Source organism: Corythoichthys intestinalis, chromosome 8, assembly GCF_030265065.1.
Source record: "Corythoichthys intestinalis isolate RoL2023-P3 chromosome 8, ASM3026506v1, whole genome shotgun sequence".
Taxonomy (NCBI): Eukaryota; Metazoa; Chordata; class Actinopteri; order Syngnathiformes; family Syngnathidae; genus Corythoichthys; species Corythoichthys intestinalis.
Genome location: NC_080402.1, coordinates 11,138,700 through 11,621,773, shown reverse-complemented (window position 1 = coordinate 11,621,773; position 483,074 = coordinate 11,138,700). Strand labels below are relative to the sequence as shown.

The window sequence follows — 483,074 nt, the reverse complement described above, 5'->3', positions numbered from 1 at the left end:
GATACACTGCCCTCTGGTCTGCCTCTTTTCACATGGCTGAAATTAACTGCTCCCTGTTCGACCAACGTAAGGTAAGTTTTTGTTTGAGCTAATGTTTTTTAATGCATACATAATTTAGTTTATAGGTATATTTAGCCGTTTTTTTGTAGGAATATTTGTCTGAACATTTGTTAAGAGCATTGTAAAAACAACAACAACAAAAAAAACTTTAGCAGACTGGGTGGGGGGCCGTGGCCGTGGGTTGGCGCGTGTTTGGTGGGGCTTGTGTGGGGCTGAATATGATTGGGCGCACTCGGGTGGAGGGTCCCGGTGCCTGGACTGGCGGTGGGGCGGCGTTGGGTCGGTTGCCAACGGACTTACACTCACAAGGGATTCACACGATTATTGAGTTCTAGATCACAGAGCTGATTTGTGTACACTCTACCCCTCCCAATCACTTAGCTAATAGACTTCCTCACCCCCCCTCCCCTTCTTTCCCTGGTCAACAGGCCCCCCACATGGTGTCAACCGGAATTACATCTAGCTGACAATAACACCAACATATTAATAGTTAGTGTGGGCGTTCAATGTATTTCTTGTGTTTTTCTTTCTTCTCTTGTGTTTTTCTTTTGTTCCCCCATAACCCCTTCCTGTTCGCTGCTTTGTCATAACAAACGAGATATGTTGAATGATCACAATGGGAGTAAGTCATACTCTCAATGTGAAACGTTAAAACTGTTTGGACCAACCGGACACTAAGACTTCCATTCTCCATGTCAAACACCTGAACAGGACAGATTTAAAAAAAAAAAAAAAAAAAAAAAAAAAAAAAACTTACGGGTCATTTCCTGTAAATTTTGGATCATAATTTGTCTGCTTCCTGTTGATTTTGGGTCACTTTCGAGTTAGCTCATTGGCCACCGTTGCTGCACGTTCAATCTATTTTGACTGGAAGGGGGCGAATGAAAGGGAGGCAAGTGCAGAACTGCAAGCAATATCTACGATTTTACAGTGCCAATGTAAAAAAAAAAAAAAAGCATGTGATTTTGTTTACATGTATAGTATGAATGAGCTACAATGTGCCTGTCAAGCAGAGCAACCCCACGGGCCAGAATGGACCCCCGGTGGGCTTTCTCTGGCCCGTAGATCATACATTTGAAACCACTGGGCTAGACAACAACAACCACTTTGAAAAAATTTCTGAGATTCTTTCGATTTAAGTCATTACTACTTTTTTTTTTTTTCTAATAATCAACTTCTAGGCAGTCAATACTATGGCAAGTCTAAACACGGACATGTATTTTCCAGTAAATGCAGGAAAAAAGTTAAAAACGTCTTCAATTTAAAATGAAAGAGTGAGAATGAGAAAAGCCACTAATTACTGGATTGGAGAATATGAAACAAACATTTCATGAGGTTATTCAGTTTCTCTTATGTGTCACATTTCCTGTAAAATGACTGACCTTTCTTTGCAACATGAACAACAAGGGGAAGTTCCAACGTTTTGCATCTTCTTTCACGTGTTTGTGGCACAAAGTAAGAATATCTATTGACATTTTGGGGATTTGAAAGTTAAAAAGAAATATTCCAAAAATACAACAGAGTGGGTGAATTCCACGTGTTTGGTTGTAGTACATTGGAACATTATATCCTCCCTCGGAGACGTGATGAACTTAACGTGCTCATATTTATAAATAAAAATAAAGTTGGCAAATATTTGGCCAAAAATATCGATTTTATCAATAAATGCAACATAAATATTTGTTTAATTCAAGGTTTTTCTCGCAATACCTGTTTACACACCAACAGTGCCCTCTTGTGGCTGGTGGCGAGTAATGTTTACTCTTGTCCATGTTGGTTTGTGTGAAATAACATTTAAGAACATGCCAAATTCTATAGTTTAACAATATATAAGCCGCATTTGAGTGTAAATAGCAGAGTCAGGCAAACTATGAAAAAAATACGAGTTATAGTCCTGAAAATATGGTATTTGCCCTGATTGTCGATGTGTGCTTATCCCGCTTAAGGATTTTTTGGTCTGAGCAATATCAATGACATCATCTTGTATATAGCGGAAAACACTCAGGTGACTTGAAGTTCCACTCTGAGGCCCCCAAAATTTCAAAATTGTCCTATCTGCATGTGTGATACATCATTGGAAGGCTTAAAATCTGTATTTTCTGGGGGAGGAAAAATTTTGAACAGGAGGGCATTTAAAAAAAAAAAACATTAAACAGTAAAACCTTAACTGGAGGCGAGAGCAGAATTAAAGACGCCATCATTTTAACAAGATATTGAAAAGCGGCATGGAAAATGAATGAATGAATGAATTATCGCGTACTTGCCTTGTTTCAATCCAAAAACATGTAACGTATCATTGAGTGTCAAGACACAGATGTGAACGGCCACAGCTGGATTTTGGGGGGATTTTATGGGTGAAACATGGTAATATAACAAAGGTCGTGATGCAGAAATCGCAAACATCAAGGAGTGGTCGAGATGTTCTTTTTCATATATTTACCCTTTCAAACTTTTTTTTTTTTCATTTTTTCATTGTTTGGATCGATTATTTATCATCTAACATATTATTTAATAGTTTAAAATATGCAAGTGAATAATTTTTTAAAGTCATTTTTTTTCTTAAAACGAAATACGAGACATCAAATAATGATTCTAAGCTAAAAACGACAGACATTTTGAATAATAAATATAATTGTTTACCTTCGTTTTATGGCTGGGTTGAAACAAAAGCGGTTGTGCGACATCTGTAAACGGGTTTTCAGGGTAAAACGGGCAAATTCTGCTATGGCAGCATATAGACATATTGTTCTATCAAACACAACAGTTGTTTTGGCTTAAAATACAGCAGTTTCTTTTAAAGAGGAGTGCAAGAACAGAAAGTGTTTTTTCAGTCTTGTCTGTGTTTTCCGCCATATATCGGCAAACTCTGGGGACTCGAGTCAGGATGAGAACTAGAAAAACACAACATTAGTGCACTGAAGGCCTCGCTGTTATTGCACCCGTGTGCACCCAAAATGCGATTTGGATGGTGCTTTTACAGTGCTCCTCAGTTTTATTCTATTTTATCAACGGATAAGCAGGGTTTCCCCCAGAAAACTTACAAAGCCATGGTGGAGAAGCCAGCCGGTGGCCCACTACGTTTAAAAATAAATAAGTAATGAATACAAATAAAGATGCTAATATGGTTTAACAAATAAACAAAAATACAATTAAAAGAAATGCTTAAAATTGTTTTTTTTTTAGATTCTAGTAAATCTTAAAACAATCCATTGCAGGTCACAAAGTATAATAAACTATTTTTTTTTTCAGTAAAAATATTTCAAAAGGGTGAAATCAATTAACTTAGAGGTTGAAAAAAGATGCGCTACATGACCCCTTCAATTTTTTAACCACATGGTGCAGGTTGGATCAGTGCAAGTAATCTAATCACTTAGCAGACATTACACAAATGTTTACCTACTGTACTTACAGTAAACTGCAAGCAGAGAAGTGAAAACACAATACAGTACTAAATCTTCACTACCAGTGCCGGATCCTGGTTCTTGAATGAGGGGAAGCTGAAAGTGTGACCGCCTGTGAGTTCTTTGTGACAGTGGAGAGACTGAGCGGCACCTGCTTCTTGGTAGGGAAAGAAACTAAAGTGCCAGAAGTGAAGTTTCCAAGTAGCTTAAATAGAAAAAAAAAAAAAAACACCAGAAATTGAAGCTTGATTTTTTGCTAGTCATTTTTAACAAAGCAAGTGTCGCTAGGATGAGTATGAAAGTCTCCGGTTCAACTCAGAACAACGGAATGAAAACTCAAAAATGCCTCCTGCGAATGTTAACACGAAAAGATCACTTATTTGCTCATTTCGCTGTCAGTCAAAAAGGGATTCAGCCTCAGACAGATCATCCAATCATCATGCATGGAACCAAAGCGTCTGGGCCAGCTGAGCCCCGCCCACGGCCCATAGACTTCCAGAGACGCACAGCGTCCAATGGGTGGGATAAACCCAGCCTAAAGCCCAGGGGTCGGGAACCTATGGCTCGCGAGCCATATCTGGCTCTTTTGACGGCCGCATCTGGCTCGCAGACAAATCCAGTTGTGCCACCAGGGGGTGGCCAGGGGTGGCCACGGCCCCCCCTATAAATTTGTTGGCCACCCCACTGGCCACCCCGCTTATCATCATTAGTAACATCAAATATTACAAGATACACCAAAGTATATCGGTAGCCGTGTCCTTAAAGGGTATGTAGCGGCAAAGGGGGTGTGAGACATCAATAGAACTGTTATGTGCCAAGATAACAAATATTGATAAAGTTAACAAAAAAAAACAATCACATTAATGAGCAATTATCGAAAATAGATCGAAAATGACAACCATTTCCGAAAGTGTTCCGGAAACAGCCGAATGGGGCGGGGACGTCACGACTAGTGATTGACAGTCGAGGCGGAGCCAGGTGCCATTGTTTTTTATCGACGAGAGAGTAGCGTTCGGGTTTGTTTGACCAAAACATCACTAGAATGGTTCAAAACTGCTGTGCTATGTAGTGTACAAATAGCTATTTATCGGAATATAGTATCCATGAGTTCCTGAACGCGAAAAAAAAAGCTGGACTACGCAGACAATGGGTAAAGTTCGTCCGTGCAAAGAGGGCTAATTTTCTAGACCCAGCCTCCGGCACGTTTTCTGTTATTTTCCACCTGAAAGCTTCTCGAACTATGGACAAGTGAAATTGGGTTTTGCTAAAAGGAGATGCGGTGCCGACCATACACGCACAGCCACCTAAATGTCCCGAGATATCAAGAAAGAGGACGATAACTGGCAAAGGAGGCTAAGGCTAAGCAAAGGAGGGGAGCAGCCAAGCTCGAAATGGCCAGAGTGATAATAAAAAAATGTCACGCATTGGATACAGGACTGGACACATGTATAAATTATCGTTCGTAAAATATATAGAACAAATCCTCTGATCCCATTCATATTTGTGTCTGTTGGCAGAGCGAAAAGCTATGATAGCGCAATAAATGATAATTATTCTATGCATTCCTTTATTTTGCAGTCACGGTGTATCAGCTTCACAAAAAGAAATGCAAAACAAATCATTGGTGTTTCCCACACGATCTGCTGCCGATGTTTCATCAGTGTCATTGCTCCCCTCAATGACCGTTTCATTACGCTGCATCGGCGTTCGTTTGGGCTCAAATTGGTAACCTAAAACACCGATTAAAGCTTCGTAACTCTCCTCGTCACCATTAGATGAACATTCGTTACGTCCTTCTACGTCGGATTCGTCGCTGAAACTAGAAACGAAATTGTCTGCCATCATCGCCGCCATTCAGTATTAAAGCACTGAGCCTTTTTCTTGTTGAAGAAACACCCCTCACTGTCAATTCTGAATTGTCTTTTATTGACAACGAGGGGTGTTTCTTCATGAGGGAACCTGGAATATGTGCAGGACGAACACAATGCATCAGCATAAACAGCTCAAAACACCCCTAATTCTCCCCTCACTAGAAGGAATTATATTGATGCAGACAGGCGCTGCCCCCCTAGTGGCCAGTGGCACTCTCTTCACTTGTCGTGACGTCACGCACACAATCTGCCAAATCTCGGGCGCCGGTCGTTTTAGCTTGATAATCAAGCCAAATTTCTCTCATTTTCTTGTGTGTAATTACACGAAGTGGCATGATATGAATACAAAAGGAATGCATTTATGGATAAATGATGGAATATTAACATTTTCCCAGGGCATGACATACCCTTTAAGTCTTTCTGATAGTTTTCCTCTGACCTTTTTACTGCAATAATATAATAAAAAACTGAAATTATGGCTTTTAGTTTTGGTGTGCCACCCCAAGATTTTAAGTGGCCCCATCTGGCCACCCCTATGAAAAACTTCTGAAGGCACCACCAGACAAATCTAGTTATTAAAAAAAAAAAAAAAAAAAAAAAAAAAAAGGTTCGTTATACTCCTTTGCGCGTTGCACAAAACGGCGACGATCCCCGGCGACTAGAAAGCCGGTTCGCAGTTATTTTAGTGGGAAAGTGGCAAACATACATGTCGTTGCGTCTATCTATCTATTTATCTGTCAATCAATCGCATTGGTAACGCAGATGAGGCAGACACTGATCGAGTGGGGTCGCCGTATTTTGCAGTCAAAAAGAGCAGCCGATGTGTGCATGTGCGTAGTAATTTTCCCACGGTTTTAGTTTCGTTTTCCCCGCTAATTTTATGCCCCTTTCCCACTGAAACTAGTGGGTCAACGCGCGTTTTTTCCAAGCCGATACAACCCACTAGCAATTGGCATTTAGCCCCTTTGCCATTGACAAAAAAAGCCGTGTCTTTTTTTTTTTTCTTCCACCCGTCTAACCTTGCCTGGCACGGCCAGACTGTTCTCCCTGTATTTTTCAAACACTGAGAGAAAAGTCTGGGAACCAGCCCATTAACGGCCTCTCGAGCAGGTACAAAATCAATCGACAAATCAGATTCGTTTATTTGCGTGACGTGTTCTTAACGAGCAACGTCACTCTTGCGCGTCGGAAGTCGTCTCAGCAACAACACAGATGGTGAACAGGAGAGCCGAGAATATGTTCCAATCCATGGTAAAATCAGTTTTAAATGACCAAAAACACATCGACACGAGTCATTGACAACAGTCTGTCTCGCGCTAGCCATGTTGAATAAACTCCGCTCTCCTTGTATGTTTCCTTTCGCGCGCAAGTCCCTCGTCCTGCCCTCGTCGTTTTACTAACGTCAAGTCTGCCCGTTGCTGATTGGTCCACTCCGCTGTCTGTTTGCTGTGGCTTGCTCCGCCCTGGAAATTGTATCCGCTGAATGGTGGCCAGACTCAATAGACCCTACTCACATGACGTCACAACCACGCCTCCGCGCCATGTTGTCCGTCTACTCGTCATGTTAACGCATTACCGCTTCGTAAATACCTCCTATTATGGCGTGTTTTTCTGCTCGTTAACATTAATAATCATAATGGTGAAGGTGTATGTGGCGATTGGTTGCAGTAACAGAGAAGATAGACGGAGAGACTTGAAGTTCTACCGTATTCCGAGAGACCCGGAGAGGAGAGCGAGATGGACTGCTGCAATTCGACGAGAAAACTGGGCTCCAAACGATTACCACAGATTATGTAGTAGTCATTTTATATCTGGTAAGATGCATTTAATATATATTTAGAGGGTTTTGGGCTGACAACCACAATAAAGATCACTGCGAGGCTAATCGCCGACAACATACAGTTTCAAATTCAAGGTGCTTATTTCTTCCATCATCATTACATTTTGAATCATATTTAGCTGGTACCAAGTGAAAGAAGCTGGCCTCGTCTACGGATCATCAGTTAAACAGGTGTGTCCAAACCTTTTGCAAAGGGGGCCAGATTTGGTGTGCTAAAAATGCGGGGGGCTACCTTGGCTGATTCACATACAACAATATATTTAGACAAATTTTAGCAAGCCCTTCTGTGTGTCACATTTACTTTTTTTTTTTTTTTTCTCATTAATTCATAATTTCAACAATCTCACCTTTGTGGCGTTCTCTTTCGACCCTCGGGCTCTTGCGAAATACTGCTGCTGTGAAATTAAACTAGCTTCTAGTTGCTATAATTTCTCGCTGCGTATCTTCCCTGTAATGTTGTACATGTCAGCGTGTCTTGTTCGGTAATATTATCGCGTCACATCGAACTCTTTAAAAACAGCGACTGTCTCTTTGCAAATGAGGCAGACACAGTTGTTGCGTGTTTTATTGAAGAAATAGTCCAATATCCACCTATCCTTGAAGCGTAGGCCATCACAGTCAACTTTTTTTTTTTATTGATTGTTGCCATTTTAGAAAATTGGAAGGGTCACACGTGGTAATGTTGCTTAGAGTGCTGCTCTTAAAGTTTTTCAAACTTTCGTGAGAATAGGCTGATTTTATGTGGACAAGATAGTTGTAGATATCAGGGTAGCAGATGTCAGACAGAGAGGGCGAAGACAGCGGGTCGAAAAATATCGATTTAGGCATCAAATATGGATCTGGCGGATGGATAGACTGAAGCTTTTCCACATAACGCCTTTTATGCAACGCATCCAATGAGTTTACAGCGTCTGAAAGCACCGGGGCTTCCATGAATTGCTCTATAAACTGAACGACTAATTGAAACCATTGAGAATAGGGCTAAACAGAGACGGACAATATGGCGGCCAGATACAGCGACACGTCATTCTGTGACGTTGGTGAGTAGGGTCTATAGCTGGAACAGCGGTGAGTCTGGTGTACCAGGCAACGTCTAACCCCCCACCCCTCCTCAGCCGTGCGTAAGGTTCGTGACGTCACCACGCCAAGATGCGCTTCGACAAGTGCGACCGAATTCATTCAGTTCAAGGAAGTTAACAATGCAAAGCAACATAGAAGCCTCCTTTCCGTTTGTGTTCTCTGTTTTCATGCGTTTTACTGCCCGCAAAATGGTCGAAATGCAGCAAAGGATCAACACTGTGCTTGTGCTGAGGCAACGTAGGCGACGTAAATTTTGGTTTGAAATTGAAAGGAGTCGTGTATGTCACAGGAGGAGGAGAAGAGCCTTTGTTTTGTCTGTTATGGCTATTGCTAACGCTGCTACACCGACTGTTCGCCATATGTGGATCAACGCTAGAGCGCATGGTTTTTGTTTTTTGTTATGACGCATCACGTACTAGCCTACGTCACCACGTAGATTAGGGTGTTGACTGTTGACCCGGGGTTTTGCTTTTACACTGCATGGCGATCAGAGCCGAGGTTATTTTAACGCGGGTCGCTTGGCGGGTTGATTGACACGGGTCGAGGCGGGTCGCTGCACCTTTCCCACTGCCACCAAAAGCTGATTGTTAGCGGGTTGACACTGGTTTTTTGGCCAGTGGGAAAGGGGTATAAGAAACCCTTTTGAGAAGATGACAAAAGAAAGAAAGACGGAGTATTGTACTTTTCAGCAGGAATGGACAGAGGAATTTGCCTTTGTGGAGAGAGCAGGTTCTGCGGTGTGTCTAATATGCAATGACAAAATTCTATCTACGGAAAGGTCAAATATAAAGCGGCACATGGACACCCGCCATACTACATCTGCATCGAAATATCCGGCGGGGGACAACAGGAAGAAAGCATGTCAAGAGCTTCTTACAAGAGTGCAAGCTAGTCAGCAGCAACTCCGTGTTTGGACCAAACAAGGTGACTGGAATTCGGCTAGCTTTGCTGGCGCTTTAGCAATTGTGAGGAACGGGAAGCCATTTGCCAAAGCATTCATGCTTGATGTTGCCAATGAACTTTTTGACAACTTTTCGGATAAGGACAAGATTATTAAACGGATAAAAGACATGCCCCTGTCAGCAAGAACTTTTCACGAACGTACCATCATGATTAGGGTTGTTCCGATCATGTTGTAGAGCATTCAGAGGAAAAATTGTCCTTTACGAGGTGGAGATATAAACACTATTTTAAGTTGGTCGAAATTAAAGGAAAGAACGTGCATTTAAAGTGTAATTTATGTCCTGGGGCAAAGCTTTTGTCGACATCTGTGGTAAGCAATTCAAATCTGTTTATTTTTGTTGCACTTCAAATGTAGAATAAATGTTCTCATTCACTCACTCGCTCTCTCTAGTCATGTGACACTGCTGAAGCATTATTTCACCACCCCAGTGGTATTTTCTTACTCAGCTAGGAGACTTACGTTCATTTTTACAAGTGCTCGCCACAGATTTCAGAGCAAGAGCCTGCAGTCTTTAATCTAGCAAACGACTTCGAAAAACCGGAAATAATGTCTTGCCTTTCCATATTTTTGGCTTTTCTCTCTCTGTCTGGCTTTTTGGGCAAGTTCTACGTGTTTGCCATTTATGGTAAGTTAAAGCATTTTAGCTTCCCTCTGGACTGAGATGAACTTAAAAATATTCTCGTATTTAACAATAGTTAGACATAGAGCTGGTCAAATGTTTTAGATGAATAAAAATGCTTTGTTTTGTGAACAATTACTGAAATAAGGATAATGATTAGCTTATTTATCTGTCTCAAGGTCCTTCAGCCTTCATTGACAAAGTTTGAAAGAAGCCTATATAAAAGGGCTCCGTGATCTGCCCAACTCCCCTGAAAAGCATGACAGTATTTTTTTCATATTGTCCAATCTTGATTCTTTGCACAATTGTTTAAAACTTTGTTTTTGTATTGCTGTTTTTTAAGGTTTTTACACAATAGCATTTATATATTAGCATTAAGCTAGCAGGCGCTTGAAAAATGAAATATATTTTAGTCAAGGGCGTAGGTTTGCACAGATGGTAAGGACGTAACACTACCAACTTTTCAGGAGGCTCAAATTGTCCCAACTTTTAAGCACCCTTTATTTGCATTATAAAATGAGTTCAGTTATATAAGTAATTTAGATTGTCTTCCCATATGTTGTAAGGATAGAATTGACCTTACCATTGTTAAGTGAAATATTGTCATTATGTTCAGACTTACATTTACCCCTTTTCACTTGTTTAATGTGCCGGTCCACCCCCACCCCCCCTTAAACGCAAGTATAATTGGCTGATGACTTGATTTATTTAAAATTGATTTATTTTCTTCATTAAAAAAATGCAGTCTATAAAGATATTTTTTCTGATAATCATACATTAATCATAATTGAGGTAAAGAGTTTTAATTTTTTGTTGATGTTGGCTGTGCTTGTAGACAAAAGCTGTGTTTTACCTGAAGGAAAGCTCCATTTTTATTTATTTTTGTTATACCCTGACGCAGAAGTTTTTCAGTGATATTTACTGCAATTTTCGGACCATAAGGCGCACCTGACTATAAGACTCCACTCACCAAATTTGACAGGAAAACAGCATTTGTTCATAGATAAGCCGCTCTGTCCTCACTGTATTATGGGATATTTACGCCAAAAGATATTAACCGGTAACACTTTATTTGACAGCGGCATCATAAGACTGTCGTAAGACCAAATGAACCACCATGAAGCTTTGAACCGAATTGCTGCAAAGCTTCATTGCTTATAGAAGCTTCATTTTGCCATCACTGTTCCCTTGGGGGAGACAGTCAACCTCTGCTGCCACCTGATTTAAACACTGTTGACGTCCAACATGCCTCCTAGCATGTATTGCAGCGCTACATATGTAAATAACAATCAAAATTCATGTTCTGTGCTTAGTATTTTTTCAGTTACTCTTCCAGTTGTTTCATTCATCGCTAGTTCTGGTATTCTGTAACACTTTATTTGACAGTGGCGCCATAAAACTGTCATAGGACTATCATAACTATGATATGGCACTAGGAGTGCGCCATCTTAGGGGCCGTTTACACGGTGACTCTCCGAGAAGACGAAAAATTTCATGTTGGCATCTATATGGTTCCGTCTCCATTCGACCAATGTCGCAATTCCGCATCAAAACGATGTAGTATTCATGCTAGGCCCTAGAGGGCAGTGCAGATTTACAAGGCGACAGCGAATGATGCACTTTGACCTCCTCAGCCCGGAAGACAACATGCCCACCCACTCCAAGCAATGGCATTTTTCTTTAGTTCCACAAGGCACATAAATGGAAACATTCAACATATTTAAATTAAAGATATTATGAAAACAGTAAATTAAAGCAGACGTTCCGCCATATTTGCTGTTGTTAATGTTTAGTAACACTGCTGTGCACGGCCAATGTGACGTGTATGAGTGCCGACGTTATCGCCGCGGGTCCCGCGCCGCGGGAGCTTTTGATATGCATGCGGCGGACTTCCCCCTCAAGCCCTCTGCAATCGAATTCTTCCACTTTTGAGGCAGGATTCCAAGGTTTGCGTCTTCCGTCTTCGCTGACACCATACGAATGCGAGGCCACTCCGCAACAGTCATTGCGTCTTGGTGTCGCAGAGTTGCCATGTAAACTACCCGTTAGGCACCTCTCGATTTGATTCAATTATGATTCAAGGTGCTACGATTCGATTATCAAACGATGATCACGATTATCACAATTATCAATGCGTCATACATTACTAATTAATAAAATATCCAAACAAATTTATGTCCATTATTTATCAAATATATCCTAATGATTCAACAGGAGTGATGGAAACATGCCCACACAACAAAAAGCTCCCCTTAAACTGCTTTTTTTTTTTTTTTTTTTTTTTTTTTTAAAGAAGAAAGTGCAAAACCATTAACCATTTTAAAGGCAGTACTTATTTCTCAACATGCCTATACAAAACAAGGTACTCTTTCTTCTAAGCAATATACTTTGTTTTCACAGATTTCTGTACTATTTCGCATGTTTGTAGTGTTACCGCTGTACTTAATCCTGATTTTACACGTTCTGCATCTGGAATAACTTTTGTACACCAGCAAACAACGAACAACTTGACATGGAAATACAAGTCGCTAATTAGCATAGCGCTCGGCGCTAACTAATAACATCTCAAAAACAACAACAATAAAGGCTAAACAGTACAAGAGGGTTTATGTACTCATCTCTGATAGACGGACACGGGACTTAGCAAAACACTAGGGACTTTTTCCAATTAACACGACTTGAACCTACTGCTGGACAACTGAAAGACAACGAGCAACTAACTATCTCACTTCTCCTCTCGCTCTAAAAAAGGAACTGACTGCCGGGTTCCTGCCTGTCTCATACACAAATTTATTTTCCAGTCTTTTTAAAAGGAGTAAGTCTCTCGCTCAGTAAACCAGCAGCATCCATCATAACGTAGTGCGTGCATCCGGTAAAGGTGTTCGGGCAGCAGACGTGTCTTGAATTTCGTTCCGCTACAAGTGGCTGTCATAAAGTTATTAGGGAAAATCATCGTTATTGAACATTTATGAATCGTAATCGAATCGTCACGTGTCGAATCGCGATGCATCTAATAATCGATTTTTTTGGAACTCCCTTACATAGCACTGCAATGAGCTTTAATAAATGCTTATGACAGATGTCATTTTGTGTCATCCAGCAAATGATCTCCCTTTTGAATTGACGTAAAAGATCCGAGCTGGACATAAATGGAGTGACATAATCTGATACTAAATGACATGTGTCATAAGCATTCGTTAACGCCTATGATAGTGTTATTTCACAATTATGACGGTCGTATGGCAGTCTTATGGTGCCGCTGTCAAATAAAGTGTTACCTATTAACCCAAATAAATCAACAAATAAACCGCACTGGAATACAAGTTTCAAAATGAGGGAAAGAAGTAGCGGCTTATGGTCCGGAAATATCTATTTGGACAATTTTGACCGGTTTTAAGACAAATGTTTTTTTTTTGTTTTTTTTGCAGTCCTGCATAGTTAAGAGATTATAAACAAGTTTGTTTTTATTGTGTGTGTTCATATAATTTAAGTTATGTTCACATGTTGCACTTTAAATTTGCTAATAATATCTACAAATTTATTCCGGAAGTTTTCGAAATGTTTCTTTTGTAGTTTTTGAAAACAAAGGTTTGAATTGAACGGTGTATCACCTGAACCAATACAAATGAAAATTACTATAAGTCAATACAGATTTACTTTGCATTAATCATTTAGTCTATCAATTAATTAGGTTCATATTCGTGCGAAATGTAGTCCTAACTCCCGTTCACCCAATCTGTTTGGTTTTGTTAATCTCCTGTCCCCAGCAAAAAGTGTACATGCAGGTTATACTGTTATATTGTCCCTACCAATGTTGAGACCAAACCTACGCCCTTGATTTTAGTACACAATATGTGTAATTTTTGTTCTTATTATGTGTGCTAGCTTTATAGTTTACCCAACATGGCTTGTACTTGTACCACTTAAAAAGCATTAACATTGGACTCTTTTTGAGGAACTGTTTATGATCTCCCAAACTAGTCATTTAGCATCTGCGTAAACATACAGTATGGTCGATTAAAATGAAGCGCTGGTCATCGAGATCGGTCAAAAAATACGTTGACCCTGTCTGTAAGACAATAAATGTCATTCAAGTCAAAAAGTGTACAACTTGAACTCACCGTGAATTTTATAACCACGAGAAAGTAGAAACACATGGTGTGTGAGGAAGTGGGCTGACGGATGCTTGCCAATGATGAGACTGCATGACTCGCAAAACTGAAACAAGAAGTTGACTGTCGTTATTATTAAACAGGGAAAACAATTAATTGTGCACTCACACGGAATTCTGTCAAGTGACGTGACTAATTTTGCTTTATTGCTTTGCAGACGGAAACTGTGCCGACAAGCCTGTATTCAGTCCGCCCCGATTGTTCGTCGAGTTTGGCAGCTCGGCGTCTGCCACCTGCTCCGTTTGCCGGCATGCTTGCATAAATAAAAAGTCTGGTTTGGAAAAATCCATTGGCAGGGTGGAACGAAACGGGACTACTATTTTATGGACGGTGGACAAAATGGATAAGTGGCCTACGAACCCCTTGTGTTACTACATCGACAACGGATCCCAGTGTTCCAGCTTCCTGCCCGTCACCGTATACCGTAAAACCACCATTTCTCTTCATTAGTCTCTTTAGACTGCTAATTTACCACTACCAGGGATTAAACATTCATTCTTTTTTTAGCTGAGCGTAAATTCACTGCTGCCATCCCGTGGTGGACAGTGGAATGAAAAACCTTATATATATACAGGTAGTCCCCGGTTTACGAATCAGTACCGTTTCTGCGCTGGCGATGTAACCCAGATTTCCGCGTAAATCAGAATTAATAAATGAAATAAATACCTCAAAACACCCTCTAAATGAAAAAAAAAAAAAAATCAAAAAACAAGTGATATACGTCATTATACGGTCCTCGCCAAGATGTTGGATCTAAGTCCCGGCTAGACAGTAAGCTAAGCTCCGAAATGACGATGTCAGACCTCCGTGTGGTTTGCTGACTTTATTCAATTGCTCACGACATCCACACTTGCAGAATGAAACTAACACAAAATGAAATTAAATCAGTCTCATTTTCAATAACAGAAATTCAAATTTGTGTTTACAAGTAGCTGCTGATACAGCAATAACAAATGATTAGCATGTATCAGTTAGCATCCGCACATCATCAAACAATTGCAAAACTTGCCCACTATTGAAAACGCACAATAAATATTCCAAAAGGGATTTATATACAGCCGTCGCCTCTGGATGCTTCACGAGCAACAAATGTGTGCTCAGGCTGTCACTTCTGTCATTCGGCTTCTCTGTGTGTGCGTGTGTGGGGTTGAGGGGCGCGTCTGTACATGCGCTCGCTTCCTGTTCTACGCATAGGATGTGCTGATCTAGGTTTTTGCACTTCCGAGCCGATACCAATATTGTTTTGCACTTCCAATCCGATACCGATAACGGCCTATCTGAGCATGTATTAAAGTTTAAAGTTATTTAGCCTACTCACTTAGTTGTCAGACTCATTTTGAAAAGGGTTTTAGTACTCTTCATAACAACTAGCCAGCTGAATTAGGTGAGTTTGAATAACACACAACGGTTGGTAACAAGAAACTGACCTGTTTATTCAGTGACAAACACAAAACATTATAAATAATCAACAGAAATTGCATACTCAGTCAGTAAAACGTGCAAATAATATCGTAAACTGTCTTAAAAAAGCAAAACACACAAACAACCTCAGTGGAAAATCCCACAAACCCCCCAAGCTATTAGATGCTTTTAATGTTTCGTGCATTATTGTATAAAAAGCCTCTCAGGTTTAAATAAACGACTATTTCAGTATCAAGTTAACATTTTAAAACAGTAAATACAATAATCAAGTCCCCATTTTGTATCAGCAGCTTTAAACTACATTCAATTCATTTAATTTTGCGAATCAACTGTTAAAGTTGTTAAAATTTGCTCCCGTTATTCCATAATTTCCCTTCTGTCTACTTTCGACATGTGAAAGTTTTAAAACTGTTTTGAAGATAGATTCAAGTCAAGATTTTGCCGATGTAGGAGTATTTTAGATAAAAAGTTAATTAGGTTCGCTTGGAAGGTTCACAACAGCCTACTAGGGAAGTCTTCTGCTTTAAGATGGTGGCTGTTCAATAACGCATCTAGTTTTCAATACTTCAATGTTGCTAACGCAGTCGAGTCTGTCGTTTTGCATCTTAGTTCTATATACATATGATACCTATTATCTCCAGTAAAACGACGTTGACGTAGTTTGTAGCGGCTGTCAGCAGCAGTCAGGTATTCTTGTGTTTTTTATCCAGCGGCATGAGTTGAGCTAAAGCCGTGAGTTGAGCATTGGCATTACCCGGGTCTATGACAAGCATGATGTTTACTCTCGGGACGCAATGCGGTCTGTTTCCCATTGCGTCCCGAAGACCGCGCTGTGTATTAGTTCCACTTTACTTGACATATTTCAATACTCGGAATTTGGATGTTTGTGAATCGTTCTCGAATCTTCCATGGACGAATCGCTCAAGGATGTAATGACGGCTGGGCATGTTATGCCGTGGTTCTAAGTGTTGGCTGGTGCGTCTTTACTCGCGAGAGATAATGGCTCGTCATCCAGAATGAATTCTTCGGCAATGACTCTTGTTATTCCCTGGGCTTTGGGACTGTCGAGTGCCAGTTTGTCATGCATAGCAAACGTTTCTGCCAGTGTTAGTTACGTAGGACCTTTCTTTTTGTCTTCGGTTTTCTTAACATACTCCTTATATTGTTTGTGGTGGTATTTTGCTAAATGCTTGATTAGGTTGGTTGTATTAAAACTTCTTACAGCTTTACCACCACGCTTGACTTTATTGTGGCATATGTTGCACTCTGCCTCTTCGTCTTTGTCGTCTTTTAAGGTGAAATGATCCCACACAGCTGACATTTTTACCGATAAAGTCTCTCGGTAAATTGGGAGACGGTAATGTAGTTTGTTGAAGGTGTGCTGTAAAATGCGGACCGGATTTTAGGGAAACCGAAGCAAAAACTGGAATGGATTATGTAAACCGGTGTGCTGGAAAACCCGGACCGGACTTACAAAAAAACTGGATCGGAAGTCTGGATCGGAATCGGTCGGCCGATCCGATAACGATGCGCATTTTTTTGCCCATATTGGCGTTCGCTCCGATCCAAATATTGGATCGGGACATCTGTAATATATATTTATATATTAGGAGTGCAACGGTTTGCGGTTCAAAGCCGAACCGTACGGTTCGCCCTGTACAGTTCAATACGCCTTTATGAACCGCGCCTTTTTGGTTTTGCAATTAATTTATTCCGAACGCTTGTGGAATGAATTGGTCAAGCTCTGTGTGCGACGTGAAGCACAGTTGTGGAGAAATTCCCGCCCCGCCGCAAGTAAATGTCCGATCGCTGTCAAGCACCTGTGTAATAGAAGCCGAGTAACGCCCTCTCTCGCTTACGAGCGAAGTGAAAGTGAAACAAGAAAGAAAACTAAAAGCTATGGTGAGCGGAGAAGTAGAGAGACCGAATTTTGAGGAAGCACTGGCTTCTTTCACATCTGCGGTGTGGCAACATTTCGGTTTCCCCGTGGACTACAATGCGGTGAGAGAGAAAATAGGAGGGAGAGAAAATATTGAAAAAACACAAAACAATTTGCAAGCATTGCTCATCGCTTGTTCCCTATGCTAATGTCAACACTTATAACATGACTCCGGCACCTCAGCCGGCATCACCCACAGATATCACTTTCTCAGAGCAGGACAACCCCGGAGATGACACCAGTGAAAACACACGGCGGGCTTCGTTAATTTATTTGCACCGCTTGCCCCGCTTTCATTGTTCCCTCGTGGACATATTTTTCCAACAACGTATTCCCCGACATTCATGAAATGGCACACAAAGCCATCGGAGATGACTTCGCTAAAGCACATAGTTTCGCCGTGACCACTGATAGTTGGACATCCCATGCTACAGAGTCCTACTACCTAACTGTGACGGTCCACTGTAATTCATACCTGTCAAGTTGTACGGTCTCGGTGTAATTTGTACATGTGAGCACTGATTTTTAAATGTGTACGCCGTTCGTTACGTTCAAATTCTGTACGTTTAACGTGCATTACGTTTTTTTTCCTCCGTTCATTAATACGTTGGTTGAATGACGCGAGAAAAGTCAGAGGCACGGAGAGGGAAGAGTGTTTGTTGTGACGATGTAGTAAACGCGATGCTAGGCTAGGTGGCTCCAAAAGGTGGAAAAGCGCTATTTAAGTATAACACCATTTACCATTTATTTCCTGACTGTAGCCGACAGCCTACAACCTACGCCTAGATATCTCATGCATATAGAACTACATGCGAAATGACAGACTCGGTAGCGTCAGTAAACAGCCGCCATTTTAGAGCAGTAAACTTCTCAGAAAGGCTCTGTTGTAGTGAACCGTCCTAGTGAACCTAAGTAACTTTTTATCTAAAATACTCCTAAATCGGCAAAATCTTGACTTGAGTCTATCTTTCAATGATGAAACAGTTTTAAAATGTTCACGTCAAAAGTAGACAGAAAGGAACTAATGCAAAAACGTCAGCAATTTTATCCACTTTAACGGTTGATTCATTACATTAAATGACCTCCAAACATAGCAAAGGTTACTCAGGTTTTTTTTTTTTTTTTAAAAAAAACATGAAAGGTAACACCAGTTACTTTGCCAAGTAACTTTTTTACTACGAATATTTTTACATTTTAAGTGTTTATTTCATTTTCTTAAAAGCAAAATAAAAGCAGTTTAAAAAAAAATAGAAAAATAAAAAAAAAAGCAAAACGCAAACCGAAACCGAACCGAAACCGTGATCCCATGCTGCTGGAAACAGAAATGTTGTTTAATGTGGTTCACATCTTATTTATATGATAGGGATTTCTTTGTGTCAATTGGAAACCATGAGTCAGAATGAACCAAATTCACATGTGGGGTTCCTCAAGGGTCCATTCTTGGACCACTTTTAATTAACATCTATATGCTTCACCTAGCTCAGATCATCGAACGGTATGACATCTCCTTTCACATCTATGCAGATGACACACAACTCTACATTTCTGTGTCCCCGCATAATTGTAGTCCCTTAGTCTTCCTGAGTGAATGCATTCATCAAATCAATGAATGGATGTGCCAGAATTTTCTCCAGCTAAATGTGGGGAAGACACGTGATCATTTTTGGGCCAAAAAAGGACAGCAAGGAAACTGGACCACATTACACCGGTTTTGAAATCATTACACTGGCTTCCAGTGAGTCAAAGGATAGACTGTAAAATACTCCTGCATGTTTACAAAACACTTAATGCCCTTGGACCAAAATACATGCTTGATTTGTATTTTGCATCAGCATCTAGACCCCTAAGGTTGTCTGGAACCGGTCTACTGTATGTTCCAAGAACAAGAACCAAGCAGGGTGAGGCAGTATTTAGTTATTATGCTCCTCACCTCTGAAACAAGTTACCTGAAGGTCCGAAGTGTGCTCAAACTGTTAGCCCCTATTAAAGCAGGGCTAGAAATCCTTTTGTTTATCACAGCATATTCATAACTGTCTATATCAGGGTTCACCAAATCTGGACCTTGATGCCATCTATCCTGTCGTGTTTTCCACGTCAGCCTCCCCTAACACACCTGAATCAAATGATCATGTCATCAGCAACCTCTCCAGAAGCCTGATAATGATCCTAATTATTTGATTCAGGTGTGTTGGAGGAGGGAGACATGGAAAACACGACCGGAAAAGTGGCTCCGAGGTCCGGATTAAGTGAACCCTGGTCTATATATTTCAAATTTCATTCGCTGCTTAGGCTTCACCGTGTACAGACGCACTCTGAGCTCCTGAAGCACTCCCTTATCTTAACCGATAAGCGCTCAGGGCCAGCAAGCTCGACTCCCAGTATGGCTTCAAAGAATTTGAAACCTGGAGACTTGGATGAAATAAAATCCTCCATACAGAAGTTGGAGGTCTCCTTGACTGGCTTGATTCAAAACCAGAATCAAGAAATCGTCAGAGAGCTCCAGTTAATTCGCGCTGAAAACGAGAAACTCAAGCAGGCGGTCGAGGAGAGAGATGTTCGCATCAACAGGCTGGAAATTTTGGCTGACGATCTCGACCAGTGCCGACGCGCAAATGAGCTCATCATTTCTGGATTACAACTGACGACTAGTCCAGGGGACACAGTGGCGCAATTGCTAAGCTGAAAGAGTATGGAATAATCATGGAACTGCTGGACATCCGTCGCTGCCTTCTGCTCCCAACTGGGGGGAGAGGAACGGCGACGGTGCTCATGAAGCTGGCCGACCACAACACCAAGACTGCCCTACTTAACCAGCGCCGCCACCTGAAAGGGTCGAAGATTTTTTTGAATGACAACTTGACTCGCCGAAATGCCGAAATTGCAAGAAAAGCACGTCAACTCAAAAAAGCTGGGAAAATAGCCAACACCTGGGTCTCGGATTGCAGGATCCTTGTCGAGACGCAAGATATGAAGATTAAAGCTATTACGAGTCTTGACCAGCTGACTACAGTAGCTGGATAACTGTAAATACTACACAGCGGACCAGTATAGCAACTTGTGGATGTGGACGGTAAGCTGAAACTTATCAACGGCAGGAGTCTCTACAAGAATCTTGAACACATTAAGGATTATCTACCAAAGATAACAAAGGCTCTGATTTTAATTTACACGGATATAACATGACACAAATGAATCGGGCATCTAAGGGGGGAGGGGGTGTTGCAACCCTAACCCTATGATTGACAATCTCCTGGAATGTATTACAATTGAGCTCCTAATCCCCAATTGTAAAAACATAATTATCTGCTGTGTCTACCGAGCCTGATTCAAATGTCTAATATAAGGAGTACAGTGGTACCTCTACATACGAATTTAATTCGTTCCAGGACCTTGTTTGTAAGTCGAAATGGTCGTATGTCGAGCAGGATTTTCCCATAGGAATACATTATAATTCCATTAATTCGTTCCAAAGCCTAAAAACATACACTAAATTCTTAATAAATACTGCTGGCACTGTTACAAATGGCAATTAAACATAGAAAAACAAATAAGTTATAAATAAATAAGTCAGAATAATATAATAATAAGAAGAATAATTAATAATTATTCCTGTAAATAATGTAACGAATTGGATTTTAATATGGCGGACACTTTTTACTGTCCCTGAACGCACCGCGAAGCTGACGTCACAGTGAGATAGGTCGGTGCGGTAGAGATAATACTTTCGTTTTCTTGAGAGCAGTCAACTGCTTAAGACAATGGGCGTTTTGTGTTGGATAAGTTCTTAAATAAATGATAAAAACGTGACGAAGCTGGCGATTTCCTTGGCAATGTTACCACAATAATAATTGTCACCTTAACTTATAAATAGTGGCGAACGGTGGTCGGAAGAGGACCATGGAGCTGTATTGTTGAGCCAGTTCAGGGACGCGCACCCCAAGCTCATATTTTTCTATAACTTGCATCTTCATTTCAAAGGTAAGCATCACTTTTTTCCTTGTTTCTCCAACTGTATCAACTTTTTTTGAAAACTGGGTTGATTTCTCACACAAGAAAATCCACCGTGCGTTCGTTTGCAGTGCTGTCATGTCGTCGTATTTCGAGCAACTCGTCGGATGTAGAAACAAATGGCGGCTCAAATTTTACGTCGGATGTCGAAAAGATCGTGTGTCGAAGTGATCGTATGTAGAGGTACCACTGTCCAGTGGTACCTCTACCTCTATCGTATGTAGAGGTACCACTGTACAGTGGTACCTCTACATACGATCGCTTCGACACACGAACTTTTCGACATCCGACGTAAAATTTCACTCGCCATTTGTTTCTACATCCGACGACATGCTCGAAATACGACGACAATGGCAGCACCGCAGACGAATGCACGGCGGATTTTCTTGTGTGACAAATCAACACAGGTTTCAGAAAAGGTTGATACAGGTGGTGAAACAAGGAAAAAGTTGATACTTACCTTCTAAATGAAGATGCAAATGACAGAAAAATATGAGCGTGGGGTGGGCATCCGTGAAATGGTTCAACAATACATCTCCACGGTCCTCCTCCGACCATCGTTCGCCAGTCTTTGTAAGTTAAGCTGACAATTCTTATTGTGGTAACATCTCCAAAGAAATCGCCAGCTTCGCCACGTTTTCATCATTTCTTTCACAACTTATTCAACACAAAACGCCTGCTGTCTGCCGCAATTGACGGTGTTCTCAAGAGAACATTCAAAGTGAAAGTGAAACTCAAGCTCACCGGTTCGTCTCTGGCACGTCAGCGCTGCGGTGCGTTCAGGTACACAAAAAAACGTCCGCCTTATTAGAACCCGATTCGTTACACTATTACAGGAATTATTATTATTAGGGCCCGAGCACTAGGCGTGCGAAGGCCCTATTGTAATGCAAAGGATTATTATTATTATTATTAGGGCCCGAGCACTAGGCGTGCGAAGGCCCTATTGTAATGCAAAGGATTATTAGGGCCCGAGCACTAGGCGTGCGAAGGCCCTATTGTAATGCAAAGGATTATTAGGGCCCGAGCACTAGACGTGCGAAGGCCCTATTGTTTTGCAAAGGATTATTATTAGGGCCCGAGCACTAGACGTGCGAAGGCCCTATTGTTTTGCAAAGGATTATTATTATTATTATTATTATTATTATTATTAGGGCCCGAGCACTAGGCGTGCGAAGGCCCTATTGTAATGCAAAGGATTATTATTATTAGGGCCCGAGCACTAGGCGTGCGAAGGCCCTATTGTAATGCAAAGGATTATTATTATTATTATTAGGGCCCGAGCACTAGGCGTGCGAAGGCCCTATTGTAATGCAAAGGATTATTATTATTATTATTAGGGCCCGAGCACTGAGCGTGCGAAGGCCCTATTGTTTTGCAAAGGATTATTATTATTATTATTATTATTATTATTATTATTAAGGCCCGAGCACTAGGCGTGCGAAGGCCCTATTGTAATGCAAAGGATTATTAGGGCCCGAGCACTAGACGTGCGAAGGCCCTATTGTTTTGCAAAGGATTATTTTTTTTATTTTTATTTTTCAGGGCAAATGAAAACGGCCAATTTGGAGGCCTGAACATGCACGAAAAGTCACCAAAATTTGCACATACGTTTTCGTTGAGGCGGAGGGGTCCAAACAGGAAAGTGAAAATGAACGTCAACAATTTGTCACGCAAAAAACTTTGAACAGTCATAACTCGGCAGATATACAACATATCTGCGCCAAACTTCCCGTGTTTGTTGAGAGTCATACCCTGAAGGTTCTTGTAGGGGTCATTTGCATCAACTCTACAGTGCCAACTAGTGGCGACAGAAAGAAGTTTTAAAAAAGGCCTTTCCTATTGGGTTTTTTCAACATAGAGCAAGGAAATTTGGGGAGTAGATACCTTATGCAAAACTGCTCCAAAAAGTCTCTTGCACCCATATTCCAAATCCAACAGGAAATCGGGTATTTTGGATCGAATGTGAAATTTTCATGGGTTCACAGTAGGAGTTTACATTTGGAGGCTTGAATATGCACAAAAACTCGTAAAAATTTGCACATACATGCGGCTTTAGATAACGTTCGATAATCTTGCAATGTTACGAAAAAATGTAGCAAAATGCCTCAGTGGCGCCCCCTTGAATTTTTCAAAAAGGCGTTTCCTATTAGGTTTTTTTAACAGAGAGTGATGAAATTTGGGGAGTCGATACCTTGTGCAAAACTGCTCCAAAACGTCTCTTGCACCCGTATTCCAAATCCAACAGGAAATCGGGTATTTTTGATCGAATGTGAAATTTTTATCGGTTCACAGTAGGAGTTTACATTTGGAGGCTTGAACATGCATAAAAACTCACCAAAATTTGCACATACATGCGGCTTTGGATAACGTTCGATAATCTTGCAACGTTACGAAAAAATTTTAACAAAATGGCTCAGTGGCGCCCCCTTGAAATTTTCAAAAAGGTCTCTCCATTTAGGTTTTTCTAACATAGAGTGATGAAATTTGGAGAGTCAAAACTTTGTGCAAAACTGCTCCAAAAAGTCTCTTGCACACACATTCCAAATCCTACAGGAAATCGGGTATTTTGGATTGAATGTGAACTTCTTATCGATTTACAGTGTGCACATTTTACACCTTGGCACCTAGGGAATTAGTTTGATCATTCTCAAAATTGGTGAGACTGTTCATGAGGCATATGAAATCTTAAGTTATAAAAATGGTGTGTTTTCATTCACGGGCCTGACCTGGGCGGGGCGCCAAATTCTTCCATTTTTTCGCCAAAACACCGAATTCGGAAAATGACTGATAACTCCCTCATACAATGTTCAATCTATTTTAAATCTGGCATGTGTGTGAGGTATACCAGCCTGAGCAGGACTGGATTGAAAATTTACCATTTGTGCCTGGCGCCTCCTAGTGGGAACAGGAAATGCCCTTTTTTACGGGACACACTCCTCCTCTAAAGGGAAAAAATCAATCTACCTCAAACCTGCATAAGGGAAGCCTTAAGACCTGTGTTCAGGTGCCTGATGAAAAATATTGAAGTTTCGTTGAAGCGGAGGAGTCCAAACAGGAAAGTGAAAATGACTGTCAACAATTTTTCTCTCCAAAAACTTTGAACAGTCATAACTCGGCAGATATACAACATATCTGCGCCAAACTTCCCGTGCTTGTTGAGAGTCATACCCTGAAGGGCCTTGTAGGGGTCATTTGCATCAACCCTACAGCGCCAACTAGTGGCAATAGAAAGTCACTCGTTTTTCCAATACATGTCCAGTTCTTTTCAGGTTGGTCATTGTAGTTTCAAGACCTATTAAAATACTTATTTACGGCCCATGTCCACGTGTCTCTGTCTGTTGCCGTGACGACCCTTTGTTCGCCATTTAAAGGAAATATTTTTTTTCAGAGACTCAGGCAGTTTATAGAGCCACAATATTTGGCACACTTGGTCGAAATGGCCCAGTTAGAATATTAATTTTGGTTTTGAATAAGGGCTTGGCTGCACAGCTCAGTAGTGGCTCCTTTTTTGTAGTACTCTCTCCAATAGGGGTTTTTATCTCTTTGGTGTGGGAATGTAAATAGGCGACTTTCGAGCATGTTAGGTTCTAATGAGATGATTAGAGAAGAGGATCTGCCACCACCCTGACCTGCACACAGTCCGAGTTGCGTGACGTCCGAGTTGCGCTAGATTGCGAGGGCCCGTTCAGTCCTGCTTGCAGGCCTAGTTTTTTTTTATTTTTTATTTTTTTTTCAGGGCAAATGAAAACGGCCAATTTGGAGGCCTGAACATGCGCGAAAAGTCACCAAAATTTGCACATACGTGCGGAAAATTGTAAATTTCGATAATTTAACAACGTTGCAAAAAAATGTAACAAAATGGCTCAGTGGCGCCCCCTTGAAATTTTAAAATATGCCTATAACATTAGGGTTTGTCAGCGTAGAGCAATGAAATTTGGGGAGTCTATACCTTGTCTAAAACCGCTTCAAAAAAGCATTGGCACCCATATTCCAAACCCAACAGGAAATCGGTTATTTTGGATCGAATATGAAATTTTTATCGATTTACAGGGTGCACATTTGAGACCTTTTCGCCGAGGGAGTTAGTTGGATCATCTTCAAAATTGGTGAGACTGTTCAGGAAACATATGAGATCTTAAGTTTCTAAAATGGTGTGTTTTCATTCACGGGTCTGACCTGGGCGTGGTGCCAAAGTCGGCCATTTTTTCGGCAAAACACCGAATTCAGTAAATGGCTAATAATTCCTTGACACAACTTTCAATCTTTTTCATATCTGCCATGTACATGCGGTATCCCAGCCTGAACACGACTGCATTGAAATATTACCCATTAGGCCTAGCACCCCCTAGTGAGAACAGGAAATGCCTTTTTTTACGAGACAGGTTCCTCCTCCAAGGGAAAAAAATCTGTTGACCTCAAACCTGCATCAGGGGAGCCTTAAGACCTGTGTTCAGGTGCCTGATGAAAAATATTGAGGTTTCGTTGAAGCGGAGGGGTCCAAACATGAAAGTGAAAATGATCGTCAACAATTTGTCTCGCAAAATACTTTGAACAGTCATAACTCAGCAGGTATACAACATATCTGCGCCAAACGTCCCATGCTTGTTAAGAGTCATACCCTGAAGGGTCCTGTAGGGGTCATTTGCATCAACTCTACAGTGCCAACTAGTGGCGACAGAAAGGAGTTTTAAAAAAGGCCTTTCCTATTGGGTTTTTTCAACGTAGAGCAATGAAATTTGGGGAGTAGATACCTTATGCCTAACTGCTCAAAAAAGCCTCTTGCACCCATATTCCAAATCCAACAGAAAATCGGGTATTTTGGATCGAATGTGAAATTTCTGTCCATTTCTAGTACAGTTTACATTTGGAGGCCTGGACATGCACGAAAACTCACCAAATTTTGCACATACATGGGGCTTTGTGTGGATTTCAATAATCTTGCAACGTTACAAAAAAATGTAACAAAATGGCTCAGTGGCGCCCCCTTGAATTTTTCAAAAAGGCGTTTCCTATTAGGTTTTTTTAACATAGAGCAATGAAATTTGGGTAGTCGATCCCTTGTGCAAAACTGCTCCAAAAAGTCTCTTGCACCCATATTCCAAACCCAACAGGAAATCGGGTATTTTGGATCGAATGTGAAATTTTTATCAATTAACAGGGTGCACATTTGAGACCTTGTCACAGAGGGAATCAGTTGGATCATCTTCAAAATTGGTTAGACAATTCAGGAGACATATGAAATCTAAACTTTTCAAAATGGTGCGTTTTCATTCATGGGTCTGACCTGGGCGTGGTGCCAAAGTCGGCCATTTTTTCGGCAAAATGACAAATTCAGTAAAGGACTAATAGCTCCTTGAAACAACGTTCAATCTTTTTCATATCTGGCATGCATATGCGGCATCCCACCCTTAACACGAGTGCATTGAAATATTACTCATTAGGCCTAGCGCCCCCTAGTGGGAACAGGAAATGCCTTTTTTACGAAACAGGCTCCTCCTCCAAGGAAAAAAAAATCTATTCACCTCAAACCTGCATCAGGGGAGCCTGAAGACATGTGTTCAGGTGCCTGATGAAAAATACTGAGGTTTGGTTGAAGCAGAAGGGTCCAACAGGAGAAGTAAAAATGACTGAAGCCATTTCGTCTCACTACAAGTTTTGAACAGTCATAACTTGTACAACATATCTGCGCCAAACATATCGTGCTTGTTGAGTCATAGTCTGAAGGGTCCTGTAGGGGTCATTTGCATCAACCCTACAGCGCCAACTAGTGGCAATAGAAAGTCACTCATTTTTTAAAATATATGTCCAGTTCTTTTCAGGTTGGTCATTGTAGTTTCAAGACCTTTTAAAATACTTATTTTACGGCCCATGTCCACATTTCTCTGTCTGTTGCTGTGATGACCCTTTATTCGCTCCTTTTTTGTAGTCCTCTGTCCAATAGGGGTTTTTATCTCTTAGGTGTGTGAATGTAAAGAGGCAACTTTCGCGCATGTTAGGTTCCAATGAGATGATTAGAGCGGACGATCTGCCACCACCCTGACCTGCACACTGTCCGAGTTGCATGACGTCCGAGTTGCGCTAGATTGCGAGGGCCCGTTCAGTCCTGCTTGCAGGCCTAGTAATTTATTTGTTTTGCTACGTGTAATTGCCATTTGTAATAGCACCAGCAGTATTTTTTAAGGATTTAGTGCAGATTTTTGGGCTGTGGAACGAATTAATGGAATTATAATGTATTCCTATGGGAAAATCCTGCTCGACATACGACCATTTCGACTTACAAACAAGGTCCTGGAACGGATTAACTTCGTATGTAGAGGTACCACTGTATATGGAAAAGATACTGTCTAAAACGAATAATAAGCATGTTTTCGTTGTGGAGACATTAATCTTGGGATAAAATATGTACAACATGTTGTTTGATTTTCTCATACATTCATGTCTGATGAAACTGTTACAGTGACCTTTGAGTCCGGCAATTGTTGCCACCATGTACACCTTAGCAATGTATCCTTTTAAGAGACTTATAAGAAAAGCATTTTGAGTCGCTACTCACACCAGCTGTGATATCACATAATCACTTTTGCCACACACATAGCCACAACAAAATGTTCCACAGCAAATGCACAGCAGATGCAAAAATGTCAGGGACATGGCAAAGCCATAACCTTGTACGCCCTGAAATTAATCGAGCTGCTTGACTGGACGCTACTAAACCCAGATTGCTCATTGTGTTATTGTACAGTTTTGTGGCCATCTGATGTATGTACCATGTCTGAATGTGCGTCTTTAGTTGTATGGGGGACGGGAAACTGATAAGCAAATGCTTTATCCCGTCCGCCTTTGTCTTCTTCTTCGGTTCCTTCGGGCAAATCATATCACATTTTGTAATTGTCAATGATACCGATGATGATAATAAAATTTCATTTCATTCAAATTTCAAGCTACTTGTTCTTCATTAATTTTCTGCTTTAATTCTATTTCCGATTTCAAGTATTGTTAGTTTTTTAATTCTACTCATGATTTAATGTGATTTTTATGTATAATATCATTTCCTGTGTCAATTGTCTATGTTTTAACTTAATTTTTTTTTTTTTTTTAATTCAATATGATTTTTATAAATCACTTTATTCCTGCTCGTGGATCTTCATGTGATGTAAAGCACTTTGAATTGCCTTGTGTTGAATTGTGCAATACAAATAAACGCCTTTGCCCTCCCTTAATCCATCTGCAGGCGACCGGGAGATTGATTTTTGATTGATTAATGATTTTACGACACTGTGCAGGTGTGCGCTGGTCCTCATGGGAAATGTAGCGTTGGTCCTCATGGGAAACGTGTTGCTTTAAATAGACGTCTTTTAACATAAAATCAGATACATTTTTTGGTATTTTTCTTTTTTACCAAAGTCTCAACCGATTTATAAAGTCTTCAGTATCATTTCTGAACAACTCTACTAACTCTGAAAGGGGGCCTCGAGCATCCTTCTCCTGGCTGTCAGTGACAAGTCGCAGGCCGAGCCAAACTATGATAACAATGCGACTTATATTGCACAGAAAACACGATGTATCTAATTGCTTTGTGGATGAAGTTACTTGCCCAACACTGTTTTGTTGCGGTGCTCCATCTTTAAAAATACAGTGGCGGTAATAGGGAGTTATTCCATCATATCTTACTTACCGACTCTCATTTTGTGTCTTCTCAGATTCTCCTACAAAGGTAGAGTTGTCATTTCGCTCTAAAGGCATGATGATGGTTGAGGGCCAGCACTACACAGCGGAATGTTATGTGGAGAACGTTGCCCCGGCCAAGCTCCTTACCGTGACCATCTATCACGGGTTAAATGTGCTGCGCCAGGAGCACCTACAGGAAATACCAGAGAAGAAACCGACCAATATTACAATCACAGCCGACTTTAATGCCACTAAAGAGATGGATGGAGCCAATTTTTGGTGTGCCGGCCAGCTAGATGTGGAACCTATGACGAAGAATACAACATCAGATTTCGTCACCCCCACTGTTTTCTGTAAGTCTGATAGCTTGTTTGTCATTTTAATCAACAACAAGCTCAATAAAGTACTTCTATCTAAAACCGTACAAAGATAAGCCTCGATTCAAAGGAACGTCAAGTGGAACAATCAGCCTGACTGTAGGAGATCCCCTTCATCTCAACTGTTCCGCCGAGGGCAACCCGACACCCTCGATTACGTGGAACATTTCATCGACGGCCATTTCATCTTTCGAAGGAGACATCCTCTCAGTGGACTCTGTCACCACGGCACATAAAGGACAGTACATCTGTTCCATTATCAACATGGTTGGAAGGACCACTGCTGAGTTTAATGTGGATGTTAAGGGTGAGTTCAAGAATTTTATTTGAATTTGCGTACTTATAAATCGTTAAATTTGTCTCCCTTTGTGCTCTCCTCCCGCAGTCAACTACACGATTATCAATATTGCCCGGTTAGCAGCGTTTGCTGTTGTCGTGATCCTCGGTGTCGTTATCGTGTCCATCCTTCACCACAAACTAAACTGGACTGGAAAGTACAACCAGAAGGTCGTGTTTCGTTCACACACCCAACACATTGCCTTGCCTGACAGAGAGTTGTAAGGCTGAGGTATTGAGGTTTGACCTGCCTTGGGACTTTTCCAGATAAGAGCCAATTTCTTTTGCTTTGACTTGGGAGCAAAAATCGACATATTGGCTGTGTTTGGTGGCAGTGAACTCATCTCGGTTTCCAACAAGCAGGAGTTCAATGGACAATTTTTAAATGTTTTTTTTTTTTTTCTATTTTAAATAGGAATATCTAAGCAGTTTGATGACAGTTCAAGTCAGGGGCTCTGGAAGTCACTCACAGCAGGGGGTGCTGAGGATCTTTTTTATTGTTTCCAATTCAAAAAACAGCCATTTCGGTCCATATTTGTCATGCTTGTGGATTTTCTCCATACTACACATGTGTGCTGGATCGGTTACGTACTACTACTAGAATACTACAAAGACAGCGTTCTATTTCACTTACATAGTGTATTGGAGTTTTTGTATTGGAAATGGAAGCGCCCGTGTATTATAACGCATAAAATCAGTGCAGTTAGACGGCGCAATGACACACAAACACATTTGAAAACTAAAAGGTCCAATAAGCCTCTTTTTAACCCCCCCTTTCACAACACAAAAAAAAATGCATACAAATATCTAGGGCTGCAGCTATCGAATATTTTAGTATTCGAGTAATCGACTGAAAATTCTATCGATTAATCGAGTAATCGGATAAAACATATTTTTAGGTGAAGAGCAATTATAAATATACATGAGAAAACAAGACATTTCATCTAATCTTGAACCATTTTCAGTCAATCAATGTCTTTATTTTCGATGTATATTGTTGAAAACAGCCAACAATTGCATCTCAGATGTAACTAGAGAAAAAAATGACTAATTCACTGCTTTCACTCAAAAAACCTTTAGATCTTATTAAAAAAAGAAAAAAAAAAATCCTAAAAATGCTGTTATGCTTGATAACACACATGACTTAAAAGTTAGGATTTTTTCACACGTGTTTCAATTGAATTTCTATTTGTGTCAAGCCATTTTACAGTTCTAGTTAAGTTTTAAGTTTGTCTAAACTGTAAGTCCTGATAGGATTTTGAGTTTTTGCAGTGTTCAAACTAAATTTATGATACAGGCTGTATTGGAGCACATTAGGGACCAGTGCTACTTGGTGTTTTATCCAGCAATGACTACTGAGCTAAAACTGATAGTTAGCATTATTGAGTTTTTATTTTACACCCTCATCACTCCACAACGCTATGTTATGTTAAAGCCTGTATGTAAGACACGTTAGCCACGCATTGAAAGTGGTCATAATTAATAGAAACCTAACCCTCCGCAGGGCTAACGTTACTTGAGCTAGTGATAGTAACATTAATCTTATTTATTAGCGCTTAGCGCTCTACTGCTTTAAGATGGCGGCTGTTTACTAACGCTGCCCAGACGCGGCCGAGTCTGTCATTTCGCATGTAGTTCAACATACATGTGATCTCTATGAGACTCATCCTCTCCCAACTACCTGCTACCAACGTAGCATCGTGCGGGCTAGTATTTAGCAACGTCGGCGTCGTTTGTAGCGGCTGTCGGTTGCAGCAAGTTTTTTTTTCTTTTTCTTCTTCCTCTACGCACGTGACATCAGCGCATTGTCCTGCATTAAAAGTAGTCCGAGCAAAACGTGATGCTTAGAGCTGTCAAAATAAACGATTACTCGAGGTGAATAAAATTACTCGGACCAGTTTTTAAACTCGAGTTACTCGAGTTGCTCGAGTATTCGTTTCAGCGCTACAAATATCTAATACGGAGGCAGCTCAACAGCAACAACAAACAATAATATGGCTACAATCCAAAAATGTCTTACCTATTTGAAGACACCAAAGGGAAAAAGAACAATCATCATAATCATCTTCAAATTGAATTTTGGCAAAACCTCGCTGTTTTTGTAAAGAAAAAAAATCGCTAATTCGTTTTTGTGCCATGTTCGCGCCTCCTCTGTCAACAGCTAACTTTTCCAATAGCACCTTATTCAACGTGACCCGGTAGCAAGCAAGGTGTCAGGTGGTGACCATGTTATTAGCAAAAACACAAAAAAACTTTTTCAACATATCGGCAAACTCCAGGGACTCGAGTCAGAATGAGAACGAGAAAATTACAACATTAGTGCACTGCAGACCTCGCTATTATTGCACCCGTGCACACCCAAAATGTGATTTGGGTGGTGCTTTTACAGCGCTCCTTAGTTTTATTCTATTTTACCAACGGATAAACAGGGTTTCCCCTAGAAAACTTGCAAAGCCGTGATGGAGAAGCCTGCCAGTGGCCCACTACGTTTACAAATATTTACGTTTGCAACTTTTTTTATGCACATTGCTTGCATTGATCCAACCTGCAATCTAATCACTTAGCTGACATTAAACAAATATGTACCTACGTACAGTAAACTGCAAGCAGAGAAGTGAAAATATAATACCAAATCTCTCTCACTACCAGTGCCAGATGCTGATCTTTGAATGAGGGGAAGCTCAAAGTGTGACCGCCTGTGAGTGCTTTGTGATAGTGGAGAGACTGAGCGGCACGCGCTTCTCGGTAGGGAAAGAAACTAGAGTGCCAGAAGTCAAGTCTCCAAACACAAGTAGCTTAAATATAAAAAAAAAAAACACCAAAATTCGAAGCTTGATTTTTCGCTACTCATTTTTAACAAATCAGGTGTCGCTAGGATGATTACGAAGGTCTCCGGTTCAACTCAGAACAACGGAGTGAAAATTCAAAAATGCCTCCTGCAATTGTTAATACGAAAATATCACTCATTTCGCTGTCAATCAAAAAGGGATTCAGCCTCAGCCAGATCATCCAATCATCATGCATGGAACCAAAGCGTCTGGGCCAGCTGAGCCCCGCCCACGGCCCACAGACTCCCAGCGACGCACAGCGTCCAATGGGTGGGATAAACCCAGCCTTTAGCCAATGACTCGTCTTGTTTTCCTGTAACGTCCTGCAGCGTCCACACTGTTTAAAGGACTGCAAAGCCTTGCAAATGAAATAAAAGTAAGCCGCGTCGTCACCACTGATAAGAAGGTAATTTTCAACAAAAGTTGAGCGCGTTGTAGCGCATATTTGGTCAATGACATGTACGCAGAATACATTGGAGTGGCATCATAAGTCTCATAAGATCAAATAAACCACAATGAAGTAGGGATGGGCGGATCGATACCAAAATATCGATATTTCGATCCAGCGCGTTAAATTTTAGGTATCGATCCCCAAGCAAAAGTATCGATATCTGGAATTAATATATTATATTTTCTTTGTCAGTTTTTGGGTATATTTTTGTGCACACTTTTTGTACTACTTTTCCCTTTCGCATTCTACACGCACGTAAGCTGTGCACACACATAAGCAGTGCACCGGCGTGTGCTCCCGCCCCCATTCACGTCCCTATCCTGTGTCGAATAGCATGCTTTTCCTCCGCCCCTCTCACGCCTAATTTCTTACTTAACCTTATTATTTCTTATTAGGGCCCGAGCACTAAGCGTGCGAAGGCCCTATTGTTTTGCAAAGGATTATTTTTAGGGCCCGAGCACTAGGCGTGCGAAGGCCCTATTGTAATGCAAAGGATTATTATTATTATTATTCTTCTTTTTTCAGGGCAAATGAAAATGGCCAATTTGGAGGCCTGAACATGCACGAAAAGTCACCAAAATTTGCACATACGTGCAGATTCGCGTAAAATTTGATAATCTTGCTTCGTTTTGAAAAAATTTCAAAAAATGGCTCAGTGGCGCCCCCTTGACCCTTAAAATTTTCAAAAAGGCCTCTCCTCTCAGGTTTTCAACGTAGAGCGATGAAATTTGGGGAGTAGATACCTTATGCCTAACTGTTCAAAAAAGCCTCTTGCACCCATATTCCAAATCCGACAGGAAATCGGATATTTTGGATCAAATGTGAAATTTTTTCGGTTCACAGTTGGAGTTTACGTTTGGAGGCCTGAACATGCACGAAAACTCACCAAAATTTGCACATACATGCAACTTTGCGTAAATTTTGATAATCTACAAAAAAATGTAACAAAATCGCTCAGTGGCGCCCCCTTGAAATTTTCAAAAAGGCCTTTCCTATTAGGTTTTTTCAACGTAGAACGATGAAATTTGGTGAGTCGATACATTGCGTAAAACTGCTCCAAAAAGTCTCTTGCACCTATATTCCAAATCCAACAGGAAGTCGGAAATTTTGGATCAAATGTGAAATTTTATCGATTTACATTTGAGACCTTGTCGCTGAAGAAAATAGTTGGATCGTCTTCAAAATTGGTCAGACTATACAGGAGACATATGAGATCTTAAGTTTTCAAAATGGTGAGTTTTCATCCAAGGGTCTGGCCTGGGCGTAGTCCCAAAGTTGGCCATTTTTGGGCAAAACACCAAATTCAGAAAATGATTAAAAACTCCGTGATCCAACGTTCAATCTTTTTCATTTTTACCATGTTTATGAGATATCCCAGCCTGAACATGACTGCATTGAAATATTACCCATTAGGCCTAGCGCCCCTAGTGGAAACAGGAAATGGCCTTCTTTACGAGACAGGCTCCTCCTCCAAGGGAAAAAAATCTATTGACCTCAAACCTGTTTCAGGGGAGCCTCAAGACATGTGTTCAGGTGCCTGATGAAAAATATTGAGGTTTCGTTGAAGCGGAGAGGTCCAAACTGGAAGTGAAAATGACCGTCAACAATTTGTCTCGCCAAAAACTTTGAACAGTCATAACTCGGCAGATATGCAACATATCTGCGCCAAACTTTCCGTGTTTGTTGAGAGTCATACCCTGAAGGTTCTTGTAGGGGTCATTTGCATCAACTCTACAGTGCCAACTAGTGGCGACAGAAAGAAGTTTTAAAAAAGGCCTTTCCTACTGGGTTTTTTCAACATAGAGCGAGGAAATTTGGGGAGTAGATACCTTATGCAAAACTGCTCTAAAAAGTCTCTTGCACCCATATTCCAAATCCAACAGGAAATCGGGTATTTTGGATCGAATGTGAAATTTTCATGGGTTCACAGTAAGAGTTTACATTTTGAGGCTTGAATATGCATAAAAACTCACCAAAATTTGCACATACATGCGGCTTTGCATAACGTTCAATAATCTTGCAACGTTACGAACACATGTAACAAAATGGCTCAGTGGCGCCCCCTTGAAATTTTCAAAAAGGCCTCTCCTTTTAGGTTTTTTCAACGTAGAGGGATGAAATTCGGAGAGTCGATACCTTGTACAAAACTGCTCCAAAAAGTCTCTTGCATGCATATTCCAAACCCAACAGGAAATCGGGTATTTTGGATTGAATGTGAAATTTTTATCGATTTACAGTGTGCACATTTTACACCTTGGCACCTAGGGAATTAGTTTGATCATTCTCAAAATTGGCGAGACTGTTCATGAGGCATATGAAATCTTAAGTTATCAAAATGGTGTGTTTTCATTCACGGGCCTGACCTGGGCGGGGTGCCAAAGTCGGCCATTTTTTCGCCAAAACACCAAATTCGGAAAATGACTGATAACTCCCTCATACAACGTTCAATCTATTTTAAATCTGGCATGTGTGTGAGGTATACCAGCCTGAGCAGGACTGGATTGAACATTTACCATTTGTGCCTGGCGCCTCCTAGTGGGAACAGGAAATGCCCTTTTTTACGGGACACACTCCTCCTCTAAAAGAAAAAATCAATCTACCTCAAACCTGCATAAGGGAAGCCTTAAGACCTGTCTTCAGCTGCCTGATGAAAAATATTGAAGTTTCGTTGAAGCGGAAGGGTCCAAACAGGAAAGTGAAAATGACTGTTAACAATTTTTCTCTCCAAAAACTTTGAACAGTCATAACTCGGCAGATATACAAGATATCTGCGCCAAACTTCCCGTGCTTGTTGAGAGTCATACCCTGAAGGGCCTTGTAGGGGTCATTTGCATCAACCCTACAGCGCCAACTAGTGGCGATAGAAAGTCACTCGTTTTTCCAAAACATGTCCAGTTCTTTTCAGGTTGGTCATTGTAGTTTCAAGACCTATTAAAATACTTATTTACGGCCAATGTCCACGTGTCTTTGTCTGTTGCCGTGACGACCCTTTGTTCGCCATTTAAAGGAAATCTTTTTTTTCAGAGACTCAGGCAGCTTATAGAGCCACAATATTTGGCACACTTGGTCGAATTGGCCCAGTTAGAAGATTAATTTTGGTTTTGAATAAGGGCTTGGCTGCACAGCTCAGTAGTGGCTCCTTTTTTGTAGTACTCTCTCCAATAGGAGTTTTTATCTCTTGGGTGTGGGAATGTAAATAGGCGATTTTCGAGCATGTTAGGTTCTAATGAGATGATTAGAGAGGAGGATCTGCCACCACCCTGACCTGCACACAGTCCGAGTTGCGTGACGTCCGAGTTGCGCTAGATTGCGAGGGCCCGTTCAGTCCTGCTTGCAGGCCTAGTTTATTTTTATTTTTTTATTTTTTTATTTTTCAGGGCAAATGAAAACGGCCAATTTGGAGGCCTGAACATGCACGAAAAGTCACCAAAATTTGCACATACGTCCGGAAAATTGTAAATTTCGATAATTTTGCAACGTTGCAAAAAAATATAACAAAATGGCTCAGTGGCGCCCCCTTGAAATTTTAAAATTGGCCTATAACATTAGGGTCTGTCAGCGTAGAGCAATGAAATTTGGGGGGTCTATACCTTGTCCAAAACCGCTCCAAAAAAGCATTTACACGCATATTCCAAACCCAACAGGAAATCGGTTATTTTGGATCAAATATGAAATTTTTATCGATTTACAGGGTGCACATTTGAGACCTTTTCGCCGAGGGAGTTAGTTGGATCATCTTCAAAATTGGTGAGACTGTTCAGGAGACATATGAGATCTTAAGTTTCTAAAATGGTGTGTTTTCATTCACGGGTCTGACCTGGGCGTGGTGCCAAAGTCGGCCATTTTTTCGGCAAAACACCGAATTCAGTAAATGGCTAATAATTCCTTGACACAACTTTCAATCTTTTTCATATCTGCCATGTATATGCGGTATCCCACCCTTAACACGAGTGCATTGAAATATTACCCATTAGGTCTAGCGCCCCCTAGTGAGAACAGGAAATGCCTTTTTTTACGAGACAGGTTCCTCCTCCAAGGGAAAAAAATCTGTTGACCTCAAACCTGCATCAGGGGAGCCTTAAGACCTGTGTTCAGATGCCTGATGAAAAATATTGAGGTTTCGTTGAGGCGGAGGGGTCCAAACAGGAAAGTGAAAATGAACTTCAACAATTTGTCACGCAAAAAACTTTGAACAGTCATAACTCGGCAGATATACAACATATCTGCGCCAAACTTCCCGTGTTTGTTGAGAGTCATACCCTGAAGGTTCTTGTAGGGGTCATTTGCATCAACTCTACAGTGCCAACTAGTGGCGACAGAAAGAAGTTTTAAAAAAGGCCTTTCCTATTGGGTTTTTTCAACATAGAGCAAGGAAATTTGGGGAGTAGATACCTTATGCAAAACTGCTCCAAAAAGTCTCTTGCACCCATATTCCAAATCCAACAGGAAATCGGGTATTTTGGATCGAATGTGAAATTTTCATGGGTTCACAGTAGGAGTTTACATTTGGAGGCTTGAATATTCACAAAAACTCGTAAAAATTTGCACATACATGCGGCTTTAGATAACGTTCGATAATCTTGCAATGTTACGAAAAAAATGTAGCAAAATGCCTCAGTGGCGCCCCCTTGAATTTTTCAAAAAGGCGTTTCCTATTAGGTTTTTTTAACAGAGAGTGATGAAATTTGGGGAGTCGATACCTTGTGCAAAACTGCTCCAAAAAGTCTCTTGCACCCGTATTCCAAATCCAACAGGAAATCGGGTATTTTTGATCGAATGTGAAATTTTTATCGGTTCACAGTAGGAGTTTACATTTGGAGGCTTGAACATGCATAAAAACTCACCAAAATTTGCACATACATGCGGCTTTGGATAACGTTCGATAATCTTGCAACGTTACGAAAAAATTTAACAAAATGGCTCAGTGGCGCCCCCTTGAAATTTTCAAAAAGGTCTCTCCATTTAGGTTTTTCTAACATAGAGTGATGAAATTTGGAGAGTCAAAACTTTGTGCAAAACTGCTCCAAAAAGTCTCTTGCACACACATTCCAAATCCTACAGGAAATCGGGTATTTTGGATTGAATGTGAACTTTTTATCGATTTACAGTGTGCACATTTTACACCTTGGCACCTAGGGAATTAGTTTGATCATTCTCAAAATTGGTGAGACTGTTCATGAGGCATATGAAATCTTAAGTTATAAAAATGGTGTGTTTTCATTCATGGGCCTGACCTGGGCGGGGCGCCAAATTCTTCCATTTTTTCGCCAAAACACCGAATTCGGAAAATGACTGATAACTCCCTCATACAACGTTCAATCTATTTTAAATCTGGCATGTGTGTGAGGTATACCAGCCTGAGCAGGACTGGATTGAAAATTTACCATTTGTGCCTGGCGCCTCCTAGTGGGAACAGGAAATGCCCTTTTTTACGGGACACACTCCTCCTCTAAAGGGAAAAAATCAATCTACCTCAAACCTGCATAAGGGAAACCTTAAGACCTGTCTTCAGGTGCCTGATGAAAAATATTGAAGTTTCGTTGAAGCGGAGGGGTCCAAACAGGAAAGTGAAAATGACTGTCAACAATTTTTCTCTCCAAAAACTTTAAACAGTCATAACTCGGCAGATATACAAGATATCTGCGCCAAACTTCCCGTGCTTGTTGAGAGTCATACCCTGAAGGGCCTTGTAGGGGTCATTTGCATCAACCCTACAGCGCCAACTAGTGGCGATAGAAAGTCACTCGTTTTTCCAAAACATGTCCAGTTCTTTTCATGTTGGTCATTGTAGTTTCAAGACCTATTAAAATACTTTTTTACGGCCCATGTCCACGTGTCTCTGTCTGTTGCCGTGACGACCCTTTGTTCGCCATTTAAAGGAAATATTTTTTTTCAGAGACTCAGGGAGCTTATAGAGCCACAATAGTTGGCACACTTGGTCGAATTGGCCCAGTTAGAAGATTAATTTTGGTTTTGAATAAGGGCTTGGCTGCACAGCTCAGTAGTGGCTCCTTTTTTGTAGTACTCTCTCCAATAGGGGTTTTTATCTCTTGGGTGTGGGAATGTAAATAGGCGACTTTCGAGCATGTTAGGTTCTAATGAGATGATTAGAGAGGAGGATCTGCCACCACCCTGACCTGCACACAGTCCGAGTTGCGTGACGTCCGAGTTGCGCTAGATTGCGAGGGCCCGTTCAGTCCTGCTTGCAGGCCTAGTTCATTTATTATTTTTTCTTGTGAAATTATGTTTCATATTTCTATTTTTTTTCATGAAATGTTTTTCCATATTTTTTTATGTTACAAACAATTAAATGCTTGATTTCTCAAGTTTTGTTGCTACTTATTTTTATTTTGTTAAAGGTCTGTTTCAATGATTTCAAGATGTTTTTTTTAAATGTATTTATTTATTTTTATTATTATTATTATTATTATTTTTTTTTTTTTTCAAAATCTGTTTGAAAATTGTGTTAGTAAAATAAAATCAAAAAACGGCAAGTGAATATTGATTATTGGTTTTGTTTTTAGTGATCTACCATTTGACGGCGGTAACATTCTACAATTAATTTGTTCTTTAATTAGATCAAAAATATTTAATTTAGGTAGATTAAAATTTGATCAAATACAACGTATAACAGGGAAATGTTCTGTGCATATGAATTTAAGGGTCATGGTTAAAGAGTGAGACTGACTAATCAGAGTTTGTTGTTGATGGATTGGTTTGTGAGTTTGAGGGAAACTGCTTTGCTCGTTATTAAAAGCAGCAGTTTTCCATTGCAAAGCATATTTGACACAAAGAGACTTAATAGTTTTTGAGTGCTTGATGTAGTTGTACATTAGATATCATCAGAATGGCTGAGAACACTGCAGGGTTATATATATATATATATATATATATATATATATATATATATATATATATATATATATATATATATATAATATGAACTTCCGGTATCGATATCGGATCGGGATCGCAATATTTGGCCTTGTTATTACTTGGTATCGGATCGAATCCAAAATCACTGATATCGCCCATCTCTTCAATGAAGTTTCAAGAATCTTCATTTGGCCATCACTGTTCCCTTAAGGGAGACAGTCAACCTCTGCTGCCACCTACTGTCAACACTGTTGTCATGCAACATGCCTGCTAAAATGCATTGCAGCGTTACAGATGTAAATAACAATCAAAATTCATGTTCTGTGCTAATTATTTCTTCAGTTTCCGTTCCAGTTGTTTCATTAATTGCGAGTTATGGTATTAGGTAACACTTTATTTGACAGTGGCACCATAAGACTGTCATAAGACCATCATAATTACGACACGACACTGCCATGAGCATTAATGAATGCTTGTGACCCATGTCATTTTGTGTAATCTGACAAATTATCTCACTACTGAATGGATGTAAAGATCCGAGCAGGACATAAATGGAGTTAGTGAAATTATTCATAATGTCTTCAATGCCCATGACAATGTCAAATCATAATTATGACACCACTATCAAAGAAAGCGAGGCCTAGCGCTAGAGTGGTTCCATAGCTATCTATCTGGAAGACATCCAGTATGTCAACATTAATAATACAGAATCATCATACAAACTCATCAATCATGGAGTCCCCCAGGCTCCATTTTAGGGCCGCTCCTCTTCAGCCTGTACCTTAATGACTGTCAATTCCTCATCCGTTTTTCATAAAGTACTATTTGTCACACTAAAATTTCACACTCCATCTCCATTTTTAAGAAAAACTGAAAACTCACCTCCTTGCAATGTATGCTTAATATGGTGTCTTTGAATACCATTACTAAGGTATCACATGTCAAATCCGATGTAATCAGAATGTTGAAATTTTCCATAGTTAATTGTATGTAAGTGTATGGATGTGTGTACTGTATGTGTGTGCTGTTTGACTGGGCCCCTACTAAAAGCTTTAAATAGCTTATTCGGAGTGTCACTTGTCATATGAACTGCTTGTATATATGACCATGTTCTTGTGTGTACCATGATACGATGTGTGAATAAACTGAAACTGAACTGAAAGTGTCACCTTTTAACTAAGGGTGTAACATTACATGTATTTGTATTGAACCGTTTCGGTACGTGGTGCTCGGTTCGGAACGGAGCCGTACCGAACGAGTTTCTGACGTAATGTAACCCTTACTTTTTTTACGTTTACGAGACGCGACCCACCTGCGTCAGTACCACTACCGGTAGCTATGATCGGACAGACCGGAAGTCACTCGTGTAAAAATACGGTGGATCCGGTCGATTTTCAAACTAATATGCAATCGTAACCCACTTTTTGAGTCCATCAGATCTCTTGAGTGGTGGCTCGGGGCACAGTTGACTTGTCTTTGTTGATTTACTGCTGTCTTCTCTGCTATAATAATAACCAACACGACCCTGTGTTCAATACAAAACCCTCCTACCACAATAAAACAAGTAGGAACTAATATTCACAAAGGAACTAAAGTTATACAACATAAAATATACAATATAAATGAATACTATATCACATTTGTAAAATATAAACACATAATAAAATAAATAATAGCCCATTTAAATAAAATAAATTGAAATGAGCTAAAACACCTGTAATTAAATAAGAATAATACACAGATCCTGCTTACACAATTAAATTTATTATTTTCTGTTTGGCGCTTTAACTTGAGAAAATCCACCAATAAAGCTTTTGAAAACCGTTCATAAGAAAAAAAATATGATTGAGGCATTTCATTTGTAAAATACATGTTAAAATCTTTGTCATTGGGATTGCTTTTGTCTTTAGTACAGGATTTCTCTTTTCTTCTTTCTTTCAGAAAGAAAGCTGACCGATACGCGGGGTCTGAAAGGCGAATTGTTGTTGGATTATCTTTAAATACCTGCTACTTTTTGAGCAGAATTCTAGCTTTGTATAGGCTAATGTTCGTATTGTTGAAACACAAAGGTGTGTAATAAACACGTAGCACATTTATATTTTGAATTTTATTTTCTTACTGTACCGAAAATGAACCGAACTGTGACCTCAAAACCGGGGTACGTACCAAACCGAGATTTTTGTGTACCGTTACACCCCTAGCTGTTACCCACCAAATTTGACACGAAAACATTTTTTTTTTTTTTTCATAGATAAGCCACAATGGACTATAGACCCTACCCACGTGACGTCACAACTCCTTCCTCCTGACTGGTGCTGCCCACTTGTCCGTCAACACATCATGTTTACCTGCTACGGCTACGTACATTCCTCCTATTTACGACGTGTTTTTCTGCTCGTTAACATTAATAATCAAAATGGTGAAGGCGTGTGTGGCGGTCGGTTGCAATAACAGAGAAGATAGACGGAGAAGACGGAGAGACTTGAAGTTCTACCGGATTCCGAGAGACCCGGAGAGAAGAGAGCGAGATGGGCTGCTGCAATTCGACGAGAAAACTGGGCTTGGGCTCCAAACGATTACCACAGATTATGTAGTAGTCATTTTATATCTGGTAAGATGCATTTAATATATATTTAGAGGGTTTTGGGCTGACAACCACAATTAAGATCATTGCTAGGCTAATCGCCGACAACATACACGTATGTATGTAGTGAGAGTGCTATCGCTAAACCATATAAACATTAAAAGCCCTAACTCCATTGACAAACGACATGAAATACATTAGACTTGACAGTGGATGTTAGCAATAACAAAAGATTTTGAATTGAAAATTTCGTAACTCACCTTTCCAAGCACAAGATAGATTCCTGCCGAATTTTCGTGGACGAGGACCTGTTTCACCCAACCAGCAACGAAGTATTTATAAGCCTCCATGCTCTTAAAGTTTTTCAAACTTTCGTGAGAATAGGCTGATTTTGTGTGGACAAGATAGTTGTACATATCAGGGTTGCTAGCAGATGTCAGGCAAATACGGCGGAGACAGCGGGTCGAAAAACATCGATTCAGGCATCAAATATGGATCTGGCGAATGGATAAACTGAAGCTTTTCCACATAACGCCTTTTATGCAACGCATCAAGTGAGTTTACGGCATCCGAAAGCACCGAGTCTTCCATGAAATGCATTATAAATTGCTCGATCAATTGAGACCATTGATAATACAGACACAAAATGACGGACAAGGGGGCGGAACCATACAGCGAGCACGTGATTTTGTGACGTCGGTGGGTAGGGTCTATAAGCCGCATGCAGCTGTCCTCACTGTATTATGGGATATTTACACCAAAAGAAACCTGTAACACAATATTTGACAGCTGCATCATAAGACCGTCATAGGAGCCCACGAACCACCATGAAGCTTTGAACCATTTGGCTGCAAAGCTTCATTGCTTCAAGAAGCTTCATTTGGCCATCACTGTTCCCTTGTTGGAGACAGTCAACCTCTGCTGCTACCTACTGTCAACACTGTTGTCGTGCAACATGCCTCCTAAAATGCATTGCAGCATTACAGATGTAAATAACAATCAAAATTCATGTTCTGTGGTAATTATTTCTTCAGTTACTGTTCCAGTTGTTTCATTAATTGCTAGTTATGGTATTTCATAACACTTTATTTGACAGTGGTGACATAAGACTGTAATAAGACCATCATAATTACGAGATGACAATGCCACGAGCATTAATGAATGCTTGTGACCCATGTCATTTTGTGTAATCCGGCAAATTATCTCACTTTTGAATGGATATAAAGATCCGAGCAGGACATAAATGGAGTTATTGACATATTTCATTATGTCATTAATGCCCATGATAATGTTGTCTTATGGCAGTTTTATGACACCGCTGTCAAAGAAAGTGTTTACCTATTAACCCAAATAAATAAACAAATAAACCGCACTGCACTAGGAGCTGCAGGATTCAAAATGAGGGAAAAAAGTTGAGGCTTACAGTCTGAAAATTATGGTAAGTGGTTCTTTAAGTTTAAGTCATGGGCATGAATCTTTACATTTCAGTGCCTTCCGGTACCGGTCGCCACAGCGTTTACCCCGAATTTTAAATAATCATCTGTCTCTATGCAGTCAGTGGGGAGTTTGTGGAGGGCTAAACGGTAGAGTGTATTTTCCAGTAAATGCAGGAAGGGGGGCGTCTAAAAAGGAATGTGATAAGGGAAGCTGGAGCCATGCCAGCCAGTGTGAAATCACTTAAAATTCCAAAGTATAAATAGGATTTCACCAGCATAGGAAATAAGTCTGAAGTGTTCCATATCTTTGCTTGTGCATATTGTTGTTCTAGTGACTGTGAGTCATTGCATGTTGAGAAGAAGGAGAATTTCCCCAAAAGACCACCTTTTCCGGGACGACCTCATGTTCTCATTCACTCACTCGCTCACTCGCTCTCTCTAGTCATGTGACGCTGCTGAAGAATTCTTTTTCCTACTCAGACTTACTTTCATTTTGCTCGCCACAGATTTCAGAGCAAGAGCCTGCGGTCTTTAATCGAGCAAACGACTTCGAACAAACGGGAAATAATGTCTTGCCTTTCCATATTTTTGGCTTTTCTCTCTCTGTCTGGCTTTTTGGGCAAGTTCTACATGTTTGCCAATTGTGGTAAGTTAAAGCATTTTAGCTTCCCTCGGGGTTGAGATGAACTTGAAGATCTTTTCATATTTAACAATAGTTAGAAATAGAGTTGGTCAAATGTTTTAGATGAATAAAAATGCTTTGTTTTGTGAACAATTACTGAAATAAGGATAATGATTAACTTATTTATCTGTCTCAAGGTCCTTCAGCCTTCATTGACAAAGTTTGAAAGAAGCCTATAAAAGGGCTCCGTGATCTGCCAAACCCCCCCTAAAAAGCATCACAGTATTTTTTTCATATTGTCCAATCTCGATTCTTTGCACAATTGTTTAAAACTTTGTTTTTGGAATGTTGTTTTTTTAAGGTTTTTACACAATAGCATTTATATATTAAGCTAGCAGGCACTTGAAAAATGAAATTCTTTTTTGTCAAGGGCGTAGGTTTGCACGGATTGTAGGGACGTAACACTACCAACTTTTTGGGAGGCTCAGATTGTCTCCACCAACTTTTAAGCAACCTTATTTGCATTATAAAATGATATCAGTTATATAAGTAATTTAGATTGTCTTCCCATATGTTGTAAGGATAGAACTGACCCTACCATTGTTAAGTGAAATATTTCATTATGTTCAGACTTACATTTACCCCTTTTCACTTGTTGAATGTGCCGGTCCTAACCCTAACCCCCCTTAAACGCAAGTATAATTGGCTGATGACTTGGACTTATTAAAATTTATTTATTTATTTTCTTCATTAAAAAAAAAAAAAAAAAAGCAGTCTATACAGATATTTTTTTCATATAATCATACATCAATCATAATCGAGGTAAAAAGTTTAAAATTTTTGTTGAGTTTGGCTGTGCTTGTAGACAAAAGCAGGAGTGTTTTACCTGAAGGAAGGCTCCATTTTTATTTATTTTTGTTATACCCTGACTAAGAAGTTTTTCAGTTATATGTACCGCAATTTTCGGACCATAAGGCGCACCTGACTATAAGACTCCACTCACCAAATTTGACAGGAAAACAGCATTTATTCATAGAAAAGCCGCACTGGACCATATACCGCAGCTGTCCTCACTGTATTATGGGATATTTACGCCAAAATATATTAACCGGTAACACTTTATTTGACAGCGGCATCATAAGACTGTCGTAAGACCAAATGAACCACCATGAAGCTTTGAACCGAATTGCTGCAAAGCTTCATTGCTTCAAGAAGCTTCATTTTGCCATCACTGTTCCCTTGAGGGAGACAGCCAACCTCTGCTGCCACCTGATTTAAACACTGTTGTCATCCAACATGCCTCCTAGCATGTATTGCAGCTCTACAGATGTAAATAACAATCCAAATTCATGTTCTTTGCTAAGTATTTCTTCAGTTACTCTTCCAATTGTTTCATTCATCGCTAGTTCTTGTATTCTGTAACACTTTATTTGACAACGGCGCCATAAAACTGTCATAACACTATCATCAGTGTTGTCAGTAACGCGTTACTTACTAAGTAACGCGTTACTGTAATCTGATTACTTTCTTTCAGTAACGAGCAATCTAACACGTTCATTTTTCCAAGCCAGTAATCTGATTAAAGTTAGTTTCCTCAGTGCCTGTGCGTTACTATTTTGTTGTTGCCTCATACTGTACGTAGAATGAAGAATACTGTAACTCGACCTAACTGGAGGTGAGAGCATGAGAGACGATAATTAAAGACACTATGATTTTACCAAGATATTATTGCGTACTTACCTTGTTTCGATCCAAAAACCCCATGTAGCATGTCTCACCGACTGTCAAGACACAGCTGTGAATGGCCACAGCCAGACTTTTGGGGGATTTTATGGGTGAAACACGGTAATATAACAAGGGTCACAATGCCAAAATCGCAGACATAAAAGAGTGGTCAGGATTTTCTTTTTCAAATATTTACCCTTCGAAAAGTTTTTATCCTTTTCTTTTTTCAATTTTCCTTTGTTTGGATTGATTACTTATCATCTAAAATATTGGGGGAAAGGCGACAGTAACTAAAAAGTACAATTAAGGGATCGTTACGAGGTAGACATCCGTGACCTATTTACAGACAGTTTTTTTCGTTGTGACGAAATTTGTTTCAAAGTTTAAAATATGCAAGTGAATAATTTTATAAAGTCTTTTTTTTTTTTTAAACAAAATATTCGAAATCATTTTATGATTCTACGCTAAAAATAATAGACATTTCGAATAATAAATAGAATTATTTACCTTTTTATGGCTGGGTTGAAACAAAAGCAGTTGCGTGGTGTCTGTAAACGGGGTCTCCAGGGTAAAACGGACAAATTAAAAATAGTTCGTGGGCTTAATGCAAATGAATGAAACTGCTATGGCAGCATATAGATATGGTTCTATCAAAAACAACTGTTCTTTTGGCTTAAAATACAGGAGTTTATTTTAAAGAGGGGTGCAAGAGCAAAAACTGCTTTTTCAGCCTTGTCTGCTTTTTCTGCTACATATACAGTATGTTTTAATTTCATGAATTTAGACAAGTTTAAGGTAAAGAAGGTCCTAAACGATTAATCGGTTATCAGAATAGTTGTCGATTCATTTGCTAATCGATTAGTTGTCGATTAATCTACAGCTGAAACGAGTACTCGAGCAACTCGAGTAACTCGAGTTTAAAAACTGATCCGAGTAATTTTATTCACCTCGAGTAATCGTTTATTTTGACAGCTCTAAGCATCACGTTTTGCTCGGACTACTTTTAATGCGGGACAACGCGCTGTCACGTGCGGAGAGGAGGAAGGAAAAAAAAAAAAAAACTTTCTGCAGCCGACAGCCGCCACAAACGACGCCGACGTTGCTAAATACTAGCCCGCACGATGCTACGTTGGTACAGGTGTCAGGTAGCGTCTGATGCGTCTCATAGAGATCACATGTATGTTGAACTAGATGCGAAATGAAACGCGTCTGGGCAGCATTAGTAAACAGCCGCCATCTTAAAGCAGTAGAGCGCTAAGCGCTAATAAAGAGCGCTAATAAATAAGATTAACGTTACTGTTGCTACTAGCTCACGTAACGTTAGCCCTGCGGAGGGCTAGGTTTCAATTAATTATGACCACTGTCGATGCATGGCTAACGTGTCTTACATACAGGCTTTAACATAACATAGCATTGTGGAGTGATGAGGGTGTAAAATAAAAACTTAATCATGCTAACTATCAGTTTTAGCTCACTGCAAAAACTCAAAATCCTATCAGGACCTACAGTTTAGACTAACTTAAAACTTAACTAGAACTTAAAAATGGCTTGACACAAAGAGAAATTCAATTGAAACACGTGGGAAAAAATCCTAACTTTTACGTGATGTGTGTTATCAAGCGTAACGGCATTTTTAGGTAAGATATATATATCTATATATATATTTTTTTAAATAAGATCTAAAAGTTTTTTTGAGTGAAAGCAGTGAATTAGTCTTTTTTTTTTATTCTAGTTACATCTGAGATGCAATTGTTGGCTGTTTTCAACAATATACATCGAAAATAAATACATTGATTGACTGAAAATGGTTCAAGATTAGATGAAATGTCTTGTTTTCTCATATATATTTATAATTGCTTTTCACCTAAAAATATATTTGTTTTATCCGATTACTCGATTAATCGATAGAATTTTCAGTCGATTACTCGATTACTAAAATATTCGATAGCGGCTGCCCTAGATTAATCGATTAATTGTTACACCTCTAATTTATTGTGTAAATTAATATAATTTATGGTACAATGTTGCAATTTAAATTTGTTAATAAAATCCATATAATTATTCCAGAAGTTTTCGAAATGTTTCTTTCGTAGTTTTTGAAAACAAAGGTTTGAATCGAACGGTGTATCACCTGAACCAATATACAGTAAATGAAAATTAGTATTAGTCAATACAGATTTATTTTGCATTGATCATTTAGTCTATGAATTAAATTAGGTTCATACTGGTGCGGAATGTAGCCCTGACTCCCGTTCACCCAATCTGTTTGGTCTTATTAGTGTTCCGTCCCCAGCAAAAAGTGTACATGCAGGTTATACTGTTATATTGTCCCTACCAATGTTGAGACCAAACCTACGCCCTTGATTTTAATAAACAATATGTGTAATTTTTGTTCTTATTGTGTGTGCTAGCTTTATAGTTTACCTTACATGGCTTGGCCTTAACCACTTAAAAACACTAACATTGGACTCTTTTTGAGGGACTGTTTATAATCTGCCAAGCTGGTCATTTAGCACCTGCATAAACATACAGTATGGTCGATTAATATGAAGCGCTTGTCATCGAGATCGGTCAAAAAATACATTGACCCTGTCTGTAAGACAATAAATGTCATTCAAGTCAAAAAGTCTGTACAACTTGAACTCACCGTGAACTTTATAACCACGAGAAAGTAGAAAAACATGGTGTGTGAGGAAGTGGGCCAATGATGAGACTGCATGACTCACAAAACTGAAACAAGGAGTTGACTGCTGTTATTATCAAACAGGGAAAACAATTAATTGTGCACTCACACGGAATGTTGTCAAGTGACGTGACTAATGTTGCTTTATTGCTTTGCAGACGGAAACTGTGCCGACAAGCCTGTATTCAGTCCGCCCCGATTGTTCGTCGAGTTTGGCAGCTCGGCATCTGCCACCTGCTACGTTTGCCGGCATGCTTGCCTAAATAAACATTCTAGTTTGGAAAAATCCATTGGCAGGAAGGAACAAAACGGGACCACGATTTTATGGACGGTGGACAAAATGGATAGGTGGCCAACGAACCCCTTGTGTTACTACAACATCGGCAACAAATCCCAGTGTTCCAGCGTCCTGCACCTCACCGTATACCGTAAAACCACCATTTCTATTCATTAGTCTCTTTAGACTGCTAATTTACCACTACCAGGGATTAAACATTCATTCTTTTTTTTCTAAATTCACTGCTGCTACCTCGTGGTTGACAGTGGAATGAAAAACCTTATATATACAGGTAGTCCTCGGTTTAAGAATCAGTACTGTTTCTGCGCTGGCGATTTCTGCGTAAATCAGAATTAATAAATGAAATAAATACCTCAAAACACCCTCTAAATGAAAAAAAAAAAAACTATCAAAAAACATGGGTAAACCGCAACCATGAGAGACAGAATGTGGAAAAAAAAGAAAAGGAAAACACATTGTTTGATTTTTAAAGAATTTATTTCCAAATTAGAGTGGAAAATAAGTATTTGGTCACCTACAAAAAAGCAAGATTTCTGGCTGTCAAAGAGGTCTTACTTCTTCTAACGAGGTCTAACTAGGTCTAACGAGGTCTAACGAGGCTCCACTCGTTATCTGTATTAATGGCACCTGTTTTAACTCATTATCGGTATAAAAGACACCTGTCCACAACTCAGTCAGTCACACTCCAAACTCCACTATGGCCAAGACCAAAGAGCTGTCGAAGGACAACAGAGACAAAATTGTAGACCTGCACCAGGCTGGGAAGACTGAATCTGCAATAGGTAAAACGCTTGGTGTAAAGAAATCAACTGTGGGAGCAATGATTAGAAAATGGAAGACATACAAGACCATCAATCTCCCTCAATCTGGGATTCCATGCAAGATCTCACCCCGTGGAGTCAAAATGATAACAAGAACGGTGAGCAATAATCCCAGAACCACACGGTGGGCCTAGTGAATGACCTACAGAGAGCTGGGACCACAGAAACAAAGGCTACTATCAGTAACACAATGCGCCGCAAGGGACTCAAATCCTGCACTGCCCGACGTGTCCCCCTGCTGAAGAAAGTACACGTCCAGGCCCGTCTGCGGTTCGCTAGAGAAGATTTGGATGATCCATAAGAGGACTGGGAGAATGTGTTATGGTCAGATGAAACCAAAATAGAACTTTTTGGTAGAAACACAGGTTCTCGTGTTTGGAGGAGAAAGAATACTGAATTGCATCCGAAGAACACCATACCCACTGTGAAGCATGGGGGTGGAAACATCATGCTTTGGGCTGTTTATCTGCAAAGGGACCAGGATGACTAATCTGTGTAAAGGAAAGAATGAATGGGGCCATGTATTGATAGATTTTGAGTTAAAATCTCCTTCCATCAGTAAGGGCATTGAAGATGAGATGTAGCTGGGTCTTTCAACATGACAATGATCCCAAACACACAGCCAGGGCAACAAAGGAGTGGCTTCGTAAGAAGCATTTCAAGGTCCTGGAGTTGCCTAGTCAGTCTCCAGATCTCAACCCCATAGAACGTGTGCGGAGGGAGTTGAAAGTCCGTGTTGCCCAACGACAACCCCAAAACATCACTGCTCTAGAGGCAGGGGTCGCGTTAACCGAATATTTTCCGTTATTGACCGTTTTTTTTTCCGGTGACGGAAAAAACTGAAGTCCATCTGTCATTTTGACAGGTTGCAATTCACACCCCAAACCACAGGGTGGCGAGTGAGCATATTAATTAGCTATTTTCTCTTGATGCATGACGTCGTTGGCCTTACTTGGAAAAATCTCAAGGCACCTGACTGTCCGAAGTTTCTTCAAAAAGCCCCAAAACGACAATGGTGTTGATAAAAGAGGTGAAAAACGAGGGACTGCACAAGCGGACTGCACAATTCAAGTCCATGCGCACCAGAAGGAAGGTGAGACTGCGTTCAGGCCACAGCAGGTGAACTGTTCATTTCATTGTTCCATATGTAGTGTAGTCTACCTACTGGGGCCACAGTCAGCTGTTTTTGTCACTGTGGAGAAAAAGTTACATATTCATCTGCTTGATGTGTGATGGCATGGTGGGGATTCTCTGTTAAGCTTGTTTGGACAGAATATTAATTTAAAATGAATGAAAACTAAATACAATTGAATATGTCATTATTATCATTTAAAAAATTTAACTGACGGGTAAAAATAGATTATGACCGGATTTTTATGACCCTGTCAGTCAAAATGACAGACAACGAAAAAGTCTAGCGCAACCTCTGTCTAGAGGAGATCTGCATGGAGGAATGGGCCAAAACACCAGCAACAGTGTGTGAAAAGCTTGTGAAGAGTTACAGAAAACGTTTGGCCTCCGTTATTGCCAACAAAGTATACATTACAAAGTATTGAGATGCACTTTTGGTATAGACCAAATACTTATTTTCCACAATGAAATAAATTATTTAAAAATCAAACAATTTGATTTTCTGTTTTATTTTTCCCCACATTCTGTCTCTCATGGTTGAGGTTTACCCATGTTGACAATTACAGGCCTCTCTAATATTTTCAAGTGGGAGAACTTGCACAATTAGTGGTTGACTAAATACTTATTTGCCCCACTGTATGTCGCAGGCCCAGCCAGTCTATGATGACAATGTGACTTATATTGCACAGAAAACACGATGTATGTAATTGCTTTGTGGATGAAGTTACTTGCCCAACGCTGTTTTATTGCAGCGCTCCATCATTAAAAATACAGTGGCGGTAATAGGGAGTTATTCCATCATATCTTACTTACCGACTCTCATTTTGTGTCCTCTCAGAGTCTCCTACAAAGGTAGAGTTGTCATTTCGCTCCAAAAACGAGACGATGGTTGAGGGTCAGCAATACACAGCGGAATGCTATGTGGAGAAAGTTGCCCCGGTCAAACTCCTTACCGTGACCATCTATCAAGGGTCAAATGTGCTGAGACAGCACCACCTACAGAAAAACACAGAGAAGAAACCGACCAACATTACAGTCACAGCCGACTTTAATGCCACTAAAGAGATGGATAGAGCCAATTTTTGGTGTGCCGGCCAGCTCGATGTGGAACCTAGGAAGAAGACTACAAAATCAGATTTCGTGACCCCAACTGTTTTCTGTAAGTCTGATAGCTTGTTTGTCATTTTTATCAATAACAAGCTCAATAAAGTACTTCTATTTAAAACCGTACACAGATAAGCCTCAATTCAACGGAACGTCAAGTGGAACAATCACCCTGACTGTAGGAGATCCCCTTCATCTCAACTGTTCCGCCGAGGGTAACCCGACACCCTCGGTTACGTGGAACATCTCATCGACGGCCATTACAACTTTCGAAGGCGACGTCCTCTCAGTGGACTCGGTCACCACCGAACACACGGGACAGTACATCTGTTCCGCTAACAACACGGTGGGAAGGACCATTGCCGAGTTTAATGTGGATATTCAGGGTGAGTTCAAGAATTTTATTTGAAGTTGCGTACTTACAAATCGTTAACTTTGTCTCTCTTTGTGCTCTCCTCCCGCAGTCAACTACAAGATTATCATTATAGCCGCGGTAGCAGCATTTGCCGCTGTCGTGACCCTCGGTGTCGTTATCGTGTCCATCCATTACTACAAACTAAACCGGACTGGAATGTACAACCTGAAGGACGTGTTTCGTTCACGCACCCAACACATTGCCTTGCCTGACAGAGAGTTGTAAGGCTGAGGTATGAAAGGAGTATGAAGGGTTTGTTACGAATGACCTGACTTGGGACTTTTCCAAATACGAGTCACTTTCTTTTGCTTTGACTTGAGAGCAAAAAAATGAGATATTGGCTCTGTTCGGTGGCAGTGAACTCATCTCTCGTTCCAACAAGAAGGAGTTCAATGGACAATGTTTTTTTTTTTTTTTTTTTTGGATAATAAGAGTCTCTAAGCAGTTTGATGACAGTTGAAGTCAGGGGCGCTGGAAGTCACTCACAGCAGGGGGTGCTGAGGATCTTTTTGATTGTTTCCTATCCAAAAACAGCCATTTCGGTCCATATTTGTCATGCTTGTGCATTTTCTCCATACAAGGCTTGCACAATGGCAGTACACACGTATGCTGGATCGTTTACGTACTACCACTAGGCACTACCACAAAGACAGCGTTCTATTTTACCTACAGTGTGTGTTGGAGTTTTTGTATTGGAAATGGAAGCGTCCGTGTATAATCACGCAGATCAGTGCAGCTAGACGGCGCAATGACACACGAACACATTTGAAAAACTAAAAGGTCCAATAATCCTCAGTTTAACACTCCCTAAAATAAATTGCATACAAATATCCAACAGCAACAACAAACAATAAAGTGGTACCTCGACATACGACCGCTTGGACACACGATATTTTCCACATCCGACGTAAAATTTGACCTGCCATTTGTTTCTACATCTGACGAAATCCTTGAAATACCACGACTCAAGACAGCGTTGCAATTTCATTGTTTTCACGCAAGATGGACGCGCGGCGGATTTTCTTGTGAGAGAAATCAACATGGGTTCCAACAATGTTAAAGCAGATGGTAAAAAAAGAAAAAAGGTGAGGCTTGCCATTGAAATGAAGATGGAAATGATAGAAAAATATAAGCCTGGGGTGCACGTCCCTGAACTGCTTGACAATACTCCTCCGACCTCCGTTCGCCAGTCTTTACAAGTTAAGGTGACAATTATTATTGTGGTACCATTGCCAAAGAGATAGCCAGCTTCGTCAGGTTTTTAATCATTTATTTCAGAACTTGTGCAAAACAACACGCCAACTGTCCGCCGCCAGCAACAACAGGACGTTAAAAGAGAAAGTAATATCTCAACTGCACTCTCTCTGTTACGTCACCCACGCGGCGCGTTCAGGTACATCACGCAAATACATCCGCCACATTAGAACCCAATTTGTCACAGTATTACAGGTATTAACAATATTATTACTAGAGATGTCCCGCTCGATGCCGATCGATCGGGTCCGATCACGTCATTTTCAAAGTATCGGAATCGTCAAAAAAATATCGGACATGCCTTTTTTAATATACATACCAGAGGTTGCGCTAGACTTTTTCGTTGTCCGTCATTTTGACTGACAGGGTCATAAAAATCCGGTCATAATCTATTTTTACCCGTCACTTAAATTTTTAAAATGACTATATCTTGATGCAGTCACTATATGTATATATACAATAATACAATAATACTTTATAATATAAAGTAACTAACATTAGTGCAGTCATGGATTACAGTAAGCAGGCCAGTACTGTGTTTGCATATATATTTTTATTATATTATGTATATACAGGATATATATTATATTATGTATATACAGGATATATATATATATATATATATATACATATATACATATATATATATATTCCCCCCCGAGTGGGACCTTCCATGATCCTAATACATTTAATAATAATAAAATATCATATAATTCCATCATATATATTTTTTTAAATTCATTATTAAATAAAAATGCACGTTGATACGACACACATAAAGGCAACTTCCAATTTTTAAAAAAAATCGCTAGAAAGTTGTATGGACTTACAATCCGCTTAGCCTGGTACACCAGACTCAACGCTGTTCCAGCTATTGAGTCTGGCCACCATTCCCACGGAAACAATTTCCAGGGCGGAGCAAGCCACAGCAAACAGACAGCGGAGTGGACCAATCAGCGACGGGCAGACGTGACGTTAGTAAAATGCGACCGCAGGACGATGGACTTGCGCGCGGAAGTAAACATACGAAGAGAGCGGAGTTTATTCGACATGGCTAGCGCGAGACAGACTGTTGTCAATGACTCGTGTCGATGTGTTTTTGGTCATTTAAAACTGATTTGACCGTGGATTGGAACATATTCTCGGCTCTGCCGTTCACCATCTGTGCTGCTGAAGAGACGACTTTCGACGCGCAAGAGTGACGTTGCTCGTGAGGAACACGTCACGCAAATAAACGAATCTGATTTGTCGATTGATTTTGTACCTGCTCGAAAAGGCCGTTAATGGGATGGTTTCCAGACTATACTATCAGTGTTTGAAAAATACAGGGAGAATAGTCTGGCAGAGCCAGGCTAACAATCCGCTAGCTTGTTGTTTCCTGTTGTCTTCCGAAATACACCTGGGTGACGGCGCGTTAAGTGTTCGTTCATAGCCGACGTGCTACCGTGGTATGCGAGCTCAGCTTAGCAAAAAGAGAACACATAGTGGTGGCACCCTCCATATTTTCCTTGAAATAATTTCAGGCTCTGGCTAGTCTGGTCCGCTTTTTTGGCTTTATGCCGCTTTCACCGTGTTACCAATTCTGCCCTTCTTGGTAATTGGCGGCGTTTTCAACTGCTCGCCGCAGTGAGGAGTGAACCGGCGATTCACTTGATTCGTTGTCATCCTTCACTCCATCAGTCCCTCTTTTTTCACCTCTTTTATCAACACCATCGTCGTTTTGGGGCTTTTTGAAGAAACTTCGGACACTGAGTTGCCTTGACATTTTTCCGAGTAAGGCCAACGACGTCATGCATTAAGAGAGACAATAGCTAATTAATATGCTCACTCGCCACCCTGTGGTCTGGGGTGTGAAGTGCAACCTGTCAAAATGACAGATGGACTTCAGTTTTTTCCATCACCGTTGTAAAAAACCGGTCAACGACGGAAAATATTCGGTTAACGCGACCCCTGATATATACAGTATATTTTTTTATTAAATCGTTTTCTAATTGTATTTAACGTTGCAGACAAAATGTCTTACACTCATCCAGAGTCTTTAGTTTTGGCTTAAACTAGGGCTATCATGTCGCGTTCAGTCTATAATGGCACCGTTCTACATATACATAGAGTTAAAAGGCAACGTTAAATGAGTAGAGAGAATTTTGGCACCCTTTGAAGCTTTTTTTTAATTGGCTAAAGCCTTACAATCCCTCTCTCAACAAATAGAAATGTCGTTGGAAGCAATGTGGGGAAGAAAGGTAGTAGTTGATCTTTTTCTTAACACCCTATTTTATTTCCCAACGCAGATATATCAATTGGTACAACTACACACAGTCATGGTTGCACTTCCCATCATGCATTTGGGCAGAAGTTAAATGGCTGCAGTATCATTTACTGAAAGCTCAACAAATACACTAGATGGCAATATTTAGTCACAATATACAAGCTCACATTTATCCTTTAAGAATTACAAGTCTTTCGATCCGTGGATCCCTCTCACAGAAAGAATGTTAATAATGTAAATGCCATCTTGAGGATTTATTGTCATAATAAACAAATAGAGTACTTATGTACTGTATGTTGAATGTATATATTCGTCGAGTTTTATTCATTTTTTTCTTAATGCATTGCCAAAATATATATGATCGGGAAAAATTATCGGGAATGATTGGAACTGAATCGGGAGCAAAAAAAAAAAGCAATCGGATCGGGAAATGTCGGGATCAGCAGATGCTCAAACTAAAACGATCGGGATCGGATCGGGAGCAAAAAAACATGATCGGAACAACCCTAATTATTACTATTATTATATCATTATTCCCATGTTATTTATAATTTATTCGTTTTGCTCTTTGTAACTGCTATTTGCAATAGTAACAGCAGTATCTATTTAGGGATTTAGTGTAGGTTTTCGGGCTGTGGAACGAATTCATGGAATTATAATGTATTCTTATGGGAATATCCTGCTGGACATACTACCATTTCGACTTACAAACAAGGTCCTGGAACTAATTAATCTGTATGTAGAGGTACCACTGTAAGGCTACAATACCAGCAGGTCTTACCTTTCTGAAGACACCAAAGGGAAACAGAACTATCATCATAATCATCTTCATTTTCAACCTCGAATTGAATTTTAGAAAATAGTAAAGAAAAAAATCGCAAATTCATTTTTGCGCCATGTTAACGCCTCCTCGTAAACAGTTAACTTTTCCAATAGCACCTTATTCAACGTGACCCGGTAGCAAGCAAGGTGTCAGTGGGGGACCATGTTATTAACAACAACAAAAAAGAAACGTTTTCAACATATACTGTATAATGAATCCCCACAAGTTAAATATTCTATTGTTTTATTTATTTATCTATTTTTAACCCCCAAAAAAGAATCTATCAAAAGACTTTTTCCTCCCCAACACCAGAAGGCGCTGCAGCACCCTCAGCACCCTACTTCCCGCACCGCTGGTTGAAGTTTACGGTCATACACACATAAAAAAATACAACTACATTGAATTCATTTATTCATATTCCACACTGCTTATCGTCAGGGTACTCCAGTAATATACTGTATGTGTGTATGTGTACAGCTGAGCTTTACTTGTGGATTTGCAATATTGTGAGGGATAGTGGATTTCACTGTATATACAATTTATATATTTTTTTAAATGGATCAATATTTTTGCAAGGATGATCCCCATTACGTCCACATGAAATGACATACAAAAATCGAAAGAAATCTAAATGAAATATACATTATTTTTCATAAGTAAACACATACTTTAATTTCGAAAAGCATTTCATCACTTTCGTCACTTTACGTCACTTCGACTATTAAGTTCCTTGATCTCTTATTGCATTTCAGTATTATAGCACTAATTTAAAATAAAATAATTTAATGTTTGTACTTTAGAGAAAAAAATGTGCAATCAATGGAGCATTGAGGGAGTGCCAACAAGTTTATTTAAATTTTTTTTTTTTGCCAAAAAGTTCATTAAAAATTTTTTTTCAATGTAAAAAAAAAAAGCAAATGGCTCACAATTTATTGTCGCCGGTCTGTCTGGTAGCCGTGGTTTAAATTTGGGAGAAGGCAGATAAAAATCAGATAATCTAGGGAGTGGTTAGTTGTGAAAGCAAAAGTGACAATGGCTGAATTGAGTTCAAAGTGCTTCAAATCAATATGGCAGACTTGCAGCTTCTTTTCAAGCAGAGACATCTCTGTGGCTCAGACATAGCTACCCAATCGAATGTTTCTTGGTTGAAACTGGCTTAATATATAATTAAAATGTGAGAAAGAGAAATGTGAAATCCCTGTATTGAAGAATATTTCAAATTAAATATATTTTTTGGAGGTTCTTCAAGTGACACTTACTACAGTAACACATTTCTTGTAAAATGACTGACCTTTCTTTGTAACACTGACAGCAGGGAAGTTCAGGGGACCCCTAGGGTAATAAATGCAGTTCCAGGAAGCGGTTTTGCCTTCCTTCCTTGACAGAGACCCAGGGAGATTTTTGGCACTTTTCAGCAGCTCATGTGTTTGTGACACAGGTCAGGAATGTCTATTTACATTTTTGGGAAGTTAGGTAATAAAGCACAAGTCAGATTACAATGTCCTAAAAATGCAACTGAACTTATCACATTTCACCACGACTCACAGAATACAACTTACAACGTCTTTATGTTGAAACACAAAGTTCTAGAGCCATACATGGATTTAACTAAAGTGTTCTAAATTTGAACAAAAGCCTAAAAAAACACTGAATATCCTATCACTGAGAGGTTTTGCAGTGTCAGCGTTTTCTATACTATTTTTGTGTCCTGGGGCTAAATACACTATGCCTTGGTTAAAGATGTGCACTGTGATAAAAAAAAAAGAAAAAAAAAAGAAAAAAAAAATTGTTAATGTGGACGCTGCTGCACAACATAAGTAATGTTTTTTCATCTGTATGTATGTATATTTTCTATTGGAATTTTTTTTTTTTTTTCTGTAGCATTGTATCATACTGAAACTATTATTGCACAGCTGAAACTAAAATAAAAGAATAGCCTACTGTAATGACATAATGATGACTGTTTTCATAGTTGTTTTTGTTAAAATCACTAATGATGAAGTGATTCACAAGGATGGAGAATTACGGTCATTTAGAATATTGTATTATTGCAGAGCTGAAAATGTATGAAATGAAAATTACTTTTGTTGAAAATGCCATTCGCAGCCATTCAAAACTTAAGAAACTTCTTTCAAATAGTCACCGACAGAGGTGGGTAGAGAAGCAGTAGCATTACTTCAAAAAAATTACCATAATTTTCGCACTATAAGGCGCACCTGATTATAAGCCGCCACCCAGCAAATTTGACACAAAAACTGCATTTGTTCATACATAAACCGGACTGGATTATAAACCGCAGATGTCCTTGCTGTATTATGGAATATTTACACCAAAAGATTTTAACCAGTAACACTTTATTTGACAGTGGCGTCATACAACTGTCAAAAGACCAAATGAACCACAATGTAGCTTTAAATCAATTGGCTGCAAAGCCTCATTGCTTCAAGAAGCTTCATTTATCCATCACTGCTCCCCTGGGGGAGACGGTCAACCTCTGCTGCCACCTGCTGTCAACACTGACGTCATCCAACATGCCTCCTAGCATGCATTGCAGCCACAGATGTAAATAACAATCAAAATTCATGTTCTGTGCAAATTAATTCTTCACTTACTGTTCTAGTCGTTTCATTAATGGCTTGTTATGGTATTTGGTAACACTTTATTTGACAGTGGTGCCATAAGACTGTCATTAGTCAATCATAATTATAATATGACACCATCATGAGCATTAGTGAATGTTTATAACATGTAATTTAGTGTTATACAGCAAATTATCTCACTTTTGAATGGATGTAAAAGATCCGAGCTGGACATAAATGGAGTTCATGATATAATTTGTCAGATGAAACTTAATGACATCTGTCATAAGCATTCAGTAATGCCCATGACAGTGCCATGTCATAATTATGACAGTTTTATGACATTATGACGCCGCTGTCAAATAAAGTGTTACCTATTAATCCAAATAAATCAACAAATAAGCAGCATTGGACTATAAACCGCAGAATTCTAAATGAAGGGAAAACGTCACGGCTTATAGTCTGAAAATTACGGGACTCAAGTAAGAGTAAAAGCCTTAAATATACTCAATTACAAGTAAAAAAGTATTTGGTGAAAAGTATTTTTTTTCGAACAATGGATTTTTTTTTTTTTTTACTCAGCACAAAGTTATCTATATGAACTGTTATTGTTATACTGGACTTGAACCTATTTCATAACCGCATTAAGCCGAAGGAAAAAAAAAAAAAAAGTCATAAAATTTCAGCGAGAGAAAAAAAATCTGCAGAACTGAAGCATCATTCATCCAAAGAGCATAAGTGCCCTCTAGTGGAGAATATAATTCCAAGTGTGAATACTATTCACCGAATAGTTGAAAAGTGAATAGCCCCTATTATGAAGTTAAAAGGGTCATATCTCTTGTTTTCCGTGGTCAATCGGAGCCAAATAAAAATTGGGAGAGAAGTTAAAATCTGCACTTTCCAGTCATGTTGAAGGCAGCGCCCTATGTCAAATATTTAATTTTTTTTTAACGTTGCTTTAAAGACGCCACGTGATTGAACAGGGCAGCATTATCATAAAATGGCAAGCTTGAGTCTAATTGTTATAGTGGAGTCATGTGAATATTGTTACGACGTCTCATTGGTGAAACTGGTAGAGCTACTGTTGGCATTGCAAAAAAATAAAATAAATCTATTATGTAGAATAAAGAGGAAAAATGTAAAGACTAGTGTTGCCCAAGGTAGTGGAGTAAGAGTAGCGTTTCATCTTCACAAATCTACTCAAGTAAAAGTAAAAAGCATGGCTTTTTAAAACTACTCTTACAAGTACATTTTTCTCAAAAGGGTTTAATGCTCTCGTAGTACCTGTATTTCCAAATATTTATAGTACATATAAATGTACATATATATTTTGTTGTGTTATGTTATGTAATGTTAAACAAAGGATGCAAATTAATTTATTATCTAATCATTAGCCGTTTACTAGCTAAAATGTGCCGCCTTTTTAAGTACGCAACAATATACTGAAAGCTGGTTGGCCAGCTAACAAGTAACCCTAGCGTCGACCAATCAGGTATCAGATAACACAATAGGAGTGCTCACCATTAACAACTGCATTAAAGCCCAAAATAGGATTTCTGTAAACAGCTTGCAGCCAACTAAGAGGATCAAAGAGGCGTTTAACTTGTACTTAGCGTTGTTTCAAGTAGTCAAGTTGGTTAGAACGTCGCAGGGAAACACATTTGGACCGGAGGATGAGCGGGACCGGAGCGCGGATCGACTACAGCGCCTGGGATCACATCGACGTTTCAGACGACGATGACGTCACCAACCCGTACGTCGACACACCGAGTTTGTTTCGGATGAGACATCGGGTCAGAACTCTGCCCATACAATTGATGTGGTGTGTGGAATTAGTCTCGCACCTTGATTAGTTCCACCTATACTAGTTATACTTTTTAGTTGTAGTAATTAGTAACCCACGTTCATTTAAAAAACTCACATGTTAGACCCTTGTAAATGAAGGTGCATGTGTGCAGTGTAAAAATCCATTAAAACTATATTGTGATGGATAATCCACATGGAGATATACTGCCCTCTATCAGCCCCAATGATAATTGTGCTTCTTTTACCTGCTAAATTAAACACATGCTATAATTAACACAATTAGTGACTTTAATGAGTCTTCATCCATTCTGTGGTGACAACAGGTCCGTCTGGAGAAGATGGCTGCATTCCAGCAGAGGGGAGAAGACCTGGAGAGCAACCTGAACGAATGCAGCAAGCTCCTGGAGGAGGCCCAGGAACGGCTTCAAGTGATAAAAGCAAGGAATGAGGTGGATGAGGCTGAACTAACCAAGATCCGGGCTGAAGTGAAGAAAATGAGCAAGGACAAAAGACAGTTTGAGAAGATGCTGGAAGAACACAAGAATCAGGAGAAAAGACTTCCCTGGAATGTGGACACCATCAGCAAAGAGGGATTTAGCAAGGTAACAGGACAATATTAATCTAAAATCCATCTTACAAATATGTATGTGTATATCACTTGCAGAGTATTGTCAACATGAAGCCTAAAGAAGAGACACAAGAGGAACAAGTAGAGAAGCACAAGAACTTTGTGGAGAAATACGCCAAGGAAATAAGACACTTTGGTAAAAAAAAATTTTAATCAAAGATCTGCTTGAATTTCTGTAACAAACAACACTTTTAGTCTTCTACATTTCAGAAACATGCTTCTTCGTTGAAATAATTCCTACTAAATTAAAAGGGTGTGACTGACCCCGGGGAACGGGAAGTGCAGAAAACCCTCGGGAGACAACATAAAATTACAAGTATTACCTCATTGACTGCCACTGACAACAAAATACGTCCAGTTCATTTTGACTGGGAGGGCTTGCAGCGATCAAATTGGATTGGACGTCTGTTGCAGTCAATGACAGTGATACATGATAACTCACAGCCTTCTCATTTGAAAAGGAATGTCTATAACTCAATGGCAGTGGATAAACAAAGCAAAATTAATCCAGAGGTACTGTATATTGCAAAATATATTTATATTTACACTACTGAAACAAATTTTGCAGAACAAAGAGAAAATGTCCATCAAAAAAAAAAAAAAAAAACAATCACAACCAAGACGTCAATTTATCACACTGAATTATTTATTTTTTTCATGTTAAGTTTATTTGAAACAAAATACTTAAGTTCTAGTTTCCTACATTAATTTCAACATCTCAGGTTTTAACCCCTGTGCTACTGGAGGTGCAATGTTTAAGTGAGTAAGTAAATTTAAGTTAGTTTAAGCTCCATCTAGTGTCAAAGTTAAAGTACAGTGCCTTGCAAAAGTATTCGGCCCCCTTGAACCTTGCAACCTTTCACCACATTTCAGGCTTCAAACATAAAGATATAAAACTTTAATTTTTTGTCAAGAATCAACAACAAGTGGGACACAATCGTGAAGTGGAACAAAATTTATTGGATAATTTAAACTTTTTTAACAAATAAAAAACTGAAAAGTGGGGCGTGCAATATTATTCGGCCCCCTTGCGTTAATACTTTGTAGCGCCACCTTTTGCTCCAATTACAGCTGCAAGTCGCTTGGGGTATGTTTCTATCAGTTTTGCACATCGAGAGACTGACATTCTTGCCCATTCTTCCTTGCAAAACAGCTCGAGCTCAGTGAGGTTGGATGGAGAGTGTTTGTGAACAGCAGTCTTCAGCTCTTTCCACAGATTCTCCATTGGATTCAGGTCTGGACTTTGACTTGGCCATTCTAACACCTGGATACGTTTATTTTTTAACCATTCCATTGTAGATTTGGCTTTATGTTTTGGATCATTGTCCTGTTGGAAGATAATCTCCGTCCCAGTCTCAGGTCTTGTGCAGATACCAACAGGTTTTCTTCCAGAATGTTCCTGTATTTGGCTGCATCCATCTTCCCGTCAATTTTAACCATCTTCCCTGTCCCTGCTGAAGAAAAGCAGGCCCAAACCATGAGGCTGCCACCACCATGTTTGACAGTGGGGATGGTGTGTTCAGGGTGATGAGCTGTGCTGCTTTTACGCCAAACATATCGTTTTGCATTGTGGCCAAAAAGTTCAATTTTGGTTTCATCTGACCAGAGCACCTTCTTCCACATGTTTGGTGTGTCTCCCAGGTGGCTTGTGGCAAACTTTAAGCGAGACTTTTTATGGATATCTTTGAGAAATGGCTTTCTTCTTGCCACTCTTCCATAAAGGCCAGATTTGTGCAGTGTACGACTGATTGTTGTCCTATGGACAGACTCTCCCACCTCAGCTGTAGATCTCTGCAGTTCATCCAGAGTGATCATGGGCCTCTTGGCTGCATCTCTGATCAGTTTTCTCCTTGTTTGAGAAGAAAGTTTGGAAGGACAGCCGGGTCTTGGTAGATTTGCAGTGGTCTGATGCTCCTCCCATTTCAATATGATGGCTTGCACAGTGCTCCTTCAGATGTTTAAAGCTTGGGAAATCTTTTTGTATCCAAATCCGGCTGTAAACTTCTCCACAACAGTATCTGCTTGGTGTGTTCCTTGGTTTTCATAATGCTCTCTGCACTTTAAACAGAACCCTGAGACTATCACAGAGCAGGTGCATTTATACGGAGACTTGATTGCACACAGGTGGATTCTATTTATCATCATCGGTCATTTAGGACAACATTGGATCAGTCAGAGATCCTCACTGAACTTCTGGAGTGTGTTTGCTGCACTGAAAGTAAAGGGGCCGAATAATATTGCACGCCTCACTTTTCAGTTTTTTAATTGTTAAAAAAGTTTAAATTATCCAATAAATGTTGTTACACTTCACGATTGTGTCCCACTTGTTGTTGATTCTTGACAAAAAAATTAAATTTCATATCTTTATGTTTGAAGCCTGAAATGTGGCGAAGGGTTGCAAGATTCAAGGGGGCCGAATACTTTTGCAAGGCACTGTAAAAGCATATTTTTGTTCATGTCCTACTTTGACTTAACAAACATATAATGAAGAAATCTGACAATATTCACAACTGAGAGGTATAATTTCAAGAATTTAGACATGTTTAAGGTGAAAAAGGTCCCAAACCATTACTCGGTTATCAAAATAGTTGTCGATTAATTTGCTAATCCATTAGTTGTCAATTAATCGATTAATTGTTGCACCTCTAGTATGCAGAGGTGGGTGGAGTAGCTAAAAATTTTACTCAAGAGTAGCGTTTACTTTTAAGTTATATTACTCAAGTAAAAGCAGTCATCCAAAAATGTACTCAAGTACAAGTGAAAAAGTATTAGTTGAAAAGAATACTCAAGTAATGAGTAACATTGTGAGTAACTGCTTATGATGTTTTTTAAAATGGTATATTTTTTGTCTAGAAAAGAAGGAAAGAGTTATTTGTCGATACAGAGCAAGGGATAATACAAAAGTTTGAAAAGGGGTGCGTTTGGTTGATCTCGTCAAAGAATATATCCGTAAAACATCAACAATCAGCACGTAATGCCGGTGCAAGAACAACATCAGCAGTTCAAGGCATCGCGTGCATGCTCGAGAAGTTCAAAAAGAGGACCGGAATTCACTCTGTTGCTCGGCACGGTGAGGCAAGTAGCGCCAACCACAAAGCGGCCGACAAATTTGTGCAAAAATTCAAACAGTTGGTGATTGATAAAGGCAAAAGAGATAAGGACCACAGTTAAAAGGTAAATTTCCATGGTTTGTAATCTTTATTTTTTTGTTTTTTACATGATGCACAGCTCTCATTTTGTTTAGTGTGCAATAATTTCATTGTAACATGTATTTATTACATGTTTTGACAAATTTTTATGGTTTATAAAAGATTTGTGTCTGAATTTTTGGGGGTTTGGCACAGATTAGGGCATCAACATGGAAAACGCATCTCTACTTACAGAATTTTCAACTTAAAGGCATCCATGGACAGAAAGACTTGAAGTTCGTAAAAGCTAAACGTTATTATGAGTTAAAATAATTCAATATTGAAACCTGTCTTGATGTTTTCTTTTGTATAAAATTTGTAAAAATAGTTTAACTAGTAGGTCGCCATTGTTGTTGACGTCATAGGGCAGTGACGTCACATGGTTAAGCTAACGGGCTTCAAGAGTATGACTCTAGCTACATAAACATTTCATCTGTTCGACCATTTCGATTTGAACCAGAGAGGAACAGTAATGAGCATTACAGCACAGTCGATATTTTACAAAAAGAGCAGCAAAAGTAAAATGAACAGGAAAGACGGGATGAGACGTGACGAGAGCAGGGGGGAAAAAACGGTGTTCTGCCAAAATGTTCTACACCGGCGAAACGCAAAGTACTACCGTGCGCTTTCAACTTGTTTTGTTTAGATGCATACAGACAGAACATACTAAAGATCCCAGAAGAAAATTTTCAAACGTAGTAATATCAAATGAGGGTAGTTTAAATATGCTACGCGACTAATGTGATCAATAGATCAACAATCTGCTTTAAAGCTACCACAATAAAACATAATGCAAAAAGTATTTTGAGGCAATGAAAAGGTAATGAAAGACTCAATAAAAACACAAATAGTACACTCGCTGCTTTTACTGATAAGCGCATGTGCTGGACGTCTCGCCGCGTAGAAGTAATAGCAGTGACAGTGATAATCTACGTCATCACCCCGAGCATCCATAAAACATGGCGTCCTCCGTGTGTCAAAACATGTACTAAATATTATAGAGGACAACTTGGACTTATTAGAGCCTAATTAATTTCGTAAGTAGAGGTACCACCGTCATATGAATCATCACCCGTCCATAGAGCATCAGTGCCCTCTAGTGGAGAAAAAATATTGTTACCGCTGATCGGTATAATGGGAGTCACATGGGTATTGTTGGGACGTCTCATTGGTGAAACTGAGACAGCCACTGTCGGCATCTCTGGCAAAAATAAAGCCAATACGTAGAATATACTGGTATAGGAAAAAATGTAACGACTCTAGTGTAGCCCAAAGATGCGGAATAAGAGTAATGTTTCTTCTTCGGAAATCTACTCAAGTAAAAGTAAAAAGTATTGCGTGGTAAAACTACTCAAAGTAGTACATTTTTCTCAAAAAGTTACCCAAGTAAATGTTACACGTTACTTCCAACCTCTGGTAGTATGTAGGACTTGGCTTCACTGTGACTATGGTGGGAGCTGAGGAAATACAGCTGTGTTTACTGTGTATAAAAATGTTGACAGCAGAAAGCATTCTTATATATTTATATACAGTGGGGCAAATAAGTACTTAGTCAACCACCAATTGTGCAAGTTCTCCTATTTGAAAAGATTAGAGAGGCCTGTAATTGTCAACATGGGTAAACCTCAACCATGAGATATATAATGTGGGAAAAAAAAAGAAAATCACATTGTTTGATTTTAAAGAATATATTTCCAAATTACAGTGGAAAATAAGTATTTAGTCACCTACAAACAAGCAAGATTTCTGGCTGTCAATGACGTCTAACGAGGCTCCACTCGTTACCTGTATTAATGGCACCTGTTTTAACGCATTATCGGTATAAAAGACACCTGTCCAAAATCTCAGTCAGTCACACTCCAAACTCCACTATCGCCAAGACCAAAGAGCTGTCGAAAGACACCAGTGACAAAATTGTAGACCTGCACCAGGCTGGGAAGACTGAATCTGCAATAGGTAAAACGCTTGGTGTAAAGAAATCAACTGTGGGAGCAATGATTAGAAAATGGAAGACATACAAGACTACTGATAATCTCCATCGATCTGGGGCTCCATGCAAGATCTCACCCCGTGGCGTCAAAATGATAAAAAGAATGGTGAGCAAAAATCCCAGAACCACACGGGGGGACCTAGTGAGTGACCTACAGAGATCTGGGACCACAGTAACAAAGGCTACTATCAGTAACACAATGCGCCGCCAGGGACTCAAATCCTGCACTGCCAGACGTGTCCCCCTGCTGAAGAAAGAACACATCCAGGCCCGTCTGCGGTTCGCTAGAGAGCATTTGGATGATCCAGAAGAGGACTGGGAGAATGTGTTATGGTCTGATGAAACCAAAATAGAACTTTTTGGTTGAAACACAGATTCTCGTGTTTGGAGGAGAAAGAATCCTGAATTGCATTCGAAGAACACCATACCCACTGTGAAGCATGGGGGTGGAAACACCATGTTTTGGGGCTGTTTTTCTGCAAAGGGACCAGGACGACTGATCTGTGTAAAGGAAAGAATGAATGGGGCCTTGTATCGAGAGATTTTGAGTGAAAATCTCCTTCCATCAGCAAGGGCATTGAAGATGAGACGTGGCTGGGTCTTTCAGCCTGACAATGATCCCAAACACACAAATAGGGCAGCAAAGGAGTGGCTTTGTAAGAAGCATTTCAAGGTCCTGGAGTGGCCTAGCCAGTGTCCAGATCTCAACCCCATAGAAAATCTGTGGAGTGAGTTGAAAGTCCGTGTTGCCCAACGACAGCCCCAAAACATCACTGCTCTCGAGGAGATCTGCATGGACGAATGGGCCAAAATACCAGCAACAGTGTGTGAAAAGCTTGTAAAGAGTTACAGAAAACGTTTGGCATCTGTTATTGCCAGCAAAGAGTACATAACAAAGTATTGAGATGAACTTTTAGTATAGACCAAATACTTATTTTCTACCATGATTTGCAAATAAATTCTTTAAAAATCAAACAATGTGATTTTCTGTTTTTTTTTCCACATTCTGTCTCTCATGATTGAGGTTTACCCATGTTGACAATTACAGGCCTCTCTAATATTTTCAAGTGGGAGAACTTGCACAATTAGTGGTTGACTGAATACTTATTTGCCCCACTGTACACGTATGTTTATGTACACAAGGAATGTTGCGGCGCTATGATGACAGCCAGAAGTATCTGTCGGACAATCCTCATCTCGTGTGTGAGGAGACGGCGAACTGCCTCGTGGTTATCTGTATTGAATATGAGGTCGATGAGGTAAGATACATTGAATCACATGAACAGAATATGAGAGAACAAGCTTACTTTTTCTTTTTTAGAAGCACGCTCTGATGGAACAAGTGGCCCACCAGTCCATAGTCATGCAGTCCATCTTGAATTTGGGCCGAGCGTTAAAGCAGGACCCCCGAAGCTGCTTCAGACAGTTCTTCTCAAGTATGAAGGTCAGTACAAGCCAAACTCGGCTTCTGTTCTGGTCCCTCCGCTCACATTTGTGCGTCGCAGAGTGCCGACCGGTCGGCCCGTGACGCGTTGGAGCGCGAGCTGGAGCTGTTGAAGGAGCGTGTGCAAAGCTGTGCCAGGATGAGGATGGAGGAGGCCAGAGAGGACTTGGAGGAGGAGGAAAAGCTTAAAAGATTGGGCCCTGGTGGTCTTGATCCTGTCGAGGTGTACAAGTCGTTGCCCAAGGTGAACAGCAGCAGGGAATGATCATATTTCAGTGCCATTGACAGTGATAGAAGTGAATTCATTTGCTGTTTGTTCCTGCCAAGGGCGTAGATTTGGTCTCAATATGGGTAGGGACGATATAACAGCATAACCTGCATGTACACTTTTTGCTGGGGACTGGACATTAATAAGACCAAACAGATTGGGTGAAAAAGGGGTCAGGGCTACAAATCTGACCAATATGTACCTAATTAATTGAAAGGCTAAATGATCAATGCAAAAATAAATCTATATTTACTTGTACTAACTTTCACACTGAAAATTTATAACGTCTTAAGCTGATCATTTTTCTATCATGTAGTCGAATATTTTCTCCATCTTGTTTTGAGTGTGAAAGACTTATTCAATTTACGTCAGGTAAATATTACCATTTTTTCTTATTAAACCCATACATCTAAAGGTTGGTCATTTTTCACCAAAATCAAGGGGGAAAAATGCTTTCAAATAATGTTTTGAACAATATCAATTCTTGAATTAAGAACAATTCTGACGAAAAAATATACTCAATTTTTGCTTGAAATAAGTGTGTTAAGAAAAATAGCTAGCTGAAAATAATCTTATTTCAAGAAATCTGAGTAAAATTTACTTGACGCACTGGCATATAATTTCACTTGTTTGTAGTAGATTTACACTGAAAACAACGGAATTTAACTAGTCATCATCAGCCAATCAAACGTGCGTTTGAGGGGGAAAAAATGTCACTAAGTCTGAACATAATGAAAATAATTCATTTAATAATAGTAGGGTCAATTCTATCCTTATAAAGTATGTGAAGACAATCTAAATGACCTCTATAACTGAAGTCATTTTATGATGCAAATAAGGTTGCTTAAAAGTTGGTGGGGACAATTTGAGCATCCTGAAAAGTTGCTTGTGCTATGTCCCTAACGTCCCTATGCAAACCTACGCCACTGGTTCCTGCTGTGCAACTGTAGCTAACAATGTGTTTGTTTACCCTGCCTGCCTCTACTGAGAGTTTCCGGTTTCACTTAGTTTGCAAACAAACATACAGCATATTGATTTTGATATGCTGCACCCACCACTGTAAACACACAAATACACACCCACACACACAGTTCTGACCTGCTGTCGCTACTTTGTCAGGACATACAGAGGAGCTTCGATGAGAAGAACGTGGAGATGCTACACGAGGCCATCAACAAACTGCACCCTGATGTGAGTGTATGTAGTTGGTTGACAGTTGATGATGATGATGATGATGATTTGACGTTCTCCACAGGAGGGCAAGTATCACCTATCGAGGTGCATTGACTCTGGGCTGTGGGTGCCTGAGTCTGGAGGGGATGAAGACGATGAGGAAGCAGATTAAACAGGCTGTGACTGGAACTGGACAGCGTGCTATATTTGTATGTGTTGATAGGTAGTTGATGCAATTAATTTGTTGTCATTTCAACCATCAGGGGAAAATGTGAAAATCCACATTGAACATATGAAAATTCCACTTTCAAGGTTCAGTTTGAGCTATTATTAGCAAAATAATGAGTTGCAATTAGAACAATGGAATAATGTATTTGGTGTTTTTGTGTCCATTCAATTAAGTAAATTTCATGAGATGCAAGTGTAATTTTCTGTGAATAATAATTGCCCGTTAGCACCTTATGACACTTACGCTAACTACCACAACACATAATCTGCCAAATTTAAAGAAAAACAATAATACCGTTACATTCACTCTGAGTAGCAGAGAATGATCGATAGCACCTTTCACAAACATATCCCGGTAAATTCCCGTGTAAGGTCACGCAGGATTTACTTGCGTCATTGCTTTCACACATGTAGAGATGTCCCGATAAGACTTTCACGGACTCTGTTGCCCACTGGCGGTCTCTGTGCGGGGAGGGCTGCTGGCGCGGTTTTATAACCTGGTCATTATGTAATTTTTGGTCGGCATCGGCTGTCACAATGTTGGTCAAAACGTGTTACATTACAGAGGTTGTGGGAGCATTCCCGACAGCGTACCAGCAGCCAACTGAAGCTCATTAAGACTGTATTTAAGCCCCGGCGATCCAAGAGAGGGGTGCCGAGATATTAACTTGCTGGGCGCCATTCGACAACTCTGCCTTCCTTGTTTTGAAATCTCCTATGTTGTGCTGGTATTTGAGTGTATTTGTTTCATTGGCTTATCGGCTCTCTGCCTACCGCTTAGGTTAGTATTACTTATCCCCGTCGACTTACTGTCACAGACCCATTGCGTTATTCCCAGTTTTCCGCGAACGCGTGTAATTTTGTTTGTATTTAATAAACCCCTGAACCAAGGGCGTAGGTTTGCATAGGGACGGTAGGGACATAACACTACCAACTTTTCAGGATGTTCAAATTGTCCCCACCAACTTTTAAGCAACCTTATTTGCATTATATGAGTTCAGTGATATAGGTAATTTAGATTGTATTCCCATATGTTGTAAGGATAGAACAGACCCTACTATTATTAAGTGAATTATTTTCATTATGCTCAGATTTACATTTATCCCTTTTCATTTGCTGAATGGTGCACCCCCGCCCCCCCAAACGCACATTTGACTGGCTGATGACTTGACAGAGGTGGGTAGAGTAGCCAAAAAATTCACAGTAAGAGAAGCTTTGCTTCTAAATAATATTACTCAAGTAAAAGTTGTCATCAAAAACATTATTCAAGTACAAGTTAAAAAAAAATGTTCGTTGAAAATAATACTCAAGTAATGAGTAACATTGTGAGTAACTGCTTACAATGTTTTTTTTTTTTTTTTTTTTTTTTTTTTCCTCAGCACAATTTGATTGATATGAACTGTTGTTATTACTACTACACTATATCATTATTATAAACTATTACATGAACATATTAGGCTAAAAAAATGACCAAAAAAAAATCCTTCAATTCAGACCAGAACAACAATATGAAACAAAGAGCGCGAGCGCCCTCTAGTGGTGGAGAAAAAAAAATTATTAACTCTGATTGATATAATGGAGTCATGTGGTTGTTTCGACGTCTCATTGGTGAGACTGAGGCGGCTACTGTTGGCATCTCTAGCAATAATAAAATCAATATGTAGAATGAAGACAAAAAAATATAACGACTCTCGTGTAGGCCAAAGTAGTGGAGTAAGAGTAGTGTTTCTTCACGAACCTACTCAAGTAAAAGTATAAAGTATTGTGTGGTAAAACTACTCTATGAATTACATTTTTCTAGAAAAAGTTACTCAAGTAAATGTAACTGAGTGAATATAACGCGTTACTACCCACTCCTGGACTTGACCCAACCCACCTCCTCCGCCCCCACCGAAAAGGAGGGATATTAGAATATTTTTTTTCGGCCAGCACCAGTAACTGCTGGCCACTAATGTAAAAATACGTCAATGTTGTAGATGTGGGGGAAACACCACTAATTTTGATAAAGAAAGTACGACTAGCATCAGAGTTAGCATAACATTAAACTGTGTGGACATGCTAACCTGCAAAACTACTGCGGTCAGGCCAGCCTCCACAAAGAAAAACAAAGTCAAGCTAGCCGTCCCTCATTTGGATCTTTGTTTGCATTATGTGCATTACAATAATGCAACGCAGTGGCTTCAGAGTGCAAGTCCCTTTATTATTAAAAAAAACAAAAAACGGGGAGCTATCAAAGATTGGGTCCACTTCAGGGGGACACTGACATAAACATGAGCTGACATGGGAAAAAACATTGTGAAAGAAATCACGTCAGAATTTCAGGAGAGTCTGGGGTAGTCTCGTATGCCTCAGATGTAGATCGGTCCTTGGATATCTCAGATTATTACCTAAACCAATACACATGAAAGTTAGTATAAATCAACAGATTTATTTTGCATTAATCAATTAATAAGGTTCATATTGGTGAGAAATGTAGCCCTGACCCTCGTTCAGTAATCTGTTTGGACATATTAATATTCTGTTCCAAGCAAAAAGTGTACATGCAGGTTCTGCTGTTATATCGTCCCTACCAATGTTGAGACCAAACCTATGCTCTTGCCTTGAACGCATCCCTCTGTTGTTTTGTACTTTGAGGTACAACCTGGTTTCCGCAGTTGCGGACCCTAACATCAGCAACAAAATAAACCACACATTTCCAGAGATGGACGATGGAATCTTCTGCGACTCCACAATCTACAAGCAATGGCGTACCGCACGCAGGCTATTTTTAGACCGTGACGTCGCATCGTAAAGCGGAAGTAAAGCCGAAGTGGGACATTATAGACCCGCCCTCGCATAGCCCCAACATAAAAAGTGCTACTTTTCGCCGGTAATCTTTCAAAAACGAACATGGCGATCACGCATTGCTTTTTTGGAACTTGTAGAAACGACTCTAGACATTACGACCATGAAGGATGTTTTCTTCATACGTTCCCGGAAACCAAAAACTCGGGAGGAAAAAATGTGAAAACCGAATCAACATGCGCGGACTTTAACACCAGCTCGGCGAATCCATTCACGTTTCATATGCAGTAAACATTATGTTGGGTTGGCATGGTCTTTCAGAGGACAAAGAGGTAAGCCATTTTTATATTTTTACTTTATTTTTTTTTGTGTAACGTTGTGCCGTACTGCTTCTGTCTGACAATGAATGACCTGAAAAAACTACAATGGTATTTGACTGCCACTGTTACCGTTTCTGTTATATATATATATATATATATATATATATATATATATATATATATATATATATATATATATAAAAACTTTAGTAAGGGGGAAGTGTAAATAAATTATAGGATTAAGATGTGTTATCAATGAAAAAATTTAAAGTGTTCGTTGGCTGTCACTGAGTAGCATTTGCGACTGCTACACAAAGCTAACTAAATTACCCCCAAGAACGGTAAGAGACGTAGGACAACCAGAGGATATATAAGAAAGACAGGGCTGATGGTAAAGGATAGCTTGTTGAAACCGCAGAATGTCATTGTCAGTCGCGTCGATTAAAAAAAAAGCTAAAGCTATGCTTAGGTCGGCTCGTTTTTTTCGTCTTTTTCAGCCTTCGACGCTAAAGCCATCTCTTTAACTGAACATTTTTATGTTCTTCCACATCTATGCCAGTCAATTTGGCACCAGGCACATAATTTTCGGAGAGAATTGGTAGGTTTAGCGCTGTAAACATCTCCTTCGTACACGATTTCCATTCATTTCCTATTAGGGACAAATGGTCCTTGCATAGCAACCGTAGCTAATGCCATGAATATTAATGAGCAGAAGTGACGTGTTGCTTGCGGTACGCCATTTAATTTTGTTATGTTTTCAGTTTACTTTATTCTATTTCCACTTTGCTATGTTGATAATTGCGATGTTTGTTTACCACTTTTCGTCTCACTGCGAAGAAAGACGAAGTGACGATCAGCCCTCCATGATATTTACGTCATCAGCCATTGTGCTGTGACCCGGGAATTTAGCGCTCGATTTCACATACTTGCTTACACATCCCTGGACTAAAACGCGACCCGGGCAATGTCCGCATAATCTCCGTGTCAGTCGACCCAGGATATTGCTTTCACATACATGGGCTGCTAGTTTAAATCCTGAGATTTTAACTGTGTTTCGGCATATGTGAAAGGGGCTTTAGACAGTCATTGACTGAGAGCTGGCAGTAAGTGATCAGTGGCGCTGGAAGTGGGGTGCTGAGGGTGCTGCAGCACCCCCTAGTGTTAGGGAGAAAAAAAATGTGTTTTGGTAGATTTTTAGGGGGGGGGGGGGCAAAATAAATAAAACATATTGAAACAATAGTGTATTTAACTTTGGGGATTAAATGTTGATTTTTTTTTTCTTATTTAATAACACGGTCACCACCTTGCTTGGTACCGGGTCACGAATGTGTTCGTGCGTCATTGCGCTGTCTAGCTGAGGGGAATTGCCTTATAATACACGTGCGCTTTTATTTCCAATACAAAAACTCCAACACTCATTGTATCCATACCTATAGGTGAAATAGAACGCTGTCTTTGTAGTAGCCTAGTAGTAGTACGTAAACTATCCAGCATGCGTGTGTAATCGCAGGCATGACAAATTTTGTTTTTGGATGGAAAAAAACAAACAAAAAAAAAGATTCCACTGTAAAAATTAACCTATAGAATTTACCCAATAAAGTTGAAGTAACAATTTGCATGTACTTTTTTTGGGTAGATTTAATTCCATATACTGAGTATAAAGTAATTGAAATAAAAAGCTATGAAATACTTAAAGAAAATTGGGTAAAATTTACCTAATTTGTATGTATATATTCAACACATACCTACTCAATAAAATTGGGTAAAATTACCTAATATTTATGTGTATATTCAACAGATACTTACTCACTGAAATTGGGTAAAATTTATCTCCATTGCTAGTAGGTAATAACTGATAATTCATTCATTCATTCATTTTCCATGCCGCTTTTCCTCACAAGGGTCGCGGAGGTGCTGGAGCCTATCCCAGCCAACTACGGGCAGTAGGAAGGGGACACCCTGAACTGGTTGCCAGCCAATCGCAGGGCACAAGGAGACATACAACCATTCACTCACACCTACGGACAATTTAGAGTGTTCAATCAGCCTACCATGCATGTTTTTGGGATGTAGGAGGAAACCCACGCAGGCATGGGGAGAATATACAAACTCCACACAGGAAGGCCGAAGCCCGGGATTGATCCCTTGATCTCAGAACTGTGAGGCAGATGTGCTAACCACTAAGCCACCGTGCCGCCATACCTGATAATTACTAATAGTTGATTTATAAGATAATATTACTATATAAATTTTACCAACCCTTTCATTAACAGAGGGGTGTCCTAAAAACTAGCACGGACGTACACGAATGGCACCACTTCAGAACCATTTTGCAGTAAATGAGGGGCCTAGAGGAACGTCATCACTCGATATTAATATCTGAACCCCACGCCCCCAATTTACTGCAAAGCTGACACAAATTTGTGTTTTAATCGTGCTAGTTGTTAAGACAACCCTCTGTTATTGAGAGGTTTGGTACGCTCCATTAGCCGCGAGAGCTAAGCTAAGGAAACTAATATCTCAATAAAAACCATAATACCGTATCTAAAAAACCGTTGTAGCACAAACGATTTACATCATTTTCATAAAAAAAAATGCGTCTGGTGTTACAATTGGGAATTGTGCTATTTTTTTCTAGTTGAAAAGGTTTTGGACATTGCATTTCGCCTGACACCTATCGACCACAGTTCTTTGGGGTATATGTTACCCTATTTTTCCATGTGATAGTTGATACTGTTAACGAAGAGGTAGTATGTGTGAAATTTACCCATTATTTTATAATTCCTTGGGTGACGAGGAAGATTAGGCAAATTTTATACAGTTTGGATAGATTATATTTACCACTCTCCAAAATCGCTTTTTTCAGTGTCTCATCACTCCGTGCTAGGGATGGGAATCGAAATCCGATTCCAATTCGGAACCGGTTCCGAGTGTTTCGAGGCCTCGACATCACAATGAAAAAGCCTTAACGATCCCTTTAACGATTCCTAAAGACGCGTATTGCATCGTGACGTGTCTTGTTCTCCAGACGCATCAAACTAGCATGGCGCCAAGAACCACTCGCGCCAAAATTTGACTACACTTCACCAGGAAAGAGTATGAAAATGAAAGGTTACGAAGGGTAAGCACGAGCATTGCAGCCATAAACATAACAATGACAGCACGTAGGTTCAAACGCTCGAAAGTGTGTCTTCACTTCACGTGGAAAAATTACAACAAAGCGACTTGCAGTCATTGCAAGGTGGAAATAACTGCATCGGGAGGGAATACGACTGCGCCGTCCTCACAGAGAGGCTAAGGCTCAGTCCTGGCTATACAGCTAGCTAAACTCCCAAATGACGATGCAGAAGACGTTGATATAATTTGCTGACTTCATTCAACCATCATTTGAAGAGTGAAACTAAGAATAGAAATGAAACAAATCAATTTCGTCCCCAATAACAAACAGGTTTGCATCAACGTAAATCAGCGATGATTAGCTGCTAATAACAGTATGGTTAGCATTCGTTCGCTAGCATTAGCACATCGTTCAAACCACTACACAACTGGATTTAAGTGTCCGATCGCGAGTGGAAACAACAACAACAACACAAAAGATGATACATACAGGCGTTGCCTCTGTAGATATTAACATTAACAAAGAACGTAGGCTCGTAGAAGTGTTTCCCTCTCTCAGCAACTCGCTCACTCGCTTGGATGCGGCATTTCTTCTTCGGGTGTAAGCGCGTCCCCAAACTGTGGCCCGCGGCCCAAATACGGCCCGCCTCCACATTTGGTCTGGCCATTTTGATTTTTTTTTTTCTCAATCGTGTTATTTATTTCCTGGCCTTTTCCTTGAAGAATTCAAAGAGGGTTATTTGGTTATCATCTATTTAATTAATAGTGTATTTTATTATTAATTATTATTATTACTATTATATTATATTATTATTTTTATTTTATTTACTTTCATTCCGTGAAGAATCCAGAAAGGGTTATTTGATTGTGACTTTCTGAAAAACAATTATTTTTTACATTCATGCACTTCTGCAATCGTCACACTTTTTCTGTTACAAACTGACCCCGGCCCCTCATCAGAGACGGGAAAAGTTATGTGGCCCTCACAGGAAAAAGTTTGGGGACCCCTGCTTTAACACATATTGCCAAAGGCAGAACAACGACCTATCTGCCAATATATACCAATATTCTTTATTTCTATTAGATAAATGTTTCGGTAAAATGTTACACATTCTTGTGTATTTGCCACTTATTGCCACAGTTAACATTGAGGCTTTGGGCCTCTTTTGATCTCGTTGTGAGTTTGTAAGGTTGTGACTTCTGAATAAACAAACTGGATGCCAATCAAAACGTTTGTTCTTCTTTTTCCCCGAATTAGAATCGATAAGAGAGTCGAATCGTTAAGCAATATCGATAATGGAATCGGAATCGTAAAAATCCTATCAATTCCCATCCCAACTCCGTGCTGTGAGTGACTTTCAGCGCCCCTGTAAGTGATCCATTCAAATTTCAAGCCCACTTTCCCATTTTTCAATAATCCAAATTGGCTAATAGTAGGAATGATCGTATAAAGAGATGAACATAAAGATGAAGGATATGCTCTTTTTGGCGAGAGAAGGGAATAATGAAGAGGAGGAAAAGGGCAGTTATGAATCTTTTAAAAAAGAGAAAGTCTGGAGGAGGAGGAAATTATTCATGGAAAGTGCATGTGAGAGTATAGAGGAAGGGAGGTGCGATGGGCTTCTCCATGAGGGGGGGTCTGTCTGTCTGGTTGGTTGGGTGAAGAAGAGGAGGAAGAGGAGGAGGAAGAGAGAGGTGATCCGGGGGAGGGTGGGAAGCTGGTATTCATGAAGACGCAGAGCGTTTGTGACACATGCACGGCTCGTCTGCAGGCAGCCAGCGACCGCGAGGAGGAGGAGGAAGAGGAGAACTGGCCCGCCTTCATCTGGACGCCATCAAGGTGAGCGTGTTTGTTATTTCCAAAAAATGCTGCAGCCTGACGTGTCATCCGCGCGCGTGTGTGCGAGGCTCCCCTCCTGGTGCATCTTCACATCAGATGCCCGCATGTATGTCACTGTGTCACCATCCTCCTCCTCCTCACCTCGCAGTGTGTTTATGATGATGCAGACGAGTTGACCCCATGTGTGCGAGGATGATGCCAGGTGAGGAGAAAACCCAGGGCCCCCCGACGCAAAACGGGAATTGGGTCATCGTCCGACGGCGGCGAGTTATTATATAACGGGAGGCAGATTTGGCGTTGCGGTACGCGGCTCGGAATTAGCCGGCGCTCCCGCAAGGCCACCGCAATGACATCGTGTTTATGTTGTGCCAGCGTCGTGTGGCTCAATAGACAAGACATCCTCTTGGGATTTCCTCTCATTTTTTTTGCTCTGTGCATTGAACTACACATGAGTCAAAGGAGAAATTGGCAGGCGAATATGGCTTGTTGGAAGCGTTTGAATTTTGGATGAAGGGCTGTTAAGTGTTCCAAATCCAAATCATTTCTCACATCAGAAAAAGCCTGGCTGTTAACTTGTTAGGTGAGAATGTAAAGGAGAAGTTGTAAGGTTGTGATGTTGTTATGATATTAGAAAACTGAAGTTGAAATTTTGCAGAAAATGTGATCATCGTGAATAAAGTTGCAATTTTTCAATCATTAAAGTTGTCATAATAAGATTTTTATTACAGTCCGATAATGACTTTTTAACGGATATCCCACGATTGCCCAGCTCCAAAAATCCGATATCGATATAAAACCAATACTGATATATGCGGTCGTGGACTTAACATATTATGGCTAATTATATTGTGATGCCACACCAGATGCTTTAATAATGATAAATGTAACAACTTAAAGGTTTTCTAAATAAACATTCTGTGGAAAAATAAAGCTAGGTTCTATGGGGCGCAGTTTGTAAAGCAGCATATGCTGAAAATTACGACCTTTTCTCACATTTAGCGCTACACAATGTTGAAAACGTGGTGTGAAATTTTTAGTCACTTTTTTTTTGCACATTTACAAGATTATTTAGCAACAGAAATATTCATTTTTAGATAAGAAGTTTTCGATCTGAATTTTTAAATCCAGAGCTAAATATTTAATTTAAATCTTAAATTTATATCCCATATCCTAAATGCTAAATCTGGAACTGGTTGGAACTAAATATTTAGCTTAATATGCTAATTCACATGACAGGAGACCGGAAGTAACAAAATAAAAGCTGGAGCACACGAAATACTCTTTAAATAGTTTCTCCTAAATATGAATTTTACCTATATATTGTTATTATTACAATGACTCGTGTCAAAGAGCAGACTGCCACCGCTGAGTAGGTTTTATTCATTTTCAAGCAACGTAAACAGACAGTCTGAGCTGCTCCACCAGCTTTTATACAGTGGTATAAAAAAGTATGTGAACCTTTTGGAATTTCTCACTTTTCTGCATAAAATCACTATTAAATATGATCTGATCTTTGTCAAAATCACACGGATGAAAAAACTGTGTTTTAACTAAAACCACCCAAACATTTATAGGTTTTCATATTTTAATAAGGATACCATGCAAACAATGACACAAGGGGGAAAAATAAGGAAGTGAACCCTCTGCCTAAGGAGACTTAAAGAGCAATTGAAACCAATTTTTACTAGGGCTGTCAAACAATTAAAATTTTTAATCGAGTTAATTACAGCTTAAAAATTAATTAATCGTAATTAATCGCAATTAAAATCATCTATAAAATATGCCATATTTTTCTGTAAATTATTGTTGGAATGAAAAGATGAGACACAAGACGGCTATATACATTCAACATACGGTACACAAGTACTGTATTTATTATAACAATAAATCAACAAGATGACATTAACATTATTAACATTCTCTTTAAGCGATCCGTGGATAGAAAGAATTGTAGTTCTTAAAAGATAAATGTTAGTACAAGTTATAGAAATTTTATATTAAAACCACTCTTAATGTTTTCGTTTTATTTAAATTTGTAAAATTTTCAATCAAAAAATAAACTAGTAGCTTGTCATTGTTGATGTCAATAATTACACCACGCTCACTCATGGTACTACCCCATAAAATCAGTTGGACCCAAGCGCAAGCAGAGGGCGCCAATCACCAAAAAACAAGTAACAAGCGGACATTACACTTTACTGTCATTTTAATCTGTTTGAGCGGGGCACGTGCGTTAATTGCGTCAAATATTTTAACGTGATTAATTTTAAAAATTAATTACCGCCCGTTAACGCGATAATTTTGACAGCCCTAATTTTTACCAAACAATTTAAGTCAGATGTGTGCTCAATCACCGATGAGTGGTTTAAAGCTGCCCTGGTAAGAATTGTCTTGTTGAGAAGCACTGTCTGATGTGCATCTTGGCTCGCTCAAAAGAGCTGTCTGAAGATCTGCGATCAAGGATTGCTGATTTGTATAAAGCTTGGAAATGATACAAAACCATCTCTAAAAGTCTGGATGTTAATCAATTGATAGTCAGAGAAGTTGTCTACAAATGAAGAGAGTTTGGCACTGTTGCTTCTCTCCCAAGGAGTGGCCGTCCAACAAAGATGGCACCAAAAGTTCAGTGCAGAATACTCAGAGAGGTAAAAAAAAAAAAAGAGTGTCTGCTAAAGACTTACAGAAACCACTGACACAGTCCAATATCTCTGTGCACACATAAACTATATATGTAAAACTATGGCCAAGAATAGTGTTCATGGGAGGACTCCATGGAGGAAGCCACTGCTTAAAAAAAAAATTGTTGCTTGTTCAATGTTTGCAAAAAGGCACTTGGACACTCCAAGAAGTTTTAGCAACATATTTTGTGGACTGATGAAACCAAAGTTGAATTGTTTGGGAGTAACACACAAAGTCATGTGTGGAGGAAAAATGGAACAGCTCACCAACATCATCACCTCATCCCCACTGCGAAGCACGTTGTTGGCAGCATCATGATTTGGAGCTGTTTTGCCGCCTCAGAGCCTGGACAACTTGCAATCATTAATGGAAGAATGAATTCAAAAGTTTATTAGGATATTTTTCTAATTGTATTTAATGTTACAAACATAATATGTTACACTCATCCAGAGTCTTTAGTTGAGGCTTAAGGTAGAGTTATCAAATTCATCCCGATAACGGCGGTAATTATTTTTTTAAAAACTGTATCACGTTAAAATATTTAACGCAATTAATGCATGCGCTGCATGATCCACCCACGTATTATCGCGCTCAATCTGTAATGGCGCCGTTTTACCTTTATAGAGAGATTAAAAGCAGTGTAAAATGAGTAGAGTGAATTTTGGCAGCCTTTGGAGCCTTTTTATAATTGGCTAAAGCCTTACAATCCCTCTCCCTACAATTAGAAATATCATTGGAAGCAATGTGGGGAAGCAAGGTAGCAAATGATCACTTTCTTATCACCTTATGTTATTTCCCAACGCAGCGAAGATATATCAATTGATAGAACTACGCACAGTCATGGTTCCACTTCCCATCATGCGTTGGGCATGGCTACAGTATCATTTATTGAAAGCTCAACAAATACACTAGATGGCAATATTTAGTCACAATATACAAAGTCACAAGTCTTTCTATCCGTGGATCCCTCTCACAGAAAGAATGTTATAAATGTAAATGCCATCTTGAGGATTTATTGTCATAATAAACAAATACAGTACTTATGTACTGTATGTTGAATGTATATATTTGTCTGAGTTTTATTCATTTTTTTCTTAACGCATTGCCAAAATGTATATGATCGGGAAAAATTATCGGGAATGATTGGAATTGAATCGGGAGCAAAAAAAAGCAATCGGATCGGGAAATATCGGGATCGGCAGATACTCAAACTAAAACGATTGGGATCGGATCGGGAGAAAAAAAACATGATCGGAACAACCCTAGTAACTGATAATATCTGCCGATAAAAATATTTTAAAATGATAAACATCGGATGACATCAACATCGGTTTTTCATTATCGTTTTTTGGCCAATATGCATTTTGCCTTCAAAGTGAATGTAGAAGCCTTTTGCCTTTGTACAAGGGCTGGTCACAGGTTAGCACAGCAGTTATGCTTTTTGACCATTAGATGTCACCAAACTAAAATGCTTGGGATTTGTTATGTGAGCGTTATCATTTTTCAAGCACCAATGGGGCATCACAATACAATTAGCCTATCAGATTTTTGGAGTTGGACAGTATCGGGATATCGGTTAAAAAGTCATTATCGGTCAACTCTAGTCCTCATGAAAAACACAGAAGTCCTAATATTTAAAGAAAAAAAGTATGATGTCACCTCATGTTGAGAATTTATAATGTAACAAGAAAACCAGTTGCTCTGATGAGGTCGAAATATGAGAAAATAGTTGCATTTTTTTAATTTTGAAGGAACAAAATAATTATGGGAACCACCTTTATTCCAAAAATATCAATGTTATAACTAAATTTGTCAAAAAAAAAAAAAAAGTAATACAAGTCACATTTGCATTACTTTAACATTGCTTAATCCAGGGGTCGGCAACCCAAAATGTTGAAAGAGCCATATTAGAGCAAAAAAATCCCAGAACAAAACAAATATGTCTTGAGCCGCAAAAAATTGAAAGCCTCATCTAATTCTTATATTGAATGAATCACATGCTGTATGTATCTATATTAGCTATATTAGCCTACTATAAAAATTGGACAAGTACAGTCTTCATGATTACCGTAGTTTCTGCACTCTTAGGCGCACCTGAAAGGCTTCAATTTTCTCAAAAGCCGACAGTGTGTTTTATTATCCGACGTGCCTTATACAGTGGGGAGAACAAGTATTTGATACACTGCCAATGGGAAAACCCATTGGCAGTGTATCAAATACTTGTTCTCCCCACTGTACATAGATCAATATTAGTTAATCATGGCATGACATTCCGTTTAGCTCAGCTTTACCCTGTGCATACGTGGAGATTAAAGGGGGGAATAGCCCCCCCCCCCGGTGACCGAAAATTTCATTGCATGTTTCCAATATTCCAATATTCCACTTTCCAATATATGAATTTAAAATTAAGTCTTTGCCGGTAAAATGTTGTCTATAAAAGTTGTAAAGCAATAAAACAACAAAAATGAATGAAATGAACAAAAAAAATTTTTTTTTATAATGGGTCAAAATTATTTTTAGAACTGATCATGTGACTAGCACCTTCGAGACGCTTAGCCAAAAAAAAAAAAAACAAAAAAAAAACACCTGAGGTCAGAAGGCGCAAGATGGATATACGTAATTTTTGCAAACCTAAGCTTTCAAAAACGAAAACAACTACTGAGTGAGAACCAAGGATTGAAGATGTGGACCATAAACTGCCACAGAGCACTGCTAAAATGGTAAGCGGCGTTTCAGTTTGCTCCACTAAAGATCTTAATTGTACAACAGAGCCCCCACTGGGTGTACCATATTCAATGGACGTCGATTTTGGCCAAAAGCATAGATGTCCTAAGCAGCTTGATTTAAAACTGCCCTAAAAATGTTGGGATACAGAAAAACTCCTTTTCAACGTATTATAATAAATATTCCTGGCTGGAATATTCAGTCAAAAAGGATGAGGCGTCTACTTCTCCACTAGGTAAGACAGAAAAACGCACGAGCTGGGATGACTGTAGTATGTAGGAGCATGGGCTAAGCTACTATTCGACCATATATCTTTTAAGTTAATTTTATTGCTGACACTGCAGTTTGGGGTCATCAACATTTTTACCCCCCTGCCACGAAACTCAAACTCCGCCTATGATCCTTGGGATGCATAGCGCAACGCCAACCACCACTACTACTACTGTGCCTTACAATGCACCGTACACTAAACATCAGGGGTCCTCAAATACAAATCTTGAAGTTCCACAATTGTTTTTTTCATACAAGCATGGGTCCATTTATTAATGTCGGTCAAGTACAAGGCAGGTCGAAGGTGGTAAAGGTGGTTTTCTTTTGACCAAACAAAAATACACTGCACATTCTGATAAATAAAAATACAACAAAAAAAAAAACATGCAAGTGCAATGTTTACACATGTACACTACATAATTTACAAAATCATTCATTAAGGTGCAAACAAAATAATTATTGACAGTAACTTTAACTGTAAAACACTGCTCAATCAGAGAAATGGCATTTGGGGCTTACAAAGCTGTTTACTCACATCATCAGCCAGTACTTCAGTGCGTCTTGTGGTTGATGAATCTGGGAGTGAGATTTGTTTGATTGCTTTCATTTTCTCTTTTTCTTTTCCTTCAAATATTACTGCCATGATTTCAGTCATGCACTCTTTTATTATTTCTAAGTCAGAAAACGTCTTCTTATGTTTGGCCAACACCCACAACACCCTGAGAGAGCACTCCGTTGCAACTTGTTCTTGTGTCATAGATTTAACAATAACCTTGTTTGACTCTTGATATGACTGCTTCATTTCTTGCCTTCTCAATTCTGATTTACGAGGGAACTTCTCTTCGAAAGAGCTGTGCGCATATGTAGCGCATAGCGATAGATCGGCGATTCATACAAATAATTTATGTTTAAAAAAGTGTTTTATTTATTTATTTTTTTTTAAGTGCCATTTGCTCTGGGTCCGCAGAGAGGTGTGCCGTGGTCCGGTTGTGGACCACGGTCCAGTAATTTAGGACCCAGGCTATACTTGAAAACGGTTTTAAAACAAGCCATTCATTGAAGGTGCACTTTCTACTACACGACGCGCCTTATAGTGCTGAAAATACGGTAAATGTTTTTTTTTTTTCGCAGTGCATCCTATAGAGAATGACGCACCACCTGACTACTCTGTTGTACGAGGCCGCCTCATGTTTAACTTCAATTACAATATTAATGAATTAGAAGAATGTTTGTGTCATGTTTTTCCTCTTACATAAACAATATTAAAAGTAAACATTTATTTTCCTCTCCCATCTTTTTCCAAACATTTTGGAAAAAGCTCTAGCGAGCCACTAGGGCAGCGCTAAAGAGTCGCATGTGACTCTAGAACCGTGGGTTGCTGACCCCTGGCTTAATCCCTGTAATAATTCAAATGTATGCTTTGAAGAATTATTTTTAGACGTGTGGTTGCCTTCTGTTTGAAAAAATATACGCCCTTGCACTTGAAAAATGTATTGTTTGTTAATTATATAAGCTTACATAATCTTTTGTTTCAGTATGAGGGGAAGAAAGTAGACCTTGTTCCTTCCTCTTGTTGTTGTCTACGTTGTATTATTTTGCTGTAAAAGAAAGCAAGATGTCTGTGACTGCAGTACGTTCATATAAGCTTATATATAAACGTACAGTATATGTATAGACCTGTATGACCTTGCCGTAGGAGAAACAGGGAAGCCGTCATTCTGGATTTTGAAATGCTTTTCCTGTCTTTTGTTGACGAAACGGTTCCTATCTCTCCCCTAATCTCTTACAGCATGTCTAGTTCAGCTGAAGAATGCTTCAAAAGTGGATGCTAAAAGTGACCTTGAATGTTTGTTGCTCCCTCACAGGAAGAAGAGAAGAGACGCTCAAGCAACTTGTGACCTTGCCAGATGTCTTGCAAGCAGTGATGCTCGACATCTCCAAAAATGAGCGCGGACCACGCGGCTTCCCAATTTCTTCAGCGGATCACGGGCACATTTTGACGAGGTCGGAACTATGCAAAGACGATTCCCTGTCGTATTAGCGGATTTGGGGATATGTTTCTTCCCGAAGTCTTCCAGCTGCGCCATCATGGACCATAACCGGGGTGTGCTGTTGCCTCGCCCGACCAAAGCGGGACCGTGTGGTGGAGCTACACGCCAGAAACGCTGTTTGTTCTGACATGGAGTGAACTCTGCGGATTGTGCGCTTCTGTTGCAAAAAAAAAACCAAGCAATCAAAAATAAACAAAAAAAAAAAAAAGACGGCGGCTTGGAGGGGGTTTTGTGGCACCGAGAGGTCTGGTTTTGCCAATTGAGGTGTTGGGATAACCTCAATGGACACAGACGGCGACCCGGTGTGACACGCAAAAAATACAACCGCCCCCTCCCAATCTCCGAAGCCCTTTGACCCAGGTTTAACCTCGGAGTGTCCCTTTACCTCTCCGGTCCTGGCTCTCCACCTGCTCTGCTGCCTGGGTTCCGGAACGCTCCGCCCTGGGGCCCAGAACGAGCCAATCAGGATGAAGAAGAGCCGCAGCGTACTGTCAGTAACTGGAGAAGAGGTGAGGTGGCGCAGTCATTTGAGATTTGAAATTATTATTTTTAGGTGAGCAATAACTTTGTCTTAAAGGGATTCACGGATAGAAAGAATTGTAGTTCTTAAAAGATAAATGTTATTATGAGTTAAAATAATTTGATATTGAAACCCCTCTTGATGTTTTCATTTTTATATACAGTGCCCTCCATAATTATTGGCACCCCTGGTTAAGATGTGTTTTTTTATAGGGCTGTCAAACGATTAAAATTTTTAATCGAGTTAATTAGAGCTTAAAAATTAATTAATCGTAATTAATCGCAATTACTCGCAATTCAAACCGTCTATAAAATATGCCATATTTTTCTGTAAATTATATATATATTCTGTAAAATAAATTGTTGGAATGGAAAGATAAGACACAAGATGGATATATACATTCAACACACGGTACATAAGGACTGTAGTGGGCATTTCACTGTCTGTCTATGCTGTCCTCACTCCGAAGCGTCTACTTTTTCCAAAGCTAGACAGCTAGTGAACGACACCTTAATAATTCTTCTTCCTTTTTCATCTGATTTATTAATAAAATGGCCTCAAACCATTGTCCTCTTTAGACCGTCGTAAAACTACAAAATAAAAGTACACAAGCATTGCATTAGCAACAACGTTAGCTTAGCATGCTATACAGGTTCACTAAACAAACAAAAAGCGTCTCATACAAAAAATATAACATTTCGCTTACTAAAATAATATGTACATTCTTTACAACAACCATACTTACAGACAAATCTTGTCCAAGGATCATATAAGCACAACATTATCAGCCCGAGAAGTCGTGCAGCCATAATGAACTGGTAAGAAAACAATAAACCATGTCGCAAAGCGACCACAAGAGTTCGCTGTTGGACAGCATAAAAAGCCTTGCTGTAAAACTTACCAAAAGGCAGAATACTTTCTGAGCGGGACATGTGCGTTAATTGCGTCAAATATTTTAACGTGATTAATTTTAAAAATTAATTACCACGCGTTAACGCGATAATTTTGACAGCCCTAGTTTTTTAGCTTCTAATATTTTTTTTTTTTTTCAAATAATATGGGACCATAATGGAAAAAAAGAGAAAAATCCAACCTTCAATACTAGTGCATTTATTCAATGGGGAAAAAATCCCACATAAAGAAATAATTATTTGACATCAGATAATGTGTGTCACAATTATTAGCACCCCTGGTGTTAATACTTTGTACAACCCCCTTTTGCCAACAAAACAAGGTCTGGGGACTGAGATGGCCATGGGAGGAGCTTGATTTTGTGTCTGGTGAACCATCTCTGTGTAGATTTGGCCATATGTTTAGGGTCATTGTCTTTCTGAAAGACCCAGTGACGACCCATCTTCAGCTTTCGGGCAGAGGGCAACAGATTTTGGTTTAAAATGTCCTGGTATTTCAAAGCATTCATGATGCCATGCACCCTAACAAGGTTCCCAGGGCCTTGGAAGCGAAACAGCCCCACAGCATCACTGACTCACCCTCAACTTTTAGTCCAAAAATACATTGAATCAACATTGACAGAAAAGCACATATTGTGGAGTCTAAAAGGACAACGGCAACTTTGTGATGGTAATACACACTCAGCAAGAAAACCAAAAATGTAAAAGTTGTCCGAGAGTTTAAGATGACGCTCGCCACGCTAAATGTTAGCACTAATGCTAATGCTATGCTAATGCTACGAGTTACTTTTAGTGTATGAAGCAAAATTGCATGTTCTCTTTTGCCAAGATAAGGAATCAAATCGCACCATGCTTGAAGCACATCTTAACAGTGGTGAGGATGGGATGAAGGGGCAGCACCTCTCACGTGAGTAACACGATCCACGTCCCATATGAAAATGTCACGCAACATATGACAGAAACTATGTTGCATTTTAATCTCGTTGTCGTCTCGTCAGATGAAAATTGGCATTCATCTTGTTATGTTTTAGTCCCTCAAGCCATGTGCTTATTTCATTATCGTCGCGTCATCGTCAAGAAAAAAAATTGTTCGTCGACAAAATATTTTTGTTATCGTCATCCTTGACGAAAACGACAATGCTTCGCATAGTAAAGTTTTGCTTAATTTAATTTTATTTCATTTATTGATGTAGCGATAAACTGTTTTACGTTCAGTTTTATATATTTTTTTATGATTATAAATTATTATTATTTATTTTAAGTTTTTTTAAGATTTAGATATTAAGATTAAAACAATTATAAACTGATAAATGCTAAAAAATTAAGACATTAAAGTGAACTAGATACATTTTGAAACATTTAAAATGAATGGGCAAGTTTTTGTCAAATATCTGGGAAACCGTACATTTTTTCAAACAATTTTCCTCTGTCACTTTTATTCCCCTTGCCGTCCCGGAATTTTTGATGCCCAAATTGTGTGATTTGGTCAAAAACTGAAGGAGTAGATAAACTTTGAAACTTTTCTTTTTTTCCCATTCAAAATGAATGGGCAAGTTTTTGGCAAATTTCCAGGGAACCGTAAATGTTTTCCAAATTCTGTGCTTAAGTTTTTATGCCCCTCACCGTCCTGGAATTTTTGATGCCCCAATTGTGTGATTTGGTCAAAAATTGTAGGACTGGATACATTTAAAAAAAAAATTTCCCATTCAAAGTGAATGGGCAAGTTTTTAACAAATTTCCAGGGAACCGTAAATGTTTTCCAAATTCTGTGATTAATTTTTATGCCCCTCACCGTCCTGGAATTTTTAATACCTAAATTATGTAATTTGGTCAAAAATTGTAGGACTAGATACATTTTGAAAATTGCTTTTTTTTCGGAAAATTGCCGTGCTCGGCGCAATGGAAAATTTTCCGGAGCCGTTCGAAAAATTCCCTACGTCGCGCGAAAATTCCGGACGTGTTGATATTCGAACGGTGCCAATCGGTCAAGCGGTTCGGGCTGCGCGGTGCGCCGAAGGAATCCCATTCAAAAAAAAAAACAAAAACAGAATAACACTATCCGGGTCTTTTTCAAAGAACCAGATAATAAAAACTGAAATACACCCTAGTTATGGCCCTGAATAACACTATAAAGTTTTTTTTTTAATTCATAGTATTCAACTCATTGTCTGCCATTGACAATGATCGACACCCAATTTATTTAAACTGGGAGGATTGGCATTTAATGGTTATCTTTCAGTCTGGGAAAGATTGCTGACAGCCCTCCCAGTCAAAATGCATCGGACGTCTAACGCTGTTAATGGCAGCTAATCAGGTAAATGTAGAAATGTCTGCAGTTAAAGACGTGTTTACACTCACACATTCTGACCTTCCTTTGTGCACGTTGTGAAGGTCTGAGCACAGGAATCCACTTAGATGACGCTTGGATGCGTTCATCCTGGATAAAAGGACACACAGCATAGCATGCATTATTTAAACAGGCTTTTATTGATCCAACTCGGCAAATGCCTTTCTGTAAGTGACTCGACATATTTATATACAATTTGCGTGCGAGAGCATCCTTCTAAATCTGCTCTGGACGACAACATGAAGCGCAGCATGGGAGCAACACGGCGTGGTTGCCTAGCAACTGCTACCGTTCCCCCCCAAGTGTTTTGTTGCTACGATGCTGCAGTGCAGATCAGCCTCCGAGAGCGGACGGTCTTCTCGTTCACATGCACACACACGCAGATACAGTACGTCTGTATGCAAAAACACACAGTACATACAATATGTCTTTACACATAAAGATAAACATTTGCATTATTATTCCCTATGATGCAGCAACGTGCTTGTGTGTTATTGTGTAATCATACACTGGGTACATGAAGACATGTGTCTGTTCTGTTGTTGTCAGGGTGAGGACGCTCCCAAAACAGTTGGCGGAGGGGAAAAGGCGGAGTCGCCACGCTACAGCAGATCCTACACGTCCGGGGCTACACTGGGGGCGGAGCTACGCAGGGGGAGGAGCAGGAGACTCTCGTCGAGTCTACAGGTAGTCAATGTATCGCACTTGCACACTGCCGTGGCCTGGCCAGTGGGGCGGGCAACTAAGGGGTTGCAATGCCCCCCCTCCCCCATATTAATTCACTGCAGATTGTCATAACGACTCCCTCATTAGTGTGTGTTGGTTCAACCATTAATAACATGAAAAAGAAACTAGAGATGTCCCGATCCGATATTTGGATCGGATCGGACGCCGATATGGGCAAAAAAATGCGCATCGGTATCGGATCGGAATACGGGAAAAATTCTGATCCAGACTTCCAATCCAGTTTTTTTAAAAGTCCGGTCCGGGTTTTCCAGTGCACCGATTTATATAATCCATTCCAGTTTTTGCTTCGGTTTCCCTAAAATCCGGTCCGCATTTTACAGCACACTTCAACACACTACATTTACATTACCGTCTCCCAATTTACCGAGAGACTTTATCGGTAAAAATGTCAGCTGTGTGGGATCATTTCACCTTAAAGGACGACAAAGACGAAGAGGCAGAGAGCACCATATGCCACAATAAAGTCAAGCGTAGTAGTAAAGCTGTAAGAAGTTTTAATGCAACCAACCTAATCAAGCATTTAGCAAAATACCACCACAAACAATATGAGGAGTATTTTTGAGGAGTATTTTTATAATAGTTCAAAAGTTACCTAGTGTTGCTTTAATCTATAAATATATATTAATGGAACTTTGTGTGTTGTGGTTGTGTCTGTCTATGTGTGTTTGTACTCCGAAACGGCTGGGCAGAATGCACATAATGTGTCTGGGAATGTTTGTAGATGGGTTTGATCTCTGTAGGCCTCCATTTAGTGCTTAAAAATAATTCGGAACTCCAAAATTTAGCATAGAAAATGCGACCAGATTGTGGAGGCGACAGCGCCATCTTTTGGGCAAAAGATGGGTCTCTTGCAACGGCATTATCGCTTTTGGCTTTCTAACTTTACGCTTTCATGTACAAATTTAAACGTGCTGTGATGTTATGTTGTGGCTTTGAGTATTCCTTAACAAGACGCTGTATATATATAAAATTTCCTGAATATTAATAAGGGATTGATTCATTTCGGCTTGATAACTTCATCTCCATAAAGGTGAGTTTGTGTGGCTGTCTGTGTGTTCGTGTTTTATGGACGCCGAAACGGCTGGGCGGATTTTGACCAAATTTTATACAGTTGTACTTTATGTGTCTAGGAGTGTTCTTAAGCTAGGTCCATACCACATGTCTTAATGCACAATTCCGATTTTTAGTCATATGTTTTTTTTGTGTGCCTGTTCAGACTGCCCTTGTCCATTGAGCAAGCTCAAGTATTACGCATGCGCACTAACTCGCAGTCCGACAAGCGCTTAGCAAACTGACCCGCATACGCAGAAGCATCAAAACCAATGATTACACATGCTGGGTCTGTATCATTCTAGGGTGATCATATTTTGATTTGCAAAAAGAGGAAACAAATTACAGAGATAAATATTCCCTGCTTAGTTTTATATTCCACATGCACTGCATGTGTGTACGCCATGCACGCACAATGCGTCCAAGACGCGCACAGTTTGCCACGACTCTCGGCCATGCAAGCAATATTGAAATACAATAATGCTCATTTAGCACATTGAAAAAAAACGAACATTCTCAGGCTTGGCTTAGATTTTTTTTAATGAGTGGTTTCAAGCCAACTTTTCCAAAAAAGCTGAGTTCAAGCTTGGCGCTAACGCTAATGTACAGTTCCATCGCTGCTGTACTCCATGCCTCTCGCTCTTTGCTGACGTAATTGCTGCATGAATTCCGATTTGGGAGATTTCACAGTTTAGACTAGGGTTGGCAGACCTGTTAAGTTTCACGATTTGGTCGGGAGACTCCCGATTTTGACCCCAATGCTCACGCCTCACGATTAGAAAGCCAAATCTCCCGATTTTCCAAAAATGTCAATTTTTTTTTTTTTTTTAACGTTTTTGTTTGTCACCGTTTTGTAACGATACCATTCGGCCCGATTCGGAAAGTGACCAACAACGAATAGCCTGGCCGTCTCCGACTTCCCTGCCCTCACTCCCCTTCAGAGCTGGAAAAGCCCAACCAATCATCTGACAGGGAGGGAAGAGGCGAAGCACCACCGACTTTCCAAGATGCTGGCACTAATAAACCGGCTTTTAGACTGGTTCAAGTCTTTATTTTGGAAGGAAGAGATGGAGCTGACCCTGGTCGGCCTCCGGTATTCGGGAAAAACGACGTTCGTCAACGTAATTGCCGTAAGTCTTACCTGCCAGCGATAGCTAACTAGCGTAATGCTAATAGCATTAGAGCTAATGATGGGAGAACGATGAGGAAAAGTCGCTGCTTTACTCTGTGTTTTCGTGGATCAAACATCATGGAATATTAAACCACTGCGGTCCTACCCCCACAATATATGAATTTAAGTGAGAAAGCATATCGTTACTTACTTGAAGTTTAATCATTTAGATTCGCTATTATGCTAAAGCTAAAGTGTATACTATACACTTTATTACATTATATCATTATTACTGTGCTGAAACAAAAAATATAGTTTCAATTCTAGGTTACAATTCAATTAAAAAACTGCCATGACAAAGATACTTTTAAAAACAAATATGATTAATTTTCTAAATGATGTAATTAATGTTTTTAATGTTGCTGATTTAGTCTGACGAAACCCTAATTGGAGTGATGGTTGATGAGATGAAGAGGCTGCTGAGGAAGCTGATGTCCAAATTTGTGCAAATGGATGTGATCAGGAAAGCTGAGGATATCCTAGATGTTGATTACAGGAACAAGGAGAACTGGCATGACACAGGCAACATAGCAGTATCACATGATGCCAGACAATACATGGAGCAAGTTGAAGACTATCTCTGATGCCACCAAAAAGAGGTTCTTTGACAGTGTAGTTAATTTTTACACAAGTGTTGTGACCAAAATGAACTTGAAAAAAAATGGTTGTATTTTGTTTTAGCGATTGTCGCGCGCGCGCGCGTCATCGGGGTTGGCAAACAGAAATCTCCCTATTTGCAATTTCTACAACTTAACAGGTATGGGTTGGTATTCTCTGGCATGAATCTAATTCAATATGTATCTAGATTAGGGTTGCTACCTTTCAGAAATAGAAATAAGGGACGCCCCCCCTCGCGCCCAAAGCCTTACGGGCGAAAAAAAGGGGCATCCCCAAAACCCCTAAAATGCATAAAAATGTATTTTTAGATGAGAAAACTGTATTGTGCACTATGTGGGCATGGCAGTTTCCTTGCAGCAGATTGTTTTGTTTTTTTCTGCAGGTTAGTGAAAACGAAGTTGTGAATATCGTAATTAACATTTGTGTTGTCGGCACTGAATCCGGTCATGTGATCCATTGACAAGCCAAATTTCTTAAGGGAATGTTCCAGGAGAGCTAAAATTCCAGCAGCTGACTCGTCTGCATTCTCTATGAAGTCCAGCATTTTGTTGGTGAGCCCAGACTATGGACTGAAGTACAGGACAGCAAGGGGAAGCTTCTTCCTGCTCAATTTATTCGAGGCATCGGTCTGTATGGAGAATGGGATGGGTGACAAGATCTTGAGCACATCACCCACTGCCTTTGGACCCAGGACTTGTTTCAACAGTGCCTCTTGCTTTGTTCTCCCCAAAGTCATTTTCTTCACCATTTTGGAATCACATAAAAATCTTTTTATTGAGCCTGTGTCCACAGTCAGCACTATTGTAGCTCTGGCTGGCTACGTTTTACTGTGTGGTATACCTGTGTCACCTCAGCTGCAGTAATTTAGAGGGTAGGAGTGGGATGATGTCAAATTCAGTGTTTTATTCAGTGTTTATTTGCTGTTAATCTGTTAGGAATGATTCCAAATGAGGAGCATTAGTTAGCGTAACAAAATATGATGTTCTTTATGGGTACATAAATTCATTCCATATTGATTGATAATAAATGCCTGTTTCCAAAAAAAAAAAAAAAACATTCCTGAAAATAATCAACCATAGTAGCAACTGAAATAGCCTAGCTATGCTCCTATTAATGCAAGATTTATGAAGGTAAATATACAGTGCCTTGCAAAAGTATTCGGCCCCCTTGAGCCTTGCAACCTTTCGCCACATTTCAGGCTTCAAACATAAAGATATAAAATTTTAATTTTTTGTCAAGAATCAACAAGTGGGACACAATCATGAAGTGGAACAAAATTTATTGGATAATTTAAACTTTTTTAACAAATAAAAAACTGAAAAGTGGGGCGTGCAATATTATTCGGCCCCCTTACTTTGTAGCGCCACCTTTTGCTCCAATTACAGCTGCAAGTCGCTTGGGGTATGTTTCTATCAGTTTTGCACATCGAGAGACTGACATTCTTGCCCATTCTTCCTTGCAAAACAGCTCGAGCTCAATGAGGTTAGATGGAGAGTGTTTGTGAACAGCAGTCTTCAGCTCTTTCCACAGATTCTCGATTGGATTCAGGTCTGGACTTTGACTTGGCCATTCTAACACCTGGATACGTTTATTTTTTAACCATTCCATTGTAGATTTGGCTTTATGTTTTGGATCTTTGTCCTGTTGGAAGATAAATCTCCGTCCCAGTCTCAGGTCTTGTGCAGATACCAACAGGTTTTCTTCCAGAATGTTCCTGTATTTGGCTGCATCCATCTTCCTGTCAATTTTAACCATCTTCCCTGTCCCTGCTGAAGAAAAGCAGGCCCAAACCATGATGCTGCCACCACCATGTTTGACAGTGGGGATGGTGTGTTCAGGGTGATGAGCTGTGTTGCTTTTACGCCAAACATATCGTTTTGCATTGTGGCCAAAAAGTTCAATTTTGGTTTCATCTGACCAGAGCCACATGTTTGGTGTGTCTCCCAGGTGGCTTGTGGCAAACTTTAAACGAGACTTTTTATGGATATCTTTGAGAAATGGCTTTCTTCTTGCCACTCTTCCATAAAGGCCAGATTTGTGCAGTGTACGACTGATTGTTGTCCTATGGACAGACTCTCCCACCTCAGCTGTAGATCTCTACAGTTCATCCAGAGTGATCATGGGCCTCTTGGCCGCATCTCTGATCAGTTTTCTCCTTGTTTGAGAAGAAAGTTTGGAAGGACGGCCGGGTCTTGGTAGATTTGCAGTGGTCTGATGCTCCTTCCATTTCAATATGATGGCTTGCACAGTGCTCCTTGAGATGTTAAAAGCTTGGGAAATCTTTTTGTATCCAAATCCGGCTTTAAACTTCTCCACAACAGTATCTCAGACCTGCCTGGTGTGTTCCTTGGTTTTCATAATGCTCTCTGCACTTTAAACAGAACCCTGAGACTATCACAGAGCAGGTGCATTTATACGGAGACTTGATTGCACACAGGTGGATTCTATTTATCATCATCGGTCATTTCGGACAACATTGGATCATTCAGAGATCCTCACTGAACTTCTGGAGTGAGTTTGCTGCACTGAAAGTAAAGGGGCCGAATAATATTGCACGCCCCACTTTTCAGTTTTTTATTTGTTAAAAAAGTTTAAATTATCCAATAAATGTTCCACTTCACGATTGTGTCCAACTTGTTCTTGATTCTTGACAAAAAAATTAAATTTCATATCTTTATGTTTGAAGCCTGAAATGTGGCGAAAGGTTGCAAGATTCAAGGGGGCCGAATACCTTTGCAAGGCACTGTATACAACACTTTGCACGTAGGCTGAACTCTTCTTAAAAAGGTGCGAGCAGTGACCATACGAACAACGTAACTTTACAGGAAACGATTGCGTAACATAAATGAAACTAAGTTTCTGGTGTAAGTAAACACACCAACTGAGAAAAAAGGATTTTCTGGAATATTGGAGACTTCGCTTGTTGCTTGTATCGTGGAAATTTGTTTGCATTGTGAGACTTGTTTTCTCTAGTGATGATGTTTGTATCATGAAAAACTCGTAAGGTGAGGTGCTCGTATCATGAGGATCCACTGGACTGGTGAAAGGCAAATACAACATACATTTTTATGTTGTCTTTCGGTTATTGCTCTTTCCTCCAAAAGTTACTTGAGTAAATATTCATGCTCCAGGTTCCCTGCTGGCTTCGCCCTCGTGACCGCACTCGCTCGCCAGAAATCCTTGGCAATATGTCGCGTCCCACAACGCTGCCTCTTCGCATTCCGCCGCGCATCTCCATCACGCAAGCAGACGCCGACAGGTTGGCACGCCGCCTTCGCCGCCTTCGCCGCCTCCGTGTTCCTATCGCCTTCTCTAACGTTCTAACACTTTGCAGTTATGACGGAGAAAACGGTGTCTCCCCCGCTCACACGCCGCTGGGCTCGCAGAGTCCGGGACTCACGCTCAACACGTCCTTCCCCCAGAGCCAGAGGAGGGAGTCCTTCCTCTACCGCTCGGATTCGGACTACGACATGTCGCCCAAGACCGTTTCGCGAAACTCATCATTGGCGAGTGAAGGGTGAGAGGTCGTTCGATGTACTCCCTGAACAACTCACAAAAAGTTGGGCTTTCGAGTTTTGTTCTGTTTGAAACGAATATGCACATAAGCACACTATTATTCATAAGAATCTGTCAGTCTGTCTTCTTTTAATTAGAGACTATGACTCAGTTGATTGGTAGGAGGTTGTATGTTTGCCAGAGGATGAAAAAGTTTATATTTTTTGAGAGATTAGTCAACAAAGGCCTCAAAATCGGTTCAGCGTGGCCATCGACTTCACTATCAGTTGACGGGCAACATCACCCAATGTCCAATATTCATTTACAGTACTTGCAATATTCTATGTGCAATATTTACTCACGTACAATATTCAACGCCTTCACTGTGAAACTGCTGCTACTTCACTTCGATTATTTGCACTGCCTGAACATAGGACTAGCTCATACGCATTTTATATTTATGTTTATTTAGATTTCATACTTCCACATCACTTTTGAGATTTTAACTAGTGCTGTCAAAATTATCGCGTTAACGGGCGTTAATGAATTTTTAAAATTAATCACGTTAAAATATTTGACGCAATTAACGCAGGTGCCCCGCTCAGACAGATTTAAATGACAGTACAGTGAAACGCTCACTTGTTGTGTTTTATGGAGTTTTGCCGCCCTCTGCTGGCGCGTGGGTGCAACTGATTTTATATGCTTCAGCACCCATGAGCATTGTGTAAGTAGTTATTGACATCAACAATGGCGGGCTACTAGTTTATTTTTTGATTGAAAATTTGACAAATTTTATTAAAACGAAAACATTAAGAGCAGTTTTAATATAAAATTTCTATAACTTGTACTAACATTTTTCTTTTAAGAACTACAAGTCTTTCTATCCATGGATCGCTTTAACAGAATGTTAATAATGTTAATGCCATCTTGTTGATTTATTGTTATAATAAACAAATACAGTCCTTATGTACCGTATGTTGAATGTATATATCCATCTTGTGTCTTATCTTTCCATTCCAACAATAATTTATAGAAAAATATGGCATATTTTATAGATGGTTTGAATTGCGATTAATTGAGATTAATTATGATTAATTAATTTTTAAGCTGTAATTAACTCGATTAAAAATTTTAATCGTTTGACAGCCCTAATTTTAACTTATCCTGCACTGTAAACGTAGATGCTTCACTTGAGCAAGCTCCACATTTCATTCTACGACTGTATAATGACAATAAACAGCTATTCTATTCTATAATAAGTTGTGATTGTATATAGAATTTATTAATAATCTATTTTTATATTATTTATAATTGATTCTGCCTGTTTTCCTCAAGTTTTAAGTTTCTGATGTGAAAAATAGAGTGATTTATTTGCTGTTGAAAACTCGCTGTTACAGTGGGGCAAATAAGTATTTAGTCAACCACCAATTGGAAAGATTAGAGAGGCCTGTAATTGTCAACATGGGTAAACCTCAACCATGAGAGACAGAATGTGAAAAAAAAGTGTAAAATTGAAGTCATTTTTTAACATGACTATACAGGCACTTCCAGGAGTTCACGCTCAACACAGAAAGTCCCGGAGTCTCATCTACGTGGTGCTGAATCAATTTTTGGAAATTCCGTGGGTTCCTCTGGTTTGATTATGCAGTTTTAACTACAGTGGGGCAAATAAGTAGTCAACCATTAATTGTGCAGGTTCTCCCACTTGAAAATATAAGAGAGGCCTGTAATTGTCAACATGGGTGAACCTCAACCATGAGAGACAGAATGTGGGGAAAAAAAACAGAAAATCACATTGTTTGATTTTTAAAGAATTTATTTGCAAATCATGGTGGAAAATAAGTATTTGGTAAATACCAAAAGTTCATCTCAATACTTTGTTATGTACCCTTTGCTGGGAATAACGGAGGCCAAATGTTTTCTGTAACTCTTCACAAGCTTTTCACACACTGTTGCTGGTATTTTGGCCCAGTGATGTTTTGGGGCAACACAGACTTTCAACTCCCTCCACAGATTTTCTATGAGGTTGAGATCTGGAGACTGGCTAGACCACTCCAGGACCTTGAAATGCTTCTTACGAAGCCACTCCTTTGTTGCCCTGGCTGTGTGTTTGGCATCATCGTCATGCTGAAAGACCCAACCACGTCTCATCTTCAAAGCCCTTGCTGATGGAAGGAGATTTTCACTCAATATCTCTCCATACATGGCCCCATTCATTCTTTCCTTTACACAGATCAGTCGTCCTGGTCCCTTTGCAGAAAAACAGCCCCTAAGTATGATGTTTCCACCTCCATGCTTCACAGTGGGTATGGTGTTCTTCAGATGCAATTCAGTATTCTTTCTCCTCCAAACACAAGAACCTGTGTTTCTACCAAAAAGTGATATTTTGGTTTCATCTGACCATAACACATTCTCCCAGTCCTCTTCTGGATCATCCAAATGCTCTCTAGCTAACCGCAGACAGGCCTGGACGTGTACTTTCTTCAGCAGGGGGACACGTCTGGCAGTGCAGGATTTGAGTCCCTGGCGGCGCATTTTGTTACTGATAGGAGCCTTTGTTACTGTGGTCCCAGGTCTCTGTAGGTCATTCACTAGGTCCCCCCGTGTGGTCCTGGGATTATTGCTCACTGTTCATGTTATCATTTTGATGCCACGGGGTGAGATCTTGCATGGAGCCCCAGATTGAGGGAGATTATCAGTGGTCTTGTATGTCTTCCATTTCCTAATAAATACTCCCACAGTTGATTTCTTTACACCAAGCGTTTTACCTATTGCAGATTCAGTCTTCCCAGCCTGGTGCAGGTCTACAATTTTGTCTCTGGTGTCCTTCGACGGCTCTTTGGTCTTGGCCATAGTGGAGTTTGGCCTGTGACTGACTGAGGTTGTGGATTGGTGTCTTTTATACCGATAATGAGTTAAAACAGGTGCCATTAATACAGGTAACGAGTGGAGCCTCGTTAGACGAAGTTAGATCTCTTTGACAGCCAGAAATCTTGCTTGTTTGTAGGTGACCGAATACTTATTTTCCACTCTAATTTGGAAAAAAAAATCTTTAAAAATCAAACAATGTGATTACCTGTTTTATTCCCACATTCTGTGTTTCATGGTTGAGGTTTACCCATGTTGACAATTACAGGCCTCTCTAATCTTTTCAAGTAGGAGAACTTGCACAATTGGTGGTTGACTAAATACTTTAGTCAACTTTAAAATACTTTGCCCCACTGTATTTAGAAAAAAAAAACATTAAGTTTAGGGCTGTCAAACGATTAAAATTTTTAATCGAGTTAATTACAGCTTAAAAATCAATTAATCGTAATTAATCGCAATTAATCGCAATTCAAACCATCTATAAAATATGCCATATTTTTCTGTAAATTATTGTTGGAATGGAAAGATAAGACAAGATGGATATATACATTCAACATACGGTACATAAGGACTGTATTTGTTTATTATAACAATAAATCAACAAGATGGCATTAACATTATTAACATTCTGTTAAAGTGATCCATGGATAGAAAGACTTGTAGTTCTTAAAAGATGAATATTAGTACAAGTTATAGAAATGTTATATTAAAACGCCTCTTAATGTTTTCGTTTTAATGAAATTTGTAAAATTTTCAATCAAAAAATAAACTAGTAGCCCTATTCTGTCCTCAATGTGTGTGAGTACACAAATTGACAGATAGCGAACATAAGTTCCAAAAAGAAATCAGACGGTGTGGCAAAGTTGCATGGGCTTTACTGAAGTCATCTCTTTTTGACAGGAGCACGTTTCTTGTATTTTTGTAAAACTGAAAATAACAAGGCAATGTGTCAATAACTTGCATAAATCACAAAATAACATAAAATGTACACACACGTGTCCATTTGAGCAGTAGCACTAGCCAATTAGCTCACAAGCATCTAACAATGTAACTGCATTTCACCATATATGTGAACAACTTCAAATACACATCATCAATAACTATCTAATGCTCATGAATATAAACAAAGGAGGAATATAACTCACAAGCGATGTATGTATTAGACACAAACAGTGTGATGATGATGAGAACTGCCACTGAATACTGGATGCAGACGTTAGCTGGTCTGAATAGCACTGTCTATTAGTGTGAGTTCGCGTCTACATATAATCACGTCAGAAAAGCGCGCCGAAACCCAAATAATCAGCTGCACTGAATCGCCAGCAGAGGGCGACATTACGCCACATAACATATGCAAGTCACACCCAAGCGCCAGCAGAGGGCGGAAAAACTCCATAAAACACAATTAACAAGTTGGCCTTTCACTGTACTGACATTTAAATCTGTCTGAGCGGGCCTAGTGCGTTAATTGCGTCAAATATTTTAACGTGATTAATTAAAAAAATTAATTAACGCCCGTTAACGCGATAATTTTGACAGCCCTAATTAAGTTGCTAATTCGGTATATCTGTAAACGGGGGTTTTCAGGGTAAAACGGACAAATTAAAAATAGTTCGGAGGTTTAGTGCGCCATGAATCTGCTATGGCAGCATATAGACTTATTGTTCTTTCAAACACAGCAGCTGTTTTGGCTTAAAATACATCAGTTTCTTTTAAAGAGGAGTGCAAGAGCAGAAACTGCTTTTTCAGTTTTCTCTGTGTTTTCCGCCACATTCTTTTTGTGAGCGGTGTATGTTCAAACCACTTTATTGTCCATTTACCATTTTTGATTGTTTTTTTGCCTCTTTCAGACACACAGGGGAGGACTTCATCGTTACACCTTTTGCTCAAGTGAGTAAACTTTTGTCACTATTCATCACTCAGATGTTTCCACCAAGCAGTACAGTTCAGTTTGAAACAATTTGGAAAATTAAATTTAGTTTTACTGCAGGTATTTAACATGTTCAAAATAGGATGGACAAACATGCCAACTACCTTGCAATTGTTCACAACATAAATTTTTATTAGATATCATTTCCATATTTTCAGAAATATAAAATCTCTAACATTATTTAATGTTTTGCCACTACAACTTTGGAAAAAAAAAAAAAAGAGTACGCTAACAACACCATAGTCAGCCAGGCTGCTTAGCTCAGATGTCTATATATTGCACTGTTATTGAAATAAACTAGGTTTGAATCCTGTTTAGATGTCAGATTAAATCCAATTAAAATTTTGAGTTCAGACTATTTAACTCTTTCAGTGCCTCTGATGATGATAAATGTTCAAACATGTGGCTCTTTTCAACCTTCTGCTAAGAAGTTAAATTAGTTTGTCACTAGTAGACGTCCAATCCCTTTGAACTGGGAGGGTTGGCAGTCATTCATTCACTGCTAACCCTCACAGTTTAAATGGATTGGACGTCTATTGCTGTCAATATTGCGTTCAATGACAGTCAATGAGCAAAGGAAATACTGTATTTTCTGCACTATAAGGTGCATCGGAGTATAAGGCGCACCTTCAGTGAATGGCCTTTTTTAAAGTTGTTTTCATATATAGGGCTCACCGTATTATAAGGCGCAGTAGTAGTAGTAGTAGTAGTAGTAGTGTTGTCACAGGTTACTTGAAAAAGTAATTTAATTACTGATTACGCCTAAAAAAAAGTAATCTAACTAGTTTACTGATTACTTTATTATCAAAGTAACTAATTTATCGGTTACTTTTTACCAATTTTTCTCCCTTTGTCGCCTCACAATAAGAATGACAACAGATAAATGTCATCCCATGTAGTTGACTTTCTGATAATTAAATTTAAAAGGGAAGATCAGAATTTTTCACATAAGGCTTAATCTTCAAGCGGAGGTTTAATTTGTCGATGGAGTTAATTTCAACCACCATTGACTCGCACTAGCGTAGTCACTCTGGAGCCCTGAAACTTAACAAATAACAGACAAACTGCGTGGAATTTGTGGAAATCAACTCCACCGACAAATTAAACCCCGCTAACTCGAAAGATTAAGCATAGTGTGAAAAATTCCAAATTTAGGGTTTAGGGGTTTGGGTTAATAGCATATCAGTGCCAATGTAAAACAATTCAAATTGACTGCGCAATAATCAACAACACACAAATGAATTGCACAGTGCAAAAAAAACAAAGGTGGGGGGTGGGCGCGAATGTGTGCGCACAACCCGGAAGTACGCCGTACACACACGCGGTCAATTTGGCCACAAAACGTGCCGGCAACTAAGCACTTTGCACACAATCGGACTTACAACACATCCCAAAAGATGCTAACAGAGTGCAACACAAGTATGATGTAAACAGCGGATGCCGACTTCGCAGGGCGAGCGGGCCCGACGACTACCCGCTGTTGCAACGGCAAAGCTACGAAACGGCCGCGCATTTAGCGGCCCCAACCGATCGCTGGAACCCTCCAGAATGAAGGAAAATTACTCACGTTCATTCATGGAAGCACACAGATCAACATTCCCTCGCACATCTCAACAGGTGGCTGCACTCGGCTCGAATGTGCACCCACGCTGGCACACGCCTTCCTCAGTCCCAAAACACTTTGCGCGTGGGACTCGAGACCAAAACAGGAAGTAACTGTGAGCGGTTACCATGAAAATGAACTAATATTTTCTATTCAAAATGCTCTTCGTACTTGACTTTAATGTTCTTCATTCTACATACATTATGAGGCAATAACAAAATAGTAATGCACAGACACTAAGGAAACTAACTTTAATCAGATTACTGGTTTGGAAAAATGTACACGTTAGACTACTCGTTACTGAAAGAAAGTAATCAGATTAGAGTAAAGCGTTACTTAGTAACGCGCTAGTGACAACACTGGTAGTAGTGGTTGGGATTGCGTAATGCATCTACTAGATAGAGCTGCACTAAAGGGACTGTCATCCCATGATTAACCAATATATAAGGCGCATCGTATTATAAAGCGCACTGTTGGTTTTTGAGAAGGTTAAAGGCTTTTAGGTGCGCTTTATAGTGCAGAAAATACGGTACTCATTTACAACCAATTGTTTAACATAAAGCCAGTATATTTACAACTTTGAGTTTTGGCGATAACATGGTCTGTAAGTTTTCAATTAAAACTTGAAAATTCAAGTGAAATAGGTTGACTTGAAAGTTCTGCTATTTTAATTTTTTAAAGTGCATCTAAAGGGGTTAAAAATAGCTAACATTTAGCGAAAGTGAATAGATGTTAATTAACTAAAGAGTGTACAAATTACATATTTTGGATAATGCAAGTCCTCTGAACGATTTGGTGGAAACTAAAATATGTCTGTCAATGGTATTTTTGTGATTCTGATCATTTACTTTAGGTTCTGGCCAGTCTGCGATCGGTCCGGAGCAATTTTACCATCCTCGCTAACGTCTCCACTCCAACAGTCAAGTCAGTGTATTAATTACTGATACACGCATGACGTACACATGTATACCTGTTCACTTATAACTTAACATCAGAGATATAGTAATGTGAAAAAATTAGGATACCCCATTAAATATTCAGTTTTTTATGAAGAAATGTTCACATATCAATGTCTGATCTTGATTTTCTGAGAAAGAAAGTGATTTAATTTCAGGTAAACAACAAAAAAAATAACATTGTTTTACTCATTAAACCAAATATATCAACAAAAATGCATATAGCTAGCTAGTGTTACCCCCTTTGGCTGAAATAACCTCAGTGAGATGCTTTTTGTACCCATCTATCAGTCTTTCACATCGGTCAGAAGAAAATTTACGCCACTCCACAACGCAGAATAGCTTCAGATGTGAGAAGTTTGAGGGGCTTTGACTCGGCCATTCCAGGACTTTCTTCTTTTTCAGACAGTCCTTGGTAGATTTACTGGTATGTTTTGGGTTATTGTCATGCTGCAGGGTCCAGTTTCGCTTCAGCTTTAATTTTTTTCACAGATGATCTCACATGTTCCTCAAGCACCTTCTGATAGAATTCATGGTGGATTCTATGATGGTGAGTTGGCCAGGTCCTGTTACTGCAAAGCTTCCCCAAACTATGACACTTCCACCTCCATGCTTCACAGTTCATATGAGGTTCTATTCCTGGAATGCTGTATTGGGTTTACGCAAAACATGTCCTCTGTTCTGGTGTCCAAATAATTACAAATAAGACGGTGTTTTTTGCATTGAAATAACACTGAAAAAGAGGGGGTCGTCTTATATTCGCGGTCTAGACATTATACCCATTCACGACGCTAGATGGCGCCAGATATCATTGAAGCGATGTTATGTCATGACAGATCTCAGCTACTCTTTTTAGTTTAACCAGTTTGCATTATTTTATTGCAATATTTTTCCTTATTCAAATTTGTTTCAAGACTACAGTTACTGTTAGACTTCAATTTGATGGTTAATGCAGTTATTGCAATTTTATTGTTTTATCACAATAGATTGGCTTATTTACATTTCAAAACCCAGAAGCCATTCATTTACGGATGTGATAGCACTTTAGTTTACATATTTAAATGTTCAGATATAAAGATTTGAATGAGGCAAAATAACATGCTTTTTCTCTCAAATATATTGTTATAATCATTTGTTTCGGATGTACTGTAATTATTTTCTGTATAAAAATTAATTTGGTGTTCAAAAAGTCTTTTTTGCAAACTTGAGTCTTGAAAAAGAGGGGCTCGTCTTATAATCAGGGCCGTCTTATATTCGGGCCAATACGGTACATTTTAGATTCATTTGTCCGAAGACCATTATTCCAGAAGGCCTGGTCTTTGTCTACATTCACTCTGGCAAACTTCAGTCTGGCCTTAATGTTCTTCTTGGACTGAAGGTTAAACTTGTGAAGTCTCTTTCTGATTGTAGAGGCGTGAACTTTCACATCAAGAATAGCAAGAGTATGCTGTAGGTCCCGTGATGACAATTTAGGGTTTTTGGAGACTTCTTTTAGCATCTTGCGGTCTGCTGTCTGGGTGAACTTGCTTGGATGGACAGATCTTGGCATGTTGGCACTTGTTTTAAATGTCCTACACTTATAGACTATTTTCCAGACAGTGGAATGGCTGATTTTATATTCTTTTGAGATCTTTTGAAATCCCTTACCAGACTCATGAGCGTCTACAATCTTCTTTCTGAAGGCCTCAGACAGCTCCTTTGATCTCACCAAGATGTTTTCTCTCACTTCAACAGTCAGTCACTGTTGAAAGTATTCTGCGTTGAGGAGTGAGGCAAACTTTCTACAGACTGATGTCAAAAACTGGTAGATAGCTACAAAAAGCATCTCACTGAAATTAACTTTTTCCTCAGTTAGAACATGCATTTTTGTTGATAAATTTGGTTTAATGAGTAAAACAAGGTTAATTTTTGTCGTTTTATCTGCAATTAAATCACTGTCTTTCCATGAGATAAAGAAAAACAAGATCAGACATTGATATGTGAACATTTCTTAATAAAGAACTGAATATTTAATGGGGTATCCTATTTTTTTTTACATGACTGTATTGGCAAGAACAAAGGAAAGACTATTGCTTGCTGACCAACCACTGTGACTTCAGGAGGTCTCCGCTGGGCGGAGTATGCGTCAGTCCCAGAGCCACGCTGTCGGACCAGCAGTACCAGCAGCTCGCCTTGGACACACTGGAAGAACTGGACTGGTGTTTGGACCAACTGGAAACCATCCAGACGCACCGTTCTGTCAGTGAGATGGCGTCAAACAAGGTAAGGGACAGAATATATGAGTTTTTAGAATTGAGCTTACCATGTTTGTTACTATGTGCGACTACAGTTCAAGAGGATGCTGAACAGAGAGTTGTCCCATTTGTCTGAGATGAGCCGTTCGGGTAACCAAGTGTCAGAGTACATCTCCAGCACCTTCCTGGGTGAGGAAGTCATATCATGCATTAAAACAAAATATAAGCAATTAAACACGGTGTGTTTTTAGACAAGCAGAATGAAGTGGAGATCCCTTCCCCGACTTTAAAAGACAAGCCAATGAGTCAAATCAGTGGCGTGCGGAAACTGTCGCACAGTTCCAGCCTGTCCAGCACCTCCATGCCTCGCTTCGGGGTCAACACCGACCATGAGGACGAGCTCGCAAAGGTTTAGCCGAAAACGTCGACTTGACATCGAGTGGATCATGTTTTTACATTTTGTATGTATGTTTTGAAACAGGAGTTAGAAGATTTGGACAAGTGGAGCTTTAACATATTTCAAGTTGCTGAATTCTCCAATAACAGACCTCTAAGCTGTATCATGTATACCATCTTTCAGGTACTGTTTTTATAAGAATTTGACAGTAAACCTAATCTAGGATTTGCATTAAGGCTTGGCTACCATTAACTGTGATAGACATTCCATCCATTCTAACTCCACCCAAGTTTGACACAAAAACGACATTTGTTCATAGATAAGCCGCACTGGCCTTTAAGCCGCAGCTGTCCTCACTGTATTATGGGATATTTACAAAAACATTATCCGGTAAGACTTTATTTGACAGTGGCATCATAGGACTGTCATAAATCCAAATGAACCACCGTGAAGCTTTAAACCAATTGGCTGTAAAGCTTTATTGCTTCAAGAAGCTTCATTTGGTCATCACTGCTCCCTTGGGGGAGACAGTCAACTTCTGCTGCCACCTGCTGTCAACATTGTTGTTGTCCAACATGCCTCCTAGGATGCATAGCAGTGCTACAGATGTGAATAAGAATCAAAATTCATGTTCTGTGTTAAGTATTTCTTCAGTTACTCTGCCAGTTGTTTCATTAAATGCTAGTTATGGTATTTGGTAACACATTATTTGACAGTGGCGCCATAAGACTATCATTAGACAATCATAATTATGACATTACACTACAGGTGTGCGAAATTTCCGATTCATAGATTATTCGCGATTCGGCCGTGGAAGATTCGAGAACGATTCACAAACATCTAAATAACCCTACCTTAAGCTTAAACTAAAGACTCTGGATGAGTGTAACATATTATGTCTGTAACGTTAAATACAATTAGAAAACGATTTAATTAAAAATATATATATTAGGGCTGTCAAACGATTAAAATCTTTAATCGAGTTAATTACAGCTTAAGAATTAATTAATCGCAATTAATCGCAATTAATCGCAATTCAAACCATCTATAAAATATGCCATATTTTTCTGTAAATTATATATATATATATATATATATATTCTGTAAAAGAAATTGTTGGAATGGAAAGATAAGACACAAGATGGCTATATACATTCAACATACGGTACATAAGGACTGTAGTGGGCATTTCACTCTACTGTCATTTAAATCTGTCTATGCTGTCCTCACTCCGAAGTGTCTACTTTTTCCAACGCTAGACAGCTAGTGAACGACGCCTTAATAATCAGACTTCTTCCTTTTTCATCTGATTTATTAATAAAATAGCCTCAAACCATTGTCCTCTTTAGACTGTCATAAAACTACAACAACAACAAAAAGTACACAAGCATTGCATTAGCAACAACGTTAGCTTAGCACGCTATACAGGTTCACTAAACACAAACAAAAAGCGTCTCATACAAAAAATAGAACATTTCGCTTACTAACAAAATATGTACATTCTTTACAACAAGCATACTTACGGACAAATCTTGTCCAAGGATCATATAAGCACAACATTACAACGTAGGCGTCAGCCCGAGACGTCGTGCAGCCATATTGAACTGGCAAGAAAAAAATAAACCATCTCACAAAGCGACCACAAGAGTTCGCTGTTAGACAGCACAAAAAGCCTTGCTGTAAAACTTACCAAAAGGCAGAATACTGTCTGAGCGGGACATGTGCGTTAATTGCGTCAAATATTTTAACGTGATTAATTAAAAGAATTAATTACCGCGCGTTAACGCGATAATTTTGACAGCCCTAACATATATATATATATATATATATATATTTAAAAAAGGCATGGCCGATATTTTTTTGCCGATTCTGAAACTTTGAAAATGACGTGATCGGACTCGATCAATCGGGACATCTCTAGTCATTATCCATCTTGCTTCTTCTGCCCTCATGTAGTTTTGGCTAAGTAAAGCAAATGACCATCTCTAAGGTGCTCGTCACATGATCTGTTCAAAAAATTATTAAGACCCATTATAAAAATAATTCATTCATTCATAATTGATTTTATTCATTTCTGTTGTTTGTTTTATTGCTTTACAACTTATATAGACAACATTTTACCGGCAAAGTCTGAATTTTAAATTCATTTACAATGTATAGGAAAGTCAATGACATGCAATGACATATTTCGGCCACCATGGGGGCCATTTTATTCAAATTGAATTGACATCCCCAGGAGCGAGAGCTTCTGAAGACCTTCCGCATCCCCGTTGACACCTTCGTCACTTACGTGATGACCCTTGAGGACCATTACCACGGCAACGTAGCGTACCACAACAGCCTCCACGCCGCCGACGTCACCCAGTCCACTCACGTTCTCCTCTCCACGCCTGCCCTTGACGTATGTTTGTCACATTTGAAGAAAAGAAATTTTAAAAACGTTCCTCACTTGCATTTCTCCCTAAAGGCCGTCTTCACCGACCTAGAGATCCTCGCCGCACTCTTCGCCGCCGCCATCCACGACGTGGACCATCCTGGAGTTTCCAATCAGTTCCTCATCAACACCAGTGAGTCCCTAACGCAAGACACTGTGATTAAATTGACCTGTCGTGTTATAAAAGTTCTTTTCAAGTCACTTTTGCAGGTTTAAGATTACACTCTGAGATAATGAAAGCGATGCAAGTGAGTAGAATGAAGATAATGATAACGTCGGCGAGAGCAATAATAGAAGTGTGGTGATACTGTATTTAAGTGGGGTGACATTTGAGCTCTGCTATTAAAGGGAATACTGCTCCTACTAATTAAAGTGCAGAAGGAGAAACTGCCAAATTGAAAGCAAGTGAACAAAGCGAAAACAACTGTTCGACATCAAAATGTAATTTCGAGGTTCCTTTGTGTTCAGACTCCGAGCTGGCCCTGATGTACAATGATGAGTCAGTTCTGGAGAACCACCATCTGGCAGTGGGCTTCAAGCTCCTCCATCAGGATAACTGTGACATCTTTCAGAATCTCACCAAGCGGCAGAGGCAGAGCCTCCGCAAGCTCGTCATCGATATCGTTAGTACTCCATTGCTCAAATGGAATAATGTGTACTGTGGGGAGAACAAGTATTTGATACACTACCGATTTTGCTGGTTTTCCCACTCGCAAGCCATGTAGAGGTCTGTAATTTGTATCATAAGTTCTCTTCAACTGTGAAGGACGGAATCTAATACAAAAATCCAGAAAATCACATTGTATAATTTTTAAATAATAAATTTGTATTTAACTTCATGAAATAAGTATTTGATACATTACCAACTAGTAAATATTTCGGCTCTTAGTTCTTTTTTAAGAACCCCTCCTGTTCTCCACTCATTACCGGAAGTAACTGCACCTATTTGAACTTGTTACCTGTATAAAAGACACCTGTTCACATGCTCAAACAAACAAACTCCAACCTCTCCACAATGGCCAAGACCAAAGAGCTGTGTAAGGACATCAGGGATAAAATAATAGACCTGCACAAGGCTGGGATGGGCTACAGGAAAATAAGCAAGCAGCTTGGTGAGAAGGTAACAACTGTTGTAGCGATTATTAGAAAATGGAAGAAGTTCAAGTTGACGGTCAACTTGCCTCGTTCTGGGGCTCCATGCAAGATCTCACCTCGTGGGGCATCACTGATCATGAGGAAGGTGAGGGATCAGCCCAGAACTACACGGCAGGACCTGGTCAATGACCTGAAGAGAGCTGGAACCACAGTCTCGAAGAAAACACATTACGCCGTCATGAATTAAAATCCTACAGCGCACGCAAGGTCCCGCTGCTGAATCCAGTGCATGTCCAGACACGTCTGAAGTTTGCCACTGACCATCTGGATGATTCAGAGGAGCAATGGGAGAAGGTCATGTGGTCGGATGAGACCAAAATTGAACTTTTTGGTCTAAACTCGGCTCGTCGTGTTTGGAGGAAAAAGAAGGATGAGTACAACCTCAACAACACCATCCCAACCGAGAAACATGCAGGAGGAAACATTTTTGGGGGCTGCTTCTCTGCCAAGGGTACAGGACGACTGCACCGTATTGAGGGGAGGATGGATGGGGCTATGTATCGCCAGATCTTGGATGACAACCTCCTTCCTTCAGTGAGAGTCTTGCTTGCCTTGAAGATGGGTCGTGGCTGGGCCTTCCAGCATGACAACGACCCAAAGCACACAGCCAAGGCAACTAAAGAGTGGCTCCGTAAGAAGCATCTTAAGGTTCTGGAGTGGCCTAGCCAGTCACCAGATCTGAACCCGATAGAAAATCTATGGAGGGAGCTGAAAGTCCGTGTTGCCCGGCAGCAGCCCTGAAACCTGAAGGCTCTGGAGAAGATCCGCATGGAGGAGTAGGCCAAAATCCCTGCTGCAGTGTGTGCAAACCTTGTCAAGGGCTTCAGGAAACGTTTGGTATCTAATAGCAAACAAAGGTTTCTGTACCAAATATTAAGTTCGATTTTTGTGATGTATCAAATAGTTATTTCATGCAATTAAATGCAAATTTATTATTTAAAAATCATACAACGTGATTTTCTGTTTTTTTGTATTAGATTCCGTCCCTCACAGTTGAAGAGAACTTATGATACAAATTACAGCTTTGCAAGTGGGAAAACCAACAAAATCTGCAGTGTATCAAATACTTGTTCTCCCCACTGTAGCTAGTCAAATTTAGACAATCAGAAATTGTTTGGGTTTGTTGGTATTTTCTAGGTTCTGGCCACAGACATGTCCAAACACATGACCTTGCTGGCAGACCTGAAGACCATGGTGGAGACAAAAAAGGTGACCAGTTCTGGGGTGCTCTTGCTGGATCACTACAATGAGCGCATTCAGGTGAGTTGCTGATACTGTAGCTGTGAGTGTTGTAGTGGTGTCAACAATAATCGATGCGGGGCATGGACGATTCGATTCGATATGGGCAACAAGCCGAATCGATTCAGCGCATTTTAAAATATATAAGTACGTTCAAAAATCTTCCCTGCGCAATTCCGGTGATGCAGCGGATTTGGTTTCCCCATTTGTATTGTTATATTCATGTTTCATTTTTTACACACCGCATAACTCTGGTCAAGTTTCCCACCAACCTCGTAGAAGCCAAAATGTCTCCAGATGTCTGCTTTCAATGTCTTAGGTGCATCAATAATCTTTCTTGCTGCCTCTTTCTCTTCTTCAGCTATTGTTGTTATGTCCTATCTCTTAGAGATTAGATCTTGTGCCTGAACCCGATTAACATTCGGGTCGGGCCCAAAATGTTAAGCATTCACGTTCGGGTCGGGCCGCCGCGCCAGACTAATAAATTATTTTTTTAAAAAAAGGGGATAAAACCGAGAGCAGGCTCTCTGTATTGGGCACTTGCTTGTGCACACACATGAACGCCGTGGCCCGCATGTTTTTTTTTTTATATTAAACTTTCCCAGCTTTATTTCGTTGTGTAAATGCTTTTATAATGATCATAGAAATATATAGACTATTTAAACATTAAGAAAACTTGCGTTTTTTTCTGCCAACTTGAAGAAATGAAAATAAATTGCGGCTGCTGCGTTTTTTTCCCCACGTCACTCCCCCCCCCCAAAAAAAAAAATCGGGTTTTTCGGGCTGGGCCTGCAAATCTAGTTAATTGAGAATTCGTTACAAAAGACACTTTTATCTATGCACACAAAGGCAACACAAATGTGATCCTTTTGAGTCTTCTCCTCTGTGCGTCTGCAAAACTGCATTTTTTTTTTTTTTTTTTTCATATTAAACTTTTCCGGCGTTATTTGGTTGTGTAAATGCTTTTATAATGATCATATGCTTTTATAATGATCATAAAAATATGTAGACTATTTAAACATTAAGAAAACTTTTTTTTTCTGCCAACTCGAAAAAATGAAAATAAATTGCTGCTGCTGCGGGTTGTTTTTTTTTTCGTGTCACTCCAACAAAACAAAAAAAATCGGGTTTTTCGGGCTGGGCCTGCAAATCTAGTTAATTGATTGGGCTCGGGCCGGGCTTCAATACCAGCGGGCCGTGTCGGGTCGGATTTTTTAGGCCCAATCTAACCTCTATTGCACATATATAGTGGGCTAGGCCTACATTTTACTTTTGTTCTACATTGCAATTTAGTTGATGTTTTGTTTCCAACTGAAATGATCCCTGGATTGATATTGCGATAAAGATGCTGCTGCACTACTATATTTTCTTTGTCGTTTTCTTTAATATTTACTTGAATATTTTTATTGATGGGTCGTTGTGACTAAAATACAGTGACTGTTATTACTGATTTTGCACAGGAGTTCAGATGTTGCACTGTGTGAAAGGCTGCTACTGTGTGTAAAAAAAAAAAAGCCCTGGTCTCATTCAAAGCACTAATTAAATGCTGTGATCTGTTTTTTTATTTAAATATATATATCTGAAAGTCTTTTCATTTGACTTCAACCAGGAGTGACACAAGAGCCAATAAAAAGTTGTTTAATGTCTGACCGCTTGTGTTGCCTCATGATTCACGAAAAATATGCTTTGCTTCAGAATTTTAATGCATCCCAGGCTTTAATGCATCTCAATGCATTGCTGAATCGAATCGTGACCCTCTGAATCGAATCGTGGCCCTCCGAATCGTAATCAAATCGAATCGTGAGGGCAGTGCCGATGCACACCTCTAGAGTGTTGTGATATTCCTCATGTTTTAGCCTAAAATTTGCGTGTGAATATTCAGATTTTTCACAATGACACGTTGCAACCACAATTTACTCTTTGTAGGTCCTGAGGAACATGGTACACTGTGCTGACTTGAGCAACCCCACCAAGCCGTTACCGTTGTATAGACAATGGACGGAGCGGATCATGGAGGAGTTCTTTCGCCAGGGCGACAAAGAGAGGGAGCGCGGCATGGAGATCAGCGCCATGTGCGACAAACACACCGCTTCTGTGGAGAAGAGTCAGGTGCGTCTTTGTAGAGAGAACTTCACAGATTTAGAGCCATTAATTACAGTGCCCTCCATAATTATTGGCACCCCTGAAAAAGATGTGTTTTTTTTTTTTTTTTTTTTTTTTTTTTTTTTTTTTTTAAACCTGTCCTGTTCAGCTGTTTGACACAGAGAATGGAAGTCTAAGTGCCCGGATTCTGAACAGTTTTAATGTTTCACATTGAGAGTCTGACATACTCCCATTGTGATCATTCAAAATACCTTTTTATTATGACAAAGCAGCGAACAGGAAGGGATTATGGGGGGACAGAAGAAAAGAAATACAAGAGAAGAAAGAAAAGAAACACATACACAAACAACAACAAGAAATACATTGAACATCTAAACTAGTTACTAATATGCTGGTGCTATCGTCAGCGAGATGTATTTCCGGTTTACACCATGTGGGGGCCTATTGGCCAGTGAAAGAGGAGAATGGGGGTGGGGGTGTCTATAAGACTATAAACTAAGTGATTGAAAGGGGTAGAGTGTACACAAATCAGTTCTGTGATCTAGAACCCAGTAATCGTGTGAATCTCTTATGAGTGAAAGCCCGTTGGCGACCAACCCTACGCCGCCGCATCGCCAATCCCGGCACCGGAACCCCCAACCCGAGCATGCCCTACCACATCCAGCAGCACGCAAGCCCCACCGGGCGCGCGACAGCCACGCAGACGGGCGGAGAGACCGCGCGGGCACCAACCCAGGGCCACGGCCCACACCCAGCCAGCCCGGGGAGGGAGGGCGGGCGGGGGGGCGGGGGGATCCACGCGCAGCCCATCCCTCCTCCAACCGCCCAGCAAAGGAGCCACCGTCACCCCCCCCCGGGACCCAGGGTGGTCCCCTGGGCCACCCGCGCGCCCATCAACCGGCCTTCAGGGATGGCAGGAGGGGACGCATCATCAATTGTATTTTGTGTCTGGTGAACCATTTCTGTGTAGATTTGGCCTTATGTTTAGAGTCATTGTCTTGCTGAAAGACCCAGTAACAACCCATCTTCAGCTTTCGGGCAGAGGGCAACAGATTATGATTTAAAATGTCCTGGTATTTCAAAGCATTCATGATGCCATGCACCCTAACAAGGTTCCCAGGGCCTTTGGAAGCGAAACAGCCCCACAGCATCACTGACCCACCCCCATACTTCACAGTGGGTACGAGGTGCTTTTCAGCATACGCATCTTTCGTGGCACACCAGACCCACTTATACCCCTTTCCCACTGAAACTAGTGGGTCAACGCGCGTTTTTCCAAGCCGATGCATCCCACTAGCAATTGGCATTTGGCACCTTTCCCATTGACGAAAAAAGCCGTGTCTTTTTTTTTTATTTTCACCCGTCTAACCCGTGAGCTGCGTGACGTCACCACGCTAAAATGCGCTTCGACAAGTGCGACCGAATTCATTCAGTTCAAAGAAGTAAACAATGCAAAGCAACATGGAAGCATCCTTTCCGTTTGTGTTCTCTGTTTTCATGCTTTTTACTCCCTGCAAAATGGTCAAAATGCAGCAAAGGATCAACACTGTGCTTGTGCTGAGGCAACGTAGGAGACTTAAATTTTGGTTTGAAATTGAAAGGAGTCGTGTACGTCACAGAAGGAGAAGAGCCTTTGTTTCATCTGTTATGGCTATTGCTAACGCTGCTACACCGACTGTTCGCCGTATGTGGATCCGGGCTAGAGCACATGGTTTTTGTTTTTTGTTATGACGCATCACGTACTAGCCTACGTCACCACGTAGATTAAGGTGTTGACTGTTGACCCGGGGTTTTGCTTTCACACTGCATGGCGATCAGAGCCGAGGTGATTTTAACGCGGGTCGCTTGGCGGGTTGATTGACACGGGTCGAGGCGGGTCGCTGCACCTTTCCCACTGCCACCAAAAGCTGATTGTTAGCAGGTTGACACGGGTTTTTTGGCTAGTGGAAAAGGGGTATTAGAGTGTTTGTTGCCAAAAAGCTCAATCTTAGTCTCATCAAGCACACGGTCCCAATTGAAGCCTGGGACCGTGTGTATTTTTGTGTGAGACCAACAAACACTCTAAGTGGGTCTGGTGCGCCACGAAAGATGCGCATGCTGAAAAGCACCTCATACCCACTGTGAAGTATGGGGGTGGGTCAGTGATGCTGTAGGGCTGTTTCGCTTCCAAAGGCCCTGGGAACCTTGTTAAGGTGCATGGCATCATGAATGCTTTGAAATACCAGGACATTTTAAATCAAAATCTGTTGCCCTCTGCCCGAAAGCTGAAGATGGGTCGTCACTGGGTCTTTCAGCAAGACAATGACCCTACACATATGGCCAAATCTACACAGAAATGGTTCACCAGACACAAAATCAAGCTCCTCCCATGGTCATCTCAGTCCCCAGACCTTGTTTTGTTGGCAAAAGGGGGTTGTACAAAGTATTAACACCAGGGGTGCTAATAATTGTGACACACATTATATGATGTCAAATATTTTTTTCTTTATGTGGGATTTTTTTCCCCACTGAATGAATGCACTTGTATTGAAGGTTGGATTTTTCTCCTTTTTTCCATGAAGGTCCCATATTATTTGAATTAAAAAAAAAATGATTAGAAGCTAAAAAACACATATTTTTCAGGGGTGCCAATAATTATGGAGGGCACTGTATCTACCAATTGAGTAGCTGATTAAGTATGTGTGTACGCTCTTCAGGTGGGCTTCATCGACTACATCGTCCATCCGCTTTGGGAGACGTGGGCCGACCTGGTGCACCCTGACGCCCAGGAGCTTCTGGACACGTTAGAGGAGAACCGCGAGTGGTATCTGACCACCATGCCTCAGTCTCCGTCACCTCCTCCGGACAGACACTTGCAGCACGACCGATTCCAGTTCGAGATCACGTTGGAGGACCTGGAGCACAACAACCACAACCACGTACACGCTAGGATTGGCCCGCATGGTCAGAGAGCTGCGTGTCTTGACTGTCGAGAAGAGAGTGAGGATGAGAAGAACCACAACCGGGAGCAGAATGGAGTTAGTGATGAGGATGAGGAGAAGGAGAAAGAGGACGAGGAAGTAGACACTGAAAAAGAAGCAGAGGAGGAGGAGACAAAAGGAGGGGAAGATGAAGAAAATCTGGATGAAGATGGCACTTTGGAGGAAGCAGAGGAAAGTGCGGACGGAGAAGTCGACCATGTGGAGGAAGAAGATGGAAATGCTGAGGAGGCGGAAGATGAAACAGTTGAGACTGAGGAGGAGAATGCCAAAGAAGAACATGAAGTTGCAGAAGAGGAGCAACAAGAACATGTTGAAGAAGTAACGGAAAATGAGGTGGAAGAGGAAAAAAACGCTGAGGAGGAAGCAGAAGTTGAAGAAGAGAAGGATGGAGAAGAAGACGAGGAAGAAGAAGAGAGTTAATGAAGGCGACCAAGCATTAACGCAGATGCGCGAACCAGCCCGGCGTCCAAAATCCCGTGCTCCGTCCAAGCTGAGAGGTCAGCGGCAGTGGAGCGGACTTATGGGTAGAACCTCAGCAAGAGGAGGAGGCAGCAGCAAAAGCTGTTCTCACAGACCTTAGGACAGGGTCACACGAATAACACATGCAAATAAGTTTGTGCCTGTTCTCCCGAAATCACCGAATATACTTGACATCGTCTTCTGTGTCATCCACCACGAAGATCCCACCACTCCAGACCGAAAAAAAAAACTTGTTTGTGCTTGAACAAAAAAAAAAAAGTGGAGAAAGTGAAGTTTGTCTTCTTATTTTCACACTTTAAAGTGTGGCAGTACTGTACCGTGGCGAAGAAAAATCTGTGTCATAACTAATAATTTGCAGGCAGGTTAACGATATTTCGTTGTACTCACTCACAGGTCGTCCACGAAGCACTGAATTTTGGGTCTTCCGCAACTTTCTTTTGTTTTTGTAAAAAACAAAACAAAAAATAATAATAATACACGTTTTTGGCACTTTATCACCCCTGTTACATAAGTGTACATAACAAACATGTATTTTAATCTGATCTGATGTCATATAATAAATATGATCAATCGAGTTGAGGAATTATTTGGAACTTTTGTTAATGACTCACTGAGCTTTTTTTGTTTTGGTTTATGTCATAACAAATAAAAAATGGAGGTGATTTGACTTGGTAAAAAAAACAAAAGCGATACTCTTCTAAATTTTAAGCAACATTTGGTAACTTTTCAGTTTTGGTCGATTTTAGCGACGCCGGTGGATGAAAGCGGTAGTGTTTTGCCTTAGAGGGAACCTCGGACTTAGACTTGTAGGCTCTGATAAGCCACAATTGTTCTCTTTTACTAAAATGTGTTATTAAAAACACATAAAATATTGCTATTGGTATAAAAATTAGGGCTGTCAAAATTATCGCGTTAACGGGTGTTAATTATTTTTAAAAATTAATCACGTTAAAATATTTGACGCAATTAACGCAGATGCCCCGCTCAGAGAGATTTAAATGACAGTGCAGTGAAACGCTCACTTGTTATTTTATGGAGTTTTGCCGCCCTCTGCTGGCGCTTGGGTGCGACTGATTTTATAGGATTCAGCACCCATGATCATTGTGTAAGTAATTACTGACATCAACAATGGCGGGCTACTAGTTTATATTTTGATTGAAAATTTTACAAATTTTATTAAAACGAAAACATTAAGCGGGGTTTTAATATAAAATTTCTATAACTTGTACTAACATTTTTCTTTCAAGAACTACACGTCTTTCTATCCATGGATCGCTATAACAGAATGTTAATAACAGGCATGAAAATGGGTCAGGGGTTAACCAGCTTTAGATAATAATTGGCTGGGACTGTGACATACTTTAATTGGGAGGGGGCAACAGTGAATAGAAATCAAAACTGTCATCAACACTTTCTGGCTGTGACTCAGTCAGGTTGCCTCTTTTCTTCCTTCAACCTCTGCATCAAAACTTCCTTCCTCAACTTGTTCATCTGAGAACAAACCACATCAGATGGTCACTGAGCCACCAACAGCAGTTTTCTTAAAACTATTATTTCATTATTATCCATACTTAACAACTCTAGCACCTAATGATTAATAAAGCAATGACATAAAAATCTTATAGAAAAATAACATTGTAATTGTGTTTATAATTGTATTTAATACCCGACTATCCTTGCAAACTTGTTCTTACCAGGTCTGCTATTCACCCAGCTGATGAGGTATCCACTGCCTTTAGCAGCCTCATCTAACTCCTTTTTTTGTCCCTCAATCTCCCTTCTCTACGATGCATGTCTATGTAATGAAATATATTTAAAAAAAAAAAAAAAAAAAAAACAGACTCCCCGGTGGCTTTTAGTTTTAAAGCTTTCTTAATTTCTTTCTCTCTCAATAACGATGGAGGTAGATTTGTGTTTTTATTATTCAATCAAAAAACAAAGTTACTTCTATCAAAAACAAAGTTGCTTCAATCAGAATACAGTATATACTTTTAATCCCCAAAAGTCACTTCAATAAAAAAAAATGTTTTTGATTGCAAAAATAAATTTGAGACAAAAAAAGCATTTGAAAACTATTTTTCTTGATTGAAACAAATTTTTCCATTGAAGTAATGTTGTTTTGCGTTTGGGCCACATTTTGGCTAGGACATTTGTGTCTTTATTATTCAATCAAATAAGTTGCTTCAAACAAAAAAATATATTTAAAAAGAAAAACTTTGCACATGTGTTAATCACCGTTTACCAAAGCCTGAGAGGGTTTGAGTAGACTCACTATGAAGCATTTAATAAAGCCAAGCATTTTCTTACTACTTTATTCTTGTTTAAAAATAATTCGGTGGGGCAGTAACATGTTTAAAACTTATCATAATTCTTACATTTTGAAGTGCTTGATAACCATTTATAAATGATACTTTGGTGGAAAAAGTGAAAAAACATTTCTTGTATATATATGTATCTTTTTTCCAATGTAAAATCTGAATAAATGCATTGAACACGCACCAAAAAATGGGCGGGGGGGGGCGCTACTTCGCGGTTTTCACTTATTGCGGCGGGTTCTGGTCCCCATTAACCGCGAAAAACGAAGGATCCCTGTATTTCTGAAAAGCTTTAAGAAGCAGGACTCATTCCCACCACTCGTCGGGCCGGTGTTGTGTCGACACCGGCCGTCAGCTCAAATCCAAGCCGAAAATAACGCGTCTCCGGCGGACGACGGGAGCGATGTGAGGCGCCCCCTCCATCCGAGAGCATGCCGCTTAATTTGACTCAACAGTGCGTTTCTTTGTTTATATTACCGCTAAATACACAAGCTTGACGCCAATTTAACGGGAGCTATTTTTTTTCATGGGAGATTTGGCTAGCTCTGGCAGTGTTCAACGCAAGCTGCAACGAATGGCAGTAACTTTTTTATATCGCAAAATGTGAAAACGATTGAAACCATTACTCACCAAATTCAATCTGCTGGCAAATACAGGCAAGTGTGTATGCTGCGTTCTTGTCTGCCCCGGTGTGGATAAGGCCTGCTTTTTGTTTTCGCTGCTTTGCAATGCAACCAAAGGCTCTCCGAGCACTCCATGTACAGTAAGGAGTGCGCGCGTTTGGAATAATGGAACGCAACTTGGGCCGATGATTGGTTCTCGTCAGCGAAGCATCTAGAATGATTTGCTGACTGTGTTCTTAAGTGCTCAGTTTACGTACTAAGTTAATCACATGATGATAATCATAATAATTAAATAAAACCTCCCGACCCCCCCCCCTCCTCCCAAAAAGAATTTCTCCTCGGATCTACGCAATTCACGTAGGTCGCCCTTTTTGACTTCAAAACGGCGAATTTCGCCGAAAGGTGAGAGATTTTCATGCCTGTAATAATGTTAATGCCATCTTGTTGATTTATTGTTATAATAAACACAGTCCTTATGTACCGTATGTTGAATGTATATATCCATCTTGTGTCTTTTCATTCCAACAATAATTTACAGAAAAATATGGCATATTTTATAGATGGTTTGAATTGCGATTAATTACGATTAATTAATTTTTAAGCCGTAATTAACTTGATTAAAAATTTTAACCGTTTGACAGCCATAATAAAAATCTATAATATTTAGTACGTTTTGACCTACCGAGGGCATCATGTTTTAAGCGCGCAATGGACTCTCGGGGTGATGACGCAGATTGTCACCTGAACACTACAGGGTCACTGCAATTCCTTTCTACGCGGCGAGACGTCCAACACATGAGCTCATCGGTTTAAAGCAGCGAGTACGGTAATTTTCGCACTGTAAGGCGCTCCTGACTATAGGCCGCCACCCACCAAATTTGACACGAAAACGACATTTGTTAATAGGAAAGCTGCGCTTGACTATAAGCCGCAGCTGTCCTCACTGTATTATGGGATATTTAAACAAAAAGATATTAACTGGTAACACTATTTGAAAGCAGCATCATACGACTTATTCATAAGACCAAATGAACCACCATTCATTGCTTCAAGGAGCTTCATTTTGCCATCACCGCTCCCTGGGAGTAGACCGTCAACCTCTGCTGCCAACTGCTGTCAACGCTGTTGTCGTCCAACATGCCTCCTAGGATGCATTGCAGCGCTACAGATGTAAATAACAATCAAAATTCATGTTCTGTGCTCATTATTTCTTCAGTTGCTGTTCCAGTTGTTTCATTAATTTCTAGTTATGGTATTTGATAACACTTTATTTGACAATGTCATTAGACAATGATTAATTATGACATTTCATGAGCATTAATGAATGCTTATACCAGATGTCATTTAGTGTTATCTGGCAACTTATCACACTTTGAATGGATATAAAAAATCTGACCTGGACATAAATGAAGTTAGTGACCTAATTTGCCAAATGGCACTTCATGACATTTGTCATAAGCATTCAGTAATGCCCATGATTGTGTCATGTCAAAATTATGACGGTCTTATGACGCCGTTATCAAAGTGTTACCTATTAATCCAAATAAATCAACAAATAAGCCACAGGATTCAAAATGAAGAAAAAAGTAGCAGCATATAGTCCGAAAATTTTGGTACATACTGTTTTTTTTATTTTGTCTTTTATTACCTTTTCATTGCCTCAAAATACTTTTGGCATGTGTTTCCCTCTCATACTTTTAAGAATTTCGTTTTCTTGTGGTAGCTTAAAAGCAGATTGTTGATTTGTTGACCACATTAGTCACATAGCATATTTAAACCTCCCTTATTTGATATTACTATGTTTCAGTATTTTCTTATGGCATCTTTAGTATGTTCTGTCTGTATGCATCTAAACAAAGCTGAAAGTGTACAGTAGTACTTTGGTTGTCAAATTCGCCTCTTGTAGGACGTTTCGCCGGTGTTTCGAGTTTTGGTAGAACACTTTTTTTTCTCCCTTATGTTGTCTCGTCTCATCCTGTCTTTCCTGTTCAATTTGTCTTTGCTGCTCGTTTTGTGAAATATCGACAGTGAAGTCATGGTCATTAATATTCCTATCGAGTTCATATTGAAAGGGTTGAACAGATGACATGTTCATGTCGCTAATGTCATACTCCGGAAGCCCAGCAGCGTAACCATGTGACATCACCGCCCTGCGACCTCAACAATGGTGACCTACTAGTTAAACTAATTTTACAAATTGTATAAAAACGTAAACATCAGGAGAGGTTTGAATATACATTTTTTTTAAAACTCATAATAACGTATCTTTTAAGAACTACAAATCCTTCTATCCATGGATCCCTTTAAGGAAAACTGCATTTCCCATGAGGACAAGCATTGCATTTCCCATGAGGACCAGCGTACACCTGAACAGTGTTGTAAAATCATCAATGAATAAAATATCAATTTCCCAGTCTTGCCCGCAGATGGATTAAACATTTCTGTTTCCAGCAGCTGTGTGAATGAAGAATAGTAATAAGGTAATGAATCAAGTTGCGGCTAAATTAGGGTGACCAAACGTCCTCTTTTGCCCGGACAAGTCCTACTTTCATGTAGTATCCTCGTGTTCCGGGCGGGTTTTATGAATTCATAAAAATGTCCGGTTTTTATGATTTTCCACAGGACCAATTTGAAGAGAATCCCTCCGGCCGCCGGGTGGCAGCGCCTGCCTGGGATGACATGGCTCCTAGTAGTAGGGAGGGAAGTAGTTCTTGTTTTTGTTGGCAGTTTACCCCTTTACGATAAATACGTATATAATGGCAACTGTTGACTTCTGTCGGAGCTTTGACTGTAAAATCCCATTTGGTGTCACATTGTTGCACTGCCGATGATTGAAAACTTTTATAGCAAAGTTTGATTTTTGCCTCAGCTAGCTATCAGTAAGCTAAACCGCGCTAGGCATTATGGGAAACAGTTTTGAACTGCTACATTTAGAAACATGCTGATTGAATAGTTTGTCAGTTTATTTCGGTTTTTGTTTGTGTGCAATCTAGAACATCGAATGAGAATATCAATTGAATGGGAATAACAATTTGTCAAGGACAATTGTCGTGATAGTAATTTATAAAAATGTTTAGTTGGCACATAGCCTACTGTGTGTACTGTATGTGTATTGACTGGACTACATTTCTATGGGTCTGCATTATATATTATATATATTTATATATAATTTTTTTAGTCTTTTTTTTTTTTTTTTTGCATTTTTCCATCCAGAGTGAGGGAGCACACTTTAAATATATTAAAGTGATATAGGCATCTTTGAGTGAACTTCGAGTAAAATTCAAGTATCTTGAGGCCGGACTGAGTGTCCTCTTTTTTGGAAATCAAAATATGGTCACCCTAGGCTAAATAGCAAATGACAGTTAGCAACCGTTTGGCTAACCCCAAATCCGAGTCAATGTTTACCCTCTATATCTTGGTAGCCTGCCTTTTTTTCCCCTTCCCAGACACAACTTTTTGTCTCTTTTGTTGCTCTGCCATCTTTGCTTTATTCATGCGAAAGCGTTCGCATCGAATTCAGTATTTATAATGAATGGGGAAAAGGGGTAGTGATGTATGCCGTAAAGCAGTCAGCACATTCGAAATTTTTTTATTTGTCTGGCAGGGTTCTTGTCAGCCTCCTCAAAGTTAATGAGTGCCTGTGAAAGCGATACAGACCCCTCAAGATATGAAAGGTGTCATTCAACTAGTTGTCAGTCGACATATTATCAAAAATGTTATGAAAATATACTCTAAAGGTTGAAAAGTTACCTAGTGTTGCTTTAACACATTAGATACCGTTGACAACGCTAGACGTCCAATCCATTTTGACTGGGAAGGCTAGCAGATGATCGCTGCTAGCCTTCTCAGTCAAAATGGTTTGAACGTCAATGGTGTGCAATAATTCAAAAACTATTAATTTTTTTGAAACAAATTTAAAAATGTGATGGATTGTGGACTATAGTAACTAGTGTAGAAGAGGCTCCGTCATGAAGTCGAATCTCGGATTCAGGAGGAGCAGAGTGGTTTTTGTCCTGGGCCGTGGAACAGTGGACCAGCTCTTCAGAGTTGGCCCAACCGGTGTACATGTGTTTTCTGGATTAGGAGAAGAAGTTCGACCGTGTTCCTCGGGGAGTCCTGTGGAGGATGCTTCGGGAGTACTGGACACCTAGCCCCTTGGTAAGGGCTGTTCGGTCCCTGTACAACGGGTGTCAGAGTTTGGTCCGCGTCACCGACAGTAAGTCAAATCCGTTCCCAGTGAAGGTTGGACTGTGCCAAGACTTCCCTTCATTACAGATTCTGTTCATAACTTTTATGGACAGAATTCCTAGACCCAGTCGAAGCGTTGAGGGGGTCCGGTTTTTGGCAAATGATGTGGTCATCAAGCACCTTTATCAAGAAGTGACCTCCAACTCTCACAGCAGCAGCAGAGTGTGAAGCGGTTGGGATAAAGATCAGCATCTCTAAATCAGAGACCATGGTCCTAAGTCGGAAAAGGGTGGAGTGCCCTCTCCGGGTCGGGGATGAGAACCTGCCCCAAGTGGAGGAGTTCAAGTATCTTGGAGTCTTGTTCATGAGTGAGGGTGGGTGGAAGCGGAATCTGCAGTGATGCGGACTCTGCACCGGTCCGTAGTGGTGAAGAAGAAGCTGAGGCAAAAGCTCTTGATTTATCAGTCGATCTACGTTTCCTATGGTCTCGAGCTGTGGGTCGTGGCCGAATGAACAAGATCTTGGATACAAGCGGCTGAAATGAGTTCCCTCTGCAGGGTGTCAGGGGCCCTCCCTTGGCCACGGTCAGGAGTCGAACCGTTACCACTCCGCGTTGAGAGGTCCTAGTTGAGGTGGCTCTGGCATCTGGTTCGGGGTTTCAATTCCAACTAGTTCAAATGGATTAGACGTCTATCGCCGTCAATGGCACTTAAACCCAAGAATGCACTGCTTGCGTGCTCCCAGTTTAAATGTATTGAATGACTATTGCCATTAATGGCAATCAATGAATTAGTTTCATATGATGAACACTGATCTGGTCTTCTTTTATTCAGTTAGGTATAAACGGAGTCAGATAGGGCTTCAGTCAGATACAAAGTGGCACCATAAAGACACAAAAATGCTTATAGTATCAAAGTGAATTATTAGTACATTAAAAGCAAATAAGACATTTTGACTGGCAGGTGTGCCCAACAAATGCCACGAAAGGCCGATAAAAGATTTTTCGCTCGTTTTGAGATGCTTCAAGCTGATCTTTTTCTTATCTGTGTTACCAAATCATGCCTTGAGGCAATTTAAGTCTGTTAGAGTGTGTGGTGTTTTGAGTCCGTTGTTTTCAGCAGCCAATCAGAGACGTCCAGTCCGGGAAGTTTTGTATTTCTCCGATCTCGTTCAGCTGTTGGCGTCCGTGTGTCAGCGTAAGCTCATAGCGCATACGCATTTTACGCTGAGAAAGCAAAGATCGAGAGGTGAAAATGAGACTAAATTCTAACAATTAAACTACCACTGGTATTTTTTAACTATCTGTATGCGTTTTTAAAGGAGCAATACGTAAGATTTCCACTTCAGTTATTCAATAAATAGCCCCAAGATTTCAATAGATACAGTGAGGAGCAGTATTTGCACTCCTTGTGATTTTGCAACTTCGCCCACTTAGAAAATGGGTATACGTCCGAAATTTCAATCATAGACCCATTTCCATTTATGCAGTGGTAAAGTATCTGAACATTTTGGAATTTTTCACATTTCTGCATAAAATAACATCAAATGTGACCTGATCTTTGTCAAAATCACACAGATGAAAAAACAATGTGCTTTAAGTAAAACCACCCAAACATTTATAGGTTTTCATATTTTAATGAGGATAGTATGCAAACAATGACAGAAGGGGGAAAAATAAGTAAGTGAACAACCACATTTAATATTTTGTGGCTCCCCTTTGGCAGCACTAACTTCAACAAGATGCTTCCTGTAGCTGCAGATCAGTCGGGCACATCGATCAGGACTAATCTTGGCCCATTCTTCTCTACAAAACTGCTGTAGCTAAGTCAGATTCCTGGGATGTTTGGCATGAATCGCTGTATTTAGGTCATGCCACAGCATCCCAATGGGGTTCAAGTCTGGACTTTGACTTGGCCACTCCAGAACGTATATTTTGTTCTTCTGAAAACATTCTGAAGTTGATTTACTTCTGTGTTTTGGATCATTGTCTTGTTGCAGCATCCATCCTCTTTTTAGCTTCAACTGTCTGACAGACGGCCTCAGGTTTTCCTTCAAAACATTCTAATAAACTTTTGAATTAATTCCTCCATTAATGATTGCAAGATGTCCAGGCCCTGATGAAGCAAAACAGCCCCAAATCATGATATTCCCTCCACAATGCTTCGCGGTGTTGATATTGGTGAGCTGTTCCATCTTATTCTCCACAAATTACATTGTGTGTTACTCCCAAACAATTCAACTTTGGTGTCATCAGTCCACAAAATATTTTGCCAAAACTTCTGTGGAGTGTCCAAAGTGCCTTTTTGCGAACATTAAACATTTTAGACAGCAGTGGCTTCCTCCGTGGAGTCCTCCCTTGAACACCATTCTTGGCCATAGTTTTACATATAGTTGATGTGTGCACAGAAATTTTGGACTCTGCCAGTAATTTCTGTAAGTCTTTATCAGACACTACATGGTTCTTTTTTACCTATCTGAGTATTCTGCACTGAACTCTTTGGGAGAGAAGGAACAGTGCCAAACTCTCTCCATTTGTAGACAACTTCTCTGACTGTCGATTGAGGAACATCCAGAATTTTAGAGATTTTTTTTTTATCCTTTCCCAGCTTTATACAAATCAACAATCCTTGATCGCAGATCTTCAGACAGCTCTTTTGACCGAGCCATGATGCACATCAGACAATGCTTCTCATCAAGACACTTCTTAACAAGTGTGTGTTTTATAGTGGGCAGGGCAGCTTTAAACCACTCATCAGTGATTGGTCACACAACTGACTTAATTGTTTGGTAAAAATTGGTTTCAACTGCTTTTTAAGTCTCCTTAGGGAGAGGGTTCACTTACTTATTTTTCCCTCTTCTGTCATTGTTTGCATGCTATCCTCATTAAAACATGAAAACCTATAAATGTTTGGGGGGTTTTCGTTAAAGCAGACAGTTTTTACATCTGTGTGACTTTAACAAAGATCAGATCACATTTGATGGTGTCATAGGCACTTTAAGCACTGCAAATGTAATAATTATGGTATAAATAAAACAATGCTTTGTACATGTATATATTAGGGCTGTCAAAATTATCGCGTTAACGGGCGTTAATTTTTTAAATTAATCACGTTAAAATATTTGACGCAATTAACGCAGATGTCACGCTCAGACAGATTTAAATGACAGTACACGAAAACACTCACTTGTTGTTATGGAGTTCTGCCTCCCTCTGCTGGCGCTTGGGTGAATGACCATCTCGCATATTGCCTCAAACAGATTACAATGAGGCCGTTTATGGACATTAAGAGTGAAGAGAATGCCACCGGCCGCTTGGGGGCAGCGCCGTTCCATACTCATGTTATTTCTTCTAAATGTGGGAGAATTAGTAGTTGTGAGACGTTTATGCTGTATTCACAATGCAATGCAAATTGCTATTTGTGCTCCACACATATTTCGGTAAGTTTTCTTTCTTTTAGTGGCAATTATGTGTCTCTTGGTGTATTTTGGGTAAGATATGTGCAGATATATGTTATACAGTAGAGGCGAGTGGACACAGGCGTTCTTTGGACCACGCCGTTTATTGGCAACTACTTCACAACAAACATACAGTGGGGAGAACAAGTATTTGATAGACTGCCAATGGGAAAACCCACTGGCAGTCTATCAAATACTTGTTGTCCCCACTGTAAGTATCGTTTAGTGAAAGCACAACAAAAACAATATTCCTATCTCTCCCAGAAAAAATAATGTTCACAAAAAGAAAAGCACTTCAGTCTATAGCAATGAGGCCCTATTCTGACACACAGTTAAACAACAATGCAAAATGAACTGGCATTCCATATCAAAATAGCTATGCAAAATACACGTACATACACTTTGGTCACTATATTTTTATTATTGTTATTTTTATTCTTCTTATTATATTAATTCTACTTTTGATTGAAAATTTTACAAATTTTATTAAAACGAAAACATGAAGAGAGGTTTTAATATAAATTTCTATAACTTGTAACATTTATCGTTTAAGAACTACAAGTCTTTCTATCCTTGGATCACTTTAACAGAAAGAATGTTAATGCCATTTGAGGATTTATTGTTACAATAAACAAATACAGTACTTATATACAGTATGTTGTATCTATATATCCGTCGTGTGTCTTATCTTTCCATTCCAACAATAATTTACATAAAAATATGGCATATTTTAGAGATGGTTTGAATTGCGATTAATTACGATTAATTAATTTTTAAGTTGTAATTAACTCGATTAAAAAATGTAATCGTTTGACAGCCCTAGTATAAATATATATATATATATATATATATATATATATATTTTCATATATCTTAACTAGGGCTGTCAAACGATTAAAATTTTTAATCGAGTTAATCACAGCTTAAAAATTAATTAATCGTAATTAATCGCAATTCAAACCATCTCTAAAATATGCCATATTTTTCTGTAAATTTTTGTTGGAATGGAAAGACACAAGACGGATATATACATTCAACATACTGTACACAAGAACTGTATCTGTTTATTATAACAATAAATCAGCCAGATGGCATTAACATTCACATTCTGTTAAAGCGATCCATGGATAGAAAGACTTGTAGTTCTTAAAAGATAAATGTTAGTACAAGTTATAGAAATCTTATATTAAAACCCCTCTTAATGTTTTCGTTTGAATAAGATTTGTAAAATTTTCAATCAAAAAATAAACCAGTAGCTCGCCATTGTTGATGTCAATAATTACACAATGCTCAAGTCAGTTGCACCCAAGCGCCAGCAGAGGACGACAAACACAAGTAACAGGTAGACATGACACTGCTGTCAATTTAATCTGTTTGAGCGGGGCATGTGCGTTAATTGCGTCAAATATTTTAACGTGATTAAATAAAAAGAATTAATTACCGCCCGTTAACGCGATCATTTTGACAGCCCTAATCTTAACATTTTTAAATTAAATACTGTATTTTTTTTTTTTTTAAAGAAAATCCGCGATGGACTGAGGGTGCCAAGTAGCGAGGGTTCATTGTAGGACATTGGTATAATAACGCAGCTTGATTCTCTATCAATTATCTGGCGGCTCAAAGGGAAGGGGATTTTCTTCTGAGTTCATTATTTTGATCTTGGTTGCAGTATCATTTATGGCAACCAATCTTACATATTGCTCCTTTTATATATCCAGAGTTGACTCACCTTGTTTGGATTAGCTAACAGGATGACCTGTGTTATACCAGGTGGGGGAAGGAATGGGTTGTATGGTGGCAGGTGTGTTGTTGACGGTGGTTGAAGTTTTACTGACATGGTCTGTAAGGATGAGGAAAAAGAACAGGGACTTGTGAAAACACTCATCTTTCCTTGGATACTGTAGTGCACGTGTCAAACTCAAGGCCCGGGGACCCAGACCCATCCCACCACATCATTTTTGTGTCTTTTGAGGTGTTTTCACCTTTAGAACAGAAGCTTGAAACAGGAAGTCTTTCACTTCCAAGGAAGAAGTGTTCACTGTGGAGACGACAACCACCACCACATCGGGATGACCGGGCGGCGAGTCCCTGGCGAAATGAAGCGAGACGTGGATTCCGCCTTTGTCGTGTATGGTGATGGGCTCCAACTGACCTGCAAAAAGGAAAATAACTTTTACATGTTATTGTGTTTTGTTTTAGAATAACTGCCAAACAAAGTAGTCAGTTAATTTTTTTTTTGTTGGAATAAGAAACACAAGTACACTGTTACAGATGTATTTAGCATTTTTTATCTGGATAAATATATCAAGTTTATTTATGAATAGATTTCGTCATCTATGTTACAGTAACTTTTATATTCTGAATGATGTGTGAATAAACTGAACTGAACTGAATTTGGCTATCACAGCTCCCTTGGAGGAGACAGTCAACCTCTGCTGCCACCTGGTGTCAACATTGTTGTTGTCCGACATGCCTCCTAGCATGCAAAATTCATGTTCTGTGCGAATTATTTCTTCAGTTACTGTTCCAGTTGTTTCATTAAATGCTAGTTATGGAATTTGGTAACACTATTTGACAGTGGCGCTATAAGACTCTCATTAGGTAATCATAATTACGACATGACTATCATGAGCATTTATAAATGTTTATAACGGATGTCATTTAGTGTTATCTGGCAAATTATTTAACTTTTGAATGGATGTAAAAGATCCAAACTGGACATAAATGGAGTTAGTGACATAATTTGCCGGATGACACTTAATGATGTCTGTCATAAGATATTCAGTAATGCCCATGATAGTGTCATGTCATAATTATGACGGTCTTATGACAGTCTTATGATGCTTCTGTCAAATAAAGTGTGACCTATTAACCCAAATAAATCAACAAATTAGCCACACTGGACTATAAGCCGCAGCATTTAAAAAAAAAAAAGGAAAAAAGTAGCTGTTTATAGTCAGAAAAATACGATATACACACACTTTTGTACCTGTGTAATATGTGCCCCTGATTTGCTGCTGGAGATGCTCAAAAGTTTTTGTACTATCCACACTGAAATTTTATAGTTTTTTAGCTTTGCATCTACTCATGTCTTAAATACATCATTAATTTATTATTATTTTTAACTGGAAAAATGTACACAAAAAATTGTGTTAGTACGTGAATACATAAAAATATATTGACATACTTGATTTAATGCTCTCCATAGGAACAAAGATTTCTTTCAGCACGTCTTTTGAAGGTGCTGACGATAGAGAGGGACTTGAAGGCAAACTTAAACATGTGAACTGATGATTCAGCGAACTGCCAGGACACAAAAAATGGCAATGACACATGAAAATCATGCACATGAAAGTGTTACATCTTGCTTGAGTTTGCCATGGTCACCCTATGTTCGTTCCATTTAGTGAAAAACCGTTTTCTCCGCATCCGCGAGCTCTCAGCGAAGGGCTCATCTCTTTATTTGTTCCATCGACTGCTACATTGAGCTGTGAGAGAGGGAAGTGTTTGCATTCTTAGGAAAATGCAATTAATTTTACAATAAAAGTATGAAAAATCTCACCTGAAGTAGTTCATCATAGTACGATTTTGGAGACAGAAGAGACTCTGGAATGAAAGAGTCATCATCACAGAGTTAAATATGGAAAACACTACAAGAATGAAGCATTTATGCAATGAGAATAAAGTAAAGCTATTTTAAGATAAACTCGATATTAGCCGATTTGATTTTAAAATGCTTTTATGGGCCGATATTATCGGCTACTCCATAATATCAGACAACTCTACAACATACAACTGCAATGCAGACAAGATGAAATTGCATTTCTCTCCCATCCATGTAAATAAAAGCAGCACGATTAAGCAAGGGCGTAAGTTTGCATTGGGATGGTAGGGACATAACACTACCAACTTTTCAGGATGCTCAGATTGTTCCCACCAACTTTTAAGCAACCTGATTTGCATTATATAATGACTTCAGTTATACAGGTACATTTAGATTGTCTTCCCATATGTTGTAAGGATAGAATTGACCCTATCATTATTAAGTGAGTTACTGTATTTCCATTACTCACAGCCCTGACAGAAATACATGTCGACAACATGGCACCTCCTCCGCCCCCTTCGAAGTTTTTTTGACAAGCAGCAGCAGCAGCAGCAGCCACTGTAAGTAATGTAAAAAGACGCCAATGTTGTGGAGGTGGGGAACACACCACCAATTCTGCGACTGAAAGTCCAACCTGCATCAGAGTTAGCATAACATTAAACTGTGAATTTGCTAACCTGCTAAATTCGAGTCGGAATCTGCTTAGAGAGAAATGTCCTTCTGTATGTTTTCTACTGTTAACGTTAATAAGACTTACTAAACTTTTATTTTTGTTAGTCCCTGACTAAGAAGTTTTTTCAGTTATATTTAATTTCTCTATTTCTGACAATGTTGAGTGGTCTTAAGTGTTTATTTTTTGGATTCTGGAGATTATAAACACGTTTGTGTTTATTGTGTATGTTAATATAATTTAGATTCTGTTCAAATATTGCAATCTGCTAATACAATCCAGACATTTATTCTGGACGTTTTCAAAATGTTTCTTTAGAAGTTTTTGAAAACAAAGGTTTGAATCGAACAATGAACCAAAACTCATGAAAGTTAGTACAGTGGTATGAAAAAATATCTGAACCTTATGGAATTTCTTACATTACTGCATAAAATCACCATCAAATGTGATCTGATCTTTGTCAAAACCACACAGATGCAAAAACAGTGTTTGCTTTAACTAAAACCACCCAAACATCCATTGGTTTTCATATTTTAACGAGGAGAGTATGCAAACAATGACAGACTAGGGAAAAATAAATGAACCAGCATATTTAATATTTTGTGCCCCCTCCTTTTTCAGCATTAACTTCAACCAGAAGCTTCCTGTAGCTGCAGATCAGTCTGGCACATCGATCAGGACTAAGTTTGGCCCATTCTTCTCTACAAAACTGCTATAGTTCAGTCAGATTCCTGAGATATCTGGCATGAATCGCTGCCTTTAGGTCATGCCACAGTATCTCAATGTGGTTCAAGTCTGGACTTTGACTTGGCCACTCCAGAACGTGTATTTTTTTCTTCTGAAACCATTCTAAAGTTGATTTACTTCTGTGTTTTGCATGATTGTCTTGTTGCAGCATCATTCCTCTTTTTAGCTTCAACTGTCTGACAAACGGCCTCTAGTTTTCCTGCAAATCATCCTGATAAACTTTTGAATTCATTCTTCCATTAATTTCTGCAAGTTGTCTAGGCCCTGAGAAAGCAAAACAGCCCCAAATCATGATACTCCTTCCACCATGCTTCACAGTGGGGATGAGGTGTTGATGTTGGTGAGCTGTTCCATTTTTCTTCCACACATGACGTTGTGTGTTACTCCCAAACAATTCAACTTTGGCTTCATCAGTCCACAAAATATTTTGCCAAAACCTCTCTGGAGTGTCCAAGTGCCTTTTTGCGAACATTAAACGAGCAACAATGTTTTTTTGTTTTTTTTAGACGGCAGTGGCTTCTGCTGTGAAGTCCTCCCATGAACCTCATTGTTGCCTATAGTTTTACATATAGTTGATGTGTGCACATAGATATTGGACTGTGGCAGTGATTTCTGTAAGTCTTCAGCAGACACTCTAGGATTCTTTTTTACCTCTCTGAGTATTCTGAGCTGAACCCTTGGCATCACCTTTGGTGGACGGCCACTCCTTGGGAGAGAAGCAAACTTTATACAAATCAACAATCCTTGATCTCAGGTCTTCAGACAGCTCTTTTGACTGAGCCATGATGCACATAAGACTATGCTTCTCATCAAGACAATTATTACCAGGTGTGTGTTTTAGAGTGGGCAGGGCAGATTTAAACCACTCATCAGTGATTGGACACACACCTGACTTAAATTGTTTGGTAAAAATTGGTTTCAATTGCTCTTCAAGTCTCCTTAGGCAGAGGGTTCATGTCCTTATTTTTCCCCCTTCTGTCATTGTTTGCATGCCATCCTTCTTAAAAACTGATACATGTAAAAGGGAAATTTACTTAAAGAGCATACGACAGGAGAAAAAAAGTCTTAAATAGCATTATTATGTGAATTAGAATCATATTTTGAGACGATTCGACTATATACAACAATTTAGCAAAGCGCAGATGACGAGAAATTAGTCTTTTAATCTGCCGGTTAGCCACGCCTACCATTATAGGGCTCTAGCGTCCCCAACAGGTGGATGACGTCAGCGGGAGACTGGGCTCATCGGTTTTACTATTCAGCCCATTGAGGGGGAATTATTCAGAACGAGGAAAACACGATGAAGAGAGCCGCAAAATGCCGTTGTTTCAGTCTCTCTACTCCAATATTTTTACAGGATATTCTTTTTATCCAAGTATTTTTCCCCAATAGCTAAATAAATGGCATGGTCGTGACGAATAACAGTCTTGTGCTCAATGGGATATGAAATGATAAAAATGCACTTATTCAGGACGACATGGCAAAAATACTCCATAATGGTCAAAACTGTCGACTTCACCTTTACTGTCGCACCTCCCGAACGATATTTTATGACACCTAAATCGGACATATGTCATTTCCCTTCCCTGGCTTTGGAGAATGTAAACAAACCAAGAGGCGTGACAGCTAGCCGACATGCTAACCCGAACAGAGTGATGTTTAAAAGTCTTCGAAGCGGAAAATCACACATAACTAGCCCGGATTATTTGACATGACGACTGGGTTGTCGATTGTTTTTGCGGATTGGGAAACCGCCCAGCGGAGAGCAATTTACAGCTCGTTCCCCGGAGGAGGGCGGCTGCAGTTGTTATGAAGCTAACGCGCAGCTAATGTGCATGATGAGAGCTTTTTACATGCCTATCAATGATCAAACGTAAGTAGTCCTTTATTTAAAGAAAGTTTGTAGTGTTTACTTTGTAATCGCTGTATTCATATTTGACATAATACAAAACAAGATGTGTACTGACTTCCTCGTAAGTCCATTGGTCCCATAGTAGTAGGTCTTGTTTTGGCCAATATCCACGGTGAATGGGAACCTTTTGAAACTCCAAAAAGGCGCACAAGCCTCTCCCTCATGCAGCAAGATTTTTCTGCAGCCGTTTGGCTGGCGTGATGCGAAAAATAAACGTATTAATCCGCAAAAGCAGCTGAATCCTTAGTCCTCATACACAACAGTACGGCTGTATAGTGAAGAAGACGCCTTCATCCGTACATGTCACAGCGCCCTCCTCCTCAATGCAAGACCGAAGCCGGAAGTCAATCATTTTCATGGCGCGGGATTAAAAAAACTAAATAAATATAGCGATCGCTTCCACACACATCCAAGCGGTCCATATCATTCAGGAGCATAAAATACCGCGTGTATTATGAATAAACATGCTTTTTCGTGTCACATGCACTTTAGACAGTTTTTTCATCTGTGCGATTTTGACAAAGACCAGATCACATTTGATGCTGATTTTATGCAGAAATGTGAGAAATTCCAAAAGGTTCAGATACTTTTTCATACCACTGTAAGTAAGTCAATACAGATGTATTTTGTATTGATTGTTAAGCCTATCAATTAAGTAGGTTCACATTTGTGAGAAATGTAGCCCCTGTTCATCCAATCTGTTTAGTCTCATTAATGTTCATTCACACATCCCAGAGTAATACAAAATTTGACCAACTGTATTGTTCAGGTTCTGTAACTGTTTGGCATCGAAAAATGTTTCCCTATTTAAATTATACACGTGACTTGATCAGGATTGTTTGTTCACATCAACCACACCAACTTTCATGATACAAAGTTGTGTGTTTTTTTTCCCCTCAAGTTCTTCGTACACTTTGTCCATTGTGTTTTTCAATTCAATGCAGTCGTACCTGATGGCGGAGGGTTCTGTTCAGTGCTTTCAAAGCATGAGAAGAAAACAGGTGAGGATGAGACAGAGGACGAACGTGAGTCTGTCCTGCCTGCCTGAGGTGAGTCCACAGCGGAGAGGTCAATAAGTTGGTAGCTCTTGAACTCTCGGGGACTCGTAGGAGCTAAAATAAGAACACTCAAGGTTATATAACATGAAAAATCACCAGTTCACTTATTTCCACAAAGCGTGGCCTCACTTTTGACGTTTTCCATTTCGCCTTGTTCACTTGTACTGCTTCGTTTCCGCTCCGTTTGCTGCTTGTAGGCGTTAAGGACGAGCGCCAGCTCGTCGTTTGCCGCCAGGATCTGCATCAGTGCTGCGTCGTCGTCCGCCGTTTCGCTCGCAAGCCGGAAAAGCCTCGGCCTCAAACACTCGCAGCTTTTATACAGCTCCTGAAATACAGACAACTCCTTCTTGGATCCTTTTCTTCACATTTTACCAACACTCACCATTGCTAGGGACTGTTGACATTAGTAATTTTATAGCTGAACCCTCCACCAACAGTGTTGTCACAGATTACTTGAAAAGTAATTTTACTACTGATTATGCCTCAAAAAAGTAATCTAGTTACTTTACTGATTACTTTATCATCAAAGTAAGTTACTTCAAAAGTTTATCGGTTACTTTTTACCAATTGTTCTCCCTTTGCTGCCTCAACATAACAATGACAACAGAAAAATGTCATTGCATGTAATTGACTTTCCGACATTTGAATTTAAAGGGTATGATCAAAATTTTTCACATAAACATTCGCTCTTTGAATTAGTGGGGGTTTCATTAGTCAATAGAGTTGATTTCAACCACCATTGACTCGCGCTAGCCTAGCCACTCCAGAGCCCTGAAACTAACAAACAACTGACAAACTCAGGCATGAAAATGGGTCAGGGGTTAAAAAGGTAAGAAGGGTGTGGAGGAAATATGTTCCGGTAGGGCTGTCCCAAACGACTAATTTCCTCCCGATTAGTCAGCAAACTATTTTTATGATTAGTCGACTTTTAACTAATTTAGCAATGAAATTTTTGTTGACGCTTATTAATTCACAAAAACACTTCTAACACAATTCTTTATTAAAGTACAAATTAACATGTAAATAACAATTAATAACATAAACAATGAGGTCAAATGTTGATAGCATTTACTAGTGCAAAAGAATGCAATGTAAACAGATTCAGAACACTGACTTCGCCTTTCCAACATTATTCAAAACAATAAAAAAAAAAATATCTAGCATTATTATTATAGTATACTACTATATAAAATAGTATTATAAGAATTAAAATATTCATTGCCAATCATATTTTTCAAAAACGGTGTCATTTTAAAGCAATTCTTAGTGTATAATCTGAATTCTGTAGCATTATAGTATTTACATATTATAGTATTAATTCTGAAGTATGGGGGATTAACTCCAGAAATCGTTATCTATATGAACGTGGCGTGCTTTTATTTTGATATGTTGACCGAAAGTACGTTCGCTAAACCGCTAACAGCTTCACACTCCGCAAAAAAAGCACTTATCGTCATTGCTTGTGGTGTCTCTCAGATTTTTTTTTCTTTTCATTTTTTTGTTGTGTTAACCATAACCAGCTATTTTAAATGTTTGAAGTGTCACCTTTTAACCGCAAGTTTGCGTTTTGGACAAGACTGCAAATGTTTTATAGCAGGCTAAAGTAGGTTGTCTTTTTTCCCCCCATTAGTCTCAATGTAGCAATGCTAACATTTACAGTGTTAAATATACATGCGTTTCCTTATTTTGTATGTCTGAACTGTAATTCTACGGCGTGTTGATTACCAATAAACATCTGTAAAATGAACTTGAGTCTCATATGTTCTCTAAACGCAGCCGTGAAAATTGTCGCCCTCGTTTTTATTTACCTTGCAACAAATGGACTCATTGCATATCGCGACAGGCTTAGGAACTTCAATAAAACATGTCGTTAATTAGTTAGATGGAATTATGACCCCACCCCCTAGAAAATTTTCTCCTCGGATCTACACAATTCACGTAGGTCACCCCTTTTGACTTCATGCCTGCAAACTGCATGGAATTTGTTGAAATCAAATCCACCGACTAATTAAACCCCCGCTAACTTGGAAGATTAAGCCTAATGCCAAAAATTCTGAAGTACGCCTTACACACACGTGGTCAACTTTAAACTCAATCGGACTTATAACACATCCCAAAGATGCTAAACAAACACGTCACCTCACGGCATAAGTGTGCAACACAAATATGATGTAAACAATGCTTGCCTATGACTACCCGCCGTTGCAGCAGCAAAGCTACGAAACAGCCGCGCATGTAGCGGCTCCAACCTATCGCTGGAACCCTCCAAAATGAAGGAAAAATACTCACGTACATACATGGACGCACACAGATCAACATTACACCCTTACATATTTTCCCTATATTTTAAGATTTTGTAGATTAGTTGGATCATTTTGTTGGTACTACCTTTAATTTTTCATTGGGCTGTAAAAGCGCACTAGTATGCTTTTCCAACATCTGTCTCAGCTGCTCGATGCTGTTTTCCACCTCTTTCAATGTGGATTCGCGTTTTGACACTTTCTCTGCCTTGTCTTGCTCCTAAAACACAAAAAACACAAAATCTTAAAATAAATAAAGATGTGCCTGCTGTGTTTGTTTTATGGCATTGCCTATCACCTCTTTTACTGTGCTTTTAATGAGCATATTAGCGGCCTCCAGGTCTTCAGGACGTCCCCTTTTTAACAACCTGTCAAGGAGCTGAAGGGGGAAAAAAAATAAGGATTCAAAATGGAAACTGTTGTATTCCTAATGGGGTTCACCACAGTGTTGTTTTTGGCAGCTAATTGTCCTCTTGGTCTTTTAGATGAAAACACTTACCAGTCTTAGTCATATTTTAGTCATTTCAAAATGTCTTCGTCTTGTTTTCATTGACGAAAACTACGAAAAATATCGTCTAGTTTTATTGTTTTCAATGTAGGAAAGGTTTCCAACAATTTCAAATGAACGTTAACAGAGGACATGTTGTAGCATCTACAAGAATAACACCAAATTTGTGATGATAATACACACTCAGCAAGTGAACAGTACATTATTTTCAATTAATCATACCCACCTGGACGCCACCAACTGTCTGTAAAATGAAATTGTCTGAGAGTTTAAGTGGATTCTTAGCACGCTTAAGTAATGCTAATGCTACCACGGACGCGATGAGTTACATTTAGTGTGTAATGATCACTCAGCCAGACCCTTAAAGGCTAAAGCTACATTGCATATTCTCTCTTGCCGAGACTACCACGTGTTTTAAAACAAGCAATCCTGGAGCGCAGCCTAGCTTGAAGCACATCCCAAACCTCTTACACAGAGCTGTCACCATACTCAAGTTTGCACTAAAATGTCACTGTCATTGCACTGCCAATGCCATAGCATTGTCACATGCATCTCAGTAAGTAATATGCTCTCAGACATCCGTCTCAATCTGGGTACTGCATATGCAATATTTGCAGTTACATTATAGCATTTTTGCACTGTTACACCACTATCTTGTCTGTCACATGAAGTCACCCATCTGCCTCTTTGTCCGAGTAATGTAAATTGTCATGTATGCATTGTTATGTTACCACTACATCACGACTTGCTACTGGTCACTTATTCACTTTATTTCCAATCTGTGTACACTGGAACCTGTGTTTTTATATTAGCTCCATCCTATCCCATCCCTTAATCCAGGGTCGGTTTACAGGGGCAGCAGTTTAAGAGGGAAGCCCTAACTCTCCTCTCCCTAGCCACTTCAACCAACTTCTCCAGCAGGATCCCAAGGTTTTCCCAGGCCAGCCGAGAGACATAGGCCATGTCTACATGTAGCAGGGTATTTTGCAAAAAGATGAATTATTCCTACAGTTTGGCCTATCATTCACACGCACACACACATTTAAATGGGGGTTCTTGAAAACTGCGCCCAGAGTGAAGATGTGAGACTTCCGCGTTTGTGGCACCATCATGTGGACACCGATAATCGAAGTTTTAACTGTGGAAACATCACTGACTGCAACAAACTTTGTACCTACGTCACACATGAGACCACTGTTTACATTTGTAGTAAATTATGCAGGTGCTTTTTGCTTCCATTTATTTACAAACTCTTGCAGTGCTTCATATTGACGAACATATGCGAAGGATCGGGGTATTATGGACAATTATTTTTTGCCATTGTTATGAATGTATAGTGTATCACAAAAGTGATGACACCGCTCGCATTTCTGCAGATATTTAAGTATATCTTTTCATGGGACAACACTGACAAAATGACTAACACAATGAACAGTAGTCTGTGTGCAGCTTACATAATAATTTATTTTCCCCTCAAAATAACTCAAAATATAGCCATTAATATCCAAACCCCTGGCAACAAAAGTGAGTACACCGCATGATACACACCGTTGCCTTGTCCTCTTGGTCAAAAACCGAGTCTGAGACTCTTTGAGGTGGAGTGGTCATGATGATAGTGTCTGGAAGTTCTGGATCCTTTTCAATGATTCCTAAAACAGGTACATTGCATGAAGGATTTAGAAAAAATATGTGAAAGTGAAAGACTTCATGGTGCCGTACCTTGCTTTTTGAGCATGGAGTAGGTGGCCTGAATTTTTGCTTCCTCTTTAAGCCACAGTGTCCAACCATAAAGAACCTGGGTCAGTCTGTCTTTAACTGTCTGGGCAGTCCACGAACCAAAGTACTGCATAGAGGAAGTTAAATGAGTCAAGTTGAAACTAACCAAAAGCACATTAGCAAGCAGTGAATGATTATAATTCACTGCTATTGGCAGCAATATACAGTGCCCTTCATAATCATTGGCACCCCTGAAAAAGACGTGTTTTTTAGCTTCTAATATTTTTTTAAATTTCAATAATTTAAAGGGGAGGATCAGAATTTTTCACATGAGGCTTAATCTTCGAGTTATTTAATTATTACAATGGGGTTGATTTCAACCACCATTGACTTGCGCTAGCTTAGCAGTTTTCGGAGCCTTGAAACTAAAACAACTGACAAACTGCATGGAATAATTAAATGATTAATACCTTAATGGAAAAAAGACAAAAAAACCAACCTTCAATACAAGTGCATTCATTCAGTGGGGAAAAATCCCACATAAAGAAAAAAATTATTTGACATCAAATAATGTGTGTCACATTTATTAGCACCCCTAGTGTTAATACTTTGTACAACCCCCTTTTGCCAACAAAACAAGGTCTGGGGACTGAGATGGCCATGGGAGGAGCTTGATTTTGTGTGAACCATTTCTGTGTAGATTTGGCCATATGTTTAGGGTCATTGTCTTGCTGAAAGACCCAGTGACGACCCATCTTCAGCTTTCGGGCAGAGGGCAACAGATTTTGATTTAAAATGTTCTGGTATTTCAAAGCATTCATGATGCCATGCACCCTAACAAGGTTCCCAGGGCCTTTGGAAGCGAAAAAGCCACACAGCATCACTGACCCACCCCCATACTTCACAGTGGGTATGAGGTGCTTTTCAGAATGTGCATCTTTTGTGGCACGCCAGACCCACTTAAGAGTGTTTGTTGTCAAAAAGCTCAAGTCTCACAAAAAGCTTGGTCTCACACAAAAATACACACGGTCCCACTTTGGTCAGATGAGACCAAGATAGAGCTTTTTGATAACAAACACTCTAAGTGGGTGGATTTTCTTGTGAGAGAAATGGGTTCCAAGAATGTTAGCGCAGGTGGTGAAAAAGGAAAAAGGTGATGCTTAATATTGAAATTAAGATGGAAATGATAGAAAAATATGAGCGTGGTGTGCGTGTACGTGAACTGGCTCGACAATATGGCCATACAATGTCTACGATCTCGACGGTCCACCTTTGACTGTTAGCCAGTCTTTATAAGTTAAGGTGACAATTATCATTATTGTAACATCACCAAAGAAATCGCCAGTTTTTTAATCATTTATTGCAGAACTTGTGCAACACAACATGCCTACTGTCCGCCGCAGCTGACGCCAACAACTGAAAATGAAAAGTGAAAGTAAAAACTGTAATGCAACTCCTTCACTCTGTCACATCAGCCCCATGGTGTGTTCAGGTACACCACGCAAAACACAACTGCCACATTAGAACCCGATTTGTTACATTACTACAGGTATTATTATTATTATTAGTATCATTCATCATTATTGTGATTTTTATAATTTATTTGTTTTGCTCTGTGTAATTGCTATTTGCAATAGTACCATCAGTATTTATTAAGGATTTAGTCTACGTTTTTGGGCTGTGTAATGAATTAATGGAATTATAATGTATTCTTATGGGAAAATCCTGCTCGGAATACCACCATTTTGACTTGCAAACAACGTTCAGGAATGAATTAACGTCATATGTAGACATACCACTGTAATGAATATAGCCCATGTAAGAAGCTTAAATTAAGCCTACATTCTGTTGCATTCTTCAGCTTTAACACTAGATGGAGCTAGTCACTTTAACAGTGATCCTCTATCAAAACATCAACGTCAAAACCTGGCATGTTGAAATCACTGTAGGAAATTGCTGAATTTTAGTATTTTGTTTTATATAAATAAACATATATAAAAACAATGGGATGAAATGAGTTATCTTGGTTGAGATTCTCTTGACTATTATTTGCTGTCGCTGGACATTAGAAATATATATCCTTATACCTCTGGATTAATTTGCTGCTTGTAGTCCTAAACTCATTCACTGCCATTAAAAATGATCGACATCAAATCATTGTTTTTTCCGTCAATGATGACCAAGAAAATATTTTTCGTTCGTAGTGACGAGGTAAAAACGTTTCTTGGGAGACTGAAATATATCGAGATGAATGCCTGTTTTCGTCTGATAAGACGACATCTAGACGAAAATGGAAACAAGTTTTTGTCATATGTTCAAAATGCGTGACATTTTCTTTATGTGCGTGTAGTAGGTCAGTGTGCATTGCAGCTGTGTTTGAGTCGTGTCATTCATGTGAAATGTGCTGCGCCCCCCTCTTACTGGTGTTTAACATGCTTCAAGTTACAGTAGGCTGCGCTCCAGGCTTACTTTTGTTGAAACACATGGTAAGATTTGTTTTCTTACCTTGACTAGAGAGGATATGCAGTACTGTATTTTTCCGACTATAAGTCGCACCTGAGTATAAGTCGCACCAGCCATAAAATGCCCAACGAAGAGGAAAACAACATATTCTACTATAAATCGCACTGGAGTATAAGTCGCATTTTGGGGGGAAATTTACTTGATAAAATCCAACACATAGAACAGATATGTCATCTTGAAAGGCAATTTAAAATAAAAAATACAATCGAGAATAACATGAATAAGTGTACAGTATGATAATGTTACATGATACATGAACAACGAAATGTGAACGTGGCCAGTATGTTTAAGTAACATAGCTATTAAGAGTTATTCAGATAACTACACTCACCGGCCACTTTATTAGGTACACCTGTCCAACTGCTCGTTAACACTTAATTTCTAAACAGCCAATCACATGGCGGCAACTCAGTGCATTTAGGCATGTAGACATGGTTTAAGACAATCTCCTGCAGTTCAAACCGAGCATCAGTATGGGGAAGAAAGGTGATTTGAGTGACTTTGAACGTGGCATGGTTGTTGGTGCCAGGAGGGCTGGTCTGAGCATTTCAGAAACTGCTGATCTACTGGGATTTTCACGCACAACCATCTCTAGGGTTTACAGAGAATGGTCCGAAAAAGAAAAAATATCCAGTGAGCGGCAGTTCTGTGGGCGGAAATGCCTTGTTGATGCCAGAGGTCAGAGGAGAATAGGCAGACTGGTTCGAACTGATAGAAAGGCAACAGTGACTCAAATAACCACCCGTTACAACCAAGGTAGGCAGAAGAGCATCTCTGAACGCACAGTACATCGAACTTTGAGGCAGATGGGCGACAGCAGCAGAAGACCACGCCGGGTGCCACTCCTTTCAGCTAAGAACAGGATACTGAGGCTACAATTTGCACAAACTCATCAAAATTGGACAACAGAAGATTGGAAAAACGTTGCCTGGTCTGATGAGTCTCGATTTCTGCTGCGACATTCGGATGGTAGGGTCAGAATTTGACGTCAACAACATGAAACCATGGATCCATCCTGCTTTGTATCAACGGTTCAGGCTGGTGGTGTGTAATGCTGTGGGGAATATTTTCTTGGGACTCTTTGGGCCCCTTGGTACCAATTGAGCATCGTTGGAACGCCACAGCCTACCTGAATATTGTTGCAGACCATGTCCATCCCTTTATGACCACAATGTACCCAACTTCTGATGATTCAGCAGGATGATGCGCCATGTTATAAAGCTGGAATCATCTCAGACTGGTTTTTTGAACATGACATTGAGTTCACTGTACTCCAATGGCCTCCACAGTCATCAGATCTCAATCCAATAGAGCATCTTTGGGATGTGGTGGAACGGGAGATTCGCATCATGGATGTGCAGCCGACAAATCTGCACCAACTGTGTGATGCCATCATGTCAATATGGACCAAACTCTCTGAGGAATGCTTCCAGCACCTTGTTGAATCTATGCCACAAAGAATTGAAGCATTTCTGAAGACAAAAGGGGGTCCAACCCGCTACTAGCATGGTGTACCTAATAAAGTGGCCGGTGAGTGTATAGCATAAAGATCATGCTAACAAGTTTACCAAACCATCAGTGTCACTTCAAAACACCAAAATAACATGTGAAATGACAAAATAATGTGTTAATATTTTCACACATGAGTCGCTCCAGAGTATAAGTCGCACCCCCAGCCAAACTATGAAAAAAAACTGCGACTTATAGTCTGAAAAATACGGTATTTCTTTACCCTTTAAAGGTCTGTGCTGGATGACTAACACACACTAAATGTAACTCGTAGCATTAGCATAGCATTCGCGTTGTCATTAGCATAAACTTAAGCGTGGCATGCAACCGCTTAAACTCTCGGACAACTTTTTTTTTTAACATGCTGTTGGTGGCGTCCAGGTGGGTATAATTAATTTATAATAAATTTCCTGCTGAGTGTGCATTATCATCACAAAGTTGTCCTTGTAGATGCTACAATATACTAAAACTTGCATTTATAGAAGAAAACATTTTGAGAAAGCGTCAACGAAAACAAAACGAGGACAAACACATTTCGAAATGACTAAAATACGACTAAGACTAGTAAGTATTTTCATTTCGTTTCGACGACAATTAAAAGGGCTGCCAAAAACAACACTGCATCAAACTCACATTGTGAAGGGTGGCATCGAGTGAAATTGGATTGGACATCTATAGCCGTCACTGGCAGTCAATGAGTGAATACTATATACATTTTAAAAACCCAATCTTTTTTTACCTGATTCCGATCCTCTGTTTAACAAACGAAAGTAGAAGGATTTTGAAGTTTGGACACTCCTACTCTGTTCCATTTGAATCCATCTACGTCAATGGCGTTAAGTGTTGAATGTCCTGGCATCATAGTGTACTGTACTACATCCAAACATCTTACCTTCGGCACCAAAACTTTGATCAGCTCGTTAAGGAATCGATACTTGTCAGCTTCGCCGCGGAACCTCTTGCCGCAGTTGTTCATGCATGCCTCGAGAACCTGGGAACGAGCAGACCGTTAACCCCGGACTGAACGAAAAGACCCAACGTCACATCCTCACGGCTAAACATAACATAACCATGTTTCTGCTTGTCACATGAGAGGTCAGAAGACCCTGCGAGTGACCAAAGAATAACACCGTGGTTTATGGATGGCCAGCATGTGATAAAAGTTTGTCGTACATATTATACAAATACTGCTCGCTGCTCCATTTTTATCCTTGTCATGGAGAAGTTGATTAGGGAACTTTGTGGATATGTGAACAAGAATTCAGAGCGCTACAAGATTAAGATGGCGGAAAACACTCAGGTGACTTGAAGTTCTACTCTGAGACCCCCAATTTAGCCAACTTTCAAAATTGTCCGATATGCATGTGTGATAAATCATTGGAAAGCTTAAAATCTCAATTTTCTGGGGGAAGAAAAATTTTGAGCTGGAGGGCATTTAAAAAAAAAAAAAACTTTTTAAACAGCAAAACCCTATCTGGAGGGGAGAGCACGCGAGAACAGAATTACAGACGCCATGACTTTAACGAGATATTATCGCGTACTTACTTTGTTTCGATCCAAAAACTCCAAGTAGCATGTATCACCGAGTGTCAAGACACAGCTGTGAATGGCCACAGCTGGATTTTTGGGGGATTTTATGGGTGAAACATGGTAATAAAGGAAGGGTTGTGATGCAGAAATCGCAGACATCAAGGAGTGGTCAAGATTTTCTTTTTCATATATTTACCCTTTTAAACATTTTTTTCCAACTTTTTTTGGGGGGGATCAATTATTTATCTTATAACATATCGGAGAAAATGCACCAGTAACAAAAAAAATACAATTCAGCAATAGTTCTGAGGTAGATAGCCGTGACTTTTTTACAGACGCCATTTTTTTCATTGTGACGTAATTTGTTTAAAAGTTTAAAATATGTGAGTGAATAATTTTTTTAAAGTCTTTTTTTTTTTTAGATTAAATATGAGACATCAATGAATGATTCTAAGCTAAAATGACAGACATTTTGAATAATAAAAATAATTACTCTTATTAATTACTTTCGTTTTATGGCTGGGTTGAAACAAAAGCGGTTGCGCGGCGTCTGTAAACGCGGGTTTTCAGGGTAAAACTGACTAATTAAAACTAGTTTGGGGGCTTAATGTGCCATGAATCTGCTATGGCAGCATATAGACATATTGTTCTATTAAACACAACAGTTGTTTTAGCTTAAAATACAGCAGTTTTTTTTAAAGAGGAGTGCAAGAGCAGAAACTGCTTTTTCAGTCTTGTCTTTTTTCCGCCATTAAGACCAGAGAAGGGTAGAGTAGCCCAAAAATTTACTCCACTTAAGAGTAGCGTTACTTTAATATTACTCAAGTAAAAGTAGTCATCCAAAAAATGTATTCAAAGTACAAGTAAAAAAGTATTTGCTCAAAAGAATAATTGAGTAATGAGTAACATTGTGAGTAACTGCTTCCATTTTTGTTAGATTTCCTTTTTAAACAAAGGTATTTTTTTTTCCTCAGCAGAACGTATCTATATGAACTGTTGTTATAATGATACAGTACAATAACCCATTAGAAAACCACGCTAAACCAAAGAATTAAAAAAAATAAGTAAAAAAAAAAAAATCACTGAATTCCGGCGAGAAAGAAATGACAGAAATGAAGCAATATTTGTCCAAAGAGCATGAGTGCCCTCTTGTGGAGAAAATGGTTTCGAGTTTGAATAGTGAATAGTTCTTTTGTTGTTATTATTATGAAATTAAAAGGAACATATCTCCGGTTTTCTGTGGTTAACCGTTTAGAAAATGGTTCCGAGATCGAATAGTGAATAGTTCTTTTGTAGTTATTATTATGAAATTAAAAGGAACATATCTCCGGTTTTCTGTGGTTAATCGGTGTCAAATAAAAACTGGGAGAGGGGTTGAAATCCGAGCTTTTGAGTAATGTTGAGGGCAGCACTCTATGTCAAATACTTAATTTTTTATGGTGCTTTAAAGACACCACATGATTGAACAGGCTGGTGTGATCACAGAAGTTACTCAAGTAAATGTAACGTAGTACATGTAACACGACCCACCTCTGATTAAGACTACCTGAAGTGATGTCAGTTTACTTAACTCACGCAATGTCAACAACACATACTGTAGATACGTTGAAATGAATTTCAAATATCAACGCTAAACAAAAGTGACTTTATTCCCTAAATTGGGTGATTCTCATGAAAGATATGCATTACTGTAATGAAAGACATCTACCAAAGCTAGCTTAAAATAGTAGAATACTGCAATGAGCAAAGGTGCGCAAAATTTCCGATTCTTAGATTATTCGCGATTCGGCCACTGAAGATTTGAGAACGATTCACAAACATCCATATTCCGATTATTTATATATGCTATGTAAAGCGGAACCAAAACACAGTCAGCGCTGTCTTTGGGACACAATGAGGAATGGACCGAGAGTAAACATCCACCACAACTCATGCCGCTAGATAAAAAAAAAAAAAAAAATCGACAGTCGCTACAAACAACGTCCAGTTGCTACAAACTTCGCCCACCTCGCTACAAACTACGCCCACATAATGCTACGGTAGATATCACGTTTATAGAACTAGATGCGAAATGAACAGTAAACAAAGTTAGTAAACAACCGCCATCTTAAAGCAGTAGACTTTTCAGGAAGGCTCTGTTGAACCTTCCAAGCGAACCAAATTAACTTATCTAAAACACACATAAATCTTCAAAATCTTGACTTGAGTCGATCTTTAAATGATGAAACAGTTTTAAAACTTTCACATCTCGAAAGTAGACAGAAGGGAAATTATGGAATAACGGGAGCAATTTTAACAACCTTAACGGTTGATTCCCAACATTAAACAAATTGACTGTAGTTTAAAGCTATTGATACAGAATGGGGACTTGAGTATTTTATTTATTGTTTTGAACAGTTAACTTGATAGTGAAATAGTTGTTTATGTATGCCTGAGAAGATTTTTTTTAAAACTAATGTTCGATACATTAAAAGCAGCTAATAACTGGGGGGGGGGGGGGGGGGGGGGTTGGGTCTGGGGGAGTTGTGCATCAAAAATCGATTTACAGCGAATCGTAGCCTCTGAATCATAATCGAATCGTGAGGTGCCCCAAGATTCCCACCTCTAACGATGAGTCAGTCATTTTTTCATCAATAGCTTGAGCTCCCTAAAATTTTATTTACAGTAAACTACTTCATTGATTAATGTCTAATAACATGTAATATTATACATTATGGTAATGTTCACCTATGGTGGGGAAGTCGGCATAAATCTATCTATATATATCTAAATTTATATCTAAACTTATTTATAAATGGAACTTTACTGTATGTGTGTTCGTTCTAGGGCTGCAACAATCGAATATTTTAGTAATCGAGTAATCAACTGAAAATTCTATCGATTAATCGAGTAATCGGATAAAACAAATATATTTTTAGGTGAAGCGCAATTATAAATATACATGAGAAAACAAGACATTTCATCTAATCTTGAACCATTTTCAGTCAATCAATGTCTTTATTTTCGATGTATATTGTTGAAAACAGCCAAAAATTGCATCTCAGATGTAACTAGAATAAAAAAAGACTAATTCACTGCTTTCACTCAAAAACCTTTAGATCGTATTAAAAAAAAAAATATATATATATATATATATATATATATATATATACAGTGATACCTCAGCTCACGAACGCTTAAGCTCACGAACTTTTCGCCTCAAGAACATTAAATTCGCGAGCATATAGTCTCTGCTGACGAACTAGTTTTCGGCGGACGAACGAAACCACGCGGTCGAACAGCGCCACGAGAAGCTGATGCACGCCCACGGCGTCCCAGTTCGTCCCCTCCCTTTCGTTGAGTGCGGACGTGGTTTGTGTTTGATAGACATTTTGGACCATATTGAGTGTACTTTTGCTATTATGGGACCGAAAAAGAGTTACCTACAGTCATTATGGAAGGTGACTCGTGTTATCAATTCGCCCTCGACTGGTAATTGGCGGTGCTTTCAGCTTCCCACCGTAGTGAGAATTGGACCGGCGAGTCACGTTGGCTCGTTGTCGTCGCTTGTTTTCGGTTCGCCCGATTTCCTCTCCAGAAAGGTGGCGGCGTGCATACAAACACCCAGAGGCGTCGGATGTCTTTTTGTGGGCACTTTTATTAACAACCAAAAGCATGTGTGGGACACAGCGCTGGAGTCTACGCTAACTGCGCACTTTGCCGGTAACACTCTCCTTCCAAACAGTAACTCCCTCCCTCCCTCCTCCTCCCACTCCATTCCATCAAGCCATCAACTACCATCACAAAGGTAAATAAAACGACTTTATTCTACAGTACAGTTTATTTCTTTAATTATAATACAATAGCACATTTATTATACATAAAATAAGGTATATTTTTGTGTAGTTTTAAGGCTTATTTAGTAGAAAATTATGTTTTATGGGGACCTGGGAACGGATTATTCTCATTTTAATGGTTTCTTATGGGAAATAAATGTTCGGAAGACGAACTTTTCGCCTTACACACACTTTCTGGGAACCAATTATGTTCGTGAGCTGAGGTATCACTGTGTATATATATATATATATATATATATATATATATACCTAAAAATGTAGTTACGCTTGATGACACACATCACTTAAAAGTTAGGATTTTTTCCCCACGTGTTTCAATTGAATTTGTATTTATGTCAAGCCATTTTTAAGTTCTAGTTAAGTTTTAAGTTAGTCTAAACTGTAAGTCCTGATAGGATTTTGAGTTTTTGCAGTGTTCAAAATAAATGTATGATACAGGCTGTATTGGAGCACATTAGGGACCAGTGCTACTTGGTGTTTTATCCAGCAATGACTACTGAGCTAAAATTGATAGTTAGCATTATTGAGTTTTTATTTTACACCCTCATCACTCCACAACGCTATGTTATGTTAAAGCCTGTATGTAAGACACGTTAGCCACGCATCGAAAGTGGTCATAATTAATAGAAACCTAGCTCTCCGCAGGGCTAACGTTACTTGAGCTAGTGACAGTAACGTTAATCTTATTTATTAGCGCTTAGCGCTCTTTATTAGCGCTTAGCACTCTACTGCTTTAAGATGGCGACTGTTTACTGACGCTGCCCAGACGCGGCCGAGTCTGTCCTTTCGCATCTGGTTCAACATACATGTGATCTCTATGAGACTCATCAGACGCTACCTGCTACCAACGTAGCGTCATGCGGGCTAGTATTTAGCAATGTCGGCGTCGTTTGTAGTGGCTGTCGGCTGCAGTAAGTTTTTTTTTTTTTTTTTTGCTTCTTCCTCTACACACGTGACATCAGCCCGTTGTCCCGCATTAAAAGTAGTCCGAGCAAAACGTGATGCTTAGAGCTGTCAGAATAAAAGATTACTCGAGGTGAATAAAATTACTCGGATCAGTTTTTAAACTCGAGTTGCTCGAGTATTCGCTTCAGCTCTAGTTCGTTCCCCATGATACGTCGTTCCTTTGAGTACTCCACAACAAGACGCTGGATTTTAACTATGGGGTTCATTTTGGCTGGACTCACTTATACTGTAGCAACTTTTATTATGGGTTACGTCCGCAGCGATTCATGGGCAGTTGTAGCAACCATGACTAAGAGTCGTGGTTGTGTTATGTTGTGGTGTTTTCTGTTCAATAAAGGGCACTGTCTCTTGGGGTTGTGCTGTGTTTGGGGCACAAGCGCAGTAAGTGTGAAATATAAAAACTGTCTTTCATTCTTCTCCACGTTGCTCGCCACAATAATGTACACAGTGATGGAAAAGTAATTGCGCATTAACCCCTTTATGGTGACCTTTTACGATTACTACATTTAAGCTGCATCTCTGAAAGTATGTTTTTTATCTGCCATTCGGTTGTATTGCGTTCACGTTACACAAACCCGAGCAACGGCAGGCCATACTGATAGTATAAACACAAACTTCTAAACAATCTTACCTTGTCTTGGCTTTTTTTATCGTGCATTATGGGTCAAAATAACTTTATTATAAAACACTGAATTTGGCACGACCATGAACACACGCAACAGTAATGTAAAGGTGCATGCTTGGACACTAGATTTTCCTTAAATATTTTTATATAGGGGAAGAAACCATTATATTAACAGTAATTAATTTATTATTCTAAAATCAGTTAAAAATCATACAAAGTACTACTTTGGTAACAAATCATGGACTAGGCCACATAACACAGTGGGGCAAATTTAGTCAACCACTAATTGTGCAAGTTCTTCGACTTGAAAAGATTAGAGAGGCCTTTAATTGTCAACATGGGTAAACCTCAACCATTAGAGACAGAATGTGAAAAAAAAAAAAAAAGAAAATCACATTGTTTGATTTTTAAAGAATTTATTTGCAAATCATGGTGGAAAATAAGTATTTGGTCAATACCAAAAGTTCATCTCAAAACTTTGTTATGTACCCTTTGTTGGCAATAACGGAGGCCAAACGTTTTCTGTAACTCTTCACAAGCTTTTCACACACTGTTGCTGGTATTTTGGCCCATTCCTCCGTGCAGATCTCCTCTAGAGAAGTGATGTTTTGGGGATGTTTTCAACTCACTCCACAGATTTTCTATGGGGTTGAGATCTGGAGACTGGCTAGGCCACTCCAGGACCTTGAAATGCTTCTTACAAAGTCACTCCTTTGTTGCCCTGGCTGTGTGTTTGGCATCATTGTCATGCTGAAAGACCTAGCCACGTCTCATCTTCAATACCCTTGCTGATGGAAGGAGATTTTCACTCAAAATCGACTCGATACATAGCCCCATTCATTCTTTCCTTTACACAGATCAGTCGTCCTGGTCCCTTTGCAGAAAAACAGCCCCAACACATGATGTTTCCACCCCCGTGCTTCAAAGTGGGTATGGTGTTCTTCAGATGCAATTCAGTATTCTTTCTCCTCCAAACACGAGAACCTGTGTTTCTACCAAAAAGTTCTATTTTGGTTTCATCTGACCATAACACATTCTCCCAGTCCTCTTCTGGATCATCCAAATGCTCTCTAGCGAACCGCAGACGGGACTGGACGTGTACTTTCATCAGCAGGGGGACCCGTCTGACAGTGCAGGATTTGAGTCCCTGGCGGCGCATTGTGTTACCGATAGTAGCCTTTGTTACTGTGGTCCCAGCTCTCTGCAGGTCATTCACTAGGCCCCACCGTGTAGTTCTGGGATTTTTTGCTCACCGTTCTTGTTATCATTTTGACGTCACGGGGTGAGATCTTGCATGGAGCCCGAGTTCGAGGGAGATTATCAGTGGTCTTGTATGTCTTCCATTTTCTAATAATTGCTCCCACAGTTGATTTCTTTACACCAAGCATGTTATCTATTGCAGATTCAGTCTTCCCAGCCTGGTGCAGATCTACAATTTTGTCTCTGGTGTCCTTCGACAGTTCTTTGGTCTTGGCCATAGTGGAGTTTGGAGTGTGACTGACTGAGTTGTGGACAGGTGTCTTTTACACCGATAATGAGTGAAAACAGGTGCCATTAGTACAGATAACGAGTGGAGCCTCGTTAGAAGTTAGACCTCTTTTGACAGTCAGAAATCTTGCTTGTTTGTCGGCGACCAAATACTTATTTTCCACTCTAATTTGGAAATAAATTCTTTAAAAATCAAACAATGTGATTTCCTGTTTTTTTCCACATTTTGTCTCTCATGGTTGAGGTTTACCCATGTTGACAATTACAGGCCTCTCTCATATTTTCAAGTAGGAGAACTTGCACAATTGGTGGTTGACTAAATACTTATTTGCCCCACTGTATCTAACCTTTCAACTAAAAATGAACAATCTCGGGTTTTCATGACTATACCCCTAAAAATCTTCAAAGACATAGTTTCGGTTAGCTTCATGAGAATAACCGCTTTGAATCCAACTGGGGACAAGAATGGCCTTTTAGATTCTGCAATTACACTAAATGGCTGTATTTCTGAAATTAGTGGCTGAGGCTGTTAATTTACTCAAATGCAACTTTGCGTTTTATGTTACAACTGTGTGTAGTGATCTGATGTCAATAGTCTAATGGAAAGTAATCGTCATTAAAGTAAAATAGTCATGCAAGTGTGGACTGCACTGGGATTTTGATTACTTACAGTAAGAGCTTGAAGAGCCACTTTTTCTTGGGGACACTGGATTTTATGAGCAAGAAGACTGAGCGCTTCCTCTGGACTAATGTGAAACAAAATGAAATACATTTTAAAATGTAGCAGAGAAAGTAATGATGGCAGGGAAAAAAATTCAATGACTATTTGAATATTGCACTGTAAAGTATTTACAAATTCACTGCCATTATTGTAACAATGGGATTGCTCCGCAACCATACAGTGATATGAAAAAGTATCTGAACCTTTCGGAATTTCTCACATTTCTGCATAAAATCACCATCAAATGTGATCTGATTGTTGTCAAAATCACACAAATGAAAAAAACAGTGTCTGCTTTAACTAAAACCACCCAAACATTTATAGGTTTTTGTATTTTGATGAGGATAGTATGCAAACAATGACAGACGGGGGGGGAAATAAGTGAACCATCACATTTAATATTTTGTGCCCCCCTCTTTGGCAGCAATAACTTCAACCAGACGCTTCTTGTAGCTGCAGATGACTCTGGCACATCGATCAGGACTAATTTTGGCCCAATCATCTCTACAAAACTGCTGTAGTTCAAACAGATTCCTGGGACGTCTGGCATGAATCACTGTCTTTGGGCCATGCCACATCATCTCAGGGGGGTTCTTGGCCACTCCAGAACGTGCATTTTCTTCTTCTAAAACCATTCTGAAGTTGATTTCCTTCTGTGTTTTGTATCATTGTCTTGTTGCAGCATCAATCCTCTTTTTAGCTTCAACTGTCTAACAGAAGGTCTCAGGTTTTCCTGCAAAACCTCCTGATAAACGCTTGAATTCATTCTTCCATTAATGATTAAAAGTTGTCCAGGCCCTGAGGTAGCATATCAGCCCAAAATCATGATGCCCCCTCCACCATGCTTCATGGTGGGGATTTAATTACTCAGTCCCATGCATGTAAAGGCCTTTTCAAACTAGCATCAGCCCAGGGTGAAGAGTGGCCCACGGCAAGCACAAAAACGGGAGGAGCCTGATGCAGACGCTGTCAGGAAGTGAAAAGCGGCAAGCACACTTACTATATTCCCAAGCACCAATGCGTTTATTTTTCATTGTTGCTCAAGAAAACAGCAATTTTTCCTATTTCAAGGAGTAAGGAGCATTATCATAGCCATGTAAATGAGTTTCACTAGTTTCGGTGAGGTGAATAGTTTTTTGTTGTTCATGAACTACATTTACACACAACACACATCGAGGTACCATTTAGCTTCACAAGAGGAGGTATGAGAGTGATTTTTCAAGTGTCCCAGAGCTCGCAGAACTTTAAAAAAATAAAGCGCATTTATCAAGGTTTCGTCAGCCAGGATAACAACAACTCCCAACAACTACTATCTCACCCCCGTACACTCGCCCACTTCTTCGTCTGTGCCAAATTGGTAAAGCCGGTCATATTGTAGGGGGCAGAGGCCCCTTGGGGATGCCGGTAACACCATGTTCTCCATTGAGCGTGAGCTTGCTCGAAAACTGGATTACACTAATGTTATAAATGACTTTGCTGTCAAAAAATGTAGACGCATCCCTGCTTGAGGGCATGATAATCCCAGAGGTGGAGGGGGCAGGCACATGATGTTTAGTTATACTGTTTTGTTGCTTTGCAGGCAGGCATAGCACTCTCAGTTGTATTGTATTGTAGCCTACATGGGACAATAGATGAAAATTGTTTGTTTAGATTTTGTCGCATCACATTACGGTCTGTTAAATTTAACTGTCCACCTCAAATTAAATAATTTGAAAATTTAAACGGTCATTGTTTGCAAAGCATTAAAAGTACTGCGTATGTTGTAGCGACAAGCCGGTGTCAGGGGTTGGCTGGGGGTCTCTTGTCCCCGGGCCCCTGCAAGTCTGTTGACAGCCCTGCTCACATGTATATGTCCCAAAAGGAACAAAAGTATTAGCTGCAAGAGTCAAAGGTTCTGCATGAAATGTACCTTTATACAATAAACTTAAAGATTGATATAGTCTACTGTAAGTAGACCGATTTTAATGTCAGAACAGTATCTAATCTGTCTTTTGGTATACTGTATTCCACATTAGACTAAGCAGACACTGTGGGACTTTAAGGTCAGTCAAAATCATCACAAATGGCTGGTATTATGAAATTGATTATTATGTAAACATAAATGTGTCAAAAGTCTACTTTAAAGAGGCTTTGTTCCTTATCACACTTGGACGAGGTGTTTCAATATGACAAAATGGATGTTAGGCAACATTGTGGCGCTTCAACTGTAAACCTGAGTTCATTGAGAATGCATAAAAACATCAAAAGGAGTTGTCATTTAATTATTGTGCTCACCCCTTATCTTCTTTGTTAACCAATTGAAAGAAAGCCTGGATGCAGTCCCATCTGTCCTCTTGGTTGTTTGGATCTGTTGCCCGGTCTAGAAAAAGGAAGTGTTAAAAGTAAAACACTGACTCAGAATCTATTAGGCCATTAAAACTGTAAAAATAAAATATATAAGATACAAGAGAAAATGGTCCCATCACTGATCTGTTTCCATTAATACCTCACTTATTGTAGAAAATGTTTTACACATTAACTAAATTGTTTCTGACAGAGTTCTTGTGAAATAGTAAACAGCATTTAAACAGAAGACATTCAAGACTTAAATATATAAAGAAAAAATTAAAAATAATAATAATAAAATAAAACATTTACTTGACTACATTTCACCAAACTCAAAAGTCAATAGTCATGCAGGTTACAGTATAGTTTGCATTCACCGTTCACCTATCTTTACTTAGTAGAAGTGATATTTTACCTAGTAGTGTTTCATGTTGAAGTTAAATTTGATTCAGTTTGAAGAATATCAATTCAGGAATGTGGTTTTGGGGGTTAAATGAACGACTTCCTGTTTCAAAAAACAGTTTCAACTAATATTTTAACACCTCTAACATCACATAAATCCACTCGTTCGCGCTTTTACTTGCTATCAGATATTTAAATTCAACACGTTGAGGTCACGATTCAAAGAGCCAAAACCCCAAAGGGAAGCGTTCACGTCATTAAGTCCAACCCGAAACGCAAAACATTTAAGCAATAAAAGTTAACCAAAGTCTTCCAAAAGCGTAATTTACTCACTTAGCCACGACTCCAAAGTTGGATGGCTGTCACCGTTCGCCATGGCAGCTTTCCAGCTAGTTTTGGAAGCGGTAGTTGTCGAAGTGTACGAGACCAAAGTGTCATCTGAGGGGAAGCAAAGATGTCAAAGTAATGTGCCCGCAGCGACATGTGACACTCATGCCGTGTTCACTAGTCACACTGTGTACAACACATCCACGCACAAGCAGGAAACGATGAGTTATGAGTATGAATGGAATACCGGATTAAAGTAGACTTTCTCTTTGTTATTTTCATGAAATGTCATTGAATATGGCCCACACAAGCAGTGGCGCCTCCAAGAATTGTTCATAGGGGTGGCCAACAGTGGCGTCACCAGGGGGTGGCCAGGGGTGGCCACGGCCACCCCTATAAATTGGTTGGCCACCCCGCTTGCCAGTATATCGTTAGATTGTTGTAGCATCAGTTATGGATTTCATCCCAAATTAATGCATTTATTTTGTTTTATTAAATGTAGGGCTGTCAAATTTATCGAATTTACAGACGCTAATTAATTTTTTTCAGGGGTGAAAGTGGTTAGAATTTCTTGCCGGAACTCCCCGACCGTGAAGGTCAGCACGGACCCCGAATTTTTATTTATTTATTTTTCTTTCATCTAGCAAAGACGGCGTAGACCGCGGGTCGAAAAACATCGATTTAGGCATCAAATATGGATCTGGCGAATGGATAAACTGAAGCTTTTCCACATAACGCCTTTTATGCAACGCATCCAGTGAGTTTACGGCATCCGAAAGCACCGGGTCTTCCATGAAATGCATTATAAATTGCTCGATCAATTGAGACCATTGATAATACAGACACAAAATGATAGACAAGGGGGCGGAACAATACAGCGATCACGTGATTTTGTGACGTCGGTGGGTAAGGTCTATATACAAGCATTCATTGGGGCCGTGCTTTTATTTTTTTATTTTTTATTTATTTATTTTTTAAACCTGTCCTGTTCAGCTGTTTGACACAGAGAATGGAAGTCTAAGTGCCCAGATTCTGAACAGTTTTAATGTTTCACATTGAGAGTCTGACATACTCCCATTGTGATCATTCAAAATACCTTTTTATTATGACAAAGCAGCGAACAGGAAGGGATTATGGGCGGACAGAAGAAAAGAAATACAAGAGAAGAAGGAAAAGAAACACATACACAAACAACAACTACAAATACATTGAACATCTAAACTAGTTACTAATATGCTGGTGCTATCGTCAGCGAGATGTATTTCCGGTTTACACCATGTGGGGGCCTATTGGCCAGTGAAAGAGGAGAATGGGGGTGGGGGTGTCTATAAGCCTATAAACTAAGTGATTGAAAGGGGTAGAGTGTACACAAATCAGTTCTGTGATCTAGAACCCAGTAATCGTGTGAATCTCTTATGAGTAAGCCCGTTGGCGACCAACCCTACGCCGCCGCATCGCCAATCCCGGCACCGGGACCCACGACCCGAGAATGCCCTACCACATCCAGCAGCACGCAGGCCCCACCGGGCGCGCGACAGCCACGCAGACGGGCGGAGAAGCCGCGCGGGCGCCAACCCAGGGCCACGGCCCCCACCCAGCCAGCCCGGGGAGGGAGGGTGGGCGGCCATGCGCAGCCCATCCCTCCTCCCGCAGCCCAGCAAAGGAGCCATCGTTCCCCCCCCCGGGACCCAGGGTGGTCCCCCGGGCCACCCGCGCACCCATCAACCGGCCTTCAGGGATGGCAGGAGGGGACGCATCACCAACCCCACGCCTACACTCACACAGGGCCACGAGCCACAGCCGCAGCCCCCCAACCGGCACAGCACGCCACGGGACCCCCAGCGGCCCACCAAGCCCCAGGCAAGGCAGGGTCCCCCGCCGGTGCAGGCGACACCCCGCTGATACGGCGCGCAGGGCGGATGCCCAGCCAGAGAAGAGAGGGGAAGGCGGAGGCAGGAGAACGCCCAGGAACTGCCACGGGGCGATGCAAGATCGGAGACCCGACCCCCCAACCTACTCCCACGGCCGGCAGCCGAGGCAGAGGGGAGGCCACACCCCAGGAGCCACGCCATATTAAAAAGTGTGGGACCCACCTACCACCCTATTACTGTGGCTGCCAGGTTCCCGACTGGCAGCCATCACCCAGCACCGTGATGGGGGTGTGAGGGGAGGGTAGTGCTTTTAATTGGCAAAAGCTTTGTCATCTCTCCCACAGCAACTATAAATATTGTGGGAAGCGACGTGGGGAAGAATGACAGGAGGTGATCTTTTTCTTAACACCCTGTCGTGCACCCAACACAGAGAAGATATAGCATTTGCAGCCACCACACACAGTCATGCACTTCCCACACACATTTCCCATCATGCATTTGGACAGAACAGTTAAGTCGCTACGGTATCATTTACTGAAAGCTCAACAAATACACTAGATGGCAATATTTAGTCACACTATACAAACTCACGTTTATCCTTTAAGAATTAAAAGTCTTTCTATCCGTGGATCCCTTTCACAGAAAGAATGTTAATATTGTTAATGCCAGATTGTGGATTTATTGTTATAATAAACAAATACAGTACTTATGTACAGTATGTTGAATGTATATATCCGTCTTGTCCAGAGGTTGCGCTAGACTTTTTCGTTGCCTGTCATTTTGACTGACAGGGTCATAAAAATCCGGTCATAATCTATTTTTACCCGTCACTTAAATTTTTAAAATGATAATAATGACATATTCAATAGCAGTGTTGGTCAAAAGTGGTGCGTTACTTACTCACCTCTGAATAAATTGAAGAAACTACCAGCCATGTTGTGTCTTCTCTCTGCTCTGTTGATTTGTCATCCAAGACTCAGGGTGCGTTCAGGTTTGAGAATAGCGCACGTACTTCTGACTCCAAGCTGTTTGTCCCTGCTCATTCAATTAGGCTACAGTCATACTACAGGTCTTAATGCACAAATCCAATTTTTTTGTCATATCCGTTTTTTTGGCGTGCCCGTTCAGACTGCCTTTGTCCATTGAGACCATTCAAGTATTACGCATGCGCTCTAATTCGCAGTCCGACACGCGCCGGTGCGCAAAAGCATCAAAACAAATGACAAGTCATCCGTCATTCCAGGGCTATCATATTTTGCTTTTCAAAAGGAGGACACAAATAACAGACATAAATAATCCCTGTTTAGGCTTATATTCACAGTTTATATGGATCGATAGCATGCATGCACTGTCCGTGCATGTCACACACACATACGGGCAGTTTGCCCTGACTCTCCAAGACGGGCTGCAGCCAGACCCCTCTCCCGACTCTCGGCCGTGTAGGAAATGTTGAAATATAGCTCACATAGAGCAGAGAGAAAACCGATCATTCTCATGCTTAACCTCATTATTTTTTTATGACTGTTGTCAAGCCCGGCCCTTCCCCAAAAGCCGTGTTCACTGCAAGCTAGGCGCTAATAACGCACAACGGAAATCGGATTTGGGACACTGGACGGTACAGAACGCCGCGACAGTCTGGAAAAATGTGGCCCAGATCGGATTTGAACCACATAAAAAAATGACCCAGATCGGATTTGAAATGGTCCACTTCTATGCGACTTGTCCCGTTCAGACCGTCAAGTTAATGCCTGACTCGAGTCGGAAAAACACGAAAAAATTAGATTCGTGCATTAAGACCTGTAGAATGAACGTAGCCTTAGACAATGCTCTCCAAAGCTTCCAAACGTTTCCGTGTTTGTTACACCTGAATGCTAGTTCGGACATTTTTCCGAGTAAGGCCAGCGACGTCATTCATCAAGAGAGACAATAGCTTATTAATATGCTCACTCGCCATCCTGTGGTCTGGGGTATGAATTGCAACCTGTCAAAATGACGGATGGACTTCAGTTTTTTCCGTCACCGTTTTAAAAAACCGGTCAACGACGGAAAATATTCGGTTAACGCGACCCCTGGTCTTATCTTTCCATTCCAACAATAATTTACAGAAAAATATGGCATATTTTAGAGATGGTTTGAATTGAGATCAATTACGATTAATTAATTTTTAAGCTGTGATGAACTCGATTAAAAATTTTATTCGTTTGACAGCCCTAGTTAAATATACACCTTATGTCTAATATATACATAACACAATAAAACAAGAATTGTTGTGGAACTCAAAATGTTGACAGGACAGTTATGGACTATGCACATTAAATCATTAGTAACATAGAATATTACACAATACACCAAAGTATATCAGCAGCCGTGTCCTTAAGTCTTTCTGATAGTTTTCCCCTGACCTTTTTACTGCAATAACATAATTAAAACCTGAAATTATGGCTTTTAGTTTTGGCCACCCCAAGATTTTAAGTGGCCGCATCTGGCCACCCCTATGAAAAATTTCCGGAGGCGCCACTGTCAAAATTAAACTAAAATACTTTTAAATAACATTCTTTATTTTAATGACTCCCATCAGAACACACAAAAGAACAACCTGCCTGAAGGAGCACTGAAAAAAATAAATAATGACGTTTTAAGGAACACCACAAACTCCAGGATGTCCTGCTTAGCACGAAGAGGTGCAGCCCTTGAAACAAATGATAATAACGATGTTTGACTAATATCTTTTAGGCCAGTACGGATTTTAAAATGCCTGCTCAGCGTCAATGTGCCAGTCTTTCTGCTGTCGTACGAGAGCAAAGCGCCACATTTGTTGCATTCGGCAAGGCCGACAGTTTTTTGTAGCATCTTCCACTATCAATTCAAATCCTATCCACACACCACTCGTGGATTCTTGCCTTTTCAATCTCACCGTCTTTAGTTTGCTTTTCACCTCTTGCGGCTCTATATCGAAATTCTAAAAGGAAATACCAGGATGCAGCGTTGCAGACTCGCAGAGAGCGCCAAGAGCGGGTGGGGAAGATTAAAAGGAACGCGGGGCCACGGCGTTCATGTGCGTATACAACGCACTGGCTCATGTTTGTGATTACCAAAGCGCCGTCTCTCTGTTTTATCCAATTTATTTATTTTATAACAAGTATTCCTTAGTTTAACATCCATACATAGTTTTAGTATACAAATATATATTTATTTTAAAAAAAAAGTTAGCAAAAGAGAAGTCCGGCCCGACCCGACCCGAACGTAAATGACTGAACATTTTGGGCCCGACTCGGCCCGAAATTCGGTCGGGTCGGGTTCGGGCTCATGATGTAGGCTCTACTGTAGAGGGAGCTACTTTACATTCAAATAGCAATCCATTCCCTGGATTGATATTGCGATAAAGATGCTGCTACACTCCAATATTTTCTTTGTCGTTTTAATATTTACTTGAATATTTGTATTGATGGGTCGTTGTGACTAAAATACAGTGACTGTTATTATTGATTTAGCACAGGAGTTCAGATGTTGCACTGTGTGAAAGGCTGCCATTGTGTAAAAAAAAAAAAAAAAAAAAAAAAAAAAAAAAAAAAAAAAAGAAAAAGAGAAAGCCCTGGTCTCATTCAAAGCACTCATTAAATGATGTGATCTGTTTTTTTTTAATTAAATATACATATATCTGAAAGTATACTATTTTCATTTGACTTCAACCAGGAGTGACACAAGAGCCAATAAAAAGTTGTTTAATGTCTGACCGCTTGTGTTGCCTCATGATTCACGAAAAATATTGTTTGCTTTAGAATTTTAATGCATCCCAGGCTTTAATGCATCGCGATGCATTGCCGAATCAAACAGAATCGAATCGAGACCCTCTGAATCGAATCGGATTGAATCGTGGCCCCCCGAATTGTAATCGAATCGAATCGTGAGGGCAGTGCCGATCAGTGTTGTTAATAACAGCGTTACAATATAACGGCGTTACTAACGGCGTTATTTTTTTCAGTAGTGGGTAATCTAATTAATTACTTTTCTCATCTTGGCAACGCCGTTACCGTTACTGAGGACGGAAAGGCATGCGTTACTATATTGGTCGAAAAGTCTGAGGGAGACGGACTCACCGAGACGACAGAGCAGAGCAGGAGCGGGGAGGAGGCAAGAAAGTTGTAACGCCGAGCAAACGCGATGCTAGGTAGCTCCAATAATACATGTTGTAGCCGATAGCCGACAAACTACGCCCGCATGTTATGGTAGATATGGTAGACATGGTAGATATCACATGTACTGTATATAGATATAACTAGATGCAAAATGACAGCCGCCATCTTAAAGCAGTACGATTTTTAGGACGGCTCTGTTGTAGAGAACCTTCCTCGCGAACCTAAGTAACTTTTTATCTAAAATACTTCTAAATCGGCAAAAATCTTGACTTGAATCTATCTTTAAATGATGAAACAGTTTTAAAACTTTCATATGTCGAAAGTAGAGAGAAGGGAACTAATGCAATAATGGGAGCAATTTTAACAACTTTTAACAGTTGATTCAGGGTAAAGGGTAAATTAGGGTAAAGAATTGGGCTCGGGCCAATTGTACCAAAAACCTCCACAAAAAACTTCATATAGTGTGGCCAATGTTTTTTTTTTTTTTTTTTTTTTTTTGAGGGAAAAAAAAAAAAGTAATTATCACCAATTACTTTGCCAAGTAACTAATTACTCTTACATTCAGGTAATTGAGTTAGTAACGCAATTACTTTTTGGGAAAAGTAATTTGTAACTATAATTAATTACTTTTTTTCAGTAAGATTAACAACACTGGTGCCGATGCACACCTCTACTTGATTTCAAAAGGTTCCCGTTCACCGCGGATATTGGCCAAAACAAGCCCTACTACTGTGGGACCATTGGACTTACAAGGAAGTGAGTAAACATCGTACTTTGTATTATGTCAAACACTGGGATCATGGCACACGTTTTAATACGGAGGTGGCTTGCATTTTGTGGCTGATTGTCCACCGAAAATGCCACTCGGCTTGTCGTTTTGGAAGAATGTTCTCCGGTCAGATGGGACAAAATCAGCGCTTTTTTGGGGAAAGCCATCAACATAGAGTTTACAGGGGGAAAAAATGAGGACATTAAAGAAAAGAACACGGTCCTCACGGTCAAACATGGCGGAGGTTCCCTGATGTTTCGGGGTTGCTTTGCTACCTCTGGTACTGGACTGCTTGACCGTGTGCATGGCATTATGAAGTCTAAAGACTACCAACAAATTTTGCAGCATAATGCAGGGCCTAGTGTGGGAAAGCTGGGGCTCTCTCAAAGGTCATGGGTCTTCCAGCAGGGCAATGACCCAAAACACACTTCAAGAAGCACTAGAAAATGGTTTGAGAGACTTCTAAAGTGGCCAGCAATGAGACCAGACCTGAATCCCATAGATCACCTGTGGAGGGATCTGAAAATGGCAGTTTGGAGAAGGCACCCTTTAAATCTCAGAGACCTGGAGCAGTTGGCCAACGAAGAATGGACTAAAATTCCAGCAGAGCATTGTATGAAACTCACTGATGGATACTGGAAGCGGTTGTTCGCAGTTATTTTGTCTAAAGGTTGTGCTACCAAGTATTAGGCTGAGGGTACCAACACTTCTGTCCGGCCCATTTTTGGAATTTTGTGTAAAATGATAATGTTTTTTTTTTTTTTCTTTATTCGCTTTTGTGTTTTTTCATTGCAAGCAAAATAAATGAGGACATTACTACCAAAGCATTTGTAATTGGATTCATTTTCTAGGAGAAATTGAGCATTATCTGACAGAATTGAAGGGGTGCCAATACTTTTGGCCAGCAGTGTATCGTGATACTTTGCTCTGTTTACTTTTTTGCACTCTTGCCATTTTCTTGATGTGCTTCAAGAGGGAGTTATCTAAAATGGTTTTTGACTTCATAGGTATGCCTTTTCAGGGTTTGTTTATTTGTTTAATTTATTGCTTCATCAATGAAGTTGGAACCTTCATTTGTGTTGCATTGAATTACAGGTGTCCAAACTTTTAGCCTGAACTGTATGCGTAGTAAACTGCAGCAAGTTGCACACATAGTTGTGAATGAAATTCCAGTTTTATTACTGTACTTATATCTGAAGTAGGAATATCCCAATAGCATATTTTTGGACCCGAATCAGAGTCACCTGATTTTTTTTTTTTTTTAATTTGAACAAATATTTCACACATTGTACAGTACTGTCCTGTCCTGTCTGCTTTTTCCGGCAGTGTTGTGGAGTAAAAAAAAAAAAACGTTTCTTTTGGCAATGCTGACTCCGATCCTTTGAAATATGGCGCGATCAGCGCCATTTCCGATCATGTTATCAGATTGGGGACATCCCTAATACGAAGTTAGTTTTATCAATGTAATAATTAGTAGGGGTGTAACAGTACACAAAAATCTCGGTTCGGTACGTACCTTGGTTTTGAGGTCACGGTTTGGTTCATTTTCGGTACAGTAAGAAAACAAAATGCAAAATATAAATGTGCTTGTTGTTTATTACACACCTCTGTGCTTTCAACAATAGGAACATTAGCCTATACAAAGCTAGAATTCTGCTCAAAAAGTAGCGGGTATTTAAAGATAGTCCAACAACAATTTGCCTTTCAGACCCCGCGTATTGGTCAGCTTTCTTTCTGAAAGAAAGAAAAAAGAAGTCCTGTACTAAAGAGAAAAGCAATCCCAATGACAAGGATTTTAACATGTATTTTACAAATGTCTCAATTAATCTTTTTTTTTCTTCTTATGAACGGTTTTCAAAAGCTTTATTGGTGGATTTTTTCAAGTTAAAGCGCCACACAGAAATTAATAAATTTAATTGTGTAAGCAGGATCTGTGTATTATTCTTATTATTTAATTACAGGTGTTTTAGCTCATTTCAATTTATTTTATTTAAATGGGCTATTATTTTATTATGTTTTTATTTTACAAATGTGATGTAGTATTCATTTATATTGTATATTTTATGTTGTATAACTTTAGTTCCTACACTGTAAAATATTAAAAGTTGACTTTACTAAAAAAATATATGCAAACTTGCTGCCTTAAAAAAATTAATTTATGTTGACTTAGATGAATTAGATTTGATTAACTTAATTATTGTGAGTTGGCAGTACTCAAATTAACTTAAAAAATTTGGATTATAGTTACTTGTTTTTATTGAGTTGGCAGTACTCAAACTAACTAAAATAACTGGATTACAGTAACTTGTTTATTTTGAGTGTACAGTACTCCCATCATATTCAGGTCAACTTAATTTTCTTGACCTAAAAGAATTCCACAATAGAAATTACATCTGCACACACTAATTTCATTAAAAACACATTATCTAACAGTAATGACCCCCAAAACACAATAAATGGAGAACACTCATTGGATTAATTCAATGGAATTAAAATTTATTTTAAAATGCTCAAAAGTGCATTTAATGAGAGACACTGGCTCCTGGCAGGCTGAACGGTGTTTGGTTAATGCTCAGTATCAATGAACAATCAGTGGATTAATTATAAACCTACTTTTGCAAACATTTTGAACCTCATACAAAGTATAAGTACCTAAAATAACCTTTTGCTACAGAAATTACTGAATAATACCTGAACTGCATCAATGTCCACTCCTATCCTGTAATTTCCAAAGACTAACAGGCGAGATCCTATTATCATAATTTCAGGACATTAACTCAGCATTGAAGACATGGCGTCAAACTAGTTTCCCATTACAACATGAGCTTGAGCTCTGGTAAAGCTAACAGTTCTGATTTCTCCAACAATATTAGTGATCAAAACTGGAACTACAGTCAACATTGTGCCATGGTTTAAACTGTGCAGCAGTGATAAAATAAACATAAAAATACAGAACTCCTTTTAAAACACACAACTCAGTTCAAATTCAAATTTCACTTTAACACCTGATACAGTAAACAAGATACTTTGTTTTTTTCACATCACTAAAAGAGTAAATGCAAAACGTGTACTGGAGTTATACACCTGAGAAACCTAAAATCTTACCAAGAATATGTGTCTTATTTTTATTCAAATTCTAATTTCATATTAAGCTTTTTCCTCAAAAAAAAAAAAAAAAAAAAAAAGTAATTTCTATTCAAAAATATTTCATTAGTATATATATATATATTATTTTTTTTTTTCAATCAAAGAAAAACTCATGTCAATCAAAAAAATTTGTTTGAATGCAAAAATAAATTTGTAAGTCAAAAAATATGTTTGAAAACTATTTTTCTTTGATTGATATTTTTTTTTAAAAATTTAATTTTTTTTTTTTATTGAAACAACTTTTTTGATTGATGTAATTCTGCGTTTGGACCACATTTTGGCTAGGACATTTGTGTCTTTATTATTCAATCCAAAAATAAGTTGCTTCAAACAAAAAATGTATATTTTCAAAATAAAATCACTTCAATTAAAAAAAAAGAAAAAAAAACAACAAAAAAACAATTGTAGAAAAAAAGGTTTGAATGTGAAAAAATATTTGAGACTCAGAAATTTACGCTTTATTTTTCATTGAAACTGTTTTCTTTGATCGAAGCAATCCTTTTTGTTTTTGAGCCATATTATGGGTAGGACATTTGTGTCCAAATCATTCAATCCCAATAAAAGTTGCTTCAATCAAAAAACTATTTTTAATCAAAGAAAAAAAAAACTTTTGCAAAAATATTTTTTTGAAAATATATATATATATATTTTTTTTTAATTGACGTGTCACTTTTTTTTGAAAAGCAAAAAGTTTTAAACTTTTTTTTTTTTTTTTTTTAAGGTGGAAAAAGTTTTGAAGGCACTTTTTTTTTTTGAAGTAGAAAAAGTTTTGAAGGCACTTTTTTTCGGTTGAATCATTTAGACACGAAGATCCAACTTCAACGCTACTTCTGACATGTTTGAGTGGCAGGTGATTACGCCAATGGCATAAAAGCAGGAAGCAAAAATAATGGCCACCAGGGCTCCATCCAGCCATCGGACTCTGCTCGAGTCCAAGCCGAAAATAGGGCACCGGTACGGGGGTGTGACATCGGCATCTCACCGGTGTGCCGGCGATGGTACGGTGCCCTGTTGCGGCACACTGGCGGACCCCGATATCACTACCCCGGCGCGGAGGCCGGCTGTTGAGTAGACGGCCCGCGACTGACACGACACTCATTCAAAGCTGAAGCGACGGGGCTCCCGGCGCGGGCTACTGGGCAGGCTAGTGTCGGGCCACTCGTCGGCCACTCCCATACCGGCGCGTCGCGACACTGCGGTTGGACCCCGATTGCCAACCGTCACGTCAGGGCAGTGGGTGAAGTTCCCCTCTTGAATCACATTAAGCAGCAGCGCACCATACCAGCGCGGGCACTCCGGTGAGATGCCGATGTCACCCCCCCGTACCAGTGCCCTATTTTCGGCTTGGACTCGAGCAGAGTCCGATGGCTCGATGGAGCCCTGGTGGCCATTAGTCATTCTTTTATGCCATTGGTGTAGTCACCTGCCACTCAAACATGTCGGAAGTAGCGTTGAAGTCGTATCTTTGTGTCAAAATGATTCAATCGAAAAAAAAAAGTGCCTTTAAAACCTTTTCCACTTCAAAAAGAAAAAAAGAAATGCGTTCAAAACTTTTTCCACTTTAAAAAAAAAGTTTTAAACTTTTTCCTTTAAAAAAAAGTGACACGTCAATAAAAAATATATATATTTAAAAATATATATAATTTCAAAAATATATATTTTTGCAAAAGGTTCTTTTTCTTTGATTAAAAATAAGTTTTTTTATTAAAGCAACTTTTATTGGGATTGAATGATTTAGACACAAATGTCCTACCCACACTATGGCTCAAACACATTTCACATTTCTTTGCTTTTGTGTGCAGTGAAGGTCGAATAAATACTGCTCTGAAAGTTAGTCTTGATATGGGCAAGTAACCATTTGCCTCAGCTTAAGATGTCCTCGCAAATGGGTAAAGAAGTCTGCTTCTGAGCAGGGCTCCACAAAGTTGCACAACTGACGGTCAAATGCAGTTTCTCCACTTTTGCCTGCATCTTTTTGAGAGTGCCATGTCGATAGGTGTACTTTGAGTGCATTAAAAGATTTAAATGTGCAGAGGCAGTCCTTATGAAGACATGGGAGTAGGGATGTCCGAGTGTGGTATCCATGTTTTAAGCGGTAATGCTTAAGCAAGTAGGCTCTTTTCAGCAGAAAATGTGCAGTACTTGCAAGTCCACTGCATTAGAGAATACTGCTTTGGTTGACCTGAAAAGACATGATAATTTCAGCATTGAGAACTTGTTAGAAAAAAAAAAAGTTAAATTTTTTCTTAACAGTCACAAATTAAAATGTCCAATTATTTTTAACCACAAATTAAAATCTGCAATAAATTATTTTAATATTCACAAACTAAAATGTTTAACAATGAGTTATTTTTAAATTAACGTAATTGATTATTTTTGAACATTCAAATTGAGATGTACAATTAATTTCTTAATCCATCTGTAAAAACATTAATGCATGTTTGTTATCCCAACCCATGAAACAAATACAAATATTAAATGATTCATTGATCAGTGTATGAAACATACCTGTAATTGCTGAGACTGAGGTATGTGTGGACTTTTGACCATTTGCTTCAGCCTGATTGGGGGATGGTGAAAAAGAACACAAAATTAAGGCAACAATTTCAAAATATAGGCACATAAATGACCAACCTTAAACACACCAGGTTGTTATGGCGTCGAGTGTGATCTCTGCACTCTTTCTATCTGTATTCCTATATTAGGTTAGACCAAAGTTAAAGTGGTGAAATAACAGGGGGAAATGTGATCTAGTCCTCTGATTTTTGCGATTAATGCATTTTAAAACAATTTCAAATTATCAGTGCAGTTTGATCAAACATGGAGGGGGAGCACTGCACATGAAGAAAAGCAAATGGAAGGGCAGATGACAAACACTCTAAAGCAGGGGTCCCCAAACCTTTTCCTGTGAAGGCCACATGACTTTTCCCTTCTCTGATGAGGGGCCGGGTCAGTTTGTAACAGAAAAAGTGTGACGATTGCAGCAGTGCCTAAATGTAAAAGAATTATTGTTTTTCAGAAAGCCATAATTAAATAACCCTTTCTGAATTCTTCTTGGAACAAAATAAAATAAAAATAATTATAACATAATATAATATCATATAATAATGAATAATAATAACACAATTAATTAAATAGATAATAACCAAATAACCCTGTCTGGGTTCTTCACAGAAAAAAGCCAGGAAATAATAACACTATTTGGGGGGGGGGGGGGGGGGGGGGGTTTCAGGGGGCCGGACCAATTGTGGAGGCGGGCTGTATCCGTAGTTTGGGGACCCCTGCTCCAACGCAAGAACCGATTACGTTGGCGCACATAAGGTCTGACTGTGCATTTAGCTCTTACCTGAGCCGAAATAGACAGGCTGAAGCTGACTTAATTCTAGCACTAACTCTGTAAATAAATCACTTTATCGACATTTCTAACATTTTTACGCGAGAAAGTAGCCGTTTAGATCCACAACGTGCAAATTCGGCGCTACTCAAGCTAGCCGTAGTGATTAAGGCACTTCCTGTTAGTTTCACAAAATAAAACACCCGCTAACGATAGAATTAGTGTTTTTATTTTTAAAACAGGAAGCGAACCTCCCCTCGGTCTAGCTAACTTAAAACCGCTCGGTAACTGTTTTAAATCGGTTTTAAAAACCTCTCCCATCGCCTAAAAACGTTACGAGCCCCGTCTGTCAAGAATTCAAAACGCCGGCCGGCATAAAATGGGAGTCTACCATAAACTGTAGTCTACATTTGTTTCTGAAAATGATGAGGTTACTGTCACGGTCATATAGCATGCTTGCTAGCGGTGATATTTGATGTAATTGACACTTCTCCTCCCTGGCAGCACACAGGCTACTACACTACAACAAGACAAATCGACGGTTTACAAAAGAGTAAAATATGTACTTACCAAATCAGTGTGCTGAGGACAAGTAAACCCACAATGGCGAAAATAACTGAGAAAGGTGTTGGAAAGAGCGCGAAAGTGGGCAGGGCAGATCTGCGCATGTCTGATAGAACGCCCAAAGGACACTGGGTACAAGAAATTATTTTTTCTAATTTGACTTAACTGGGATATATCAAGTTAAGCAAGTTCTCCAACCCCAAATTACTACTTACTTATTTAAAAGTAGTGTTCACAACAGGTTGATGAAAATTGAGTTTAGTTCACTTATCACATTTAATTAATTTGAATGTTAGCATTTACAGTGTATGTGAATATTAGTTCCTACTTGTTTTGTTGTGGTAGGAGGGTTTTGTATTGAACACAGGGCCGTGTTGGTTATTATTATAGCAGAGAAGACAGCAGTAAATCAACAAAGACAAGTCAACTGTGCCCCGATCTACCACTCAAGAGATCTGATGGACTCAAAAAGTGGGTTACGATTGCATATTAGTTTGAAAATCCACCGGATCCACCGCATTTTGACACGAGTGACTTCCGGTCTGCCCGATTCTAGCTACCGGTAGTAGTATTGACGCAGGAGGGTCGCGTCTCGCGTCAAATAATAAACTCTGCCGTTCTTTTCGCGTGCGTCGTGTTGAGCCGCTTCTGGGACGCGTTTAACACGTGGCCGCACTGCGACTGGTGTGCATTCGCTGATTGACTTTAATGCCCGCGTTTCACTGCGTTCTTGCGGCGGCCACGTTGTCGCGCCGTTGACGTTTCTGGGTAATTACTGTATACTGTCCTACCGTGTTGGTCCTCATTATAATAGAGAAGACGGAGTAAATATAATCTACACAAAGAAACTGTAATCCGATCGACTCACAGCCTTAAAAAGTAAGGGTTACATTACGTCAAACTCGTTCGGTACGCCTCCGCTCCGAAAAGAGCACCACGTACCGAAACGGTTCAATACAAATACATGTACCGTTACACCCTTGATAATTAGCATCGGTACAAAAAAAAAAATCCTACAGAAAGCCTCATTCTGAGCAAAGGACTTCATGGTTATCTAGTCAGTCTCATGGAGCAGAAGAAGCTTCTTGAGTCGATAGACAGTCTCTGCAGGCCCCAAGGCTACCATCATCTCCGCAACGCTGGGTCCTTGCTACAAAAATGAGAGCGTAAAAGGATGAAATTAAACAGTACTAAGCCCCTTTCAGAAATGATTTGGTAAATTACAACAACAACATGACTACTAATTGCTGTCTTTTACCTGCAGTCCACTGAGAGTCAATCGCAAGAGTCTCATCACATCTCGGTATTTGGTGCTTTTGGTTTGCTTAGCCAGCATCTTCAAATCTTTACTGATTTGATTGGTTTCCTCCTCGCCTCGTTCCTCTGCTAATCTGCAAAGTTAGGACGGGATATTAACTTCATATTGATATACAGTGGGGCAAACAAGTATTTAGTCAAACACTAATTGTGCAAGTTCTCCCACTTGAAAATATTAGAGAGGCCTGTAATTGTCAACATGGGTAAATCTCAACCATAAGAGACAGAATGTGGAAAAAAAAAACAGAAAATCAAATCGTTTTATTTTTAAATAATTTATTTGCAAATCATGGTGGAAAATAAGTATTTGGTCGATACCGAAAGTTATCGTTTTCTGTAACTCTTCACAAGCTTTTCACACACTGTTGCTGGTATTTTGGCCCATTGCTCCATGCAGATCTCCTCTAGAGCAGTGATGTTTTGGGGCTGTCGTTGGGCAACATGGACTTTCAACTCCCTCCGCAGATTTTCTATGGGGTTGAGACCTGGAGACTGGCTAGGCCACTCCAGGACATTGAAATGCTTCTTACGAAGCCACTCCTTTGTTGCCCTGGCTGTGTGTTTGGGATCATTGCCATGCTGAAAGGACCCAGCCACGTCTCATCTTCAATGCCCTTGCTGATGGAAGGAGATTTTCACTCAAAATCTCTCGATACATGGCCCCATTCATTCTTTCCTTTACACAGATCAGTCGTCCTGGTCCCTTTGCAGAAAAACAGTCCCACAGCATGATGTTTCCACCCCCATGCTTCACAGTGGGTATGGTGCAATTCAGTATTCTTTTTCCTCCAAACAAGAGAACCTGTGTTTCTACAAAAAAGTTCTATTTTGGTTTCATCTGACCATAACACATTCTCTCGTCCTCTTCTGGATCATCCAAATGCTCTCTAGCGAACCGCAGACGTGCCTGGACGTGTACTTTCTTCAGCAGGGGGACACGTCTAGTAGTGCAGGATTCGAGTCCCTGGCGGCGCATTGTGTTACTGATAGTAGCCTTTGTTACTGTGGTCCCAGCTCTCTGTAGGTAATTCACTAGGTCCGCCCGTGTGGTTCTTGGATTTTTGCTCCGCGTTCCTGTTATCATTTTGACGCCACGGGGTGAGGAGGGAGTTGAAAGTCCGTGTTGCCCAATGACAGCCCCAAAACATCACTGCTCTTGAGGAGATCTGCATGGAGGAATGGGCTAAAATACCAGCAACAGTGTGTGAAAAGCTTGTGAAGAGTTTGGCCTCCGTTATTGCCAACAAAGGGTACATGACAAAGTATTGAGATGAACTTTTGGTTTCGACCAAATACTTCTGTTCCACCATTATTTGCAAATAAATTCTTTAAAAATCAAACAACGTGATTTTCAGGGTTTTTTTCCCACATTCTGTCTCTCATGGTTGAGGTTTACCCATGATGACAATTATAGGTCTCTCAAATATTTTCAAGTGGGAGAACTTGCACAATTAGTGGTTGACTAAATACTTATTTGCCCCACTGTATCAGTGTTACTCTTGCGTGATAAATTGATTAGATACTTGATTGCTAGTGTGGCAATTTGCTTGGCCTCCGTGGAAAGCACTGCCACCTGTTGACCGGAGAAGGAAGGACGAACCCACAGGTATGAGTAAGCTGGGCTCACGAGCTCCCGCAGATAGGATATGTGACCCTTCATAGAGGAAGAGAGTAGTTTCAATATGACTTGCAAAATATACACATTGGACGTCTTTACTTTTGCAGTTAGCGTTATTGCTGGTAACTTCAATGTTGCAAGCGAGATTGCATGAGAAGAACAATCTTTACCCTCCGTAAATGTAGAACCCGCCTGATGTAATCCTCCTGCAGGACATCTTCATCCTGAATCTCGCCCGAGAAGGCCTGACGGATTTGTCCCTGCAGATCCTTTATCAGAAAATTGCACTGCTGCTCGTCTTCGATTCGATGCTGAAGGTGGATTCTGGGTGGGCCAAGATGTGAGGGTGACTGTTTGCAATGAAATCGTGTTTGGACTCGGATGCAAAGCAATACATGTGTGTAAACTAAATCCCCTGAATAATTAAAAAATCATCTCAACATTGTATATAATGAAGAAGGATGAATACAGGCAAAACAAATTGCACAAGTATGTTAACAGGGGAAAAAAATGGAAATTAAAGCAACACAGTAAAATGACAGTAGGGCTGGGTGATGTGGTTGGGAAACAAAAAAGTACAGAGCCCTTTAGAGGGACATTGACAGAACAATCTGGTGTGCACCAGATAGTATGTGGTGCGCACTCGACACAATCTGGTGCAGCTATCGATTATTTTAGTAGTCGATTAATCGATGAACTAGTTAGTTCGAATAATCAAGTGATCGGATGAGGAACATAAAAAAATTTAAATACCTGAGCTGACGACCAAATGGGATTAAAAATAAATAAATAAATAAGGATCTATGTACAACAAAAGAACAATTGTCTAACTTGCATAGCAAAAGTCCGCTAGCTTAAATGCTATGAGACACTAAAGTTTTTTTGTTTGTTTTGTTTTTACAATGCTGTTAACAAACGGTTCAGACACATTCCAACAAAAATTGGCTACATACACTTTTAAACTAAATTACAAATGCATTAAAAAAAAAAAAAAATTAGCTCAAACAAAAACTTAGCATAGTTGGTCTTCACACGTAGCAACTGGATTCAGCCATGTGACATGAGGCAGACTAGAGGGCAGTGTATCCACCCAAATCAATAAAACTAAATGCAAACACTTTCAAAACAAACCATTGCAACGCCACTTTATATTAAACGAATAGTCGAAGCAGCATAATTTAATTCAAATGTTTTTTTCTATTCGAATACTCAAGGTAATCGATTAATCGTTGCAGCACTAATCTGGTGTGCACCAGATTTCTGGATTGTTCCGAGACAATATAATGGTGATGATGTGCAAGTAATGCAGTCATACCTTTAGAGCTGGGGTGTCCAAACTTTTTGCAAAGGGGGCCAGATTTGGTGCGGTAAAAATGTGGGGGGCCGACCTTGGCTGACGCCCTTTATGTAGAACAATATATTTAAGCAAATTTTAGCAATCCATTCAGTGTGTCACATTTGCATCATTATTTTTTAAATTGAATAATTTCAACAATCTTACAACTAGCCTTTGTGGCGTTCTCTTTCGACTCTCGGGCTCTTGCGAAACACTGCTGCTGTGATACTAAACTAGCTTCAAGTTGCTTCAATTTCTCGCTGCGAATCTTCCCTGTAATCTTGCCGTACATGTCAGCGTGTCTTGTTTGGTAATATCGGCTAACATTGAAATCTTTAAAAACAGCGACTGTCTCTTTGCAAATGAGGCAGACACAGTTGTTGCGTATTTTAGTGAAGAAATAGTCCAGTTTCCACCTATCCTTGAAGCGTTGGCCGTCACAGTCAACTTTATTTTTTTTTTGTTGATTGTCGCCATTTTAGAAGATGGAAGTAATGGGTCACATGGGGTAATGTTGCTTAGCCCTTCAATACCTGCAACATGAAGCAATTATGAGAGAATCCCAAAATTTGAAAAATAAGGTCCTAATGAAACCATTTTTTCAAATTTGTAAAAAGAAAAGTCAAAATGAATATGTGTAATAAGCGCTCTAATATCTATAACCCATGCTAAATCATGTTTTTTTTCTCTCATAGAACCTGCAAATGCATGTGTTGACTTGCATCCATCGTTTTTTTTTTTTTTTTTCCCAAAAAAGAAATGTCAAAATTCTAAATTAGTCTGAAAATCATGAAATTTTAGGTGTATCAAATGTGATACATTTGGCAATAAAGGGTTAAAGTGCTGCTGCCTTTTAGTGGGTAAATGAGGAGCAGCATTTCGTGTGTAAGCTACTTCATATGCTGGTTGCAGTACTTCTGACCAATTTATTAAGTCTGTGTGCGGGCCAGACGTTATTGATTTTATGACAGAGGCTGGGGGCCGGATGAAATTTGACCAGGGGCCGCATTTGGCCCCCCGGCCGGACTTTGGACATGTCTGCTTTAGAGTCCAAGATGGCAATAAAGCTCAACTAAATCCTGTATTATCATTTTTAGCACGCTGAAACTGCTGGTATCCGATGCGCACCTGCAGTTTGTGGCCGATAAAAGGGAATTTTCTGGTAAAATAATTTTATTATTAATAATTGTATTATTGTTATTGTAAACTGTTTGAGGCAACGCATGAACGGGTCATTCCGTGCATACGTCAATTGCGTCAAATATTTTCACTTGATTAATTTAAAAAATTAATTACCGCCCGTTAGCGCGATAAATTTGACAGCACTAGTATTTATCTGTTTTAATTTTTGCACTCCTGGTCCTCCATATATTAGATCCTTTAAGTCCTTGAGGTTCCCTTTAAAGATCTGATCAGTTTTCCGTTGCATTGCCCTTTTTTATTGCATTAATTCAACAAGCAAGTTTTTTTCTTTTATTGTTTTCCCAGAAAACATATGCATTTGAACCAATCAGAGCTAACTAACTATCTATGTTGATCACACGCCAGTATCTAAGCCAATTGAACGGACAACTGAGGTGGTTTGGAATAAATACATCATAAATATTGGTGAAAATGGATTACGCTACACAAGCACTTTATTAGGCTTGTTGTTAACATTTGCGTATGTAATAATAGATAATTAGATAATAATTAGTAGATAATTTTCTTCTTTGAGATGAGATGCGTGTGTAGCAGGCAGTTTTTTTTTTTTTAAACATGGGGGTTTGACAGTTACCATCATATTTTCAGGATCAAAGCATTGTTCCACCCCGTTCCGGCCCTGAATCTTTTTCTGCAGTACTTCTCAAATAGTGGGGCGCACCCCCCGTACGTGACCTCGGGGAACATACTTTTTTCCCGTACCAGGATAAACTGTCATTTCACATCCACTCAAAGGGTGGCAGTGGCGCTTTCATTTTCAGAGTGTGCGCAGTATTTTTTAACCAAACAAGCGCACACAGCAAAGAGCACGCAAGATATGAAAGGCTGAGGAAATATGATGAAGCATGCACGATATGAGAGGGGAAAAAAACAGGCTCTCAGTCAACAGCTCATTTAGGCGAAAGACCTACTTTTAAAAAATCTTCCACACACACACACACAAAAAAAAAAATCTAATTATTTCATAATACAATACTAAATGACAGCAACAGTGACTCACTTGTTAAACTCTGGAATTTTTTCAAGGTCGAGCAAAGCAGAGTGTGTCGTGATCGTTGAGGGGTTAAACTCAGAAATCAGCTCATTTAAAGTCCGCCCCAGTCGATTGTCTAACAGGAACATGTAAATTAGTTGTTACCATACGATATTTGAAAATTTGACGCGAGCGCCCATTACAAATAATTTACCACTCACTGCTGAATCCTGAACCACAGTTGGTGGTGATGTCCAGCAGAGCCTCTGGCAGGACGCCGTCTTCCTTGAACCTTTGGATAAATATGTCCCCCTGCCTCTTTGACAGTTTGCTGCCGTCCTTGTTGGTCAGTAGCGGCAAATGCCCGAAAGTGGGTGGCCGCCATCCGAGGGCGCGGTACATAAGGAGATGCTTAGAGGTGGAGATCAGCCACTCGGAGCCTCGCAGTACGTGACTGATCTTCATGTAGTGGTCGTCTACTATGTTGGCAAGGTGGTAGGTGGGGAAACCGTCTGCTTTTATAACCACAGGATCGCCTTCCACCTGGTGGGAAAGACAAAGGAACGATGACCAATGGCAGCGAATGCGTTAATGAATTAAAGTGGAATCACTACCTGCTAGGGGTTTGACCATACATCGATCTGGATCGATACTAGGGGTCTAACAATCGATTTGGTCAATTAGACCAGGGGTCCTCAACGACCGGGCTGCGGACCGGTACCGGTCCGTGGCGCATTTGGTACCGGGCCGCGCAGAAATAATAAATAATTTATTAACGGCTGCATTCTGGCCAATTGACTTTGGTCTGTGCCGCTTGACACACTAATATCCCTGTCTACTCTAGATATACAACTACAGGATAGAAGGTCGTCATAGAAATGCATTGATTGGGCTGTTAGCACTAAATCTCGTTTTGTATATCTATGCGCGCTTGGACTTGACAATAACGTATGACGTAGGTCGTCGCCAATTTCTTCCCGGAAATAATTAGCCCCCACACTAGAATGACTGAATAACAGACGGCTTTGAACAGACTTTTTACGGGGAAAAGGTAACCTGACGAGCCAGAAGATGTGCCTACAACCTCGAAGAAAACAAAATTTATGCTACTTCCCAATCACTAAAGACCCACGAACTGCGAAGGAGTGAATTCGTGACCCGTATGTGAATAAACCGATTGATTCGAGCATGTCTGTGGAACAGGAATATCAGCTTGTAGAGATCGCAAATCACGGCGACTTAAACGTACATTTGAGACAACAACTCTACCGAAGTTCTGGATTAAAGTCATTTTGGAATATCCTGACATCGCTAGGAGCGCGCTGAAAACTGTGCTACAATTTCCAACATCGTGTATTTGTGATGCTAGCTTCTCTCCATCTCCCATCCCGGGACCATCTCGTCTCAACGAAACAAACTCAGGCCTCCCACTGATTCAGCGGGTGACTTGTATTTTTTTCCCTGCACTTAACACGACGGGGCTAAAAACAAATGCTATTTTATATTTGCTGTATTTTTCTGCCGCACATTGCTGGTGTTCTGACAAAGTTGGCATGCGCGTAACGTTAAAAAGGACCGCAAATGCAGCGATTCCAAAGTACACACTACAAACTTTCTTTAAATAAAGGAATATTAACTTGCATTTGCCATGTTAGGTGCACACAACAACTGCACGTAGCCCTCTCACTTAACGACTTTGCCGTGTCGTTAAGCATTAATTTACGCCATTTCCGTGTTGTGTAATGTGATGTAAATAGTTTTTTAGCACCATTGGATAACATTGATAGTCCAACTGAATATAAAAGAGGGCTTTTTTCACCGCCACAAAAGCTTTGGGAGCAAAATTTTATAAGGGTGCAAAATTTGACAGGACACCGGTCCGTGAAAAAAAGACCCAAATCACACCGGTCCGTGGTGCGAAAAAGGTTGGGGACCCCTGGATTAGACAGTCATATTTAAAGAATGAAAATCTTTTGATATGTGTCTTTCTTAAAAAAAGTGTGTTTCATTAAAATGCAGAAAATGTTTTAGCAATTAAATTGTCCAAAACAGCAATATTCCTTTGTAATTTTTTTATTTCTTTAAGTGAAATTAGGTGGAACTAATTGTGTTAAATGTGTACACAATATCGTATTAAATCGGTCAAAGGCCGTTGAATTGAATTGTAGAAGACTTTGTAATATCGGCAAATATTGTATCATTGTCCAAAGAATCGAAATGAGTTATTATCGTCATGAACTTGGCGATTTACACCTCTACATCGATTGGTTAACCACCAATGTTCCCTCTAATTTTTCATGTGTCTGAGCAGACACACAAGCTCCCTGAGCACACTGAGGACCACTGTGAGCAACATCAGATGTGTCTGTTGGGGCCACACACAGCTATCATGATTCACGCCTGTTCAAAACCTTGGATCATAGCAAGCTATGTAGCTTATTAAAAGAGTGAAATTACAGCAGCAATTTTCATTTGTTTACTTTTACTATAATTGAGTTGGCCCACTTAAAATGAATAAGACAAATCTCGCTGTTCATGAGATGTGTACTATGTAGGGCTGAATGATATTGGAAAAACCTGACACTGCGACTTTTGGGGGGTTTGCGATATACTGCGATAAATATTACGATATTAAAACGAGAATTTTCACCAGATGACTTGAATACCTCTGTTTGGGACGACTGGTGGATCACTACGACCACAATGATTTCATTAGCAATGTCCCGATCCGATCACATGATCAGAAATTAGTCTGATTGCGCCATTTTTCAAAGGATCGGGTTTTTAATTTAAAAAGAAAAATGTTTTACTGCTTGATGCTCGTAAAGCCTCTCACCCTCCTCCCTGCTAAGCAGGGTGACCAAACTGTTTTTCTTGGTCACCAATGCAGCTGGTGTTTGGTACTTAAAATTACCGATTGACAGGTTTGTAGCTTTGATCTGGCTAGAGACGCCTCGGTAGCTCTACGATCAAAGGCACAAATGTGTTAATCATCGGAAAGCTTGGTACACAGTCTGAGGTGTGCTGTAGCAACTCATTCATTGTGTAAGTGAGAGGCTGTTCTCGGCAGCATGAGCGTAAAAAAAAAAAAAATTAATTCGGTATCTGATCGGGCTTCAAAATCGGGCGACTTGGATATGCAATTTGGAAATCCCTAGTATTCATTTAACAGTTTTAATCCAGGCTAAGGGGGTTTATCTGTGAATGATGGAAGATTGATGTATATAAAAGGGATCCAGGAAGCCATGCCTCTGCGCAATTGCTGCTTTTATGAAGAAAAACAAAGATTTTCATTAAAAAAAAAAAAAAATCGACAGTCCTGCAATGGGACTAATGCGCATATGCACATTGCGATGGCGATGTTCAAATGATATACAGTGCAGGCCTAGTACAATGTTTTTATTTGAGAGTCCTGCTTTGGCCTGGGTAAGGTCCAGTTGTGGTGTATGGGTGAGTTAATAAAACAAAATATAATCAAAGATATTAAATTCAGATATGGGGATCAGAAGTGAAAAAATGTGTATCGGTGCTAGGGGTGCACAATATCCATTTTTTGAAACCGATATCGTTAACTTCCAGCTCCTCAAAGCTGATACCGATATCGATAACCGATAATAAATATATAATTTTTTGAATGGTAAATGGTAAATGGTGTTATACTTATATAGCGCTTTTCCACCTTTCAAGGTGCTCAAAGCGCTTTACAATATCTCGCCATTCGAATGTATATTCACCCGAGTTTTTGAACACCTGGAGGTTAAAAAAAAAAAAAAACTAGCGGTGGATTCAACACAGATTTTTGCCTTTGACTTCACCAGATTTTTCATAATGACATGAACATTATTATGAACAAAACAAAGACAAGTACAGTCTTGACTTCAAATAAAGTGCCAATATTTATTTTTTCAAATAAATATAATTTGAGTCAAACACAATCAATTAGTCAAAATAATTGAAGATGTGTTTTCTGACTAATGAGCACTGAACTAAAACATAAACCCAACAGGTATTGTGCTTTATCATCAGAAAAAATATTTGGTGCTACAGGAGAGGAGACAGTTGTGGTCTTTGTCCATGAAACAACTTTCTTAACCTGGGAGACAGGTTAGGACAGCAAGCCTATCAGTAACCAAAATGCCTCTCAATAACTTACTTATAACTAACACTTTAAAATGCAAACATTATATAGTAAGGTTCATCACTCATAACAAAAATATGGTAGAGCAAAAAGGATTAATGGCTTTCCTTATAATAATCAATATCAATCTTTAAAACACCATCGAAGCGATTGTCATCTTTTCAGTGGCTTATTAAGATACCGCTAGACACCGCACTGTGTAAGTCAGACATGTCCAAAGTCCGGCCCGGGGGCCAAATGCGGCCCGTGGTCAAATTTCATCCGGCCCCCAGCCTCTTTCATAAAATCAATAACGTCTGGCCCGCACACAGACTTAATAAATTGGTCAGCAGTACTGCTACCAGCATATGAGGTAGCTTACACACTAAATGCTGCTCCTCATTTACCCACTTAAAAGCAACATTACTTTAAGCAACATTACCCCGTGTGATCTTTTACTCCCAATTTTCTAAAATGGCGACAATCAACAAAAAAAAGAAAGTTGACTGTGACGGCCGACGCTTCAAGGATAGGTAGAAATTGGACTATTTCTTCACTAAAATACGCAACAACCGTGTCTGCCTCATTTGTAAAGAGATAGTCGCTGTTTTTAAAGAGTTCAATGTATGGCGATTTTACCAAACAAGACACGCTGACATGTACGACAAGATTACAGGGAACATACGTAGCGAGAAATTGAAGCAACTTGAAGCTAGTTTAATGTTACAGCAGCAGTGTTTCGCAAGAGCCCGAGAGTCGAAAGCTTAGCCACAAAGGCTCGTTGCGAGATTGTTGAAATTATTCATTAAAAAAAATAATAATAAAGCAAATGTGACACACATAATGGCTCGCTAAAATTATATATATTATATATATAAATATATTATATATATATATTATATTATATATTGTTCAACATAAAAGACGTCAGCCAAGGTCGGCCCCCCACATGTTTACCACACCAAATCTGGCCCCCTTTGCAAAAAGTTTGGACACCCCTGGTGTAAGTGAATGAGTTTGCGAGCAAAACAAAACATAGATGCAGCGAATTATTCTGACCGGCAGGTGGGAGCAATGCCCCGCAAATGGTCAACTGATTTCCCATACTGGTTTGTAGCGCAGCACAGTACATACAGTATTATCGGTCCTATTAATAATGTTATTGGATTTATTGGGATGACGTCATAATTCCTATTATCGGACCTATATTATCGGACCAATAATTATCGTGCACCAGTAATCGGTGCATCCCTATGTAGAACCCACCAATTGGAGCGCTGGGTTGCCAATAGTGTCGCGCTGACGCATCACTGCGGTGCTGACAGTAGTCCTAGTGACGCTACAATACTTTTGTTTAGTTTTATTTCGTGCGCTGCATGGATTTTCTTGTGCGCTGAGCAAGCAGTGCACGATTGCGCATGCGTGCAGCTTAGAGGGAACATTGTTAATCATGATCTGATAAAATCTTTTAGATAACCCCCCCCCCCACTTATTCATTAAATTCTCATAAAACTCAAAATTGCTTTGCATTTTCTTTTTGGGCTTTAAGTGACTTGTAACGGATTGTGCTCATATTAGAGCTGTCCCGACTAGTCGACGTCATCGATGACGTAAATCCGTCGACGAGCACAACATCCCGTCGACGGTTAATGAAGGGTTAAAAAAATATAGGCGTGGAAAGTTCAGAATGTCGGACGCTCTGTATGCAAGCGGGGAAAGCAGCACAAAGTCAAAAAAGCGCACCAGAGTGTCCAAAACATTGACTTATTTCAAAGAAATAAAGGAGGGTATACTCTTGTGTCCTGTCTCTTCAATGCCAAGCTTGGCTGCACGTCGGCCGTGAATAAACACCTAAAGCACAGTCACCCAGTTTGTAAGTCCATCTAACTAACTAACTAACTAACTAACATGTTTTACTGAAGTTGCTAAGCCTGTCGCGATATGCAATGAGTCCATTTATCGCACGGCAAATAAAAATTAGGGCGGTAATTTTCACGGCTGCCTTTTATCGCTGCGCGCATGCGTGCGTGGATACATTGGTGCGTGGGTGCTGATGGCATATGAGACTCCAGTTCCTTTCTCTTATCAACACGCTGTAGAATTAAAGTTCAGACATACAAAATAAGAAAACACATCCATATTGAACACCAGTGACGTGCGGTCAGGGGAGGCAGGTGAGGCAGAGCCTCACCTGTCATCATGACAAAAAAATAATTATAGCATCAAATTTATATTAATATTTGTCCATTGCTCTTTATGTATGACTCATTTCAAACATTTTTTATAGTCAAAATCGCTGAATTTGCCCATGTCCTGTTCAAATAACGAAATGAAACGAGAGGTGCGGCAGCAACAAGTAAAGCCTCACCTCTGATTGCGCAATCCATAACAAACTGGGTTGATACATGGAATTGGAGCGTGCTGGTTGCCGTACATCTGCATGTCGCCATTATAATGTTTCCAGATACGTTTATTTGACCTGATTTTCCACAGTCTGGCTAATGTCTTTAACCCTTAAAGTTTAATTTTTCTTAGTGACATATTTAGTTTTGCTGATGGGAAATAAAACCGCAGTGAAAAGGCACAGCTTGCGGCAGATAGTACTCTGCCGCACTGAAACTGGACTTTCCGTCAAAAGTGGACGCGATTAACAACACCGGAGCTAAAAGGTTTGCTTCAAACTACGGGACAGAAGATAACTCGCGCTTTTCAAACGGACTGGTACACCCGAAAAGACTGGCTATGTGGCTGTCCTTCAAAAAAATCGGCTTTGCTGCTTTCCCTGCCTTTTTTTCTCAACTTGTGCCAATGTCTGGACTAACACGAGATATTGTGACATTAAAAAACTACCACGAAGCCTCAGCAAACACGAGAGCTCGACCACTCACATTCAAAGCCTGATTGCTTTAAAAACTTTTGGAAGCTCAAGGATCGATTTGGCTTTGACGAACAGCGGAAGCTCAACGGTAGCATCCAGAATGCTAAGGTAAAGAGTTTGAAATACCTCATCAATGCAACCTGCATCCTAGCTAAACAGGAGTTAACATTTCGTGGTAACAATGAGCGTGTAAGCTCTTCTAAACGTGGCATATATGTAGAACGATTACATGGTTTTGCTAAGAAAGATGAAAGGTTAGCTAGGCATTTGGACACATCCACTGTGTGTTCTGGCTTGTCAAATAGAACACAGCGATCTAATTGAAGCAATCCTCTCCATTGAGGCGGGGAGATTTTTTTAAGGTAAAGGAAAATAAGGAGGACTTTTACAAAAAGGGCGTAGGTTTGCATAGGGACGGTAGGGACATAACACTAACAACTTTTCAGGATGCTAAAATTGTCCCCACCAACGTTTAAGCAACCTTACCTTTTTTGCATGATATAATGTTCAGTTATATAGAGAATTTAGATCTTTCAATAGTTCCATATGTTGTAAGGATAGAATTGACCCTACCATTATTAAGTGAATTATTTTCATTATGTTTATGCTAATAAAAACCAGACATTTATTCAGGAAATTTTCAAAATGTTTCTTTAGTATTTTTTGAAAACAAAGGTTTGAATCGAACAGTGTATCATCTGAACCAATGCACATAAAAGTTATTATCAGTAGATAAGTATTTATTTGGCATTGATCATTTTGCCTATTAATTAACTAGGTTCATATACATGAGAAATGTTGCCCTTTGCCCCCTTCATCCAATCTGTTTGGTCTTATTAATGTCCCGTCCCCAGCAAAAAGTGTACCTACATGCAGGTTATGCTGTTATATCGTCCCTACGAATGTTGAGACCAAACCTATGCTCTTCCAAAGTAACGGCGGTTTTTGTGGTGAAGGACAGGCACAAGACCACAAACAGTTTTCATTTCAATCTCATAAAAATTTTTTTTAAAAAAGAGCTTAGACTAAGAAAAATACAATAGAATATTTAAAAACTAAATTTTGGCCTTAAATAAAATATTCTTTGTTTTTCTTTTCACACTTTTTGTTTAGCAATCTGTAATAAATTGATTAAAGTATCAGAATTACAAGTTTTAAAAACAACTGAATATTTCACTAAAGGTCAGAATTGAATTCTGTGGTTTTGTACACCACTCTTTACTCTCATTTATGTTGCATGAATTATCGCAAATGCATGATATTTTCTTACTTTTACGTATCGATAATGTGTACCGTGTGTGCGTGTTTTGTGAAGAATGCTGATGAGATATGAAATAACCAGTAGCCAATTGAATAAGCTACCCTTTTTGGTTTATATATTTGGAAATCTGACACTAAAGGAGTCAGTGCCTCACCAACCATGAACCTCACCGCACGTCACTGTTGAACACTGTAACGTTAGCACTGCTACACTGAGGTGAATGGGGGAAAAAGGCAACCTACTTTAGCCTGCTATAAAACGTTGGCAGTCGTCTCATGAAAGCAAACTTGCGGTTAAAAGGTGACATTTCAAACATGAAAAATCGCTGGTTAACAGCATTTGCAAATGAAAAAAATGACCCCAAAAAATCTATTACTGACACTACATGCAATGACAAAAAGTGCTTTTTTGCAGAGTGTAAAGCTGAAGTTAGTGGTTTAGTGAACGTACTTCTGGTGAACATTTCAAAACAAAAGCATGTCATGTTCGTCATATAAACAGCGATTTCTGGAGGTAATCCCACATTCTTAAGAATTCAGATTCTACACTAACAATACCTTTAAAATGACACCCTTTATGAAAAATCTGATTGGCAATGAATAATTATAATTATTATAATACTATTATATACTGTACAGTACTATACTATAATATTAATGCTAGGTGTTTTTTTAACAATTGTTTTGAATCATGTTGGAAAGGCGAAGTCAGTGTTCTAAATCTGTTTACATTCCATTCTTTTGCACTAGTTAATTCTATCAGCATTTGAACTCATTGTTTGTGATTTATTATTGTTATTTCCGTGTTTATTTGGACTTTAATAAATAAGTTAAGTGTTCCAATATGTTTTTGTGAATTGATAAGCATCAACAAAAATTTTATTGATAAATTAGTAAAAAATAAATGAATAAATAAATAAATAAATTTTTTAAATTATTAGATTAGTCAACTAATCATAAAAATAGTCGGCTGACTAATCGGGAGAAAATTAGTCGTTTGGAACAGCCCTAGCTCATATCATAATAAATAGTGTCAGATTTTTTTTATATCGGCAAATATCGTCGGTTCTCCAAAGAATCAGTATCATATCGTAACACTCCTTGAAATTGGTGATTAACGAGCTTAGTACCTGTGCCACCTCGTGACGATTCCACCCGAAAATAAGATCCTCAAAGGGCTCCACTCCCTCTTCAAGACGGAACCTGATCACATGAGGCGTTCCCTGTGCCAGCTTTTCCTGGACCTGCTCAGTCCGAAGGTGTCGACATCGATTGTCATACCTGAGGACGAAGGAAGACGAATACCCAAATACAAAAGCATCATTCTGTCTGCCTGCGCGGGTCGGAGTGATGATGTATTCTGAAACCTTGGAGTCTGTCCGGTTCTCAGAGCTTCTTTTTTTAGCAGCTCCAGCCTTTGAGGTGTGCAGAAACAATGATACGCATTGCCGCTTCCCACTAATTGCGACGCTGTCTGTCTGTAAAGGTCCAATCTTTTTGACTGCAAGTACGGCCCAAATGGCCCGCCACGGCCTGGACTCTCATCTGGAGGTATACCTGAATGACAAAATCCGCTTTAAAAGAGCGTTAACAGGCAGGAAAGTGACAATTTTCTTCTACCTGCCCACTCTAGCATGTCCTCAATGGCTTCTGCAGCCCCTGGCACCAGCCTGCTTTGATCTGTGTCCTCCAGGCGCAAGATAAAGGAGCCGCCATGCTTTTTGGCAAAGATGTAGTTGTAGAGAGCAGTACGGAGGCCTCCCAGGTGCAAGAAACCTATGAAAAGCGAGATAAAGTTCTTAGATCAGGATATTGCCAAAATCGGGTTAAATCTTTGGGTGCCATGGACGGCGATAGACGTCCAATCCAGTCAACTATCAACGGAGGTGAGTAGAGTAGCCAATTTTTTTAATCAAGTAAGAGTAGCGTAACTTCTAATTAATATTACTCAAGTCCCGTAATTTTTGGGCTATAAGGCGCACATGAAATCAACATGTGCTCATAGATAAGCTGCACCAGAGCATAAGCCACAGCTGTCCTCACTCTATTATCGGATATTTACTAGGGCTGTAGCTATCGATTATTTTAGAAGTCGATTAATCGATGAACTAGTTAGTTCAAATAATCGAGTAATTGGATAACGAACATAAAAAATTAAAATACCTGAGATGAACCTCAAACGGTATAAAATAAATGAGGATCTATGTACAAAAAAAGAACAATTGGCTAACTTACATAGCGAAAGTCTGCAAGCTTAAATGCTATAAAATGCAAAAAAATTTTTTTTTTTTTTTTTTTTTTAACAGTGCTCTTAACAAATGGTTCAGAAACATATTCCTACAAAAACGGCTAAATATACAATACGAATGCATTAAAAAACATTAGCTCAAACAAAAATTTAGCTTATGCTGGTCTTAACAGGGAGCAGCTGGGTTCAGCCATGTGAAATGAGGCAGACTAGAGGGCAGTGTATCCACCAAAATCAATAAAACTAAATGCAAACACTTTTAAAACAAACCATTACAAAGCCACTTTAATTAAACGAATACTCGAAGCATCAAAATTTAATTCGAATCCATTTTCCGAATACTCGAGGTAATCGATTAATCGTTGCAGCACTAATATTTACACCAAAAGATATTAACCGATAACACTTTATTTGATAGGGGCATTATAAGACGGTCATAAGATCAAATAAACCACCATGAAGCTTTGCACCAATTGGCTGCAAAGCTTCATTGCTTTAAAAAGTTTCATCTGGCCATCACTGCTCCTTTGGGGCAGACGGTCAACCTCTGCTGTCAACACTGTTGTCGTTCAACATGCCTCCTAGCATGCATTGCAGTGCTACAGATGTAAATAAAAATCTAAATTCATGTTCTGTGCTATTATTTTTTCAGTTACTGTTCCACTTGTTTCATTCATTTTGTATTTATGGTATTGGGTAACACTTTATTTAACAGCGATGCCATAAGACCGTCATAAGACAATCATACTTATAACATGACACTGCCATGAGCATTAATGAATGCTTCTGACAGATGTCTTTTTGTGCCATCCGGCCAAATATCTCACTTTTGAATGGATGCAAAAGATGCGAGCTTAACATACAGTGGGGCAAATAAGTATTTAGTCAACCACTAATTGTGCAAGTTCTCCCACTTGAAAATATTAGCGAGGCCTGTAATTGTCAACATGGGTAAACCTCAACCATGAGAGACAGAATGTGAAAAAAAAATCATATTGTTTGATTTTTAAAGAATTTATTAGCAAATCATGGTGGACAATAAGTATTTGGTCAATACCAAAAGTTCATCTCAATACTTTGTTATGTACCCTTTGTTGGCAATAACGGAGGCCAAACGTTTTCTGTAACTCTTCACAAGCTTTTTACACACTGTTGCTGGTATTTTGACTCATTCCTCCATGCAGATCTCCTCTAGAGCAGTGATGTTTTGAGGCTGTTGTTGGGCAACACAGACTTTCAACTCTCTCCTCACCCCGTGGCGTCAAAATGATAAGAACGGGGAGCAAAAATCCCAGAACCACACAGGGGGACCTAGTGAATGACCTACAAAGAGCTGGGACCACAGTAACAAAGGCTACGATCAGTAACACAATGCGCCGCCAAGGACTCAAATCCTCGACTGCCAGACGTGTCCCCCCTGCTAAAAAAAATACACGTCCAGGCCCGTCTGCGGTTCGCTAGAGAGCATTTGGATGGTTCAGAAGAGGACTGGGAGAATGTGTTATGGTCAGATGAAACCAAAATAGAACTTTTTGGTAGAAACACAGGTTCTCTTGTTTGGAGGAAAAAGAATACTGAATTGCACCATACCAACTGTGAAGCATGGGGGTGAAAACATCATGCTTTGGGGCTGTTTTTCAGCAAGGGACCATGACGACTGAACTGTGTCAAGGAAAGAATGAATGGGGCCATGTATGAACTTTTGGTATTGAGCAAATACTTATTTTTCACCATGATTTGCAAATAAATTCGTTAAAAATCAAACAATGTGATTTTCTGGTTTTTTTCCCACATTCTGTCTCTAATAGTTGAAGTTTAACCATGTTGACAATTACAGGCCTCGCTAATATTTTCAAGTGGGAGAACTTGCACAATTAGCGGTTGACTAAATACTTATTTGCCCCACTGTAAATGGAATTAGCGACATAATTTACCGGATGACGCTTAATGACTTATGTCATAAGCATTCATTAATGCCCATGATAGTGTCATGTCCTAATTATGGCGGTGTTCTGGCAGTCTTATGACGCCGCTGTCAAAGTGTTACCTTTTAAACCAAGTAAATCAACAAATAAACCGCACTGGACTAGAAGCCGCACGATTCAAAATTAGGGAAAAAAGTAGTGGTTTATAGTCCGAAAACTACGGTAACGGTAAAAGTAGTTATCCAAAGATTTATTCAAATACCTGTACAAGTAAAACATTTTTTCTTTAAGCACAACTTCAGCCATATGAACTCTTATTATCTTACTTATTATCTTGTTATATTACTTTTATTATACTGTACTATAGGCTGAGCCTATTACATGATCATATTATGTGAAAAAGATGTGCAAGCTCGAAATAAAAAGCTTCATCATCATCATCAAAGATGACATAAAAATCATCAAATTTGGACTAGAAACTATGATCTACTACACATCCAAGGAGCATGTGTGCCATCTAGTGGAGAAAAAAAGTTAAAGTGGTATGAAAAAGTATCAGAACCTTTTGGAATTTCTCACATTTCTGCATAAAATCACCAAACGTTATCTGATCTTCGTCAACATCACACAGATGATAAAAAAAAATGTTGTTGGGGAGCTGTTCAGTTTTTCCTCTCCACAAGACATTGTGTGTTACTCCTCAAACAATTCAACTTTGGTTTCATCAGTCCACAAAATATTTTTCAAAACTTCTGTGGAGTGTCCAAGTGCCTTTTTGCGAACATTAAACGAGCACACCCCCCCCTCCTTTTTTTTTTAAAGCAGCGGCTTCCTCTGTGGAGTCCTCCCATGAACACCATTCTTGGCCATAGTTTTACATATATTTGATGTGTGCACAAAGATTTCTGTAAGTCTTTAGCAGATACTGTAGGGTTCATTTTTACCTCTCTGAGTATTCTGAGCTGAACTCTTGGCATCATCTTTGGTGGATGGCCACTCCTTTGTAGAGAAGCAACAGTGCCAAACTCTCTCCATTTATAGCCAACGTCTCTGACTGTCAATTGATGAACATCCAGACTTTTAGAGATGGTTGTGTACATTTCCCAGCTTTATACAAATCAACAATCCTTGATCGCAGGTCTTCAGACAGCTCTTTTGACCGAGCCGTGATGCACATCACACAATCCTTCTTATCAGGACAGTTCTTACCAGGTCTGTGTTTTATACTGGGCAGGGTAGCTGTAAACCATTCGTCAGTGATTGGGCAGACACCTGACTTAAGTTCTTTAGGTAAAAATTGATTACTTATTTTTCCCTCTTCAGTAAGTGTTTGCATGCTACCCTCGTTAAAATGTGAAACCTATAAATGTTTGGGTGGTTTTAGTTAAAGCAGACACTTTTTTCATCTGTGTGATTTTGACAAAGATCAGATCACATTTCATGGTGATTTTATGCATAATGTGAGAAATTCCAAAAGCTTCGGATACTTTTACATACCACTGTACCTCTAAATTGTATAATGGAGTCATGTGTTTATTGTTGCAACATATTATTGGTGAAACTGGTAGAGCTACTGTCGGCATCTCTGGCAAAAATAAAGTGAATATGTAAAATAATGAGGAAAAATGTAATGACTCCAGTGTAGCCCATAGAAGCGGAGTAAGAGTCGTGTTTCTTCTTCATAAATCTACTCATGTAAAAGTAAAAACTACTGTGTGGTAAAACTACTCTAAGAAGTACATTTTGTAAATGTAAAGGAGTAAATGTAACACATTACTACTCTGAATATCACCGTCCATGGAACACAATGATTTCATAACAAATTAATAATCGTAGAAAATCAATTACATAGCACCTGTACTTTTCTATTAGTATTAGTAGAAGGCCTACTGTATACGACTATTTATTATGGCGCAGCTAACGAGTTTTTATCTCGCAGAAGGGACCTTACCTGTCGGGCTTGGGGCAAACCTGACCCGTACCTCGATTCCAGCCGTGGTAGCACATCGTCTGCTAACAACAGAGAAAAGCTGACGTTTGAACCGATGTTTTGAGGCAGCGACGGGGCAAACAAAACCCCCGAGAGAGAGCGCACGGTTCAGGTAACAGGTTCTGAGCCACGACTGTGACATTCTTTGACCGCTTCAGTAAATCCTTTGGGTCACAACGGTGACTAAAGAACCCTATTGAGGTTATTTAATGTGGCAGCATGACTTACTAAGACCTCCTTATTGTCACGTAACGTGAATTTTACTTGAGGTGCATGTTCCAGTCATAAAAAGATGAGAACCACACTCGTGTTAGAAAATTGACAGTTGATACGCTCATAGATATCATATATGGACGAGCGTCGTCACTTGTCGGCCATCTTGCGTCAGAGCCATTAGCTGAATATACGAGAGGGGAGAGGAATATACGACACTTAATTAAGCCTGTACTTTGAAATAGCCGTTTTCAAAAGTTTTATTTTTCACGAACATTGGAAATGCATTAGATGAACTGCATTCTTTATTTTTATAAAAACATCCAATTCAAATCACAGCCACATTAATAAGGTTTGTTTAAACCAAACCGTTTGCATCTATTCTAAACCACGTTGTGCTCTATACAATGACAATAAAGACTCTCTATTTTGTATCATTCCAAAAATTCAATTGCAATACAGTATTTTAGTGGAGAAAAATAGATAGCCGCAATCATCTACTGACATAAGATGGCCGCAATTTACCTACGCCTTATACTCCACCTAGTGATATCTAGTAACATATGTAGTATCGATATGCCGTCAAACATTTGTATCCGATTGGCTGATTTTCTTCTTTGGTAAAGTGGTTGGATCGTTTTTTTTCGTTGCTGCCATTTAGCGGAAGTTGCTTCATTCAAACAAAAAAAAAAAAAGGTGCTTTAATTAAAATATATATTTTTTAATCAAAAAAAGGTGTTTGAATGCAAAAAAAAAAAAAAAAAAAAAAAGAAAAAAAGAAAGAAACTCGAAAAAATGTATTTGTCTTTGATTTTTTTTGATTGAACAACAAACAACTTTTTTGATTGAAGTAATGTAGTTTTGCGTATGGGCCAGATTTTGGCTAGGACATTTGTGTCTTTATTCAATTTAAAAAATAAGTTACTTCAAACAAAAAATATATATTTTTTTTCAAAAGAAAAATCACTTCAATCAAAAATAAAGAAATTTCAATCATAGAAAAAAAAATTGGGGCATGTGAAAAATTATTTGAGACTCAAAAATGTGCATTTCAAGACTTAATTTTTCATTGAAAATGTTTTCTTTGATTGAAGATATCCTTTTTGTGTTTGTTTTCTTTTTATTTATTTATTTTTTGTCTAGTCATTCAATCTCCCCAAAAAGTTGCTTCAATCAAAAAAAATATTTACAGTCAAAGAAAAAATTAATTTGCAAAAATAAAATTGCCCTCCCCTAAAATTATTTAATTTTTTTTTTGAAAATATATTTTTTAATTTGATTGTTTTTTTATTTTTGTTTTTTTTATTTTTTATTTTTTTATTTCTTTTTTTTAAGAGCAAAAAGCTTTGAAGGCACTTTTTTTTAAGTGGAAAACGTTTTGAAGGCACTTTTGTATTATTGAATCATTTTCACACAAATGTGGCACTTCGCCTATTGGTCAGACATGTTTGAGTGACAAATGGCTACACCAATGACGTAAGCATTAAAAGCTTGAAAAAGCTAGATTCATGGTCGTCAGCTCGAGCCCCAGCCGAAAATATTTCAACATTTATTTATTTCACTTTTTATTTATTTCATTCCTGCACTCTTGTTCCCCCTGTGGCCGCATGAAATAATTTTATTCGTCCTTGGCTCATCAAACTCGGTGGGCGGGCGTGAACTAGGCGGGGTTTGAGTTGAGCGAGTCAAGCTACATGGCTCTGGAGTCAAGATAGTGCTCCTTCCCAACGTGCCAACGATTGCTGAGGTTCTGCATGAGCATGAGGATTTAATAACAGACACGTTAGACTTAGCAGAACACATTGACGCAGGAAATTCGGTGTTCGGCGCAGCCAATTCCTCCTCCCGCAGCCAAGCAAAGGAGCCATCGTCATCCCCCCGGGATCCAGGATGGTACACCAGGCCACCCGCGCACCCATCAACTGGCCTTCAGGGATGGCAAGCGGGGACGCACCACCAACCCCTGCTTCGGTAGTTAAATTTTGTTTGCAATGAAAAAACACAATGAATGAAAAATTTTTAAAAATCATTATCATTTTACACAAAACTCCAAAATATGGGCCGGACAAAAGTATTGGCACCAACAGCCTAATACTTGGTAGCACAACCTTTAGACAAAATAACTGCAAACAACCGCTTCCGGTATCCATCACTGAGATTCTTAAAATGCTCTGCTGGAATTTTAGACCATTCTTCTTTGGCCAACTGTTCCAGGTCTCTGAGATTTAAAGGGTGCCTTCTCCAACTGCCATTTTCAGACCTCTCCACAGGTGTTCTATGGAATTCAGGTCTGGACTAATTGCTGGCCACTTCAGAAGTCTCCAGTGCTTTCTCTCAGACCATTTTCTAGTGCTTTTTGAAGTTTGTTTTGGGTCATTGTCCTGCTGGAAGACCCATGACCTTTGAGGGAGACCCAGCTCTCACATTGGGCCCTACATTATGATGCAAAATTTGTTGGTAGTCTTCAGACTTCATAATGCCATGCACACGGTCAAGCAGTCCAGTGCTAGAGGTAGCAAAGCAACCCCAAAACACCAGGGAACCTCCGCCATGTTTGACTGTGGGGACCGTCTTCTTTTCTTTGAAGGCCTCGTTTTTTTTTCCCTGTAAGCTCTATGTTGATGCCTTTTCCCAAAAAGCTCTACTTTTGTCTCATATGACTAGACAACATTCTTCCAAAACGTTTTTGCCTTCCTCGGGTAAGTTTTGGCAAACTCCAGCCTGACTTTTTTTATGTCTCTGGGTCAGAAGTGGGGTCTTCCTAGGTATCCTACAATAGAGTCCCTTTTCATTTAGACGCCAACGGATAGTATGGGTTGACACCGGATAGTATGGGTTGAAACTGTTGTACCCTCGGACTGCAGGACAGCTTTAAATTGTTTGGATGTTAGTCGAGGTTCTTTGTCCACCATCCACACAATCTTACGTTGAAATTTCTTGTCAATTTTTCTTTTCTGTCGACATCTACGGAGGTTAGCCACAATGCCATGGGTTTTACACTTATTGATGACACTACGCAAGGTAGACACAGGAACATTCAGGTATTTGGAGATGGACTTGTAGCCTTGAGATTGCCCATGCTTCCTCACAATTTTGCTTCTCAAGTCCTCAGATAGTTCTTTGGTCTTCTTTCTTTTCTCCATGCTCAATGTGGTACCCACAAGGACATAGGACACAGGACAGAGGTCAACTTTAATCCATTTTAACTGGCTGCAAGTGTGATTTAGTTATTGCCACCACCTGTTGTGTGTCACAGGTAAGTAACAGGTGCTGTTAATTACACAAATTAGAGAAGCATCACATGATTTTTCAAAGCGTGCCAATACTATTGCCCGGCCCATTTTTGGAGTTTTGTGTAATTGCAATCATTTTCTGGTAGAAATTGAGCATTATCTGACAAAATTGTAGGGGTGCCAATACTTTTGGCCAACAGTGTATATTCAAAAGGAAGGATTTTTGGTATACAAATACAGTATTGTATTTGTGAGGAAAAAAACTTGATGAAACTCCTTAAAGTAACAAATAATTTCAATTTCTGTTCATTTTCAACCAAAATGAAAAGAACAGATCCATTAACAAATAAGCAGGAAGTAGACAAACTTGTTTGTTTTAGTTATAATAAAAGGAAGTACCTTGGGTTTGATATTTTGAAGTTCTATAAGCACGTATCACATAACTACTATTGGGCTCCTATGCCAAAGTTGCCTATTGTAGAGAAAGCAGTATTATGTTACACTAACAAGTTCAGGTCATCTGGTAGTACAAGTAGTTATAGTTAAAAAAAAATAATGAAAAAGTACTTTTACTTTTTTTTAAAGTCAAGTGAATTTAAATAGTAAATGTTCATTGTTGGAATATATTTTTTTTAATTCAGGGGAAACATCTTTATAATCTATAAAAAAAATATTCATTCACATTAAAATATTCTTAAATTGAATGAATAGCAATCATGTAAGCAATATGAAACATTAAAAGGTGGTCACATACCAGAAAGAATAAATCCTGTTGTGATTTCTTCATAACTCACCTTCCTCATTTTAATCTCCCATGTCATCTTTGTTTGAAGCCTCATATGTAAACCAGTTTGACCACGTTTGTTGGCACACTGCACGCATGTTTATGTGCAGAATAATGGAACGTCTCTGATACTGTATTCTGTACTTCACAAACGCATGCCTGTTATTAATTATACACAATTTGTAGTCATATAAGGGGAATAACACGCATGTCATTTGCCCTCACGAATAAAAAAAAAAGAAAAATTGCCGACTTTTATTTCCCACGAGTATTAATTTACCATTGGTATGTGCAGTGATAATCGCAAATACCTTTTAATTACCTCACCCAAAGGGAAATATTAACGGTAAGTGGCTCAAACCAACAATCCCCAACAAATCCCAGCCACTCCCCTAACCCCTCCCTGCAGTGTGGCAGTGACACCTCAGTTGTGATTATCCCTAGAGCTCACTGGTACACCTGCTTTTCAGGTGTGAACACACGTTTGCTGAAGGATTGTCTTGATTTGGTAAGACAATCAGTTTTGGTTTTACTTCTTTTTTATATTATTCATATACTTATGACATTTCAAATGGGATTTTTATTGCTGTGATGGAAAATGAATACGAAAATTAATACCTTTTATGTCATGTATCCCTGACAACAAATCGCCAGTTATGGAATTCTGCGTCAGGAATAACAAAAAGTACCTTAAAGATTGCGCGTACACAAATTTTTTGTGTTGTATGTAACTCACTTATTCACTGGAATTGACGGCAATAGACGTTCAATCCATTTTGGCTCTAAATTCAAGATGGATTGGCTGTTTACTGTCGTTAACTAACAATTCCAGTTAAATTTGGATGGGACGTCCGTCACCGACAATGACAGTCAATTAGTAATGACACTTATATGTATCTGCTAATTAAGACAACACATACTTAAGCACTTTAAGCACATGATCATTCACTACCAGCCCTCCAAAATGTATATAAAATCTCTCACCGTCATAGCAACCATTGAGTTAATGACTTATTTCTGCTCTGTACATACTGTATTTGATTGACAAAAAAAATCGTAATCATGATTTACTCAATTTTAACATTCACTGCAATTGAAAGATGTAAAGGTCAAATATACATTTTAATTTAAGTTGTCCTATAATCACTTTTTAACCAATAAACGAAGATCCCGATATTGTCTAACTCCAAATATCCGATACCGATATCAAACCGATACTGATATATGTGGTTGTGGATTTTACATATTATAGCTAATTGTATTGTGATTGTATTGTATGTATTAAACTGTATTGTGAAACCGATAATGGCAAAACCGATGTTGAGATTTTCCGATAAACTCTAATTTAAATTGTCAATTTTTGACTTCTTATTCATTTATTTTTAGATGTATTAATTACAAGTTTTTATATAGCTGTAAATACGTGTTTTAATAAAATATCTAAATTCACTTTTAAAGTTAATATTACTTAGATTTTTCTTCTTTAAAATTTAAAATTAATTATTTAGAAATTAGTTTTTACAAAACAAACCCTCCCCCAAATATTCATTTAACTTTTTATAATTCATGTCATGACTAAAGGCAAAATCATTTTGATTATTTTAGTAATAATAAACTCACTTCTGTTGTCTACGGAGCCCCAAAAGGGACATTGACAGAAATAAAATTAAATTTAAAACATCTGGTGCGCACCAGAAACAATCTGCTAAACATTAGCATTATATAGCATTTAAGCTAGCGGACTTTTACTATGCAGCCTAGCCAATTGTTCTTTTGTTGTGCTTAGATCCCCATTTAATTATTTATTTTTAGATCCTCATTTATTTATTTATTTATTTTTATATCCTTTGAAGCTAAGCTCAGGCGCTAGTTGATTCCAAGATTGAAGTAAAGCTTATCAAAATCCTGTATTATAACTTTTAGCATGCCAAAACTGCCTGTGTCCGATGCGTGCCTGAGCTTAGCCTCAAATATAAAAAATAAATAAATGAAGATCTTACAAAAGAACTATTGGCTAACCTGCATTGCTAAAGACCGCTAGCTTAAATGCTATGCAATGCTAATGTTTAACAGATTTTTACATACTATCTGGTGCGCACCAGATGGTTTAAATTTATTTTATTTCTGTCGATGTCCCTTTAGGGGCTCCGTAGCTGTCACTTACTACAGTAGCCTATATCTTTGAATAAACTGTGATTGAAAATTAATTACTTTATGACTATATTAAAGCACTTAATATTTTCATATGTTGTCATATTTTGATTTTGTGTGTAAGTGCTGCACAATGTATGGGATTTAAACTTGTTCTTTTTATTTCTTAGCTGGATTCGTTTAAAATTTGACATGTTTAAAAGTTCCCACAACAGTCTTCATAAAACTCTATTCATGTTCATTGTTAAGAATTATTGTTCAGAAATATATTACAACTGCCTAAAAACTGGGAATTACGTTTCAATCACCTTCTATAACAGTTTTTGGCCATTTAATTGTCAGTACTATATATTCAAATACACGTTGGTCTGACGACTTCAGAAGGAAAAATACTAAAGAGCGATCTGAAAGCATTAAGTAAAACGTGCGTTTCCTTCAAAATGATTTCAAAGCATTTCAGCAAACCCACAAAGGTTTATCTAATCCTGCCCAAATAAGCCTCAGCAAACACACGGTACAATTATAGCTATTGACTCGCTCGTGAAAAAGTGCGTGGCGCAATAGTGGAATGCGTAATTAGGGTGAGAGTGTGACAAGGCCGTTTGTCACATAAGTTCTTCCTATGTCAACAATCATAATAGAAGACAACTAACAAGTATTACTAGACAAAGAATGACAGTGATTGGTGGGAAAGACGATTTCTGTACTATGTGAAATTTAAGAGCACAGGAAAAGAATTTTTAAATTTTCTTTTCTAAAAACAAATGAAAAGAAAGGTCACCGAAATTATTTATCTGGCATCTCTTCCTCTATTTTCTACTTTTGTTCAACTACGGCTTAGTTATCCAACTTAACTACTTCCTGGTTAATTATCCATGCTTTATACTGATTCCTGTTTTTCTTCTTCTATTTTAGACAGCTTCCACGTGTCTTACTTTATTTTACACTTATTTCAACATTCAAAGAAAGGATTAAATCGTGATTACTTGCAACAAAAACTCCCAATTAATCATGATTGTAAGCAAACAGTCATCGTACCTAATGCCTCATTGGCTGAGACTAATATATTTGAACTGCTAGGGTAGAGTACATTTTATATAGAAGTGAGGTATACACTAATTTTGGATACCGTAATTTTTGGACTATAAGCCGCTACTTTTTTCCTTCATTTTGAATCCTGCGGCTTATAGTCCAGTGCAGCTTTTTTGTTGATTGATGTGGTTTCAGAGCTAACACTTTATTTGACAGCGGCGTCATAAGGAGAGACAGCGAGAACCAAAAGTTGTATTTGCCATGTGGCATTTTTTTTTTTGCCATTTGGCAAAATGAATTTTGCTACGTGTTGTTTTTTTGCCATGTGGCGAAGAAAAAATGCCATGTGGAATTTTTTTTGCCATGTGGCAAAATGGATTTTGGCATGTGGCATTTTTTGCGCCACACGGCAAAGAAAAAATTCCACATGGTAAAGTTCACTTTGCTACATGGCAAAAAAATGCCACATGGCAAAATCCATTATTCCGCATGGCAAAAAAATGCCACACGGCAAAATCAATTTTTCCACATGGCAGAAAAATGCCACATGGCAAAATCCATTTTGTCACGTGGCAAAAAATTGCCACATGGTGGATTTTGCCACACGGCAAAAAAATGCCACATGGCAAAATCCATTCTGCCAGATGGCAAAAAAAAATGCCACATGGCAAAAAAAATGTGACATGGCAAATAACACTTTTGGTTCTCGGCCCTGCTGGTCATAAGACTGTCATAAGTCCGTCATAATTATGACATAACACTATCATGGGCATTACCGAATGCTTATGTCAAATGTCATTTGGCAAATTATGTTTCTAACTCCATTTATGTCCAGCTCGGATCTTTTACATCATTCAAAGTGAGATAATTTGCCTGATAACACTAAATTACATCTGTTATAAGCATTCATTAATGCTCATGACAGCGTTATGTTATAGCTGTTATAGTCTTATGGCGTCATTGTCAAATAAAGTGTTACCAAATACCATAAGTAGCAATTAATGAAACAACCGGAACAGTAACTGAATTAATAATTAGCACGGAGCATGAATTTTGACTGTTATTTACAACTGTAGCGCTGCAATGCATGCTAGGAGGCATGCTGGACAACAGCAGGTTTGACAGCAGGTAGCAGTAGAGGTTGACTCTCTCCGCCAAGGGAGCAGTGATGGTTAAACGAAGCTTCTTGAGGCAATGAAGCTTTCATGGTGGTTCATTTGGTCTTATGACAGTCGTTTGATGCCGCTGTCAAATAAAGTGTTACCAGTTAATATCTTTTGGTGTAAATATCCCATAATACTGTGAGGACAGCTGCGGCTTATAGTCCAGTGCGGCTTATCTGTGTACATATGCTGTTTTCGTGTCAAATTTGGTGGCTGGTGGCTTATAGTCAGGTGAGTCTTACAATCCGAAAATTACGATACTTTATTACATAGTGTGCATGACAATGGCATCAATCCCGATTCATTAAAATGACCACATGCGATTAATGGCAGTATAAACTGTTTTATCGTTGGCTTTTTTTTACTAAAAACATTTATGTTTTATATTATAACTCGTTGACGGCAATCGTTGCAAGTACATTTCTAATAAAAGTAAGTTATATACGTCTTTAGAATTAATTATTAGATTGTGTGCATGACAATGCAATTAATCGCAATCATCTGATGCTATTAATCGCGATTAAAACTGGACTGTTGGCTCCTTTCCGCTAAAAACAATGTTGTTTTTGGGAGGCTTTGTAATTTTCATCTTAGACTTTTGGACGAAAATACTGATTAGTCTTAGTATTACTTTAGTAATTTCAAAATGTGTTTGTCCTCGTCTGGTTTTCGTTGACGAAAACTCGGGCAAATTTTGTGTAGCTTTAGTTGACAATTACTCAAAATGTCTTCTGTAAAATTCAAAAGTTTTAGTCCAAAAATAGATTTTCAACAATTTCAAGAGAACATTGACAAACGAGCACATAATGTAGCGTCTACAAGGACAACGCAAACTTGGTGATACACACATAGCTGGAAAAAAGTACATTATTTTCAATAATGATACCCATCTGGACAGTATGAACTATATGTAAAAAAAAAACGTTGGAGAGTTTAAGACCACGCAAAATGCTAATGCGAATGCTACGCTAATGCTATGAGTTACATTTAGGCTAGGTTCATACTGCAGGTCTTAATGTACAATTGCGATTTTTTGTCGCATCTGTTTTTTGGGTGTGCCCGTTCAGTCTGCCTTTGTCCATTGAGCCAGTTCAAGTATTACAAATTCGCACTAATTCGCAGTCTGACACGCGCTGAGCAAACTGACCCGCATGCACAGGAGCATCAAAACAAATGACTACACATGCTGGCTGTACGTCATTCCATGGTGATCATATTTCGATTTCCAAAAAGAGGTCACAAATAACAGACATTAATAATCCAGTTTAGTTTCATATTCAAAGTTTATAAAGATTGATAGAACGCATGCACGCACTTTTCGTGCATGACGCACACACATAAGCTTGTGTGCGTCAGTTTGCCCCGACTCGACCACGAAATACTGCTTATTTGGTGCACAGAAAGAAAACCGAGCATTATCAGGGTTATCCTTTTCTATATATATATATATTTTTTTTTTATGACTGTGGTCAAGCCCGCCTCCTGCGTAAAAGCCGAGTTCAAGCTGGGCGCTAACGCACAGCTTCATCGCTGACGTCAACTTGCATCTCTCAGTCTTTGCTGACGTAATTGTCGTATGAATTACGATTTGGGAGACTTAACAGTTCAGACCGCGGCCACATTCTGGAAAAATGTGGCCCAGATCGGATTTAAACCAAATACAAAAGTGACCAAGATCGGATTTGAAATGGTCCACTTCTGTGCGACTTGTCGCATTCAGACCGTCAAGTTAATGCCTCACTCGAGTCGGAAAAACACGAAAAAATCGGATTCGTGCATTAAAACCTGCGGTCTGAACATAGCCTTAGTGTGTGATGATCACTCAGCACAGACCTTTAAAGGCTAAAGTAACATTGCATATTATCTCTTGCGAAAATAATTTTAAAAAAAATCTTACCATGTGTTTCAAACCAAGCAAGCCAATAGAGGACACTGGTGAGTGGAGGGGCGTAGTATGTCACATGAGTGACACAACTAAAAACTGTTATGATGCAGGCTAACTAAAGTACAATAAGACAATGTCACACATTGTTAGCTTTTGACGTAAACTATAGCTCGTTTTCCTCTTGTGTTTGTCTCGTCAGACGAAAACTGGCATTAATCTTATTACCTTTTAGTCTCCCAAGACAAGTTTTTCGTTTGTTATCATCTCGTCATCATCATGAAAAAATTGTCCGTCGATTAAATATTTACGTTATCGTCATCATCGACGAAAACAACAAAAACATTAAAATATTGTTTTAACTCATTTTCTGTCATTGACGGCAATATTTACAAGTTAGCGATCGACTGATTTGAATTTTTCAGGACCGGTACCGATTATTAGTAGTTAGAGGGGCCGATAACCGATTTTTGGAGCCGATATTCATTTTCAGTAAAAGTGTAAAAATTGTAAAAAATAGTAAAAAATTGAGTAGCGCAAAAACAGACCTTCGTTGAAATACCTAAAAATGTTGATTGAATCACACAAATAAAAATTGAATGAATTACCGTATTGGCCCCAATTTAAGACGGTGTTTTTTTGCATTGAAATAAGACTGAAAAAGTGTGGGTCGTCTTATATTCGGGGTCTAGACATTATACCCATTCACGACGCTAGATGGCGCCAGATATCATTGAAGCGATGTTCTGTCATGACAGATCTTAGCTACTCTTAAGTTTAACCAGTTTACGTTATTTTATTGCAATGTTTTCCTTATTCAGATTTGTTTCAAGACTACAATTACATTTAGACTTCACTTTGATGGTTAATGCCGTTATTGCAATTTTGTTGTTTTATCACAATAGATTGGTTTATTTACATTTCAAAAACCAGAAGTAATTCATTTACGAATGTGATTGCACTTTAGTTTACATATTTAAATGTTCAGATATTAAGATTTCAATGAGGCAAAATAACATGCTTTATCTCTCAAATATATTGTTATAATGATTTGTTTCAGATGTACTGTAATTATTTTCTATATAAAAATTAATTTGGTGTTCAAAAAGTCTTTTTTCAAACTTGAGTCTTGAAAAAGAGGGTGTCGTCGTATAATCAGGGTCGTCTTATATTCGGGCCATTACGGTATTAGATTGTGTGCATGACAATGTGATTAATCGTAACATTCTCATGTGATTATCGCAACTGAGGGTGTATAACAATGCGATCGATCGCGATTCATCTCACTGTGCGCAATTAATTGGAATGAAAACGAGAAACTGAATGTTGCTTATTGTTGGATATATTGATAATTTATTTTAGAGTTGTCCAATTTTATTAGGTAAACAATAATATAGGCCGATAAAAGCATTTTAAAATGATATAGGGACAATATTGATATCAGTTTTGGGCCAATATGCATGAAGACTTCTGCCTTTGTACATGGGTTGGTCAAAGCTGAGCACAGCAGTTATGCTTATTGACCATTAGATGTCTCTAAAGATGCTTGGGATTTGTTATGTGATCAGACCATTTTCATTCATGGTGCAAAATTTAAATAAACGATGAATGATAGAAAGATAATGAATATGTCAAGTCCACGACCTCGGGATCGGATTTTTATAGTTGGACAATATCGGGATATCCGTTACCAGTTAAAAAGTCATTATTGGACAACTTTCATTCATATTAAAATTAGGGCTGTCAAACGATTAAAATTTTTAATCGAGTTAATTACAGCTTAAAAATTAATTAATCGTAATTAATCGCAATTAATCGCAATTCAAACCATCTATAAAATATGCCATATTTTTCTGTAAATTATATATATATTCTGTAAAATAATTTGTTGGAATGGAAAGATAAGACACAAGATGGATATATACATTTAACATACGGTACATAAGGACTGTAGTGGGCATTTCACTCTACTGTCATTTAAATCTGTCTATGCTGTCCTCACTCCGAAGTGTCTACTTTTTCCAAAGCTAGACAGCTAGTGAACGACGCCTTAATAATCAGACTTCTTCCTTTTTCATCTGATTTATCAATAAAATGGCCAAACCATTGTCCTCTTTAGACCGTAGTGAAACTACAAAAACAAAGTACACAAGCATTGCATTCGCAACAATGTTAGCTTAGCACGCTATACAGGTTCACTACACATAAACAAAAGCGTCTCATACAAAAAATAGAACATTTCGCTTACTAACATAATATGTACATTCTTTACAACAACCATACTTACGGACAAATCTTGTCCAAGGATCATATAAGCACAACATTACAACGCAGGCGTCAGCCCGAGATGTCGTGCAGCCATATTGAACTGGCAAGAAAGCAATAAACCATGTCGCAAAGCGACCACAAGAGTTTGCTGTTAGACAGCACAAAAAAACTTGCTGTAAAACTTACCAAAAGGCAGAATACTGTCTGAGCGGGACATGTGCGTTAATTGCGTCAAATATTTTAACCTGATTAATTTAAAAAAATTCATTACCGCGCGTTAACGCGATAATTTTGACAGCCCTAATTAAAATTCATTGGCAGTTCAAATGGATTGCACATTATAGGGAGTTAATGAGTTGTCAAGAGGCAATTTAACTCATGCATGGGGTCTCCTTAGCAACAAAAATTTTAAAGAGAATTACACAACGAAAAACGAGAACACGTGACATCAAGCAGGTTGCTTTTCCCCCCTATTCCTGTATTGTTTTCTTCAAAATAAAGCATTATGCGCCCTTTGTGTTTATTGTTCCGATGGTAACCGTGTTGAATTTCAGCATTCTTCTCAGTGACGCAGACAGACAATGCATCAGACCAATTCTGATGCAATGATGAAGGTCATGGGTGTTACTGAAAAGTATCTGATGGCAGCTCCCTGATTTCTATCTGATGATCACGTTGCAACGTATTGCAGTCTGTGTTCTGGTATTATCAAACTAGAAAATGCCATGTCTGGAGAAAGAATCCTGTGGATTTTCATTTACATCCTATTCATTTTGGAACCATTTTCTGGTCATTTTCTTGTTAACTCATTGGCTGACATTGATAGCACAAGGCGATTTTGGCTGGGAGGGGCAAATAAACCGGTTCATTTGCTTCTCCCAGTCAAAATGGATTGGACATCTAGAGCCGTCAATGCCACTCAAAGATGAACATTAACAGGCAGTTCTCCCAGTTTAAATGAATTGGCAATCTATCGTTATCAATGGCGGGAACTGAGTTAATTTTGGGTAATTTTAGGGTAATTACGGGTCACTTCCTGTTGATTTTGGGTCACGTCCTGTACATGTTGGGCATGCCGGGGTCATTTACTGCTGATTTTAGGAAATGTCTGGGTCACTTCCTGCTCATTGATCACTTCCTGTTGATTTTGTGTCACATCCTGTACATTTTGGGGCTTTCCGGGGTTACTTCCTACACATTTTGGGTAACTTCCTGTCGATTTTAGGGAATTTCTGGGTCACTTCCTTTACATTTTGGATCATTTTCTGTTCATTTTCGTGTCACGTCATGTACATGTTGGGGCTTTCCAGGGTCCATCACTATACATTTTGGGGCATTTTGGTGTCACTTCCGATACATTTTGGGTCACTTTCTGTTGATTTTAGGGAATTTCTGGGTCACTTTCTGTTCACTGGTCACCTTCTGTTGATTTTGGGTCACGTCATGTACACTTTGGGGCATTCCGGGGTCACTTCCTGTTGATTTTAAGGAATTTCAGGGTTGCTTCCTGTTTATTGGTGACTTCTTATTAATTTTGGGTCACATCCTGAGCGCTTTGAGGCATTCTGAGGTGACTTCCTGTTGATTTTAGGGAATTTCTGGTGACTTCTTTAATTTTAGTGTAATTATGGGTCACTTCCTGTTGATTTTGGGTCACATCCTGTACATGTTGGGCATGCCGGGGTCATTTACTGTTGGTTTTAGTACATTTCTGAGTCACTTGCTGTTCATTGGTCACTTCCTGTTGATTTTGGGTCCCATCCTGTACAGTTTGGGGCATTCCGGGGTCACTTCCGTTAAATTTTGGGTCACTTCCTGTTGATTTTGGGGCATTAAGGGATAATTTCCTATTTATATCAGGTCATTTTTTTCCCATTGGAAGTTAATGAGACCATTGGAAAACAATAGGGAGGTTTTTTTTTTTTTTTTTTGTCAAATTTTGGCAGAACCATACGTTTTTGGGAAAAAAAACTGTTTAACTTTCGTGCGACATGAGTTCCTGAATTTTTTGCTGTCTAAATTATGTGGATCAGATTTATTAAAATTTAGGAATAGATACATTTTGAAAATTGAAATGTTAAGTGTTTTGCCATTTGAAATGAATGATGCTTTTTTTTTTCGAAAAATACTTGTTCTTGCCGCAACCAGAAACGTTAGGGGTGAAATTGAACAAAAGCCTGTGTCGCAGGAATTTTTGGAATGTTTCCAAATTGAAACAGTAAGTTTTGGTCATAGTGCATGGCTCTGTGGCAAGGTGAAAAAGTGGATGAGAAAAAAAAACATGGATATTGTATGGTCAAAGCATCCCAGCAAATATGTCTACGTTGCTGTTGTTGATCAGTCCTGTATTTCACGTTTCACACATTGTCTCTGTTTTCCTACCCAGTGACTCAACCTCATGAGACCTGCAGCATCATGCGATCAGGCTACATTTTCTTGCTGCTTTACCTCGTGTGTGTTTGCTTTGGTAAGAGATCTGCCGGCCTAAACACTATGAAGTCAATGGCTGCTACTGACTGCGATTGACGTCCAATCCAACTGAATTGGTAAGGCTGGTAGCGAATAATTGCTGCTAATTTAAATGGATTGGACCTCCATCGCCTTCAATGGCAGCAACGAGTGAAATGCTTTCCATTAAATTTATAATTTAGTTTTACAAATAAATATAGGAAAAAAAGTAAACAACTTGTTGAGTGGATATTGCAATTTCTGGTAAAATTGCATGGGAATGCTTTAATGCTTGTTTGATAGACCCCTGTTTATTTTGGGGCACTTCCTTTTGAGTTTAGGGCAATTCCGGGTAATTTTCTGTTGTTTTTGAGGTACAGTGATCCCTCGCTACTTCGCGCTCAAACTAAATAGATATGGCGGAAAACACAGACAAGACTGAAAAAGCAGTTTCTGCTCTTGCACTCCTCTTTAAAAGAAGTTGCTGTATTTTAAGCCAAAACAACTGTTGTGTTTGATAGAACAATATGTCTATATGCTGCCATAGCAGATTCATGGCGCATTAAGCCCCCAAACTATTTTTAGTTTGTCCGTTTTACCCTGAAAACCCATGTTTGCAGACGTTGCGCAATCGCTTTTGTTTCAACCCAGCCATAAAACGAAGGTAGTTATATTTATTATTCAAAATGTCTGTCGTTTTCAGCTTAGAACCATTAATTGATGTCTCATATTTCTTAAAAAAAAAAAAAGAAAAGAAAAGAAAAGAAAACGACTTTAAAAAAATTATTCACTCACATATTTTAAACTTTTAAACAAATTATGTAACAATGAAAAATATGGCGTCTGTAAATAATTCACGGATATCTACCTCATAACTATCGCTTAATTGTATTTTTTTTTTGTTATTGTCACATTTTCTCTGATATGTTAGATGATAAATAATCGATCCAAACAAAGAAAAATGGAAAAAAAAGTTTAAAAGGGTAAATATTAGGGCTGTCAAACGTTTAAAATTTTTAATCGAGTTAATCACAGCTTAAAAATTAATTAATCGCAATTCAAACCATCTCTAAAATATGCCATATTTTTCTGTAAATTAATGTTGGAATGGAAAGATAAGACACAAGACGGATATATACATACAAAATACTGTACATAAGTACTGTGTTTGTTTATTGTAACAATAAATCCACAAATGGCATTATTAACATTCTTTCTGTTAAAGTGATCCACGGATAGAAAGACTTGTAGTTCTCAAAAGATAAATGTTATAGTTACAAGTTATAGTAATTTTATATTAAAAACCCTCTTCATGTTTTCATTTTAATAAAATTTGTAATATTTTCAATCAAAAGTAGAGTTAATATAATAATAATAATAATAAGAAAAATAACAATAATAAGAATAGAGTGACCAAAGTCTGAGTAAGTTTTACGTGTATTTTGCATAGCTATTTTAATATGGAATGCCAGTTCATTTTGCATTGTTGTTTAACTGTGTGAGAATAGGGCCTCATTACTATAGACTGAAGTGCTTTTCTTTTTGTGAACATTATTTTTTTTTGAGAGAAAGGAATATTATTTTTGTTGTGCTTTCACTAAACGATACTTATGTTTGTTGTGAATGAGTTGCTGAAGCTTATGCCAATAAACGGCGCGGTCCAAAGAACGCCTGTGTCCACTCGCCTTTATAAAATATATATCTCTTTACATATCTAACCCAAAATACAACAAGAGAGACATAATTGCCACTAAAAGAAAGAAAACTTACCGAAATATGTGTGGAGCACAAATAGCAATTTGCATTGCATTGTACATACAGCATAAACATCTCACAACTACTAATTCTCCCACGTTCAGAAAAAATTAGTATGGAACGGCGTTGCCCCCAACCGTGGCATTTGCTTCACTCTTAATGTCCGTAAACGGCCTCATTGTAATCTGTTTGAGGCAATGTGCGAGCGGGTCATACAGTGCATGCGTTAATTGCGTCAAATATTTTAACGTGATTAATTTAAAAAAATAACTAACGCCCGTTAACGCGATAATTTTTACAGCCCTAGTAAATATATGAAAAAGAAACTCTCGACCACTCCTTGATGATGCAATTTTTGCATTGCGACCCTTGTTATATTACCATGTTTCACCCATAAAATCCCCCAAAAATCCAGCTGTGGCCATTAACAACTGTGTCTTGAGTTTTTGGATTGAAACAAGGTAAGTACGTGATAATACAGTATCTCGTTAAAGTCATGGTGTCTGTAATTCTTCTCTCGCGTGCTCTCACCTCCAGATAGGGTTTTGCTGTTTAAAAAACTTTTTTTTTTTTAAAATGCCATCCTGTTAAAAATATTTCTTCCCCCAGAAAATTGAGATTTTAAGCTTTCCAATGATGTATCACACATGCATATTGGACAATTTTGAAAGTATGCCAAAATGGGGGGTCTCAGAGCGGAACTTCAAGACACCCGAGTGTTTTCTGCCATATATAAATGCAGTATTTGATAGAGCTGTCCCGATCCGATCACGTAGTCTCTCAGTCTAGCTCCTGCCACTTTCTTGGTCAGGCAGTGCGCTGGAGATGGTTATTAAAGTTAATGATGATTGACAGACGTTAGGGTTTGATCTTGCCAGAGAAGCATGAAAGCTGAAACTTCAAAGCGCCGCATGCGTCAATCATCGTTTAACTCGTTAAACAATTGCTGTGGCAACTCATTGTGTGTAAGTGAGCAGCTTGAGCTGATTTGAGTGGACTCACTCAATGAGGCATTTAATATAGACAAGCATTTTTCTACTTTATTCCTGTTTAAAAATAATTCAGTGGGACAGCAACATGTTTAAGACTTATCATATTTAACTCATTCACTCCCAGCCATTTTCACCGGAGCAAACCCCTTCGCGAGGCCCACAGAAAATTCTGTTCTATTGCTTTATAAACATGGAATCACCAAAAGAAAGATTAGACTCTCTTCTTTCAGCAGAAAAAAAGTTAGGACTTTTTCCATTGTTTAGAAATCAGCGTTAGAAAATAGCGATTGAGCGATTTTCCAATTTCTGATGAAAAAACAGAGAAATTGAGCTTTTTGTGAAAGCATACATTTCAAAAATAACTTTGACTTTAACATAGCTATTTTCTGCTTTAGTTACATCCAAAACATCTGAATAATGTTTTCGTTCTACAAAATAACATAAACAACAAGACAAATAGAGCTTCTGATAGCAAAGTAAATTTATTTACACATAACTAACTGAGAGATGACGCTGTTGTGGCCGCGACAGCCGGGTCAACTTTTCCCTCATCGCGGCCTGTCTCATAAAGATGGATTTTTTTTTGTCTCTGCGGGGTCTGCTCGGCGAGCAGCACGGACTCAACGGCATCGTCCGCTGCACTGGTGGTCCCGGTCGTTCTGCTTGGTCGTCCAGTGCCTGGCATCCCAGGCGTCCTCTAGGTTGTTCTCCATTCGGTCGTCTTCTGCCTGCGCCCTGGCCGTGTGGCCCGGCCGTTCGTTGCAGGTCTTACCAAATGCGCTACTGCCATCTAGTGGCCAGTTTTATTGCTTCAAAATGGATTTTCAGCTTTGTGCTTTGGAGCTAAATTGAATCAGAACCCAGAGATGTCTCTTGTATAAAAAACGTAAAAGTAGAGATGTCCCGATCGGGTCCGATCACATCATTTTCAAAGTATCGGAATCGGCAAAAAAATATCGGACATGCCTTTTAAAAAAAAAAAAAATATATATATATATATATATATATATATATATATATATATATATATTTTTTTTTTTTAATTAAATCGTTTTCTAATTGTATTTCACGTTACAGACATAATATGTTACACTCATCTGGAGTCTTTTGTTTGGCTTAAGGTAGGGTTATCAAATTTATCCCGATAATGGCAGTAATTATTTTTTTAAAAAATGTATCACATTAAAATATTCAATGCAATTAATGCATTCGGTGCACGACCCAGTCACGCATTGTCGCGCTGAATCTCTAATGGCGCCGTTTTGCCTATATAGAGAAAATGACTATGAGTGAGTGAAATTTGGAAGCCTTTGGAGCCTTTTTTAATTGGCTAAAGCCTTACAATCCCTCTCCCTACGATTAGAAGTATCATGGGAAGCAATGTGGGGAAGCAAGGTATTAATTGATCTTTTTCTTAACACCCTATGTTATTTTCCAACGCAGAGAAGATATATCAATTGGTAGCACTACGCACAGTCATGGTTGCACTTCCCATCATGCATTTGGGCAGAACAGTTAAATGGCCACAGTATCATTTACTGAAAGCTCAACAAATACACTAGATGGCAATATTTAGTCACAATATACAAAGTCACATTTATCCTTTAAGAATTACAAGTCTTTCTATCCGTGGATCCCTCTCACAGAAAGAATGTTAATAATGTAAATGCCAGCTTGAGGATTTATTGTCATAATAAACAAATACAGTACTTATGTACTGTATGTTCATTGTATATATTCGTCCGAGTTTTATTCACTTTTTTCTTAATGCATTGCCAAAATGTATATGATCGGGAAAAATTATCGGGAATGATTGGACTTGAATCGGGAGCAAAAAAAGCAATTGGATTGTGAAATATCGGGATCGGCAGATACTCAAACTAAAACGATCGGGATTGGATCGGGAGCAAAAAAACATGATCGGAACAACCCTACGTAAACGACGTATAAATATGTCTTTGGGACACTAAAACAATTAAAAATTTATACGTTTTTGGGAGCAAATGAGTTAAACGCGAAAAACGAGTGATCACTGTATTTCCAGGTCACTTCCTGCTGATTAAGGGCACTTCCTGTTGATTTTGACTTTTGATCACCTCCAGTTGATTTTGGGGGCAATTTTGGTCACTTTCTGGCAATTTTGGTTGAGTTTCTGTTCATTTTGGGGCAACTCCGGGACACTTCCTATTGACTTCCGGCCACTTCCTGATTTTTTTTAACAATAAAGGGTCATTTCCTGTTGATATTGAGGCAATCCTCGGTCATAGCCTATTAATTTCAGGTTACCTCCTGTTGATTTTTGGTCATCTAAGGATCATGTGTAGTTAAATCTGGGTCAGTTTCTGTTTATTTTCCGTTTTTGATAATTTAGGGGTCATTTTCAATTGATGTTAGGCCACTTTGTCTTGATTTTTGGGTAATTAAGGATCACCTCCTATTGATTTTGGATCATTTCCTACCTGGTATTGGGGGAATTCCTATTAATTTTGTGGAAATTCTGGGTCCGTTGCTTTTTGGTGTGTGTGTGTGTGTTAAGTCAGACTGGTTTAGTGACAAGAACTTTTATTGGATCTGTTCTTTCACGTCCGTTTAATTGACAACAGGGGAATTACACAGTGACAATGTGTTCCACAAACGTACAATATTAAAATATCTTTTCCACCCAACAGGATCATCAAGTCAACAAGGGTAAGATACCTAAATGAGAACCAATCCGTAAATTTTATTCTGAACTTTTGTAACCCTTTTATTATGACTGAATGTTCATCGTTTCGCATGACCGATACAGAGACGCAACCTGCGACTTAACCGGCCGAGTGAGTAAAAAAAACACAAAACGTGACTCATCAAAAAGAATTCTGCTTTTGTTGTATGTTTTATAACCCTTTCACGCAATTTACGGTTAGGATTGAAATACATCCAGAAGTTCTGAATGTAAATCTGTAAACATTTTCTTGGTATTTTCCTTTTTTTGTCCTCAAGAAACAAGACACGGCGTCATGCTTCCTCCAATGTGTGGGCCTGCCTGCTTCAGACACCGGAAGAGATCACATGCGGAACCTGAAAGCAATGCTGGAAGCAGCGATGGACTTGTACACCTTTATGGTAGGCTTGGCCGGCGATTACGCCCACGACGGAATCGCTCGCGGAATGTTGTCATGCCGATTTCCATCTGATGAATTCATATCTCTGCTTTATATAGCAATCAAAACTAACAAAGGCTAAAAAAAACAAACCATTTTTTAGACGTTACACACTAGGCGTCTTTTCAGGACTTCTTACATCATAGGTGTTAAACTCGAGGCCCGAGGGCCAGATACGGCCTGCCACTAAATTTGTGTGGCCCTCGAAAGTACCGTATTGGCACAAATATAAGACGGCCCAGATTATAAAACGACCCCCTCTTTTTAAAGACTCAAGTTTGAAAAAAAAAGACTTTTTGAACACCAAATTAATTATTATACAGAAAATAATTACATTACATCCGAAACAAAAAAGAAAAAGCATGTCATTTTGCCTCATTCAAATCTTAATATCTGAATATTTAAATACGTAAACTAAAGTGCAATCAAATTCGTAAATGAATGGCTTCTGGTTTTTGAAATGTAAATAAACTGATCTATTGTGATAAAACAACAAAATTGCAATAACTGCATTAACCATCAAAGTGAAGTCTAACTGTAACTGTAGTCTTGAAACAAATCTGAATAAGGAAAAAAAATTGCAATAAAATAATGCAAACTGGTTAAACTTGAGAGTAGCTGAGATCTGTCATGACAGAACATCACTTCAATGATATCTGGCGCCATCTAGCGTCGTGAATGGGTATAATGTCTAGAGCAGGGGTCGGGAACCTTTTTGGCCGAGAGAGCCATGAACACCACATATTTTCAAAAGAAATTCTGTGAGAGCCATACAATATGTTTAAAACTAAAAATACAAGAAATGTGCATTTTATGTAATTTCAACACTTTGAAAGTACAATAAGTGTCTGAATTCTTTTTAAATAATAATTAGATAATATTACAATAGTTATTTTTAATGTTTTGTTGTGTCCACAGAAAGATTCAACCTATGTTTAAAATGTTTAATCTTATTTCGTTGTGTTTGTGCAAAATACACAAGTTTCAGTCTAAAATGACTGTTGTACTTACGGTTTTAAACAAGTAGGGGGTAGTGTTGGCCTCTTGGCGTGCATGGGCAATAACTGTCCGCATTTGAGAGCGAATAAGAAAAGAGCCGTCTGTGCAGCAATGCGAGATGGACGTTGTTAAAAGTATTTTTTTTTTCTTGTTTCAGGTGAGAAAAATAGTATAATTTGAGTGTTTATATTAGCGGATTGCTTTATTTTAGGATGGTTGTGATATGTATTGTGCGTTAATATAGTTCAGAAATATGTTGAGCTTTAAGTATGTTTATGTATGACTGCAGATGTGTTCGTAATGGCGCGCGGACGACGAGTGGATGCTAGTAGTGTCTAAAATGCAGAAGTTCGATGACACAAAAAAATGTGTTTATTAATATAATTATATAAGAATTAGCATTTTAGAGTGAATAAGAAATGAGCCGTCTGTGTGCAGCAATGCGAGACGGACGTTGTTAGTTTTATCTTGTTTCAGCTGTAAAAGAAAAATGGAAATAAAACAAATTTAAATGTGTAGCAACAGACTGAAGCATTTCATCTCTGTCTGCACCACGCTACGGATGCATAGCTATTATTTAAACCAACTGCCAGACGCATCATCAGACTTTTGCGTTCTCCACTGCCGCACCTGTCCCGAATGTTGCCTTATCACTGGCTTGCCAAAGGAAAAAATGTGAGCGCCCCTTACTGGTTTCTAATTTTAACGCTTCTCCTGTGGCCCTTACGCCCGCCCGTTTTCCCCGAGGTTCTAGCGCCCTCTCATTACATAACGAAACTTTTTTTTTTTTTTTAATTGAAGATTTGTCTGCGAGCCAGATGCAGCCGTCAAAAGAGCCATATCTGGCTCGCGAGCCATAGGTTCCTGACCCCTGGTCTAGAGCGTGAATATAAGACGACCCCCTCTTTTTCAGTCTTATTTCAATGCTAAAAACACCGTCTTATATTCGGGCCAATACGGTAAATCATCGAATTCCATGTTTTCCGCTAAAGTAAAAATTTATATAAATGTTTTGTAGTTCTTAAAGCAAAACTAGGTAGTTTTTCAACCTTTATAAAATATTTTCATAACTTTTGTGATGAAATGTCGACTGATAACAAGTTGAATGACACCTCTTTTATATCTTGAGGGAGTCTGAATTGCTTTCACCGGCACTAATTAACTTTGAGGACGGTGGTGGGAACCCTACCGCCTAAAAAGAACTTCTGCTTTACTGCATACGTCACTTTCCCCTTTGCCCATTCATCGTAAAGACGGTAGTCAATGCTGAAGCTTTCGCGCGAATTCTGCAAAGATGGCAGAGCAACAAAGAGTCAAAAAGTTTTGTCTGAGGAGGAAAAAAAGGCTACCAGCATATACAGAATAAACATTGGCATTGGCATTTCACTTGGTGGCGTGATGTGGTGGTTAAAAAGCCCCTCAGTGACAAGGCTCTGGGGGTGGATGAGTTCCGGCTGGAGTTTCTGAAGGCCCTGGATGTTGTGTGGTTGTTTTGGTTGACACGCCTCTGCAAGATCACGTGACACTGGTGACAGTGCCTCTAGATTGGCAGACTGGTGTGGTGATCCCTCTCTTTAAAAAGGGGGACCGGAGGGTGTGTTCCAATTATAGGGGGGGTCACACTCCTCAGCCTCCCTAGGATGGTCTACTCAGGGGTATCGGAGAGAAGGCTCTGTCGGGAAGACGAATCTCGAATTCAGGAGGAACAATGTGGTCATCCGGGCGACAGAACGGTGGATCAGCTCTATACCCCCAATAGGATTCTCGGGGGGTCATGGGAGTTCGCCCAACCAGTCTACATGTGTTTTGTTGACTTGGAGAAGGCGTTCGACCATGTCCCCTGGGGAGTCCAGTGGGAGGTCCACCAGGAGTAAGGGGTATCGGAATCCCTGATATGGGACGTGCTATCCTTGAAGGACCGTTGTCAGAGTTTGGTCCGTGTAGCTGCTTGTAAGTCGGATCCGTTTCCAGTGAGGTTTGGACTCCGCCCAGGCTGCCCTACGTCACCAGTTCTGTTCTGAACTTTTATGGACAAAATACAGTGCCTTGCAAAAGTATTCGGCCCCCTTGAACCTTGCAACCTTTCGCCACATTTCAGGCTTCAAACATAAAGATATAAAATTTTAATTTTTTGTCAAGAATCAACAACAAGTGGGACACAATCGTGAAGTGGAACAAAATTTATTGGATAATTTTTTTTTTTTTTTTTAATTGAATTTTCATACTTTAATGGGATCGGTACAGGCAAAACACAACAAGGGTAGAGACACATAAATGTTAGTTGATGCTAGATAAGGTTTTGATAACACAAAGTAAGCTTCATTCCAATAAGGTCAAGATAAGGGTACCTTCCCGGCACGATCAAGACAGCAGACGTTCTCATTCACAACTTGCACACACACCCACACAAAAAAACAAAAACACAAAACAAAAACAAAACAAAACAAAAAAAAAAAAAAAAAAAAAAAACACACACACACAAAAAAAAATAAAATATATATATATATATATATATTCAAAAAAATACATAAATAAATAAAAATAAAAAAAGAAAGAAAGGGAGGGGGTGTTAGTAGCTCAATGGTTTTCAGCTTCAATAGGTATGGAATCTATGTAGAGTAGAAAAGGTTGCCAGATTGTATCAAAGGTTTGGAGGGAACCCTTTAAGGAAAATCTAATTTTTTCAAGTCTAAGGTTTTGCAGGATTTCTTGGATCCATTTGTTGTGTGTAGGTGGGGATGAGTGAGTCCACTTAAGGAGAATTAGCCTCCTAGCAAGTAGTGTTGTGAAAGCAATCACTTTTCTTGATGGTTTGGACAAAGCAGGTGAGGGAGATGTTCCAAAAATTGCCGTTAGGGGGTCCGGATTCAGCTTAGTGCGAAGCACTTTTCCTAAAGTGTCAAATACAGTTTGCCAAAAGACAACTAGTTTGGGGCATGACCAAAACATATGTACATGATTGGCTGGCGAGAGTTTACATCTATTACATGCATCAGATCTTCCCGGGAAAATTTTGGCCAACCTCGCATTTGTAAAATGAGCCCTGTGGAGAATTTTGCACTGTAAGAGTTGATGTCTGGAACAAATTGATGAAGAATGGACAAGATGAAGCATGTTGTTCCATTGTTCATCAGATGTATTAATGTTGAGGTCTTGGTTCCACGCTGTTCTAAGAGAATTTAAAAAAGTTGGATTGATTTTAAAAATTAAACCATATAAAGTAGACAATAAGCTTTTCTGTGTTGGTTTGAGTACAAGAAAGGCATCCATCGGCGTTTCAGGTGGGCGATTTGGAAAATGAGGGAAAAGTTTTTGAATAAAATGTCGTATCTGAAAGTAACGGAATAAATGAGAGCTTGGAAGAGTGAACCTCTTTGACAAGTCAGCAAATGAGGGAAATATGCCATCAATATAAAAATCGTCAAGAATTTGCAGGCCCTTTTTCGACCACGAGTCGAAGGCTAGGTCTGAACACGCCGGAGGAAATAAGTGATTTTGGCTAACTGGGGCTAGTCTTGATCCAATATGCAGTCCAAATTGTTCTCTGAATTGCCTCCATATTTTTAAAGTCTCGAGGACTATAAAATTTTGAGATATATCTTTAATGGGTAAAGGTAACTGTGCGCATACGACCGACCACAATGAAAAATGTGCGGATGATAATTCCATACATGCCCAGAGAGGTCTGTTGTTTGCTACGCCTGTATTCCAGTAAAGGATTTTGCCAATATTACTAGCCCAGTAGTATCGTCGGAAGTCTGGTAAAGCCAGACCTCCGAGAGATTTGGGGAGCTGGAGAGTTGATCTTTTAATCCGAGCTTGTTTACCCCCCCATAGGAAAGAGTTAATGATCTGATCAAGTGTAGTGAAAAAAGATTTGCGTATAACTAAGGGAATATGTTGGAATACGTAAAGAAAACGAGGTAGTATTGTCATTTTAATGAGGTTGACCCGACCAAGTAATGACAAAGGGAGTGTGGACCACTTAGTTAAATCTAGTTTACAACGGTCAAGAAGGGGTTTGAAATTTTTAGAAAATAGTTCAGACAGGGATTTTGTCACAATTATGCCAAGATATTTCAGCCCATTGTTAGTTTTCTTAAAAGGAAAAAGAGATTGAGGAAGGTTTTCAGCAGGTAAATTAAGAGGGAGGTATTCACTCTTGTGTAAATTAATTTTATACCCTGACAATTTACTAAACTGTTCCAGAATGGCCAAAATAGGGGGGAGAGAGACAACTGGGTTGGATATGTAGAGCAACAAGTCATCTGCATATAATGATAGTTTGTTGGAGAGGCCAAATCGACAAATCCCTTTAAATTTCTCTTCCTCACGGAGCCACAGGGCTAAAGGTTCGATCGCTAGCGCGAACAAGGACGGGGAGAGCGGGCATCCTTGACGAGTGCCACGAGACATGGGGAACAGTTTGGATTTGAGTCCGTTAATATTAAGGCTCGCTACTGGGGATCTGTATAGGAGTTTAATCCACGATACAAAATTCGAATTAAAACCAAATTTTTCCAAGATAAAAAACAGGTAGCCCCATTCCACCCTGTCAAAGGCCTTCTCACATCTAATGATAAAATTATTTCAGCAGTTTCAGAATCTTTGCAGGAAGCAATGACATTGAATAACCGCCTTGTATTATTAAAAGAATGACGCCCTGTAATGAAACCGGTTTGATCTGGGTTTATTAGTGTCGGCAAAACCTTCTGAAGTCGAATAGCGAGTACTTTGGACAATATTTTAAAATCGACATTGAGAAGAGAAATTGGTCGGTAACTGCTACAATGAAGAGGGTCTTTGTCTTTTTTAAGCAAAAGTATCAATGATGCTTCCAAGAACGTAGAAGGAAGGTGTTTCCTTTTAAAAGCGTCATTAAATACCCTCACTAGTATAGGGGCCAGTTTGGCAGAAAAGGTTTTAAAGAACTCAGTAGAGTACCCGTCTGGTCCCGGTGATTTCGAACTTTGTAGTGCACTAATGGCAGCTTGTACCTCAGATAGTGTTACTAAGGCTCCTAGATCGGGCGAGTTATCAATGTTTACTTGAGGGTATGTTAAAAAGTCTAGAGGATTGGGGTCTGGCCAAATAAAAGTTGTTTTTTCTGAGGTATAGAGCAATGAGTAATAATAAGAAAATGCATCACAAATTTCCTTAGGGTCTGACGTCACTGTTCCAGTCGGAGAAGTTATCCTGGGTATGAGTCTGGAAGCAGCTGCAGCACGGACCTGATATGCTAGTAGTTTACCAGGTTTATCGCCTTGTTCAAAAAAACGTTGCCTTGTTTGTAAAAGCTGAATTTCTACCTTGCTAGTCGACATCAAATCGTACTTAGACTGTAACTGTACCTTTTTTTTATACAAGGAAGAAGAAGCGTTTGTTGCATAATCGGCATCAATGTTTGAAATGTCATTTAAAAGTTCTGCCAGTTTAGTAGATTCTGCTTTTTTCAGATTAGATGTATATGAAATTATTTGACCGCGGGTGTAGGCCTTAAAAGAGTCCCATAATATATTGCTTCCAATGTCAGGTTGGTCGTTCATTTCAAAAAAGAAATTTATTTGCTCTGAGAGAAATTCTTTAAATTTTGCATCTGAAAGCAGCTGTGTATTGAATTTCCAGGGTTTTTGAGGGGGGCTGTCTGTAAGAAAAGTAATATCTATCGATGTCGGAGCATGGTCGGAGATGACAATATTATGATACTTACAATCAACAATTCTATGCAGGAGTTTGTTATCTAATATAAAAAAATCTATTCTCGAGTAACTGTGGTGAACATGAGAAAAGAAGGAATACTCTTTCTTTGAGGGAAACATAGTCCGCCAGGGATCTGCCAATCCCAACTGGTCTGCGTGAAATTTTAAGGTGGCAGCTGATTTCGTCAGGTTAATATGTTTTGTAGACGACCTATCAAGTGCAACATCTTGTACAAGGTTAAAATCACCCCCGATGATGACAAGGTGGTCAGTAATATTAGGTAATGACGCAAAAAAATTGGAAACAAATACTTCATCATCAAAGGTAGGGGCATAAACTGAAGCGAGAGTAACCTGAGTGTTTAGCAATTTACCCGAAACTATGACAAACCGACCATTAGGGTCATTGATGGTTTTAGAAAGTTCAAAAACAATATCCTTATGTATTAAGATGGCTACACCTCTTGTCCTCTGGGTAAACCCTGAATGGAAAAGATGTCCCATCCAAGCTCTCTTTAAACGTGAAATTTCAGAATCGCGGAGGTGAGTTTCTTGTAAAAAACACAGGTCTCCCCCAAGATGACAAAGGTGTGAAATTACCTTGTTAGCCTTGACAATCTTATTCATACCCCTGACATTCCATGACACAACTCGGAGATTTCTCCTACCCATCAGGATAGAACTTCAGCTGGATGTTAGTTGAGCTACTGAGAAGGGGAAGTAAAGACAGAAAAAAATTAAAATAAACAAAGAAAAACCACGCACACACATCACCACACATTCGACGTGACAAACAAACAAATCCTACGGGACTATCGAATTTCTGTATCATTAAGATACTGACTTCCCGATGTCTCCTACTACCGCTTACTCTGGCTCCAGTTGAAAAAAAGTGGAGAAAAGGATAGGTTGGATCAGATTAGCCCATGTAAAACTAAAAACAATAATGCATAGAACAGCTGCTGAGGATTTTTTGAAATATAATAAATAAATAATAATAATAATAATAATAATAATATATACTTTCTTTTTTTTTGTCCCTTTTTTTTAACAAAGGTGAGCAGACACAAAAAAAATAAAAAATAAATAATAATAATAATAATATAAATTTGAGAGGAAGACAAAAGAAAGAAGAAATTACGTCAAAATCGTGTAAATAGTCAAAGAGACCAAGGCACTATATTGGAGTCCGATAAAGGTAAATGCAAAATGTTGCTGTTTAACTATCATGTCCAAGAAGGCGAGAAAGTAAATAAATAAGTAACTAGATAAGCGAACAGGGCATCATTTAATACAGACATGGGTATATAGTGTCCAAAAGTAGCATAAGAAAAAAGAAAAAAGACGAGCAAGCCCCTTGTCACAAACCAGCTACGTGTATACAGCTCAATATGGGCATATCAAATATAGAACACATGGTGCAAGCAACCCGAGTATAACACCGAATGCTTGGGAAAAAAATGAAAGGGAAAAAAAAAAAAAAAAAAAAAAACGCATTCATGTTGCCCTTCGCCGGATCTTGCAAGTCTAGCATGATGTCAAAAAGTGAGTGAATGACAAACAAGCTGAAATAGTTCAGATGCTACATTAGCATGGTTTACTTAGCTCGGTTGGGCTTGAAGGTACTCCTTAGCGTCTTCTACAGTCTGCAATCTAATTCGGTCTCCTTTCTCAGTGATGATAAACAGCCGAGCTGGATAAAGGAGAGAAGGTCTGAATCCTTTCTTGTACAGTTGTTGCATGACATCCCGGTAAGCCGTGCGTTGATCCATAACTTCGGGGGTGTAGTCTTCGTGCAGACTGATGGGCTTACCCAGATAAGCCATGTCCGATCTTCTTTTCCGAGCTTCCCGAATGACCTTTTCCTTCGTCTGGAAATCATGGAACCGGACGATGACCGGTCGCGGCCTCTGGTCCGGCCTTGGTTTAGCCGTTAGCGATCTATGAGCACGATCCAGCACAGGGGGGCTCGGCAGAATGTCTTTCCCAATGAGCTCAGTAAGCAAAGAGGCAAAGAAGGCAGTAGGCTTTGCGCCCTCGATTGACTCTGGTAGTCCAATGATGCGGATATTGTTTCGGCGGAGTTGCGCTTCCAAAACGGAGGTCTTGGCATTTAGCTTAGCGTTGCTAAAAGTTAGCTCCGCACATTTAGCTTCCAGAGTCTCCAAGCGGGAACTCACTGAGGTTGCATCTGATTCAAGAGATGAAATGCGCTGCTCGTAAGAGTTCAAAGTTGTCTGAAAAGCATCGATCTTTGACTCAAGTGTGGAAATTGTGGATTTGAACTCCATAGAAAGGGCGGCTTTGTGATCTTCTAATAGCCTACTCAGCGCAGCCATATTCACCGCCTCCTCTATTGTCGATTCTGCAGGCGGAGAGTCTTTTTTCGATTGTTGTTTTGTTGCCCTTGTAGTCATTTTAACGTATGTTTTAAAATGTGGCAACTTTATGAATGGAAGTGGGCAATCCAAGCGAAATATTCCAAAAAAAAGAGTAGGAGCCGGAGCGGACGCGTCTACTCCTAACGCTTCATCACCGGAAGTCCCATGTCTATTGGATAATTTAAACTTCAGGCTTCAAACATAAAGATATAAAATTTTAATTTTTTGTCAAGAATCAACAACAAGTGGGACACAATCGTGAAGTGGAACAAAATTTATTGGATAATTTAAACTTTTTTAACAAATAAAAAACTGAAAAGTGGGGCGTGCAATATTATTCGGCCCCCTTGCGTTAATACTTTGTAGCGCCACCTTTTGCGCCAATTACAGCTGCAAGTCGCTTGGGGTATGTTTCTGTTTCTGTGCAGATACTAACAGGTTTTCTTCCAGAATGTTCCTGTATTTGGCCGCATCCATCTTCCCGTCAATTTTAACCATCTTCCCTGTCCCTGCTGAAGAAAAGCAGGCCCAAACCATGATGCTGCCACCACCATGTTTGACAGTGGAGATGGTGTGTTCAGGGTGATGAGCTGTGTTGCTTTTACGCCAAACATATCGTTTTGCATTGTGGCCAAAAAGTTCAATTTTGGTTTCATCTGACCAGATCACCTTCTTCCACATGTTTGGTGTGTCTCCCAGGTGGCTTGTGGCAAACTTTAAACGAGACTTTTTATGGATATCTTTGAGAAATGGCTTTCTTCTTGCCACTCTTCCATAAAGGCCAGATTTGTGCAGTGTACGACTGATTGTTGTCCTATGGACAGACTCTCCCACCTCAGCTGTAGATCTCTGCAGTTCATCCAGAGTGATCATTGGCCTCTTGGCTGCATCTCTGATCAGTTTTCTCCTTGTTTGAGAAGAAAGTTTGGAAGGACAGCCGGGTCTTGGTAGATTTGCAGTGGTCTGATGCTCCTTCCATTTCAATATGATGGCTTGCACAGTGCTCCTTGAGATGTTTAAAGCTTGGGAAATCTTTTTGTATCCAAATCCGGCTTTAAACTTCTCCACAACAGTATCTCGGACCTGCCTGGTGTGTTCCTTGGTTTTCATAATACTCTCTGCACTTTAAACAGAACCCTGAGACTATCACAGAGCAGGTGCATTTATACGGAGACTTGATTACACACAGGTGGATTTTATTTATCATCATCGGTCATTTAGGACAACATTGGATCATTCAGAGATCCTCACTGAACTTCTGGAGTGAGTTTGCTGCACTGAAAGTAAAGGGGCCGAATAATATTGCACGCCCCACTTTTCAGTTTTTTATTTGTTAAAAAAGTTTAAATTATCCAATAAATGTTGTTCCACTTCACGATTGTGTCCCACTTGTTGTTGATTCTTGACAAAAAAAATCAAATTTCATATCTTTATGTTTGAAGCCTGAAATGTGGCGAAAGGTTGCAAGATTCAAGGGGGCCGAATACTTTTACAAGGCACTGTATTTAAGCGCAGTTGAGGTGTTGAGGGTGTCCTGTTTGGTGGCCTCAGTATTGCATCTCTGCTTTTTGCAGATGATGTAGTGTTGTTGGCTTCATCAAGTCGCACCTTCAACTCTCATTGGAACGATTCAAAGGCCAGTGTGAAGTGGTCGGGATAAGAATCAGCTCCTCCAAATCTGAGACCATGCCCTCTCCGGGTCAGGGATGAGGTCCTCCCCCGAGTGGAGGAGTTCAAGTATCTCGGGGTCTTGTTCGCGAGTGACGGAAAAATGGAACGGGAGGTCGACAGGCGGATCGGTGCCACATCTGCAGTCATGATGGTCCGTTGTGATGAAGAGGAAGCTGAGCCGAAAGGCGAAGCTGTTTACCGGTCAATCTCCGTTCCTACCCTCACCTATGGTCAGGAGTTGTGGGTTGTGACCGAAAAGAACAAGATCCCGGATACAAGAGGCCAAAATGAGTTTCCTCTGTAGGGTGTCGGGGCTCACCTTTAGAGATAAAGTGAAGCTCGGTCATCCGGGAGGCGCTTGGAATTGAGCCGCTGTTCCTCCGCATCAAGAGGAGCCAGATGAGGTGGCTTGGGCATCTGATCAGGATGCCTCCAGGGCGCCTCCCCGGTAAGATGTTGGGGGCACGTCCCACTGGGATGAGGCTGCGGGGCCGACCCAGGACAGGCTGGAGAGACTATGTCTCCCAACTGGCCTGGGAACGCCCCGGAATGGATGATGTGGTTGGGGAGAGGTAAGTCTGGGCTTCCCTGCTTTCCAGACTGAAGCTGCTGCCTCTGCAACCTGATCTCGGATAAGCCAGCGATAATGTATGTATGTATGTATGTATGTATGTGTATGTACATTTTAAATCAAACAAAAAAAAAGGAATAATCAATAAGAAAAATATGCATCATAATTTTTTCTCATTAAAAAAGAAAAAATATGTAAAATAAAATAATGTGTTTTCCCCTTCTTTTAATGAATGTAAATACATTTAAGAAATATACAGTATATAACAAAAAAATATGGTTACATTTTATTTGAACTTGGTTTTATTTGAACTAACCCTAATTTGAACCCCCTAATGGATTTGCAGCGCCTTGCAGCAGCATCATATATATGTGAATGTGTGCTAATGTATAGTGCTTTGCGCATGGTAAAAACATGTAGATAAATGTGCTATATAAGTACTCTCTATCTACCATAATGATGACATGACACCTGTCATTAATATGAATAAGGGCTTACAGTGGGGCAAATAAGTATTTAGTCAACCACCAATTGTGTAAGTTTCCCACTTGAAAACATTAGAGAGGCCTGTAATTGTCAACAAGGGTAAACCTCAACCATGAGAGACAGAATGTGGGAAAAAAAAGAAAATCACATTGTTTGATTTTTAAAGAATTTATTTCCAAATTAGAGTGGAGAATAAGTATTTGGTCACCTACAAACAAGCAAGATTTCTGGCTGTCAAAGAGGTCTAACTTCATCTAACGAGGTCTAACTAGGTCTAACGAGGCTCCACTCATTACCTGAATTAATGGCACCTGTTTGAACTCATTATCGGTATAAAAGACACCTGACCATAACCTCAGTCAGTCACACTCCAAACTCCACTATGGCCAAGACCAAAGAGCTGTCAAAGGACACCAGAGACAAAATTGTAGACCTGCACCAGGCTGGGAAGACTGAATCTGCAATAGGTAAAACGCTTGGTGTAAAGAAATTACCTGTGGGTGCAATTATTAGAAAATGGAAGACATACAAGACCACTGATAATCTCCCTCGATCTGGGGCTCCATGCAAGATCTCACCCCTTGGCGTGAAAATGATAACAAGAACGGTGAGCAAAAATCCCAGAACCAGACAGGGGGACCTAGTGAATGACCTACAGAGAGCTGGGACCACAGTAACAAAGGCTACTATCAGTAACACAATGCGCCGCCCGGGACTCAAATCCTGCACTGCCAGACGTGTCCCCCTGCTGAAGCCAGTACACGTACAGGCCCGTCTGCGGTTCGCTAGAGAGCATTTGGATGATCCAGAAGAGGACTGGGAGAATGTGTTATGGTCAGATGAAACCAAAATAGAACTTTTTGGTGGAAACACAGGTTCTCGTGTTTGGAGGAGAAAGAATACTGAAATGCATCCGAAGAACACCATACCTACTATGAAGCATGGGGATGGAAACATCATGCCTTGGAGCTGTTTTTCTGCAAAGGGACCAGGACGACTGATCTGTGTAAAGGAAAGAATGAATGGGGCCATGTATCGAGAGATTTTGAGTGAAAATCTCCTTCCCTCAGCAAGGGCATTGGAGATGAAACGTGGCTGGGTCTTTCAGCATGACAATGATCCCAAACACACAGCCAGGGCAACAAAGGAGTGGCTTCGTAAGAAGCATTTCAAGGTCCTGGAGTGGCCTGGCCAGTCTCCAGATCTCAACCCCATAGAAAATCTGTGGAGTGAGTTGAAGGTCGGTGTTGCCCAACGGCAGCCCTAAAACATCACTGCTCTAGAGGAGATCTGCATGGAGGAATGGGCCAAAATACCAGTAACAGTGTGTGAAAAGCTTGTGAAGAGTTACAGAAAACGTTCGGCCTCCTTTATTGCCAACAAAGGGTACATAACAAAGTATTGAGATGAACTTTTGGTATTGACCAAATACTTATTTTCCACCATGATTTGCAAATAAATTCTTTAAAAATCAAACACATCCCACATTCTGTCTCTCATGGTTGAGGTTTACCCATGTTGACAATTACAGGCCTCTCTAATATTTTCAAGTGGGAGAACTTGCACAATTAGCGGTTGTCTAAATACTTATTTGCCCCACTGTAAATGTGAAATCATATTGGAGGTCCTGCTATCCTTCCTCCTCTAAGCCGCGGCCGTCTGTTTCTTTTCGGTAGCCAAAGTACACCCATATTAGTGACTTTTTTGAAGGGGGACAAAGTTCAGGTGTAGTTTCAACACCTTCAGCCATTGTGTCTATTCAAGCAACAACCGGAGCGGGAGGGGTGAGCACTGCTGCTCCATGCAACGCATTTCTTGCTGCATTTTTGGGACATAAAAAATAGCTAATACCGTACAACGGTATGACGGAAAATTTCAGTGGTTTTGAAACCGTGACGTTTTCATACCACGGTAAACCTTGAAACTGGTAACCAGCACATGCCTAGTCATGCATTTGGGTCCTTAGTGCATCTCTGTCAATGTCACTTTTGATGCAATACTGAGATTTCTTTCAAATATCTTTGAGTTTGGATTACAGTTTAGGAACTGCGTTAGGGTTATGACACTTAATTACATCTGTCATAAGCATTCATTAATGTTCATGACAGTCTCATGTCATATTTATGATGGTCTTATGATAGTCTTATCTCATCGAGTTCTGATAAAGTGTTACTAAAAAGATAATTTAACCTTGACCATAGGCTCAAAAAAGATTTGGATCACATTTGTTTCAACAACATCTCAAAACGATTCATCGATGATCAAAATAGTTTTCAATTCATTTGCTAATTGAACACTTGGCAATTAGCCCGGGTCTTACGAGCTCACAGTGTTGGGAAAGTTGATTTTCTGCAGTTTAACAAAACCTGAATAAAAATGAACTGTCTTCCCAAATCCACCCATTAGCATCAGAATGAACTTGATCACAAAAACGCTCATAATGCCAAAATTAACAAACGTTCACCTCAAATATGATAGTTTAGTTTAGTTTATTCACACATCGTATCATGGTACACACATGAACATGGTCATATATACAGTACAAGCAATTCATCTGACAAGATGTATGAAAGGGACACTCCGAATAAGCTATTTAAAGCTTTTAGTAGGGGCCCAGTCAAACAACACACACATACACTCATTCATACACATACATGCAATTAACTATGGGAAATTTCAAAATTCTGATTACATCGGATTTGACATGTGATACCTAAGGAATGTTATTCAAAGACAGCATATTAAACATACATAGCAAGGAGATGTGTTTTCAGTTTTTTCTTAAAAATAGAGATGGAGTGTGACATTTTAAGTGTTTCGTCCAGTTCATTCCAGATCTGTGGTCCTCTGCATACAATCCCAACGCTTGTAGACTATAGACTTCTGGTTTTTCCTGTGATGTGATGTTTTCTTCTAGTAGTATATGTGTGCTGAGGAGTACTGATTGGGATGAGATCACTTAATTTACGGTTTAGTTTATGGATGACCTGATACATTATGCAAGCATTTTGAAAGTAGTTGTGTTCTTTTAGCCTCAGAAGGTGGTGGTGGTGAAATATTAATTTAGTAGGAGCATTGAACCCAGACCATGTTATGGCACGTATGACTTTTTTCTGTAGGATTTCAAGCTTTTTTAGATAGGTTGGAAATGTGTTGCACCATATGATATTACAATATTGTAAATGTGGCTCAAATAAAGATTTATACAGGGTGAGAAGTGCAGATAGTGGGATATAATGTCGCAGTTTAAAAAACAGCGCAGCATATTTCGACAGTTTATTTGTGAGCTCATCAATATGTTTTTTAAAATTAAGGTACTCATCAATATGGACTCCCAGGAATTTTGTAGAGCAGACTCTTTCAATGGTTTCTCCATTTATGTTTAAGCAGATTTGTGTGATGGGCTGTTTTTTATTGGAGCGAAACACAATGTAATTTGTTTTATTGATATTTAGAGAGAGTTTATTACATTTGAACCATGTGTCTATTTTCTTTAGTTCACTATTTATGATTTGCTCAAGTGCAGAGGGATGTTTATGGGAAAAGAATAAATTTGTATCATCAGCAAATAGTACTTTATAAAAAACAGATGAGGAATTAACAAAGTCATTAATGTAAAGGATGAAGAGGAGTGGCCCTAAGATGGAGCCCTGGGGGACTCCATGATTGAGGAGTTTGTATGATGATTCGGAATTGTTAATCTTGACATACTGATGTCTTCCAGATAGATAGCTACTGAACCACTCTAGTGCTAGGCCTCTAATCCCATAATGTTGTAGTTTTTTAATTAATATATCGGTCTTAATAGTGTCAAATGCTTTGGATAGGTCCAGAAAAACGCCGACTCCGTAGTCACCTTTGTCAATTGTATCGTGGATTTTTTCTGTTAGATCAAGTACTGCCATATATGTGCTATTTTTCTTTCTGAATCCATACTGCAATGGTACAATGATGTCTAGCTTGTCTAGATAGTTACTGAGTTTGTTGTAGACTACTCTTTCCAATACCTTGGAAAGGGTAGGCAGAATAGATATTGGTAGGTAATTGCTCAGATCATTTTTATCTCCAGATTTAAAAATTGGTGTGATACACATCAGTAACCTTTCATCATAGTTCCACTGGCACAACACTGCATGCTTCACATATTCGTCATGGGTGTGTGAAAAAAATGTAACAAAAACGAAGAAAGGCATATCTGTTCAACATCTTTCTCCATATTTTGTTTTCGCATGTTTAAAATACCGTCAAAGTAGCCAGTGTATTTAATGTGTTTGTCCGAAAATGACTTTTAAACCGATATCCTGACATTGTCCAACTCCAAAAATCTGATTCCGATATTAAACAGATTTCAATATACGCGGTCGTGGACTTAACATGCTATGGCTAATGCATTGTGATACCCCATTGAATGATTTAATAATGATAAATGTAACAACTTCAAGGTTTTCCAAATAAGCATTCTGTGAAAAATAAGAGAAAAACTTCAACTTAAGTTAAGGAAAAAGTGCCCATATTGCACCACTACATCAATAAGCATAAATGCTGTGCTAAGCTGTGACCAGCCCTTGTACAAAGGTAGTTGGCTTATACATTCACTTTGAAGGCAACATGCATATTGGCCCAAAACTGATAATGAAAAACCAATGTCGATATTATACAATGTCATTTTAAAACTTTTTTTTCAGCCAATATTACAGACTAGTCTGATAATTTCAGAGAAATCTAATATTAAATCCAGAAAAACACCATATACAGTGGTATGAAAAGTATCTGAACCTTTTAGAATTTCTCACATATCTGCCCATATCTGCAAGTCCATCCATCAAATGTGATCTGATCTTTGTCAAAATCACACAGATGAAAATACAGTGTCTGCTTTAACTAAAACCACCCAGACATTTATAGGTTTTCATATTTTATTTGAGGATAGTATGCAAACAATGACAGAATAGGGGGGAAAAAAGTAAGTGAGACTCACAGAGCATTTAAAAACCAATTTTTACCAAACATTTTAAGTCAGGTGTGTGCCAAATCACTGATGAGTGGTTTCAAGCTGTCCTGCCCACTATAAAACACACACCTGATAAGAAATGTCTTGATGAGAAGCATTGTCTGATGTGCATCATCGCTCGGTCAAAAGAGCTGTCAACCATCTCTAAAAGTCTGGATGTTCATGAATCAATAGTCAGAGAATTTGTTTACAAATGGAGAGAGTTTGGCACTGTTGCTTCTCTACAAAGGAGTGGCCATCCACCAAAGATGATGCCAAGAGTTCAGCTCAGAATACTCAGAGAGGTAAAAATGAACCCTACAGTATCTGCCAAAGACTTACAGAAATCACTGGCACTGTCCAATATCTCTGTGCACTTATCAACTATTTGTAAAACTATGGCCAAGAGTGATGTTCACGGGAGGAAGCCACTGCTGTCTAAAAAAACATTGTTGCTCGTTTAATGTTCGCAAAAAGGCACTTGGACACTCCACAGAAGTTTTGGCAAAATATTTTGTGGACTGATGAAACCAAAGTTGAATTGTTTGGGAGTAACACACAACGTCATGTGTGGAGGGAAAATGGAACAGCTCACCAACATCAACACCTCATCCCCACCGTGAAGCATGGTGGCGGGAACATCATGATTTGGGGCTGTTTTCCTTGCTCAGGGCCTGGACAACTTGCAATCATTTTATGGAGGAATGAATTCAAAAGTTTATCAGGATGTTTTGCAGGAAAACCTGAGGCCGTCTGTCAGACAGTTGAAGCTAAAAAGAGGATGGATGCTGTTACAAGAGAATGGTCCAAAACACAGAAGTAAATGAACTTCAGAATACACGTTCTGGAGTTGCCAAGTCAAAGTCCAGACTTGAGCCCCATTGAGATGCTGTGGCATGACCTAAAGACAGTGTCTTTTCATGCCAGACATCTCAGGAATTTGACTGAACTACAGCAGTTTTGTAGAGAAGAATGGGCCAAGATTAGTCCTGATCGATGTGCCAGACTGATCTGCAGCTACCGGAAGTGTCTGTTTGATGTTATTGCTGCCAAAGGGGGCGCCACAAAATATTAAATGTGATGGTTCACTTACTTATTTACCCCCTTCTGTCATTGTTTGCATACTATTTTCATGAAAATATAAAAACTTATGAATGTTTGGGTGGTTTTAGTAAAAGCAGACTGTTTTTTCATCTGTGTGATTTTGACAAAGATCAGATCTCATTTGATGGTAATTTATCCAGAAATGTGAGAAATTCAAAAAGGTCGAGATACTTTTTTCATACCATTGTACATACATACATGTTACATTGTACTCCATACTTTATGCTAACCTTCAGTACGATTCATTGTTACAGAGGTCCAGTGCAAGTGATGCACACATCTCCCTTGAGGGCGTCCTCTTTTTGGACCCTTACGCAGAGCCTCTCCACAATGAAGCCCTGGTACAAATGTGGATGGAGGTCAAGATGAGACCACTGTTGAAGTCCATCAGCAGACACGTCCTCGCCTGCCTCAGCACCAACAACTTTAGTTGCTCCACTTACCAAACCATGTACGTCCGTCATTCTTTAAGTAACCGGACACCATCTTTAAACGCTCTGCTCGCTTTTGGCAGGGTGAAGGAGTTCAGCCATCATTTCTCGGAGATGATTCCTGCCAGGCAAAAATGGATCTACTCGTTCTTCATGTATCCCTTCCTATCAAGACATGGAGTCGATGGTAACGTATGGTTTTTGATGTCAGTGTAGATTATACCAGGTTTAACAAAAATATAACGTGTGCAGGTTGCGTGGATCCAAACGAGAGCAGTGAACAATGGCTGATGAAAAATTTCGGTGCCTTCAGTGTCATGGCTCGAATATACGACTTACCTGCGCTCAACATGGGTTTCAGCGGCGTGAGTCTTAAGAGTTATTTCAGTAACATCAGAGCCACCAAAAAGCATTAGGCACTCTTCAATATGTTCTGGTCTTTTTTTCAACCCAGCTGGAAGTTCTTCACCTGCTCTCTCCAGAGCAGAAGGCAGAGCTACTTATGCAACCTTGGGTGGCGGGTTTGACCAACGACTCCATCTACCTGGTTTTCGAAAGTTTAATGATGGACACCTATCATTCTGGAGGAAACCGCAACATGACAGAGCATGAAAATCCCCAAAACCCAAACAATGCATATTTACCTGCATCCTCCCACAACACCCTGATAGAGGTACTGAAGGAATATATTTTCACATAATCATGTACGTATATTTGCTCACTAAAAGAATAGCCCAGTGTTAACTTGTGATATCAAAACCTGCTATCTTGGCCTTGAGTTTTTTCGCTTCAGTACCAACCAACAAACTGAGAAACTGCCACATATGGGTGAAAGGATTTATATAAATACCGTTCTTTGATCCACTTCCAGGCCTTCCGAGGCGTCACAATGGCTGCAAAACCCATTAGCAGTTTACTTCATAACTTCATCGCCCTCACTAAACAGGTATGAACATTCCTTCGTTTATATACAGTATACGCGTGTACAAAATGTGACCTTTTTGGTAAAATACTACCAGTGGTGATAGTCAGAATTGTACTGTTAAAAACCGTGAAACATTTATGATCTCAAGGCCGTAAAAAGTACAGCATAGGTAATTTTTCAACCTTTATAAAATACTGTATTTTCCTAACTTTTTTGATAATATGTTGACTCACAACTATTCAATTCAATTTTATTGTATAGCCCTGGATCACAACAAGGTTGTCTCAAAGGGCTTTGCAGAGGCAATATGATACACAATCAGAAACAGCAAATGAAGCAACAAAGATGAATAAATAAAGTGCAAGTCCTGGGTATCCCCCATCCTTAGACCCTCCATGTCGGCAAAGAAAAACTCCCAAAACTCCAGAGTCTTTGGGAGAAAATGAGAAACCTTGGGGAGTACCACAGTCAGGAGAGATCCACTCCCAGGACGGATAGACAGGAAGTCCCAGGACTGCTAATGGGAATTAGCAAGGCGAAGTTACAGTCCGTAAAGATGCAGTGGAGTAAAGGAATAAGAAGAGGTCCATCTAGCCAGATGAGACGGGGGTAGCAACGACGACGTCCATCCAGCCAGGGGTCCGGACAGTCAGGAGGCTGCAGCTGAAAAATAGCCCCTTCCCAGAGGGGAGGGGGGAAAGCGGACACCGCGTGACTAGTGATGAAGAGACTAGACAACTAGATATTAACATTGGAAAATAGAAATAAAGTAAGACAAGTGGTAGGTAGAGTGAGAAAAAGGAGATAGAACTCAGTGGCTGTACTTCCCCCAGCATTATAGCTTCTAGTGCAGCTTAGACTAAACTGTGAGTCTACTCCGACTTCAACTAGCCTGACCATAAGCTTTGTCGAATAGGAACGTTTTTAATCTAATCTCAAATGTGAAGACTGTCTCGGCTTCTTTAATATTAGCTGGAAGCTGATTCCATAAAACAGGGGCTTGGTGGCTAAAGGCTCTAGCTCCGACAGTACTTTTAGAAACCCTGGGAACTACCAGTAGACCTGCATTCTGAGAGCGGAGTGTTCTGTTGGGGCGGTATGGAACCAGAGCATCGGTGAGATAAGATGGCCCCAACCTATTAATGGTCTTAAAAGTAAGAAGGAGAATTTTAAATTTAATTCTAAACTCGACTGGAAGCCAGTGAACGGCCTGGAGCACAGGGGTGATGTGCTCTCTTCTATTGGTTCCTGTTAAAAGTCTTGCTGCTGCGTTTTGGACCAGCTGAAGACCTTTTAGAGAACTTTTAGGACAAGCTGCAAGTAGGGAGTTACAGTAATCCAATCTCGATGTAACGAACGCGTGAATTTTTCTGCATCGCTTTTAGATAAAATATTTCTAATTTTGACTATGTTGCGCAGGTGAAAGAAGGCCGTTCTGCAGGTTTGTTTAATGTGAGCTTTAAACGATAAGTCAGGGTCGAAAGAACTCCTAGGTTTTTAACTAGTTGGATGACACCTGTTTTATATCTTGAGGGGGGCTGTATCGCTTTCACCGACACTTATTAACTTGGAGGAGGGTGGCAGGACTATATACACTTTATGTTGAAGGTCATAAGTTTTATTGGTTAAATATACAAAGAAAAGTACAAATATTTGTTGTTTCTATGGCAGATTTTCATAAATGTGCAACATGAGCGCTGCCTGCAAAATGCCTGATCAAAATGCCTTTTCTTTTGAAGTGAACGGCATTTCTTAACCTGAAAAGATAGAAATGCCAAACGTTACACACAAAAACTTGAAACGTTTCTACACAAACTGTTTCAGGTTAAGAACACCCTGTAAATGCTTAACAAACAATCAACAAATACTTCACAATTCAACAATAAATAATTTATAAACAGTTTACTAATGAACTATTAACTAGTAAAACGGATGGTTATTATAAAGTGTTACCCAATGAGTCATGTCTAAGAGCAGACTGCCACCGTTGAGTAGGTTTTATTTTCAAGCAACGTGAACAGACAGTCTGAGCTGCTCCACCAGCTTTTATTTTGTTACTTCCGGTCTCCAGTCATGTAGATTTGCATATTAAGCTAAATATTTAGTTCCGACCGTTTCCTGATTTAACATTTAGGATATAAATTTAAGATTTAAATCAAATATTTTGCTCTGGATTTAAAGAATCAGGTCCAAAACCTCTTATTTAAAAAGGAATATTTAAGTTGCGAAATAATGTTGTAAATGTGCAAAAAAAAAAAAAAAAGTGACTCTAAAAATTTCACACCATTTTAAACACTGTGTGGTGCTAAATGTGAGAAAATGTTGTCGTAATTTTCAGCATGTGCTGCTTTACAAACGGCGCCCCATACAAAACACTACCACTTTTGTCCGGCTGCGTCGTTAAAATCGACCAAAACTGAAAAGCTACCTAGTGTTGCTTTAACTTTAACTGTCATTGACGGCGCTACACGTCCTATACAATTAGACTAGGGATAGCATAGTCTAAATCAGACATGTCCAAAGTCCGGTCCGGGGGCCAAATGCGGCCCGTGGTCAAATTTCATCAGGCCTCCAGCCTCAGTCCTAAACTCAATAACGTCTGGCCCGCATACAGACTTAATAAATTGGTCAGCAGTACTGCTATCAGCATATGAAGTAGCTTACACACTAAATGCTGCTTCTCATTTACCCACTAAAAGGCAGCACCACTCCAAGCAACATTACCCCATGTGACCCTTTACTCCCAATTTTCTAAAATGATGACTATCAACAACAAAAAAAACGCAACAACTGTGTCCGCCTCATTTGCAAAGAGACAGTCACTGTTTTTAAAGAGTTCAATGTGAGGCAATATTACCAAACAAGACACGCTGACATGTTGTGAGAAATTGACGCAACTTGAAGCTAGTTTATTTCACAGTAGTATTTCGCAAGAGACCGAGAGTCGAAAGAGAACACCACAATGGCTAGTTGTGAGATTGTTGAAATTATTAATTTAAAAAAATAATAAAGCAAATGTGACACACAGAATGGCTGGCTAAAATTTGCTTAAATATATTGTTCTTAGGGCTGTCAAACAATTACATTTTTTAATCGAGTTAATCACAGCTTAAAAATTAATTAATCGTAATTAATCGCCATTCAAACCATCTATAAAATATGCCATATTTTTCTGTAAATTATTGTTGGAATGGAAAGATAAGACACAAGACGGATGTATACATTCAACTTACTGTACATAAGTACTGTATTTGTTTATTATGACAATAAATCAACAAGATGGCATTAACATTATTAACATTCTCTTAAGCGATCCATGGATAGAAAGACTTGTAGTTCTTAAAAGATAATGTTAGTACAAGTTAAAGAAATTTTAAATTAAAACCCCTCTTAATGTTTTCGTTTTACTAAAGTTTGTAAAATTTTCAATCAAAAAATAAACTAGTAGCTCGCCATTGTTGATGTCAATAATAATTATGGTGCTGAAGCCTGAAACCCATAAAATCAGTCGCACCCAAGCGCCAGCAGAGGGCGGAAAAACACCAAAAAACACAAGTAACAAGTGAAAATGACACTTTGCTGTCATTTTAATCTGTTTGAGCGGGGCATGTGCATTAATTAATGTTGATTAATTTAAAAAAAATAATTAACGCCCGTTAACGTGATAATTTTGACAGCCCTAACTGTTCTACATAAAAAACGTCAGCCAAGGTCGGCCCCCCACATTTTTACGACACCAAATCTGGCCCCCTTGGCAAAAAATTTGGACACCCCTGGTCTAAATGGATTGGATATCTAGTGTCGTCAATAGTCAATGTGTTGAATTAATGAACTATAAAGAGTAAAGTCTGATGGTGGTAAAGACATCTCTTCACTCCATTTTAGTGTAATTTATATACTGTCTTTATAAAAATGCATCAACAAATATTTCAAATTTTATTTCCTAGAACCCTGGGTCGAAAATGAGCAGCAGCTCGCTGATACAGATGTTGCTCAACTGGATTCTGGCGACGATAGCAAGTCACTACACAACCACAACACCACACGTCACCCAGGAGGCTCCAAAATTGGACGAGATGAAGGACTGGTACAAACGTGCCGTCCTGCCCGTTCTGAAGAGGTTCTCTGACAATGAGATATACCTAATGAGTGACAGACTCATGCTAGTATTCTACCATATCTTGTACGTCCCGCTAACATTTCAGTTAAAATCCTGGTTTTGTTGTTGGACAACCATTTACATTCATTGGGTGGATCTCTTGCAGCGAATTCGATCACAACATGGACGGTGGAATGTACGACATCCAGGATATTTGCAGCGTGACTCTTGATGGCAACCCATGCGGGGTAAAAAAAAAAAGAAAAATATATCCATCTTATCTATATTTGTCAAAATTCTTCCTTGTTTTCTCCTTTAGTTGACTAATGTGGTGCGAGACGTGGCACACATCATGCACTGTGCTGCCAAAACACACATGACTATGTCCGAGGAGAACATCATGAGACTGATTTTGGGGCTGACGGAACGTCTCAGCTTACTGATAGAAGAGTTTGCCACAGCTGTGAGTCCATTAACCAGTTAAATTAACTTGTTTTAAACAAAGTAACACAGACAAGACTGAAAATGCAGTTTCTGCTCTTGCAACCCTCTTTAAAATAAAGTGCTGTATTTTAAGCCAAAAGAACTGTTGTGTTTGATAGAACAACATGTCTATATGCTGCCATAGCAGATTGATGGCGCATAAAGCCCCTGAACTATTTTTAATTTGTCCGTTTTACCCTGAAAACCCCCGTTTACAGACGTTGCGCAACCGCTTTTGTTTCAACTTAGCCATAAAACAGAGGTAATTAATTATATTTATTATTCAAAATGTCTGTCGTTTTTAGCTTAGAATCATTAATTGATGTCTCATATTTCATTTTCAAAAGAAAAAAACGAGTCAAAAAAATTATTCATTCACATATTATAAACTTTTAAACAAATTATGTCACAATTTAAAAAATGGCGTCCGTAATAATGTCACGGATATCTACCTCATAACTATCGCTTAATTGTATTTTTTTGTGACTGTCAAATTTTCTCCGATATGTTAGATGACAAAAAATCGTTCCAAACAAAAACAAAAAAAACTAGAAGAAAAAAAACGTTTAAAAGGGTAAATATATGAAAAAGAAAATCTCGACCACTCCTTGATGACTGCGATTTCGGCCATTCACAGCTGTGTCTTGACACTTAATGATACATGCTACATGGAGTTTTTGGATTAAAACAAGGTACAGTGCCCTCCATAATTATTGGCACCCCTAGTTAAGATGTTTTTTTTAGCTTCTAATAAAAAATAAAAAAAAATTCAAATAATATAGGACCTTAATGGAAAAAAAGAGAAAAATCCAACCTTCAATACAAGTGCATTTATTCAGTGGGGGGAAAAATCCCACATAAAGAAATAATTATTTGACACCAAATAATGTGTGTCACAATTATTAGCAACCCCTGGTGTAATACTTTGTACAACCCCTTTTGCCAACAAAACAATGTCTAGGGACTGAGATGGCCATGGGAGGAGCTTGATTTTGTGTCTGGTGAACCATTTCTGTGTAGATTTGGCCATATGTTTAGGGTCATTGTCTTGCTGAAAGACCCAGTGACGACCCATCTTCAGCTTTCGGGCAGAGGGCAACAGATTTTGATTTAAAATGTCCTGGTATTTCAAAGCATTCATGATGCCATACACTCTAACAAGGTTCCCAGGGCCTTTGGAAGCGAAACAGCCCCACAGCATCACTGACCCACCCCCATACTTCACAGTGGGTATGAGGTGCTTTTCAGCATGTGCATCTTTCGTGGCATGCCAGACCCAATTAGAGTGTTTGTTGCCAAAAAGCTCAATCTTGGTCTCATCTGACCAAAGCACACGGTCCCAGGCTTCAAAATCTGTTGATTTTATTTGTATATTTCTTTGTTGTTTAAATCATTGTCTGATTAGATATTATGTTCTATTCAATATAAACTTTAACATATTAAATATTTCAAATATAAATGTTTTCCTTTTTTTTGCACAATGCCCTCCCCCCACACCCTCTGTCTTAGCAGAGAAGGGTTTGACCCCGCTCTGGCGCACTCAAGGCTACACTATGTACGTGCCCTGAAGCAGGAAATTAAAATCTGTCATTGTTATAAACTCTAAATATGACGAGTCGTCATAAAACCGGGAGCGCACAAAGACGAACAAGAAAAAAATGAGGTTTTTAAAAGGGGGACAAAAATCCAGAGAATTAACACTAGAAGTCCCAGAGAATTCTGGTACTCCTAATAGTCCCAAGCAAGGCCGATATGGCTTCTCCCCTGGAAAAACCCAGAGGTGGCCAAAATGACCCTAGTGCTTTTGAACTGGTAAGTCGTTGTCCAACAGACAACATCCCTTCATATGAAAAACACACTCAAGCAGCGATCTAACGCCGTATTTAGGTTGAAAAAGTACGAAAGCTGTACCCCATAGAACCAGGAATGATTGTGTTAGGAGTGATTTGTTCGAGGATTCAAGGTAATTATTATAGTTTTTGTACCTTGCGTGCATGTTGAAACGCTGTGAAAATAATCAATGGGAGAAATTAGCTGCGACGGCATTGGCGTCATAGTTCGCAATATTATGTAAAATAAATGCTAACTGCACGTTTTTTATGCTATTCTATAAAGAATTTGGGGATTTAAGCATTTATTCACAATAATTTTCAACGGAAACAGCTTTGTTTACATATTGCTGCCGCTAATTTGCTTACTGACTAGCATCATAGTTCGCAATATTTACGTAAAATAAATGCCAGCTGCCCGTTTTTTTGGCTTTTGACCAAGAATCGAGACTGTTTTACATCCATATCTATAAAGAATTCAGGGATTTAAGCATTTACTCACAAGAATTTTCAGCGTAAAAAGTGTGTTTCCACTCGGTCAGCTTTGACGGAGATAGGCCCCCTATTAATCGGCCGTGTCCCGTCAATATCATTATGAAGTCTATGTTTAGAGTTTTACACATATTTAATAACATACTTCTCTTATACTCCAGACATAAAAACAACAAAAATTGCCTCGCTCCACCATATCACAGGCCAGGCTTAACAACCTAGCCATGCTCCCCTTTGAGCGTGAGCTTGCTCAAAAACTGGATTTCACTGATGTTATAAATGACTTTGCTGTCAAAAAATCTAGGCGCATCACTGTTTGAGGGATTGACAACCCCAGGAATGTGGAGGGGAGGGAGCAGGCACAGGATGTTTAGTTATACTCTTTTGTTGCTTAGCAGGCAGGGATAGCACTCTCAGTTGTATTGTATTACAGCCTACATGGGACAGAAGATGGAAATTGTTTGTTTATATTGTGTCACTTCACATTATAGTCTGTTCAATTTAACTGTCCATCTCAAATAATTTGAATATTTACACTGTCATTGCTTGCAAAGCGTTAAAGTACCGCGTATGTTGTCGTGACAAACCGGTGGCAGGGTGGGGTGGAGGGGTGGGGGGGCTATAATGATTTCTTGTCCCCAGGCCCCTGCAAATCTGTTGACAGCCCTGTGTGCCACACTATGTTTTTCTAAAGTGAACTATTATTAAATACATAGTTTTCTTTTGGGGCTGGAATGGATTAATGATGTTTCTGTTCATTCGAATAGGAAACAATTTGGGATAAAAAGTTATAAGCGTTGTAACTCAACTCACATCTCAAGGCACCACATCGCAAGTTTCCTAATGGATGCATGTTACACTTCTCTTGTGTTTCCAGAACTTCACAGAGGTGGCGTCTGACTTCCACGAGATTTTCAGCGAGGCTGATTCCCCAAGTCTCACTCAAGAAAACCTACAAGACCCAAAATTCATCACCATGTGGTTCTATATCAAACTGGCGCCCCTTCTTCCCTACGTACCCATCGACTTGCTCTCCTGTTTGAGCTCCAAAAACTTCTCCTGTCCAGCCTACCAAACCCTGTGAGTTCGCTACCGATTTCCTCCACTCTGACATGCGGGGAACAGGAAACTGTGTGAAATGTTTCTACTAATAATATTTATCACTTGTCACTGTGCAGTGTTGCTCTCCTCAGCAAACACATGAACTACTGGCATCACTATCCAAGCTACTGGGATTCTTATTATGGCTATGGAGATCCCTATTATGGCTACGGGAATCCTTATTATGGCTACGGGGATCCCTATTATGGCTACGGGGGTCCCTATTATGGCTACGGGGGTCCCCATTATGGCTACGGGGGTCCCCATTATGGCTATGGGGATCCCTATTATGGCTACGGGGATTCCTATTATGGCTACGGGGGTCCCCATTATGGCTACGGGGGTCCCTATTATGGCTACGGGGATCCCTATTATGGCTACGGGGATCCCTATTATGGCTACGGGGGTCCCTATTATGGCTACGGGGATCCCTATTATGGCTACGGGGGTCCCTATTATGGCTACGGGGGTCCCTATTATGGCTACGGGGGTCCCTATTACGGCTACTGGGATCCCTATTATGGCTACTGGCATCCCTATTGGATGTATCAGGAAACCATCTACACACACTTCATCCACACCTTCCTGTGGCGTCAAGACATGTCTGGTAAGTAATGGAAATATGCCGCATTTTGGTAACGATTTGGATAAAGTTAGATCTACTTGAGTACAGCAATGACCTAATTTACTGCCTGTACAGTAAGAAAGTTTTTGGGGTTTTTTTATATTGTGAAAACGCTTTCTCATTTTTTGAATGAAATTGTGACATGTATATTGTATATACAAATATACTGTATGTACATGTGTTGTCAAAGATCGTTTTAACTGCACTTTTTACAGCATTATACTTTGCACAGTGTGTGTACAGTATACAGTATGGCGACAAACACTCAGGTAACTTGAAGTTCCGCTCTGAGACCCCAATTTGGCCAAATTCCAAAATTGTCCCATATGCATGTGTGATACATCGTTGGAAAGCTTAAAATCTCAATTTTCTGGGGGAAGAAAATTTTTGAACAGGAGGACATTTAAAAAAAAAAAAAAAAAAAAATTAAACAGCAAAACCCTAACTGGAGGCGAGAGCACGAGAGAGCAGAATTAAAGACGCCTCGATTTTAACGAGATATTATCACGTACCTACCTTGTTTCGATCCAAAAACTCCATGTAGCATGTATCACCGAGTGTCAAGACACAGCTGTGAATGGCCACAGCCCGATTTTTGGGGGGATTTTATGGGTGAAACATGGTGATATGACAAGGGTCGCAATGCAGAAATCGCAGACAACAAGGAGCGGTTGAGATTTTCTTTTTCATATAGTTACCCTTTTAAAAGTTATTTTTCTTTGTTTGGATCGCTTATTTATCATCTAACATATCGGGGAAAATGCGACAGTAACAAAAAAAAAATACAATTAAGCGATAGTTATGAGGTAGATATCCGTGACTTTTTTACAGACGCCAAATGTTTCATTGTGACGTAATTTGTTTAAAAGTTTAAAATATGCGAGTGAATTTTTTTTTAAAAATCATTTTCTTTTTGTAAGCTAAACATTAAACATCAATTTAGTATTCTAAGCTAAAAATGACAGACATTTTGAATAATAAATATAATTAATTACCTTCGTTTTATGGCTGGGTTGAAACAAAAGCGGTTGCGTGACGTCTGTAAACAGGGGTTTTCAGGGTAAAACGGACAAATTAAAAATTGTTGGGGGGCTTAATGCCCCATGAATCTGCTATGGCAGCATATAGACATATTGTTCTATCAAACACAACAGTTGTTTCGGCTTAAAATACAGCAGTTTCTTTTACAGAGGAATGCAAGGGCAGAAACTGCTTTTTCAGTCTTGTCTGTGTTTTCCGCCATATACAAATACTGTATACTGTATGTACATGTGTTGTCAAAGATCGTTTTAACTGCACTTTTTACAGCATTATACCTTGCACAGTGTGTATACAGTATACAGTATATATGTACATACTATTTACACTATATATATGTGTATCACAAAAGTGAGTACACCCCTCGCATTTCTGCAGATATTTAAGTATATTTTAGTATACCACACTGACAAAAATGACACTTTGACACACTCAAAGCCGATCGATCGGGTCCGATCACGTCATTTTCAAAGTATCGGAATCGGCAAAAAAATATCGGACATGCCTTTTTTTAATATACATATATATTTTTTAATTAAATCGTTTTCTAATTGTATTTAACGTTACAGACACAATATGTTACACTCATCCAGTCTTTAGTTTAGGCTTAAGGTAGGGTTATCAAATTTATCCCGTTAATGGCAGTAATTAATTTTTTAAAACATTTATCACGTTAAAATATTTAACGCAATTAACGCATGCGCTGCACGACCCACTCACGCATTGTCGCGTTGATTCTGTAATGCCGCCGTTTTACTTATATCTAGAGCTTAAAATGAGCGTAAAGTGAATTTTGGCAGCCTTTGGAGCCTTTTTTAATTGGCTAAAACCTTACAATCCCTCTCCCTACGATTAGAAATATCATGGGAAGCAATGTGGGGAAAAAAGGTAGTAATTGATCTTTTTCTTAACACCCTATGTTATTTCCCAACACAGAGAAGAAATATCAATTGGTACCACTACGCACAGTCATGGTTGCACTTCCCATCATGCATTTGGGCAGAACAGTTAAATGGCTACAGTATCATTTACTGAAAGCTCAACAAATACACTAGATGGCAATATTTAGTCACAATATACAAAGTCACATTTATCCTTTAAGAATTACAAGTCTTTCTATCCATGGATCCCTCTCACAGAAAGAATGTTAATAATGTAAATGCCATCTTGAGGATTTATTGTCATAATAAACAAATACAGTACCTACAGTATGTACTGTATGTTGAATGTATATATTCGTCCGAGTTTTATTCATTATTTTCTTAATGCATTGCCAAAATGTTTATGATCGGGATAAATTATCGGGAATGATTGGAATTGAATCGGGAGTAAAAAAAAAAAGCAATCGGATCGGGAAATATTGGGATCGGCACATACTCAAACTAAAACGATCGGGATCGGATCGGGAGCAAAAAAACATGATCGGAACAACCCTAATCAAAAGTAGTCTGTGTACAGCTTATACAATAGAGTTAATTTATTTCCCCCTAAAAATAACTCTAAATATAGCCATTAACATCTAAACACCTGGCAACAAAAGTTAGTAAACACCCTTGGTGAAAGTTGTCAATATTAACATACGTACAACATGTCAACTGTCAGTATTTTTTGTGGCCACCACTATTATCCAGAACTGCCTTTACTCTCCTGGGCATGGTGTAGACCGGAGCTTCACAGGTTGCCACTGAAATGCCTTTTCACTCCTCCATGACGGCATTGCGGAGCTGCCGGATATTTGAGTCCTTGCGCACCTCCACCTTCAGCTTGAGGATCCCCAAAGATGTTCTATTGGGTTCAAGTCTGGAGACATGCTTAGCCATTCCATCACTTTTACCCTCAGCCTCTTCAGTAAAGCAGTGGTCATCTTGGAGGTGTGTTTAGCGTCATTGTCATGCTGGAACACTGCCCTGCGACCTAGTTTCTGGAGGGAGGGGATCATGCTCTGCTGCAGTATTTCACAGTACATGTTGGACTTCATGTTTCCCTCAATGGAATGTAAAGTAACTATCCAACACTTGCAGCACTCATGCACCCCCAGACCATGACATTCCCACCACCATGCTTGACAGGAGGCATGACACACTTATCTTTGTACACCTCACCTGATCGCCGCTACACATGCTTGAGACCATTGGAACCAAACAAATTATTCTTCGTCTCATCAGACCATAGGACATGGTTCCAGTAATCCATGAGCTTTGTTGACATGTCTTTAGCAAACTGTTTGCGGGCTATCTTGTGTACCGTCTTCAGAAGAGGCTTCCTCTTGGGGTGACAGCCATGCACACCAATTTGATGTAGAGTGCGGCGTATGGTCTGAGCAGTAACAGGCTGACCCCCCACCTCTTCAATCTCTGCAGCAATGCTGACAGCACTCCTGCGACGGTCTTTCAAAGAAAGCATTTGGATGTGACGCTCAGCACGTGCGCACAGCTTCTTTGAGCGACCAACCCGAGGCCTGTTCTGAGTGGACCCTGCTCTCTTAAAACGCTGGATGATCTTACCCACTGTGCTGCAGCTCAGTTTCAGGGTTTTGGCAATCTTCTTGCAGCCTTGGCCATTTTCATGTAGTGCAACAATGCGTCTTTTAAGATCCTCAGAGAGTTCTTTCCCATGTGGTGCCATGTTGGAACTTTCAGTGACCACTATGAGAGAGTGTGAGAGCTGCACTACAAATTACAACACACCTGCTCCCTATGCACACTTGGACCTAGTAACACTAACGAGTCACATGACATTTTGGAGGGAAAAGGACAAGCAGTGCTCAATTTGGACATTTAGGATGTAGTTTCTAAGGGGTGTACTCACTTTTGTTGCCAGGGGTTTAGATATTAATGTCTATACTTTGAGTTATTTTGAGGGGAAACTAAATTAACTCTATTATATAAACTGCACAGAAACTATTTTTCATTGTGTCAAAGCATCATTTTGTCAGTGTTGTCCCATGAAAAGATATACTTAAATATCTGCAGAAATGCGAGGGGTGTACTCACTTTTGTGATACACTGTATAGTACCCAAGAAAAATGTTTTTTTTATGCAAGCTCTCTGTACAGTAGATTTTCACCTACTTTGCCATTGTTTTTGATAATGTCTCGCATGTGTCCATTTCAGACATGTGTTTCTCAGCTAACAACAGCCAACAATGGCTGCAGAAGAATTTCGGTGCCTTCTCGCAGGTGGCAAACATTACCGACTTCTACGACCTCAACCCGTACTTCTCTGGCGTAAGTTACACACATCAGAGCACAGCCAGGCTAAGGCTACGTCAACCATGTGCCGATGACATTTTTTTCTTCCCAGCTGGAGGCTCTGGACCTGTTGTCCCCGAGACAGACGGCCCAGCTGATGCTGCTACCTCTCCCAACTCCGCCCGAGAAGGACGAGATCGTCAGGGAGGTGTTTGACTTCTTGCTGGAAGACCCCAAGGGGAGGAGACTTACAGAAGTTCTACATCAAGTGGTTTGGCTGCTAACGCAGGTAACTGCTTAACAAGTGTGACCGTGATGACTCAGCAATATTTCATAACCAGAAAGTGAAATAAAACTTGTTGGATTTATGCAGCTCAACGTTAGCTGTGCAGTCTACAATCCCATGTGAGTACTTTTCTAAATGACTGAAGAACATCTGTTGCTATTCCTTTGTAACGACTTTGTAATGTTTGTTTTTCAGTTTTGAACAACTCCCAAATGCTATCGTGTCGGTGCCTCCTTACATGGAGTCTTCAATTCGGCAGATCCTAGAACATTTATTACACTTTACGCCAGAAGGTAGAGAAAACTGTCTAAATCGAGACAAATATTGAGCAAAATTGTTGTCAATACTGAGTCTTGAACATGTAATTTTTTTGTTTCTCTCCCAGAGTGCGTTCCCGACAACATCAATGTGAGCTTTTCTTGACCTCCATTTACATTACATTGATAACATACTGTAATTCAGTGCAATTTTTTAAGCCACTTTTGTTCTTCTTTCTCTTTTTTTTCAGTGCTTGAGAATCCAGGTCAATGGTAAGGAGTTATTTAGACATGATGGAATTTATGTAAAAAATGCACATAGAGAGAATTGCTTGTTTTTGTTGTACCTACTTTGAACAGCAAATAAGAAGCGAAGTAGGTTGGACCCAAGAGTATAGGGTTTCTCTACAAGTACTGAAAGGAAACAGGCAACTATAAAACAAGTGTTGGTAATCTTACCTGAAAGGGATCCTCAGATAGAAAGAGTAGAAGTTCTTAAAAGATAAACATTATTAGGGTTTGTCCGATCATGTTTTTTTGCTCCCGATCCGATCCCGATCGTTTTAGTTTGAGTACCTGCCGATCCCGATATTTCTCGATCCGATTGCTTTTTTTTGCTCCCGATTCAATTCCAATCATTCCCGATAATTTTTCCCGTTCATATACATTTTGGCCATGCATTAAGAAAAAAATGAATAAAACTCGGACGAATATATACATTCAACATACAGTACATAAGTAATGTGTTTGTTTATTATGACAATAAATCCTCAAGATGGCATTTACATTATTAACATTCTTTCTGTGAGAGGGATCCACGGATAGAAAGACTTGTAATTCTTCAAGGATAAATGTGACTTTGTATATTGTCACTAAATATTACCATCTAGTGTATTTGTTGAGCTTTCAGTAAATGATACTGTAGCCATTTAACTTCTGCCCAAATACATGATGGGAAGTGCAACCATGACTGTGCGTAGTGGTACCAATTTATATATTTTCTTTGCGTTGGGAAACAACATAGGGTGTTAAGAAAAAGATCAATTATTACCTTTTTTTCCCCCACATTGCTTCCCACGATATTTCTAATCGCAGGGTGTGGGATTGTAAGGCTTTAGCCAATTAAAAAAAGCTCCATTGGCTGCCAGAATTCACTCTACTCATTTTACGCTGTCTTTTAGCTCTATACATAGGTAAAACAGCGCCATTACAGATTGAACGCGACAATGCGTGAGTGGGTCGTGCTGCGCATGCGTCAAATATTTTAACGTGATACATTTTTAAAAATATTAACGGGATAAATTTGATAACCCTACCTTAAGCCTAAACTAAAGACTCTGGATGAGTGTAACATATTATGTCTGTAACGTTAAATACAATTAGAAAACGATTTAATTAAAAAATATATATATATTAAAAAAAGGCATGTCCGATATTTTTTTGCCGATTCCGATACTTTGAAAATGATTGATCGGACCCGATCGATCGGGACATCTCTACCTGTAATGGTAACGGTGTTGCAAAGATAGTAAAAGTAATTCGATTACTCACTACTGAAAAAAAAATAACACCGTTAGAAACGCCGTTACACACTAACTCCGTTATTAACAACACTGTAAACAAACTGTGTGATGAGAAAAAGAGCAACACTTGGCTAAGGGCCACTGATTGGTTGGCAAGACGTTAAATTAATGGGCAATAACCAGGGGTGAAAGTGGGCCAGAACGGTCAGGAACACAGTTCCGGTATAAGATTCAGGGACAGAACTCAGTTCTGGTACAAGATTGAGGGCCGGAATGCTGTTCTAGTATAAGATTGAGTGCTTTGATTCCGAAAATATGACGGCAACTGTCAAAACGCTATGTAAAAAAAATAAAATAAAATAAAATGCTAGGCTGCCACACATGCATTTCATCTTCAAGAAGAAAACAATCTACCAACATCAGATTTACATACACAAGTGTTAACCACAACCATAATAAAGTGCTTGTGTAGTGTAATCCGTTTCCACCAATATTTATTATTTATTTTATTCCACGGACGGCATGGAGGTTTCCCCAGCTGATGCAGTTATCTGAGTCTGACGATGATGAGCCATGTCAATGTGCAAAGCAAAACTCCTGGACTCATTTATCCGTTCAATTGGCTGACATACTGACATGTGATCAGCAGAGATAGTTAGCTCTGATTGGTTCAAATGTGCATGTTTTCTGGAACAGCAAATAAAAAATTTTGTTTTAAAAAGGGTTGAATTGAGGAGACAAAAAAAGGGCAATGCAACATAAAATGGATCAAATCTTTTAGAGCAATGAAAGAGTTGAGGAGGCTTATTTATCATATTTAGTTTTATTTGCTCTGATTGGGAGGTTCAGAACATCTTAGCTGTCAATGTGAACTTTGGACTTATATTTGTTCATTTACGTTATGCTACTTATCCATTTCCTTATGATTTAAAAAAAAAAGTCAATGTTTGCACGATATTCAAAATACTAGTATATTTCATTTCACTCTGCATAATATAAGTAATTTGTACTTATTTTTCTGAATGTATGTTACTTATATCTTTATTATTAAATAAAGTAAATGTTTACATTAACTTCAATTTTATTATACGTCCTACATTCTTAAGTAGTTAAAATTGAGATTTGGCATTTAGTATGTGAGGAAATGAGGGAAAATAAAAATTAGGAGATGGAGGTTGGGGTTATTGCTGTTTTTGTTACATTTTATTTTGCAAATCATTGAAAAAAATACTATTTTGAATGAAAATCAGTTTCTGTATGTGTTATAGAAATAACTGTGCTAAAACAGTTTTCTTTGCATTTCAGTAGTTTAACAAGTTTGACCCCCCCCAAAATAAAATAAAATAAAAATGAAAAAAAAAAAAAAAAATTAGGGCTGTCAAAATTATCGCGTTAACGTGCGTTAATTAATTTTTTGAATTAATCACGTTAAAATATTTGACGCAATTAACGCACATGCCCCGCTCAGACAGATTTAAATGACAGTAGAGTGAAATGCCCACATGTTAATTGTGTTTTATGGAGTTTTGCCGCCCTCTGCTGGCGCTTGGGTGCGACTGGTTTTATAGGCTTCAGCACCCATGAGCGGGCTACTACAATGGCGGGCTACTAGTTTATTTTTTGATTGAAATTTTTACAAATTTTATTAAAATGAAAACATTAACAGGGGTTTTAATATAAAATTTCTATAAAATTTCTATAACTTGTACTAACATTTATCTTTTAAGAACTGCAAGTCTTTCTATCCATGGATCGCTTTAACAGAATGTTAATAATGTTAATGCCATCTTGTTGATTCATTGTTATAATAAACAAATACAGTCCCTATGTACCGTATGATGAATGTATATATCCATCTTGTGTCTTATCTTTCCATTCCAACAATAATTTACAGAAAAATATGCATATTTTTTAGATGGTTTGAATTGCGATTAATTGCGATTAATTATGATTAATTAATTTTTAAGCTGTAATTAACTAGATTAAAAATTTAATCGTTTGACAGCCCTAAAATAAATAAAATTTCTGGCTCAGTGGTGACCCTCACGCTGGGGAGTTCCGGCAAGAAATTCTTGCCACTTTTACCCCTGGCAATAACATAGACAAGACAGGAACAAAATAGAAAGGGAACCAAACAAGGGTCAGGGACAAACTCAAAACACAGACCCTAAAAATTTTTCTCAGGGCTTGTTATTTATTGCTAGGCAAAATTCCGAGGAAGAAAATATACCTACCTAATTTCAGTGGGAAAAACATTGGCGTAACAATATAAGCAACAGTTAGTCATCTGTTTCTTGCTGTACCTTTACTAAAACCCACCAAGCATGCAGCCATTAACACCGATTCTGTAAAATTTTACAGCCACAGATGTCTGCAAGGGATTCAACAGGTATGTTATGAGCTAAATATCTGTCAGTCGCCACACAGCATGCTGTATTGTTGCTTCCTGACATGCTAACATGATAACGCATAATCACGCAGCTCCTACCTTGATTTGGCGCTGAGCACATATTCATACGTCCCTTGCTACTACAGCTTAGAGGAATACGCGTGTGCCCAGGTGACATTTTAGTTTTATTTTTAACTCATTGACTGGACAAAGGCTGGCAGCATTCATGTTCTACCACTGATATTTACACTAGTAAAATCTTGTCATCTCCCAAATCCAGCTGGAGAACTTCACAGCCTATCAGCTGGCGTCTCTCCTATCGTGTTATCTGCCCGGCCAAAGCAAACATTCCGTCGTGCTATGGAAGGTCCTGTTTATGAAGCTTTCTGACATCTTGGATCCAGCTTTAGACATCTTGGCCGGCATGGTTAGTGAAGAAAGAAAATTCTCATGAAAACGAACTAGCTTGAAAGAAATCTGTACGTCTTTCACGCAGTCCGATAAAGCGTACTTGCCATCAGCATCGGCGATTTTGGACGTGCTCGGGGATCTCCGTGTGTCGCTGCTGAGCGAGGAAGAGCTGAAGAATACCAGCGTCATCGCCAAGTGGTTCTCGGAACGGTTGAAAGTCTTCCTGCCCTCAGCGTCCAGCAATTTCCTGCGCTGTCTTAGCAACAAGAATTTCAGCTGTCAATCATACCAGCAAATGTACGTAAGAGTTGAAAACCTATGAAAAAGCCTTAAAACAACAAGGGTCTCATGAAGATATCAACCTGTTTCAGCTTGGAGGTCTTCAAGCAACTCTATTCCTACATCCCTCAATATCAGCGATCCATGATCTTGCATGAATTCATCTTTAGTTTCCTGTCTCGTCCAGTCTCAGGTCAGCTTGTTTCACACCTTTACATGTCCAATCAGTGAATTATCATGTTTCAGTGCTACAGTGGGGCAAATAAGTATTTAGTCAACCACCAACTGTGCAAGTTCTCCTACTTGAAAAGATTAGAGATGCCTGTGATTGTCAACGTGGGTAAACCTCAACCATGAGAGACAGAATGTGGAAAAAAAAAACAGAAAATCACTGTTTGATTTTTAAATAATTTATTTCCAAACTAGAGTGGAAAATAAGTATTTGGTCACCTACAAACAAGCAAGTTTTCTGGCTGTCAAAGAGGTTTAACTTCTTCTAACGAGGTCTAACGAGGCTCCACTCAATACCTGTATTAATGGCACTTTTTTTTTTAACTCATTATCGGTATAAAAGACACCTGTCCACAAGCTCAGTCAGTCAGTCACACTCCAAACTCCACTATGGCCAAGACCAAAGAGCTGTCGAAGGACACCAGAGACAAAATTGTAGACCTGCACCAGGCTGGGAAGATGAATCTGCAATAGGTATAACGCTTGGTGTGAAGAAATCAACTGTGGGAGCAATTATTAGAAAATGGAAGAGATCTCACCCCATGGCTTCAAAATGATAACAAGAACGGTAAGCAAAAATCCCAGAACCACACGGGGGGACCTAGTGAATGACCTACAGAGAGCTGGGACCACAGTAACAAAGGATACTATTAGTAACACAATGCGCCGCCAGGGACTCAAATCCTGCACTGCCAGACGTGTACCCCCTGCTGAAGCCAGTACACGTCCAGGCCCGTCTGCGGTTCGCTAGAGAGCATTTGGATAATCCAGAAGAGGACTGGGAGAATGTGTTATGGTCAGTGTTGTTAATAACGGCGTTACAATATAACGGCGTTACTAACGGCGTTATTTTTTTCAGTAATGAGTAATCTAATTAATTACTTTTCTCATCTTGGCAACGCCGTTACCGTTACTGAGGCGGGAAAGGCGTGCGTTACTATGCGTTACTAAGTTGGTTGAATAAAAAAAAGTCTGAGAGAAACGGACTCACGGGGACGAGAGCAGAGCAGGAGTGGGGAAGACGCCGTTGCAACCGCGATGCTAGGTGGCTCCAATAATACCTGACTGCAGCCATAGCCGACAAACTACACCCACATGACACGGTAGATATCATATTATAGAACTAGCTGCAAATGGCAGACACTGCTGCATTGCCAACATGTTTTAAGGACTACATGCGTTTGTAAAGAGCCGCCATCTTAAAGCAGTATACCTCTCAGGAAGGCCCTGATGTAGAGATCCTTCCTAGCGAACCTAAGTAATTTTTTTTAATCTAAAATGCTCCTAAATCGGCAAAATCTTAACTTAAATCTATCTTTAAATGATGAAACAATTTTAAAACTTACACATGTTTAAAGTAGACAGAAGGGAACTAATGCAATAACGGGAGAAATTTTAACAACTTTAACGATTGATTCACAACTTTAAATGACTTCCACACATAGCAAAGGTTACTAGCTAGTTATCGCAATACCCTTGCGTCTAGTTAAGTGGAGGGTAAAGAATTGGGCTAGGGCCAATTGTCCCCCAAACCCTTTAAGCTTCACATTGTGTGACCTGTGTTTTTTTTTTTTTTTTTTTTTTTTTTTGAGGAAAAAAAAAATATCACTAGTTACTTTGCCAAGTAACTAATTACTCTTACATTCAGGTAACTGAGTTACTAACGCAATTACTTTTTGGGAGAAGTAATTTGTAACTGTAATTAATTACTTTTTTAAAGTAAAATTAACAACACTGGTTATGGTCAGATGAAACCAAAATAGAACTTTTTGGAAGAAACACAGGTTCTCGTGTTTGGAGGAGAAAGAATACTGAATTGCATCCGAAGAACACCATACCCACTGTGAAGCATGGGGGTGGAAACATCATGCTTTAGGGCTGTTTTTCTGCAAAGGGGCCAGGACGACTGATCTGCGTAAAGGAAAGAATGAATGGGGCCATGTATCGAGAGATTTTGAGTGAAAATCTCCTTCCATCAGCAAGGGCATTGAAGATGAGACGTGGCTGGGTCTTTCAGCATGACAACAATCCCAAACACACAGCCAGGGCAACAAAGGAGTGGTTTCGTACGAAGCATTTCAAGGTCCTGGAGTGGCCTAGCCAGTCTCCAGATCTCAACCCCATAGAAAATCTGTGGAGGGAGTTGAAGGTCCGTGTTGCCCAACGATAGCCCCAAACATCACTGCTCTAGAGGAGATCTGCATGGAGGAATGGGCCAAAATACCAGCAACAGTGTGTGAAAAGCTTTGAAGAGTTACAGAAAACGTTTGGCCTCCGTTATTGCCAACAAAGGGTACATAACAAAGTATTGAGATTACCTTTTGGTATTGACCAAATACCTATTTTCCAACATGATTTGCAAATAATTTATTTAAAATTCAGACAATGTGATTTTCTGTTTTTTTTTTTTCAACATTCTGTCTCTCATGGTAGAGGTTTACCCATGTTTACAATTACAGTGTAATTACAAATTAGTGGTTGACTAAATACTTATTTGCCCCACTGTATATGCGGTGATGGACAGAAATGATGAACTGATGTCTGTTTGACTGTGTGCAGGCCCAGGCTGTGTACTGGGATTCAACAACAGCGCGGACTGGCTGATGGCAAACTTGGGTCCATTTTCCGAGCTTTTGACCTTCGAGATGATTTTGCAGCTCAACCCGGATTTCAATCCTGTTAGATGACACCTTTGAAAACATACAAGATACCATTTCTAACCTTTTCACAAACAATTTTGTGGCCTCTTTTTAGCTGGAAGCCCTGTCTGTTCTGTCTACATATCGACTGGTGGAGCTCCTCTTCAGTCCCAGTTTCCCGGAGACGGAAGTCATCATCAACGCGCTGTTCGATCACCTAACCGCGTCGCCTGAGGAGAGTTTAAGAATCCCAGAATTCCTTCAGATCCTTACTTACAAACTTCGACCGGTGAGGAACAATCAGTGGACGGTTTAAATGAGAAGGCGATTCCGGAAGGTCACCGTGTTTTCTTTTTTTCCCTTTTCAGTATTACAATAGAAACTTTTCATGTTCCTCATACCAAGCACTGTGAGTTCACACTCTTTCAAAAGAGACATATTTTCTTTATTGACATTGTTTGGTCAGATTTTCATGCCTCATTTTTACGATTGTCACGCTTTAGTTTCACAAGACTTGACTTGGCCGTGGTCAGCGTTCCCCTCCACGTGGCGTCGTCCATCCTTTCCATTAGGCTGGAGCTGGCCATGTACCTTCCACCTGGTGAGATGGTCGCAAATTTACTCATGGTTTAAAAACTGGATAATACAGGCGTGCGAAATTTCCGATTCTTAGATTATTCAGTTGTGATTTCCACCTGTCACTCCAAGAGTTACACAAGGGAGGTAACACTGTGAAAACAAAGTATATTGGTTAAAAGAAGTCTTATTTCTAAAGACACTTTGTTTGTGTCCAGAAAATGTGGAATTCATTCCACCTGTGTAAATATTATCGTATGGTTGAGAGAAATAAGTACTTCCTTTAAAATGGTTAATGTTTTTGCACTTTCTTGTAAAAAAAACTAAATAAATAAAAAAGCAGCTTTAGGGCAGCTTTTTGTTGTATGGGCATGTTTCCATCGTTCCTGTTGAATCATAAGGATATTTTAAATAAATAATGATATAAATTTGATTGGCTACTTTATTAATCAGAAATGTACGATGCATCGATAATCGTGATAATCGCGATAACCATGATCATTGTCAATACCGTGATCATCGTTCAAAAATCGAATCGTAGCACCCTGAACTGTAATTGAATCGAATCGTGGGGTGCCTAAGATGGCACATCCCTAACTTATACTGTAACGGACAAGAACACAAAATAACATGTAATATACTGTTGTAGTATTTTATCATCTATCATTGTAATGAAAAGTGTCACTAGTAGAGGCGTGCGAAATTTCCGATACTTAGATTTATTTGCGATTCGGCCGTGGAAGATTCGAGAACGATTCACAAACATCCAAATTCCGATTATTGAATTATACCAGGTAAAGCGGAAGTAAAACATAGTAGGTGCGGTCTTTGGGACGCAATGAGGAACGGACCGAGAGTAAATCTCATGTTCAACTCATGCCGCTAGATAAAAAAACAATCATACCTGAATGCGGCCGACAGCCGCTACAAACAACGCCCAGTTGGTAGTTGCTACAAACATACGGCTACAGTAGATATCATGTATATGTAGAACTAGATGCAAAATGACAGACGGCGGCGGTGTTAAAACATGTATTATTGAACAGAGATGCGAAATGACAGACTTGCCGGCGTTAGTAAACAGCCGCCATCTTAAAGCAGTAGACTTCTCTAGAAGGCTCTTTTGTAGCGAACCTAATTAACTTTTTATCTAAAGTACTCCTAAATCGGCAAAATCTTGTCTTGAATCTATCTTTAAATGATGAAACAGTTTAAAAACTTTGACATGTCAAAAGTAGACAGAAGGGAAATTATGGAATAGTGGGAGCAATTTTAACAACTGTAATGGTTGATTCACAACATTAAATTAATTAATTGTAGTTTAAAGCTGCTGACACAGAATGGGGACTGGGGTATTTTATTTACTGTTATTTTTGTATATTTGTCAGTGACGTGCGGTCAGGGGAGGCAGGTGAGGCAGAGCCTCACCTGTCATCATGACAAAAAAATACTAATAGCATCAAATTTATATTAATATTTGTCCATTGCTCTTTATTTATGACTCATTTCAAACATTTTTTATAGTCAAAATCGCTGAATTTGCCTATTTCCTGTTCAATAAAGAAATGAAACGAGAGGTGCGGCAGCAATGAGTAAAGCCTCACCTCTGATTGCGCAATCCTTAACAAACTGGGTTGATACATGGAATTGGAGCGTGCTGGTTGCCGTACATCTGCATGTCGCCATTATAATGTTTCCAGATACGTTTATTTGACCTGATTTTCCTCAGTCTGGCTAATGTCTTTAACCCTTAAAGTTTAATGTTTGTTAGCGACATATTTAGTTTTGCTGATGGGAAATAAAACCGCAGTGAAAAGACACAGGCTGCGGCAGATAGTACTCTGCCGCACTGCAAGGGGGCGTACGTGAAACTGGACTTTCCGTTAAAAGTGGACGCGGTTAACACAACGCCGGTGTTGTCCGGAGCTAAAAGGTTTGCTTCAAACTACGGGACAGAGGATAACTCGCGCTTTTCAAACGGACTGGTACACCCGAAAAGACTGTCTATGTGGCTGTCCTTCGAAAAATCGCCTTTGCTGCTTTCCCTGCCTTTTTATTCTCAACTTGTGCCAATGTCTGGACTAACACGAGATATTGTGACATTAAAAAACTACCACGAAGCCTCAGCAAACATGAGAGCTCGACCACTCACATTCAAAGCCTGTTTGCTTTAAAAACTTTTGGAAGCTCAAGGATCGATTTGGCTTTGACGAACAGCGGAAGCTCAACGGTAGCATCCACAAAGCCAAGGTAAAGGAAAACCGAAAGAGTTTGAAAGACCTCATTAATGTAACCTGCATCCTAGCTAAACAGGAGTTAACATTTCGTGGTAACGATGAGCGTGTAAGCTCTTCTAAACGCGGCATATATGTAGAACGATTACATGGTTTTGCTGAGAAAGATGAAAGGTTAGCTAGACATTTGGACACATCCACTGTGTTTTCTGGCTTGTCAAATAGAACACAGAACGATCTAATTGAAGCAATCCTCTCCATTGAGGCGGAGAGATTTTTTTTTTTTAAGTAAAGGAAAATAAGGAGGACTTTTACTAAAAGGGCGTAGGTTTGCATAGGGACGGTAGGGACATAACACTACCAACTTTTCAGCATGCTAAAATTGTCCCCACCAACTTTTAAGCAACCTTACCTTTTTTGCATGATATAATGTTCAGTTATATAGAGAATTTAGATCTTTCAATAGTTCCATATGTTGTAAGGATAGAACTGACCCTACCATTATTAAGTGAATTATTTTCACTATGTTTATGTTTGCTAATAAAAACCAGACATTTATTCAGGAAGTTTTCAAAATGTTTCTTTAGTATTTTTTGAAAACAAAGGTTTGAATTGAACAGTGTATCATCTAAACCAATGCACGTAAAAGTTATTATCAGTAGATAAGGATTTATTTTGCATTGATCATTTTGCCAATTAATTAATTAGGTTCATATACATTAGAAATGTGGCCCTTTGCCCCCTTCATCCAATCTGTTTGGTCCAATTAATGTCCCGTCCCCAGCAAAAAGTGTACCTACATGCAGGTTATGCTGTTATATCGTCCCTACGAATGTTGAGACAAAACCTATGCCCTTCCAAAGTAACGCCGGTTTTTGTGGTGAAGGACAGGCGCAAGACCACAAACAGTTTTCATTTCAATCTTATTAAAAAAAAATTTTTTAAAAGAGCTTGGACCAAGAAAAATACAATAGAATATTTAAAAACTAAATTTTGGCCTTAAATAAAATATTATTTTTCTTTTCACACTTTTTGTTTAGCAATCTGTAATAAATTGATTAAAGTTTCAGAATTAAAAGTTTTAAAAACAACTGAATATTTCACTAAAGGTCAGAATTGAATTCTGTGGTTTTGTACACCACTCTTTACTCTCATTTATGTTGCATTAATTATAGAATGGTGACGGCCAACACATTGAGGGTGTAGAGCAAATGCATGTTATTTTCTTACTTTTACGTATCGATAATATGTACCGTGTGTGCCTGTTTTGTGAAGAATGCTGATGAGATATGAAATAACCAGTAGCCAATTGAATAAGCTACCCTTTTTGGTTTATATATTTGGAAATCTGACACTAAAGGAGTCAGTGCCTCACCAACCATGAACCTCACCGCACGTCACTGATATTTGTTTACTGTTATATGTTAACTTGATACTGAAATAGTAGTTTGGTTTAGCCTGAGAGGATTTTTGAACAATTTTGGAACTAATGTACAAAACATTTAAAAAGAAAAAAAGAAGAAAAAAAAGAAAAGAAAAGGAGGGTGGGTGCATCAATAATCGTTTCATAATCGAATCGGAGCTTCTGAATCGTAATCGTAATCGAATCGTTAGGTAACCAAAGATTCCCAGCTCTACTGGATAATACATACTAGTGGTAGCTCGACATACGATCACTTCGACAAACGATCTTTTCGACATCCGACGTTAAATTCGACTCATTATTTGTTTTACATCTGACGACATGCTCGAAATACGACGATTTATATTTCACAGATAGCCTGAAGTTGGCATGGTGAGAATTGGTTGATCCATAAGGGACTAAAAGCAGATTATTTGATGCTTTTTGTTGAAATATGTGGAATTTTTGGTGTATAAAAAAAAAAAAAAGAAAAGAAAGAGAAAATATTTTTGGGGTCTGTTCAAAAGGGAAATGATGTGAATGACTTGAAATTTTTATTTTGTTCTGTGTTTTCTTTCAGGTTGCAACATATTCAGAGGAGAGGTAATGAAGCACACCATTTTTAAGTTATCACCTATGATAGATAGCAGTATGGTATAAAAATACTTCTTCTTTTTCCTCCAACATCAGTGCACTGTCACCCCAATCAATGGTAAGCCTTTTTATGACTTCATATGTAACTTCATGCTTAACTGTCAATCATTTGTTTTATGCTGTTAACAGCTACAGAGATATGCATGGGAGTAAACAGGTGAGTTCCCATCACACACACGCACACAGCTTTTTATTTATTTCCATTAGAAGCAAGGACGTAGGTTTGCATAGGGATGGTAGGGACATAGCACTACCAACTTTTCAGGATGCTCAAATTGTCCCCACCAACTTTTAAGCCACCTCATTTGCATGATATAATGACTTCAGTTACTGTATATGGGTAGTTTAGATTGTCTATGTTGTAAGGATAGAATATACCCTACCATTAAGTTAATTATTTTCTAGGGCTGTCAAACGATTAAAAATTTTAATCGAGTTAATTACAGCTTAAAAATTAATCATAATTAATCGCAATTAGTCGCAATTCAAACCATCTATAAAATATGCCATATTTTTCTGTGAATTATATATGTATTCTGTAAAATAAATTGTTGGAATGGAACGATAAGACACAAGATGGATATATACATTCAACATACGGTACATAAGGACTGTAGTGGGCATTTCACTCTACTGTCATTTAAATCTGCCTATGCTGTCCTCACTCCGAAGCGTCTTTTTCCAAAGCTAGACAGCTAGTGAACAACGCCTTAATAATCAGACTTCTTCCTTTTTCATTTGATTTATTAATAAAATGGCCTCAAACCATTGTCCTCTTTAGACCGTCGTAAAACTACAAAAAAAAAAAGTACACAAGCATTGCATTAGCAACAACGTTAGCTTAGCACGCTATACAGGTTAACTAAACATAAACAAAAAGCGTCTCATACAAAAAATATAACATTTCGCTTATTAACATAATATGTACATTCTTTACAACAACCATACTTACGGACAAATCTTGTCCAAGGTTCATATAAGCACAACATTACAACGTAGGCGTCAGCTCGAGACGTCGTGCAGCCATATTGAACTGGCAAGAAAACAATAAACCATGTCGCAAAGCGACCACAAGAGTTCGCTGTTAGACAGCACAAAAAGCCTTGCTGTAAAACTTACCAAAAGGCAGAATACTGTCTGAGCGGGACATGTGCGTTAATTGCGTCAAATATTTTAACGTGATTAATTTAAAAAATTAATTACCGCGCGTTAACGCGTTAAATTTGACAGCCCTATTATTTTCATTATGTTCAGACTTACATTTATCCTTTTTCACTTATTGAATGTTGCAGTCACCCCCCCCCCCCCCAACCTTTATCCTTTTTCACTTATTGAATGTTGCGGTCAACCCCCCCCCAACCCCACATATGATCGGCTGATGATCGCCTCCTCCTCCCGCCACACAGACGCGCACTCACACAACCCCACCGACAGAAATACAACATGCCGCCTCCTCTACCCCCTTCGAAGAGGAGGGATACTATTGTTTATAGTTTATATATAGTTATTTTTCAGCCAGCACAAGCTACTGTCAGTAATGTAAAAAGACATCAATGTTAAGGAGGTGGGGGAAACAGCACTAATTTTGCTACTAAAAGTACGACCTTCATCAGAGTTAGCATAGTATTACTCTGTGTGAACTTGCTAACTTGCAAAACTACTGCGCTCAAGCCAGCCTCAACAAGGAACAACTAAGTCAAGCTAGCCGTCCCTCATTTGGATCATTGTTTGCATTATGTTCGTTACCGTAATCTAACGCGGTGGCTTGAGAGTGCAAGTCCCAAGATTGGGACCACTTCAGAGGGACACTGACATGAACATGAACTGACATGAAAAAAAATCTGTGACATCAAATCACACATCAGATTTCAATTCAATTCAATTTTATTTGAATAGCCCTACATCACAACAAGGTTGCCTCAGAGGGCTTTGCAGAGTTAATATGATACACAGTAGCGGTGCAACGGTTTGCGGTTCAAAGCCGAACCGTTCGGTTCGCCCTGTACGGTTCAATACGCCTTTATGAACGGCGCCTTTTCGGTTTTTCAATTAATGTGTTCCGAACGCTTGTGGAATGAATTGATCGAGCTCTGTGTGCCTGTGTGTGACGTGAAGCACCGCTGTGGAGAAATTCCCGCCCCGCAAGTAAATGTCGGATCACTGTCAAGCACCTGTGTAATAGAAGCCGAGTAACGCCCTTTCTCACTTACGAGCGAAGTTAAAGTGAAACAAGAAAGAAATCGCTATGGCGAGCGGTGGAGAGACCGAATTTTGAGGAAGCACCGGCTTCTTTCAAATCTGCGGTGTGGCAACATTTTGGTTTGTGGACTACTACAATGCGGAGGGAGAAAAAATATTGAAAAAAAAAAATTTGCAAGCATTGCTTGGCGCTTGTTCCCCATGCTAATGGCAACACTTTAATAACATGACTCCGGTACCTCAGCCGGCATCACCCACAGATATCACTTTCTCAGGGCAGGACAACCCCGAAGATGACACCAGTGAAAACACACGACGGGCTCCGTTAATTTGTTTGCAACGCTTGACCCGCGTTACATTGTTCCCTCGCGGACATATTTCTCCAACAACGTAATCCCCGACATTTATGAAATGGCACGCAAAGCCATCGAAGATGATTTCGCTAAAGGACATAGTTTCGCCCTGACCACTGATTGTTGGACGTTCCGTGCTACAGAGTGCTACTACTTAACTGTGACGGTCCACTATAATTCAAACCTGTCAAGTTGTACGGTCTCGTCGTAATTTGTACAAGTGAGTTCTGATTTTTAAATGTTTTTAAATGTTACGTTCAAAATCTTCGTTTTTTTTTTTTTCATTCGTTCGGATTTGGTCACCGTTTCTGCAACGAGACAATGTTCGTTAATAGGTTTGTTGAATGACGCGAGAAAAAGTCAGACACGGAGAGGGAAGAGTGTTTGTTGAGACGCTGTAGCAAACGCGATGCTAGGCTAGGTGGCTCCAATATTTCCTGACTGTAGCCAACAGAATACAATCTACGCCTAGATATCTCATGCATATAGAACTACATGCAAAATGACAGACTCAGTAGCGTTAGTAAACAGTCGCCATTTTAGAGCAGTAAACTTCTCAGAAAGGCTCTGTTGTAGTAAACCTTCCGAGCGAACCTAAGCAACTTTTTATCTAAAATACTCCTAAATCGGCAAAATCTTGACTTGAGGTTATCTTTAAAGGATGAAACAGTTTTGAAATTTTCACATGTTGAAAGTAGACAGAAGGGAACTAATGCAAAAACGGGAGCAATTTTATCAACTTTAACGGTTGATTCACAATATTAAATGACCTCCATTTTTTTTTTTTAAATGAAAAAAAAAACATGAAAGGTATCACCAGTTACTTTGCCAAGTAACGTTTTTACTACTGTGTGTGTATTTCAGTAGTCAGTCACTACACTAGCCAAAGAGCTAAGAGGTATTTTAACAGTTGAAAATGTTTACATTTTAAGTGTTTATTTCATTTTTTTTTAAAAAGCAAAATAAAGGCAGTTTTTTAAAAAAAAAAAAAAAAAGCAAAACGCAAACCGAACCCGAATCGAAACCGTGATCCCAAAACCGAGGTTCAAACCGAACCGTGGGCTAACTGAACCGTTGCACCCTTAATACACAGTCAGATACAGTAGATGAATTAGATGAAGTTCATGTCCTGGGCATCACCCATACTTAGACCCTTCATGGCGGCAAGGAAAAACTCCAAAAACCCAATGGGGGAAAAAAAGAGAAACCTTGGGGAGAACCACAGGCAGGAGAGATCCACTCCCAGGACGGACAGGCTATAGATGCACCATGACTGATGGTGGGTATTAGCACAAGGAGGTCCAGTTTGTAGAGATGCAATGGGGTGAAGGAACAAGAGGGGGTCCATCTAGCCAGATGAGACGGGGGGGTTCAGCGAGGATGTCCATCCAGCCAGGGGTCAGGATAGTCAGGCGGCTGTAGCTGAAAAATAGCCCCTCCCCCTGGGGGAGGGGGGAAAGGGGACACCGGGTGACTAGTGATGAAGAGACTAGTCAACTAGATCTTAGATATTAGAAAAGAGAAATAAAGACAAGTGGTAGGTAGAGTGAGAAAAAGGGGATAGGACTCAGTGGCTGTGCTTCCCCCAGCATTATAGCTTCTAGTGCAGCTTAGACTAAACTGTGAGTCCAGTCTGTTTTCAACTAGCCTGACCATTAGCTTTGTCAAATAGGAATGTTTTTAGTCTAATCTTAAATGTACAGACTGTGTCTGCCTCTTTAATATTAGCTGGAAGCTGATTCCATAAGACAGGAGCTTGGTAGCTAAAGGCTCTAGCTCCTACTGTACTTTTAGAGACCCTGGGAAGCAACAGTAGACCTGCATTCTGAGAAAGAAGTGTCCTGTTGAGGCGGTATGGAATCAGAGCATCGGTGAGATAAGATGGCCCCAAACCATTGATGGTCTTAAAAGTAAGAAGGAGGATTTAAAATTTTAATTCTAAACTCTTCGATAAGAGTACTTTGGTTCGAGTCTTGGTAGTATGCCTTAGATGTAGATCGGTCCTTGGATATCTCAGATTTTTTTTTTCATTAATTTTTTTTCCCAACTCACTTCAATATTACAATAGTTCAGATTGACTCGAGGGGTGCTCCAGTGTCTCCCAGAATTGGACACATTTTTGGATAGCTCCCTGTTTTTTTAATAAAGGGACTTGCACTCAAAATGTTTCATGAATAGTTTTTGCAAACAAAGGTTTGAATCGAATGTTGTATCACCTGAGCCAATACACATGAAAGTTAGCATAAGTCAATGGAGATTTATTTTGCATTGATCATTTAGCCTATCAATTAATTACAGTGACTTGCAAAAGTATTCGGCGCCCTTGAATCTTGCAACCTTTCGCCACATTTCAGGCTTCAAACATAAAGATATGAAATTTAATTTTTTTGTCAAGAATCAACAACAAGTGGGACACAATCGTGAAGTGGAACAACATTTATTGGATAATTTAAACTTTTTTAACAAATAAAAAACTGAAAAGTGGGACGTACAATATTATTCGGCCCCTTTACTTTCAGTGCAGCAAACTCACTCCAGAAGTTCAGTGAGGATCTCTGAATGATCCAATGTTGTCCTAAATGACCGATGATGATAAATAGAATCCACCTGTGTGTAATCAAGTCTCTGTATAAATGCACCTGCTCTGTGATAGTCTCAGGGTTCTGTTTAAAGTGCAGAGAGCATTATGAAAACCAAGGAACACACCAGGCAGGTCCGAGATACTGTTGTGGAGAAGTTTAAAGCCGGATTTGGATACAAAAAGATTTCCCAAGCTTTAAACATCTCAAGGAGCACTGTGCAAGCCATCATATTGAAATGGAAGGAGCATCAGACCACTGCAAATCTACCAAGACCCGGCCGTCCTTCCAAACTTTCTTCTCAAACAAGGAGAAAACTGATCAGAGATGCAGCCAAGAGGCCCATGATCACTCTGGATGAACTGCAGAGATCTACAGCTGAGGTGGGAGAGTCTGTCCATAGGACAACAATCAGTCGTACACTGCACAAATCTGGCCTTTATGGAAGAGTGGCAAGAAGAAAGCCATTTCTCAAAGATATCCATAAAAAGTCTCGTTTAAAGTTTGCCACAAGCCACCTGGGAGACACACCAAACATGTGGAAGAAGGTGCTCTGGTCAGATGAAACCAAAATTGAACTTTTTGGCCACAATGCAAAACGATATGTTTGGCGTAAAAGCAACACAGCTCATCACCCTGAACACACCATCCCCACTGTCAAACATGGTGGTGGCAGCATCATGGTTTGGGCCTGCTTTTCTTCAGCAGGGACAGGGAAGATGGTTAAAATTGACGGGAAGATGGATGCAGCCAAATACAGGAACATTCTGGAAGAAAACCTGTTGGTATCTGCACAAGACCTGAGACTGGGACGGAGATTTATCTTCCAACAGGACAATGATCAGAAACATAAAGCCAAATCTACAATGGAATGGTTAAAAAATAAACGTATCCAGGTGTTAGAATGGCCAAGTCAAAGTCCAGACCTGAATCCAATCGAGAATCTGTGGAAAGAGCTGAAGACTGCTGTTCACAAACGCTCTCCATCCAACCTCACTGAGCTCGAGTTGTTTTGCAAGGAAGAATGGGCAAGAATGTCAGTCTCTCGATGCGCAAAACTGATAGAAGCATACCCCAAGCGACTTGCAGCTGTAATTGGAGCAAAAGGTGGCGCTACAAAGTATTAACGCAAGGGGGCCAAATAATATTGCACGCCCCACTTTTCAGTTTTTTATTTGTTAAAAAAGTTTAAATTATCCAATAAATTTTGTTCCACTTCACGATTTTGTCCCACTTGTTGTTGATTCTTGACAAAAAATTAAAATTTTATATCTTTATGTTTGAAGCCTGAAATGTGGCGAAAGGTTGCAAGGTTCAAGGGGGCCGAATACTTTTGCAAGGCACTGTAGATTCATATTCATGAGAAATGTAGCCCTGACCTCCATTCACCCAATCTGTTTGGTCTTATTAATGTCCCGTCCCCTGCAAAAAGTACATGCAGATTATGCTGTTATATCGTCCCTACCAGTGTTGAGACCAAACCTACGCCCTTGATTAGAAGCAACAGCAGAGTCTAGTAACAAATCTTACGATGACACCTCTCACTTTTTACAAACAGCACAGCACTCCAGCACTTACTGGACAACGGCACACAAGCAGGACGTTTCTGCGATTTCGCCGTGGAGCAAGTTGCATGTGCATCGGTAAACCTTGCGCCTCATGGTAAAATTGGGTTTTAAAGTTGCCTTGGTCGATGTTGACCCGTTCTGTCCTTTGCTGCTAAAGCTGACGGCACTGACAGCTGAGGATCTTGCCGCTATCTTTTCGTGCGACCGCTCGGCTGACACCAGCAGCACTTTACCCGTCTGGAAGCTCCTCGTCAGCAAATCCTCTCACTTGCTGACCCAATCTCTGGACATTCTTGCCAACATGGTAGTTAAACCTACTTTAACATCTACTCGTGATGCAGAGAGAGGTCAAGCATGCATTTTATTTTGCAGATGTATATTCCGTGGAATCCTGCAGCCTCTGTGATTTTGGACGCTATCCGAGAAGTCCGATTGGACGCCTTCTCCGAAGACTACGTCAACGATCCCAATTTGATCCAACTCTGGTTCAATCACAGGCTTCGTCCATTCCTCCACGCTGTCTCACCAGAGTTCTTGTCATGTCTGACCACCAAAGATTTGAATTGCACCAGCTTCCAACACATGTAAGACACGGGAACTGACGATTTGGGTAACAAGCATTACCATGAAATAAACTTGTATCTAAAGGCACAACTGTAATTGCAATTGACAGCGTGCAATCTCTGAGTCACGTCCAGCCAAACATGAGCCTCGCTGTTCAGACGTCAGTTTTTACACGCTTCATCAGGATCTTTCTGACAAGCAACAGTACAGATAGTGAGTTCTCTGGACTGATAGTCCATGTTTGTTTTGGAAAGCACATTTTTCTTTTTCGGTAATCTACATGTTTTTGCGGTTCAGATCCCGGCTGCATCACGCACAGTGACAACAGCAGCGAATGGTTGCAGTTGAACTTGGGCGCCTTCTCCCATCTGGTGCAATTCAGTGAACTCCTGATGCTTCACTCCAACTTCTCAGCTGTATGTATTCACACTTGTTTTTTCAGTTTTCAGTTCCAAAATCTAATTTGAACTAGAGATCGGCATCCCGATCAATCGGGTTCGATCACGTCATTTTCAAAGTATCGGAATCGGCAAAAAAATATCGGCCATGCCTTTTTTTAATATATACAGTACTGTGCAAAAGTTTTAGGCAGGTATGAAAAAATTATGTAAACTAAGAATGCTTTCAAAAATATAAACAGTGATTGTTTATTTTGATCAATTTACAAAATGCAAAGTGAGTGAACAAAAGAAAAAATTAAATCCAATCAATAGTTGGAGTTACTACCCTTTGCCTTCAAGCCAGCATCAATTCTTATAGGTGCACTTGCACAGAGTCAGGGATTTTGTAGGATTATATTTAGGTGACTGAGGACAAGACTGAGCACAGCAACAAGACACAAGGTAGTTATACTGCATCAGCAAGGTCTCTCCCAGACAAAGATTTCAAAGCAGACTGGGATTTCAAGATGTGCTGTTCAAGCTCTTTTGAAGAAGCACAAAGAAACGGGCAACGTTGAGGATCGTAGACGCAGTGGTCGGCCAAGGAAACTTAGTGCAGCAGATGAAAAACACCTCAAGCTTATTTCCCTTCAAAATTGGAAGTTGACCAGCAGTGCCATCAGCTCAGAACTGGCAGAAACCAGTGGGACCCAGGTACACCCATCTACTGTCCGGAGAAGTCTGGCCAGAAGTAGTCTTCATGGAAGAGTTGCAGCCAAAAAGCCATACCTCCGACATGGAAACAAGGCCAAGCGACTCGACTATGCACGAAAACATAGGAACTGGGGTGCAGAAAAATGGCAGCAGGTGCTCTGGACTGAAGAGTCAAAATTTGAAATATTTGGCTGTAGCAGAAGGCAGTTTGTTCGCCAAAGGGCTGTAGAGCGGTACAACAATGAGTGTCTGCAGGCAACAGTGAAGCATGGTGGAGGTTCCTTGCAAGTTTGGGGCTGCATTTCTGCAAATGGAGTTGGAGATTTGGTCAGAATTAATGGTGTCCGCAATGTTGAGAAACACAGGCAGATACTTATCCATCATGCAATACCATCAGGGAGGCGTATGATTGGCCCCAAATTTATTCTGCAGCATGACAACGACCCCAAACATACAGCCAATGTCATTAAGAACTATCTTCAGCATAAAGAAGAACAAGAAGTCCTCTAAGTAATGGTATGGCCCCCACAGAGCCCTGATCTCAACATCATCGAGTCTGTCTGGGATTTCATGAAGAGACAGAAGGATTTGAGGAAGCCTACATCCACAGAAGATCTGTGGTTAGTTCTCCAAGATGTTTGGAACAACCTACCAGCCGAGTTCCTTCAAAAACTGTGTGCAAGTGTACCTAGAAGAACTGATGCTGTTTTGAAGGCAAAGGGTGGTCACACCAAATATTTGATTTAGATTTCTCTTCTGTTCATTCACTGCATTTTGTTAATTGATGAAAATAAACTACTAACACTTCCATGTTTGAAAGCATTCTTAGTTTACAGCATATTTTCACACCTGCCTAAAACTTTTGCACAGTACTTTATATATATATATTTTTTTTATTAAATCATATTCTAATTGTATTCAACGTTACAGACACAATATGTTACACTCATCCAGAGTCTTTAGTTTAGGCTTCAGGTACCGATAACGGCGGTAATTAATTTTTAAAAAAAATTATCACGTAAAAATATTTACCGCAATTAATGCATGCGCTGTACGACCCACTCACGCATTGTCGCGCTCAATCTGTAATGGCGCCGTTTTACCTATATAAAGAGATAAAAGGCAGCGTAAAATGAGTAGAGTGAATTTTGGCAGCGTTTGGAGCCTTTTTTAAATTGACTAAAGCCTTACAATCCCTCTCCCTACAATTATAAATATCATGGAAAGCAATGAGGGGAAGAAAGGTAGCAATTGATCTTTTTCTTAACACCTTATGTTATTTCCCAACGCAGAGAAGATATATCAATTGGTAGCACTACGCACAGTCATGGTTCCACTTCCCATCATGGTTCTACTACGTGACTACGTGATTGGATCGGGACAGCTCTATCAAATACTACATTTATATATGGCAGAAAATAGAGATGTCCCGATCAATCGGGTTCGATCACGTCGTTTTCAAAGTATCGGAATCGGCAAAAAAATATCGGCCATTGTACTGACTGATCCCTGTTCCCAGTCTAGTACTGGATGATAGTTAGGGGATTGTAGTGATGACGTGCGCTCAGTGCAGTTGGAGACGCGAAGCAAACACCAGCGAGTCCATTTCTCAGTTCCAATAAGTTTATTCTGGTGGCGTTTAATAAGTTAACTCAAAAGCACTTTCTCCAAATAAAAGTAACAAACCAAAAGACTCAAAACGTATTCACAAAAGAACAAACAAAATGAGTAATTTCCATTCCTGCATGCTGCACCAAGACACAGTCAAAAACTGTTTGCCCTCCTAACTGCCAACACCTGTGACATGATTAGCTGTCATTTTAAGCATACCTGGGCTGATTCGAGGTCAGTGGAAAGACGCGATTGACAGCCTCTAGTGGCGAGGAGTAAAATTACATATAATAGGACAAATCAGGAATATGGCTCTTACAGCCATGCCTTTTTTTAATATATATATATTTTTTAATTAAATCGTCTTTTAATTGTATTTAACGTTACAGACATAATATGTTACACTCATCCAGAGTCTTTAGTTTAGGCTTAAGGTAGGTTTATCAAATGTATCAGTAATAAGTTTTTTTGAAATGTATCATTTTAAAAAATTTAACGCAATTATTGAATGCGTTGCACAATCCACTCATGCATTGTCGCACTAGATCTGTAATGGCGCCATTTTACCTATATAGAGAGATAAAAGGTAGCGTGAATTAAGTAGAGTGAATATTGGCAGCCTTTGGAGGCTTATTTTAATTGGTTAAAGCCTTACAGTCCCTCTCCCAACGATTAGAAATATCATGGGAAGCAAAGTGGGGTCGTATTTGATCTTTTTCTAAAGACCCAACGCAGAGAAGACATATCAATTGCTAGCACTACACACAGTTATGGTTCCACTTCCCATCATGGTTCCACTTCCCATCATGCATTGGGGCATGGCTGCAGTATAATTTACTGAAAGCTCAACAAATACACTAGATGGCAATATCTAGTCACAATATACAAAGTCACAAGTCTTTCTATCCGTGGATCCCTCTCACAGAAAGAATGTTAATAATGTAAATGCCATCTTGAGGATTTATTGTCATAATAAACAAATACAGTACTTATGTACTGTATGTTGAATGTATATATTCGTCCGAGTTTATTCATTTTTTTCTTAATGCATTGCCAAAATGTATATGATCAGGAAACATTTTCGGGAATGATTGGAATTGAATCGGGAGCAAAAAAAAAAGTAATCGGATCGGGAAATATTGGGATCGGCAGATACTCAAACTAAAACGATCGGGATCGGATCGGGAGCAAAAAAACATGATCGGAACAACCCTAATTTGAACCCCTTTGTGTGCAGTTTGAGGCCTTACCGTTATTGACGGTGAGACAGCTGGCTGACCTGTCCTCCACCCCGGGTATTCTCAACAGCTCTGCCCAGGTTGCCATGGTTATGCAGCATGTGCCCGACCAGTTTCTAGACGACTTCTTCGACGACTTCTCCCCAGTTGCCTTGGTGGGTTGTAAGCGAGAATTAGGAACAAATCGTCTGTGATTCGAAAGCTACTCCGTACATTTTGTTTCATTTTCTTGGACTGTTGTCCTCTCACACATCTTGCAGAATCATGACTATCCCACCGCGGTTAGGTCAGCCATGTTAGATGTCGTGTTCGATCGCGCTGGTCTCTCCGAACCGTCTGTCAGTGACTCTGTGGCATCAACATGGGTCCAAAGGCGAATGCCCCCTCTGCTGATACAACTGTCTCCACGTCATGTTTCGCCCTTTTTCGAAATACTGGCGGGAAAGAACTGCAGCGTCGAGCAGCAAGGGTATGGCAAATCGGTTCAAACTTGTAATTCTCTTGAATGGTTACCTAATGTGTTATTTTTGTTGCATTCCTCAGAGTTGAAGTCCTCAATTCCACTATCTCAAGTCTCAGTGAAGTTACACAGGATGAAATACACGACCACATCATTCAGGCCCTGGAAGGTAATGATACCATTTTAACCCTTTCACACCTAAGCCTATTTTGGCCGAATTTGACTGCCTTTGATGTTGCCTTTATATTTCAAAGAAGAAAATGTTCACAATGGCCAAGTTGGGTCCCTTTTTTCAGGATACCTCGAACTTCATGTCCAAACTGTTGTTTTCTTCACTGACTAACTTTAATCCACACTTTGGACCCCAAAAAAAATCCCAAAATCTTTTTTCAAAATTTGTAATGTTGAAGTCCCACTGACAACCAAACATGCTCGACCAACCGTTTTGAAGCTTGATAATATTCATTTAACTTGCTAGGGTAAACATTCAATAGAAAAAAGTAAGATTGAATAGTTTTATGTTTGACAATTCAACACAAACAGCAGCTATGGTCATAGGCGTTTTTGGCCTTCACACATACTACTGTATGGTCAAAACATGTTATATACAGTGCAGTATATATAGTGAGGAAAAAATTATATATATTATCCAACACAAAAAGGGTTTGGAGGATATCTCTTTGTGAAGTTAGGTATTGTACCCATCACCTTATCAAAGGTATATATGTACATGCAATCAAGCTTCTCGAACACACATCTATATAAAAATGGAAAAGATTCATAGTGAAGAAAAAATGATAAACATTGAAAAAAAAGTATTTTCCAAAATATTGACACGTTCAGTTCAATTCAATTGTTTTAGACATGCGACCCAATAGTTTTTTTTGTTGTTGTTGTTTTTTTTTTTGCGCACTCAGTTTGTTTTTGAACATGTCACTAAACTGCGTCATATACAACGTCACACGTGCTATCACTTCTACTCGCCGAGACGCCGACAGATCCGAGGAAAACAATGACAAATACAGCTCATCCTATTCCTTGAGTGAAATAATGCATTAGCTTGTGCTAAATTTAGTTTTCGATTCATTCTGCATGTTTCAAAGTCGCTCGCTCAATCCAACCGACCGTTGCTTGCTACGCGTGTCTCCTTTCCCTTAGTTGGCGCCTTGCTCGTCAATTTATTAAAAATGTTCACAGTAGGTTTGTCCTTCTTGACATCACAACGGCTCTTGGGATATGTAGTCTTTTGTGCTGCTTTCGCTTTTGAAAAAAGGACAAGAAATGATGGAAATATGGAGATAGACACATGGTCCATGTAGCGTTTTAATGCATATTCATGAGTGCAATAAAACTATAAAACTCAAATGACATTATCTCCCGTTTTACTTTGTCGATTGACTTTAAATAAAAACTTTTGTGGACATCAACTTGCGTACTTTCAAACGAGAGCAACCAGGAGCACGTGGGTGACGTAATTACAGCGTTACGAGGCTTCAAAGATGATATGCGTAAACGTGTAGCATCCGACACGTTCGGTGTTAAAGGGTTAACTAAATTGTATCATTTCAAAAGGAAAAAAACAGAATATCGCTTTTTATGACATCATTCTATTGAATGGATTTCTTTCATCGCCTCGTTTTCAATCATAGGACCAGACCCTCTTCGCTGCTACATCAACAACCAAAGTTACCTCCGCTTCCTGGAATTTTCATTCATGGGCTTCCGGCTACCCAACCTGACAACCTTCGTGTCACTTATTCCTTCGGGCAGACTAAGAGAGGTTTGTGCGAACTAGTCAGATTTACGACAAGGACAGCGGTAATCTTCTTTTTTGTTGTTGTTGTGGATTCAGTTGGTGAACACCATAGCTTCACCAGAGCTTGGCATCTATCTCAGCCAGCTGGACAATAATGACACAGGCGAACTTTGCCTCATCTTCAGCAACTTCAACCAGACACCCATGTTCTTGGAGGAGGTGTGTACTGTCAGTGTGCACTGTATCCTGACCTTACGGAATAGCAACTACACTGAATCAAATCAAAAGAATGATCTAAGATGTCTTGAATTTGTCATTGCAGGTATCACTTCCAGCAAACATTCGGAGGCCGACCTTACCTTGTGTCTGGCCAATTGCACTTGGAAGCTCCACCAGGTCAGAGGTCCGAGCCTGGTTTGACCGACGTCTCGTCAACTACTTGAATTTCCTCACGAGGGATCTCATTAAAAACGTCACGACGTATAACACCTCTTGCCTAGCCTTTCAAAAGTTGTAAGTGTACATTTTGTGACCTTAGGGGAGGTCTACACTCCACTCAGTTATTTAAGGTCAGGCATTTTTTTCTTATTAAGTGCTCTGGTTTTGTTTCAGCGTCTCGGTTCTTGGCACCTTCAACTACTCTGATGTGGACTTTGTGAGACGAGATGTGTACGATACAATCTTGATATACCTCATATCAGGTTTGTTAATTGTATCTCAATGACGGAACTAATCTGGATGGGAAGAGTTTAAAATAAACATTTTTTTCTGTAACAGCGTCGGAGCCGATATGTTATGACCCAAGTGATCCAGAGCTCAACTCAACTGCGTGGTTCGCTGAATACCTTGGATCTTTCATTGAATTCATCACTTTGAGAGATCTTCGTACATTGGGATCCACAGAGGTACTTCAAGGACTATTTTATCCCTTTGTTGGCATACACTCGTGGGTTCAAACAATCCCCTTGGCTGTAGGTTCTCCAGGTTTTCACTGTGGACCACCAGAACATTGCCATCTTCAACCAAACTGACCTACCTGTCAACGTCAGCAGATTCTACACAGAGCTGTTGTATAGGCAGGACAGCAACTTCAACCCCTTGTTGTGAGTAGTTTTTTAATCTTACTTTAAAAAGTATTTAGTTACAGCTACATATTACTTCTCCCAAAAAGTAATTGAGTTAGTAACTCCATTACCTCAATGTAACAATAGTTACTCGGCAAAGTAACGGACGTTACTCTTCATGTTCTACATGTTATTACATGATCCATTCGATAACATCTTTCACATCAGATAATTTAATAGTAATCGAACAAATTGAACTGTTTTTTTCACCACCCCCCCAAAAAAAACATAGGTCACACTTTTTACAAAGAAGAATTTAAGTATTTGAACACCCTGCGATTTTGCAAGTTCTTTCACTTAGAAAACTGGGGGGGGGGGGGGGGGGGGGGGGCTGACATTTTTATGTTAGGTTGTTGTCCACTGTGAGAGACAATCTAAAAAAATCCAGAAATCACACGGTACGTTTTTTTAACAATTATTTGTATTATACTGTTGCGAATAAGGATTTGAGATCTTGTCTATTAGCTAAAAGTGTGACCCTCAAAGACCTGCTAGTCACATTTAAAAAGTTCACCTCCACTCCACTTATTCTCCTAAATAAGTGGAAGTGGACTTTTTGAGTATGACTTTTTGACCTGTTTGAGGCGGTTAGTTGCATATACACACCTGTCCACCCCATACACCCCAAAGAGCTATCCAAAGGTACCAGAGACAGAATTATAGACCTCTACAAGGCTGGAGGGAGTCATAGGGCAATTGCCAAGCAGCTTGGTGATATCAGATCCCCCTGTTGGAGCAATTATTAGAAAATGGAAGAAGCTAAACTTGACTGGCAATCTCCCTCGGCCCTGGACTCCATGCAAGATCTAACTCGTAGGGTCTCAGTTGATCCTAAAAATGATCAGGAATCAGCCAAGAACTACACAGGAGGAGCTGGTAAATGACCTGAAAGAAGCTGGGACCACCATTTCCAAGGTTACTGTTGGTAATACTCTAAGACGTTGTGGTTTAAAATCATTCATGGCACGCAAGGTTAAAAAGTCAATAATACAACTGAACACTCATTGAATTCAATTCAATTCAATTTTATTTGTATAGCCCTGGATCACAACAACATTGTCTCAAAGGGCTTTGCAGAGGCAATATGATACACAATCAGAAACAGCAAATGAAGCAACAAAGATGAATAAATAAATTCAAGTCCTGGGTTTCCCCCATCCTTAGACCCTCCATGTCGGCAAGGAAAAACTCCAAAAACTCCAGAGTCTTCAGGAGAAAAAATGAGAAACCTTGAGGAGTACCACAGTCAGGAGAGATCCACTCCCAGGACGGATAGACAGGAAGCCCCAGGACAGCTAATAGGAATTAGCAAGCAAAGTTACAGTCCGTAAAGATGCGGTGGAGTAAAGGAACAAGAAGCGGTCCATCTAGCCAGATGAGATGGGGGTAGCAACGAGGACGTCCATCCAGCGTGGAGTCCGGAAAGTCAGGAGGCTGCAGCTGAAAAATAGCCACTCCCCAGTGGGGAGGGGGGAAAGGGGACACCGGGTGACTAGTGATGAAGAGACTAGACAACATAATATTTATCCCGATAAATGTACTAACATTTATCTTTCTCGCTCCCTCTTTCTCTGCTTCACCCATTGTTATGTTATGTCCTATCTCTTAGAGGTTAGATCTTGTGCCCGAACCCGACCCGGCCCAAAATGTTAAGCATTCACGTTCGGGTCAGGCCGCCGCGCCGACTAATAAATTATTTTTAGAAAATGGGATAAAACCGAGAGCAGGCTCTCTGTATTGTGCATTTGCTAGTGCACGCACATGAACGCCGTGGCGTAGCCCGCTTTTTCTTCTTCTCCTCCCACTGTGGTGCTTGCGATTCATTAGGAAAGACACTTTTATTTATGCACACAAAGGCAACACAAATGTGATCCTTTTGAATGTTCTCCTCTGTGAGTCTGCAAAACCGAATTTTTTATTTTAATTTTTTAATATTAAACTTTCCCGGCGTTATTTCGTTATGTAAATGCTTTTATAATGCCCATAAAAATATGTAGACTATTTAAACATTAAGAAAACTTGCGTTTTTTTTCTGCCAACTGAGAATTCGTTACCAAGGACACTTTTATTTATGCACACAAAGGCAAAGAAATGTGATCCTTTTGAATCTTCTCCTCTGTGTGTCTGCAAAACCGTTTGTTTTTTTTATATTAAACTTCCCAGCGTTATTTCGCTGTGTAAATGCTTTTATAATGATCATAAAAATATGTAGACTATTTAAACACTAAGAAAACTTGCATTTTTTTCTGCCAACTCGAAGAAATGAAAATAAATTGCTGCTGCTAGGTTTTTTTTTTGTTGTTTTCGCGTCACTCCCCCCCCAAAAAAAAAAAAATTTGGGTTTTTTCGGGCTGGGCCTGCAAATCTAGTTAATTGATCGGGCTCCGTCCAGGTCAGGCTTCAATACCAGCGGGCCGTGTCGGGTCGGGCTGGATTTTTTAGGCCCGATCTAACCTCTATTGCACATATATAGTGGGCTATGCCCACATTTTACTTTTGTTCTACATTGCAATTGAGTTGTTTTGTTTGCAACTGAACTGATTGATATTTCGATAAATATGCTGCTACACTACAATATTTTCTTTGTCGTTTTCTTTAATATTTACTTGAATATTTTTATTGATGGGTCGTTGTGACTAAAATAAAGTGACTGTTAATACTGATTTTGCACAGGAGTTCAGATGTTGCACTGTGTGAAAGGCTGCTACTGTGAGTAAAAAAAAGAGAAAGCCCTGGTCTCATTCAAAGCACTAATTAAATGCTTTGATTTTTTTTTTTAATATATATATATCTAAAAGTATTTTCATTTGACTTCAACCAGGAGTGACACAAGAGCTAATAAAAAGTTGTTTAATGTCTGACCGCTTGTGTTGCCTCATGATTCACGAAAAATATGCTTTGCTTTAGAATTTTAATGCATCCCAGGCTTTAATGCTTCGCGATGCATTGCCGAATGGAACCGAATCGAATCTTGACCCTCTGAATCAAATCGAATCGTGGCCCCCCGAATCGTAATAGAATCGAATCGTTAGGGCAGTGCCGATGCACACCTCTATTAACAACACTGATTGTGAGTGCTCATTGTCCATTTACTCACCATTCTAGTTTTGGATTTGTAAGTTCTTTTGGAGAGAATGTATTTGCTTCCTCAGCTTGTGAGAGTTCTTCTCACATTTTGATACCACCTTCATTCATGGCATTGCCGTTCATCTTAACTTTGCAGCCTTCCTCTGCTGTTTCGCTGCTTCGCGCCAGGGATGGCGTTTATGCAGTTGTCGCCTGATGAAAGCATGACGGTTTTGTACAACCTGACCAATCTGTGCACTGACCTGGATCCACAGGTTAGCTCCAGCCTCTTCGCACTATTGTCGAATACTGCATATTAACCCTACCTTTTTTAATATTCTACCAATAGGTGAGTGCCGCTTTGGCAGGTAACTTTGGTGACGAGATTGACGCCGCAACCATTATGGCCCTCGGCCAAGAAAGCAGCGGTATCTCGGTGGGCCAGATAAAGATGATCGACCCCAAGGATCTATTTGCGGCACTGGCCATCCTGGGAAATGTGCCGGTCTGGCGCAGAGGGCAGGCTAGGTCCATTATTGCGGCTTTGTCATCCTCGGGGATCATGGAGGTAAAGTTTTTCAGTTTTTTGTGTGTGTGTGTTTTTTTTTTAAAGACAAGTGTTAAAAGAGGACAACTTAAGTACAGAAGACTGATTTATGCTTCTACGTGGCTGTGACGGCAGACCTACAGTGGTATGAAAAAGTATCTGAACCTTTTGGAATTTCTGACATTTCTGCATAAAATCACCATCAAATGTGATCTGATCTTTGTCAAAATCACACAGATGTAAAAACAGTGTCTGCTTTAACTAAAACCACCCAAACATTTATAGGTTTTCATATTTTAACGAGGATGGCATGCAAACAATGACAGAAGGGGGTAAAAAAAGTAAGTGAACCCTCTGCCTAAGGAGACTTAAAGAGCAATTTAAACTAATTTTTACCAAACAATTTAAGTCAGGTGTGTGCCCAATCACTGATGAGTGGTTTAAAGCTGCCCTGCCCACTATAAAACACACCCCTGGTAAGAATTGTTTTGATGAGAAGCATTGTCTGATATGCATCAAGGCTCGGTCAAAAGAGCTGTCTGAAGACCTGTGATCAAGGATTGCTGATTTGTATAAGCTGGGAAAGGATACAAAACCATCTCTAAAAGTCTGGTTGATTATCAATCGACAGTCAGAGAAGTTGCCTACAAATGGAGAGAGTTTGGCACTGTTGCTTCTCTCCCAAGGAGTGGCCGTTCACCAAAGATGGCGCCAAGAGTTCAGCACAGAAGGCTCAGAGAGGTCAAAAAGAACCCTAGAGTGTCTGCTAAAGACTTACAGAAACCACTGGCACGGTCCAATATCTCTGTGCACACATCAACTATATGTAAAACTATGGCCAAGAATAGTTTTCATGGGAGGACTCCACGGAAGAAGCCACTGCTGTCTAAAAAACATTGTTGCTCGTTTAATGTTCGCAAAAAGGCACTTGGACACGCCACAGAAGTTTTGGCAAAATATTTTGTGGACTGATGAACCAAAGTTGAATTGTTTGGGAGTAACACAGAACATAATGTGTGGAGGAAAAATGGAACAGCTGACCAACATCAACACCTCATCCCCACCGTGAAGCATGGTGGAGGGAGCATCATGATTTGGGGCTGTTTTGCTGCCTCAGGGCCTGGAGTACTTGCAATCATGAATGAATGAATGAATGAGTTCAAAAGTTTATCAGGACGTTTTGCAGGAAAACCTGAAGCCGTCTGTCAGACAGTTGTAGCTCAAAAGAGGATGGGTGCTGTAACAAGACCATGATCCAAAACACAGAAGTAAATCAACTTCAGAATGGTTTCAGAAGAACAAAATACACATTCTGGAGTGGCCAAGTCAAAGTCCAGACTTGAACCCCATTGAGATGCTCTGGCATGACCTAAAGACAGCGATTCATGCCAGACATCCCAGGAATCTGACTGAACTATAGGAGTTTTGTGAGAAGAATGGGTCAAGATTCGTCCTGATCGATGTGCCAGACTGATCTGCAGCTACAGGAAGCATCTGGTTGAAGTTACTGCTGCCAAAGGGGCAGCCACAAAATATTAAATGCGATGGTTTACTTACTTATTTTCCCCCATCTGTCATTGTTTGCGTATTATCCTCTTTAAAATATAAAAAACCTATCAATGTTTGGGTGGTTTTAGTTAAAGCTGACACTGTTTTTTCATCTGTGTAATTTTGACAAAGATCAGATCACATTTGATAGTGATTTTATGCAGAAATGTGAGAAATTCCAAAAGGTTCAGAAACTTTTTCATACCACTGTACGCCGTTAATGCAGACCTGATTTACGACCCGACGCCGTAGCCTGAGGTGCCCCTCCCAAAAATCCTGTCTATTCGTCAATGCTCATGACATGACCGTCGAAGGACTATGATTAGTCCGCTCAGACATTATTTCCTGTCCAGCACAACAACACCGCCATTTTCAAACATTCGCAAACGTCTTCAAACGACAATTTTTTGTTTTGGTTTGGTTGTTTTTTTTTAGTCACATAAACAGTACCTTGTACCTCACAGTATCTTCTTTTTTACTTTATTTTATTTATATGACTGTTTTCTGCCCTTTGGTGAAATGTGTATTTGATTGTAATGATGACTTTTGTTTTGTGCTGCATGCTTTTATTTTGGAAGAGTGCATTTGCTCCCATGAAGAAGTCGCGCAGCCGAGTGAGAGAGAGGGGAAAGATTACAGCTTAGCTTGCTGCCAAGCTACAATTTAGCCCCAATGTCTTGCCGAGGACAGTGCAATGACATATCATACAAAATAATACTTAAAGCGTTAATTCCAATTTACGATCAATGTAGGAACGGAACGCGGGGACTACCTGTATTTACTGTCAGCGTCCTTATTAGATGTGTGACTGCGTTATCCAGCTTCAAGACAGTTGACAGGCGAGATATTTAGTTATGGCCTTTGGGGTGCATTATTAAAAGTCTTCTCGCTATGTAAAACCGTAACAGTTTAAAAAAAAAATTGAAAAACAACATAATACAACTAAAATGTCTAACATTGTTGCTCTCTTGCTTCTCTTGCTACACTTGCATTGTTGCAGCCAAAAAAAGTAAAGTAAAAATATTACAACATAAAGTGTTTAATTTACATACTTTGTATGCAATTAAAGTATATAATAAAATAAAACAGGGTTTCCAAATTAAAGTAATCGGTACTAAATGTACGCTAACATAATTAGCCTAACGAGCTTAACAAGAGCTAGCTCAGCATGCTAAAAAAAAATGCCACGTTGTGAATAAATTGTTTTCGACATGTTTTTTTTCAACATTTGCATCAACGAAAAATACATAAACTTGCTTACAATCACTTTATTGTCACTTTATAGTCACTTTTGTAGTCAGACGTTATAGTCTTGTGAAAAAAATGGGGGGGGGGGGGGTAGCGCAACTTTAGATGGAAACATTTACCTAAAATGAATGATAACTGCCCGTTTTTTGTTTTTTTTGCTTTTAACCAAGATTCTAGACTGTTCTATGTCCAAATCCAATGAAAAAGTGGGATGCACGGATTTATATTAAAGATTTTCCAACTTAAATAGCTCTGTTTTGTGATGGCCGCCATGTTGGATATTGTATCCATTCACAATAGCTTAATTTTACATTTAAATAATCAGTTAATTTTTGGCCAACTGCCCTTTTTTGGGCCAAAAACTAGTAATTTAGACATTTCTGCATCCATACAAAAAGAAATTTGGCTTTTACGTGTTTTATTTTATGTAACATTTCTATCTAAAAATGACGAGGACCAGATATCCAGCAGGACATCTGAATTCAACCTAAATAATTTGTGATTGTATAAAGGAAATGCAAAATTTGCTTTTGTTGAGTAAAATTAAGACGATTCTGCATGCTTACCTCAAGTATTAGGTTTCTGTATGAAAATTGAGTGATTTATCAGCTGTTGAAAACATGTCAAAATAAGAAAGTTGCTATTTTGGGCAAAAACTATTGCTTTTGATTCTGAAAATATAGGTGATTATCTCTGCATTTGGTGATTTTTGTGCATCTAGTATAAAATCTAAGAATTTTATAGCTATTTTAAGTTTTGCAATACAAAAAAAACTATTAATAAGTAGGGAACTTGAATTTTTTTATGCCCCTGCTCATTGAGACTCATATATGCCTCAGGGAAGTGCCTGTTTTGGTTTTAGGCTGCTAGCGGCTTTTGTTTTGAAAATATTTTAAGCTTTTGAAAATAGGCCCCTTACGGAGCGGCCATGCTCACCATTTCCCGTCAATTGATAGTGAAGTCTATGGGCCAAGACTCCGCAAGATGCAATGTTGCAATGTCATGAAACAGATTTTTATGCAAGACAAGAATTTAGCATTAAATGGTTCAAAAGATCAATTTCACAAAACGAAAATTTAAAAAATTGATATAACATTACACATACCCATATACAGCACCAGTTTTAACAAGGCAACTTTGATGTGTCACCAACATTCCCCATCAGATCAACAACGCAAGGTCGCTGTTGGATGTGGGCACACTCAGCGTAGGCTTGCCCGCGAATATTATCAGCAACATCAGTGGATCCGAGCTTATCACGGCCGCCGAGGACCCGACGTTCCTGACGCACTTCACGAATGCCCCACAGGTCATCTTGCGGGCATTTGTGTGGCAGGTAGGACACTACTGCAGTCTGTGAGCATTTTTAAAGCCTTTTTTTCCATCATAAGCCAAAGGATTGCCATTCCCCATCTAGATCATCTCAGTAAACAGCGAGAGCAACGTGATTGTTGAGAACGTTCCAGATCAATTGGCAACAGGGATACCTGGTTCCAGACTTTTGAGCTTTAGCCCAGATGAGGCTGTTCTGATGAACATCAACAGGAAGACATGGAACCATGATCAGGTGGGAGCTCCTGGCAAAACCTTATTATTATGATTTTATATGCGGGGCTGTCAAAATTATCCCGCTAACGGGCGGTAATTAATTTTTTAAATTAATCACGTTAAAATATTTGACGCAATTAACGCACATGCTCTGCTCAAACAGATTAAAATGACAGCACAGTGTAATGTCCACTTGTTACTTGTGTTTTTTGGAGTTTTGTCGCCGTCTGCTGGCGCTTGGGTGCGACTGATTTTATGGGCTTCAGCACCCATGAGCATTGTGTAATTATTGACATCAACAATGGCGGGCTACTAGTTTATTTTTTGATTGAAAATTTTACAAATTTTATTAAAACGAAAACATTAAGAGGGGTTTTTATATAAAATATTTATAACTTGTACTAACATTTATCTTTTAAGAACTACAAGTCTTTCTATTCATGGATCGCTTTAACAGAATGTTAGTAATGTTAATGCCATCTTGTTGATTTATTGTTATAATAAACAAATACAGTACTTATTGTACTGTATTATTGTACCCTATGTTGAATGTATATATCCATCTAGTATCTTATCTTTCCATTCCAACAATAATTTACAGAAAAATATGGCATATTTTATAGATGGTTTGAATTGCGATTAATTAGATTAATTAATTTTTAAGCTGTAATTAACTTGATTAAAAATTTTAATCTTTTGACAGCCCTACTTATATATGTATACAGTCATGTGAAAAATTTAGGACACCCCATTAATTATTCAGTTCTTTATTAAGAAATGTTCACATATCAATTTCTATGTCATATCTTTTTTTTCTTTATCTCTGCAAAAGAACCTGATTTAATTGCCGGTAAACAACAAAAATTAACTATGTTTTACTTATTAAACCAAATTTATCAACAAAAATGTACATTCTAACTGAGGAAAAAGTAAAAAGACACCCTACCACCTAATAGCTAGTGTTACCCACGGTGGCTGAAATAACTTCAGTGAGACGCTTTTTGTAGCCATCTACCTGTCTTTGACATCAGTCTGAAGAAAGTTTGCCCAACTCCTCAGCACAGAATACTTTCAACAGTGACTGACTGTTGAAGTGAGAGAAAACAGCATGGTGAGATCAAAGGAGCTGTCTGAGGCTTTCAGAAAGAAGATTGTAGACCCTTATGAGTCTGGTAAGGGATTTCAAAAGATCTCAAAAGAATATAAAATCAGCCATTCCACTGTCCGGAAAATAGTCTACAAGTGGAGGACATTCAAAACAACTGCTAACATGCCCAGGTCTGGCCGTCCAAGCAAGTTCACCCCGAGAGCAGACCGCAAGATGCTAAAAGAAGTCTCCAAAAACCCTTAAATATCATCATGGGACCTACAGCAGGCTCTTGCTACTGTTGATGTGAAAGTGCATGCCTCTACAATCAGGAAGAGAACCTTCATGGGAGGTGTGCAAGGAGGAAACATTTGTCCTCCAAAATGAACATGAAGGCCGGACTGAGGTTAGCCAGAGTGAATGTCGACAAAGACCAGGACTTATGGAATAAGGTTTTTGGACATGTGAGAGAATTTTATTCATGCTTAAAACACAACCATTATACATTATATTTTGTATGCTTTGTTATGCTTGCATGAGAACATTGTAGCATAGAGCATTATTGTTATATTAATCTGTTTGAGTGTGCCTCTGCATAGACGTGACTATTGTAGACTGTATCACAATATGCCCAAATATGGACTGTCATGTTCCTGTATTTTCCAATACGTCCTGAATGAATACAAGGGAGGACTGTAGCTTATCAGGCTGAGCTCATCATCTTTCTAGCCAGAGCCGGTGTTCAAGGTCTCAGCTCAAAGATGGTTTTGTATGGAAAAATACACAGGTTTGTGAGATGATGAGTTTCGTTTCTTAGTAAGTTTCGTTTCACAGTGGGCTTCAGCACCGCCCTTTCAACAGTATAAATGTCCAGCCTCTATTGTACTTCTTTGTACTTCTGGGTGATCACAGCTCCTGGCTGAGTCGCAGATCATTTTGTACCCGAGAGCTCTTGTTCATAAAGCCTTCGAAGCAAAGCAATCCATGGTTGGGGTCTGATTCATTTCTCTAAATGAGCTATCGAGGTAACACTTGTCTTGGAGTTCAAACTTGAGCTTCCCTGACAGGACAGTTGAATCTAAAATTGAATTATTTGGACACCAGAAAAGAGGACATGTTTGTCGTAAACCCAATACAGCATTCCAGGAAAACAACCTCATACCAACTGTGAAGCACGGAGGTGGAAGTGTCATGGTTTGGGGATGCTTTGCTACAGCAGGACCTGGCCTACTCACCATCATAGAATCCACCATGAATTCTGTTGTGTATCAAAGGGTGCTTGAGGAACATGTGAGATCATGTGTTAAAAAATTAAAACTGAAGTGAAACTGGACCCTGCAACCTGACAATGACCCAAAACATACCAGTAGAGCCACCAAGGACTGACTGAAAAGGAAGAAATGGAGAGTCCTGTAGTAGCCGAGTCAAAACCCAGAGCTTAATCCCATTAAGATGCTGTGGGGTGACTTGAAACGGGCTTTACATGCAAGAAACATCTCACAGCTGAAAGTATTCTGCGTTGAGGATTGGGGCAAACTTTCTTCAGACCGATGTCAAAGACTGGTAGATGGCTACAAAAAGCGTCTCACTGAAGATATTTCAGCCAAAGGAGGTAAGAGTATCTATTAGGTGGTAGGGTGTCTTAACTTTTTCCTCAGTTAGAATATGCATTTTTGTTGATATATTTGGTTTAAAGTGCATATGACAGGAGAAAAAAAGTCTTAAATAGAATTATTATGTGAATTACAAAACATATTTTGAGGCCATTCGACCATTTAAAACAATTTGGCACAGCGCAGATGACGAGAAATTAGTCTTTTAATCTGCCAGTTAGCCACGCCTACCATTATACTGTAGACCTCTAGCATCCCCAACAGGTGGATGACGTCAGCAGGAGAATGGTTTCATCTGTTTTACTATTCAGCTAGTTGAGGGGGAATTATTCAGAATGAGGAAAATGCGATGAAGAGAGCCGCAAAATGTCATTGTTTCAGTCTCTCTACTCGAGTATTTTTACAGGACATTCTTTTTATCCAAGTATTTTCCCCAATTGCAAAATAAATGTCATGACAAATAACAGTCTTGTGCTAAATGGAATATGAAATAATAAAAATGCACCTATTCAGGACGACATGGCAAAATTACTCCATAATGGTCAAAACTGTCAACTTCACCTTTACTGTCGCACCTACCGAACAATATTTTATGACACCTAAATCGGGCTTATGTCATTTTCCTTCCCCGGCTTCGGAGAATGTAAACAAACCAAGAGGCGTGACAGCTAGCCGACACGCTAACCCGAACCAAGCGATGTTTCAAAGTCTTCGAAGCGGAAAATCACACATAACTAGCCCGGACCATTTGACACGACGGCGGGGTTGTCGATTGTCTTCGCCGATTGACAACCTGCCCGGGGCGAGCAAGTTAGGGCTCGTCGTTCCCCTGCTGAGGGCAGAGGGCTTGTTTGCGGGGAAGCAGCTGGACAATGACCGCCGGACAAACCGGCTGACGTCGGAGGAGCGTATAGCTGCCACATGGTCAACACAAATATAGCAAAATAATGTTTACTACACGGCGAAGACGTAAACAGCGAGAGAGTCAGGAGAGCGGTTGCAGTTGTTGTGCAGCTAACATGACACAATGTGTCTTAGGACAGCTACATGCCCATCCAGGATGAAACATAAGTAAATAGTCCTTTATTTAAAGAAAATTTGTTGTGTTTACGTTGTAATCGCGGCCATTTTTTTAAAAACAAATTTGCAATTTCTGATCGGGTGGAAAATTTGACAGAATACCGGGCACATGAAGAAGGCAATAAGCCGAGTGTAGTGCTCTCCCGGCGGGGGGATGTGCGACTCGGTCGTCGGCCGAGTGGACAAGGAGCATGTCAGCCAACTAATGCAAGCCACCTACGTATTAAAATGATCCCAGTATTTGACATAATACATAACACGATGTTTACTCACTTTCTCGTAAGTGCAATGGTCCCACAATAGTAGGGCTTGTTTTGGCCAATATCCACCGGTGAATGGGAACCTTTTCAAACCCCAAAAAAGGCTCACACGCCTTTCCCTGGTGCCGCAAAAATTTTCTGCAGCCGTTTGGCTGGCTTGATGCGAAAAATAACGAATTAATACGCAAAATCAGCTGAATCCTTAGTCCTTCTCATACAACAGTATGGCTGGATAGAGAAGAGGACTCCATCTACCATACACGTCACTCTTTCTCTACTCGAGACTGGAGCCGGAAGTCACTCATTTTTATGGCGCGGGATTCAAAAAACTAAATATAGCGATCGCTTCCATACTCATCCAAGCAGTCCATTTCATTCAGGAGCATAAAATACCGCGGAAAATATGAAATAAACATGCTTTTTTTTCTGTCATAGGCACTTTAATGAGTAATACATTGCTAATTTTTGTTGTTCACCTGCTATTTAATCACTTTCTTTTCCAGGGTTAAAAATAATAATAATAATAAAATAAGATCAGACATTGATATGTGAATATTTCTTAATAAAGAACTGAATATTTAATGGGGTGTCCTAAATTTTTTACATGACTGTATATTAGAGATGTTCCGATCGATGCCGATCGATCAGGTCCGATCACGTCATTTTCAAAGTATCGGATTCGGCAAAAAAATATCGGCCATGCCTTTTTTTAATATATATATATATATATATATATATATTTTTTTTATTAAATCGTTTTCTAATTGTGTTTAACGTTACAAACATAATATGTTACACTAACCCAGAGTCTTTAGTTTAGGCTTAAGGTAAGGTTATCACGTTAAAACGCAATTAATGCATGCGCTGCATGACCCGCATTGTCACGCTCAATCTGTAATGGCGCCGTTTACCTATATAGAGAGATAAAAGGCAGCGTAAGATGAGTAGAGGGAATTTTGGCAGCCTTTGGAGCCTTTTTTTTTTTAATTGGCTAAAGCCTTACAATCCTTCTCGCTACGATTAGAAATATATTGGGAAGCAATGTGGGGAAGCAAGGTAGCAATTGATTTTTTCTTAACACCTCATGTTATTTCCCAACGCAGAGGAGATATATCAATTGGTAGCACTATGCACAGTCATGGTTCAACTTCCCATCATGCATTTGGGAATGGCTACAGTATCATTTACTGAAAGCTCAACAAATACACTAGATGGCAATATTTAGTCACAATATACAAAGTCGCAAGTCTTTCTATCCGTGGATCCCTCTCACAGAAAGAATGTTAATAATGTAAATGCCATCTTGAGGATTTATTGTCATAATAAACAAATACTGTATGAACAACAAATATATTGAATGTATATATTCGTCCGAGTTTTATCCATTCCTTTCTTAATGCATTGCCAAAATGTATATGATCGGGAAAAATTATCGGGAATGATTGGAATTGAATCGGGAGCAAAAAAAAAGCAATCGGATCGGGAAATATCGGGATCGGCAGATACTCAAAACGCTCGGGATGGGATCGGGAGCAAAAAAAACATGATTGGAACAACCCTACTGTATGTTATATATATTAAATCTTTTGTTGTTGCTGTAGGCCGATTTGTTCTTTGAAGTTATCGCAGATGAATCGGCGACATTGCTGCTGGGAGGTGTAGACAAGTGAGATTCATTTTTCTAAAAATTTCATGTTTAAAATGCATTTTAAATAACTAAACTCACGGTTTGTCTGCAGTTTGACGTCGTCTGTGCTAATCGGCTTCACTTGCACTTCAGTGAGGAACCTGAAACGATCACAGGTCAGCCAACTGATCCGGGCGTGCCGGAGGTCGGGTGAGAACAGGGTCGATCTGGTGGAAACTCAGGTGAATTTTCGACCTATGATGTTGGTTTCCTAGTGATTATGGTCTGTATAAATAACTGTGAATTGACTGATGTTTGACAGCTAACCTGTATGTACAACATAATAAGAAATGGGTCAAACATTACCAACTTTGGGCTTTACCCACGAGATGTGCTGCTATATTACAAGTAAGTACTTCATCATCAACGGCAGGGAGGTTCGTCTGAAGCTACAGAAATATATTTGGTTTGGTTTTCCTCTACAGTTATTCGATGGTGCCGCCAGATAGATGCAGGTCTTACTTCCAGGAGCTGGCAGAAGCCAACTTTTTCGTCTTTTCTCCTGTGCTCGCTGGCATACCGAGCGTTCTCTTCGAAAATGCTAGGAGTTGCTTGGTGAGTTCAGAGTTAGGGTAATACCTGAGGATACTTATTGTCCAGTTATTAAACATACAGTGTATATAGACTATAGATATTTAAGTGTATGTTTTCATGGGACAACACTGACAAAATGACACTTTGACACAATGAAAAGTAGTCTGTGTGCAGCTTATATATTAGAGTTAATTTATTTTCCCCTCAAAATAAGTCAAAATATAGCCATTGATATCTAAACCCCTGGCAACAAAAGTGAGTACAACCCTTAGAAACTACATACATCCTTAAATGTCCAAATTGAGTACTGCTTGTCATTTTCCCTCCAAAATGTCATGTGACTCGTCACAGGAGTGCTGTCAGCATTGCTGAAGAGATTGAAGAGGTGGGGGGTCAGCCTGTTTGTGTTCAGACCATACGCCGCACTCTACATCAAATTGGTGTGCATGGCTGTCACCCCGGAAGGAAACCACCTCTGAAGACAGTACACAAGAAAGCCAGCAAACAGTTTGCTGAAGACGTGTCAAAAAAGCACATGGACTACTGGAACCAGGTCTGATGAGACAGATGGGCTTTCTTGTGTACCATCTTCAGAAGAGGCTTCCTCCTGGGGGGACAGCCATGCACACCAATTTGATGTAGAGTGCGGCCTATGGTCTGAGCACTAACAGGCTGACCCCCCCACCTCTTTAATCTCTGCAGCAATGCTGACGTCACTCCTGTAACAAGTCACGTGACATTTTGGAGGGAAATTGACAAGCAGTACTCGATTTGGACATTAAGGGATGTACGTAGTTTCTAAGCGGTGTACTCACTTTTGTTTGCCAGGGGTTTGGATATTAACTCAATTGCTCCCAAAAACGTATACCCTAATTTTGGCACTATAAGCCGCCACCCACCAAATTTGGCACGAAAAGGGCATTTGTTCAGAGATAAGCCGCACTGGACTATAAGCCGCGGCTGTCCTCACGGTGTTATGGGATATTTACACCAAAAGATATAAACCGGTAACACTTCGATTGACAGCGGCATCATACGACTGTCATAAGACCAAATGAACCACCATGAAGCTATGAACCAATTGGCTGCAAAGCTTCCTTGCTTCAAGAAGCTTCATTTGGCCATTGCTGCTCCCTTGGGATAGACAGTCAACCTCTGCCGCCACCTGCTGTCAACACTGTTGTTGTCCAACATGCCTCCTAGCATGCATTGTACCGCTACAGATGCAAATAACAATCAAAATTCATGTTCTGTGCTAATTATATTTTTCAGTTACTTTTCAAGTTGTTTCATTAATTGCTAGTTATGGTATTTGTTAACACTTTATTTGACAGTGGCGCCATAAGGCTGTCATTAGATTAGATAATTATGACATTACACTATCATGAGCATTAGTGAATGCTTTTACCAGATGTCATTTAGTGTTATCTGGCAAATTATTTCACTTTTGAATGGATGTAAAAGATCCAAGAATGACATAAATGGAGTTAGTGACACAATTTGCCAGATGACACTTAATGACGTAAGCATTTAGCATTCATGATAGTGTCATGTCATAATTATGACAGTTTTATGACGCCGCTGTCAAATAAAGTGCTACCTAGTATTAACCCATATAAATCAATAAATAAGCCGCACTGGACTATAAACCGCAGGATTCAAAATGACGGAAAAAAGTAGCGGCTTATAGTGTGAAATTTACGGTAAATACGTTCTATTTTTAATTGTTTCAGTGTCCCAAAAACGTATTTATACGTCTTTTACGTTTTTTTTTTTCACAAGAGACATCTTTAGGTTCTGATGCAACTTGGCTCCAAAGCACAATGCTCAAAATCCATTTTAAAGCAATAAAACTGGCCACTGGAGGGCAGTAGCGCATTTGGTAAGAACTCATATCGGACAATGAAAGGAAATGAATGAAGAAAATAGTCAAGAAACGGAAGTTGGAAGAAGTAAGTGTGAGAAAAATGTGGAGAACGATGTAAAACGCAAGGCACATGCTTCACACAAGTTCCCTAGGTGAATTCTGTTATGAGGTACTGGTCACTACAAAAGAAAGATTGAAAATAATCTATCTTGATGAGACAGGTGGCAATGAGGGAAAAATTTACCCCGTCTGCCAACACAGCCGCGGCCATAACAGTGTCATCTCTCAGTTCACTAGTTTAGTTATGTGTAAATAAATTCTTACTTTGCAATCAAAAGCTCTATTTGTCTTGTTGTTTATATTATTTTGTAGAAGGAAAACTTTATACGGATGTTTGGGATGTCACAAAAGCAAAAAAAAAAAAAAAAACTCAATTTCTGTTTTTTCATCAGAAATTGGAAAATTGCTCAAGCTAAGCTATTTTCTAATGCGGATTTAGGGTTAAAGAGTGGAAAAAGATATGAGGTAACTTTTGTCCAGCTGTAAGAAGAGAGTCTAATCTTTCTTTTGGTGGGTTCCATGTTTATATAGCAGTAGAACAGAATTTTCTGTGGGCCTTGCAAAATCAGTCAAAATCCAGTCAAACGGCCGGGAGTGAAGTGGGTTGCTCCGGTGAAAATGGCTGGGAGTGAATGCTATATTTTGAGTTATTTTGAGGGGAAAATAAATTAACTCTATTATATAAGCTGCACACAGACTACTTTTCGTTGTGTCAAAGTGTCATTTTGTCAGTGTTGTCCCATGAAAAGATATACTTAAATATCTGCAGAAATGCGAGGGGTGTACTCACTTTTGTGATACACTGTATTCTGAAAATGGAATTCTCTATCTGCCTTTCCTAAGGGTATTACCAGCACAAAATTGACTGAGGACAATATATCTGTGCTTGGAAATATGTGTTGCACTTTGAACGGCACCTACATCAGTGACTCAGACGAATCCATCCTGGGGATACTTCAGAACTGTGCGGAGCTCAGTCCATCCCAAGTTGCTGGGGTGGAAGCTCTCCTGCAGAGTGGCAACACAACATTTGGGTGACCTACAAAATTATATACTATTCATTGTTTTTTTTACTGTACCGTCATTTTCCCCCTGACAACAGTGTTGTTTTTGACACCCCTTTTAATTTTCATCTTAGTATTACTCTTTTGGACAGTAACACTAATTACCCTTTGTAATACAGAGTGGGGCAGAGCAACTTGCTTATTTAAATTTGGCGCCCTGAACCAATGGTTGCGCTGAGCATAATAGGGATGGACTTATTTGAGAGGGTGGAGCTTAAAGTTTGGTTCTTAACATGCGTTATTTATTTTGTCTTAATTTTTCAAGAACCCCAGTGAGCATCGTGGAGTTGACGAAGTCGGAACGCTCTTTCGCTTTTGAGGCATTTTTTTCAAGCTGTCGCTCAATATTTGCAACGCAATGTGCATTCCGTAGACATTTCAATATTGCCTCTCGTGGTCGTGTTCATGGCTGGCTGTCGATCTGGTTCAGTGTTGGCAGGAAACTCATTGATCTAGTTGCCATAACGTTCAGATGTCACTGATACTGCCTGTTCGTTTCTTCAAAAAAACATGGGCCAATTATGCCAACTTGGGATAGTGCACACCAAACAGTTACACATAGTGCGTGTAGAGGATGTTGATGAAGTTCTGTGGGGTTTTCAGGACTCCAATAGTGCATGTTTTACTTATTTACAGATCCAGAAAGATGGAAGTGAGCCTCATCAATGAAGAAAATAAGTGTATCGTCAGGCAAGCCCAAAAGCGCCTCACATGCATCACACGTTCCTGTACTATAGCTAGTTTGTAGGAATGAAATTTCAATTCTTCATGTAGGATTCATCTCACAGAACGAGCAGACAACCCATGAGCAAATGTGTGTTTGCGGGCACACCGTTGGGGAGATCTCAAAACATTGTCTCACCGTGTCAATATTTCGGGGTGTCCTTGCTGTTCATAGGTGACCAGGTTGCTTTTTCGTTATGTCACCCGTTTCCCTGAAGTTGTTTACCCATGAAACAATTAACTGCCGGCCAGGAACACAGCCACGGGGGGCAAGATTGAAATGTCTACAGAATGCATGTCGTGTTGCGACGATTCAGCGACCGCCTGAAAAAAAATGCCTCGACAGTGAAAGCGCGTTCCAACTTCGTCCACTCCATGATGCTTACTCGGGTTCCTGAAAAATGAACAACGCACATTAAGAACCAAACTTTAAGCCCCACCCTCTAAAATAAGTCCATCCCTACCATCCTCAGAGCAACCAGGGCGCCAAATTTAAATAAGCAAGTTGCTCTGCCCCACCCTGTACTACAATGACTAATTAGTATTATTGTCCAAAAGACTAAGACAAAAATTAAAAGGGCTTCCAAAAACAACACTGTTGGACACTTGCCATTACCGCGAATGCTATGCCAACGCTACGAGTTACGTTTAGTGCGTGATGATAAGTCAACACAGACCTTTAAAGGGTAAAGCAACATTGCATATTCTCTCTGGCCAAGTTAAAACAAATTTACCAGGAGAGCACGTCACATGAGGACACAACCAGACACTGCGACGAAGCAGGCTAACTACACATGTCACAATGGGAACATGTGACGGAAACTGTTGCGCATATTTGTCTCGTTCTGATCCCGTCAGATGAAAATTGGCATTAAGCTCGTTATGTTTTAGCCCTCCAAAACAGGTCTCATCGTCATGAAAAAAAGTCTTCGTTGACTAAATATCTTCAATATCATCATCGTTGACAAAAACAACACTGCCTGGCAACATATCTTCTTTTCTTTTCAGCCCGACATCAAATTGGACTATAACAACTTTGAAGGACCTTGGAATGTTAACTCTTTTTATGACGTCTAGCTTCTACGACAACTTTGACCGGGTTCGTAGTGAAGTGTTTTATATTATTTGCCATAAAATAGAGATTGGAAAATGTCTCTCACCGGTTTAAAATCACAAATCGATCTCTTTGACTGTTTTTGTTTTGTAGGAAACAAAGCGAAGTTTCTTGAAGGACTTTTTGGGAGTTCTCAGGGAAAAACGCGTGGACAGACAAAGGCGGAAGCGCATGAAGAGAGAAATCAGGACGTCCATTCGTAACATAGTCAAGCGATCACTAGGTTTGTTCCTTTTTTTAACATCACTCAGAGTGAGTTTAGTTCTCTTTGATGACTCGAAGCTTTGTACTTTGCAGCCAACGAGTGTACAGTAGGATTCATTACAGCCGTGACCATCAGCGACGAGACCTTCCCTTTCGACTATGATGACATCGATCAATTCGACTGCTGCCTCAATGCCACTGTCGTTCGCGACAACTTGGACGCCATCACGGAGAAGGTGGACGAGGATGATTACCTCAAGATCGTGCTCAGGAAATTGCGAGAGGTAGGGATGGGAATTGATAAGATTTTGCCGAGTTCATTATCGATATTGCTTAACGATTCGATTCTTTATCGATTCTAATTTGGACTAATGGACCATATGAGGTTTTGGGTTCAATATGTTTTATGGTTCATTCGCCTTGGGGTGTCGGTTAGAACACAAGGAGCGGAGAGTGGAGTTGGTCTTTGGCACTTTTAATCCAACTTGGCAAAAGGCACAACTACTGTATATACAGGCAAAGGCACTTGATATGACAATCACTCAATGAGCAGATGAGAGTATGCGTGGAAAGATGTTGATGTATTTCTATGTGTGTGGAAGAAGACTGGAATGTGTGGGTATATGTGTGGTTCTGAAAGGAAAGAAAATTACACCATATTAGTGCTGATGCAATAAACAATGCAAATTAACTGCAAAGCAGTCAATGACACACATACATGACTCGCACAGTATAATGAACACAAAGGTGGGGGGGCGCGAGTGCTCGCGCACAACCCGAAAGCACGCTGCGTGTCATCTTGGCCATAAAAATGGCGAAAACTAAGCACTTTACACTCATATGGATGTACAACATCATCTTAAGATGCTAAACTAACACATTCCCTCTTAACACAAATGTGCAACGCAAATATAACGTAAACAAGGCTCTCGTTGACGCAGCGAGAACGAACGGGAGCAACCAGCCGACGTAACTGTAAAAACACGAAACGGTCGCGGTGATAACGGCTCTAACTTATCAGAAGAACTTTATGGCATGAAGAGGAAATACTTACATTCATTCATGGACGCACACAGATACTTCCTCTAACAGGTGGCTGTCCTCTGCTCGAAATGCGCACCTTACGCCTATTGACGTAGGACAAAAACCGGAATTCACGACTGGTTGCTATAGGAACTAACGCATATCCATGGAATCTTTCTAACAGGAGTATTAAAATTGCTAATAAAATCGTTTAGGATTATTTGGGATGCATATATGTTATATTTTTATTATAGAATATCCGACGAGGAATATGATAGACCCATTAATAGAAATCCTTTCTTTAAGTAGTCTCATGAATAATGAATGACCTGGCCTGTGAAATTTTACTCGGCAACGACTCTCACTTGACACTTGATGAGAAGTCTCTCCATCAGTAATTATGTAACTGTACTTGCCAACACGAACGTGTGCACCATGCGTAAATTTCGAAATGTAAATCATGCTGGTTGGAATTGATAAGAGAATCGTTAGGAAAATTGCCAGTGGATTCCATGGAATTGGAATGCGGGGAACCGGTTATCTATTAGAACCGGTTCTCGATTCTCAACCCTAGCGACAGGTGTGTTACACTTGAAGCAAGGCAGTGGCAAGCATGACAAATCGTCCACTCTGATTGGTTTAAAGGTGTATGCAAACCACTCGGGAATCCCGGAGGATCAGGTTGAACTTTTGGGACCGGCTTCTCGGCAAGCCACGAGTGAGGACATCGACTTGTGGAACATCACTAGGTTGGACACGCTGGCCGCGCTTATGGATTCGTCCAACGGAGACTGGGACCCAACCTTGGTATGTAAACGCACACTCTACACAAGCTAATAAAGAGGTTTCAAACTCAAGGCCAGGGGGCCCATCACGTCATTTTGTGTGGCCTACGAAAGTAAATCACAGTGCTTCATGTTCCTCTCCTCCAATCATTCCCGATAATTTTTCCCGATCATATACATTTTGGCAATGCATTAAGAAAAAAATGAATAAAACTCAGACAAATTTATACATTCAACGTACAGTACATAAGTACTGTATTTGTTTATTATGACAATAAATCCTCAAGATGGCATTTACATTATTAACATTCTTTCTGTGAGAGGGATCCACGGATAGAAAGACTTGTAATTCTTAAAGGATGAATGTGACTTTGTATATTGTGACTAAATATTGCCATCTAGTGTATTTGTTGAGCTTTCAGTAAATGATACTGTAGCCATTTAACTTCTGCCCAAATGCATGATGGGAAGTGCAACCATGACTGTGCATCGTGGTACCAATTCATAAATCTTCTCTGCGTTGGGAAACAACATAGGGTGTTAAGAAAAAGATCAACTATTACCTTTCTTCCCCACATTGCTTCCCACGATTATTGTAATTGTTGGGGGAGGGATTTTAAGGCTTTAGCCATTTAAAAAAAGGCTCCAAAGGCTGCCAAAATTCACTCTACTCATTTTACGCTGCCTTTTAGCTCTATATATTGTATGGGTAAAACGCCGGCATTATAGATTGAACGCGACAATGCGTGAGTGGGTCGTGCAGCGCTTGCGTTAATTGCGTTCAATATTGTAACGTGATAAATGCAAAAAATATTAATTCTCGCCATTAACGTGATAAATTTGATAACCCTAGTTTAAGCTTAAACTAATGACTATGGAAGAGTGTAACACATCATGTCTGTAACGTTAAATACAGTTAGAAAATGATTTAATCAAAAAATATACATATATTTTTTTTTTAAAAAAGGCATGTCCGATAGTTTTTTGCCGATTCCGATACTTTGAAAATGACGTGATCGGGCCCGATCGAGCGGACATCTCTAATACTAAAAAATCCTGTAATAATGTAACGAATCGGGTTCAAATGTGGCGGACTTTTTTTTGCTGTACCTGAACACACCGCCTAGCTGACGTGACGGTGAGATAGAGAGTGCGGTTCTATTTTACTCTCTCTTTTAATGTTTTGTTGCTGGCGAAACTGTAGCTGACAGTAGGCGTGTTGTGTTGCACAAGTTGATGTTATAAATGATTAGAAACTTGACGAAGCCGGCGATTTCTTTGGTGATGTTACCACAATAATAATTGTCACCTTAACTTATGGCGAACAGAGGGCGGAGGAGGACCGTCAAAATTGACATTCCACGGCCGTTTTGTCGGGCCAATTCACGGATGTACACACCATTCTCATATTTTTCTATCATTTTCATCGTAATTTCAATGGTAAGCATCGTCTTTTCGTTTTTCCCCCACCTGCACTAACCTTCTTGGAACCAGTGTTGATTTCTCTCACAAGAAAATCTTCAGGCAAAACAAAGAAACTGCGGCGCTGTCATAAATCGTGGTATTTCGGGCATGTCATCAGATGTAGAAACAGATTGCGAGTCAAATTTTACGTCCGGTGTCAAAAAGATAGTGTGTCAAAGTGATCGTAAGTCGAGGTACCACTGTGCAATACTTTTGGAATTTTGGATAGTTATTTTGAAATTTTAAAGGGTTCATTCCGAACTGCATGAAAATTCGGGTTACCTCCCCAGCGTAGGAACGGAACTCGTTCGTAACCTGGGGACAACCCGTATACGCTCAAAAAAACGATTTGGACAAGTTTCAGGTTAACAAAGTCTCTAAACCAGTGGTTCTTAACCTTGCTAAAGGTACCGAACCCCACAACTTTCACATGTGGATTCACCGAACCCTTCAGAATTAAGAAATTAAGCAATTTTTTTTCAAATGCGAAACCAATATTTCTAAACTAACAACCTAATAATTTAATTTAATTTAATTCCCATTCAAAATTCTACTCATTTGACAGCAAATTTTATAAACAGGTCAAAATTTGAGACCACACTACCCATTGGTCTTGTTGTATTCCCTCATACCAAGTGCGAGTCAACCTTCCACTGAGCAAACCAGTGCCTCCTCCCATCAGATAGAGGACTAGTTGTTAAAAGCAATGGATTAAGCCTGTAAATTGGAAGCGAAACTTGGTTTAAAAAGCCGCTTTGCCTAGATTTCATCAGTGTACGAAAATAGGGTTCTGTATTTATTTACCTTCGCCGAATCCCAAAGACTTACTCACCGAACCCCTGAGGTTCGATAGAACCCAGGTTAAGAACCACTGCTCTAAACGATCCATTGTCTATTACAATAGGCAAGGGCAAGGCAAGGCAAATTTATTTATATAGCACAATTCAACACAAGGCAATTCAAAGTGCTTTACATCACATGAAGACCATAAAAATCACATTTAAATCAACACAACGTAAAAACCAAGACAAAAGATCGCATTTTAATCACAGAATAAAAATATATAAATAAAAATAAAACAAAAATAAAAATAAAGCAAAAACTACTACTACTAATAATCATTGAAATCAGCAATGGAGATAAGCACAAGAGGAATATAAGGCAGGTAGATTGAAATATATAGACAGTTATGGATATGCAGTGCTAAACAAAAGCGTTTTTAGCCCTGATTTAAAGGAGCTAACAGTTTGAGCATACTTCAGATGTTTGGGTAACTTGTTCCAGAGGTGAGGAGCATAATAACTAAATGCTGCCTCACCCTGCTTGGTTCTTGTTCTTGGAACATGCAGAAGACCCGTTCCAGATGACCTTAGGGGTCTAGATGTCTCATAGGAATCTAACAAGTCAAGCATTTATTTTGGTCCAAGGCCATTAAGTGTTTTGTAGACGAGCAGAAGTATTTTATAGTCTATCCTTTGACTCACTGGAAGCCAGTTTAGCGATTTCAAAACCGGTGTAATGTGGTCCAGCTTCCTTGTATTTGTGAGGACTCTGGCTGCAGCATTCTGTACTAGCTGCAGCTTCTGCTTCCTGACTGATTTTTTATCAAGACCTGTAAATATACCGTTGCAGTAGTCCAATCTGCTGAAAATGAATGCATGCATAAGTTTTTCCATGTCTTGTTGAGTCAGAGGCCCCTTAATTCTGGTTATATTTTTTAGGTGGTAATAAGCGGATTTAGTGACGGACTTTAGATGGCTATCAAATTTTAGGTCTGAGTCAATAATTACGCCAAGGTTTCTGACTTGATTTGTAGCTGTAAGTGACATTGTGCTAAGTTGGCTGCTTATCTTTGACCTTTCCTTTTTTGGCCCAAAAATGATTACCTCTGTCCTCTCCACATTTAACTGGAGAAAATTCTGGCACATCCATTCATTGATTTGATGAATGCATTTACTCAGGGAGACTAAGGGACTGTAATCATGTGGGGACACAGAAATGTACAGTTGTGTGTCATCTACATAGGCGTGATAGAATCTGCTGAGTAGTATGTTGTGATCAACCGTGTCAAATGCGGCGCTGAGATCCAATAGTAGCAGAACAGATGATTTGCCTGCATCGGCAATAGTTCAATTCATTTGATAGTATATTATTTTTCAATTCGTCGGTTCATCGTGACAGCCCAACTTAGCAGACACAATGGGTCTCCAAAGGAAACAACAACAATGTAGTCCAGGTCAAAGTGTTTAACACCTCTGCTCTAGCACTTCTTGTGAGGATACTTTTGACCTTTCATGCAGGCTAAGCAAATCATCAACAAATATCTGAATCACGACGGAAACACGCTCGGCACTGCGGAGCTTAACGCCATCGGAGGAGAGAACCTGTGTTCCCTAGACGTGGATGTCCTTCAAAACATTACAGCACAAAGTCTTAGGTATCGCTAATGTGGAAAAACTGAATTGCTTTCATGATGAACTTGATCTCATGTCGTAGTTTGTCTCCTGCAGGGATGCGAATGCCTTGAATGTGTCAGTCTGCACCCTGGAGAAAAAGCAAGTTCTCTTCGAAATATCTGCAGAAGCTTTTGCGCGAGTCACTCGCTCAACCATCCCCGCAGACGAGTACCAGCTCAGGGAGCCGTATCTTGGTAGGTCAACACCGAGGGCTTTGCACAGGGACGGTAGAGACATAACACTACCAACTTATACGGATGCTAAAATTGTCCACACCATCTTTTAAGCCATCTTATTTGCATTATATAATGAGTTCACTTATACAGGTAATTTACAGTGGGGCAAATAAGTATTTAGTCAACCAACAATTGTGCAAGTTCTTCTACTTGAAAAGGTTAGAGAGGCCTGTAATTGTCAACATGGGTAAATCTCAACCATGAGAGACACAATGTGGGGGAAAAAAACGGAAAATCACATTGTTTGATTTTTAAAGAATTTCCAAATTAGAGTGGAAAATAAGTATTTGTACAAACAACCAAGATTTCTGGCTGTCAAAGAGGTCTAACTTCTTCTAACGAGGTCTAACGAGGCTCCACTTGTTACCTGTATTAATGGCACCTGTTTTAACTCATTATCGGTATAAAAGACACCTGTCCACAATCTCAGTCAGTCACACTCCAAACTCCACTATGGCCAAGACCAAAGAGCTGTCAAAGGACACCAGAGACAAAATTGTAGACCTGCACCAGGCTGGGAAGACTGAATCTGCAATAGGTAAAACACTTGGTGTAAAGAAATCAACTGTGGGAGCAATTATTAGAAAACGGAAGACATACAAGACCACTGATAATCTCCCTCGACCTGGGGCTCCATGCAAGATCTCACCCCGTGGCGTCAAAATGATTACAAGAACGGTGAACAAAAATCCTGGAACCACACAGGGGGACCTAGTGAATGACCTACAGAGAGCTGGGACCACAGTAACAAAAGCTACTATCAGTAACACAATGCGCCGCCAGGGACTCAAATCCTGCACGGCCAGACGTGCCCCCCTGCTGAAGCCAGTACACGTCCAGGCCCGTCTGCGGTTCGCTAGAGAGCATTTGGATGATCCAGAAGAGGACTGGGAGAATGTGTTATGGTCAGATGAAACCAAAATAGAACTTTTTGGTAGAAACACAGTTTCTCGTGTTTGGAGGAGAAAGAATACTGAATTGCACCATACCCACTGTGAAGCATGGGGGTGGAAACCTCATGCTTTGGGGCTGTTTTTCTGCAAAGGGACCAGGCAGTGCTTCTCAATTATTTTCTGTTACGCCCCCCCCAAGGAAGACGTAAATGTTTCGCGCCCCCCCAAACTTTGCCGCCACTGTAAATCGTATAATTTGTCTACAATATTACTATTTTAGAGAAAAATAACAGAGATCAACTTATAAAGTATAACTTTATTAACATTGTTTTGTTTGTAACAGAAAAGACGTAATGCGCATCAATTTGCCTGAATTAAAAAAAAAAAAAAGTCACATCCAAACTGTAAAAATACACTCAAGGTACATTTTTGACCATTTGATACTGAAAAATAAAATCAGTAAATAACAACAAATTCAAACTGATTAGAAACATTAACTCATGAGGACAATATGCCAAAAAATTTGACCGAAAAACAAAACTAATTAGAAGAAGAAGAAAAAAAGAGTGTCTTTGGACAGAAGGACAGTTTTTATTTTCGCTGCTCACAGTATCACCTCCATTTTGCAATGGTGTGGGGTTATTTTGCACTGAGCATGCTAACAGTGCTCACTAGTTTACTGATATAACACTGACAAAGCGGGACGATTGTTGCCAATATTCGGCACGTTTTCGCTGAAAAACAACCAAGCGGCTTATCAATTAGATTGGGGTCTAATGTCTTTAAGTGGCGTCTTAATTGATTTGGCTTCCGGCTGTCCGCTATAATCATTTTTAGACACAGTAAACAGTGGTCTTTCCTCATCTACCACTGTATTAAATGTCAAACCCAAAAGGCAAACGGCCCGAAAAAAGCGCATTCTCGGCGGCCGAGGGAGAACCGTAGGTGAGAGCGGTTGTCGTGACAATCCCAAGCCGAAAACGGCACTTCTCGGGCAGACACGTGAGAAGACGGTGGGTCCGGCCGGAAAACGGCTTTCGAAAACGGCGCACAGCTCTTCATATTTCTCTTCTGTGTGCTCTTGCTTACTTCAAAAATACTGCGCGCACTTTGAAAATGAGAGCGCCACTGCCACCCACTGAGTGGATGTGCAAGTAGACTTTATTCTAATACGGCAAAAAAAAAAAAAAAAAAAAGCATGTTCCCCGAGGTCACATGCGCCACCCCTGGCATCGCTCTGCGCCCCACTATTTGAGAAGTACTGGTCTAAAGGAAAGAATGAATGCGGCCATGTATTGAGAGATTTTGAGTAAAAATCTCCTTCCATTGGCAAGGGCATTGAAGATGAGATGTGGCGGGGTCTTTCAGCATGACAAAGATCCCAAACACAGCCAGGGCAACAAAGGAGTGGCTTCGTAAGAAGGACCTGGAGTGGCCAAGCCAGTCTCCAGATCTCAACCCCATAGAAAATCTGTGGAGGGAGTTGAAAGTCAGTGTTGTCCAACGACAGCCCCAAAACATCACTGCTCTAGAGGAGATCTGCATGGAGGAATGGGCCAAAATACCACCAACAGTGTGTGAAAAGCTTGTGAAGACTTACAGAAAACGTTTGGCCTCAGTTATTGCCAACAAAGGGTACATAACAAAGTATTAAGATGAACTTTTGGTGCTGACTAAATACTTATTTTCCACAATGATTTGCAAATAAAATATTTAAAAATCAAACAATGTGATTTTCTGTTTTTTTTTTTCACGTTCCGTCTCTCATGGTTGAGGTTTACCCATGTTGACAATTACAGGCCTCTAATATTTTCAAGTGGGAGAACTTGCACAATTGGTGGTTGACTAAATACTTATTTGCCCCACTGTATGTCCCGTCTCCAGCAAAAAATGTACATGCAGGTTATGCTGGTATATCATGCCTATCAATGTTGAGACCAAACCTACGCCTTGGTCAACAACCAATTTGCAAGCCATTAAAAATCAAACAATTGGCTGCTGACTCCCATTCAAAATTCAATTTTTGTCCAGGTGGCGCGTCGCTGAGTTACGTTAAAAATCTGGCGGACTCTTCCATCAACATGAACCCAGAAACCTTTATTTCGCTGCCTCGAAGCGTTGTTCTGGTCAGTATGTAATTCAACGAACGGCTGTGTTTACAGTTCTTGTTCACTGATGTTTTTCTTTTTCCAAAACCTCTTCCAGAATTTGACTGTACCTGAAGTTGGTGGGCTTTTAGGCATGCACGTGTCAGACTTGAAATTGTACGAAAACCAAACCTTGGTGCAAGAATGGACCGGACTGCAGAGGCAGTCTGATCTTGACATGTTGGGAGTCGGGCTAGAGGGAGGCCGAGCTGACCCCACAGCCACCCCCAATAGTACGCCAACAGGACCGACAAACGCCCCCGGAGGTGCGACAAACGCCCCCGGAGGCGCGACAAACGCCCCCGGAGGCGCGACAAACGCTCCCGGAGGCGCGACAAACGCCCCCGGAGGACCGACAAACGCCCCCACAGGCGCGACAAACGCCCCCGGAGGTGCGACAAACGCTCCCGGAGGCGCGACAAACGCCCCCTCTGGCTCCAACTCGACAACATCGAAACCACACAGCAGTGGTGAGTACACACAGCATAGACTTCACTATCAGTTGGCGAGACAGGTCCTACCGACATTGCGCCACAGCTTCCCATAGTGGGCGGGGCCAGGCCGAGCGTTGTGGTAGCTTTCACAGCGATAAACTCAAACACACGCCGCGGTTCTAACGCAGGATTTAGGTGGAAACAGGACAAAAATCTTAGTGCATACAAGTAGGCAGGCGTGTCTCAAGAGTGATTTGGTCGAGGATTCGAGGTAATTATTATATAAAATGGCACCGTGCATGCGCTTTGAAACGTTGTGGAAAAAAAAGAAATGAATAAAAAAAAATAGCTCTTTGTTTTGTGATAGCCGCCATGTTGGGTTACACGATACTGTAACTTTTGCTTGAAATATTTACGTAAAATGAATGATAACTGCCCGTTTTTTTGCTTTTAACCAATATTTTAGACTGTTTTACATTCACATCTGTAGAAATTCCGGGATTTATACATTTACTTACAAGAATTATAGACTTCACGATGAGTTGAAGGGACACGGGGCTGAGGGCCGATCCTTTGGGGGGCCTATTTTCGAAAAATCTTAAAATTCTAATATTTTCAAAACCAAACCGCTAGTTACCTACCTCCCTTAGGTATATATGAGTTTCCATGAGCAGCGACACCAAAAAATGTGTTCCCTAATCACGATGATTTTTTTAATACAAGTATATCAAGACTTAAAATGGCTGTAAAATTCTCAAAGTTTACGCAAGATGCACAAAAATTACCAAATGCAGAGGTAAATAGCAATAATTATTTGCCCAAAAATAGCCGACTTAATTTTTTAATTTAGTTTTTCAGCAGCTAATAAATCACTCAATTTTCACATTAGAAACTTAATACTTGACTAAAGCATGCAGAATCATCTAAATTTTAATCAACAAAAGCAAAATTGGCATTTTACTATATACAATCACAACTTATTTTGTGATGAACGGCAAGCCGTTTGTGTGGATCTCACTCACAGACTCAGAAATCAGAAATAGCGAATACATTTGTATTTAATAAAAAGTACAACAAAGGAAGCATGCCAAATAGTATGCAAATTTAACAAAGGCCAATAGAGCACAAAAAACAAATATGATCAAAGTAGGATACAACTAGAAGAAACTGGTGAGAGCATGAATATGAGGGCACACACAACAATAAGCAAGGCAATCGTCCGACGAAGCTGATACACACAGGCGTCCTTAAATACAGTGCGCTCCTAATGCGACACAAAGACAGTGTACTCCTTAACGTGTCATAAAGAACAACTGAGAATACAAACAGGCCATAAAGAACAACTGAGAACAAAAACATGACATAACAGATTGTGAACTATGAGGCTAGTCAGTAAGGGAATTAGCGGGCGCCATATGTAAACAAAGAGCTTTTTCCGTTGAAAGTTCTTGTGAATAAATGCTTAAATCCTTGAATTCTTTAGAGATATGGACGTAAAACAGTCTCGATTCTTGGTTAAAAGCAAAAAAAAAAAAAAAAAAAAACGTACGGGTAGCATTGATTGTAAGTAAATATTGCGAACTGTGAGGCTAGTCAGTAAGGAAATTAGCGGCCGCCATATGTGAAGAAAGAGCTTTTTCCGTTGAAAATTCTTGTGAATAAATGCTTTAATCCCTGAATTCTTTAGAGATATGGACGTAAAACAGTCTCGATTCTTGGTTAAAAGTAAAAAAAAAAAAAAAAAAAGTGCAGGTAGCATTTATTGTAAGTAAATATTGCGAACTGTGAGGCTAGTCAGGAGGGAAATTAGCGGCCGCCATATGTGAAGAAAGCTTTTTCCGTTGAAAATTCTTGTGAATAAATGCTTGAATCCCTGAATTATTTATAGATATGGACGTAAAAGAGTCTCGATTCTTGGTTAAAAGCAAAAAAAAAAAAAAGTGCAGGTAGCATTAATTTTACATAAATATTGTGAACGGTGAGGCTAGTCAGTAAGGAAATTAGCAGGTGCCATATGTAAACAAAGAGCTTTTTCCGTTGAAAATTCTTGTGAATAAATGCTTTAATCCCTGAATTCTTTAGAGATATCGACGTAAAACAGTCTCGATTCTTGGTTAAAAGTAAAAAAAAACAAAAAAACGTGCAGGTAGCATTTATTGTAAGTAAATATTGCGAACTGTGAGGCTAGTCAGTAGGGAAATTAGCGGCCGCCATATGTGAAGAAAGCTTTTTCCGTTGAAAATTCTTGTGAATAAATGCTTTAATCCCTGAATTCTTTAGAGGTATGGACGTAAAACAGTCTCAATTCTTGGTTAAAAGTAAAAAAAAAAAAAAAAAAACGTGCAGGTAGCATTTATTGTAAGTAAATATTGCGAACTGTGAGGCTAGTCAGGAGGGAAATTAGCGGCCGCCATATGTGAAGAAAGCTTTTTCCGTTGAAAACTCTTGTGAATAAATGCTTGAATCCCTGAATTATTTATAGATATGGACGTAAAAGAGTCTCGATTCTTGGTTAAAAGTAATAAAAAAAAAAAAAAAAAAAGTGCAGGTAGCATTTATTTTACATAAATATTGTGAACGGTGAGGCTAGTCAGTAAGGAAATTAGCAGGTGCCATATGTAAACAAAGAGCTTTTTCCGTTGAAAATTCTTGTGAATAAATGCTTTAATCCCTGAATTCTTTAGAGATACGGACGTAAAACAGTCTCGATTCTTGGTTATAAGCAAAAAAAAAAAAAAAAAAGTGCAGGTAGCATTAATTTACATAAATATTGTGAACGGTGAGGCTAGTCAGTAAGGAAATTAGCAGGTGCCATATGTAAACAAAGAGCTTTTTCCGTTGAAAATTCTTGTGAATAAATGCTTTAATCCCTGAATTCTTTAGCGATATGGACGTAAAACAGTCTTGATTCTTGGTTAAAAGTAAAAAAAAAAAAAAAACGTGCAGGTAGCATTTATTGTAAGTAAATATTGCGAACTGTGAGGCTAGTCAGTAAGGAAATTAGCAGGTGCCATATGTAAACAAAGAGCTTTTTCCGTTGAAAATTCTTGTGAATAAATGCTTTAATCCCTGAATTCTTTAGAGATATCGACGTAAAACAGTCTCGATTCTTGGTTAAAAGTAAAAAAAAAACAAAAAAACGTGCAGGTAGCATTTATTGTAAGTAAATATTGCGAACTGTGAGGCTAGTCAGTAGGGAAATTAGCGGCCGCCATATGTGAAGAAAGAGCTTTTTCCGTTGAAAATTCTTGTGAATAAATGCTTGAATCCCTGAATTATTTATAGATATGGACGTAAAAGAGTCTCGATTCTTGGTTAAAAGCAAAAAAAAAAAAAAGTGCAGGTAGCATTAATTTACATAAATATTGTGAACGGTGAGGCTAGTCAGTAAGGAAATTAGCAGGTGCCATATGTAAACAAAGAGCTTTTTCCGTTGAAAATTCCTGTGAATAAATGCTTTAATCCCTGAATTCTTTAGAGATATGGACGTAAAACAGTCTCGATTCTTGGTTAAAAGTAAAAAAAAACAAAAAAACGTGCAGGTAGCATTTATTGTAAGTAAATATTGCGAACTGTGAGGCTAGTCAGTGGGGAAATTAGCGGCCGCCATATGTGAAGAAAGCTTTTTCCGTTGAAAATTCTTGTGAATAAATGCTTGAATCCCTGAATTATTTATAGATATGGACGTAAAAGAGTCTCGATTCTTGGTTAAAAGCAACAACAACAAAAAACAATGTGCAGGTAGCATTTATTGTAAGTAAATATTGGGAACTATGAGGTCAGTCAGTAAGGAAATTAGCAGCTGCCATATGTAAACCAAGAGCTTTTTCCGTTGAACATTCTTGTGAATAAATGCTTAAATCCCTGAATTCTTTATAGATATGGACTAAAACAGTCTCGATTCTTGGTTAAAAGCAAAAAAAAAAAAAAAAACGTACAGGTAGCATTTATTATAAGTAAATATTGTGAACTGTGAGGCTCGTCAGTAGGGAAATTAGCGGCCGCCATATGTGAAGAAAGAGCTTTTTCTGTTGAAAATTCTTGTGAATAAATGCTGAATTATTTATAGATATGGACGTAAAAGAGTCTCGATTCTTGGTTAAAAGCAAAAAAAAAAAAAAAAACGGGCAGGGAGCATTTATTTTACATAAATATTGTGAACGGTGAGGCTAGTCAGTAAGGGAATTAGCAGGTGCCATATGTAAAGAAAGAGCTTTTTCCGTTGAAAATTCTTGTGAATAAATGCTTAAATCCCTGAATTCTTTAGAGATATGGACGTACAACAGTCTCGATTCTTGGTTAAAAGCAAAAAAAACCCGTGCAGGTAGCATTTATTGTAAGTAAATATTGCGAACTGTGAGGCTCGTCAGTAGGGAAATTAGCGGCCGCCATATGTGAAGAAAGAGCTTTTTCTGTTGAAAATTCTTGTGAATAAATGCTTTAATCCCTGAATTCTTTAGAGATATGGACGTAAAACAGTCTCGATTCTTGGTTAAAAGTAAAAAAAAAACAAAAAAAAAAACGTGCAGGTAGCATTTATTGTAAGTAAATATTGTGAACGGTGAGGCTAGTCAGTAAGGAAATTAGCAGGTGCCATATGTAAACAAAGAGTTTTTCCATTAAAATTCTTGTGAATAAATGCTTATATCCCTGAATTCTTTAGAGATATGGACGTAAAACAGTCTCGATTCTTGGTTAAAAGCAAAAAAAAAAAAAAAAAAAACAATGTGCAGGTAGCATTTATTGTAAGTCAATATTGGGAACTATGAGGCTCGTCAGTAAGGAAATTCGCAGCTGCCATATGTAAACCAAGAGCTTTTTTCGTTGAAAATTCTTGTGAATAAATGCTTAAATCCCTGAATTCTTTATAGATATGGACTAAAACAGTCTCGATTCTAGGTTAAAAGCAAAAAAAAAAAGTGCACGTAGCATTTATTTTACATAAATATTGCGAACTATGAGGCTCGTCAGTAAGGAAGTTAGCGGCCGCCATATGTAAACAAAGCGCTTTTTCCGTTGAAAATTCTTTGAATAAATGCTTGAATCCCTGAATTCTTTATACATATGGACATAAAACAGTCTTGATTATTGGTTAAAAGCAAACAAAACAAAAAAAAAAAAACGTGCAGTTAGCATTTATTGTAAGTAAATATTGCGAACTAAGAGGCTAGTCAGCAAGGAAATTAGCGGCTGCCATATGTAAACAAAAAGCTTTTTCCGTTGAAAATTCTTGTGAATAAATGCTTAAATCCCTGAATTCCTTATAGATATGGACGTAAAACAGTCTCGATTCTTGGTTAAAAGCAAAAAAAAAAAAAAACAATGTGCAGGTAGCATTTATTGTAAGTCGGTATTGCGAACTACGAGGCTAGTCAGTAAGGAAATTAGCGGCTGCCATATGTAAACAAAGAGCTTTTCCGTTGAAAATTCTTGTGAATAAATGCTTAAATCCCTGAATTTTTTTTTTATCAGGGCTGTCAAATTATTAAAAATTTTAATCAAGTTAATTACAGCTTAAAAATTAATTAATCGTAATTAATCACAATTCAAACATTCTATAAAATATGCCATATTTTTCTGTAAATTATTGTTGGAATGGAAAGATAAGACACAAGACAGATATATACATTCAATATACGGTACATAAGTACTGTATTTGTTTATTATAACAACAAATCAACAAGATGGCATCAACATTATTAACATTCTGTTAAAGCGATCCATGGATAGAAAGACTTGTAGCTCTTAAAAGATAAATGTTAGTACAAGTTATAGAAATTTTTTATTAAAACCCCTCTTAATGTTTTCGTTTTAATAAAATTTGTAAGATTTTCTATCAAAAAATAAACTAGTAGCCCGCCATTGTTGATGTCAATAATTACACGATGCTCATGGGTCGCACCCAAGCGCCAGCAGAGGGCGACAACACTCCAAAAAAACACAGGTAACAAGTTGAGATTTCACTGTGCTGTCATTTTAATCTGTTTGAGCGGGGCATGTGCGTTAATTGCGTCAAATATTTTAACGTGATTAATTTTAAAAATTAATTACCGCTCTTTAACGCGATAATTTTGACAGCCCTATTTTTATACATATGGACGTAAAACAGTCGAAATTCTTGGTTAAAAGTAAATTTTAAAAAAAACGTGCAGGTAGCATTTATTTTACGTAAATATTGCGACCTATGAGGCTAGTCAGTCAGGAAATTAGTGGCCGCCATATGTAAACAAAGAGCTTTTTCCATTGAAAATTCTTGGGAATAAATGCTTAAATTCCCGAATTCTTTATAGATATGGATGTAAGAGTCTCGATTCTTGGTTAATAGCAGGGAAAAAAAAAGCGTGCAGGTAGCTTTTATTTTACGTAAATATTGCGAACTATGATGCTAGTCCAGGGGTGGGCAAACTATTCCACAAAGGGCCGCAGTGGGTGCGGGTTTTTGTTCATACCCATCATGAGGACAGCCTTTCACCAATCCGGTTTCTTACAAGCGCAATCAGTAGATTTCAGTCAGGTGCTTCTTGTTTCCACTGATACCTCATTGGCTAAACTGTCTGTGCTCAATAAGTTTGAACAAAGACCAGGACCCACTGCGGCCCTCGAGGATCGGTTTGCCCACCCCTGTGCTAGTCAGTAAGGAAATTAGCGTCTGCCATATGTACACAAATAGCTTTTTCCGTTGAAAATTCTTGTGAATAAATGCTTAAATCCCTGAATTCTTTACAGATATGGACGTAAGAGTCTCGATTCTTGGTTAAAAGCAAAAAAAAAACAAAAAAAAATGTGCAGGTAGCTTTTATGTTGCTGTAGTTTCTCTAATTGATTTTTGTCACGTTTCAAAATGCATGCATGGTACGAAAAATGTAATTATTACCCTGAATCCTCAAACAAATCACTCCCGAGACAATCCTGCCTGTTTGTATGCAGTATAGCTTTCGTACCTTTTCTACCTGAATCCGGCGTTAGATCGCTGCATGTGACTGACTGCTAATAAATGAAGCGGCGTGTGGGACGGCCCCCTGCAGGAAGGCGCGACGCAGTGAATGGCGAATGTGTCACGTCAATACATTATAAAGTCTATGGATATATTAAATATTTCTATTAATCCTAAAAATATCGATTATCGCTGCATGTGGTGATTTTTGTGCATCTAGTGTAAAATCTGAACATTTTATTGCCAAGTTTTGTTATTTTTTGAATTTTTTGATGCAGTTGCTCAATGCGACTCATATATGCCTAAGGGAGGTGGCCCGTTTGGGTTTTAGCTCGCTGTGGCTTTGGTTTTGAAAATATTTGAATTTTAAGTATTTGAAAATAGGCCCCCTACGGAGAGGCCCCGCGCCTCGTTTCCCGTCAACTGATATGCATACAGATAAATTTGTGTGTATAATGTGGGTTTATCTAATGTGGCTTTCCAATTTCAGGTCCTCATTTGAAACCAGAGGTCACCACGCTTTTCCTACTCGTCCTCAGCCTCCTCATCACATTTTTTGATTGACATGAACGGGTTGTACATTGAAAAATATACGTAAGGGTTAAGTAATCAACATAACCCTTTGATTCTCAACCGATGATCATCAGGTGTGCTGCGGGATAGCGCCAAATTTCACATAATTTTAACTACTAAAAAAGTATCTTTATCCATGACAGCAACATATTGTTAGGGTTTGTTTTCTCCTAGTGTGCCTTGTCCCCGTGATTACCCATTGATTTCACCTGTTGTGGCCTGCTCCTTATGTCACCCACCCGTCTCGTTATCCCACGTATTTAAGTTACCCATGTGCTGTGTATATTTGCCCTCGTGTTCAAATTCCTCTAAAAAAGTAAATTTTGATACCTTTTCGTTGGATCCCCTGGTCTTTTGTTGTAAACTTTGTATTTTTGTTAGCTGTTATTAAAGCATTCTGAGTTCCCACACATCCTGCCTTGCCTTTTGTTTTCCCTGCGATTGGTTCCACCTCGTCCTTGAAACCTGACATACGGTGGTATGAAAAAGTATCTGAACTTTTTGGAATTTCTCCCATTCCTGCATAAAATCACCATCAAATGTGATCTGATCTTTGTCAAAATCACACAGATGAAAAAACGGTGCTTTAACTAAAAACACCCAAACATTTTTAGTAGGGTTGTTCCGATCATGTTTTTTTGCTCCCGATCGTTTTAGTTTGAGTATCTGCCGATCCCAATATTTCCCGATCCGATTGCCTTTTTTTGCTCCCGATTCAATTCCAATCATTCCCGATAATTTTTCCCGATCATATACATTTTGGCAATGCATTAAGAAAAAAAATGAATAAAACTCGGATGAATATATACATTCAACATACAGTACATAAGTACTGTATTTGTTTATTATGACAATAAATCCTTAAGATGGCATTTACATTATTAACATTCTGTGAGAGGATAAATGTGACTTTGTATATTTTGACTAAATATTGCCATCTAGTGTATTTGTTGAGCTTTCAGTAAATGATACTGTAGCCATTTAACTGTTTGCCCAAATGCATGATGGGAAGTGCAACCATGACTGTGCGTAGTGGTACCAATTGAAATATCTTCTCTGCGTTGGGAAATAACATAGGGTGTTAAGAAAAAAATCAATTACTACCTTTCTTCCCCACATTGCTTCCCACGATATTTCTAATCATAGGGAGAGGGATTGTAAGGCTTTAGCCAATTAAAAAAAGGCTCCAAAGACTGCCAAAATTCACTCTACTCATTTTACGCTGCCTTTTAGCTCTATATATAGGTAAAACGGCGCCATTACAGATTGAACGGGACAATGCGTGAGTGGGTCGCGCAGCGCATGCTTTAATTGCGTTAAATATTATAACGTGATAATTTTTTTTTTTTAATTAATTACCGCCGATATCGGGATAAATTTGATAACCCTACCCTAAGCCTAAACTAAAGACTCTGGATGAGTGTAACACATTATGTCTGTATGTCTGTTAAATACAATTAGAAAACTATTTAATTAAAAAAAAAAATATATATATATATATATATATATATATATATATTAAAAAAAGGCATGTCCGATATTTTTTTGCCAATTCCGATACTTTGAAAATGACGTAATCGGACCCGATCGATCAAGGTTGCGGATCAATCAGAATGCCAATCGATCGGGACAGCTCTAATTTTTAGGTTTTCATATGGCGGAAAACACAGACAAGACTGAAAAAGCGGTTTCTGCTCTTGCACTCCTCTTTAAAAGAAACTGCTGTATTTTAAGCCAAAACAACTGTTGTGTTTGATAGAACAATATGTCTAGATGCTGCCATAGCAGATTCATGGCTCATTAAGCTCCTGAACTATTTTTAATTTGTCCATTTTACCCCGAAAACCCCCGTTTACAGACGTCGCGCAACCGCTTTTGTTTCAACCCAGCCATAAAACTAAGGTAATTAATTATATTTATTATTCAAAATGTCTGTCGCTTTCAGCTTAGAATCATTAATTGATGTCTAATATTTGTATAAAAAAAAAAAACGACTTAAAAAAATTATTCACTCACATATTTTAAACTTTTAAACAAATGACATCACAACGAAAAAATGGCGTCTGTAAAAAAAGTCACGTATATCTACCTTATAACTATAAATTAATTATTATTAATTACTTAACATTTTTTTGTTACTGTCGCATTTTCTCAAATAATTTAGATGATAAATAAATAATCCAAACAAGGAAAAATTGAGAAAAAAAAAAAAAAAAACGTTTAAAGGGGTAAATATATGACAAAGAAAATCTCAACCACTCCTTGATGTCTGCGATTTCTGCATCGCGACCCTTGTTATATTGGCATGTTTCACCCATAAAATCCCCCCAAAATCCAGCTGTGGGCATTCACAACAGTGTCTTGACACTCAGTGATACATGCTACATTGAGTTTTCAGATCGAAACAAGGTAAGTACACGATATCTCGTCTGTAATTCTGCTCTCGCGTGCTCTCGCCTCCAGATAGGGTTTTGATGTTTACATTTTTTTTTTCTTTTAAATGCCCTCCTGTTCAAAATGTTCCTTCCCCCAGAAAATGGAGATTTTAAGCTTTCCGATGATGCATCACACGTGCATATCGGACAGTTTTGAAATCTGGCCAAATTGGCAGTCTCAGAGCGGAACTTCAAGTCACCTGAGTGTTTTCCGCCATATTTTAATGAGGAAAGACTGCAAAAAATTACAGTTGGAAAATAACTAAGTGGACCATCACATTTTATATTTTGTGGCTCCTCCTTTGGCAGCAATAACTTCAACCAGACGCTTCCTGTAGCTGTAGATCAGTCTGGCACAACGATCAGGACAAATCTAGGCCCGTTCTCTACAAAACTGCTGTATTTCAGTCAGATTCCTGGGATGTCTGGCATGAATCACTGTCTTTAGGTCGTGCCACAGCATCTCAATGGGGTTCAAGTCTGGACTTTGACTTGGCCACTCCAGAACGTGTATTTTGTGCTTCTGAAACCATTCTGAAGTTGATTTACTTCTGTGTTTTGGATCATTGTCTTGTTGCAGCATCCATCCTCATTTTAGCTTCAACTGTCAGACAGACTGCCTCAGATTTTCCTGCAAAACATCCTGATAAACTTATGAATTCATACTTCCATTAATGATTACAAGATGTCCAGGCCCCGAGGCAGCAAAACCGCGCCAAATCATGATGGTCCCTCCACCATGCTTCACGGTGGGAATGAGGTGTTGATGTTGGTGAGCTGCTCCTTTTTCCTCCTCATATGATGTTGTGTGTTACTCCTAAACAATTCAACCTTTGTTTCATCAGTCCACAAAATATTTTGCCAAAACTTCTGTGGAGTGTCCAAGTGCCTTTTTGCGAACATTAAACGAGCAACATTTTTTTTTTTTTTTTTACAGCAGTGGCTTCCTCTGTAGAGTCCTCCCATGAACACCATACTTGGCCATAGTTTTACATATAGTTGAGATATTGAACTGTGTCTGTGATTTCTGTAAGTCTTTAGCAGACACTCTAGGGTTCTTTTTTTTTTACCTCTCTGAGTATTTTGTACTGAACTCTTGGCGTCATCTTTGGTTGACGGCATCTCCTTGGGAGAGAAGTAACAGTGCCAAACTCTCCATTTGTAGGCAACTTCTCTGACTGTCGATTTATGAACATCCAGACTTGGTTTTGTATCCTGTCCCAGCTTTATACAAAGCAATAATCATTGATCACAAGTCTTCAGACAGCTCTTTTAACCGAGCCATGATGCACATCAGACTATGCATCTCATTAAGTAAATTCTTAACAGGTGTGTGTTTTATAGTGGGCAGGGCAGCTTTAAACCACCCATCAGTGATTGGGCAGTGGGCACACACCTGACTTAAATTGTTTGGTAAAATTAGTTTCAATTGCTCTTTAAGTCTCCTTAGGCAGAGGGTAGCCTTACTTATTTTTCTCCCTTCTGTCATTGTTTGCATGCTATCCTCATTAAAATATGAAAACCTACAAACAGACGTGTGCGAAATTTCCGATTCTTAGATTATTCGCGATTCGGCCGTGTAAGATTCGAGAACCATTCACAAACATCCAAATTCCGATTATTGAAATATGTCAAGTAAAGCGGAACTAAAACAGTCAGCGCGATCTTCGGGACGGAATGAGGAACGGACCGCATTGCGTCCCGAGAGTAAACATCATGCTTGTCATTACCCAGCTAGATAAAAAAACAATAATACATGACTGCTGCCGACAGCCGCTACAAACTACGTCAATATCATGTTACTGTAGGTAATAGACATCATATGTATACAGAACTAGATACAAAATGACAAGACTCAATGGCGTTAGCAGCACATGTATTGAAAACTAGATGCGAAATGACAGACTTGCCAGCGTTGGTAAACAGCCGCCATCTTAAAGCAGGAGACTTCTCCAGAAGGCTCTGTTGTGGCGAAATTAATTAACTTTTTATCTAAAATACTCCTAAATCGGCAAAATCTTAACTTGAAACAATCTTTAAAGCAGTTTTATAACTTTCACGTGTCTAAAGTAGACAGAAGAAAAAATTATGAAATAATGGGAGCAATTTCAACAACTTTAACGGTTGATTCACAACATTTAGTATTGGGGAAAAGATATTGCCTGGGGAAAAATAGATGTATTTTCTAGATGAGTTAAGATTTTTTTCTAGCGCACATGAGGACGAAAACACAGTGATTGCATGTACAGACCCCAGTTTGCCAGAGTATTGGAAAAGACAAATTGGACAATTAAATAACAGACTGATGCAGAAGGAAAGACCTTGCCACCTTTTAAACTGCCAGATTCAACCCCAGGACCTGTTAAAGGTTCTGGCAGCATTCTAGCTCACATAAAGAAACAGTTTGATCAAAGACAAGATTGAGACAACAATGATCTGCCAGAATGTTCCGATCCACAGACTCTCAAGGTGCAGGTCGGAGACTTGGTCTTCCTGAAAGTGTTGCAGCGTGCCAGATGGGACAGTGAACGCTGGGACGGTCCTTAAGAGATGGTTGGCGTCAGCCCGACTGCAGTGAAAGTCTACAGACGCACTGCATGAATTCATCAATCCCAGTGCAAGCTCTTCCGGTTGTCAGAAGGACCTAGCGACGCCAGTCCACCAGGCCCCGATTCCTAACGTCCACGCTGGGACGGCCCCTACACAGTTTCCTGACCACCCACTGGCCTCTGGTGGTACTGTGGAGGAGCAGCGCTCTACGCTAAACTGCCTAAGAAGTGGACAGGAAGATGTGCCCTCGTCACCCCCGTCCAAAAGTCCACAACGATCGTGCTCGATCAAAGACACAGCAACATGACAGCTGATGAAGAACCAAAGTACACTCGCCGAAGAAAAAGATCCATCTTGGCTGAGCTGCTCACCGACGCAAACGGAGTCCATCCGGCAGCCGAGGAACATTCCTGACAAGGCCAAGCTCATCGACGAAGGTAACGCGGCAGCAGCATCCCAGCTACCTATCATTGGAGCGCTCTTCTTGGTTACCACCTACAAGCACTCCAATCAAGGTTCGCCGAACAATTGCACGCCGTCTACTCAAGAAAACAGGATAATGCTGTACTTTGGTCCCACTCGACATGGCAAAGAATGGCTCAATCACCTAGCTCATGGAATTGCTCGAGGAGTTCAAAGACAGACTCCATCAACAGAAGGGAGTCCCACAGAACGCCATCCTTAAGTGGTTCCAGGACACGTTTGGCAGCTGGTAGAACGTCATCATCTCCGCCATCACTGCAGTGGCCTCCATCCTGGCCGTTGTTATCGTTCTCTCCTGTTGCTGTGTGCCCCTCTGCAAGTTTATCATCAACCGCGTGCTCTCGAACATGGACCAGAAGGTAAGCGCCATGTTCATCGCCCACACCGTCCAGTACGAGTCCGTAGCCCAAGATCACTCAGAGGATATTGACAGCGATATGGACAGTAACGAGTCGGACTCTCTCGTCAAAAGCAGAACGATTTGGACAGTGACGATACAGACAATGTCGTCTAAAGCAGTTTCCCCATTTTGGCCATCCCGACTCTGCAACCCTATGGACTCGATAAATAACACCGACGCGGCGATCATAAATCGCTGAAATATGGCGTTCAAAAGAATTCCAGCCTGTATATACACTTGCTCACCATATTATTTCAATGTTTTGTGTTCCATGAAGCCATGGCAATGAAGCTGCTCTCGTCCCTAGCGCTAATGGGGAGGGAATAGGGGAATTTTTTCCTACGTGCTTCATAACTCCTGCTAATGGATAATTGACGGGTCTGACACCAACCCCACTCTCGGGAATGTCTAACTCTGATGAAAGCTGAAAAGTTTTAAACCCACAACAGGAGGGAAATGTGAGATGTGCTTTAATGCTTTTGCACAATGACAGCATTAACAATATTCACAATATTTTCAATAGTAAATGCAATTATGTGTGTTTAAAACTAGGTGTTATGCTTGTTTTCTCTATTCACCAACTCCTTAATAAAAGGCTGGCGCTCCTCGGGGGGGTGGGGGCAGGCCCGGAGTGACTAATCGGGAGCTTCTGGACGATTCCAGAAGGGCCGGCCGGCCAGATGGGCCGGTCCGGGTTTTATTTAAAAAAAAAAAAAAAAAAAAAAAAATTTACACTGTTATCATTTTTTGTTTGGTATTTATTTGTGACAGTGTCACTGAGTATAACTTACATTCTGTTACCGCTGTCCCTGTGGGCCGTCTTAAAAAAAAATAATAAATAAAAAAAATATTTTTTTTTTCCAGACTCATCCTCACGTGAGCAGACGAAAAATACAGCATGCAGCTCCGCCCCCTAATTGTAGTCTGTATTGAGCCAAATTAGCTGCTAATTCGGTGCTCGGATGGATAAAAAGAGCAAGGGTGGCGCTGAAAAATAAGAATTAAAAAGAGAAAAGCACTCGTGAAAGAATCGGCAAAATGCGCAAAAATAGCTATTTTTTTTCATGCAACGACCTTGCTGCCTCAAACTACAGAGGATTACAACGAAAGTGGTAAGGCCAGATGGCGAATAAAATGCAACTTGCACCGTGTGATACGACAATATGTAATTGTGGAAACTTTGGCTTCTTATAGCACCTCACAAGGGATATGTAGCAGCAAGCATTAGCCATAATGAACACACCACAGGTGCAGAGCTGGAAGGTAGGATTGCCATGTCGTTCAGCGAGTTAACATTAGAATTAATGTAATCATTTACGTGGCGTTTTTAAAGTGGAAATGGAAAATGGATAATAGTATCATTAGAAGTTGCTACAATGTGCAATACGTATTCTTTATTTTTCACATTGTTATGATGCTATGTTTGTTTTATCTGTAAGCACTCATTTTGTTAATATTTGATGTTGCAGAAAAGGTCTTATTGATTCATTTATTTTAGGGCTGTCAAAATTATCGGGTTAACGGGCGGTAATTAATTTTTTAAATGAATCACGTTAAAATATTTGACGCAATTAACGCACATGCCCTGCTCAGACAGATTTAAATGACAGTACAATGACATGCCCACTTGTTAATTGTGTTTTATGGAGTTTTGCCGCCCTCTGCTGGCGCTTGGGTGTGACTGATTTTATAGGATTCAGCACCCATGAGCATTGTGTAAGTAATTATTGACATCAACAATGGCGGGCTACTAGTTTATTTTTTGATTGAAAATGTTACAAATTTTATTAAAACGAAAACATTAAGAGGGGTTTTAATATAAAATTTCTATAACTTGTACTAACATTTATCTTTTAAGAACTACAAGTCTTTCTATCCATGGATGGCTTTAACAGAATGTTCATAATGTTAATGCCATCTTGTTGATTTATTGTTATAATAAACACAGTCCTTATGTACCTTATGTTGAATGTTTATATCCATCTTGTCTTATCTTTCCATTCCAACAATAATTTACAGAAAAATATGGCATATTTTATAGATGGTTTGAATTGCGATTAATTACGATTAATTTTTAAGCTGTAATTAACTTGATCAAAAATTTTAATCGTTTGACTGGCCTAATTTATTTTTCAAATGTATCATTTAATATAGTTTTTTTTTTTAAATCCATTTTTAAATTTGTTCAAAATATGTTGTGTTGCACTTGTTAAAATAGAGCCACCTTGTTAAACAACCATTACCTGCACTGAATTGGAATACACAGAATTACAGTACACGGCTTTAGAGAACACTGAACTTAACACGTGTATGCATAATGACATAATTTTAAATGAGTGGGCCGGTCTGAGGCATGAAATTCCAGGGCCGAAAATGAGTCCCACTCCGGCCCTGGGTGGGGGGGTTTAGATAAGCTTGTTGCGAGCCACACGGCCCGCATCAATCTCTCTCCTGACGGCCGTCAGCGTAAAGCCTTACCACTGTCTCCTATCTGATCCTTGTCTTCGTCCTCCTCTAGGTCTTTATTATTTTGCTAGATACAAGTAAGTTTAGACCTAACAGATGTATATCGTTGTCAATGGCAATGAGGTAATTTTGTGTCACTTCCTAGTTAATTTTGAAGTACTTTTACACTGCAGGTGACTTCTTGCACATTTTGGCGCATTCAGAAGTCACTTCTTGTAGATTTTGGGTAATTTTTCCCATTGGAAATGAATGGGCTCACTGCAAATTTTGGTAACCACGTGCGTTTTCGACAAAAACCGTATACAACGTTTGTGGGTCTTGATTTCCTGAATTTTTGAAACGTGTAAAGTATATGGATTGGGTCTTAAAAAATGTAGGACGAGATACAATTTGAAATTTGACAGTTTCAATGGTTTTAAAAGTTGGAAATGAATGGCGCTTTTTTTGTGGAAGGAGAAAATATGTCAAATGAGTGTTGCAACTAAGGAAAACAAATGCTTGAAAATATTAAGATATCAAATATGGAGTAAACTCTAAAATACCATGTTCTCATTCTTGTATCTAACAGTACTTTTGGGATCAGGTAGCTTTCATTGAAAGTAAAAACCAGATGGCAAAGGCAAAAAACTTCTTTATTCTGTTAAAAAAAAAAGGGAAAAAAAGTCAATATTCCACACCAACAATTGCAGCATCTCATTACCTGAATAGTTAAATAACAGTTTAGTGATTTTAAGTGTAAAAATAGTTTGGATCATCTTTGGAAAACAAAAATCCTTCCATTGTTAACATTGCATACAAATGCAAACCACCAAGCAAGTAAGAAAAGTAGTCGTTGGTATTGTAATACTTTCTATGTTTTTACTAGAGATGCACGATAATATCGGTCACCGATAATTATCGGCCGATAATGGCAATTATGACGTCATAGACAGATAATCCAGATAAAACGAAATTCAACCGATAATGCAATCCAATAATTATATACTTGATTTAGCCTCTAAATGTGCGCAATCAACAGTTTTGTCCAATTCTGCTAGTTTTAAGGAGGTGTTTTTGCAGTGTAGTAATGTGATATATGTTAGGAATGGCTTACTTTTAAAGGCATTTTTGTGCAACTTGGGTGTTTACTCTCTAAGTAATTGTTGCCAAAAGCTTACCATTACACAACGTCATTGCCATTGTTTAGTTGTTGGAATTTACTACTTGTTCACATTTGATGTGGAAAAAAATAGCACTAAATTACATTTTTGAACAGTAACATTTGATCTTTGTATACTTTTAAATTTTACATAAATATTTGAATAGAATTATCGGCGTGACATTATCGGTTATCGGGTGGAAGGGGCAGGAAATTATCGGTTATCGATATCGGTTGAAAAATGTATTATCGTGCATCACTAGTTTTTACATTTTAAATTTTCGTTTGACAGTAATGCTCAGAGGACAGTATTCTGTACCACTCAGAAAGTTTAATTCCACAAGAAAAACATTTCAGTCCGAACATCTGATACTCCGACTTTAAGACTTTGTAGTTGTAAAATTAAATAACTTACACATAGTGTTCAGTTATTGTTATGCAGACAAGATTAAGTGCTAATTTCACAGGACATGGCCGTTGTTTACAGAGCGCCTAAGGACAGACAGAAATAAAATCAACAATCTGGTGCACTGTGGTGCGCACTAGAACCAACTGGTGCACACTAGATTGCTTCTAGTGGTTCCGAGACAATGTAATGGTGATGATGAGCAAGTAATGTAGTTACATCTTTATAATTGAGTCCAAGATTGAAGTAAAGCGCAACTAAATCCCATATTATAATTTTTAGCAAGCTGAAACTGCTGGTGTCTGATGCGCGACCTGCAGTTTGTGGACTATAAAAGAGAACTTTAGTTTCTAGTGTGCACCACATACTATATGGTGCGCACCAGATTGTTTCTGGTGTGCACCAGATTGTTTCTAATGGGCACCACATACTAGTAGTTTCTAATGGGCACCACATAGTTTCTGCTATGCACCATATCCTATATGGTGCACACCAGATTGTTTCTGGTGTGCACCGGATTGTTTCTAATGGGCACCGGATTGTTTCTAATTGGCACCAGATTGTTTCTAATGGGCACCACATACTAGTAGTTTCTAATGGGCACCACATAGTTTCTGTTATGCACCACATACTATATGGTGCGCACCAGATTGTTTCTGGTGTGCACCACATAGATTCTAGTGAGCACCACATACTATCTGGTGCGCACCAGATCGTTTCGGGTGTGCAACACATAGTTTCTAGTGGGCACCACATACTATCTGGTGCGCAACAAAACAGTTCCAAGTGTGCACCACAGTTTCTGCTATGCATGACATACTATATGGTGTGCACCACATAGTTTCTAGTGGGCACCACATACTATCTGGTGTGCACCAGATTGTTTCAGATGCGCACCATATAGTTTCTAGTGTCCAACAGAAACTATCTAGCACGCACCAAATTGCTTCTGGTGTGCATCACATAGTTTCTAGTCGGCACCACATACTATCTGGTGCGCAACAAATTGTTTCTGGTGTGCACCACATACAATCTAGTGCGCACCGGTGGTGCACACCAGAAACACAGTTTCTAGTGGGCACCACATACTATCTGGTGCGCACCAGATAGTTTGTAGTTCGCACCAGATAGTTTCTGGTGTGCATCACATACAATCTAGTGCGCACCAGAAACAGTTTCTAGTGGGCACATACTATCCGGTTTACACCACATACTATCTAGTGTGCAACACATACTATTTAGTGCGCACCAAGTAGTTTTTGGTGCACTAGTTTCAAGTGTGCACTAGTTTCTAGTGCACACCACATACCATCTGGTGCGCACTATAGTTTCTAGCTCGCACCAGTTTTGAGTGCGCACTAGTTTCTAGTGCACACCACACACTATCTGGTGCGCAACACATACTATTTAGTGCGCACCAAGTAGTTTTTGGTGCGCACCAGATTGTTCAAATCTATTTTATTTCCGTCAATGTCCCTTTAGGGGCTACGTAGTAGTTGAACGCTCATGCCTGCCAAATTGGAAAGACAATGGCACCTGTGTAAAATTATAACCCCCCCCCCCCCGTTATGTAAGCAGTTTGGATTTTAATTAAAGATGATTGGAATGTCTACACGTTTTCCCCGTAGTTAGCTTATTAGAAGCATGTTGACACTGAAGCCAATTTCACTTCTCGACGTGAAATTTGGCAGGCACGTCTATCATAAGTAGAGCCATAAAAAATAAGTCTCAGGAAGTCAACGTCAAGTTCACATTGGCTGTTTTTAGTCGTTCGAATAAGACCACCTTGTCTGAAAGATCTTGTCCAGCTAAAGTGGTACCTTGACTTAGGAGTTAATTTCAGATAACCAACTTTCTTGCCGATAGTCAACTTTTGTAAGGAAACCATAATGAGAAATTGTAAAACAATTGGGAGCAGGAAAACATGTCTGTATATTATGTCATTATTTTACAAAAGCCCTGAAGCGCAAAAGTGTGATTAATCGCATTCAATTAACCGTAGCGAGTTCGTCAATAAGCGAGAAAGACCAGAAAATTTTGTGCTAGCATTCACTGTTAATTCTGAGTAATCACGAATCGAGATTTTATAATTTGTTTACAAGAGTAAGAATCTCTAAGCTTTGGTCTACAGTACATCATTTCTTTCGGCTGATTGCATGAATTTACTCTGATTAGATGCCGTTTTAACCCCCACACCCACCAAAAAAAAAAAAAGTTTACCTGAAATTTCAACTAATTTTACTGGCTTTTTTGGTAAGGAAATCACAATTAAACAAGTTGATGCTTAGAACTCAAAATTTTAAGTGTGTAAATAAGACTTCAGTTTAAGTAGTTTGAAGTAGGGCTAGGCCAGGGGTCCCCAAACATTTTCCTGTGAGGGCCACATAACTTTTCCCTTCTCTGATGAGGGGCCGGCGTCAGTTTGCAACAGAAAATGAGTGACGATTGCAGGAGAGCCTAAATGTAAAAATGTATTGTTTTTCAGAAAGCCACAATCAAATAACCCTTTCTGGATTCTTCACGGAACAAAAGTAAATAAAATAAAAAAAATAATAATAACAATATAATATATAGGGCTGTCAAAATTATCACGTTAACGGGCGGTAATTAATTTTTTTAAATTAATCACGTTAAAATATTTGACGCATTTAACGCACATGCCCCGCTCAAACAGATTAAAGTGACAGCACAGTGTCATGTGCACTTGTTACTTGTGTTTTTGGGTGTTTTGTCGCCCTCTGCTGGCGCTTGGGTGCGACTGATTTTATGGGTTTCAGCACCATTGTGCAATCATTGACATCAACAATGGCGAGCTACTAGTTTATTTTTTGATTGAAAGTTTTACAAATTTTATTAAAACGAAAACATTAAGAGGGGTTTTAATATACAATTTCTACTATAACTTGTACTAACATTTATCTTTTAAGAACTACAAGTCTTTCTATCCACGGATCGCTTTAAACAGTGAATGTTATTGCCATCTTGTTGATTTATTGTTATAATAAATACAGTACTTATGCACTCTGTTGAATATACATATCCGTCTTATCTTTCCATTCCAACAATAATTTACAGAAAAATATGGCATATTTTATAGATGGTTTGAATTGCAATTACGATTAATTCATTTTTAAGCTGTGATTAACTCTTAAAAATTTTAATCGTTTGACAGCCCTAATAATAAATTATAATATAATAAATAATAACAACACTATTAATAATATAATTAATAATAACACTATTAATTAAATCGATAATAACCAAATAAAGTTGTGAATCAACCGTTAAAGTTGTTAAAATTGCTCCCGTTATTGCATTAGTTCCCTTCAGTCTACTTTCAACATGTGTATGTTTTAAAACTGTTTCATCATTTAAAGATAGATTTAAGTCAAGATTTTGCTGATTTAGGAGCTTTTAAGATAAAAAGTTACTTGGGTTCGCTAGGAAGGATCTCTACAACAGAGCCTTCCTGAGAAGTCTACTGCTTTAAGATGGCGGCTGTTTACTAACGCATGTAGTCCTTAAAACATGTTGCCAATGCAGCCGTGTGATGGGGGAAAATATTACATTATGCCTTTGTGACGTATGATTACTTCTGTGACCTAGATTGTAACAACTTCTATTGTTTTTTACCTTGAGTTACATAGTTAGGAGGAATCTCACGAGATAACTTGTTTTGCACCATAGTCACATAGTTAGGAGGGAATCTCACGAGATAACTTGTTTTGACACGCCTGGGTTCCATAGTTAGGAGGGAATCTCACGAGATAACTTGTTTTGCACTCATAATATTTACCGTGGGAACACAACATCTGCTACCGGACGGCGCAACCTGGGAACCACGCAAAGAAAAGCCCATTTTTCGAGGGGCTGAACCAAAAGTAGCTTTGTCATTGGACGGGGCCGCGCCGCCTGGGAGTGGAGGTTGGCCGTCTCCGCCCCTGTGTGACGCGTTCCTACAAAAACCGGGCATTTCCGGGCGACCAGTGAAGTCCGTCAGCGGGTCACATACGGATCGCCTGGCTTTGTTCCTTTGCCGCCTTACCGGAGCGTTGGCTCCCGCTCATTTGTCACGGTAAGCGATTTTCATTGCTAAGGGACACCTTGTGCTGTAACGTAGCGCAGGGATTCTGGGATTGACAAACTCAAATCTAGCGTCATCGTTACCTTTTTTATGCTTGTTTTTGATGCTTGTTGCTTTCTCTTGTGGGATTGCAATCAATAAATCACATTTATTCTGCATTTTCTAATCAATAAACATTGTCTATTGAGCAAGTGTGCCTGTTACTGATTTACCGCGAACCTGGAAAATTCATCTGTCATTTGCATCTAGTTCTATAATATGTGATATCTACCGTATCATGTGGGCGTAGTTTGTTGGCTATCGGCTATAGTCAGGTATTATTGGAGCCACCTAGCATCGCATTTGCAACGGCGTCTTCCCCACTCCTGCTCTGCTCTCTCGTCTCCGTGAGTCAGTCTCTCTTGGACTTTTTTCATTCAACCAACTTAGTAACGCAGAGTAACGCGCGTCTTTCCCGCCTCAGTAACAGTAACGGCGTTGCCAAGATGAGAAAAGTAATTAATTAGATTACTCACTACTGAAAAAAATAACGCCGTTATTAACAACACTGGCCCCTACATGCCGCAAGTGCCCCTTTTGACTGGGCTTTTTTTTTGTGCGTAAGTGTGTGCTGGCTGACTGTGCAGGCACACCACCGAGTACTTTACTTGAACACCGAAAACACCTTTACAAACAAAAAAAAATTTTAAAAGCAGCCTGTGTGCCACTAAGCCGGCACATAACCCCCAACCCCCCTTGCGCGCAGATTCTCTGTGACCTGGGTGTGTGGTGAGGAGTCTGAGGACATCTGGTGGTTGAAAACAAACGGCGTTACCCTATGAAACCTTGTTCGAGCAAATACTATAATGAAAATTCTTACAACAGGTTTATTGTGGGGATTTTAAAAAATAATAAAATGTAATTTTCTCTCAGTTTTCTACTTTAATAATTACATCCCCCCGCTCCAAGGCTTTTTCGATCCATGTGTCTCTACTCTCTATAGGCAACCATATTTGTCAATTCTCTTCACAACTTTATCTAGAAAGGTACACATCTCTTATGTTCTCTAATAATGAAATGATAGTTTTGAAAAGACTGTGGTGGCTCAGTGAACATCTAATTTGGTTTGTTCTGAGATGAACAACAAGTTGATTAAGGAAGTTTTGATATGGAGAATGAAGGAAGAAAGAGGCAAAGATTGACTGGGTCACAGCCAGAAAGTGTTGATTTATTTTCATTGTTCCCGCTTCCCAGTTAAAGTCTGTCACAGCCACAGCCAATTATAATGTAAAGCTGGTTAAACTGGAAGTTATGTTGTTGTAAGGTGTATTAAATTTTTGTTCATGAGCCCCTTTTGATCTATGAGCATCTGCCCCTCTCCATCGGTCTCTACACGGCCCTGGTTCAGGGATTTCTGATGCTGCCGTGTTAACGGTGATCAGCCCTTGTATATATATGCAGATTCGTCTACATTCGCATTGCAGGCGACGTGCATATTGGCCCTCGTGCTGCAACAATTAATCGATTAACTTGAGTATTACTATTAGAAAAAAAAATTGCTGCTTCGAGTATTCGTTTAATTCAAGTAGCGTTGCAATTATGTTTTGAAAGTGTTTGCATTTAGTTTTACTGATTTGGGTGGATACACTGCCCTCTAGTGGGAACAGTGAATATGACAACTCATTTTATATGGCTGAATCCAGCTGCTCCCAGTTAAGACAAACATTAGCTCAAATAAAAACTGAGCTCATGTTTACTCGTGAATTCGAACTAACTAGTTCATCAATTAATCGACTACTAAAATAATCGATAGCAGCAGCCCTAATTGGCCCGAAGCCAAAAATGGAAAAATCGATGTCGATATCAAGTTAATATTAAAGTCGGAGCATTGACTTGTTTAATTAAGTTTCGCCAGTGAAATTGGCGAATTAAAATGTTAAAGTTCTTTTTTTTTTTTTCCCCCGTGAGAACTCAGACATTGGTTGCACTCCTAAGTCAAGGTACCACATTTGTCAGAGAAAGTCTTTTACTTAACAGACAGGTGACTAGTCCCTTCAAGTATTCCATAGCGACCGTCAGGAGGCTAAATGGCTTCCATCCTTTTCCGCCTCCTCCGGTTCACCTTTTTCTGCCACTTGGGCTTCGGCGCTTTCCCTCAAGGCCTTGAGAACGATTTTAAGCAGCGCGTTTTGATTGAGCAGGTTCTCAGAGGCGTCGGCCAGCTCCCGCAGCCGCCGCAGCGCCTCGCCCAGCTGCCGGCTCTTTTCCCGCCGCTGTTCCTCCAGGTCGCGGCGCTCCTTAAGCAGCTCGGCGTTCTGCGCCGCTAATCCGCGAGCGTCCGAGCGCAGCTGTCTATTGTCGCGCCAAAGCTGCGCCAGTTGCTGGGAAAGCAGCTCGCGAGCGTGGTGTAACATCCATACCTCGCGCTGGAGACTTTCCAGCTCGGCGCGGAGGACGGCGCCGCCGCCACTTCGTCCCGGAGCGTCCGTCATATCGGGAGGTGAACCGGAATGCTTGAGGATGAAGCGGAGGAGGTTCGGAAGAGTGATGGGAAGATTGTCCGGAAATTTCACGCTAAGTTGTTTTCTTCGAAAACAAAATGACAACTTTCATTATGTAAATGACAAAATGGATCACAATTTGCTTTTTATATTGCCCAATCTCGATTCTTTTCTCATTTATAATTTTTAAAATCGATTTGACCAAGCCGTGATAGAATTAACATTCAAGAATATATGCAGTCATTTAGTATTAACTTGTTCTTTCTCTGGCCAAGATGCACCCTCCCACCAATTAGTTTATCATTAGTAGACATCCAATCCATTTGAAGTACGAAGGATGGCAGTGAATAAACGTTCATTCGCTGCCATCCCTCGCACTTCATATGAATTGGATGTCTAGCGCCGTCAATGGGAGCCCATATGCTCAGGTCACATTTAAGTAAGCGTTAAAATAAAATATTGTATTTTTCCCCATAAACGTGGTGTCGGTACTAGGGGTGTCCCCAATCGTGATCAGAAATAGGGCCAATTGTGCCATTTTTCAGTGCACCGGAATTGGGTGAAAATATCAGGTTTTAATTTATATATACAGTGCCCTCCATAATTATTGGATTTATAATAATTATGTGTTTTTTTAGCTTCTAATAATTTTTTTTCTAAATAATATGGGACCTTAATGGGGAAAAAAATAGAAAAATCCAACCTTCAATATAAGTGCATTTATTCGGTGGGGGGAAAATCCCATATAAAAGAAATAATTATTTGACATCAAATAATGTGTGTCACAATTATTAGCACCCCTGGTGTTAATACTTGTACAACCCACTTTTGCCAACAAAACAGCACCTAATCTTCTCTTATAATGTTTCACAAGATGGGAAAAGACAGAAAGAGGGATCTTCAGCCATTCCTCTTTGAAAAATCTCTCTAAATCATCCAGAGACCTGGGTCCTCTCCTCTGTACTCTCCTCTTCAGCTCACCCCACAGGTTTTCAATGGGGTTGAGGTCTGGGGACTGAGATGGCCATGGGAGGAGCTTGATTTTGTGTCTGGTGAACCATTTCTGTGTAGATTTGGCCATATGTTTAGGGTCATTGTCTTGCTGAAAGACCCAGTGACGACCCATCTTCAGCTTTCGGGCAGAGGGCAACAGATTTGGATTTAAAATGTCCTGGTATTTCAAAGCATTCATGATGCCATGCACCCTAACAAGGTTCCCAGGGCCTTTTGGAAGCGAAACAGCCCTACAGCATCACTGACCCACCCCCATACTTCACAGTGGGTATGAGGTGCTTTTCAGCATGCGCATCTTTCGTGGCACGCCAGACCCACTTAGAGTGTTTGTTGCCAAAAAGTTCAATCTTGGTCTCATCTGACCAAAGCACACGGTCCCAGTTGAAGCCCCAATACCGCTTGGCGAACTCCAGACGTTCGCGTTTATGATTGTGAGTGAGGAAAGGTTTTCTCTGTGCATGCCTCCCAAACAGCTTGTTGGCGTGTAGACAGCACCTCATACCCAATGAGAAGTATGGGGGTGGGTCAGTGATGCTGTGGGGCTGTTTCGCTTCCAAAGGCCCTGGGAACCTTGTTAAGGTGCATGGCATCATGAATGCTTTGAAATACCAGGACATTTTAAATCCAAATCTGTTGCCCTCTGCCCGAAAGCTGAAGATGGGTTGTCACTGGGTCTTTCAGCAAGACAATGACCCTAAACATATGGCCAAATCTACACAGAAATGGTTCACCAGACACAAAATCAAGCTCCTCCCATGGCCATCTCAGTCCCCAGACCTTGTTTTGTTGGCAAAAGGGGGTTGTACAAAGTATTAACACCAGAGGTGCTAATAATTGTGACACACATTATTTGATGTCAAATAATTATTTCTTTATGTGGGATTTTTTCCCCACTTAATAAATGCATTTGTATTGGAGGTTGGATTTTTCTTTTTTTCCATTAAGGTCCCATATTATTTAGAAAAAAAAATATTAGAAGCTAAAAAACACATAATTATTAAAAATCCAATAATTATGGCGGGCACTGTATGTTCTCAAAAGTCGGGTGCAGTCTCTCCTTATATTGCTATGTTATGTTCATAAATGTCATCCTAAGGATTTGTATTTGAACGTGACATTTAATGGTCCTTCGAGCCGGGTTGCAATATACCTAGAGTTCCCAGAGTTGAAGTCCAGTAAAGGCCGTGCACTGCCTCGGTTTACGAGGTACTGGCCTCGATTCCGTGTCTGGGGGCTGAGTGTTGACGCAAAGCCAAAGGACTGAAGGCATCTCAAGGTACTAAATTCACTCATCCAAATGTATGAGTGACTGAGTGATACGATTTGCGCGGCTGACTAATTTTAAAGGCGACGGTGTCCTGTACGTTATTAAACTTGAGAAGTAGTCGATAAAACTATACAAACCTTGAGAAAACTGGCCCCTATCAAGTCAAAGCCGAGTGCCTTCTCTACTTATTTTGTTCATTGTTTATAAATATCATCCTAAGATTTTGTATTTGAACTTGACAAAAACTATTGATAATCCCCAACATTTCAAAAACACGGAGATGGGTTCCTCTCACCTGTATCGTGGGAAGAAAAGAATGGTGGGAACACGATCCACCATGAACTCCCACGGGAGGTCGTTACGTGCAACATTCACCCTGAGAGAATGAGGCAGACACACTTTTGATGCTCCCATCGGGTCCGATAGATATCCAAGCCATGCTACGGTGAATGAGTTTACCTGGCGACAGTGACGCTAGTGTCACGCTGCATCAATCGAGCCAACTGGATGAGGACGTGGTTAAGGACGGAACAGAAGCCGCACCACTGCGTGTAGTAAAAAAGCAGAACATCCTGCAATAAAAATGGAAAGATGCTGAAGCAGATCTGTGGGCAGGAAGGACGTCAGCATGGGCAGGGCTTTTACCTTTTCAAGATCCATAACACAAGGCAGGAACGAGGATGTGGTTAGCTCTGTGATAAGCGGTTGGGGAATCTCCGGTTGTAGGTTAGGACTTGTGGTTTGACGCTCTTGTGGGTCCTCACCTACTAAGTGTCTTTGCAGGAAGCTGTAGGGGGCGCTGAAGTTCCTAATGAAAGCCTCTAGAAGAAAAAAAAAGCACACTCCTTAGGGGTCTCAATACCAGTGTTGTTAAAGACAGTGTTAGCTTATAACGGCGTTTCTAACAGCGTTATTTTTTTTCAATAGTGAGTAATCTAATTAATTACTTTTCCCATCTTTGCAATGCTGTTACTGAGGAAATGAAGGTGCGCGTTACTACAGTTTGGTTGAATGAAGCGCAAGTTGTCCGATTTTATCACAGCTGCCTGGGAGATATAGCGGGGGAGGGAGGGTTTGGTGATGTCATTGCAAACGCAGTGATGATTGGCTAGGTGGCTCGGAGCGTTAGCATAGCATTTTCGTTCTCATTAGGATTTAGCGTGGCGGGGGTCATCTTAAACTCTTGAGCAACTTTTTTTCGTGGCGTCCAGGTAGGTACAATCGATTGAAAATAATGTACAGTTTTTTTGTTGAGTGTGTATTATCATCACGTAGGCATTGTCCTAGTAGAGGCTACAATTTTTTATTATTATCAAAAATAGTCACTTGCCCTAAACATTTGTTGAATGACATATCCATGAATCTTTAATCAAAACAACTAGAGCAAAGATAGGAAAGGCCTCACCTGCATATTGAAAATACAGTGGGGCAAATAAGTATTTAGTCGAATTGCATCCAAAGAATACCATACCCACTGTGAAGCATGGGGGTGGAAACATCATGCTTTGGGGCTGTTTTTCTGCAAAGGGACCAGGGCGACTGATCTGTGTAAAGGAAAGAATGAATGGGGCCATGTATTGAGAGATTTTGAGAGAAAATCTCCTTCCATCAGCAAGGGCAACAAAGGAGTGGCTTCGTAAGAAGCATTTTAAGGTCCTGGAGTGGCCTAGCCAGTCTCCAGATCTCAACCCCATAGAAAATCTGTGGAGGGAGTTGAAAGTCCGTGTTGCCCAACGACAGCCCCAAAAAACATCACTGCTCTAGAGGAGATCTGCATGGAGGAATGGGCCAAAATACCAGCAACAGTGTTTGAAAAGCTTGTGAAGAGTTACAGATAACGTTTGGCCTCCGTTATTGCCAACAAAGGGTACATAATAAAGTATTGAGATGAACTTTTGGTATTGACCAAATACTTATTTTCCACCATGATTTGCAAATAAAGTCTTTAAAAAATCAAACAATTTTTTTTCTCCACATTCTGTCTCTCACGGTTGAGGTTTACCCATGTTGACAATTACAGGCCTCTTTAATATTTTCAAATGGGAGAATTTGCACAATTAGTGGTTGACTAAATACTTATTTGCTCGGGAGAACTTGCACAATTAGTGGTTGACTAAATACTTATTTGCTCCACTGTATGTATATGGGGTGTGACGATACACACAAGTCATGGTTCAGTACGTACCTTCGTATGTGGGTCACGATTCGGTGCGGGTTCAGTACAACAGGAAAAACAAAAAGGCTTTTTTTCCCTCACAACATTTTAAAGTTGAACTGTGTATACTGTTACACTGTTATGTAGGTGACATTTTTAAATTCAAAGATCTTATTGAATGTATAATGTAATAACGTGTAGAACACGAATGAAAAGTAACCTAAGTTACTTTGCTGAATAACTAATTACTCTTACAATGAGGTACTTTTTGGGAGAAGTAATTTGTAACTTTAATTTTTTAAAATAAGATTAACAACACTGGTCAAAGCAGACCTTGATAAATGCGCTGTCTTGGAAGTTTGGAACACTCGCCTCCAATTTCTAAGCTAAATGAGATCGCAATGTACGTTTGTGTGGAACTGTAGTTCACAACAACAACAAAAACTATTCCGTTCTTGCCAAAACTAGTAAAGCTCTTTACAAAACAATTACAATATTTCCTACTTTTTAAAATGAGACTCCCTCTTTTCTTGTGCAACAAGTGGAATCGATCAGGAGCCAGCCTAGTGGGCCGAGTTCTAGCGGCGACGAAGCCAAGTGAAGTCGCTCCCAGCCAGATTAAACGGCTATTGGTGCTTGTGCCATAAACTTACTGTACTGGACCACAGCAAATGCAAATGTATGCATTTAAATACTACTTTATTTATATACTGTTCGCTTGATTAAACTCCTAACTACTCAGGCGCGGGCTCAAATGCACTGTATTCAATGTGACGCGGGACATCAATGGAAAGCAACTTCAGCGATGAAGTAAATTTATTGGATTTTCTTTCATTTAATATTTTATTTATTCCCTTGATACCTCAAAATACTTCCAAACGACATGTTGGCTGTGAGCCAGCGTGTTGATTATTGCAGTGTTTTGATGACATCATCATAAGAGGACAAACGTTTTATACGCTACCCACTGGTAAACTTTCGGTCCTCAAAACCAAAAACCGCTAATGCATTTGTAGCCATTTTCGGTTGATAGTTTTTGGCACCAAATTATCAGTCACATCTCTAGTCTTGATTTATTAAGATGGATAACCAATGGGGGTGCAACTGTACACAAAAATCTCGGTTCGGTAAGTACCTCAGTTTTGAGGTCACGGTTCGGTTCATTTTCGGTACAGTAAGAAAACAAAATGCAAAACAAATCTGCTAGTTGTTTATTACACACTTTTGTGCTTTCAACAATAGGACCATTAGCCTATACAAAGCTAGAATTCTGCTCAAAAAGTAGCGGGTATTAAAAGATAATAATCCAACAACAATTTGCCTTTCAGACCCCGCGTATTGGTCAGCTTTCTTTCTGAAAGAAAGAAGAAAAAAAGTCCTGTGCTAAAGAGAAAAGCAATCCCAACAACCAAGATTTTAACATGTATTTTACAAATGAAATGCCTCAATGAATCATTGTTTTTTTCTTATGAACGGTTTTCAAAAGCTATATTGCTGGATTTTCTCAAGTTAAAGCGCCACACAGAAATTATTAAATTTAATTGTGTAAGCAGGATCTGTGTATTATTTAATAACAGGTGTTTTAGCTCATTTCATTGTATTTAAATGGGCTATTATTTATTTTATTATGTGTTTATATTTTACAAATGTGATGTAGTATTCATTTATATTGTATATTTTATGTTGTATAACTTTAGTTCCTATGTGAATATTAGTTCCGACTTGTTTTGTTGTGGTAGGAGGGTTTTGTATTGAACACGGGGCCGTGTTGGTTATTATTATAGCAGAGAAGACAGCAGTAAATCAACAAAGACAAGTCAACTGTGCCCTGATCTCCACTCAAGAGATCTGATGGACTCAAAAAGGTGGCTACGATTGCATATTAGTTTGAAAATCGACTGGATCCATCGTATTTTTACACGAGTGACTTCTGGTCTGCCAGATCCTAGCTAATAGTATTGACGCAGGAGGGCTGCGTCTCGCGTCAAATAATAAACTCTGCCGTTCTTTTCGCGTGTGTTGCTTTGAGCCGCTTCTGGGACGCATCTAACACACGGCCGCACTGCGACTGGTGTGCATTGGCTGATTGACTTTAACTGCCGCGTTTCACTGCGTTGTCGCGACGTTGACGTTTCTGGGTTATATACTGTCCTACTGTGTTGGTCCTCATTATAGTAGAGAAGACGGAGTAAATATAATCTACACCAAGAAACTGTATCCCAATCGACTCACAGCCTCGAAAAGTAAGGGTTACATTACGTCAGAAACTCGTTCGGTACGCCTCCGTTCCGAACCGAGCACCACGTACCGAAACGGTTCAATACAAATACATGTACCGTTACACCCTTAATAACCAATCAATGTCTCGATCCAGACTGATGTATTGTTACACCCAAAATGTGTATTCTTCTTACCTAAAGACTCAATGAGAGTGGCGGCGGGGTTGCGCTGAAGTACGTAATGCACCTCATCCTTCAGATTCACGATGGCTGCGAAGGAACCGTCACCTTGCACTTGCGCTTTCCAGCTTTGCTGCCAAGAGGAGTTTCCGTTTTTCGGTGCCCCCAGCCTCACTGCAAGTGGCCAGTTGAGGTCCATGTCCAGCACGTAGAACCTGAGCGTTTTGTTTGTCTGACAGCGAAGCCCTTTAAGTCCGTCAGGCAATGACGAGGAGTTTTGCAGACAGGCCTCTTTGGTTTGTGTGTTGTCAAGCTGAGGACGGAGTTTCCAGCAGCAGGCACTGTGTTGGCTCAGTTGGTTGTAGTTGAGCAGGAAACTGCTACAGTGGAGGTGAAGGCAGCAGCGTTTGCGTGCGGACGGTGGCGTCGCACAACGTGCCAACGAGCAGACCTCGCACCGCAGGTTGGAGTCGGGCATGGGCACGGAGTGGCAACACCCCGAAACGGATGTCGAGTGTTTGTTGTGGGCGTCGCAGGTGTGATAACGTAAAGCCACGTCTGCGACCTTTGGACAAAAAACATTGTAATTCGTTTCTGTAAAATGTTGGAAGGAGGTAAAATAGCTCAACTCATTCACTGCTACGGACAACGATTGACGTCCAATCCATTTGAACTTGGAACTGATCGCTGCCAAACCCTCCCGGTTTAAATGGATTGGACATTTAGCATCGTCAATGGCAATCGATGAGTTAAGAAAGTTACCCAAAAATACTCCAAACTTAATCGGTAGTGAGCGAAAATCTACAGGACGTGACTTATAGGAGAGAGCAAAACCTCTCCATGCAATTTCTCCAAAAATTATGTGAGCATACTGCTAGTTATGTACTTGCTGTATGGCCTGGCGTTGCTATACATACTATTTGTGCTGGATTGTTGGGGCCAAGGTTTGTTAAATCAGCACATACGAAACCTCGAAATCAGGGCTATCTCATAATTTTTTTCTATGTATGCTGGATGGATTTACCGACCAGTATAGCCGGGTGAAAAAGTGAAAATTAGGGTAGGTTCATACTCAGTGCCGGACTTGGCAATTTTGGGGCCTAAGGCGAACATATCCTGAGGCCCTCTTCATGGGTCAGGGGTTAATAAGGTGAGATGGGTGTGGAGGAAATATGTTCCGGTACACTAGGGCTGTCCTAAACGACAAATTTTCTCCTGATTAGTCAGCTGACTAGTTTTACGATTAGTCAACTAATCTAATAATTTTTTTTTTTTACTAATTTAGCAATAAATTTTTGTTGATGCTTATAAATTCACAAAAATATTTTGGAACACTTAAATTCTTTATTAAAGTACAAATAATCATGTAAATAACAATAATTAATCACAAATAAACAATGAGGTTAAATGCTGCTAGCATTTACTAGTGCAAAAGAATGGAAAGTAAACAGATTCAGAACATTGACTTTGTCTTTCCAACATTATTCAATTCTTAAACAAAAATTCTAGCATTATTATTATAGTATATGACTATAGTATACTATAGTAGCATAATAATTATAACAATTACTCATTGGCAATCATATTTTTCATAAAGAGTGTTATTTGAAAGCTATTCTTAGTGTAGAATCTGTATTCTGTAGTATTTACTCAACATATTATAATATTAATTCTGAAGTATGTGGGATTAGCTCCAGAAATCGTTATTCATATGACGAACATGACGTGCTTTTATTTTGAAATGTTCACCGGAGGTACGTTCGCTAAACCACTAACCGAAAGCTTTACACTCAGTCAAAATCATTCTTCGTCATTGCTTATGGTGTCACTAATAGATTTCATTTTTTTTCATTAGCAAATGCTGTTAACCAGCTGTTGAGTGTTATTGTACGACTGATTGGAACTGTACTGCATTGTTTTGCCACAGGGCGTGCTGTCGTGTATTTTATGTTCGGTAAGAAGAAGAAGAAAAAAGTTAAGAGGCATTAGCGGCCTGTTCTCAACTTCTCCCTCACTGCACTATGGCTCTCATGGAGAGCACGTTCGCTCATGTGTTCGAAATAAACGATAGCCGACGTGCAAAGTAGCAAGTGAGCTGTAAAAATAGCGAGCTTAGTGGTGAGAAAAACGGGGGAGAGCTAAGTGAAGCTAACGAACAGCTAAGCGGAGCTAATCGATGCTAAACGGAGCTAAGCGATGCTAAGCTACTGACTCTCAGTCCGTCATTGTGGTACAGTCCACTGTAGTGCATGTGTGGGATATAAATGCAGTATTCAAATGGCTTCCTTTTTTGTTTTGTTATTTTTTTGTTTGGTATGCTGACATAATTATACACGACGAATAGTTGGGGGTGCTGCTGGCTCCGGTGGCCCAAGCCCTTGCTCGTTGGGGTAAGGGCAGCTGGTTGGGGGTCCCCTACTGGTTGGGGGGCCTAATGTGATCGCCTACTTCGCCTGAATAGTAGATCCGCCTATGTTCATACTGCAGGTCATAATGCAAGAATTCGATTTTTTCATGTTTTTTTGACTCGAGTGAGGCATTAACTTGACCGTCCGAACGGGACATGTCGCATAGAAGTAGACCATTTCAAATCCGATCTGGGTCACTTTCATACATGGTTTAAATCCAATCTGGGCCACATTTTTCCAGAATGTAGCAGCGGTGTGAACTTTCAAGTCTCCCAAATCTGAATTCAACTTATACTCTGGAGCGACTTATGTGTGAAATTATTAACACATTATTATATAATTTCACATGTTATTTTGGTGTTTTGGAGTGGCACTGATGGTTTGGTAAACTTGTTAGCATGTTCTTTATGCTATAGTTATCTGAATAACTCTTAATACCTATGTTACGTTAACATACTGGCCACGTTCGCGTGCTGCCTTTGGCAATGTGTGTTCATTTGTATTATTGAATTTTTTATATTGAAATGCATGCTTTTAGTTTGTGGCGCTTTCACGCCCAAGTGGGGGCGCACTCGCACTTGTTTACGCGAAGAACAGCGCTCAGACGCCAGAAGAAGACTGACAGCTACGCAGTTCTGAGCGAGTGGGCGAGTTAGCGAGAGAGAGAGAGAGACACAGCTGCGAACCTACTTTCATTGTTTATTCTTGTAAAATATCTCTACAGAGGCAACGCCTGTGTGTATCATCTTTTCTGTTGTTGTGCATTTTCCACCCGCGATCGGACACTTAAGAGCCAGTTGCGTTGTTGTTTAAACGATGTGCTAATGCTAGCGAACGCATGCTAACCTTTTGTGTCATTGCTATAATAGCAGCTAATTATTATTTATTTACGTTGATGCGCACCTGTTTGGTATCGAGGACCAAATTGATTTGTATTATTTCTATTTTTAGTTTCACTCTTCAAATGATGGTGTCATAACGACGGCCAAAATAAAGTCCGCAAATTATACGGACGTCCAGCATCGACATTTGGGAGTTTAGCTCGCGGTATAGCCTGGACCGAGCCGTAGCGTCCTGGTGAGGACCGTACATTCGCATTTCATTGTTCATGCATCATGTAACATTATCATACTGTACACCTATTCAGCATGTTCTCTATTGTATTTTTATTTTATATTGCCTTTTAAGATGACATATCTGTTCTATGTGTTGGATTTTATCAAGTAAATTTCCCCCAAAAATGAGACTTATATTCCGGTGCGACTCATATGTTTTTTTCCTCTTCGTTGAGCATTTTATGGCTGGTGCGATTTATAGTCCGAAAAATATGGTAGCTGTTCATTAGTGTTAGCGCCTAGCTTTTACTACACAGGAGTAGGGTTGCCACCTTTCAGAAATAGAAATAAGGGACGCCCCCCTCGCGTCCAAAGCTTTACGGGCAAAAACTATGGGCATCCCCAAAACTCCTAAAATGCATAGCAATTTATCAATTTTTAGATGCGAAAACTGTATTGTGCACTATGCGGCCATGGCAGTTTCCTTGCAGCAGACCGCTTCGGCACTGAATCCGGTCACGTGATCCATTGACAAGCCAAATTTCTTAAGGGAATGTTCCAGGAGAGCTACAATTCCAGCAGCTGACTCGTCTGCATTCTCTATGAAGTCCAGCATTTTGATGGTGACCCCAGACTCTGGACTGAAGTACTGGACAGCAAGGGGAAACATCCTGCTTAATTTATTCGAGGCATCGGTTTGTATGGAGAATGGGATGGGTGATGTTAAGATCTTAAGCACATCACCCACTGCCTTTGGACCCAGGACTTGTTTCAACAATGCCTCTTGCTTTGTTCTCCCCAAAGTCATTTTGTCCACCATTTTGGAATCACATAAAAAACTTCTGATTGAGCCTGTGTCCACAGTAAGCACTATTGCAGCTCTGGCCACGTTTTACTGTGTGGTATACCTGTGTCACCTCAGCTGCAGTACGGTAATTTAGATGGTAGGCCGTGCGATGATGTCAAATTATTGCTTTAATTTTGGTATCACTATTAATCAATCAATTAGTAGTATATTTTGACAGTAGGACTATTTATTCAGTGTATATTTGCTGTTAATCTATTGGGAATAATTCCAAATGAGGACCATTAGTTAGCATAACAAAATAAGATGTTCTTTATGGGTACATAAATCCATTCCATATTGATTGATAATAAATGCATGTTTCAAAAAAAAAAAAAAATAACATTCCTGAAAATAACCAACCATAGTAGCAACTGAAATAGCCTAGCTATGCTACTATCAATGCAAGATGTTTGAAGGTAAATATAAATATAGCCTATATGTTATCCATATATAACAGTATAATAACATACCAGATCAAGCTCAGGGGATGTATCAGGTCCAAAGAATTGTGAGGAAGGCTCTTCTGGGATCTTATATTTCGTTTGTGGAGGTCCTCTGCAGCATGCTGTTTTACACCTCCGTGAGACACTGCAAACACTTTCCTGCCTGCCTTGCAGTTCGCTTTATAATCATCATCAGTGACTATCGAGCCACCCGGGTGCCCTGACTCCTGAGCGTCTGCTTTTGAAGACATCTTTGTTTTGAAAACGCGCGGGGCGGTGCATCTTATTTTTTACTTCATCTTATTAATATGACATATAATACATGTTTTTGGAGAGCTATTTTGAGCTTCAGGTAGTATCTTGGGGTACTTCAAGGGTTAATTCAGACTTGCGCGGAAATCCGGGTTACATTGCCAGCCTAGGAATGGAACTCGCTCGTAACCTGGGGATTACCTATACTCTGTGTATCTTTAAAACACAATCCTTTTTACCCTATTTTCATCTTCGAAAATGACGTGATCGGGTCCAATTTCCGATCACGTTATCGGACTGGGCACATCCCTATATCATGTCTTCTTGGATGTTGTCTTACCTGCTGCAGGAGGCCATGTGGCTCCGAGACGAGGGGATTGTGCGGCAGGAAAAGCAACAGTGCCGCCCCCTTGTTCAGTTCCTTCTCCAGCAGGCGTGACTTAGTCCCTGGTGGCTGCAACCAATGCAGAACGTTTTCGTGGTGCTCGAACACCCAGCTGCATACAGCGCGGGAGGTAAAGTTGCGCTCCCAACGTGGGAAAATCTAAAACGGGACAAAAACAGCCAAGTCTAAAACAAAACAAAAAAACTTTGTGTTTACAGTACACTCACTGTCCTTTCCTCACCAAAGAAGAGTTAAATCTTCTGTGAAGGTAGACGCTTTCATCCTCTTCGAGTAAGATGGCATCCGCTACCTGTCTATTGGTGACCACCCCGAACCGGATGACGCCATGGAAATCTGTTCATGTGACCGAAGTGCTCAAGATTCCACAAGCGACCACAAAGGTGACTCTTGACTGACGACGGTATTACCTCTCTTTAGGGCCTGCAGCGCCGAGGTCAAATACGTGACGTAGCCAGGCGGCTGAGGCGAAGTGTTAAACTGGAAGAAGCCTACCACCCGCGGCTGCCGAGATTCACATCCACTTTATGAAACAAATTTGTGAACAAAAATTGTGAAGGTGGCCTTAATACCTCGTGACAGGAGAGGAACTCCTGCAGTGCATCTCTTGATGGGAGATACGTGAGCGGCGTGATCACTCGAAGGATGAAACTTTCCACGTACGCTGCCACGAATGGACCTTTGTACTCGATAGGCCCGAATCTGACAAGGGAAGACCAGTAAGGTTTCAGACAGACATTAAAATATGAAATACAAGTAGTTAGGGCTGCAGCTATCGAATATTTTCGTAATCGACTGAAAATTCAATCGATAAAATATTTTTTTTAGGTAAAGAGCAATTATAAATATAAATGAGGAAAAAAAAGACATTTAATCCAATATTGAACCATTTTCAGTCAATCAATGTCTTTATTTTCGATGTCCATTGTTGAAAACAGCCAACAATTGCATCTCAGATGTGACTAGAAAAAAAAATTCACTGCTTTCACTCAAAACTTCAATCAATCAAATCAATCAAATTTATTTATATAGCCCTTTACAAAACCCGAAAGGCCCCCAAAGTGCTTTACAACAAAACATGGCTCAAGATAAATAAAAGGCAGGAAAATATTATACAATGACATTTTACAAAATAAAATAAAACAAAGAGCGCATCGCAATAAAATTCCAGCAAGTAAAACAATAAAACCGATAAAATCGAAAAGAAACATTAAAAAAGCCCTTAAGCTAATAAAACCAGGCTATCCTAATCTTTGTAAAAGGCGAGTCTAAAAAGGTGTGTTTTTAGCCGAGACTTAAAAAGACCTACATCCGTGGTGGTGCGGATTTCGGGGGGAAGGCTGTTCCACAGTCTGGGGGCAGCAACCGCAAAGGATCGGTCTCCCCACTGTTTAAGTTTTGACCTTGGAACATCTAAAAGAAGCTGGCCGGTCGAGCGAAGAGTCCTGCCAGAGTTACGAAAAGTTAAAATTTCCGATAGATAAGATGGAGCCTGGCCATTAATAGAATTAAAAACAAACCGTAAAAGTTTGAAATCAATTCTAAAATGGACTGGAAGCCAGTGGAGTGATGATAGCACGGGGGTAATATGCTCACGTCTAGGTGTACCTGTTAAAAATCGAGCAGCAGCATTTTGAACAAGTTGCAGCCGAGAGATCGAGGACTTGGGTAGGCCAACATAAAGTGCATTGCAGTAGTCCAGCCTTGAACTTATAAAAGCGTGAATTGCTTTTTCAAGGTCGTGGCTAAGAAAAGGCTTCACTTTGGCTAAGAGACGAAAACTTCTAGATCTTATAAAAAAAAATTTAAAAAAATTCTTACCTAAAAATGTAATTACACTTGATAACACACATCACTTGAAAGCTACGTGTTTGTCCCACGTGTTTCAATTGAATTTCCATTTGTGTCAAGCTATTTTTAAGTTCTCGTTAAGTTTTAAGTTAGTCTAAAACAGGGGTGTCCAAACTTTTTGCAAAGGGGGCCAGATGTGCTGTGGTAAAAATGTGGGGGGCTGACCTTGGCTGACGTCCTTTACGTAGAACAATATATTTAAGCAAATTTTAGCAAGCCATTCTGTGTGTCACATTTACTTACTTACTATAATTTTTTCAAATTAATCATTTCAACAATCTCGCAACTAGCCTTTGTGGCATTCTCTTTCGACTGTCGGACTCTTGCAAAATACTGCTGCTGTGAAATTAAACTAGCTTCAAGTTGCTTCAATTTCTCGCTGTGTATCTTCCCTGTAATCTTGTCGTACATGTCAGCGTATCTTGTTTGGTAATATCGCCTCACATTGAACTCTCTAAAAACAGCGACTGTCTCATTGCAAATGAGGCAGACACAAATGTTGCGTATTTTAGTGAAAAAAATAGTCCAATTTCCACCTATCCTTGAAGCGTTGGCCGTCGCAGTCAAGTTTCTTTTTTTTGTTGTTGACTGTCGCCATTTTAGAAAATTGGAAGTCAAAGGTCACACGGGGTAATGTTGCCTAGAGTAGTGCTGCCTTTTAGTGGGTAAATGAGGAGCAGCATTTAGTGTGTAAGCTACTTAATTTTCTGGTAGTAGAACTGCTGACAAATTTATTGAGTGTGTGCGGGCCAGACATTATTGATCTTATGACAGAGGCTGGGGGCCGGATGAAATTTGACCACGGGCCGCATTTGGCTCCCAGGCCGGACTTTGGACATGAATGAATGAATGAATGAATGAATTTATTGTCATTGTCACTTTGGACATGGCTGGTCTAAACTGTAAATACTGATAGGATTTTGAGTTTTTTTGCAGTGTTCAAAATAAATGTATGATACCTGCTGTATTGGAGCACATTAGGGACCAGTGCTACTTGGTGTTTTATTCAGCAATGACTACAGCGCTAAAACGGACAGTTAGCTTTATTATGTTTTAATTTTACACCCTCATCACTCTACAGCGCTGTTTTTACAGATTAAACAAAGCCTGTATGTAAGACATGTTAGCCACGCATCGACAGTGGTCATAATCAATAGAAACCTAGCCCTCCGAAGGGCTTACGTTACGTGAGCGAGTGACAGTAACATTATATTTATTAGCACTGAGAAGTCTACTGCTTAAAGATGGCGGCTGTTTACTAACGCTGCCCAGACGCGGCCGAGTCTGTCATTTCGCATCTAGTCCTAAATGCATCAGATATCTATCAGACGCATCGGACACTACCTGCTACCACACTAGCATCAAGCAGGCGTAGTTTTTAGCAACGTCAGCATAGTTTGTAGCGGTTGTAGTAAGGTTTTTTTTTTTTTTTTTTACTTTTTTGCTTCTTCCTCTACAAACGTGACGTCAGCACGTTGTCCCGCATTAAAAGTAATCCGGGCAAAACGTTATGCTTAGAGCTGGCAAAATGAAACGATTCCTCGAGGTGAATAAAATTACTCTGATCAGTTTTTAAACTCGAGTTACTAGAGCTGCTCGAATATCCGTTTCAGCTCTACAAGTTGTCCCCAGGTTACGAACGAGTTCCGTTCCTACGCTGGTGACATAACCCGAATTTCCGCGGAAATCAGAATGAACCCTTTAAGTACATCTCAAAATAACAATCCAAAAAGTTTAAAAGTATTGTATATATATTTTTTTTAATGATGGAGGATACACTGCCCTCTGGGGGCAGCTTTGAGTCTGGCTGAACTGCCTCCTTGTATGACTGAGAAGCATACTTAGACGTCTAACATGGATAAAGTTGCGTGGTAAAGGCTATTAGTTGTTTCAGCTAATATACGTTTGTGTATGCATTTGTCATTAAATTTACAGCTAGAGTTTGGAGTTACGTCTGAGCGACTTCCTATGAGAATTGTAAATACGTTAGCATTCGTAGCATTTAAACTAGCGGATTTATGTTAGGCAAATTAGGCTAATTTAATCAACTCAATTTACATATTGATCAGACTAGATGTTTGAACAATAATTATTTTGTGTCGAGTGTTTTATTGTTAAAATACGTGTCGTTTTGAACATAAGTATGTATGTGTGTACAGCTTTACAAATTGTCAAAAGTGAAAGGAGTAAAAAGCTTCAAACAGCACGATTGCCTTGTTTGCCATTTGTAAAGCTGAACAACTTCAAGTTAAGTGACGACAGAATACGTCAAACAGGTAGTCCTCAGGTTTTGAATAAGTTCCATTCCTACGCTGGCGAGTTAACTCAAATTTCCACGTAAATCGGAATTAACCCTTTAAAATTTCAAAAAATAAATATCCGAAAAGTCCAAAAGTATTGTATTTTGTTTAATGGTGGGGGATATACTGCCTCAGATGGCAGCGTTGGGTCTGGCTGGACTGCCGTTCTATAATGCTTTCATACAGGAGCACTCAGACGTCTCACAGTGATAAAAGATAGCTGTACTCTGGTTTGGCCCACATCAGGCTGTACGTTGTTTCAGCTAATATATGTTTGTGCATACATTTGTAATTAAGTTTATAGCTACAGTTTGTGGAGTTATGTGTGAGCGATTTGCTGTTAGAATTGTAAAAATATTAGCATTCAAGCTAGCGGACTTCTATTAGGCAAATTAGGCCAATTAAGTTTACTAAATTTACATATTGAGACTAATAGGACGTTTGAACCCCAATTGTTTTGTGTCAAGTGTTTTATTGTTAAAATGTGAGTCATTCAGCTTTACAAATTGTCAAAAGTGAAGGAAGTAAAAAGCTTCAGAAAGCACAACGGCCTCGTTTGCTGTTTGTAAAACTGAACAACTTCCAGTTTAGTGAGGATAGAACATGTCATATCAATAAAGTAAAGCAAAAAATAAGACATTGTGAAGTAAATTAAGGCAGTGTTTTTCAACCTTTTCTGAGTCACGGCACGTTTTTACTAGTGCTGCAACGATTAATCGAATAACTCGAGTATTCGATTGGAAAAAAAAAAAAGATTTGAATTAAATTTTGTCGCTTCGAGTATTCGTTTATTTCAAGTGGCGTTGTACTGTAATGGTCAATTTTGAAAGTGTTTGCATTTAGTTTTATTGATTTGGGTGGATACACTGCCCTCTAGTATGCCTCATTTCACATGGCTGAATTCAGGTGCTCGCTGTTAAGACCAACATAAGCCAAGTTTTTGTTTGATTTTTTTTCTTTTTAATTCATTCATACTTTAGTTTATAGGTATATTTAGCTGTTTTTGTGGGAATATGTCTGAAACATTAAGAGAATTGTTAAAAAAAAAAAAAAAAAAAGTTAGCATTTTATAGCATTTAAGCTAGCGGACTTTTGCTTTGTCAGTTAGCCAGTTTTTCTTTTGTTGTACATAGATCCCAATTTATTTACTTATTTTTATACTTTTATACTTTTTATACTACTGTACTATTCGAACTAACTTGTTCATCGATTAATCGACTACTAAAATAATCGATAGCTGCAGCCCTAGTTTTTACATTTGAAAAAAATTTTGCGGCCCACCAAAAAAATGTTCCAAAATTACATTCTGTACATCATTTTTAATTATAAATAATTTCTCAATATTTATACTTACTCAGTGTGAAACTTGAGCCTGTTTAAATGAACACAAAGCTGATATCTTGGCGGGAATCTTCTTCAATAGCACTCAGTCTATCTCCGTTTTTATTTTTTTTGACCAGTTATGCTTGAAAAGCTCAGCGTTATCAGATAGGGGGACTTTAGCAATGTCTTTAAACACATCAGGGCCAAGCATCTCGCCGACAATGGCTTTGCAGGCAGGTAGTATTAATGTTTCTGTCACAGTGTGGGACATGGGCAACATGTTCAGCAACAAGGTAACTGGCTTTGAGGGCTTTCTAATTTACCTTTGCAGTTTTTCCATTGAGAAAAAAAAAAAGTTGCCTGTTTCTCTGTGTTTTGACAAAGGCGAACAAAATAGCCCATCAACTTGTTTTGACGCGACAGAAGTTAAGTTTGGAGATAACGTTTAAACTTGCTTGGCACCATGGCGCTGTTGGATAGCTGCTCGTGTCGCATTCAAGAACTGCTTGGATTTCTAGCCATCAGTCACCTTGCGTGTCGTGTTGGAATAAAACACATTGGGACAAAACACAGGGGAGGACTCATGGTCATCACATATGGATAATGTGGCTGATGGCTAGAAATCCGAGCAGTTCTTGAACACGACACGAGAAATACATCGCTCATCTGCACACGACTGCAACCTTCTACCTACTCCTTCCTTCCTACTTCTTACTGCCTGATGATGTAAAAAAAATTAAAATGTGAGATTGAATAATTTCTCGCGGCACACTACACTGGTTGAAAAAGACTGCATTAAGCTACTGTTTATGCAACTAAAAGAACAAAAAAAAACGACTGGAGACAAAATGGCGGAGGAGACTCTTGCGTCGGGAAATCGAGTAAGCCGTAACCTGGTGCCTAGCTGTATTTTTTTTTTTTTTTTTTTTTTGTGGCTGCGCAGTATGAAAAAGTGCTTTTTGGGTCTGTCTCAGTTAAGATGTCAGGGCTCTGTGTCCTCAGTGCATAGAGTAGAAAAGTACCGTATTTTTAAATTAACACTAAAATTTCCAATTAGTACCTATAATGTATGAGTTTATTAACATTCCCTAATGATATGTTGACAAAAGCTTAACTATCTATGGTGGCTCATATATATGAACATGCAATTAAACCAATTGCTGACCATGACCGTTTAATTTTTACTCACCGTCGATAAAAGAGGTGGATGGTGGGATATTGGTGGAAGCGATTAAGCCTCCTGCACCTCCCTTGACTCCACCAACAGTTTATGGCCACAAACAACACCTGTAGATAAGATGGTAAATGGAGTTATACTTCTATAGCGCCTTCCTATGGAGGTAGATTTGTGTCTTTATTATTCAATCCCAAAAAAAAAGCAAGCAAATAAAAAGTTGATTCAATCAAAATATATATTTTCAATCGAAGAAAAAGTCACTTCAATCAAAAAAAATGTGTTTGAAAGCTAAAATAACTTTGAAACTCAAAAAAAATGTGTTTGAATTTTTTTTTTTTTTTAATTTAAGTCAAGTTTTTTTTTTGATTGAAACAACTTTTTTGATTGAAGTAATGTAATTTTGCGTTTGGAACACATTTTGGCTAGGACATTTGTGTCTTCATTATTCAATCAAAAAATAAGTTGCTTCAAACAAAAAAAAATCTATTTTCAAAAGAAAAATCACTTCAATCAAAAATTGAAAAAATTTAATCGTAGAAAAAAAGGTTCGAATGTGAAAAAATATTTGAGACTGAGAAATTTGCATTTGAACACTTCATTTTTCATTGAAACTGTTTTTGATCGAAGCAATCCTTTTTGTGTTTGAGCCATATTATGGGTAGGACATTTGTGTCTAAATCATTCAATCCCAGTAAAAGTTGCTTCTATCAAAAAAAACTTTTTAATCAAAGAAAAAAAACCTTTTGCAAAAATATTTTTTGAAAATATTTTTGTTATTTGAAATATATATATATATTTTATTGACGTGTCACTTTTTTTGAAAAGCAAAAAGTTTTAAACTTTTTTTTTTTTAAGTGGAAAAAGTTTTGAAGGCACTTTTTTTTCGATTGAATCATTTTGACACAAAGAGCCAACTTCAACGCTACTTCCGACATGTTTGAGTGGCAGGTGACTACGCCAATGGCATAAAAGCAGGAAGTAAGAATAATGGCCACCAGGGCTCCATCCAGCTATCGGACTCTGATGGAGTCCAAGCTGAAAATAGGGCACCGCTACGGGGGTGTGACATCGGTGAGTGCCCGCGATGGTACGGTGCCCTGTTGTGGGGAACTTCACCCGCTGCCCTGGCGTCACAGTGTCACGATGCGCCGGTACGGGAGTGGCCGGTGAGTGGCCCGACACTAGCCTGTCCAGTAAGCGAGTGGACTACCGGCGAGTCGCTGGCATCCGCGCCGGGAGCCCCGTCGTTTCAGCTTTGAATGAGTGTCGTGTTACTCGCGGGCCGTCCACTCGACAGCTGGCCTCCGCGCCAGGGGGGCTATATCGGGGTCTACCAGTGTGCCGCGACAGGGCACCGTACCATCGCGGGCACTCACCGATGTCACACCCCCGTAACGGTGTCCTATTTTCGGCTTGGACTCCATCAGAGACCGATGGCTGAATGGAGCCCTGGTGGTCATTATTCTTACTTCCTGCTTTTATGCCATTGGCGTAGTCACCTGCCACTCAAACATGTCGGAAGTAGCTTTGAAGTTGGCTCTTGGTGTCAAAATGATTCAATCGAAAAAAAAAAAAAAAGTTTAAAACATATGTATATATTTTTTTGAAAAGCAATATTTCAAATAAAAAAATATTTTCAAAAATATTTTTGCAAAAGGTTTTTTTTCTTTGATTAAAAAATAGTTTTTTTGATTGAAGCAACTTTTATTGGGATTGAATGATTTAGACATATTTCCTACCCATAATATGGCTCAAACACAAAAAGGATTGCTTCGATCAAATAAAACCAGTTTCAATGAAAAATGAAGTGTTCAAATGCGAATTTCTGAGTCTCAAATATTTTTTCACATTCAAACCTTTTTTTGTACGATTGAATTTTTTAAAATTTTTGATTGAAGTGATTTTTCTTTTGAAATATACATTTTTTTGTTTGAAGCAACTTTATTTTTTGATTGAATAATAAAGACACAAATGTCCGAGCCAAAATGTGGTCCAAACGCAAAATTATATTACTTTAATCAAAAAAGTTGTTTCAATTAAAAAAAAAACGACTTAAATCAAAAAAAAAAAATTCAATCAAAGAAAAATAGTTTTCAAATACATTTTTTCGAGTTTCAAATTTTTGCATTCAAACACTTTTTTTTTTTTTGATTGAAGTGACATTTTCTCCGATTGAAAATATATATTTTGCTTGAAGCAACTTTTAATTTAATTGAAGCAACTTTTTTTTTTTATTGAATAATAAAGACACAAATCTACCTCCATACCTTTCCACCTTCAAGGCCATCAAAGCGCTTTACACTACATCTCTACCCCAGGAGCAATGTGGGGTTCTGTATCTTGCTCAAGAATACTTAGGCAAGTTCATCAGGGCGGAGAATTAAACCCTCAAACTTTTTGAGTTGGGGAGCGACTACTCTACCACTGAGTCACACCACCCCAAGATAACAAAGCCAGGTATTTTAGGGGGCTTTTTAAGGTAAATTAAACTAAAAACTACCCAGCAATTGAGAAGTCTAACAAGTGAACTATAATCATGGTTTGGAATTGTTGATCCTGATTGGTGCATAGAAGATCAACTGGCATTTTTTACTTTATAAGGTCATATCTGTTAATTTCAGACAGCTTTTTGTTGTAGTACAGAATTTGGAATTCAAGACAACTAGTTATGGATGTCCCGATGGCATATTTTTGCATCCGAGTCACGTGATTTTGAGAATCTGCCAATACAGAAAAAAACTGTTGCAAAAAATTTTTTTTCCAAACATGTTACTGTCCCACCAAATTGTTTTAAAACATGACAAACATACAAAAACACTTGCCTTTAATAAACGCTTCATTGAGTGAGCCCACTCAAATCCGCTCACGCTGCTTCACTCAGCGATGTGTCAAATTCAATCATCAATGAGCTTGTTAAAAGAGGTGGGAATCTTGGGGCACCAAACGGTTCGATTACGATTCAGAGGCTACGATTCGATTATAAATCGATTATTGATGAGCAACCTGCTTTAATGTTTTGTACATTAGTTTCGAAATTGTTCAAAAATCCTCTCAGGCTAAACCAAACAACTATTTCAGTATCAAGTTAACAGTTAAAAACAGTAAATAAAATACTCAAGTCCCCATTCTGTATCAGCAGCTTTAAACTACAGTGAACCAACAGTTGAAGTTGATAAAATTGCTCCCATATGTGAAAGTTTTAAAACTGTTTAATCATTTAAAGATAGATTCATGTCAGGATTTTGCTGATCTGCGACTATTTTAAATAAAAAGTTAATTAGGTTCGCTACAACAGAGCCTTCCAGGGAAGTCTACCGCTTTAAGATGACGGCTGTTTACTAACACCGGCAAGTCTTGTCATTTCGCATCTAGTCCTCTGTACCTGTTCTAACGCAACTGTCGTCTGTCGTTTTGCATCTCGTTCTACATATACTGGTCCTTCTAAAAAAAAATTAGCATATTGTGATAAAGTTCATTATTTTCTGTAATGTACTGATAAACAATACACTTTCATATATTTTAGATTCATTACACACAACTGAAATAGTTCAAGCCTTTTGTTGTTTTAATATTGATGATTTAGGCAAAAAACTCAAGAAAAACCAAAAATCCCTTTCTAAAAAAATTTGCATATTTTATCCGACCAATGCAAAAAGTGTTTAATACAAAAAAAGTCAACCTTCAATTAATTATATCAGCTATGCACTCAATACTTGGTCGGGAATCTAAAAAAATTAGCATATCATTAAAAGGTACTCTAAAGAAGATACTAACCTAATCATCTGAATCAACAAATTAACTCAAAACCCCTGCAAAAGATTCCTGAAGCTTTTAAAAACTCCCAGCCTGGTTAATTACTCAAAACCGCAATCATGGGCAAGACTGCCGACCTGACATCTGTCCAGAAGGCCATCATTGACACCCTCAAGCAAGAGGCTAAGACACAGAAAGAAATTTCTCAGCGAATAGGCTGTTCCCAGAGTGCTGTATCAAGGCATCTCAGTAGGAAGTCTGTGGGAAGGAAAAGGTGTGGCAGGAAACACTGCACAATCAGAAGAGGGGACCGCACCCTGAGAAAGATTGTGGAGAAGGGCCGATTCCAGACCTTGGGGGACCTGCAGAAACAGTGGACTGAGTCTGGAGTAGAAACATCCAGAGCCACCGTGCACAGGCGTGTGCTGGAAATGGCAGAATGAAAGCACATTCTGCATGTCATTCGGAAATCAAGGTGCCAGAGTTTGGAGGAAGCCTGGGGAGAAGGAAATGCCAAAATGCCTGAAGTCCAGTGTCAAGTACGCACAGTCAGTAATGGTCTCGGGTGCCATGTCAGCTGCTAGTGTTTGTGTACTGTGTTTTATCAAGGGCAGGGTCAATGCAGCTAGCTATCAGGAGATTTTGGAGCACTTCATGCTTCCATCTGCTGAAAAGCTTTATGGGGATGAAGCTTTCATTTTTCAGCACGACCTGGCACCTGCTCACAGTGAAAAACCACTGGTAAATGGTTTACTGAGCATGGCATTACTGTGCTCAATTGGCCTGCCAACTCTCCTGACCTGAACCCCATAGAGAATCTGTGGGATATTGTGAAGAGGAAGTTGAGAGACACCAGACCCAACACTGTGGGTCGAAGCATCCTGGGCCTCCATAACACCTCAGCAGTGCCACAGGCTGATTGCCTCCATGCCACGCCGCATTGAAGCAGTCATTTCTGCAAAAGGATTCCTGACCAAGTATTGAGTGCATAGCTGATATAATTAATTGAAGGTTGACTTTTTTTGTAGTAAAAAAATCTTTTTTTGCACTGGTCGGATAAAATATGCAAATTTTTTGAGATAAGGATTTTTGGTTTTTCTTGACTTTTTTGCCAAAATCATCAATATTAAAACAATAAAAGGCTCAAACTACTTCAGTTGTGTGTAATGAATCTAAAATATATGAAAGTCTAATGTTTATCAGTACATTACAGAAAATAATGACCTTTATCACAAAATGCTAATTTTTTTAGAAGGACTAGTATGTGATATCTACCGTAGCATTACGTGGCCGTATGTTTGTACAGCTACTAGCAACTGGGCTGTCGGCCGAAGTCAGTTATTATTGTTTTTCTAGTATATTTGTGCTCGTGCTAGTATATATATATATGTATATATTTACTCTCGGTCCGTTCCTAATTGCGTCCCGAAGACAACCCTGACTGTGTTTTAGTGTCGCTTTACCGGTCTATAATTCAATCATCGGAATTTGAATGTTTGTGAATCGTTCTCGAATCTTCCACAGCTTAATCGCGAATAATCTAAGAATGGGAAATTTCGCACGACCATGTGGCCGCTTTCAATTATAGTGTTCCCTGGCAACATGAAAGCTTGAAAGCTGTCTCTCATTGTTAACTTGTCTGTTAAGTAGTAATTTAGTATTACAAAGGGGAAAAATGTATACATATATTTTTAAAACGTGGTATCGGTACAGGATGGGGTGATACGATATCAGGGGTCAAAAATGGCGTCGGTGCAACACAAGGGACATTGGGACAACATTCAATAATGAAATGAAATGCATCTAAAATACATCCTGTTACCTGTTTAGCCAGTTTTTTGGCTACCAGCTGGACTTCTTGTCTGGCAGCGATGGAGTGGGCGCACCAAGGCGCGTAGAAGAAAACAAAAGACACCTCAGCCACACTCCTGAGACGCTCAATCTAATGAGGGAAAAATAATATAGTCAAGTCAAACAACTATAACGCATAATATATTCATTCATTCATCTTCTGAACCGCTTATCCTCACAAGGGTCGCAGCGGTGCTGGAGCCAATCGCTGGTACGAATAATGAAAAAAAAAAAACTAAAAACACTGAAGGGACCTCAACTTATGATCTTACCTGAGTTCAGTTCAGTTCAGTTTAAGTTTATTGTCCCCTAAGAAGGGGAAACTTGTCTTACAGCAGGTAAGCATACAGATAACACAACCACTCATACACATACAATAAAATAACACAGACTACAAATGTAAAATGCCATAGACAGTTTTGCATCTAAGTGCAAGAATTGTGCAAATTTAGCAACCGAATTGCACGGAGGAGGAAGGAGTTCTTTGTCCTATTTAACTTAAAACATGGGACTCTGAATCTCCTGCCTGAAGGAAGGACCTCAAACGAGCAATGAAGGGGATGTTGTACACAATTCAGGATGTGTTTTGCCTTCCTCATGACCTGCGTCTCATAAATATCTTAAGGAGACCTGTGGACAGCCTATTATCTTACTGGCGACCTTGACAATATGGTTGATGTTATTTTTCTCCTTCAGGCTAATTCCACCATACCAGGCAATAAAAGCAAAAGTAAGAACCGATTCAATAAAAGATTTATAAAACAAGGACAAGATAGCCTTATCAACATTAAAAGAGTTAAGCTTCCTTAGGAAGTACAATCGTTGTTGGCCCTTTTTGTAGATAGACTCTGTATTTGCATCGAATTTGAGTGTCTATCACAGTACCCAAGTATTTTTACTGACCCACCACCTCTATACTGTTACCTTTTATGCTAGTTGGTTGAGGAGGGGCAGGTTGTTTTTTCCTAAAATCTACCAACATATCCTTAGTTTTAGAGGTGTTAAGGTGGAGAAAGGATTTATCACACCAACTAACAAATTCGTCGACCACAGGGCCATGCTGGGATTCATGTTTCTGGAGTAGACTGACAATGAATGTATCATCAGCATATTTCAGGATGTGTCTGTTGCTATACTGACTCCTACAATCATTAGTGTAGAGAATAAATAGTAAAGGTGAGACTACACAACCCTGAGGGGAGCCAGTAGAAGAGACCAGTCTTTCAGAGAGACAACCATTTACTCTAACTCTCTGTGTTCTGTTTGTTAAAAAGTCCATTATCCAATCCAGCACACAAGATTACTTTCAATAGTAAATTCTGAGAGTAACTTACTAACTAAAACATGTGGCTGGATTGTATTAAAAGCTGAAGAGAAGTCCAAAAACAGAAGCCTGGCATGCGCACCAGAACTCTCTAAATGTATGTAAAGGAGATTTAAAAGTGTAATCTGGGCATCCTCTACCAGCCCTGTAAACAAATTGCCCGGGGTCAAGGGCCCCACCCACCCTGCATAGTAGGAATCGTTTGACAATCCTTTCAAATGACTTCATGACCAGTGAGGTCAGTGCCACTGGTCTGAAGTCATTCAATGTGACAGCAGAGTTGTTCTTTGCCACTGGAACTATAATGGACTCCTTCCAAGCCATTGGGACCCTCCTTACCTGGTCAAGTTGACCCAAATAGAGGTCCACTACAGGGGAGTCGGGGGAGAAGAAGCGTAGTGGTGGTTTAGCTGCTGCCACCACGTCCTTAGCACGACTGCAAATAAAAACAGAAGTGAGATCAGTGTTATACCAAAAACAAAAAACACTGTTGCAATACCCCTAATTATTTTTTTGCAACATGGCAGAGTAAGCTGTAATACTTTGACTTACATGAGTTGACTGAAACAGATGAATGGCATTCCCATTCATTTCAGTGAGCAAACATGAATTAAAGCACAAGTACAGTAGAGGATCTATGAAGTCGTAACTCAAAGCAATTATCATAATTGGATTTGAACGAGAAGCTAATTCACTGACACAGTGAAGCGTGCCCTCATTTTCAACCTGAATAGCCTAAGAGGAAGCAGCCGCTACTGCATACCTGCATGTGAATTTAACGGCCAGTACTAGCAGAACTCCGAGCACGATGGCCCCACACAGAAGAGCCGGTCTCCGGGCCATCAGACTCAGCACCTGCCGGAGACCCAGCCGCGCTCGCCGCAGCATTACAGCCGGTCAGCGGCTCCTCTTCGTCCCATTGTGTTTTATCCGCCTGGACGGCGGTTCGGCACGTCCATTTGCTTTAAGTCGCTTTTTTAGTAGCTCCTTTTAAACGGCCACGGAGTTAAAACGGATTGGATATACGCGTGGAGTGCATGAAATCAACTCAAACACGGTTCGACCAACCTTTATTCCCCACGTCGACTTTTCACTTCCGCAACAATGACGTCAGGGACCGTTTCCAAAAAGCTGTTGGGGTTTCACAGCGATCTTACAGTGGCATTAAAATTACTTGAAGCTCATTATGACATTTTAAAATCATTTTATACTTTTATAATATATATAAAAGTTCTAAATGTGAATTTATAAAACACCCTCGTGAATTACTTGCGTTGGAATTTCCCTTCTCTTGAGAGACGAGCCCTAAATTGCAGTGACGTCGACATATTGACCCAATTGAAGGCTTGATGCCAATCGTATACGAAAATAGCTCTTTATACAACGAAGAATTTATTTTTTTATTAATTATTTAACACCTAAAAAGGCAAGTGGCTATTAGTTTTGTAACAGAAATAAATAACCACATTAATGGCATGACGTCCACCCACCACATAGGCGGAGTTTAGGGGGGGCAAAACATGTTGATGACCCCGAAACGCAGTGTCAGTAATAAAATTAATTTACAAGATATATGCTCGGATAGTAGCTTAGCCAATGCTCGTACATACAAGCATCCCAAATGTGTGTATGCGTGCGTGTGTGTGCGCACGCGTTTTTCTGTCTTACCTAGTAAACACCACTACTCAACAAAAAAATGAAAGCTCCCATGAGCTGCTAAAGACCACATAAATAAAAATTCGAAGTAAAATTGGGGAGAAGGCGTTTAACTCCGTTCACAGCATTTCTCACAGTTTAATGAATGTTAACAGTAGAAAACTCATAAAGGAGGACACTTCTAAGTAGCTACCTACTCGAGTTTTGCAGGTTAGCAAGTTCACAGAGTTTAATGTTATGCCAACTCTGATGTAGGTCTAACTCTCAGTAGCAAAATTAGTGGTGTGTTCCCCACTTCCACAACATTGACATCTTTTTACATTACTAACAGTGGCTGCTGCTGGCTGAAAAAACCTTCTAATATCTAATGTCTGTCTTGTCTGTGTCTGTCTTGTCTGAGTCTTGTCTGTGTCTCGTCTGTCTTGTCTGTGTCTCGTCTGTGTGTGCGTGTGTGTGTGGTGGTGGTGGTGAGGGGTGGGGGCAGGGGTTGAAGTCATCAGCCAATGGACCGGCACATTCAGCAAGTGAAAAGAGGTACATGTAAGTCTGAATATAATGAAAATAACTTCGCTTAATAAAGGTAGGGTCAATTTTATCATTACATCATATGGGAAGACAATCTAAATTACCTATATAACTGACGTCATTATATAACGCAAATAAGCTTGCTTAAAAGTTGGTGGGGACAATTTGAGCATCCTGAAAAGTTGCTCGTGTTTTGTCCCCACCGTCCCTATGCAAACCTACACCCGTGCTGCTCATTTATTATTTGATGTTGCATTTTTGATAATGCCACTCTGTATGCTATTGAAGAAGAAAAAGTCAATTTGCTCTTTTTACAGGTCCTTTTATTCTCTTTGTGAACAGGAGATGATGACACACAATTCAGGAACAAAAAGCAATCATCTCCTAAGATAAACACATTTACTAAGGAAATAATAATTGAAAGCTGGCCGGCCAGGACAAATGTCCCCAAGGGCCCCACACAATGCCCCAAGAAGATCTGTCCCGATTACTCGAGATCTATAACAGGCAGCAGACTATAGCGCCCATGTCTTCATGGAAAACCACAAGGCAGCTGTCTTGTCAGGTCATAACCTTGCCTCGGAGAAGATGCTGAGAGCTGCGAATCTTATCCGATGCAAAATGATATGAAAATGCATGTACCAACTACAAAGAACAAACATGTGGGAACAAATATCTCGACATTTAAGATTTAACACACTGAAATCCCAAATGTATGCTCCCGATTTCATATCAGAACAGAGCACAAGTCTTTTAGTCCATACCCACGGGACTATAGGAGACCATCGTCATTTGTTGCCAGATGATGAACTTCAAATCATCAAGTTTGATTCAATCAGGCAGAGTTCCTTAAAGCATGCCAGGCTTCTCCTGTTGACTCAAATAAGAAGCATCTGTAGACTCCTGGTGTTCCAAAGAAGTCTTTCAATTCCTTCTTGTGTACCTTGCAGATGACGCCACTGCAAGTTGCGAAGAAGCCCAACACGCCCTCCTAAATGACAACTTTAAAGGTAAATCCATCGATTTGCTCCTTGTCCGACAGGCCGGACATGTTAGATCTCCTTTCTGCAACCGCCATTGCTGCACGCACACGCGACAAAATCTGTGATCGCACGGCAGCGTGACAGGATCTTCAAAGGTATCAAAGCATGTCAGACAATGGAGAACGTCTTCAGCTCTATCCATGCGCCTTGTCGAGACCCAGTCTTAGGACACAGGATAATTTTCACTTTAAATTAGTAGAGTTGTGCCTGTGTGCGTCCGCCTTTCAGATTTGTTAAGTTGAAAGTGAGAGCTATTTCCTCATTTAGACATGGTGGAAAATTCCAAAACATTCAACCAGACATTCAAGTTGTTCAAGTTTACTACTACTCGGTATATTTAAGTGACCAAATTGAAATGACTGTTGGTAGAAAGTCATGCACCGCTTCGAGTGGAAAATTTAGATTCTTTCAGGGGACGTGCTAAAAGTCACATCCACAGCCTCGTTGCACAGGCTGTACCATGTGATTGCTTGAGGGCATGGTATAGATTTTGGCATGCAGTTTGACAGCTAGCTACAGCAAATAAACACCTCACCTCAGGCTACATTCAAAATGTGAGAGTTTGGATAGTTTAAAGGTACTTTGGAGAGAAAAATGTTTAGAAATGAGGAGAGTAATAGGACTACAGTACTTTATAGGATGGAGCCAGCAAGAAAAAAATGACATCCCCTGTGTGGAAAAACATTTGTTTTTGAATAGAAATGAAAATTTCAAATTACACAAGCACTTTTACTATCCTCTGCCAGATTACGCTCATGTCATTTTCCGAAAACAAAACAAAAAAAAAACATTGCGCAACCTGCCATATTATGACAATTTGGGGGAATATTTTTCATACACCCAGTTCATTTAAATATGGCGGGAAACACACAAGGCTGAAAAAGCAGTTTCTGCTCTTGCACCCCTCTTTAAAATAAACTGTATATAAGCTGTATTTTAAGACAAAAGAACTGTTTTTTTTGATAGAACAATATGTCTATATGTTGCCATAGCTGTTTCATGGCGCATTATGACCCCAGACTATTAATTTGTGTTTTACCCTGGAGACCCCCATTTACAGACACTGCGCAACCGCTTTTGCTTCAACCCAGCCATAAAAATGTAATTATATTTATTATTCGAAATGTCTGTCATTTTTAGCTCAGAATCATTAATTGAGGTCTAAGAATTAGTTAAAAAAAAAACTCATGAATATCAATTAATTGTAAATTTTTGTTGTTACTGTCGCATTTTCTCCGATATTTTAGAAGATGAATAATCAATCCAAACGAAAGAAAAAAATATTTAAAAGGGTAAATATTTGAAAAACTAAATCCCGACCACTCCTTTTTGTCTGTGACTTATGCATCGCGACCCTTGTTATATTACCGTGTTTCACCCATAAAACCCCACAAAGTCCGGGCTGTGGCCATTCACAGCTGTGTCCTGACACTCGGTGATACATGCTACACAGAGTTAGCGTTACTTCAACATAATATTACTCGAGTAAAAGTAACAGTAGTCATCAAAAAAATGAACTCAAGTACAAGTAAAAAAGTATTCATTAAAAAGAATACTCGTCATCAGTAACATTGTAAATGCTTACAATGTCAAATTTAAAAAAAAAAAAAAGTTTTTTTCCTACGCACATCGCTTCATCCATATGAACTGTTATCATTATACCGTACAGTAACCTATTACACGACAATATTAGGCCAAAAATCAGGCAAAAATCATCCAATTTAGACCATTACACTATGAAAAAGCACCCGTCCAAAGAGCATGAGTGCCCTCTAGTGGAGAACAAGCATTTTTACCTCTGGTATAATGGAGTCATGTGGTTATTGTTGCAATGACTCATTAGTGAAACTGAGACAGCCACTGCCGGCATCTCTGGCAAAAATAAAGTTATTATGTAGAATAAAGGCAAAAAATATAGCAAGTGTGTAGTGTAGGCCAAAGCAGCGGAGTAGTGTTTCTTCATCACAAATCTACTCAAGTAAAAAGTATTGCGTGGCAAAACTACTCTAAGGAGCACATTTTTCTCCAAAAGTTACTCCAGTAAATGAACTGAGTAAATGTAACGCGTTACTACTCACCTGTCTGTCTGTGGATCTTCATGTGATGTAAAACACTTTCAATTGCCTTGTGCTGAATTGAGCTACACAAATAATTTTGTCAAGTCAGTAGGTGGTAGCATGCGCACATGAAGCTTTGAGAAATAAACCCTTTCTTGAACAAATTGGCTCAAGATTAACACTGTTAATCATTTTAGTTGATTTAATTATAAATAGCTCATAAATAATTCCCCTTGAAACTTTAGAGCCACCTCCAGAAAAGCTGTTCGTCCACAAGACAACCAATAAAATACAGGAGTATATTATGCCCTTACGCTACACATTTAGGAGTCCAAAATTGTCGCTTGTACCATATGACAGATCACTGTCAAATGTACACATGACATGCATATTTGTACTGTCTATATTTGAACGGGAGAAATTTAAGCATTTTTTCTGCATGTGAGGTCTTTATTTTTCCAAATGCCATTTAAAAAAAAGAAGAAAAAAAAAAGAACCGACTAACAATTGGTCTTTAACAAAAAATTTTTTTTCCCCCTTTTCTTGTTTAATCCATGGCTTGCAAATTTTGGAAGTATTGTTTAAGTGAATCTTATCGCTTCATCATTCAGGCAAAAAGGCACATTATTATTAGTAATTCTTCATCAGTCAGGGTTTTTGTCATATTCCCAACTAACGTGAAGCTACTTGTACTTGTAGAAGCCTTCTCCTGTCTTTTTGCCATACTTTCCCTCGGCGACCAGCTTGTTGAGCAAAGGACTCTGCTTGAAAAGAGGATTGTCGGCATCCATTGCGCTCCAACCTGATCACAATATAAACCGTTCAAATCGAGTCTAGATTTATTCGTCGACGTACGGACTCACCGTCTAAAATGAACTTGGCTGTGTCTAGTCCGACGTAGTCGAGAAGCTCGAAGGGTCCCATTGGGTAACCAGCGCCGAGCTTCATTGCAACGTCGATGTCTTCTTTGGACCCGTGACCTGCAATTATGAGCATGACGATATTTCACTAATTCCGTCCGTGGATATAAGAACAAGATAATGGAGGGTAAAAACGAGCCTCTCTCATGCAGACGCACAGCCTCCAGCATGTAGGGGACGAGCAGGCGGTTGACGATAAATCCCGGCGTGTCCTAAACGGTAGCGTATTGGTTAACAGGTTTTACTTTGATAGCAAAAGGACCACATTTACTGTTCTTCCTACCTTACAGGACACAGTGGTTTTCCCCAGTGCCTTGCTGAAGTTCACCAATGAATCAAACGTGTCCTGGCTTGTGGCAGATGTTCCGATGACCTGTGGGTGTGTGACAATTGTGTATCATTAAAATTTTTAATCAAATTTTCCTCTGAATTAGGTATGCTGTGGTTGTTAGCAAAAGAAGCCGTCTGTCATAGCCAGTGTTGTTACTGTAATCTGATTACTTTCAGTGAAGAGTAATCTAACACGTTCATTTTTACAAACCAGTAATCTGATAAGTTACATTCCTGAGTGTTATTGTAGTCATCTACGAAGAGCATTTTGAATAGAAAATCTTAGAAAGGTTCACGCTATTTGTTTGTTCCCATGGTAACCGCTCATAGGTCTTCCTTTTTTGGTCTCGAGTCACACGCACTAAGTGTTTTAGGACTGATGTGTGTAGAGCTGAAACGAGTACTCGAGCAACTCGAGTAACTCGAGTTTAAAAACTGATCCGAGTAATTTTATTCACCTCGAGTAATCGTTTATTTTGACAGCTCTAAGCATCACGTTTTGCTCGGACTACTTTTAATGCGGGACAACGGGCTGTCACGTGCGGAGAGGAAGAAGGGGAAAAAAAAACTTACTGCAGCCGACAGCCGCCACAAACGACGCCGACGTTGCTAAATACTAGCCCGCACGATGCTACGTTGGTACAGGTAGCGTCTGATGCGTCTCATAGAGATCACATGTATGTTGAACTAGATGCGAAATGACAGACTCGGCCGCATCTGGGCAGCATTAGTAAACAGCCGCCATCTTAAAGCAGTAGAGCGCTAAGCGCTAATAAAGAGCGCTAAACGCTAATAAATAAGATTAACGTTACTGTCGCTACTAGCTCACGTAACGTTAGCCCTGCGGAGGGCTAGGTTTCAATTAATTATGACCACTGTCAATGCGTTGCTAACGTGTCTTACATACAGGCTTTAACATAACATAGCATTGTGGAGTGATGAGGGTGTAAAATAAAAACTTAATCATGCTAACTATCAATTTTAGCTCAGTAGTCATTGCTGGATAAAACACCAAGTAGCACTGGTCCCTAATGTGCTCCAATACCGCCTGTATCATATATTTATTTTGAACACTGCAAAAACTCAAAATCCTATCAGGACTTACAGTTCAGACTAACTTAAAACTTAACTAGAACTTAAAAATGGCTTGACACAAAGAGAAATTCAATTGAAACACATGGGAAAAAAATCCTAACTTTTAAGTGATGTGTGTTATCAAGCGTAACGGCATTTTTAGGTAAGATATATATATATTTTAATAAGATCTAAAGGTTTTTTAGTGAAAGTGAATTAGTCTTTTTTTTTTAATTCTAGTTACATCTGAGATGCAATTGTTGGCTGTTTTCAACAATATACATCGAAAATAAAGACATTGACTGACTGAAAATGGTTCAAGATTAGATGAAATGTCTTCTTTTCTCATGTATATTTATATTTGCTCTTCACCTAAAAATATATTTGTTTTATCCGATTACTCAATTAATCGATAGAATTTTCAGTCGATTACTCGATTACTAAAATATTCGATAACTGCAGCGCTAGATGTGTGCCAGTGAGGGTGCACATTCGAGCCGAGTTTAGCCACCTGTTGAGAAGTGCGAGGGAACATTGATCTGCGTGTGAGTATTTTTCCTTCGTTCTGGAGGGTTCCAGCGACAGGTTGCGCGGCCGTTTTGTAGCTTTGCAGTTGCATCGGCGGGTAGTCATCACTCCCGCTCGTCCTTGCGAAATTGGCGACAGTTTTTTTTTTACATCATATTGATGTTGCACATCTATGCCGTGAGGTGACGTGTTCATTTAGCATCTTTGGGCTGTGTCGTAAGTCCGACTGAGTGAAAAGTGCTTAGTTACCGCCACGTCTTGTGCCAAATTGACCGTGTGTGTGTGTACGGCGTACTTCCAGGTTGTACGCGCGCACCCGCCCCGAACTTTGTGTTTATTGCACTGTGCGATTCATTTCTGTGTTGTTGATTATTTGTGCGGTGAATTCGCATTGTTTTATATTAGCACTGATACGCCGTTAACCCTAACCCCTAAATCCTAACCCGAAATTTAGAATTTTTGACATTAGGCTTAATCTTCGAGTTAGAGGGGTTTAATTAGTCGGTGGAGTTGATTTCAACAAATTCCATGCAGTTTGTCAGTTATTTGTTAGTTTCAGAGGCTCTGGAGTGGCTAAGCTAGCGCGAGTCAATGGTGTGACATTGGGCTTAATCTTCGAGTTGGCGGGTTTAATTAGTCGGTGGAGTTGATTTCAACAAATTCCATGCAGTTTCTCAGCTATGTTATTTTCAGGGGCTCCGGAGTGGCTAAGCTAGCGCGAGTCAATGGTGTTTGAAATCAACTCCATCGACTAATTAAACCACAGCTAACTCAAAGATTAAGCCTTATGTGAAAAATTCTGATCTTTCCCTTTAAATTCAATTATTGGAAAGTCAATCACATGCGATGACATTTTTCTGTTGTCATTCTCATGTTGAGGCAGCAAAGGGAGAAAAAGTAACCAATACATTACTTTTAAAGTAACTTGGTTACTTTAATATTAAAGTAATCACTAAAGTAACTAGATAACTTTTTTTGAGGCATAATCAATAATTAAATTACTTTTTCAAGTAATCTGTGACAACACTGGTCATAGTACGCTTTCATAACCTATGTTACCTCTACGAGTTTCATCATTGGCACCGGGTTAAAAAAGTGCAAACCGCCAAAGCGGTCCAGTCTGGAGGTGGCACTTGCGATGTCGCCGATGGGCAGCGAGGAAGTGTTGCTGGCAAAGATGGTGTGTCTGAAAGAACAAATTCCAAATAAATGATTTCATTGGATCATTAAGTTTTAGTACATTTACAGAATTGGAAGGAAAAGTACACAGGACACTGATGAAATGCTTACTTACGCTGGCGCCACCTTGTCAATCCCACTAAAGAGATCTTGTTTAACTTTCAAGTTTTCCACGATAGCCTCCAGCACGAGGTCAGTGCTCTGAACGGCGGCGGCGACATCAGTAGCAGTGGACACGTTGCGCAGGACTTTCTCAATGAACGCTTCACCCGCCTGGGAAAATATTAACACCTTGGGTTAAGTCTTTGCATCTTTCCTTTGTCATTGTATTTTTCCACTAACCTCAGGGTTGTCTGCAAACTTTTTCTTGACCACTCTCTTCAAACTTGTCTCCATTCCCTTGACTGCCTTTGTTAATATGGCGTCCGAAGTGTCTACCAGTGTTACCTGGTGGCCAGTTGACGCGGCAACCTATTAAATTCACATAAGAGTTAGCAAAACTCTTAGTATTCCTCTTTAGAAGATGCTTCACTGATTAACACTGGAAAGAACTGTGGACTTTTTTGTGTGTGTGGTAATGTTCTATTTTGGCTCAAGGTAAACGGAATCTACGCTTCAACAAAGTATGACAACGGCGACATCTGGTGGCTAAATTTGTACTTGCAATGCTCCATTTCAACTTGGAGTAAAGTTATTATTAATTGCAAGACATTTGATTTTAAACAACTGCAACAAATATTTGACAGGCCACGGCATAGATTTGAGTAGATGTCGTTTGCTTTACTCGTGCTTCTGTCGTGCACCCTTTGTCGCGGTTTAGTTTATAGAACCGAACTCATTGACACTCGGCTAGCCACCTGGGCACTCACGGGAGCCTCGCAACCTTCATTTTAGGCCCACCTGAGCGATTCCCGCACCCATTTGTCCCCCGCCGACGACGACCACATGCTTAATAGCTACTCTCCTGAGAGCCGACGAGGAAAAAGTTCTGCACAACTGGTGGCTGAAGAATGCCATGACGACGAGTAGCTGGCTGGCTAGCAAGCTAACGGGACGGTCATGTGGTCACGTGACACCAAGACGCGTTCGTGACTTTTGGCCTACATTGATGACGTCAGAGAACAGGTGCCCACAGGTTGCATAAAAACAAAATGTTTATTTATTGTCTGCATGAATCATTTTTTTGCCAATTGTTTTTGAAGCAGATGTTTGTAACTATGTAAAGTTGAATTGAGCACTTTAAAATACAAATTGATAGTTAAAAAAAAAAAAAAAATCAAATTCTACAGAATATACTTGGTTCATGCGTTTGCAAATGTGTCCTATAATGTAAATTGCATCATTGTGTGTTTGGCGCCTATTAGCCTGGAATCCCTTTAAAAACAGGTTATTACTCTCTAATTCCTGGTTAAATAAGAGACAGAAGAACAATTAAAAAAAGTTTTTTTTAATGAAATGTAACATTTCACACACAATAATTTTGTTTCTAACATAATACCTCAAGAATCTGCATCAATTTCCACAATATTATTATAACATGTAAACCAATTGCTAAAGCACTGGTGTTTATATAAATATTCTATTTAATACATTTACATGTATTTATTTAAGTGAATGGCTTAGCACATAGTTCTACTGTCTCACAGTGAACTTTGTAAAATTTATTTTGTGTTTATGTATGGAACTGTCACTGATGGAAATGCCATCAAAGTAACTCCTTTCATTCCCTTTAAATAGAACCCTATTTTTTCCCGGAAGAACAATTTTTCACATTTCAGTGGAACTCCACATACATTTTAGATATGTTAATTAGTTCATTCAACTTCCTTGAGCAAATGGGGTCTTGTGCAAATGTACTGAATAAAGTGTCTAGTGAGCGTTCATGTATATTGCACCCTTTTGTCTTCCCGGGCGTCCAGTCGGCTAACTTCACCCACGAGGTGTGGCGCACACTGTGAAGGAGCACGGTGCCAGCGTCAGGCCAAAACGTCCATGCATGGGAGGTGACGGCGTTCCTGCCGGTAGCCGGAAGGTGAAAGCCTGCAGCAGGCCAGTGACCATGAGGAAGAGCTCCATCTTGGCCAACTGCTCACCCATGCACACCCTGCGACCTGACACCCAGGAGAGGGACGATGGAACATCAAATCAGTTCACACACCGATAAGAAGTAAACATACCGATCCCGAAGGGCATGAAGCACTCTTTCCTTGCAAGCTTGCCCTCCTCGTCCAGAAAGCGTTCCGGCCTGAAGCTGTCGGGCTGGTCCCACACGGCGGGGTCTCGGTGGACTGACCACAGGTTGGGCAGGAGGACTGTTCCTCGGGGAATCGTGAAGCCTCGAAAGTCTGTGTCAAAAATAAGACACAATTGTCGGTTTAATAAAATTAAGCAAACAACATGTAACCTCCTTGATAGATTTAACAAAAACATCACCAGTGGTCTTGGACACCATGTGCGGAATGGCTAGAGGAACCACGGTAGTCAGCCTCTGGACCTCCATGATGGTGGCCTCGGTGAAGGGCAAGCTGCCACGGTCAGTCAGAGACGGCACACGGCCTCGTCCGACCACCTCATCCACTTCGGCTTGGATCTTCTCTGAAGCCATGACGGATGTAAATAATATTAATTTTTTGATTCGATTATTTGGCATTAGTTCAGGGTTGGGCAAACTATTCCACAAAGGGGCGCAGTGGGTGCGGGTTTTTGTAGCAACCCATTTAGAGGACGCCTTTTCACCAATCTGAAGTGTAATCAGTCGATTGCAGTCAGGTGTTTCTTATTTCTGCTGAAACCTCATTGGTTAAACTATTTGTTCTGTGTCAGTTGGAACAAAGACCAGGACCCACTGCGGCCCCCGAGGACCAGTTTGCCCACCCCTGCATTAGTTGCAAGGGAACTTGACGATGGTCATTTTTTTGCATTTCCATCATTTACAAAACACCATCCAATACAACTTCTGATGCTAACCTTGGCGTGAAAGTTTCTGAGGTGAGAGTTTATATTTACATCATTTAAGAAAATTGATAAAGTACAAGTTCAAGCAGTTATGTTTGCATGTGTATGTAAAAAAAGGGTACTATGAAAGCTCAAGTGAGATAACGTACAAATTCATTGGTTGCCATTGGCGGTGATAGACCTTAAACTTGAACCGATAAATGATTAATCGACCATCAAATTACAGTGGGGAAAATAAGTATTTAGTCAACCACTAATTGTGCAAGTTCTCCCACTTGAAAATTTTAGAGAGGCATGTGATTGTCAACATGGGTAAACTCAACTATGAGAGACAGAATGTGAAAAAAAAATCACATTGCTTGATTTTTAAAGAATTTATTTGCAAATCATGGTGGAAAACAAGTATTTGGTCAATACCAAAAGTTCATCTCAATACTTTGTTATGTACCCTTTGTTGGCAATAATGGAGGCCAAACGTTTTCTGTAACTCTTCACAAGCTTTTCACACACTGTTGCTGGTATTTTGGCCCATTCCTCCATGCAGCTCTCCTCTAAAGCAGTGATGTTTTGGGGCTGTCGTTGGGCAACACAGACTTTCAACTCCCTCCACACATTTTCTATGGGGTTGAGATCTGGGGATTGGCTAGGCCACTCCAGGACCTTGAAATGCTTCTTACAAAGCCACTCCTTTCTTGCCCTGGCTGTGTGTTTGGGATTATTGTAATGCTGAAAGACCCAGCCACGTCTCATCTTCAATGCCTTTGCTGGTGGAAGGAGATTTTCACTCAAAATCTCTCGATACATGGCCTCATTCTTTCTTTCCTTTACACAGATAAGTCGTCCTGGTCCCTTTGCAGAAAAACAGCCCCAAAGCATGACGTTTCCACCCCCGTGATTCACAGTGTGTATGGTGTTCTTCGGATGCAATTCAGTATTCTCTCCTCCAAACACGAGAAAGCGGTGTTTCCACCAAAAATTCCTCTTTGGGTTTCATCTGACCATAACACATTCTCGCAGTCCTCTTCTGGATCATCCAAATGCTCTGTAGCGAACTGCAGACGGGCCTGGACATGTACTGGCTTCAGCAGGGGGACCCGTCTGGCTGTGCAGGATTTGAGTCCCTGGCGGCGCATTGTGTTACTGATAGTAGCCTTTGTTACTGTGGTCCCAGCTCTCTGTAGGTCATTCACTAGGTCCACCCGTGTGGTTCTGGGATTTTTGCTCACCGTTCTTGTTATCATTTTGACGCCACGGGGTGAGATCTTGCATGGAGCCCCAGATCGAGGGAGATTATCAGTGGTCTTGTATGTCTTCCATTTTCAAATAATTGCTCCCACGGTTGATTTCTTTACACCACAGGTGTTAAACTGATTCCAGAAAGGGCCAAGTGGGTGCTGGATTTTGTTCCAACCGATACCGCGCAGAGAGTTTAACCAATTAACTTCCTGCTGAAACAAGCAGCACCTGACAAAGTTTAACTGATTACACATGTAAAAGATCTGACTGGTGTCCTCTTCATTGGTTGGAAAGCAAACCTGCACCCACTCGGCCCTTCCTGGAATCGGCTTGACACCTGTGCTTTTCACCAAGCGTTTTAACTATTGCAGATTCAGTCTTCCCAGCCTGGTGCAGGTCTACAATTTTGTCTCTGGTGTCCTTCGACAGCTCTTTGGTCTTGGCCATAGTGGAGTTTGGAGTGTGACTGACTGTAATTGAGGACAGGTGTCTTTTATACCGATAATGAGTTAAAACAGGTGCCATTAATACAGGTAACGAGTGGAGCCTCAGACCTCTTTGACAGCCAGAAATCTTGCTAGTTTGTAGGTGACCAAATACTTATTTTCCACTCTAATTTGGAAATAAATTCTTTAAAAATCAAACAATGTGATTTTCTGTTTTTTTTTCCCACATTTTGTCTCTCATGGTTGAGGTTTACCCATGTTGACAATTACAGGCCTCTCTAATCTTTTCAAGTAGCAGAACTTGCACAATTGGTGGTTGACTAAATACTTATTTGCCCCACTGTAGTTGTCGTTTAATTTGATGATCGACTTGTCCCTAGTGTCATTTTTTTCTTGTACTTGTGCATATAAAAGTTTCGAAATACAAATCGAAACAATCATAATAATGGGGAAAAATGTTTCAGGTATAAGCGTTATTATTTGTGAGCAGTTGAACTGTTATCACATTGACACCTTTTTTTTTATTTTTTTTATTTTTTTTTTACCTTGGATGTTCGGATGCACAACCAAGTAGAGCATGATCCACAGAAGAGAGTTGGTAGTAGTGTCGGTACCCGCAATGAAGAGATCTCCAATGATGTAAAAGAGGTAGTCCTCATCGAAACTGTTGTCCTCCACACCCGCACTCCTCTGAGCCGCCATCTCTGCCAGATACATGTCCACCAAATCTCGGGGGTTGTCCGGGTCCAGCGTGTCGCGATGCTTGGCGATGAGCCTCTTCAGGAAGGCGCTGATGTCACGTTCCACCTGCCGGATCTCGCCAAAGACCCCGAAGGGCAAGTGGTACAGCGGCGGGAAGACGTTGATGAGGACAGCGGGGCTGTTGACGCACAGCTCCAGGCCTCGCACCATCAGGCCCAGCAGGGTGGCGAACTGCCGGTCGTCTTGGGGGAAGCGCTCCCCAAGGGCCAGAGAGCAGATAACATTGGAGACGGCGTTGCTCACCATTAGCGTCAAATCTACGCCACCTTTGCAATCATCTTCACGTGGTCTCATCAGCTCGCTTTTAATGGTCTCCAGGCCTTGGAGGATGCAAGGCTCCAAGCTAAGTTTGCCCAAACCGAATGTGCGAAGAGAAGCGTGGCAGAACTTCCGGTGCTTTCTCCATACTGACCCATATGGTGCAAAGACAATTCCTTAGGTAGAAAAGTTACAGTCATGTGACAAAAATTAGGACACCCTATGGAAGCCTGTGTGTTTTCTAACATATTAGGTCATTTGGATATTTAATATCAATTTTAACAATCTTGAGAGATTCAAGTAATAGAACTAAACCATTAAAACTGTAGAAAATATATTTTTTTAATAACTTTCTGTAAAATGTCATTTTAAATCAATGTAATTTCTGTTGAGGAATAAATTAGGACATCCCCACATTCAATTCCACTTAAAATGGCTAAAATCACACAAACGTGTATCACATTAGGTGCACATGATTACAACATCATTACCCAGTGTTTTGAAGGAGGCTTGCCTTATTTAAACCTCACATTTAGCTTGGTGTGCCCCTGACTGTTGAAGTGAGAGAAAACACCATAGCGAGATCAAAGGTAAGCCTGTCGCAATATGCAATAATTCCATTTATCGCGCGATATATAAAAATGAAGGCGGTAACTTTTCCGCTGCGATTTATCGCCTCGCGTGCACGTGTGTGTGCGCGTGCGGCAGACGTGCTGTTAAAAGTTCGTTACCAACTGCGCAAAATGCATCTTCGTTCCAAGTCCGCCAAAAACTAGCGCCGGAGCCAATTGTTCCCATTATATCCTATTGTTCAACGTATACCGGCCGCGCCAGTGCTCCGGAGTGACTGTGGACCATCTATGGCGCGCCGGTGTTGTTGACATGTGGGCGCTCCCGTCAGGAGTGACATTTCACGCGGGGCGGCTATTTTTCGGCACAACGCTGGATATTTACAATTAAGTCCCCCAAAACATTGTTACCGACTTGGCTGCTACGAATAACCTCACTTTGACAACGAACAGCTGAATGAAATTACCGGTAAGAGCGCTGTGCTTCAAACTCGTCCTGTATATGAAAGCCCTCATATGCTGGTGTTGTGTAGTAATGAGCAGACGTGACTTCAGCGGCGCTTGCTAACTTTTTTAATGCGCGGTTGCGCGCACACACTAGATATCATGAAATGGCAAACTAGATGTGCTATTTCCCATGCCATTGGCTACGTGAGCCCAGAGTGATTATGGGACATGTAGTCCATATACTACATCGATGAATTCTAAACTGTCATTTGTCACATGAGGTTAAGAAGGCCAAATCAATCCATACCAGTGACTATAGATAATGTTGCAAATATTGTTAATTCAGTACGTGACACAAATGGATTTGGACCATAAATAGGATGTCTTGCTCATGTAGTAAACCTAGCTACTAAGAGAGCTGTAGCAATCAACGGTGTGCCCTGCCTCACTTTACAAACAGTAAAGATTGTTCTCAGCACTTTTATACAATTTTTTTTTCATATCAGTAAGAAGTAAGCACATAAATATTATGCACTAAAATGCATGTTTATATGATGGCAATTTAATTTTTGCTCGTTAGCAAAACAAAAAACAAAAAAACAAAAAATACAATTGTTATATTTTTTTTACAGAGCATTAAATGTATTGAATCGGATCGAAAATCGTGTCCCTCGTATCAAAATTCGTACCGAACCATGACTTAACTGTATCATTGCATCCCTATGGAACACCATTGCAGAAGCTATGACGGGAAACGTTTTCATTTTTCTAAATGCTGAAGTTGTTAAGTGCAATTTTTTTTTTTTTTTTTTTTTTTTTTTAAACACATTTTATTTATTCTGTGTTTCTGTGCGGTATCAATATTGTTGTTTTTTACTTAAGAGGTATGGTCTATTGTTTTTAGTTGTGATTTCTTAAATGGTAAATGGTGTTATACTTATATAGCGCTTTTCCACCTTTCAAGGCGCTCAAAAAGTATATTTGAATTTAAGAGTAAATATCGCGTTTAAATGGGTGTACTTCATCTAATAATATATAATGTATTCGCACTGTCTTATTGTAAATTGGTTTTAAAAATTGGGGGGGGGGGCGCAATAATATCGCATATCGCAATAATTTATGAGAATAATTATCGCACACTAAAATTTGTTATCGTGACAGGCCTAATCAAAGGAGCTGTCTGAGGCCTTCAGAAAGAAGATTGCAGACGCTTATGAGTCTGGTAAGGGATTTCAAAAGATATCAGATGAATATAAAATTAGCCATTCCACTGTCCGGAAAATATGCTACATGTGAAGGACATTCAAAACAACTGCCAACATGCCCAAGTCTGGCCGTCCAAGCAAGTTCACCCGTAGAGCAAACCGCAGGATGCTAAAAGAAGTCTCCAAAAACCCTAAAATGTCATTACAGGACCTACAGCAGGTGCTTTCTACTGTTGATGTGAAAGTGCATGCCTCTACAATCAGAAAGAGACTCCACAAGTTTAACCTTCATAGCAGGTGTGCAATTAGGAAACCTTTCTTCTCCAAGAAGAATGTAGACATAGAACAGGACTTCTGGAATAAGGTTCTTTGGACAGATAAATCTAAAATGGAATTATTTGGACACCAGAACAGAGGACATGTTTGGCGTAAACCCAATACAGCATTCCAGGAAAAGAACCTCAAATCAACTGTGAAGCATGGAGGTGGAAGTGTCATGGTTTGGGGATGCTTTGCTACAGCAGGACCTGGCCAGCTCACCATCCATCATAGATTCCACCATGAATTCTATCGTGTATCAGAGTGTGCTTGAGAAACATGTGAGATCATCTGTAAAAAAATTAAAGCCGAAGCGAAACTGGACCCTGCAACATGACAATGACCCAAAACATACCAGTAAATCCACCAAGGACTGGCTGAAAAGGAAGGAATGGAGAGTGCTGGAATGGCCGAGTCAAAACCCAGATCTTAATCCCATTGAGATGCTGTGGGGTGGCTTGAAACGGACTGTACATGCAAGAAACCCCTCAAACATCTCACGGCTGAAAGTATTCTGCATTGAGGAGTGGGGCAAACTTTCTTCAGACCGATGTCAAAGACTTGTAGTAGATGGCTACAAAAAGCGTCGTACTGAAGTTATTTCAGCCAAAGGGGGTAACACTATCTATTAGATGGTAGGGTGTCCTAACTTTTTCCTCTGTTAGAATGTGCATTTTTGTCGATATATTTGGTTTAATGAGTAAATCAATGTTAATATTTGTTGTTTACCTGCCATTAAATCACTTAGTTTTCCAGAGATAATGAAAAACAAGATCATATGTCAACATTTCTTAACAAAGAACTGAATGTTTCATGGGGTGTCCTAATTTTTTCACATGACTGTATTTCTCAATTGACTACATTATACCCAGGTAGTACTTGACTGAAGTGGCATTTAATCAAGGGCACAGGTTTGGTCTCAACATTGGTAGGGATGATATTACAGCATAACCTGTATGTACACTTTTTGCTTGGGATGGGACATTAATAAGACCAAAGAGATTGAGTGAACGGGGGTCAGGGTTACATTTCTCACGAATATGAACCTAATTAATTGATATAGTAAATCAGGGGTGCTCATGACGTCGATCACGATCGACCAGTCAATCGCAAAGCTAGTGTGGGTAGCTCGCGGCATCCCCCCCCAAAACACTTAAAAAAAAATGTACATAATTAATTATGATTGTTGTATGTTGTGTTGTGTGAGCTACATATGAGGTTATGCAGCACCCCTCTCTCTCTGAGCAGCTTCTTGCTAACGTTTTCTAGTTCCATAGTTTCCAGCAGAGTTCACGACAATTGTCACAGTTTATTTAATGTTACCAGTAGAAAACACAAAGAGAAGGACACTTCTCTCGAAGCAACTTCCTACTTGAGTTTTGCAGGTTCGCAAGTTCACACAGTTTAATATTATGCTAACACTGATGCAGGTCGGACCTACAGTAGCAAAATTAATGGTGTGTTCCCCATTTCCGAAACAATTTTGTCTTTTTACATTTCTAACAATGGCTGCTGCTGGCTGAAAAAAAAAACCTTCTCAAATCAATAATATCTAATGTGCGTGTGTGTGAGGGTCAAGTCATCAGCCAATCAAATGTGCGTTTAGGAGGAAAAAATGGGCCGGCCAGTGGCGCCACCAGGGGGTGGCCAGGGGTGGCCACCCCACTGGCCACCCCGCTTGCCAGTATATCGTTAGATTGTTGTAGCATCAGTTATGCATTTCATCCCAAATGAATGCATTTATTTTGTTTTGTTAAATGTAGGGCTGTCAAATTATCACGTTAACGGGCGGTAATTAATTTTTGAAATTAATCACGTGAAAATATCGCAATTAACGCATTCGCGGTACGACTCATTCACGCATTGCCGCAAACAGCCTACAATGGCGCCGTTTTACTTATATACAGAGAAAAGAGGCAGAGTGGAGTAGATACAAGCATTCATTGGGGCCGTGCTTTTAATTGGCAAAAGCTTCATCATCTCTCCCACTGCAACTATAAATATTTTGGGAAAAGATGTGGGGAAGAATGACAGGAGTTGATCTTTTTCTTAACACCCTGTAGTGTACCCAACGCAGAGATGATACAGTATAGCATTTGTAGCCACCACACACAGTCATGGTTGCACCACTTCCCATCATGCATTTGGGCAGAATAGTTAAGTCGCTACAGTATCATTTGCTGAAAGCTCAACAAATACACCAGATAGCAATATTTAGTCACAATATACAAACTCACATTTATCCTTTAAGAATTACAAGTCTTTCTATCTGTGGATCCCTTTCACAGAAAGAATGTTAATAAACTTATCATCTTGTGGATTTATTGTTATAATAAACAAATACAGTACTTATGTACAGTATGTTGAATGTATATAACCGTCTTGTCTTATCTTTCCATTCCAACAATAATTTACAGAAAAATACGGCATATTTCAGAGATAGTTTGAATTAATTACGATTAATTAATTTTTAATCTGTGATTAATTTGATTAAAAATTTTAATAGTTTGACAGCCCTAGTTAAATGTACACCTTATGTCTAATATATACATAACTCAATAAAACAGAATGGTTGTGGAACTCAAAATGTTGACTGGACAGTTATGGACTATGCACATTAAATCATTAGTCACATCAAATATTACACAATACATCAAAGTATATCAGTAGCCGTGTCCTTAAGTCTTTCTGATAGTTTCCCCCTGACCTTTTTACTACAATAATATCATGAAAACCTGAAATTATGGCTTTTAGTTTTGGCCACCCCAAGATTTTAAGTGGCCCAATCCGGCCACCCCTATGAAAAATTTTCTGGAGGCGCCACTGGGACCGGCACATTCAGCAAGTGAGGGACCGGCACATTCAGCAAGTGAAAAGATGTACATGTAAATCTAAACATAATGAAAATAATTCACTTAATAAGGGTGGGGTCAATTACAACAATTAAAACATATGGGAAGACAATATAAATTACCTATATAAGTCATTACATAACGCAAATAAGGTTGCTTAAAAGTTGGTGGGGACAATTTGAGCATCCTGAAAAGTTGGTAGTGTTTTGTCCCAACCGTCCCGATGCAAACCTACGCCCTTGCTTTTAATACAAAACAAAATGACTTCAAAAGCAAAATTTCATTTAAACAATACCTTAAACACACCTTTGCGTTTGGTCATGATGGTGACCGCAGGGATGTCCGGCCTATCAGAGAAAACTTCTGCATGGTTCAGCAGGGCATCACGAATGACGTCATAGCCGTTCAGCACCACTATGAGCTGTGCGCCCACAAACAGGCTGAACACGTCGCCGTAACGCGCGGCTTGCTCCCTCAACGCCTCCACGGGTGTCCAGTTCGGCTTCGCCGGCTTTCCGAACCTCTTGCGGACGAACGAAGGGATGAGAAACCCTCCGAAATTTCCCACTATCGGCCACGGCTTCGGACCCGGAGGAATGTTAACCAAGCGACGTCGTCGTTTCAAGTAGTAATAAAGAATGTAATATATAACAAAGCATACGAGTAGAGTTGCAACGTTTACTCCAGACAGCAGTGAGTTGCTCCAACGCCGGAGCATATTGTAAAGTTATGGTACGTTGACGGAAAACTAAGCCATGTTTGTTTTTCCCTTCTTCCGGTGTGATTGTCAAGGGCTGTTCTGCTATTGGTAGACTGAAAAATGGCCTTGTCTGATTGGTTGGGGGAAAAACGAGGGTATCCTGAGATGTTAAAGGGAACCTCGTATTTAAAGTGCGTACGACAGGATGAAAAAAAGTCTTAAATCGGTTATTACAAACTGTACCCACAGTTTAGCAATCTGTACCCACAGATTACTAAACTGTAAACAGATTAGTAAACTGTACCCACAGATTACTAAACTGGGTGTACAGATTAGCACACAGATTACTAAATTGTACCCACAGTTTAGCAATCTGTGGGTACATTCAGTGGCGGTCCTGGCTACTTTCGCGCCCTGGGCGAACCACCCCATCTGCCCCCCCCCCCCCCCGACATCCAAACTACCCCCCCACCCCCCGCTGACATCAAACACAAGAATGTGTTACGTTTTTTACGTTATTTTATTAAAATAGTCTATCCCCCGCCCCGAGGCGTAGCAAGGGTCCCCGGGGGCCCTGGGCAACAGGCAACATGGGGCCCTTTGAGCATGTGCAAGTAAGGGGGACAGTTGGACTTGTAGCAATAGCATATTTGATAAAAATCTAATAAAGCCTCGCTCTCATAGAGCGCTTTTTTGGACACTCAAAGTGCCCCCCCCCCCCCCCCCCCCCCAATTGCATTATTCATTCACTTCACACTATCCTTAATTATTTACACACATTTGCCTTAATAAACAAAATGTACTTGGGATTATTATTATTGTGCTTAGTACACATACCTTTACACATACCGTATTCTACTGACTAGCTGGTAAGTTATATTGCTTTTACTTAATAAGGATAAGTGAATCATGTAACATCTTATCAGTCTGGCTGATCAGTGTGTATGGTGATTCTAAACACTGATTTAATGTTCTAGGTAACATCTTTATGTATGAAGAAACGCTTGCATGCTGCAATGCTGTTAGCAAACGCTAACAAGCTAGTTACAACAAGTTAAGGCAGTTAATTGGTTTACTACTACTAGTCTGCAGTGCTTCGTCTACATTAGGACATAAAACTACAGTAACATAGTACACTCACCGCTGTCTTGCTTCCTTTTCTCCTCCTCTGCTTTTTTTTCTTTTTTTATTTCAAGACGGATAACTTTTCATTTTGCCAATTAAAAAAGGGCCCGATCGCCGCCCACTCACTCTGAGTCACGTGACACATATACATATTTGTGCAGTAAAATGAACACGAAGGTAGGGGCGGGGGGTTCGAGTGCGCGCTAAGTGCGGTCATCTTGGCCATAAAAGTGGCGAAAACTAAGCACTTTACACTCATATGGATGTACAACATCATTTTAAGATGCTAAACTAACACCTTCCCTCTTAAAGCAAATGTGCAATGCGAATATAAAGTAAAGAACGCTCTCCTCGACGCAGCGAGAACGAGTGGGATCAACCAGCTGACATAACAGGAAAAACACGAAACGGTCGCGCTGATGACGGCTCTAACTTATCATAAGAACTTTATGGCATGAAGAGGAAATACTTACATTCGTTCATGGACGCACAGATGGGGTGGCCATCCTCTGCTCAAAATGCGCACCTTACTCTAACGCCTATTCTCGTTCTCAGAATATGCAGCTCTTTTGACGTAGGACAATAATAGGACTGGTTGCTATGGGAACGTACGCAGCGGCATACCGCATACCCAAGTAACCTTGCTAAAAGGAGTATTAAAATTGCTAATAAAATCGTTTAGGATTATTTTAGATGCATATATGTTATATTTTTCTTGTAGAGTATTGAACGAGGAATATGATAGACCCATTAATGGACTTTCTTGGAAAAAAAAATCACCATTTCTTTAAGTAGTCACAAAAATAATGAGGTGGCCTGTGAAAAACTGTACAAAGTACGAAGTCCCGCTCCCCTCCTTGCTTAACTTCTGACAGTGATTGAGGCTCGTCCTGCTCACACACTGCAGTTGCGAGCAGCTGAACCCCGTCCTGTCTCCCCCTGCCCCTACCTGACACACATGTCTCTCAGCTGCAGTTGGCATGATAGTAAGGGGCGCCCACTCTAATAACTTGACGTGGAAATGAGCGGCATTAGTCCATTAAACTAGCGGATTTTTAAAGTTTTTTGTTTGTTTGTCCTCGAGGGCGCTTGTGCGCCCCCAAATAGATTGCGCCCTGGGCGGTCGCCCACATTGCCCATAAGAAAAACCGCCTGTGGGTACATTGTACCCACAGTTTAGCAATCTGTACCCACATTTTAGCAATCTGTGGTTACATTTTAGTAATCTGTGGTTACAGATTGCTAAACTGTGGGTACAATTTAGTAATCTGTGGGTACAGATTGCTAAACTGTGGGTACAGTATAATAATATGAGGGTACAGTTTAGCTATGATTTTTTTTTTTTTCAACCCTGGCACCTCGGGGGCTCCGTAGATTATTAAGTGAATTATATTCATTATGTTCAGACTTTTCTCTTTCAGAATGTGCTGGTCCATTTCCCCCCCTCAAACGCATGTTTGATTGCCTGATAAATTGAATTTATTGAAAATCTATCTATTTTCTACATTATTTCTTGAAAAAGGGTAGAAAAAAATCATAGGGGCTCCGTAGGGTTCTATCCAATTATATCCATACAACATTTAGGAATACAATCTAAATTACCTATATAACTGAACACATTATATTAATGCAAATAAGGTTACTTAAAAGGTGGCAGGGACAATTTGAGCATCATGAAAAGTTAGTAGTATTATGTCCCTACCGTCCATATGCAAACCTATGCACTTGAAATGACCTATATAACTAAAGTTATTACATAATGGAAATAAGGTTGCTTAAAAGTTGGTGCATCCCGAAAAGTTGCTAGTGTTCCGTCCCTATGCAAACCTACGCCCTTGTACGTGAATGAGCTCAGGTCCTGTACTCATCCATGCGTAAAGTGAGAAACACAGCTGATGCTTCAGAAGGAAGTCACACCAAAGATAGAAGTAAAAAGAGTGCACATTTAACTCTACTAGGACCTTCACAATGCATTTTACTGACTAACTAGCTAGCAGCAGCTAAGTAGCAGCGTTATTTCATAGCTGGATGTAACTTTTGACCTCAAAACAACAAGGGTAAGACATGCGCAGAGATTATCTGTAGTGTGTAAACCAGATTTTTATTCGTCAAACACGGAGTATTTGGTTTATTAATTACATTGGACTTTCTGCTATTAGCTGTGGCCTGGAGCTAACTAACTGTTACTAACAGGAGTGATAAATACTCACTTTCTTGAAAACCCGTCCTATGACCATCTTTCATCCATCTAGTCACGTTTTGCTCTGGTGTGTGTGCAGTAGAGGTATATACACACAACGCCGATACGAACTGTGAACTGGTCACAGGGAAAACGCGGACTGGATTTTAGCTGATGCGGGCGGTTTTTATATGAACAAGTGGAATGGACTGGATAATGATGCATTGAAGGGGCTCACTACCTTACTCTATTAAGTGAGGGGAAACTGACAGATTTATGATCATATTTAGGTTAGTAATGACAGGTTATATGATTATTAATTCAAACTAATATTCCGGCAACTTCACAGTGAATATGTCAGCATTTTTGTATTATTATTATTTTTTTTTATTAAAACACCACCAAATTATTCAGGGGGGTTTAAGAATAAGCGCTCCGTCTCCTTGCTCATGAAATCCAGTGTCCCCAAGAAAAAGCCGCTCTTCAAGCCGTTACTGTAAGTAATCAATTTTTAAATTTTTTTTTAAAGCTATGTAATTTAGCAGATTATGATGAGCTATAAGGGTTTCTTATAGCTCAAGAAAAATCTAGTGTGCAAGTATGCACCTTTTCATGACTTGCATGTGTTCATGGTCATGTCAATTTTTTATTATTTTTTTAAATTTTCTAAATCTAGTTATTCTGACCCATAATGCACCACAAAGAAGGCAAGACAAGGAAAGATCATCTATTCTAGACGTTTATGTTTACACAAGGTGAGGCAAATTCATTTGTATAGCACATTTCAACATAAGGCAATTCAAAGTGCTTTACATCACATGAAGATCGATGAGCAGAGATAAAATGATTTGTAAAAATCACATTAAATCAAAAGAAAGTTAAAACAGATAAATGAAACAGAAAATAAAATAAAAAATCACATTTAATCATGAATTACAAAAATATGATAAAAATTGAAATCAGAAATGGAAATAAAGCAGAAAATGAATAAAAATCAAATAGCTTGAAATTTGGTTATGAATATGCCGTGATAAACAAAAGTGTTTTTAGCCCTGATTTAAAGGGTTTACAGTTTGAGCACACTTCAGATGAACACAAAGCCGATATCCTGGCAGGAATTGAAGAAAGACACACACGAAGCTCTTCTTTAACAGTTCTCTGTCTCTCTTTTTATTTATTTATTTTTTTATAGCAATTAGGCTAAAAAATCTCAGAATTATCAGACAGGGGGACTTTAGCAATGTCTTCACAGTGGGTATGAGGTGCTTTTCAGCATGCGCATCTTTTGTGGCACGCCAGACCCACTTAGAGTGTTTGTTGCCAAAAACCTCAATCTCGGTCTCATCTGACCAAAGCACACGGTCCCAGTTGAAGCCCCAATACCACTTGGCGAACTCCAGACCTTTGCGTTTATGATTGTGAGTGAGGAAAGGTTTTCTCTGTGTATGCTTCCCAAACAGCTTGTTGGCGTGTAGAAAGCACCTGAAGTATGGGGGTGGGTCAGTGATGCTGTGGGGCTGTTTTGCTTCCAAAGGCCCTGGGAACCTTGTTAGGGTGCATGGCATCATGGATGCTTTGAAATACCAGGACATTTTAAATCAAAATCTGTTGCCCTCTGCCCAAAAGCTGAAGATTGGTTGTCACTGGGTCTTTCAGCAAGACAATGACCCTAAACATATGGCCAAATCTACAGAGAAATGGTTCACCAGACACAAAATCAAGCTCCTCCTATGGCCGTCTCAGTCCCCAGACCTCAACCCCATTGAAAACCTGTGGGGTGAGCTGAAGAGGAGAGTACAGAGGAGAGGACCCAGGTCTCTGGATGATTTAGAGAGATTCTGCAAAGAGGAATGGCTGAAGATCCCTTTTTCTGTCTTTCCCATCTTGTGAAACATTATAGGAGAAGATTAGGTGCCGTTTCTTTGGAAAAAGGGGGTTGTACAAAGTATTAACACCAGGGGTGCTACTAATTGTGACACACATTATTTGATGTCAAATAATTAATTCGTTATGTGGGATTTTATCCCCACTGAATAAATGCATTTGTATTAAAGTTGGATTTTTCTCTTTTTTCCATTAAGGTCCCATATTTTTTAGAAATTTTTTTTATTAGAAGCTAAAAAACACATAATTATTATAAATCCAATAATTATGGAGGGCACTTGTATTTGAATTTTAAAGGGATCCTCTATTTTTAAAGCGATCCTCTAACTTAAATATACAGTGCCTTGCAAAAGTATTCGGTCCCCTTGAATCTTGCAACCTTTCGCCACATTTCAGGCTTCAAACATAAAGATATGAAATTTAATTTTTTTTTTCAAGAATCAACAACAAGTGGGACACAATCGTGAAGTGGAACAACATTTATTGGATAATTTAAACTTTTTTAACAAATAAAAAACTGAAAAGTGGGGCGTGCAATATTATTCGGCCCCTTTACTTTCAGTGCAGCAAACTCACTCCAGAAGTTCAGTGAGGATCTCTGAATGATCCAATGTTGTCCTAAATGACCGATGATGATAAATAGAATCCACCTGTGTGTAATCAAGTCTCCGTATAAATGCACCTGCTCTGTGATAGTCTCAGGGTTCTGTTTAAAGTGCAGAGAGCATTATGAAAACCAAGGAACACACCAGGCAGGTCCGAGATACTGTTGTGGAGAAGTTTAAAGCCGGATTTGGATACAAAAAGATTTCTCAAGCTTTAAACATCTCAAGGAGCACTGTGCAAGCCATCATATTGAAATGGAAGGAGCATCAGACCACTGCAAATCTACCAAGACCCGGCCGTCCTTCCAAACTTTCTTCTCAAACAAGGAGAAAACTGATCAGAGATGCAGCCAAGAGGCCCATGATCACTCTGGATGAACTGCAGAGATCTACAGCTGAGGTGGGAGAGTCTGTCCATAGGACAACAATCAGTCGTACACTGCACAAATCTGGCCTTTATGGAAGAGTGGCAAGAAGAAAGCCATTTCTCAAAGATATCCATAAAAAGTCTTGTTTAAAGTTTGCCACAAGCCACCTGGGAGACACACCAAACATGTGGAAGAAGGTGCTCTGGTCAGATGAAACCAAAATTGAACTTTTTGGCCACAATGCAAAACGATATGTTTGGCGTAAAAGCAACACAGCTCATCACCCTGAACACACCATCTCCACTGTCAAACATGGTGGTGGCAGCATCATGGTTTGGGCCTGCTTTTCTTCAGCATTGACAGGGAAGATGGTTAAAATTGACGGGAAGATGGATGCAGCCAAATACAGGAACATTCTGGAAGAAAACCTGTTGGTATCTGCACAAGACCTGAGACTGGGACGGAGATTTATCTTCCAACAGGACAATGATCCAAAACATAAAGCCAAATCTACAATGGAATGGTTCAAAAATAAACGTATCCAGGTGTTAGAATGGCCAAGTCAAAGTCCAGACCTGAATCCAATCGAGAATCTGTGGAAAGAGCTGAAGACTGCTGTTCACAAACACTCTACATCTAACCTCACTGAGCTCGAGCTGTTTTGCAAGGAAGAATGGGCAAGAATATCAGTCTCTCGATGTGCAAAACTGATAGAAACATACCCCAAGCGACTTGCAGCTGTAATTGGAGCAAAAGGTGGCGCTACAAAGTATTAACGCAAGGGGGCCGAATAATATTGCACGCCCCACTTTTCAGTTTTTTATTTGTTAAAAAAGTTTAAATTATCCAATGAATTTTGTTCCATTTCACGATTGTGTCCCACTTGTTGTTGATTCTTGACAAAAAAATAGAAATTTTATATCTTTATGTTTGAAGCCTGAAATGTGGCGAAAGGTTGCAAGGTTCAAGGGGGCCGAATACTTTTGCAAGGCACTGTATGTAGGCTCTAATAAACCACAATTGTTCTCTTGTACTAAAATATGTTGTTTGAAACACATAAAATGTTAAATCAATGGCAATATTTTAGAATATTTAGTCCATATTTTGACCGTTAGTTGGTGCCATGGTTTGCAGGCTTGCAGTGATGACGTCATTGGTATCTTTTGTGTTCAACGATTGGTTATTGCTGCCTAAACTCGCAAAGTAAAATGCCACGATGTGCTGCTTTTGGATGCAATTTCCAGTCAAATGGAAACAAGGGGAGTGAAGTGAGTGGTCAAGGTGGAATTATTATTTTTAGTGAATAAATGTGCATAAGTGGAAGCTTTTCCCCCTTTTTGGTCCCTGTATGCATGTATCCTACCCACCACGCGTTACAACTAGCGGCGTAACATTTTTCCTGGATCCTCAGTCAAGTAAGGGATCCGTCTATTTTCTGGATCCGAAGGTCTCACCGCGTCTGCAATATTGGTTTCGGATCTGTCCATTTTTTTGATTCGTCAGTCCCACAGCGGCTTTTCGGATCAGTCTATTTTGTGGAATCGACGGCCTAATCGCGGCTGCGACATTGCGATGGTATCGGTCTAATTCCTGGATCTTCGCGTGAGTAAAAAACGCGTACTTGGATTACTATTGCTATCTTTTTTGTTGACTATTCTTCGTGGGAGTTTTCCCCAAATCATACTAAATAATTAAAGCACTATGGCACGCTACAGTGATGACAGTGACTCTGACGTGGACCTTACAACAATGTTGGGAGTTCGTCAGGGAACGCGTGTTTGCGTACCGCTGAGCTCCCGAGTGAAGAGTGGTCAAGGTGGAAATATTATCTTTTGTGAATAAATGTGCATAAGTGGAAGCTTCTCCCCTTTTTGGTACTTTTATACACGTATCCTAGCTACCACGCGTTACAATGTACAAGACATGGATTACACAAGGTGTGCGCTTTGGCCTGTACTGTAAGCACACGACAGCTCTTGATGCTAACAATCTACATAATTATATTGGGATAAGTTTGAAAACGCAATATGCTTACCTTGAATATCTGCTAATAAAACCGGACAGCATACACTCTGGCTCCCAACAGGACTCTCTCGCATCACCAGTTTTGCCCAACTTTTGTCTTATCAGGTATTTGCTGCTCGCATTTTTCCCTGAAGCTCGTCTTGTGAACGACCAACAATGCTGTCCCGCTCTTCACTTTTCAGATCTGGTTCAAATAGGAAGGGTAGAACTGACGACATGTTGGGAAAGCTAACGAGTGACACGCTGGAATTTCGGCAACGGGACCAGTGATGTCACGCACTGCGACGTAACAAGAATGGCGACCTATCACTTAAAATAATTTTACAAACTTTATTAAAACAAAAACATTAAGAGGGGTTTTAATATCAAATTATTATCTCATACTAATATTTATGTTTTAAGAATTACTTGTCTTAAAGGGATCCTCTGTTTTTAAGACAAGTAATTCTTAAAGGGATCCTCTGTTTTTAAGACAAGTAATTCTTAAAAGACAAATGTTAGTAAGCAATTGTTGAACACGCTACACATTTGGAAAGATGCCAATTACGTCATCACTGCGAGCCCGCAAACCATGGCGCCAACTAACGGTCAAAATATGGACTAAATATTCTAAAATATTGCCATTGATTTAACATTTTATGTGTTTCCAACAACATATTTTAGTACAAGAGAACAACTGTGGTTTATTAGAGCCTTTTTGTATTTAAGTTAGAGGATCACTTTAAGTCTTTTAAAAATAGGCCCCCTACGGATCGGCCCCGAACCCCGTGTCCAGTCAACTGATAGTCAAGTCTGTGCTAACTCAATTACTTTTTAGCAAAGGCAATTTGTAACTGTAACTATTTACTTTATTAAAGTAAGATTAACAACACTGCCGACGAATGAATAAAATACAACAGCAAAAAGACAAAATGCGATTATCCATCGAGGCACGTGTGTTTGTTCAATCGCTCCACCCTGACGGCTGAGTCTGTCACTCATCACGTGTGCTCTGTACCATGGAGTATTTCTTACAGGGGTTCTTGAGGCAGGCCGGTGCCCAGCTCTTTGGCCAGCCGTACTCCCGCGGCACAGGTTTCTTGACATTGCGCTCCATGAAGTTGAACAGAGGGTTCCACCAGGTTTTGGTGAGGTAGTTGTTTGGGGAACACTGGCACTGCACACACAGATAAAATCTAATTTAAATAAAAAGTCATTGGCTACAATGGATACACGTTGAATTCATTTCAACTGAGAGGGCCTAAAATGTCTTAGGCCATTAATGGCAATGAATTCAAACGCTATATCAATTCATTTTTACTCCATTTTTAGTCAAGATAAATTGCATGAGATTGTGATTAATCAGGTGAGATAAATAACAAATAGCATAAACTACAGTTCATATAGATAACTTTGTGCTCAGAAAAAAATACCATTGTTTAAAAAAAATACAAAAATCCAAGCAGTTACTCACAATGTTACTCTTTTCTCTCATTATTATTTTCACCAAATACATTTTTTACTTGTACTTGAGTACATTTTTTTGGACGACTTACTTTTACTTGAGTAATATTATTTTGAAGTAACGCTACTCTTACTTGAGTAAAATTTTGTGCTACTCTACCCACCTCTGACTGTTTTCCTGTTCAGTATGCATTATCATCACCAACTGGGCATTGTCCTTGTAGATGCTACAGTAAAATAATAATTTGTTTTTGTTTCTTACTACCAAAAATAGTCACTTGCCCTAAACCTTTCTTGAATGACTTATCCATAAACCGTGTGTGATTTTTTTTTTTTTTTAATCAAAACAACTAGAGCAATGATAGAAAAGTGAAACGATTTAAGCCTCACCTCCATATTGAAAAATACATCTATATGAGGGCTGTCGAACGATTAAAATTTTTAATCGAGTTAATTACAGCTTAAAAAAATATTAAATATGATGGTTCACTTACTTATTTTTCCCCCTTCTGTCATTGTTTGCATACTATCCTCATTAAAATATGAAAACCTATAAATTGGGTGGTTTTAGTTTAAGCAGACACTTTTTTTTCATCTGTGTGATTTTAACAACGATCCGATCACATTTGATGATGATTTTATGCAGAAATGTGAGAAATTCCAAAACGGATTCCAATACTTTTTCATACCACTGTATGTTTTTTGAATGAAAATCAATCAGTTACCATAAACTAGTGCTGTCAAACGATTAAAATTTTTAATCAAGTTAATTACAGCTTAAAAATTAATTAATCGTAATTAATCGCAATTAATCGCAATTCAAACCATCTATAAAATATGCCATATTTTTCTGTAAATTATTTTTGGAATGGAAAGACAAGATAAGATGGATATATACATTCAACATACAGTCCATAAGGACTGTATTTGTTTATTATAACAATAAATCAACAAGATGGCATTAACATTATTAACATTCTGTTAAAGCGATCCATGGATAGAAAGACTTGTAGTTCTTAAAAGAAAAAATTTAGTACAATTTATAGAAATTTTATATTAAAACCCCTCTTAATGTTTTAGTTCTAATGAAATTTGTAAAATTTTCGATCGAAAAATAAACTAGTAGCCCGCAATTGTTGATGTCAATAATTACTTACACAGTGCTCATGGATGGCTGAAGCCTTTAAAATCAGTCGCACCCAAGCGCCAGCAGAGGGCGGCAAAACTCCATAAAACACAATTAACAAGTGGTGTTTCACTGTACCGTCATTTAAATCTGTCTGAGCGGGTAATCGTCAAATATTTTAACGTGAGAGAGAAGGACAATGCGGTTATCTTCACTCAGGAATGTGGGCGTTGATTTATGATGATTTATGACCCTACCTTTGACCTTTGATTGACAGGTTGACCTTTTAACCTTTGATTGATGGGTTGACCTTTGACCCCCACCTGTCACCCCCCTCAATTAAGGGATTACCCGATGTTGCCCTTTGACCTGTACCTGTAGGGAAACAAGGAGGGGTTATGGGAAAGTGTGGGTGAGAAGGGACCTGTGTCCAGGCATGTCCGGATGTCTGGTGAAAGCGATGTGCCCTTTGACTCGTACCTGTTGGGAAACAAGGGGGGTTATGGGAAAGTGTGGGTGAGAAGGGGGAACGTGTCCAGGCATGTCCAGGCATGTCTGAACAAAACCCCTAAGAACCATGGGATTTGGGTGGGTGTGGTCTGCGTGTAGGCTAGTTTTGTAGCATTGTTAAGTGAGCATTTTGGTGGGGTCTGCGTGTAGGCTAGTTTTGTAGCAATGCTAAGTGAACATTTTTTCGATGAGTAGCAACGAGGTAAGATCAACCATGATCAACGAGACGTGTGTAAGCATTAGCAGCGGTTCATTTTCAAGCATTTGTGAAACTACAGTTGTTCTATTCAAGTAACTTCCTTCCGTTTACTCCAAAGTACAGCATCTTTCGAGTCTGAAGCTTGCTTGAACATTTCACCACAGATACTGCAGACAGAGCATCGACTTCAGCCCTAGTCAGCTTTTTGCTGCAACTATAGGTTGGTACTCATATATACATTTAGGCAAAACATTATGTATTTCAACCGGGTTTAATTCATTCTATTTCACAAAGTTAGCATGCTCTTTATACTTAAAAGTATCCAAATGAGAGTTAGTGACATACCCGTTTTGTTGCTGAAGAGTCTTTTCTCCCCAACTTCTTCCTTGCGATCCCGCAGGCCGACTGATTCGAAACATGTCTCAATACTCGACGCGAAACTCCGCCCTCTTCGATAGCTCCCGCCTACGGCGCAATGAAGCATAGTGTTCTGGTTATTGTGCAGTAGACCTAACATACAGTTTCAGAGATTTGCGCTGGTGAATGGTCCCGAAGTTTAGGTTTGAGTTTTCTTAACAGACTGTAATATATTTGATATAAATAAATACCAAATGCTCCAAAATACTGTAAATAGTGTTCTTATTCTTCAATCAGTTAATATAAACATCTATGATGTGAAAGATGTTATAGAATGTATAAGGTAATAATGTGTAGAACATGAAAAGCATAACATAAAATGCTGAATATGAAAGAGTACTGCATCTGAAGTGTTAGGTAGATATTATGTCAATGTTAATAGTGGTAATTCTTGGGGTTTGGGGATTTACTTCCAACTACAAAACACATTGTCTCTAAACTCTGTATATTTAGACATTTATGGGAATGTAACTTTTTCGTTGTTAGTAAGTTTATAAAGAGATTAGTGAGCGAGATGACTAAAGTTATACACTACATGAGATACTAATTCATTTACTTTTGGGGAGAAGTCATTTGTAACTGTAACTCATTACTTTTTAAAAGTAAAATTAAAAACACTGGTTACAAGTTAACTTTTGTGTTTAAGAACGGCAACTGCCGTCTTACTATTAAAATGAGCAAACATTAGGACGATTTGCATCTCAGTTTCATGACAAACGTATTAGTTGGAGAGTGTTCCATTTAAAAGACCCCTACCATGACAAAAACAAATGGAAACTAACATCCACTTAGAAACTAAAATTACATGACATAAAATGTTGAATATAAAAGAATGCTGCATCTGAAGCGCTGTATAAACAGCCTGTGTTAATACTTGTAATTCAGGGGGTTTGGATGACTTACTTTAAAACGCATTGTTTATAAACTGTATGCATATTTAAACATTTATGGTAATGTAATTATTTTATTGTTAGTATGTTTTTAAAGAGTTTAGTAAGTGAGATGAATAAGTTTATACACACCATGACTTACCAGCTCATTTACTTTTTTGGCAGAAGTAATTTGTAACTGTAACTCATTACTTTTTAAAGTACGATGAACAACAGTGGTTACAAGTTAACGTTTGTGTTTAAGAACGACAACTACCGTCTTACTATTAAGATGAGCAAACATTAGGATGATGTACAACTCAGTTTCATAGCAAACGTATTAGTTCAAGAGTGTTCCACTTAAAAGACCCCTACCATGACAAAAACAAATGGAAACTAATATTCACTTAGAAATTAAAATTACGTGACATAAAATGTTGAAAATTCAGGGGGTTTGGAAGACTTACTTACTTTAACACTGTCTCTAAACTCTGTATATTTAGACATTTATGGGAATGTAACTTTTTCGTTGTTAGTAAGTTTATAAAGAGATTAGTGAGCGAGATGACTAAAGTTATACACTACATGAGATACTAATTCATTTACTTTTGGGGAGAAGTCATTTGTAACTGTAACTCATTACTTTTTAAAAGTAAAATTAAAAAACTGGTTACAAGTTAACTTTTGTGTTTAAGAACGGCAACTGCCGTCTTACTATTAAAATGAGCAAACATTAGGACGATTTGCATCTCAGTTTCGTTAAAATTGTATTAGTGGTAGAGTGTTCTATTTAAAACATCAACTATCACACCAAAAAACAAAATATCGTCTTCTATGTTCAGGGGAGAAAAAAAAAAAAAAAAAAAAAAAAAGTAACTTTTAGATTTATAGGTCATTGAGATTACAACATCCGCATGTTACTAACATAGATTTCTTACAATATAAAAAAGTAGATGGATATAAGTTAAACAAACTTAATTTTGAATATTAATTGAGTACTTTAATATTATTATAAAAATAAATAACATTATTTCAACAATATATATTGTTCAAAAAACATTATTTGAAAGCACATTATGCTTGGTTGAGATGGAGTCTTTTTGGGCTTGTTAGGGGATAGAGAGGAGCCACAAACGTGTTGATTTTTATGATAGGGATTAGAGAGGGGGGCACACACAGCCCCCAGATGGTTTTCTCAAACATCCCTGTTTCCAGTTGAAGGTAACGGTACACAAAAACGTACATCAATAATAACAGATTAAGGATTTACTTCAAAACGCAATGTTTATAAACTTTATGCTTAATTAAACATTTATGGTAATGTAATTATTTTATTGTTAGTATGTTTTTAAAGAGTTTAGTAAGCAAGATGAATAAATTATACAGTACATGAGTTACTAACTCATTTACTTTTGGGGAGAAGTCATTTGCAACTGTAACTCATTATTTTTTTAAAGTAAGATTAACAAAGCTGGTTACAAGTTAACTTTATGTGTTTAAGAACGACAACTGCCTTCTTACCATTAAAATGAGCAAACAATAGGTTGGTGTACAACTCAGTTTCATTACAAACATATTAGTTCAAGAGTGTACAATTTAATAAACCGAGTACCATAACAAAAAACAAATAGGAACTAATGTTCACAAAATTACACAACATAGAATATTGAACATAAACAATGCTACATCTGAAGAGTTATATGTTGGTATATTTTTAAAGAATTTAGTAAGCGCAATGAATAAGTTTAAACAGTATCCAGACCAAATGGACAGCCAGCTGAGTTCTACTAGCCATCTCCACCCCACTGCTAGTACCTGCAAACACCTACAACGCGATAAAACATACATCTGAAAGTGTCAATTTCAACAAGGGGACAAGGAGAGGTTAAAGGTAGGGGCAAAAAAGCAGGCTTCAAAGCCCCAGACAGTTATGTATTTAAAAATATCTGCAATGATACGATTATCTCGTTATTTCAAAAGATTTCCTGAACATTACTTTAGTACAGTACGCATTTGTTTTGTGCATATATTCATTCATTTCACATTACTTTAGTACAGTACGCATTTGTTTTGTGCATATATTCATTCCTTTCACATCCTGAAGAAATACAGAAATACTGATACAGTTGGTGTACCTTCTCTTACAAAACAAAATCATCTTGTAATTGCATAATAAGTGCTGTTTTGCAAACGTTTTCACTTAAAAAGTGCAACAAGCAACAACTACGGTACCTCGAAAAGCATACTGTACATATCTGAACAATGATGAGGGAATATGTTGGACCATTTTTAACCATCTGTCCTTTTGTATTCCAAAAGCTACCACTATGTACATACACTTATCTCATACCTGAGTCAATCCAAGTGAACCAAATAAATATTCAAAACAGTATATGTAGCGTTACCAAGTTTGATAAAAAAAACATTCAAATAAGAGTTAGGTAGTTACATACCGGCGTTGTCAATGGCCATACGTGTACACAGTTTGAAGATGAGTCACCTTTCTCATTGGTACGATTTATTCAAAAATAATTCTAAAAACACTTTAGCCATAAAACTATTCATTTAACTTTCTGCTCATAATACAATTCAATGTAATTGAGGTGGCACTGTCATGACTGAATGTCTGACTGTCATGCAACATTGTGTAAGGTTTGCTTGTTCCTCCTCCTTCCTGTGTGGGGTTTACGACGGGTACTCAAGTTTCCTCCCACATTCCAAAAGCATGCATGTTAGGAGTACTTAACGCATCAAATTGGTCACATAATTTTTGGGGCTATCCGGAAATTAGTCTGGTAACCCTTCCATTTTGGAAGGATCTTTGTGTTTGAGGCATGCTCGTAAAGCCTCCTATTTTTACCCATTACATACTTTCCTGAAGACTTAAACATTGGCATTATTTTTTTTCTTCCTCAAAACCCCTGTTTTTTTTTTTTTTAATAAGAGCAACTTTATGTATCTTTTAATAAATTATAATAAAATGTATCCACACCATTTAGCAGTCTAAATTCGTCTTTTGAAAACCTCAGCTGTACACTCGCTGATGTCAGGCTTGTACAGAGTATTGTTTTCTTACACGCACAATTTATAAACCTGAATTACTTTTTTGCATGACCACAATAAGTAGGTAAACTGTACAGTTAATTGAATGATACATACTTTAAAAATGACCTGAAGAACCTTTATCAACATGGATTTTTCTTTAGAAACTCGGTAGCTAGGTTCCTGAAGGCATAAAAGATGTACTTTTCTCCAACAAAAGCTTTTGTTTTTTTAGTTCGAGTAATTACAGATATTTTTAATATGTCATAAAAACACGAAATACGACAATAAATACAACCAAGTCACTTTCGTGTTATGTAAGAATTTCAGTCCCAGTACTTGTATTTATTTATTTTTTTGTATGGTGTACATTTAAAGAGAATCACCTGAAAATATGTCTATTATACGGTAGCAGCTTTCTGTGATAATGTCATACCTGAAGTCAAATTATAGCCCAAATATTTCACGCCTGATATATTACATTGTTTCTTTTTTTTTTTATTTTTTTTATTTAATTATTTCAATGATTAATTATTTTTAATTAGGTGGCTGAGTGGTTAGCACGTCTGCTTCACAGTTCTGAGATCAAGGGTACAATCTCAGAGCTCCGGCCATCCTGTGTGGAGTTTGCATGTTAGCCCCGTGCCTACGTGGGTTTTTCTCCGGGGACTCCGATTTCCCCCCACATTCCAAAAACACGCGTGGTAGGCTGATGGAACACTCTAAATTGTCCATAGGTATGAGTGTATACGTGAATGGTTGTACGGGTCATTGTGGCCTGCGATTGGCTGGCAACCGATTCAGGCTGTACGCCACCTACTGTCCGTAGTAAGCCAGGATAGGCTCCAGCATAACCGCGACCCTTGTGAGGATAAGCAGCATTGAAAAGGAATGAATGTATTTTTAATTATTTTCATGATTAATTATTTTATGAACTTATTTTAAATCATTAATTTTTATTTAAAAAATGTTTAATGACTCATTATATTAATATTTTAAATGATCAATTAATTTGTATTTCTATTTATTTATTCTATGATTATTTCAATTATTTTAATGATTTGTTTTAATTATTTTAAAAATTATTTCTATTAAATTGTGATTTAAAATTTCATTTTCGGATTCCTTATTTCAGCAGGTGGAACGAGCTGTAAGGTCTGAGTTACGTCGACGTCTGTTTGCCAGAAGTGGGTAGGGTAGCCAAAAATTTTACTCAAGTAAAAGTAGCGGTACTTCAAAATATTATTACTCAGGTAAAAGTAGTCGTCCAAAAAAATAAATAAATAAAATATACTCAAGTACAAGTAAAAAAGAATTTTATTTACCGGGCAAATACTGTAAATAAATTGGTCTTTCCAACCATCTCAGATTGTGTTATGCGCACCTATATCTTAATACATATTCTAAATGACCACAAATCTGCTGCATTATATACATGGGTTAAATATTAATATGTCATTGGTTCTCTATTGAGGTATCATCCAGGCATCCTCCACTTTATCAGCTGTGAGATTTTGGTGGCATGCCCTGAGAGCCCTAACTAAGTCTTTAACGCAGACTTCGGATCCACGATTCTTGCGCCATTCCTTCAGCAGCTCTCTGGCAGTCTCGTCCAAATCGTTCGGATGTCTCGTTGAGACGGAATCCAGTTTAGTTTCGGTCAGACCCAGCTGTCGTCCTAATCTACGCCAGTTACGACCCAAGTTTTCAGCAATCACATTTGCGGCAATGTCCAGCTTGGCTAAAAGGGAATAGGAAGAGAAAAAGGGGAAAATACTTTATTCATTCAATTTGTGGTTTATAGTCCTGCGCGGCTTATTTCTGGATTTTTACAGGCCATTGAGCTGCAAGTGTTTTAGTGTAGTAGTATGTGGACACCACATTCCGAAAATTATGGTAATTTGTAGGTATTGAGATTGTCAATTCAACGTTTCTTTGGCATTTTTAATTCCATCAGTTACAAAATTGATCTAAACAGGCTTTTTATTTTTTCCCTAACGTATTCTTTTTTAACATAGTCAAACCTTTTTGGTTACTTTGCATTTTATCAATGTAATATTTAGTAATTTTTCATTTCATTTTGCATGTTCATTTCTAAAATTTTGCATTTATGTGTTAAAAATTTGTTTGTTTTACTTCTTTTTTTTTCTCATTTGAAATAAATCTTTTTCTATTTTGTGTTTAGTCTTTATCAAAAAAGGGGGAAAAAATCTGTACAATGCAAAACAAATTACAGGTAGTCCCCCGGATTACGAACGAGAATTACCGCAGAAATCGGAATTAACCCTTTAGGTGCCCCTAAATACCCCCTAAACCTCAAAATAACTATCCCAAAACATGTATTATACGTCGTAATAATAAAATTAAAGAAAAATAAAATAGGATACTGTACCTGCCATCATTGTTGGGGGATGGTATAAAAAGGTACACTGACGGCTTGTTCACAAGTGGGGACACAAGAGTTCTTGATTCGCTGATGTTTACGGTAGTTTTTTCTTTTCAACCACAGACACACCATAGAACACGTTGACCTGCTAGTGAAGAAACAGGTAAGTCGATGTGACTTATGAATCTTATTTAGAGCTTGGTCGAGCTGCTTATGCTACACCATTGCTTGCTGCATCGCACTCTACATCCTTAGTAGAATACAGAAAACGACCTGATTGGGTGTGCGCTCACTAGAATTACATTTATAAATTTCACCATTTTAATTCAACTTGTAAACAAATTATTATTAGCCATTGGGGATCCAACGATACAGTTAAGTCACGGTTCGGTATGAATTTTGATACAAGGTACACAACATAAAAAATACAAGTGTTATTTCTTTTCAATTATTTTGCTAACAAGCAAAAATAACAACACCATCATATAAACAATGTCATCATATAAACATGCATTATAGCGCATAATATTTATGTACTTACTTCTTACTGATCTGAAGAAATTTTGTATAAAAGTGCTGAGGACAATCTTTACTCTTTGTAAAGTGAGGCAGGGCACAATGTTGATTGCTACTGTTCTCTTAGCAGGTATGTTTACCACATGAGCAAAACATCTTATTTGTGGTCCCAGTCCATCTGTGTTACGTACTGAATTAACAATATTTGCAGCATTGTCTATAGTCACCGGTATGGATTGATTTGGCCTACTTAATTCCATTCAGTCATGGCGTTTTTTTTGTTTTGTTTTTTTTAATTCATCACAGTAGTATATGGACTATGTGTCCCATGATCACTCTGGGGTCACACAGCCAATGGCATGGGACTTGGGGGGATCTAACGAAGCACATCTAGGTTGCTATTTGATATCTAGTGTGTGCGCGCGAGTGTTGTTAGGCATGAAAAATAGTTAACAAACGCCACAGAAGTCGGGTCTGCTCATTACTGCACTACATCATTTGACAATCGACTCTCATAAACAGGACAAATTTGAAGTACAGTGCTTTTAATTTGCCACTCATTGTTCATCATGTAACCGTGAGTTAGAGCTCTGTGTCCTAGGATGTTAAGCTGTCTGTTGTCAAAGCGAGGTTATTCGTAGCAGCCAAGTCGGCAACAATATATTGGCGGGGTTCGTTGTCATTATCCTTAAAGACAGTCTTTTAGACTTAAAAAAAAAAGTCTTTTTAAATATGAACGAGTGGGGATAACATATCAGCTCACCCTAAAGTTTCTGTCTTTCCTCACATGCAATGATTCTCGTGCGCCACAGCTCCCACCTTACAGACAGTTAGAGGGAGGCTGCTGGCGGCAGAGTTTGTTTTTTCAAGGTGTAGCTGCGCCGGACATTTTTGCGGGAGAGACGACAAATATAAATTCGGAAAACTACATTTTGGGAGCGTTTCATTTGGATTGAATAATTTTGCGTATCGATTCGAAGACGGGCGTATCGAACGGTTCAATAGAAAACCGAGTATTGTTGCATCCTTATTAACCATGTGTGTCTCATTTTTTTGGGGTGTTTCATGTCTTTTAGGTGTGTGGCTGGTTCAATTCTCTTAGGCATCATTTAAAGAATTAAAGAAATCTACATAATCTTCTATTAAAAGTCTTAAAAAGGATAATCAGGTTCAATTGATATATGCTCATCTTGTTCCAATACCATTTCAATGTTTATTTGGTCCACAATGTTTTGTAATTCGGGCGGAATATCAGGTTAGAAAGAAAAGAAAAGAAAAGAAAAACAAAAAAAATCACAAACGTAACAGATTCTGAATCAGACAGAATTTCAGGAAAAGAAAGCAAACCTCGAATCAGACATATTAATATATGTGAAAACGTACTTCGTGTTCTTCGATGGTGGCAATCATTGGTCTCCCAGGATCTCTTGCAAATATAATAATGATAATAATACATTTTATTAGCAGAGCGCTTTTACCAATGCTCAAAAACGCTTTACAGTTAAAACAAAAACATCAAACAAAGTGAACAGAACAAAACAATAAAGAAAATAATTATAAGTTAAAAGCTTTAAAAATTTTAAGTTAAAAGTTTTTAACAGTTTTTTGAATGTGGGAAGGTCTGAACAGGTATGGATGGGTTTAGGAAATGAGTTCCAAATTGTAATAGGATGTGTTTCACTGGGACGCACTGACATTGGTCTTGGTCTTTGTATCGGTATTGGTCGAATATTTTTAGGGGTAAACAGCAAAGGTGGGTAGTAACGCGTTACATGTACACCGTTAAATTTACTTGATTAACATTTTGAGAACAATGTACTTTGAATCAAAGTTTTAATAGTCTGTACTTTTTACTTTTACTTGAGTCCAATTGTCAAGAAAAAGATAGTAATTATGAAGAAAGTATTTTCTCCATTAGAGGGTATAATGCTTCATTTATGTATTTTTTTTCTCACGTCTCGTCGGTGTACAGTGTGTGTCTGAGCTCTGTATTTTACTAAATTTATTCTCAATCTAACACTCGCCAAGTTTCCTTGCAAATATTTGTTTCACCAATAAGTGGAGCTGTTTTCTCAATAACATGATGCGTGAGTTTTGTTTTCTCCGTGCGTTGTTTGGATTTTCCTGTCGTCGTTGTACAATTCTTGGGACTATATGGCTAATAATAATTTGTTTACAAGTTGAATTAAAATGGTGAAATTTATAAATGTAATTCTAGTGAGCGCACACCCAATCAGGTCGTTTTCTGTATTCTACTAAGGATGTAGAGTGCGATGCAGCAAGCAATGGTGTAGCATAAGCAGCTCGACCAAGCTCTAAATAAGATTCATAAGTCACATCGACTTACCTGTTTCTTCACTAGCAGGTCAACGTGTTCTATGGTGTGTCTGTGGTTGAAAAGAAAAAACTACCGTAAACATCAGCGAATCAAGAACTCTTGTGTCCCCACTTGTGAACAAGCCGTCAGTGTACCTTTTTATACCATCCCCCAACAATGATGGCAGGTACAGTATCCTATTTTATTTTTCTTTAATTTTATTATTACGACGTATAATACATGTTTTGGGATAGTTATTTTGAGGTTTAGGGGGTATTTAGGGGCACCTAAAGGGTTAATTCCGATTTCTGCGGTAATTCTCGTTCGTAATCCGGGGGACTACCTGTAATTTGTTTTGCATTGTACAGATTTTTTCCCCCTTTTTTGATAAAGACTAAACACAAAATAGAAAAAGATTTATTTCAAATGAGAAAAAAAAAGAAGTAAAACAAACAAATTTTTAACACATAAATGCAAAATTTTAGAAATGAACATGCAAAATGAAATGAAAAATTACTAAATATTACATTGATAAAATGCAAAGTAACCAAAAAGGTTTGACTATGTTAAAAAAGAATACGTTAGGGAAAAAATAAAAAGCCTGTTTAGATCAATTTTGTAACTGATGGAATTAAAAATGCCAAAGAAACGTTGAATTGACAATCTCAATACCTACAAATTACCATAATTTTCGGAATGTGGTGTCCACATACTACTACACTAAAACACTTGCAGCTCAATGGCCTGTAAAAATCCAGAAATAAGCCGCGCAGGACTATAAACCACAAATTGAATGAATAAAGTATTTTCCCCTTTTTCTCTTCCTATTCCCTTTTAGCCAAGCTGGACATTGCCGCAAATGTGATTGCTGAAAACTTGGGTCGTAACTGGCGTAGATTAGGACGACAGCTGGGTCTGACCGAAACTAAACTGGATTCCGTCTCAACGAGACATCCGAACGATTTGGACGAGACTGCCAGAGAGCTGCTGAAGGAATGGCGCAAGAATCGTGGATCCGAAGTCTGCGTTAAAGACTTAGTTAGGGCTCTCAGGGCATGCCACCAAAATCTCACAGCTGATAAAGTGGAGGATGCCTGGATGATACCTCAATAGAGAACCAATGACATATTAATATTTAACCCATGTATATAATGCAGCAGATTTGTGGTCATTTAGAATATGTATTAAGATATAGGTGCGCATAACACAATCTGAGATGGTTGGAAAGACCAATTTATTTACAGTATTTGCCCGGTAAATAAAATTCTTTTTTACTTGTACTTGAGTATATTTTATTTATTTATTTTTTTGGACGACTACTTTTACCTGAGTAATAATATTTTGAAGTACCGCTACTTTTACTTGAGTAAAATTTTTGGCTACCCTACCCACTTCTGGCAAACAGACGTCGACGTAACTCAGACCTTACAGCTCGTTCCACCTGCTGAAATAAGGAATCCGAAAATGAAATTTTAAATCACAATTTAATAGAAATAATTTTTAAAATAATTAAAACAAATCATTAAAATAATTGAAATAATCATAGAATAAATAAATAGAAATACAAATTAATTGATCATTTAAAATATTAATATAATGAGTCATTAAACATTTTTTAAATAAAAATTAATGATTTAAAATAAGTTCATAAAATAATTAATCATGAAAATAATTAAAAATACATTCATTCCTTTTCAATGCTGCTTATCCTCACAAGGGTCGCGGTTATGCTGGAGCCTATCCTGGCTTACTACGGACAGTAGGTGGCGTACAGCCTGAATCGGTTGCCAGCCAATCGCAGGCCACAATGACCCGTACAACCATTCACGTATACACTCATACCTATGGACAATTTAGAGTGTTCCATCAGCCTACCACGCGTGTTTTTGGAATGTGGGGGGAAATCGGAGTCCCCGGAGAAAAACCCACGTAGGCACGGGGCTAACATGCAAACTCCACACAGGATGGCCGGAGCTCTGAGATTGTACCCTTGATCTCAGAACTGTGAAGCAGACGTGCTAACCACTCAGCCACCTAATTAAAAATAATTAATCATTGAAATAATTAAATAAAAAAAATAAAAAAAAAAAGAAACAATGTAATATATCAGGCGTGAAATATTTGGGCTATAATTTGACTTCAGGTATGACATTATCACAGAAAGCTGCTACCGTATAATAGACATATTTTCAGGTGATTCTCTTTAAATGTACACCATACAAAAAAATAAATAAATACAAGTACTGGGACTGAAATTCTTACATAACACGAAAGTGACTTGGTTGTATTTATTGTCGTATTTCGTGTTTTTATGACATATTAAAAATATCTGTAATTACTCGAACTAAAAAAACAAAAGCTTTTGTTGGAGAAAAGTACATCTTTTATGCCTTCAGGAACCTAGCTACCGAGTTTCTAAAGAAAAATCCATGTTGATAAAGGTTCTTCAGGTCATTTTTAAAGTATGTATCATTCAATTAACTGTACAGTTTACCTACTTATTGTGGTCATGCAAAAAAGTAATTCAGGTTTATAAATTGTGCGTGTAAGAAAACAATACTCTGTACAAGCCTGACATCAGCGAGTGTACAGCTGAGGTTTTCAAAAGACGAATTTAGACTGCTAAATGGTGTGGATACATTTTATTATAATTTATTAAAAGATACATAAAGTTGCTCTTATTAAAAAAAAAAAAAACAGGGGTTTTGAGGAAGAAAAAAAATAATGCCAATGTTTAAGTCTTCAGGAAAGTATGTAATGGGTAAAAATAGGAGGCTTTACGAGCATGCCTCAAACACAAAGATCCTTCCAAAATGGAAGGGTTACCAGACTAATTTCCGGATAGCCCCAAAAATTATGTGACCAATTTGATGCGTTAAGTACTCCTAACATGCATGCTTTTGGAATGTGGGAGGAAACTTGAGTACCCGTCGTAAACCCCACACAGGAAGGAGGAGGAACAAGCAAACCTTACACAATGTTGCATGACAGTCAGACATTCAGTCATGACAGTGCCACCTCAATTACATTGAATTGTATTATGAGCAGAAAGTTAAATGAATAGTTTTATGGCTAAAGTGTTTTTAGAATTATTTTTGAATAAATCGTACCAATGAGAAAGGTGACTCATCTTCAAACTGTGTACACGTATGGCCATTGACAACGCCGGTATGTAACTACCTAACTCTTATTTGAATGTTTTTTTTATCAAACTTGGTAACGCTACATATACTGTTTTGAATATTTATTTGGTTCACTTGGATTGACTCAGGTATGAGATAAGTGTATGTACATAGTGGTAGCTTTTGGAATACAAAAGGACAGATGGTTAAAAATGGTCCAACATATTCCCTCATCATTGTTCAGATATGTACAGTATGCTTTTCGAGGTACCGTAGTTGTTGCTTGTTGCACTTTTTAAGTGAAAACGTTTGCAAAACAGCACTTATTATGCAATTACAAGATGATTTTGTTTTGTAAGAGAAGGTACACCAACTGTATCAGTATTTCTGTATTTCTTCAGGATGTGAAAGGAATGAATATATGCACAAAACAAATGCGTACTGTACTAAAGTAATGTGAAATGAATGAATATATGCACAAAACAAATGCGTACTGTACTAAAGTAATGTTCAGGAAATCTTTTGAAATAACGAGATAATCGTATCATTGCAGATATTTTTAAATACATAACTGTCTGGGGCTTTGAAGCCTGCTTTTTTGCCCCTACCTTTAACCTCTCCTTGTCCCCTTGTTGAAATTGACACTTTCAGATGTATGTTTTATCGCGTTGTAGGTGTTTGCAGGTACTAGCAGTGGGGTGGAGATGGCTAGTAGAACTCAGCTGGCTGTCCATTTGGTCTGGATACTGTTTAAACTTATTCATTGCGCTTACTAAATTCTTTAAAAATATACCAACATATAACTCTTCAGATGTAGCATTGTTTATGTTCAATATTCTATGTTGTGTAATTTTGTGAACATTAGTTCCTATTTGTTTTTTGTTATGGTACTCGGTTTATTAAATTGTACACTCTTGAACTAATATGTTTGTAATGAAACTGAGTTGTACACCAACCTATTGTTTGCTCATTTTAATGGTAAGAAGGCAGTTGTCGTTCTTAAACACATAAAGTTAACTTGTAACCAGCTTTGTTAATCTTACTTTAAAAAAATAATGAGTTACAGTTGCAAATGACTTCTCCCCAAAAGTAAATGAGTTAGTAACTCATGTACTGTATAATTTATTCATCTTGCTTACTAAACTCTTTAAAAACATACTAACAATAAAATAATTACATTACCATAAATGTTTAATTAAGCATAAAGTTTATAAACATTGCGTTTTGAAGTAAATCCTTAATCTGTTATTATTGATGTACGTTTTTGTGTACCGTTACCTTCAACTGGAAACAGGGATGTTTGAGAAAACCATCTGGGGGCTGTGTGTGCCCCCCTCTCTAATCCCTATCATAAAAATCAACACGTTTGTGGCTCCTCTCTATCCCCTAACAAGCCCAAAAAGACTCCATCTCAACCAAGCATAATGTGCTTTCAAATAATGTTTTTTGAACAATATATATTGTTGAAATAATGTTATTTATTTTTATAATAATATTAAAGTACTCAATTAATATTCAAAATTAAGTTTGTTTAACTTATATCCATCTACTTTTTTATATTGTAAGAAATCTATGTTAGTAACATGCGGATGTTGTAATCTCAATGACCTATAAATCTAAAAGTTACTTTTTTTTTTTTTTTTTTTTTTTTTCTCCCCTGAACATAGAAGACGATATTTTGTTTTTTGGTGTGATAGTTGATGTTTTAAATAGAACACTCTACCACTAATACAATTTTAACGAAACTGAGATGCAAATCGTCCTAATGTTTGCTCATTTTAATAGTAAGACGGCAGTTGCCGTTCTTAAACACAAAAGTTAACTTGTAACCAGTTTTTTAATTTTACTTTTAAAAAGTAATGAGTTACAGTTACAAATGACTTCTCCCCAAAAGTAAATGAATTAGTATCTCATGTAGTGTATAACTTTAGTCATCTCGCTCACTAATCTCTTTATAAACTTACTAACAACGAAAAAGTTACATTCCCATAAATGTCTAAATATACAGAGTTTAGAGACAGTGTTAAAGTAAGTAAGTCTTCCAAACCCCCTGAATTTTCAACATTTTATGTCACGTAATTTTAATTTCTAAGTGAATATTAGTTTCCATTTGTTTTTGTCATGGTAGGGGTCTTTTAAGTGGAACACTCTTGAACTAATACGTTTGCTATGAAACTGAGTTGTACATCATCCTAATGTTTGCTCATCTTAATAGTAAGACGGTAGTTGTCGTTCTTAAACACAAACGTTAACTTGTAACCACTGTTGTTCATCGTACTTTAAAAAGTAATGAGTTACAGTTACAAATTACTTCTGCCAAAAAAGTAAATGAGCTGGTAAGTCATGGTGTGTATAAACTTATTCATCTCACTTACTAAACTCTTTAAAAACATACTAACAATAAAATAATTACATTACCATAAATGTTTAAATATGCATACAGTTTATAAACAATGCGTTTTAAAGTAAGTCATCCAAACCCCCTGAATTACAAGTATTAACACAGGCTGTTTATACAGCGCTTCAGATGCAGCATTCTTTTATATTCAACATTTTATGTCATGTAATTTTAGTTTCTAAGTGGATGTTAGTTTCCATTTGTTTTTGTCATGGTAGGGGTCTTTTAAATGGAACACTCTCCAACTAATACGTTTGTCATGAAACTGAGATGCAAATCGTCCTAATGTTTGCTCATTTTAATAGTAAGACGGCAGTTGCCGTTCTTAAACACAAAAGTTAACTTGTAACCAGTGTTTTTAATTTTACTTTTAAAAAGTAATGAGTTACAGTTACAAATGACTTCTCCCCAAAAGTAAATGAATTAGTATCTCATGTAGTGTATAACTTTAGTCATCTCGCTCACTAATCTCTTTATAAACTTACTAACAACGAAAAAGTTACATTCCCATAAATGTCTAAATATACAGAGTTTAGAGACAATGTGTTTTGTAGTTGGAAGTAAATCCCCAAACCCCAAGAATTACCACTATTAACATTGACATAATATCTACCTAACACTTCAGATGCAGTACTCTTTCATATTCAGCATTTTATGTTATGCTTTTCATGTTCTACACATTATTACCTTATACATTCTATAACATCTTTCACATCATAGATGTTTATATTAACTGATTGAAGAATAAGAACACTATTTACAGTATTTTGGAGCATTTGGTATTTATTTATATCAAATATATTACAGTCTGTTAAGAAAACTCAAACCTAAACTTCGGGACCATTCACCAGCGCAAATCTCTGAAACTGTATGTTAGGTCTACTGCACAATAACCAGAACACTATGCTTCATTGCGCCGTAGGCGGGAGCTATCGAAGAGGGCGGAGTTTCGCGTCGAGTATTGAGACATGTTTCGAATCAGTCGGCCTGCGGGATCGCAAGGAAGAAGTTGGGGAGAAAAGACTCTTCAGCAACAAAACGGGTATGTCACTAACTCTCATTTGGATACTTTTAAGTATAAAGAGCATGCTAACTTTGTGAAATAGAATGAATTAAACCCGGTTGAAATACATAATGTTTTGCCTAAATGTATATATGAGTACCAACCTATAGTTGCAGCAAAAAGCTGACTAGGGCTGAAGTCGATGCTCTGTCTGCAGTATCTGTGGTGAAATGTTCAAGCAAGCTTCAGACTCGAAAGATGCTGTACTTTGGAGTAAACGGAAGGAAGTTACTTGAATAGAACAACTGTAGTTTCACAAATGCTTGAAAATGAACCGCTGCTAATGCTTACACACGTCTCGTTGATCATGGTTGATCTTACCTCGTTGCTACTCATCGAAAAAATGTTCACTTAGCATTGCTACAAAACTAGCCTACACGCAGACCCCACCAAAATGCTCACTTAACAATGCTACAAAACTAGCCTACACGCAGACCACACCCACCCAAATCCCATGGTTCTTAGGGGTTTTGTTCAGACATGCCTGGACATGCCTGGACACGTTCCCCCTTCTCACCCACACTTTCCCATAACCCCCCTTGTTTCCCAACAGGTACGAGTCAAAGGGCACATCGCTTTCACCAGACATCCGGACATGCCTGGACACAGGTCCCTTCTCACCCACACTTTCCCATAACCCCTCCTTGTTTCCCTACAGGTACAGGTCAAAGGGCAACATCGGGTAATCCCTTAATTGAGGGGGGTGACAGGTGGGGGTCAAAGGTCAACCCATCAATCAAAGGTTAAAAGGTCAACCTGTCAATCAAAGGTCAAAGGTAGGGTCATAAATCATCATAAATCAACGCCCACATTCCTGAGTGAAGATAACCGCATTGTCCTTCTCTCTAACGTGATTAATTTAAAAAATTAATTAATGCCCGTTAACGCGATAATTTTGACAGCCCTACTATAAACATATTTAATGTGAAAGACGTTACAGAATGGATCATGTAATAACGTGTAGAACATGAAAAGTAACGTTAGTTACTTTGCCGAGTAATTACTCTTACATTGCGGTAACAGAGCTGCTAACTCGATTACTTTTGGAGAGAAATAATTTGTAACTGTATTTAATTAAGGTTAACAACACTGCTATCAACCCATGACACTCACCTGCGTAGTCAGGCTATGGTAGAACCAAAACAGTCGCGTGGTGATATAGTAGGCCACGACCACATCTACACTGTAATGCTCGCGTGCCACCAGGATGCACACTACACCGACTGCACTCAGCAACCAGCACATCAAGTGGTACCACCAGAACGAACGTGGCGAGTCTATGGGGAAAAAGACAAAGTGTGACGCTTAGGGATAGGAATTGATAAGATTTTTATGATTCAGATTCCATTATCGATATTGCGTAATGATTCGGTTCTTTATCGATTCTCTTATTGATTCCAATTTGGACTAATGGACCATATGATGTTTTGGGTTCAATATGTTTTATGGTTCATTCGCCTCGGGGTGTCGGTTAGAACACAAGGAGCGGAGAGTGGAGTTGGTCTTTGGCACTTTTAATCCAACTTGGCAACAGGCACAACTACAGTATATACAGGCAATGGCACTTGATATGAGAATCACTCAATGAGCAGATAAGAGCATGCGTGGAAAGATGTTGATGTATTTGTATGTGTGTGTGGAAGAAGACTGGAATGTGTAGGTATATGTGTGGTTCTGAAAGGAAAGAATTACATCACATTAGTGCTGATGCTATAAACAATGCAAATTGACTGTAAAGCAGTCAATGACACATATACATGACTCGCACAGTATAATGAACACAAAGGTGGGGGGGCGAGTGCGCGCGCACAACCCGGAAGCACGCTGCGCGTTATCTTGGCCATAAAAGTGGCGAAAACTAAGCACTTTACACTCATATGGATGTACAACATCATCTTAAAATGCTAAACTAACTAGTGCTGCAACGATTAATCGATTAACTCGAGTATTCGTTTAGGAAAAAAATATTCAAATTAAATTTTGTTGCTTCGAGTATTCGTTTAATTAAAGTGGCGTTGTAATGGTTTATTTTGAAAGTGTTTGCATTTAGTTTTATTGATTAGGGTGGATACACTGCCCTCTGGTCTGCCTCTTTTCACATGGCTGAATCCAACTGCTCCCTGTTAAGACCGACGCAAGCAAAATTTTTGTTTGAGCTCATGTTTTTTAATGCATTCGTAATTTATTTATAGGTATATTTAGCCGTTTTTTGTGGGAATATGTGTCTGAAATATTTGATAAGAGCATTGTAGAAAAAACTTTAGCATTTTATAGCATTTAAACTAGTGGACTTTTTCTATGTAAGTTAGCCAATTGTTCTTTTGTTGTACATAGATCCACATTTAAAAATATATATATATATACCTTTTGAGGCTCAGCCCAGGTATTTTAATTATTCATGTTCCTTATCCGATAACTCGATTATTCAAACTAACTAGTCCATGGATTAATCGACTACTAAAATATTTGATAGCTGCAGCCCTAAATTAACACATTCCCTCTTAACACAACGCGAATATGATGTAAACAACACTGTCCTCGACGCAGCAAGGACGAGCGGGAGCAACCAGCCGACGTAACAGTAAAAACACAAAACGGTCGCGCTGATAACGGCTCTAACTTACTATAAGAACCTCATGACATGAAGAGGAAATACTTACATTCGTTCAATGACGCACACAGATTAACATGTTGCCGCACTCTGCTCGAAATTTGCACCTTACGCCTATTCTCGGTCCCAGAATATGCAGCGTGTGTGACGTTGGACAATAACAGGAAGTAACTGACTGGTTGGTATGGGAACGAATGCATACCCAAGGAACCTTTCTAACAGAAAATCGCTAATTAAATCGTTTAGGATTACTTTAGAGGCATATATGTTATATTTTTCTTATAGAATATTCGACGAGGAATACGATAGACCCATTAATAGACTTTTTGGGAAAAATCACCATTTCTTTAAGTAGTCTCATGAATAATAACCTGGCCTTTGAAAATCAATGCAAAATCACTCGGCATCAACTCTTCAGATTATTTTTGGTGAGTGGTCACTCTTTGAATAATAATGCAGTCTTACTTGCTGATACGACTGTGTGTGCATAAACATGCAAAAGTTACGTGACGTAATTCGTGCTGGTTGGAATCTATAAGACAATTGTTAGATAAACTGCCAAACAATTCCATATACCGTAGTTTCCCGAATATAACGCGCACTTTTTTCTCCCAACATCAACTTGTAAAATCATGGTGCGCATTCTAAACGGGTACATGGATGGAGACAGAAGAAAAAAAAAAAAAAATATATATATATATATATATATATATATAAAACCATTTTTTTTTTTTTTTTGACACGGCCACGTTGTGTTGAAAAAACGTATGCGGCGACCCGTTGTGACCATTACGGTACATGACGTTACCATTCTGTTAAGGTAATACTTCACTCTAATCGGCCGAATGATTTCGTCTGTTTTAAATTCTGCTTTTTTCACTCTTCATAAAGCACAGAATTTAGTTTCTTGAACTTATTTGAGTCAACGTTTATTGCAGCTCCGGAACTCAGACCATAACAAACGTAACAACACAGACTTCCTGTGTCCGTCAACTATATCTGTCCCTCGGGAAACTCAAACCCAAATAACAATAGTTCCTATTGTTACTGTCGTGTCGACAGCGATGAGCTCTCTCGGATTTCCGACGTTCTCACTTTCATTTTACCCTATCAATCCATGGAAGAAACTTTTATTCATCATGATGAAACGAGCAAGTTATACAGCTTAAAAGAAAAGTCACATCTGTTTTGTTTTCTCCTAGATTCTTGTAAATTGGAGAAGTTGTCAAATCATATTATTACCGCAAATATTGTCAGTTTATGGTATTGTTTTGAACTACCAATGTGCTATGCTTGTGCTGTGTTTCACCAGTCAGTAAAATTACATTTCTGTATCTGTACACGAGCTCTGTTTTCTTGTATTCTTCTATGTATTGGTGCTAAAATTAAGTGCGCGTTATAAACGGGTACAATAATTTCCCCTCGATTTTACAAGTAAATTTGGGGTGCGCATTATACACGGGTGCGCCTTATATTTGGGAAATTACAGTAATTGAAACATACGGAACCGGTTGTCTATAGACCCCACTCACATGACGTCACAACCACGCCTCCGCGCCATATTGTCCGTCAGCTTATCGTGTTTACGCATTACCGCTACGTAAATTCCTCCTATTAAGGCGTGTTTTTCTGCTCGTTAACATTAATACTCAAAATGGTGAAGGCGTGTGTGGCGGTTGGTTGCAGTAACAGAGAAGATAGACGGAGAGACTTGAAGTTCTACCGTATTCTGAGAGACCCGGAGAGGAGAGCGAGATGGACTGCTGCAATTCGACGAGAAAACTGGGCACCAAACGATCACCACAGACTATGTAGTAGTCATTTTATACCTGGTAAGATGCATTTAATATATATTTAGAGGGTTTTGGGCTGACCAGCACAATTAAGATCATTGCGAGGCTAATCGCCGACAACATACAGTTTCACATTCAAGATGTTTATTTCTTCCGCCATCATTATTTTTTGAATAATATTTAGCTGGTGCCAAGTGAAAGAAGCTGGCCTCGTCTATGGATCATCAGTTAAACATGAGTGTCCAAACTTTTTGCAAAGGGGGCCAGATTTGGTGTGGGGGGCTACCTTGGCTGATTTACTTAGAACAATATATTTAAACAATTTTTAGCAAGCCCTTCTGTGTGTCACATTTGCTTTATTATTATTTTTTAAAATTCATAATTTCAACAATCTCGCCTTTGTGGCGTTCTCTTTCGACACTCGGGCTCTTGCGAAATACTGCTGCTGTGAAATTAAACTAGCTTCAAGTTGCTATAGTTTCTCGCTGCGTATCTTCCTTGTAATGTTGTCGTACATGTCAGCGTGTCTTGTTTGGTAATATCGCGTCACATTGAACTCTTTGAAAACAGCGACTGTCTCTTTGCAAATGAGGCAGACAGTTGTTGCATATTGTATTGAAGAAATAGTCCAATATCCACCTATCCTTGAAGCGTCGGCCATCGCAGTCAACTTTTTTTTTTATTAATTGTCGCCATTTTAGAAAATTGAAAGTAAAGGGTCACATGGGGTAATGTTGCTTAGAGTGCTGCTCTTAAAGTATTTCAAAGTATGGTGAGAATAGGCTGAGTTTCTGTGGACAAGATAGTTGTAGATATCAGGGTAGCAGATGTCAGGCAGAGACGGCGAAATATCGATTTAGGCATCAAATACGGATCTGGCGAATGGATAGACTGAAGCTTTTCCACATAACGCCTTTTATGCAACGCATCCAATGAGTTTACAGCGTCTGAAAGCACCGGGGCTTCCATTAATTCCACTATAAATTGCACGACAAATTGAAACCATTGAGAATACGGATAAACAATGACGGACAATATGGTGGCCGGATACAGCGACACGTCATTGTGTGACGTTGGTGAGTGGGGTCTATAGGAACCGGTTCTCCATTCCCATCCCTAGTGACGCTAACCAAAAAGAACAATTAGTGTGTACGTGAATAAAAAAAATACTCACATTCCTTGATAAACAGGTAGGTGAGAGTGAGCACCATGGTGTGTCCGCTGTACAGGAAGTCGCCACACATTATGGTGGTATTGGTCATGGACATTCCGGCACCGGATATCAAATTCAGAACTCGCCAGAACTTGCCGTAGAAGTCTCCGTACAGCTGATGACAGGAAGCAGAAAATAGAATAATGTGAATATTGTAACTCGTTGACTAGCGATAAAATTCACTCGAGAGGCTGGACTTGGGTATACTGCAGTCAATGGTGAATTTGAACTTCACCTTAGGCGCGCAGTTCATGTGCATGCCAGGCACAGGCAGGGTGGTGATGTAAATAGTGACGCAGCGGTACAAGTACAAAGTACCCGCGATGAAGAAGTAGCGTCGTAATACTATGGACCTGCAAAAGTGACAAACAGGGACGGTGTTCGGATTTGAAAGACTTGCATTGGATTGCACTGTATGTGCAGTCATGTGATGATGTCATACATACCACGAAAAAGTATTTTCCCACAATATAGATGCACCTAAAAGCCACCAATTTTCCCCAAAGCCGACAGCGCGACTTATAATCAGATGTGTCTTATATATGGATCAATATGGGTTATTCCTGACATGACATTCCCTTTAGCGCAGCTTCATCTAGGGCAGGAGTCGGCAACCCAAAATGTTGAAAAAGCCATATTGGACCAAAAAGAAAACCCATAAAACTAACTAAATAAATAAAAGTTTTAACACTAGAACTACCAAGGATGGATCACGGGTAATACATATCACTTTTGTAACCAGAGAAGGGTCATCTGACCCTAATCAGCATATCTTTTGTGAGCACTGAGGTCCTCATTAGTCAATCCAATTAACACTCGCAAAACCACAGAGTTGGATTGCTCCATTTAGCATCTTGAGTGTTTGCATGGCAGGTCTGCCTTGGCTTTGTTGGACAGTGGACCGCTCAGGCAGGCAGTCGGGCGGACAACCTTTTTACATAATTCAAAGGCTGCAGTTTGCCTACTACAGTATGTATTGTATGCTGAATCTTGTGTTTGCTGTGACAAAACAGCTGTTTGAGCTGCTGTGGAAAGTTATTTGGTCATTGTGTGCTTCAACATAATAAACTGTGAACCTTGACAACTGAATGTTGGACTTGTCTAGACAAAGTAGAGGTGCTTGATGGGATTCGTCCCAGATGTTCCAACACTTAATTTTCTAAACTGTAGACAGTCTGGTTTAGCTAAAGTTCTGGATGCTAGTCGTAGTTTCATGCCACATGGCCGTCTTATCATTTTTACACTAACCCAGGAGTTAACAAGTCTGGATTTGCGAATATTCAAGATGCTAATTGGAGCTATCCAGAATTAACCCCCCTCCCCCCTTCACACCTAGGCTCCTTGATTGCTTGTTTGAATGGCCTATTGTTGGACAATGCCAAGTAGTCAGATTGGTATCGGGGTCATTTGACATCTTTCTGGTATTTCTTTATAGCCAACACCCCCCCGAGACTTCCAGTGTTAATGCAACACTTTGTAACTTTTCAATTTTGATCGATTTTAGTGACGCTTGTGGACAAAAGCGGTAGTGTTTTGCCTTAAGGAAGACTAAGTTTCCGAACAGGTCCAGCACACACCCGCACAGTGTCGTAAAATCATCAATCAATCAAAAATCAAAACTCAATCTCCCGGTCGCCTGCAGATGGATTAAACAAAACTTCTGTTTCCAGCGGCTGTGTGAAGGATGATTAGTAATGTAACATCATAGACTTCATAATATATTGACAGGACACGGGGCCGAGTCATAGGGGGCCTATCTTCGTCAAAGCTGACTGAGTGGAAATACAGACTATTGCTTTTTACGTTGAAAACTCTTGTTAATATATGCTTAAATCCCTGTATTATTTATAGATATAAGCGTAAAACAGTCTCGATTCTTGGTTAAAAGTACAAACCCGGGCAGTTTACGTAAATATGTCGAATGTGATGCTAGTCTTTTAGCCAATGTGGCGCCACCTTATCACAACAAAGAGCTTTTTACGGTGAAAATTCTTGTGAATAAATGCTTAAATCCCTGTATTATTTATAGATATAAGCGTAAAACAGTCTCGATTCTTGGTTAAAAGCAAAAAATAACAGGCAGTTAGCACTTATTTTACGTAAATATGTCGAATGTGATGCTAGTCTTTAAGCCAATGTGGCGCCGCCTTATCATAACAAAGAGCTTTTTACGATGAAAGCTCTTGTGAATAAATGCTTAAATCCTTGAATTCTGTATAGATATGAATGTAAAGCAGTATCGATTCTTGGTTAAAAGCAAAAAACCGGGCAGTTAGCACTTATTTTGCGTAAATATGTCGAATGTGATGCTAGTCTTTTTGCCAATGTGGCTCCGCCTTATCATAACAAAGAGCTTTTTACGATGAAAACTCTTGTGAATAAATGCTTAAATCCCTGAATTCTTTGTAGATATGAACATAAAACAGTCCCGATTCAAGGTTAAAAGAAAAAAAACGGGCAGTTAGCTTTTATTTTACATAAATATGTCGAATGTAATGCTAGTCCTTTAGCCAATGTGGCGCCGCCTTATCACAACAAAGAGCTTTTTACGGTGAAAATTCTTGTGAATAAATGCTTAAATCCCTGTATTCTTTATAGATGTGAACGTAAAACAGTCTCGATTCTTGGTTAAAAGCAAAAAAAAAACGGGCAGTTAGCATTTATTTTACGTAAATATGTCGAATGTGATGCTAGTCTTTTAGCCAATGCGGTGCCGCCTTATCACAACAAAGAGGTTTTTACAATGAAAATTCTTGTGAATGAATGCTTGAATCCCTGATTTTTTATAGATAGAAACGTAAAACAGTCTAGTGGCAACAGTGAAGATGACATAATCCATGTAACATGGCTGAATCCAGCTGCTCCCTGTTAAGACCAACATAAGGTTTTAAGTTTTTGTTTGAGCTAATATTTTTGTATACATTCATAATTTAGTTTAGAGGTATATTTAGCCGTGTTTTGTGGGAATATGAGTTTAAATGATTTGTTACGAGCATTGTAAAAAAAAGTTTCGCAATTTTTGCTATGCAAGTTAGCCATTTGTTCTTTTTTTTGTACCTAGACCCTCATATATTATTACACCATATATTTACACCATTTGAGGCTAAGTTCAGGCATTTCGATTTATTTTTAAATGAAAGTGCAATTCTGCAAAGTTTGAAGAAACATTTTACATCTCCTAAAATATATTCGGCAAAGCATTCAATGTTCCTAATCCGATTACTCGATTATTCGAACTAACTAGATGATAGATTAATCGACTACTAAAATAATCGATTGCTGCAGCTCTAAACTATAGCATGCTAACAAGTTTACCAAACCATCAGTGTCACTCCAAATCACTAAATAATTTAGCAATTTCAGCAATAATAATTTCACACATATGTCGCTCCAGAGTATACAGCGCTGGCCAAAAGTATTGGCACCCCTGCAATTCCTTCAGATAATGCTCAATTTTTCCCAGAAAATGATTGCACTTACAAATGCTTTGGTAGTATTATCTTTATTTATTTTGCTTGCAATGAAAAAAAAAACGAGTAATCGTTTATTTTGACAGCTCTAAGCATCACGTTTTGCTTGGACTACTTTTAATGCAGGACAACGCGCTGATGTCACGTGTGTTGAGGATGAAGCAAAAAAAACAACAAAAAAACTTACTGCAGCCGACAGCCGCTACAAACAACGCGACGTTGCTAAATACTAGCCCGCACGATGCTACGTTGGTAGCAGGTAGCGTCTGATGAGTCTCATAGAGATCACATGTATGTTGAACTAGATGCGAAATGACAGACTCGGCCGCCTCTGGGGAGCGTTAGTAAACAGCTGCCATCTTAAAGCAGTAGAGCGCTAAGCGTTAATAAAGAGCGCTAAGCTCTAATAAATAAGATTAATGTTACTGTCACTAGCTCACGTAACGTTAGCTCTGCGAAGGGCTAGGTTTCTATTAATTATGACCACTGTCGATGCGTGGCTAACGTGTCTTACATACAGGCTTTAACATAACATAGCGTTGTGGAGTGATGAGGGTGTAAAATAAAAACTCAATAATGCTAACTATCAATTTTAACTCAGTAGTCATTGCTGGATAAAACACCAAGTAGCACTGGTCCCTAATGTGCTCCAATACAGCCTGTATCATACATTTATTTTGAACACTGCAAAAACTCAAAATCCTATCAGGACTTACAGTTTAGACCAGACATGTCCAAAGTCCGGCCCGGGGGCCAAATGCGGCCCGTGGTCAAATTTCATCCAGCCCCCAGCCTCTGTCATATAATCAATAACGTCTGGCCCACACACAGACTTAATAAATTGGTCATCAGTACTGCAACCAGCATATGAAGTAGCTTACACACGAAATGCTGCTCCTCATTTACCCACTAAAAGGCAGCAGCACTTTAACCCTTTGTTCCAAATGCCACATTTGATACACCTAAAACTTCATGATTTTGAGACTAATTTAGAATTTTGACATTTCTTTTTGAAAAAAAAACAACAAAACAAAACAAAAAAACAATGGATGCAAGTCAACACATGCATTTGCAGGTTCTATGAGAACAAAAAAAACATGATTTAGCATGAGTTATAGATATTAGAGCACTTATTACACATATTCATTTTGACTTTTCGTTTTACAAATTTGAAAAAATGGTTTCATTAGGACGTTATTTTTCAAATTTTGGGATTCTCTGATAATTGCTTCATGTTGCAGGTATTGAAGGGCTACACTGTAAAATATTATAAGTTGACTTTACTAAAAAAAAATATGCAAACTTGCTGCCTTAAAAATTTTAATTTATGTTGACTTAGATGAATTAGATTTGATTAACTTAATTATTGTGAGTTGGCAGTACTCAAATTAACTTAAAAAAAATGAATTATAGTCACTTGTTTATTGTGAGTTGGCAGTACTCAAATTAACTTAAAAAAAATGAATTATAGTCACTTGTTTATTGTGAGTTGGCAGTACTCAAATTAACTTAAAAAAATTGGATTATAGTCACTTGTTTATTTTGAGTTGGCAGTACTCAAACTAACTTAAATAACTGGATTCCAGTAACTTGTTTATTTTGAGTGTACAGTACTCAAATTAACTCAAATAATTGGATTGTAGTAACTTGTTTGATTTTGCAGTATTCAAGTGATAATTGTGTATTAATTATCTTTAGTTTTCCATTTCATCCATCATATTCAGGTCAACTTAATTTTCTTGACCTAAAAGAATTCCACAATAGAAATTACAACTGCACATACTAATTTCATTAAAAACACATTTTCTAACAGTAATGACCCCCAAAACACAATAAATGGAGAAGACTCAATGGATTAATTCAGTGGAATTAAAATTTACTTTAAAATGCTCAAAAGTGCATTTAATGGGAGACACTGGCTCCTGGCAGGCTGAACAGTGTTTGGTTAATGCTCAGTATCAATGAAGTGGATTATTATAAACCAACTTTTGCAAACATTTTGCACCTCATACAAAGTATAAGTACCGAAAATAACCTTTTGCTACAGAAATTACTGAATAATACCTGAACTGCATCAATGTCCACTCCTATCCTGTGATTACCAAAGACTAACAGGCGAGATCCTATTCTCATAATTTCAGGACATTAACTCGAGCATTGAAGACATGGCGTCAAACTAGTTTCCCATTACAACATGAGCTTGAGCTCTGGTAAAGCTAACAGTTCTGATTTCTCCAACAATATTAGTGATCAAAACTGGAACTACAATCAACATTGTGCCGTGGTTTAAACTGCGCAGCAGTGATAAAATAAACATAAAAATACAGAACTCTTTTTAAAACACACAACTCAGTTCAAATTCAAATTTCACTTTAACACCAGATACAGTAAACAAGATACCTTGTTTTTTTCACATCACTAAAAGAGTAAATGCAAAACGTGTACTGGAGTTATACACTTGAGAAACCTAAAATCTTACCAAGAATATGTGTCTTATTTTTATTCAAATTCTAATTTCATATTAAGCTTTTTCCTCTAACAAAAAGTCTAATTTCTAGTCAAAAATATGTCATTAGTATGTATATATGTATATTTTCAATTTAAAAAAAAAAGTCATGTCAATCAAAAAAATTTGTTTGAATGCAAAAATAAATTTGTAAGTCAAAAAAATTTATTTGAAAACTTTTTCTTTGATTAATTTTTTTTATTTTTTTATTTAAGTCGTTTTTTTGTTTTTTTTTATTGAAACAACTTTTTTGATTGATGTAATTCTGCGTTTGGACCACATTTTGGCTAGGACATTTGTGTCTTTATTATTCAATCAAAAAATAAGTTGCTTCAAACAAAAAATTTATATTTTCAAAAGAAAATCAATCAAAAAAAAAAAAAAAAAAAAAAAAAACGTAGAAAAAAAGGTTTGAATGTGAAAAAATATTTGAGACTCAGAAATTTAAACTTTTCATTGAAACTGTTTTCTTTGATCAAAGCAATCCTTTTTGTTTTCAAGCCATATTATGGGTAGGACATTTGTGTCCAAATCAATCAATCCCAGTAAAAGTTGCTTCAATCAAAAAAACTATTTTTAATAAAAGAAAAAAAAACTTTTGCAAAAATATTTTTTTGAAAATATTTTTTTTAATTGACTTGTCACTTTTTTTTTGAAAAGCAAAAAGTTTTAAACTTTTTTTTTTTTTTCTAAGGTGGAAAAAGTTTTGAAGGCACTTTTTTTTGGTTGAATCATTTAGACACGAAGATCCAAATTCAACGCTACTTCCGACATGTTTGAGTGGCAGGTGATTACGCCAATGGCATAAAAGCAGGAAGCAAGAATAATGGCCACCAGGGCTCCATCCAGCCATCGGACTCTGCTCGAGTCCAAGGCAAAAATAGGGCACCGGTGCGGGGGTGTGACATCGGCATCTCACCGGAGTGCCGGCGATGGTACGGTGCCCTGTCGCGGCGCACTGGCGGACCCCATTATCACCCCCCCGGCACGGAGGCCGGCTGTTGAGTGGACGGCCCGCGAGTGACACGACACTCATTCAAAGCTGAAGCGACCGGGCTCCCGGCGCGGACTCGCTTACTGGGCAGGCTAGTGTCGGGCCACTCCCATACCGGCGCGTCGCGACACTGCGGTTGGACCCCGATTGCCAACCGTCACGTCAGGGCAGCGGGTGAAGTTCCCCTCTTGAATCACATTAAGCAGCAGCGCACCATACCATCGCGGGCACTCCGGTGAGATGCCGATGTCACCCCCCCGTACCTGTGCCCTATTTCCGGCTTGGACTCGAGCAGAGTCCGATGGCTCGATGGAGCCTTGGTGGCCATTAGTCATTCTTTTATGCCATTGGTGTAGTCACCTGCCACTCAAACATGTCGGAAGTAGCGTTGAAGTCGTAACTTTGTGTCAAAATGATTCAATCGAAAAAAAGTGCCTTCAAAACTTTTTCCACTTCAAAAAAAGAGAAAAAAAACAAAAAAAAAGTTCAAAATTTTTTCCACTTTAAAAAAAAAAAGTAAAACTTTTTCCTTTAAAAAAAAAAGTGACACGTCAATAAAAAAATATATATTTAAAAATATATATATTTTCAAAAAATATATTTTTGCAAAAGGTTCTTTTTCTTTGATTAAAAATGAGTTCTTTTGATTAAAGTAACTTTTATTGGGATTGAATGATTTAGACACAAATGTCCTACCCATACTATGGCTCAAACACATTTCACATTTCTTTGCTTTTGTGTGCAGTGAAAGTAGAATAAACACTGCTCTGAAAGTTAGTCTTGATATGGGCAAGTAACCATTTGCCTCAGCTTAAGATGTCTTCGCAAATGGGTGAAGAAGTCTGCTTCTGAGCAAGGCTCCACAAAGTTGCACAACTGACGGTCAAATGCAGTTTCTCCACTTTTGCCTGCATCTTTTTGAGAGTGCCATGTCGACAGGTGTACTTTGAGTGCATTAAAAGATTTAAATGTGCAGAGGCAGTCCTTATGAAGACAAGGGAGTAGGGATGTCCGAGTGTGGTATCCATGTTTTAAGCGGTAATGCTTAAGCAAGTAGCCTCTTTTCAGCAGAAAATGTGCAGTACTTGCAAGTCCACTGCATTAGAGAATACTGCTCTGGTTGACCTGAAAAGACACGATAATTTCAGCATTGAGAACTTGTTAGAAAAAAAAAAGTTACATTTTTTCTTAACAGTCACAAATTAAAATGTCCAATTATTTTTAATCACAAATTAAAATCTGCAAAGAATTGTTTTAATATGCACAAACTAAAATGTGTAATAATGAGTTTTTAAATTAACGTAATTGATTATTTTTGAACATTCAAATTGAGATGTACAATTAATTTCTTAATCCGTCTGTAAAAACATTAATGCATGTTTGTTATCCCAACCCATGAAACAAATACAAATATTAAATGATTCATTGATCAGTGTATGAAACATACCTGTAATTGCTGAGACTGAGGTATGTGTGGACTTTTGACCATTTGCTTCAGCCTGATTGGGGGATGGTGAAAAAGAACACAAAATTAAGGCAACAATTTCAAAATATAGGCACATAAATGACCAACCTTCAACACACCAGGTTGTTATAGCATCGAGTGTGATCTCTGCACTCTATCTGTATTCCTGTATTGGATGTTCAGGGGGCCGGACCAAATGTGGAGGCGGGCCGTATACGGCCGTAGTTTGGGGACCCCTGCTCCAACGCAAGAACCGATTACGTTGGGGCACATAAAGTCTGACTGTGCATTTAGCTCTTACCTGAGCCGAAATATACAGGCTGAAGCTGACTTAATTCTAGCACTAACTCTGTAAATAAATCACTTTATCGACATTTCTAACATTTTTACGTGAGAAAGCAGCCGTTTAGCTCCACAACGTGCAAATTCGGCGCTACTCAAGCTAGCTGTAGTGACTAAGGCACTTCCTGTTAGTTTCACAAAATAAAACACCCGCTAACGATAGAATTAGTGTTTTTATTTTTAAAACAGGAAGCGAACCTCCCCTCGGTCTAGCTAACTTATAACCGCTCGGTAACACAGGAAGCGAACCCCCCGGTCTAGCTAACTTAAAACCGCTCTGTAACTGTTTTAAAAACCTCTCCCATCGCCTAAAAACGTTAACGAGCCCCGTCTGTCAACTTAATTGCCAAGAATTCAAAACGCCGGCATAAAATGGTAGTCTACCATAAAATGTAGTCTACATTTGTTTCTGAAAATGATGAGGTTACTGTCACGGTCATATAGCATGCTTGCTAGCGGTGATATTTGATGTAATTGACACTTCTCCTCCCTGGCAGCACACAGGCTACTTCGCTACAACAAGACAAATCGACGGTTTACAAAAGAGTAAAATATTTACTTACCAAATCAGTGTGCTGAGTACAAGTAAACCCACAATGGCGAAAATGACTGAGAAAGGTGTTGGAAAGAGCGCGAAAGTGGGCAGGGCAGATCTGCGCATGTCTGATAGAACGCCCAAAGGACACTGGGTACAATAAATTATTTTTTCTAATTTGACTTAACTCGGATATATCAAGTTAAGCAAGTTCTCCAACCCCAAATTACTACTTACTTATTTAAAAGTAGTGTTCACAACAGGTTGATGAAAATTGAGTTTAGTTCACTTATCACATTTAATTAATTTGAATGTTAGCATTTACAGTGTACGCAACATTACCCGTGTGACCCATTACGTCCATTTTTTAAAATGGCGACAATCAACAACAAAAAAGAAAGTTGACTGTGACAGACGACGCTTCAATTGGACTGGATTGGGAATTGGACTATTTCTTCACTAAAATACGCAACAACTGTGTCTACCTCATTTGCAAAGAGAAAGTCGCTGTTTTTAAAGATTTCAATATTAGCCGATATTACCAAACAAGACAGGCTGACATGTACGGCAAGATTACAGGGAAGATTCGCAGCGAGAAATTGAAGCAACTTGAAGCTAGTTTAATTTCACAGCAGCCGTATTTCGCAAGAGCCCGAGAGTTGAAAGAGAACGCCAAAAAGGCTAGGAGTAAGATTGTTAAAATTATTCAATTTAAAAAAATAATAAAGCAAATGTGACACACTGAATGGCTTGCGAAAAGTTGCTGAAATATATTGTTCTACGTAAAGGACGTCAGCCAAGGTCGGCCCCCTACATTTTTACCGCACCAAATCTGGCCCCCTTTGCAAAAAGTTTGGACACCCCTGGTTTAGACTAACTCAAAACTTAACTAGAACTTAAAAATGGCTTGACACGAATAGAAATTCAATTGAAACACGTGGGAAAAAAATCCTAACTTTTAAGTGATGTGTGTTATCAAGTGTAACGGCATTTTTAGGTATACTGTATATACAGTATATATATATTTTTTTTAATAAGATCGAAAGTTTTTTTTGAGTGAAAGCAGTGAATTAGTCTTTTTTTTTTATTCTAGTTGTATCTGAGATGCAATTGTTGGCTGTTTTCAACAATATACATCGAAAATAAAGACATTGATTGACTGAAAATGGTTCAAGAATAGATGAAATGTCTTTTTTTTGTCATGTATATTTATAATTGCTCTTTACCTAAAAATATATTTGTTTTATCCGATTACTCGATTAATCGATAGAACTTTCAGTCGATTACTCAATTACTAAAATATTCGATAGCTGCAGCCCTAGTCTCAAGTCCTCAGACATTTCTTTGGTCTTCTTTCTTTTCTCCATGCTCAATGTGGTACACACAAGGACACAGGACAGAGGTTGAGTCAACTTTAATCCATTTTAACTGGTTGCAAGTTGGATTTAAGTAGTTATTGCCACCACCTGTAATGTGCAAATGATAAGTAACAGGTGCTGTTAGTTACACAAATTAGAGAAGCATCACGTGATTTTTCAAAGGGCGCCAATACTTTTGTCCGGCCCATTTATGGAGTTTTGTGTAAAATGATTATGATTTAATTTTTTGTCCCATTGTCTTTTGTGTTTTTTCATTGCAAGCAAAATAAATTAAGATATTACTACCAAAGCAGAATTGCAGGGGTACCAATACTTTTTGTCAGCACTGTAAGTCGCACCATGATTATTTTTGCTCCTAACCTCACCCGCCAAAATGGTCAACCCAAATACTTGCTCTCTGTTTGCGGAAGAACTTACTTGTGTTGGAAGAAGAAGAGCTGCAACAACCAAACAGTGACCAGAACAATCCCATTGACCTCCGTGACTGTAAAGGCCCACTTGACCCTGTCGATGTACTCAAAGAAGGTGTCGGGAAGCGGTGGGATTTCCTCTTTGGGTGGAACCTTCTCGTGGACCGCTGTGATGACCACGGTGGTCAGCACCATGCTGAAGGTGATGTAGAAGAAGAGAAGCAAGGTCTTCCACCACTCGGCCGGCAGGCGGTTCACCTCAGCCTCCTTCATGGAGATCTTCACGTAGTCGTTGTTCCTGCTCTTGCGGAAGCCCCGTTTGACGTCGCCCGAGCCTGGCGCGTGCACAGGGCAGGGTTTTTTTTCGCCACTGTGCCTGATGCCGCCATCCTTTTTAGCATTGATGCTATCCACCTGCGACGACGCCATCAGGTCCTGCTCTGGCCATTCAAAAATGGCTCCTTTGTGAATGAAAGTGTTGAAACTGCAAGAGGAATTTTCAGGTAATTAGAATAAAAACATGTCAGTAAATATTTTTACCCTCAAACTCTCCAAAAATGCTTCAATACTAAAATGACCAAAAATCTATTCGTTTAGCCGGCCAACATGTAGAATATGACTTTGATAATTTGATACAAAAATCCATAAACATGTTAAATCTACTGAAATATTCACTAGAAGTGACCTAAGTACTAATAAATATACTTGAATATTACCTATCATTTATCTAAAAAATGCAAAATAAAACAAACTCAAATAGTCCCTCAGTTATTCTCAAGTGTATATAAATTAGGGCTGTCGAAATTATCGCGTTAACGAGCGGTAATTAATTTTTTAAATTAATCACGTTAAAATATTTGACGCAATTAACGCACATGCCCCCCCTCAGACAGATTTAAATGACAGTACAGTGAAATACCCACTTGTTAATTGTGTTTTGCCGCCCTCTGGTGGCGCTTGGGTGCGACTGATTTTATAGGCTTCAGCACCCGTGAGCATTGTGTAAGTAATTATTGAGATCAACAATGGCGGGCTACTAGTTTGTTTTTTGATTGAAAATTTTACAAATTTTATCAAAACGAAAACATTAAGAGGGGTTTTAATATAAAATTTCTATAACTTGTACTAACATTTATCTTTTAAGAACTACAAGTCTTTCTAACCATGAATCGCTTTAACAGAATGTTAATAATGTTAATGCCATCTTGTTGATTTATTGTTATAATAAACAAATACAGTCCTTATGTACCGTATTTTGAATGTACATATCCATCTTGTGTCTTATCTTTCCATTCCAACAATAATTTACAGAAAAATATGGCATATTTTAGAGATGGTTTGAATTGCGATTAATTGCGATTAATTACGATTAATTAATTTTTAGGCTGTAATTAACTCGATTAAAAAATGTAACCGTTTGACAGCCCTAATTATATTTAGGGCTTATTTATTAATCACAATTAATTAAAATAAAAAAAATAAATAAATAATTTTAATCGAGTTAATTACAGCTTAAAAATTAATTAATCGTACATTTGTCAAATTTTAATCGTTTGACAGCCCTAATTATATTATATTTAGGGCTGTCAAATGATTAAAATTCTTAATCGAGTTAATCACAGCTTAAAAATTAATTAATCATAATTAATAGCAATTCAAACCATCTATGAAATATGCCTTTTTTTATGTAAATTATTGTTGGAAGGGAACGATAAGACGGATATATACATTCAACATACTGTACATAAGTACTGTCTATTTGTTTATTATAACAATAAATCAACAAGATGGCATTACCATTATTAACATTCTGTTAAAGCGATCCATGGATAGAAGGACTTGCAGTTCTTAAAAGATAAATGTTAGTACAAGTTATAATAATTTTGTATTAAAACCCCTCTTAATGTTTTCGTTTTAAAATAATTTGTAAAATTTTTAAACAAAAAATAAAATAATAGCTCGCCATTGTTGATGTCAATAATTACACAATGCTCATGGTGCTGAAACCCATAAAATCAATCGCACCCAAGCGCCAGCAGAGGGTGACAAAACACCAAAAAACATAAGTAACAAATGGACATGACACCGTGCTGTCATTTTAATCTGTTTGAGCGGGGCATGTGGGTTACATGCGTCAAATATTTTAACGTGATTAATTAAAAAAATTAATTACCACCCGTTAACGCGATAATTTTGACAGCCCTAAGTATAATATAATATAATATAATATAATTAGGGCACAGACAATGGGTTGTTTACCTGTGGACAAACATAGCACCCGAGCCAAAGATTTGATGGAAACAGACAGTATCAAGTTGCTCCGGATCAATATTTGGGTTGGAGGAAAATGACGTTGAGTCTGAGAAACACATTTGTGATGGATGGCTGCGTATGACAATTAACAAGTGAGCGTTTCACTGTACCGTCATTTAAATGTGTCTGAGCGGGTTAAATTAATCGTTAAAACGTTAAAATATTTGACGCAATTAACGCAGATGCCCCGCTCAGACACATTTAAATGACGGTACAGTGAAATGCTCACTTGTTATTTGTGTTTTATGGAGTTTTGCCGCCCTCTGCTGGCGCTTGGGTGCGACTGATTTTATAGGCTTCAGCAGCAATGAGCATTGTGTAAGTAATTATTGACATCAACAATGGCGGGCTACATTTTACACATTTTATTAAAATGAAAACATTAAGAGGGGTTTTAATATAAAATTTCTATAACTTGTACTAACATTTTTCTTTTAAGAACTACAAGTCTTTCTATCCATGGATCGCTTTAACAGAATGTTAATAATGTTAATGCCATCTTGTTGATTTATTGTTATAATAAACAAATACAGTCCTTATGTACCGTATTTTGAATGTATATATCCATCTTGTGTCTTATCTTTCCATTCCAACAATAATTTACAGAAAAATATGGCATATTTTATAGATGGTTTGAATTGTGATTAATTGCAATTAATTACGATTAATGAATTTTTAGGCTGTAATTAACTCGATTAAAAAATTTAATCGTTTGACAGCCCTAATTATATTATATTATATTATATTATATTATATTATATTATATTATATTATATTATATTATATTATATTATTATTATTATTATTTTTTTTTTTTACTTTTGTTACGTGAAGAATCCAGAAAGGGTTATTTGACTGTGGCTTTGTGAAAAACAATACATTTTTGCATTTAGGCACTCTTGCAATCGTCACACTTTTTCTGTTACAAACTGACCCGACCCCTAATCAGAGAAGGGAAAAGTTAAGTGGCCCTCACAGGAAAAACTTTGGGGACCCCTGCACTAAAGGTTATCTGAATAAAAAAATTCTCAAACTGCCAAAGCAACTGCAATTGAATTACATATTTTCTCCCAGTAATATAACTGATTACAGCTATATACAGTTTAAAATTAGATTACATAATCCTATAACCCGTTAATTTAATGCTCCCGAGTCTCAACCCTGCTGGCCACTGGAATCATGCATCTCCATGCAGATTTTTTTGGTCCATGTTGAATGTATATGGTTGCCACATGTTGCCCAACACATTACAGTGAGTGAGAGTAAATGGGGTAAAATGGCACCCAGAGGACTAAGTGGCTGATGTGCAATAATTGCAATGTTGTTTTTTTTTTCAGTATGCTCCACTTAACAGCTGGAGGAAGCTCTTCATCAACCCTATGACAATTTCCACTTTCAACATTTTCATTATTTCACTTTTAAAAGGTTTTAAAAGGTGCCCTTAACTGCTAATGGCTTCAGAGATACAGATTCTAACCGAGAGCAATTTGAGATGCACAGACAATGGGTTGTTTACCTGTGGACAAACATGGCACCCGAGCCAAAGATTTGATAGAAACAGACGGTATCAAGTTGCTCCGGATCAATATTTGGGTTGGAGGAAAATGATGTTGTGTCTGAGAAACACATTTGTGATGGATGGCTGCGTATGACGATGTTTGACGGATGGTGTGGAGTCACAAGGCCGATTTATGAGACCGCACACAAACTGCAGCGGATGCTGTGCCTGGGACAGCTCTGACTCAAGATGCATAACGCTCATAATTCACATAAAATAATTTTGTTGATTTGTTGAAAAGTACTGATATATCCACTCAGCAGTGTTGGTTCATCTCTAATTTGATTAGCCTGGTAAAACAATGGTCCCATGATTATAAGAAAAAAATTCATCATATCATGAAGCCTCGGTGGCCAGGTCGCGCTTTTCTTTATTTCTTTATTTAAGGATCCCCATTAGTCTCTACCAAAGTACAGACTATTCTTCCTGGGGGTCCATTCACAGTAATTTTACAATATATACAAAACAATTAATAGCATAAAGCAGGTTTACATTTCTACAGTGTGGGAAAAAAAATAAAAATAAAAACAACTACATATATTTACAATGGCTAAATAAGCCCACTCGTTACAAATGATAGATTTTTTTAAGACTTGTTTTAAAAGAAATGTGATTGCTTGTTGTAAGCATTTCAGGAGGCAGTAAATTCCAGCATGAAGCAGCTTGATAAATAAATGTTCTTTTAAGTGCATTTGTTTTTGGCAGTGGCAAAATAAACGTGGCACTCGAAGCACGTCCCGTGTTAAACCCATGTCTGTTACAGGTGGTCTGAAGTTTAGAGAACAGGCTAAAAGGTTTGTGTGAGATCCAGATTTTGTGGAAGGAAAGCACAGTACTATATGTCAATCTGTCCTTGACTTTCATCCATGACAGTCTTTCATGCATTGCATTAATATTTGTACGAAAAGGACAGTTTAGAGCTAATCTAGCAGCCCGATTCTGAGCTATCTGGATTTTGTCAAGGTCTTTCTTGGCAGCACTGGACCACACAATGGGACAGTAGTCTAGGTGACATAAAACTAAAGATTGTAGTACAAGTTTTCTTGTTTCTATTGGCATAAAGTGGACATTACGCCTTTTGAAAGAAATATTCCTACCCATTTTGGTCAAAATATTATTTATATGAGTCGTCCATGACATAGTTTGATCTAAAATGACCCCCAAGAGTTTAATCTCTGACACTTGTTCTAATGATTGGTTAAGCAGAGAAAGAGTTAGCTCTGGGGCTTCTCTCATTGCATATTTAGATCCCAGCACCATACACTTTGTTTTTAGCACATTTAGTTACAACTAGGGCTGTCAAAATTATCGCGTTAACGCGCGGTAATTAATTTTTTAAATTAATCCTGTTAAAATATTTGACGCAATTAACGCACATGTCCCACTCAGACAGTATTCTGCCTTTTGGTAAGTTTTACAGCTAGGCTTTTTGTGCTGCAGCACAACAGCGAACTCTTGTGGTCGCTTTGCGACATGGTTTATTTTTTTTCATGCCAGTTCATATGGCCGCACGACGTCTGGGGCTGAAGCCTACGTTGTAATGTTGTGCTTATATGATCCTTGGACAACATTTGTCCTTAAGTATGGTTGTTGTGAAGAATGTACATATTATGTTAGTAAGCGAAATGTTCTATTTTTTGTGTGAGACGCTTTTTGTTTATGTTTAGTGAACCTGTATAGCGTGCTAAGCTAACGTTGTTGCTAATGCAATGCTTGTGTACTTTTTTTTTGTAGTTTTATGACGGTCTAAAGAGGACAATGGTTTGAGGCTATTTTATTAATAAATCCGATGAAAAAGGAAGAAGTCTGATTATTAAGGCGTCGTTCATTAGCTGTCTAGCTTTGGAAAAAGTAGACGCTTCGGAGTGAGGACAGCATAGACAGATTTAAATGACAGTAGAGTGAAATGCCCACTACAGTCCTTATGTACCGTATGTTGAATGTACAGTGGGGAGAACAAGTATTTGATACACTGCCAATGGATTTTCCCATTGGCAGGGTATCAAATACTTGTTCTCCCCACTGTATATATCCATCTTGTGTCTTATCTTTCCATTCCAACAATTTATTTTACAGAATATATATAATTTACAGAAAAATATGGCATATTTTATAGATGGTTTGAATTGCGATTAATTACGATTAATTAATTTTTAAGCTGTAATTAACTCGATTAAAAATTTTAATCGTTTGACAGCCCTAGTTACAACCTGTTCTCCACAACCCACTCATAAACAGACATAAGCTCCTGTCCTTTTATCAATTAGATGTTACAATAAACCTTTTAAAGAACAGCTTTAACCTTGAGAGTGCTTGCCTGCCCTGTCTCACCTCAGGATGTAGTATGAATGTAGTATTACAGTGGGGCAAATAAGTATGTAGTCAACCTCTAATTGTGCAAGTTCTCCAACTTGAAAATATTAGAGAGGCTGTGGAAAAAAAACCAGAAAATCACATTGTTTGATTTTTAAAGAATTTATTTGCAAATCATGGTGGAAAATGAGTATTTGGTCAATACCAAAAGGTCACCTCAATACTTTGTTATGTACCCTTTGTTGGCAATAACGGAGGCCAAACATTTTCTGTAACTCTTCACAAGCTTTTCACACGCTGTTGCTGGTATTTTGGCCTATTCCTCCATGCAGATCTCCTCTAGAGCACTGATGTTTTGGGGCTGTCGTTGTTGGCCAACATGGACTTTCAACTCCCTGTGCAGATTTTCTATGGGGTTGAAACCTGGAGACTGGGTAGGCCACTCCAGGACTTTGAAATGCTTTTTACGAAGCCACTCCTTTGTTGCCCTTGCTGTGTGTTTGGGATCATTGTCATTCTGAAAGACCCAGCCACGTCTCATCTTCAATGCCCTTGCTGATGGAAGGGGATTTTCACTCAAAATCTCTCGATACATGGCCCCATTCATTCTTTCCTTTACACCAGGGGTGTCCAAACTTATTGCAAAGGGGGCCAGATTTGGCGTGGTAAAAATGTTGGGGGCTGACCTTGGCTCACGTCCTTTTTACGTAGAACAATATATTTAAGCAAAATTTAGCAAGCCATTCAGTGTGTCACATTTGCTTTATTATTTTTTTAATGAATAATTTCAACAATCTCGCAACTAGCCTTTGTGGTGTTCTCTTTCGACTCTCGGGCTCTTGCAAAATACTACTGCTGTGAAATTAAACTAGCTTCAAGTTGCTTCAATTTCTCGTTGCGTATCTTCCCTGTAATCTTGTCATACATGTCAGCGTGTCCTGTTTGGTAATATCGCCTCACATTGAAATCTTTAAAAGCAGCGACTGTCTCTTTGCAAATGAGGCAAGACACAGTTGTTGCGTATTTTAGTGAAGAAATAGTCCAATTTCCACCTATCCTTGAAGCGTCGGCCGTCAGTCAACTTTCTTTTTTTTTGTTGATTGTCGCCATTTTAGAAAATGGAAGTAATGGGTCACACGGCGTAATGTTGCTTAGCCCTTAAATACCTGCAACATGAAGCAATTATCAGAGAATCCCAAAATTTGAAAGATAAGGTCCTAATGAAACCTATTTTTCAAATTTGTAAAAAGAAAAGTCAAAATGAATATGTGTAATAAGCGCTCTAATATCTATAACCCATGCTAAATCATCTTTTTTTCTCATGGAAACTGCAGATGCATGTGTTGACTTGCATCCATTTTTTTTTTCGAAAAGAAATTCTAAATTAGTCTCAAAATCATGAAATTTTAGGTGTATCAAATGTGATACATTTGGCAATAAAGGGTTAAAGTGCTGCTGCCTTTTAGTGGGTAAATGAGGAGCAGCATTTCGTGTGTAAGCTACTTCATATGCTGTTTGCAGTACTGCTGACCAATTTATTAAGTCTGTGTGCGGGCCAGACGTTATTGATTTTATGACAGAGGCCGGGGGCCGGATGAAATTTGACCACGTGCCGCATTTGGCCCCCGGGCCGGACTTTTGGACATGTCTCCTTTGCAGAAAAACAGCCCCAAAGCATGATGTTTCCACCCCCATGCTTCACAGTGGGTATAGTGCAATTCTGTATTCTTTTTCCTCCAAACAAGAAAACCTGTGTTTCTACCAAAAAGTTCTATTTTGGTTTCATCTGACCATAACACATTCTTCCAGTCCTCTTCTGGATCATCCAAATGCTCTCTAGCGAACCGCAGACGGGCCTGGACTTGTACTTTCTTCAGCAGGGGGACACGTCTGGCAGTGCAGGATTTGAGTCCCTGGCGGCGCATTGTGTTACTGATAGTAACCTTTTTTTTACTGTGGTCCCAGCTATCTGTAGGTCACTCACTAGGTCCCCCCGTGTGGTTCTGGGATTTTTGCTCACCGTTCCGGTTATCATTTTGACGCCACGGGGTGAGGAGGGAGTTGAAAGTCCGTGTTGACAATGAAAGCCCCAAAACATCACTGCTCTAGAGGAGATCTGCATGGAGGAATGGGCCAAAATACCAGAAACAGTGTGTGAAAAGCTTATGAAGAGTTACAGAAAATGTTTGGCCTCTGTTATTGCCAACAAAGGGTACATAACAAAGAATTGAGATGAACTTTTGGTATAGATTAAATACTTATTTTCCACCATGATTTGCAAATACATTCTTTAAAAATCAAACAATGTGATTTTCTGATTTTTTTCCCCACATTCTGTCTCTCATGGTTGAGGTTTACACATGTTGACAATTACAGGCCTCTCTAATATTTTCAAGTGGGAGAACTTGCACAATTAGTGGTTGACTAAATACTTATTTGGCCCACTGTATGTAGTAGTATGTGCTGTGAATTATGAATTTTTAGATAACACTTCGGTTTGTCCAAAAAGCATGTGTATTTCATATTAATGCAGTGTTTTATGCTCCTGAATGAAATGGACCGCTTAGATGTGTGTGGAAGCGATCGTTTTGTATATTCAATTTTTGTATCCCGCGCCATGAAAATGAGTGACTTCCGGCTTCAGTCTCGGGTTTAGGATGAATGCAAATGTGATGTCACCCGGGTCTCGGGTTTAGGATGAATGCAAATGTGACGTCACCCGGGTCAGCGTCTCACAACACAGCATTGATTTATAGCATGCAGATGGACTGCGGATTCAGCTGATTTTGCGGATTATTTCGTTAATTTTTCGCATCACGCCAGCCAATCGGCTGCAGAAAATTGTTGCTGCACCAGGGAGCGTCGTGTGAGCCTTTTTGGGGTTCAAAAGGTTCCTGTTCACCACAGATATTGGCCAAAAAAAAAACTACTACTGTGGGACCATTGGACTAACTAGGAAGTGAGTAAACGTCGTATTTTATTTTGTGTCACATACTGGGATCATGGCATCTGTTTTAATACGGAGGGGGCTTGCATTTTGTGGCTGATTGCCCACCATGAATGCACTTGGCCGCACACCCCCTCGGTCACCAGGATAGCGCCATACTCGGCTTATTGCCCTCTTCGTGTGCCCGGTGTTCTGTCAAATGTTTAACCCCATTGGAAATTGCAACTTTGTTTTAAAAAAGGCCGCGAATACAGCGATTACAAAGAAAACAATACAAACCTACTTTAAATAAAGGACTATTTACTTGTGTTTGATCTTGGACAGACATGCAGAAAAATTCTCCTCAGACACATCCTGCCATGTTAGCTGCACAACAACTGCACGCCGCTCTCTGTTTACATCGTTGCCGTGTAGTAAAGCATTATTTTACGTCATATTCATGTTGACCATGTGACAGCTAAGCGTTCCTCCAACGTTGGCCGGTTTGTCCGGCGATACTCTCCAGCTGCTTGCCCGACGAGCTCTCCTGTCCGTAGCAGGGGAACGAGCTGTAACTTGCTCGCCGCCGAGGGGGTGGCCGATCGGCAAAGACAATCGACAACCCCGCCACCTTGTGACATGATCCGGGCTAGTTTTGTGTGATTTTTTTGCGTCGAAAAGCGAACATAAGACTTTGAGACGTCACTGGGTTCGGGTTAGCATGTCCGCAAGCTGTCACGCCTCTTGGTTTGTTTGTTTGTCTTATATGAAGCTGAACAGAGGACCATTTCATTTGGTGGGACACTCCCAACTTGGATGGCATCGTACAGTAGCAAGTAAGTTTGAACTTCCTGTTTCTTTTAAAATTGACAAAGAGAAAACATTAACAAGCCAGGTATGCTGCGTGTTAAACTGAGAAGCCCCTGTAGTAAAAATATTTGTATATTTTATTCCTGACTTTTAACAGCCATGGCTAGCTAACAAAGTTTTTCAGAGAATAGCAACATGAGTTGCTGGTAATAATGTGGCCTAATTTGAACAACTAACTTTATTTTCTATTTAACCTTTCAGTTACGGCGTATAGTGTTGTCAAATGTTTTGCCCTTCTGTATAATTGAATGGCACGTCCTCCCCCAGTCCCCGACTGGAAGTACCCCGTCCGCCATTTGTTGAAGGGTGTCACCCGCAGGACACAGGCAGCAGCAGCTAACGTTACTGTTTACATTAAATGAAGCTGGGCTGCTACTGAGGCGTGTAAATGGCTGTAATGACGACAACCACTAGAGGCCATCACAACTCGGATTAGTCAATATGTATTAAGGAACAACTCATCAGCAAGCTATTCAATAGGTTGATAATGATCCTGATTATTTGATTCAGGTGTGTTGGAGGAGGGAGACGTGGAAAGCAGACTGCTCTTGAGGACCGGAGTTGGTGACCCCTGTCATGTTCTTCATTTATTAGTTCATACTGTACTGTTCTTGAACTCATACTATGAGGAAAAAATGTTTGCATGCAATTTATATCGGGCAGACAATTTTTGATAAATGTTTAATGAGCACATTGTCAATAAGAAACAGTTGCCAATCATATGTTTCTCTTGTGTGCAATAACTTTAGGCATTAGGGTAAAACAAACCTTATCTACAATCGTAATAATTAGATTGACATTTGAATTAATATTTATTTTTTTTAAAATCAGTAAACATATACAATACAAATACGCTACAATCATGAGTAAGTAATACTCAATTATAACAGGTATTAAGTAGGGCGTCAAACGATTAAAATTTTTAATCGAGTTAATTACAGCTTAAAAATTAATTAATCGTAATTAATCGCAATTCAAACCATCTATAAAATATGCCATATTTTTCTGTAAATTATTGTTGGAATGGAAAGATAAGACACAAGATGGATATATACGTTCAACATACGGTACATAAGGACTGTATTTGTTGATTATAACAATAAATCAAAAAGATGGCATAAACATTATTAACATTCTGTTAAAGCGATCGATCCATGGATAGAAAGACTTGTAGTTCTTAAAAGAAAAATGTTAGTACAAGTTATAGAAATTTTATATTAAAACAGCTCTTCATGTTTTTGTTTTAATAAAATTTGTAAAATTTTTAATCAAAAAATAAACTAGTAGTCCGTCATTGTTGATGTCAATAATTACTTACACAATGCTCAAAATCAGTCGCACCCAAGCATCAGCAGAGGGCGGCAAAACTCCATAAAACACAACAAGTGAGCGTTTCACTGTACTGTCATTTAAATCTGTCTGAGCGGGGCATCTGCGTTAATTGCGTCAAATATTTTAACGTGATTAATTTAAAAAATTTATTAACACCCATTAACGCGATAATTTTGAAAGCCCTAATTAAAATCCCTCTTAATGTTTTCGTTTGAATAAAATTTGTAAAATTTTCATTCGAAAAATAAACTAGTAGCCTGCCATTGTTGATGCCAATAATTACTTACACAATGCTCATGGGTACTGAAGCCTATAAAATCAGTCGCACCCAAGCACCAGCAGAGGGCGACAAAACATGTTTCACTGTGCTGTCATTTTAATGTTTGAGCGGGGCATGTGCGTTAAATGCGTCAAATATTTTAACATGATTCATTAAAAAAATTAATTACCACCCGTTAACGCGATAATTTTGACAGCCCTAATATATATATATATATATATATACAGTACTGTATATTTTTATTATATTATGTGTATACATGATATACTGTATGTATATATTTTCCCCAAGTGGAAGCGTCCATGATACTAATAAATTTAATAATTAAAAAAAAATATCTATATATACAGTACTGTGCAAAAGTTTTAGGCAGGTGTCCTGCGTAAAACTTTTGCACAGTACTGTATATATATATATATAAAGAGGATCCATGTAAACAAACGAACTATTGGCTAACTTACATAGCAAAAGTCCGCTAGCTTAAATGCTATAAAATGCTAACACTTTTTTACAATGCTCTTAACAAATGGCTCAGACACATAGTTCCACAAAAATGGCTTAATATACCTTTAAACTTAATTACGAATGCATTAAAAAAGCATTAGCTCAAACAAAAATGTAGCTTATGTTGGTCTTAACAGAGAGCAGATGGATTCAGCCATGTGAAATGAGGTAGACTAGAGGGCCGTGTATCCACCCAAATCAATAAAAATAAATGCAAACACTTTCAAAACAAACCATTACAATGCCACTTTCATTAAACGAATACTCGAAGCAGCAAAATTTAATATGAATCTTTTTTTTCTAATCGAATACTCGAGTTAATCGATTAATCGTTCAGGCACTAATTCGAAACCAGTGCATTCGCAGTCATTTTGTTCGATTTTCGGGGCATTTACAGGTCACTTGCTGTTCATTTACAGGTCATTTACTGTTGAGTTTGAGTGACTGCCTATTCATTTGGGTGATTCCCAGGTCACCTCCTGTACTATAACTCAAAATAAACATGAAGTGACCTATAAAATACCCCAAAATCAACAGGAAGTAACTGAAAATCAACAGGTAAATGACTTTAAATGGCGCAAAATTACCTCATTGGCTGCCACAAATAGATTGGATAGACTAGTGATAAACTCATTCCAATTCACAGCAGAAGCTTGTTTTTGTCTTTATTAGTTGTTTGTAGACTATCCTAGAATGATTTCCTGACCAATGTATCGATAATCGTTGTATCGCAATATCGTCAGGTCCTCGTTATCGTGAGCTTTGTATCGCAAATCGTATCGTACGGTGAGGTAACAAGAGGTTCCCACTCCTAGTTTTTACAGTGTAATGAAAATTATTATTAATAATAAAATTAATTAATTAATTAAAAATTAATAATAATAAAATTTATAATTATTATTATTAATTATTATGTTGTTAAAGTGACTGCAAAAGAAGTTAAAATGATGGTTTATTTTTCTATTTAGAACAATCCGAGTATATTTGATATTAGAAAAATTACTTAAAATGCTAAAAAAAAAAAAAAAAGCTGGCGGTGAATAATGTTAAAACATTATCGGAGGTCAAATGTCTTATTTTGGTGGCATTTAACCCAGGATTTGACAAATCTCATGATTTCCTCTGGGAAAAATCATCTTTGCTTTCATGTTTATCCGCGTTCATGTAAGGACTCAGGGTTGAGTGGAAGTCTTGTTTTCCCACCAGCCAGTTCGCCCATCATTGCTCTCAAGGGAATGGGTGGTGATGGAAAAATGACTGGGAAAAAAAACAACAGTTATTCCACATGTCCACACAGCTTAATGGCTAACTTGGCTGGCTGCACTCACCCAGGCTGTTTCCAGAGAGCCCGGAGGAAGGCTGTGTTTTAAATACCGCATGAACCAGGGCTGGCCTCCATTTTGGGGCCTTGGTCGGTAATGACATGTTACTGAACCTTCCCACTCATTTACCTCCTTAGGAGCACGTGGATTGCCTCCATCAAACGGAGTGATAAAAATATATCATTTCAAAGGCGGGGCTATGTGGAAAAATGCAGAAAGTCTAATACTATTCAAGCAGAAGAACACAACTTAACAGAAAGGGTGGACCTGGAGGATTTGGACCACAAGCAGGGCGTATCTTGTCAGTAATGACAGACATAGATACACACACAGTGCTAAACACCATGTTCCACATGAGGCTCATGGGTGGGGCAACAGGTCATTTGCACAGTCTTGTAATTACACTCTCTCCCTTTCAAGCAGACCAACATCTGGCAGTCCACAATCGAATTAAAATGGAGCGATGTAGGAGCTGGAATGTTTGGATGTTTCAATTTTAAAATGCTACATTGTCTTTGATCAAGATAAAAACTATGTGGACACAAATAAAGGACTCCTATTGTTAAGAGAAAAGGTGGATCAGCGTGCAATTCCATCCATGTTTTTTAAGCATTTGTCCCTATGAAGTCCATCCATCCATCCATCCATCCATCCATCCATCCATCCATCCATCCATCCATCCATCCATCCATCCATCCATCCATCCATCCATCCATCATCTTTCACTTGTTCCGGGGTCAGGTCGCGAGGGGAAAAGCTACAACAGGGAAGCCTGGACTTCCCTCTCCCCAGCCACTTCAAACAGCTCCTCTGGCGGGATCCCAAGGCGTTCCCAGACCAGCCGAGAGACATAGTCTCTCCAGCATGTCCTGGGTCGTCCCCGGGGCCTCCCGCCGGTGGGACATGCCCGGAACACCTCTCCGGGGAGGCGTCCAGGAGACATCCGAACTACATCCCCGAGCCACCTCAGCTGGCTCCTCTCAACGCAGAGGAGTAGTGGCTCGACGCCAAGTCCCTCCAGGATGACTGAGCTTCTCACCCTATCTCTAAGGGAGAGCTAAAACACCCTGCAGAGGAAACCCATTTCGGCCGCTTGTATCCGGGATCTTGTGTTTTCAGTCACAACCCACAGCCCGTGAACATAGGTGAGGGTAGGAACGTAGATCGACTGGTAAATCGAGAACTTCACCTTTCGACATAGATCCTTCGTCACCACTACGGATCGGTGCAGAGTCCGCATTACTGCAGACGCTGCACCGATCCACCTGTCGATCTCCCACTCCCTCCTACCCTCACTCGTGAACAGGACCCTGGATACTTGAACTCCTCCACTTGGGGGCAGGATCTCATCCCCGACCCGGAGAGGGCACTCTGAGGACCATGGTCTTGGATTTGGAGGTGCTAATCTTCATCCCAACCGCTTCACACTTGGCTGCTAACCGCTCCAGTGGAGGTCATGGTTTGATGAAGCCAACAGCACAACATCATCTGCAAAAAGCAGAGATGCAATGCTGAGGTCACCAAACCGGACCCCCTCAACATTTTAGCTGCGCCTAGAAATTCTGTCCATAAAAGTTATGAACAGAATCGGTGACAAAGGGCAGCTTTGGGAATGGGAATGAATTCGACTTACTGCTGGCAATGCGGAACAAACTCTGACACTGATCGTACAGGGTGTAGAACTGGTCCAGTGTTCCACGGCCAGGACGAAAACCACACTGCTCCTCCTGAATCCGAGATTCGACTTCCCGACGGACCCTCCTCTCCAGCATCCCTAAATAGACTTTACCAGGGAGGCTGAGGAGTGTGATCCCTCTATAATTGGAACACACCCTCCGGTCCCCCTTCTTAAAAAGGGGGAACACCACCCCAGTCTGCCAATCCAGAGGCACTGTCCCCGATGTCCACGCGATGTTGAAGAGGCATGTCAGCCACGACAGCCCACAACATCCAGAGCCTTTAGGAACTCCGGGTGGATCTCATTGACACCGGGGCCCTGCCACCGAGGAGCTTTCCAACCACCTCAGTGATTTCAACCCCAGAGATCGGAGCGCCCACCTTGGAGTTCCCAGACTCTGCTCTCTCAAGGGAAAGCATGTCGGTGGAATTCAGGTCAGCAGTACCCCATCTTCACTATAGATAGTGGTAATGGTGCACTGCCTTCCTCTCCTCGGACACCGGATGGTGGACCAGAATTTCATTGAAGCCGCCCGGAAGTCGTTTTCCATGGCCTCGCCGAACTCCTCCCATGGCCGAGTTTTGCCTCAGCGACTGCCGAAGCTGCAGTCCGCTTGGCCAGCCGGCACCTGTCATCTGCCTCTGGAGTCCCACAGGCCAAAATGGCCGGGTAGGCCTCCTTCTTCAACTTGACGGCATCCCTTACCGCTGGTGTCCACTAGCGGGTTCAGGGATTGCCGCCACGACAGGCACCAACTACCTTACGGCCACAGCTCCGCTCGGCCGCCTCAACAATGGAGGTGCGGAACACGGCCCACTCGGACTTAATGTCCCCCACCTACCCTGGGACAAGGGAGAAGTTCTGCCAGAGGTGGGTGTTGAAGCTCTTTCTGACAGGAGATTCTGCCAGACGTTACCAGCAAACCCTCACAATACGTTTGGGCCTGCTAGGGCTGGCCAGCATCTTCCCCCGCCACCGGAGCCCACACACCACCAGGTGGTGATCAGTTGACAGCTCCGCCCCTCTCTTCACCCGAGTGTCCAAAACATGCGGCCGCAAGTCCGATGACACGATTACAAAGTCAATCATCAAACTGCGGCCTAGGGTGTCCCGGTGCCAACTGCACATATGGACACCCCTATGTTTGAACATGGTGTTTGTTATGGACAAACCGTGATGAGCACAGAAGTCCAATAACAGAACACCACTTGGGTTCTGATTGGGGGGGGCCGTTCCTCCCAATTACGCCCATTCAGGTCTCACTGTCATTGCCCACGTGAGCGTTGAAGTCCCCCAGGTGAACGAGGGAGTCTCCAGAGGGGGTGCTCTCCAACACACCCTCCAAGGACTCCAAAAAGGGTGGGTACTCTGAGCTGCTGTTTGGTGCATAGGCACAAACAACAGTCAAAACCCGTCCCCCCACCTGAAGGCAGAGGGAGCTACCCTCTCGTCTACCGGGGTGAACCCCAACGTACAGGCTCCAAGCCGGGGGGCAATAAGTATGCCCACACCTACTCGGCACCTCTCACCGTGGGCAACTCCAGAGTGGAAGAGAGTCCAACCCCTCGTCATCACCTTATCGTGGTGGAGGGGTTTGCGTGTTCCATTGATCCTGGGAGCTATGTTGTCTGGGGCTTTAAGCCCCTGGCAGGGTCACCCATAGCAAACGGGTCCTAGGTGAGGGGACAGACAAAACCTTCCTCAAAATTACCCCTTATGACGAGTAAAATAAATTGACTGAAGTTTCCCTTGCCCGGACGTGGGTTACCGGGGGCCCGCCTCTGGAGCCAGGCCTCGAGTTGGGGCTCGAAGGCAAACATCTGGTGGCCGGGCCTGTCCCCATGGGGCCCGAACGTGGGTTCCCCTTCCCATGGGCTCACCACCTATGGGATGGGCCAAAGGGGTCGGGTTCGCAGGGAGTTGGGCGGCAGCCAAAGGCAGGGGCCTTGGCGGTCCGACCCCCAGCTGCAGAAGCTAGCTCTTGGGACATGGAATGTCACCCTATGAAGTTGATTTAAAAAATCTTACATTGTCATGCATGATTTAAAATTTTAGTATTAGTAAACTGTCATCAAAATGATCAGTCTATTTGTTATTTTGAAATGTGAGTCGAAAACGGAAGTATTTGGTAAAAACCCACACAAGCACACGGGAGCATTGAGATTCCATTGCGCTACCCGCGAAAAGCAGCTCACTAATGATTGGTTGATATTTTCAAATTCATTACTGTTTGATTTTAAGGGAAAACATTTGGTTAAAAAAAAAAAGATACAGTAATAAATATTGAAAAATACTGTACATTCAACTTTTGTTTGAGTAACATTCAACCACCTCTTCAAATGTCAGCAAACTGAACAATGTAAAAATCAAACTTTAAAAAAATTTTTTAGAATGGATTTGAACTCATTGACTGCCATTTTGATTGGGAGGTGTGGCGACGAATGATCACTGCCTGCCATATCAGTCAAAATAAGATTTCATGTCAGTCCTCCCAGTTTAAATGAATTAGACGCCTAATGCTGTCATTGGCAGGAAAAGAAAATCTTTAAGACTCGCAAAAGTGGTGAAAGTGGGCCGGAACAACTGCCCGGGACGCTTCTTTAATCCCAGAAAAATAAGGCAACTGACCAAACCTGGCAGTTGCCTTGTAATAAAATAATAATTTACATTACAATAAGATGATAACACGTTATAATTAGAGATCCGATCGATCGCGTCCGATCACGTCATTTTCAAAGTATCGGAATCGGCAAAAAAATATCGGTCATGCCTTTAATTTTTTGTTAAATCGTTTTCTAAATGTATTTAACGTTACAGACATAATATGTTACACTCATCCAGAGTCTTTGGTTTAGGCTTAATGTACCAATAATGGCGGTAATTAATTTTTTAAAAATGTATCACGTTACATATTTAATGCAATTAATGCATGCGTTGCACGTCCCACTCACGCATTGTCGCGCCAATTCTGTAATGGCGCCGCTTTACCCATTTAGAGAGATAAAAGGCAGCGTAAAATGAGTAGAGTGCATTTTGACAGCCTTTGGAGACTTTTTATAATAGGCTACAGCCTTACAGTCCCTCTCCCTACGATTACAAAAATCATGGGAAGCAATGTGGGGAAGCAAAGTAGCAATTGATCTTTTTTCCTTAACATCTTATTTTATTTCCTAACGCAGAGAAGATATATCCATTGGTAGCACTACGCACAGTCATGGGTCCACTTCCCATCATGCATTTGAGTTGAATGGCTGCGGTATCATTTAATGAAAGCTCAACAAATACACTAGATGGCAATATTTAGTCACAATAGACAAAGTCACAAGTCTTTCTATCCGTGGATCCCTCTCACAGAAAGAATGTTAATAATGTAAATGCCATCTTGAGGATTTATTGTCATAATAAACAAATACAGTACTTATGTACTGTATGTTGAATGTATATATTCGTCTGAGTTTTATTCATTTTTTTTCTTAATGCATTGCCAAAATGAATATGATCGGGGAAAATTATCGGGAATGATTGGAATTGAATCGGGTGCAAAAAAAAAAGCAATCGGATCGGGAAATATCGGGATCGGCAGATACTCATACTAAAACGATCGGGATCAGATGGGGAGCAGAAAAACATGATCGGAACAACCCGAGTTATAATAAAATAATCACATTTTTCATGAAAATCCGTTTCTCATGTATGCTTTGTTACAATCATGTTATAGTAAGTGTAGTGCAGTAGTAACGCATGTGTAAAACCTCTTGTTTTATTGTGTGTTATAGGTATAGTTGTGCCAAAAGCAGATTTCTTTACATTTTGGTGGTTTTGCCCCCCCCCCCCTCCAATAAATACAAAATAAATAAAAGATAAAATAAAATTTTTATATTAACACACACAATAAATACAAACTTGTTAATAATCTCTTAACTATCCAGGAATGCTAAAAATAAACATTTGTCTTAAGACCACTCAACACTGTCTGTCTAAATAAATAAGTTAAATATAACAAAAAAAAAAACCCAACAACTTCTTATTCAGAGTATGACAAAAATAAATAAAAATAGAGCATTCCTTCAGGTATAACACGACTGCTTTTGTCCACAAACACAGCCAAACAACAAAAAAATGAAAACTTTTTACCTTGATTATGATTAATGTAGGATTATCTGAGAAAAATGTCTGCATAAGCTGCAAATAACATTTTGAAATAAATAATGTAGAAAATAAATTAATTGTTATACAATAAATGCAAGTCATCAGCCAATCAAACGGGCGTTTGAGGGGGAAAAATGGACCGGCACATTCAGCAAGTGAAAAGGGGTAAATGTAAGTCTGAATATAATGAAAATAATTCACTTACGTAGGGTCAATTATATCCTTACAACATATGGGAAGACAATCTAAATTACCTATATAACTGAACTCATTATATAATGAAAATAAGGTTGCTTAAAAGTTGGTGGGGACAATTTGAGCATCCTGAAAAGCTGGTAGTGTTATGTCCATAACGTCCCTATAGGCAAACCTACGCCCTTGAATTCAAAACATCATCCACAAAAATTCTGCTTTTACAAATAGTAATAATACTAAGCGGTAATCAAAATGAGTGTTTCTAATACTTTGATAGGCAGATTTCATTATCAACTTCAAACTGCCACCACATCAACAAATTGTTGATTGGATCTCAAAATGACACATGATAGCGTCCATGTTTTAGTTTGAGACGGGAGTCCTACCTGTCCACTGCGAGCCTCTGGTGGTCTTGTGTGGTCGCCGTCGTCACCGATGAGCGATGATGGCGATGTTGAGCTCTTTCGGCTCACGGAGAAGTACTCCGGCTCCAGCCTTCAAGGGATCGCTCCTCCCCGCCGTATACCATTTTCCGTTCACTAAACTGACACCAAGCTCCGTCCCACTCGTGCCCATCCCACTCGGCCAATTCGAATGTTAGTCCGCGGTGACGTTCCTCCTGACTAACAAGCCTGCGTGAGTAGACTCAACGCTTGTGTGGTCGGCTCGAGGGCGTCATCTAGTGGGTGACCCTAAATTAAAACTGACGTCAAGTCGTGCGTCCAGCAATATAGACCCTACCCACTGACGTCACAAAACCACGTGCTCGCTGTATGGTTCCGCCCCCTTGTCCGTCATTTTGTCTCTGTATTAGCATTGGTTTCAATTGATCGAGGAATTTAAAATGCATTTCATGGAAGACCCGGTGCTTTCGGATGCCGTAAACTCACTGGATGTGTTGCATAAAAGGCGTTATGTGGAAAAGCTTCGTTCTCTACAGTCGCCAGATCCATATTTGATGCCCAAATCGATGTTTTTCGACCCACTGTCTTCGCCCTGTCTGCCTGACATCTGCTACGCTGATATTTACAACTATCTTGTCCACACAAAATCAGCCTATTCTCACGAAAATTTGAAAAACTTCAAGAGCTTGGAGGCTTATAAATACTTCGTTGCTGGTTGGGTGAAACAGGTCCTCGTCCACGAAAATTCGGCAGGAATCTATCTTGTGCTTGGAAAGGTGAGTTACGAAATTTTCAATTCAAAATCCTTTATTCTCGCTAACATCCACTGTCAAGTCTAATTTATTTCATGTCATTTGTCAATGCAGTTAGGGCTTTTTATGTTTATATGGTTTAGCGATAGCACTCCCACTACATACATACGTGTATGTTGTCGGCGATTAGCCTAGCAATGATATTAATTGTGGTTATTTGTCAGCCCAAAACCCTCTAAGCATATCTTAAATGCATCTTACCGGATATAAAATGACTACTACATAGTCTGTGGTCATTTTTTGGTGCCCAGTTTTCACGTCGAATTGCAGCCGTCCATTTCGCTCTCCTCTTTGGATCACTCGGAATACGGTAAAACTTCAAGTCTCTCCTTCCATCTTCTCTGTTAGTGCAACCAACAGCCACACACGCCTTCACCATTTTGATTATTAATGTTAAGGAGCAGAAAAACACGCCGTAAATAGGAGGAATGTACGTAGCCGTAACAGGTTAATACTATGTTTTGACGGACAATTGGGCGGTACCATTCAGGAGAGCGGAGTTGTGACGTCACGTGGGTAGGGTCTATATTAGGGTTGGGAATCTCTGGCATGAAGCCGATTCGATATGTATCTAGATACACAGGTTACGATTCGATTAAAAAACGATACATTTTTAAGGCCGAGCGATTCGATACAGTTTAAGAACGATACGGTTCGATACAGAGTGAAAACGGTACGATTGTAAACATTTGTTGTGTGCGTTCGTACAGTATTTTAAACATATAAAAAATGATTAATGATTAAATTATACAACAAAATTTCATCCCAATGTTATGTTTTATTTTTTATGGAAAAAAAAGCTTACTATATGACCGTCATTTTGTTGGATGGGATTGATAATAAAATATAACGCCAGTGACAGACAACAATAAAGTGCAGTAATTTAACTACTGTATTTGCTGGTGTTTTGAACACAATAGGTAAGTAATTTAAGTGCAAACTTTCAACATAAACATCTTACAAGCAAAAAATGTTAATTATATGCAGCAGCTCTAGGAAAAAAAAAAACCCTGCTAGTGTTATCATAAATAAAAATAATAAATTATTCTTTACCACTGGTATAACTGGGGGAATAAAAACATGGCATTTTAGACGGACAGGTCTATAATCATTACTTTAACCTTATACACAGCAAAGTCATTCACTTACGCCTGTGCTTCCACATTTTTTTATTCCTCATCACTGTCTATAGACCCTACCCACGTGACGTCACAACTCCTTCCTCCTGACTGGTGCCGCCCAATTGTCCGTCAACACATCATGTTTCCCTGTTACGGCTACGTACATTCCTCCTATTTACGACGTGTTTTTCTGCTCGTTAACATTAATAATCAAAATGGTGAAGGCGTGTGTGGCGGTCGGTTGCAATAACAGAGAAGATAGACGGAGAAGACGGAGAGACTTGAAGTTCTACCGGATTCCGAGAGACCCGGAGAGAAGAGAGCGAGATGGGCTGCTGCAATTCGACGAGAAAACTGGGCTCCAAACGATTACCACAGATTATGTAGTAGTCATTTTATATCTGGTAAGATGCATTTAATATATATTTAGAGGGTTTTGGGCTGACAACCACAATTAAAATCATTGCTAGGCTAATCACCGACAACATACACGTATGTATGTAGTGAGAGTGCTATCGCTAAACCATATAAACATTAAAAGCCCTAACTCCATTGACAAACGACATGAAATACATTAGACTTGACAGTGGATGTTAGCAATAACAAAAGATTTTGAACTGAAAATTTCGTAACTCACCTTTCCAAGCACAAGATAGATTCCTGCCGAATTTTCGTGGACAAGGACCTGTTTCACCCAACCAGCAACGAAGTATTTATAAGCCTCCAAGCTCTTAAAGTTTTTCAAACTTTCGTGAGAATAGGCTGATTTTGTGTGGACAAGATAGTTGTACAGTTCAGGGTAGCTAGCAGATGTCCGGCAAATACGGCGGAGACAGCGGGTCGAAAAACATCGATTTAGGCATCAAATATGGATCTGGCGAATGGATAAACTGAAGCTTTTCCACATAACGCCTTTTATGCAACGCATCAAGTGAGTTTACGGCATCCGAAAGCACCGGGTCTTCCATGAAATGCATTATAAATTGCTCGATCAATTGAGACCATTGATAATACAGACACAAAATGACGGACAAGTGGGCGGAACCATACAGCGAGCACGTGATTTTGTGACGTCGGTGGGTAGGGTCTATATCTTTTTTGAAGGGCAGATTTTTCTTGAGGAAGATCAACTGATCCACATGTTCATGTTTAAGTACACTGCGTTTCGTAGAAACAGTATGCCGCCCTTTCCACCATTGTAGTGGGTTAATTTTTAGGGTTACAAACTCACCATCTCTGTACCGCGTCACACTCGCTCTGTCCCATGCGAAGCGAATAGATCTGGCTGCCTTCGTCACTTCGAAGTCTGACTTTTGATTTCCTGGGTGCGTTGAAAATCAATCGCTGCACGTCGCTGGCGTGGTGCGCAAACTGCCCATTGTTTTAGCATGTTGCTTCGTTGCCACTACTAGTTTCGTTTTGGGATGTGAAGAAAACGCTACGGAGCATGCGTTACAGTGGTTTTGTTAGCTCTCGCGTTGTTATGACACGCCCGTGACGATCAGGTAATGACAGCGACAACTAGCGATTCTGCCGAAATGAATGGGAAGTTGAGGCAACCACGACGGCGGTCACAATCTAAGTGCGCTTTGTGGTGAATGACTCAAGCGCAGAATGTGAGGTAAAAGCTAAATTATTATCATATTAAGCAATGCATTGAACTAGGCATTAGAAGCCGATTCTTGTGCTCGCGATAGCCGAATTCTATCTCTACTATCGGTTCATTGAATATTTGATGGCTAATTACTGTCGAATGGTAACTTTACTATCGATACAGCTGTATCTCTCATCTGTAAAACCGGATATCGGGTTGTATCGGTTTATCGTTCTCAAGCTTACAATATATATACTAGTCCCTCTAAAAAAATTAGCATATTTTGATAAAGTTAATTATTTTCTATAATGTACTGATAAACATTAGACTTTCATATATTTTGGAATCATTACACACAACTGAAGTAGTTCAAGCCTTTTATTGTTTTAATATTGATGATTTTGGCAAAAAAAGTCAAGAAAAAACAAAAATCCCTATCTCAAAAAATTAGCATATTTCATCCGACCAATACAAAAAAGTGGTTTTTAATAAAAAAAAAGTCACACCTTCAATTAATGATATCAGCTATGCACTCAATACTTGGTCGGGAATCCTTTTGCAGAAATGACTGCTTCAATGTGGCGTGGCATGGAGGCAATCAGCCTGTGGCACTGGTGTGGTGTTATGGAGGCCCAGGATGCTTCGATAGCGGCCTTAAGCTCATCCACAGTGTTTGGTCTGGTGTCTCTCAACTTCCTCTTCACAATATCCCACAGATTCTCTATGGGGTTCAGGTCAGGAGAGTTGGTAGACCAATTGAGCACTGTAATGCCATGGTCAGTAAACCATTTACCAGTTGTTTTGGCACTGTGAGCAGGTGCCAGGTCGTGCTGAAAAATGAAGTCTTCATAAAGCTTTTCAGCAGATGGAAGCATGAAGTGCTCCAAAATCTCCTGATGGCTAGCTGCATTGACCCCGCCCTTGATAAAACATAGTAGACCAACACTAGCAGTTGACATGGCACCCCAGACCATCACTGACTGTGGGTACTTGACACTGGACTTCAGGCATTTTGGCATTTCCTTCTCCCCAGTCTTCCTTCAAACTCTGGCACCTTGATTTCCGAATGACATGCTTTCATCTGAAAAAAATACTTTGGACCACTGAGCAACAGTCCAGTGCTGCTCCTCTGTAGCCTAAGTCAGGCGCTTCTGCCGCTGTTTCACACACGCCTGTGCACGGTGGCTCTGGATGTTTCTACTCCAGACTCAGTCCACTGTTTCTGCAGGTCCCCCATGGTCTGGAATCGGCCCTTCTCATCAACTTTCTCAGGGTGTGGTCACCTCTTCTGGTTGTGCAGCATTTCATGCCACACTTTTTCCTTCCCACAGACTTCCCACTGAGATGCCTTGATACAGCACTCTGGGAACAGCCTATTCGCTCAGAAATTTCTTTCTGTGTCTTAGCCTTTTGCTTGAGGGTGTCAATGATGGCCTTCTGGACAGCAGTCATGTCGGCAGTCTTGCCCATGATTGCGGTTTCGAGTAAGGAACCAGGCTGGGAGTTTTTAAAAGCCTCAGGAATCTTTCGCAGGGGTTTGGAGTTCATTCGTTGATTCAGATGATTAGGTTAGTAGCTTCTTTAGAGTACCTTTTCATGATATGCAATTTTTTGAGATAGGGATTTTTGATTTGTCTTGACTTTTTTGCCAAAATCATCAATATTAAAACAATAAAAGGCTTGAACTACTTCAGTTGTGTGTAATGAATCTAAAATATATGAAAGTCTAATGTTTATCAGTCTATTACAGAAAACAATGAACTTTATCGCAATATGCAAATTTGTTGCGAATGACTAGTATTTTCCCCTTTTTAATCCTTATCATTTATTTACATTTATTTTTATTTATTTTTCGCATATCTTCTTTGTATAATGTTTCTTTTTTTATGTGATATTGAGTCATTGTGCCTTATGCCTTTACACAAGTATTTTGTATTCGTGTTATGACCAAGTTGGCAATTGTTTTGTAAAATTATTTATAAATATTATACAAAATAAAATAAATAAAATAAAAGCGAAGCGGAACTACGTCACGTTTTCGCCTGGCGACGTGGCTGTCAGCACCATAGATATCACAAATTTAATACTAGATCGCAAAAGGTGGAGTCAGTGGCGTAAGTAACCAGCGGCCATCTTGCGTCGGAGAACTTCTCCAGGAGGCTCATTTGCTAGATTTTCTCTTTTGAAATACAGAACTATTGACTCGGGGAATTCTTGATGATATTCACAAACGGTTTGATATATAACAAAACTTATAAACGCAGCTATGATAACAACCGCATCTTAGTTTAAAAAAAAAATGCAGTACATTTACTAACATTTCTGATCAAACAAAGCTGTCTGAAAATCGGTTAAAAACTGAGTAATTTATAACTATTTCAAAGTACACGCTCCATTGACTACAACGTTAGGTTTGTGAAATGGCTCCGACGCAAAATGGCAAACGAGTTACGACGCCGGTCCCATTTGGCAGATTGTGTAGTCATAATCTAGTCTTATATTTGTGATATCTAGAGTTAGACTGTCAATGGTACATTCATTTCCCAGATTCCTGATGCTCGCCTTCTTCTGGAATTCCTCCCGCGAGCTCAGGTGATCCCATGCATAAGCAGGATAGCGGCTCGTCAGCTTTAAAGGCGGTGGAACTGAAAAATAAACCGTGGAACTAGTAACCGTGTGGACCGGCGAACCGAAGAAATGGAGACGTATGGAAAGTTGAACAAGAAGCAGAAGCTGAGCAATGCGGTGCAGAACTGGGTGAGTGTTTTCCAAAGGTCTTATCATGTTTATAAAATTTAAGTCGATTCTGTGCATATCGCAGTTGCAATCTTCCAATTTATCATTAGCTTATTAGCATAGTTAGCAATACCTCATTTGAAGTGGACTACTCTGGTAGCTTTTTAGAATAGCCCGTGTAACCGTTAGTAACAAAGTAGCTGGCTAGGTAGCCCAATTCATTTAAATTACATTCTTTTTGACACCATGCCGCGTGTTGTCTGTCCAATTATGATTTTTTTTTTGGTGTTTAATTTCGTCTTTCTTCCGTACAGTGTTTCATTAGTTCTTTAAAAAAAAAACATTTCAGTGGAAATTCAGACTTGGCCTCAAAATGAACTCCCACTGAATGAACATATTATCTGTTGATCACACTTAAGTGGTACACTCAATTTGACCTTACTCCCTCACAATTTACTCATTAGCTGTCACTTATGGTCATCGCCTTCCAATTAATTTGAACCAGGAGATGATAATCTGACAGTATGATAACCTCAAACCAAAATATTACGGTTTCACGATATCACGGTATTGCTATTACAGCTCTAAAATGTGTTATTTCGAGATATCTGGGTTTTAAAAAACTAAATCCGTTGAACAGGATTTTTATTTTTCAAAACCATTATAGCTATTTGGAAAATAAGTATAATGTTAACTTAAAAGCCTAAAGCCACAACCACAGCTCAACATTATTACCAACAAAACAAAAAATAATTGAATTATTTTCCATAAATTACACGTGTGTGTATGACTTCTATCATGTTTACATTATACACTCACACTCTCTCAACACAGACAGTTGCTAGAGAGAAAAAAAAAACACGTTTTACCACCGCTAGACACACTAAACATGTTGGAGTGCACTTTCGTAGCTGGTGGGAAACATGACAGTCAGAGGTGGGTAGATTAGCGTTACTTCAAAATAATATTACACTAGTATGAGTGAAAGTAGTCATACAAAAAATGTACTCAAGTACAAGTGGAAAGGTATCCAGTGAAAAGAATACTCAAGTAATGAGTAACATTGTGAGATTTTTGCAAACAATGTTTTTTTTTCTCTCAGCACAAACTTATCTATATAAACTGTTATTGTGATACTGTACAATAACCCATTGCATAACCACATTAAGCCAAAGAAATACCAAACCAAAAAAAATCTGTGAATTCTGGCAAAAGATAAAAAAAAGACCGTAATGAAGCATTATTCGTCCAAGGAGAAAGAGTGGCCTCTAGTGGAGAAAATGGTTCCTAATTTGAATAGTCAATAGTCCCTTCATAGTTACTATTATGACAACTAAAAGGATCATATCTCCAGTTTCCCTTGGTCAATTGGTGCCAAATAAAAACTGGGAGAAATCAGTGCTATTGAGTCATGTTGAGGGCAGCGCTCTATTGCAAGTAATTTTTTTTTTTTTTAATGGTGTTTTAAAGACTCCATGTGATTGAACAGGCTGGCGTGATCATAGAACGGCAAGCTTGCGTCAGATTGGTGTAATGGATCCATGTGATTATTGTTGCGATGTCTCATTGTAGATTCAGTCTTGGCATCACTGAAAAAAAAATCTAATATGTTGGATAACGAGCAAAAATGTAACGACTCTTGTGTAGCCAAAGTATCGGCGTAAGAGTAGTGTTTTTTTCTCCACAAATCTACTCAAGGAAAAGTAAAAACTATGGCTTAGTAACACTACTCTTAGAAGTACATTTTTCTCAAAAAGTTACTCAAGTAAATGTTACTAATAGGGGTGCACGATATCCATTTTTTGAAACGGATACCGATATCGATAATTTCCTGCTCCTCAAGGCCGATACCAATACGATAACCGATGATATATAAATAATTTTTCAATGTATATGCACCTGACTTTTTGAACACCTGTAGGTCAAAAATACTATTGGTTGATTCAGCATAGATTTGCCTTTGACCGAACCAGAATTTTCATGATGACATGAACATTATTATAATGAACAAAAGAAAGACAAAAACAGTTTTGATTTCGGATTAATTTTTTCAAATAAATATAATTTGAGTCAATCACAATCAATCAGTCAATATAATTGCCGATGTGTTCCCCTGAACAATTAGCACTGATCTAAAACTAATAAACATAAACCCAACAAGTATTGTGCTTTGTCAGCAGATATAACATTTGGTGCAACAGAAGAGGAGACTTTTGTCATCTTGGTCCAACTTAAACAACTTTCCTAACCTGGCAATTATAGAACAGCAGGCCTATCAATAACCAAAAGGCCTCTCAAGAACTTGTAAACATAAGACTGTAAAATGCAAATATTTGCTAATTGCCATAGTAAGGTTTATAACTCAGCGAAGGAAAAATACGGCCTCTAGAATAGCAACAAAACTTTGCATACTAACAAAACAGGAGCAGAAACAAACGCACACATCCCAATTTGACACCATGCCAAAAATATTACAGTATTAATAGGCCGGATAACATATTTTGTCATCGGATTTATTGGGATGACGTCATAATTCCTATTAATGGACCGTAACGCGTTGCTACACACCTCTGATGACAGTGCCTACTAACATTTAATTTTGTATAAATGCCAAATCATATTGGAGGTATTACCTCCTCGGGAACCACCCTTCACAAATAGAGGTGGGAATCTTTGGGCACCTAACGATTCGATTACGATTACGATTCAGAGGCTACGATTCGATTATAAATCGATTATTGATGACACCCCCCACCCCCTAGCTGCTTTGAATGTTTTGTACATTAGTTAGAAAAACTGTAAAAAAAATAAAATAAATAAATAAATTAAAAAAAAAAAAAAAAAAGGCTTAAATCAACGACTATTTCAGTATCAAGTTAACAGTTAAAAACAAAACTCAAATCCCCATTTGGTATCAGCAGCTTTAAACTATATTCAGCCTTAAACTATATTCACTTAATTTAATGTTGTGAATCAACCGTTAAAGTTATTAAAATTGCTCCCGTTATTCCATAATTTCCCTTTTGTCTACTTTCGACATGTGAAAATTTTGAAACTATTTTAAAGATAGATTCAAGTCAATATTTCACCGATTTAGAAGTATTTTAGATAAAAAGTTAATTAGGTTCGCTTGGAAGGTTCGCTACAACAGCCTTGCAGGGAAGTCTACTGCTTTAACATGGCGGCCGTTTACTAACGCCCGCATCCAGCTTTCTGTATAGATGTGCTGCTAAAGCAAAGTTTTTTTATTTATCTCGCGGCATGAGTTGAGCTAGAGCCGTGAGTTGAGCAATGGCATTACCCGAGGGGCCGGGTAATGACACGCATGATGTTTAGCTACTCTTGCTCCGTTCCTCATTGCGTCCCAAAGACCGCGCGGCGTGCTGAGTGTGTTTTACATCCACTTTACTTGACATATTTAAATAATCAGAATTTGGATGTTTGTGAATCGTCCTCGAATCTTCCACGGCCGAATCGCGAATAATCTAAGAATCGGAAATTTCGCACACCTCTATTCACAAACATGTTTTACATGTCGGTTGGCTCTCCTCCTCTAAGCCGCGGTCTCTGTAACTTTTCTGTAGACGAAGTATTCCCATACCAGCGATTTTGTTTTCTTCGATGGGGGAAAAAGTTTCACAGGAGTTTCACCTCCTCCAACCAATGTGCAGTACAGCTGACTCACTGACACTGAGCAACAACCGGCTGGGGAGGGTTGAGCCTTGCAACTGCAAGCGAGGGATTTCTGCATGCATTTTTGGGACATAAAAAAATAGCTAATACTTGAGGGACGGTATGACAGGAAATTTTTGCGGTTTTGAAACCTTGACGTTTTCATACCATGGTATACTGTACCTCGAAACCGGTAATCAGCACATGTTTATCAGCAAATAATCCATATTAATCAACAACTAATTCATGCAGTTATTCTTTATGATGAATTCAACAACTAATCAATTCTCATGCCTGAATCGATACAGGGAACACAGCGTGCCACAAACGTTACCTATCAAGCGCACCATGTCAGCAGGAACAAACGCGGGCAAGTGGTGGGCACGAGAGGCGGCTTCAGAGGATGCACTGTATGGCTCACTGGTAAGATGACAATTCCACTGATTTCACAAAATATAATAATTGATTAAATTTCACCCTTGTACTCAAACAATAGTACAAATGGGGGGAAAAAACATAATTTTGGTGTCGGGCGATATGTAAGCCTGTCGCAATATGCAATAATTCCATTTATCGCATGATAAATAAAAATGAAGGCGGTAATTTTTCCGCTGCGATTTATCGCCGCGCGTACACATGTGTGCGCGCGTGCTGCAGACATGCTGTTAAAAGTTCGGATTCCTTGTTACCAACTGCGCAAAATGCATCTTCGGCCGCGTCAGTGCTCCGGATTGACTGAGGACCATCTCCGGCGTGCTGGTGTTGTTGACGTGTGGTCGCTCCCGTCTGGGGAGACATTTCACGCGAGGCGGCTATTTTTCGGCACAACACCGGATATTTGGGTGGCAAATCAAGAGCGCTGTGCTTCAAACTCGTCCTGTTTCATGAAAGTCGATTGTTATATGCTGGTGTTGTGCAGTAATGAGCAGATGTGACTTCTGTGGCGTTTGCTAAATTTTTTATTGCGCGCACACACTAGATATCATGAAATGGCAAACTAGAGTGCTACGTCCTATGCCATTGGCTACGTGAGCCCAGAGTGATTATGGGACACGTAGTCCATATACTACATCGATGAATTATAAACTGCCATGACTGAATGGAAGTTAAGAAGGCCAAATCAATGCATACCAGTGACTATAAATAATGCTGCAAATATCGTTAATTCAATATGTGACACAGATGGATTCGGACCACAAATAGGATGTCTTGCTCATGTAATAAACCTAGCTGCTAAGAGAGCTGTAGCAATCAACAGTGTGCCCTGCCTCACTTTACAAACAGTAAAGATTGTTCTCAGCACTTTTATACTAAATTTCTTCAAATTAGTAAGAAGTGAGCACATAGATATTATGCACTAAAATGCATGTTTATATGATGGCAATTTAATTTTTGCTCGTTTGCAAAAACAAAAAAAAAAAAGAAAAGAGCATTAAATGTATTGAATCGGATCGAAAATCGTGTCCCCCCTGGATCGAAAATCGTACCAAACCGTGACTTAACTGTATCGTTGCATCCCTATGGAACACCATTGCAGAAGCTTTGAGGGGAAAAGTTTTCATTTGCCTAAATGCTTAAGTTATTAACTGCAATTTTTTTTTCTTGAAAAACACTTTTTATTTATTCTGTGTTTCTGTGCGGTATTAATATTGTTGTCTTTTACTTAAGAGGCGGGGTCTATTGTTTTTAGTTCTGATTTCTTATGGCGTTTGAATGGGTGTACTTGATCTATTAATATATACTGTATTCTCACTGTGTTATTGTAAATTGGTTTAAAAAAAAATAGGGGGGTGCAAGAATATCGCATATCGCAATAATTTATGAGAATCGCACACTAAAATTTGTTATTGCGACAGGCCTAGCATATGGAAATATTTTTTCATCAGTGGCGATTGCCCTAAGAGTGCAAGGGAAGCTCAGCTTCCCCCAAAATGTCAAAAAATAAGTGACCAAATGTATACTGTTGTGTGCACGTCATTGACTAAATATGCGCCACAATGCGCTCAACTTTTGTTCGGAAATCTTATCACTGGTTACAGTGTGGCTTGCTTTTCATTCATTCACACCACTTCACAGTCCTTTAAACAGTGTGGACACAGTGCGTCTCCGGAGTTGAGAGTGCCTTGTTCCACTAAGGCGCACAAGACAAGTCATTGGCCAAGGGCAGTGATCCTCAAGTAAAAGTGCAAAAGTAAAGCACTTGCTTTAAAATTAACTTTACAAGTAAAAAGTAAAAGTATTTTCTCCCGATGCAAAAATGTGGATGCACTGTAAACCAAAGCTTAACAAGCTAAAAAAAACTCATAAGATAAAATAATTAGGGCTGTCAAACAATTCAAATTTTTAATCGAGTTAATCACAGCTTAAAAATTAATTAATCGTAATTAATTGCAATTCAAACCATCTCTAAAATATGCCATATTTTTCTGTAAATTATTGTTGGAATGGAAAGATAAGACAAGACGGATATATACATTCAACATACTGTACATAAGTACTGTATTTGTTTATTATCACAATAAATCCACAAGACGGCATTAACATTAACATTCTTTCTGTGAAAGGGATCCACGGATAGAAAGACTTGTAATTCTTAAAAGATAAATGTGAGTACAAGTTGTAGTAATTTTGATAGTTTGTATATTGTGACTAAATATTGCCATCTAGTGTATTTGTTGAGCTAAACTTAATGTTTGAATAGAGTATTATTTTGCATAGCTATTTTGATTGGGAATGCCAGATCTCTTTGCATTGAGCGCTTTTCTTTTTGTGAACATTATTTTATTTTTGAGAGATAGGAATATTATTTTTGTTGTGCTTTCACTAAATGATACTGTAGCGACTTCAATGTTCTTAACTGCCCAAATGCATGATGGGAATGAGCAACCATGAGTCACAGTGGTTGCTGCAAATGGTATATCTTCTCTGCGTTGAGTACAATACATGGTGTTAAGAAAAAGATCATCTCCAGTTATTTTTCCCCATGTCGTTAGTCACAATAGTTATAACAGTTGTGGAAGCTTATTCCATTAAATAGCGCTACTCCAATAAATGCCTGCATTACAATTATACATATTATACAATTATATATGCAATACAATTTGCATATTACGCTAAATATGTAGTTTCAACTTTCCAGATGTAAGATTTAAATATAATATTTAGATATAACTTTTACACTTAAGATTTATTATAAAATTCAGATTTAGGTAGGGCTGTCCCAAACGACTAATTTTCTCCCGATTAGTCAGCCGACTATTTTTACGATTAGTCGACTAATCTAATAATTTTTTAAAATTTTTTTTTTAAACTAATTTAGTAATGAAATTTTTGTTGTCACTTATCAATTCACAAAAAACATATTGGAACACTCAAATTATTTATTAAAGTACAAATAAACACGTAAATAACAATAATAAATCACAAATAAACAATGAGTTCAAATGCTGATAGAATTAACTAGTGTAGCATCCCGATTGATAAGATGGTCTCTTAAACTGATGGTTTACAACTTTTATTCCATCCTTGATGTAAACACACTGTAAGAGCTACGGTGCACACAAATAAAGCAACACAATTAGAAATTAACAAAAACTTTTCACCTTTTTCCTTTTAAACCTTATTTATATATCAATGAATTGCCTATATGAATTGCCTTTACCTTATTACCTTATCATTGACAATCTCTCCCTTGAGTGCAATGACTGTATATACTGTATATATTTATGACCTTTTAACCTTATATAATTTTCTATACATTAAAATAAACCATAACATGAAATACACCTTTCAATTAGCATTAAGAACAATACTAATAGCACTTATAGGACCATTGTCAATGAAACATTATTATTTAGTAAGGCGACAGCACCCTCTGGTGTACAAAAAATGAAGGAAAAAAAAAAATTCAAACTGCGTGAAGGCGCTTGAGTTGTTTATTCACGGCCGACGCGCAGCCAAGCTTGGCACTGAACAGACAGGACAGAAGAGTGTACTCTCCTTTGTTTCTTTGAAATAAGTCAATGTTTTGGACACTCTGGTGCGCTTTTTTTGGCTTTGTGCCGCTTTCCCCGCTTGCAAACAGAGCATCCGACATTCTAACTTTCCACGCATATATTTTTTTAACCCTTCATTAACCGTCGACGGGATGTTGTGCTCGTCGACGGATTTACGTCATCGATGACGTCGACTATGTCGACTAGTCGGGACAGCTCTAGATTTAGGATATATATTTGGATATAAATTTCATATATATATTTAGGATATAAATAAAAAAATTAAAAAAAAAAAAAAAAATATATATATATATATATATATATATGGAATATAAATTTAAGATTTATATTTGCGATTTAAACAAATATTTAGTTCTGGATTTAAGCATTTAAGTCCAAAACCTATTAGTTGTAAATGTGCAACAACAACAAAAAAAGTGACTGTAAACATTTCACACCACATTTTTAACACTGCGTGGCGTTAATGTGAGAAAATATTGTAATTTTCAGCATGTGCTGCTTTACAAAATGCGCCCCATATGTGCGTTCACCCACTTCCTTAATTGAATAATTTTTATTAAATGTTTTTTTTATACACCATGAAATGAATTCGTGGTGACTTTTGACACCCCTTTTCTTAAAATTAATATTTATTTAGTCTACGTGTATATATATATATATATATATATATATATATATATATATATATATATATATACATATATATATTTTTTTAATTCATTCATTTTTGCTTTTAATTTTCTTTTGATTCAGAGACATGTAGTGTCTGGTCCTCATTATTGCTGATAAATGTTCCAGCTCCTCACTAAAGTGCACAGTTAGCATAACAAAACTTATCCTTAATAAATGGCAATTGTAACATTCAAAGGGAATTTATGACAAAAGGAATCATCAGTTTCGCTTTGTATATTGGCCAGCCAGATGAAAATATTTTTTCACAATTTAATTGTTAAGTAGCCGACCTCCAATTTAGCTACTGATTTTGTGGTCGAGGTTTGTCTGGCGCCGGAAAGACAACAGTTAGCATGGCCCTGGAGGAGTACCTGGTCTGCCACGGCATTCCTTGCTACACACTGGATGGTGACAACATCCGCCAAGGCCTCAACAAGAATCTGGGCTTCAGCCCTGAAGACCGCGAGGAGAACATCCGGCGCATCGCGGAGGTGGCGCGGCTCTTTGCTGACGCCGGCCTGGTCTGCCTAGCCAGCTTCATCTCCCCATATGGCAGGGTGGGTAAAGTTGGGGATTCTAAACCTGTCATGTCAGAATGTTTCTAATAATAAGTTGTCTGCAGGATCGTCTTAACGCCAGGAAGATCCACGAAGTAGCTGGGTTGCCTTTCTTCGAAGTGTTTGTGGACGCGCCGCTGGATGTGTGCGAGCAGAGAGACGTCAAGGGCCTATACAAGAGAGCCAGAGCGGGCGAAATAAGAGGTAGAGGGGTTTTTTTGTGTTTTGTTGGTTTTTTTTCTCTTTAAATCTACTTAACAGCAGGTGTATGGAAATATATACCAATATGGTGATGTATTGCCAGGGGTTAATTTGTGCCGGATCTTGCCGGAATAAGATCCAGCACCTCTTGATTTCGGCCTCCCTGTGTTCCGGGACTTATTTGGGCAGATCCGGCACCTCTCGTGTATAAAAAAATAATAATGATATAAAAACGTTTTTGAAAAATGTGTTGTAATAGCCCCAAATGGGGGGGAAAGAAGGAGAGGAGACGTTGATGGCTTCCTCCACTTTATTGTGGCAACAATAAGAAAACAATATACAAAGTAACAGCGGACTGCCGCCACATTCGAACGCGAACTTTTGCTTTTCGCCCGTCTCCCCCTCGGCTCCTACTACTCAAAGCTCTGCATTCCCAGCGTCTCTTAAAGGGACCGTGCATAGTGTCTTGTTTTGAGCTTTTTGTTGACAAAAGGTATCGAACACACGACGTGCTGACAACTTTGTTTCTTTTTTAACACATGGAGCTAACAGCACAAACACAACTTGTGGCTCTCGGCAGGCTATGGCTCTCTCTCTCACTCCCGCATCACGTGACCAAAACAACAGTAACGTTGTGTGTACTTCAGGGTGCCTCGGAAAACATTATATCAGAATATTACACAAAGTTACGGACATTACAGTATAAAATAAAACCCTAACCCTAAAATAAAACCCTAACCTAAATAATGTGCAAAAATTCATTTACAGAACAATTCCCAAGAATTGCATGTTGTTTATAAACAATTAACGTCATTTGAAATAGTCGGAGATTTGTTGATGCATTGAAAAGCTGGACCAACAAATCATGCTTCTAACATAAAAACAAAAATGTTTAAAAATTTAAATTTGTGGCTACTGGGGAGCAAGCAGCCTGGATCAAACTGAGTTTCAACATGCCCAAAGACAGTTGCATTTACTGTTTGGTTGTTGTTTTTTTTTCCCCAAAAAGAAGGAAGATAATTCAGAACGAGTCCGAAAAGCACAAAGAAAAGAAAGAAAAAAGAAAAGTCCCACAGCATGGCAAGTGGGCATTTGCATTTTGTTTTCAGCACTATTTTCTGCGTATGTTCCGGGACCTGTGCCCGTCTTGTCATCCCTGCACTGTCCTATGTACTTTTCGTTCCGGCACCTTATGATTTACAAATTAAGCACTGTGTATCGCGATACTTAGATTATTGATATGCTCAATAACCTATGCCACTGCATATTGAAGGGAATAGTATCTTTTCTCATATTTGCTGTTTGACTGTTCGTATTACTCTAACACATCTAATATAAAATAAATAGCACTTACGTATATCATAGTTTAATGAAAACTAGCAGAATATATTAGACATAGGGTAACGTTGCGTGCACTTCAGGGTGCCTCAGAAAACATTGTATCAGAATATTACACATAGTAACTGACATTACAGTATAAAATAAAATAATTATATGCAAAAATTCATTTAAAGAACAAATCCCAAGAATTGCATGTTGTTTATAAAAAATTAACGTCATTTTAAATAGTCGAAGATTTGTTGATGCACTGAAAAGCTGGACCAACAAATCATGAATATATTAGACATAGGGTAATGTTGCGTGCACTTCAGGGTGCCTCGGAAAACATTATATCAGAATACTAAACATAGTTACGGACATTACAGTATAAAATGATAATATGCAAAAATTAATTGAAAGAACAAACCCCAAGAATTGCATGTTGTTTAAAAAAAAATTAACGTCATTTTAAATAGTCGAAGATTTGTGGATGCACTGAAAAGCTGGACCAACAAATCACGAATATATTAGACATAGGGTAAGGTTGCGTGCACTTCAGGGTGCCTTGGAAAACATTATATCAGAATATTACACATAGTTACCGACATTACAGTATAAAATAAAATGATAATATGCAAAAATTCATTTACAGAACAAATCCCAAGAATTGCATGTTGTTTACAAAAAATTATCGTCATTTGAAATAGTCGTAGATTTGTTGATGCACTGAAAAGCTTGACCAACAAATCACGCTCCTGACATTAAAAAAAAAAATCCAAAAAGACGGTTGCATTTATTATCTTTTTATTTTAGACATAGGGCATAAGAGATACATGACGCCTTCTTGTCACGGAAGCCCGTGTGGTGTACGTCATGCAACTGACTGAGCAATATTGACCTGGCCCATGTATCAATAATTTTTGTATGATCAGTGTTGGAGCAAATTGAGCACAAGTCATGTGACTAGTCGTAGGGAGGAAGGAACATACTTTCAAGTAAACAGCTCAAAGGAGCTTGCTTCCAAATTCATTAGTCAGATGAAGCCAGCTGATGTGGAAGTGAGACAGTTTTTTTGACCAGCAACAGCAGCTCAACAGCACATTACAGCAGCATTACAAAGTTCAAAGACAAATTCCACCTGTCGTTTTCTCCTCCGTGAAGACTCATTGTTTGCCGGGCTTCAAGGAGCGTGTTTGGAACATCGCACCAATAATCAGATAATCGCGATCCATGTATCGCAAATTGTATTGGGAGGTACCCGGAGGTTTCAATTCCTTTCTTAACAGATTCAGTGTTTAACGTACGTATAAATTGCTCCACCGCAGGCTTCACCGGAATCGATTCTGAGTACGAGAAACCGGAAGCACCCGAGTTAGTGCTGAAAACCGATTCTTGCAGCGTGAACGAGTGCATCCAGCAGCTGGTCGACCTGCTTCAGGAGAGGGTGAAACACATGACAAGTTTACTTGGGTTCATAAAAACTCTGACTTGTTCATTCCTGACTATAACATCTTCTCAACACAGGACATTGTACCGGTGGACGCGTCCTACGAGGTTAAAGAGTTATACGTTCAAGAGAACAAATTGGACCTTGCCAAGGCTGATGCGGAGACGCTGCCCGCTTTTCAGATTGGAAAGGTTGCTCTTTATTGTGCCTCAATTTTTAGCAGCAGTACACAATAAAACATTGACTCAGCTAGTGCTGGCAACTCAGACAACTCTTTGGTTTGAGCAAATCATGGTAGCATTGTTGCATACGATGCTGGCTTCCAAGTAGATCATAATCGTGGATGGTGTGCGTGACCCTCAGGTTGACATGCAGTGGGTCCAAGTGCTGGCTGAAGGCTGGGCCACACCACTCAATGGCTTCATGAGGGAGCGAGAGTATCTTCAGTGTCTCCATTTTGACTGCTTGCTAGATGGTAAGATTCTACTTTATGTATCGTATTGGCCCGAATATAAGACGGCTGTATTATAAGACGACCCCCTCTTTTTCGAGACTGAAGTTTAAAAAAAAAAAAAAAACTTTTTGAATACCAAATTAATTTTTATAAAGAAAATAATTACAGTACATCCAAAACAAATTATTATAACAATATATTTGAGAGAAAAAGCATGTTATTTTGCCTCATTCAAATCATTTAAATATTTAACATTTAAATATGTAAACTAAAGTGCAATCACATTTGTAAATGAATGGCCTCTGGTTTTTGAAATGTAAATAAACCAATCTATTGTGATGAAATAACAAAATTGCAATAACTGAATTAACCATCAAAGTGAAGTCTAGCTGTAACTGTAGTCTTGAAACAAATCTGAATAAGGAAAGACATTGCAATAAAATAATGCAAACTGGTTAAACTTGAGAGTAGCTGAGATCTCTTATGACAGAACATCGCTTCAATGATATCTGGCGCCATCTAGTGTCGTGAATGGGTATAACATATAGACCGCGAATATAAGACGACCCCCTCTTTTTTTATTTATCTTATTTCAATGCAAAAAACAGTCTTATATTCGGGCCAATACGGTATTTTTTTTTTCAAATGAAAAACCCTATTCAGTGTTACGCAATTCACAAAGTCAGCTGATTTTAAGGCAACGAGTTAAAACTGGTGTCAAATGTACGGCCCGCGTGCCGGATGTGGCCTGCCAGGGCGTCCAATCTGGCCCACGGGGTTGTCCTGCCTGAAAGGCATGTTGTAGCTCATTCATACTGTACATAAAAATCACATGCTTTTAAATTGAGATTGGTGTCCTAAAATGTTAGATTTGTGCCATCGAGTGTGTGCACTACTGTACTTGGTTTACGTTTGTTTTCGCAGTTACATTTGTTCATTTGCCTTCTCCCAGTCAAAATGGATTGGACGTCTAGCACAGTCAATGGCAGCCAATGAGTTAACAAGGAAGTGACCCAAAAATGCCCCAAAATCAACAAGAAGTAACCTTGGAATGCCCCAAAATCAACAGGTGGCAGCCCAAAAATATATATTATATTATATTATTATGTTTATTTTATTTACTTTTGTTCCGTGAAGAATCCAGAAAGGGTTATTTGATTGTGGTTCTCTGGAAAAATAATAAATTTTTACATTTAGGCACTCCTGCAATCGTTACACTTTATCTGTTACAAACTGACCCCGGCCCCTCATCAGAAAAGAGAAAGGTTATGTGGCCCTCACAGGAGGTGTAGGCGCACTATCCTATTCCCCTCACTATCCACTCGCGGGGGCCTGCGCTTGTCAGTGACGTTCCTTATTCTCGCTATATGATTATGCAACTTTAACATTTGTCAATAATACGTTCTGTGTGGAGTATCATCCATTGCTTTTCCTTTTTAAATGGGCACTTTAAAGCGAACGCAAGAAGTAACAACAGGAACATTTTTAAACAGGCATTTCACGGGAACATTTCGACTCTTCGGCCAATCATATAGCGAGAGCGAGTGGATAGTGAGGGGAAGAGGATAGGGAACCTGCACCGGTTTAACACATATTGCCAAAGGCAGAACAACGACCTATATGCCAATATATACCAATATTTTTTATTTCTATTTGAAAAAAGTTTCAGTAAAATGTTACACATTCTTGTGTATTTGCCACTTATTGCCACAGTTAACTTTGAGGCTTTGGGCCTCTTTTGACCTCGTTGTGAGTTTGTTAGGTTGTGACTTCTGATTAAACAAACTCGATGCCAATCAAAATGTTTGTTCTTCTTTTCCCCCAAATTAGAATCGATAAGAGAATCGATAAAGAATCGAATCGTTAAGCAATATCGATAATGGAATCGGAATCGTAAAAATCCTATCAATTCCCATCCCTATCCATAAGTATTATAAAATTACAAGGAAGTGACGTAAAATTAACTCATTGCCTGCCATAGACACAATAGACATCCAATTCACTTGAACTGGACTAATGGCTATAAATGCTCATCTTTCAGATGTCTGGGGCCGTCAATGGCAGCCAGTGGTTTAACTTATTTGCCTGAAAATAAACTGGTTTGGCCAAGTTGAGATCTAATTGCCATAAATGTGGCCTGCAAACCAAAATGAGTTTGACACCGGAGTTAAAATATGATATAAAAAATGTATTTGTAGTACACTATATGTGCCACTAGATAGCGCACAAATGTTACTTTAGGCAGATGTTAAAAACCCATAAATTCTTCTCATATAGTTCCCACAACTTGTTGCGTGTCCATTTTTAGAAAAGGTGTTTTGGTTCTAGTAATAAAGGCATAATCACATTTTGTTTTGAGTCCAATTACAGCAACTTATTGTTCACAGACATTCCAATATTCCCTACTTGACCCTTTTCCAATTCCTAAGGCCTGTGTTCTTCTGCCAAATGTTTTTGATACGTGCAAATACATAAAATAGCTTACCAAAAAAATCCCCAAATTAGCCTAGACTATGTATTATATTCAAGTTTTGGTTTGCGCTTATAACTCAAGCTGTCCAAGTATGAAAAGAGTAAAAAGCGGAGATATCTTAAGTATGTAAATGCAACGTTTTCATGCAACGTTTGACTTGCCAGTAAAATGCAGCTGTAGCTCGATGAATTTCTCACGCGTCAATCAAAACTGCTGGCCCGCTGCTAACTGAACAGTCTGTAAAGATAAACAAAACAGAAAAAAGTCCCGTTCGTGTCCGCCTCGCTGGCTCTCCTGAGTTTTAATGCGTAGCAGCTGCTCGGCCCGCACGTTGGGACCAGACGACGGCGCACCGGCGTCCACAACGCCTTCTGACACCACAATATCCAAATACATCGTAAATCTTGAGAGATCTGTTCACTATTCAGGTTGGAAAGTAATGACTAACCTGTCACATGGCTTTTTCCTCCTCATATCTCAAAAAGATCATCAAACTTTGACCCCACGCTACGGCCACATTAGACTTGGATAGTTTGTCCTGTTATAATTTGTATAGTAACCATTTCTCAAGACCCAAAAGTATTTGTAGAGGGGAGTTGTGAAAATTCTGGACAAACGAAGTCTGCTTTTCACTAATTAAAAACAAGTGAAATATGGCTGTTGTGAACAATTATTTTTGATGGATAGACTAATCACCGATTATTTTTGCAATTAGTCGACTCGTACATAAGTCACATGTTATACACTGCTGGTCAAAAGTATTGGCACCCCTGCAATTCTGTCAGATAATGCTCAATTTCTCCCAGAAAATGATTGCAATTACAAATAAGAGCTGCAGCTATCGATTATTTTAGTAGTCGATTAATCGCTGAACTAGTTCGTTCGAATAATCGAGTAATCGGATAAGGAACATAAAAAATTAAAATACCTTAGCTGAGCCTCAATCGGTATTAAAAAAATAAAATAAAATAAAATAAATAAGAATCTAGGTACAACAAAAGAACAATTGTTTAACTTGCATAGTAAAAGTCAGCTAGCTTAAATGCTATAAAATACTAACTTTTTTTTAGGGCTGTCAAACGATTAAAATTTTTAATCGAGTTAAATACAGCTAAAAAATTAATTAATCGTAATTAATCGCAATTAATCTCAATTCAAACCATCTATAAAATATGCCATATTTTTCTGTAAATTCTTGTTGGAATGGAAAGATAAGACACAAGATGGATATATACATTCAACATAAGGTACATAAGGACTGTATTTGTTTATTATAACAATAAATCAACAAGATGGCATTAATATTATTAACATTCTGTTAAAGCGATCCATTGATAGAAAGACTTGTAGTTCTTAAAAGAAAAATGTTAATACAATTTATAGAAATTGTATATTAAAACCCCTCTTAATGTTACCGTTTTAATGAAATTTGTAAAATTTTCAATCAAAAAATAAACTAGTAAACTAGTAGCCCGCCATTGTTGATGTCAATAATTACTTACACAATGCTCATGGGTGCTGAAGCCTATAAAATCAGTCGCGCCCAAGCGCCAGCAGAGGGCGGCAAAACTCCATAAAACACAATTAACAAGTGAGCGTTTCACTGTACCCTCATTTAAATCTGTCTGAGCGGGTAATCTGCGTTAATTGCGTCAAATGTTTTAACGTGATTAATTAGAAAAATTGATTAACGCCCGTTAACGCGATAATTTTGACAGCCCTAGTTTTTTTATTTATACAATGCTCTAAACAAACGGTTTAGACACATATTGGCTAAATATACCTTTAAATATACCTTTAAACTAAATTGCGAATGCAGACTAGAGGGCAGTGTATCCACCAAAATCAATAAAACTAAAGGCAAACACTTTCAATACAAACCATTACAACGCCACTATAATTAAACTAATACTCGAAGCAGCAAAATTTAATTCGAATATTTTTTTCTAATCGAATACTCGAGTTAATTGATTAATCGTTGCAGCACTATTACAAATACTTTGGTATTTATATCTTTCTTTTGCTTGCAATGTAAAAACACAAAAGAGAATGTAATCATTATCATTTTTGGCCAGCATCGGCAACAAAATAAACCAGACATTTCTAAATATGGACAATGGACTGTCTCTTCCTCGGCTCTACGATCCAGTAGCAATTTAATTTTGTTATCTTTCCAGTTTAATTTTGCTTTTTCCAGTTTGCCATATTGATAATCGATATATTAATATCGATGTTGGTTTACCACTTTCCGTCTTACTACGAAGAAAGACAAAATGATGATCAGCCCCCCATAATATTTACGTCAACAGCCTTTGCACTGTGACACGGGAATTAAACTGCGGCTTTCACACTTGCCATGTCCGAGGTAAATCCTGGACATTATACTTGGACGCGACCCGATTAATGTCCGTGTCATCTCCGTGTCAGTCGACCCGGGAAATTGCTTTCAGACATAAAGGTTTAAATCCCGGTATTCAAACGGACTTCAGTATACAGTGGGGAGAACAAGTGTTTGATACACTGCCAATGGGTTTTCCCATTGGCAGTGTATGTTTGAAAGAGGCTTCAGTTCGGAGACACCTAATGTTCAATAAGCATAACCGCTATGCTAAGCTATGACCAACCCTTGTACAAAGGCAGAAAGCTTCTACATTCACTTTGAAGGCAACATGCGTATTGGCCCAAAACCAAAAATGAAAAACCAATGTCGATATTATTTGATATCGTTTTAAAATTCTTATATCGGCCGATATTATCCCGATAATATCGTACAACTCTAATTACAAATCAGTCCATAGCAACATGAGACTATTTAATGTCAAGAGGCTCTAAGTATTTAGACTCGGGCTGTCTAATTTATCGCGTTAACGGACGGTAATTAATTTTTTAAATTACGTTAAAATGTTGAACGCATTTAATGCATGCGCGAAACGACCCACTCATGCATTGCCGCAAACAGACTACAATGTCGCCGCCTTATGTATATTGAGAGCTAAGAGGCATAGACAAGCGAGTGGAGTGGACACAGGCATTCATTGGGGCCGCGCTGTTTATTGGCATAAGCTTTGGTATCTCTTCCACAACAGTTATCACTATTGTGGCAAGCGACATGAGGAAGAATGACAGGAGATCATATTTTTCTTAACACCCTGTATTGAACACAACGCAGAGAAGATATACCATTTGCAGCCACCACTGACAGTCATGGTTGCCCAGCTTTCCATCATGCATTTGGGCGGAACAGTTAAGTCGCTACGGTATCATTTTCTGAAGGCACAACAAAAATAATATTCCTATCTCTCAAAAAAAAAAACAAAAAAAAAAAAACGTTCACATAAAAAAAAGCGCTCAATGCAAAGAGAACTGGCATTCCCAATCAAAATAGCTATGCAAAATAATACTCAGACTTTGGTCAAACTCTATTCAAACATTTCGTTTAGCTCAACAAATACACTAAATGGCAATATTTAGTCACAATATAAAAACTATCAGAGGTCTCGTACATTGTGAAGTCAACACTCAAATGAACGTAAGGTACAATGAACCCGGAAACTACGACGTCAGTCAAGGGGCAAAACGCATGAGAAAAACTTGGCTAGATCTCTAATTAATTTAAAACTCACCCTTGACACCTTGTGGTGTATTTCAATCACTACCTTCCACAATGGCAAGCTATTAGTTTATTTTTTAATTGAAAATGTTAAATATTTTATTAAAACGAAAACATACAGAGGGGTTTTAACTAATATAAAATTACTATAACTTGTACTCACATTTATCTGTATTTATCTTTCTATCCGTGGATCCGTGGAAAGAATGTTAATAATGTTAATGCCATCTTCTGGATTTATTGTTATAATAAACAAATACAGTACTTATGTACAGTATGTAGAATGTATATATCCTTCTTATCTTTTCATTCAAACAATAATTTACAGAAAAATATGGCATATTTTAGAGATGCTTTGAATTGCGATTAATTACGATTAATTTTTAAGCTGTGATTACCTCAATTAATTAAAAATTGTAATCGTTTGACAGCCCTAATTTAGACAATTTCTATCAACAACGTCTCTGTAAACATTTAGCCATTATTTGTGGAATTCCTGAAGTGAAGGCAAAGCCACCCACAACTAAGCAAGAAATTAGCTATTTTTTACAATAGTTGCTGAGGCTAGACAGGTTTGAGGTATTTAAAGAGAATGATAATTTAGTCATTAATTCCTCGTTCAAATATATGCTAATGAAATGTTCACATTTCACTCCAGGTGGTGTAATCAACCTTTCGGTGCCAGTGGTGTTGCCGTTATCTTCAGAAGACAAAGAGCGTCTGGATGGCGTGACCGCAATGGCGCTGGTTTACGAAGGCAGGCGAGTGGCCATACTTCGCAACCCCGAGTTCTACGAGCACCGCAAGGAGGAGCGCTGCGCCCGCCAATGGGGCACCACCTGCAAGAACCATCCCTACATCAAGGTCAGTAGCAACAAGAAACAAGATCAATATTTGTGTAGACCCGGCCTTAGCAGCACAGGTGGTGCACCTCACTTCTTGACCAACACAACAGGGTGGCTCTCAGGGTTGGACGTAGTTTAAAAGGTGTGCACTTCGATAGGCAGGTGTGCCGTTAAAAACAAATGTTCGCACCGAAACGCTGCCATAAATCCAAATTAATGAGCGTCGGCGGAATCCCTCCTCTACGCTGATTAAACACAGGTCCGAATCACATATGTAGACGTCACATTTTGGGTCCTGTACACACAGATGTCCACATATGTCGACGCCAGGTTTTATGGTGTTAATTTTGGTTTGTTACCAAAAAAATAGTCACTTGCCTGACAAAGTGTTAAGGAAAGAATGAGCGCTGGCAAGCTCATCACTTGTTTTTGGTCCAGCATTCTTTTGCAGGTGTTATTTTAGGAAGCGAAGTCATTCTCAATCCATGAGTTGTGGGCCAGGATTATTTCCTGGATAAAGAGGAAAAGGAAGTACTGTAAAAAGTACAGTACTGTAACATGTTTAAAACTCTTGTTCAAATAATTGAGGAATCGGATAAGGAACATAGAAAATAACAATACCTGAGCTGAGCCTCAGTTGCATCTCTAAGGAAAAAATGATTTATTTGCTATTTGGCTGTATTGCGTTCATGTTACACAAACACGAGCAACACCGGGACACATTGCTAGCTGAGCCTCAACCGGTATAAAAAAAAAAAAAAAAATCTAATAAGATCTAAGTACAACAAAAGAACAATTGGCTAACTTGCATAGCAAAAGTCTGCTAGCTTAAGCGCTATAAAATACTAATAAATAACAAATAATAAAATATATATATATTTTTTAACAATGCTCTTAACAAATGGTGCAAACGCATAATCCCTAAAAAACGGCTAAATATACTAGGGCTGTCAAAATTATCGGGTTAATGGGCGGTAATTAATTTTTTTAATTAATCACGTTAAAATATTTGACACAATTAACCCACATGCACCGCTCAAACGGACTAAAAAGAGTACAGTGTAATGTCCGCTTGTTACTTGTTTTTTGGTGTTTGGCGCCCTCTGCTGGCGTTTGGGTCAAACTGATTTTATGGGTTAGTACCATGAGTGAGCATGGTGTAATTATTGACATCAACAATGGCGAGCTACTAGTTTATTTTTTGATTGAAAATTGTACAAATTTTAATAAAACGAAAACATTAAGAGGGGTTTTAATATAACATTTCTATAACTTGTACTAACATTTATCTTTTAAGAACTACAAGTCTCTCTATCCATGGATCGCTTTAAAAAAATGTTAGTAATGTTAATGCCATCTTGTTGATTTATTGGTATGATAAACAAATACAGTACTTATGTATGTTGAATGTATATATCCGTCTTGTCTTATCTTTCCATTCCAACAATAATTTACAGAAAAATATGGCATATTTTATAGATGGTTTGAATTGCAATTAATTACGATTAATTTTTAAGCTGTAATTAACTCGATTAAAAATTTTAATCGTTTGACAGCCCTAAAATATACCTATAAACTAAGTTACGAATGCATTAAAAAAAATACCTTAGCTCAAACAAAAACTTGGCATTTGTTGGTCCTAACAGGAGGCAGCTGGATTAAGCCATGTAAAATGAGTTAGGTCATATTCACTCTTGCCACTACAGGGCAGTGTATCAACCCAAATCAATAAAACTTTTTCTGATCGAATTACTCGAGTTAATCGATTAATCGTTGCAGCACTAAAAATATGCAATCAGGACATCCCTGGTATATGTATATAATGTGTATGTATATGATATGTGCAGTACATGTTCTGTATATTCAAGAAAAAAAATCTATTCAATTTTGTTTTTAATTAAAAAATGTTTTCCCCCCAAATGTATTTAAAATATTTAGAAAAAGTTAAAAAAAAAAAAAAAATGGTAACAATTCTTTTGTACATTTGTTAGTTATTACAATTCAGTTTTTTAATGTAAATAAATGTCAACTGCTTTTGATTTGTAAAGCTGATGATTACATAATATTGCATAATAATTCAATAATTAGATCAGTGTTAAGCCCAGAGTAATTTTACAGTAAATAACGTAATTTCCGTATATATGAGCCGACAGGTTGACAAAATGCAAAAAGAATCAGGGATTAAACCAACACCTTTTTGTGGCAGCCCGAACATTTTGTCGTTAAATATCTTCTATCAAAATTTATTGATAGTGCCTGTAAGTTGTTTACTCAAACAAAATTCTTTCCCCCATCCTTACTTATTGTATCTGCTTCACGTTTTATGTATTTAATCCTTTATTTCCTGTTTACCCGTTGGCTCATCAGACCGCAGCCCTCCTCCCTGGAAACTCCAGCGCGCCGCTTGTTTATTTGTCCAAACCTTCCGCGCATGGCCGATTATGCCCTGTACACGTGCAAGCGACGCGTGTTAACACAGACGTTCCCCCTCTCCAACATAATCACAGCCATCGATCTCTTAAAGGGAACCTTGAACTTGAAGACTCATAGGCTCTAATAAACCACAATTGTTCTCATTTACTAAAATATGTTATTAGAAACATATATTATTGCCATTGATTTAAAAATCTAAAATATTTAATACATGTTTTGACCTACGAAGGGTGTCATGTTTTACGTGCGCTATGCACAATGGGGGTGATGACGCAGTTTGACTGAACTGGGAGAATAGCTGTGCAAGCTCGCAAGCGAAGCTGGTATGACGACTGGCATGATTTTGTCACATTCTGCTGCTGATCAGATTGTTTTGTTACTGAGCTGTGCGATAGGATAAGATGGGATGGGATAGGATGGGAGGGGATGGGGATAGGGATCTTTATTGGTCATTGACGAAATTGCGTTTGATGAGTGAGCATCGGGCCGCTGCGGACGTTCCGCGCCACCAATTTCTCTCTCTCCTCTTAAGGAATTACAGAGCAGTTACAGAAGTTACAGTACACACATATATCATACAACATAGCAGGGATATGACACAACGCACAGGTCACGTGCAGGATTTTTTTTGTACGAAAAAAAGGAAAACTACCAGTCATGGCTGGAGGAAGGGGGGGGGGGGGTCAGTGATAGTAAGAACAGGTGATAGCAGACTGGAGGGGGGGGGAAGTTGTGTGTGAGTGTACAGTGACCTCCATAATTATTGGCACCCCTGAAAAAGATGGTTTTTAGCTTCTAATAATTTTTTAAAATTCAAATAATATGGGACCTTAATGGAAAAAAAGAGAAAACTCCAACCTTCAATACAAGTGCATTCATTCAGTGGGGAAAAAATCCCACATACAGAAAAAATTATTTGACATCAAATAATGTGTGTCACAATTATTAGCACCCCTGGTGTTAATACTTTGTACAACTCCCTTTTGCCAACAAAACAAGGTCTGGGGACTGAGATGGCCATGGGAGGAGCTTGATTTTGTGTCTGGTGAACCATTTCTGTGTAGATTTGGCCATATGTTTAGGGTCATTGTCTTGCTGAAAGACCCAGTGACGACCCATCTTCAGCTTTCGGGCAGAGGGCAACAGATTTTGATTTAAAATGTCCTGGTATTTCAAAGCATTCATAATGCCATCCTCCTTCATTTAATAGCTTTTGCTGCTCATTAGGGCTGCAGCTATCGAATATTTTAGTAATCGAGTAATCGACTGAAAATTCTATCGATTAATCGAGTAATCGGATAAAACAAATATATTTTTAGGTGAAGAGCAATTATAGATATACATGAGAAAACAAGACATTTTATCATTTTCAGTTAATCAATGTCTTTATTTTTGATGTATATTGTTGAAAACAGCCAACAATTGCATCTCAGATGTAACTAGAATTTTAAAAAATGACTAATTCACTGCTTTCACTCAAAAAACCTTTAGATCTTATTTTAAAAAAGTATATATATATGTTATATATATATATATATATAAACACACCTAAAAATGCCTTTACGCTTGATAACACACATCACTTAAAAGTTAGGATTTTTCCCCACGTTTTTCAATTAAATTTCTATTTGTGTCAAGCCATTTTTAAGTTCTAGTTAAGTTTTAAGTTAGTCTAAACTGTAAGTCCTGATAGGATTTTGAGTTTTTGCACTGTTCAAAATAAATGTATGATACAGGCTGTATTGGAGCACATTAGGGACTAGTGCTACTTGGTGTTTTATCCAGCAATGACTACTGAGCTAAAATTGATAGTTAGCATTATTGAGTTTTTATTTGACACCCTCATCACGCCACAACGCTATGTTATATTATAGCCTGTATGTAAGACACGTTAGCCACGCATCGAAAGCGGTCTTAATTAATTGAAACCTAGCCCTCCGCAGTGCTAACGTAAGGTGAGCTAGTAGTGACAGTAACGTTAATCTTATACAATATATTAGCGTTTAGCGCTCTTTATTAGCGCTTAGCGCTCTACTGCTTTAAGATGGCGGCTGTTTGCTAACGCTGCCCAGACGCGGCCTAGTCTGTCATTGCGCATCTAGTTCAACATACATGTGATCTCTATGAGACTCACTGGACGCTACCTGCAACTAACGTAGCATGAGCGGGCTAGTATTTAGCAACGTCGGCGTCGTTTGTAGCGGTTGTCGGCTGCAGTAAGTTTTTTTTTTTGCTTCTTCCTCTACGCACGTGACATCAGCGCGTTGTCCCGCATTAAAAGTAGTCCGAGCAAAACGTGATGCTTAGAGCTGTCAAAATAAACGATTACTCGAGGTGAATAAAATTACTTGGATCAGTTTTTAAACTCGAGTTACTCGAGTTGCTCGAGTATTCGTTTCAGCTCTATTGCTCATTTTGTGAAATATTCACAGTACTGTCCTGCTTATCACTTTTCCGCTCTGGTTCAAATTGGAAGGGCAGAACCAACGACATGTTTATGTAGCTAACGAGTGACACTGGTGAATTACGGCAGCGCTGCCCAGTGACGTCACCGCCCAGAGTGCATTGCGTTGTCAACAACAATGGCGATCAACTAGTTAAACAAATTTTTCAAATGTTATAAAAGCAACGATATTAAGAGTGGTTTGAATATCAAATTACCGTATTGGCCCGAATGTGTTTTTTGCACTGAAATAAGACTGAAAAAGAGGGGGTCGTCTTATATTCGCGGTCTAGACATTATACCCATTCACAACGCTAGATGGCGCCAGATTGGATTATTTACATTTCAAAAACCAGCCATTCATTTATGAATGTGATTGCACTTTAGTTTACATTTTTAAATGTTCAGATATTAAGTTTTGAATGAGGCAAAATAACATGCTTTTTCTCTCAAATATATTATAATAATTTGTTTCGGATGTACTGTAATTATTTTCTGTATGAAAATTGATTTGGTGTTCAAAAAGTGTTTTCTCAAACTTAAGTCTTGAAAAAGAGGGGGTCGTCTTATAATCAGGGCCGTCTTATATTTAGGCCAATACGGTATTACACTCACCGGCCACCATGCTAGTAACGGGTTGGACCCCCTTTTGCCTTCAGAACTGCCTCATTCCTCAGAGAGTTTGGTCTATATTGACATGATGGCATCACACAGTTGGTGCAGATTTGTCGGCTGCACATCCATGATGCGTATCTCCCGTTCCACCACATCCCAAAGATGCTCTATTGGATTGAGATCTGGTGACTGTGGTGGCCATTTGAGTACAGTGACCTCATTGTCATGTTCAAGAAACCATTATCCTGCTGAAAGTAGCCATCAGAAGTTGGGTACATTGTGGTCATAAAGGGATGGGCGTGGTCAGCAACAATACTCGGGTAGGCTGTGGCGTTCCAACAATGCTTAATTGGTACCAAGGGGCCCAAAGAGTGCCACGAAAATATTCCCCACACCATTACACCACCACCACCAGCCTGAACCGTTGATACAAGGCAGGATGAATCCATGCTTTCATGTTGTTGACGCCAAATTCTGACCCTAGCATCCGAATGTCGCAGCAGAAATCGAGACTCATCAGACCAGGTTTTTCCAATCTTCTATTGTCCAATTTCGATGAGCTTGTGCAAATTGTAGCCTCAGTTTCCTGTTCTTAGCTGAAAGGAGTGGCACCCGGCGTGGTCTTCTGCTGCTGTAGCCCATCTGCCTCAAAGTTCGACGTACTGTGCGTTCAGAGATGCTCTTCTGCCTAACTTGGTTGTAACGGGTGGTTATTTGAGTCATTGTTGCCTTTCTATCAGCTCGAACCAGTCTGGCCATTCTCCTCTGACCTCCGGCATCAACAAGGCATTTCCACCCACAGAACTGCCGCTCACTGGAAATTTTTTCTTTTTCGGACCATTCTCTGTAAACCCTAGAGATGGTTGTGCGTGAAAATCCCAATAGATCAGCAGTTTCTGAAATACTCAAACCAGCCCTTCTGGCACCAACAACCATGCCACGTTCAAAGCCACTCAAATCACCTTTCTTCCCCATACTGATGCTCGGTTTGAACTGCAGGAGATTGTCTTAAACCATGTCTACATGCCTAAATGCACTGAGTTACCGCCATGTGATTGGCTGATTAGAAATTACCGTATTTTCGGACTATAAGTCGCAGTTTTTTTCATAGTTTGGCTGGGGGTGCGACTTATACTCAGGAGCGACTTATGTGTGAAATTATTAACACATTTTTATATCATTTCACATGTTAACTTGGTGTTTTGGAGTGACACTGATGGTTTGCTAAACTTGTTAGCATGTTCTTGATGCTATAGTTATCTGAGTAACTCTTAATAGCTATGTTACGTTAACATACTAGCCACGTTCGCATTTTGTTGTTCATGCATCATGTAACATTATCATACTGTACACTTATTCAGCGTGTTGTTCTATATTGTATTTTAATTTCAAATGGCCTTTCAAGATGAAATATCTGTTCTATGTGCTGGATTTGATCAAGTAAATTTCCCCCAAAAATGCGACTTATACTCCAGTGCGACTTATATATGTTTTTTTCCTCTTCATTGGGCATTTTATGGCTGGTGCGACTTATACACAGGTGCGACTTATAGTCCGAAAAATACGGTAAGTGTTAACGAGCAGTTAGACAGGTGTACCTAATAATTGGCCGGTGAGTGTATAACTCATACTAACATTTATCTTTTAAGAACTACAAGTTTTTCTGTCCATATGTTGTTTTGGCAACACTTCTTTACTATTTTACCCAGAAACTGACAAAACAGTTTTCATGCTGTTGGAAAGACGATTTTGCTTCTCGAAAACATGACAGCCGCTTATACATTTACTATTATTTCCTGATTATATCATACTGTGTAATCGTTGGGAGAGCTTAAAAAAATACAAAAAACTAACCTTGGGCAATGAGCCTAATGTTGAAAGACTGCTATCAAAGCACTCTCCCCCGATTGCTAAGACAGCCTGCATGCCTTGTGACCTTTTTCAGTATAGCCCAAGAGCGGAGATAATGTTTTGAACAGGCTCTACTTTGGATTCATTTTGTGAGTGTCCCCGCTGTTTGGGACCTGATAAGTCTGGACTTTATTAGAACTCTGTCTGGCGCCACTCCAGCTCGCCTAAGCGCTTTTTTATGGCCAACGCTCGTCTCACGTCTGGACTATATTTGCTTTCAGTGTCCACTTTGTTAATCGCCGGTGTGGCTCTGTTTCAGATGGTGATGGAAAGCGGCGACTGGCTCGTCGGCGGCGACCTGCAGGTCCTCGATAGAATCTATTGGAATGACGGACTGGACCAGTACAGACTGACGCCCACCGAGCTTAAACAGAAGTTTAAAGAAATGAATGCAGGTGTGTGTGTTTGTGTGTGTGTGTGTGTGGTTTTGAGTAGGAGTGTGACAATGTATTGCAATTGTGATGTATGGTCAATGTTGTTTGTGGCAGCCCTTTTAATTTTCGTCTTAGTCTTTTGAACAAAATATTTAATTGTCGTAGTCATATTTTAGTAATTTCAAGATGTGTTAGTCTTCATCTGGTTTTCGTTGATGAATATTTTTATAGTTTTTAGCGTTTTAGTCGACGAATACTGAAAATATTTTCATCTATAAAAATTCAAAAGTTTTAGTAAAAACAAAAATAAAGGTTTCTAACATTTTGAATGACATTGACTGACGAGCACGTGTTGTCGCAACTAGGGCTGCAGATATCGATGTGCCTTATACAGTGGGGAGAACAAGTATTTGATACACTGCCAATGGGAAAACCCATAGGCAGTGTATCAAATACTTGTTCTCCCCACTGTAAATGCCCCAAAATCAAGAGGAAGTGACAGAAAATGAACAGCAAATTACCTGAAATGCCCAAAAATAAAACTTGCCATTGACTGCCATAGACTTCCAATCCGTTTGATGTGGGAGGGATGAATGAATGTGCATTTGCTGCCACCCTCCTAGTTCAAATGAATTGGTCGTCTACTAGTGACAAACTTAATTTAGAGCTTGTTTTTCTGATATTACTAGTATGGAAAAATGTTGTACAATGATTTTCTGACCTATGTATCGATAATTGTTATATCGCTATATTGTGAGATCGTTATCGTGAGCCTTGTATCGCATATCGTATCGTGAGGTACCCAGAGGTTCCTACCCCCAGTTTTGAGTGCTCAAGCACTTGGGATTGTCATTTGTAATGGAAATCTTTGTATTTCCTCTCCACGCAGACGCTGTGTTCGCCTTCCAGCTGCGCAACCCGGTTCACAACGGTCACGCCCTGCTGATGCAGGACACCCATAAGCGTCTCACGGAGCGTGGGTACCGCCGACCCGTGCTCTTGCTGCACCCGCTAGGCGGCTGGACCAAAGACGATGATGTGCCACTGCCGTGGCGCATGAGGCAGCATGCCGCCGTGCTGGAGGAAGGGGTCCTTAACCCGGAATCCACCATTGTTGCCATCTTCCCCTCGCCCATGATGTACGCCGGGCCCACTGAGGTGAACAAATTTTAAGTCTCAGTAAGGTAGTGCTGCCACAATTAATCCAAAATGTCAGAAAAATCGTTCTGATATTTTAAGAGGTTGAAGATTACACAAGTCCATGTTGGGGCTGCCATGATTAATTGACTAATCGAAGTGAGGCTGCCACGACTAATCAAAAATATTGAGCCTATCGTTGTTGTATTTTCAGAGGTTAAAATGTGCATGAGTTGATATTTACATATTAAAGCTGCCATGATTAATTTACTAGTTGACAACTAGTCAATTGTTAAAATAATCGACGAGCATTTAGTTAATCGTTTAGAGACACTGTTAGCCTAAAAATTGTCCTAATTGCTTTTGAGCGCCTCTTAGTAATTATTGTATTAATTTTTTAAGATTAACATTCTCAAGGCAAACGTTGGAATCACCTAATTTATCCACATTGATATTTTATGAGGCTTTTTTTATTCAGAAGTACAATTTAATTTATCCACATTGATATGTTTTTAGTCTCAGAGGGTAAAAAAAAAAAACCCAAACAAATAAAATACAAATTTTTATTCGAAACAATTTTAAATAAATAGTAAATATTCTAATTTTATTTTTAATTTCTTTACATTTTTTAACATATGTATTTTTATCCATTGAAAACCTGAATAAAAAAAAAAAAAATTCAAATTCTTCTTTTAATTTTTTAGAAACTATATTTTTAATTTACATACAGTGTATTTCTAACTATTTTCCAGCAAATCTTTTTTTCCTTTAACTTATAGCGGGTATAAAAAAAAAACCAAAAGGATATAACAGTCATGAATTTGTATTCATTTGGATGTACTTCTAAGTTAAAAGAAAATTCTAATTTCTGGGGTCCTCAATAAAAGCACATTTCCAGCTAAAATGTAAAGCCCAGAGTAACTATTAAAGTGGAAAAATTGAATCAAGTTTCCTGAGAGAAACATGGGCGGCGCCATATTTGACATTTTCTGCTACGGACTTCCGGTTTAGACAGAACATTATGATGTTCGGTTAAAGGAAGCAGTGTGTAGACAAAGTTAAAACTGAAAAATCAAACCAGAGGAATCTCGAAAACTGGATTCGGCACGACGTAGATGAGGCTCCGGGACTTTCTCCGCTGTGCGTGAACTCCTGGAAGCGCCTATATGTGTGGTTGGAAGTGGAAGGTTTTGATCAGCGACCAGCTAGTAGCAAACAAAGCGCCACTGTGGATCTACCTCGCCATACGCCTTAAATCGAAACCAGCAGACCATTAAATCAATAAAATACAAAAATATTTTGTGTATGGGACACTTAGCCATTTCTTCATGTTGTCCTCCCATGTCGTGATGATGGCAGATGGATGAGGTATTTTGAAATTGTCTTTTTTGAAGGATTTTGATGAGTGTTGCCACTCTTGGGTTGGAAAACTGAAGTCGCGAGCAGACATGCGGAAGTACCTCAGAAACTTGTCTATATATGAACTGTTTAGTCAATTAACTGAGAAAATAATAATTAATTGACTAACAAAATATTTGCGGCAGCCCTATAAGGAAGGTACATAACGGTAAAAAGCATGCTTCCTTCCTCGATAGGTACAGTGGCACTGTCGCGCTCGAATGGTGGCCGGCGCGAACTTCTACATCGTGGGGCGTGACCCCGCCGGCATGCCACATCCCGACACGGGGAAAGACCTGTACGAACCCACACACGGGGCCAAAGTCCTTACCATGGCTCCGGGCCTCATTACCTTGGAGATTGTTCCCTTTAAGGTCGCCGCTTACAACAAAGTCAAAAAAGCCATGGACTTCTACGAACCTAAAAAGTGAGTAAAGTGGGACCACAACTTGTACTGTTGTCCTATCTGACACATGTGTATGATGACGTTATCAGGAACATCCAGTACTAGTACAAAATAAGCGTTCACTGTGTTCTGCTCATTGCAAAAATGCAAAATCTCATTTATAGTCTCTTGTGAGGTCCCTGTAGTTTTGCCACAAATCTTGGTTCAGTTATTTCCAAGCTGTTTCTAATTTGGCACTGAATATAAATGAACATGAAACAAAATACGCTTGGGATTTATCCTATGTGGGCTGAAAAACAAAAGCAAACATGTTTCTTTCCTAAATATGACTACAGGGAAATTCAATAATGGCTCAAAATATATTGCGCAAAAACAATACAGAATGTTTAATTTAGGGCTGTCAAAATTATCGCGTTAACGGGCAGTAATTAATTTTTTAAATTAATTTTTAAAATCAATTACGTTAAAATATTTGAAGCAATTAACGCACATGTCCCGCTCAGACAGATTTAGATGACAGTACAGTGAACTGCCCAGTTGATAATTGTGTTTTATGGAGTTTTTCTGCCCTCTGCTGGCGCTTGGGTGTGACTGATTTTATAGGCTTCAGCACCCATGAGCATTGTGTAAGTAATTATTGACATCAACAATGGCGGGCTACTAGTTTATTTTTTGATTGAAAATTTTACACATTTTATTAAAACGAAAACATTAAGAAGGGTTTTAATATAAAATTTCTATAACTTGTACTAACATTTATCTTTTAAGAACTACAAGTCTTTCTATCCATGGATCGCTTTAACAGAATGTTAATAATTTTAATGCCATCTTGTTGATTTATTATTATAATAAACAAATACAGTCCTTATGTACCGCATGTTGAATGTATATATCCATCTTGTGTCTTATCTTTCCATTCCAACAATAATTTACAGAAAAATATGGCATATTTTATAGAAGGTTTGAATTGCGATTAATTAATTTTTAAGCTGTAATTAACTCGATTAAAAATTTTAACCGTTTTACAGCCCTAGTTTAATTCAAATGCATTCAACGATATATATTCGCGTATAGGTGGATCTGGCAGTTAGGTCGCAAACCTACTTTGTAGTTGATATTTTAGATTGACCTGTGTATAGGTCGCACCTCAATATGGGAGATTTTTGCGTAAATTTTTGGACCAACTTTCAATACCAATATAACGGAAACATATAAAAAGCGGTAGATTTCATTATTTATTGACTGTATTTTTGTTTAGTAACAACTTACATAGTAACAACTATGTACATAACACCATGCCAATGGGGTAGAAATGAAGTTTCTAGTTTTTGTTTCTTAAAGGACCACGGATAGAAAGACATGTACTTCTTAATAGATAAATGTTAGTATGAGTTATAATAATTTGATAATAAAACCCCTGTTAATATTGTTGTTTTAATAAATTTTTTAAAATTGGTTTAAGTAGTAGGTCGCCATTGTTGTTGACGACGCAATGCGCTTTGGGTGGTTACGTCACTAGGCGGTGCTGCCGGCCGACCAAAGTGTCCTTAGCTACATAAACAGGTCGTCGGCTCTGGCCTTCCAATTTGAACCCAAGCAGAAAAGTGATGAGCAGGACAACACTGTCGATATTTCACAAAACGAGCAGCAAAAGCAATTACATGAAAGTCACCAGCTGGATTCGATCCCGCGTTTCCAGTGCACAGACCACAGGACTATACTTCTGCGTGACTTTAGTCACGCTTTCCTTATAAAGCAATTGCAACCCACATGCGTTGTCTGTCTCTGTGCAGTAAAAACTAAATGGGAAACGCAGCTAAAAATAAAGTGTGGAATTAGAAAACACGGCTTACTTCAGACAGCAAGCAGACAACAATAACAGGGATTGCAGAAAAGGGTTTATTGAACACGCGCAAAAAAAACACGCGATCGCGTAAAGGGAGACACACAAAGGTTCAGTAACAGTAGGTCGGGATCAATTAAAAAAAAAAGGGAAAACCGCGGTGAGAGGCAGACACGGAGCTACGAAGGATATACAAACTATCAAATGGCAGCATATCAATTTCTTGGCAAGCCGCCTAGGATTGGTTTAAAGACGCTGCTGATGAGCTAGAATTGGATGCAGGTGCGACGTTGAGAACTCATCCCACAGCTCTTACAAAACAATCTGACCAGCAGCAGAATGTGACAAAATCATGCCAGTCGTCATACTAGCTCCGCTTGCTAGCTAGCAGAGCTATTCTCCCAGTCCAGTCCAACTGCTTCATCAACCCCAGTGTGCATAGCGCACGTAAAACATGGCGTCCTCTGTAGGTCAAAACATGTACTAAATATCGTAGACTTTTAAGTTAATGGCAATAATATATGTCTTTTTCGAATAACACATTTCAGTAAAAGAAAACAACTGTGGTTTATTAGAGCCTACAAGTCTTTAAGTCTGAAGTTCCCTTTAGTTGTCTTACGGTAACTCTTCCTCCGAATCATGGATGGAAGCTTTCAACTTCCTCTTCATCATCAGTATCATTAAGTTTGGTAACTACCGTTTTTCAGTTACCACCCTCTTGTGGTCGCTTGGCGACATTGTTTGTCGTGAAAGCCAAGATGGCTAAAACGACGTACAGAATTGCAGATTTGGCCTGATGTTGGTCTTTATTTCTTCTTATAATTATTATTATTACTTATTTTGTCTTGGGCAAGTTTTGTTTATAAGTATTGTTTGTCTAAAGTACAGTGAATATTTTTGTTGTTGTACGAGGTGCTGTATTTTTTAAATTAGACATTGTAGATTATTTTGAACGTAACTTGTCTGTATAGTTAGTAGAGCTGGGAATCTTTGGGCACCTAACGATTCGATTACGATTATTCAGAGGCTCAGATTGGATTATAAAACGATTATTGATGCACCCCCCTCCTTTTTTTTTTTTTTTTTTAAATGTTTTGTACATTAGTTCCAAAATTGTTCAAAAATCCTCTCAGGCTAAACCAAACTACTATTTCAGTATCAAGTTAACATATAACCGTAAACACTAAACAAATATACAAAAATAACAGTAAATAAAAAAAACTCCAGTCCCCATTCTGTATCAGCAGCTTTAAACTACATTCAATTAATTTAATGTTGTGAAACAACTGTTACAGTTGTTAAAATTGCTCCCGTTATTCCATAATTTCCCTTCTGTCTACTTTTGTCAAAGTTTTAAAACTATTTCATCATTTAAAGATAGATTCAAGACAAGATTCTGCCGATTTAGGAGTATTTTAGATAAAAAGTTAATTAGGTTCGCTACAAGATCCTTCTAGAGAGGTCTACTGCTTTAAAATGGCGGCTGTTTACTTACGCCGGAAAGTGTCATTTCGCATCTTTGTTCAATAATACAAGTTCTAACACAGACGTCGTCTGTAATTTTGCATCTAGTTCTACATATATATGATATCTACTGTAGCCGTATGGTTATAGCAACTAGCAACTGGGCGTTGTTTGTAGCGGCTGTCAGCCGCAGTCAGGTATGATTGTTTTTTTTTTATCTAGCGGCATGAGTTGAACATGATATTTACTCTCGGTCAGTTCCTCATTGCGTCCCAAAGACCGCGCTGTGTTTTATTTCCACGTTACCTAGTATAATTCAATAATCGGATTTTGGATATTTGTGAATCGTTCTCGAATCTTCCACGGCCGAATCGCGAATAATCTAAGAATCGGAAATTTTGCAAGCCTTTAATAGTTAGCGTACAGTATGTAGGTAATGCTAAGTTGCATGAGTTTTAACTTTACCACTGTCTAAATCTGGCAATGTTCAGCATATCTGGTGTGTAGGCTGCACCTGCAGTTTTGGGCGAAACTTTTGGTTAAAAAATTGCGACGTATGCAGTACATGAGTATACACGGTACTTAAAATTCAAACACAACTGGATTCTACTTAACTTTTTCAGGACCATTGACGATAGACATCCAGTCATGTGGCTCTTTTTATCCTACTGCTGTGAATTAAAATGAGTCCCTAGTAGATGTCCAATCAGTTTGACTGTGTTGGACGTCTATTGCTGTCAATAGCAGCCAATGAGTTGAAAGATGTCATATATGTCATATATTTAATTTTTAAAGAAAAGTTGGAAGTTGGGCTCAGTAGTCGTGATCGTGAAAAAATTTGAGGCCAATTTCGGTAAACAGTCAAATGTGGCTGGATGTGCGTGACAGCATCCAATCAGTCAGCCTTTTCTCTGCTCCACCTCTGCTAAAAGAACAAATTGAAAATAAACAAAATGATTGGAACAGTCGTGAAAATGACCGTATAATTGTAACGAAACGTGGAGGAAACGTGCGTGACAAGAGATAATCAGTCGACCGTTTAAGTTGTTCATTATTTACTTCATGTGTTAATAAAAAGTTGAACTTATCGCTAGTTTGTTTTCAGTGGAGATTCTTTAAAACGATCAGTTAAAATTCAATGGCAAAACCATGCAAACTAAAAATCAACATAAACCGAAACATTATCAGCTCATGACCTTGTCCGGAACGTTTTGGGCTTATGCTGAATATCTGAGTCTTCTACTTAAGGGTGCAAAGGTTGATGACGTAGGTATGACGCGTTGCACTACAATCCTCATTTTTATTCACCCAAAGATAAACACGAAATAACATTTGACAAGTAGCTTCCTAAGAACTTTTAACTAACTTATTAATGAAATAGAACAACTGTTTGCTGTTCTTAGGGTTTAGGAAGAGACTCCTAACTTTTGAATGGGACAGCGCACGTACTTTGGGAAAAAAGTGTGTATACCTTTACAATGTTAAATCTGAATAACTACATTGAACACACACAAGGAAAAAGGGGGGGGGGGGGTTGTCACGCTACTGTTTTTCACTTATCATGGCGGGTTCTGGTCCCCATTAATCACGAAAACGAGGGATCATTGTATTATGTCTGAAAACTCTGAAAAGTGCGACTTATAAGCTGCAAAATTCGCTATATCTTCAAACAATGATGTGTATCATGATGATTTCAACTTATCAAGGTAATATTTTCAATCTGAGCGAAAACCTAAAGTGAACGTTTGAATATTCTCCTCAGCCATCAAGACTACGACTTCATCTCGGGCACACGCATGCGCACGATGGCCCGCCAAGGCGACAACCCCCCAGACGGTTTCATGGCACCGAAGGCCTGGGCCGTGCTCAAAGAATACTACAAGTCCCTGGAGAAGCCAGAGAAGGTGTTATGCTAGCAAAACTGAGAACACGGCTTTCTTTCGATCGTCCGATGTTGGGACCATTGCATCGTTACTGTTTTTTTTTTTTTTTTCTTTTTTAATCACTTTCATGCTGTCTGTATGTTTTGTTTTTCACTAACTGGTGCACACGAGATGGTTAGGGTAGGAGTACGTGGGTCAAAATCACTATAAAGTGTCTTTAACGTCCTCATGGAATCACTCGGTCATCATGAAAGTGTCATGCAAGGACAATAAATACAATCTGTTACATTTCTGCCAGCATTGGATTGAATTTGTGTCTTCTATAATTTTGATTTCTAATCAAATGAACTCTTTGGCTGCCATTGATACGATACACATCCAATCCATTTTGACAGTGAGGGCTGGCAGCGATCAGTCAAAATGGATTAGACGTCCATGACCATCAGTGGCAGTGAATGAGTTAAAATTTCAACTCCTCTGGGTGAAATGGGGAATCTGAAAGGCACCTTGTAGTCATATTGACTTTAATTATTTTGAAACCGAATACATCGAAGAATTAACCAATCAGAGACTGTAGAGATGGTAGGCGCGACCAATGAAACGTACACGATACACCACGGTTTCCCCGCAGGAATCCTAGTGGCAGACAAGACCAATTAATAGAAATATAACTTGAATTTAGAAATTACGACTATTAACAATACTTATACGTAGAGTCTTCCCGGTTTTTCGAAATAGTTTCCCTAACAAAACTACAATGTAATTCAATACAATGGCAGATAACTAGGAAATGTTTGTTCACATATCGACTATGATAGAATAGAATAGAACGGAAGCTTTTTTTGTCATTTTACAGAGTACAACGAGATTTAAAACTTCGCCATAACGTGCACCACATAAAACAAAAGTACAAAAGTTACAGTGTACACAGATTGGGAATAAAGTCAATAAGTGACTAGCAGCCAGTGATCATGTAGTGGTAATATAACTGCGTATATGACAATTTACAGTACTCAGACTTGGAAGCAGATGGCTCACTTGATTCGATACGTCGTCGCCATTGCACGTTCAAACGTATTACTAGAAAATCCGTATACGTTTTATACTAGAGTTGTCTGATAATGACCTTTTAAAAGATATCCCGATATTATGCAACTCCAAAAATCGGTATAGATATTTAACATATTATGGCTAATTGTATTGTGATGCTTTAATAATGATAATGCTCACATAAAAAATCCCAAGAATCTTAATTTAGAGCCATCTAATGGTTAATCAGCATAACTGCTGTGCTAAGCTGTGACTTTGAAGGCAACATGCAGGTTGGCCAAAAACCGATATTATCCGATACCATTAAAAAAATGCTAATATCGGACAACTCTATTTTATCCTTTATTATCTAGCACTGGTCAAGCCTGGCGCAGTGTTGTTTTTGGCAGCCCATATAATTTTCATCTTAGTCTTATTCATTTGGTCAATAATACTTATTAATCATAGTTATATTTTAGTCATCTCAAAATATGTTTGTCTTCAAATCAACTAATTTTGTCTAGTTTTAGTCGACGTTTACTCAAAATGTTTTTGTCTGTAAAATTCAACTTTCGAGCACATATTGTAACGTCTACAATAGGGTTGTTCCAATCATGTTTTTTTGCTCCCGATCCGATCCCGATCGTTTTAGTTTGAGTATCTGCCGATCCTAATATTTCCCGATCCGATTGCTTTTTTTTGCTCCCGATTCAATTCCAATCATTCCCGATAATTTTTCCCGATCATATACATTTTGGCAATGCATTAAGAAAAAAATGAATAAAACTCGGACGAATATTTACATTTAACATACAGTACATAAGTACTGTATTTGTTTATTATGACAATAAATCCTCAAGATGTCATTTACATTATTAACATTCTTTCTGTGAGAGGGATCCACGGATAGAAAGACCTGTTACTTTGTATATTGTGACTAAATATTGCCATCTAGTGTATTTGTTGAGCTTTCAGCAAATGATACCGTAGCCATGCCCAAATGCATGATGGGAAGTGCAACCATGACTGTGCGTAGTGCTACCAATTGATATATCTTCTCTGCGTTGGGAAATAGGGTGTTACGAAAAAGATCAATTACTACCTTGCTTCCCCACATTGCTTCCCACGATATTTCTAATCATAGGGAGAGGGATTGTAAGGCTTTAGCCAATTAATAAAAGGCTCCAAAGGCTGCCAAAATTCACTCTACTCATTTTACGCTGCCTTTTAGCTCTCTGTATTGGTAAAACGGCGCCACTACAGATTGAGCGCGACAATGCGTGAGTGGGTCGTGCACCACATGCATTAATTGCGTTAAATATTTTAACGTGATACTTTTTTTTTTTTTAATTAATTGCCGCCATTATCGGGATAAATTTGATAACCCTACCTTAAGCCTAAACTAAATACTCTGGATGAGTGTAACATATTATGTCTTTAACGTTAAATACAATTAGAAAACGATTTACTTAAAATATATATATATATTTAAAAAAGGCATGTCCGATATTTTTTTGCTGATTCCGATACTTTGAAAAATGACGTGATCGGACATCTCTAGTCTACAACTATATTGTAGCGTCTACAAAGACAACACCAACTTGGTGATAATACACATAGTGCAAAAAACAGTACATTATTTCAATTAATTATTCCCATCTGGACGCCAAGATCTATTAGTAAAAAAAAAAAAAAAGAGTCCCCAAGTTTAAGAGGACACTCGCCGTTACTCGACTAATGCTAACACAATGCAAATGCTATGCTAAAGCTATGAGTTACATTTTGTGTGTGATGATCACTCAGCACAGACCTCTAAAGGCTGAGGCAACATTGCATATTCCCTGGCCAAGATAGGCAAACATTTCTTACCGTGTGTCCAAGCCTGGAAACTTAAGAGCAGCAGCACATCACATGAATGATACAACCAGACACTGCTACGATGCAGGCTCACTACTGTATTGGCCCGAATATAAGAGTGTTTTTTCTTGCATTGAAATAAGACTGAAAAAGTGGGGGTCGTCTTATATTCGCGGTCTAGACGTTTTACCCATTCACGACGCTAGATGGCGCCAGATATCATTGAAGCGATATTCTGTCATGAGATTTTAACCAGTTTACATGATTTTATTGCAATGTTTTTCCTCATTCAGATTTGTTTCAAGACTACAGTTACAGTTAGACTTCACTTTGATGGTTAATGCAGTTATTGCAATTTTGTCGTTTTATCACAATAGCTTGGTTCATTTACATTTCAAAAACCAGAAGCCATTCATTTACGAATGTGATTGCACTTTAGTTTACATATTTAAATGTTCAGTTATTAAGATTTGAATGAGGCAAAATAGCATGTTTTTTCTCTCAAATATATATTTATAATCATTTGTTTCAGATGTACTGTAATTTCTGTATAAAAATTAATTTGGTGTTCAAAAAGTCTTTTTTTCAAACTTGAGTCTTGAAAAAGAGGGGGTCGTCTTATAATCAGGTCCGTCTTATATTCGGGCCAATACGGTACACATAAAATGTCACACATTGTGAACATGTGACGGAAACTATTGCGCATTTTCGTCTCGTGAGATGAAAACTGGCATTCGTCACGTTATATTTTAGTCTCCCAAAACATGTCTTTAGCTTGTTATCGTCTCGTCGTTGACGAAATATTTTCGTTCTACTCATCATTGACGAAAACAACACTGGCCTGGCGGGGGGCAAGTTAAGCCCTTTTGCCCGCCAGGTTTATAAAGCACTGGAGGAACCCTGTTCGTGGTGATAAAAGTATGTTGAATTCGATCCACTATCATCACTTTTTATTATTTTTAAAGTATATTTATTCTCATATCAAGACAAAAGTCTTAGTCCCATTGTCCATGTCCTAGTGTTGTGGTATTATGTTACATCGCATCTAAGCTATCTAATTTGTTCCATGTGGCATTTCATCTGCGACACGTGTAATCAGCTCCTTCATGCTCACCAGCACGGGATCCCCTTTCTAATCTTCCTTGTCCAATAAAGCATTTTTAACAAAGAGCAAAACAAGCTGGCTCTTTTTTTGATTACGCAGGAACATTCTGCTTTAAGTAACTGACACTCGGCATATTAAATATGACGTCAGCGTGACCTTGAAGTCGCACGCCTCCGAATCAGATTCCTCCCCACTGTCACTCCATCAGCTGTGTGTTAAATGAGACCCTCCAGTGACCCACGTGCGCACAATCACTTTGATGCGCGAGTGCATCAAGAAAGCGGCAGCTGGCTCCCAGATGCAAACGGTGCCATACATTGGGAACATGTGCGGGGTTACACACCAAGGAGTGCCCTGATCTGAGGAACTCTGGACTATTTGACTTCCAAATGCAATGAAGACCTGTATTTTTTAAAGTTGGTCTGTTTCATCATAACTAATATGGGATCATTAGAAATGTATTCTTGTACAGAGGGGCAAATAAATATTTAGTCAACCAACAATTGTGCAAGTTCTCCAACTTGAAAAGATTACAGAGGCCTGTAAATATCAACATGGGTAAACCTCACCCATGAGACAGAATGTGGGAAAAAAAAAACAGAAAATCACATTGATTTTTAAATAATTTATTTGCAAATCATGGTGGAAAATAAGTATTTGGTCAATACCAAAATTTCATCTCAATACTTTGTTATGTACCCTTTGTTGGCAATGACGGTGGCCAAACATTTTCTGTAACTCTTCACAAGCTTTTCACACGCTGTTGCTGGTATTTTGGACCATTCCTCCATGCAGATCTCCTCTAGAGCAGGGGTCCCCAACGACCGGGCCGCGGACTGGTCCGTGGTGCATTTGGTACCGGGCCGTGCAAAAATAAAAAATTATTAACAACTGCATTCTGGCCAATTGACTTTGGCCTGTGCCGCTTAACACACCAATATCCCTGTCTACTCTAGATATACAACTACAGGATAGGAGGTCGTCATAGAAATGCATTGATTGGGCTGTTAGTACTAAATCTCGTTTTGTATAGCTATGCGTGCTTGGACTTGATAATAGCGTATGACGTAGGTCGTCGCCAATCACATTTCTTCCCGGAAATAATTAGCCCCCACACTAGAATGACTGAGTAAAAGACGTCTTTGGACAGACTTTTTACGGGGAAAAGGGAACCTGACGAGCCAGAAGATGTGTCTACAACCTCAAAGAAAACAAAATTTATGCTACTTCCCAATCACTAAAGACCCACGAACAGCGAAGGAGTGAATTCGTGACCCGTATGTGAATAAACCGAGTGATTCGAGCATGTCTGTGCAACAGGAATATCAGCTTGTAGAGATCGCAAATCACGGCGACCTTAAACGTACGTAGACAACAACTCTACCGAAGTTTTGGATTAAAGTCATTTCGGAATATCCTGACATCGCTAGGAGCGCGCTGAAAACTGTGCTACAATTTCCAACATCGTCTATTTGTGATGCTAGCTTCTCTCACTCTCCCATCTCGGGACCATCTCGTCTCAATGAAACAAACTCGGGCCTCCCACTGATTCAGCGGGTGAGTTGCATTTTTTTCCCTGCACTTAACACGACGGGACTAAAAACAAATGCTATTTTATATTTGCTGTATTTTTCTGCCGCACATTGCCGGTGTTCTGACAAATTTGGCATGCGCGTAACGTTAAAAAGGACCGCGAACGCAGCGATTCCAAAGTACACACATGTTAGGTGCACACAACAACTGCACGTAGCCCTCTCACTTAAAGACTTCGCCGTGTCGTTAAGCATTAATTTACGCCATTTCCGTGTTGCACATGTATGTTTATGATGTAAATAGTTTTTTAGCACCATTGGATAACATTGAGAGTCTAACTGAATATGAAAGAGGGCTTTTTTCACCGCCACAAAAGCTTTGGGAGCAAAATTT

The 483,074-nt window shown here is 39.2% G+C and overlaps 14 protein-coding genes across 26 annotated transcripts; 7 read left to right on the top strand and 7 right to left on the bottom strand.

Annotated features, from left to right (window-relative positions):
- Positions 1-9,701: 9,701 nt before the first annotated feature.
- LOC130920698 (vascular cell adhesion protein 1-like) lies at positions 9,702-33,648 on the top strand. The gene is made up of 5 exons (XM_057844083.1): positions 9,702-9,841; positions 14,165-14,431; positions 29,080-29,400; positions 29,477-29,731; positions 29,810-33,648. The coding sequence occupies exons 1-5, from the start codon at positions 9,763-9,765 to the stop codon at positions 29,983-29,985; spliced, it is 1,098 nt and encodes a 365-aa protein (XP_057700066.1). The 5' UTR covers positions 9,702-9,762; the 3' UTR covers positions 29,986-33,648.
- A 10,675-nt stretch (positions 33,649-44,323) lies between these two features.
- Positions 44,324-57,100, top strand: LOC130920697 (vascular cell adhesion protein 1-like). Its single transcript, XM_057844082.1, has 5 exons — positions 44,324-44,581; positions 49,124-49,393; positions 52,054-52,374; positions 52,451-52,705; positions 52,784-57,100. The coding sequence occupies exons 1-5, from the start codon at positions 44,503-44,505 to the stop codon at positions 52,957-52,959; spliced, it is 1,101 nt and encodes a 366-aa protein (XP_057700065.1). The 5' UTR covers positions 44,324-44,502; the 3' UTR covers positions 52,960-57,100.
- A 2,087-nt stretch (positions 57,101-59,187) lies between these two features.
- On the top strand, positions 59,188-73,691 carry LOC130920699 (hsp90 co-chaperone Cdc37-like). 2 transcript variants are annotated; one of them, XM_057844085.1, is made up of 8 exons: positions 59,188-61,409; positions 61,786-62,064; positions 62,127-62,226; positions 68,412-68,527; positions 68,590-68,712; positions 68,774-68,956; positions 70,100-70,171; positions 70,236-73,691. In XM_057844085.1, exons 2-8 carry the CDS (start codon positions 61,801-61,803, stop codon positions 70,323-70,325), a joined length of 948 nt encoding a protein of 315 aa, XP_057700068.1. In that variant the 5' UTR covers positions 59,188-61,409; positions 61,786-61,800; the 3' UTR covers positions 70,326-73,691. The 2 variants fall into 2 exon arrangements, with proteins under 2 accessions (XP_057700068.1, XP_057700067.1); XM_057844084.1 differs by having other exon boundaries at positions 59,188-61,449; positions 70,236-73,690.
- A 4,608-nt stretch (positions 73,692-78,299) lies between these two features.
- On the top strand, positions 78,300-117,979 carry LOC130920695 (cAMP-specific 3',5'-cyclic phosphodiesterase 4C-like). Of its 2 annotated transcripts, XM_057844075.1 has the most exons (17): positions 78,300-78,442; positions 85,981-86,675; positions 90,494-90,631; positions 96,662-96,789; positions 96,865-97,047; positions 101,744-101,783; positions 104,280-104,350; positions 106,482-106,644; positions 106,712-106,805; positions 106,868-107,025; positions 107,098-107,196; positions 109,250-109,414; positions 109,481-109,580; positions 109,916-110,070; positions 111,740-111,862; positions 113,768-113,950; positions 116,641-117,979. In XM_057844075.1, exons 2-17 carry the CDS (start codon positions 86,634-86,636, stop codon positions 117,343-117,345), a joined length of 2,547 nt encoding a protein of 848 aa, XP_057700058.1. In that variant the 5' UTR covers positions 78,300-78,442; positions 85,981-86,633; the 3' UTR covers positions 117,346-117,979. The 2 variants fall into 2 exon arrangements, with proteins under 2 accessions (XP_057700058.1, XP_057700059.1); XM_057844076.1 differs by lacking the exons at positions 78,300-78,442; positions 85,981-86,675; positions 90,494-90,631 and adding an exon at positions 90,729-91,721.
- Positions 117,980-125,324: 7,345 nt separating this feature from the next.
- LOC130921036 (ADP-ribosylation factor-binding protein GGA3-like) lies at positions 125,325-157,102 on the bottom strand. 3 transcript variants are annotated; one of them, XM_057844646.1, is made up of 17 exons: positions 157,061-157,102; positions 156,761-156,865; positions 155,975-156,059; positions 153,650-153,725; positions 145,427-145,525; positions 140,506-140,629; positions 140,335-140,435; positions 138,577-138,657; positions 138,367-138,498; positions 136,108-136,303; positions 135,871-136,032; positions 131,550-131,593; positions 131,375-131,475; positions 131,175-131,290; positions 129,970-130,139; positions 129,717-129,827; positions 125,325-125,756 (listed from the first exon to the last, which is right to left on the bottom strand). In XM_057844646.1, the coding sequence occupies exons 1-17, from the start codon at positions 157,089-157,091 to the stop codon at positions 125,646-125,648; spliced, it is 1,845 nt and encodes a 614-aa protein (XP_057700629.1). In that variant the 5' UTR covers positions 157,092-157,102; the 3' UTR covers positions 125,325-125,645. The 3 variants fall into 3 exon arrangements, with proteins under 3 accessions (XP_057700629.1, XP_057700631.1, XP_057700632.1); XM_057844648.1 differs by having other exon boundaries at positions 157,002-157,099; XM_057844649.1 differs by lacking the exons at positions 156,761-156,865; positions 157,061-157,102 and adding an exon at positions 156,441-156,605.
- Positions 157,103-168,199: 11,097 nt separating this feature from the next.
- ears2 (glutamyl-tRNA synthetase 2, mitochondrial) lies at positions 168,200-191,762 on the bottom strand. Of its 8 annotated transcripts, XR_009064253.1 has the most exons (14): positions 191,402-191,762; positions 186,898-187,053; positions 186,645-186,834; positions 186,408-186,558; positions 177,244-177,565; positions 177,050-177,158; positions 173,681-173,834; positions 173,416-173,546; positions 171,834-171,966; positions 170,582-171,725; positions 169,577-169,667; positions 169,312-169,373; positions 169,186-169,237; positions 168,200-168,859 (listed from the first exon to the last, which is right to left on the bottom strand). XR_009064253.1 is itself a non-coding variant. In XM_057844470.1 (10 exons), the coding sequence occupies exons 1-10, from the start codon at positions 191,580-191,582 to the stop codon at positions 171,630-171,632; spliced, it is 1,623 nt and encodes a 540-aa protein (XP_057700453.1). In that variant the 5' UTR covers positions 191,583-191,762; the 3' UTR covers positions 169,689-171,629. The 8 variants fall into 8 exon arrangements, 1 of the variants encoding a protein (XP_057700453.1); XR_009064250.1 differs by having other exon boundaries at positions 169,312-169,667; XR_009064252.1 differs by having other exon boundaries at positions 169,186-169,373.
- A 4,346-nt stretch (positions 191,763-196,108) lies between these two features.
- Positions 196,109-308,650, top strand: LOC130920220 (uncharacterized). Its single transcript, XM_057843257.1, has 65 exons — positions 196,109-196,178; positions 206,553-206,633; positions 212,031-212,049; positions 212,150-212,177; positions 212,344-212,466; positions 230,660-230,856; positions 230,920-231,023; positions 231,089-231,201; positions 231,291-231,509; positions 231,708-231,782; positions 235,709-235,944; positions 236,027-236,108; positions 236,180-236,323; positions 239,542-239,744; positions 239,843-240,372; positions 244,542-244,654; positions 244,731-244,907; positions 244,992-245,023; positions 245,100-245,197; positions 245,290-245,312; positions 245,413-245,434; positions 249,046-249,073; positions 249,166-249,244; positions 249,354-249,500; positions 249,570-249,781; positions 249,856-249,956; positions 252,554-252,672; positions 252,749-252,922; positions 253,002-253,042; positions 253,137-253,234; positions 257,426-257,448; positions 257,536-257,557; positions 257,629-257,656; positions 264,189-264,273; positions 264,356-264,502; positions 264,571-264,782; positions 264,872-264,975; positions 265,060-265,178; positions 268,705-268,860; positions 268,966-269,174; positions 269,249-269,334; positions 270,815-270,945; positions 271,018-271,140; positions 271,244-271,434; positions 271,534-271,622; positions 271,699-271,826; positions 271,897-272,024; positions 275,269-275,386; positions 275,461-275,679; positions 279,620-279,790; positions 279,872-280,021; positions 285,644-285,708; positions 285,782-285,911; positions 285,992-286,077; positions 286,155-286,284; positions 289,034-289,224; positions 290,986-291,076; positions 291,185-291,314; positions 291,389-291,579; positions 292,964-293,125; positions 296,868-297,004; positions 297,078-297,217; positions 300,184-300,278; positions 300,358-300,769; positions 308,158-308,650. The coding sequence occupies exons 2-65, from the start codon at positions 206,582-206,584 to the stop codon at positions 308,229-308,231; spliced, it is 8,262 nt and encodes a 2,753-aa protein (XP_057699240.1). The 5' UTR covers positions 196,109-196,178; positions 206,553-206,581; the 3' UTR covers positions 308,232-308,650.
- Positions 308,651-317,187: 8,537 nt separating this feature from the next.
- On the bottom strand, positions 317,188-352,052 carry txndc11 (thioredoxin domain containing 11). Of its 2 annotated transcripts, none has more exons than XM_057843347.1 (13): positions 351,268-352,052; positions 350,844-350,940; positions 349,152-349,271; positions 343,589-343,686; positions 337,498-337,627; positions 337,336-337,429; positions 337,149-337,261; positions 336,863-337,066; positions 331,533-332,082; positions 327,609-327,784; positions 327,423-327,535; positions 327,259-327,339; positions 317,188-324,767 (listed from the first exon to the last, which is right to left on the bottom strand). In XM_057843347.1, the coding sequence occupies exons 1-13, from the start codon at positions 351,390-351,392 to the stop codon at positions 324,257-324,259; spliced, it is 2,412 nt and encodes an 803-aa protein (XP_057699330.1). In that variant the 5' UTR covers positions 351,393-352,052; the 3' UTR covers positions 317,188-324,256. The 2 variants fall into 2 exon arrangements, with proteins under 2 accessions (XP_057699330.1, XP_057699331.1); XM_057843348.1 differs by lacking the exon at positions 351,268-352,052 and adding an exon at positions 351,057-351,148.
- A 3,295-nt stretch (positions 352,053-355,347) lies between these two features.
- hadh (hydroxyacyl-CoA dehydrogenase) lies at positions 355,348-360,907 on the bottom strand. Its single transcript, XM_057843350.1, has 8 exons — positions 360,717-360,907; positions 360,159-360,287; positions 359,932-360,089; positions 359,697-359,823; positions 356,989-357,078; positions 356,845-356,917; positions 356,649-356,765; positions 355,348-356,587 (listed from the first exon to the last, which is right to left on the bottom strand). Exons 1-8 carry the CDS (start codon positions 360,831-360,833, stop codon positions 356,469-356,471), a joined length of 930 nt encoding a protein of 309 aa, XP_057699333.1. The 5' UTR covers positions 360,834-360,907; the 3' UTR covers positions 355,348-356,468.
- Positions 360,908-361,266: 359 nt separating this feature from the next.
- Positions 361,267-371,685, bottom strand: LOC130920259 (cytochrome P450 2U1). The gene is made up of 5 exons (XM_057843349.1): positions 371,171-371,685; positions 364,999-365,649; positions 362,250-362,411; positions 361,994-362,161; positions 361,267-361,927 (listed from the first exon to the last, which is right to left on the bottom strand). The coding sequence occupies exons 1-5, from the start codon at positions 371,580-371,582 to the stop codon at positions 361,746-361,748; spliced, it is 1,575 nt and encodes a 524-aa protein (XP_057699332.1). The 5' UTR covers positions 371,583-371,685; the 3' UTR covers positions 361,267-361,745.
- An 8,711-nt stretch (positions 371,686-380,396) lies between these two features.
- Positions 380,397-435,982, bottom strand: sgms2a (sphingomyelin synthase 2a). The gene is made up of 6 exons (XM_057844031.1): positions 435,703-435,982; positions 415,884-416,360; positions 405,011-405,128; positions 404,737-404,890; positions 400,272-400,435; positions 380,397-380,906 (listed from the first exon to the last, which is right to left on the bottom strand). The coding sequence occupies exons 2-6, from the start codon at positions 416,303-416,305 to the stop codon at positions 380,724-380,726; spliced, it is 1,041 nt and encodes a 346-aa protein (XP_057700014.1). The 5' UTR covers positions 416,306-416,360; positions 435,703-435,982; the 3' UTR covers positions 380,397-380,723.
- On the bottom strand, positions 388,642-389,879 carry LOC130920665 (FAS-associated death domain protein-like). The gene is made up of 2 exons (XM_057844032.1): positions 389,749-389,879; positions 388,642-389,097 (listed from the first exon to the last, which is right to left on the bottom strand). The coding sequence occupies exons 1-2, from the start codon at positions 389,756-389,758 to the stop codon at positions 388,823-388,825; spliced, it is 285 nt and encodes a 94-aa protein (XP_057700015.1). The 5' UTR covers positions 389,759-389,879; the 3' UTR covers positions 388,642-388,822.
- LOC130920666 (FAS-associated death domain protein-like) lies at positions 392,632-393,869 on the top strand. Its single transcript, XM_057844033.1, has 2 exons — positions 392,632-392,762; positions 393,414-393,869. The coding sequence occupies exons 1-2, from the start codon at positions 392,753-392,755 to the stop codon at positions 393,686-393,688; spliced, it is 285 nt and encodes a 94-aa protein (XP_057700016.1). The 5' UTR covers positions 392,632-392,752; the 3' UTR covers positions 393,689-393,869.
- Positions 435,983-441,756: 5,774 nt separating the features above from the next.
- On the top strand, positions 441,757-481,222 carry papss1 (3'-phosphoadenosine 5'-phosphosulfate synthase 1). Its single transcript, XM_057843860.1, has 12 exons — positions 441,757-442,004; positions 445,964-446,078; positions 450,665-450,900; positions 450,966-451,104; positions 453,747-453,865; positions 453,946-454,059; positions 454,232-454,343; positions 461,064-461,269; positions 468,912-469,047; positions 469,916-470,184; positions 471,759-471,988; positions 477,037-481,222. Exons 1-12 carry the CDS (start codon positions 441,945-441,947, stop codon positions 477,188-477,190), a joined length of 1,890 nt encoding a protein of 629 aa, XP_057699843.1. The 5' UTR covers positions 441,757-441,944; the 3' UTR covers positions 477,191-481,222.
- Positions 481,223-483,074: the final 1,852 nt, after the last annotated feature.

Coding starts and splice junctions, on each gene's coding strand:
- LOC130920220 (XM_057843257.1), top strand. CDS start 206,582: ATGCGATCAGGCTACATTTTCTTGCTGCTTTACCTCGTGTGTGTTTGC. Junction 239,745..239,842: donor TGTCCAGCCTACCAAACCCT/GTGAGTTCGCTA, acceptor GTCACTGTGCAG/TGTTGCTCTCCTCAGCAAAC. Junction 272,025..275,268: donor AGCAACTTCAACCCCTTGTT/GTGAGTAGTTTT, acceptor TTAACTTTGCAG/CCTTCCTCTGCTGTTTCGCT.
- hadh (XM_057843350.1), bottom strand. CDS start 360,833: ATGGCATTCTTCAGCCACCAGTTGTGCAGAACTTTTTCCTCGTCGGCT. Junction 359,824..359,931: donor ATTGACAAGGTGGCGCCAGC/GTAAGTAAGCAT, acceptor TTGTTCTTTCAG/ACACACCATCTTTGCCAGCA. Junction 357,079..359,696: donor CAATGATGAAACTCGTAGAG/GTAACATAGGTT, acceptor ACACACCCACAG/GTCATCGGAACATCTGCCAC.
- ears2 (XM_057844470.1), bottom strand. CDS start 191,582: ATGTCACAGTCGTGGCTCAGAACCTGTTACCTGAACCGTGCGCTCTCT. Junction 186,835..186,897: donor GGACATGCTAGAGTGGGCAG/GTAGAAGAAAAT, acceptor TTTGTCATTCAG/GTATACCTCCAGATGAGAGT. Junction 171,967..173,415: donor ATTGCCACACTAGCAATCAA/GTATCTAATCAA, acceptor CTAACTTTGCAG/ATTAGCAGAGGAACGAGGCG.
- LOC130920698 (XM_057844083.1), top strand. CDS start 9,763: ATGTCTTGCCTTTCCATATTTTTGGCTTTTCTCTCTCTGTCTGGCTTT. Junction 14,432..29,079: donor CCTGCCCGTCACCGTATACC/GTAAAACCACCA, acceptor GTGTCTTCTCAG/ATTCTCCTACAAAGGTAGAG. Junction 29,732..29,809: donor GTTTAATGTGGATGTTAAGG/GTGAGTTCAAGA, acceptor CTCCTCCCGCAG/TCAACTACACGATTATCAAT.
- LOC130920699 (XM_057844084.1), top strand. CDS start 61,330: ATGAGCGGGACCGGAGCGCGGATCGACTACAGCGCCTGGGATCACATC. Junction 61,450..61,785: donor TGTTTCGGATGAGACATCGG/GTCAGAACTCTG, acceptor TGGTGACAACAG/GTCCGTCTGGAGAAGATGGC. Junction 62,227..68,411: donor CAAGGAAATAAGACACTTTG/GTAAAAAAAAAT, acceptor TATGTACACAAG/GAATGTTGCGGCGCTATGAT.
- LOC130920695 (XM_057844075.1), top strand. CDS start 86,634: ATGAAGAAGAGCCGCAGCGTACTGTCAGTAACTGGAGAAGAG. Junction 86,676..90,493: donor TGTCAGTAACTGGAGAAGAG/GTGAGGTGGCGC, acceptor TGTTGTTGTCAG/GGTGAGGACGCTCCCAAAAC. Junction 109,415..109,480: donor TCTCCACGCCTGCCCTTGAC/GTATGTTTGTCA, acceptor TTCTCCCTAAAG/GCCGTCTTCACCGACCTAGA.
- LOC130920259 (XM_057843349.1), bottom strand. CDS start 371,582: ATGCTCCGGCGTTGGAGCAACTCACTGCTGTCTGGAGTAAACGTTGCA. Junction 365,650..371,170: donor CATCATGACCAAACGCAAAG/GTGTGTTTAAGG, acceptor TTTCTACCTAAG/GAATTGTCTTTGCACCATAT. Junction 361,928..361,993: donor CTTCATGCCCTTCGGGATCG/GTATGTTTACTT, acceptor CCTGGGTGTCAG/GTCGCAGGGTGTGCATGGGT.
- txndc11 (XM_057843347.1), bottom strand. CDS start 351,392: ATGCTGCGGCGAGCGCGGCTGGGTCTCCGGCAGGTGCTGAGTCTGATG. Junction 350,941..351,267: donor GCCGTTAAATTCACATGCAG/GTATGCAGTAGC, acceptor TTTTATTTGCAG/TCGTGCTAAGGACGTGGTGG. Junction 332,083..336,862: donor CACATGGCCTCCTGCAGCAG/GTAAGACAACAT, acceptor TTTTGTCCAAAG/GTCGCAGACGTGGCTTTACG.
- LOC130920697 (XM_057844082.1), top strand. CDS start 44,503: ATGTCTTGCCTTTCCATATTTTTGGCTTTTCTCTCTCTGTCTGGCTTT. Junction 49,394..52,053: donor CCTGCACCTCACCGTATACC/GTAAAACCACCA, acceptor GTGTCCTCTCAG/AGTCTCCTACAAAGGTAGAG. Junction 52,706..52,783: donor GTTTAATGTGGATATTCAGG/GTGAGTTCAAGA, acceptor CTCCTCCCGCAG/TCAACTACAAGATTATCATT.
- LOC130921036 (XM_057844646.1), bottom strand. CDS start 157,091: ATGAACAATTCTTGGAGGCGCCACTGCTTGT. Junction 140,436..140,505: donor CTCCATGCTCAAAAAGCAAG/GTACGGCACCAT, acceptor TACCTGTTTTAG/GAATCATTGAAAAGGATCCA. Junction 138,499..138,576: donor TTAAAAGCACAGTAAAAGAG/GTGATAGGCAAT, acceptor TTTGTGTTTTAG/GAGCAAGACAAGGCAGAGAA.
- papss1 (XM_057843860.1), top strand. CDS start 441,945: ATGGAGACGTATGGAAAGTTGAACAAGAAGCAGAAGCTGAGCAATGCG. Junction 453,866..453,945: donor TCGACCTGCTTCAGGAGAGG/GTGAAACACATG, acceptor TTCTCAACACAG/GACATTGTACCGGTGGACGC. Junction 454,060..454,231: donor CCGCTTTTCAGATTGGAAAG/GTTGCTCTTTAT, acceptor CGTGACCCTCAG/GTTGACATGCAGTGGGTCCA.
- sgms2a (XM_057844031.1), bottom strand. CDS start 416,305: ATGGCGTCGTCGCAGGTGGATAGCATCAATGCTAAAAAGGATGGCGGC. Junction 405,129..415,883: donor CTCTTCTTCTTCCAACACAA/GTAAGTTCTTCC, acceptor TCACTTTTGCAG/GTCCATAGTATTACGACGCT. Junction 380,907..400,271: donor ACCATAGCCTGACTACGCAG/GTGAGTGTCATG, acceptor CTGTGTGTGCAG/TGCCAGTGTTCCCCAAACAA.